Source organism: Cydia strobilella, chromosome 5, assembly GCF_947568885.1.
Source record: "Cydia strobilella chromosome 5, ilCydStro3.1, whole genome shotgun sequence".
In the NCBI taxonomy this organism is placed as follows: domain Eukaryota; kingdom Metazoa; phylum Arthropoda; class Insecta; order Lepidoptera; family Tortricidae; genus Cydia; species Cydia strobilella.
Window position 1 is genome coordinate 12,800,669 of NC_086045.1, and position 575,553 is coordinate 13,376,221.

A 575,553-nucleotide genomic window follows, 5' to 3' on the forward strand; every position below is an offset into this window, starting at 1 on the left:
TGAGCCCCTTCACAGATTTGAGAATTTTAAGTAAATATTTCCGTCGCGCTGACTGGGGCTGGGGCGGCTCCTGAAAATAGTGCGATAAGGACAACTGCAGCTTAAGGCCTGTTTTTACATTAATTGGTATTAAGTGCGAGTACGACCTCTGGTTGACCCGCGGTATCCTGAGCTCGTTCGCCTGGAGCGCGCGCCTGGCATGCTAGAGCTCCGCGGCCAGATGCTGGTCATCACATATCCTCTGGGCTCTCTGAAACAAAGATTTGCCTACTGTAGCAAGTTGACTGGGATGGTGATGCGATTTGCCATTTAAGTACCTATCAGTATGAGTAGGTTTCCTATACACAGTGCGACCTAGGGTGTTATCAGGATTTATTTTTACCAATACATCTAAGAAGGGGAGTCTTTTTCCAACTCCATAGTAAATTTTATTTTGCTATGGATGCACAATGATACATGGTCATTTGACCCGTTGACCACGAACGCTGTAAAGGGTTCGAAACGTCGGGATGTAGTATAAATTCAATGTTACGCGATATAATCCGTTTTCATAGTTTTAATTCATGAGTAACTATCGCGGTAACCTAAGACAATATTATGAAATGGAAAATGGTTAATAGGCCTCTTTGATTGTTACTAAAAAAACCGGTCAAGTGCGAGTTCGTTACTCGCGCACCAAGGGTTCCGTACAAACTTTCAATTTTCTCATGTAAATAGAATCACGAAAGGCTTGACCAGAAGTATACTAAGCGTAATTGTGTACAGCGCCAAATTGGGTAACTACTTAATTTCTTAATTTGCGCGACCTATAATTATGTATGTTGGTTTTTCCCGATCTCAATTTTTTTTTTTATTTGAAAGAAGGTATTTTTAGTGTAATCTCATTTCAAGTATAATAAACACTCGCAAATGTGCTTAAATTGCAAATTAGATTAGAAAATGTTTTTTTGATAAAAAAAAGTTTTTAAGATAGTGTGATTATATTTTTCCTTTAATATTTATGATAATGTTATTATTATGTAAAAATTGTTTTGTAATGTTCAATTCGAGCTCTTTCAAATGATATCCCACTCGACCTACTAACTACTTTTGCCCCCTCTTTATATTGGGCATTTTTCGTAATTAATAAAAAAAAAACACTTCTTATGTTAAGGTTAGCGCTGTTCATGACTATTCCAAATTTCAAATCGATAGCTTCAGTAGTTCTCGAGATATTAAGCATTGTGACAGACAGACAGACAGACAAACAGACTTCCTTTTGTACCGTAGAAGGATTCATTTTGTACCTTTTTGGTACGGAACCCTAGAAACTTAATTTTAGCCAAAGCGGACATCTGCGCACATCTGCGCGGTCCAGTGAACGAAGGTTGAAATGCTTTCGTTTTAAACGTATTTGTTGAACCGAAAGACTGAGTCGACTGCCACGCGATTTTTAGAATTAGAAAAACCGGCCACGTGCGAGTCGGACTCGCGCACCGAGGGTTCCGTACTTTTTATGTTATAGCGGCAACAGAAATACATCATCGGTGAAAATTTCAACTGTCTAGCTATCACGGTTGATGAGATACAGCCTGGTGACAGACGGACAGACGGACAGCGGAGTCTTAGTAATAGGGTCCCGTTTTTACCATTTGGGTACGGAACCCTAAAAACAAAAATCGGTACCCAATTTCCGATATAAATACTATAGTACCTTTAGATGAAATTCAGATGCTGTGTTATGTAATATGATCCAAAGATGTCTACTTCCTCTGCAAAAAAATATGATCATCCAGCGAAACGGAGTAGGTATTTTAAGTTATATTCCTTGTACATTTGGCATGTAAATATTTCATGTGTTTACCCAAAAAAAACTAAGTAGTTATTCGTTCTAACCAGCAAAACAAGGACGTCAAAAACCACTTCCTAAATACCGAACTACACTCTGTTCGCGGCAAGTTGCCTAACTTTGGATACATTTTAAAATAACTTGACTTTAAACTAGGCAACTTTATTATAATTAATTAGTACTAGAAAACATAAATGAAAAGGAAAAAGCACTACTAGTTCGAAAAAATGAAGTTAGCGCACGCCAAACAGCAGCTGTTTAAATACAGCAACAGCTTAAATACAGCAACAGCTTAAGTATGTAGCAGCTACATAAAGCACCACTTTTAAGCAACTAATAAAAACGTAACCTTGTACCTTTAAAACTTTGTAACTTTAAAAACTAAAATCAAAAACTAAACTTAAAAATAAACTATAAATAAAAAATTTGCCCCAAATCACCGTCTATTGGCAGCGTGCCCAGCAGGCTGGCAGCATTGCCACGTTGTATGGCAATGCTGATCCGCTGTGCTAGATATGAACCAGCCCTCTGGTCACGCGTCAACTCTACTAACCTGCGGCTACATTCCTTAAAAACTCTATGGGCGCTTTCCCCACACGGCCCCATAGTTTCAACCCCAAACGGCTCAAATATGCAACCACTATTTATGGTTGCATACTTGCGCCGCTTGAGGAGCTCGGCCGAATTGGCAGCCGAACCAGCCTTCACTGCGGTGCCATGGAGATGGGATAGCGCTAGGGTATCGGCACAGGTTGCGTCCCAAACCAACGGCCACGGTCATCCCGTCGGGCCTTTTACCGTCATCGCGGGCGAGGCCGGTCGGTTCCAAAACGGCCGGTGCTCCCGCACTGGCTAAGGCCCGACGGATGATATGATTAAGGCCAGCATGGCGGGGGGCAAGCCCAGCACTTCTGCCGCAGGATAGTCCATGGTGGCCCAACCGGTCGACTGGGTCACCACAGCGACAACGATGTGGGGCAACACAGTTCACTCCCAGGCGGAGAGCGACGGAAAGGCGGAAGGTGGAGTTGTCTAAAAGTGTTCCAGTTGATACGGAAGGCAGAGCTTGGAGCCACTGCCCGGATTCCTACTCGAAAGCGGCAAGCAGACGAGCGCTGACGGCTGGTTGCCGTTTGATACAGGTTATGCCGTACCAGCCTACAAAGCGGCTCGTCCCAAAGGCGCTGCGAATTTGGATTTTCGGGCAGGTCAGTGTTTGGGCAAGAAACGCTCCATGCATTTCTGACCTCTGAATTAAAAGGTATGTCTAAATGGTCGACTGGGGACTAGAATTTTAGATACTAGTTCCTGTGAACTATGTGTTGAGGACAGAAATGCAGGGAGCGAAACGCTGGACACTTTTCTGATACCCAGGCCACCATGCCTTATCGGCAGAGAAGCTTGGGTCCATGAGCGGTCGTCCAAGTTTATGTTGATTACTGAAATTAAATGATTTTGAATAATTATGTCGATTTTTTCTAAAAGAGCGGGAAATTTCCAAAAATGGCTGCACCTTAGAACATAAGTGAATTTTGGTACAAAAAGGCAGTAACAGATAACGGTGTACGCTACATGTGCATTTATTTTAGACATGCGATCAGAAACTTCGTTAAGGTTTTTAATTTTGTTCTCTAAAAAATCTGAAAATGATTCGTCCAACACAGGTGCCCCTAAGAGGTGAAGTGAGCTTTTCTCTGTTATTTGAATAGTAGGAGCGAGACGACGGAATTGTGATATAACTAAATCTTTGTCAGGACATGTATCGGAAAAGAACAGTTCACATTTAGAAGAGTTCAGTTGTAGTCCGACACCGCGGAATTCTTCAATTAAAACGCGAAGATCCTCTAGAACTTCGCTTACATCACCTCCTAGGGTGCCGTCGTCTAAATACCACAAATTAAATTTAGATTTTAATTTTACAATTATTGGGTGAATTGCTAAACTGAAAAGCGCTGGGCCAAGCGGGTCGCCCTGTTGGCAGCCTATGGCTGAGGAGAGATGATTTTCTTCAAAAAGTAATTCGGAAGCGTTGCTGTAACATTGCCAAATAAAGTTATACATTTGTGGTACTTTTTGCGTGTTTGTTCTAAGAGGGCAACTCTGTCGACACTGTTAAAAGCATTTTTGACGTCCACCTTCAGCAGGACCTTACCAAAGGTTTGCGTTATATGAGTTCTGAGTGCATGGACCGCGGCCTCACAGCCCCCCTTTGAACCGAAACCCAATTGAGTAGGCTGGAAGTATTCGCTTAGAGGGCGGGATACTGCAGCACAGCCGATTTAGCTACAAGACGGCGATAGGTTCTACCCACAGCAATTGGCCTGATACCACCATCCTTTTTCAAAAGCGCACACAGGTTGGCCTCGTACAGTGTGCTCGTAACTCCTGTATGTATTTTTCCCGATAACATAAGGTTGCTTAGGTCTGCCAGTGACTTGAGGAGCAGCTCGCCGTCGTTGCCAGAACTATATGCGAGAAGGTCCTTGAGGTGTTGTGGAGCCAACCCATCCAGCCCACTGGCTGAGCCGCTCTGGAAAGACATTATAGCTTTAAGGACCCCATCGGTAGAGGTAGTGAGGGGAGATGTTGATGAATCTGGTGGATTGGGGAGGTTTTGGATTGTTGGTGGCGATGGGTGCTTGGTTTTTAAAGCTGAAAGAGTTTCCTGGTTATTAGGAGCAAAACAGTCGGTCGAAAAAAGTAGACGAGCAGCTCCTCTGATGTCACTTTGTTTTCAATATTTTTGTATAAAGATGTGTTATGTTTTGGAGCTATTCTGTGGAGATCTTCGAGGCGATGTGGATGTTGACAGTTATGTTTTATTTTAGCCGTAAGAGATGTAGTTTTGTTCTTGTCGGTTAATTATATGTAGGGTCCGATAGGGGAAGGTGAGTAGTTGCTCCCAGGCCTGATAAGAGTTTTCGGACACAACATTTTGTAACAAAGAAGTAAGTTTTTGTGTAACCGATACTCTTGCACCTCTCGGGACTCGTTTGATAATACGAATGCTATGTTTTAGGCGGCTTAAGGTTTCTGAAATATCGTTTGTAACTGGGTGGTCTACCGTATCTATTGAAATTGGATGGTCAGTATTCAGACTGTCTGCGGTATCTGAGGATTTGTGTTTTTTGCCCAAGTGTACTCTAAGGCCGTGTTGGTTCTTAAAATATGTGGGTTTTGAGCACAGAGAACACTGCGACTTTTGAGAGAAGTCGTCGTTGACGGTGGTCAAAGAAGCATTGCCGCCTGGAAGTGACATCCCTTGATAACTATTTAAAACTTACAAGTAAAGTAAAAAACCAAAATTAATAGTATAAAAACACAGCACGAATGTATAAACTATGTAGAGTCCTGGAGATAAACAAAGCTGACAGAAGCTGTCAGCAAGCAAAGACAGTCGGAGTCGGCGCATGGCGAGCTTTCGGGCGGAGCATGTGAAGTACCAAGCAGTACGATACGTTGCCTAGCAGCGCAGCGCCTTAGCGTCCATGTTTGTTGTCATTATTGACTCATTTAAAAACATGAAGAAAACATTGCAGTTTTTCCAAAATATAGTCTTCTGAACTTTGCCCACATGCGTGCGAGTGCAGGAAAATATTTGTGTTGTGGCTCAAGTATTGAAATTGCAGGGGCAAAGAAATCAAAAATTATGGTGAAAATGAAAATTAAATACGGAGCCGATTTGTCAGGTAGACAGCTCAAAGTTATGCAATCAATGTAGTTCTTGACTATATTATCTTTAACAACATAGCTTCCGATACACGAATTACGACACTTCCCAATTAATTCCCAAAGTAACCTCTAACTCGGACTTTTAATCCTACTTTACTCGGTTATTTGTTATGTGATACCTTGTTTTATGTATGTACGTCAACCGACGACGCCAGAATTATGGGTTCCATATAATGATTCATAATATCACCCGCCCACTCGACACGCGTAAAAGCCCAATTTTTCACCACTTCTGCTAATTATAAAAGCTTTTGCTACTTATATATATATATACAGGGTAACTAAAAAATAAATGCATACCTACCCGTTGCCAGGGAGGTTTTGGGATTATACTGAGCAACTTTTACTATGGAACCAACCACGAAATCGCGAAAAAAAAATTTACCCCCTCATAGAAAATGGAACAGCCAAAATGTATGAAACAGCCAAATTTTTTTCGCGATTTCGGGGTTGGTCCCATAGTAAAAGTTGCTCAGTATAATTACAAAACCTCCCTGGCAACGAGAATGCCCTTTTTTTAGGCATCCTATATAGCAGGGCGGCGGAACAGGTTTAGGTACTCCGTACCATACCAGATTTATTCTGGCGTAAGTCAGGGCTCGATACTGGGTCCCTTCTTATTTGGGATAATGATTAACGACTTGGAATCGGTCGTCAAGTAATGCCGACGACTTGAAACTTATTTATGATGTTAAGAGTAGCGTAGACTGTGCATCTTTGCAAGACGATTTTGCTTCGGTGGTCAACTGGAGTATTGCAAACAAGCTTCTATTTACACAGCGAAGTGTTGTGTTCGTACAATCATTCAGTCGTTCCTATACCCCTCTTCTTGCTCAGTACACACTGGGGACTGAGACTATTGATAGAGTTTTCTCTGTCAAAAATCTTGGAGTGGTTTTTGATGAGCGCCTCACTTTTCATGAGCATAATTATGCAGACACTCGCCAAAGGTTGTTTTCGAAAACTAGGGTTCGCGCTCCGCAATGTCAAGGATTTCCGTAACATTAGAGCCATTGCGATGGTTTTCAACGCCTTAGTGAGGAGCAAGCTTGAGGCTCCATCTATTATTTGGAACCCTTACGAGTCCTCATACGCCTTATTTCTAGAGAAAATTCAAAAGACCTTTTTGAGGTTTCTGTACAAAAAAAGATATGGGTACTACCCTTTTTGTACCCAACACAATTCTTACTAGGCTGCCTTGGATATAATTCTCTAGAGGTAAGGCGCAACTTGCTGACTACGGCTTGTCGCATATTGCGCGGTGACTCGGACTGCCCGGAACTGGTAGCTCGAGTCTTGAGGTTGTACGTCCCGGATATTCCTCGAGTCTGCTTGAGGCCGCGAACGCGTCCACTATTGGCCATGCCGGCGGCGCGCACTATATCGCGCAGAAACTCGCCACTCCTCCGCGTGTTATCGCTCCTGACATCAGCACCAGAGTGCGACATGTTTGCGTTGGGATGGGCGAATGTGTGCCGGGAGTGTCTGAGGTTTTGTGAGATGATGGATGATAGACTTTCCAGCACTTGCATTTGACTTTTAATATAAGCATCTGTATTTTACTTTATATATATTTTGTATTTGCATACCTGTAACTAGTTTAATACATACATACATTTCGGGGAGTGTGCGATGGGATTACATAATTTAATCCCCCCATCTCCATTCTGCCACCGTGGGACTAGACGCGGACTTGCGTTTCACCCATACGTCGTTACTCTGCCACTGATTCGTACTAAGCGCTATGCATCCAGCTTTATCATGCGAACGGCTAAGGAGTGGAATTCACTTCCTGCAAATATATTCCCAGTCCACTATAACTTGGATCTTTTTAAATCGAGAGTGAATAGACATCTTTTAGATAAGCATGATCCATCCTAGACTGCATTGGCACTTACCATCAGGTGAGATTGCGGTCAAATGCTTGCCTTTTTGTAAAAAAAAAAAATCGGTGCATTGGCATATGCTGTGATGCCATGTAAATATATTTAAATAAATAATTAATAATTACGACGTCCAAGCTATTTAAATTACTTGCACAGACACCAACTGGTACTGATTCACTGTAGAGAACGTTTGATCGACTTCCATATCTCCGTCTCACTTCAATGTTCGTGGCAGACGATCGGTCCGCTTCAACAGCGCGATGCGTTCGACTCGACAAGCGAAACGGCCAGGCCATATTATTTTGACTAAGGTGTAGAGTTTGTGAAGTTAGGGCTTGTAAAGTTAGAAGCTTGGCTCTACAAGAGATCTGATAACTTTTTGACAGTGCGAGCCTTAGTTTTGTCTTGGCAACATTTTACATGAAAATGTTATTGGTGGGATTACACTTCTTTTTGTAAGTTACTTATGACAATGTTCCATCGCCTAATTTAAAGGGTTGGGGGTAATTTACTTAATTCAAAAATCTTGAAATACGTACCTCGGGGCATCTTTTATACAATCTGCATATTACTCCCCCCCCCACAAACCCCCCATACAAATGTCAACCACCTCTTTCCCCTAACGCCCTTTTCCAACCCCTTTTCACCCTGACGGGGTGATTTTGGAGTTTAAAACTGTTGTACATCCTTTCCCATAACAAAAACTATCCTCACATCAAATTTCAACTAAATCGGTTCAGCGGTTATTAATTTCCCATACAAAATTCCACCCCCCTTTTCACCCCCTTAGGGGCCAGAAATTTCATATTTTTTAATTTTTTTGTGGTTTGTATCCTAAGACTATCTTAAATACCAAATTTCAGCTTCCTAGGACTTCAGGAAGTCCTAAAGGTTTTGATGATCATATATCAGTGAGTGCGTGAGTGACGAAATCGGGTTTAGATTTTAGATATGAATAAAATCTAAAGTATGAGAGCTATGCAATTGAAATGTTTTATGCCTAATAAGTCCACTATTGACATCATATCCCGAGAATTTTATTTATCTGGTATTAATCCGAACCCGAGAAAAGGTAGGTAGTGCCCTCTTCCGCTTCGCTTTGCTAGTCTTGGTACTACATAAAGGATAGGAATGGAATCGATTGCCATAAAAAAAGCATGTGAGAAATTAAAATTTATGGAAAAAGTTTTCCTCTATTAATTTGTGGCTTTTCTAGCCGTTAATTTTTTTTGGTCACATACTAGATTTTGATCCTGCATAGTATCTACCTAACGGGATAGATTAGCATAAAAAAAAAGTTTGGCAAAACAAGTTAGGTTTTCAAGAAACATTTTTGTCAAGCACGAGTTCTGATGATGGGATCCATGAGGATTCGAGGGAACTCCTCAAATGTGAAAGGCATACATATAGTGATTTTTCTATTTTTTTAAGCAAATCCAGCACTTCCATTTTAAAAAGTGACATTTGATGAAGTGGAACTGCTGATGATGATCAGAATGGAACTCTTTAATGACGCATAGTTTACGTTCGGCGATTTGTCCTCTTCTTTATGTTTGTTAAGCAACTTAAGTTTTTAAGACATATTTTTGTCAAGCTCGAGTTCTGATGATGAGACCCACGAGGAACCGAGGGAACTCCTCAAATGTGAGGCATACATATAGTGATTTTTGTATTTTCATCAACAAATCCAGCATTTACATTTGAAAAAGTGACATTTGATGAAGTGGAAACTGCTGATAATGATCAGAATGGAACTCTTCAATGACACATAGTACACGTTTGGCGATTTGTTCTCTTCCTCATGGACCCAGACCTAAACTTGGACCCGGACTCGGACCCGGACCCGGGTCTGAACATGGACCCCAACTCGGACCCGGACCCGGACCGAACTCTGACCCAAACTTGGACCCGGACAGCCGGACACGGACCCGGACTTTGATCCGGACCCAGACCCGGACGCGGAAATGCTACTAGAAAAGTGGGTTAGGTGGGTGGTTGGGTTTTGAACTGCGATTCTCACAGAACAGAACTGCTATCAGAAAAGTAGGTTAGGTTAGAGCTGTGACCCTTACAGAAACGAAATTCTATCACAAAAGTAGGTTAGGTTAGAACTGCGACCCTTACAGAAACGAAATGCTACTAGAAAAGTGGGTGGTTTTACCTCCTTTTCTACATTATTAGGCAAAAGATGCTGTCTTTTTCATTTCATTGTCTGGGATCTAAGAGTGCACCATCAACAATAATTGAACTTTCAGCGGCATCCCCCATTGAAGTCGGTTTTTTTCTTCTTAAAAATTATTGTTTATATATTTTGCACCAACGAGGGTTTAGAAACCAGGCAGTACTCAGGGTCTTGGAGTGCTGCCGTGTCAGACGTATCTCTGCTATCTCAAAAAACACAGTTTTGAGTAAATCGACTTTGAAGTTTTTGGTGAGCGTGAAAACTAATAAACTCATATATTTCGTGAGTTTATTGAGTAAAGTCATTTTTAATATGTGTTTTGTGTTTCAATAGACGTGAAGAATAATATTTCTTTACTTTTTTTTTGTAAAAGTACATAGTTTTTGAAATAAACGCATAAACATAGTTTGGCGTAACCACTGTTTCATACATTTGGTGGTTGCGCGTAACTATGTTAACTTAAAGTTAGACGAGTTCGTTGTATGAGCGCTCATACTATTTCGCGTGGCCACGGCTCGCGGGCTTATTGAGGTTTTCATTTATCTAAAGTTAGAAGACTACATTGTATCAACTTCTAGTAAAACGTGTAACCAGGGCATGGGGAAGGAATGGGCATGGAATTTGGGGTGCAGGGCTGGTAGACCTCCTTGTGGTGCACCCTGGGAGGGGGAGGATAGCCGCTCAGTTGCGCGTAAGCTATTCTCTCTCTGCGAACTACCAGTCACAGTCGTGGCAATGGCAGTCGAGTTTTTCTCCTGCGTTGGCTTTAATGCCGTGTTTGTGTGCTCCAATGATCCTCAGGGCTATGCCGGACAGGGCCTCCCAAACCGGACAGGCCTGAGGAGAGGGGTCCCGATGTGCGGCTCCGCGTGTCCCTCTGAAACCAGCAGAGGGCACAGTGTGAGACGCCAGGTCCCACTGGGACGGAGTCGGTGCTCGGAAACGAGCTGCCGTGGGTTGGCGCAGACCGCCCGGTGCGGCGTTGTGGCTTCGGCCACCGTCGGGCAACCCGTAACCCGCAATGTGCGGACCGGGGACCTGCCTCACTGAGAGGAAGGTCACGTGGAGTTCATCATCATCATCATCATCATCATGTCAGCCGATAGACGTCCACTGCTGGACATAGGCCTCCCCCAAGGCTCGCCACTCCGACCGATCCTGTGCCGCTCGTAACCACCGAATTCCCGCGACTTTCACCAGGTCGTCGCTCCATCTCGTTGGAGGCCTACCGGCAGTTCGTCTTCCGGTACGCGGACGCCACTCCAGAACCTTCCGGCCCCACCGGCCATCAGTTCTGCGAGCAATGTGCCCCGCCCACTGCCACTTAAGGTTTGCAATTCTGCGAGCTATATCGGTGACCCTAGTTCTACTGCGGATATCATCATTTCTGACTCTACCACGCAGAGAAACCCCGAGCATAGCTCTCTCCATTGCCCTTTGCGTGACCTTGAGCCTTCTTATGAGGCCCATCGTTAGCGCCCACGTCTCAGATCCGTATGTCATCACTGGCAACACACACGTGGAGTTAACCACTATAAAAAATCCCCAATCCCAAGGTGTGACTGGCGTGCCGATGGGATGCGTGGCTGGGGGGAGCCCAGTCACGAACGTCAGAAGGGGGGGCATACCCCCTAAAAATAGCAAATCATGAGTGGCCAGAAATGGGAAAAACTACCCCAGGAGGTTCCAATCCTCTGTGTCACCACAGAACGGGCAAGTGCCCGCGCTGTGGTGACATGCCGCCCACCGATTAATACTCCACTGAGCCAGGGACTGGACAAGCAGATCTTGAGCCCTGGCGCAGTGATTGAGGTTCGTTTGCAACACTTTTGTTGTCATTTTAATTGTCGGTGATTGCAGTGTCCATCTCGGCTTCTTCCACCGCACCGGTGGGGGGGCTAACATTCTGGGAGGGGGCTCGGGGGCCATCGCCAGCGCGTTTGGTCTTCTTTGGGTTGGGGTTGGTGCACGCTTTGGACCCTATTTTATGGTCCGCAGGTTTTCCCGCAGCATGACACAGAATACATTGTGGTGATCCAGAACAAGCTGACCTCTTATGTCCTGGTTGACCGCAGTTGTAGCAGCGGTCACTGTGGTCTAAGGACGCTGTGCATTGGACCCCAACGTGCCCCATCTGCAGGCAACGGAAGCACCTCATGGGTCTTTCTTCAAGAAGGCTGACTTTAGCCGAGAGGCCCCAACCGAGTTGAAGGCGACCAGCCTGGGTGACCTTCTTGGCTGCCGTAAGAGGGCAGCGCACCCATAGAGTGCCAAGTCCTCTAAAGCCTCGACGAACCTCACCGGTCTTTACCAGTTCTGCCGAGCACTCGCCGACGCTGGCGATCGCGGCTACTATCACCTCAGGTGATATTGAGTCGTCCAGCTCTGTCAACCGGAGCTCTGCGCATTTAACAGGTCTTGATACCCGAACAGCTTCTGGACCCAGCTTTTCCTTAAGCGCTCTGGCCAATTGGTCGGCCTTGTCACCACTGGTTGTTCCCGGGACCTCTAGAACTGTACCCCCAGTGATTGCACGCTTGATCCGCAATGCAGTAATGCCGAGTCCAGCCAAGTCGACCCTGCTCTTTGCCTCCGTAAGGACGTTCGCATACGTCACCCCCTTTTCTAATGCCTCTGGGAGCAGTGTCAGAACCACCGCTGAAGAACGCGGTGGTACCAGTTTGCGTACCTTCTTTGGTTGCTGTTTCTGTTTCGGTTGTGTTTTGGAAACAGCATTCTTTTTCTTTTTGCCCTTGGACTTTGGAGCGCCGACCTCTTTGGGCTCATTGGATGTTTTCTTGATCTTGTCATTTCTGCCTCGTACCTTTTTCCAATTTTCGGGCGCAGGTTTAGGCGCGGAAGTCGTTGGTGGCTCCTTAGGGGTTTGTCTGGCTGCGGCCGCTTCCTTGGCAGCCAGACTGGCTTTTTTGGGTTTCGCTTTTGTTTCAGCCTTTTGTTTTTCGTCGTCGGGAATGGGAGAGGCAGCTGTCACCGTTTCCGTTACTGATAGGGATTGGGAGGTCGTAGTGCTGTGGTCTTGATCCTCCGATGGTGTCCTATCGGCTGCTAATGCAGGTCGGAGCCTGGGCTCCGGTAGCAGACGGCATTCAATGCCGTCCATGCGTGCATTAAGCATTTTGCTGAGCTGGTCGTGAGTGGATCTCGAGACCTCTTCTACGAGCCGGCGAATGTCTGGCTCAGCTAATGCAGCAGGTTGGCTTCGAATTTCTTGCACCTGCCTACGAACCTCCGCTAGCTGGCAAGTGAGCCGCGCGTTGGCTGCTTCTAGGCGAGCAACCTCCTCTGTCGCAGTTCGCGTTCTCAGCTCCTCGAAGGCACCCCTAATAGTCGTGATTGAGTCCTTTAGAATTTTTTGGTGCGTGCCTTTTAGATGGCCCGATGTGTCAATCACATGCTTCACAGCATTTAGGGCATCCTGGACCTTCGACTCAATGGCAGTCCCTGTAAGGTCCTCCTGGCAATGGCCAGGCGAACCTGTGGTTTGCGGCCGGCCCCTACCCCTGGCCCGTTTGGGTGTCACCTTCAAATATTTGTTGCGCAATGGTGTGCCTTCCTGGCTGCAAGCCCCAAGATCGCTCTCGGAGCCAGAGGTACCGCCATCTTTGCCATGTTTGCACCAGTGCTTTCCGGTGGGGATACCATCCTTCATAACCACACCCGCCACCTCTTTAATTGTCTCCTCATCGCTTTGGTGACCTGGAGTTCTCTTGTTTGTGTCACCCTCTACCGGGATCCTCTTATCTTCTACGGCCTGGTCCCCATTGCTATGTTTGCCGCTTCTAGTCGGCTCAGAGGGCCCAACCGTCATGCTCCTCGCATCAAGCTCGACCTCCGCCTCCTTTGCACCGACGCGGGCATCCGTCTCTTTCTCCCTGGGGGCTCCAGCCTCCGACCCCCTCCTAGTACTCTTCAGAGTAGGTGCCCGGGCTACAAGCTCGCGATCGCAGCGGGTTAGAAGCACCCGTAAATCTGGGAGCGATCTCCTCCATTTAGCCAAAGCCTCTGCTTTCGCCGAGGGTTCGGCTGCAACTTCCGTGCACGAAATCACCGCCTTTGCACTACGCACATCCGACACTCCACTCTGTGAGAAGGCTGCTGCCATTGACGACCCGGCCGTGGATTCCGTGAGTTGTGGGGTGGGCTTGGGTTCCTCACGCTTCAGCTTCGGGGATTCAGTTTTGTCCCGGGCCACCCTTGCGTAGTGGCCTCGCCCTCTCTTATTTGGTCCAGAGCTAGGCCTCGCTCCGGGGTCGGAAGCGTCATCACTGGATACTTCCGACCCCTTGTCCTCGCTCAGCAGCCGCTTCCGTACATTTCCGGGTCGGTTTGAGGCGGGGGTAGGCAGCGACCAGTCGGAATCAGCTGTCTCGGTATCGGCATCCGTCGCCATCGTCAGAGGCGAATAGTAATCCTCTTCACTAGGAAGGTCGCGAGTGTCTACTTTCGCAGGGGAAAAGAACTCCTCCCTACCAGGGGAGAGCGTATCCGGCGCACCACGAGCCCTCCTCCCACAAAACACCCTCGTGAGAATTGGTGTGGGTGACCGCACGAACTCCTGCGGTGCCACGGGTGCCTCCTTCTCTCCGTCCTCGATATCAGGGACGGTGTGGCGTATAAAACGCCCCCATTGGTCCCGAATTGGGCGAAACTCCATAATTGGGGGGTTTGAAGAGGGTGCCGCCTTCGCACCTTCCTCGTCCCCTCCTCCGCGTAATCTAAGTACTAATCCGCCTGCATCGTTGTCCAGTAAGCATTTGCCATGGTCGTCGTATGTATCTGTCCTTGAGCGGTGTGCCCTCTTTTTTTTTTTTTTTTTTTTTTTTTTTTTTTTTTTTTTTTTTTTTTTTTTTTTTTTTTTTTTTTTTTTTTTTTTTTTTTTAAGAGGGGAAAATGCTTTACGCATACCACCCGGCGCGGGGACGGGCCGGGATGGTTATGTGGGACTCCCTGTTGTGGGCTAATGAGGCCCCAGGTGTACCCACTAAAAACCCCTCTATTGGCCGCCTCGAGGCTATAAGGCGGGGCACGGGGAACGACCGAGATCACGCTTCCGAAACCCCGCCAGCCGCTGTCCGAACTGCGGACTCATCCTCGGAGGAAGTACTCCTCTTCAGCTTGGAGTACGCCCTTATTTGGCGTACTAACCATCCCCGGGACCCTCGTGTAGGCGGCAGACGTCCCCGAGCCTGCCGCCCACGGGTACCGTTAAGGGGGAAGTCGACGGACGCACGCCAAACGCCTCCGTCCTACGCGCTTGCGGCGCATCGGATGGGAGGCCGGGTCTTCTTCCCTTTCTCTTTCCGCGGTCTCTTTTCTTGCCATTACGGCTTCGCAGAAAGAGACCACCGCTTTCCATGATCTGTCGCTGTCTGCCATAGTTTTCACCACGGCAGGCAGGGAGAGATCGCGCCCCACTACTGCCACGAGTGTGGCCCGCTGTTCTGTCCAAGCTGGGCATATAGCCAGAGTATGTTGTGACGTGTCTTCGGCAGCACCACACTCGTGGCATATTGCCGTCGGTTCTCGGCCCAATCTGTTGCACAGATATCCCAATCTGTTGCACAGATATAACCTAACCTAACCTAACCTAACCGGCCCGCCATCAGGGTCCGACTGGCCGAGGAAAACTGCCCCGTTGGTCTGAGACAAATGATGGACAGTTACCTAAAGGACAGAAGCGTCACGGTGCGGTATGCGGGTGAACAGCATGGTGTGGCAACTAGTAAAGGCTGCGTGCAAGGGTCGATAGCAGGACCCATCCTCTGGAATCTGCTGCTGGACCCACTGCTCAAAAGCCTCCAAAGCAGGGGCGACTACTGCCAGGCGTTCGCGGACGATGTAGCACTTGTAGTCGATGGAGACACCGCAATGGAAATCGAGGCCAAGGCCAACTCAGCTCTCGAACATGCTCGTGAATGGGGAGTCAGAAACAAATTGAAATTCGCGCCGCACAAGACCAATGCAATGCTCATTACACGGAAATTGAAGTACGACACCCCACGCCTGTGCATGGGCGGGACAAACATAGAGATGGTCAAGGAAATAAAAATGCTAGGTGTTACCATCGATGACAAGCTCACTTTCAACGCACATGTCTCGAACGTCTGCAAAAAGGCAGTGGGAATCCACAAGCAGCTCTCCAGAGCGGCAAAGGCAAGCTGGGGACTTCACCCCGAGGTTATTAGGACCATATACGTAGCGACTGTGGAACCAATAATCCTGTACGCTGCAAGCGTATGGGCCCCGGCCGCAACAAAAATAAGCGTCCAGAAGCAGCTGGCAGCGGTGCAACGAGGGATAGCGCAAAAGCTGTGCAAAGCGTACCGCACTGTCTCCCTTAACTCTGCGCTCATCCTGGCAGGGGTGCTCCCTCTTGACCTCCGAGTCCGCGAGGCGGCCTCGTTATACGAGGCCAAAAGAGGCGTACCCCAGCCAGGGTTGGGTGACTGGGAGGTGGAGAGGATGGCGCCAGCAGAAGAAATGCCTCATCCCGCGGAACGCGAAGAACTGAAACTAACATGCCTGACAGACCAAAACGACGTTAACAATTACAGTAATTACGAAGTGCGAATTTACACTGACGGTAGTAAGATCGGGGGCGGAGTCGGAGCCTCACTGTCTATATGGCGGGGTGAAACCGAGATAAAAGCCCGACAACTGACTTTACCTAAGTTCTGCACTGTCTACCAGGCGGAACTTCTGGCTATTTGCGTGGCCACAAGAGAAGTTAAGAACAACAAAGCAAACACGTTTGGAGTCTACAGCGACTCCATGGCAGCCCTCCAAACCATCCAGAACTATAGTTGCCTCCACCCCTTAGCAGTCGAAGCGAGAGATAATATAAGAGCAATATCCCACCAAGGCAAAACTATCGCTTTGCATTGGATAAAAGCACATGCGGGGTTGGAAGGTAATGAAAGGGCGGATGAACTCGCCAAGAGAGCAGCTGCAGACTCCAAACGTAAGCGTGATTATGACCAGTGCCCGGTTTCATTCGTCAAGCGAAACATTCGTATGGCGACGCTTGACGAATGGAATCGGAGATACACGACAGGCGAGACAGCCTCAACAACAAAGTTGTTCTTCCCGGATGCGGTGGCGGCGTACAGGACGGTGCGCAAAATCGAATTCACGAATCCAATGACACAGCTAATGACAGGGCATGGTGGATTCTCCGAGTACTTACACAGATTTAAGTGCAAGGAGAACCCATCATGCATATGTGAACCCGGCAAACCGGAGAGCATTCCGCATTTAATAGCGGAGTGCCCTCAGTTTAGCACACAAAGGCACGATATAGAAAATAAGATTGAGGAAGGGATTGAGATAGAAAATATCAGTAAAATAATGCAAAACAAGAATATTAGAGATACGTTCTTAGAATATTGTGGAAAAATTGTAAGAATAGTAATAAATAGAAATAAGTAGATATAGGATAAACAGTGTATATTATAATAATAAACATGATGTTTATCTGGAGTAAACAAGTATAGCTCTAATGTAAAAGACAATGCAATATGTACAATAAACAAAAAAACCACCTATGTAAAATCTACTCCCGACCCATAGTAATAAGGTTAATAAGCATAAAATAATAGAATAAGGAAACAAAAATGTGAATAGCGTAGAGTAAACAGAAAAACTTACAAAGAGAGAAATGTAAAACCCGAACCACCTTGAATGGACAACAACTTGTATTCTTGATTATTTACAACCCCCAATGGAAAGACCACCAAGTACAACCCCTAAAACAATTAAAGGAAGAAATAAATATATAGTATAGAACAGGCAAACGTAGCTGGGAGTCCCACCCAGAAAAAGCAATGCAAGACGATGAATGAAAGAAAGATAGTATGAAGCATGAAAGTGCGAGAAGAATAAAAGCGAGAACTGGAATGAAAGATACACGCTAACATAGGCTCCGATCATGTTGGAGGATACAGAGAAAAAAAAAAAAAAACCTAACCTAACCTTTGTTACATTCTGGAGAAGGTTTTAGTATACATAGAGCTGAGCTGATGCTGAACCCTGGCTGTACCTAGTGGAACTTAGGTTTGGTGCAACATAGGCACACGCAATTTTGGTCATCCAACACGTCTTAATGAGCACTTGGGGGAGCAGTACCCAAGATAATGCTGATGCTGAAGCCTGGTTGTACCTAGTGGAACTCAGGTTTGGTACAACGTAGACAAACGCTGTTTTGGTCATCCGACACGCCTTGATGAGCACTTGGGAGAGCAGTACCCAAGATAGAGCGGATGCTGAACCCCGGCTGTACCTAGTGGAACTCAGGTTTGGTGTAACATAGGCACACGCTGTTTTGGGCATCCAACACGTCTTAATGAGTACTTGGGAGAGCAGTTCCCAAGATAGAGCTGATGCTGAACCCTGGCTATACCTAGTGGAACTCAGGTTTGGTGCAACATAGGCAAACGCTGTTTTGGTCATCCGACACGCCTTGATGAGCACTTGGGAGAGCAGTACCCAAGATAGAGCTGATGCTGAACTCCGGCTGTACCTATTGGAACTCAGGTTTGGTGTAACATAGGCAAACGCTGTTTTGGTCATCCGACACGCCTTGATGAGCACTTGGGAGAGCTGTACCTAATAGTGGAACTCAGGTTTGGTGCAAAGTAGGCAAACGCTGTTTTGGTCATCCGACACGCCTTGATAAGCACTTGGGAGAGCAGTACCCAAGATAGAGCTGATGCTGAACCCCGGCTGTACCTAGTGGAACTCAGGTTTGGTGTAACATAGGCACACGCTGTTTTGGTCGTCCAACACGTCTTAATGAGCACTTGGGAGAGCAGTACCCAAGATAAAGCTGATGCTGAACCCTGGCTGTACCTAGTGGAAAATGAAAATGAAAATGAAATTTTATTGATAACAATCGTTACAGGTCTGTTTATGTTTTATACATATTAAACCTACAATCTACATACACGTGGTAAAGTTGAGGTTTTTTAGGCAGACAGTCTTAATGACAATTATATTTACAATTCATTACATATATGTTTATTTGTTACATTGATCTAACTATATTATATTTAGAATTTATAATTATTTATACGTTTCATGTATTCATTTATATGTTTCAAATTCATAATTTATCATTATATTATAAGGTAAGTGGCATGTCAAAAAATTCATTGTAGTCATAGAACATATTAGTAAGGAGCCACTTGTTTAGCCTAGATTTAAAACCGGCGGTGGAAGATGCATTTCTGACGCATTCCGGGAGGCGGTTAAATACTGATGGTCCGAGACAATAGACCGATTTCGCCGACTTCGCTAGTCTGTGGCGCTCTGCTACTAATCTATCTGCGTGTTTGTTGCTACGTAGGGGGTACCTTAGGTTTGTACCTCTGCACTTAAATAGCCCTCGATTATCGTATGTGAATACAGATACCTGTTGTATAAGTATACAGGGTAGGGGCATGATTTTAAAATCTATAAAGAGATCGCGGGCAGGGGCGTCGTTGGGCTTGCTGGCCATACCGCGGAGTGCAAGCTTCTGGAGGGAGAAAATGCGGTACCAATCAGCGGCCCGGGCCCACAGCTCCGTACCGTATGTTAGTAACGAGTGGACCGTTGCAAAGTAACATTCCCGCACCGCGGCCCGGCCGGCTGTTCGTGCCAGGCGGCGCAGCAGTGGAACTCAGGTTTGGTGCAACGTAGGCAAACGCTGTTTTGGTCATCCGACACGCCTTGATGAGCACTTGGGAGAGCAGTACCCAAGATAGAGCTGATGCTGAACCCCGGCTGTACCTAGTGGAACTCAAGTTTTGGTTCAGGTTAGGTGTAAATTTATTGTGGGCATTAGAAGATACCTAGTAAAAATATTAAGTCAGTTACTCCAAAAATTTTATTCAGAATCAAAATCATTAACTATACGTTTCTATGTATTTGAAAATAACACACTCCAGCGATCCAAATATTTGTTTAAACTAATATGTTGCCTCTACTGACACTGTTTGAAACTTTTTCTTGCTTTTAGTAATAAAAACAAAAAGAAGAGTAAAAAAAATATGTTTTATAAATTATGTTCATAATTTTACTTACTTTTTATGCATTTATTAGTTATCTTCTACAAAAGAAAGAAACTACTACAGAAGTATGTAACAAGATAGTACTCGTGCATTACTTATATTATATTGTCAGGTATAACTATCATTCAATTATTTTTGTGTTTGTCACTTTTTATTTTTAATTTACGTTAAGATTTTTGTAAGTAGGTACCTGTCGGGGCTTCTAACCTCCGTGGCGACCTGACATAGACCGACTGACTGACTAGCTGACTGACAAACATATTTGGAATATTGGAACATTTGAAACGACCGACATTTAAATTCAAAATTAGACATGACAATCACAAGACCAGTTGACTACTAGTTCATGACAGACAGCGGACGACGATAAACAGTTCAGTACCAGATATCTTAAGATTTAAAAAAAAAACGAAATAATTTAGTTTTTCACAGGGTTTTCAGCGATGATTACAAAGTGAGATTAGCTAAGATAATTAGTCGCACAACCTTTGTTTTTTACGACATTTCTATCACTACACATTCGTAACAATTCGTACTTCGTAAAGAACTAATTTTAAAGACTAATTTATCATATTTTGAACAAACAACATAAAAAACACCGGAACGCTAACTTAACCGGGTCAATATTACGTACGTAATGAAATGTAAATGTGACGTTTTCAATCAAAAGATACCACATTGTCGCTTACCATAAGGACGAAAATTGCTTGTATCTTTATACGAAAAACCTGTCAGAATGTCCTTATGATAAGCGACAATGTGGTACCTTTTGCTTGAAAACGACACAAATAAACAAATACACGTGGCAAGGAGCGACGAGCCGCTCCCTCCGCGCCCCGCCTCACCACGAGCCGCCTATCGCCGTACTACCTGAGTGTGGTTACGCGAAACTATGATAACTCGAGATAGTAGATATCCAGTTTGCCGTAAAAAAACTGCGAAGAGTTACGCATAATTATTCTAACTTGAGTTAGAAGAGATACGCATAACTCAATGTCCAAAAATTCGAAAAGGTCTATCTTAAAACATGAAATATCTCAGTAACTAAAGACATTTTTTGAAATTTTGTTTAAGTATTATGTAAAGCATAGTGTCTAGTTTCATTTAGCACTGGCTGACACGGCAGAGTGTATTTTAAGCTGTTCAAGACTAATCATACTTTTTAACCGACTTCAAGATTTCAAAAGGAGGTGGTTATCAATTCGGTTGTATGTTTTTTTTTATGTTTGTTACTCCATAACTCCGTCATTTCTGGACCGATTTTGAAAATTCTTTTCTTGATTGTAAGTAAATACATACAGATTGGTCCCGTTTCTGCCAAATCGCAGTTCTGATGATGGGATCCATGAGGAATCGAGGGAACTCCTCAAATGTTAAAGGCATATATATATAGTGATTTTAGTATTTTCATCAACAAATCAAGCACTTACATTTAAAAGAGTGACATTTGATGAAGTGGAACTGCTGGTGATGATCAGAATGGAACTCTTTAATGACGCATAGTTTACGTTTGGCGATTTGTCCTCTTCTTTATGTTTCTTAAGCAACTTAAGTTTTTAAGACATATTTTTGTCAAGCTCGAGTTCTGATGATGAGACCCATGAGAAACCGAGGGAACTCCTCAAATATGAAAGGCATACATATAGTGACTTTTGTATTTTCATCAACAAATCCAGCATTTACAATTAAAAAAGTGACATTTGATGAAGTGGAAATGCTGATGATGATCAGAATGGAACTCTCCAATGACACATAGTTTACGTTTGGCGATTTGTTCTCTTCCTTATGGACCCAGACCCAAACTTGGACCCGGACTCGGACCCGGACCCGGTTCTGGACATGGACCCCAACTCGGTTCCGGACCCGGACCGAACTCTGACCCAAACTTGGACCCGGACACGGACCCGGACTCGGATCCGGACCCAGACCCGGACCCGGAAATGCTACTAGAAAAGTGGGTTAGGTTAGGTTAGAACTGTGACCCTTACAGAAACGAAATGCTATCAGAAAAGTAGGTTAGGTTAGGTTAGAACTGCGACTAAGGGTCGCAGTTCTAACCTAACCTAAGCTTTTCTAGTAGCATTTCGATAAAAACGAAATGCTACTAGAAAAGTGGGTGGTTTTACCTCCTTTTCTACATTATTAGGCAATATTATAATAATTTAGGCAATTAGGCAAAATTAGGCAAAAATGGATTAGGATAAATAGGCAAAATATGCTTTATTTTTCAATTCATTGTCTGGAATCTAAGAGTGCACACTCAACAATAAGTAAACTATCAGCGGCATCCCCCATTGAAGTCGGTTTTTTTTTCTTAAAAATTATATCCAGTCCACTTTACTGTTTGTAATTATTGAAGCGGGTTTTTTAAAAACTTCAGCGTGCGCTTGAATCCAAAATATACCTCTTAACTTGCGGCTTGGCAGCAACTTAATAAAATGAACGATACCGCAGTGAGCGTGTAGCATAATTGGTCTAAATTGCCTGAGTAATCTACTTGACGATTTCGACTATTAACTCTACCGCTAATTGCAGGTAGACTCAATTTGTTCGCATATTAGACTAGTGAGATACAATCGCACGATACCTAGTTTTGGGAAACACAGCAATTTCATGTAGGTAGGTAAACGCTAAAATAGAATTTTATTTGTGTTACACAATCTCGACACAATCCTACAGGATAGGATTTCACAAAATCTACACTATGATGTGCATGAACGGATAGCGACTAAAAGTGTTTGAAACTACGACGCGACTGTCCAAGTGTTGACAACGTATAGGTAATTAAAGCCTGACCAGAAATATATGATCATGCGCCATGTTGCGGAATTTCATTGGAACTAATTTGAAAGAAAGAAAGAAAGAAAATACATTTATTTGACGCCACAACATAGTGCATAAAAAAGAAAAGCATGCAGACAAAACAACATTTGGACGCCAAAAAGGATCCCCACTGCGGCAAACCGTGGCGCTGGTTTTCTGTGGGGACCTGGCTTAATCTAAAAATAATGGCGATACGTACGCCAACGACATTTCTTACACTGGCAATAATTTTAATGATAGGTTGTCACTGTTGTCAGTGTCATTGTGGCGGTTTACTTGAATAATGCTTAAGTGTTGAATATTAAATAATAAATAACAAAAATGCCCAAAACTATACATAGTCAGGAGCAGAACATTGTTAATAATGTAAAATATATAATGCTGGAAAAGAGCAGTTCGGGAAATTAAACTATTTCGCTACGAAACATTTCCAAATTAACATCAGAGCTGACAGGTAAACAAATCAAAATGTCATTATAGTCTGGTTAATACGACTTGGTTATTGTAGTGTTATGTTATACAAGCGAGGAAACACAGTAACAAAAATGAGTTTGAGTTTGAAAAATATTTACAATGGGCTTTGGAGACGATCAATCTTGTTAATTGACAATGTAGCAGAACCTATGTAAGTTTACGGAATATATACCTAGTAACATGACCATCATCGGCATCATCATCATCATGGTGGTGGTCATCCAATCTTGGATGTAGGCCTCTTCCCAGAATGGAGTAACATGATAGACGAAATATTTTTTCAACTATAGAGCTGGGCTGAGCTGATGGTGTGGCTAATAGTAGTCACACCATCTGGTATGTTACGACTAAATTAAATACATATATGTAAATCTATATACATTTCTAGGTAAATCGGAGGCATCGATTAGCAAACCAAAAATAAATAATTTTTAAGAAAAAAAAACCGACTTCAATGGGGGATGCCGCTGAAAGTTTACTTATTGTTGATGGTGCACTCTTAGATTCCAGACAATGAAATGAAATAGACAGCATATTTTGCGTAATTATCCTAATCCATCTTTTGACTAATTTTGCCTAATTGCCTAATTATTATAATATTGCCTAATAATGTAGAAAAGCAGGTAAAACCACCCACTTTTCTAGTAGCATTTCGTTTTTGTAAGGGTCGCAGTTCTAACCTAACCTACTTTTCTGATAGCATTTCGTTTCTGTAAGGGTCACAGTTCTAACCTAACCTAACCCACTTTTCTAGTAACATTTCCGGGTCCGGGTCTGGGTCCGGATCCGAGTCCGGGTCCGTGTCCGGCTGTCCGGGTCCAAGTTTGGGTCAGAGTTCGGTTATGTTCGAAAACAGTTATACCTAGAGGGAAATGTTGCGTAGCGTTGTTTGGACTAGTTAGGAGGTGAACTCTATAGTAATTTAAATTGTATTTTTTCTTATTAACTCGTAATGCATGTTAATTATAAGATGTAATGTTTTGAAAAGATGTGTCCCGCCGAGTTTGTTGCCGGTCCCACATTGGGGTACCCTCCTTCAATTGAGGGGGGATTTAGATTTTCTCAAGGCAGAAGTATAGGGTTATAGCCGGCGTAGCTTTATTTGATGTTCATAAGCGCATCTTAATATGCCTACTTCAATAATAAACTATCTTTATTTTTATTTTTATTTCGTCGCGCGAAGATTGATTCCGGGTTATAGGCCAAGCAATAAGAAGGTAGAGGGAAATGCTAGGAACACAATTTTTGACTACGTAACTTTGTTTGGACTAGTTAGATGTACATATCAAAAGTCTCCGGCCGTAACCCTGGTGCCGGGGGAGGGGGGTCTGAAGGTTAAATTTTTCGGTTTTTACTTATATCTTGGAAACTTTACATCTTAGCGACATAACTACGTAAATAAAACGAAAGCTGATTAAATTGTTATCTTGAATAGTTTTCGAGATATTCTCAATTGAAAGTTTATTTGGGGCTCTAAATTTTATCTTGATATCTACATCAATGAAGCTACTAGGCCATGTTTGGTATCGTTTTCGTATAAATCGGGAGTGCCAAATTCATTAATGGTATCACATTAAACAAATACCTTTTTTTTACTCCTCTTCACACTTAAACCGCTGAACCGATTTAGTTGAAATTTGGTATAGAGATGTTTTAAGTCCCGAGACAGGACATAAGTCCGACTCGCACTTGGCCGGTTTTTACTTAATGCGGCATCACGAAATCGTAGTTCATATCATATATACATAGTTGTTATGTGAGTACCGTAAATTTCCCACTCATATCAAACGCCTACTGATAAAATCTTCCCATTCAGTTAATGCCGGCGCTGCCGCATCATCATTCAAGTTTAATGAAGAACTTCCTTCCATAGCGAGTAGCGAATAAAGTTTTCTGTTTCACGTGAAAGTTGCATGTCTATTTGAAAGCTATAGAGCGACAAATGTTAACACATGGACAGTCACGCATAAGTTGCAAACGTTTTTAGTCGCTAATTAATAGGTCCACTGGGCCCAGTAATTTTTGTGACTATATAATGAAAGCTATTGAATTATGATGGATATAATAATAAATAAATAACTACATATTACGGGACAGTATTACAAAAATTTACACAAGTCCCACAGTAAGCTCAAGATGGCTTGTGTGGTGGGTACTTAGACAACGAATGTAATTATAATAATTTATAAATACTCAGCAGTTTCGGAAATAAGATCCCCACTTTATTTTAAATAACTTTTGAACTATTTATTCTAAAATTATAAAAAAAGTATATTTGAGCCACAATTTGATATATAACACGATATAATTAGCAAAACTTATTTTTTTCATTTCCTAATTTACCCGACAAAAGTGACCCCTATGTTTAAAATTCATTTGTTTACATTGCATGTCCGTCTTTGGGCCAAAGACTTACCACATAAGTGTACCAAATGGACAGACGGACAGACAGGCACACGTGTGATCCTATAAGGGTTCGGTTTTCCCTTTTGAGGTAAGCAACTCTAAAAACAAAAACATTATAGGTAGGTATCACTTCTTTTTCTTGTATATTCAGGTTACTTAATTATTTATCATCATCCTACATTCTTTATCCGCGCAAAAGATACTTTAAATTATTTGCTAGACTGAGATGAGAATTTAGTAATCATGAGCTTAATTTACTTATTCTCTTCTCATCTCCTTAGATTTAGAGGCCATTATACGTAGTTTTATCTCTAAATGTACCCTACGTACAGTTTGCCAGTTATAAACTAAATCATTGTAAACTGAACACTAACAAAGTCGTAGGATATTAGAAAATTATCAGAATCATGGACGTTCAGTATAAAATGGTTAGTACTTTAAAAAACTTTGTTATAATAATGTAATCCCTCCTTTATTTCCTAGGTATAATAAATTTTCATGTTTATACATACGTTTAATTCTTCTACTACTTCGTGGTACATATCTTTTTCTTTTTGTTATGAACATCAGAACTAAATATATAACGGCTAAGCCACATATTTTGACTAAGGTGTAGAGTTTGTGAAGTTAGGGCTTGTAGAGTTAGAAGCTTGGCTCTACATGAAATCTGGTTTCACCTTGGCAACTTTTTACATGAAATTATTTTTGGTGGCATTTCAATTCATTCTGTAAGTTGCTTATGACAATCTTCCATCCCCTAATTTAAAGCGTGGGGGGTGATTAAAAAAAATCCTGAAATATGTATTTTAGTTATGTATAATAAGGAATCCCTATGTCAATTTTCATACCTCTAGCATCAAAATTTGCGTCTCATACAAATGTTCATTCTCTAGTTTAAGGGGTTGGGGATAAGTCTCAAGTTTTATAATTTTTTAGGGTTCCGTACACAAAGGGTGAAAACGGGACCCTATTACAAAGACTCCGCTGTCCGTCTGTCCGTCCGTCTGTCCGTCTGTCTGTCTGTCACCAGGCTGTATCTCATGAACCGTGATAGCTAGACAGTTGAAATTTTCACAGATGATGTATTTCTGCAACAACAAATACTAAAAACAGAATAATATAAATATTTAAATTAGGCACAACTACAACAAACGCGATTTTTTTGCTGGTTTTTTCCGTAATGGTACGGAACCCTTCGTGCGCGAGTCCGACTCGCACTTGGTCGGTTTTTTGTGTACCGTTCTATTTGTAGAAGTATTCCAAGATGGCAGATACTATTTATTGATTCTGACTGTATCTCAGTGTTGGAGGAATAATCGAACGTGCACTTGACACCAAACGATATCTAAATAATATCATTTAGTTATTTCGCGCGGTCATTTCCGCCAACCATGTATTAGCTAATGACCTTTTATTAATAATAGACGCGTGACGTTCATAGTTGACAAAACGAAAATGCAGGCAATATGTACATAGTAGATGATCGTGACAAGCTTGACACATTGGCGTCAGCCGTACGACGTTACTCAATATAGGTTCCGGAACCTATATTTGATGGCTCACAATCGAGCGCCTAGTGCCATATCTACCTCCCTTTATTTACATCCATGGTATTAGCCGCCATTTACATGTATTATATTAACGCGAGCCATAGCGTCTCTATGGCAAATGAAAACAAAATGTCATCATTTAGATTTCATTTTAATGTCAAATGTAAGTTTGAATTGGCCTCTTGGTGACCCTCTGTGAACTGACCTGAAAGAACTTTTCACGGCCGGATTCGTTTTTACCCAGATTCGGTCCCGAAGGAGGTTATCTGTGAACTCCATAGTATGTATACGCCTCTGTATAGTAAACTCCCTGAAGAGTTAAAAAGGTTTGTATTTGTTGATACATGGTGTCTTTAATGCTCACCAGGTGCAAATTTTGCGACTTACGGCCTGATTCGTAGTTTAAGATACGTCAAAAATTTGCTAAACATACGACATTGATCAGATATGTCAGTGTCAAAAGTGTTTTTTTTTTTCCTATTATTGTAATATTTTAATTTTGACTTTTTGACATTACCTAGGTTGTCCTAGTCGTATTATTTTTACAATTATTTTGTACATTTTTATTTTTTATATTCTAAATTATTTTGACTGATTTTTACTGTTTTCCTTTCTATTTGTAGAAAGTGGTTTTATATGCAATGACTTAGTTATACAAATAAATTAAATGCACGTTTTACAAAATATCTTAACCGTTTCGACCACTCAACACGAAAATACATTGCACGAGTTTGACTCGTGTGTCATGATTGACATGACTTCATGACAGCTGGTTTTTTACATATTCCTTTACTATCGTGATTAGTTTTAACCTTAAAGTCCACTGCGTCTTACTTACTAGGTATTTCTAATACTATCCTAAAGTTAACTGGAACAAATGCAGCTCTCACGTTCGTACACATTTCATTAATTATAACAATGTAAAATTTTGAACTTTCCTTGACGCGGTGCCATTGCCACTTCAGCAAGCTGTGTTTGCAGACTATTTACATTCACAGTGGCAACCGGGAATGTAATCAAAAGCTTCCCGTTTGTCCCAATGTTGCATTATGCTAATGATGTTTGCGCCGCACTAAAGACACAAAAGTAGGTCTTTTGAAATCAAGACACATTTTCTGTCGTAGGTACCATTTACTATGCTATGCCAAGGGTCTAAAATAATATATAACAATTAATTTGCTTATATTGGCTTTTGACTTCTTAAACAATCCTTTGATTTTATTAGTTTTGCACTTAACTTTTTTAAACAGTTATTCGTCTGAACACATTTGACGACGTGCTCAACAATTACATTCTTTCCTTTTGTTAAAACTGATATGTAAATAAGAAAGGAATGAAAATATTCCCGTGTTTGACACGTAAGGGCATGAAATGCCGTGTCATGGCGATTCCACGCACGCTGGAATATTTTAAACATGGCGCTGCCGCCCGAGGGATTGTAAAAGTTCCATATCGACAAATTTCCCCAATTAGGTCCATTTTTTTTAGCAATTGAGACGTATCAATGGTTTACAGATTTTAGCGCATAAAATTACATTATTTGATTATTATTTACGATAGATGCGTAGCTCGCTTACCAATTAGTGATCTCGGTCACCTGAAGTCACATAACAACTGCCGTCCGATCACTAAAATCTACCTAACCTAACCCACAAATTATAGTTTTGAGATATGGCCTAAAAACGTTCAAACCCATATCCCTACAAAATGTTTACATTTATTCCAGATTTCTTTTATGCAAAAATTAAAACTAAATGTATGCTTTTATTATTTAAAACCCATTTTGCCAAATATTATTTTATTTATAAATATTCACATTTTTGTGTTTTCTGCCATCCTATCGCTAAAACCGCTCAAATCTGCATATTTACAGTTTTCATTTGGACAAATATTCTGAAAGAGGAAATAATTCCCCATCTACTGGTCTTGGAATCTTTGCATGCAGTTTTTGTATCCATTCTTTATTTGTAGTTAGTTCTTTTAGTAGGTAATTTTCAATAAAAAAAATCCCATGCTCATTGTAGTGTCTCTTTATAGCTTTGTTACATAGTTTAAATAATGCTTTTAGTTCTTCTTTCATTTGCTTTGTTTTGTTTGGAATCCGAATTAGTTGTGTGCGGCTGTTTATAAGGTTAATTGTTGATATTTTTAGTATTTGAGATTTATTCTTCACACTGTTGTTGATTTTTTTAGGCTATTTGTTATTATATTTTCCAATTTGTTGTAGTTACTCTGTATGTTATAACAATCTTGTATCATTTCCTTTTGCAATTTATCTTTTAAGTTATTTATATACATTACTTTTTCTTCATTGGTTTTTAGTGATGTTGGTGAGGGTTTATAGCGTCTGGACTTTTTTGATGTTTGTACGAGTAGTATGACAGTTGATCTCACCAGTCTATGGTCAGATGGATAAGATATTTGATTCAAGACTTCTATATTTGTTATACATTTAGGATTATTGGTATAGTCAATTTCCTTTCTAGTTTTGCCATTTGGCGCTTCTCATGTCCATCGACGACTAGGTTTCTTTTTAAATGACTCAACTAGATTTAGATTTATTTTTAACATGACTGGCACCCCTTTACAGTGTCAATTAGTTTTTAAGTAGTATTTAATTTTGTACGCAATATGGGTAAATGCCTGAAATAAAAGCTTTTTATTTATTTATTTTTGAAATATGTGTTCATAATAGATAGTTTCTGTTCATAGGCATATTGAATTAGTGTATTTCCTCTATCATTGAGTTTACCATAACTACCAAGAGTTAGATTTTCATGTCTTTGTGTTTGTCCTATTTTGGCATTGAAGTTACCCATTACTATAACTGTTTGCCTTTGCGAGTCTTGTGCCTTTCGTAGATCATTGTAAAATGTGCACATTTCTTCCTCACTAGCTTATGGTGGGGGCGTATGTTTGTGTGGGAGTTATGGCTTTGTCTCCGAATTTAAGTTGGATTATTGCTATTTTTTCTGAGATTCCGTCAAAGCTGACTATGTTTTGTTTGTGAATTTTTTAACTAAAAATCCTACCCCGTAGCGGCCACAGGTCTCTCCTATGTAGAAGAAAATATATTCATGCAGCTCTTCAATCTTGTTACCAATTTTTCTGACTTCACTAAGTCCGATTATGTCCAAATCTATGTTCTTGATTGCTGGGAGTAGTTCTATCAGTCGCTCGGTGGTGGATAGTGATCTGACATTGTAGGTGCAGATTTTTAACTTTTGTTTTTCCTTTACTGAAGGATGGTGGTCTAAAACCCCACGGGGACCAGCCAGATTGGGGAGTTTCTTTGTTGTTTTGACATTATTTTGTTGCTGTATTTGGTTCCCTTTTTGTTTGTTGCTATGTTCATTGTTGTGTTGTATTATGAGTGTTGTTGTGTTGCAATTTATAGTTTTTTTTAGATTTGTTTGTTGTTATTTCTAATGTTCCATGTTGATAAATTTTGCCAGGTATTTTTGTCTGAGAGTGAATTATGCTCTTTCCCGCATGATTTGAAATGTATCTCGTTTTTTTATTGAGCCATTAGCAATTTCAGTACTGAGTGATGGTTTTGGGCTTGGTGATCTTGAGCAAGACCTGGGTGCTGGAGCTGTCTCGAGTGTCTTCCTCCACGTTTGTCCTTTTTATCTTATGTTTGTTTCTGTTCTGATCCCTGTATTCTGTGGTAGACGGGCTTGGGGTTTTGGCTTCTGCTCTTTTCCTTTTTTCCCTTTCACCTTGTTTGGTTCGCTCCTTCTTTTCCTGCAATGTTTTTTTAGGGATGTCGTGTGTTATGTAGGCATCTGCGATCTTTATTTTCATTTTTTTTTTTTGTTTTTTTCTGTATCTTTTCGTTTGATCTGTGTTGACAGTAATATTGGTCTTATTTTTCCATCAATTTTAGGCTTGCCTAGTCTGGAGACGGTTAATATCACTTGTCACAAAAGACACCTCAGTTAATTTTATTATTTCACACACAGATCTAATGAGGTCTTCCATTTTCTCATCGGGTGCTTCGGGAATTCCGTGGAGTATTATATTATTTCTTCTCGCATTTAGGCCAAAATATTCTAATTTCTTGTTTAGAAGCGTTATTTCGTCGCGGAGCTTTAGATTTTCTTGGAAAATAGGTTTATCTTTTCATCTACTTTATTAAGCACATTATTTGTTTTGCAATTTTTATTAGTTATGGTTTAATTATTTTTCTTCCGTCTGTTTACGAAGCTCTTCCTTTAATTTACGAATACCAATGACATTTCGTCTGACAGTTCGGATACGATGGTATGGCAAGATGTTGCAGTTTCCAAACGCACTTGCTCTGACAAGCAAGCAATGAACGTCAAAGTGCGGTACGCAATGTAAATCGAACTCGATTAAACACGGCCGGATAGTTTTCTACGGTTGGTAGCTTTGCGATGTTAAATATGGCCGTCACTGATAACCTCAATGTAAAGTTTATATTTTATGGTTCATTATTTTTTGTATGTGGGTATTTTTGCACTTTGTAGTTTTTCCTCAGTCACCCGTTAACCACGAACGCTGTAAAGGGTCCGAAACGTCTGGATGTATTATACATTCAATATACGCGATATAATCCGTTTTCATAGTTTTATTTCATGAGTAACTATCGAGGTAACCGAAGACAATATTTTGTTCAACATTTCATTATCAATCTTATCGGAATGCACGAAGGTTATCACTATAACCAAGCGCGTCAGTTGCCGTCTTTGACGGTTAAAGAGTTAAAAGTTAAAGGTTAAAGAGTTAAGAGTTTTGACCAATGTATTTTATCAATCATATTTAATTGTATATAACTGTCGTATTTCAAATGTATCTGTGTGACCTGTAAAATATTTTTTACCAATAAATAAACTGGACTGAACTGAACTGAAAACGCCTTTGAACGTGCCATTAACTCCTCCCACAACGACTGGAAGTGTATGTAACGTGACAGATTTCAGTTGCACGCCTAATTAGCTAAAAATGCATGGCTCACTTTGAACGTGCAAGTTAAAGTTGACACGACGTGTGCGAGTAGCTCGCGAGCGGCGAGCGTGCGGCGCATGTGTAGCGCGTTAGTAGCTCATTCGGGCACCTTTAATTTGTTTAATGCAAGTTCATGAATCCATTTATTTGTCACTAAAAGCAAGCAGCAAAATAAATGTATCAACTCGCACTGAGCATTTCATTAAAGTCTAGACGTTATCTACTTTATTTATCTAAGTACACAAGCCTTAAAACCTTTGATGATTTTCAACACCAGTTTACTGAGTACGTACACCCTAATTTAAAGGAGCGTAGAACTGGAGCTAAAAAGCATCAATAAATAATAAAATAACTACTATACCTCCGAACAAAATGCGCAGACGAAATTGTCCAAGCACAGTAAACACGGCCAATTTTAGTTGACCCCTGAATAACTTGAGAACCATGCCTTTGGGATGTCAAGTTAAAATTGGTTTCGCGAAACTGCGGTACCGGTAATGCAGCATTATGCTAATGGGCCTTGTCTAAATAAAGCCAAGCAGGAAATATGAGAAGCACTGGACAAATTACACAGCCTAATAGAGATGGTAATACTGTTCTAAACAATTTGCTATCCTTTGCTTTTATGCGTTGTCTAATAGTTAGCATGCATTGCTGGAAGTAACATTTAATTTTGCATGCTACGTTAGCTGAATTGCATGTTATTTATTGTGACCGTTAGAATGTATTTAGAATTTCAACGTTCCTTTATGTAATAGGCTAGGAAGCACCATTTGTGGTGGTTGTGTGATAACGAAACCCTTGGGGAGCGAATCTGACTCGCACTTGGCCGTTTTTTAGGGTTCCGGACCAAAAAGGTACAAAAGGAACCCCTATGGTGCGACTCTGTTCGTCCGTCCGTCCGTCACATTGCTAAATATCTCGAGAACTACTTAAGATTTGAAATTTGGAATAGTTATGAACATGTAACTAACTCAGACATCTTGGAAGTGTATCTATCATTTAAAAATAATTTTTATTAGTTATGGAAAATACCCTATTTAAAGAGTGGGCAAAATTGTAAACAAGTTACCAGGTCAATTGGGATATCATTTATATCATAGTGAAAAAAAATGGAGTTATGAAGGAAAATGTAAAAAATAAGACCCCCCCCCCTCTCTTATTTTCGAAGTTTACCAACGAAAAATTATAAAATTCTTACATAATTATAAAATTTCCTGAAAAATATAATTACACTTGTAAGTATATAGAAAACTTTTTTTAATTATCAAAAAATATTGACTAATTTAATTTGCAATTTAAGCCCATTTGCGGGTATTTATTATAAGTAATTGAAATTATAATAAATACCCGCAAAGGGGTATCTATGAGATTACACTATAAACACCTTTTTTCAAATAAATCAAAAATTGTTGAAATCGGTTCACATACATAGGTCGCGCAAATTAGTTAGCCAATTTGCCGATAGATGGCGTTGTAAACAATTATGCTTAGAAAATTTAAAATTTGTACGGTACGGAACCCTCGGTGCGCGAGTTAAACGAACTCGCACTTGAACGGTGAGTACCATTATGCTTATATCAGGAATCGAGATCGTAATTGACGATTCAGAACGTTTTCCGTCACAACAGACCGCGACAAATATATTGGTACCGAGCTAAATATATTAAATCGATATCCTTCTGTCGCGTCACAAGTCACAACACGACACGACGGACAAAGCATGTATTGTAAGCTTCCTTTAAAAATATTGTGCTCAGTTCGAAGCCACGACAGCACTGATGCAAAAAATCAACAAAACGATTGATAGATGTTGAACATTACACTTGCCATCAATCATCAATATCACTATCATGGTCATCAAATTCGCATCATTCATTTAAAAAAAACACGTAATGAAATATGTAATAATGAGGTACGCAGACGCTCAAGCGTGCTTGACAATTGGGATTGATCCCGACGTGTTTGAGGGCCTCTTAAAATAATTATTATCGTCAATCGCAATCAATTGTCAATACACACAACATTTTTAAATAAATTGATCTACCTGATTGAGTTGTCTTGCGTCGTTTTATCACAGCAGAGTTCTAATGGCCACCTCCTGTCTGCATCATCAGATCAGCTCGATAGTACCATAATATTGCACTGTCACCCAACTTACATATGAATGCAAAATTTCAGCTTCATTGGTAAGTCAACTTTAACTTGCAATATTTAATTACACAGAGACACACAGACAGACAACGGGACATGCCAACCTAAATAAAAGCTTGTAAAAAAATTACATTCAGAAGAGCTTCAGAATTAATCAATTAAATATGAAACAAAATAATCAGAAAATCAGAGTTTATTTGGCCAATCAGAGAGAGAAGGTAAACTGAAAGTCATTCAAGTAAATATCACAGGCAGATGAAAGTCTCGTGGTGATTCCATTTATAAAAACCGCCCAAGTACGAGTCGGAGTCACTCCCCAAGGGTTCCGCAATCACAGATTATTTTGTTGCTCTGCTTCAATGATCCTATAAGGGGTACGTTTTTTTTCTTTTGAGGTACGGAACCCTAAAACTGAGAAAAGAAGTTGAGAAAGCACACTTATTGATGGACGCAGGAAGAAAGTTTACACCAGCCAACGTTGTTGCTTACCTACTTGTACAATAACAAATAATAAAAATGAAATACAATAAAAAAGGGTACATACACAACACATTTTGTTGTGTATGTACTCTTTTTTTATTGTATTTAATGCATTTAATGCATTTTTCTGATTTGTTGTGAGTACCTATGTCTATATAGGTTATACATTATATAGGGTCTTTTTGAGTGCCTGTGGTGTCCCACTGCTGGGCAAATGCTTATTTTATTTTTCCCGGTTTTGTGCAGTAATGTTAGGCCTTTTCTGTTAAGAGTCCAGCTAGTGTCGCCGTCGCCGGCGTAGACGTAGGCCAGACCCCATTTTAAGGTTAAACATACGAAATTCAAACTGGTAGTGATATTAAAGAAAATTATATTATTTATTTTGTATAACGACAAATAATAAAAACTGGTCAAGAGTCAGTTGGGCTTTAAGGAAAACAAAAATATTAAAATAATATTGCTGTTGAAAATCAATTAAAAATGGTAAACATACGCGCTCAGGTACTCTACCTACACTCCATGGACCGTAGCCAGTGAGGCATGTAATAACGTCACTTGCATGTTTATTTTACGCTAAAGACTCCAATTAGCGGCAAAATAATGGAGGCAAAATATTATTCATATTCAAAAATGTTATATTGTTTTAAGTTAAATATTTAATATAAAAATACTAGAGACAAGAATAAACAAGAATTTAAACGCCGGCTCAACACTTCAAGACATTTTTTGTGGAGAGCAAAAAAACGTAATTTGGTATTTTTGTTAGAAGGCATCGGAGTTTTCATCGCACGGTAAGATTATAGTGAGCTATGGAGTGGATACATATAAACATTAAAATTAAAGTAAATTTACTCATTCTTATACTCATTCAGTAATTTCGCCCTCAAATGCCTTAATAAACATCCTAAGCATTCGCTTCTGAGTAATTAAGTATTTAAATTATATTATGTAAATATAAGAGTACCTTACCGTACCATGAAAACTCCGATGCCTATGAGTACATTCCGAGCATAATAAATAAATAATAACGACAAAATCGTACCGCATCGATATTCGAAACAAAAACAATTGTTTGCGACTCAACGCAAGTTCCGAACCGTAAACTATTCGATTATCCGTCGAATTGAACCGGGCCCGTTTCATTTTCGCTTCAGTTCGTTGCGAAAAAGAAATCTAACATTTTGAGGTCGCAACGCGTATAAACAAAGGAGGGTCGTGATTGTTTGCCTAGTAGTGTTGCGATCTGAGACCCCAGGCCATTTTACGGGCTGCTTGTATGGTGGATTTTAAAATAATTTACCTAGTATATACAAATACAAATGCATTTATTTCATTACTTTTTACAGCTGTTCCTAGTTATAAGGGTTAGGTAGGTAATTAGTCTATCTTAGGTATAAAGAGCAAGTAGGTAAGTATTTATCTAAACATTCTGCAACAATTTGATTGTGTAAGTAATAAAAAAGGATTTAATATAGTATATTGGAAGCCAACATGATTCTGGTAAGACGTAGCAGCTTGTAAAGGCCCTATGCATTCCTCAAAAACTCATGAGAAAGTTGCATTTTAATCATAAGAGTGGAAAAGTAATCTGACGCAAATTTTGAGTTGTTTCCTCATGTTTTGCTATCATTCACTTGCTCGGCAATCAATATTAGAGTTGGACCAAGAAAAGTATGCAACAATTTTGTTAGCATACGCAGTGCAAGTATTATTTTAAACGTCAAACTTCAATGAAATTATGATGTATATAAATGACACTTGCACTGCGTGTGCTGCTATCAAAATCGTTGCAGACTTCTCTTGGTCTAACTCTAGCACGAAGAGTTAAACAACAACTTGGCCCGCTTTTAATACAAATAGTAAATATGTAGTACTTTAAAAATAAAATAAAAAATAATTTATTTGTTAATAAAGGACAGACGCCTGCTGGTGGTGGTTGCTCTATATTTAATTGCATTTTATTTCTACTTGACACATAATTTAATATTGTTACGCCAAAGCACTTCACGTAAGTGTTCATCCATATGTACGATGAGTACAAAGAGATACAATGAGACAAGTGTACAATGAGATACCCATAAATTAAAAATGTTTTTTTTTCATATTATTCTTTTTCGGGACCCTTCGTGTGTCAGACATATTGTTTTTCATTTGTTATTTTTCCTGGAAGTTACAAAAATCCCCAAACGATTAATAACCGTGTAAAACGTTATATAGCACAACGTGTTAGATAATCTAATAAAGAGCAGGACGTAAATGTTCGTGTTTTCGTTAGAAATTTGCCTCGCTTGCGATTTTGCTTCAGTTAAAATCGGATAGCGGAGACACGGTATAAAATTGTCAATAAATAATTTTTTTTTGCTGTTGTTAAATATTCAGTCGAAGAAATGAATTACAATGTGGTTAACGATTAATGGTTCGAATCCAAGTCAGGGCATTTATTTGTGTTTATTCCTGAGTCATGGATGTTTTATAATATGTATTTATCTCCATAAGTATGTATATCGTCATCTAGTACCCATAGTACAAGCTTCGCTTAGTTTGGGGCTAGGTTGATCTGTGTAAGACTGTCCCCAAAAATTGTTATTTATTTATTAATGATGGATAATTTTTCTGCTCCGTACTTTTATTTATTATTAATTTACTAAACGCTTATTATAAGAGCCCATCTAAGCTAACTTTGCACGGATTTGAATGGGACTGTCATTATAAACTTCATATTTTCATATAAATTTGACATTAATGATGACATTGCCACACTTTGTCTTATCTTGGTCCGAATTTATAAAAAAGTAACCCCCATATTCATAAAATTAAGCAAACCTACGTAAATTTTTGTCCCTTTCCAACAAATACAAGTGACGGATATAGACAAAGTAGACAGCGTTTTTGAATATCGCCATAAGTCTTATACATAACTAGCTGTTGCCCGCGACTTCGTACGCGTGGATTTGTATGTTGGTGGTTATATATTCTACATGAGCATAATATAGAACATTATGCAGCAAAAGATATCAGTAGGGACGGTTAATCATTTGTTAATAATTATACAACGCATGAAATTTGTCTTTCACTCACTACGAAGTTTCAAGACCCGAACTGAAAAAAATTGTTCTCGATATAATCCCTCTCGACCCTCTTAGAAGATTTACAAGTCAACTATTTAAAAAAAAATTCGCTCCCGAAACTATTAATACAAACTTTTCAAAAACGGTGTAAGTAATCAATTTTCGTCTATTTTAATATAATGCCCTTTTTACCAAGTTTCAAGTTCCTAGCTTAAAAGAAAATTTGTACCACATATAAACTTACATCCCCTTTTCTCCACCTTGGGGGATGAATTTTCAATAATGCTGAAATAAGTTTTTTTCTTTTTTAATTATATATATTTCTATGAAGTTTCAAGTACCTAGCTTAAAATAAAATTAGGACCACGACAAAATTTCAACCCCTTTTTAACCACTTTAGGGGATGAATTTTTAAACACGCTGAAATCACTTTTCTTGTATTCTAATAACATGCCTTTATGCAAAGATTCAAGTCGCGCACTTAAAAAAATGTTTGACCTCCATACAAACTTTCTACCTCTTTTTCACCACCTTAAGGGATGAATTTTCAAAAACGCTGAAATTACTTCTCTAGTATTTTAATAATATGCCTTTATACAAAGTTTCAAGTCCCGCACTCAAAAAAAATTATGATCTCCATACAAACTTTCAACGCCTTTTTCACCACCTTAGGGGATGAATTATGAAAAACCCCTTCTTAGTGGATACTAACGTCATAAAAGCTATCTTTTTTGAAAAATTGAGCTCTCTAGGTCGAACGGTTTGGGCTGGGCGTTGATTTAAGAGAGTCAGTCAGTCAGTCAGTCAGTTAGGACTTTTACGTTTACCTATATATATATAGATTATACTTTGGTTTTAAAACTACTTTATGACAAGATGTAGGGTTAGTGAAGTTCAGGGCTTAGGGACTTGGCTTTTGCTGAGATCTTATAACTTTTTACAGTAGAAGCTAGTGAGTCTTGGCCGCCAGTTTTATAATTAATATTTTGGTGGGATTGAAAATTCGACAAAAAATAAATGAGTACAAAAGTACGCAATCTTCACGCTGTGAGGTCCTAACTTACGTCAGTACATTACCGCGTTCATCATTTTAAATTGGAAACTCGATATTCCAGATAGGTTCATCCTAAATGTTTTTTGTTTTGTCGAGTTTTTATACGAATCAGGGTGCTGAAATATTACGTGAATTTGAGCTATGTAAAATGTCAATGGTAATAAACAAGGTATTTGTTTATCTAAAAATATTATTTTCTGTATACCAGTTTGGGATGTCAAGGCCATTTGCACACAACCTTCTGTCAACGTTAATATTTACTCGTATGTCAGTTCTTTAATAGATCACAGCTTGGTCATTACCATATAAATCTGTGTGTTGCACAATCCGATTTAATATCTATGTTATTATGTGTAAAAGTGGGGCCAGAACAAGGGAGCACGCGCAAATACAAATCAGTCGCATACGTTCCTTCAACCAGCAAGTCCTTTTAACCGACTTCAAAAAAAGGAGGTTTTTCAATTCGTCGAAATGTTTTTTTACGTGTGTTCCCCGATTACTCGAAGACCCGATTGAACCGATTTAGAAAATTCTTTTTTTGTTTAAAAGGGTATACTTCCCAGGTAGTCTTATTTAAATTTTATTGAAATCGGTCCAGCAGTTTTTGAAGAATCAATAAAAAACCTAAAAAAAATGTATACATCGATGATATTTTCGTTTATTCTGAAACCTCGCGGTCTCATTGGAGCAGTACGTTTAGTTGGCCTACCCATATTATTATATAGAAATAGTACATTTCGATGCTAGTGCGGAAAGTATGTCATTAGTTCACGAGTACCGAGAGACCAAGAAAAGCAACAAGTATTAAGGAATGGAATTCGAAACTTTTTATATTATTAATTCTGTGACATCATTGACATTGACATTATGAAGAGGTGTTTTTCTAGCTTTTATTCGACTAGAATAGATTTTGTTATTATTATTGAACCCACTTCAATGAAAGTTTTTTTTTTCAAATGCATGTTCTATAAGACAGAAACAATTGTAATATTAAAACATTGTACTATTATTACCTAAATATCGTTATTTACGATTATTTGTGTATCGTATATTTATAAAAACAATATCGAATGTTGCCTTTGGAAACTAAAAACATTCTTACAGTAAGAAAATACGCCTCTTCTTTGACAGGCGTTCTGTTCCATACAGACAACTTATTACCGGAAATCTTGCTGTGTGGAATACCTCTAAACAGAACCAAGAAATTCAAGTACCTGGGTCATTGGGTCACGGAGTGCCTCTCGGACGATCCAGACATTGAGAGGGAGCGCAGGGCGTTGGCTGTCAGGGGTAACATGGTGGCTCGCACGATGTTCAAGGGACGTTAAGATAACCCTATTTCAAGGCATATTGCCAGTCCTTATACACGTGCAGCCTGTGGGTCAACCATACTCAGAAGGCAATCAGCGCCTTGCGCGTTCTGTATAATAACATACTGAGGATGCTGTTGGGTCTTCCCAGGTACTGTAGCGCTTCTGGGATGTTTGCGGTTTCACAAATAGATGGCTTCCAAGCCATAATCCGGAAACGAACAGCTTCCATTATGCGCCGAGTGCGTGGGAGCTCCAACAACATCCTGAGTCTGGTGGCAGACAGGCTAGATTGTCGGATAGCTGGACACTGGCATAATAATAATAATAATAAATCATTTTTATTTCGAGTAACTTTAGACTCATATAGCTTGTGTTAGTAAGTACTTATAGCTATGTTAGTGCTTACATCTATCACTATATATACAGAATAATTATTAACACAAAATTAACATTACAATAAATAGTAAAAATAATAAAAAATAAACAATACTGAAATGAACTGAGTTATGTTTCTAGAAGTACATACCCAAGTAGCTTATACATAATAAGTACTTCTAGAAACATGCATGTCCTCACAGTGCCTCATATATGGGCAGTCAAACCTCTCGGCTATCAACCGCAGGATGGGGTTGGGGCTGGCCCGCACCCGGCCCACCAGGGATGTGCATCGTTTGCGCATAGTCGTATAAAAGCAATCTATGCGTGCTTCAGCAAACATCCCTGACGCGCTGCAGAAGCGGGGCAGCCCCACCAGGACCCGGAACGCGTTGTTATATTGGACCCGGAGAGCCCCATAGGCCTGCTGCGTGTAGTATGTCCATAAGCTGCACGTATAGAGGGAAGTGCAATATGCTCTAAAGAGAGTTAATTTCACCTCCCTAGTACATCGCGCAAACTTACGCGCAATCATGTTTGCCCTCACCGACAGGGCCCTCCGTTCACGCTCGATATCCATGTTGTCTGCATAGTCTGCATGTTAATATTTAAACTTAATTTTAGCGTTGACATTTAAATTTATTTTTGACTGCGCATAATGAATTACTATTAATTTTTAATCTTAATTTTAGTATTATTTTTAATCAGAATTTAATCAATCTATGTATTATTATTAGTACCAGTATCCATTATTATGATCAATCTATTAAATTTAAATGTCAAGATTTATTTATTATTAATTTTAACATAATTTTATTTTAATTCTTATTATAATTGTAACTGTTGTCTTATTGTGTTATGCTTATTATGTATATGGACCAATGTTGTCTGCAATAAATGATAAATAAATAAATAAATTATTAAGAACGGTTTTTCAACATTAAAAAATAAACGTGTTATAATACTTATAATGATGAAGAGGTAAGTAATAAAATATGAAATATGCATATTTTTCGTGTTCTTACATTAACAGTAGGTTTTTATGTTGATTACGTACGACGTTTAAAGGAAACTAATATAAACACTCATCAATAAGTAGTCATGACTTGGAACAAGTATAAATAAAAAGTAAAAAGCACTAGTTCGCGAAAACCAACTTTCCGCACGCTAAACAGCCACGAAAAGTAGCACTTTTTGAGCAACTGTATTAAAAAATATATTTCCACTAAAAATAAAAATAAAATATCGTTTTAAAATAAAAAACCGCCTCCAAAAAACACCCAGGTACTAAAATATAATTGGTATACGGTCTCCTGATGTGTTTGAAGTCGGTGCTAAGCCATATAGGTCCCTCGCTATAATAATGAAAGAAACAGATACTTCTCGCATTACACACTTACACAGGTCAGGTATAGACTGAACGTTAAAATGAAAAATCGCCGACATTTTAAATTATGCTTCAGTCCGGATATCAAAAATATTTTAGATTTTTTCCGGAAAACGGGAAAGCCAAAAGGAAAGGTTTTGTTTTTAGGATTATATTTCTAGCAAAATATTATTCTAACGAGAGAAATTAAACAGGGGGAAGTTCCCCAGTGGCGGACACCTAAGCCTTTTTGAAGAAAATAAAAAAGTATTATCATAGTTAAGGAGTATTCCGAAGGTTTCATGCAGTAGAATATGTAGAGCATAAGAATCTGTTGCCAACATATCTTTAAAGAAAAACAGTTATGATTTCATCATTTTTAAGGTTCCGTAGTCAACTAGGAACCCTTATAGTTTCGCTATGTCCGTCCGTCCGTCTATTTGCCTGTCCGAGGCTTTGCTCCGTGATCGTTAGTGCTAGAAAGCTGCAATTTGTCATGGTGATATAAATCAATAAATCCGACAAAGTCGTACAATAAAGTATAGAAACAAAAATCTTTTAGGGTACCTATTTTCCTTACACGTGTAGTGAGGGGTGTAATTTTTTCCGCTTAATCCGTAGGGAGTGTCGGATATCGTTGGATAGGTCTTTCAAAACGAATACGGGTCTTCAACAATCACTTTTTGCAATAGTAAATATTTTCGAATATAATCGCTCCTAAAAAAACCGGCCAATTGCGAGTCGGACTCGCGTTCCAAGGGTTCCGTACTTTACACAATTTCTAACAATGCATTTTTTTATGTGAAATGTGAATGAATTGACTTTAAAAAACCCGTAGGGGTCGGATTAAAAACTAAGTAATTAAGTCCGACTCACGCGTGACTGCACATTTCTAATAGGTTTTCCTGTCATTTATAAGTGAAGAACTATTTTTTTTTTGTATCTTTTCAGACTTTAAGACCCAGTAGTTTCGGAGATAAAGGAGGGGAATGGTCATTTTGCCTATTTTCTTGAATAACTACTTAAACTATTTATCCTAAATATAAAAAAAAAATTGAGATACTCATAATAAGCTATTTCATTTGATATGTAACACGATATAGTTTGAAAACGTTTATTTTTTAATTTTCTTATTTACCCCCCAAAAGTGGCCCCCATTTTTAGAATTCATTTGTTTACGTTACATGCCCATCTTTGGGTCACAAACTTAGATATGTATACCAAATTTCAACTTAATTGGTCCAGTAGTTTCGGAGAAAATAGGCTGTGACAAACGGACAGACAGACAGACAGACAGACGCACGAGTGATCCTATAAGGGCTCCGTTTTTTCCTTTTGAGGTACGGAACCCTAAAAAAGTGTGTGCCCCCTTCTAACTTTTGAACCATGAGTCCAAAAATTATGAAAAAAAAATCGTAGAAATAGAGCTTTAGAAAGACATTAAGTGCGAATATATGATCAGTTTAGCCTTTTCGAGTTATCGCAAAAAGTCTCCCCTCCATAGTAGAAAGTACAACCACAGTATCAATCAATATTAGCACAAGAGGTTAAACAACAAGTTTTCTCCCTTGTAATACAAATAACTATTGCCACCGAGTGAAACACAAAAATTTTCACCACACCAACGCAAATAAAATCCTAACTGTAAAATATCACACCAAATTAACAAGCAAGCAATTATTTAGCAAGTTGTGTATGCTATAAGTGGGTGAATACTCTGGTATTATTTTTGTGTTCATTACTTAAGTCCATTTGTATCTGTATTACACCTGTTGGCAAACCTGATAAATAATGAATGAATTGCATCAGATTACTTTGCCCCACATGTGGATAAAATGCAACTTTCTCATCAGTTTTTGAACAATCAATAGACCCTTTACGAGCTGGTGTGGTGAAAAAACTATTAATAATAATATATAATATTCTTTATTGTGCATAATGAAACATGACTAAATACAGCAAATTAACATAAAAAAACTAAGCAACAACAGGCGGTCTTATCGCTAAAAAGCGATCTCTTCCAGACAACCTATTATTTTATGCTTGTACATATTTAAATTTTAACGAACTGCGAAGATATTTTAGTTCATTGCAAACGGCCCTTAATAGTAAAAAATAGTAGTCTTGTTTTTCCGGAAACCACCACATAGTACATCTCTGTAACTATTTTACAAACAGGTTTTGTCGCGATATCGTTGAAAGTTCAATGCTAAATCCGACCAATCGAGCCGGGCCGGATTATGCGCAGGTAATCCGGTTACACTGAGATCGAGCTTGTTTCAACCGGTTTATCTATTTTGACGTTCCGTTTAGCTCGCATGTATTAGTGTTTGTTTTGATTGCAGCTAATAATACTAAGTACATTAAACCGATTCTCTTTTATAACGAAAGTTGTTTCATTTTTATAGCTTGCGAGTAAATAAAGTGACAAGACCTTTGCCTTCGCACTCCATAATTAAACGAACACTCGACCAGCAGACGCAACGTATACTATTACCTGTGACAACGTTCGTCGCTGGCAGCAGCCCACACACAACAACAACACCAACACACACATACAACGTCGGCACCATCGTTCGTGGACAGCAATGTGCCACACCCGCTGCCAACTCACAGCATGGTATCGAAATCCTCGTCTGCAACCATTCTGCAATACTGAAATGATTAGAACTCGACCGCGCTAAAGAAAAGACTGACAAGCGATTGACAAGAATTTGTTAGAAAATTAAATTTACATTGCCTTCCACTCAACATAAGTCATACGCCAATATTTTAAACCGCTTATGTACGCCGCGAGTTAATTCACGTTTGTAAATTAACTGTAAAGGAAAATATATAGAAATTGCATAAGTGCCTGCATGGACTAGCGAAAGAAACCGTGTCAGCCCTGCTTATGACCGCCGCGCCGCTTCACCTAATCGTATTATGGTAAATTATCTCATGTTATAACGGGTGAAAATCTTAAGTACCCTCTAAGGCATTTGATCTAAAAATAAACAATTACATTTAATGAAGTAGGTAAACAGATTGTGTTTTGGCTTCACATTTCAACATAGCCTCCGCACTTGATCTTATAAAACATGTTGTCTTCGCGTAATTGATTTTATTGTACCAAAACGAGACAGTAATGGGTTTCTTAGCGCTCAGGTTGTTTGAGCAGGTAATCTTGGAAAAGATGTTGACTCTCCGCGTAAATAATTATTTAGGGAGGAACTAAATACGGCTTTTGTATTTTGTCGGTGCTGTTTAAATTAATGTATTAATTAATTATTTTAAGTTTAAGATAGAAGACTGAGAACATAATTGTACAAAGTTGTTTTATCTGTTGTGATTATTTATATACACAAATCATCTCAGAATCAGAATAAATATTAATTGCGCACGACGTTTGTCTCATTTTGTCACAAGATAAATTAATTTTTAGGCACCATAAAATTCTTGCCGCCAAAATTGCCTGCCGCTCCATTATTTCCAAGCTCACCCCAGAACTTCAGCCTGTCCAGCTGGGGTTTGGCTCAAAAAGCGGATGTGAAGCCGCCGTGCATGCTGTGCGAACATTTCTTGAACATAAGGCGGGAGAGGTCCTGCTGAAGGTGGATGTTTGCAATGCCTTCAATTCCGTAGACAGGGGCGCCTTGTTGATTCAAATAAAAGACAAAATTCCTTTGATATATAAATGCCTTTGGCAATGCTATAGTTCTCTTTCCAAATTATTATATATCACTTCGGTCTTCGGTTACCGCAATAGTTACTCATGAAATAAAACTATGAAAACGGATTATATCGCGTATATTGAATTTATAATAATATATCCCCACGTTTACAGCCTACAGAAGATGCTAGATTTTCGTGTTAGGTATATCATGAAATAAAACTATGAGAACGGATTATATCGCGTATATTGAATTTATAAAACATCCCGATGTTTCGAACTGACTGAGCTGACGCAGATGACGAACGCTGTAAACGTTTACAGCAAATCTAGCATCTTCTGTAGGCTGTCAACAAGGCGACCGGCTCGGCCCGGCAATTTTTAGCCTCGCTATAGGTACATCCCATCTTTAAGGAACTAAATTCTAAAGGGTCTAGCAGGCTAAGCGAAAAAGAAGTGCCCCCAATGACGGGTTTGGTCATTCTTTCAGGTGGTGTACTGGCAGGTCCTAAGAACACTCTATGCTTAATATCAGTCCTCGATCTTCTTTTGTTTTCGAGTTATTCAAGATAATGTAAAATAATCAGCGTTTCATTGAAAGTGTCATATTTTGTAAACTGTTCAAGTTAGATTAATCAAACAAAACTATATTTGGCAATAATAAAATAGACTACAAAATGCATATTTTTAACCTGCATCATGTACTTACACTTCGACAGACCGAGCTCGTCTCCTTGCAGGCGCTACCCTCTCCAAACATTGGGACTTTTCTAGACAACACTACCTTCCGCCTAGCATTTAGATTACGTTTAGGGGCATCAAGTAATCAGCCACACCGCGGTGGACATTCTAGGCCACCATGACCTGTCGTTTGAAGCGCTGGAAGGATCCCCCGCCATGCCAGTATTGCATGCCAGCTCTTGTTATTGCAAAAGTACCAGCAGCCCTTGAGCCCAGCGGTCTGGCCAGGAATGACGACGGAATGACACTGGTGCCTTGGAGCAAGGATCAGCAGCTAGTTTGGGACGCTACTTGCGTCTATACCCTGGCCCCGTCCCATGTTCTAAGCAACAAAGATGCTGCTGGTGCTGCGGCTTCCTCGGCCCAAAGCCTCAGGCGCCGCAAATGTGCCGCTCTGGGAAGCAGCTACATACTTGCGGCGATTGGTGTTGAAACTTTGGGGCTATAGGGGCCAAGTGCGCGTCGACTATACAAAGACTTGTCGGCGCACCTAATAGAGACTTCTGGAGACCAGAGGGCTGGCCACTATTTCGCACGCGTATTAGTATCGCCATATAGCGAGGAAATACGGCCAGCCTTCTGGGCACCTTGCCCGTCGACGGCGATCTAGGCCAACTTTTTTATTTGTAGATTTTTTTTTGTACTTAAATAGTAAGTTTTATTGTTTGTTTGTTTCTTTCAATAAAAATAAAATAATCTAACCTTACCAATATGCCGAATCAGCTACTCGGTGAGTTAGGGTTGTCTATGTACCTTTAGTTTTATTTTATACCACGTCGGTGGCAATCAAGCATACGGCCCGTCTGATGGTAAGCAGTTACCGTAGCCTATGGACTCCTGCAATACCAAAGATATTACATGCGCGTTGCCGACCCTTTAAAAACCTGTACACTCCTTTTTTGAAGAACCCCATACTGTAGCCCCTCGGGAAAACCTAGTTATTCTTAGTCGATAGATATCACCGAATAGTTAGTAGTAAAGTAGAAAAAATAACTTTATGGTTGCCATCGTGAGCTTAAATGTCAAATTATGTGGCCTTCAGTTGAAAAGAGTTGGCTTGGACTTTGTAGTTAAAAATATTGTAATAATAACTCCGCCATCCGTGACATAATTTATCCGCGAGGATTAAATCCATCTTATTGCGAGTAAAAATATATGGAAGTAAACCCACGTTCGCCGCTGAGCCGATTACAGCATGTAATCCCACCTCAACGTCACATAAGAGTTGCTGGTTCAATTAGCTTTTACTGTGTGTCTGGGACAACGGAGGCAACTTATGGCCATTGTACTTATATTTATAAAGAAGAGCCTTAGATTTTAGGTATGCAGACTACACGAAACTATGATTCAGGAATATTGTGTTTCAATAAGAAAAAAATACCTGGGTGTCACTCTGGACCGAAGTTTAACTTACAGCTCTCACCTTAATAATACCGCAGAAAAACTGAGGACCAGGAATGGCATTCTGCAAAAACTAACGGGAACAACATGGGGAGCCTCTGCCAGCTGCCTGCGAACATCGGCCTTGGCGCTTGTATACTCTACAGCGGAATACTGCGCCCCCGCCTGGCACAGTGCCCACACAAGCGTCATTGATACGCAGCAAAATACTACGATGCGTCTCATCACGGGATGCATGAAGCCCACCCCTGTGCATTGGCTCCCAGCTCTAAGTGGCATTGCCCCTCCCCACCTCCGCCGCAAACACCATCTGCTCAGAGAAATTAACAAAGCCCATGAACGACCGGAACTGCCTCTCAACAGAGACTTGGCTACGTTCAGATGCACAAGGTTGAAATCCAGAAACCCACCGGCTCTCCTTACCCACCAACCACGCACTCATTGGAACCTGAACGAAGCCTGGTACGAACAATGGTCACAGGCAGACGTCCCATCTGATCTCTTCGAGCTAAACCCACGGAGCCACGCGCCTGGGTTCAATGAATCACGCCGTGCCTGGTGTATGCTCAACCGTCTGAGAACAGGAATCGGCCACTGTGCGTACCTCCGAAAAAAGTGGGGGTGGAGTGATCAGGAGTGCTGCGAATGCGGATGCCCAAAGCAAACTGTTCGGCATATCGTCTTGGAGTGCCCACTGACGAAGTACGATGGCCCAGTGGAAGATTTTAAAACCGTATCGAGTGCAGCCATCACCTTGTTAAATTCGGTGTTTGTCACCATCGGAATTGTTATAATCGGAATTATGTGGTTCGGAATTTACAAAATTCGGCTTTTCGGGTTTTCGGAGATATAAATCTTCGTGATTTTCATCATTCGTAATTACGACAGTCGGAATTTTGATGGCTCGACCATTTAAAAATCGGAATGATAAAATTCATTCTAAAATTCGGAATATTTTTTTCGGAATTATGTAGTGTACCTGTTATATATTTGTGATCTACTCACAAAGCCCTTTCATTTGCAAGCCCACATGGTATGTTTAAAAGAAAAAAGTAAAAAAAATGTACTGCCGAATTTATGACGTCACAGCAACTACCCCCTACCACTTTCGCGCTTGTTACCAAATATTGTAGTGTACCCGTTATATATTTGTGATCTTCTGACAAAGCCATTTCATTTGCAAGCCCACATGGTATGTTTAAAAGAAAAAAGTGAAAAAAAAAATGTACTGCCGAATTTATGACGTCACAGCAACTACCCCCTACCACTTTCGCGCTTGTTATCTCATATACATTTATTTGTGTTCAGGACATCACAATGAATGCACTGATACCAAATATGCCCATGTCATGTCCGAGACGACATGAGCGAAAATCGATTTCTAGAAGACTTCTAGACAAAAAAAACGACCCACTAATATATAAACAATCGACAATAAGTAAAATGAGCTAACTTTGTGTAGTTAAATTAGCAATTCACATTTATTGACAATTCTTTTGATGCTTATTTCAATAACATACGCTCTAGTTTGTGTAAAGCATAGTCGATGCAAACGAAAGCGCTGGATTCTTTTAAGGAATTATTTAAAATCTTAGAAAGTACCTAATATACAATTAGTAAAACGCCCGACACCTAGCTTAGTAAAAACTTATGAACCGTTTTTCTTTGTGAAGTTGTTTTAGTGCGAGGTTCCAGTTACGCAAAGCTTTATAAATTTCGTCGCCGTTTATATCACAGACTCTTTCAGAAAGATATAGCGGAATTTTCGCTTAACGTGTCTTTAGAATATTTAAGAAAACAAATTACTTACATTCTTCGCTCGCAAAAACGTAGGCAATTATTTTGTGATTTGAGATATCAAACACTAATTTTGTGCATACTTTTAAGAGTGCTTCTTTTAAAAGTGATTTACTTTCTTGAACCTTATAAAGTTCAGTTTTACCTGGTATTGGCGTCGTATTCAGAATCTAAAATCAAAAAATCTAGTTTTATCAGACATAAGTCCTCGAATAAAATCCAGAGACTCATAAGACTGCTGGTGTCTGCGTCCGACATATTCCGTGATTAGTTTTGATAAAAGGGTGAAATGTGTCCATTTCCGGTCTCAGCCTAACGCGTCCGCCGAAGGAAATGACATTATGTTCCATTTATTTTTTTGATAAAACTGGGTACTATAGCCGGTCAAATAACTTTGTCAGTAAAAAAACCGGCCAAGTGCGAGTCAGACTCGCGTTCCACCCTTGGAACGCGAGTAAATGTACGGAACCCTTTCCGTACATTACACAATTTGAACAATGTATTTTTTATGTAAACCGTGAGTGAAATGTCTTTAAAAACCCGTAGGGGTCGGATCAAAAACTAAGTAATTAAGTACGACTCACGCTTAACTGCACATTTCTAATAGGTTTTCCTGTAATCTATAGGTAAAGATCTATTTTGTGTATTTTTTTCAAAATTTTACACCCAGTAGTTTTGGAGATTGTTTATCCAACAATTATAAAAAAAAATCAAATTCTCACAATGAGTTCTTTGATATGTAACACGATATAGTTTGAAAAACTTTATTTTTTAATTTTCTCATTTACCCCCAAAAGTGGCCCCCTTGTTATAATTCATTTGTTTACGTTACATGACCGTTTTTGGGCCACAAACGTACATAGGTGTACCAAATTTCAACTTAATTGGTCCAGTAGTTTTGGAGAAAATAGGCTGTGACAGACGGACAGACAGAGAGACAGACGCACGAGTGATCCTATAAGGGTTCCGTTTTTCCCTTTTGAGGTACGGAACCCTAAAAATGGGGCGAAATTCATATTTTCTACGGGACGATAACCCTTCGCGCCCACATTTTTTAAATTTGCCGCTCTTTTCTACTGACGGAAATGGCTTGACATACTATAAATAACGTTGCCTTAGGTACATACACTTGTAAGCGAAGTTAGTCCATGGACATATGCTGCTGCAGTTTGTGTTAAAACATAAACTGTTTAAAAATTACCTAATAAATTCTCTTGAAAAATAATCTGTATGTATGATTAAATGTATCCTTAAATATATTTTACTTTTTGTACTTGAGCTGGCAACAGGCTGGCGGAGACGGGATATATAGATCCGGAACCGGCTCTGCCTATGTCAGCGGATGTCACGGATGGAGTCATAGAGAACGTAAAAGAGATAAAAGCACAGTATGGGAAGAAGAGGCTGGATGCAGACAGTCGAAGATCATGATTAAAGGCATAGATCACAGGAGAACCAGGTATATTTTGAAACTAGGTAAGAGCAGTCTGAGACTACTTACAGGTATCATTACAGGTCATAACACTCTCAGTGGACACCTGAAGATAACGAAAATTAGTAGAGACGCCTCCTGTCCACATTGTGGTTAGGAGGAGACTAGCTTTCACTTACTAGCAGAGTGTATTACGAGTATGTATGCGGCACCGCGATATAATACATTCGGTAGAGACGCACTAAAAGAGAACGAACTAAAAAGGACGTCGAACTTAAAGATGTCCTTCGTTCTGCAGGAAAACGAAGATTTGAGTAGAATAGTCTGGGAATGCCGCCGGGATAGTAACCTGCAGCTCCAATTTCAAGGAACTGGGCTGAATGAACGCGACACGTGTTCGACAGCCCGCCTGCTTCCGGCCGGGCGTCCCTACACTAAATCTACATCTACTGGACCAAGGCAGAGTTTGACATAGTCTGACATTTGTTACTCACTCACGCAACTGACTGGTTCGCAATACGTGGCCTTACCAGTAAAGGGGATATCTTGCAGTTTTTGAAACTAATAATATGATAATAATATCGCTGCTTATCTAAAATAACGTAGTATTTCAAAAATCGTATTTTTTCAGGAGAGCGGTTTGAAAAATAAACAAAATGTATCAAGCCATAACTTTTATTGTAATAAACTAAAATCAATAATTCTTTCTGTTTCCTTCTTGTTTTTTAATAAAGTACAAGGCAAATCAATAATAATGTTATGAATAACAAAAACTATAGTTCAAAATCAAAAATATTTGAACATACTTAGCATTGTGACGTGCAATGTTTAAGATATGGTCGAGTTTTTTTGAGCAATATGGACCCAACACAAAATAGTTCACCAAAATGATTTATTTTTATGTCGAATATCGGCACATTCGTCTTTACCAATAAAAGTAACTATAAGTTTATCAGTAATACCGTAGTATTACGCTTTATATAAAAAAAATATTTTCTACTTATCAACTATAATGACTTTTCAATGCTTGCGTCGTAAGAATGAATCTCCTTTATCACGAATCTAAATAGTATTTAAAGCAATATTTTGTTTTCTAAACATTATTACAAACATAACTGTAATATTGTTTGTGTTAACTCTCTCGATCTCTCTTCATAGCTATCTATCCCACATGGTGGTGGGGTCAGCTTTCCTGCTGAACCTTCTCCACTTCGCCCTGTCCACGACATCGTCCTCGGATAACCTGCACTCACTCATGTCCTTTAGCACTACATCCTTCCATCTTGTTCTGGTTGTATGTTGGTGTTATATATCTATAAATTAATGCAAAAAAAATATATTCTCAAACAGAAAACAAAATTGAAAAACAATCTTTATTAAACTTGTGAAATGAAAAAAAAAAACAGTATTATTTACTTAAATATAATTCTATTGTATTGTGTTGTCTTAATTGTATTGTATAGTAATCGGGCGATTTCCCGCAATAGACGACTGGCGCCTATTTTGCGTGACAGGGGTGGTGGGCTAGTCCTGCCAGCCCAGCTCGTCGAGGAATCTTATTAAACCCTTGATGTAGAGTAGGACCTCGGGGTGGTCTCTCGGGGATACGAGATGTTTTGCCCTGTATGGGCCACTACGCTGCATTCAAACACCACGTGAGAGGCTGTCTCTTCTGTCTCCATGCATTCTCGGCATAGGGGACTGTCTGTAACACCTGTTATAAAAAAAAGGTTTGTTAAATAGTCCATGACCTGTTATGACACTGCATGGTTATTGGTTGCCATATACTCAGTCGGACCTCACCTAGTTGAAGGAGCGCCCTTGTGAGTTTTTCGTTGATGCCAGGCATGGCTTATTGTTTGGCCTGTCTGCATCCAGTCTGGTTTAGCCAGTGCTCTGTGTGTAGTTTTCCTGTACGTGCTAGCAGCATTGAGCGTACCTTGCTAAACGGTATCGGGAGAATCGGTGCCGGGCCAGTCGCCCCCGCACTCGTGACTCGACCCTTGCCTGGCAAGCTCGTGCGCAGCATCGTTACCCTGAGATCTACTGTGTTCCTTGATACATTGTAGGGTGATCTTGTTATTATGACATACCTCCGTTAGTCGTACGGGGCATTCGTGTATAAGTTTGGATGTAACTATATGGCTTTTTAGAGCCTTTGTAGCATCTCATACCTGGGTCCTTACTCCCAGTCTTTACTCCCACGGGCTGATCCTCCGGATTCTCCAATCGGCTATAATTCCTTAACGCTTTTGCCTTCTCTTCCAGTCTGATTCTCATCTTCCAAATTACTCCCTGAAACTTTTGATTTAAAATGTTTACTTTCTGGCTACCATTTCTAAATTCTTCCTAAACTCCTTCTACCCTAATACGGCCCTGACCCGTCCGGTTACTTACCTTGCTGTTTTTCTAATCATTTCATGTTTTTATTATAATTTCGAAGCTAATCGACCTAAAATTCACTATAAATTTTCCTTGACATATTTGTTTCTTTGTTTTGACATTATCCGTCAAACTAATAATTTACTCAAAATTCTTTAGCATGAAGTTTAGGTCGTATAGTTTTCAAGTAGTTTGTTCTAAATTTTATCTAAAAATTGTTACTGGTGAACAAATATTTTCAAAAATAATAACAAAGTAAAGAATAATTCTAGAAAATGTTATCGCTAGCTATATAAGCGGCCCAGCGGACATCTGAATTCAGTTTGCTTCTAGTTCCCAATAAAGGAACGTCAGTTGTAAGGGTCCGTGCGGGGCCAAGCCAGGCCCCGCACCATCAAGAAACCCTCGCTCGCGCTCCTTAAAAAGTTACCTGTGTTCCTGGCGAAGTCTGGCGCTCTCTGCACGCGCCCAAGTCCGGTGGTGCTTTGCGGTTGCTCTAGCGGAGCGCCTCGTCTCCTAGGCGCGCGCTATCGGCGCGCCTCGCCTCAACAGGCGCGTGCTGTCACCGCGCCTCGCCCGCTATCGGCGCGACTCGCCTCAACAGGCGCGTGTTGTCACCGCGCCTCGCCTCTTTGAAGAGCGTGCTTATCAGCGCGCCTTACCCAGCGCGCCTTACCGTGCGCGCGCTATCAGCGCGCCTTACCCAGCGAGCCTTACCGTGCGCGTGCTACCAGCGCGCCTTACTGTGCGCGTGCTGCCAGCACGCCTCACCTTTGCGCGTGCTATCTGCGCGCCTTACCTTTGCGCGTGCTATCTGCGCGCCTTACCTTTGCGCGTGCTATCTGCGTGCCTTACCCTTGCGCGTGCTATCTGCGCGCCTTACTGTGTGCGTGCTACCAGCGCGCCTCACCTTGCGCGTGCTATCTGCGCGCCTTACCTTTGCGCGTGCTATCTGCGCGCCTTACCTTTGCGCGTGCTATCTGCGCGCCTTACTGTGCGCGTGCTACCAGCGCGCCTCACCTTGCGCGTGCTATCAGCGCGCCTATCCGTGTGCGTGCTCCTGCCTTGCGCGTGCTACTAGTGCAACTATAAACGTATTTTTATTCTTTTTGTAATTTAAACCATCTGTTAGCGTGTCATATTTAGACTATAGCCGATAAATAAAGAACCTACCCCTGTTATATCTATCCTTTCCTTTCTACCTCCTCACTCCCAGCTCCGTTACTCACTCCTCCAATATACGTGGAGGAGGGAGTAACGTGACAGTTTTGGCGCCCAACTTTTAAATTTACCGGCTTTCTTAACCCACTAAATTCTAAATTATAGACAGCATCCTTGTCTTTAAATCTTAAATAACTTTTTGGCCTTTTTCTGTTTAATTTTCTATTTCCTTAGTCAATATGGCACGTTTTTTTAGATTATCTTATTATAGCAATCAGACTAGATAGCTACTTTTTTTATCACTTTTATTTCTAATGATGTATTTTTTATAGGTCTTTAACTTTATAATAATTGTACTTCTTTTACTCTTCAGCTCAGCCCGTCCTCCTTGTCCCCTTTTTTCTTCTTCAAGCTCGTTTTCATTCTTCATTAACTGCCATTTTCCATTTCTTTCATTTTGAGTGAGTGTGTCATCTGTAAATATTTCTTCATATTCTCGGGTGGCTTAATAAGCCAGGTGCCCTTCTTTTTCTTTTCTTCACCCTGCAGAGCGGTAGTCCAACTCTGAAGAAAAAAATAAGCCTTATGGTCAAACACTCTTCTTTTTTACTCTACTGTGGTAGGTCTACCCCTACCACAACCTAGAAGTAGGTTCTACCCCTACTCTCTATTCTCGTCGGCTCTAAACCGACTAGAACTTGTACATAAACTTATCTTCGCGGAGCGGCTGACTACTCCCTTAAAATAAGCCTTAGGTCCTTCATTATTATCTTATTATCTTTTCCAGTGGAGCGGCTGACTACTCCCTTCTATAAAGAAGCCTCAGGTCATAGCGAGGACTTCCTAGGAGTGTGCGTCATAGAGCGTGAACCACATCCCCTTCCTTTGCCAGAGACTTATGAATGCGTGATTATGACAGGCGATGTATGAGTGCAGGGAAGTTCCTCGATCTATTCATCTTCTTCTCCATTATATCACTCATCCTCTCATTCCATTTATTCATCCCCATTAACGAGCTTGCTCTTTCTTTCTTCTGACTGACTGACTTACCTACCTACTTACTTACTTACCTACCTACTTACTTACTTTACTTTCCCCTAAACAACTCTTCACAAAAAAAAAAAACTTTTCCGTTTAAGATTACGACAAAGTTTTTTTTTCCGTGGTTTTTGGGGTAATGTAGCATCTCATACCTGGGTCCTTACTCCCAGTCTTTACTCCCACGGGCTGATCCTCCGGATTCTCCAATCGGCTATAATTCCTTAACGCTTTTGCCTTCTCTTCCAGTCTGATTCTCATCTTCCAAATTACTCCCTGAAACTTTTGATTTAAAATGTTTACTTTCTGGCTACCATTTCTAAATTCTTCCTAAACTCCTTCTACCCTAATACGGCCCTGACCCGTCCGGTTACTTACCTTGCTGTTTTTCTAATCATTTCATGTTTTTATTATAATTTCGAAGCTAATCGACCTAAAATTCACTATAAATTTTCCTTGACATATTTGTTTCTTTGTTTTGACATTATCCGTCAAACTAATAATTTACTCAAAATTCTTTAGCATGAAGTTTAGGTCGTATAGTTTTCAAGTAGTTTGTTCTAAATTTTATCTAAAAATTGTTACTGGTGAACAAATATTTTCAAAAATAATAACAAAGTAAAGAATAATTCTAGAAAATGTTATCGCTAGCTATATAAGCGGCCCAGCGGACATCTGAATTCAGTTTGCTTCTAGTTCCCAATAAAGGAACGTCAGTTGTAAGGGTCCGTGCGGGGCCAAGCCAGGCCCCGCACCATCAAGAAACCCTCGCTCGCGCTCCTTAAAAAGTTACCTGTGTTCCTGGCGAAGTCTGGCGCTCTCTGCACGCGCCCAAGTCCGGTGGTGCTTTGCGGTTGCTCTAGCGGAGCGCCTCGTCTCCTAGGCGCGCGCTATCGGCGCGCCTCGCCTCAACAGGCGCGTGCTGTCACCGCGCCTCGCCCGCTATCGGCGCGACTCGCCTCAACAGGCGCGTGTTGTCACCGCGCCTCGCCTCTTTGAAGAGCGTGCTTATCAGCGCGCCTTACCCAGCGCGCCTTACCGTGCGCGCGCTATCAGCGCGCCTTACCCAGCGAGCCTTACCGTGCGCGTGCTACCAGCGCGCCTTACTGTGCGCGTGCTGCCAGCACGCCTCACCTTTGCGCGTGCTATCTGCGCGCCTTACCTTTGCGCGTGCTATCTGCGCGCCTTACCTTTGCGCGTGCTATCTGCGTGCCTTACCCTTGCGCGTGCTATCTGCGCGCCTTACTGTGTGCGTGCTACCAGCGCGCCTCACCTTGCGCGTGCTATCTGCGCGCCTTACCTTTGCGCGTGCTATCTGCGCGCCTTACCTTTGCGCGTGCTATCTGCGCGCCTTACTGTGCGCGTGCTACCAGCGCGCCTCACCTTGCGCGTGCTATCAGCGCGCCTATCCGTGTGCGTGCTCCTGCCTTGCGCGTGCTACTAGTGCAACTATAAACGTATTTTTATTCTTTTTGTAATTTAAACCATCTGTTAGCGTGTCATATTTAGACTATAGCCGATAAATAAAGAACCTACCCCTGTTATATCTATCCTTTCCTTTCTACCTCCTCACTCCCAGCTCCGTTACTCACTCCTCCAATATACGTGGAGGAGGGAGTAACGTGACACCTTTAAGACTGCTCTGCTGTTGGAGAGTATGCGGATCGAGGATCCTACTACCTTACTTACAGTAATGGCAGCCGCCGCATTTATGTTGCCCATTGCACTCAGCTTGGAATACCGAGTTATGGGCTCCTAGCGGAGTACTAACAATCATGTTCAGGTCTACCGAGAACATGAACATAATTATTATAGTACCACTGTGTTCTTATGAGCCCTACTAATCAGTTACTTCTACTAAGTGCCCATATAAAACGAGACATAGTGTAAACTCGCATTATTTGGTGACAAGCCTAATTCGGTGATACAAGTTTTGAAGCATGACACCGAGGAAAGCTAGTACATGGCGGGCATCTACGGCGTTTGTTGTAGACGTTTCTTTACAGCGTCTTTTATAACAAATATTCAGGTTGATGTGAAGATTCTGAAACATCTTGCCTGTTTGCGTGTTCATGTCTGAAAAACAAACGACTTTAATGTTTTGTACACTGAAATAAAGTATTGTACCTACACGTAATGCTCCATACGTGTACCTACAATACGTTCAGAGCTGATCCCGCCCGCCATACATTTAGTTCGCGGACGGACGCAAGCGGCGCGCGGTCTTACACATTTTATAGCCAATAGGTAGGTAAGTATGTGGCGATCGGCGTCAGCGTTTTTAAGCGCGCATGCTCAGAGAATACATCTTGTGGTCGAGTGACATCATTGGAACACAAACACTCCCGGTTACAGTGGTTACACCCACAAATAGGCACAAACAAGAAAAAAATAGAAGTTACAAACGTGCGAGACTAGATAAAAATACTGACATGCAACGTACAAAGAAGAATACACAGGCATGAATACAAAATTATGTTATCAAAGCTTCCATTTAATGCAAAAATATATAAACTATAGAGATATTTATGTTTCCGTCAACCTTCAGCTATGTGTAGATAATAAACAAGCCCCACAGCTAAGTTAAAAGTAGTATTATTCATGCAAATGCTAGTTATCACTTTCTTGAATATGTCTTACATCAGGCAACTGAATGTGATTTTGTGAATAACAGTGAACTATTTCATATTAAATAAGAATACTTAATTATTTTTATCAAGTAAAGGGGAATATTTTGCTATAGCGACCGTGTCTATATCTATGATTTTAGTAAATACAAGTACATTTGTTTTTACTACAAAATATTTGTACTTACTTTTTCTTGAATAGTGTCCTATCCACTAATGATACATTGTTTCACAAATTTTCTTTACTATTCCGCCAAATGATTTGTGAATACTACACTGTTGCACAAAAAACTCATTAACCACTCGTGTATTATTTCGTGTTGAGCCGTTATTCACCAAACAAACGCAGTAACGACGCGGACAGTCGTGGCACAACTGGTCAGAGGCCGGTCTCGCTCATAAGATGGCGTCACAATCAGACCAATGTCATAACGGCACAAAGCTGCCATCTGGTCATTTTTTAACATAAATCCACGGGAGTTTTATTCACGATAAACTTTGGCATATTGCGCGTCCAGCTGTATGCTTAGTTGCAAAATGAACTATTTCACGATAGAGCGTTCTTTTAGATAAGCAGCGATATGACAGAATGAGCTTTAGCAATAACAACAAGGTTGACTGCGTACACAACTACAAGTCATCTAACCATGTCGTCACTGCCAGTGCCAATCACTAAAAAGAAAATAATTATTAGCTTATCTAAAACTTTTTCGTACCTTCATTGAGCTTCCTTTTGGTTTGGTGGGTATTTTGAGGCGCTTAAATGACACCAGATTAGAGTTAAAGTTCTGCTTTACTTAACATTGAAATTAATGACATCGGGGGCGTGAGACATCATGTCAACTAAAAACAGCTAAAAGAGCTAACATTTTGTTTTCATAACTTAAATCGCAAAAAACTCGACATCAAAAACGGTACAATGATAGATCGACTAGATATCTAACAAGTTTTTTTATAAAAATAATTACTCCAAATTTCTGAACATCGAAAACGGCGGGCGACGAAGCTGTAACTAATTACAAATCGTCACCATCCGGAAACTAACTTTTAACTATCACTCCAACTTCGGAACCAATTAATTTGAGTACTAATCTCATCTTTATGCAACGGTTTGCTGACTTATGTTTATAGTTGCTTAATTGAGATAAAAAATTAAGTATTCAAGAAGTAAATAAATGAGCAAATTTGTATAACTCCGAATATTATTTGTGCAAAAGATCGATCCTCCGTAATAAATTTCAGGCATAAAACATTTGTACAGTCCAAAATGAATTAGCATAATTGTTTTGGCCATAACAGTATTTCAGGCTCTGTTCTGTGAAAAGAGTTCCGGGCAAACCAAGGTATGCAAAATACAGGGAACCTAGTTCTAATCTCAAGTAATCCACTTTTTTTGATAATAGTGCGTTTTTATTTAGGTCGCAATTCTAACCTTTTTTTTGTTGCCCAGGAAAAATCTTCGAAAGATTCCCCAGCGCCAGGGGGAGACACTAAGGATATGTGAGATACCTACTCACTAAAAAACCTGGGGTGTTCGTCTCTCTGCCTTTGGTGTGGACTTGTGGAGTCACGGGCACGCGGCGACACTCATCCACAACCCTACCAGCAGCTGCCCATTACGACCCATCACCGGGTGGATGTATACTTGCCCGAAACCACCATTAAGGGCATGTCCGAACACTTGACATGCCTTCCAACTTCCAACCCGAGGACCTCTTCCCTATGGGTGACAGACGCTCTCTTGTCTGCCACCCGGAGGTCGATGTTAAATTGGCAAGCGTCTGTCGTGCGCAGCACGCCTGCGACTCGTTCTGCGGCGGTGCATTGGGTCAGCCTCAACCAATACCACCAACCAATAGTTGCCGGCCACATATTGCAGTGAAAATAATTATGGCCCGTCTACAGGCCCCACAAGATAATAAATTTTTACGTTTTTCTGTTACACGTTGTGCTGGGTGTAGTTTTGATATAAAATGTAATGCAATTTTTTTTAATGAATAAATAAAGCGTATTTCTTACAATATGTTCTACCTATACTTTAATGACTGATACGAAAATCTAAAAGCAAGAGCAAATGCAACATTCAAGTACTGTCTTACGTTCCAGTTTCTATACAGGCCGGCTATTTGCTGCTCGGATGAAGCTTTCATTCGAGACAAAGAGACTGCTCTTTTAAACAGAGCTGCCGCAAAGCGTTAGTTCCAATCATTTCATATTTCCCTGAGTCTAGTGGAGTGTTATTGAAAGTGTGAAGTTATTATAGTAGGTATTTATGTACCTCGTACCGTTGTTGAGCGAGCACATCGAAGCATTTGCATTTGAATGGAATTATCAAATTTTGCTTAATTGGTCCAGCAGTTTCGGAGAAAATAGGCTGTGACAGACGGACAGACAGACAGACAGACGCACGAGTGATCCTATAAGGGTTCCGTTTTTTCCTTTTGAGGTACGGAACCCTAAAAATTATAGTAAGTATATACAGGAAGCCAATTATAGGAACTCACAGGTAGTAAAATATTACTTATTATAAACTAGTTCGCAAGCAATGTGACCATTTCCAATATTATTATCAGAATCAGAATGCGTTATACTTTATCCAAATTAAATAGCGTAGTGCAATGAAGGGTAATAAACCGCCTATTTTTTTTTCCTTTATTAATATTGCTTTTTACTTTATTGCTACATTGTACAAATGGCGTATTTAATGCCAAATGGCATTCTATACCAGTCAACCATTGGGTCAAACAGAGATACTTATGTATGTATACGCACAATTGCTGCATAGACAAAAGTTTATTGAACGAATTACGATTGTATTATAATACTGTTGTACAAATGGTCTCAAAGCATAATGATAATTATTATGAAACGTGTTATACCTAGCACATAGTTTTGATTTCAACATCATTGAGCTTTGCGGTCATTACTGTCATTAGCATAGTTATAGTCGACGAAACAATAATATCGCATTTTGCACAGTAATTAATTGAATAGGTAGGTTTTAGCTGCATCAAATCATTTCATAACTATCAAATATGTTATCTCAGAAAACGTTCAATAAAAAAACGTAAAAGTTCATAAAATAGAGATACTTAAAGTATAGACAAAAACATACCTAAAGCCCTTATATTGCATGTGTGTGTAGTGTTTGAAATTTAATTTATAATAGGGTATGCCCTATTATAAATTAAATTTCAAACACTACACACACATGCAATATAATATAGGGTATATAGGGTACGCCCTATTATAAATTAAATTTCAAACACTACACACACATGCAATATAAGGGCTTTAGGTATGTTTTTGTCTATACTTTAAGTATCTCTATTTTATGAACTTTTACGTTTTTTTATTGAACGTTTTCTGAGATAACATATTTGATAGTTATGAACTGATTTGATGCAGCTCCATAGGTCATAACCTATGGTTTGTATGTATATGTATACTCATTATTTACTGAAACTAAACTAATTGACCTTGCTGTGTAAAATTGGTATTTACTGGTACCTTTGTACTCAAGTGGTTTTGTGCTGGTAATTTTAGAATAAATCCAAGTATTAGCTGATTAAAAACTATACTTCCCCTAGATTCGTTCACGACACAGTAATATAGGAATCAATATTTTTACTTTTTTTATAGTTTATGTAATATTTCTTCGGTTACTCATGAAATAAAACTAATATAACTAGCGTAACCACGAACGCTGTAAAGAGTTCGAAACGTCGGGATGTATTATAAATTCAATTTACGCGATATAATCCGTTTTCATAGTTTTATTTTATAGTTTATGTAGTAAAAAAGGTAGAGAGTAGGTACATAATATATGTAAATATATCTTAAACAGACCCTTAATTTTTACAACATACAAAAATCCAAAATACAAATGAATTTATCAAATTTATTTATTTTATTTCGTTACCTACAAATGCTTTTTTTCTGAAAGTTCACCGAGAAAATTAAGGACGAAAGTAATGCTTGCGAGCATCATTGGAGGTTACTGCCGATGCTTATCGTCGAGTCAGGGGAATCCGGGAAAATGTCCACAGCTTAGTGATACAGGGTATTAAAAAACAGATCTTTCATATTTATAACGATTACGAAATTTACTCAAACAAGCGTCAAACTTTCGTAATAATAAAAATAAAAAACACATGAAATATGTATATTTTTCGTATTCTTACATTAACGAGGAGGAGTCAGGTCGCTGGGTAGAATCATCATGTCAGGGAATCTCATGAGATTGCTAAAATGCATTATAAATGTTGGACGGTAGCTGGCAACCCTAGTTCCGGTATTTATTACGAAAATATGCGAAATAGTCGTAAAGTATTTAAAAATAAATTAAAATGGTGCCAGAAAAATGAGGAGCAAATAAAAATGAATATTTTGACTTTAAATCGCGCTAATAATAATTTTTCAAAATTTTGGAAAGCGACAAAAGCTCTAAATAGTAAACAAGGGTTGCCAGCCTCAGTCAACAATGTTAGTGAGCCTAAACATATAGCGGATATGTTCGCCTCTCATTTCAAGGTTACGCCCTTGAGCGTGGAAGGTGTGCCCCCGTCGGGGCTTTCGGTTCCGGTGACCCCTCACGACAATAACCTCGTTTTTACAATGAGAGATATTGCCAATGCAGTAAAAAATATGAAGCGTGGGAAGTCCCCGGGGCACGATGGACTTAGCGTGGAGCACGTCTTCTACGGTAGTGATGAGCTATATCGTGTCCTAGCTGATTTTTTCAATGCTTGCCTAGCCCACTGTTATCTTCCTCCTGACATGATGAAAACAATAGTTGTTCCTATTGTTAAGAATAAAACCGGCGACCTGTCTAGTCTTAACAATTACAGGCCTATCTCTCTGGCTACGATAATCGGCAAAGTGCTCGAGAGGCTATTACAACCCGAATTGACTAGGAATCTTAAAATTGATCAGGCGCAGTTTGGTTTTCGTCCAGGGCTTTCAACGGATTCTGCAATATTAGGTCTGAAGTACACAGTGAATCACTATGTTAAAAGAGAGACGTCAGTGTACGCGTGCTTTTTAGACCTCAGCCGCGCTTTTGACTTAGTCAACTATGATTTGCTGTGGAAAAAGCTTTTCACGTCTGGAACACCTCCCGAGGTTGTAGGTCTGTTGAGGTTCTGGTACGAGAACCAAACTAACAATGTAAAATGGGGTGACGCACAGTCTAACGACTACAGGCTAGACTGTGGAGTGCGCCAAGGTGGGTTGAATTACAGGCCTATCTCTGGCTACGATAATCGGCAAAGTGCTCGAGAGGCTATTACAACCCGAATTGACTAGGAATCTTAAAATTGATCAGGCGCAGTTTGGTTTTCGTCCAGGACTTTCAACGGATTCTGCAATATTAGGTCTGAAGTACACAGTGAATCACTATGTTAAAAGAGAGACGTCAGTGTACGCGTGCTTTTTAGACCTCAGCCGCGCTTTTGACTTAGTCAACTATGATTTGCTGTGGAAAAAGCTTTTCACGTCTGGAACACCTCCCGAGGTTGTAGGTCTGTTGAGGTTCTGGTTCGTACCAGAACTGGTTCTCGTGAACCAAACTAACAATGTAAAATGGGGTGACGCACAGTCTAACGACTACAGGCTAGACTGTGGAGTGCGCCAAGGTGGGTTGACATCTCCGGACCTATTCAACCTATATGTCAACGACCTTATCGGGGAGCTGAGAAGCTCTAACGTCGGTTGCCACATTGGTAACGTATGTGTTAACAATCTGAGCTACGCAGACGATATGGTGCTTCTTAGCCCCTCGATAAATGGTCTTGTAAAGCTGCTTAAAATCTGCGAACACTATGCCAGTACGCATGGCCTAAAATATAACGTGCTTAAGACCGAAATGCTCGTTTTTAGGTCAGGGAAGGGTACGGAGGTGATACCTACGGTGTGTATGAGTGGTGCGCCAATTCGGGTTGTAACGAGCTTCAAGTACTTGGGACACATCCTGAGCGAGTACTTGAAAGATGACGCCGATATGGAGAGGGAGCGCAGGGCTCTCGCGGTTCGGTGCAACATGTTGGCTAGACGGTTTGCGCGTTGTTCGAGTGAGGTAAAGGTGACCCTGTTCAAAGCCTTTTGCCAATGTTTTTATACTTGTCAGCTTTGGAACAGGTACACCAGGCACTCCTTCAACGCGCTGAGGGTACAGTACAACAACGCCTTTCGTATTCTGTTGAAACTACCGCGTTTCTGCAGTGCGAAGGGCATGTTTGCGGACGCGAGAGTCCCTGACTTTTTCGCCATTCTGAGAGCCAGGTCGGCTGCCTTCCGGGCGAGACTGCTTGCCTCTAACAATGAAATTCTGTCACTGGTAGCTAAAGACTACAGTGACGAATTTAACAAACATTGGCGTAAACTGCACCGGTCCGAGAACGGCCATCTTTAGACCATAAGTTTGTAAATGTTTTATTTCATTGTTTTAGGTTGTAAGTTTTAGTATTTTGCACTGTATTTTTTGTTTTTTTTTTTTTGTAAATTGTAAAAATTGGGTTTCTTGCCTGCCAAATAAATAATTTATTATTTATTATTATTATTATTATTATTAACAGTAGGTTTTTATGTTGGTTACGACGTTTAAAGGAAAGTAATATTAACACTCATCAATAAGTAGTTATGAAAATGAAAATGAAATGAAAAAATTGTTTATTTTGGTTACAACATTTCACAATTCACAATTTAGTTATGCTTGGAATCTCCTTGTAAGTATTGTAAATACTTGTGACAGAAGACCCCGCTACTAACTATTAAGGGTTTATAAATAGTAACCGAACATATCATATTAACATAGTGTGTGTGTGTGTGGGTGTGTGTGTGTGTGTGTGTGTGTGTGTGTGTGTGTGTGTGTGTGTGTGTGTGTGTGTGTGTGTGTGTGTGTGTGTGTGTGTGTGTGTGTGTGTGTGTGTGTGTGTGTGTGTGTAAATATAATACTAGTGTGTAACCGTAGTGATTTAAATATTTTGATATATGTCTAACGATAGTTTAATTTTGATTGATATAAATATGTTTGGAATAGCTGTTTTTTTTTTGTTACTGTTGCAACATTTAAGGTACGTGATATATTACATTTTCAGTTTCCTTGTAACTTAGGTTAATTAACCATTCTAAAAGTGTTTTCATAAAGTTATACGATGGCAGCGAATAAATCGAGATAATATTATTTATATTATTATACAAGTAGGCAGAATGGTAAACAAATTGCCTTTTGGCGAAAAGAGACTTTGTGTTAGAGGGGACAACTACTTTATCTTTTCTTCTTTGTGTTGACGTAGGTGGTTTATAAGTTAGAGTCCTATGTAACTTTAGGGTCGTGTTCAAAATATATAATATTCTTACGCTAAGCAGTTTACACGTTGTATAGTTCATCTGTTGGGTATCTATATGATTTAGAGAACATAACTTTAAGTAAACATCTTTGTCCCCTTTCGGTATCAATAAACTAAGATTTATTTGCTCCACCCCAAACTGGAATACAGTATGTCATGACGGATTGAGCTAACGTGATATATAGTTGTTCTAATAGATTCTTAGTGGTAATGTGCTTTAATATTTTAAATATCCATATTAACTTTCTGATTCTATTATTAATGTATTCAATATGATTGTCGCTTGTCGAGAATTGTCCCAAGGTATTTTGTGAATGCAACCTTAGCAATTTTGTTGCAATTGCAGTTTGATAAATATATTTGACGACAATCATGTATTCTTAAACTTAAAGTAGGAGGTGGTTGAGTACTTTTGTATTTTGTGAAACAAATATAGTTTGTCTTGGCCACATTAAGTGTAAGAAGGTTTAATTTTAGCCACGAAGAGATTTCTTGGAGTCCTTTTTCCGCCTGACTAAACACAGCCTCCCATGTACTGTCACTAAAAATTACAACAATATCGTCCGCATAGGAAAAAATCGCGCCCCCATCTAAGATTAGATCAGTAAGGTCATTTATATAGGCCAAGAAGAGAGTTGGACCAAGGACACTACCCTGTGGGACACCAAAAGTTATCTCTTGCTCCTCACTAATATGGTTTCCAATTTTAACCACCTGACTACGATTTCTTAAATAATCTTTCAAAAGAGCTAGCGGTTTCGCACGTATACCCATATGATATGTTCAAGCTTTTCAATAAGTATAGGGAGAGAGACGGTATCAAAGGCCTTTTTCAAGTCAAGGAATACAGCTAAACATTTCTGCCCTCTATCAACTTGCTGAGTAATTAGAGAGGTAACAGCTAAAACAGCGTCTTCAGTACTTTTGCCTTTTCTAAAACCAAATTGGGAATCCGATAGTGTTTTAAATTTATTAAAATAATTAAAAAGTCGAACATCTAGTAATTTTCTAATATTTTGGATATTGGCGATAAGACCGAAATTGGCCTGTAATTGTTGACGTCGTCTCTCTCCCCATTCTTATACACAGGTGTTACCACAGCTTGTTTAAGTGTTTTGGGAAGACTCCATTATTAAAACAGATATTTGCTAATCGGGTTATTATTGGGACAATTTCTAGTTTGGCGAGCTTTAGGAACATAGTGGGAATACAATGAATACCAGGGGCACTGTCACTTTTCAAGTTTCTAAGGATTGAGTCGACTTCATGGTTGTCTGTTTCAAAAAGAACAAAAGACGAAGAGTTAGCATTTGATAATGAGGTCGTGCTGCGAATTTCTACCTAAGATTTCATTAGCAAGGTTTTTACCTGTGTTAGCAAAGAAATTATTTACCCGATTAACAGCATCCACAGCACACCCTCTAGGATCAAATAGTTCAAGTGGCTGGCTGTTTTTATTTTTATAATGGGTTAATTTTTAATTACTTTCCACATAGTCTTGGGATTGAGCGGGATTAGTTGAGTTAGCCAGTAATTCCCTGTCATACTTCCTCTCAACCTTTTTAATCAAATTATTACAAAAGTTTGTGTATCTTCTGAAAGTGATGCCCAGGACCTCATTATCTGGATCAGCACGAAATTTTTGATGCATTTTGTTTCTATTTCTGATGCATCTCAGAATACCAGGTGTCATCCATGGTTTAAGAGCTTGATGTTTTTTTTGTATATGTTTTATTGTTTTGTGTAATAATAGTGTTGAAATATCAACGTGTAAGCGCTTAAGCGAAGCACACCGGCAATGAATATTCGTAGAACATTGCCGGACTAGGCCATTTCTACGCTATTATCGAGAAAAGTACTGTACAGTCAAGGACATAAATATAATATACATTTATGTCCTTGACTTTCTTTCAAAAATATGTGTACGCTCTTACACCTTAGACAATAAAGTCGTGTTCACATATTTTTAAGCCATTTGTCTGCATCGATATTTTTGCCTTCGACTGTACATACACGGGATAGAAATTATCGGCTTTGTATTAAATATATTAAACCGGGTCACTCACGTTTATAAAGTCGATGATTGCTCGACATGTTTCGCTCCATAACGAGGAGCAGCAGCATTTTCAATGAGAAACCCGGTTTAATATATTTTCTCAAAAATGGACGGCAAAGTCGACGTTGCCGGTTAAAAAGTAGGTCTCGAAGTGCGTAGTTTATGGTCAGTCAAAAAATTAAAAAGTTAAAAACATTGCAGTCTCGATTTCGGGACTGCAATGTTGCATACAAATTCCATTATTTGTCGAGTTCCAACTTTTTAAAAGTTGAAGTGGCCATATCAAATGAAGGCATAGGTCCATTAAACAGCCAAACAGATGATCAGTACTTATTATTATAATGTTGGTACCGCGACTATTTAGGTGTCTCAAATAGGTCGGCGTATTTTCAGCAGAAAAATACACTTCCATTTTTAATTTAAAAAATAAAACGGCGGCAAAGCAAATCTTTTCAGTTTTTTCTGTGAAAATATATACATAAGAACGTTGCTTCTGTAAAATACTTCTATTATATTTGCATTTATTGCGCCATTTTTGAGAAAAGCACTATATATGACTCGACTGGAAGGCTACTTGCTGGCTTCGGATTCAATTAAACGGACTCCCAAGGTCGTCCGTTTAAAACGAATCCTCAGCCAGCAAATAGCTACTTCCGAGCCTCGACAGTAATGTACTATTAATATGTAAGTGCCTCGCGGAAGTTTCGTTATTAAAATATCGGCTTTGTGTTCAATCATTGATTGGTCTCTCTTCGCTTGGTCCATTATATAACTTATTTCCCAGCCTTTGTAGTAATGTACAATCGATGACAAGTTGAGATGTAAGTATACAATTTTAGATTTATAGTGATTACAAGTTGTTCCACTAACCGATACTGTCATGTGACTTTTAACGTGGGTAGTTCTACAAACAACCAAAAAATACAATTACCTACTGTCAAACTTAAGATAATTAATAAAACTCGTGTTGACAATATTTATACACAGGCTGATTTATTTTATTTTAATACAAATATATACTTACCCTTATCCATGTTACAAGTTTTTGCTTAGCCACTAACAGATCGCAGCACTGGTATGCAGATGCATGGAATGCATAATGATTTTGTTAAAGTTTTTACAATTATTCATAAAAAAAATTGTCTGGTGAAATTCGTGATAATAATTAGATAGACAAAATAATTTTACCATTTTAATAATGTAAATCGTTTGCAATCCGGCATAGAAATAATTGATAATATATATATTTTAATAGGGTGTGTTTTTATACGAATAGTAAAGTCAGGTTCAGAGGGCCTACTGCGAAAACCGAAATTAGCAAATTGCGGGGATCTTTCTCTTTCACTCCAATGAAGGCGTAATTAGAGTGACAGATAAAGATGCCCGCAATTTGCGAACTTCGATTTTCGCGGTTATAGCCCAAAATCCTATTCTCACCACAAGATACTGAGAACTTACCAAGATCCTTCGAAATTAGATAGTGATATGAAAGTGTGTACACGGAAAATTAAAAGGAATTAGTCTATGACTTAAGAACGGAGTCTGTTGAAAGATTTTTAATATCATTTAGAATAGAATATTATATAGTTTGATTAATTTGTTTTGTAATAGCTATAAATCCATAATCTGTACCTGCCATTAATATATAGTTATGGTATGTACCAGGAAAGCAGAGAAGGTTAATATAAGCAAGTGTTGATACAATGCGGTAAGTGAACACACAAAGGATTACAAACAAGGCAGGATAAAGGATTGGCTACTAAATTGAACAAGTTATTTTTGTAAGAGTGAAACATTAAACTTACCACTACGCTATGCAATTGTAAATATAGATATGCTACTCGCTATCTCATTCGCAAGCAAAAAAGCAAGATTGCGCCGATTATGCGAGCACGCGAAAGCAAGAAAGGCTTACTCAGGAACCGTACAATTTGAATGAGTGCGTCCTGTTTGTCCGATGGAATACGCACACATGTTCAGTTTATATGAAACGTCCCGTCTAAATGACTCTTTTCGAATCTAAGACGTATGCCCTTTCTGGAAAGCATGAAAGCGGAGATTGAATAACAAAGTGCGCTCTTTGATTGGCCTTTGCAAAGTTGTTTGCTGCGCCTTATGGTTTTACTTCTGTAGTTTTAAGCGTTAACGCTTTAATATTTATTTTCATCGCATTTCCACCGATATTCCGCAGTTGGCCAGCTACTTGCAGGTTGCAGTCGCGGGTTGTGGTAAATATCTAAATAAGATGCTTCTTGTAGCATAGATATGGCCTCTATACAAAATGATGAAAACACCCGCGTTTAAATTATAAATTCCAACGATCGGATTAACCATTTGTTGTACTTATAGAATAATATGAAATAAAATTTATTGGCGTGCCCGAAGGCTAGAATGATGATGATGAAATAAAATTTAACCTGAATATGAATTTATTTTTTTATTTTATTTTCTATTTTGAGGAAATTATTTTGAATACATTTATGCTGCTGATTGTAACTCCTGTTATTTTTATTCTTTATTAATTCCTTCTGACCCCTGCTTATGGTCAGACATAGTTAATTTTAAAAGAAATACTTAATCGGATTTATGTTGGGTAAATTATGTTCATTTTAAATTAAATACATCACTACATAGTATAAAACAAATTCGTTTTTCGCGGTTATTCAAAAGAACCGTTCAATTAAATACATAGAATGATTCAAGAGGAAGGTTTATATGTATAATTTGTAAAGGTTTTGTGTAAATTAGTTGAACTACCCGTGCGAAGCCAAGGCGGGCTATTTTAAAATAGCAAAATTACCTCACAATTTAATATAGCTCGAGAAGATTGACTAAACAACAAAACTTTTAACTAATAGCCAAATTTCTAAGGCAAGTAACTGTTTACCTAAAGTAGGTAACTCTAGAGAAACTTTCCGAACCAAATAAGAATATAAAAGAGTTTACTTACCTCGAAATTTTGCTGAAAATCTAGAACATCTGTCTTGTCTCCTATATTAAAGTTAGCCACCTAGCAACGTGCATTATATTATATTATCCTCGTAAGGCCCAATGTTTTAATCTAATTTGAACCTTACACTAACTGAATTAAGTAGCATTTCTTTTGTTTCATTGTTTTCTAAAACAAACGACAGTCACCCTAATCTTCTATACAACAAGATTCAAATTAAAAATAGGAAAACTTTGTATGGTGGGCCTTACGAGGTTAAACCATGTAAATGCAGTTTATTCAATATTCAATATATTCTTTATTCAAATAGGCCTAGCAACAAGCACTTTTAAATTGTCAAGTTTTAAATATTACCTTAATCTAATTATCAGTGCAATTTATTGTTTGCTGTTATTATTATTCTTAGAAACTTTGAATTATTATAGATATGTCAAACTTAATAATAAGAATTCACAAAAGGATCGTCAAACACCAAAATTGTATAAAAAATACTAGTCTAGAAACTTTCTAGAATAAAAATCTAAATGTCAAAAATACGGATTACCTAATATAGGTATTCATTGAATTATCAATTTCATCATTATTAACACAATAATAAATAATTAATTATTTTCATCATTCATCTACATGAATGTTCTTGTGTGCTATAATAGGCTTTAGAGATAAGTTTACGTTTTACATATTTTTTAAATTTATTAACAGATAATTCAGTGATGATATTTGTAAGTTTATTATAAAATCTTACACAGTTACCCATGAATTAATTTTTAATTTTATGGAGCCGAGTGAAGGGTACTGCAAGCTTATGCTTATTTCTAGTATTAATTTTATATATGTCACAGTTTTTCTTAAAACTGGCAATGTTTTTATGCACATACAGAATATTCTCATAAATATATTGACAGTGCACTGTCATTATGTCAATTTCCTTAAATTTATCTCTAAGTCAGTCTCTATGGTTCATTTTATATATTGCTCGAATAGCCCTCTTCTGCAGAACAAAAATGGTATTTATCTCTGATGTACCACCCCACAGTAAAATAACATATGACATAACGCTATGGAAGTAACTAAAATATATTAATCGAGCTGTTTTCACATCAGTTAACTGACGGATTTTGCTCACTGCAAAAGCTGCAGAACTCAGTCTATTCGAAAGAGTATCAATATGGGGACCCCATTGGAGTTTAGAATCTAAACTTATACCAAGAAAAACTATACTATCAACCAATTCCAATTCCTCGTCCTTCACAATGACACTTGTTTGCATTTAGTCTTTTCTCATTTAGCAATAAGTTATTAACATTGAACCAATTTACTACTTCTAAAATAGCATCGTTTACATCACTGTAAGCTTGTTGCTGTCGTTTGACTGAAAATAAGTGAGGTATCGTTTGCAAACAATACTGTATCATGGTGGGTCTTTACAAGGTATGGCAGGTCATTAATGTAGATAAGGAACAGGAACGGCCCCAATATTGATCCCTGCGGTACACCCATAGAGACCAATGACCCCGGTGATCGTTGTCCATTCACATCGACCCTTTGTATTTTACCGTGTAAGTAGGACTTAATTAAGTTCAGTGCCGATCCTCTTACTCCATAAAAGTGCAGTTTCCTGATCAATGTTTCATGTCAGACGCAATCGAAGGCCTTAGATAAATCACAGAAGATACCCAAAGCATCCTGCGACTCCTCCCAGGCATCGAAGATCTGTTTAATTAGCTCAACACCAGCGTCGGTTGTTGAGCGACCCCGTGTAAAACCAAATTGTTTGTTATGCATTAAATTATTGATGTTAAAATGTTTCAATAACTGAGACAATATTAATTTTTCAAAAATTTTACTGAATGTCGGTAACACTGATATCGGTCCTTAGTTAGTGGGGTCGGATGTGCTACCTGATTTAAATAAAGGAGTGACTTTGCTATGTTTCATTAGATCAGGAAACTCACCGCAATCAACACTGTTATTAAATATAACTGCCAAGTCAGGCGCTACAACTTCTATTAAGGATTTGACAGCATGGACAGATACTCCCCAGAGGTCACTAGTTTTTTTGACATTAATTGATTTAAACGCCTTTATTATATCTGAGGCACTCACATGTTCAAAATGAAGGTCTCTACTATATTCTGGGACATTATCTTCTAACAATGTAACGGCAGACGAGGGTGATGAATTTAAGTCCTTGGTTGTAGAAACTGGTACCTCGGTGAAATTTTTTTCAAATTCTGTTGCTACAGCTAAACTGGAGTCTACAATTTTATCATCAATTTTCAGTTTAAGATCATTCATTCTTTGTGTTGATCTACCAGTCTCCACATTAATTACTTTCCACGTTGTTTTAATTATATCGAAGCTATTTTTTATTTTTTGGCTTAAATAATTACGCTTAGCAATATGGCAATATATTTTAAATTTCTTCGAATATTGTTTGACATGTTCCTTAAATTCGTCACTTGTATTAAACCGCCGTTCCTCATACAAGGCATACAATGCACGTCTTCGTTGATGTAGCTCTGCAGTAGCCCACTCACTAAAAACTGATGCATCACTAACCATGACCGATTTTGAAGTAAATATCACATTAAAATTTTCCATAAAAGTGTGAAAGAATGAATTATACATATTATTCGGACTCATTGTTGGAAGACAGAAAGGGTAGCGCCTGCATTAAATTTTGTTTCATTCTTTCCACGCGGTCAGAGGTTACTGGTACAAAAGGTATTTGTTTTAACCTGTTCTATGTACCTATTTACACAAAGGTAAGTTTTAATTAACTGATTCTGAATGAAACGCACAATAGCTGGTATTATAAGATAAGATAAAGTACTTCTACCCTCATTTGTTACTTTGTTCAAACCAAGTCTGTATGTTACATACAAACTGCACATGGGTTGCATATAGCTAAATACAATGGCTTAGAATATGCAAACGGCTGTCAGTAAGTAGGTTAAGTTAGCTGAAAATTGCGATTAGGTTAGGCAAGAAATCTCTGTCTCCCTTATGCCAACGGCTTCCAGGCTAGAACTGCAACCATTTTCTTTGGTTGGAGAGGGAAATGCTTTATTTACTTACGCATATCTGTGAGGTCATCTGGGAAGACACCGAGAATTCAACCGCGTAAAACCACCCAGAAATAGAAAATTGATAGAAATGATCTCTCTCCTTAATCGTGTAGACCTATAACCCGCTGGCCAAACTAAGGGTTCGTGACTGTCTCACAATAGGAGGCGACAGCATTTTATTTTCTATCGATGCTCAACGTAGCCGCCAAACGTTGTAAAGCAAGAGGTTTATAAACTTTGCGGTTCCGTGAGACGCTATACGTATGAAAAAAAAGCCTCAATACTAATCTGAACAGTGTTTATTATTCTCACGAAATTGTCGATTACCTGCGACCACATTCAATTGAAGATAAAATCATATTTTCGCTATTTTCGTATAATTCCGAACAGTCGAACAGTAATAAAAACAATCAACGAACGCGTTCGTTAACGCGATACGGTGAATACATTGTACTCATTCCGTGCGGGATCGTATAAACATTGTTGACATGCTAAATCGGTTCGCGAACGACGGATCAAGCGCTGGAAATCTGTGGAGGGTATACGTTCATTTTATGGGACGCAACGTGATTCGATTTGAATAAAAGGTATCGGCGCCGTCGCCCGATATGTAAATTCCGTTAGGAAAAAATATTCGCTCTCTTTGTACTTACGGAAGGAAAACATCAGAAATGATCCCGCGTGCTCGGACAGCTGGCTGATGAAAATTTTTAATTGTCTCGGCCGAGTTGAAAATTTTACGAAATTCTCAATGTGACCTAGAGCGGTTGATGAAATCCATTGGTAGAGTTATACTAGACATAGACATAGACATCATTTATTGGTAATTGTAATATTACAGGTCACAACTTACATTTTAGGTACTTAATTATTTTAAATTACATATTTTTTTTTTTATACCACGTCGGTGGCAATCAAGCATACGGCCCGCCTGATGGTAAGCAGTAATCATTTACATACAACTTATTTGTTTATTGAGATCACAATTTCAAAGAAAAGCTTGCAATTATTACATATTTATTATTCAATTATTATACTCTTTATTTATTTTTCTTCTTAAGTTAGGTTTTTTTATAATATGGATATAAAAATAAAATACAAAAACACGTACAAAAACAATACAAAATACATATAAACATATTATAAAAAACCTAATCTAGGGTGCCGCCAGCAGCGGGGCAGGGCCCAAGCTGCCGGTGGTCAGGGCCGCAGAGAGAGGAACCGGCGGACTATCCGCGTCGTGTCCAAGATCACCGCCTTCTGCATCTGACCCTTGATCCAACCACCTAGCGAGAGTCTCTCAAGGTGTCGGTCGAGACTCTTCGCTATGAGACCGTTCGCCGAAACGACTATCAGGACAATGATCGTCGAATCAACATCCCACATGGCGGTTATCTCGTGAGCCAAGTCTAGGTACTTACTGGACTTGTCCTTCTCGGCTTTCACGAGATTCTCATCATGGGGGATAGTGATGTCGACGAGCACGGCCCGGCGTTGCGATCGATCTATTATCACAATGTCAGGCTTATTGGCTACAATAGTCCTGTCAGTGATGATAGATCGATCCCAATAGAGCGTGGAAATTATTATTATTATTAAGTGATTATTCGTACATATTATTCGATTTTGTTTCTTTGTTTTCAATAAATTCTTTATAACTGTAGAAACATTTTCCAATAAGCCATTTTTTTAATTTATTTTTAAAGCTTGAATCGCTTACAGCATCTGTTATACATTTTGGTAACTTATTGTAGACTACTGGTGCTGTAATATGGATAGACTTTGCAGTCTTCTTGAGTGTATGAGGGATGGTCTTTATTTTGTGCGCGTTTAGAGTAACCTGGGCATTTCCGTCACCTCGTTTCCCATACAGTTCTAAGTTCTCTCTCGCATAGACTGCCGCCTGGAATATTAGAAGTGCAGGTAATGTAAGTATGCCTAGTTCTATAAAATGAGGCTTGGCGCTGTCGTCGTGCTTAGCGCGGGCCAGGGTGCGCACAGTGCGCTTCTGCAAGCGGAACACGCGTTCCCATTCTGCAGCTCGGCCCCAGAACTCCAGGCCATATTGCATTAGGGCTTGTATACTTGCGAAGTAGCAAGACCTCACTGCCTGACATTGTAATGTGTGGCTTACCCTCGCCAGCGCAAAGCAAGCCCTGCTCAGCTTATCACACACCGCACCGATGTGAGATTCCCACGTAAGGCCCTGGTCGAGCTGGAACCCCAAAAATGTGGTGTTTGAAACTTATTTAATCCTAGTGCCCTGATGGTTTATATTGAGTGGGCGACATTTTCTACCCGATAAGTCAAACTGCATGAATTGCGTTTTAGTTAAGTTCAATTGTAGTCCATTCAGTGCACCAATCCAAAATATGCTGTGCGGTTGTGTTCAATTTAGATTCCAGCTCGTCGAAGCTCTCACCAGTGACAACGGCCGCCACATCATCCGCGTATATGAAGACTTCTCCAGCTATTACGGTGTTCGGGAGGTCGTTAAGCATGAGTGAAAACGCCAGGTTAGATAAAGACGAGCCTTGGGTAACACCTATTTCCGTGGACAAGCCATCCGATTTTAGGTCACCTCCTTGGCCCACAACGTATTGTTTTCTTTCGCGCAGGAATTCTACCATGAATTTTAAGGCTTGTCCTCGTATGCCATAGTGATGTAGCTTCTCTGATAAGGCTCCGTGGTCCACCACATCGAAAGCTTTAGAGAGGTCACAGAAGAGTACCGCAACCTCCCTTTTTTCTTCTCGCGCAGTAAGGATCCGACGTATCACTTCACGGGCCATCATCGAGGTTGATTGCCTTTCGGATAATTGCCCTGTTTTGTTCAGGAAGGCTGTCATGCGAGATGTTATCCCGTTTTCCAGGATTTTAGCAACCGCTGGTATAATGCAAATTGGTCTGTAACAATTGGAATCACTCATTTTTCCTATTCCTTTGTAAATCGGACATACTTTAATGTGTTTGAGCATTTGCGGATACTTTCCATCGCGTAGCAACTCATTAAAGACAACTCAAGAAAGAAAGGGGGTTGCCAGGTTTGTTGCGACAAGGTTCAGTAATTCTGTCGAGATACCATATAATTATGTCTTTGGTGTTTTTAATTGCAACTTTGCCGGCTATGATTTTATTTATTTCAATCAGCGAGAATCTACTCAAAAAGAGCGAGTTATCATTAGGCGGTCGTGTACAAGTCAGCGCGGCGAGAGCGCGCAAAGGCAAAGGGTCGGCGCGCGCCGCGCGGGGCTCCGCATCGCTCCGCTGCCGAAACGAACTGCCTATATCTACTAGTTGTTTTTTTGATGTAAAACTAGTTCCGTCTGTTTTTTTAATTATATCAGTAAAGTCACCCACACACAGACTAAGGAGTGATTCTCAAAAAAAGTGGCATCGGCAGGTTAAGAGTCCCCGGTAAGCTCGGTTCTCCATACAAAATAAAAACGTAGTTACGCTCTCATTTTTAAAACAACTAGCTAGATTGCTCCGAAACTTTGTATTTACAATAAGATAAGGTATATCTAGTTCTGTACTTAGTGTAGGTAGATTCAGATACCATAGCAAAAAAATACAGCGAATTTAAGTTTTTCATACGAAACTTGTTTTTGTTCTGTTTCGTTTGTTTTATAAACTGGAGCTATATAAACTAATTACAGACCTAGATATACCTCATTTCATTGTATGTGCAAAGTTTCATTCTTATTGCCTTAAACCGGAGCTGATAATCATTTATCAATAACGATAATACTGATTCGATTAGCAAAATTAATATACTTCAATTACTAAATTAATATATCTAGGCACATTGGGCACAGATTAATTGACTTATATTGACCGGGATATAAACCATGATTACCTTTTGTATTGTTTTTGAGCTCCCGATATTTCGACGCAGTTACATGCATCTTGTTCACGGGTGACTGAAGATAGCGGGTGAGTGTCAAAGTCTAGTGAAGTGAAACTTACCGTGAATCATTCAAAACTCTTACAGATTAATTGGTCGCCCATATCGATAGCAAAGGCCGGCTATCATAAACACCTCCAACGCGCAAATCAACAACCAATTAAAATACTTCTACCTCGGCATACCTCAATGCTTGTCAAAAAAACCGGTCAAGTGCGAGTTCGTATGGTATTTTTTTCACATTTTCCTTCATACTTACTTACTGCTGTGGCGCGACGACCGAAGTGGATATTGGCCTCCGACACCACCAAAAACCGCCATGCTACTCTGTCCAAAGCCAATAAGTCAATTCATAAGTCATTTTTTTTTTTCAAATGATATCCCACTCGACCTAGTAACTAGACTTTGAAATTTTGCCCCCTCTTTATATTGGTAATTTTTCATAATTAATAAAAAAATATATATAAAAATTACACTTCCAATGTGTTTGGGTTAGCGTTGTTCATAACTATTCCTAATTTCATGCTTGAGTAGTTCTCGAGATATTTAGCAATGTGACAGACAGACAAACAGACGATCAGAGTCGCAGCATAAGGGTTCCTTTTTAGGGTTCCGTACCCAAAGGGTAAAAACGGGACCCTATTACTAAGATTCCGCTGTCCGTCTGTCTGTCTGTCACCAGGCTGTATCTCATGAATCGTGATAGCTAGACAGTTGAAATTTTCAAAGATGATGTATAGGTATTTCTGTTGCCGCTGCTATAACAACAAATACTAAAAAGACGGAACCCTCGGTGGGCGAGTCCGATTCGCACTTGCTCGGTTTTTTTACTATCATTTTGGTACGGAACCCTAATGATAGTAAAATAGTTATTTTATTCATATATTAAACCTTTTATCGACAACTACATTATATTTTAATAAGCTTCCTTTTATCCGTAGCATAGTTGCTTTTAACTTAAAATAAAGACTGATTCTACAGCCTCCAAGACATAAAATAAATATTTCATACTTTATCGCTTTGGTTTTTGACGACGGGAGCCTAATGAACAATTTTACGCTTATAAAGTGCAAATTTGCTGTCATACTGGGAAACGAGATATTATAATACCCAATTTCATCTTGAGAAAGAATATAAACGTACCTATCTGTTGAAGGAACACCCTTATTAATCGTAAGGCTTGTATTATATAAGATATATCAAAAGCTAAGTTATATTTAATATAGTATCGCTCGTAAGATTCCTATTTTAATTTGATCCTATGTTTTCGTAAGTGGATACGTTTTTGTACACATTTACCTCATTAATTAAAGATGGCTTAAATGATTACGTCGATTATAAATACTTTTCTGTGTATAATTAAAATAATCACCGCACAATAAAGTCGTTGGAAGTGGAATACCGCATGTAGCATAGCAGCTAACTTAAGGGGGTTCCAGCTGCTATCGCGCCATTATGTCGTGTACTTCAGCTCGTTAGTGGTGCACGTGCCGCGGCCGCTGCTGAGACCATCAAAGGGTGTGATATTTCGATGGTTCCGTGGGAATCTACCAAACCCTACACCAGAACAGGTGGCGCAGCAAGTCTGTATTGTGTCGCCAAATTGATTTTTACATTTTAAGATTATATTTATTGTAAATATGTTAGTCTAAGGACTCTAAGGTATGCATATATATAATATAGGCCTTTGTTGCCAGAAAATAAATGATATTTGATTTGATGTCATAAATGTACTACGTTGTGAGGCAGAAAACCTTAACAGTTTTGAATGATTCACGGTCAAGTAGTTTCAATAGACTTATATTAACAGGGATATGATTACCGAACGTGATTACCTTACCTTTTGTATTGTTGATACTTACCTTATCTTGCAAATCATTGACAGTATCCTGCCAGTACTACTGTGTTAAAATTTAAAAAAGATATGACTTTAAATGACTTGCAAACGCTCTTTCTCATTACATGTATTGTGTCCAAACTTTCTAGTAAATATCAGCGAATTTTCTGCGCTTCAAAAAAATATTCATGTTAACTATATTTAAATCTAATAATGTTTTTTAAGTTTAAAAATGTTATGAAATATGTAATTCATTATATTACCGAACATATGTGCATATATTTTTTTTATATAAATGTAAAATGTGACCTGTAAAATTTGCTTTTACCAATAAAGTTCTGTATTCTGTATTCTTGCTTTGTTTTGTTGCAATTTAAGAAGTCGTCGTTATTTTAATTAATCTTCTTTCGTCGTTCTGATACATTTATTTCGCAAGTAAATGCCTATAAATTAAAGACTAGCCCCCTTATTCATAAACGTCTACTAAAGTTGAGACGCCGCTAATAATCGTTTGTCCCTTTCCATCATACCAATACGTCGGAAAGGGACAAACGATTATTAGCGGCTTGTCAACTTTAGTAGACGTTTATGAATAAGGGGGTAGATCTTCAGAAAAATCCTTGAAGAATTATCACCGCCACCTTTTAATGCTTTTTAATTTTAATAATTTTCCTCAAATTTGACCAGCAAGGTTTATTGACATTTACGGAGCATAAACGGCCTTATCTTTATATTACGTTGACATAGTATAGTTGGTCAAACCAAATTGTCAGTAAATAAGAACAAAGAAAAACGTGCGAGTCGGACTCGGACAAAAAACAGCAAAAAATCACGTTTGTTGTATGGGAGCTCCACCTAAATATTTATTTTATTATGTTTTTAGTATTTGTTGTTATAGCGGCAACAGAAATACATCATCTGTGAAAATTTCAACTGTCTAGCTATCATGGTTCATCAGATACAGCCTGGTGACAGACAGCGGAATCTTAGTAATAGGGTCCCGTTTTTACCCTTTGGGTACGGAACCCTATAAACTATACTCATCTTTTCCTTTTGGGTGCTAGTACTAGTGTAAGACAATATAATAGTATGATTCTAACTATAGTTTGATTTTTCACTGCCCCAAATGGTAGCAGAGTATTGAGTATTACCTACCTACCTCCACACGTTCTAGAGAAACTGTTCAGCGTTGGAGGTAATGGCGACCAAATGAAAGCAGAGAATCTGATATCTTAATTTAATGTTTTACAGAAGGCTGGTTAGAAAAAGTGGGCTTATCTACATACATGTAGAAGCTTATATAGTAAAGTACAGCGCCACACTATGACACTACGGATTGGTTAGGAACTATTACATACATTGACATAGCTAACAGCTTATTGAGCACTTAAACTAGTACACAATAGTTTCGGTAGATGTCACCTTTACATATCATAGGACGATTGAGAGACTTAATCTGTCTAGATTAGGTAAGTAGGTACTTAGGTATGCTAATACCTACTTATCTGCTACTTGTTAAGATAGGTCTTAACATTAACAGAAGGACAACAAAGTGATCCTATAAGGGTTCCTTTTTTGCTCACTGAGGTACGGAAGCCGACTTTTAACAACGAACAACGAATAAGTTTTTAGTCAAAAATTTTATTTTTGATACAACCTTTTATCGCTGACTACTTTTCTTTCAACAGGCAACTAGTATACTCATCGAGACAATTCTAACAACCCCGAACACAAATAGTTGCGTTGGTTTATTACAGAGTTTCCATCGCCACCTTCTGTCTCCATCATAAGATCAGCTCCATGTAATCATATTATATACCGTGACAAATTAAATCTAGAATGTTTTTGACTCGATTTCGAAACAAATTATTTTTCATTATATTATCACGGAAACGTACGAACGTCTTGTCTTGCTATTTCAGTCAGTCTCAGTACAAAAAGTTCTGAGGTTGACTGAAGTAGCATGACAAATATGAACGTTTCCGAGAAAATACGATAGAAAACAATTATTCCCTACATCTGTATCGGCAAAATCATATACTGGAACAACTCCATCGATGCATTGGAAACTATAAAGCCTCAAGCAGGTTTGTGTCGAAGTAAAATGTTGACAGAAGTATTCATTCACTTGCTCAAATATGACATGTTTACGGGCTGTTTGTTTTGCCTTATAAATTGACTGGGAACCGACGGCACTCCTCTTTGCACCGGTAACGTTATTCATTTTGTTTAGTAATTTAAATCTCACCCGAATTTTAATAACAAAACTTCCGTGAGACACAGACATATTAAATATATTAATAACGGGTCACTCACATATTTAAAGTCGAAAAACGCTCGAAATGTTTCACTCCGTACCGAGGAATATCATCAGGAGCTTGCGTTGACGGTGACGGACCGGCGCAGACTGCGGGCCGCAGCCCTCCGCGCCCGATGACTAGGCGCGGGAGCCGGTGGCGGCAGGGGGGGGGGGGGGCGAGAAACTACCCTCATTTACGGCATTATTGTCACATGATGGGTTGCACACAACACAACACTTACTACGTCATTCGCTAATTACCCGAATTATTGTTTTTACACATGCTAATTGAAATTTTCCGATGAATTATTTCGAGTTATTATCGTGCCCAATAAGTTTATTTTTTATCATATTTATCTAAACGGTCACCACATTGCAATGACCAAATTAATGTGAATTTGTATCCAAATTAGTTTGTTCACTATTTTCTATTGCCTAAATAAAATATCTGTCCTCAATATAATGTATTTTCTATAAATTACCTAAGGACCTTATTGTCGATGGCGCTTACGCCGCACAGCGTCGCGCGGCATTGTATTTATATCGGAGCATCGTTTATAATGGCGTAAGCGCCAAACTGGTACCTATGTATAGGTGGATCTGTCACCAAATAAAAATATATTAGATTATTTTAAACCGGGTCACTCACGTATTATTAAGTCGAATAGCTCGACATGTTTCGGTCCAATTTACGAGGACCGTCTTCACTTCACGGAGACACGAAACGTCTTCACTGGTCGAGGGCGCGGCGTGTACTGCGGGCCAAAGCCCGACTCACGGCAGTTTTATAGTCAAATAAAAATAATTGTTTCTTAAGGCTACGAATAAGGCTACAAATACCCAGCAGTAATATTTATATCGACTAGCATAGAATTAGTTACAAAAAACAGAACATAGCACCCCGTTATACCCATGGATGTGGCCTTGTTTGTCGTACCCCTAGAGTGTTATTGCAAGTCCAGAGTGCAGCCCCAGGGGCGGCCGTGGATGCAAGAGCTTTCGTATATGAAAGCTCAAGGGCGGATCCATCCCGCCAAGACCGTTGAACAAATTATTTTAATATGATTATAAATAAAATAAAACTAAAAAAGCCTTTTTATTTCTTGCATGAAAAAAAATGAATAACAGTAGTGTTGTATCTGTGTGGTTTTTAGTTAATTAATTACTTATTATATAACATTTTTTAAACATCTTCATTTATAGTATGTTAGTTATTTAGTATTTATATTTAGGTAGGTATAATTAATTGTTTTTCCTGCAAGAACCTCAGTTTGGGTGAAGGTCTCAAAGATGCCCATTTAATTCGGCCGTGTGCTTATGAAATTCTTGTGTCCTTCTATTGACTTTCCTACTCTTCTCACTGCCGATATACCTATTATGTTGTATGTACCTGATATATATTATCGATTCTTCTAATTCTATTAATCAGTCATAATATAACGAAAGTGTTATGACGTTGTATGTTGCAATCTGTATTTGGTGTATTTATTTATTATATTTATTTATTCAACATTACATGTCATGTGCATTACAAAAGATGTTAGTTACAGGTAGTTGGTACATGACACCCTGATAGGGCACAAAATGCTAACAGATAGATAGGTACATTAGGTACTTACAATTCTAGCGAAAATCAAAATAATTAATATAATCTAAAGCTAAGATAGTTCATGCAAAGCAAAGGTATGTCAGAACAATATTAATTAAATTAAGAAGTATACAATGCGATGTCATAAATCTGTTATTATAATTATTTATAATATTTACTTACATAATCATATTCATTCCTACTATATTTAACTTAACGGATTCAACTTCAACAGTGTCATCATTTAAAAATTCGTCAATTGAATAGTAAGACTTATCGGTGAGCAGCATTTTTAACTTATTTTTAAATATTTTCTCATTACTTTCCTGTTTCAATATTTCGGGTAGTTTGTTCGCTATGATGACGCATCTACAGTAAGGACCGTTTCTGTACATAGCTAGTTTCGAGATTGGTAAGAAGTACTGGATTTTATTTTGATTAGGATTAAGTCTGTTTGATGTGATTTTTTGCAATGGGAATAAGTTCGGGTGATTCTTAACGAACATTGCCGCTTCCATTATGTAGATACTTGGTAAAGTAAGAATTTTATGTCGTTCAAAATGCGGACGGCAGCTGTTAGGTATCTGCGTGTTGGTCAAGATACGTATACATTCCTTTTGACTAACAAAAAGCTGGTGTGTGTCCGTGCTAGCACCCCAGAGTATTATACCATAACTAAGCCAAGAATTTGCGTACGCATAATATGCTGACAAAGCAGTCTCGAAGTTTGTATTTACTTTCAAAATGCTTAGGTCGTATATAAAACGGGACAATTTTGTTTTTATGTTTTGCACGTGGGACTTTCTTTTAGGGTTTAGGTCATAACCTTCCCCGGTGACCAGCCGTGTTGGAAGATATGTATTAAAAAAATTCTGTTCTTGATTTTTGATATGTATTTTAATAAGATTAAACATCCTACAAAACATCATAAAGCAAATATTATAATGGTCAAAAGAGAAATAAACTTGATGGTGCGAGTGAGCTCCAATCCAATTCAATGCTGCTGAATTATTATTTCACAGGGCATGTTTATTTTTCCTATCACGCTGACGAGTAAAGACAATAAAATGATAGGTAATTGGACTAAATGAAATAACACAGAGTTTTTAATAATCCATTTCATAAATAATAACTCGCTCACCTTTTCTAAGCAGGGTTACGTTATTATGTGTGCCATTTTCAACCAAAAGGGTACTTATTGTCGCTTGTCAGTAAGGCGCTATTTCCATATAGCTTCAATTAGAAATCAACCTTATCAACAAGCGACAATGTGGTACCTTTTGAAACGTCGCATATTTGTATTAAACTGGGGCAAAGGCACCATTTTGAGAACGAATTCGGAGTTGCTGAAATTCGGAGTGCATTTGCAAATTTTATGTTAGTGTATATTCAGATCTTTTTGCCATTTTTAATAAGTGAATAAAAGTACTTAGTAAGAAAACATAGATAAGGAAACGTGGTATAAACAGCTATTTAAGTTATTAGCATAATACTTGAAAGTAGGTATCAAGAAAAAAGGTAAAAACGAAGCATTTTTTCTAAACTGTTTAAATTTTGCGATAATTGACTAATTGTTAACTGTCGGCTATGATTAGGTCCTTACATTATGAAATTGGCATTCGGCGAACTGGCCACTTTGGTTCAAAATATATGTTATCTTATCTCATTTGTTTTTTTTTGTTGACATCGTTCTGTTCACAATATGGAAAACTTAAAATATCGCGTTATTTGCAAATACGAGTTCCACCGTTGGCACCAGTGCTGCAGAAACGGGTCACAGGATTGATGTGTAAGATTGATGTGTGTGGGGCAGGTACTGTAAAAGAAAATACGGTACGGCTTTGGTTACAGCGTTTTAGTTCTTTAGATTTTGACTAACAGAACAAGCAAGCCCCGTGGACAGCCGGAGACCCAAGTTGATAACGTAGAATAGAAGTTGAGTAATTGTGGAAGCGGATCCATCGCAAACTACGTCAGAGTTAGCGGCAGCCTTCGGTTTGATTGATAGGTAGGTATGGCTCATGTTTTTCTTTGATCTTCTTTTTATCTCTACTGTTTTAGTGTGTATGTTAACATTATGTACTTAATTAATGAACCTCCAGGTCTGTTTCTTAAGTATGTTAAGTACATTTGTACTTCAAATCCATTTGTATATGTGACTGTTTGTGTTCTAAATGAACTAAAAAAAAAAACATTTTGATTAACTTGAAACAAATTGGAAAGGTTAAAAAGCTTGAAAAATGGGTAGGTACCGCATGAATTGAGGGACGCAAACGAGGACAACGCTCGACCACACACGGCACGTCGGACGGCCGCTAAATTAAGGGAGTCTGGAATTTAATGTCTTCAACACCCACCGTAACCCGGACCTTGCTCCAACTCTGATTACCACTTTTTCGAAATTTATACATCTTCATACAAGGAAAAATATCAACTCGGATGAGGCCGTCCAAATGGCCTTCAAAGATTTTATTGATTCTCGCTCTGACAATTTTTTCCGAAAAGGAATCAATGAACTACCTTTGAGACGGCAAAAGTGCACAGATAGCGATGGTATATACTTTGATTTAATATAGAATGATTGAATATTTTAGTTTCATAAAAAAATCGTTTTGATTATTGCCATATAAATCGCCAATTTCATATGTAATTTCATGATTATTTTAATATCGTATTCCAATGGTTTTCATTTTATGGTCACATAAGGTATTGGGTCTTTGGAACTAGAGTGCAACTGCCCTAGTATTAGATGCGTATCGTAACTAGCGTCAGATCGACATGACGAAATTACCTCATTTGAATTCGCCATTTTAGTCTTACTTACTTACTATTACTACTTACTTCGCTGGCTCAGCGACCCGAAGTGGATTTTGGCCTCCGATACTAGGTTTCGCTATTCGTTTCTATCCTGTGCGATCCGACGCCATTCAGTTTTAGTCTTAGAAAACTAAAAAAAGGTATTTATATTACTCCCGCTATGTTTGCGTATAAAAAAAAATACATTAATTTTTAAAATTTAACTTGTAATTTCATGGCATTTCCTCTCGCAGACGCTCCGGATGTGAAATAAGCTCCCGGTCGAGGTTTTGCCGAGGGACAGTAAGCGGTTCTTCAAGAAAGGATTGTCCCTCTACTTACAGGCTTTTCAAGGGTTGTCAAGACGTATACTAAATCTGCTGGAGTTCAGGCGTCCAGCTACCGTGACCGCTTACCATCTGATCAAGGGGGGATATTAATATAACTAAACGGCAATATCTCTCGTAATGAAGTATAATTACTAAGGCCAATTAGATCATGGCATGTTCTATATTAACTATGAATTAATAATAAGATGTACAAGCAAGTCGAGCAACTATCAATTTAAATAATAGGATAAATGGAGGGTTAGCAATAATTAGTTCAGTAACTAGGTAATGTAAGTAGTCGTGTTTTTCATAAAACCTCTAATTTTACTTCGTAATTGATAGACTAACATTTTGTATTATAGAAAGCAACTACAGAAATATGTATAAAGCAATATGTATGCACTTTTGTTTCGCTGGGTAAAGCCGTTTGGCATTATTGTTCATTGGGTCAAAATTAAAATATATATACAGGATTACATTGTTATGTTCTGACGGATGAATATGTAGGTCACTACTATCCCGAAAAATAATCTGCTGTACCATAGAAAACATTGACACATACATATTTATAAGTTATACTGAGATGATTCGCGGAAATGTATGACAGCATTTTCTCGGCCCTATATGTATAGCTAAACTTGTTCCGTGTGACCTACTCAGTACTCACCCCTCAGAATATGGTCCGACATAACATAATTAAGAATAGTATACAGAGGTAAAGCCTGACCAGAAATAAATAAATATATGATCATTGTCAAGAGGGCGCTGTTCGACAGTTCAGTATATAGTATGAAAAAATTAGTTCCAGTGAAATCCCGCAACATGGCGCGTGATTATATATTTCTGGTCGGGCTTTATAAAATTGCGGTTTTGATTAAAGGTACGGACAGACGTGCTCATTACTAGCACGAAAGTATGCTTTTATAGAGCAAGTGCTCATTAGTAGCAAGTGTGTCACCACATTGCTAGTAATGAGCATGCTTATTTACAGCATGCTTAAAAATCAACCGACGTTTGATTTTCGAGCATGCTACCTGAGGCGCGGGTGGAAAGGGGCGTGCCCCGAGCGCGTCTGAACAGGTTTGAGCATGCTTTAAGCATGCTTATTTATGAGCATCCTTAAAACGAGCATGCTTATTGCTAGCAAATGTGAACACTTGCAGAGCATGCTAATTTTAAGTAAGCTTATGAGCATGCTTTTTTAGCACGTCTGTCCGTACCTTCACGTGCAAATGGAGTAATGGCCGAGGTATAACAGTAAAAAATAAGCCGGAATTTGAAATTGAAATTTAATTAATTCTTACCTACAAAGTTAAAATTCCAACAACTCAAAATAATATATGATACATCTCGATCTTACTGAGGACCCACTTAATAAGAGTGAGCGTATCCAAAATGTCTGTATACGGTTTATATTTTAGTTACGCAAATATGACCATATGACCATGTCTCTCGCTTCCGTTCGCAGCTCAAGTGGCTCCCTATTCGCTATCGTCTTAATTTTCACGTTTTGTCCCTTCTTTATTCCATTATTAAAACCGCGGTCCCGTTATCTAAAAAACCGCTTCAGCTATCTTCGTCCTGCTAGGTCCACCCATAATTTGTTTTTTTACTTTTTTCAAGCTGTTCGACTATAGATTATCTGCCTCTAGACTTAAGGTGCACTCAATCTCCTACTTCTTTAAAGATACTCCTTAAACTTCACTTCTTATCTGCTCCGTAATATTTTTATAGTTTCCTTATGTTTTTTCCTCAAAGCCGGCATTTTTACGTGTAATTTAATATATATGTTTCTGTATTTATGTATGTATTTTTACTTTATTTTTATGTATAATAGTACTTATATTGCTTTCTTTTTGTATATTCTGTGCCAGATTTTTACGAGTATATTGCATCTGAAACATCTACTGATGGTTCCGCTACCTAAAGATTGTTTGGAGGAGATCGCTTTTTAGCGATAATACCGCCGGTTATTTACCCCTTCTTGAGTTGCTGTAATTCTTAATATTTAAGATCTTTTATTTTTAATACATATAATAATGACTAAGCAATCGCACATAATGCTTTACTCTTACCGTACTCATAAATAATATGTGTAATGCTCAAACTGCATGTGACTAGCGCTACCGTTATGTTCAATTTGAATTATTTTTAATAGTTGACGATGATCCTTATGTCATTATGCAGCCGTACCATGGCCAAGTCATTATACTTATTAAAAATTAAAGATATCTAATATTGATACGGTTTTAACACCCCCCTGGCACTGACTAAAATAACCGACTTGGTATCACATTTACATCTCAAAACTTTTTTATAGTAGAAGAATTGCGTTGCGAGACTTGCATCTTTTTACATTAAATGTTTTTGATGGGATATCAATTTCAAATTAAATGAGTGCGTGAACATTTTTATGATCCATATTAAGAAAATGTGTTTTTAGAATTTTTTTAAATTTCTAGTGTAGACAACGTATCAAGTCCAACCAAAAATTAAAACAAAGGATTTTATGATAATAACTTCAGTTATACTTTGCTAAATAATGAGACTTTACTCTTTAATTAATACTTATACATTATATATAATGTTGATGACATATTCTGTCAGCGCCAGCGCCAGGTGCCTGAGTATTAAGGAGGCAATCCACGTGAGAAATATCCTACGTGTGATTTTATTAGTAAATGCTACAGGTTTATATAGCCTGCTTGTAATAGCGTAAATGTTGTCGCTGATATGTAAGATATGTAAGATAATTTTATTATCTTGAACATATTAAGGGTCGGTTGCACTAAAACCGTCTTCGCTAAATTTTATTGTATGGGAAGTAACGTTTCATAGATCTGTGCTGCGTGACGTTGATCAGTCTGTTAACTGTAGGTATGGAATGACCCAAATCCCCTGGCAAATGGGACGGCTACTTATCTAGGATGCCACATAAGTGGATAGTTTAGCGCCGTCCCATCTAGCCGCCATGTCTCAGAGAGCCGGTGGGGTAGCGGCAGCGGCTGAAACCCTAAAGCGCCGCAAATATTTATACTGGTCTTACAAACAACCACATATTTGCGGCGTTGGCGATAGAGACCCTGGGGCCGTGGAGTCGTGAAGCTCTTATAATCTTTTTCAAGGCCTTAAAAAGACTGAAACTACGGGTGACCCTAGGGCTGGCTCATTCCTAGGCCAAAGAATAGGCATAGCTGTTCAGTGTGGGAACATTCCCACACTGAACAGCCCATAAGGCTGGCTACATAGCCAGCCTTATGGGCACCCTTCCGCAGGGGACAGATTTAAGGGACTTAATATAGGTGGGTAAGTTTTATTTATTTATTTTATTAGTTACTTAGTTTATACTTTTTTTAATTTTAATAAATAGTTTATAAGTCTTGTTATTCATGAAATAAAACTATGAAAACGGATTATATCGCGTATATTGAATTTATAATAACCCGACGTTTCGAACCCTTTACAGCGTTCGTGGTCAACGGGTTATGTCGGGCAGACGAAACGGAGCATTTCCACGGGTGAAGGAACACATAGCTGATGTCAAGCACCGTCGACCTAGGTCTGCAGTCTGTGAGCATGTCATGTCATGGATAATGCCAATCACTCAATCAAGGTTGATAAGCCTCTGGTTCTTCTAAGGAGAACCCAGAATGCTGCGCGAGGCCATTGAGATTAAGAAATATTCAAACTTTAATAGGGAAGATGGCTTTTCTCTACCACCAACTTCGGATCCTGTAGTCCATCTGATAAAGGAGCAAGCGAGACATAGACTGTGAGACCTTAAGGTTGGATGATGTTGGACATCCTGAGTATAATATGTTTTGAAAAGATGTGTCCCGCCGAGTTTGTTGCCGGTCCCATATTGGGATACCCTCCTACAATTTAAGAGGGAATTAAATTTTCTCGGGTCCGTTGTGTAGGGTTGGAGCCGGCGTAGTTTTTATTGCGTATATATATATCTTTACTTGAAAAAATAGTTGTATTGTGTAACTAGCCTTATGAACCGATTTTGCATGTACTACCAGCCTTAAAGTTACCCCAAAAGGGCCCACTCACTATCAGTCCGCCGGACGATATCGGCGTGTCAGTTGTTCGGAACTGTCAAATTTTTGTTCTAACTGACAGGCCGATATCGTCCGGCCGATATAGTCAGTGGGCCCCTTAATGCTTGATGCTTAAATAGTTACTTATTTTACCTTATTTCCTCGCATGTTTGGAGATAAGATTGTAAATTATAGAGATAAATTATTGATCGAAGCGTTGCGAAGGTCTACGTTTTGGCTCGGGCATTTTGCTTTCGTATGTCCGGATGGTCTCCTCTACAGGTCGCAGTTCTCAACCAAATCTTGTGAAATTTTGTGACCAGATTCTATGATTAAATAGATTTTTTTTGTTGATCCGGTTTTTGGAAATTTTTCATAATGGCGGAGTCGTGGTAGCTCGCGCCTTAACAAATAGTCGTATCGATATCATAAGATTTTTTTTCTTTTTGAGACATGTTTACAGACTAAATGGCAAAAAATGGAGAAAATTTATATCACTGGTTTAGGCGGTATTTAGATATTTAGTTTTTACTCGAGAATAAGTAGCCAAATTTCGTCAGCTTAGCTAAGAGCTATCATGTTCAGTGTATGGTGACGTCTTGCGGTAAGCTCTATCACTTGTCATGCATAAATAAACAGCTTACAATGGCAGAAAAAGACTCATGGGTGTGCCCCGAGTGCTGTATTACCTACAAAAAGACAGGGCCAAATTGCACGACTCCGGTTGGTACGCCCCTTACTGTCAAGAATATCTCAGTCAGGACCAAGAGCAAGGAACCTATGCCGCAGACTCAATCGGAAGATACCAAAAGCGACGAATCGTCAACACCGCAATCGCAGCAGGCAGGTGAGGTGACACCTATGGTGCTTGAAATAAATCAACTTAGAGACCAAATGAGCGTGCTATCTAAGCAATTGGCTGACGCCCTTTCCACAGTAGCAAAATACCAGACCGCTCTTACCGATTGCTCAGATAAGCTCGACATGGTTAATGGGAGGTTAGAGCAATTAGAGCTTCCATCGGCGACCTGCTGTCGCTGCACGGACCCGTCGGATCGTCAGTCGTCGGATCGGGGACCCGCCAATAACATCTCTCTAGAACCGAAACCAAAACGAAGGCGCAGGACACGTGAACGGAAGTCTATTGTAGGAGCAAGGAAGAGCGGCAAAGAAGCTGCAGGTGTCGAGTCGCTCGACGGGGCAGGCAGTGCAGAGCCGTCTCCCGCGGCATCCAGAGAAAACAGCTTGGTCCAGACGCCTATCGTCGCTACAGATCGAGAAACAGATCCTTTTATCACAGATGGCGAAAGTTCTCACATAGTCAAAGACAAGGAGGCTAATACTACTAATAAACGTTTCTCCTCTGTGAGGTGCACAGCAGGGCCTGCCGTTACGTCCCTGAAAGCGGTCGAGTTTCTAAAATGTATACACCTGTGGAACATGATATCAGGTGCAGATGATATTCGTACGTATCTAAAATCGATGTGCCCCGAGAAGACCTGCACGGTGTACGAGCTTAAGCCAAAAGGAGACTATAAGTCATATAAAATTGGAGTTCCACCGGAACTGTATGAAAAATGCTTATCCGCAGAAGTCTGGCCAGAGAATGCTCGGGTAAAGGCGTGGTTTTTTCGAAGATCTTACAACGGCAACGTCACGAAATCAGGGACAGCCGATCGCCAAGCAGAAAGTGGGATCGACGATAGACGTCATTTATCAAAACGTCAGGGGGCTAAACACTAAACTTAGCTACTTCAGGCAATGTCTGCTATCCCTCGAATGCGACGTTGTCGCAGTGACCGAGTCCTTCCTCACAGACGCAGTGAATGACGCTGAGCTAACGTGCGGCGGGTGGAGCGTGCTGCGCCGGGACCGCGCCACGGGCGCGCGCGGCGGCGGCGTACTTCTCGCAGCGCGGCCTGGGATCGTTTTGCATCACTGTCAAGAATTAGAGACGCAAAGTGGTGAGGACTTGTGGGCATCATTCGTTGTTGATCAAGTGAAATGTTACATCTGCGTAGTCTACATACCTCCCGGTGCAACAGACGAAATTTACACGACGTGGTTCCAAAGACTAGAATCAGTGATAGACACATTGAAAGGGGTAGTGCTTATTGTCGGTGATCTAAATTTAAATCCACTTTATTCGTCACAAAATATTCTTAGCTATTATTGTTATTTCTTAGCCGTTTGTGGATTGAAAGAGAAGAATGAGGTTTTGAATGCACATGGTGGTAAGTTGGACGTCGTACTGGTGTCGGAGCGCATCTCTGACACTTTAGTCTTGGAGATGGCCGAGGGTGGGCTGGTTCCAAAATCAGATGCGTACCATCCTCCTCTAGAGATCTCGGTTTCAGCCGATAGTTTTGCGGGCAGAGCCCCAACTGAACGATTGGATCCCAGCAATGTGGACGTGCAGCGGGACTGGAACTTCACCAAAGGCAACTTGTAACCAGTATATTAAGCTATAGACTCTATTTAGGTTCTCTCAGGGTTGTGGGTCTCGACGCTGCTATCACAATACACGTCTGGCAGTTTCCAAGATATCTCCTAGTAGATAAAATATATGAAGCTAAAGAAAGATTGGGCGCCAGCACGCATAAAGCGTGCAAAAGATTAATATGAGATAAAATAAACTATTGTTTGAGCTCAGTTACACATTTAATCACATTCCTTAAATAAATAGATGACGGGCAGTAGGCCTGATACAGAATTTACATACTTATGGTAATTATGCTAGGGTGAACTATGTTATAATGATACGTTAAACGTTAGAAAGTCTATGAAGTCCTGTTTTCACGCTTAGCACTTTGCACTTGAAATCAAATCTAAGAGGCCACTATTATATGTTCCTTGCTAGGTTAATTTAAGTCTTAAGAGATCACTAAAAGAAATTAGAGTTGACCACACCTGAGACACGTGTTGCTACAGAGGCAGCAGAACTGCGGCTACATGCCGCTCCAGTGGCGCGCAGCAGACGGCAGGAGTCGCGATGATACGCAGCGAGACCGTCGTTGCGTATCCAGCCAGCCGTTCTAACCGGTACGCCACAGCCGCGATGAACAGCATGGAGTCACAAGAACAATACTGCAAGGGCAGGCTGCGCCAGCACGTTCCAGAAGACAAAGCCAGGTGTGCAGGGGCGAAAGGAAGGACCCGGGGAAAGGACCGGCTTTCAAGCTACAAACAAAATTACACATTGAAACACATGTTGGCAAAAGCGCATGCCCATGTGCACCTTGATTTTATCTCCCACGAAAACAGACCAGACAATAATTAAAACTCCTACATAGTAACATACTAGAGTACATATAGAGTACTACCACTCATGAGAAAACGATTAAATTTCGTACCCATGGTCATTATTGCCACGTATGCACAAAGACAAAGAAAAAAACTACACTTTTCCATATTAAATCACTGTTCCTTACCCGGACTCTTGATGAAATTGTTGGTATCAACCTCTAACATGTTGACCCGAAGCCAAGTTAAAATCATTCACAAGGAATTCAAAAGAAAGGACGCCATTGCCACGTTGTATGCTTTAACAAAGAAACCAAAAATTAATACAAATCAGCACTATAGAAATTGCGCTTTCATGATAACAAACATCAAGAAACTTACCTCGCTACGGGTTATAAGCTGCAAAGTGTATTTGCATTTTAGAGCTGCTCGCTCGACCAGAATTGACTCTCCATCGACGATGTTTCCCTCTTCACGCCATGCCGAATCGAAAAGTGACGAAGCATCGTACGCCTTCCACGTCCCCACGTATTTAAGTTGCCATATCAAGAGAGGACAAACAAATTCACACTCGGCCATCGAAATTATCTTTATAGTCGGTCAAACCAATCTGTCAGTCAGTGACAACTGGAAAAATCATTCATCCCTTTCCTTCGGACGCCAGTACTAGTGCAAGACAAAGACGGCATGATTCTCTCTGTCTATGTTTGAAATGAGACAGACTAAAACCAACAACAAACAATTGACAAACTATGAGTCTAAAATAATTTGAGAAAGACGATGGAATATATGGGAAAATAATCCGTGTGCGCTATTTTCAATTATACTCCCAGAACAAGACCTTAAATAATGTATCGAAGCATCTGAGAACACGCCTTGCAGTAAATGTTGCCAGGTTTATGCAAAGGTGTTATCCGACCTCGACAGATGGCGTTAAACGCCTTCGACCCGACTATCGTTTTAATCTACTCAACACTATTCATAATCTCGCTGCTAGATGTCGCCAGGAGTGTCGAAACGAGATAGGTTCCAAGTTACGATTTTGAACCGTAACAAACTATGAGCTTGTCTACAAATTAATCTCAGAAGTATGCTGGCAAGAAGTTCTCGGTTCTAGGGATGTCGACAACGCTGTCGATATCTTGTATGACACGTTGTATGGGATATTTGACGTGTCTATACCGAAGCGCGTTAGATCCCGGAGGCCTAGTAGACGCTACCCCGTTTGGTACACTGCAGAGCTTATTAACGACCTAAAACAAAAAAGTAAACTTCATAGAGAATGGAAGGCTACTAAGAACAGAGATGTGTACAATGAATTCTCGAAACTAAGGTCCGCGGTGAGGAAACGTATAGCGTCTGCTTACGATGGCTACCTTGATCAGATCCAGCGTAAGGTAAAAGAAGATCCTCGCGCGTTTTGGCAATACCTTGACAGTCTCAAGTCAAAGGGTGGATTTGTAGCCAGTGTTACCTTTGATGGGAAACAATTTACTGGAAGTGAGGCGGCAGGTGCGTTTGCCGATTACTTCTCAGGAGTGTTCCTGCCCGATGCTCCGCAACTAGACCCTGATGCGGTAGGGGATCGGGGTGGTGATGTTGATGCCAATCACATCCACATCGACTCAATATCAATGGGGGAGGTAGAGGCAGCAATAAAACGGCTCAAATCCAACTGCTCCGTGGGGCCTGACAACATACCGGCGTATATTGTCAAGGGATGTGCCGAGAGCCTGAAAATACCTTTACGATACATATTTAACTTAGCACTCACCGCTGGAGTGTACCCTAGCCGCTGGAAGATGTCCAGAGTAAGGCCAATCCCAAAGGGGGGCGACACCTCTGCGGCAGAAAGTTACAGACCGATAGCCGTCCTTCCGACGCTGGCTAAGTTATTTGAATCCGTACTCCATCGGACCCTATCAGCTCAAGTGAGGCCATTTTTGTGTGACGGTCAACATGGCTTTAGACCTAATCGTTCCGTAAATACAAATCTCCTTATTTTAGTAGATATCATATCTGAACATCTTGATAAGGGCATCCAAGTTGATGTCGTTTATTTCGATTTCAGGAAAGCATTCGATCGCGTAGATAATGATGTGTTGCTGGAAAAGCTGTATGAAATTGGCTTCTCTCCCAAGATGATGTCTTTTTTCGCAAACTATCTACGTGATCGGCAGCAATATGTTCGACATGGATGCTTCGTCTCGGCCCCTTATCACACTCGATCTGGGGTCAGTCAGGGCTCCATATTAGGACCTTTCCTGTTCGGAATAATGATCAATGACCTCCAGTCGGTTCTCAGGTCATCTCAATGTCTCCTTTACGCTGACGATCTGAAGTTAGTGTACGGTGTGGAGCAGAGAACTGATTGTAGGTCATTGCAGGAGGACATCAACTTGGTCTACCGATGGAGTATACAAAACAAACTTCTTTTTAACTCTGCCAAATGCTGTGTTTGTAGTTTTAGCCGTGCGCGTGATCCAATAATTGCGAATTACGAGCTGGGACCCGAGCCCATAACTCGTGTCTTCTCTGTTAAGGATCTCGGAGTTGTCTTCGATACGCGCCTCACGTTTCACGAGCACCTGTCATCACTTGCTAAGGACTGCTACCGAAGACTGGGCTTTCTTATTCGCAACATGCGTGACTTTAAAGAGCCATTCGCACTGAAACTGGTCTATAACGCCTTGGTTAGAAGTAAGTTGGAGGCCTCGTCGGTCGTGTGGCACCCACACGAGTCAACGTATGCCTTGTTACTCGAGAAAGTTCAAAAAGCCTTTTTAAGATCCTTGTACAAGAAAATGTACGGGTATTACCCGTTTCTGTACCCAACCAAATTCTTGTTAGGGACCCTCGGTTACAACTCGTTAGAGGTCAGGCGAAACTTTTCTTTATTGACTACGGCTTTACGGGTCCTGCGTGGCGAGTCAGACTGCCCAGAGCTGGTGTGCCGCCTGGTACGACTTTTTGTCCCTGACGTTCCCAGGATGGCTCTCAGGCCGCGCCGACGCGACTTGTTGGCAGTGCCGGCGGCTCGCACTGTGTCGCGTAAGAACTCGCCACTTCTTCGTGCTCTCACACTTTTGAATGCGCTCCTGACATCAGCTACTGACTGCGATATGTTTGCGTGGCGATGGACGGCTGTGTGCAGTGAATGTCTGAGGTTTTGTGAGAGGATGGATGATAGGTGCTCAACTGTAGTAATTTAGTGTTGTAAATATACCATAGTACTAGTTGTAATTTAAATGTAATTAACTTTCATGGCGCATTAGTTTTATACTGTAATGTCATGTAAATGTGTTTTCAATAAAATAAAATAAAAAAAATAAATGGCGCAGTTTGCAAACATTCGCTTTGTAGTAGGGAAGTCCCTGGTTCGATCCACAGTGATTATATGCTGTGACATAATTTTTAGTTTTTTTTTACACTTAAATTTCGTAGTTTATTTTTATTTGCTTTAAAAAGGTCGTATTGTTGATTGATCAAGTGTGGGCTAAGCGTATTCGTTTCATTTTTAACAAGCTTTCATTTAACTAGTATAAATTATATTACAGGAATTGCAATTTATGTATTCACTCAATCATCGTCCGACAAAATCGGATGCCATTTCCCGGTCTTTCAAATGGTTATAGTAGATATATTGGTAGTATAGGTATTTTAATCATTGATCAATCAGTGATGGCCTAATAGGCGCGAAGCCTAAAAGTCGTTTTTCATGTAAATGTATCAACAATCTTGAATGATCGATGAAATTGTGCCCGTTTCTCAACTTGTGCCCATGAATCTTTCCTCCAATCAAAATATTAACGATGATGAATGGACGTCTCTGTTTCAATAAAAAATACGGCAAATTGTGATAAATTGATTAACTATGAGACAATAATAAATCACCATTGGGGTTAAAGTTATAAAAGTTGAGTGCTTCGTTTGCTTCCTGAATATGCTGATTTTCTTTTTTTGGTAAAATAATGTTCAGCGAAGAGGCATCCGCTTAAATTGGACTATGTATTTATTAATTTAAGGTTCAACTATTTATGTATTTGCCATTTATAAGTTAGTGTCCATAATGAAAGCCACTGGGTCCGGCAAACACATTAGTGACTGTTAAAGTGTTAAGAGGAAAGGGGACGGCCGCTTCTCCAAACAAACGTAGTCCCCATTTTTCTATCTGTATATCGACATTATGCAAAACAAATCAATTTGACCCGAAGCACCAAAAAAATTAAATAAAAAGGAGGAGTTTTTTTGTATGAAAAAATATATTTTTTTGTTCAGAAACCTATCGTGTGTGGTATTAAATGAAAGGTCATACTGAGCCGGTTCTAAAAATATATCACATCATTACGTTTCAGTCACGTGTTTTGTCCCCATTTTCCTATCTGTATATCGACATTATGCAAAACATGTTTGCATAACTTGATGTATATTAACCATAGCTATGCCCCTACGTTTGACTTTTTTCAATTTTTTGATTATTGTAAAAATTAGGAGCGCGAAACAGATTTCGTACTAAATAAATAAATAAATAAAAATAAATGAAAAATAAAAATAAATAAATAAATTAAAAGAAAAACAAAATAAAAACCAAAAAATAAGTAAAAACTGTAATAATTTAATTTCAATTCTTTTTTAAAAATGGGAACCGCCTTCAAAAAACCAACCCACTGAAAAGCACAAAATAATTTTTATATACCCCTGTCTATCCTTGTCCAGTCCCTATCCCGTCGTAAAGCAAATTTCTGCCAAAAAGTAATTAATACCTAATAATAAGCAAATTCATTACCATCCGGGTAATGACTTAGTTTTCGAAGGCGGTGCCAATCCAACAGAAAGACATGTTTAGTTCTTGCACTACTAACTACTTCTCGTATTTCTTTTTCTATTTGGCAGCAAAGAAAGTTTTTGTTGGTTTGGCACCGCCTTCAAAAACTAAGTCATTACCCGGATGGTAATTAATTTGCTTATTATTAAGTATTAATTACTTTTTGGCAGAAATTTGCTTTACGACGGGATAGGGACTGGACAAGGATCCGGTGGGGTATATAAAAATTATTTTGTGCTTTTCAGTGGGTTGGTTTTTTGAAGGCGGTTCCCGTTTTTAAAAAAGAATTGAAATTAAATTATAACAGTTTTTACTTATTTTTTGGTTTTTATTTTGTTTTTCTTTTAATTAATTAATTTATTTTTATTTTTCATTTATTTTTATTTATTTATTAAATTTTATTTTTTACTTTTTAGTGATACTTGTTTTTTTGTTTAAATTTTTTATCATCTTTTTATTATTTATTTATTTTATTTTACTTTTTAGCGATTTATTTTAGGTTTTGGGCTAAAATATTAGTTTGTTTACAGTTAGGTTCCCCATTTAATTTTGGGCTAGTAGGTACTCTAGTGTAGGCGATGGCCAACCTCGATAATTATTCGCGACGAAACTTTGGTATAGGTATTATGTTTCGTCCTATTGTAACTAAGATTTAGTTTACCTAGACACTCCCACTCCCAGTCCCAGTCCCACTCCTATTCCCAGTTCCAGCCTCCAGGATTCTAACTCCGACTCCCACGCCCACTCGCACTCCCACTCCCACTACCACTATTTCATCTTATCACAAAATTTCATCACTGTCATCGGTGACTCAAAATGAGCATCTAGTTTTTCAAGGAGGGTAGAATATTCAATGGTGTTCAACGTTTTTGGATACACCAAATCTTTTGCAACGCAGTAAGTTTCTTCCACCAACGTCGTAAGGAGTATGGGACGCCGCTTTGTGCCCGCTTTGTCGGTGGTGTTCGTCAAATCATTTGCAAAACTCATCGCTTCAAACCGCTCCTTAAAAATCCTCCATTCTTGCGCGTTGTGGTCGAACGGAGATTGCCGCCATTAATCACGTTAGCGCTCGCCGCCATCGTTTTTAACAATTATTTCACTAGTTTATCATTTATTTTAACGCGTTAGATACTTCTCGTCGCCAAATATTGTGTTTGGGATTTAATTATAATTAAAACACTCGGATAGCAATGTAACGGACATGTATTTTACGGCAAACTGACATTTGATATATCTTTACGAGCTACCTACATTTACCAAAATACTACAGTTCTATCTTGGATACTGCTCTCCCAAGTGCTCATCAAGACGTGTCGGAAGACCAAAACAGCGTGTGCCTATGTTGCACGAAACCTGAGTTCCACTAGGTACAGCCAGGGTTCAGCATCGGCTCCATCTTGGGTACTGTTCTCCTAATTGCTCATCAAGACGTGTCGGAAGACCAAAACAGCGTGTGCCTATGTTGCACCAAACCTGAGTTCTACTAGGTACAGCCAGGGTTCATCATCAGCTCCATCTTGGGTACTGCTCCCCTAATTGCTCATCAAGACGTGTCGGAAGACCAAAACAGCGTGTGCCTATGTTGCACGAAACCTGAGTTCCACTAGGTACAGCCAGGGTTCAGCATCAGCTCCATCTTGGGTACTGCTCTCCCAATTGCTCATCAGGACGCGTTTGATGACCAAAACAGCGTGTGCCTATGTTGCACCAACCCTGCGTTCCACTAGGAGCAGCCAGGGTTCAGCATCAGCTCCATCTTGGGTACTGCTCTCCCAATTGCTCATCAGGATGCGTTTGATGACCAAAACAGCGTGTGTCTATGTTGCACCAAACCTGCGTTCCACTAGGAGCAGCCAGGGTTCAGAATCAGCTCAGCTCTATGTATACTAAAACCTTCTCCAAAATGTAACAAACACTTTTCTGAAAACCGCATCAAAATCGGTTCAGCCTAACGCGAGATAATCGCGAACAAACATACATACATACATACATACATAGATACATACATACATACATACATACATACATACGGGTCAAACTGAGAACCACCTTTTTTTTGAAGGCGGTTAAAAAAAAATGCTTCTTACTTTCATAATAATTAAAAATTGAATGAAAAAGAAACTTAGGGGCATGGTTGATATACAACAAATTGTGTCAAAATATATTCAATAATGTTAATATCCAGAGAGGAAAATAAGGACTACGTTTGTATGAAAAGGCGATTTCGCGAAGGTCCTCCATTTTCTTCTTAATGCTAGAAGTTTTATTTTAACGTAAAATTAGAATTTGAAGCAATTGATTAGCACATATTATGAAACTAATTTACCTACCCTAAAATTTTCGCTCGTCTAATTATCGAGCGCAAGTTTCTAAAACACATCTTCCTAATGAGTTTGCAATATTAATGCTTCTGCCACAGGTAAATTTGTACAATTTGCTCATTATTTAGATGGAAATTGCTTTTCTCTAATTATATCGCTGGTCTTGACGGTGGTAGTTCTATCTAAGTAACTACATAATTTTAAGTATACTTAGCTATATTTATTGTTTTTTTGTGAAGATTTTATAATAATATTTTTATATGAATCTATTATAGATTATTATCTTATTTATCTTTGAAACATATGTTACTCGAACTTATTTTAAGTAGTTTACAAGAATTATGCGTGAATCAAATTTTGACTACAATTTTACCGGAGATGTAAAAAAGCCTCAATTCTCAAATTACCACGGTTTGCGTACGCAGTCTGGTTTTTTCCTGTACTATTAAATATTCAACACCTGTGACAAACTGACTTAATTTAACGAAAGAAAGTATAATCAAGCCTCGTAGTTGGTTTTTAACGTCTTTTTCATTTACTTTTGCTTTTCCCCGTTCATTCGTCTTTCGGCTCGGAAATTTGAGGGTATTGTTAAAATGTTTAACTTTAAATGTCTGTTAATTTGAATAATACTTTATGAATAATGCACGTTTCGTGAAGTAACGATTAAATCATTTGCCGGTGTTAATTTTGGTATATCCATGTACCAAACTAAAGCCCATACCTACTAAACATTGAATGTGGATTAAATCCATAAAAAAAATTTGTTGCCATTAAAATAAACCCTTTTTAGGGTTCCGTACCCGAAGGGTAAAAACGGGACCCTATTACAAAGACTCCTCTGTCCGTCTGTCTGTCTGTCACCAGGCCATGAACTGTGATAGCTAGATAGTTGAAATTTTCACAGATGATGTATTTCTGTTGCCGCTATAACAACAAATACTAAAAACAAAATAAAATAAGCATTTAAGTGGAGCTCCCATATAACAAACGTGATCTTTTTGTCGTTTTTTTGCGTATGGTATGAAACCCTTCATACGCGAGTCCGACTCGCACTTGGCCGGTTTATTATTAACTTAAGAAGAAATAAAAACTAACAATTCTAGACTAATTCAATAATTTGTAAATATTCCGTCTATTATTTTAGTATTGCACGAAAACTTATTTTTAGTACACTAACTTAAGCGCGTGGCAAGACAATTAAATCATAATACTAGCTATAAAATCCTATTAGTGTGTAGAAGATAATGAGGTATAAACTGTAAATCTACAAATATCTCCATGAGGACTATTTTAATGAGTAGGTATACGCAAAACATGTACATGCGGTATTGGGGAATATTATATAACAGCGGTTTAACTAGTATTTTAACAACAGAAATTTTATTCCAAATAGGTTTGTTTGCTTTCAGTTCTACTAATTACCTAACAGCTGAATCCAGAAATCACATTATCATTTTTTTGTAGGTAGCTGTTTAGCTTGCGCAAAGTACGTACACAGTTTCAAATAACGTTATCTAAATAGTGATAGCGGTTCGCCAAAAAACGCTGCAAATGGTGTTAAAGCTATGAAGATCGGCACGATTGATCTTTAGTCCATATAAATCAATTTGACCGAAGCACTAAAAAATTAAATACAAAGGAGAGGAGTTATGACGTCATCTTTTTTTTATGGAATTTTTTTTTTGTTTAGAAACCTATCGTGTGTGTGGTATTAAATGAAAGTTCATTCTAAGCCGGTTCTAAAAATATATCACATCATTACATTTCAGTCACGTGTTTTAAATTAAAAAAAAATCAAAACATACCAAGTTTGGGCTAATTCAGATACGATACTGTTGAATTATGTTTTGTAAAATATACCACAAATAATACATAATATCCATATATTTAATCCCAAGAAAGTAATTTTGAAAATAATGTCATTTAGTATTTATTTTTTATTTTTTAATATATTGAAAAATTATACACATAAGAAATGTTTAAAAACAGTATTTTATACAATCGTAATATATAATAGAGAGCTTTTCAGTCGAGTACCGTGTTTAAGCAACGAAGCTTACTGAGTTGCTTAAGTAAGGTACGAGATTGAAAAACTTGATTATATTAGTATTGTATACAATACTTTTTCTACGACACAAAAAAATAATACTTTCAACTTACTAGTTGAAAGTATTATATTTTATCATATAGGTAAACAAACCACAAGTATACAGCTAAGATACGCGAGCTGCCGCAGCCCGCGATACCTTCATACTCGTACGCGCCCTGGCCGCCGGGCCCGGCGCCCCCGGCGGATTGGTCAACGACACCCTCCTCGTAACTCATGAGGCCCTGGTACTCGTACCTGCTCCTTGCTAAATTAAATTTTAAGACATTTTTTTTTTGATTTTGGCCACCGTAGCCTATGGAGACTAACAAGCAAAGCTAAGCGGTTTTCGTAGGGTATGGATGTTGCTATAAGAAGGATGTCACATGCGCGTTTCTGACTTATGAAGTAATTGTATTTACTACAACATAAAATAAAATGTTTTTGTTGGCCAACCAATCACAAAACAAATGCGACGCAGCAGCGTGTTTTGTTGATTAAGTAGGCTAATTTGCATTGAATCGAGTCTCCTTAAACAATAAATATTTTATCGAAATGTATGAGGTTCTATTTTCAAAATTTTTATAATTGACTATTAAATTCTTATGCTTGAGTCGGAGTGCCATAGACTATACAATTTTGAAAATCTAGAGTAAGGTTGTAGTGTTGCATATGAAGTTGTAATACACAGGTTATACTCGACAAGTAGAAAAAATACTAAATGAAATTGTTTTCAAAATTGCTTTCTTGGGGTTAGATAGTTATGAGGGTATCACGTATTATTAGTGGTATATTGTACAAAAAATAATCAGATTTTTTTTCTTTTTATTTTTATATTTTTACTTTTTATTCAGATACGATAATATCGTATCTGAAGGAGCGCGAACTTGTTATGTTTTTTTTTATGTTAACTTAAAACACGTGACTGAAATGAAATGCTGTGATATATTTTTAGAACCGGCTCAGAATGCCCTTAATACCATACACGATAGGTTTCTGAACAATTTTTTTTCCATACAAAAAAAAGATGACGTCATAACTCCTCTTTTTTTTGGTGCCTCGGGTCAAATTCAATTTTCATAGTTTTTTTTTATATTATTTTATTCAAGACAACAAAATAAATGGTTCAATGAGTGTTAGTCGATCCTAGCCTACGTTAGCTTTAACAAATTAACACCACTTGCAGCATTTTACTGAATTTTGGGCTGAACCGCCAGGACTAAAAACTAACAATGAAACTAGCAAAAGTCTATTCAAAAGTCCCAATCTGTTGCTTACCATAAGAACGTGATTTGCATGTATCTTTATACGAATAGCCTGTCAAAGCGTCCTTATGGCAAGCGGCAAAGTGGGACTTTTTGCTTGGAAACGACATGGAGGTATTATTTTTGCCTCTAGTATTAAACAACTACCTATTATACTTGAAATTGACGGTTAAGTCTTGTACCTACCTATGTATATCTTTTGTACTATGTGTTGTTTGTTTATGGTGTATGTTTCGAGTCATGCTGCATACATTTTCTGAGTTCTTACACACACAGATACCACATATACCATTTCATTTTTTCGATACCGATACATTTTATGTAACTTCCGTTGACCTACCCTTTGAATAAAGAGCCGGAAATTTGATTCCAACTACACTCACGGCCCTGATGAACCAAAGTAAAATATTTACCTATCGTGGATTGTTATGTAAGACACAAGTTTACATACTTATGTAGAAAAAAGCGAGCCGAGATGCCATTACGTAGGTAATAGGTACCTATTATTCAACACAGGCAATACTTATCACTACTTCTCCGAGCCGTGTGATAAACTTGTAACATTCTCATATTAATGAAATTTATTTATGTGGGTTTAAACTTGCCTGCGCCATGATAATTTGGGAATGTTCTAGCTAAATTTCGTAATCCGCTAATGACGTATTGAAATTAAATGATAATCGTCTAAAGTTTACTTAATCTATCAAAGTTGGATACACATTAAAATAACATTCATTTTGTGCTACATTATTAAGGTTATACTGGCTGATAATAATAATGTATAATTATGTTTGAAGTCCGGTTGAACCATCCTAAATGTCGCTATTTGTGGGAGCCATCTTTGCGGGCGAGTTCTGCCTGAAAAAAATGCCAGTGTTTTTTAGTTAATACAATAATTTAACAGACTGTTGTGGCTCGGTGCGGCATGAGTCATCCTTAACGCGAAAGCGGATATACGAAAAGGGTGAATCTCAAATTGCCGCATAGCGTCGGCTTCGCAGTAAATGTTTAATTTAGCACGGTCGGCATGTCACTCATACGCGACAAAATAGTGAAATGAATTAAGAATAATAATTAAATAAAAACAATGCTTTACAACAGTTGAGTGATGAGAAGATGGTAGTTTACAGGCCGGGTCGTTGAGTTGAGACGACGCTAATTAGGCGCTAAATATAAGGGGTAAATAAAAGAGATCAATATAAACGTTTGATTAGTTGGAGGTTCTATTGACGTTCTAAGAATGAGTTATAGCCGGCTATAACCCCGTAATACACCCGGATTGGGCTCATATTTTTATCACCTTAGGTTACAAAACGGCGCTACAATAGGGTTACAGGTTGAAATTAGAGGTTGAAGAGCGTTGTAGTAGTGCTGTAATAGCGTTGATTAGGTACTTATGAGTTAAAGGGGTGCCAAATAAGTGACTATTACCTATTTGAATAGTACTATGAGTCTGTATAGATGATATTTTCAGCTTTAGATGGTATATTAGCATTTCTGGTCAACATTTAAATATAAAACTCAAGAAGGTTGCAGATGTTTCCATTTTTATGGTTCCGTACCAATAAGGTACAAAAGAAACCCTTATGGTGCGACTCTGTCCGTCTGTTTGTCTGTCTATCTGTCACATATTATATTGCTAAATATCTCGAAAACTACTGAAGCTATCGATTTGAAATTTGGAATAGTTATAAACAGCGCTAACCTTAACACATTGGAACTCGGAGCATTGGAAGTGTAAGTTTTTTTTTATTAATTATGAAAAATGCCAAATATAAAGAGGGGGCAAAAAGTAAAAGTCTAGTTACTAGATCGAGTGGGACATCATTTGAAAGAGCTCGAATTGAACATTACAAAACAAGTTTTTATTTGTTTTTCATAGTGGATAAAAATTGAATTATGAAGGAAATTTTCAAATAAAATAACATTCCCCCTTAACTCCGAAGTGATATCATTTGAAAGAGCTCGAATTGAAGATTACAAAACTATTTTTAGGGTTCCGTACCCAAAGGGTAAAAACGGGACCCTATTACTAAGACTCCGCTGTCCGTCTGTCTGTCCGTCTGTCACCAGGCTGTATCTCGTGATCTGTGATAGCTAGACAGCTGAAATTTTCACAGATGATGTATTTCGGTTGCCGCTATAACAACAAATACTAAAAACAGAATAAAATAGAGATTTAAGTGGGGCTTCCATACAACAAACGTGTTTTTTGACCGAAGTTAAGCAACGAGGTTCTCCCGAGGGGCTACAGTATGGGGTTCTTCAAAAAAGGAGTGTACAGGTTTTTAAAGGGTCGGCAACGCGCGTGTAATACCTCCGGTGTTGCTGGCGTCCATAGGCTACGGTAACTGCTTACCATCAGGCGGGCCGTATGCTTGATAGCCACCGATGTGGTATAAAAAAAAAGTCGGGCGGGGTCAGTACTTGGATGGGTGACCGTTTTTATAGTTAATGGTACGGAACCCTTCGTGTGTGAGTCCGACTCGCACTTGGCCGGTTTTTTATTTGTTTTTCATAGTGGAAAAATGTAATTATGAAGGAAAATGTCAAAAAAATTACATTCCCCCCCTTATCTCCGAAGTTTACTAAGGATTTTTTTTAAATGTTTACATAATAATAACATTACATATTAATATTAATTTAATATTACAGGAAAAATATAATCACACCTCTATCTTAAAAACTATGTCTTTAATTATCAAAAAACATTTTCTAATTTAATTTGCAATTTAAGCCCATTTGCAAGTGTTTGTTATACTTGAAATCGACGACAACAACGTATATGATTCTAATTGAAAAATGACAACTTTACAGGAGAGCAAATCAGAAGTAGAATCCTTATAATTTTTTTTGTGTTAAAGGTAATAAACTGAAATTTGGCACACATGATTATAATTTTATTGTATTGCTTATTTTATTTTCATATAACTCAATTTAATGGTATTTTTCGAGAAAATGCAGATAGCCCACTAGATTAAGTTATAACGATTTGCTCACCGTTGTGTATACCGTTCTATCTACCACTTAGAATATTATACTTGGTTTCAATTTTCTTTAACAACTACGTAAGCAGGTCTATCTGGGACTTAGAACATTATACTTGGTTGTCATTTTCTATCAAATCTTCGTATGTAGGTCTATCTGGGACTTAGAATATTATACTTGGTAAAAAAAGTGTCCGACTCACTGTAAAAGATTCTATGTGTGAAGTAAGTCATCAAATTTAAGTCATTTGTTTCGATTATTTTTTTAAATTATATAACATAGTTTTAACGCACTATTTTTTATTTTATTTTTGGTTGCATAATTATTTTATATAAATCTGAATAATTATAATTTTGACACATTTTGCAGATAGAATCATATTCGACATTAGTTTTATAACTTAATAATTATGTAGAAAGTACTAAATAAAAGTAAAAGTTTATTAGTTGTTATTAAAATTTATTAGATGTGTTGTTTATTCAATATTATGTAATAAAAATGTAAACCTGTTACTAACACCTTACATATCAGTCTACATCACGGAATTAGTCAGGAAAAAAGGAGCACCTTTAAACATTGTTCTTACTTATTTACCTTAGGGTTTACTATCACATTGATAAATCTTCTTTAATATCACGTGAGTTATCAGTCTTTCTGACAAAATTACGTATTCAAACAAGTCTTTGAATCAATCAATTGTGAGACATAATTCAATCAAATGAATAATGTCTTACAATAAAAATAAAAACAAACGTCAGGATCAAGATATTTTCGCGAAGAACCTGGGGGCACGGTGCCCCCGCCAAGACGAGCAAAGCGAAGCGCACTACCTACCTTTTCTCGAAGCGCTTTGTCGTTTTTTGAACCCTCATTACTTGGGTTTAGATTATACCAGATAAACAAAATTCTCGGCATATGATGTCATTAGTAGACTTAGTAAGCATAAACACTTTCAATTACATAAGTCTTATTTACTATAGATTTTATTCATATCTAAAAAAAAAAAAAAACAATTTCGTCACTCACTCACTCACTGATGATCATCAAAACATTTAGGGTCCTTCCCGAAATCCTAAGAAGCTGAAATTTGGTATATAACATAGTCTTAGTACACAAACAACAGAAAAATTCAAAAACTTGAAATTTTTAGCCCCTAAGGGGGTGAAAAGGGGGGTAGCATTTTGTAGTAATAGTTTTCAACCCTCAAATCACCCCGTAAGGGGGTGGAAAAGAGCGTTAGGGGAAAAAAGGGGGCTGAAGTTTGTATGGGGAATCAGTAAAAAGCAGATTGTGGAAAATATGCCTTCAGATACGTATTTCAGGATTTTTAATAGTAAATTACTCCCAATCCTTTAAATTAGGGGATGGAAAATTGTCATACGCAACTTACGAATCCAAAGTGAAATCCCACCAAAAACATTTTCATGTAAAATGTTGCCAAGATGAAAGAAACCATTAGGCTCGCACTGTCAAAAACTTAATATCAGATCTCTTGTAGAGCCAAGCTTCTAACTACTTGTGGGTAGACCTACTTGTAGTTAGGGCTCTACATCTTAGTCAAATTTTTCGTTTCGTTACTACAAGAACTATTGTATAATAAAGAATAATGAATAAATTTTTCACCTTCCGTCCATGTGACGGTAGCGAAACGGCCAAGCCACAATACATAATTCGTGACATTCAAAGAAGGATCTCTAATATTTTCAAAATTATTCATACAATCAAAGTTTTGGTTGTCTTGCCTGTCTGGAACTGTATTTGCTAACTGGGGTGACAATGTTTTTTGTTTTTTTTAAATATAATTCCTCGCATGATGCTTCGTCCATCCTTAGTGGTGACTCTGAAAGTCAAATACCTACCATGCATATTAAAAGCAACATAGATTAAGCTTTAACATTATGTGCATATATTCATACGTAAAGCTATATTAGTGGTGCAATGTAAACAGTGATCAAAATAAGGATTAGCTATAGGTACAACAAAACTGCCCGTATAAAACATTCATCTAGGATAGTTATTTTATTACACATAGCATAGCATTATAACATAATATTACGCTTAAGCTTTTTATTATTTAAATTAGCACTTGCAATGAAAGATATGACTATGTTGAGTGTGTTCAAAAACAAATAAAAAAAAGGTAAATAGTTCTAAGTGACTGATTAAATGGCGTAAACAGTTCTAAGTGGCAGATAGTCCTGCGTGCGTAGTTCTCTTAAATAATACTTTTCGCGTATGTAGTTCTATATGTCACATCGAACACTTTACACATTTTTAAACGTATAAACATAAAAATATAAAGAAAATGTAAATAAATATTACATACCTCCATTTTATTGTGGTCGATTTATTTAGTTCTGTTTTGATGTAATCCGTACCCGATCTTTTTGCTCCTGATTTTAATGATTTCAACCATCTCGCACGTTTCTCCGTCATGATTAACAAACTTTATATTTGTAGTAAATTGATCGATCGAATGAATTCACCAAATTCTTACAAAAACTCAAAATTAGGACAAAATTAACGTAATAACATGTTAATATTCTCTAGAAAACGATCGAAGCATTCACAACCGTTGACTAGCCGGTCCGCCGCGAACTGAGTGCGATGTGGTAAATAGCGCTCCGTACGCGCGAGTGAGTGAGATGGCATTCATCGCGTACGATTCGATGTGGCACTTGGAATGGTGTTCGTGTTAGTATACAGATTTTCGACTCAGATGGCACTGTATGCGTCATTTAAAAATCTATACTAAGTGACATTTTAAGAAAATTCTTATACCAGGCGATAGGTATCGACTTCTAGATCATTATGCTACAGCTGACGTAGTTCGAACCTTTTAGCACTTTGCACCTTGTACGTTGTTGTCGTCGAAATGTCTATCAGATTACATTAAAATACCTTCTTTCAAATGAAACAAAAATTGTTGAAATCGGTTCACATGATAAAAAATTAAGTATCCTTGAAAAACCAACATACAATACAGGTCGCGCAAATTAGTTAGCCAATTTGCCGATAGATGGCGCTGTACACAATTACGCTTAGTATACTTCTGGTCTAGTCTCTCGTGATTCTATTTACACGAGAAAATTAAAAGTTTGTATGGAACCCTCGGTGCGCGAGTTAAATGAACTTGCACTTGACCGGTTTTTTATTATTGTTTGTAAGCTTACCTTGTGACAGCTTGAAATGAAATCTAAGGATGTACTGTTTGTGAAATTATTCGAGGACGTAATATAAATGAATTCTCTGACTGCGAGTTATTTATTTCATATGAACCGCAAATTAAGAGTCCGCAGCAAACCTGGTTCTCCATACAAACGTAGTTTCGCTCTCGTTTTAAAACAACTAGGTAGCTAGATTGCTCTAAAGCTTTGTATTTACAATAGGATAAGGTATATCTATGCCTGTAATTAAGTTGTTTATATAGCTTCAGAAACCATAGTAAAAAAATACAGTGAATTTAAGTGTTTCATATACAATTTGTTTTTGCTCTCTTTCCTTTGTTTTATAAGCTGGAGCTATATAAGTAAATTACAGGCGTAGATAGGTATATATCATGTCATTGTATGTGCAAAATATCATTACAATCCAACACGTAGTTTTAAAATGAGAACGAAACTCCGTTTGTACGGGAAGGTGCAATTTGGCCGAGCTTGTTGCGGACTTTTAAGCGGTGTCGGGATAATTTACGTAGCCTGCTCCTGTTCACTTACCAGGTTGTGTTGATGACGAACTGACACGTCATTTATAACCTGTACTTAATTATATTTGGTTCAATAATTGATGGCGTCCTTTAACTCAGAAGGTTCTCATTCGTTTTCTTTGCTTTTTGTTAACTACCTATTTATTTTAAAATTTGATTGTTGTCGGCGCCTTGGTACATACGTTCATTTATAACTGGAGGATATATTTTGGGGGAAGGTGGGTGAAAGGGTAAAATGTATTAAAATTGACTGTAATATGATAGAATTATGGGTGGTTATCACCCGCCTTTCTGAAGTATTCAGAAGATCTACTACAAGCACAAATACAGCTAAATTTCATAACCAGTAATTTTGGCTGTGCCATTAGACGGGCGAAAAATAATTTTCTCGAGTCACCGGAACACGATTTAAATACCTACTAGGCGCAAAAAGTTCTTTTTGGCTTTGACAAAACGCTTTACTAACGTTAGCTGCCTTTGCCCTTTGACCTACAATACTTACACATGGATCAAAATCCTATCGAGCTCAGATTTTACTGTACAACAATAAATGTCGTTTATAGTATTTTTCAAACTTGAAGGGTAGGGTGACATTTATATATTTTTCATTCCATGGCAATGACGTTTCGGGCAAATCCTTTATTAAAATAAAAATAACTTGAATCCCAATAGGACGAAAAATACTTCTCTTCGTAGCTTAGAATAGATATTCTAAGCTACGAAGAAAGAAGAAGCTAGAAGATGAGATCATTTATAATAGTCACAAATCACCAAATATAATCAAAATAAAAAGATACATTTTAATACCGTTGAGTTTTATTATGTAAAACGGAACTCAATTGCAATAGAGTATGACTCTACTTATCGACCGAATCGATTTCGCTCGTGTTAAATCGTTTCAGTCGCGTCCAGTAAAGTTGTGAAGGTTTGTTTACTTAAAAATATAAATCATCACCAATAGAATCGATTAGGTATTATGGCCTTTGCAGATTTAATCAAGAATCGTAAATCATCGTTTCTAATTTGCATTGTCACAACTTGGATGAGTATAACCAAACGGAGACGCCATGTCTGTAATTTTCTGTTCAAAACAGTCTGCCGATTTTTGCGGGGGAGGGGCACGTCAAATTTATACGTAACGTAAAAATAGCCATGTCAGATAAACGTCACATTGTGTATAACCATTTTCCGCCTATTTGTCGACATAGGGATGCCTATTAATGGCTACTCCGTTTGGTTATATCCTCTAAGTATCACAACCCTATTTTAATTGCTCTTGGACATATTGTGTCAGCCTACCATTCGAGTTTGAAAAAAAAACTACAAGAAACACTTAAAACATAAAGAAAAACACAAAATACTGAACGTCACTACGTTAACAACTTTACACTTACCTTATTTTTTTGGTATAACAGGAATTTCGTGCGGTAGAAATACACAAAAACGAAAATTTTCCCTCAATTTGAATTTTACACAATTTGAATTTTACACAATTTGAATTAGAAATTGGTTTTGACACTTCCATTGTTCGTAAATCGGTCACTTTATATTCTAAGTATACCTACGTAAATGACACACTCAAGTAGTGCTTGTATTACAATTACCTAATGCTCGTCAAAAAAAAAAAACATTTGCTATTATATGATCGCTATGAAATCACCACCTGCACTTTTAGTTGCAAAAAGCTAGCTTAAATAGTGTATTAAATTTGCTCGACACAAAAATTTCCCATACGAGCCGCTACTTCGGACGTACATTCAATTACTGTAGACGTCGAGTGTCAAAGGCTTTCAGTGTCGTGTGTCGTTTAATCCTCGGCTCTAAACGGCTCATTCGTGTAAGCTTTTAAAATGTTACCTATAATAATGCACTCCGGCTCATTTTTTCTTTACATACCTACCTATTAAAGAGACGACCAAGTGCGTGTCGGACTGTTCAAGATGCACCCATACCTTCATAATATATGATACGCTGTAAACCATACAAGCAAACAGGCGTATCTTCACGGCACTTACCTTAAAGTTAGAAGTTGAAACCTAAGATGTTGATTGTCTATCGAATCATATACTTAAGTACTACACGTTGCTGTACAGGGACTTACTAAAAATAGTTATTTTAAAACTAACATGGGACTTGAGTACGACGGACGGGACGGGGAAGTTTGTACGCGATTGTCCCGTGTTAGTTTTAAAATTATGAGTGAAAATCGTGTTAGTTGAAATCAGTAAATAGTTATTTGTTTTACAAAGAGGAAAAGTTGTTATTTAGCCCCTCATGCTAATATTGAGACCCGAGCAAGGGAGGGATTCCAAAATTAAACCACGAGCGTGAAGCGAGTGGTTCGAAAAGTGGAAATTTGAGCGTGTTTTTCTGGGTTTATTAGTACCGTAATAGGCCGCGATAAAATTAACAAAATAGATCATGTATTATATATATAAAATCATATTATGTAATGATAAAATAATTGAAAACTTATTAGAGATCTTTCGTAATACTTCAATAAGCCTAAAAAAATAATTAACGTAATTAGCACATAAATGTATTTGAAATTTATACAAACACTTGATCACAAGCTGTTTCAGCTTCGAAGAATTTGTTACAATACAAAGCCACTGGCTTATGGGGGTCGAGGATGTAGTTGAACAGCTTATGCGCCAATGTACGGCAATGCCGTATTCTCTTGCTAACACCCACACATAACATGGGTCAGAAAGACATCTGACGTGACCGCAAGGGTAATAACAAGTCACACACTTGAGATGGGACTTTTAATATCGGCCCAGTGTGACGTGGCTACCCTACGTAATATTGTTGTAACTAATTTGACAGGACACTTTGCGGTGTCGACGGCTTATAAGGCGTGATATGAATTTGACAGGATGACGTAGATTTTTGGGGATCAGGTACGATCATCAATTTAATGTCAATCTGTAATAGACATATATGTTTGTGGCTTTATAACCCGCCGGTTATAATATGCCGGACTCGATCCACCAATTTGACACCTAATATGCTACGCTCCATGGCTCGTTGGCAAACCCCGAGTTTCAACTTCTGAGCTTTAGTCAAAGACCAAGTCTGTGCACCGTAGGTTAGAACTGGGTGTATGCACATGTCCATGAGCTTCCGTTTGAGTGACATCGGAAGATTACCTTTCATCAGGTGTTTCATGGACCAATAGCTCTTCCAGGCGTTTTCAATCCGTCTTTCGACCTCTTTTTTCTGACGCGCCTGGAAAGAGACTAATTGGCCCAAATAAATGTACTCATGGACATAGCAAATGAATTTGTTTAAACGAGCAGAGTTACTACAACAACCACTAAATGTCATTTATGTATAGATTATAAAGTTACCGATGTCCGAAAGCAAGAAAAAACCGGTCAAGTGCGAGTCGAACTCGCGCATGAAGGGTTCCTTACCATTATCTATTGGTTTTAGTATTTACAGAAATACATCAACTGAAAATTTCAACTGTCTCCCTATTACGGTACATGAGAAACATGAACATGGTGACAGACAGACAGCGGAGTCTTTGTAATAGGGTCCCGTTTTTACCCTTTGGGTACGGAACCCTAAAAATGAATTTGTCAAAGCAAATTTCTTTGACATTGTATTTGAATTTTATTTCATTTATATTGATAGTTTGCTAATTTATTTGCGTTTCTCTCGCTTAAAATTGCTGTTATATTGAAAAAAAAAATACGGTGTGTTGTAGTTTTTTGGTTTCATACAAGATAATATTATTATATGTGTAGTATGTCACAATTTATCCCAGTCATTGGTTTTTAAGGTTCCGTACCTCAAAAGGAAAAAACGGAACCCTTATAGGATCACTCGTGCGTCTATCTGTGTTTGTCTGTCTGTCTGTCTGTCTATCTGTCCGTCTGTCACAGCCTATTTTCTCCGAAACTACTGTACCGATTAAGTTGAAATTTGGTACACATACGTAAGTTTGTGACCCAAAGACGGACATGATAAAGTTTTTCAAACGATATCGTCTTACATATCAAATGAAAGACCTTATTTTAAATCTCAAAAATATATATTTTTTGTAATTTTAAAATAAACAGTTTAGAAGATATTAACAAAATAGACAAAAAAATTACCATTCCCCCCCCTTAATCTCCGAAACTACTGAGTCTAAAGTTTTGAAAAAAATACACAAAATAGTTCCTTACCTATAAATGACAGTAAAACCTATTAGAAATGTGCGGTCAAGCGTGAGTTGGACTTAATTATTTTAGTATAATCATTATGATTGGCTAATACTGTTTTTGATCTGACCCCTGCGGGGTTTTTAAAGACATTTATATATTACAAATACATTGTTAAACATTATGTTATGTACCCTTGGAACGCGAGTCCGACTCGCACTTGGCCGGTTTTTTTGATAGAATATTCGCTATAAAAGTTTGTGGTTTGTATATCGGACCCTCTGCCCGTTTTGGATCAAGACAAGAGGTCTGTATGTGGTCACTGCTCTGCAAGGTATTCACATGACATTCAAGTGTTAGACTATTACTATTAATGAATCATGTTTTCATTTGCAAAACTAGCATAAAATAAGAAATTTTTATTTTCGGACCTCATTTCATTGTAATCTAGTATCAAATAAATGGCTCTATTTTATAACTTTTACTGATATGTGGTTTTATTATGTCATTGTCAACGATTACATTTAGTATAAACCTGAATAAGCTTATGTGTATGGCTAGCAAGGTAGTGGCCACCTACGTATCACATAGAACCGCTGGTAATGGGTAGTGAGCATATATCTACCACAGGTTTTTTTAAAATAAATATTAATAATAAAAATAAAATAACTGTTATCTACCGTAATCAAAATTAAAACGAAAAAATGTGTCAGATCTGTTTATGGGTTAAGAAACAATTTAAATAAAAGTAAAATAGGAGTATACCTAAATAAAGTATTGAAATTCATAGGTTATACATTCCTTACTAAGTCACCCGTTTTCATTGCTCTTGAGTGTATTTGCTTAACATACGATAATGTCATTTAAACTATCCAAACTACCGCAATGCTTTTCGCACTTAAAACCTGGACTACATAAAAGATAGAAACGATTTTCTGTGTGGGATATTTCAACCCAAAAATACTTACTGTTTGTTTACTGCGGACCTAATGCTTCGCAAGGCGTAGGTAATGCGAAAACTTCGCCCATAGAACCAACGGCGAAAGCTATAGGTTAATATCAACTTTAGTAATTTAATGTTTGGTAAACTACTTATGCTTGTCTTTGGATATTTTGATTGCGAATATGTTGGGTTTATTGATTAATGTGTAAACGACGAAAAGTGTAGAATAAGCGGTAAGTAAATTTATCTATAAGTATTTATTTTTCTGCACAAAGTCTTGGTGTCCAGGCTCCTCAGAAAAAAAACTAACATCCGAATTTACAAGACCCTAATACGTCCTATCTTAACATATGGGTGTTTTGGTGGCTGAGAGGAAGATTCTCCGCGAAATCTTCGACCAAACGCCCGAGACCCGACGGCAGCTGGAGAATGCGCAAAAACGCCGAAGTTGAACAGCTAGTGCCAAACCAAACATCATTGGTGTCACATCAAACGCGCAAAGGCTTCGGTGGCTTGGCCATCTATCTATAGCGAATAGAAAGCGATCGGGCGGTGAAAAAAGCGTTCGAGGGAAAACCGACAGCACGCCGACCGGCCGGTCGACCTAGGCCTGGGGCGGATGTGGTCGACGCGGATCTACGTGAGCTCCAGGTTGAAGACTAGCGAGAAATAACACATGACCGAGATCAGTGGTGAGCAGTCATGTTGGAGGCCAAGACATACTTTGGGTCGCTGCGCCAGAGGAGTAAGTAAGTAAGTATTTATTTTTCTGCATAAGTATATTAGTTAATTTGAATAAATAAATTTGAAAGAAAAAAAAGTAAACATATTTATGACCTTAACTGGTAATATCCTAGTTGATAAAAGTGATAACCATTTTTGGCAGATTTTATTGAATCAACAAAGATAAATAATTATCCCTATATATTCCCTTCAACCACACAGACAGCACAGAGCTAACAGTGACGTGACGAGAAAGATACGCCACCAAACTTCCTTTTGCAGTTGGTTTCACAAAAACAACCTTTAACATAAAGTCTTTTTAGCTTTGAAAGGTTTTTATGAGTTGCAAAGTTAACTTGGCAGCATTCATACGCCCTACTCTTGTTTATCACGATTATCCGGCACATTACATGCGACGATCTCGTGTTTGTTCGTAAAAAGAAACGACGTGATCGTTCTTTCCTTTATAACGCTACAAGGTTTTGGGATATTTAGCTCCTGATGAAGGGCTTCGCAGTAAGTACCTATTTTTACTCTGCTTGGGAAAGGTTATCATTTTAGCGGTCTACATAAATTAACATGACTGTAAACTGTGTTTCAATTTGTATGTCAAAATTACAGAAACGATTCGGACGTTTTGTGACGCAGGTGACATATAGGCTAAATTTTTAAGCGGCTTTGAAAAATGACTCCTCCTTTTTGTACTATCTTTATGAAAAACCCTTTGCGGAAGTAAATGTTTTCCAAGGATTTGCTTCTTTTATTAGCATTTTCGATCTCTCACATAAAAATCAGGTAGTATTTTTTTATGATTTTCAAATATAGGTTGCAGTGTCTTGACGATAAAGATATAAAATTATTAGAAGTTGAGAAGACGTTATAATATAAACATTAATCATGTAGGTACCTATGTACAGTGAGCTGCGAAATTGCATGAAGAAATATATGAAACATTTATTTACATACAAGATATATACAGTGGTACTACGTAAACGAAATTAATAACTAGCTTAAATCTAAAATAGGCCCTTGAGGGCCTTGAGGCATTGTACCAAGGATGCTGGCGGCATTTCCCCGCTGTATCGCAATGCTGATACGTTGTGCGAGAAAGCCGCCAGCTCTTCGGTCACCAAAGAAGAAATTATGAATGAATTCATTGATAAATTCGTCATGCACTTTTACGGCTGAGGTAGGTAGGTCCTAACATAGGACGGATAAAAACTTCATAAAAACTTTTGTTTTTAACTATTTTACCATAACTATTTTGTCCTAATGGATCTAGGCCCTAATGTTTCATAGCCATAATGATTATTTGCCATAATGTATTGATTGTTCTAACCACAGGTTCTAACACATATTATACTTAAGCATTTTCGCCATAACAACCACCTAGTCTAATTTTGTGGACCAAGTTTTTGTCAGCCCAAATGTAACGCTATTGAATTGTATTGTAAGTAGTTATGTATATTGTAGTTTATGTGTGTAAGTTAGAAATGCAACCCTCACGAATTGGAATCCCGATATAAATCCACTAAATTGTAAGCTTTTAAGATTTGAGCTTCTTAAAGGCGGTTACAGAGAGCTCATTATAATCGTTATTGTTCGACCAATAATCTAGCGGCTAAAGTATTCAATAGATAATTCACTTCTAAAATAAAATCATGTCATCCAATAGCAAATCTTATTTTTTAACTTACTACGCACAATACCGCAATATTTTCCACACCGCTGACTGACATTTTCATAATAACAATGAGGCAATAACTCGGCAATAACGTCTCATTATTATTCCAATGGAAGCCCTCAAGTCACCATACTGCGTATTAATATCAAATTGTCAGAAGTCGCACGACTGCTCAAATATAATACGACTCAGAAAGTTTCAGGCAATAATCCAATGGTACTGTGGATATTACTTGAAGAATCGCTTATTGAGAGATCCCAATAACGTTGGTTTTTACTAAGATTATTGGGAAAAGTTTTCGAATATGTTTTTTGGGTCATTCTAATTTTTACTGCAGGTTTTTATGTCCCCAGAAGAGAGTATTTGATTTTTATATTTGTAAATAACGTATGTTTTGATTATAATTGAAGAGGTGCTAGATAATTACAAAAGAGGATGGTACAACAAACAAAAGCAATTCACAATATCTTCATGACGTCTGTGTGATGTGTGTGACGTCTGTGTCATCAGTTAAAGGTTAAATAAAGCTTGTTTTCTATTCCTATACTTATATCATCATTTATTCAGTCACGAACACGCGTAAATAACGACATTTGGGGGACGTCAGCAGCGCCCTGCCAAGACAAAACTACAATATTTAAGTCTATAAAAAAGTACGCACTCTATTCTGCATTAGCTCAAGTATCATTTTGCCGACTTTAACGCACTGCGGGTTTCACATACAACTACAATGCTAGCAACTTAACAAAACCCTAAATTCATACATATAAAATACAATAAATATAAATATTAGGGGATATCTTACACAGATCAACCTAGCCCTAAACTAAGCAAAGCACTAGTTGTACTAATGGGTGCTATTCGACGATATACCTACATACTTATATAGATAAATACATACTTGTACACATACATAGAAAACACCCATGACTCAGGAACAAATACTTGTGTGATGAAATGCCCTTGTTTACCGGGATTCGAACCCAGGACCATCGGCTTCACAGGCAGGGTCACTATTACCCACTAGGCCAGACCGGTCGTCTATTATTAGGTATATAAAAAAACTTTAACTCAGAAGACACAGTAGTTCCAAATTTAATTCTCTTTCTTCTCGCACCATTTTTATTACATCTCTGTTAAGCCCTATCGTTGACTGGTAGAGAATGCCTTTAGGCATTAAGTCCGACATTTGTTCATATTTTTGTTTTGTATTTTGTGCAATAAAGTTTAAATAACCAATAAGTTAGTAGAAATACGAAATGCATTTCTGCCAACCTTTTTTAGCGTTATTAATAGGGACCCTATTAATAAGACTCCGCTGTCCGTCTGTCCGTTTGTCCGTCTGTCCGTCTGTCCGTCTGTCCGTCTGTCTATCTGTCACCAGGCTGTATCTCTGTTTTCTAGCTCTACGCCACGCCAGCTAGCTTTGAACAAGTTAAGTGTAATTTGCTCAAAATTTAATTTTATCTCAAAATTTTACATAGGTATAGGTATATAAATTTACTTTGTGTATAAGTAAGCCTATTTTTACATGAACGTTAACAAAAAGCCTTTTAATATTGCTGGAATAGTGCCATATATTACCAAATATAGTGGTTTCAGCCGCGTAAACTCTAGTAAATATACCGTAGAATGGTTTTATTTAGGCTGTTACGTACACTCGGCCTACGAGTTAGCTCTTTTATGGCAGGCTCATAAAAATGATAGATCACTATATGTGACTTACTGGTCTTAACATAACAGCGCAGTTTGAGTTCCCACAATGTTCTAGTATTATAACGTTAAGAAATTGATTGATTTATTGACTGCAATAAATAAATTGATGAAACTCGGTTTCGCTATAACAACTAACAAAAAATTATACGGCACCAAATTTCCGAACAAGCCTCTGATTTCATCAAGGTATTTAATTATAGTGATACAAAAATCCTCCAGAGGCTTATTTAGTTAACTTTATTAAAAAATAGTACATTTCGATGCTAGTGCGGAAAGCATGACGTTACTTCACGAGTACCGAGATACAAGACTCGGGACGAGTGGAGAATGACATTTCCGCACGTATATCGAACGACGTTTTTTAATACAGTTGCGAAAAAATAAGAAAAACAACAAGTAAGAAATCCGAAACTTTTATATTATTAATTCTGTGACATCATTGACATTGACATTATGAAGAGGTGTTTTTTTAGCTTTTATTTAGAATGGATTTAGTTATTATTATTGAACTCACTTCAATGAAAGTTTTTTTTTTCAAATGCATATCTATAAGACAGAAATAATTGTAAATATAAAACATTGTACTATTATTACTTAAATATCGTTATTTGCGATGATTTGTGTATCGTATATTTATAAAAACAATATCGAATGTTGCCTTTGGAAACTTAAAAAATTCTTGCAGTAAGAAAAAACGCCTCTTCTTTGACAGGCGTTCCGTTCCATTCAGACTACTTATTAAAAACGGTTTTTCAACATTAAAAAATAAACGTATAATAATACTTATAATGATGAAGAGGTAATAAAATATGAAATATGCATATTTTTCGTATTCTTACATTAACAGTAGGTTTTTATGTTGATTACGACGTTTAAAGGAAACTAATATTAACACTCATCAATAAGTAGTCATGAATTAGAACAAGTATAAATTTAAAAAAAATTGGAAAAGTAAAAAGCACTAGTTCGCGAAAACCAACTTTCCGCACGCTAAACAGCCACGAAAAGTAGCACTTTTTGAGCAACTGTATTAAAAAATAAGTTTTTACCTATAATAAAATATTAATGATAATAAAATATTTTGTGTTGTTTTTGTATATTTTATTATATTTTACTTTTATATCCATACTATAAGTAACTTAATCGAAGACCAAAAGTTACCAAATATGTAATCATATAATATTAACTTAAAAGTAAACGGGACACCGACGCGACCACTTCTCCATACAAACTTAGTCCCCATTTTCCTCATTTTTTTTTTCCAAAATGTCAATATCCACAGAGATAAATGGGGATTACGTTTGTATGGAGAAACGATCGTCCACTATCCTCTTAATCTCTTCATTCATATTTGGTCTTATACTAAGCGTTTTAAAATCCATATAATATTATAGGTAAATGCGAAAGTGTGTGTGTCTGTTACCTCTTCACGCTTAAACCGCTGAATCCGATTGTAAATTTTTGTATAAAGATAGTTTGAGTCTCGGGGAAGGACATAGGACATAGGACCCAGATATTACCCATTAAGGGTGTGATAATATTAATTAGTTGATCATATTTATATTACCAAATTAATATAAATTACCGGTAGCAAATAATTTTGAAACATTATCATTTCAACATTCATGTTACACAGACGAATATGAAGTTACTTAACTTGTATTTTTGACAAGTACCATCATTTTCCAATAATAATCTTTTCTTGTCTTTTTTTGATGCTGAAAATAAATATGAATATATATATGAAAACCATATTAAAACCCCACAACTAATATTTCTTGTTTGTTATCGGGTACGACGCAAATACCCACTAGTGTTGTACTTACGAATATTTTCGTTTGATCAGGGACTTCATATTCAGCTGGTCAGCACAGGAAATTAGAATCCCTGACATGCTTCGGAAATTCAAGAATTCTTTCACCATTTGATTGATTGAACGAATAAGATTCAGAAAATCCTTAAGGTTCGATGCGTCAAGGTTACGCAACGAACCTTAAGGATTTTCTGAATCTTATTTGTCTAAACTGCCAGTGTCACACCTTTTTTCATAAAATACAAGGTTAAAAAAACGGTTTTTTTTGCTTACAATTAACTACGTAAGTCTTTTACGTTTTGTTTGAGAATGTTCTTGGATGGTTAATTGGTTATTTACGAGTATTAGGTTCAATTGTAATATAAGGTTTTTTTTTGTTTTGTTAGAAATTGCTGTTAATTATTTTTATCAAAATAATCATATTTTTTTTGTTTGCCGTAGCTTTCTTCCATAATTTAGTCTTATTTGATATGCCCAAACGTTGCTAGGCCAATCGTCAAACGATGAAGATTGAACGATATGGCGGAGAGTCGCTATTAGCCAGATCATAAAATGGCGGCTTTTCATGATATGCCTAGAAATTTCATGATCTGGCGAATTTTATGATCGGCCACCAACATGTACATATAATGATAAACAAAATTATTTTAAAAGTTAATACAGTCTTGGTTTGAGCAAATATAAGGGAAGAAATACCTCATCGTATCTTTGACTATACGTAAATATATTATGACTGTTTTATCTGTTGTTTACGAGCTCTTAGCATTATGTGTGGCAGTTTGGCAAAATTTAAGTCCCGTTTACGTTTATTTTGCATTTGTTGAGAAAGTTGAGGATTCGTACTTTATGTTCATTACGAATTATATTATCTTGTTTGCTAAGTAGACTTTTGTTTATCGTACGCTTTTATTCTTTGACGAATGCCTGAATACCATTGTAGGAATTGTTAAGTGTATGTTGCTAGACGTTGTTTGGTTCATCATTGTTTGTTACAAAATAGTCATCGGTAACGTTTTTACCTTGGAAAATTTGGTTTCTTAGGATATAATTTTATTTCACAACGCTTAAAAGAGTGAATTCGGAACAAGTTAAATACAGTAAAAATCCAGCTAAGTACGAATTGGATTAATATTTATAAATACGCAATTTTTTTTTCTTAAGATCAAGTCACACTTAACAAGTTTAAATTATTTGTTGTTATGTTGATACGGTTTTAAAATAGGCAAGTCGGCGGAAATTGAGTTCTGTGGACACCCCGCGGTACTGACTAAAATAACTGACTTGGTTTAACATAACATCTCAATATTTTTTGTAGTAGATGAATTGCGTTGGTAAACTTGTATCTTTTTACATGTAAATAGGAACCTAATGTTTCTGATGACACTCCTTCTTTTTTTCTTTTAAGCTAAGTACTTCTTGTATATCAGCTTCCACTTTTCTTGAAGCTCTTAACTATACCTATCTCATACTCATACGTATTTTATGCCTAAACCCTAACCTATACTCATATGCATATTCACACTCATACTCATACTATACAAATATCATAACTATATAATACACATTTTCAGACTCACATCTCTCATTATATGTTCCTACTGTTAGTCAATAAATTTGAGTTCTTTCAATTATTTCGAGTTTCAGGGGTCAAACCGGTAATCGTTTGATAGAGGAAAGTACACAAACGCCGATACTATTAGACTACAGTATTATTAAGGGGCTTCGCTGTTTTACAGACATGACAGAACATGTTAGCTAAATGAGATTAAGTTCTTTATACTGGATATCCATGGATGTATGTTTGTGCTACAATATCCGGTTCACACGTACAAATCCCATTTTAACTTAAAGGAATAATTTGGAAATCTGTTTCACTTGGGCACTGAGCAGAGACAATGAATTATCCCTTAGGCGTTTCACTTGACTTCTCAACTTCTGTCTCTGTTTGTTTGCCATTAAAGTTTTATCAGAAACGGTTCATTGGCTTCGGAAGTGACTTTAACTACTTCCCGACTCCCGATGCGTAAATATCATGTAATATGGTCAGTATGGTCACTTTAGGTTCTAACATTTTTAATTAGTTAGGTAAGTGAGTTAGGTACCAACGGCCGCCAATTACTGGGGTTTTCGAATAATGGAGGAATATTAGTCTCTTTTGTTATTTTGGAACGATTCCTATTCCATTAATATCACTAAAGAAATGAGTGTCTTAGAAGCTGCATGTAAGGACCACCCTTGTTAGAGGGTCTACGTATGCCACCTTGTGAACTAAATTGAAAAGTGCAAGCACGGCCTTTCTAATCAGAGATTCATATTGTAGTAAATCAATTTATTGTACAAAACAAAAATTGTTAACATGAAAATCATATAAATTTAGGTACAAAGGCGAGCTTATCCCTATAAGGGATCTCTTCCAGCTAACCTTAGAGTAAATGAGTGAAAAATTCGAATTAGATAGATAGACAAACTTACAGAACGTACAATAATATTTAAAAAGGAAAACTACAATATTAACGTCTACGAATAACTAAAATACATCAATAGCTCTCTTCTTCTTCCTACCCTTATCCCACGTTATGTGGGGTCGGCACAACATGTTTTTCTCTTCCATTCTCCTCTATCTTTCGTCACCTCAGCACTCACTCCTTTCTTTCTCATATCCTCTTTCACCCAATCCATCCATCGCTTTTTGGGTCTACCATACGCTCTCCGTCCATCAACATTCATCCCTAACATTCTTTTGCCTATATGGCATTCATCCCTCCTCATCACATGCCCATACCACGCTAACCTACTACTTCTTATCTTCTCCGTTACTGGTGCTACTTTCAAACTACCCCTAATATACTCATTCTTAATCCGATCCTTCCTCGTCACTCCACACATCCATCTCAACATTCTCATTTCCGCTGCGTGCACTCTTCTTTCATCCGTCACTTTCGTCGCCCAGCATTCTGATCCATACATTACAACAGGTCTCACGATCGTCCTGTAAATTTTCCCCTCAAGTTTAAGAGGCATTTGTGGATCGCAAGTTGTTCCAGAGACCTGTCGCCATTTCATCCATCCCGCATTTATTCTATTTTTCACGTCACGGTCGATATCAATATCGATAACAACTTCACCGCGCGCACTGTGAATGAATTTGCATACGTTCGAGACTTATTCGAAGGGATAGCAAGCGTAAGATTAGCACTAGAACGTAAGCGGTGATCACCTCCTTCAGCCAGATAGTTAAATCTCTCGGTTAGGTAAGATGGGGAACAGGGGTTGAAGAGTATGTTGAAAAGCAACGACAGAACATGCACATCCCTGCGCTGGCGGATCGGTAACAACCCGAGCTGCTTACGAAAATTAGAAATGTGGTCGTATTTACGGAGGCCATACACATAGCTGATACAGACATTTTGTAAGCGCTCAAGTTTATTCAGCAATTCCTCATTAAGATCCAAGAACGCAATGTCACTGTGGTAGGTGTAGAGAGTGGGCAATAGAGAGTACTCTCTCCAGGCGGGTGTTATGCCTGGGGACCGAAGTCCACTGAGAGTTAGTCAGAAGGAGTATATATAGTAAGTGACATTTGAAACTTCGTAACCGCGATGTAGGCTTCTAGCTAATTGCGTTCTAGCTCCCTAACGCCATCTGTTAGATGACGTCGACAGTGGCAGCTAGAGGAGACGCCACATCAGCCCCCCTTTGAGCGGAGGGGTCAGCGACGACGTATGAAGCGTGCAGCGAAACCAGGTGTGTGCTCGAGCCAGTGTGGCGAGCGAAGATGCTCAGAGTCACAGGCGAGCAGAGCTGCTCAGAGCCAGTGTGACGAGCGCAGTTGCTCAGAGCCAGAGCGGCGAGCGGAGAGAGAGAGAGTGAGAGAAGTTGAGTGCCAGGCATGAATATGTACAAGATATTTACAGGATATAATACATATGTACAGAACTGTACAGAGGCATGCAAGGTGGCACACAGAGAGGAAACTGTTTTTTTTGCTGCGAGGCGGCGTCATCAGGATCTTGAGGTCTTCATAGCTGTCCAATGTCGGAAGGTCACCAATGTGGAGGGTGTAGAGAGAGGGCAATAGAGAGTACTCTCTCCAGGCGGGTGTTATGCCTGGGGACCGAAGTCCGCTGAGAGTTAGTCAGAAGGAGTATATATAGTAAGTGACATTTGAAACTTCGTAACCGCGATGTAGGCTTCTAGCTAATTGCGTTCTAGCTCCCTAACGCCATCTGTTAGATGACGTCGACAGTGGCAGCTAGAGGAGACGCCACATCACCATAGTCTAGTAGAGGGAGTAAGAGATATTTAGCATATCATAGCAATTTGGTATGAAGAGGGAGGAAATTCTGAAGTCGTCGAAGAGAGTGTAGGGAACCAAACATTTTTTTTACTCACCTCAGCCACGTGGGGTTCCCAGGAAAGCGTCTGGTCCATGATGACACCCAAATTTCGGACAGTTGAGGAAAAGGGGATTTTAGTTCCATCAAAAAAAATGACAGGTATCACCATGTCTGAGAGCTTAGCTACATAGTAAGGGCCATCAATGACAATTGCCTGCGACTTCTGGGCATTAATCTTCAAACCGAATTTGCACGCCCAATCCCGTATGCACTCTAAATCAGAATTGATTTGAGTAATAATTGAAGGAAGATCATCTATATTAGCCGCTGCATAAATCTGTAGGTCGTCCGCGTAAAGATGGTATGATGACGTAAGTGCTTTCGTGATACCATTAATGAAAATAGAAAAAAGAAGTGGCGAAAGTACTCCTCCTTGCGGGACGCCAGCGGAAAGCTCACACCAGTCGGACAGCTTGTCGTCGACTCTGACACGCTGGCGTCTGCCAGTAAGGTAGCTACGAAACCAAGATAGAGTGGTTTGGAATATGTTAAGACTGCTGAGTGTGCCCAGAAGGATGTCAAAGTCTACCGTGTTAAAGGCATTACTAAAGTCGAGAAGAACAAGGACAGTTAGCATTTTGCACTCTATATTAAACCGGATGTCGTCGGTGACTTTAACTAAAGCGGTGACTGTGCTGTGCCCGGGGCGGAATCCAGATTGGAATGGGTTAAATAACAAATTTCTATTAAGATAGGATAGGAGACGGCGGTCTCCGGTTTTATTTTCCTTTCCTAACGCATGAGTCACATGACGCTTTCTCTTTCTCACTTACTAGCCTGAGCCGTGACTGCTGGGTGACTGCTCGGAGCAGATGTGAACCGAGTGCGCCCGGACAATTTAATAAAATATCACCGTTTTAAGGAGCTCATTTACTGGCTGGATGTCTCTGTATATCTGATTAATATGGTGTTTGGTATCATTAGGTATGACGTAACCCCCCCCCCCCCCCCCAACCCCCCAAAGGCCAAGCCACATATGTGGACTAAGGTGCAGAGTTTGTGAAGTTAGGGCTTTTAGAGTTAGAAGCTAGGCTCTACGTGAGATCTGATGAGAACTTTTTGACAGTGCGATCCTTGGCAATATTTTACATGAAAATGTTTTTGGTGGGGTCCATATTATGATAAATGATGATAAATAGAAGCCATAATACAAATTAGGGATTGACCTCTTCTCAGTTTAATAATCAAATCTATTTGCACGATCAGGTCGGAACGTACCTAAATTACCTATGCATCTAACATGAATCAGTTTCCATTACGCGACCGGCCTAAAACTTATATTCTCACTAGAAAAACACTGTTGCCCTTTGCGTATTTTGCTAATTGTAAATTTGGCTAAACATCGTAAATCAGGATATAAGCTCTAATCTCTAATCTAGTTAAGTTTCAGATTATTCATAAGCAGGTGACTCCACCACACCTGGGCTCGTATATTATGATTGTTTACTACGGAGCTGCATGCGGTAGCTTTGAAATAGTGTGTTCAAAATCAAGAGGCGTGTAGCGAGTAGTGGTGGTCCGTTACCGGTGGGTAATTTTCCTAAGCAAGTAATTTCCCTTTAAATAACTTGTCCTTTATGATTCCCAATAAGTATAACAGTAAAAGCTGTTTATGGAGAATGAATTTAGATTTTTAAAGTTCGAATTCAAACGTCGCTTTAAGATAACATATACATGAGCATAGAACATTGTGCAGCAAAAGATAGCAGTACCTAGGGTTCATAATTTATTAATTTTTCTACAACGCATGAACTTTTTCCGTCACAGCGTACAAAGGTTCAAGTATTCCGATGTACGTAATACCTTTTTACAAAGTTTGAAGTATCTCGTTTAATCTTTCTTTCTTTCTTTCGTTTATCTCGATAAAATATTTTTACCACACCAGCAGTATCTCTTGATTGGTCAGAAACTGATAAGAAAGTTTGTGATTTACATGTGAGGCAAATTAATCAAATGCAAATTTTGAGTTGTTTTCTTATTTAATTTATAATACATCCCGACGTTTTAGTTTATTATGGTTCATTATTTTTGAATGTAGGTATTTTTGCACATTGTAGCTGTTCCTCAGTCACTCGTTGACCACGAACGCTGTAAAGGGTTGTTTTCTTATGTTTGCTGGTAGAATTGACTTTTAAATTATGATTTTGAATGATAAATATAACATTCATTTTGCTTTGATTTTGATTAATATTTTACAGTTAGTACTTTCCTTGTGTTGGTGTGGTGAAAGATTTTGTGTTTCACTAGGTGGCAAAATTTGTTTAACCGTCGTGCCTTGAAACCCTTGCAATGCTCAAAATTCCATTTTTGAACTCGCTACGCTCTTTATTCAATTTTGAAGTCTTTCACTTGCTCGGGTATCAACATTAGCACGAGAGGTTAAACAACAACTTTGCCTCCTTGTAAAACAAATAACTATTTCAAATCCATTTTAACTCCCGTTAAGAAATATCTATATTCAAAAACGCTGAAATCTTTTTCTTGTTTCCTGATATTTTATTACCTGTGATTGTTTAAGAAGTTTCAAGTCTCGCACATTTGTCTACCGGATTTTGAAAGAAATAAATACTTATTTATTTATGATTTTTTAAAGATTGCTAAAAACACTTTTCGTATCTTGATTGCTGTGAAAATCTTACATACTTATATGAAATCTACGTATTTGGGTTCGTCTTTGATGTCTCCAAAAATTTGTCTAAAGTTTTAATTTTAAACTAATTAACATAAAGGTTATGGCCAGAAAACCAGTTTTTTGGCCTAAAATTGTTCAGCTTTGATGTCAAATATCTCGAAAACAATGAATTTTAAAGTAAACATGGGATACTATATTGCAGCAGTTGCTGTTAATATGATAAGCTACAAAAAACTTATTGAAATTAAATTTAATAACTTTGTTTCTCTCAAAATTAAGTGAATATATATATTTTTTATGAACAATATTGAGTTTCCGATTATGACTTTTTCCATTAAAATTACTAGTACTATTGTTTTCTAAACATCTGCCTGATAACTGGTACAAGGCTATCTCGAAGCGCTCTGTAAATCATGTCCCGTAGTCGAACATTTATTTCGACTTTATGCAGCAGTTAGTTATGCGAAATGGTTTAGAAAGTTCGGTTTACAGTGCATATGCGACACTCGTGTCGCTTTGGAGTTAGTGGAGTTTATGAATTGTTTTTTTGGGAAAATCCAGCAACGATGCATAGCATAACGGTAATTTATTGTGTTAAATATCTTTGTTTGTCATAATTCTGACTTCTGATGTTGTCGCCAAATGTAAAACTAAAAAAATAATATAAAAACTATCTTTAAAATATCGACACAACCGATATAAATTTATAATGGCAGACCCAAATGACCCTTCCAACTAAGAGCTAAGCCACAACAAACAGTTGTGGTTAGGCAATGTTCAGCTACCAATTAAAAGTTGTATTGAACACACGATTAGCAAAAACTGCACACGCACCAATCGACAGGGGAGATAAATGGGAGGCAAGTTTTAATTACTTCAACCACTGGGTGAGATTTTGGTGCAAGGATAGAGTGATGGCGGATTGAAAAACTCATTCCTTACCTAATAAGATGATGGTTATATTTGGAGCTAATATAATTTTTTTGGCTCTAAAATAATAACACACGGCCAATTTTTATTATTATATACCCAATTTATGAGGTTCCTGTCTAATATTTTAGTTGCCCTTATAATAATAAGCCTAAAATATTCATTGTCTCTAAACATGTGTGATTATAATTATGTTATTTCTGCTATATAAAATAAATAAATTGGAGATCCCCAATGTCAGAAAATACAATATAATAATAAGCTTGAAATTAAGACTATGAAATAAGTTTATTGCGTCTGGAATTTAAAGTTACCTTTTGTTTTCTCGTGGTAGTGAGAGACTAGCCAAAGACAAATAAAAAATTTTTTTTTGACATTTACCTAGTAGGTAAAATAAATACAAAGGTATTGTAAAAATATTCATAACATGTTGCAACCCGGTCTTACATGTTTCGGGTCAGATAGCAATTTTGCCCGTGACACCGTGCAAGTTTCAACTAAGTAGAACTAATTGATATTTATCAATTATTTCTACTTAGATAAAACTTGAATGACAGGCAATATACAAAACAAAGACCTCAGCAATTATTTGTATTCACAAGGCAACTATTTGCTCTGGGAGTTATTGCGTTTGTTTACTCAAATGAACAAGCTGATGGGTCGCAATTGATAATTTAATTTATTAGCAAAACGGCGGTAGAATACGCAAGTTGGCCTTCGAGTTTAATAAATAAAGAGCCACTTCCATTAAAATCTGTATACGTCTACTCATACTCATTTGAAATAAATTGGATCAAATAACACCATTCTAGGGTACCTACATCTACCATGAGATAGAGCCAGGTGAACGATATATCCTAGAAACACCGAATATATTTGTATGTTGTATTCCCCTTCCCCCCCTTCTATTTCGAAATTTGTTTTACTTTTATTACGTCCTTGGTAGGATTTCGATTGGTACCCTTCGGGTACGGAACCCTAAGCAGGCTACAGAATTATGCACGGTAAGACGGATGGCTACATGAAACCGCAAGGTAAATACTAGGGAGAGTGACGCGCTAGGCGTCTTTAAAATGTTTTTATAATATACGAGGAACTGATAAACTTTCGTCAGTTGAAGGTTAAACTTAGTTTAGCGCCACAACATAAAATAACTGAAATTCCTACATTAGAATCATAACAAATATAAATGCTAAAAATGTCTCATTTATTAAATGACTCAGTTATGAAGCCATTAAAGGAAAACGGACTCGCAAACACAACTTCTATATTCTACGTGACGATAACGAACGTCACGGAGGAGCGATTATTGAAAACGTTTTGGACCTTTAATATCTAAGCAGCGGTGTCATAAATGTTATATTACTGCAAAGGCCAAAAAATTAGGGATTAGCGAGGCCGGCAATCTTATTTCACCTAAAAAAATATGAACTTATAGTGAGTGCTTTTCTTTGAATAAATGTGCATTGTGTGTTCGCGATTTCATTGGTCACATAGGTATTTAATAAAAGTCGTTCAGTATGACCTATACTCGTAACGTTAAGTTTAGTACGCAGAGTACGGCTGGTGGTTAAAATTTCACCTTTTGATGTTCAGCCAACTTCTGCAAAGTATGAAATGAGCAATTGTCGCTTTGTAACACTATGGATGGGATAGCTATGCCGCCGACGGCCATTGGTCGTCAAATTTAGTCGACTAGCTCTACAAGATTATAAAAATACTGGCTCTGTGAGTTGTAGACCTCGCGATAAGACTGTGCCTCCCTTATTTAACCTTTAGTTTAACCCTTATACACAAAGGTTAAACTCAAATAATGTAAATTTCCGGTATGGCCAAAAAACGTTTCAAACCGGATTTTTCCTGCATTCTTTATTAAAAAAAATGGTTTTTGTTTTTAGCTTAGATAGTTTTAGTGATGAATTATAACTTATCATTTAAATTGAACCGACTTTGGTAAAAGTAACACGAATATTGGCATTGAAAAAAAACTTATATCCCTTTTCACAAGAATAATGAACGTGTGAAGGTTAAACTGCACTTTCTCTAGCATTGAACTTTTGTATTGTGTATAGAAACCATCTTGGGAACTGAATATTGCATTCTTTTAGGATAATGTAAAAAAAAACCAAAAAGAATAATTGTCAATGTAGCAGTTGTTGTACTTACTTGTTATTTCTGATCCCCATGTTTGTTTGTTTTTTATTATCGTTTATCGTTCCCCAATTGTTTCATAATGAGTCTCTTCCAGTTGTCTATTCTTCTACAGGACTTTCTTTATGATATTTGAATTTACTCACCTCAATGAACAATTTTTTTTTTCTTTTCGTTTCATTTTTTCGCAGGGAATTTAGTTTTCCATAGCACACTGAAGCAATAGTCTGCTAACAAACTATCCTGCAGTTTGGCAGAAAAATACATTGTAAAAGTAAGGTTTATTTCGCGAGAATAAATGTTTTGTTTTTTTAGGGTTCCGTACCCAAAGGGTAAAAACGGGACTGTATTACTAAGACTCCGCTGCCCGTCTGTCCGTCTGTCTGTCTGTCACCAGGCTGTATCTCATGAACCGTGATAGCTAGACAGTTGAAATTTTCACAGATGATGTATTTCTGTTGCCGCTACTAAAAAGTACGGAACCCTCGGTGCGCGAGTCCGACTCGCACTTGGCCGGTTTTTTTTATAAAACCTGGCATAAGTCATGGCGACACGGGACTCTCGGGAGTCTAGCCATAGTATAACCAGCGGCGTACGCGCCGTTGACCCGACCCCTCTTCCGCACCCCGCGCATCCTATTGACTTCCGAAATTTAAAATGTATTATTATCATACATTCTACCGTCAGAGACCTATTAAAACACACGTAGGTATTACGTAACGAGAATTTAAAATGGCTTCGAAGGCAAAAGAGGTGTTTCATAAACGGCTTTCATTTGCAGCCGAAAAAAAGGCGAACGGAAAGGTTCGAAATATCCGAATAGAGTCCACGAGTGAAATAATTGAATTTTAAACTTTGCCCTGTAGTAGCTAGAGGATTTGTTTCCAAGCCTGAGTTAATTACTTGGTCTGCTCAGAAACTAGAAACTTCCATAGTTTATTTTTATTTATTTATTTAAACTTTATTGCACGATATAAAATTGTACAAATGGGGGACTCAATGCCTTAAGATATTCTCTACCAGTCAACTATTGGGACAAACAGAAACGTGTAGTTAGTGCAGGATTGTAGAAACCGAGAGGAAATATGAAACACAAATGAAATTATTCTAAACAATATATATTTTATTTATACCCTTATACATACAAGAATAATAGCAATATATACCTACATATATACAAACATGCATACATACATATATAAATAAATATATTATGTACCCAAGTATACAAGTAAAATGCGGATCATGTAATTTTAAGCGATAATTTATAATTACATATACACTTACGTTTAAGCTGTAGAAGCATGTCGCTTTGATTTGACCTTTTAAATATTTAATCGAATGGCATTCAAAAAATCACAGCCCCGATGACCTGTTCCCACTTACTTATGACGCAGCCCAATGGCTAAGAACCTTGGATATATACTTGTGACATACCTGGTATACTTTTGATTTGATTTGACCTGAAAGTTGATTAACATTTGATTATAAATAAAATAAAATTAAAATAAATAAATAAATCTTTTGACTTATTAAAAATAAAAAAAATGCTTTTAGTGTCAGTAGTAAGCTAAATGCGGGCAGGTCACCTAGCAGTAAGACGAGCGACTTACAAACCGGAGGTCATGGGTTAAAACTCTTGTACCAATAAGTTTGTAGCGATTTTGTATGTACAAAACATTATTCAATAGTTACCAGTAGGTATTTGAAACCAACCAAGAAGAAGAAGCACGAAGCGGTCCTTCTCGTCATCTCCCTAATCGGCTTTACAAACTTTATCGAGTGTCAGTGTTATAACTAAAAGCACTCGAATGTGGCGAATAGACGAATATGATACAATAGTTTCCCGGAACAGTCTTCAGTCGAAAGGCGGAGTTCTATTTGTTTTATCAGAGTGGATGCCTCGTTTATTACATTATGATAGTGTTACTGCTAATAATGACTTACCTCATGCTATGACCCACTGAAATAAGTAGATAAATTGCAAATCAGTTGTTCAGTTACTCACAGATGTCTGCAACAACGAGTGCCTTGTGCTAATTTTTTGAGTTTCAGTTCCAAGTATGGGGAACCCCCAAAATTTATTGAAAGAAAGAAAGAAAGAAAATAACTTTATTTTGCATAAAATATGGTACAAAAGGTATCAGGGTAAGGTAGGTGGTATTGTTTTTTTTTCTATTTTTGGGTGAAAATCTTAATGCGGTTCACAGAATACATCTACTTACCAAGTTTCAACAGTATAGTTTTTATAGTTTCAGAGAAAAGTGGCTGTGACATACGGACGGACAGACAGACAGACATGACGAATCTATAAGGGTTCCGTTTTTTGCCATTAAGCTACGGAACCCGAAAAATGACATCAAACTATCCGTTAAGAATAAATTAAACTATTCGATTCAGTTACCTACCTACCTACTTAAGCTTGCTCACTTACTCGCTCGGTATAAACGGGGCTTTTATTTGATAATGATATAATAACAAGAATATGTATATTGAAGGGCAACTTGTGGGAAAACTAGTCGGGCCCAATGACTTTTCGTTATCCAATAAAATGGAGTAAATAGTGTTGTGTGAATTGAAAATAGAAAAGATTCTACATTTTTTCGTTCGTCCAGTGGCTCCCTAATTGGGGGAATTCTGTTTTCTAATAAACCAATTCATTTCTGTATAAATCAGTATAATTTTACTATTGTTGTCGTACTGATTCCCCAACTTATGGTCTTTGTCACATAGTTTTTTTTGCTTTATCAACTAAACAGCATATTGTGGCCACATTTTTTCGATTTGTTGAAAAGTGCGACTCCCCTATTATATCGAAACCTAGTAAGCGCTTCAGACCGAATTTTACACCAATACCGATAAAAATATTTCCAATAGTTACCCCTCGCTCGCTCGCTTTGGTGGTAAATAGTGGAGTTTTTTTTTCAGTTGTTACCAGTGTTAAAAAGTGAGAAAAAAATCTTAGATGTTACCACTGGCAGTTTGGTGATAGCTGGTGGGAATAATCCGAAAAATCTTGAGTAGGCCTGACTCCAGGTCCAAGACTGGCCAGAAACTGCACAGGACCGGGATCAGTGGCGAACTGTCGTGTTGGAGGCCAAGACACACTTTGGGTCGCTGCGCCAGAGGAGTAAGTAAGTAAGTAAGTAAGGCCTGAGTCGGTCGTGAACAAAGAACTGTTAGGAATGAAATCCCGTGAAGGACCGAAAGGAACTAAATCTTTTTGCACGCTCTCAAATTGAGAGACCGATTGAGAGTCTCAATCGGTCTTTAGGTCCTTTAGTTCGGTGGTAATGGAGAGCGCTCGACCGAGTGAAATGGTAAATGGATGGAACGAAACAGTTGACGATGTCGCCGGCACGAGTGTGAACACTCTGAACGAGATGAAAGAACGACGTGACACTCCCTGAGCCCGTAAAATATGAAGGAAAATCAAATACATTTCTACATATTAGATTTTTTTCATTGTGTTAAGGTGTCTTAATGTCGACATATCGAATCGTACAAGTCGAATTCAGAATTCAGTCGCCAAACATTGGAAAAAATCCAATGAAAAACCAACTACTATCTATTCCCGGCTCTCAACGACCGAACTGAACTAAAGGAACTAAAACATCGAACTAGTTCGTTTGACCGAATGACCGAGCGCGGAGCGCTCTCTGTAGTGACCGAGTAGACTCAAGCCTAATCTTGAGAGGTGATCAGTGATACACCAGTTCACACCTATGGGGCCCAATACATTCCACGACTCTTCTCTATCCGAACAGACTCTAATAAGAGCACTTACTAAGTAATGGAGTGGGTTTATGTTTATTAACATCGGTACTTTCATTTTCAAATTTAGCAAGGGGTATACAACGCGTATACAGGGTGGAAAAAGTTAATGGGCCCTGGATTTTATGGATATTTTGTACGACAGACGTGTAAGACCTAATGTTTCTTGGCGAAATGTTATCATTGACAATAACTGTACCGACTAGTATAATAAAAATATAGAGTAACTTAATTTTGTATCAAGCAGAAACGTCTGCGGACGATGCTATTAATGCTATATTGTATGAAATAGCGTACGTTACTGGTGAATTTCCAATATGACTTGGAACTCCGGTAACCGTTTAAGAAGTGTAACACTCTTACGGTAGATGTTGCTAGAGCCTCCCTAATGGCTAATCTATGGTGGAAACATTCGCTGCATTGGGCACAGAATAACTAATAGTACTACCGCATGCATTGGGTACGGTCTTGGTGGCTCAGATGGTAGATAATTATAATAGTGTTCCAGTGGTTCCAGTTCAAGTCCCACTCAAGACAGGGATTTTGTCCACTTTTAATTTATTTCTAAGCTTAAAAATATAGGCTGTTTTTTTTCTCGTCGGTTTTAAGGGCGAGACAAGCGAATTAAAAAATCTTTGAATGCAGTTTTGCTTTTCTTAAAAAATTAATAAAATAATGTTTCCTTTAGGTAAAATGAGCTAACTTAAGGTTTTAAGTTACTTTCCCTCCAGGGCCCATAATTTTTTTCCACACTGCATGTACAATATATTAAAAAACGCGAATGTTGATCCATACAATGGTTAAAATTATAAAAAGGCTGTCACATTTGATGTGTTTACGCTCTCGTGTAAAGTTTGGTCTAAAAAGCCCTTACTAGGTTTTGATATAGGACAGCCGGACAACATTACTGGCCCATGTTTTTTTACATTAGACCTGTGTCATTCCAAAAACCGATATTGTTTTTTTTTATATAATAACTTTATCATAATCTTAATAATGTTATTATTTAAAACCCTACGTTAAATAATATTTCATTTAAGGAAAAAAAGTAATCATTTTTGTTGACAACAGTTACACTTAATTATAGTATGACATTTTAGAGAAAACAGGCAAACTTTAGAATCGAGTATGCTTTGGCCCAGGTACTTTATTATGCAGAAATTACAACATAAACAAAAATGGTTAATAATATGTAAGGTCAAGGAAAAAACGTAACGATTTTTGTTATAATATGGTGTAATTTCTGCATAATAAGGTAACTGGGCCAAAGATCGATTCTAAAGTTTGTCTGCTTTCTTTAAAATGTCATATTATTATTGTGTTTTAAAATTTTGCGCCCATTGTCACTAGCACCATAGACAAAACTGGCTTAAACATAAGTAAACTAAAAAATAAAAATAACGATGGGCCTTCTTTGGTTCAGGTTCCTTACATAATAATACGTTTGATGTTAAAAGCGCAAAATTCCTCTTATGGTCTCGTTTTATATGGTCTCGAGACGTCGTGAGCAAGCACAGACCATTAACAGTTTGTCACTGATTATTCTCTTAAAAGTTAGGTTATGCATTAAAACCCATAAGAAACAACGTACATGTATATATATTGCACCTTTTAAGTCTCAATCGTATGAATAGGTACTTTCATATCCTGCCCAAGAGCAGAAAGACGCAACTGGTTTGATATTACCACCGAACCCCGAAGTTTTAATAAAGTAGTACGATTTTCCGGGCTAAGTAGGGCACGTGACTGGGACTCGTAAATTACGGCAAATGTACACTTAAAAGGCTCTTAGAGTTCGCTTATCGCATGCACAGTCAGCATCTTCTCTGTACTGGCGGTAAGCTCAAAAATGTCTAAACACTTCTGAGAGAAGCTTTCACGATTAAAATTTATTAACATTCTTAAGAGTCCCCAGCAAGCTCGGGTTATTAATACAAAAGTTGTTACGCTCTCATTTTAAAACGACTGGCTAGATTGCTCTGAATCTTCTTCTACAATAGTATAAGAATTATCTAGTCCTATTATTAGTTTATGTAGCTTCAGATAAGTACTTACCATAGTTCAAAAAAAATACAGCTAATATTTCGTTTGTTTTAGAAACTGGAGCTATATATACTAATTACAGAACTAGATATACCTCATGTCTTTGTACGTGCAAAGTTTCATTACAATCCAACACGTAGTTTTAAAATGAGAACAAAACTCCGTTTGTATGGGATTACCCAGGAAATTAGTCCTATTAAGGAGGAGTCCTTCGATTAGGGAATAAATGTATTACAATAACTTATTCACGCTTGTTCTAAATCTAGAACCGAAATGGGTTGTATATATTAACATCACGGCAAATATTTGAAGCCATCCATTATATACGATACGTTATTGCGCCTTTTCATCTCAGAAAATTTTGTTTAATATAATCATGCAAAATTGCTTTGATCTCAAGGCCCCAGTTACTTAATTACTTAAACATAATCTGTATGACAAATTAAGCTCCTAATAATATATAATATAATAAGTATGTTTAGCTGGCATGATAATAATGTACGTTCGCGTTTATAGTTGTTGTTTTTTAATTGGTCACACCACTATAATATAAATAATTTATGTAACGTAGTTTTTTTTAAATTACTATAAACTAAAATAAATATCATATACAAAAAAATGTGACCAAGCCCTCCCTCGTGGATATTGGTGATCCCGAACTGACTGACGGCTTAGAACCTCGGATCTTCAGAGAGACGTTGGCTGTTTATGCCTGTTCTACCGTCTGTACAATGGGGACTACCACTTCTTAGATACATGGTACACCAGTAATAAGCGGGCATCTCGCTTGTTTCTTCCCAGAACGTACAAAATATGGAATTAGTTATCTCCTGGGGTGTATTTTCTTTGCATTACGACAGCATCTTTGCATCAAGAAGCGGGTTGTAAGTTTATTGCGTTTTTTTAAGTTGTTTTAAACGCTTAACTTAAGTCACCTTTTGGTATATAACACTAATATTCTAGAATGGCCAAAAGCATATCGGAATCAGTGTACGCTAGCCGCTATTACAAAGGAATACACAAATTCGAGTTAGAATTCGTTAAGTCGAATTTCGTTCAGGTTTTAATTTAGGAACCTGTAATGTTAAATCTTACTCTTTTTGCCCTTTGTAAGGGTCAAAATGCAAATAATCTTAGTTTCCGCTGCCGCACTGGTTAGACAATACAAAGAAAGTTCCACTTTGCTTCATCAAAGACCGTGAGAAAAGTTAGAATCGAATTTCCGGGTGCTGTTTTCAGTCGATGTAGGTCAAACGGGGGCTATCAATGGAGGAATCTGTTTTAACCGACCTCCAAAAGAACGATTCGAAGAGCATAGGGAACAAAGTTAAAGTGCTTAAGTTTTGATTGTTTGGTGTATTGAGTTTGGAACGATCTACTTAGTGTACCTAAGTATTTTGCTTATTTTTAACAAATACATAATAATTCTACTAACTACCTTAAAAAACTAAACCCCGTTATAAGTGAACGGCTGGGCTTTATTTTTAACAAAAACATAATAATTCTACTAACTACCTTAAAAAACTAAACCCCGTTCTAAGTGAACGGCTGGGCTTTCCCCATTTAACATAAGTAATAATTTAAAAGACAAACTAATTAAATATTAGAAAATTACATACAAATTTAATATACATAATAGACAAGAATCGAATTATACCTTATATCAACTTAATACAAAATCTTTAAAAAATAATCTAGTTATATGTAATAAATCCGCAACGCAGGCTTCGTCCGGTGGCTACAAATGCAAATCAGCAACATGCTTCGTTCAGTAAAAATTAGAGGTCCTAATCAGGTGGATCACCCTGCTGAGCACCAATTTGCGACGAAATTGCGGCCCTATTAAATAATAAGTTGCTAGGCGTTGAGTAACATTGGTGCAGAAATGGGTAGAGCGAGGGCACCTGGTCCATTACTTCACCAAGAATCACATCTCTTTCAGCACTATTGAAAGCATTCTTCACTACATACACTCGGCGTCACGGAAATCGCACACCCACCGATTTTTGTTTCAAGCGAACACAGCTCTTATCATATGTATATACCCCTATCAATATTAATATCATTAAAAAGTACAATTAATAAGCTTTAAAGCATGAATAAAGCATTTTTGGAATAAATAATAATAATCACGAAATTATGGCGTTCTGAAAGAACACCTAGAATACGCGTTGTAAGGGTCGCTATTTGCGTTACCTTGGATAGGTATAAAATGGGGGGTAAAAGTGAGATATGGGTCATTCGGCATCCAGGGTTCACAGAGGTCACACCGGAACAGCTGGAGACCCCAAGAAAATGGATACCACGGAAGCAGCATCAGCTCAAGCAGTAGCCCTGGTGGAATCAGGAATGACGCAGTCTGCAGTTGCTCGGCAGCTCAACATAAGCCGTTTCCGAGTTCTTCGAGCAGTTCATCGATTCCGAAGGACTGGAAACTTCACCAGGAAGCCTGGATCCGGAGGACAACGCTGCACTTCCGAGAGAGACGACCGCTTTATTGTGTCGACGTCTTTACGGGACCGTTTCTCCAATGCTGTCCAGCTGCAGCAGCAGCTACGAGCAGTTCGGAGGACGGTGGTGAGCGTCTCTACAGTTAGAAGAAGGTTGCGGGAGAAGAAGATCATGCCCCATAGAGCGGCTACGGGTCCCAAATTGACGGCAGAGCATCGGCGAATCAGACGTGAGTTTGCTCGCGAACACAAGGATTGGACGGTCGACCAATGGAAGGCTGTTCTCTTCTCCAATGAGACCAGAGTGTGTCTTTTCAGCAACGATAGGCGCAGAAGAGTGTACAGGAGGCAAGGGGAACGTTATTCACAGGCCTGTCTTGAAGAAACCGTCGGATACGGAGGAGGATCCTGCATGTTCTGGGGTCGCATTTCCCTCGCCGGCGAAACCGAGCTCGTTTGTGTTTCCCGCACTGGTGGTGGTCGAGGCCAGGGATCCATGACTGCTCATCGGTACATCACAGAGATCCTGGAGGGCCATGTGGTTCCATACGCCGAATTTGTCGGTCCTGGATTCACATTCATGCAGGATAACGCCCGCTCCCACACAGCGTTGATTGTTCGGGACTACCTTGATCAGGTTAGGATCACAGCTATGCAGTGGCCAGCAAGGAGTCCGGGCCTGAATCCCATAGAACACCTTTGGGATCAGCTAAAACGGAAGGTGCGGTCACGTGATCCTGCACCTGCGACCCTGGAACAGCTTCGAGATGCCGTCATTGAGGAGTGGGATGCTATTCCTCAAGAGCACATCGTGACTCTCGTGAGGTCCATGAAGGCTCGCATGGAGGCAGTAATTAAGGCCAAAGGAGGCAACACTAGGTTTTAAAGTTTAGTTTTAGGCATTTGTATTCCAATATCTGTTGATTTTATTGTGTTTTAATTTGTTGATTTTTTGCATGAATATACGATTTTTATTTCTTATTGAAAAAATGCCTTTTTTTTACTCTTTAGTAACTTTTGCATTGTTTTTAAATGAAGGGTTAAATTATCTTTAAAATGAACCCACACACTCATACTTTACCTTCAACAACATACGGTTTATAACGGCTTGAAACAAAAATCCGTGGGTGTGCGATTTCCGTGACGCCGAGTGTAGTATAAAACAAAGTCGCTTCCTGCTGCCTGTCTGTGTATGCTTAGATCTTTAAAACTACGCCACGGATTTTGATGTGGTTTTTTTAATAGATAGAGTGATTCAATAGGAAGGTTTATATGTATAATACACGTACGCATTGCACCCGTGCAAAGCCGGGGCGGGTCGCTAGTAATGTCTATTTTAAGAATAACCGCGTCTGTAGCTTCATGAGCGAGGGCATAAGCTGGAGTGGCATGAATCGCCGCCTCACACCCTCGCGCTGTCTCAAAGCCTATCTGAACAGGCCTAAGATATGCAGCCATTTGGTCCCTAACAGCCCGACAGCAGAGTTTGGCTGTAAGACGGCGTATTGTGCTGCCTATAGCAATCGGCCTAATACCACCATCCTTTTTCGTAAGAGCACGGAGAGAAGCCCCATACAGATACGGGCAAATTATGTGGTTAAGTGAGCCCTTTAACAAAAAGTTACATAGCCAATGACTCCAGCTAAATAATTTAATACATTAATTGATATTTTATCTACTTTATGATCAAAATTAAAAAACGTATTCGGACAAAAATACCTAGTTTATGATAATTTGAAAATAAATAAATTAAGGTGCAGTGTGTTTAGCCAGCAGAGTTTTTGAAAAACCATAGCTTTTTTTTTATCATAACCAATACTTCTTTTAGTTATCATAATCATAATCAGAGTAATAGTATCGCTTTAAGGTCGCTAAGCCAGGTAACCAACTCAGGCGTGACTGAGTCCAAATATTCAGCTAGTCTAAAATACGAGAGAAGGGGACAGCGTTAGAATATATGATCAGTGATCTGCTATTGCTGACCGAATGGTCAGTGGTGCTCGCAGAGTGGAGAATATTTCCAACCCCATCTGTATGTCAGAGAATTACAGCGGCCATGCCTGGTTCTCAGCCTATTTAGGCGATACCAAAGTTTGCGAGCGAGGTCAAACCCTTTTGTTTTTTTTGTCGGGTCGGTTAACCGGGCGGTCAGCCCTGTTGTAGCAGAAGATCACTCCGCTTTCCACCGATCTGAGATATTGAAGTTCTTCAGAGTCTGGACTGGGTTCAGAACAGGGTGGATTTAGGGATTTTAGTCGCTGGGGAGGTGGATTGCCATCCGCGCGCTAACAGTCCCAGCAAAATGTCAAAACAGAGATTCGTACCTGACGACAATTCTATGAAATAGTTTGGGGTAGATATCACAATTTCAAACCACCCACTACACATATGTTGAATACCGCTTATCTTCCATATTAAAATTTACTGATTTCAATTGCTTCTCGCACAACTCGAGGATAAAAATGGCGTTCAGTGGAGACGGAGCATAATACAAGAGAGGGTAAAAGAGCACATGGCGGCAATTAAAAATCGCCAAGTACACAAATCCGCTACCGCCGAACATTTAAAATATGGGACAATTCTAGGATCTGGGCTTCATAAACCGAAAATTGTCTCCACTGAACGCCATTATTAAGTCTTGAAGAGACATAAAACTAATGTGTAGTTATTTACTTATCATCTTGGAAAATAAACGAGAAGTGAAGTTTGATGCAGTATAAAAGCAGTTCTGGTCGGTCTCAAAGGACTCGTCTACCTAAGTGCACCTATTCATTTTAGTTGCTTAATATTAAAACGGCCACGGTATTGAAATTCCAAGTAGCTTTGGAGCGGAATAAATTTACCTATAGGTAGATCAGGAAATGTTAACAGATGTTTACGATTGACCTATGACTATAGGCCATTTAAAATAAACTCAATTTATTCTAAGTGATTAAAACTGATACATAATGAGAGGCCTCAAAATACAAGTGTGGTTTTATGAATTACAATTATAACTAATAAGTCACAATTCTACTTTCGTAAAAGAAAATAACCAACAAACAAATGACAACAGTAATGGCGGCAATTCGATCCTCCGTCAAGACGAATTTTTTTATTTTATTATAGACAAACGAATGAATTATCATGTCACTCGAGATCAAATGTCGTGCGGTTTATATTAAAAAAACATACTGAATTGACGTTTCGTATCGATAACTGTTTTAATATCTATGGATACTAGAATAGAGACCCACTTGAGTTCCGACAGCTGTTCCAAATTTAAACTCATAACATTACAAAAATCTATAATGTACATTAAAGTACAGATTTTACCTACTACCACAGATAAGAAAGTTCTCATAGTAAAATTGGTTGTAATAATGCTGGGCATTTCCTACGGTTTCTGAGCGCATTTTAGAGCACTAACGATATGTGCGTAGATAATAGTTATTTGTTATACAAGGGTGCAAAGTTGTATTTTACCCGCGAGTGTGAAATTGAAACACGAGCAAGCGAAAGGATTGTATAGTTGAACCACGAGCGAAGCGAGTGGTTCTAAAATAGAATCCTGAGCGTAGCGAGTGTTTTAACACGCGAGAAGTAAAATACATTTGCACCCGTGTGTAACACAAAACTTTTCCCCTCACTATAGCGAGGAAAGTGCAACATCCACAGGCGTTATAGATCATCTTCTTCACTGGAATCACTCATTTTTTTACGATAAAACGATATTATAACAGAAAACTCTAGAAGTTGTGTATTTTTACGTGTCGGAGTCGCTAAGAAAATTTTTGTTGACAATGTTGTCATTTCTGACAATGCGTTTTGAAATTGCATCGACTCAACTTGTGCGTTCAGAATTACATTCAACATCATTTAAAAAAAAACTGGCCAAGTGCGAGTCGGACTCGCACACGAAGGGTTCCGTACCATTCTATCTATAAAAACGGTCACCCATCCAAGTACTGACCCCCTTGTATGGGAGCCCCACTTAAATCTCTATTTTATTCTGTTTTTAGTATTTGTTGTTATAGCGGCAACCGAAATACATCATATGTGAAAATTTCAGCTGTCTAGCTATCACAGATCACGAGATACAGCCTGGTGACAAACGGACAGACCGACAGACGGACAGCGAAGTCTTAGTAATAGTGTCCCGTTTTTACCCTTTGGGTATGGAACCCTAAAAACAAATATTTCTTGTGGAATTTAAGGTTTTTAACTTAAAATCATTAAATAAAGCTAAATTTGGTATTTTTTATTAAATTCTCAAACCATTTATTTAATGATAATTAATATCGAACGAACCATTATTATGATCGTTTTACGTTTTGTTATCTGTCAAAAGCTACTCAAACGCGCTCCATCCAAGGTCAAATTACTTTCCCCTCTAGTGGATAAAATGCGTTTTTCCCCGCTTGTTTTAAAGGATAAAAGACGGCTTTCCGAGCTAGTGAGGGGAAAAAATATGAATATAATCGTATAACATTTCAGAAATCGAACTATTTGAGTTTTCTAAACTTTATCTTGATATGTATATTATTTATGCTACTAGACCAAGTTTGGTATCGTTTTCGTATAAATCGGGGATGCCAAATTCATTTATGGTATCATATTCAAACCGTTCTCAAGTAAAAATATATAAAAAAAAAAAAAAAACACATTTTTTAACTCCACGCTTAAACCACTGAACCAATTTAGTTAAATTTTGGTATAGAGATACTTAGTATGAGTCCAGGGAAGAACATGGAATAGTTCCTATCTCAAAAACCATCCTGTAAGGGTGCAAAAATGGAGGTGGAAATATGTATGGGGAATCAATAACTACCTGCCGAGATAAGAAACGAGCAATGCGACGAAATATTCAGGCGTAAATTGAGAAATCTTTTGTTGGAAAACCCTCTTTACTCAGTAAATGAGTTCATGGAAATGACATTTTGATTCAGAAATTGTTTAATTTTTTTTTTCTATATTGACATTGTATTCTTTATCATAAAGACGATCCTTATTGGGAGATGTTGACGATTCTTATTGGGAGATATTTATTATTTGTATTATTATATACCTACTCCATTAATATGACACTGTAACCACTGTTCCTATTTGGGATAAATTGACTTTTTATTTATTGTTTCTACTTTTATTGTTCTTGTGTGTTTTATTTTTATTGTTTAGTGTAAGTTTTGACATTGTAAATCTACTTATATTTTGGATTTATAAGTATTTATCTACTTACTCTTATTGTAATTGTGTTGACAATCCTTATTGGAGCTATAATTTTATTTTCATCAGTATTGTTATTATTTTCATTTTTATTTTTATTTTGACGATCATGATAGAAATTCTTATATTTTTGACATTAATGCAAACTTATTATGTAAATTGTCTTTCATGAAATAAATCATCTAATCTAATCTAATCTAATTTATAGAAGATGATCGCACGACAATTTTCCTATGAAATTTCTATTTTCACAACTGGCTTGTCAACTTTGACTCGACGCTGTACTAAAACGGTTTTTGAATTTTTGAATTCTTAATTCATATAGTTTGATACGATGGTATTTTTTATGTGAGAGTGAGATATTTGCAAACGACAAGACTTAAAAGGCGGCACTCGTAACAATAACGTCGCGTCAAGATCATTTTGAACACCCCGCCCGCTCAGCAACCTCTGCTGCTGACTGTACTTCAAATTCGTACTTAAAATATCTATCAGGTAGTGCAACTACGCTAAGAGTCAGACTCAAACAAGTCCGATCAATAAAACAGGTGTAATTTTTTCGACGGCGAATGTATGAGAATTGTAAGGGGAAAATTCAAGGCCTTGGTGGTGGAAACGGCACCACTTTTCAGCCTGGCAACATCAAGTTTCTAGAAGCCTGGAAGTACCACTACAAGGATCAGAAGTCAAACTGCGGTCTTATTATTATGCATACGATACGACACACTTCTAGAGATCCTGATCATTAAATAAAAAAAACCGAATGTTTTGCTCATTTTGCCTTGATAATATGACAGAAGATGAAGTAGTTACCCTCCCGGCAGCAGCGTTGTTGCCAACCCAGTTTTGTGTTTGAGAGCAATCTCATATTAAGTTTAATTCATAAAAAATAGCTTCGTTGTTCGCGTTCTCGAGAAAATAGTTTTTGAAAAAAGGATTTACGATACCTATACACAAAACAGAGATCCAATTTATTTCAAACCGATTTACCTCCGTACGTACGGGCTTTCCAGTTTTTGACAGTTAAACAAATTGAATTTTGAAAAATCCGCTTCCTTTGCGTAGGTGCCTTCCGGGGTAGGTACTTTACTTACACGGTCGGTTACGTTGTCCCAGTTGTTTTAGCTCCAGTAATAATTTAATAAACATTTTTTTTCAGAAAGCCATCAAGTCACTGATTTAAACTTTCACGATTCTTACTCATTATTATTCACAACGGCCGGCGTAAAATAAGTTTTAAATTTACCTCCGACGTTTCGAGGACGGCGTTGTCCCCGTGGTCTCGGAGAAGACTGGCTAAAGTTGACATTAACATCTTCTAGCCGCGCGAGTTCTTCGACCTACCCGCACTTGGTCTTGTTTGTCAACTTGAACGTTTTGCGTACTAGGGATGTGTGTGTGTGTGTGTGTGTGTGTGTGTGTGTGTGTGTGTGTGTGTGTGTGTGTGTGTGTGTGTGTGTGTGTGTGTGTGTGTGTGTGTGTGTGTGTGTGTGTGTGTGTGTGTGTGTGTGTGTGTGTGTGTGTGTGTGTGTGTGTGTGTGTGTGTGTGTGTGTGTGTGTGTGTGTGTGTGTGTGTGTGTGTGTGTGTGTGTGTGTGTGTGTGTGTGTGTGTGTGTGTGTGTGTGTGTGTGTGTGTGTGTGTGTGTGTGTGTGTGTGTGTGTGTGTGTGTGTGTGTGTGTGTGTGTGTGTGTGTGTGTGTGTGTGTGTGTGTGTGTGTGTGTGTGTGTGTGTGTGTGTGTGTGTGTGTGTGTGTGTGTGTGTGTGTGTGTGTGTGTGTGTGTGTGTGTGTGTGTGTGTGTGTGTGTGTGTGTGTGTGTGTGTGTGTGTGTGTGTGTGTGTGTGTGTGTGTGTGTGTGTGTGTGTGTGTGTGTGTGTGTGTGTGTGTGTGTGTGTGTGTGTGTGTGTGTGTGTGTGTGTGTGTGTGTGTGTGTGTGTGTGTGTGTGTGTGTGTGTGTGTGTGTGTGTGTGTGTGTGTGTGTGTGTGTGTGTGTGTGTGTGTGTGTGTGTGTGTGTGTGTGTGTGTGTGTGTGTGTGTGTGTGTGTGTGTGTGTGTGTGTGTGTGTGTGTGTGTGTGTGTGTGTGTGTGTGTGTGTGTGTGTGTGTGTGTGTGTGTGTGTGTGTGTGTGTGTGTGTGTGTGTGTGTGTGTGTGTGTGTGTGTGTGTGTGTGTGTGTGTACACACGCATACAAATCCACGCGTACGAAGTCGCGGGCAACAGCTAGTATTTGATAATGGAATATCCAGAGAAGGAAATGTGAAATAGGTTTATATGGACAACCGGTCGTCCCCTCTCCTCTTAAGAGAACTTTTTTTGTCTAGTTTCTTTTATAGCAAAGAAGATTTGACGAACGCACATTAAAAGAGCAAATTTGCATCTCGACCGATGCAGGGCGTCTAAGTAAGCGGCAAGTCTCAGCATTTACAGCTTTAAGTTAATTTTAATTAGAAAAGTTTCGAGCAATTAGCTGTACTCGTTGCGCTCCAAGCTAGCCAGGTATTCGTTAGTCAGATAAATTGGAATTGTTTAATTTGGTTGCTCTGCATTGTACCTAACGGAGCGCCTTTTATCTTTGTCGTTTGAATATTTTAATGAATTTTAGAAGGATTAATTCTTGAAACAAACCTGTGTTCGAATGATAACGAAATCGACTTAAGACGCGCTTTGTTTGCCTGGTTTGGCTGTCACCGGCTGTCAGTCTATTAAGTTGTTTAGAGGAGCGACATTCGACTTGGTTTAGAGACAGCCCGTGATATCATTAAATGACGCAATATAAATGTGACAACATAGTACTTACTGTAATATAATTGATGTTCACTTGAACTTGCTATGATTTTTCAACCCCATTTATAAACCAGATCTAAAAAATAAAATATCATTCGAGTTTACCGCTTTCTAGTCCTTTAGATTGTGCTTAAGATAAAAATACAAGAAGATGATAATTTAGGATGGTTATTTTTGTTTCACAGTATAAATTGTGCTCAATTAAGAATTAAATAAATTTCGGTGGTGACTCTAAACTAAGGTATCTTACTAATTGTAGCCTTTAGTAGTAGGTCGCATTGTAACGAGTTGTTATTAAAAAAGTCGAATATAGCACCAGTGTTGGTACGTGATAACGTTTTGTTATTGGGAGCTATTTATTCAGCGTTTGCTGAAGCATGCAAATTGTACCAATCAAAGATTTAATTAAATCGTAGAGACGCCAAATTAAATGGCAAAGCATTAATTATGTTGCGCAGTTTTTCAACATAACAGAACGTATTAAAGGATGACCCGGAGCAGCTGTGATCAGTATTTAAAATGTTTTGATAATAATAAAAAACCGGCCAAGTGCGAGTCGGACTCGCACACGAAGGGTTCCGTACCATTACGCAAAAAACGGCAAACAAATCATGTTTGTTGTATGGAAGCCCCACTTAAATATTTATTTTATTCTGTTTTTAGTATTTGTTGTTATAGCAGTAACAGAAATACATCATCTGTGAAAATTTCAACTGTCTAGCTATCACGGTTCATGAGATAAGCCTGGTGACAGACGGACAGACAGACGGACGGACAGCGAGGTCTTAGTAATAGGGTTCCTTTTTTTACCCTTTGGGTACGGAACCCTAGAAATTACAAAATACAATTACAAAATTTGTAATTATAAAATTCGACATTATAAAATTCGGAATAAAAACTTTCGGAATTATGTAGTGTACCCATTTCGATGATATTCTGTCGACAATGTCAGGTCTTAGCAATAATTTGACCTTTTTCTTTGGAATCTTGGAGCTTGTTATGACTTTATGATGTTTATTCTAATTTTCCTGCCAATAGAAAATATTGATGGCAAATCGATCGAAAGTTTCGCAAAAAAACATTTGTATATATGTATGCATTAAAATGGTTTATTTATTTTGATACGAATGACTTAACTAGTCCAGGGGGTATATAAATAATATAGTAAGGTACAGATAAAAAAAGCTCATCTGAAAGTTTTGTATCCTTATATATTCAAAAAACTTTACGGGACAGGCCTTATTATAACTACCTGCCAAAATATGACACCTGTACCCTTTGCTGAATGAAAAGAAGTTATTCATAAACGTCTACTAAAGTTGAGAAGCCGCTAACAATCGTTTGTCCCTTTCCGACGTATTGGTATGATGGAAAGGGACAAACGATTATTAGCGGCTTCTCAACTTTAGTAGTGGACGTTTATGAAAAAGGGGGTTAGTCGCCGTCCGAAAACTTGACGAGTAGTGAGAGTTAGTCATTGCTACATGAAAAGCGAGGTTAATACGACTTGCAACTTGCAACAGATGTGTTGATTTAAGACTACCTGAATTGATAGTATATATTATTGTTGTTTTTTTTTCTTAATCTTTAATACTAGATTAATAATGAACTAATACAGCGAGGAAATGCCGCCAGCATCCTTGGTACAATTTACATATTAGTCGACTGTAGTAGCATTCTAAGTTTATACAGTTTACCAATACTAAATTTAATTTTTCAATAATTTTGATGTTACAAAGCAATTTATTTTATAATATTAAAGTTTATTTAACTTCAATCATAGTTTATTTTATTTTCAATATTGACTTTTGCTGCAGCAAGGCGGGGGCAGATAATGATTTTATGGCGGTATGATTAGTGTCAAACTGTGTGTTGTGCTTCAGATTATGGCTCTGGCAGTTGTAACATTTGGTTAAAACGGTATACCACCAGGTTTTAAGGTACTTTCCTTCCAGGGCAAATTTTTTTTTTCAACACTGTATAGACACAAACATAATTATAACTTGCACCATTCCACTAACCCGGGTTAACCGGTTAAACCTGGAGATACCATGGTTACCAGTACAATTTAACACTGAGTTAACGATTTAACCGGTTAACCCCGGGTTAGTGGGATGGTGCAAGTGGTGCTTAACCAATTTGCACAAGCCAACTGTCGTTATCTAATCTGTTTATAGAAACTAATGGTGATTTTAAATGAATTATTCAACAAGAGAATTCGTCATTGACGTTATCAGCTTTGAGCTAAACCGTCCAAACACATGCAATTTAACCACCGGTCGCATGTCCGTTCCCTGTGTAATTACGAGTAGCTTTACTTAACTCCAATTGAAGTGTCAGCCGTTCATCTGAATCATTAATAGTGTCAACACCTGCTGGATTGGATGACTCACTATTACCAGACTAGAAAAGAAAATAACATGTATTATGATGAGCCGACTGGTTATTAGAATGTATGGAAAACCAGTCGGCTTATCATTGATAATTATAATTTGGCTGTTAGAAAAGAGTTAACTTAGTAATTAAACATTAAAATAATTATTATAATGTAAACTAAGTACGTTTAGTCTAATCCCTGTATCTATAACTGCTACACATAATATGTATAATAATGCCGACTGGTTATTAGAATGTATGACTCATGTTATTTTCTCATCCAATCCACCAGGTGTTGACACTATTAATGATTCAGATGAACCGCTGACACTTCAATATAATACTAATACCAAGTTCAAATCCGTGAAGATTTTATTTTTCAAATAAATACCTTTTTCAATATTATTTATAGTGCTTATAATCAGCACTAAAGATTGCAAGTATAAGTAAATTTTGAAGCGCTCTTTTAAATTTTGCTTGTGGCTATGCAGTCACATTGATGAAAGAGAATAGCATTATATTATGCTTGTTGTTAAGTCAATTAAGTACTTAGATGAAAACATAAAAAAAATAGGCAATAAAATAAAATTAATTAATAGGAAATTACAAAGCAAGCTCAAGGCAAGAAGGTCCAGGAGCGAACACGCCCGCGATTGTCAGGGATAGGGATTGACAACAAATTGCGTAAAATTTGAATATAATCCTACCTTACCGCACAATTTTGGACATATTGCAATCCTTGATGTCTAAACAATAGATCTATCTACATAAAAATGATATTTCTCAAGTAGCCAATTAAAAATAAAACATATTAGTTGCAGCCTCGCATCCGTGCCTTTCAGAGGTCATAAAACCAAGAAAAGGTTTACTTAACCTAACCTGAAACCTTAAGCTCCACTTGCACCATCCCACTAACCCTGGGTTAACCGGTTAAACCGTTAACCCAGTGTCAAATTGTACTAGTAATCTTGGTAACTTCAGGTTTAACCGGTTAACCTCGGGTCAGTGAATGTTGCAAGTGGCCCTTAGTCTGCAAAGTTGTGTACCGTTGTAATCTAGAAAGAGTTGTTGTTTTCTTGACAGATACTCGTAATTCGTGTGACACAGTTTGTAATTTTTCATTTCATGAAGTCTTCAAAGACCTTGATCACGGAGAGAAAATAAACATCTATGATAACTCAACTTAAAATAATTGTGTTCCCCATGACACTATCTATAATACAAAGTACAGAGCAAAGATCACCGCAATGTTTATGCTCTGTGCTTGGTTTTAATAATAGTACATTTCGATGCTAGTGCGGAAAGTATGTCATTACCTCACGAGTACCGAGATACCTTGCCACGAGCCGTAGGCGAGTGGCAAGACTCGGGACGAGTGAAGAATGACATATCCGCACGTGTATCGAACGATGATTTTTAATACAGTTGCGAAAAAATAAGAAAAGCAACAAGTAGGGAATGAAGTTAGAAACTTTTATATTATTAATCCTGTGACACTGACATCATTGACATTTTTATTATTGAACCCACTTCAATGAAAGTTTTTTTTTCAAATGCATGTTCTATAAGACAGAAACAATTGTAAATATTAAAACATTGTACTATTATTACCTAAATATCGTTATTTACGATTATTTGTGTATCGTATATTTATAAAAACAATATCGAATGTTGCCTTTGGAAACTTAAAACATTCTTGCAGTAAGAAAATACGACTCTTCTTTGACAGGCGTTCCGTTCCATTCAGACAACTTATTAAGAACGGTTTTTCAACATTAAAAAATAAACGTGTTATAATACTTATAATGATGAAAAGGTAAGTAATAAAATATGAAATATGCATATTTTTCGTATTCTTACATTAACAGTAGGTTTTTATGTTGATTACGACGTTTAAAGGAAACTAATATTAACACTCATCAATAAGTAGTCATGAAGTTGCGGAAAGTTGGTATTCGCGAACTAGTGCTTTTTACTTATCCAATTTTTTTTAAATTTATACTTGTTCCAATTCATGACTACTTATTGATGAGTGTTAATATTAGTTTCCTTTAAACGTCGTAACCAACATAAAAACCTACTGTTAATGTAAGAATACGAAAAATGTACATATTTCATATTTTATTACTTACCTCTTCATCATTATAACACGTTTATTTTTTAATGTTGAACGGAATAGCTATGGAAGGTAGAGGTAGGAATAGCTGCACAGCACTCTTCTGCTGTCAAAGAAAAGGCGTTTTTTCTTACTGCAAGCTAAGTTTCCAAAGGCAACATTCGATAATTAATGTTTTTATTCATACTTGTTGTTTTTCTTATTTTTACGCAACTGTATTAAAAACGTCGTTCGATACACGTGCGTAAATGTCATGCTTCACTCGTCCCGAGTCATGCCACTCGCCTACGGCTCGTGGCAAGATAATTCTGTGCTCGTCGAGTAATAACATACTTTCCGCACTAGCATCGAAATGTACTATTTCATTACACGTTGCACGTAGGATTAAATGTGATGTCATGCAGAAGTAACTGTTCCATTTGTGCCCCAAACGACGGCAGCTGGCTTTATGTTTGATTTTTATTTCTTAGTGCTACAGTATACTATTGTTTGGCTAACCGCAATGGAGGAATGTCGCCTGGTTTAATGCAATCTTGTTCCTTATAAACTGTACTTAGCACTGCAGGCTGAGTATCTGTGGTTGCATTTTGACACGGCTTAGTTGGAGAGACTGTTGTTTCAGCATTACTCGTAGTTACAAATCAGCACATAAATGAGAATTACGTTGTAGTATTGTCTTGTATTACTACGAATATAGAGTTGATGAATAAATATAGGATTTTGCAAGATGGGAACCAAAATAATTCATTTTATCAGCACTCCAATATCAACTGCAACTGCATTTCTGTTGCGATATTACTACGGCGGCGTTGATGCCACCGCTGTATTTATAGGTATATCAATTTCCTTTATAAGACGAGTGGCGGAACCAATGTCATAATCGCGGCAGTGATGCAGCGGCGGACGCCACTCATTTTATCAAGGAAATTGACAGATACAGTGGCGGCATTAACGCGTCTGCAGTAATGTCATAACAGTAATTAAGCTGCAGATGACATGCGAATGTCACCTCTAGATGTTCAATCCATCTCGCGCCATCCGAATATCACCTTAAAACGTGACGTTCGGATACGTGTTTATGAAATGGTGCAAGTGTCCCACATAGGCAAGTCTCCCGGACTCCCCCAATATTAAGAGGGCATCGTCACTCCAGTGGTCCAGTCATTAGGGGGATTGTAACTTCATCACTTAAACGGAAAAAAAGTGGCCACCATATGCCGTTTAGGTGATGAATCAAGAGATAAGTAAAATAAAACTATACTGTGACAAAGCTTATGACGTGTAAATGTACTATTTACCAATAAATCATTATTCATTAAAAATACCAAAAGTTGGGGAATCAGTAGGACTACGACCGTTATTAATAAAACACCTAGGAGGATATAGGTAACCAACGGAGACGCCACATCTATAATTTGCTATACAGAAAGTCTGCCAATTTTTGCGGGGATAGATGCCATGTCAGATAAACGTCAGTCCATACATTTTGTATGACCATTGGCTGACTATTTTCGACAGAGGGCAACGCCTGTTAATGACTACTACATTGGGTTATGTCTTCCTAGTAAAACACGGTTAAGTCCAACCAAACGCTTACCTAATAAGTACCTAATCTATGTATGTTTTACGAATCATTGTTTTGTAGATTTTTTTGTCAACACTATATTATTTCTAAATAGATTTCATGCTAATAAGACAAGAGTAAACGGAAATGAAGTACATTGATTAAATATAAAAATATTTTGTTTCTAATTTGTACATTTTGCGGAGCAGTTGTACAGAAATAAAAGTTGACACAAATTTAAAAACATACATTCATTTTAATAAGTATAAAAGCTGCGTCCATTAGAATCCGCAAAATGAGACGGTCAAATCCCTGGTGGGGTGATGTATGCAAATTAGTTGACAAGTTCAGAGTCCCTCGGGCATCGTGGACGGTTGCGCAGCACACATTAATCGATGCTACTCTTACTAAAGGGATAGTACACATGCACTGCAAAATGTAATCTCGTTATGGTATGTAGGAGCCTTTAAAACCATTTTCACTAGCCTTTATCCATTTACTAACCTTGAATCAATTGTGCCATATAGATATATGTCATAATGATAAGAACTATGCTTCATGACTAGATTTATTTATTTCATCGTGTGAAGTTTAGGACCTACTTACATTTAATGTCTAATTTAATGTTTAATGGCTCCGCAAAAACCTCCCAAAACTCCAGAACATCATCGTGTACCTACGTGAAACACATTCTAATATCACAATGACAATAAACTTAATTTGAATTTAATTTCAAATCCATAAATTCTTAGTCAAAAAGTACGCAGAGGTTTTAATACGATTATTAAATCACATTTACAATTGGGTCTAACGCGAATTGATTTTGAATTGATTTAATATGTGTTCAAAACGCGAAACTTTTAAATGTCATAATACGATTATTACCTACTACCTTTCCTTACTTTTTGAACTGGTAATATATTAATGAAGATTCCTTGAAATCTTATATACCTGACGTATAATAGTTATTCTGTGACCTGACCCCTGACCCCTGTTTTGGTAGTTATATGCAGGGGAATTTAGGGGTCAAATGTTACCGGAAACGGTTTGTAAGCTTAACCAGTACACTATATTTTTTGAATTAGATTCCCCTACGTTATTAACACCTATCGAGCAAATTAGGCACTACTTAGTTAGGTCACCTGTGTTAAAGTGACATGTTAGTTATTATCAAACTTAACTTCGCTATCTTGTTTGACATGGATAGTAGGTCACTCACACAAACAAGCGCTAAGCAAAATTTTCTCAACGAATTTTTCAATAATAATATTGAATTGGTCATTATTTTTAATTTTGCTCAGACTAACGAATCCATACTACCTAAAAATCAAGGTTTAAAATGCAGAAAATCTACGTATTAAGAGAAAAACTGTAAATAAAATTATATGATTATGTGCGTACTTATGCGTATAGTTAGGGAAAAAAGTTTGCTAAAAATTATTTTTATATTCTAGTTTTCAATTACCTAAACAAAACACTAATAAACATGTAACATATATCAAATATCTAACTCTTATCAAAGGAACTTGGGTATTTAGCAGAGTTACTAATAGAGTCTACTAGTTAAAACACTAGTTTACTTGGTGAAAAATATACCCCTATTTCAAGTGACAACAGAGAGCAGCAGTACAAAAACCGGCCAAGTGAGAGTCGGACTCGCGTTCCAAGGGTTTCGTACATTACACAATTTAAACAATGTATTTTTTATGTGAAATGTCTTTAAAAAACCCGTATGGGTCGGATCAAAAACTAAGTAATTAAGGCCGACTCACGCTTGACTGCACATTTCTAATAGGTTTTCCGGTGATCTATAGGTAATAGGTAAAGATCTATTTTGTGTATTTTTTTCAAAATTTTTGACCCAGTAGTTTCGGAGATAAAGGGGGGAATGGTCATTTTTTGCCTATTTTCTTGAATAACTTCTAAACTATTTATCTTGAATTTATAAAAAATATATATTTGAGATTCTCACAATGAGCTCTTTCATTTGATATGTAAGACGATATAGTTTGACAAACTTTATTTTTTAATTTTCTTATTTACCCCCCAAAAGTGGCCCCCGTGGGTAAAATTAATTTGTTTACGTTACATGTCCATCTTTGGGTCACACACTTACATATGTGTACCAAATTTCAACTTAATTGGTCCAGTAGTTTCGGAGTAAATAGGCTGTGACAGACGGACTGATAGACAGACAGACAGACAGACAGACAGACGCACGAGGATCCTATAAGGGTTCCGTTTTTTCCTCTTGAGGTACGGAACCCTAAAAATACAAAAAAAAACCGTTACTATCCTAATTTAACCTAGTGTCATATACTCGTGTCGTAATAGGACTAATACTGATGTGCCAGCATAAATACGAGTACACACATGCAACCTTCAATACGTTCTAAGTTTCATGTAAAAGTAGACGTTCGTGTAAGCGAAGAGCAAAAATTCTCACTGTTGCAAAAAGCTATCCTAAACCTAAAATTGTTTACCATTTCAGTGAGAACAACAGATTTTTCTACATCGTTATCAAACAACATGCTGGCTCACCTTAAAATATTTAAAAATCTCTCTTTATGCGGAAGTTTTAGCCCTTAACTTTTCCAAGGTAACGGAGGTTCGAGATTTCGAGAACCATCGTCTTAAGCCGAGGGTGCATTTTAATTTTTTCCCACCTCGTTCTATCGACACACGCAATATTTTTTAAACTGCTTCCAGTTTTATGGGGGTGTTAGTATAATCAGGAGCCATTATTTAGGATTGGATTGCCTTTAGCTTTATAATTTTGAAGAAAGTTTTATGATTTTTATTTGTGTGGAACATTATTGTTATTTTGTTTGTCTTGTTGTATAATGGCTTCTCTACATGATGGCCAAGCATTGGGCCAGCGAGATGGGCATGCGATGGTTGAACGTAACTACACGATGGCGACATTCATTCATTCATTTGTGGCGACATTGATTTTTCAAGATGGTCGTGGAAGCATTAGCCACCGCAGCAGTTTATATATACGCCACGTACCAACATTTTCTTAATGTGCACAATAATAAAGTAATTAAAAATTGGCGTAGAAGACGGTGGATGTTATTTATCCATTGTAATAGAACTAAGTATCTAAGTCAATTTAAATTTGTGCAAAAACTCTTGAAAGCTTTAAAACCCTACTGAAAAATCATTACTTGTCTCTTCCTTAATGTGCCGCTGTGCATATTGTTGGATAATGAAACCGATTGAGGTGTCTACTAATTACACCTGAACAGCTTGTTTTAAGTGCCCCGCCACGATCAACAGATACCGTTCTGAAGCGGCAAACTTGAATACTGTCAAAGCTAGAATTTTTCAAAGTCCAACGCACGATCGTATCAGTGTCCTGTAAGGGTTAGAGAGGTATACCTATTTATATAATCTCGTAAGCTACTGTCTTATTATTTTCTTCGAGTTACAGAGGTTTGTTATTAAATAACCATTGTTGTTGTTTAAACATTGTTTACAAATTTATAAAATGTAGCTCCTTTATTTAATTAAGGAAACGGTAGGTCTAACTTTAAAATGCAATGTATAATTACCACGCACTTTGTAAATGACCGTTTGTTTCTTTTTTCATAATAATAAAAAAATAACTTCGGATCTATGCAGAAGAGTCATTGAAAATTGTACCACTCGGATCCGTGACACTGTAAAAAGCCGAGGCGGGCATTTGAACGATGTCATATTCCACACTTAATGGCACATACCTATATTATGGGCCTTTAAAATAAAAAAACCGGCTAAGTGTGAGTCGGACTCACACACGAAGGGTTCCGTACCATTAACTATAAAAACGGTCACCCATCCAAGTACTGACCCCGCCCTACGTTGCTTAACTTCGGTCAAAAATCACGTTTGTTGTATGGGAGCCCCGCTTAAATCTCTATTTTATTCTGTTTTTAGTATTTGTTGTTATAGCGGCAACCGAAATACATCATCTGTGAAAATTTCAGCTGTCTAGCTATCACAGATCACGAGATACAGCCTGGTGACAGACAGACAGACAGACGGACAGACAGACGGACAGCGGAGTCTTAGTAATAGGGTCCCGTTTTTACCCTTTGGGTACGGAACCCTAAAAAAGAATTTGTTAATGCCTCACAGTCTTCACACACAGCTTGTTTTATTCCATTTAAACATCTACACGCCCTTTGTGAAAAACCCTTTAGTAGTTATTTGTGTTGCTTAACTTCAAACTCGGTTAAATCCATTCGACCCTCTCAGCAAATATCTACCCTATTACCTTTAATTATTAATACCAAAATCACATAATCTGACAGATGGATTTACCTGAGTTTAAAGTTAAGCGACTCATTTATTGAACAGAGCTATCGGGATTGATAGCCTAATTAAGTCTGTTTCTCCATCAAAAAACAGAAAATGAAACTAATGGCCAAGTACATATTTTAAAATATGCATTTTACGAAAAAGTCTCAAAAACATGTTTAACAAAAAGTAGTATGGCCCTTCGAGTGAAATAAATAAATAGATAAATATATATTATAGGAAAATTATTACAAAAAATTACTAACGGCCGATTAGAACTTTAAGATACGTCAAAAATTACGTCTAGATACGATATGGATCAGATAATTTTGTCAGTGTCAAAAGTAACGTTTCTTCAAACAAAAACGTCACTTTTGACACTGACATCTAATCCATAACGTATCTAGACGTATCTTAAAGTTCGAATCGGGCCGTAAGTCCCACGGTAAGCTCAAAGCACGACAAGTTATAGTGGTCAAATATAACATTTTTTTTTAGTAAAAATTTTACAGCCGTGAAGGTAATCGAAGTTTACTTCGTCTTAATGAAGTTAAATGTCTGTGTCGTTTTCAAGGACGCTCTGACAGGTTTTTCGTATAAAGATACAAGCAATTTTGGTACTTATGTTAAGCGACAATGTGGTACCTTTTGATTGAAAACGTCACATTTCGAGTTATAACGAGGTTATAAGTAGGTTATGGGCTTTGAAGGTAACAACGGAATAGCATTTTATTTCGTGTTTACGAGGATTTTGCCTTATCGAGGTTCGAGTTATAACGAGGTTCCACTGTATATACAATCCCTCTAAAATCAGTTGAAAGCAAGTTCAACTTCAACGTAACGTAGCATTACCTTATCAGAATCAAGAAACTGCTTTTTAACATGCAACTCATAATTCCAGTTTTGAAGTACGACCTAAATTAATTAGTCAATGTCTCGTTGAAAATCTAGTTTAAATCTGTCAGCAGCTAGAGCTGCCACATTTTATTCATAAAATTCACGCAGATAACTGACGAATAAAACGAATTTTCTTATCTAGTTCGTACACTTATTTAAGAACCTTTCAGTACTGGTTAATGCCAAAAATGCAAAATTAAATACATTATACTACGTAATATCCAGCCGGCAGTTACTAGAATAAAATTGTATTATCTTCGTACAAGACACAACATTAAACCTTAATAAAAAAAATCAACGTTCTTAGTGTTGATACATTCTTAGTAAAGAAGTTGAATGGTGCATAATGATAGGTACCTGCTTAAACATTTTGTGGTCCGTGTATTACCTCTGCTCGTCAACAAAAAAAACATTTGCTATGGTCGCTATAAGATCAACACCTAGCTAAAAAAACACCGTTTTTTTAACCACACCAAACCTAGGAAAACATAACAAAACAAATCAAAATGAACGCTATTAAATATGTACCTATCATTCAAATTCACTTCGCCAATATGAAGAAACCACTCTGAATTTGCATGAAATTACTTTGCCTATCTTGAGGATGAAATGCTATGTACTCAACAGTTTTTAAAGAATAAAGAGGAATCGCTTCGCTCGTCGTCGCATCTACTACTATTAGCCTTAAGCTGAGATTGCTCAAGACCCCGGCAAGAGGCTGTCCGTAGGGAGGTGTATATCTCTGTACACTTTCTATGTAAATTTTAATTTTTTCTTATACACTTCTTCGTTCCATCTATACCAACGTAAGTTTATCAGCTGCATCTGTCGCACTCAAATCGCATCTCGTAGATAATGCCAGTTTATTCACACTTTTCGATAATGTTCTGCCGTAAAAAGACTGATCTTTAAAGCTAACTTTTGAAACTTAAGTCCTTCTTACGTAAAGAAATCATAAGCCGTAAGCCAGTGCGTCATGCTACCAGAATTAGATCAGCCGGGTTAGCTAAGGTCAACGCAATTAGTACTTAATTGGCCAAAAGGGGTCCATTAAACCGAACATCATGTCATAATCTTAAATTCAGTTTTAAATGTGCGTTATTTGAAGAGTGACGTTTATAATAGTGATAAGTTTGTTTGGAATAGACTTTGCTGTTGTGCAGGTTTTTGTAGGTGTTTGGTATGTCTTAAACATGTTTTAGCATGGTAGAGCCTAGACTATTTTAATAGAAGATGAAATTTGCTGCATATACAAAAAGAATAAATTATGTTATGAATTATGGTATGATTATGTTACGTTTTGTACACACAGTAAAATCAAAATTAACTTTTGTAATTTACCGCTAACATCTACATAGGTGAAAACTGCTATAAGTGAGTTAAAAATACCAATTTCATAACTTTTACGTGAAATGAGTAAATCACATGTCTTCGAAAATATTTCATTTATCAATTAAAAATGTATGTACACTATTTTTAGAGTTCCACGCTACAAAAAAAAACGGAAGATAGGGTATTATAGGATCAAATTTGGTACTCTTAATTATGTAGTAAGTCGGTGACCCAGAGACGGACAAGTAACCTAAATAAATAAATTTACACCTAACTGCCAATTTTAGCGTGTATTTTTGGGTGACACATTTTACAATGGCTTCTAATGTGAGGATTATAGGTAGCTACATAATTATTATATTACCTATTACATGTATTTGCAATTTCAAAATAGATAATATTGAATTAATTAAAAAAAAAATAGGTGAAAGTTGAACATGCCCCCCCACCTCCTCCCCAACTCCTTATCTACTAAACGTCTGGGCCTTTTTTTAATCACCAAAAAATAGTTCATTACCCAATATTATACATTCATATTCCATATCATCCAACCGTCATTTCTCAACTGACTGGATTTTTTTTGTTTGAAAGTATTTATATATTTATAGATTAGTCCCATATTTTGTCAAAATCTAGTTCTGATGATGGGATCCATGAGAAATTGAGAAAACTTATAGGCATAAAACATTTCTAGAAATATATACTCAACTATAGTGAACTAGCTTTTACCCGCGAATTGGTCTGCGTAGAATGATGAGGATGATTCTTCTGTTGATGATTTCTCCAGGCTTGAACTATCTCCGTACCAAATTTCGTCTAATTCCGTTGAGCGGTTTAAGCGTGAAGAGGAAACAGACATACAGAGTTACTTTTGCTTTTATAATATTAGTAGGATTTTTTAAGTCTACCTATACGATTTTATTTGTACGATATTAATTTACTAAGGCCAGATTCTAATTTCACAGTAAATCAAAAAACCTTACCTGCCAAAATGTACCTACAGCAAAAATAAAATCACATCGTATTTTATATAGTAATCTATATAAATACATATTCATTCAGTTGCAATGGCAGATACCTACCGACAATTATTTATCTTGTGTTATCTATACTTATAATAAAGCGGAAGAGGGTCGAAAGTCTGTACATGGAAGATATTCGAAAAAAAATTGGCTGGGGATACTTAGAATCGATAACAGAACACATTCCAACAGTTTTTAGAATTTTTGTCTGTTTATCTGTTTGTCTGTTTATCTGTTTGTCTGTTTATTTGACCGCGCTACAAATGAAAACGGCTGAACGGATTTTGATGCAAACTTTACTAATCTGTCGAAAAAATCCACGGCCAGGTTATAGGCTATAAAAATTTGAGAAATTTTACCCCTAAGGGGGTTAAAAAGGGGGATGAAAGTTTGTATGGAGTTCAAGATTTATTTTAAGCTAGCAATTTGAAACTTCGTAAGAAGATATATTATTGAAATACAAGAAAACTAATTTCAGCGTTTTTGAAAATTCATCCCATAAGGAGGTGAAATAGAGGTTGAAAGTTTGTATGGAGTTCAATTTTTTTTTTGAGTGCGTTACTTGAAACTTTGTATAATGGGCATATTATTATAATACAGGAAAAGTAATTTTAGCGTTTTCAAGAATTCGTCACCTAACAGGGTTAAAAGGGGGTTGAAAGTTTGAATCCATTACAAATGCTTTGAAACTTCTTAGAAATGTATGATAGACGATTACAAAAAAACTAATTTTGACGTTTTTGGAAATTTAACCCCTCAGGGGGTTGAAAAGGGGATGAAAGTTTGTCTTGGGGTGCAAATTTTATTTTAAGTCAGGAACTTAAAACTGCAAAACGTTAATTATATTAAAAAGCAAGAAATTTTTTTTCAGCGTTTTTAAAAATTCATCCCCCATGGAAAAAGGGGTTAAAAACTTTATCTTGATAACTATATTATTTTAGCTACTAGGCCAAGTTAGGTATCGTTTTTGTATAAATCGGGTATGCCGAATTCATTTATGATATCAAAATGACACCATTCCCGAGTGAAAACACAAAAAAAATGAAAAAAACTTTTTTTAATTTCTCTTTACGCTTAAACCGCTAAACCGATTTAGATAAAATTTGGTATAGAGATAGTTTGAGTCCCGTGGAAGAACATAGGGTAGTTTTTATCCAAAAAATGGAGACTGCGTTTGCATGGAGAAGCGGCCGTGCCCTTTCCTCTTAATAATGGTCACGAATTTTTCAGTAAATGTCAAACGATTTGGGACTTATACGCGTTACCATGCCTTCCCGAAAAAAATCGAATCTTTCGCGAAAGTCTCGCAATGCATTGCGGCCACAAGGGGCACGGTCTCAGGAGTCTAAGAAAAACCACGGTGAGAGACTCAGTGGCGCTAGCCAGGCAGGTCGCTTCGCTTTCGGCTGAAACGGCAAGCCAGCGCGAGTCTCGATTGTGATCCCAAATACATCGTACGCAATACATATATAGGCGCAGATCCTGACGGAGTGTGGCGCCGGAGAAGCCGTGTACATCCTGCGTATCCCCCTCCATTCCGAGCAACTTCCCGTTCCGCTTTAAGCGCCTACAGGTCCCCGTGAGCGCCTGCTTCGCTATGACTATCAACAAGTCGTAGGGGCAGACGCTACGCAGTTGCATTTCCCACTCCGAAAACAACAAAAAAAGGGGCAGACACTGCCCGCCGCCGGCGTCATGCTTAGACTGATTTCACTGGAGGACCGATTTGGATGACATGATTTTGATGGGAACACCCAAATATTCCGAAATACGTTTTTTCGATTTTTATAACCACGACTTTCATAATCCCGATTATTTATAAGTCCGAAATATCAAAATTACGATTTTTAAAAACACGATGGAATAAAATCACGAATGTGCTATTTCCGAAAACTTTAAATCCGATTGTCACTTGACAGAAAGCTTAAAGTTCCGATTTTACACTTTTCCGAAAATATTTTTTTTCCGAATTCCTAAATTCCGAAAAATCATTGTCCGATCGGAAATAAAATAATTCGGTATTCAGAAATTCGGTTTTTTAAGATTGGAAAAATGAAGTCCGTGATATTCAAATGAAGACTCACGTTTTAGTAATTATTACGGGTACCTGTCGTGCCGCGTCATGGCATTCGGCATAAAATATTTTTGGCATAAAAATTCGGCATAAATAAATTAGACAGAACTGCGAACCGGAACTGTTGCTAGAAGTGGGTTAGGTTAGGTTAGTGGGTTAGGTTAGGTTAGAACTGCGAAAGTTCGCAAGTGGCGGGAAGAAGCACGAGAAGTGCTATATGAAAAATGGTCGGAGCGTCTGGAGATCCCGGGAGCTAGCCGGGACCTGGTGGCCGCTGTTCGACCCGTTCTGAAAGAATGGGTCGAACGCAAGCACGGTGCACCCTCCTTCCACCTCACACAGCTCCTAACGGGGCACGGCTGCTTCGGCTGGTACCTGTGTGAGAGGGTGGGAAGAGAGCCGACGACAGCGTGCCACCACTGTGATGGAGAAGCCGTGGACACGGCTCAGCACACGCGCGAGGTATGCCCTGCATGGGCAGAGCCTCGCGCTGCGTTGTCCGCGGCTGTGGGAGGAGACCTCTCACTGCCGGCGCTAATACGCCGTATGATCAGCAGTGAGGAGGCATGGGCGGCAGTGGCTTCCTTTAGCGTCACTGTTCTAACGCAAAAGGAAGCGGCAGAGCGATCGCGCGAGGACGACGCGAACTCGCTCCCTCAGCGCCGAAGGAGACCAGGTAGACGGCGAAGAGCCTTCGCATCAAGGATAATGCCGCCTTAACGGGACCCAGCGGGTGATGGGTCGGGAGTTCCATCACCCGCATGAACAGGTTCGAGCTGGAAGGCCCTCGAGTGTTCCGAGGAGCCTTCAACGAAGAAGCTGCTATAGCGGCCGTAAAGAATGGGTTCGCAAGAACAACGCCGACGGGGTATCGGAGGTCTACAACCGAGTTCCCGAAACCCCGTCTACAAAGCACGCGGCGGAACACCCCAGGGGGTTTAGTCCGTGGGAGTCGGACATACCCACTAGGCTTCTCCCGGGCCAGTGGGATCCATAAAGGATTCCCCCTGGGTCATCAAAAAAAAAAAAAAAAAAAGGTTAGAACTGCGACCCCCAAGAAAACAAACTGTTGCTAGAAGTGGGTTAGGTTAGGTTAGAATTGCGACCCCCAAGAAAACGAACTGTTGCCAGAAAAGTGGGTTAGGTTAGGTTAGAACTGCGACCCCCAAGAAAACGAACTGTTGCCAAAAAAGTGGAAATTTAAAAATTGGGATATTTAAAATAGGAATCGGATAAGGGCAATTCCGAATTCGTGATTTTGAAAATCGTAAATGTTAAATTCGGTGTTTGCCACCATCGGAATTGTTATAGTCGAAATTATGTAGTTCGGAATTTACAAAATTCGGCTTTTTGGGTTTTCGGAAATATAAATCTTCGTGATTTCCATCATTCGTAATTATGACAGTCGGAATTTTGATGGGTCGAGCATTTAAAAATCGGAATGATAAAATTCGACATTCTAAAATTCGGAATAATATTTTTTCGGAAATATGTAGTGTACCCGATTTGGATAGGTACAGTCAAGGACGTAAAAATACAAAAATGGTACTGTATCGTTCGATATACACCTACTACTCTATGCCGTTTAAATCACGTCAAAAATTTGAATAAGGGCAACAAAAACCTTTTGGAGTGTAATTTTATTTAGTGGTAGCAAAGAGGATGTAATATTATAGAGCGGTACTGTCATAGTAAATTTTGTAACCACACTGCCATCTATCGACACACTTTAAAACTAAAAATGAAGATTTATTAAAATACGATAAAATGTATTTAAATATGGATAAACGATCTTTTTTATTTGCATTAATTATTTTTATTTTTTTGACCCATGTTCTTTCACTGATATGCGTTAAAATTGTTAAATAATAACAAACGAAACCGTTAACGCCCTCTATACGAGAGTAGGCAAAAGGTAGTAGCGACATCTGATCGAGAATCAAATTTTCGTGATTTTCGAGGCACGTTTTTTCCTTAGACTGTATCCATCTATTACGGAGTTATATCTATCTTTGGTGGTAGGTACCTAATTGTAAAATATTTTATCTGGACTAGTCCTCTAGCGTATCCATTTGTCAACTTTACTTTAAGTTCCGTCTCCCGGGGACAGGGAGATAAATTAGGGGTGAATTAGCCGCTTACTGACACAGACCGAATTCCACGCAGGCGAAGCCGCGGGCACAGCTAGTATTATAAATAAATTCATTTAGATTTTTTTACTCGGTATATTCAAAAGTTCACAGTGAATTGATTCTAAAGAACAAAATTATGTAACAAAAGAAGCAGAATTAATGTTAAACTCAAACTCAAAAGTTAAAAGGAAAGCTAAAAGGAAGATTAAGGGGAAGCGAAGTATTGTCACATCAATCAACGGTTGAGACGCAAAAATTAAATTCCTTTACCTACTAGGGTTTTTGAGCGTTATGGATTTATGGTGTAGTAAAAACCGGGCTAGTTTATGTCAGACCACGACGCTTAATTGAGAGTTCTGTAGGTACCTTAACGATACAAATAATAATCGACCAAGAGCATGTCGGGCCATGCTCAGTGCAGGGTTTACCGGTTCCGTAGTTACCATTCTGTCAAAATAGGCTAAACGGGGGCTTTTAGTAAGTTTCATATACATTACAAGCCAAAACATACGGAATTTTCATTCGGTCACAGGTGTGAACGGGACGTCGTATACACTTTCATAGTGCTGTCTCGCTTGCACCGGTCATTCCGCACGGAAACCAAATGAAAGTTCCGTATGTTTGTGGCCGGCCTAAGGAATTACCTTCGCACCGCGTTTAGTACGTCTTTTTATTAAGAAGATAACTTTTTATTGCAATAACTCAAAAACAGCTAGATTGATCATGTTCGCTATAGTTTTCATTGAAAGTATTTTTTTAGCTTTTGTTTTACGATTTTTATTATATTTTTGGACACAATTCAAAAGTTAGGGTGGACACGCATATTTCTTTTTCTTTCGGAGCGATTATTTTAGAAAATATTTACTTAATCAAAAAATGGTTTTTGCGACCCTTATTTATTTTAAAATACCTACCTATCCAAGGATACCTCACAACATTTGGTTTAAGCGAATTTTTTTTTTTTCAAATAAACACATTTTGTACGGAAGGTACCCTAAAAAAAGTAATTGGGTGGTTTTATGAAACCACGATGTAAGTGAAACTTTTTTCGGATTGTAGGCATTTAATTGAACATTTTCGAAAAATTATTCGATTTAGGCTATTAAAATCGCGTTTTTAATCTTAACTTAATAAATATCCTCTTTAATTATCTTACAAAAGCTCCCCCAACGCCAATATAATTCAGCTACTCATCACGGATTGGCGCTGTAATTAATTATTAATATCGCTTACTTATCATACGCGAGTCAAGGACTAAAGAAACCGGTATAAGAAAGCTCTCCGATTACGCATTGGTTGTTAAGGATCTCAAGGTCACGTTACACTGGGGTTTTCGAGATGTCTACATGCTTGCGAGTAGCTAACCGTTGGGAAATTTGAGACATTTGAAAACCAAAAGTCGTATGTGACTGTAAACTTAATATTATGATTTGACTATTTGCCATTCACTGTAGTATTTGACAGATAAGAGAGTTTAACGTATTTTTTCCGTATTTAAGGTTAATAAGGTGTCTACTGTCCCTAAATTTTTGTATTGCGCCGTCACTGGCAATATCATAATCGCGGCAGAAGTGCGGCAGCGAACGACATGTATTAAAGAAATTTAAAGATACAGCGGAGATCTATCTATCAGATCTCCTCTTGCTTCATCTCCATAGCACCCTATTTTTGGTTCTTGTGGCATTGTTAAGAAAGTTATTTAAGCCGCCTTGTTGCAACATCTTGCCTTGTTGGCTACGCTAGTCCACCTCTCTGGATGCATGCAGCAAAAGTGACCTCCGACACGCCCAGGAACATATTTGATATTTCTGTTTTTCCTTTTTATAGTGCTTGAAAAGCATTAAAACTGTAGTAGCGAAAAGCACAACATTCTGAGTTAGTAACAACATACATTATTGAGTTGATAATGTTTGCAATAAATTCTCGTTTTTGTATATAGAACCTTGTCCTGTTTACTAACCGTTACCGTTAGATTATTGCGCTGCAAATGAACAAATATCAAATAAACAAAATAAAACTTTTAAATACCATAATAGCGTATCTATGGGCCCTATCATTTTCCACTAGAGTGAAGAACCTTTTACTGATAGGATTGAAGGTACCTTCGTCAATTATTCTAAATTAACGTGGCTTAAAAGCTGGCAACTCTTACCTACCGTAAACCCGCGTCGAAACTTTTAACTTCGCAAAGTTTGTTTACTTCCTCGACACTAATGTTATTTGGTATCGTTGAGACTTTCGGTATGGTGCTTACCTACTTACTTCAAGTGGCGGAAAACGATTTTTAATTTAGCCAACTTTTACAGAATACCTATAATGTTACATCTTAAAGTGTTTCATTATGTAGTTAATAACTACATAACTACTAGTTATGTATATCTAATATCTATATCTGCTAAGGTTACAATTTGATACCGAGCAAAGGGCAACAGATATACTATGGTCTTATGGTCTATGTAGATTAACAGGTAAATAAGTAATAAGGGTTGTTAAAATTCAAGTGCCGGGGTACAAAACGAGACGAAGTCGAGTTTAGTAATGAATTTTAAGACCTAATTATGTACCGTTGCACACAATAATTTTCTATAACAGCGGAAAACACATAAAATGATAAATATACAAGAGTACTTAAATCAATTTGGTTTGTAGATCTATGCCTGGAAGTTAATAGCACTAACAATTACAAATACAATAGTTGTACTATATTGTATGAATATTCATAAGATGACTATCCTACCACCATCACCACTACGCCTAACTAAGTTGATTTAGATATCAGTGGCAGTTATTTAATTGACAAATATGAGTGCTGGAGTAGAAAAAAGTTATTATAACCCCATTTATATTTATTTTTTCTTCCCTTTAATTAATTAGTCTGTTGAATTATGTGTTACATAGGTATATTAAAGTGAAACTTTTATTCTATCGCCCTAAATTTTTTGGGCTGTCTTTAGCTTGCCGCATTACATAATTACAGCATTAATAAAAATCTACTCGATTTTCTAGTATTTACAGTTTAAAGTCTTTAAAATAGCAGGCTAAGGTTAAATACAATAATGTACTTAATTCACGAAGCCTGATATTTGCTTGTAATTTCATACAAAACTTTAAGGACAGTATATAGACCTTATTAACCTTAAATACGGAAACATCAGACTCTCTCTCTCTGTCAATATGACATGTCATAATAGGAATTTTACATTCACCTACGACTCGGAATCAGATAATTATTATCTGATTCAATTCGACTTATATGTATAAAAACTACTAAATTGACCTACTTTAATATTAAACACATTAGATCCTAAGTATGCATAAATATTTGAATAATTAAGCATTGTATTAAAAACAAGTGCGAGTCGGACTTACGCACTAAGGGTTCCGTACCATTACGCAAAAAATGGCAAAAAATCATGTTTGTTGTATGGCAGCCCCACTTAAATATTTATTTTATTCTGCTTTTATTATTTGTTGTTATAGCGGCAACAGAAATACATCATCTGTGAAAATTTCAACTGTCTAGCTATCACGGTTCATGAGATACAGCCTGGTGACAGACAGACGGACAGACGGACGGACGGACGGACGGACAGACGGACAGACGGACAGACAGGCAGACAGACAAACGGACAGCGGAGTCTTAGTAATAGGGTCCCGTTTTTACCCTTTGGGTACGGAACCCTAAAAAATGTCGACCCTTAAACCTTTGAACCAGGCGTACAAAAAAATTAAAACATTTCTATCATATCTATTCTAACGCTAACCTTCCTCAAGTCTTTAGTCTCTAATTTGAAAAACAACGTTTAACACCCTTTCATCCCCTTAGGTTAGTTTGTATTGAATTTTTAGCTTCGTCATCTGATACATTTATCGCTTGGTCGTAAAATAGACTAAAATTTCAATTTTTAACCGACTTCAAGATTTCAAAGGAGGAGGTTCTCAATTCGGTTGGAAGGTTTTTTTTTTTTAATGTTTGTTACTCCATAACCGTCATTTCTGGACCGATTTTGAAAATTCTTTTTTTCATTGTAATTATATGTATATACAGATTGGTCCCGTTTTTGTCAAAAAGCAGTTCTGATGATGGAATCCATGAGGAATCGAATGAACTCCTCAAATATTAAAGGCATACATATAGTGATTTTAGTATTTTCGTCAACAAATCAAGCACTTACAATTAAAAAAGTGTCATTTAATGAAGTGGAACTGCTGATGATGATCAGAACGGAACTCTTCAATGACGCATAGTTCACGTTTGGCGATTTGTCCTCTTCGTTATGTTTGTTAAGCAAGTTAGGTTTTCAAGAAACATTTTTGTCAAGCTCGAGTTCTGATGATGGGATCCATGAGGAATCGAGAGAACTCCTCAATTGTAAAAGACATACATATAGTGACTTTTGTATTTTTATCAACAAATCCAGCATTTCCATTAAAAAAAGTGACATTTCATGAAGTAGAACTGCTGATAATGATCAGAACGGTACTCTTCAATGACACATAGTTCACGTTTGGCGATTTGTGCTATTCCTTATGGACCCAGACCCAAACTTGGACCCGGACCCGGACCCGGACCGAACTCTGACCCAAACTTGGACCCGGAGAGCCGGACACGGACCCGGACTCGTATCCGGACCCAGACCCGGACCCGGAAATGCTACTAGAAAAGTGGGTTAGGTGGGTGGGTGGGTTTTGAACTACGATTCTCACAGATCAGAACTGCTATCAGAAAAGTAGGTTAGGTTAGGTTAGAGCTGTGAACCTTACAGAAACGAAATGCTATCAGAAAAGTAGGTTAGGTTAGGTTAGAACTGCGACCCTTATAAAAACGAAATGCTACTAGAAAAATAACGGGTGGTTTTACCTCCTTTTCTACATAATTAGGACAAGATGCTGTCTTTTTCATTTCATTGTCTGGAATCTAAGAGTGCACATTCAACAATAAGTGAACTTTCAGCGGCATCCCCCATTGAAGTCGGTTTTTTTTTCTTAAAAATTATTTTTAACATGATTGATTGTGCCAGCAAAGAGTTTTTTCAAAAATATTATTTCTTATTAAAAAGGCACGCAAAGATACGTCCTTATTACTCGCGTACTTTTGTAGTCCGATACGCACTTGGCCGCCGGTTTTGTATACTGAATTTAATTTATATACATATCCATAAATAGGAAGGATATAAGGGACATTGAGTTACGGAAATAAATAAGTCCACCAAATTTAGAATGGTTGAAATGCGCTAGTTTAATATGTACCTTATCAGCAAACAATAAATTTAAGTAGTATTTTTTATAGATATATTTGTACCTATTCTCCAAGACTCCCTCTCCTCCATATCGGTTTTTATGTATAAGTAAGTTTACTTTTACCTGCAAAAAGATTCTAAATTGCGATAGCAATGCAGCCAAGAGTTGCTGCAGGAATAGACAATTATCTAGAACTGACGTTTAAATTGGCATTTCCTACAGCATTGCAGCACACTATTCAGGCCACTACAGCTGATCCTCGGAATCCTCGGTAACTTAATTGTCATTTTTTGCAGCTACAGTCGGCAGCAATATCTCAACTAAAATCTTACCTAAAAATGTATTAACAGCTTTCTAACAAAGACAAACTTCCGACGTTTGGTGAAACCCCTGTTCAGTTGTCATATCTTGTTCAGTAGTATCATTGAATTGTTGTTGTTCTAAGTCCTTAATTAGTTTGTTAGTTGTATATTTGAAAGCTGCGAATTTATATTCTGTCCACAAGAATGTCTAGAATTTATGGGAGATGAACTTTACAGGGGTATTGATTTGTAAAATTTAGACGTTGCCGCGATGTTCGGAGGCTTGTATAATTTTGGAAGTCATTGTAATGTTTGAAACTAAGAGTTATAGATTCAAAGTTACTTAAGGAATATGTTTCTAAAGGCTGCACGTTTGAGAGGGATGATCTAGCGTATACTGCGGGTGACAGAATATAGGCTATCATATCAAAGCCCGCGATTATACCGCGGGTGTAAAACTTATAAACCGCGGGCCAGGAAGAGATTTCCATGACCAATCGCCTCCCGGGCGAAAACTCGTATAGTGGTTAACGGCTATGAATGATGAACCCTCGTGAACGTGAGCTGACGCTCCGTTGGTGGGTTTAAGAATGGCAGCAAATAAAGTCTATAAAAAAAGTTTAGTCGTCGCCTCCCGCTCGATACTTTGTCAGATGATAGTTTAGATCCTATTGTGAATAAACAAAATCGTCAGCCGATTGTATCGCTGTAGAAAAACCGTCCGCTGGTCACATGAACATGTAAAAAAGAAAATTCTTTTCAGTCATCGGCATCATCGCCTCCCGTTTGATACTTTGTCAGATGACAGTTTAGATGCTATTGTTAATAAAACAAATCGTCAGCCGGTTGTATCGCGGTGGAAAGACCGTGTTACGCGTTTCGGTGGCTGCCATTCCTCAACCCACCAACGGAGCGGCAGCTGACGTTCACGAGGGTCCATCATACATAGCCGTTAACCGCTATACGAGTTTTCACACGGAATGCGATGACTGACAAAATTTGCGCCTGGCTCGCGGTCTATTATTTACATTGTCTATATGATGTTCCTGGACGGCAATCACGTCAGCGGTTATATCTTTTTAATACAGTTGCTCAAAAAGTGCTACTTTTCGTGGTTGTTTAGCGTGCGGAAAGTTGGTTTTCGCGAACTAGTGCTTTTTACTTTTCCAATTTTTTTAAATTTGTACTTGTTCCAATTCATGACTACTTATTGATGAGTGTTTATATTAGTTTCCTTTAAACGTCGTAATCAACATAAAAACCTACTGTTAATATAAGAATACGAAAAATATGCATATTTCATATTTAATTACTTACCTCTTCATCATTATAACTATTATAAGTATTATAACACGTTTATTTTTTAATGTTGAAAAACCGTTCTTAACAGATTGTCTGAATGGAGCGGAACGCCTGTCATAGAAGAGGCGTATTTTAATACTGCAAGAATGTTTTAAGTTTCTAGATAGATAAGATATCTCGGTACACGTGGAGTGGTAACATACTTTCCGCACTAGCATCGAAATGTACTATTTTAATACAGTTGCTCAAAAAGTTGGTTTTCGCGAACTAGTGCTTTTTACTTTTCCAATTTTTTTAAATTTTTACTTGTTCCAATTCATGACTACTTATTGATGAGTGTTAATATTAGTTTCTTTAAACGTCGTAATCAACATAAAAACCTACTGTTAATGTAAGAATACGAAAAATATGCATATTTCATATTTTATTACTTACCTCTTCATCATTAAAAGTATTATAACACGTTTATTTTTTAATGTTGAAAAACCGTTCTTAATAGGTTGTCTGAATGGAGCGGAACGCCTGTCATAGAAGAGGCGTATTTTCTTACTGCAAGAATGTTTTAAGTTTCCAAAGACAACATTCGATATTGTTTTTATAAATATACGATACACAAATAATCGTAAATAACGATGTTTAGGTAATAATAGTACAATGTTTTAATATTTACAATTGTTTCTGTCTTATAGAACATGCATATGAAAAAAAAAAAAACTTTCATTGAAGTGGGTTCAATAATAATAACAAAATATATTCTAGTCGAATAAAAGCTACAAAACACCTCTTCATAATGTCAATGATGTCACAGAATTAATAATATAAAAGTTTCGAATTCCATTCCTTACCTGTTCTAAACTTTTCGTCAGTGAGCCCTTAAAAGGTCTATTTGAGCGCATTGTAAGCGAACCAAAATTGATGCATACAAAATAGCTGGGAGGCTCAGAGGGAGCGAGTTCAGCTAGCCAGGAAGCGAAGCCGTTGCCCGGGATGGACCGCGAGGACGTAGATTCTGAGTCACAAAAAGCGCCTCTGATGTACGCCGCGCCTCGGGACTCACCCAGGGCACTCCTCTCCTAATTATGCGCCAGCTAAGGTTGTTTGAGCATGTCCAGGGAATGGATGACAGCCGCTTTGATATTATAAGTTTTTCGAGTACAGTCGAAGGCAAAAATATCGATCCAGACAAATGGATCAAAAATATGTGAACACGTCTTTAATGTCTAAAGGTGTAAGAGTGTACACATATTTTTGAAACTTTGGGAATGTATATATATTTATGCCCTTGACTATACCTACCTAATCCGCCTCGCTCAAGTCCGACTCGTGAAACGTCAACTACCCAAAAATACTTAGTCTCTCACAATCATAAAGGTAAGTTCAAAGATTACGGGTAAGGTTAAGCGTATGCTGAGACGCAGGCGACGCAGTTCACGCAGCGCAGCGCAGAGCAGATTTTGTAAAGTATAGAACATCCTTTAGCTACGCACGCTGCAGCGCAACGACGTTCCATACTTTACAAAATTTGCTCGCCGCTGCGCTGCGTAAACTGCGTCGCCTGCGTCTCAAGTCAGTGAAAATTTTTGTGTTCCACTCAGGAGCAAAGTTAGTTTAACCTTCGTGCCTTGAAACCTTCGCAATGCTCAAGACTCCACTTTTCAAACCACCGTATTTTGAAGCCTTTTTATATTAACAACAACTTTGCCCCCTTGTAAAACAACACTAACAAACAATAACTATTCTCCTGTATATTTTTGCCAGTTTATTTTTGTACGTACTTGATATCTTCAAATATAATGCACCAACATCCATATTCCATTTCCAAGTGTCTTAAGAGAGAAAAGGTAAAATATGCAAATTAGTGTAACTTTATTCCCTCAGAGCCATTAGGAAGACTTTGACCGTTTGATAAGTGGGGGAGAACCCGTCTCATCGGGTTACGTCTCGGGTTCTTATAATTTATTTATGAACGTAACATTAAGCTAATTATTTATTTAGGTGTAATAAAGAGAAATTTATTTATTTATTTAACCTTTATTGTACAACACAAAAAAGTACAAATGGCGGACTTAATGCCAACCATTGGGCCAAACAGAAACTTACAATTGGTGTGAAAAAGAAATCCATCCCAAATAAAAGGTAGAATAGTACATTTCGATGCTAGTGCGGAAAGTATGTCATTACTCTACGATTACCGAGATATCGGATACCGAAGACTCGGGACGAATGAAGAATGACATATCCGCACGTGTATCGAACGACGTTTTTTAATACAGTTGCGAAAAAATATGAAAAGCAACAAGTATTAAGGATTGGAATTCGAAACTTTTTATATTATTAATTCTGTGACATCATTGACATTGACATTATGAAGAGGTGTTTTTCTAGCTTTTATTCGACTAGAATAGATTTTGTTATTATTATTGAACCCACTTCAATGAAAGTTTTTTTTTTCAAATGCATGTTCTATAAGACAGAAACAATTGTAAATATTAAAACATTGTACTATTATTACCTAAATATCGTTATTTACGATTATTTGTGTATCGTATAATTATTTATAAAAACAATATCGAATGTTGCCTTTGGAAACTTAAAACATTCTTGCAGTAAGAAAATACGCCTCTTCTTTGACAGGCGTTCCGTTCCATTCAGCCAACTTATTAAGAACGGTTTTTCAACATTAAAAAATAAACGTGTTATAATACTTATTATGATGAAGAGGTAGGTAATAAAACATGAAATATGCATATTTTTCGTATTCTTACATTAACAGTAGGTTTTTATGTTGATTACGACGTTTAAAGGAAACTAATATAAACACTCATCAATAAGTAGTCATGAATTGGAACAAGTACAAATTTAAAAAAATTGGAAAAGTAAAAAGCACTAGTTCGCGAAAACCAACTTTCCGCACGCTAAACAGCCACGAAAAGTAGCACTTTTTGAGCAACTCTATTAAAATTTTAGTTTTCCCAAGCTTTACAAAAGAATGCATCTTTCAAACCTACATTTCGCTTTTGCAAAAACAAGTTTCTATGTCATCATCATCATTTATCATAATTTATGGCATAGGTACATATTACGCCAAAAAATTCTAGATTCCGTACTTCTAAAGGAAAAACGGAACCCTTATAGGCGTCTGTCAGTCCGTCGGTATGTCTGTTTGTCCGTCTATCACAGACATTTTCTGCGGAACTACTGGACCAATTAAGTTAAAATTGGTTTTAAATATGTACCTATGCAAGTCGATGACCCAATGACGGAAAAGTAACGGAAATATAGTTTGTCAAAGGACTGTCTCATTTCAAACATAGACAGAGAGAATCATACTATCTTTGTCTTACACTAGTACTAGCACCCAAAAGGAAAAAGGATGTATATAGATGTTTTCATTTCAAAACTAACACGGGATTTAATCGCGTACAAACTTACGTTTATTCATGACCTAACGTTTCGAACGTGACGTTACGTTCGTGGGCACAGGCAGACTGACGAGGAAATTGTATCAACATCTTCTTAAATGATGAGTGAAAATCGTGTTAGTTTAAATCAGTATATAAAAAAAAAAGTTTATTCAAAATCTTACTTACAACTAAATACATATGTTCTTCTGCCAAACCACGCAGTGGTTTCTTGGCAGACGAGGCTCCTTTGCGTTTGTGTTAGCGGTTGATATGTAACTTAACTTTATCTTAAACCTAATAGATTTTTTTGTTCTTATTTACTGCCAATTTGAGGAAACCGGACTAATCCCAACAAGGCCTAGTTTCCCCTCTGGGTTGGAAGGTCAGATGGCAGTCGCTTTCGTAAAAACTAGTGCCTACGCCAATTCTTGGGGTTAGTTGCCAAGCGGACCCCAGGCTCCCATGAGCCGTGGCAAAATGCCGGGACAACACGAGGAAGATGGATTTACTGCCAATTTGGTTTGAACAACTATAAATGAATTTTAAACTTGACGTTCATTTATAGGAGGGTAAATTAGTAATAAAAATTGCAAACTACATCGTGTGACATAAAAAAACCGGCCAAGTGCGAGTCGGACTCGCGCACGAAGGGTTCCGTACCATTACGCAAAAAACGGCAAAAAAATCACGTTTGTTGTATGGGAGCCCCGCCTAAATATTTATTTTATTCTGTTTTTAGTATTTGTTGTTATAGCGGCAACAGAAATACATCATCTGTGAAAATTTCAACTGTCTAGCTATGAGATACAGCCTAGTGACATACGGACAGACAGACAGACAGACATACAGACAGACAGACAGCGGAGTCTTAGTAATAGGGTCCTGTTTTTACCCTTTGGGTACGGAACCCTAAAAAAGATAGGGCTTGATAAATATAAGGATTATAAATAATCCCATCAAAAACATTACATGTAGTAAAAAGATGCCAGTCTCGCAAAGCGATACATCTAAAACTACAAAAAAGTATAGAGATGTAATGTGATACCAAGTCGGTTATTTTAGTCAATGCCAGGGGGTGTTAAAACCGCATCAATATTAGATATCTTTAATTTTTAATACGTGTAATGACTGTTTTTGATGGGATCTCATCTCTTTTTGTAGGTTGTCCTTCTTTTCGGGTACTAGGTACTTCTTGTACGTCAGCTACCACTTTTCTCAAAGCTCATCATACTCATACCCGTCCCACACTATACTCGTACTCATACCTGTACAATACTCATGGCCATACCAAGCTATACTTGTATTCATACAATACTCATACCCAAGTCCCCATCCCACACCATATGAGTGCCATATGTATGCTAAATATGAACCTATACCATATTTATATCCTTACCATACTCATACTGTACACATCTTTATACCTACTCACATCGTACATCTTAGACCTTTACTTTACCTACTATTTGTTGGAACTGCAAAAGTAACATTGTAATAGCATATATATGCTATATGCTCATATGGGACTACAAACTTACTTATGCAGTTGTTCCTAAATCTTTTAAACGTGACTGATATTGCAATATTTTTCGGTTTTATATGGCTTGTTAAGCTAAAAACTACTTATGTTTAAAATTTGAAGCTTGTTGGTTAGCTAAAAGTACCTTAGAATTATGATGATCGGTGAGTGAGTGAGTGAGTGAATGTGTCAGTGACAAAAGTAAGGAACTTTGACGTGAAATAAGTTCAAATTGAATGTTCTTGGGAATATATGTAAGCCATATCATGCCCTATATATGTCACTAAAAATTCAGGGCTCTAGCTTTAGCCAGCGCAAAATTACAGGACGTCGAAAATGGCCTGAATGGCTTCGAGAAAAGGATGGTACGACCGTGCCTCTTTGTTTTGCTCGACTTTGACAGATAAGTCAAGCGTGAGTCAATGTTAAGGAAAACAATAAATTTTATAAAAAGGGGGATTACGGAACCCTGGTGCGCAAGTCTGTCTCGCATTTGGCCGGGTTTTAAAATCGAATACCTGGTGTATTAAAAGCTGCGAACGAGAAGTGGGAAAGTATGCAAGCCTGGCTGATTTGATAAATGTTATTAAGTAGCTTGTATTATTTATGTATTTTAACTACTTACATGAAAATTATGATTAAAAACGTATCGTAATACATTCGCGTACAATGCGCTGCACATAATAAATACATAATGCGAATAATTAGCAGTTTGCGCCAGGGAATACCGGATTATTTATTATGATTATGGCGATTAAGCTAATCATCTTAATTACATGATAATTTGTATAACAGATATTACTCAATCGCTGTCTGCAGGGAATCAACCTAAAATTAAATAGGGTAAGTTTATAGAGGTCGTAACAAAATGTTTAATTGTTTAGGGGAAATTATTGATGATGATTTTAATTCTAGAATTAAATGCTTTTTAAGGAAGGTAGGGTTGTCGCGCTATTTTACTTATATTTTTTTTTTCATCAAAACTTTTCTTTAACCTCGTAAGTCCCCGTGTACTTGTACAAGTACAAATTAAATTCGAGTTTTGAACTCATATTACATATAGAAATAAAAGAAAAAGTCCCAAATTTAATAACAACTCAACTAGGCGCCCTTTAAAAAATTAATCATACCACATCCTCTGAATGTGTGCTTTGGAGGGCAGGTCCACGTTCGGGCACGCCAAACGCCAAGCATTTACTGCATCCGACAGGTACGCCACCTCGAAATCAGGTATTGACGGAGTGAGTATCTTTCCTACGAGGGATAGCGTACCATGGACGGATGACAGAAACGCAGGCAACGTAACACTAGCAATGCTCCTTATACCCAAACCGCCGAAGCGGATCGGTAAAGTTGCTTGTCATCTGACTTGCATCGGTTGCTTGTGACTGCCTATCATCGAGCCTAATATTAAATATTTTTTTGTATTTCGATATGTATAGTACTGTAGATCACCTGACACAAATGAAAATGCCTAAACAATGGACTGCACCTCATTGCATAAGTAAGTTTCGGGACGAAAAGGCAAAACCGAATAATAAAAAAGGCCATGTGGGCGTTAATTTTGAGTAGGCGGTCAGAATGCTCCGAGAAACGATGCAATTGGCCATCAACGAAATCCGGGATCGCCTCGCCGAAAACTGGGGCCCCTATAAGATGAAGAGAGCTCTTGGACATCAACTTTATTCCTGGACAATCAACCTCAAACTCCCCCAAGATTTGAGATTTGTTCGGATTGTCGGAGCTTATGTAGAGCTCACATTTGCTCGTATTCAGCTCCAGGCCAACCTCGCTAAGCTTCGCGGTTAAAGACCGTAGATCCTCAAGGACCGAGCTTGCCTCACCGCCTAAAGTGCCGTCATCCAGATACCAGCAGTTAAATTTTGAATTAAGAGCCGTAATTATTGGATGAATGGCGAGGCTGAAGATAGCCGGCCCCATCGGATCTCCCTGCTGACAACCAACTGCAGAGAGAATATTGTAAGGTCCATACATCAGGTTAGAGGGGTACCTGTAGCACTGCCAAACGTACGGGTATAAGCCAGGGATATTTCTCTGCACCTCCGTCAACATGGCGCCACGGTCCACAGAGTTGAAAGCGTTTCTGATGCCTAATTTTAGAAGCACTTGGTCCTCGCAACGGTGTAAAAAAGTTCGGCAGGCATGAACTGCAGCCTCACGCCCTCCCTTGGAGCCGAAACCCAATTGAGTTGGCTGGAACATGGGCTCCAGGCCTTCGGCGATACTTTTGCAAGCGACTTTTGAAGCAAGCCTCCGGAATGTTGAGTCAATGGCAATGGGGCGAATGCCGCCATCCTTTTTACGCAAAGCGCAAAGACTGGCCCCGTCCAGAGTTGGGACTACATCTGCACAAACCTTTCCGGCAAGCATGAGGTTGACAAGGCGGGTAATACTCGCGAGTAAGTCGTCGTTCCTGCCACCAGGAACGCCGAGAATGAGATCTTTAAGGTGCTGGGGCCTTAAACCATCTAAGCCACCGGCTGATCCGTTCTTAAAAGACATTATAGCTGCCATGACTGCATCCTCGCTAGCTTGCAAAAAAGGTAGGGCAGAGTCGGGCGGATCGGGGAAATTCGACGTTGAAAAGGCTAGCGGATGCTTAGCTTCCAGAGTGTTCGCGAGTGTCTCAGGCGTATCTGGCGCAGACGTGTCACTGGAGAAAACAATTTGCGCCGCGCCTTTGAGATCTCCATCATTGATCTTTGCCTCAATGACCTTGAGCAAATCTCGCGAATTATTTCCATATTGCATATTAACCACCTGCGACGTGTCAACATTGCCTGAACGCGTACAGTTCTGTTTAATTTTGGAAGTAAGGGAACGGCGAGGATCCTTCTTAGTCACGTGTAACGTGTTGAAAGCGAATAACAGGAGACCTTCCCAGCTAGAAGGCGAATTTTCATTGCACAGTCGTCAATGGCTTTTGAAAGGCTGGTCGCGACAGTAAACCTCGCGCCTCTAGGTATTCGTTTGACGACCGGTAAAGCTCTCCTATGACTACTCAGGGTGTTAGAAAGAGAAACAGAATCATACCGCGAGGGAGCTAGAGAAGGCGATGGATGCGCCACAGGCACACGCAAAGAGGCAGCAGGAGTCGGTGACAAAAGAGGGCTGGAAATGTGAGGGGAGGTATTAGCAGCCGGCAATTGAAGAATGGACTGGCTGTAAGTGGACTTGTGCGCTTTGCTTATGTGTATCTGCAGACCCCGCTGTCCTTTAAAAAACTTCGGTTGGGGACAATGTGGGCACTGCACAAGATTAAGCGGGGATGGACTACCCGGTCGGCCTAATTTATTGATGCCGAATTTTTATGCCAAAAATATTTTATGCCGAATTTAACGTGATGCGGCACGACAGGCACCTGTAATAATTACTAAAACGTGAGTCTTCATTTGAATATCACGGATTTCATTTTTCCGACCTTACAAAAAACGGAATTGCTGAATACCGAATTACTAAAGTAAAACGTGAGTCTTTATATGAATATCACGAATTTCATTTTTCCGACCTTACAAAAGACCGAATTTCTGAATACCGAATTATTTCATTTCCAATCGAATGATGATTTGAATTTAGGAATTCGGAAATAAATATTTTCGGAAAAGTGTAAATTTCCTCCAAACTTTAAGCTTTCGGTCAAGTGACAATCGGATTTTAAGTTTTCGGAAATAGCACATTCGTGATTTTATTCCATCGTATTTTTAAAAACCGTAATTTTGATATTTCGGACTTATAAAAAACCGGGATTATGAAAATCGTGGTTATAAAAATCGGAAAAACGTGTTTCGGAATATTTGGGTGTTCCCAGACTGGATACTCTTTGCCGAATGGGATCATACTTTTCAAGTTTGTGAGTGCTAGGAGTCGTACTATAAGCGCATTACAATTGTTTAATTAAAAAAAAAATCGGCATGTAGCATTATATGAAATTTTATTTTATTTCATTACAAATAATGAAATAATGAATATTGACGGTAAACAAGAAATAGCAGTCCCTAAAGGCGTCACGCCCCTCAAGCCTAATCAATTACGTCACATAATACAACAATAATACTGCAAACAAAATAGAAACACGCAAAACAAATAAAATTTGCAATTTTATACTTAATACCGAACGGCACAAGGTCGAAAATAAAAAAATTCAGTTGTGTTAACGTTTTTGTGTTTGATAGTTGGCTTTTAATTTATTACATTGAGTTACATGTTAGGTACATGAAATAATAATAAACCTATCAAGTTTAATTAATGTACCTACAGTCAGCATCAAATACATCGCCTCGGTCAAAGTGACCAAATATATGGGAATACATCTTTATTTCTATGGTAACAAAGGCGTTTTACAATAGGTATGTATATTTGGTCACTTTGGCCATCACTATCTACTTGATGTTAACTTTACTGTACCTACCTACCTATATATACAGCTAAACTATGGAATGATCTGTCGCCTGCGGTATTTCCGGACCAGGTCTCCATGGGCGGCGGTAATCGGTAAGCATAAGGCGATTTGGTTCGTTTGCCTTCTATATCATAAAAAACCGGACAAGTGCGAGTCGGACTCGCCCACCCAAGGTTCTACATTTTCGAATTTAAAACATACCTCAAGATATCCGAAGTAAGATTGTTAGGCTCATTATTTATTAATAGGTTATATTTTGATCATACTTACTTTTATTTATGATTAGTTATAAAGAGTAGTAGAAAAGATAGATATAACTCCGTAATAGATGGATACAGTCTAAGGAAAAAACGTGCCTCGAAAATCAAGAAAATTTGATTCTCGTTCAGAGGGCGCTACTAGCTTTGGCCTACTGTCGTGTAGATGGCGTTAACGGTTTCGTTTGTTATTTAACAATTTTAACACATATCAGTGAAAGAACATGGGTCAAAATCATAAAAATAATTAATGCAAATAAAAAAAATCATTTATCCATATTTAAAGACATTTTATCGTATTATTATAAATCTTCATTTTTAGTTTTAAAGTGTGTCGACAGATGGCAGTGAATTTACTGGGGTTACAAAATTTACTATGACAGTACCGCTCTAGGTAGTAGTAAGTATAAAAGAGTATCAATTGACTCTTACTTGTCACTGGTTCCCGCAATTTTGAATTATTATAAAAAGGCGGGTATGTAAGTGGCAAGTGGCCAGGTTCGAGTACGGACAAGTCATAGTGAAGACGTCTTGGAATATTTATTAAAATATTGGTCGTTATTACGTTTGTAACAAACGAAGTTAAAAAATTGGTACAAGTATAGCTTTCATCATCAACCCGGTAATAACCCAATTAAAAGTGTAGGTTCAGAAGTTGGGTCAAACAAAAATCGATAGGATTTTGCCACGCCGCACGAACGTAAGGTTTTCTTTCCTTTTCTTTTGTATCAGTGAATAAACTATATTTACCGGGAAGTATATTAAATTATGGTAAGTCGGTCCTTTATATATTTTTACGTTCTTTCACTTTAAATACAATTGGCTTGCTAATATACCGTCATGTCCTGTACTAAATTTACTATATTTATAATTAAACATACTATCATTTTGAATGAAGTAATTTTGGTATATGTATGTGTAAAAATAACATACGAATGAATGACAGGTAGGTCAAGATAGGTACATGCTTTTAAATTGCGTCGCAAATACTTTCGCTCGACAGCAAATGTCTTTCTAGCACTTTCTAGCGTAGTTTGTGATGGCAAAATTTTTATGGTTCCTTACCCGAAGGGTAAAAACGGGACCCTATTACTAAGACTCCACTGTCCGTCTGTCTGTTCGTCCGTCTGTCTGTCTGTCACCAGGCTGTATCTCATGAACCGTGATAGCTAGACAGTTGAAATTTTCACAGATTATGTATTTATGTTGCCGCTATAACAACAAATACTAAAAAGTACGGAACCCTCTGTGGGCGAGTCCGACTCGCACTTGTCCGGTTTTTATACGTTTCATACAGCAAAACATTGTTTAAGTTTTATCTCTATATGTAACGATTTAACTGTTTGTTGTTCTAAGTAAAAGCAAATCGATATTAGAGCTAATCGTCTTGGGTTTAAATCCCAGTAAGGCAAGTAGATGAAGAATATTTTTTTCTATAAAAAGAAAAATAGTTTTTCCTGTAATCTATAGGTAAAGATCTATTTTGTGTATTTTTTCAAAATTTTAGACCCAGTAGTTTCGGAGATAAAGGGGGGGAATGGTAATTTTTTGTCTATTTTCTTGAATAACTTCTAAATTGGTTATCCTAAAATTATAAAAAAATGTATCTGAGATTATCACAATGATCTTTTTCATTTGATATGTAACACGATATAGTTTGAAAAACTTAATTTTTAAATTTTCTTATTTACCCCCCAAAAGTGGCCTCCATGTTTAAAATTTATTTGTTTACGTTACATGTCCGTCTTTGGGTCACAAACTTACATATGTATACCAAATTTCAACTTAATTGGTCCAGTAGTTTCGGAAAAAATAGGCTGTGACAGACGGACAGACGAGTGATCCTTATAAGGGTTCCGTTTTTTCCTTTTGACGTACGGATCCCTAAAAATATATATCATATACTAAAGAAAGAGAGACCAAGCCCTCCGGTGGCTGAAGTCGGAATTGAACGTCAGCCTATACGGCTATATAACGTCTTGGCCGGGTGCTGTAGTAGTCAAGACGCTAGCCGCGTAAACTGAAGACACCGGTTCAATTCCGCGTTGCTCGCAAACAAGCTTGAAACGCAATTGCTTGTACAGTGTCTCGTGAAAATATAAAAAAAATATTTACAATGCATATGCTCGAAAAGTGCGTTTCCTACGGAGCCATATCATGCGGAAAGTACTACTTTTCCGCACTAGTGCTTTTTGTTTTCAATTTTTTAATAATTAAACTTATTTGCCATGATATGTTTTTTTATTTACTCGCACAATGCATAGTAAAACATTGTATGATACACGTGCGTAAAGATGATTTCCGACTCGTATTCTTTATACACTCGTCGGAAATCATACACTTTCCGCACTTGTTGCATAAATAGCTATTCCTAGTTTATTTTGTGATAGAAAATAATAGTAATATTTCAGCCTATATACGTGTCCCACTCCCACTGCTGGGCACAGGCCTACCTCTCATGCGCGCGAGGGTGTGCTTTAGTCCCCACGCCAGCACATGCAGGTTGTGGACTTCACATACACCTTTGAATTTATTTGCAGCGATGGATGCAGGTTTCCTCACGATGTTTTTCTTCGACGAAAAGCTAGTGGTTAATATCTAATGATATTTCGTACATAAGTAAAACTCATTTGTGAGAGCCAGCATTTGAACCCGCGACTTCGGGACTGAAATTCGGAGATCAGATCTACTCGGCCTCCGGGACCCCGGCTCATTTGTGATAGTGATAAAAATATTCACTAACCAAGTACTTGAAGTGAAATTGGAAATTTTTCGATAGGCATTAGAAGTAATTTAAAAAATATAAAACATCTTTTATCTTTTATCTGGATTATCATCCAGACATACCGTCAAACGGAGTGAATAGGGATGGCTGGGATGAATAGGGACAAAAGTTAAAAAATGATTTACATGTCAATTTATTAAAAATAACCCACAAAAATTGTACCATACGATAGAAAATAATAGTAGATTTTGTACGTAACAATTTGTGTGGGTAGGTTATTAAGAAATTGTCAGGTAAATCATGTTTTAAGTTTTGTCCCTATTCACCCCGGTTAACGGTACCTAATAACAGATTAGAAGACATACAAAACTTTTCTTACATGCAAAAATTAAATGAGAATACTTAAGTTAAATAAGTAATTAGTGTGCCAATTAGTAAGCTTCCAGCAGCAGCCAAGCGGACTCAGAAAATTAATTTATTAACACCTTAATTGGTTACTTAGCCCGGAAAGGAAAATTGTAGTGGTTAACTCGAAGACGTCAAAACTTTGCGGCTACGGCCACAAGGAAAGGGACACTAAGCCAAATATTTATTAAAGGACTTACTTTATACCTTCACAGGCGGAGAAAAGTTTGATATATTAATTAACTCGTGAATAAGTCCGTCAGGCCAAAGAGTCACTTCGTTTCACGCAAGCGCAATAGGGATCTGTCAAGATACGCCCTTAGGTAGTGTGAGCGCGGCGTTCAGCAAGCGCACACGAACGTTCAATTTAGCACCGAACATTGACGCGTCACTAATTTGTGCGATTCCAATTTGAACTCTAACGGATACTGTGAATTAAAAACTTTGCGTGTGCATGAATTATGGATGCGGTCTGATTCTAGCGGTTCCAAAGCCTGTGCTATCTTGGGAACTTGTATAAATTTTGAAGAGTTTCCGCGTATTTTAACTGTGTTTGTTGTAGTGTCTGTGAACGGTGTTCATGATGAACGAGCGAAGTTTATCCCGGGTTACGGTGAGTGCGAAGCTTAAGTGTTTTATCGCGCCGACGATTTGTGGTGCCCGAGTCGGTTTTGTTTATCTTGCGGCTGGCGCACTATACGGATGTCCTGTGTTTTAGTGCTAAAACGGGAATAACTTGAAATACCTGTTTGTTAAAATTATTTGTCAGTAAAGCTTAAAAGTTTTCAACATTTTGGTAAAACAAAACTTACCTACGGATGAAAACATGTCTCAAGAGCCAGGTGTCTTGTTTTTAGGGTCCCGTACCCAAAGGGTAAAAACAGGACCCTATTACTAAGACTCCACTGTCCGTCTGTCTGTCTGTCTGTCTGTCACCAGGCTGTATCTCGCGAACAGTGATAGGTAGACAGTTGAAATGTTCAATTGCCGCTATAATATCAAATACTAAAAACAGAAAAAATTATTAAATACAAGGAGATATTTTTTTAGTCGTGCAATGCAATAATTGACATCTAATTTCAATAAAACTTGGTCTGAAAATGCGGAAGCTATTATTAGAGCTTTTAACTGAATAATATGGTATAAGTAGCCGTTGCTGGAAGTACAAATAAAAAAAAAACTTTCCACTCTAGCTATCAGCCTATGAAATGTGAACTTTCAGAATATGAGGGGTGAAAAAGTTTAGTCTACAGTTTTTATTTATTTAGTAGGTGATAGAATTATGTTACACATTTTTTTTTCTTATTTGAACCTGAGTATAACTATGAAAACGGATTATATCGCGTATATTGAAATTATACATCGAAACGTTTTGAACCCTTTACGTGGTTAACGGATGACTGAAGAAAAGCTACAATGTGCAAAAATACCCACATACAAAAATAATGAACATGCAAAATCGATTCATAAGTCTAGTTATACAATACAACTATTTTCAAGTAAAGATATACGCGATAAAGCTATGCCGGCTCTAACCCTTCACCTCTGACCCGAGAAGATGTAATTCCCTCCTAAATTGTAGGAGGGTATCCCAATATGGGTCCGGCAAGAAACGGCGGGACACATTTTTTCAAAAACATATTACCTATATACTCAGAATGTCCAACATCATCCAACACCAAGGTCTCACAGCCTAATGTCACTTGTTCCTTTATCAGACGGACAACAGGATCCCAAGCTCGTGGTAGAGAAAAGCCATCTTCCCTATTAAAGTTTGGATATTTCTTAATCTCAATGGCCTCGCGCAGTATTCTGGTTATTGGTTTTCATAGCTTTATTTCATGAGTAAAATAACTATCGCGGTAACCGAATACAATATTTTGAATAAAATCTGCCTGTAGTTTTAGGTTTTATATGTACACGGTTATACCTACATATTTAATGTTCTTCAATATATACGGACTCTGTTTTCAAGCTGATTATTTAAGTAATTTCATGACCTTCAGCTTGTCAAATGGTAAAAAAAGGCAGAACATAATTTAAGGACCAAACAAACTTCAGACATCACAAAACATTGAAACCGAAACAATCAAAGCATTGGCATCAACTCAAATATTCACATTATGATTCGCCCTCTGGATAAAGAAAAAAATAAAGATACAAAGTAATTTATTCCCGAGTCGAGATCATTTGTTTATCAACCACACACAACGTCGGTGAAAGACGGAAAAAGGAGGAAAATCCAAGATGACTCCTTCAAAAGTTATCTTGAAGGACCATTTATAATAATCCGGTATAGCCTGTACGCGTCAGGTCGGGCCCTGAACTAATCCGTTAATCTTTATTGTAGACTGTTGGCTTTCGCGACTCTGCTTTGTTAACATCTTAATGTTTTTTTTTTTAATTTACTAAATGTGAAAATATTGCATATTTATGGACTCTGCTGAGCTGAACAGAACTAAATTATTACCACGTAAACAGCCTAGGGACATCATTGTAGCTCTAAGAACAAATTAAATTAAATTACTTTCTTATTATAATATTTTAATTTATGTTTTTACAAGTAGTCACACTACTATTTAAACTATAAACGAAATAAATATCATATACAAAGGTAAAAATAAGGCCTCCAGTGCCCGGGGCTGAAATCGAACCAGCGTCCTCCGTTTACGCGACAGATGCCTTAACCGTTCGGCCACCCGGGCTCGGTGGCATGGGTCGAAATTTCCAAACTAACTAACTAACTAACTCCACTGGCTCAGCGACCCGATACGAGTTAGCGCCAACACGCCCTGTTTTGTGCGATCTCCTCCCAGTTTTCTGCTTGCAGGGCGCGTAGATCTTTCTCGACTTGGTCTCTCCAGCGGTACTTAGGACGACCTGCTGGGCGTCGACCTACGTGGAGTCCAAGGTAGGCCCTTTTGGCTGCCCTATCGCCTGTCATTCTCTCGAGATGCCCAAGCCAGCGGAGTCTTGCTGACTTGGTTTCGCCTATAATGTTTGGTTCAGAGACCAGGTCTTCTATCTCCTGATTTTTCCGGATTCTCCAGCTACCATCTTCTCTTTGTGTTGGCCCCAAGATCTTTCGGAATATTTTTCTTTCGGCGACAAGGAGCTGATTTTCTTCCTTCAGAGTAAGTGTCCAACATTCGCAACCATACATCAAGATCGGTCTAATAACGGTTTTGTAGACACGAATCTTGGTTTTCCGGCGCATAATCTTGGACACCAATATTTTGTGAAGGGCCGCCGCGCATCTGAGGGCACTTTGGATGCGAAGTTCAATGTCCTCTTTTCTGCAGTGGGTGTCATTAATAATGCAGCCCAGGTATTTGAACTTCTTCACTCCTTTGTACGAGACACCATCGACAACTAAGTTCTCTCTTTGCTCCAAAGTGTTCCTGCGCCTCCGCATGTGTAAATATTCCGTCTTCTCTTGGCTAATTTTGAGATCGACCGTCGAACCTTCCTTCGTCAATACCCTTGCTTTCTCCGTGATGGTTACGCTGTCCTCTCCCAGAAGGGCAAGATCATCTGCGTACCCAATGATCTTATGCAGGCCGTTTAACTCCACTCCGCCGTCCAGTATTTCTACCTTCCTGATGACGTATTCAAGTGCTAGGTTAAACAGCATGGATAACAGCGCATCTCCTTGTTTAAGACCAGTAATAACTTCAAACTCGTCCGTCAACCCTCCTCCCACTTTGACTGGCATTCGACTTATACTCGTGGCGACCACAATCATTCTTACGAGTTTGTCTGGGATTTTAAAATTCCGGAGTATGGAGAAGAGCGCCTGTCTGTCTATACTGTCGTAAGCTTTGGCAAAGTCTACGAAGAGAGAGTGTATTTCCACCGCATATTCCCATTTCTTCTCCATGAGCTGTTTGAGAAGGAAGATTTGGTCAACTGTGCTCCGATCACGCCGAAATCCACACTGATAGTCTCCAAGGATTTGCTCTGCGTATTTCTCTAATCGGGCCAGCAGCACATACGAAAGCAGCACATTTCCAAGTACATGACAATTTCCGAGGGCTTGTGGCGCCCCCTGGCCATCTCTGAGGTAGAACAGTCTGGTTCGACCTCCTAACCGAATCAAACTCAGGTGATTAAGGGCTAGCGAAGAGAGATCGCGGGATGGATGGAGGGAGATTGATGGGTTTACCAGATCAAGTGGGATATCATTTGAAAGAGCTAAAATTGAACGTAACAAAGCATTTTTTTTCTTTCGTAGTGAAAAAAAATGGAGTTATGAAGGTAAAAGTAAAAAAAAATATTCCCCCCTTATCTCCGAAGTTTACCGACAAAAATTATGAAATTTTTACATAATAATAAAATTATCGTCAGTGCCCCCGCCAAGTCGAGCAAAACAAACAGGCACGGTCGTACCATCCTTTTTTCGAAGCCATTCAGGCCATTTTCGACGTCCTGTAATTTTGTGCTGGCTAAAGCTAGATCCCTGAATTCTCAGTGACATATAGGGCATGATATGGCTTACATATATTCCCAGGAACATTCAATTTGAACTTATAGTTTAAGAATTATTGCACGTCAAAGTTCCTTACTTTTGTCACTGACACACTCACTCACTCACTCACTCACCGATCATCATAATTCTAAGGTACTTCTAGCCAACTCATAAGCTTCAAATTTTAAACATAAGTAGTTTTTAACTTAACAAGCCATAAAAAACCTTAAAATATTGCAATATCAGTCACGTTTTAAAGATTTAGGAACTGCATAAGAAAGTTTGTAGTCCCATATAAAAATATGCTATTACAAAGTTACTTTTGCAGTTCCAACAAATAGTAGGTAATGCAAAGGTCTAAGATGTACGATGTGAGTATAAAAATGTGTATAGTAAGAGAATGGTATGTTTATAAGTATGGTAAGGATATTAATATGGTATAGGTATGAGTGCGGGTATGGGATGGGGACTTGGGTATGAGTATTGTATGAATACAAGTATAGTTTGGTATGGCCATGACTACCTATTGTATAGGTATGAGTACGAGTATAGTGTGGGACGGGTATGAGTATGAGCTTTGAGAAAAGTGGTAGCTGACGTACAAGAAGTAGTACCCGAAAAGAAGGACTGCCTACAAAAAGAGATGAGATCCCATCAAAACCATTACACGTAAAACGATGCAAGTCTCGCAACGCAATTCTTCTACTACAAAAAAGTTTTGAGATGTAATGTGATACCAATTCGGTTATTTTAGTCAATGCCAGGCGGTGCTAAAACCGCATCAATATTAGATCTTCAATTTTTAATACATATAATGACTTGGCATATAGAATAAAAATATAGAATTTAATAGCGTCATGTACATAGCTTTTATTGATTTTCAGAAAGCTTTCGACACTATATCCCACGAAGCCATATGGAAAGCACTGTCAGAGCACAACATTCATAATACATACATAGATATTCTAAAATACGTATATATCAACTCTACAAGCAAAATTAAACTTGAAAATACAGGTGAAAAAATAAAGATAGAAAGAGGAGTCAGACAGGGGGACCCGATATCACCAACTCTATTCATTGCCGTCTTACACAGCATCACTAAATCGCTTAACTGGAGAAATAAAGGCATCAAAATCGACGGCAAGAACTTAAACCATCTCTGCTTTGCAGATGATATCGCAATATTTTCGAACAAACCCGAAGAAATACAGGATATTATGCAATCACTTCAAACAACGAGCAAACGTATCGGCCTCGAAATGAATATTAATAAATCCAAAATAATGACTAACGGAAATAGAGCCGAAATATATATCAATGCTGAAGAAATAGAGTATGTAGAGAGCTATATATATTTAGGCAAGCAAATCACATTCGAAAAGGACAGAGGAGTTAAAGAACTGGACAGACGAATAACAAAAACATGGAGCAAATTTTGGAGCCTGAAAGAGGTCCTAAAAAGCAACCTTCCAATAAGTCTAAAGAAAAAAGTTCTAGACTCTAGTTTATTGCCGTGCTTGACCTACGGCTGTCAGACTTGGACTTACACCAAAGACATAAGACACAAGATTCAAACTTGCCAAAGAGCCCAAGAAAGAAGCATACTAAACTTAAAAAGACTAGACAAAGTGAGGAACACAAAAATAAAAGAGAGAACTAGAGTCATCGACGCATTAGAACACTGTCTGAAAATGAAATGGCAATGGGCAGGCCATATAGCGAGGATGAGCGACCAAAAATGGACCAAACGAGTGACACTTTGGAAAGGGCCACAAGGGAAAAGAAAGTCTGGCAGACCAACCACAAGATGGGTCGATGACGTCACCGACACCGTACCGCACAAATGGCAAGAAGTAGCGCAGGACCGCTCAGAATGGCGGCGGCTGGGGGAGGCCTTTACTCGCGAAGAGGTCCACCAATCATAGCAATTAAGTTATTTTATATAATTAATAATTAAGTATGTTATTAGCTATAATTTATTTATTATTTAAGTATTGTTCAAATTGTGAGGAATTAAAGGCTTTTTTATTTTTATTTTTAATGACTTGGCAATCGCACATAATGCTTTACTCGTACCGTACCGTACTCCTAAATATGTGTAATGCTCAAGCTGCCTGTGATTAGCGCTAGCGTTATGTTCAATTAGAATTATTTTTAATATGTAGTTGACGATGATCCTTATGTCATTAATGTCATTATGCAGCCGTGCGATGGCCAAGTCATTATACGTATTAAAAATTAAAGATATCTAATATTGATGCGCTTTGAACACCCCCTGGCACTGACTAAAATAACCGACTTGGTATCACATTACATCTCAAAACTTTTTTGTAGTAGAATAATTGCGTTGCGGGACTTGCATCCTTTTACATGTAAAGTTTTTGATGGGATACATATTACAGGAAAAATAAAATCACACCTATCTAGACAACTTTTTTTTTAATTATCAAAAAACATTTACTAATTTCATTTGCATAATTCAAAAATTGTTGAAATTGGTTCACATGATTTAATAAAAACCAATTGCGAGTCGTACTCGCCCACCGAGGGTTCCGTACTTTTTAGTATTTGTTGTTATAGCGGCAACAGAAATACATCATCTGTGAAAATTTCAGCTGTCTAGCTATCACGGTTCATGAGATACAGCCTGCTGGTGACAGACAGACGGACAGACAGACAGACGGACAGACGGACAGTGGCGTCTTAGTAAATTATAGGGTCCCGTTTTTACCCTTTGGGTACGGAACCCTAATTATCCCTGAAAAACCAACATACATACAGGTCGCGCAAATTAGTTAGCCAATTTGCCGATAGATGGCGCTGTAAACAATTATGCTTAGCCATTACTTGTGCAAGTCTTTCGTCATTATAGTTACATGAGAAAATACGGTTTGTACGGAGCCCTCGGTGCGCGAGTTAAACGAACTCGCACTTGACCGGTTTTTTTTGTATCGAGACTGACTGAAATAGCAAGACACGAACGTATACGTTTCCGTGAAAATATGATGGAAAATAATTATTCACATGTTGATTCAAGTAAATTACAGAAAAAATTCAACTAAAAAAATGAAAAAACCCGTCAAAAACATTTTGTCGTTGTTTCTAAGTATTTGAGAAGGGATACCGTTGAAGTGTCGTAATGGGGGTCCGTAAATCCGGGTCGTTGAGTACTCGAAAGTTTACGGGTACCGGATTGCAAGAAAATGGCGTGTCATATACAGCGTGCTACATCATTCTCAGTTGTGCCGATTTACCCTCCTCTTGCAATCGGTTTTCGAACGAAATTGTTGAATAAATGTACCCTTTTGATACAGTCTGTGACGAAAAATTGTAATAGTAGTTTATGTGACTGCTACAAAATGAAACGAGTGTGGGTTTATGAAACTCATTTCATTCGTTTCATAAACCCACACTCGTTTCAGTTGGTGCCTAATGATTATCCGAATAATTTTTAGCAGATTATCGATTCGCAGACAACGATTCGCCGAACATCGGTTCGCAGTGATTTATTTGTAGATGTAACTTTTGGTCGACTAACGTTACGCAGACTCTTGGTTCACATACAGTTCAGTTCGCTTCTGTGTAAATTAGCAGAACTATTATTGGACGATTTTCATTTGGCAGAGTAATCTTTTCGTTTAAGCAATGTTTAGTCGAATAACGTTTCACATTTTATACATCGTTATTTGCGAAATAAAAACTTCTTACAAAAAAAAACCGACTTCAAAAAGGATGAAATAAAATATAATCCTTTTTAGGGTCCCGTACCCAAAGGACCCTATTACTATTAAGACTCCGCTGTCCGTCTGTCCGTCTGTCACCAGGCTGTATCTCATGAACCGTGATAGCTAGACAGTTGAGATTTTCACAGTTGATGTATTTCTGTTGCCGCTATAACAAAAAATACTAAAAAGTACATAACCCTCGGTGGGCGAATCCGACTCGCACTTGGCCGCTTTTTAAGTATATGCGTTAAGTATATGTATAAATCAGGGACCGGCCCGCTATCCCTTATCGGGGTTTTATAAGGGTATTGCATAAGGCTTAACTCACCATACCCTTTGCCAGACGAAACCCTTTGTTTTGCTTTTAAAAACCCTTATATAAAGCTACCACATTTGAGTAATCGGTAGCCCAAATACCCTTACAAAACCCTTATCATCCGCTTACCAACACCTTGCATAGTGCTTATAAGGGTTAGCCTTATAAAGGGCTTCCCTTTTAGCATATAAGCGTGCTAATTTAAGTCATCTACCTTGTTCATAAAGCACACATTACTTCGAATCCGAGCGATCGTCGGCGGCGACGGCGGCGTTCTTTGACTAGGCACGTATTTTCTTTCCTTTTCATACACTACCGTAGATATATACTAATCCTGTCTCTTTCACGTAAAGGGAAACCTTTATAAAAAGCGCTTAAAGATAAGGGTAACCCTTATTAAGAGCTAGCCTTATTTTTGGTTAGCTTTTCGGTAAGGGTTAGTCAAAGGTAAGGGTATGAATGGGCTTGCAGTTCAAAAGGGAAAGTCTTTCAATGTGTTAGCCGTGTTTAAGTGTCGCCCATTGAAAGGGGTTTATCGCGGAAAGGGTTGTCTGGTCCCTGCTATAAATAATGTCCTCCTCGCCGTGTCCGACGACGGCGACTTCAACTGTTTTTAATGGGGAACATGGAACGCTCTAATGTGGCTTGCGAAGCCAAACTTGGTTTTGAAGATGCGATTGCATGGTACGCAATGGAGCTGGCCGGCTGAGTTGTAGGTGTAGGTATACGAAGGCTTCGGCCGCGTCTTACGGAGATGGCGCTTAGCATCCAAGTCTTCTAAACGCCGCTGCTCGTATTGCTCTACACTTTTATGAACAGTTACGCGCCTGCCGTTCTACTCATCGCGCTTTCCTCCCAGGAATCGCTCGGTATACCGCAAGTGGATAGGTGACACTTGAGGACGTCTTTATGGCGCAAGTACTGACCCCCCTGTTTCCTTTTTCCGCTAGAGAGCTCTGAATAGAATACAGCTTTGGGTAATCTGTTGTTGCCCATGCGCACGACGTGGCCATCCCACCTCAGCTGATGTTTAATGATGAGTGCCTCGATACCAGGCATCTTGACGCGACGCAGGACTTCCGTGTTCGGGATTTTGTCTGGCCACTTTATGCGCAGAATTGAGCGAAGACAGCGTTACGAAGACATTAGCGAATAATTATGTAGTGCCAAATTCGTGGTAAGGCTACAGTTGCACTAAGTACATCAAATTGGTGGTTTTCGGGAGGAAATGCTTTAGTTACTTTAGTAAACAACGAAATCACTATACACGTGCCTTTAAAATTTGAAAGTTCCCTCAATTCCTCATGGTTCCTATCATTCTAGTACACTGTACCTAGATGGTAAAACATCCTGTATGTCAAATCTATAGGTATACCTAGACTAGATTAATAATAAGAAACAGATTGCTGATTTATAAAAAATATTAAAATGATTAAGTTTATATGTTTTTTCTTTTAAAATATATCCTCTTGTTAATTGACTGCCTAAGAATCACATTTATTCTGCTGCCGTTGTAAGCTGGTGTCACAAAAACCTAGATATTAAAGAAAACTAGATATAAGATTCTTCGTCGTTTTACTCTTTGCAAAGATATAAGATTAGAAACTCAGAAATAAGAAAGAAAACAAAGATTACTGACATACTTGCTCGCATTGATCATCTAAAGTGGGGATGGACAGGCCACATGCTACGCTGCCCAATAGAAAAATGGAGAAAACAGATTACTCTATGGTACCCTAGAGGCTGTACTAGAAACCAAGCACATCCAATTACTAGATGGAAAGATGACATTCGTCTGACTCTGGGGCCATACTGGATGAGGGTTGCTGCAGACAGAGCCCAATGGAGACAGTTGGAGGAGGTCTATGCCTTACGGCACACCGAACTGAGAGATATAATATTATAATATTTGTAATTATGAAACACCAAATCGGGAGTCGTGGAAATCAAGGGGAGAGGCCTTTGCCCAGCAGTGGGACACTTAGTAGGCTTATAAAAAAAAAAAACAACTGTGATGGGATTACGTTCGCCGGGGCGGGCGCGGCCTCATACACCTCCCTTGTTCCAGACGGGAGCAAGGGTTTCCTAGTTAGCTCAGAGGAGAGAGAGGGTGCAGAGTGAGACAAAGAAACACAGGTTTAATGCTGTAGTATAGATCGGCGGGCTTTTATGCCGCTTTATTATAAATCAAGATTGCTTAGGTCTAGGTATCCTAAGCTAGGTACGACGCGGGGGTGACTCTAATTATCGCAACGGTGTGGCGCGGACCCTAATTACAGTCCCGTCACCCGTCTGGAGATTTTTACCTATGGGGATAAATCCCTCTTCCCCTCGGACCCCGCAAGGTGTAGACGTGTTAACATATCCGCGCTAGTGTTCTTTTTTTTAAAAAAATATTAAAATCGTTTCCATTTAATTTGTGCGTAATAATAGGAGCGCATAACTCAACAGCGGCGATCTGCTACGACCTCAAACTGCGGCGATCGCTACGCCGTGGCAGCTACATCATCCTACGTCACGACGTAAGTCACCTATGCGCTACATCTCCGCTACGAATAATACGAATCGGCTAAGCGAGCTCCATTATTCTTCTGCTCTCCTGGTACATCAGTCTATGCGGCCGTGAGTGTGTGTGACGTCATCTGTACTCGTCATCTGCTACGCTCATCCGCTACGCCTCTACGAGTACCACGACGGGTATAACAAGGTTCATAACATAACTAGTAACTCTTGTTAGCGAAGCGTCGTCGTTAAAATTGTAAGCAATGCATCGTGGTGATAGTGACGAGATGATCTGCAATGGATGCCGCGAGGAGCTGGCTGTGGGCGAAGAATACCTGCAATGTATGGTGTCTGCGTGCGGTAAGCTATACCATCACTCGTGCAACAACAGAACACTAACGGTGGAAGAAAAAGACACGTGGGTGTGCCCTGAGTGTGTGAACACACTTAAAAAACGTGGGCACAACTGTGAAACTCCAGTTGGGACCCCGCTGACTATCAAGAATATAGCATGTAGGACCAAGTGTGAAAGCACTCAATCGACGCCGCCACCCGCGACCGGTTCGACATCTATGGCGCAAGAAATTGCAGATGTTCGGGATCAACTGAACGCACTGTCTCGACAGCTGACTGAGGCGGTTGCTTCTATCGCTCAGTACCAGGCCTCGCTCGCGTAAGCACAGGAAAAATAGAGGCCGTTAATGAACGACTTAAGCGTCTAGAAGAAGCATCCGCACGGCCCTGTAAGTGTGGTGAAGTTGGACCACCGTCATCGAGTTTGAACAACTTAGAGGAATCTGGTGCGACTAAGGTGAAGGCCAGGCGAAAGCGCAAGACCCGTAGTAAGGAGCAGACGTCAGGAAGTGCAGCTGAGCCTAAGGTGAGCGAAATCGTGGTCGGACAGAGTGAGGTAACTCAGGCTGACCCAGTGCCCCAATCATCGCCAGCGGTACTGTCTGGCGATGATATGTTACGCAGTGCCGCAAACTCCACTGATGAGGACGACAATACTGCAGCTGAGGAATTCAAAGAGGTCCGATATGGGAAAAGACGTTATGGTTCCCTTCGCTGTACTGCGGGGCCGGATGTAATATCGCTGAAGGCTGTAGAGTACAAGAAATATATTCACCTGTGGAACATGATTTCGGGTGCCGATGATGTACTAGCTTATCTGAAAAGCCTGAGCCCTGAGAGCACATTTACAGTGGAAGAGCTTAAACCCAAGGGTCAATACAAGTCGTACAAAATTGGTGTCCCCCCTGTCATGCACGATAAGTGCCTGTCTGCCGAGGTCTGGCCTGATAACGCTCGAGTTAAGGCGTGGTTATTTCGGAGACCAAAAATTGCCCAGAACTCGGGAACGCGTCCCTAAACGTAATCATAAGTTAAAAAATACACCAATTATGAGTATCACTTATCAGAATGTAAGGGGCCTAAATACTAAGCTCAACTACTTCAGGCTTAACTTGCTTTCGTTAGATTGTGATGTCGTAGCAGTAACGGAGTCCTTTCTAACCGAGGCTGTCAATGATGCCGAACTTTCCTGCAGCGGTTGGAGCGTGATACGTCGGGATCGTGCTACTGGTTCACGTGGAGGCGGCGTCATGTTCGCTGCGCGCCCGGGACTCGAAATACGGCGGCTTCAAGAACTCGAAACGCCGAATGGAGAGGACCTTTGGATTTCGCTTACCTTTAAAACTGTTGTCTTCCACGTCTGTGTTGTGTATATTCCTCCTGGTGCTTCAGATGATGTTTACATGAGCTGGTTCCAAACCATTGAACAAAACATTGAAAAACTGAAAGGAGTAGTTCTCGTGTTTGGAGATCTAAATCTAAACCCACTGTATATGTCTCAAACTATTAAATGTTATCCATTTTTTTTAACAATGTGTGGTCTGAATGAGATGAATGAAGTGACGAATGCGTATGGTGGAAAATTAGACGTTGTGCTGGTGTCAGAGCGCATTCGCGGTGTTCGTGTCATGGAAGTAGAGGGTGAAGGATTGGTTCCTAAACGTGATGCGTACCATCCGCCGTTGGAAATATCGGTACCTATTGCAGAAGTATTGCGACCTTCTTCTGAACGCATAGAAGCAAGTAATTTAGACTCGCGGCAAGACTGTGATTTCAGTAAGGGTAACTATTGTATGAACTGGTCTCTGCTGCAAACTGGCAGGATATACTTCAGGCAAAAAATGTCGACACTGCGGTAGACCTATTCTATGATAAAATGTATGGCTTTTTTGATACATGTATACCCAGAAAACGTCGATCGAAGGGGGTCAGTAGACGCTACCCGGTTTGGTTCACGCCTGATCTCATTGCTGACATAGCACGGAAAGCTCTTATGCACCGGACCTGGAAGGCTACCAAGAACATTGCAGCTTATAATGAGTTTGCCCAGCTTAGAAGGAATATTAAAAAAAGAATAGCATTGGCGTATGACAGCTACATTGATCTAATTCAAAGTGATGTGAGAAGGAATCCTCGCTCGTTATGGCAGCATATTGATAGTCTTAAGTCGAAGGGTGGGTTTGCTGGTGAAGTTATGTTTGAGGGAAAGCGATTCGCGGGAGCAGAGGCGGCGGTAGCTTTTTCTAGGTTTTTTGCTGGCGTCTTCCTACCAGAGATCCCACTCTTGGATGTGAACTTGCTTCAGGACTGTGGCCGGAATCATTCGCAGTGTATTAATATTACTGATATATCTGAACAGGAGGTGGTTGCTGGCATAAAACGGTTAAAGGCCGTGAGTTCTGTTGGACCTGACAATTTTCCAGCTTACATCGTCAAGGGGTGTATGGAGCAGTTGAAAGTTCCCATTCATTTCTTATTCAACCTGGCAATCTCAACCGGCACTTATCCGAAGCTATGGAAGACAACAAGAGTGAGGCCTATTCCAAAGACTAGCGACACCGCCAATGTTGAAAACTATAGGCCTATAGCTGTACTTCCCACATTGGCAAAGTTATTCGAGTCGGTAGTGCATAAAATATTAGCAACACAATTGAAACCACATTTGTGCGATGCTCAACATGGCTTTAGAGCAAATCGCTCCGTTGACACCAACCTGCTAACTCTGACGGCCACTATCTCCGAGCATCTTGATAGACGCAACCAGGTGTCGATGTTCTGTATTTCGATTTCAAGAAAGCTTTCGATCGCGTGGATAACGACGTACTTATGAGAAAGTTACATGACTTAGGCTTCTCGCCAAGGTTGCTTGCTTTCTTCGCTAGTTATTTGCGCGATCGTCAGCAGTACGTTCGTTATGGAAGTTTCGTCTCGGCTCCGTATCATACCAGGTCTGGGGTCAGTCAGGGTTCGATACTTGGCCCGCTTTTATTTGGACTTATGATCGATGACCTGGAATCTGTGGTCAAGCATGCTCAATGTTTGTTATACGCTGATGATTTAAAGCTTGTGTATGGAGTGCAGAGTAGAGCGGATTGTGTCTCTCTTCAAGAGGATATTACCTCAGTTACTAGCTGGAGTATAGCTAATAAGCTGCTTTTTAATACATTGAAGTGCTCTGTGTGCACGTTTAGTCATTCCGCCACCCCCCTACTTGAGCAGTACATGCTGGGAACTGAGGTGATCGCCAGGGTCTTTTCCGTAAAGGATCTTGGTGTAACCTTTGACGAGCGCCTGAGCTTTCACGAGCATATTCGTACACTCGCGGCTAATTCTTTTAAGAGACTAGGCTTTGTGATCCGCAATGTCAAGGACTTCTGGGACATTGGAGCCATAAAGATGATTTACAGCGCATTGGTCAGAAGTAAGCTTGAGGCCTCGTCTATCATCTGGCACCCGTACGAGTCCACTTGCGCCTTACTTCTAGAGAAGATCCAAAAGGCATTCCTAAGATTCCTATTTAAAAAAAGATTTGGTTATTATCCATTTATGTATCCAACGAAATATTTACTCGGATGCCTCGGATATAATTCCCTAGAGGTAAGGCGCAACAATAAACTGCTGACCACCGCTTGTCGTATACTGCGTGGTGAGTCCGACTGCCCGGAGCTTGTGGCTCGAGTTTTACGGCTGTATGTCCCGGACTTGCCAAAAATCCCTTTGAGACCGCGAGCGCGTCCACTGCTGGCAGTGCCGGCGGCGCGCACGGTGTCGCATAGGAATTCGCCGCTCTATCGTGCGCTGACGCTGCTCAATGCGCTCCTGACATCGGCACCTGAATGTGACTTGTTTGCTTGGAGATGGGCGACTGTGTGCCGTGAATGTTTAAAGTTCTGCGAGTTGATGGATGACAGGCTGTCCAGCACTTATGTTTAATGTCACTTACATTGTCTCTTATATATAGTTCATGTGTTTGCATACTGTGTAATCTGCAATGTTTAATTTCTCGGTGTATTGGCTTGTCTGTAATGCCGGGTAAATATGTTGTTAATAATAATAATAAATAAATAAATAAATAAATCACCGTTAGAATATGCTGGCTGAAAGACGTTCTTTTTTATTATTATTATTTACTGGATGCTATTATGTTTATCTCTCATTTTTGTATTTATTCTAAGTATTCGTCTTCCTATTTGCAACACGTTTATTTATTTTGAGCCTACGTTCTCTGTTTGACCCACGTCGTTTGTTTTTTCTTTAAAGTTATTTATTGTAAGTATATTGCTATTCTATTATACTATTCCCACTATATTGTCGTTCACTTGACTTAATGCTACCAATTCACTCACTGCTATGTACTTACGTAGTATATAACCTACTATTTCTATGTGCTTGTATTGTTCTATCTATTCACTATGTCGCTTGTTTATTTATGCTTATTTTAAGTGTCTATTGCGGTTTAACTGGTCACACTTTTGATTACACTTATTCTTTCTTTAATAACTATATTTTATGTAAACAATACGGTGTTTTTTTTTTTCTACACATTTTTTTAAATGTTTTTTTTTGGTACTTTAATCTATTAACGGTTTTTTTTTGATACTACACTATATTACGTTTTTTTTACTACACTATTTGTTTTTCTTATTACGGTACTTTAATGTAATCACTGTTATATTTTTATATTATTTCACTACCCTATTATTTTAATCTATTTATGGTTTTCTTTTCACTATACTTTTTTTTCGGTCCTGTATGTAATAACGGTTTTATCTTTATATTTTTCACCACACTATGTATTTAATTATTTCACTGTTTATTTATTCTTGTTCCCCCCCCTTTTCCCTTTCCGGTGACGTTCGTAGGGCGGGTGCACCTGCCGCGGCCGCGGCCTCCTCGTATGGCCGTGTTGTTGGCCGCCGTTCCTCTTTCTGCCCGCCCTGCGCGTCCTTTTCTTGTTTCCGCGCTCCGTGTCTGGTCTCGAGGACGGTGCCGGTGCCAGGGGGCTGGCGATCTGTAACTTACTTTTTCTTATCCATCCTATCTCTATTTTTCTTTTATTAAATTGACGTTTAAGGGTCCCATGTTCCATTTCTGAAGTCTGTTCGTGTCCGCGCTGCGTGGTTTGTGTTTTTCGAATTTTCTTCTTCCGGTTGTATTTTGTCGCTGGACTCTGTGTGTGTTGTGTAGGGTTCGCTTTTGCTCGGCGGCGTGGGACTCGGTTTGCTGTGTATTTACCTTTTTCGGATATCTGGTCAATCTTACCGAAATCTACCTGTGGTAGCGGGTACGCATCCTTTTCGGATATCTGGTTATTCTCACGGTAATCTACACGGAATCGGTACTAACCTGACGGTTTTTCCACTGGTACTACGGGGAAACTACGTGAGCTGTGGGACCTCTCGATCACGCCCTGTTGAAGCATGTCACTCACGTGTTTGTCGGTTATTTCTTGCTGTTTCGGACTTCTCTGTTTTACGGGTCCTGTGTGCTTTAGTTCTATTCTGTGATGTACCTTTGTGCACGGTGTGGTTGGCTGCTGTTGACTGGATTCGGCGGTTATGCTATTCTGGTTTTCTTCTGGAGTGTCTACTTTTTGCTTGTCCTCTCCGTTTTTCGGATTTTTTCTCTGGGTATTCTTGTCATCACGGTCGACTGAGTCTTGGCTGTCTCCTGGCCATTTTATAGACATTCCAAGTCGTTTCAGGACGTCCATTCCTATTATAATGTCCGTCGCTGACGGCAGCACCCTCAACCAGTGTCTGATCGTTACCTCTTTGATTACTATGTCGACCAACAGGTTGTTGTGGGTTTGTGTCGTGGTCCCATTCGCTAGTGTTACTTCTCTTGTTTTTACCTTATTCTGGTACGCGATGTTCTTACATTCATTATATACTTGCTGGTTGATGTACGAGTTGGTGGATCCTGTGTCTATTACGCCTCGGTATTTTCTTCCCATTATGTGCAAATCGGTGTATATGCGGTTGTCGCTCGCCTGTGGGCTGTCGGCTGCTCCTAGCTTTTCCTGCCCTATCCAGGTTGATTTCTTGCAGCAGGTCCTGCTCAGCACTCCCAGTTTTCCACACTGGCTGCAAAACACTTGGCGTCTGCCCCTGCAGGCGTCTGCATTATGTCCCGGTTTCCCACAGGACTAGCAGCTGGTCTTGGGGTCATACTTCGGATGCACTGTGTGGCTCGCATTCTCTCTCGGTTCGGGTTTCGGTCTCTGGTTGTTGTGGCGTCGGTCGTCCCTACCTTGGGTAGTTTGTTCGCTGCTTGCTTGTTCGTCTTCCCTCCATTTGTTGTTGTCGCTGGCGTCTCGCCACGCTCCTGACGCTTCTCTTGTTCTCTGAACGAATTCACAAGGGCTACGCTTTATGTATTGTGCTACTGGCAATCTGAAAGTTAATGTATTGTACCCATTTTTGTGTCAATTTCCATACTGTCGAATTAGGATTTCCTGTAATTGATGGTTGTGTGTATGTAAATAAATAAATAAAATTAAATACCTGTGTCGAACTTTCCTTTTTTTGAGTAAGTAAATATTAAGTATTAAACTCATTCAAAACATAAATAAAACAACTTGACTAACTATTATAACAAGATTAACAAGCTTAAACTGGAGCATGCTTTTAAAATACTGGTACCACAATTGAAACGCATTATATCGCGTATAATCGCGTATTTATCCAGTTTAGTTTCCTTTACAGTGTTCATTCGTGGTCCACGTGTAGATTTTTTTTTTATACCACGTCGGTGGCAATCAAGCATACGGCCCGCCTGATGGTAAGCAGTTACCGTAGCTTATGGACGCCTGCAACACCGGAGGTATTACACGCGCGTTGCCGACCCTTTAAAAACCTGTACACTCCTTTTTTGAAGAACCCCATACTGTAGCCCCTCGGGAAAACCTCGGCAGGGAGCTTGAAATCCATTTAGGTAAACTGTTTTACATTATTAACTTCATGAAAAACTATTGCGGTTACCGAAGGACATAGTTCTATGCCGAGTCAATGGGCATCAGTGATATATGCGAGAGGGTAGGAGGCGAGATGGAAAATTAAGTAAACAAGGATCCAGAACGTTTGTAGTCCGTGGAAAAGCACGTTTTGGTTTCATATGTCAGTTTTGAAGGGGTACGAGTATGTAGTGTTCATGGGGGGTAAATTATAGTCAAATAGTTTATAATACTTTATTGTAGTCAAATTGTAATAGTCTGGTTTTTTTTGGTCAAAATACAATCCCATCCGGAAGAAAGCATGAAATTTTGCTGGTTTTTGGTGAGCGTTGCAGTTTCCAGCAACGGGAAATGGGTGCTTCTATTATTAATTAGGTCAGGTAGGGTAGGAAACAGTGGCTCGGAAAAAAATTGCCGGGTACCGTGGCTTACTCAACCTAATTCCAACATGATACAGGCGATATTGGGGCGACTGAGCCACTGTTTCCTACCCGACCCTTCCTATATTGATAAACTGCGTTACAGTCGTTGTTGCAACATTGCTATTGCGATTAGAACGTTCATTTGATCACTCGTTTTACCAACTTACTAAGCAGTACAATTTGTTAAACCATTTTTGGATAGTTGAAGAGAAACATAGCATATTTTCAATAGCGTCAATTTTTCATAAAGTGAAACAAGTCGGCAGACTTATCTTTGCATTCTCAGCTTTTGTCATTCAGTGACCTAATTTGTATCATCTGAGATACTAACATTTTATAGTTGTGAGCATCAACTGGCAGTCTTTCTTTCAGTAATGTTGTCGTGCGACCATAAAAATAAATGCAATAAAGCGTACTTTATCTATACTGCGTACTATTATCAAAACTGTTCTTCATGCAAAAATAAGAAAATATATAAAAATAAATGTTTTTAGGGTTCCGTACCTCAAAAGGAAAAAACGGAACCGGCGTGAAGTTAGCAGCCTAAAGCTGGCAGCCCAAGATAATCCAACCAAATTAATTAAAAATTGATTGTAATGTACTGTAATGTACTGTAATGTAATGTAATGTAATGCACAAAGTGTAATGTAGACAGCCTCTCATCGAAATCTTGACGAACTGAAAAAGTTTTAGGCTGCTGGGTGTTATTCTGGATTTTGAGGTAGCCATACTCTTTTAATGTTCACGAATTATATCTCATTCGAAAGAGTTTTTGATGCCGCTTCTTACGATACTAGACACAAAGTGTAATCTAGACAGCTTCTCATCGAAATCTTGACAAACTCTGAAAAAGTTTTAGGCTGCTGGGTGTTATTCTGGATTTTGAGGTAGCCATACTCTTTCAATGTTTACGAATTATATCTCATTTAAAAGAGTTTTTGATGCCGCTTCTTACGATACTAGACACAAAGTGTAATCTAGACAGCTTCTCATCGAAATCTTGACAAACTCTGAAAAAGTTTTAGGCTGCTGGGTGTTATTCTGGATTTTGAGGTAGCCATACTCTTTCAATGTTCACGAATTATATCTCATTTGAAAGAGTTTTTGATGCCGCTTCTTACGATACTAGACACAAAGTGTAATCTAGACAGCTTCTCATCGAAATCTTGACAAACTCTGAAAAAGTTTTAGGCTGCTGGGTGTTATTCTGGATTTTGAGGTAGCCATACTCTTTCAATGTTCACGAATTATATCTCATTTGAAAGAGTTTTTGATGCCGCTTCTTACGATACTAAACACAAAGTGTAATCTATACAGCTTCTCATCCAAATCTTGACAAACTCTGAAAATGTTTTAGGCTGCTGGGTGTTATTCTGGATTTTGAGGTAGCCATACTCTTTCAATGTTCACGAATTATACCTCATTTGAAAGAGTTTTTGATGCCGCTTCTTACGATACTAGACACAAAGTGTAATCTAGACAGCTTCTCATCGAAATCTTGACAAACTCTGAAAAAGTTTTAGGCTGCTGGGTGTTATTCTGGATTTTGAGGTAGCCATACTCTTTCAATGTTTACGAATTATATCTCATTTGAAAGAGTTTTTGATGCCGCTTCTTACGATACTAGACACAAAGTGTAATCTAGACAGCTTCTCATCGAAATCTTGACAAACTCTGAAAAAGTTTTAGGCTGCTGGGTGTTATTCTGGATTTTGAGGTAGCCATACTCTTTCAATGTTCACGAATTATATCTCATTTGAAAGAGTTTTTGATGCCGCTTCTTACGATACTAGACACAAAGTGTAATCTAGACAGCTTCTCATCGAAATCTTGACAAACTCTGAAAAAGTTTTAGGCTGCTGGGTGTTATTCTGGATTTTGAGGTAGCCATACTCTTTCAATGTTCACGAATTATATCTCATTTGAAAGAGTTTTTGATGCCGCTTCTTACGATACTAGACACAAAGTGTAATCTAGACAGCTTCTCATCGAAATCTTGACAAACTCTGAAAAAGTTTTAGGCTGCTGGGTGTTATTCTGGATTTTGAGGTAGCCATACTCTTTCAATGTTCACGAATTATATCTCATTTGAAAGAGTTTTTGATGCCGCTTCTTACGATACTAAACACAAAGTGTAATCTATACAGCTTCTCATCGAAATCTTGACAAACTCTGAAAATGTTTTAGGCTGCTGGGTGTTATTCTGGATTTTGAGGTAGCCATACTCTTTCAATGTTCACGAATTATACCTCATTTGAAAGAGTTTTTGATGCCGCTTCTTACGATACTAGACACAAAGTGTAATCTAGACAGCTTCTCATCGAAATCTTGACAAACTCTGAAAAAGTTTTAGGCTGCTGGGTGTTATTCTGGATTTTGAGGTAGCCATACTCTTTCAATGTTTACGAATTATATCTCATTTGAAAGAGTTTTTGATGCCGCTTCTTACGATACTAGACACAAAGTGTAATCTAGACAGCTTCTCATCGAAATCTTGACAAACTGAAAAAGTTTTAGGCTGCTGGGTGTTATTCTGGATTTTGAGGTAGCCATACTCTTTCAATGTTCACGAATTATATCTCATTTGAAAGAGTTTTTGATGCCGCTTCTTACGATACTAGACACAAAGTGTAATCTAGACAGCTTCTCATCGAAATCTTGACAAACTCTGAAAAAGTTTTAGGCTGCTGGGTGTTATTCTGGATTTTGAGGTAGCCATACTCTTTCAATGTTTACGAATTATATCTCATTTGAAAGAGTTTTTGATGCCGCTTCTTACGATACTAGACACAAAGTGTAATCTAGACAGCTTCTCATCGAAATCTTTACAAACTCTGAAAAAGTTTTAGGCTGCTGGGTGTTATTCTGGATTTTGAGGTAGCCATACTCTTTCAATGTTCACGAATTATATCTCATTTAAAAGAGTTTTTGATGCCTCTTCTTACGATACTAGACACAAAGTGTAATCTAGACAGCTTCTCATCGAAATCTTGACAAACTCTGAAAAAGTTTTAGGCTGCTGGGTGTTATTCTGGATTTTGAGGTAGCCATACTCTTTCAATGTTCACGAATTATATCTCATTTGAAAGAGTTTTTGATGCCGCTTCTTACGATACTAGACACAAAGTGTAATCTAGACAGCTTCTCATCGAAATCTTGACAAACTCTGAAAAAGTTTTAGGCTGCTGGGTGTTATTCTGGATTTTGAGGTAGCCATACTCTTTCAATGTTCACGAATTATATCTCATTTGAAAGAGTTTTTGATGCCGCTTCTTACGATACTAAACACAAAGTGTAATCTATACAGCTTCTCATCCAAATCTTGACAAACTCTGAAAATGTTTTAGGCTGCTGGGTGTTATTCTGGATTTTGAGGTAGCCATACTCTTTCAATGTTCACGAATTATACCTCATTTGAAAGAGTTTTTGATGCCGCTTCTTACGATACTAGACACAAAGTGTAATCTAGACAGCTTCTCATCGAAATCTTGACAAACTCTGAAAAAGTTTTAGGCTGCTGGGTGTTATTCTGGATTTTGAGGTAGCCATACTCTTTCAATGTTCACGACTTATACCTCATTTGAAAGAGTTTTTTATGCCGCTTCTTACGATACTAGAAGCAATGTGTAATCTGGACAGTGTCCCTAAAAATAACGAAACCATTGAAGAAACGTTGTAGGCTGCCTGTTTGTGAAGTTAGCTGCCCTGTGTTTTGTGAATAATTTGGCCCTTTTTGGGCTTAACACTTTCAGTTGTGATAAAAAAGTCAAATTTCTTTTAAAAACATGTTGTATATGCTCTTGAAAATGCTTAATATGTGAGTGTACAGGAGGTATATAAAATGACATCTTAATTTGGTTGGATTATCTTGGGCTGCCAGCTTTAGGCTGCTAACTTCACGCCGGTAAAAACGGAACCCTTATAGGATCACTCGTGCGTCTGTCTGTCTGTCCGTCTGCACAGCCTATTTTCTCCGAAACTACTGGACCAATTAAGTTGAAATTTGGTACACATATGTAAGTTTATGACCCAAAGACGGACATGTAACGTAAACAAATGAATTTTAAACATGGGGGCCACTTTTGAGGGGTAAATGTAAAAATTAAAAAATAAAGTTTTTCAAACTATATCGTGTTATATATCAATTGAAAGAGCTCATTGTGAGAATCTCAACAATTTTTTTTTTATAATTTTAGGATAAACAATTAAGAAGTTATTCAAAAAAATAGGCAAAACATGACCATTCCCCCCCTTTATCTCCGAAACTCTTTACCTATAGATTACAGGAAAACCTATTAGAAATTGCAGTCAAGCGTGAGTCGGATTTAATTACTTAGATTTTGATCCGACCCCTACGGGTTTTTTAAAGACATTTCACTCACGTTTCACATAAAAAATACATTGTTTAAATTGTGTACGGAACCCTTGGAACGCGAGTCTGACTCGCACTTGGCCGGTTTTTTAAATATATTATGCTACCAATTGAAGATTTTTCATAAATTACATCATTTTGTTTGTTTATATTTCATTTAGCGCAGCAATATCCCACACGAAAACAAGCTTAAAAATTAATTATAGCCTTTCTTGTTTCAGATTTGGACGAAATCGCGGCGCTCTAGAATGGAACACAGAATAAAATCAGGCGAATTCTTAAAAAATCTACGTTTATTGTAAATAGATTCATAGATAGGTAGATAATATACAAAATGTATAGTGTAAAGTCTATTGGAAGAACTTTGATTGCTTTCCTCCTGCTGTTTGTGTCAACGCCGACGGCCACACAGAACACCATCCTTACAGGTAAGCATAAAGCGATAAGTAGATATGTGATATCGATAATTCAGGTTGTTGTTTCAACCCTTTTCCATATTCGGCAAGCTAATGTGCAAGTTAAAATGAACACATACGTACATTACGGTTCTCATAAAAAACACCAACATCTAATCACCTGGAATGTATGAAACTAATATTTGGAATTGGCTTTTTGGTTTGGTTTTGGAATTGGCAAGGACTGAAAATACACTCCATTCTATTTGATCTAAATAATATGTACGCAGAGATAAGTGTACCAATAACTGAACTAAAACTAAAAAAAATGCAAAGGGGGCTAGGTGAAAGCTGAGTTTGGCGAAACACGATGTTAGGTAAGTAGATCAGACGCGAAGGTCATCGTCACATTCTGGGTACCGCTGGATATTTCTTTTTTTATGACTCGTTTCTGAGTACCCAGAGAAAAAAAATGTGATGATGGAGTAAAGCCAGTGACGTGACCAGTGAAGTGAGATGACACTTTCATCAAAACTGTAAAGTAACTTTGTGAATTAGTGCACTTTACGTGTAGGTACTTGTAACGTTTAAAGCGGGGGTGAATTTTTAGGGTTCCGTAGCCAAATGGCAAAAAACGGAACCCTTATGGATTCGTCATGTCTTTCTGTCTGTCTGTCTGTCCGTCCGTATGTCACAGGCACTTTTTTCCGAAACTATAAGAACTATACTGTTGAAACTTGGTAAGTAGATGTATTCTGTGAACCGCATTAAGATTTTCACACAAAAATAGAAACAAAAACTTTAAATTTTGGGGGTTCCCCATACTTAGAACTGAAACTCAAAAAAAATTTTTTCATCAAACCCATACGTGTTGGGTATCTATGGATAGGTCTTCAAAAATGATATTGAGGTTTCTAATATCATTTTTTTCTAATATGAATAGTTTGCGCGAGAGACACTTCCAAAGTGGTAAAACGTGTCCCCCCCCCCCCCCGCCGTAACTTCTAAAATAAGAGAACGATAAAACAAAAAAAAAAAATGATGTACCATGGAATCTTCCACCGAAAATTGGTTTGAACGAGATCTGGTAAGTAGTTTTTTTTAATACGTCATAAATCGTAAACCGCAATTTACCTTTCATTCAATCAACTCAAATATATAAAAAATAATAATTTCATAAACATATTTAAGTGGGGCTTAAGTGATTTTATGCAGTTTTTTGTGTAATGGTACGGAACCCTTAGTGCGCGAGTCCGACTCGCACTTGGCCGGTTTTAATCGCTTCATCTATTGTGTGAGGTTCCGATGGATATATGGAGTAATTTCTTTCTAAGTAAAAATATACTATTCAAGTGTTGCGCAGGTACTCCCGTTTGCTTGTTGTGTACATGAACACCACTAATAATAGTCTCCGTTCAAGGCAGCCTTTTGTGACGAACGAGTAACTACGGATACGGATATATATAGTCCACCACATCAACATTAATATAGTCCTCCAAATAGATTTCGATGACGGCGACCTCAGCACTCAAGGAGTTTTCCTCTTATTATAATTATATCTGATTGCTATAATTATAAAACGAAGGTGTCTCTTTAATTTTGCCCAATCCGTAACCATCAAGATGTCGTCTCCTTGACTTCGCCAATCCAAGTAAACGAGTCTGAACCACACTCTTTAACCTCCGCTTACCTCTACCACTTGCTAACTCAAGGGTTGCCAGGGAAGTCATCTGGGGGTACGGTCGCACCATCAACAAAGAAGCACAGCCGTACCATCCTTTTCTCGAAGCCACTCAGGCCATTTTCAACATACTGTAATTTTGTGATAGCTAAAGCTAGAACCCTGAATTTTCAGTGACGTATAGAGCATACCATGATTTAGTTATATTCTCAATAACATGTAATTTGAACATGTAGTTTAATAATTATTGCATGTCAGTTCCTTAGTTTTGTCACTGACACACTCACGATCATCATAATTCTAAGGTACTTCTAGCAGACCCACAAGCTCCAAATTTGAAACGTTATTAGTTTTTAGCGTATTAAGCTAATAAAAACTTAAAAATACTGCAATATCAATCATGTTTTAAAGATTAAGTAAGTTTGTAATCCTTTATAAATATATGCAATAACAAAGTTACGTTTGCAGTTCCTACAATTAGTAGATTAAGTATAGGTCCACTACGTTGTACGATGTAAGTATGAATGAAGATATGTATAATTATGATATGTGTATATATAGTATGAGTACGGTATGGGCATTAGTACACTAAAAGAAGGACTGCATACGAAAAGAGATGAGATCTCATCAAAAACATTACATGTCAAAAGATCGTCTCTGATCGTGTCTCGCAACGCAATTATTCTACTAGTAACTACAAAAAAAGTTTTGAGATGTAATGTGATGTAGAACCAAGTTGATTATTTTAGTCAGTGCCAGGGGTGTTAAAGCCGTAAGAATATTAGATACCTTTATTTTTTAAATACATATAATGACTTGGCAATCGCACACAATGCTTTACTTGTACCTACTCGTATGTGTATTGCTCAAACTGCACGTCATTAGGATTATTTTAAATAGTTGACGAATTATCCTTATGTCACTGTGGCGGCCTGCTCGGCTTGCCACTCTACAACCGCTACCTTACGCGCCTAAGTCAGCGCGCCTGCGCGATGCGCCCTCGCCGTGACTAGGCAACGAATAATATATACTTCTATCTAGATCTGCTAAGAAGAAACGTTATTTAAATTGTTGAAAATTAACTGCAATTTAGTGTAATGTTATGTAAATACTTATGTAAATAATATTGTAAATACTTTTCTCGACTTCTTCTTGTACATGACCCTCTACACTGGTGACTACCGACTAACGCAAGATGTCTACTGAAGATCTCCATGAAAAATTTGCGGACGCAGACGAGGAGGCGCAGGTATGTAGGGTCGGAGTCCGCGTGCCTCCATTTAACGCAGACGAGCCCGCACTGTGGTTCGCCCAGATTGAAGCCCAATTTCATCTATCCAAAATTACGCTCGACGATACGAAATTTTATTATGTCGCTGGGCAGTTGGAGGCGCGGTATGCGATGGAGGTGAAAGACGTTATCACTAACCCTCCCGCTGCCGATAAATACCCTAAAATCAAGGCGGAATTGATTAAGCGTCTCTCCGCGTCGCAAGAAAAACGGACGCGGCAACTACTAGTTCAAGAAGAGCTTGGCGACCGTAGCCCGTCGCAGTTCCTGCGCCATCTACAGAACCTGGCCGGCGCCGTTGCAACTTCGGACCTCCTACGGACAATTTGGTGCGACCGTTTACCGCACAACGTTCAGACCATACTTGCATCGCAGTCCGAGCAGCCTTTAGATAAACTCGCCGATTTAGCAGATAGGGTTTACGAGCTAGCTCCTTCAACCCTCCGTGCTCCGCAAGTGGCGACTACTTCTGGTGCTGCTACCACTTACGCACCAGCGTGTTCTGTCTTCCACGCGCCCGTTTCGTCTTCTGACGCTTTGACGCAGCAAGTCAACGAGCTGACAAGGCAAGTTGCTTTATTAACAACTAACTTTAAAAGAGGTCGTTCACACTCGCGCTCACACTTCTCGTCAAGGCCACGAAGACACAGCCGCTCTCGACCTAGGATGCCGCAGCCGCCGCCTTACCATCCGCACTGCTTTTATCACTACAACTTTGGTCAAAAAGCACACAAATGTAGTAAGCCCTGCAGTTTCGACTCGGGAAACTCCCCGGGCGGTCGGAACTAGCGGCCAGCGACTGCCCTACCTTAAAATCTGGCCGTCTATTCATCACCGACCGGACTTCGAAAATAAGATACCTCGTTGACACAGGATCTGATTTATGTGTTTTCCCCCGGTCGGCTGTCAAGACGCCTTGCCCACAATCAAAATTCGAACTAGTTGCAGCCAACAATTCCGTCATACGTACCTATGGACCAATACAACTAACTATCAACTTGGGTCTACGAAGAGCGTTCTCATGGAACTTTACTATAGCCGACGTGTCAAAACCGATTATAGGAGTCGACTTTCTTATTTATTACGACCTACTGGTAGACTGCCGAAACCGTCGACTGATAGATAATCTGACATCATTATCGGTAGCCGCAATACCCTACAAGTCGTCCGATAATATTGCTGCCATTAAAATCGTGACCGGTGAAACAGAATTCCATGAAATCTTACGCGAATATCCCGCTATCACTAGACCTCCAGGTAGGCACTCTCCGTCGAAGCATAACACCTTGCACTTCATCAAGACCACTTCCGGACCGCCAGTATCCTGCAAACCTCGCCGCCTTGATCCGATGCGTCTGAAAGCTGCCAGAAAGGAGTTCGAGGATATGTTGGCATCCGGTATAGCCCGTCGGTCAGAAAGTCCCTGGGCCAGTGCACTTCACTTAGTGAAAAAGAAAGATCATACCTGGAGACCCTGCGGTGATTATAGGGCACTGAACGCCAGAACGATCCCTGACCGATACCCCATTCGTCACATTCACGACTTTTCTCACCAACTGTCCGGATGCACCATCTTCTCAACCATTGACCTGGTCAAGGCTTACAATCAGATAGCCGTGAATCCTGATGACATACCCAAAACCGCGATTATCACTCCATTTGGCTTATTTGAGTTCCCATTCATGAATTTTGGACTAAGGAACGCGGCGCAGACCTTCCAGAGGTTTATTGATGAGGTTCTGCTCGGTCTACACTTCTGTTATGGTTACTTAGACGATATCCTGATTTTCTCATCTTCACTGGAACAACACAAAAGTCATCTCCGTCAACTGTTTCAGCGTTTGACACAGTACGGCGTATGGATCAACATCTCCAAGTGCTTGTTTGGCCAATCCGAAGTCACTTTTCTTGGTTATCATGTGACAGCTTCAGGTACCAAGCCCTTGGAAGCTAAGGTGCAAGCTATCCAGGAGTACGCCGTCCCTAAAACAGTCAAGGAACTCAGAAGATTCCTGGGTATGATAAACTTCTACCGCAGATTTGTACCCAACGCTGCACAACTTCAGGCACCGCTTCACTCCATTCTGTCAGGACCCAAGGTCAAAGGATCACATCCAGTGAATATGACTCCTGAATTGCTACAGGCTTTCGAAGACTGCAAGTCTTCGCTGTCGAAAGCAACACTCCTAGCTCATCCGGATCCTTCTGCTCAACTAGCGATCTTCAGTGACGCTTCTGACACTTCTATCGGTGGAGTACTTCAACAGCTTGTAGACGAAACCTGGCAACCCTTGGCATTCTACTCGCACAAGCTTACCAAGCCACAGACGAAGTACAGCCCGTACGACCGAGAACTCCTGGCTGTGTACGAAGCCATCAAATACTTCAGGCATATGGTCGAAGCTAGAGACTTTATAGTGTATACAGATCACAAGCCACTTACCTTTGCTTTCTCCACTAACCGAGATAAATGCTCGCCAAGGCAATTTAGATACCTGGACTTTATCTCGCAATTTACAACAGACTTAAGATTCTTACCTGGAACTCTCAACGTTGTCGCTGACGCCTTGTCTCGCGTTGAGGAAATCGCCGTCTCTATCGACTACCAGGTGCTTGCACGATCTCAGGAAGCTGATCCAGAGCTGCAAGACCTGATCCTCCACGGCTCCTCACTCAAACTGCAGAAGTTGCCTGCACTTGGCAGTACCTTACCTGTCTTCTGTGACACTTCTACTGGACAACCTCGTCCATATGTCACTTCAGAGTTCCGGAAACAAGTCTTCGACCAGCTACACCAACTTCATCATCCAGGATGCTCAGCTACCGCGCGACTGGTCTCTGAAAAATTTGTATGGCCAGGGATTCGCCGAGACTGTAGAGAGTGGGCCAAACAGTGCTTGAGATGCCAGCAGACCAAAATCACTCGCCATACCATTTCACCACTTTCCACTTTCACCACTCCATCCTCGAGGTTCGCTCATATTCATCTCGACCTCGTAGGACCTCTTACCCCGTCTTCTGATTACAGATACTGCCTCACCGTCATCGATAGATTCACCCGATGGCCTGAGGTATTCCCACTCAAAGACATCACTGCCGAATCTTGCGCCTCTGCCCTGGTATCTGGCTGGTTTGCCAGATTCGGATGTCCACTGCGGGTGACCACAGACCGTGGTCGTCAGTTTGAGAGTCATCTCTTCAAGGCTCTGACCTCGATGGTTGGTGCTCACCACCTCCGCACCACTAGTTACCATCCAGCCGCCAACGGCATCATCGAGAAGCTGCACCGTCAGCTCAAATTCGCCATCATGTGTCACTCATCTCCATCGACTTGGACTGAAGCTCTTCCCCTCATCCTGCTTGGTATTCGAAGCGCCGTAAAGGAAGATTTACAGACTACCCCGGCAGAGCTCGTCTATGGCGAGACGCTTCGTTTACCCGGCCAGTTCCTGTCACCTCTACCAGACTACAAAGTGGCAGATATCACCGAGTACGCCACACGTCTACGCTCACAAATGGCTAAGCTTACGCCCAGACCAGCATCTTGGCATATATCATCATCACCATTTTACATCCTACGGGACTTAGAATCATGTTCCCACGTGTTTCTTCGAGTCGACCGAGTCCGCAGCTCGCTTGAACCACCGTACGAGGGCCCATATAGAGTCATTAAGCGACAGTCGAAATACTACTCTATAGACATTAAGGGCAAGGTGAACAACGTTTCGGTCGACAGACTCAAGCCGGCATTTGTCATGCGGGAAGTGACGCCGCAATCCCCTGAGACGGATAACAGCATTAACAGTGATGCTAACAAAGAGAAGCAGTCGAGGAGTGGAAGACTAGTGAGGTTCCCCGCTAGGTATCGACCGTAGTCACGGTCTGGCCAGGGGGAACATGTGGCGGCCTGCTCGGCTTGCCACTCTACAACCGCTACCTTACGCGCCTAAGTCAGCGCGCCTGCGCGATGCGCCCTCGCCGTGACTAGGCAACGAATAATATATACTTCTATCTAGATCTGCTAAGAAGAAACGTTATTTAAATTGTTGAAAATTAACTGCAATTTAGTGTAATGTTATACTTATGTAATGTTATATTATGTAAATACTTATGTAAATAATATTGTAAATACTTTTCTCGACTTCTTCTTGTACATGACCCTCTACACTATGTAGCCGTGCGATTGCCAAGTCACTATATGTATTAAAAAAAGGTATCTAATATTCTCACGGTTTTAACACCCCCTGGCACTGACTAAAATAACCGACTTGGTTCTACATCACATTACATCTCAAAACTTTTTTTTTTGTAGAAAAACTGCGTTGCGAGACTTGCATCTTTTAACATGTAATGTTTTTGATGGGATATTCAATACAGGTATTTTAAGAATGTTGCAAAGTAAAATTCATATTTTCTTACACTTTTTGATACAATTACTAATAAATCATGACACTCTTATGAGCTCTTATGTAGCTGGCCAGGCCAAACTTGTTCGTAAAAACTCCTTTACATTCACGGCAGTAGAGTTGACCGGCTGTGGTGTACGTATACACGTAGGAGGGCTTAGGGCTTTCCTTGCGTAGTTCGCGTTGTACGTCTAGTGTCGCGAGGCGGTTTTCGTCAAACGTCTTGATATATTTAAAGGTCTGACTCTAAAATATGTCGGATGCGAAAGAGATGAGAGAGAGAGAGAAGAGAAAGTCTGCTCGTCAGAATCAGTGCGCGGTACCGCACCGACTCGACCCAACCATTTGGTGCGTCCTGCAACACCGACGACGCTGTTGTATGTGTCCCAATTACACTATCTATCTCTAATCTATGGGCCAATATTTGCCTGAAAATAAAGATTTTCATTAGGTGGGAGTTTGATATTATGGGACCTCCACACACGATCAGTTAGTCGCCGGAAATTGGCAGCGCCGTTGGCAATGCGAGATGGTATTTCTGAAGCCAGTGTTGTCTTGTCGTATTATATAGTGCTCCCAAGATGATCTAGTGGTTTCCCATCTAGATTCAGAGGTGTTGAATCAGATTCAACTCCCCGGGGTAGTTGTTTTAGGATTTGCGTCTTGGAAGCACTTATTACCAGGCCGAATTGTTGCCAAGAGCGGTTTAATGCGTCCACGTAGCTTTGGAGATGCGCCATACTGTCAGACATAAGGCATACGTCGTCAGCGTATAGTATCTCTAATATGGAGACTTATTGCACTTTAGACTTCGCCCTGAACCTTGATATGTCAAAGACACCTTTCTCAGTCCACGCATTTGGTTGCTACAACCTTTAAAGCGTCTCTCATCACCACTGAGAAGTATATGGCAAAGAGTGTATTTAGGTCCCATGACACATCCCTGCGTCACTTCGCCTGTAACCTGGATCTCCTCAGACAGTTCGTTTTCATGTTGAACCTGTGCATTCATACCATCGTGGAATTGGCGAATGAGGTTTACGAACTTCTTTGGATTTCCAGATTTTCGTAGAACAAGCCATAAGGCTGCGAGTGGGAGACTACATACGACGATACTCAAAAGTCGAAAAAGCCCGAGTCAACGTAGACTACCCCCAGACCATAAAACAGTATACAACGCTCATATGGGAGTAGGTGTTGATTTAGCTGATATGTTGGTGGCCCTATATCGGTCAAATGTTTTCTCAAGGTCCTGGACGTATATGTAAATAATGTCTGGTTGTTGTATCGGCGACAAGTAGGAGCTACTGAAAAGACTATGCCACTAAAGTACAACTACCATTGGAGCTTCTACAAAAACAGGGCTGGGCCGTCCAATGGGATTGTACCTGTCAGAAAAGCAACAGTAGTTCCAAGACCTCTACCTGTAGTTCAGTATAGGTAGAGGTCTTGGATGACACTTGCCAGTGTACACCTCATACGGAAGATGTAGGTATTGCAAAAAAGGATACACGAACATGGCTTAAAATGCAAATTGAGATTATGCAGTAGCAAAAAGAAATTGTTTCTACTCTTTTCATGCTGCTCAATAAAAACTTTTTATATAAAAAGTATAAATCTGTTATTTATTTATTATCTCTAAACCATGCGCAATGTCAAGAATACTGGACATTGGTGGCAAATGGTCGTATGGTGAAAGTCGGGCAACGTCAAGTATTCTTAGCATATGTTTTCTAGAAGAACATATACAAAATATTTTTATTTTTATTTTTCTGTAGTTTATATTACCCCTAAGAACTCATTTAAGTACTTGAAACCAGAAAATAATAGAAAAAAAAATTTGAGCATTAAAGGGTTAAATGTTGTAGACCGCCAAAATGACCGTTTCACAGCGAGCTCCTATTTTTCGGCGGATTTTCTATTCATGAGATTCAAATCCTGCCTCACTTTAATTTATGTAATTTTCTGAATATACGAGTATATAAACAGCGATGATACATATCCAATGTGATGTACATACTAGGCCACGACGTTACTTGAAAAATCTATTAAGTAGCTCATTATTTTCATTAAAATCCTTTCTCGTGTATTGTGCATACTCGCATTTACCTTTCAAAAGCTTGATCAAAAATGAGAACTATTTATCTGAAATGCTTCATGAAACACGATTATTTCCGTTAAAAACCACATCATTTACCTTCCCACCATACCTTTTAACCGCTACTTTGCAACTATTTTATCAACTACCTAAATAAACCAGTGAGCCAGCCAGCACTCGATCTGTCTTCAAGCCACGGCGGGCTTATTATCTAAGCACCTAATATCTCAACGGTACCCTTGTACTATTCATACATAACTCTTATGTGACCATAACAAAGGGAGGACAGATAAAAGCATGTCCGGAATTCTAAATGAACTGAATAAAGCATATTATTTGGGTTTTGTTTATGGCCTGAGGACCGGCCAAGTTTTATTAATGCTTGTCAGTTCATACTTTTGTCCAAGTTGTAAAACAGTTACTTCTAAATAATCTGAGTATTAGTAGAATATTTTATAATTTTTAGCCATTCAAAAGACTGGCTCTTAAATAAGTAAGAAAAAATTGTAGGAGCTGGTTTCAACGCGATACTTTTATAACGCTAAAGGTAGGTAGATCCCACTTTGTTTCAAATATATAAACTATATCTGGAGGCACGGCATCGGCAGCCAACCCCAGCCAAGTCGAGGAAAAACAAACAAAGGCATAGCCATTTCATCGTTTTCTCGAAGCCTTTTAGGAGGACAATTTGAACTTACATATTCATATCAAAATTATGTCATTTTGTTATCATTCTCGCGGGCATTTTCCTCATCTGTTTGTTCAGTATTGGAGCGAGTGAGACGCACGGGCGAATGTTAACAAAATGACATCATTTTGACATCTAAACGTAAGTTCGAATTGACCTCCTGGACACTTTCCGCGGTTGTTACACTGGATGCGAATTCGCACTTCGTTCCGGTTTATGAGCGTGACAGCGCTATGCGCATAGGTATTCGGCCGGGCGTCGGAGCGTCCGTCCCCCGGTACCCTGGAGCGTCGTGCGAATCCGCATCCAATGTGAAGACCGCCTTTGACCCCCTTCTTACTTCGTTGTAGATAAATAAGTTATAATAATCTTGAATTTTATTTAACATAGTTAAAAAAATATTTCATGTCTTGTTCCCTTTTTAGGGTTCCGTATCTCAAAAGGAAAAAACGGAACCATTATAGGATCACTCGTGCTGCTGTCTGTCTGTATGTCTGTCTCCGTCTGTCACAGCCTATTTTTTCCGAAACTACTGGACCAATTAAGTTGAAATTTAGTACACATACGTAAGTTTGTGACCCAAAGACGGACATGTAACGTAAACAAATAAATTTTAAACATGGGGGCCACTTTTAGGGGGTTAATGAGAAACTTAAAAAATAAAGTTTTTAAAACTATATCGTGTTACATATCGAATGAAAGAGCTCGTTATTACATTTTTTTTCTGTAATTTTAAAATAAATACTAAAAATAGTCAATAAATGGCCATTCCCTCCCCTTTATCTCCGAAACTACTGGGTCTAAAATTTTGAAAAAATATACGAAATAGCTCTTTACCTATAGATCACAGGAAAACGTATTAGAAATGTTCAGTAAAACATAGGTACATTGTTAAAAATTGTGTAATGTACGGAACCCTCGGAACGCGAGTCCGACTCGCACTTGGTCGGTTTTTTATTACTGATATACTTATTATCACCGATCATCAAAATTATGGGACAGTGGTCTCCTCGCGGGCCGTACCTAGTTACTTGTGCAGATTATGCGATTTCATTAAATAGCCATGTGACGATAAAGAACAAAAAATGTATAAGGTCCTTAACAATTAAATCTAACCATGTAATGGTAGGACACTTAGAAGTTATTAATTACCCAAACAAAACTCGCTATGTATCATATTTATGAAAAAAGTTTTTTTTTTTTCATATTATTACAACTAAGATATATTTTCTTGTAATTCCTCAATATATGTTAAAGTGCAAATACTTTTGTCATAAAAATATTGATTTATTTATGTCCAATAATTATCGAAATAAACAGTTTTTTGTGTCTTCTGTAAAGTAGGTTAAAAACACATGGCGACTTTTGTACGCGCAGCGACGATATGTACATAATATGTGTGCAAATATCGGAGTCCTTTAGTATTAGACTTATAGTTATAGTAGGATGTCCCTAGCCATTGGACAAAGCCGAAATGTCCAAATGCATTAGAGTGTAGCGGTGTAGCGGTTACGGAGAAATTTACAAATTACAATTTTTTACTTTGCAGCAGCCTGTATGTGTCAGTAGCTCCTGAGGTAATAAATAGTATGAAACCTTCTTCGACCTTTTCGATTATCTTTTTTATTTATGACACTTATAAGATTCTGACTTTTGACAAATGTCATCATTGCCGCACATTTTCGAACAAATTGTCAAAAGCAATTAATACAGATTGTTTCCTTTTGTTGTCGATTATTGTAAAAAACTTTTGTTATAAAATTTATGTTTTTATCTTTAGTTCTAATTAAAAAAAATTAGTTAGAGCATTCCTGAGAAGTAATCCTCCGTGGGATTTCAGGGTTTGTACAATGGCTAAGGACAACCTGTATATATCTCCGTCCAAAAAACATGGTGTTTTGATACTTTACGTTTACATTAAAATATACTTACCTAATATGTATTTTTTTAATACTTAGGGCCACTTGCACCATTCACTAACCCGTTGTTAACCGGTTAACCCTGGAGTTATTATGGTAAGCAGTACAATTTGACACTGGGTTAACGGTTTAACCGGTTAACCCCGAGGATGGTGCAAGTGGCGCTCAGTAGTATTTCTCTCGCCACGCCCCGAAAGATAAAAGGTGTGGAACCCCGAGAGCATGCAAATTGAAATGCAACATTTTTTTATTCATATATATGTCAAACTGGATTCATGTGCTCTGAAATTGGTTTATCGATCACTACCGTAACGAGTACCGTAAGAGTAGGTACATCTACATCGCGCCCTGGTGTATAGATATACGTTGGCGAAGCTGCCCTGGGGGCTTATTTATTTATTTATTATTACATAAATACAAACCGCCATAATAAAAACATTAACTTTCGTGATTGTCAGTCGAAAAGCTGGTATTGCACTTCGGGTATTCATAACATTTGGTGCAATTATTTACAAGCTGGAGTTAAGAACAAACTCAGATGCAATTTATAGATTTAAACAATGTGTTGAAAAGTGCTTTTATTCACACAACATTAACAAACAACGAATTTAAAAAACTAAATTAACAATAACTATAACAATATCTACTTAAAAATTAAATTGATATTAAATAAAACTATATTAAAACTAAATTAAAGCTAAATACAATTATTAAGCAATTATTTATCTCTAAATAAGCATTCTCTTATACCCCTATTTGTATTGTTATTTAAATTTGTATCTTTGATGAAAAAAACATGAAATGAAATCGTGACTCGTGTTACATTTATGTGAAACGAGCCAACTAGTCTTTTAACCTTTTAAATCTTGAGCCGTAAAGCTAAACTGAAAACGAATTTAGGTAGAATTATTTTAAAACAATGGCTTTAATGAGTTGTAACTTAAAGGACTGCTGTAGTCTAGGACTGCTCTGTGGTAGAACAACTCAACCTCATCATTGAGTTTAGGTTAGTTAGAATTGTCTCGATGTTAGTTGCCTATTGTACCATTTTTTTTGTCAAAAATAACTTTATTTGTCAATGATGATGAAGCCAATACAAAGAAGCATATTACAAAAAGGTTGGCGAAACCTGAAATTTACTTGACAGTGACATAAAGTGTCTTTGACACTGACTGACTTGACTTTGGTCTTGAATTACATTTTAGACTACTAAGATTAAATATGCCACAAATTGATGTTATAATTCAGGAGAGGTGAGCAGGATCCACATTGCGTTCAGTAAATTAAAAGCAACTGTTTCATACCAGTATTAGTGAGATTGTTTTATTTTTTTCTAGTATAGTATACTATACTATCTTAACATTCATGCACACTTTAACGGTTATGTCCAGGGCCTCATTGTCGAAGTTATGACAAAGTTTCAATGCCCACACATCGCTACCGACGTGTCTGGCATCTTCGCAGATGAGTCTAAGTTTATTACATACTTTGCGGCCCCAGGGGTATGAAACATGATCTCCCATCCCTTATTAGATAAAGTATTTTTTATTGCCGGCCGATAAGTCTATAATATAATAGTATCCTTAGATAATTGTGTTAGTCTACACCCAGTTGCTTTTAGTATTAACTTTTAAGACATTAGTTCTATAAAAAAAACTAGGTAAATATCGCATTATCACATATCTATCTAGACAAAGTAAAGTAATAAAACTTTATCAACGAATTCATTCATAATTTCTCCATGCAACTTCGCAGCTCACTGTACAAACTTGGCGCAGCTTTGAAAGCCTTACAACAGAAGGAAATACAATAAATAAATAAATACTGTGCAATTATTAGTATACACTCACGGGCAGTTCAGTGTAATAAAAACATTTTTGAAAAATAATAATACCTATTATTTTTGAAACACTAGAGTGGCATTTAGATTTAAAAATCTTAACGTTATTGGTTATTGATACGATACGAATTTGGCACTATTTAATTTGTGCACATTTATGGACCAGTCGTTACAAAATCGTAATATAACAATAACAGAAGAATCTGATATTTTAAGTCGAATAGGCTTTCTGAAAACTTATTTATAGCCTATAGTTAAAGCCAGCTTGTGCTAGTTTTATTAAATCAATCACGTACAGCAGTGTGACATAACCAAACACGAGTGTTCAGGCAACTTTTGAAACAGACAAATTGGTACAAAAACGTCAACGATCACTTTGTAAAAACAATACATTCTATGAGTAAATTGTATTACCTACTTACAAAATATATAAAATATTTTTTGTTGAGATCGTTTGTCACGCTACGTCCTTCTCCACGTATATGGAGGAGTGCGTAACGGAGCAGGGAGTGTGAATAGTGGAAAAAAAAGAGAAAAGAAAATGAAAAAAGGTAGAAGTAAGACAGGTAGGTTATTTATTTAACGGCTTGACCTAAAGTAAAAATGTCAATATGACACGCTAACAAGACGATTCTGGTAGAAAATGAACAAACCGAGGAGTCTTCTTGGAGAATGCTCACGTATGGAGTGGCGAGCAGTTAACACGCGTTTGCAGTCACTGCAAACGCGCGCCTTACTTTAGGCGTGCTATCAGCACGCCTCTACAAGCGCTGGAGCACGCGCTTGTAGAGGCGTGCTGATAGCACGCCTAAAGTAAGGCGCGCTGGTAGCTCGCGCTAGTAGAGGCGCGCTGGTAGCTCGCGCTAGAAGAGGCGCGCTGGTAGCTCGCGCTAGTAGTGCAGGAGCTTTTTGGAGCGCGAGCGAGGGTTCCTTGATAGGACCCTTTTCACCGTTGTTCCTTGGTTGGGAACTGGTAGCAAACTGAATTTCAAATGGCCGCTGGGCCGCTTATATTGCTAGCTCTAAGGGATTCTAGAATAACAATTTAAATTTTAAAAATAGTTAGTAACAATTTTGAGATAAATTTTGAATAAACTACTTGAAAACAATACAACCTGAAAACTTCATGGTAAAGAATTTAGAATAAATTAACAGTTTGCCGGATTAAGTCACTGAAAGAAAATAAACATGTCAAAATAATAGAAATAACAAAAATCAAGGGAAAAGATGTAAAATACATCGTTAAATAATGCTCAAACCATTGGAAAATAAAAGGTCAAAATATCAAGAAGATAAGACAAATTATAATTATAGAAAGAGTGGTTGATGATTTCTCGAGCTTGCGCGTACTCTTCGGTGTTTGCCTCATCGATTCCTGTTTCAGGGTTTTGATTGCTAAGAATGGTAAGTTTAATATACGTCAAACTCTCTCTATCTGTCAAAGGAAGTTTACAGTCACATACGACGTTTTGTTTTCGAACATCTCGGGCGTCACGATTCCGTCAAATAATTCCCAACGGTTGGCTACTCGCAAGCGTCTACACATCTCGGAAACCCCAGTGTAACGTGACCGCTCACGGATCTCAATCCTTAACAACCTATGCGTAATCGGAGATCTTACTTATACCGGTTTTTTCGACCTTGACTCGCGTATACGCGAATATATACATGAGAAGCAAGCGATATTAATAATTATGTAATTACAGCGCCATTCCGTGTTGAGTACCTGAACTACATTGGCGTTGGGCGAGCTTTTGTAAGATAATTAAAGAGGATGTTTATTAAGTTAATATTAAAAACGCGATTTTAATAGTCAAAATCGAATAATATTCCGAAAATTTTCAGTGCCTACTTAACTTGCCAGTTAAAAAAAAAAAGTTTCATTTGCTTCAAAATTTCATAAAATCACACAATTATTTTCTTTTAAAGCGTTTTTCAATAGTTTTCATTAAAAAAACACGATAAGACTGTTTATTACCTTTTTCTAATGCTAAAAAAACGAAGCAGAGTATGATCCCATTTCTTTGCGTCGTTTCAATACTAAACCGGCTAACTACAATGACATCGTTAAAAACTTATGAATTGAACATTCAATTTATTTTGATATAAATATTATACGAAATACCAAAGTATTTTATATCTAACAAGTATTATTTATAACGACGGGACTTAATCGCGTAAAATAAGTATTAAACCCACCTCCGACAACAGTAAAAGTAAGAGTGAAGCGTCCTGATGTCTCCAGGCAACCGGCATTTTTACCTTATGTGAAAGGAATAACGGATAAGGTTGGCACAGTACTTGAGAGGTACTCTATAAAGACGGTATACACTCCTTTATCCAAAATTGCAGGAAACCTGAGGTCACCGAAGGACGTTATCCCGTTCCAGTCACCTGGCGTTTATAAGATCGATTGCAGTTGTGGTAGTTCCTACATCGGGGAAACGAAACGTACCATTGCGGAGCGAGTTAAGGAACATATCGCAGCTGTCAAGAACCGTCAGGTGAACAAGTCTGCTGTTGCTGAGCATTTACTAGAGTCAGGGCCAAACCACTGGATTGAGCTTCACAACCCTAGAATACTTTCTACAGATCGTGGGTTTTATAGTAGAAAAATCCGTGAAGCCATTGAAATCAAGAAACATAGAAATTTCAATCGAGACGAAGGTTTTAAGATCTCATCCACATGGAACCCAGTCATTAGTAAGTGTAAGCGAAACCAAATATCGAAAGTTGAAAAATCGAATATTGTGAGTGTTGTGTGTCGACCCGGTAACATCCCTAGTGCGCAAAACGTTCAAGTTAATAAACAAGACCAAGTGCGGGTAGTTCGAAAAACTCGCGCGCCTAGAAGATGTTGATGTCAACTTTAGCCAGTCTTCTCCGAGACCACGGGGACAACGCCGTCCTCGAAACGTCGGAGGTGGGTTTAATACTTATTTTACGCGATTAAGTCCCGTCGTTGTAAATAATAATGAGTAAAAATCGTGAAAGTTTAAATCAGTGTGATCTAACAAGTAACCCTATTATCTAATAAAAATTAGCAGCCATTCAAAACAGAGCGTAATTTTTGCACAAAGGCGTAGGTGCCTAATAATATAATAAGATATTCAACATCCTCCGAGCGTGCGCTAAAGGGATAAATAACCGCCCCTTTTCTAAAATCCCATAGTCAACACAAGTTTCTCCTTTAGAAGTAAAACACTTACATAAAGGTGCATTTACAAAGTCCAGTTTTAATACATTAAAATATTTAGATAATACAGAAAATATTAAGCTCTTCTTCAATCTTCTTTACAGTACTGAGTTACGTACCCTTAACAGTTTTTTATGCAATTTAAAAATGCTTATTTTACATTGATCGGTTCTTAGTTACTTTGTGGGTTTTAACTGATATCTTGCGGTATGACGCATTGTAGAATGGATGGGTCAATGTCGATAACACGAAAAATAAATATATCGGCTTTTTTTTATACCACGGCGGTGGCAAACAAGCATACGACCCTTCTGATGGTACAAGCAGTCACCGTAGCCTATGGCCTGCAACTGCATGTGTGCGTTGCCGACCATCTTATCTATTTTTAAAACATGCGAACCGCTCCGGGCCGCCTCCCACTTGTAGATGTCCACGTTAGATGCAGATACCTCGATTGATTAGATCATTGCAATATTTGTTTCGTCGCTAGCACAGAACTAGTTCTGTGGTCGCTAGCCATATTTCTAGAAGAAGGCTTTGTTTTACGGACATATTGTAGTATACCTTTTTAGTGTGGAATTTAGTAAACTTTCGTTTTACCATACACAGTATACACACTTAACCCAGATATTCCGAGAAAAAAAGAAAAAACAAAAAAAGTCGTATACTTTTCAAGATGGCGTTTGATCCCCGGGGTCCCCGAAGCTCAAAGATACGCAAACAGGAATATTGAAGGTGTCATTTTTTTACTGTCACTATTGTCCAAATCCCATTTAAGACCTAAAATCTGTTTTTGCCGTCACATTATTTAGCCATAATAATTTTTACCTCATTCATTTTAGTAAATTTGTATTGCTTAGTACTGGGGTTGGAAAACTGGTGTGAAGAATGGTAGTTACCTACTGATGTATTTTTTATTGAAATCTGCTCAATAGTTTAGGCACAAGTAGGAAAAATATGATTTTACATTCAGCATTTTCTCAAGTCTGCTGTGTTGTTTTTTTTTTTAATAAAACAAGTGTAATGGTTGTGAAAATCAAAAGTAATCTATCGATACGTCATTTGAAGAAATCCGTCCAGTATCCTGGGCTTCAGGGTGTAGAGAATCATTAGTACTGAATGTTGGGGTAGATCACATACAAATATAAGGACATTAGTGGAATTTCTATTCATCCAAGTTTAATATCAAGAGAATGTCCCCTGGAAAAGTATAACCACTCAATCTGAATTCAGCAAGTATTTTCTACAAGAAGATTTAATTTTTCCGCAAAGGTATGTAGGCCTTTTTGTGTATAATTAAATTAAATTTAATATTGCCTTACACCACATTTCCATAGAATACGTAAATTCGGAGTAAAATGCGATTTTTTTAAGGAAGGCACACATTTTCCAAGATGGTTGCGGTTCCTCGAGGTCCCCAAATGTCAAATGGTGTGGACATGAACAAGGGACCTTTAATTAACATATTATACCAAATTTCATCACTGTCCAAGAGATTTCGCAGTTGGTCTTATTCCGATTGTGCTACTAGTATAAAGAATTAAGACACCGCCACTATATTGCATAAGTTGCGTTACGGTCGACCATTGTTTGATTATAAAATATTTACTCTTATTTGTATTAGGTCATTATGGTGTAGTTGTTTTATTGCTCAGCTGTCGGCGAAACGGCCGTGAGAAAATGGCGATGTTTGCATCCTTCCACTATAGGTACTTTCTTCCGGTTCAATACCATTATCGGGACAAAGTTTTGGAATAGGTAATTACAAAGTGCTCACTTGGAACAGCAGTCACTCAGTTACCATATTTTGTAGTCGTTTATCACTGTGTCTGGCTGTGTTCAGTTTCGGTTATGACTAAGTCTAGCCTCTGATGACAAAATGGACCCGCTCCAGTTTCGACGAAGTATTGTGCGCCCGCCGCGCCGAGTCATCGGGCTCCCTATAATATATTCAGAAACGATAAGCTAACGGCCTATATTAACAAACATGTATCTGTAGGTGCATCGTAATTTAAACTTTACGTTATCGATAACCGATACCTTAATTATGTTCTTTAGAACATCTCTGTGAAACAAAGAAATTTGATTTGGCCTCTATTCTAATATCAGTTTAGATGACGTTTTATTCGAAATGAAGTGTCAGTTACAAACAATTTTGTCAAATTTCGCATGTTACTTGATGTCGAACGATATGGCAGGCTGCCGACTAGTTTATTTCTGAATTTAAAAAACAACGTTCACGTGACATGCACCAAAAAGTTTGTATTACCGCCATTTCAAGTTTAATTAGTTTGTAAGTAGGTATAAAATTACTTTGTTTTGTTGAAGCTTATGATATTGATGTAGATATAACTGTATATAATTTTATTAGGCATTAAAATACTCGTGTGATCGTTTTATGAGACTCCTTTCATTCGTTTCATAAACCCACATTCGTGTTTTAATGCCTTTCATTATGTAGCAGTCACATAAACTACTATAATATGTCTGTGTCGCACGGAAGTATTGTTATTAAATCATAAAATGTAATTGAAGCTAAGTTAAATTATGTCTCATACAAGAACCTAATATACATATTGTTATATTAAGTGACTGGACGTGTTTTCATATTAGCCATTAGATCAGTTTTTCGTAAAAAAATTTGCTACTGGGTTTTTTTTTCATTTATTTAGTAATGGGACATAATACTACTTATCTCACACCCTGGTGGGTATGGAGCACTAGTTAATTTGTCTGATACATAGTTGACAAACAATAAACAAAGTTGTCTAGTAATCGAAAAAACTGGCATTCCCCCCACCATGCTCTTCGCACAGTTGCAGTGGCAAGAAGATTTACGGAAACAGTGGTTTACGAAACATAAATACTTATGTAATCCGTAGATCCGTCATGGCCAACTTATCATATATATTATATTATACGTATGCTTTATTTATCTCTCGCCGACTCAATCATAAGTTTTGGTATCACAAGCTACGGACGGACATTCAAAACCTACTTGGAACAAATCTATAATAACCTACAATCAGCACTTTTAAAAACAATTGTACCAAATAAAATTAAAGGAAAGTATAAAAATAATAAAAAAGGTCTATTTAAACATTGCAAAGTTATTAACGTCTTCGATAGGTTTTGCTTGTCCTTAGTTACAGAGGAGTGTGAAATTATACCATCATTAGATATAAATACTCGCTCCAGTAATTTACGTACCTTAGATTATCTACCTGCATATACAACTCCAAAAAGTAACAATGTTTACGGTAAAAGAGTAACTTTCTACTCCCATATATATTAAACACCTTACCTAAAAATGTACTGTATGATCTCATTAACATTGTTGAAAACCACGGCAAATGTATGCCAAGACTAAAAAAATACTACCTAAATCTAGAGTAATGTATAAAATACATGCAGAGATTTGATGTGTATAGATTAATTTTATATATATAATAGTATAATAATTATGTACCTAATAGTATTAAGCAAACGCGGATCGGACCGCGCGATCTCGCCAACTATAGGTTTACAATAGTGGCATGCTGGCAAAACTTGTATGAATACTTAAAGTGAATAAATAAAAGAATAAATAAATTAAAAAAAAAAACAGATTTTATACTTAGTAAAGTAAACAAATGTGACTCACTGAACCATAATGGTATAATTATAAACTAAAATTACCTTACTAGTAATAAATAGTAAACTGGCTTGATGAAATCACCACACTTATTCAAATGATTAAATTAGTGGGATACTCAATGAAATCTTAGGTACTGTAAGACATTAATTCGCGCGGCTAGACAAAGAAAAGATTCCTTCGGCTTCAAATTCTGTTGGACCACGGATGGGCGTATTTACATGCGACGGCGTGAGGGAAGTCCTGCAATTCTGGTTCACTCCCTCGAAGACCTGGATCGTGTCTGCAACCCTGAAGAGCTTGATGCAACTCCCTACGGATACGGCAGCCCGGACCAAGATTAACGTTATATTTCTAACTATTTTAATAATTTGGTCTATATTAATAATTTTTTGTACATCAATTTCCTTTCTATCTCATATGTATAAAGAATTTGGTAGTTTTTCCTACCCTGTTACTCATAATCATGAGCATTTGGATTACAGTAATTTATCAAACAACCTACAGTTACAACATAATAATAATACCGCGACACAAATTGCTCATGACATTGATTGCTCTTACAATGCCAACTGCCATCTTGTAAAATTACCGGAAGATTGCAAATTATTTATAAGTAAATCTAGTTCTATAAAATTATTAACATACAATATTAGGAGCCTCCAAAAGAACTTTGACTGCTTCAGTGTGATTTTGGGGCGCTTACAGCTTGATCTTGATGTGATTATTTTGACAGAATGCTGGTTGAACAACAAAATTAATATAAACCAACTTGACGGTTACCTTTCATTCTCAACCTCGAAAATTATTAACCAGTCGGGTGGTGTGGTCATTTATGTGAAGAATAGCTTGAGGCCGAGTGTCAGTGAACCACGTCTATGTGATGCAAATTGTCTTCAAATAGATATACCGGAACGTGTGACAATACTAGGTATCTATCGCTCTCCTTCTTTCAGGGACACCAGCAAATTTTTGGACTCTCTCGAAGTGTTGCTGGGCTCTGTAACTGCCAAGGACCACCGTACAGTGGTGACAGGCGATATTAACCTAAATATTCTTACCCCTGACAATGCACACTGCTCTGAGTATCTGCAACTAATGGCGGCTCATAATCTCATTGCTGCCATAAACAAGCCCACCCGTGGCTCTGCCTGCTTAGACCACTTTTTCTTACACCCAACTCTAACTTACACATCAGTTGTATGCCACGCAAATGTTACTGACCACGAACTAGCTATGGTGGGGATAAACTTGAGGCCCGGAAAGCCACCCAGGGAAAAAAAGTACCAAACAAAAATAGATTACTCCTCTATCTGCGACGATCTAAAATATGTTAACTGTTCCCTCGTCACCACGAAAACGTGTGCCAACGAGGAGACGCTGTCAACCATTGTTAATAAGCACAGTTCCAAACACCCTATTAGTCGTGCTAGTATCAACTTAAAACCCTGGATGACCCCAGGGCTGATTCGATGCTCCATTCACAAGGATAAGCTACACCAACGGGTACGACAGAACCCTAACGATGCATCAGCCAAGCTTATTTTCACCCGATACCGGAATTTCTATGTAAGCTTACTGCGAAAGCTAAAAGCTGATTATGAATCTAAAGAACTCGAAAAACACAAAAATAACCCAAAAGAATTGTGGAAAACGATTAAAAAGATTTCCTACACTTCCAAGGCCAAACGCCGTTGCCTGGGACTAGTCAATTCAAAAGATACCCCCCAAGATTCAGTTAATCACTGCAACACTTTTTTCGCAAACGTAGGACAAAATTTGGCAACAAAAATCATGGATAGACTAAATAACTCCGAGGAGTTTCACTACAACACTCTGTTCCACATTTATTATTTCTTCAACCGGCCGACCAGAATGAAATCGGCCATCTTATTCAAAACTTGAAGACGGCCAGTGCCCCAGGCTCTGATGGGTTTAATAACACTCTCCTCAAATCCATCAAAAATTTGATTATTGAACGTACATCTGTAATCTCAGCATGTCATCCGGTGTATTCCCTGAAATTTGGAGAGTGGCGACAGTAATACCCATTTATAAAAGTGGAGGCGCACAGAACCCAGGTAACTACCGCCCAATTTCCTTGCTAAGCTCATTTGCGAAGATTCTTGAAAAACTGGTCAATAGGCGACTGACACATTTCCTGGAATCTTTTAACATATTCTATGCTAAGCAATTTGGCTTTCGCAAGGGGAAAAGTACCGAGCACGCGGTGTCTGAACTTACATCTTCTATCTCTTCTCATCTGGATGGGGGTCGAGCCTGTGTTGGGGTCTTTATTGACATGTCAAAAGCCTTCGACACTGTATCACACCCCATTCTTCTGCGAAAGCTACAGCAGGCAGGGGTTAGAGGACTGGTACTCAAATGGTTCGAAACTTACCTGAGTGGCAGAAATCAAAGAGTTAAAGTAGACGAGACCTACAGTGACCCCGGTATCGTCCCTTTTGGCGTACCACAGGGCAGTATACTTGGCCCCACGCTGTTTCTCTTGTATATTAATGACCTTGGACTCCTCAACCTGCAAAACGCAGAGGTCTTCTGCTATGCGGATGACACAGCTTTAATATTTAACGGCGCTACTTGGGAGCAGGTTTTTGAGGATGTTAAGAGAGACATGAGCTTGGTTGCTAAATGGTTGGACCTTAATCCTTTAACTCTCAACGCTGAAAAAACTAATTTCATCTGTTTTCATAAAACTGCATCGACTGCACCAAATGTAATCTCCCCAATACAAATCCATAGCTGCAATCTTACAGATCCTACTTCCTGTTGCTGTAACTCGATCCATAATACTCGCTCCGTCAAGTACCTTGGAGTAATTCTCGATGATAATCTTTCTTTCAAAGACCACGTATCTGCACTGGCTGAGCGAGTCCGTAAAATGATTTACATTATGAAGCGGCTTCGAGATGTGATTAATCTGAAACTCTTAAAAACCATTTACACTGTCATATATTATGTCAGTCAGTAATAGGCTACTGCATCTCAGTCTGGGGAGCCAGCGGAACCACAACATTAATTACTCTGGAACGAGCGCAAAGAGCAGTCTTAAAAACTATGCTTAAAAAACCCTTCAGGTATCCTACTGCCAGCCTGTTCAAGGAGGCAAAAGTTTTGAGCATCCGCCAACTGTACATCCTCTCCGTCGGGGTCTCCACCCACCGTGCGGTGCTGGGCTCCAGTGACTATCCTGCTCTGCTCCAAAACAGGATTTTTGCTCTGCCTAGGCCAAAAATCAAGACCAAATTCGCTAGACGGTTTAAAAACTTCAGTCATCCTAATATCTACAACATTATCGTGAAAAACTGCCAAATTCAAAAGTGCACTCCGTATAAGGCCAAATTTAAAATTAAGAACTGGCTTACTACGTTGAGCTACCATGACACTGAAAATATTTTAAGACCCATTATTTAATTCTGACATTTTTTTATTAACTAACTAGTTGTAAATGTTGTAATCCACCCAATATGTTGACATAATGTAATTTATTTGCTTCACAATATCTTGACATAGTGTAATTTATTCTATAATTTTTGAATTGCTTTCGATTATTCAAATATAATATAATATTAAACCTCATCTGGATAAATGTGTATACTTGAAGATACTATTAACTATTTTTTCTATTGCATGCGTGTTGCTTTCTGTTAAATTCCTGTAAGGGACTCGGCAGGACAGGCTCAGCCTAGTGTCAGAGTCACTGTGAAAAAATTGTTAACAATGTTTTCTGGCAATAAATATTTTGTATTTGTATTAAATTATTCTACTTTTTATTCCATCGCAACTCGAAGCGACTCTTGTGGGCACACCTTTATTCTGAAACTAGGGTCGTGCAAATAAATCTCTTAGCGACAGATAAGGGCTCGATCCGAAGAAAGGCCCGTGCTTCAGCACAATAAAGCGAGCAAGATAAAAATAATATAAACGAACAACACAGATAGTTCCCATTTCTTTACTTTTGCTTTTCTTTCTTTTGTGCTTATTTTAGTTCCCCCTTTTATAGGGTTCCGTACCCAAAGAGTATAAACTGGACCCTATTACTTAGACCGCTGTCCGTCCGTCTGTCTGTCTGTCTGTCTGTCTCTTTGTCTGTCTGTCTGTCCGTCTGCCACCAGGCTGTATCTCATGAACCGTGATAGCTAGACAGTTGAAATTTTCACAGATGATGTATTTCTGTTTTGCTGCTATAACAATACTAAAAACAGAATAAAATAAACATTTAAGTGGGGCTCCCATACAACAAACGTGATTTGTTTGTCGTTTTTTGCGCAATGGTACGGAACCCATAGTGCGCGAGTCCGACGCGCACTTCGCCCATTTTTTGCTTTTAAAATAGTGTTTAGATTTAAAATTGTATTTTGAGTAGTATTTGATTTCTGTTATTATTTTAAATACTCGTAAAGCTTCAATATGTACTTGACTAGGTAGATGGGACTCGTTAGGTTTCAATAAATAAGCAACTGTTAAGTTTTTTCCAAAAAAGAACTTGAGTAGTCTTAAATGTTAAACCAGTCTATAAGCCCATAAACAGTTTAATCGTAGTTGTAAATAAATAATACAAAGCATTGTAATGAGATCTGTTGATCAAAGATTTTGTAAATGTACCTCCTTTGATAGTGAAAGGTTAATTTAGCTCACTTTGATTGTGATGTTGCAATTTGTTCAACAAAAGCAAATGACATGTGTCACCGCTTGTGTAGGATAATTGGTAATGTTCTAATGTTAAATAATTTGTTCCTTTGTGACATTTCCCATTATTGTGAGGGCGTATTTCATTCATTATTAGGTACTTACCTACCTTCACTTTGAATGAACAAATTGAGGCTTATTCGTTATTACACAGTAAAAGTTGCACAATGGCAAATTTAATACGAAGATTTTGAATGTCTTGTTTGTTTGTGATTACGAATAAAATCTTATAATATTCTATTCTTGTGTTTATTACTAATAATCCAGTACAAATATTTATTTAAGTGAAAACATAGTTTTACAACATTCAATACTTAAAAATAACCACAATATACTTAACTAATGCTAAACGTAAACTAACCCTTAAAAACTAGTCGAACAACCCACCCCGCATCGCTCCCGACGGTTCTATTATATTCTATTCTGTTTGTTCTGTTCTGTTCTGTTCTGTTCTGTTCTGTTCTGTTCTGTTCTGTTCTGTTCTGTTCTGTTCTGTTCTGTCCTGCTCTGCTCTGCTCTGTTCTGTTCTGTTCTGTTATATTCTGTTCTATTATTATTATTATTTATTGAGGAGATAACACAGAAAACATACATGGGATGAACAAAGAACTCTAAATAGCATAAATGTCCTTAAATACAGATGCTTCCATAAACGTATCTCACGGGGAACATATATATGTATACTTTATCACTTAATTTACTTAACTAACATGCGGTTCGCAACATTACAAGTGTTGAGAGAGACTTAGTTAGTATTATAATATATTATGTAAGTATGTACGAGTACTTAGACTAATGTAATAGGATTCTGTTATATTCTGTTCTATTCTCGAATTTAAACTGCTGCGAGACATACTAACATTAAATAATTTTACGGTTTAGACTCACTTGTTTTAGTCACTCGCGCGACATGTTTCGGAGAGCCGAGGTCTCCTTTCTCAAGCACTAATAGTGCGAGCAGCGGTCACGACGACCGTGTATTGCGTACTGCCGCTGCCGCGCGCCGCGTCGCTCGCTGCGCGCGCGCCGAGAAAGCCGGTTGGGGGAGGTCTTGCGCTGTCGTTCTATTCTATTCTGTTCTATTCTGTTTTATTAGAATAGAATAGAATAGAATAGAAATGTTTATTTGCCAAAATACGTTACAATTAGGTCTTAATACAGTTTTAGAGTCAGTATTCAGTCGACATAAAGCCAACATGCAAAACGTTTGTAAATTACATTTACAAGTAGGGTATATCAGGTACATGCATATAATTTAAATAATCCTAATACAACAACGTCAATTCATTACAAATAAAATTAAAAATAGAAATACTTATAAATTGCACATTACTCTGTTGTACAATATTCTGTTTTATTCTGTTCTATTCTGTTCTATTCTGTTCTATTCGGTTCTATTCTGTTCTATTCTGTTCTATTCTATTCTATTCTATAAGGCATTATATTCCTCAGAAATAACAATAGCAGGCTCGGGATTTAATATCACTATTAATTGAGAAATTTTAAACATACTAACATAATGTTATAATCTTTTTTCTTAAATTCAATTTGTTCATAAATACTTAATTATCAAATACAAAGGTAATCCGCCACATGCTTCATCAAAACATATATGTAATCCACATAAGCGTCGTCACAAACATATCCTACATTAATATTGTTTTTGATGAAGCTTGTTGCAAAAATTATGGTTTGTCTTAGTACTAGCATAATATAATATAATATAATATAATAGTTATGTTTTATGTTACTAATTCTAAATATAGAAATTATATACTTACATAAATAAAATAACGTATACAGCAAAAACGTCTGAAAAGATGCCAGTGCTTAAAAATATAGAAAATATGAAAAAAAAAATATGTCCCGGGTGAGTATTGAACTCGTGACTTTGGGATACCAGCCCATCGCTCTAGCAACCGAGCTCTTTTATTTCTAGGCATTAAATAGGTTTTATTTGATAGATTCCTTATCAAATATTAACTATCTATAAATTTGAGCTAATAAATTTGAAAGTTTAACCGCGAAATTCGCGCAAATCTAAACAGCTTCTTTAACTAATGCTCGAGTCAGATAAGTAAATATGTATAAGTTTAAGTCATCTCGCAACTCGTTGCTAATCCGCTAAGCCATACTCACGCCGATAAACTTCACTAAGTACTCTGAGTAGTCTGATTTCTTGCTCTTTAGACTGGGGAAGCTGAACGTTTCGTTCCGTTTGATGTTGAATAATAATACAAGCGAAGCAATTCAGTAAGATGATAGCAGCATGGTTCACTGTTTTTTTTTAAACGCAAAAAAAATTAAGATTTGATCACAAACATTCCGTCCACTCGTATACACGAACACTTAATTGATATACAAAGGAAATCATCAATTTTGGGCCAAGTAAGAACTATTTGCGTACATACTGTTCATACCATCATGTAAAACTAAGTGGCACAGTGAGCTGTAGACAGCTGTAATTGTTACATGAAAACTTACGAAAATTCCAAATAGGTATAGGTAAGGTAAATTAATCGCATTTTTTAACTTAATTAGAAACATGAAATAAAACTATGAAAACGGATTATATCGCGTATATTGAATTTATAATACATCCCGACGTTTCGAACTCTTTACAGCGTTCGTGGTCAACGGGTGACCTATCGCGGTAACCGAAGACAATATTAATTAGAAACATTTTAAACTCTGGCAACAATTACCGAGACGCCATGTAAGTCGTGGAACCACGTCACATGTGCTGGGAACAGATTTCTCAGCGTCTCCGGGTCCAAAATATACAATAAAATTCCAATTGACAAAATAAATGCAGGCAGTGACACAATTTTCAAAAATAAATTAAAGACGTTACTTAAAATGTGCTTGTTACGATATAAACGAATTCGAAAACCGAAGTGATAATTTGTAGGATTAATGCATGCATCTTTTGTTTGTAATTTAATCGAATCGACGACACTGACATTTTTTTGTAATTTGTTTGTTAATTTATAACATTATTCTTTGATTATTAACTTGGACAAAAAACTGACATATTGAAATTGTATTTAATTAAGTATATTTAAAAAACATTTCTGTAAAATCAGACTGATCAATATTAGCAAAAAAATAATGTATTTGTTAGCGCAATAAATTATAAATCAATATAATTATAAACTAACTTATTGGTGAACTGGGGAGGCGTCTACGGGAGAGGGGCTGCGACCCCCGCTCTGGATCGTACCTGGTTCAACAGATCTCAATTGCAGTGCAGCGAGGGAATGCTGCAGGCATCATGGGAACTTTTGAGCCGCGTACGATGCAGGGTGGAGACGCATATTAGACGTTTAGTTTATTATTAGTTTTAATTATTGTTATTTATTATTAATACCTTTTGTATTGTATTTTATATTGATTATGTTATAAATAAATATTCATACTTATTAAGATTCAATTCTTGTACATAGACAAGTGTTTACTTCTGCTACAAACCTTCTGAACCTAACTAGTCACAACCTTCGCTATAGTGGTAGTACTAGATATCTAGTAAGTTAAGTAATAATTAATTGTATCTAACATAGTTTTAAGTTCCTGCATGTTCGACTAACCTGTTATGGATTTCTGTGGTCCGAAATAAATGATTTTTATTTTATTTTATTTTTATTTTATTTTATTAAATAAAATAAAACTACAAATAAATTAAAATTAATACTAAAATATAAATAAACATATAAATATATTAAAAAATAACTCCCCGTTTAATTAAGTATATATTATCTATCGTACATTTAATTTTAAGTCTAATCTTAAATCATTTAGATATATGACGTGCAGAAAATTTTATTCTTTTTACCAATAAATAATCTGAATCTGAATCTGAATTTCTGTGTTGAGTCTACTGGCTACTGGGGCCTGGGTTAAAGACTTTGAAAATTACCTCATGTCTTGTAAATCATATATATTTATTATTATAAATATATTACCAATATTGTTTGATTTGACGTTTGATAGTTTGTTTTTCACCATGAGGAAAATTGGTGCATTCCTGAGTTTAACTTAAGTGACTTTCTCAAAGAAATCGGTATGTATAGCTGTGGTTAATTTACATCAAATTGTGTAGAAATATTTTCAATAATACATATATTCAAAGAGGAAAATGACTACGGTTTATGGAAAGGCAATTTCGCGCAGTCGTTTAGTTACGTCTTAATGACTATTATCAGAACACAAATGCTGCTTCTTCATGTCAATATTATTTCCTGTGGTATGTTCTTGAATACAACAGTACTTCTATACTACTTAGATATAGCTCAACACGTCTGGAATTCTGGATTCATCATCATCATATTATTGTCAATCAGAAAGACGGCAACAAACTGTTGTGTCTCTTAAACTTAGTATTGATAGGCACGAGTAATTTTATACTCTTTCGATGATATAAAGTATATTTTAGTAGTGATTATTAATTTTATTACGAGTTACTTTTATAAACAACAACTACGAATTGTAATACCAAGCAACCCGCATCGTTTAACCAAAGAGTTGACCTTCCCGCATGAAATTCATTTGGTATAATAAATTAATGAATCATTGTTAGCGCGACGCGGTCCATTATATTGGTCAGTCATGGCATGCGCATCAAACAGAACATTCTTCATTTTAATAAAAAGTAAATCAAAAAGGTACGAGTCATGCAATTTTTATAAATATCTAGCCAGTAAATTAATAAAAATGTGTGCGTTGCTGATCATGAGCTATGTATATTTGCTACTAAATAAAAACTCTTTGATATGAAAAAAAAAATGCTGTTAGTATTATTACACATCTTGAATGTAGGTACAAATAACTTTATTATGTAGGTTGGTAGTGAAGTTTTGAATCTAGTAAAAAAGACCATTGTAAATAATACTAAAATAAATAGGTATTGATTGAGGTCATGTATACTTAAAGTACCCGAAAAGTGACAAAGACAAACCTTCTACCAAGCCTTAAATGTCCGTCTGTCGGTGATCTGTATGACAGTTGAAATTTTCTCAGTGTGTATTTCTATAGGGGCCGTACGTATTGGAGGGTCTGCCTTCTTGTGATCTGAATCGGAAACATAAAATGTAAAGTTGCAGAGTTATGTGACCAGTGCTTCAAATGTCTATGCAGGGGTGGGGGGGGGGGTACACTTCACGCCAAAGCAAGTGCTGCCCTCAACATTTTACAGTTCACGTACGTTTTCTTGTGCGTTGTAAGTTCTGCCATCTTGTGGGCTACATTGGAAGCTTAAACTTGTCATTTTCACTTCGCGCCAATAAACAGGGGGCTCCTGTGCTGCCCCCTACAGGCCGCTATTACATAGCATATACATGTTACACAGTAGATACATTTATTTATTTAAACTTTATTGCACATAAAATTATAAGTACAAATGGCGGACTTAATGCCATAAGGCATTCTCTACCAGTCAACCACTAGGCTAAAAAGAGATGGTTAGGTGCAGGATTAATACTCGAAAAATTAAAACGATAATCGCTACCTACTATTTACAAAATAAGTATTTACAAAATAAATACTAATTTATATACTATGAATTCATAAACTTAAACATATACTTTATATGATATTCTTACATAAATATCTACATATATACATACATTATACATGTAACAAATCTGAAACATTACATATATATCTGCAACGGTTTAACATATAAACCGAAAACTAAAAAAAGACACTGCAAAACGATATTAAAACCGGTGAAGCGCCAGAAAAAATATAAAGCATTGTAAAAAACTGTGAAGTACCGAACCCTGAGGTAGCGATCGCGAGTGGGTCTCGCCATTGACCGGTTTTTAATTCCTGCAGTTTTGTCATCCAGCTCTTATTTAAACATAATTTATTTAAAAAAATACTCTTGCCTATTTTATTAAAGCGTAACATGTCTATTGTATATAATAATATATTATAAATAATGTAAATTACGCATCTATGACAATGTATGATTAATACAAATAAAGAATATCAATATGAATAAGTAAGTAAAGTAATAATACACAATTTTGGATGCCAACGCATGTCACGAGCCTAACTTCAATTCGTAGGGGCTCTGTTGACATTGAATTACATTTGGTCCGGTGGTTTCCAGAGCCATGCAAAGGGCCCTGAGGGCATGCCAAATATTTACACTACGACGTCAAGGTATCTGTCTTGGAAATGGGACTCTCATTATTTTGCTTTTTGTAATATGTTTTGTATGCTGCCCATGCTTATAATATGGCAATAATAGTAAAGCAAGCTCAGAAAAAAGTAGCAATATGTTCACAGATTCTGCATACTTTTCATCAAGAATAAGGGCTTTTACAAATAAGCGAGTTGATAAGACGTGATTTTTGAGGGTTCTTTTCTCCTTCTGATAATATGCAGGTTTTTTCTGCAAGTGCCCTTCTTCTACAGGTGTCTGATATTCAATCAAACCATTATACTTAAAGCACGCTTCTATCGCGTGCCGTCTATGCCGTTTGCAAATAAAAATGTTTCACCAAAACATTAAAATTATAAAATTATAATCATTGATATTTTTGGGACAGGGATCGGCTCTCAGCCCGTTATTATTCAATTTGGTTATGGACCACCTCACGTCGCATATACAACGTCAACCCCCATGGGATTTGCTCTACGCAGATGACATAGTTTAGATTAGCGAAGACGTAAAAGAGCTGCAAAACATTCTAGAAACCTGGAGAGTAGCCCTGGAGGACGGCGGACTGCGTGTAATCCGACAGAAGACCGAAGTGATGCACTGCAACTTCAGTGGCGCCAACCTCCGCAGCACAATTTACTTGGACGGCAACCCTCTGAACGAAGTAACGAGCTTCAAATATCTTGGTTCGAACATGCAAAACGACGGATCTATAGATGCAGATATCGTTAACTGTATCAACACTGGATAGGTGAAGTGGCGTGAGCTCACGGGAGTTCTCTGCGATAAACGAATGCACTTTCGTATTAAGGGCAAAGTTTATAAGGCAGCTGTGCGCCCGGCAATGACATACGGCTCTGAGTGTTGGCCACTCAAAAAAGAACAAGTCGCTAAACTGCATGCTGCGGAGATGAGGATGCTGAGATGGGCTGGCGGAGTAACATTGTTGAATCATATTAGGAATATCCACGTTAGAGGCAGTTTCAGAGTAAGGCCAATCGAAGAAAAGCTCACCGAAAATCGTCTACGATGGTATGGCCACGTCATGACGCGCCCACCAGACCACATGACGAGAAAGGTGCTAGAGATGAGTGAAGAGCCTAGGGGTCGACTAGGGGTTGGGGGGAGGCCCAAGATAACATGGATAGGTCTTGTAAAAAAGAACCTTAAAGAAAAAAGATTACCACCAGAGATGACCCAGGACAGACGCTCCTGGCGACGCCGTATAAGGAGAGCCGACCCCAAGTAAATGGGATATAAGGCTAGGAAGAAGAAGAAGAAGATATTTTTGGGACAAAGCATGTCGCTGATTTGCATTCGTAGCCACCGGACGACAACGCAGGCTGTTGGGGATTTCTTACATATATACTAGATTAGTTTTCAAGATTTTGTATACATATAAGTTGATATAATATATAATTCGATTCTTATCTATCATGTACGAGTATATTAAAGTTGCATATTATTTTAGTTACAGAGTAAAGGAAATTATAAAAGCTAAAACAAAAATGTATAAGTACTTTTCAAATTAACGCCAAAAATGTGCGTATAGCTATACCTACAAATGACGATATGAATTTTATCAATCTATGAAATAAAACTATGAAAACGGATTATATCGCGTATATTGAATTTATAATACATCCCGACGTTTCGAACTCTTTACAGCGTTCGTGGTCAACGGGTGACTGAGGAAAAATTACAAAGTGCAAAAATACCCACATACTAAAATAATGAACAATCATAGACTACAAACTTTAGGGCTGGTTGTACATGCAAAATCGGTTCATAAGGCTAGTTATACACTATAATTATTTTTCAAGTAAAGATATATATATATATACGCGATAAAAACTATGCCGGCTCCAACCCTACACCACGGACCCGAGAAGATTTAATTCCCTCCTAAATTGTAGGAGGGTATCCCAATATGGGACCGGCAACAAACTCGGCGGGACACATCTTTTCAAAACATCAGAATGTTTGAATGTTTTTATCGCGTATATATATATATCTTTACTTGAAAAATAATTATAGTGTATAACTAGCCTTATGAACCGATTTTGCATGTACAACCAGCCTTAAAGTTTGTAGTCTATGATTGTTCATTATTTTAGTATGTGGGTATTTTTGCACTTTGTAATTTTTCCTCAGTCACCCGTTGACCACGAACGCTGTAAAGAGTTCGAAACGTCGGGATGTATTATAAATTCAATATACGCGATATAATCCGTTTTCATAGTTTTATTTCATGAGTAACTATCGCGGTAACCGAAGACAATTTTATCAATCTATCTTAACAATGAAATTCCTTTAAAAAAATACATCAATGTTGCTAATTTTCCTTGGACGAGACGGTCACAGCCAGATCGTTAATCACCTAGTTAATTGGTGCAACCCACACTAAGTATAAATAATATTATAATAAATTTTAATAAAATTAGAAACAAAAAAATCCGTTTTCTTATACAGCGTGCCGTTGACTATGGGAATTTAAATGCAGGGTTCGATTTTACTCGCTACACTGAGCTAATTTTACTATGGGACTAACTCCGAAATCACGAATAAAATTGGTGGACCTTACAAGACATATAGGTAGAAAACATCGACATCCAAAACGTAAGAAATAGCCTAATTTTTTTTCGCGATTCCGGGGTTGGTGCCGTCCACAGAACTATGTACTTGTACATGAAGGGTGCTAGCAACTGTCATTCAATGAGGGCTATCGCGCTCAATTTCGCCGCTAGCGGCGCTAGTGTAGATGGAGGGCTAAAAGTGCCAACTAAACTATATGCAAAGTTAAACAGGTTGAAAAAACGGCAAATTTAGACGTTAAAATACCTTTGTGTATATTACAAGTATTACAACGTATCGATTTTATAAAAATAAGCATAAGTAGAAGAATTTGAAGATCTGTTTTTCTGGACCACCATAAACAGTGGTGCCACCTGGTGAGCAGAAAAATGCTAGCCCTCATTGAGATGTTTAGAGTTTTAATGTCCACTGACCTCGTTGACTGTAACGTGGTCGAAATCCATCAATAAGGGATATCTCAGGTTACTACTAAAGGCATCTCAGCTTACAAACAACTATTTTTTACCAAATCTTCTGACACTGTCATTAATACCGAACCACTCACTTCTGCCCCTCGACAACCAGGATTTGCTGGCAGCCTGAAACAACATTTTCCTTATCTGATCATAAACTGCTTACGTGTTATCAAACAATTAAATAATCGAAAAAAGTTTCAATTAAGATAAATAAAATATAATGAAACAATGAATAATTAAGCATTGTATTAAAAACAAGTGCGAGTCGGACTTACGCACTAAGGGTTCCGTACCATTACGCAAAAAACGGCAAAAAAATCATGTTTGTTGTATGGGAGCCCCACTTAAATATTTATTTTATTCTGCTTTTATTATTTGTTGTTATATCGGCAACAGAAATACATCATCTGTGAAAATTTCAACTGTCTAGTGTCAAGCTATAACGGTTGAGGAGAGACATCCTGGTGACAGACGGACAGATAGACAGACAGACAGACAGCGGAGTCTTAGCATAATTCTGTGGTCTTAGTAATGGGGTCCAGTTTTTACCCTTTGGGTACGGAACCCTAAAAATGAGAAGATAAAAAAAAAATACCAAGTTTTAATTAAAACAGAAGGCTTGAAACATTCTCGTTGAGACGCAACGTAATTGTTTTTTTTTTCCTTCGTTGATAATCGGAGTACTTAGTTAGACCGGGCTGGCTTGGAAAGATTTTCTTATATTAATTTAAAAAGCTGTAAGAATCTTATACCTACAATCTCATTTACTATGTTGTTCAAAGGGCAATCGTCCATAAGATCGTACTCAATGTTGAACAAAGGTAAATCTGATTAGGTTTCCGTAATTTTAATTTGTTTAAAAAAACCTGTCTGAAGCAGAGGTTTTATTTATTTATTTACCTATACCTACCTTATTTATTACTTATTTATTTACATATATGTAAATATATATGTAGGTTTGCCGACAAGTGCAATACAGAAAATACTTATAAATGACAAGATATTAATAAGATTGCTTAAGTATTCACCCAATTACAGGCAAACACGGCATGCATTATGCGAGAAAAGATGGCAGGTTTTTGAACAATAAATCATGTAAACAATAAAAATATTAATTAAAAGAAACTATTACAATATTTTTCAAAACTTGATTTTAAATCTGTTATTTTGGAGGTTGATGTGGAGGTAAACGTTTTTGTAAAAAAATAATGTCAATTATTCACGTTATTAATTTATAATTCCTAAAAAGTACGTCCACATGATGAATTGATATGAAATGATTCAAACATCAGTTTTTTGTAGACTTTCTGTAGGTACGTTACATTACTATATTTACTAAGTAGGATTTGTTTTTTTAACAATAAAGATATGTATTCTGTATTCTATTCTGTTAAATTGAAAAATATCAAATATTGTTTGTTTTGACTTGTAATAAACATTTAGCTAGAAATATATTACTATTAAATACAATTAAAATGGTCAAACCAACCATTTTCCTGACAAACCCGATAATGACTGAAGCGAATTCCTGGGAGTCTGAACCTTTGCTCGAGTTTGCTCTGCGAAGTACTCAAGTCGCGCCGTGATTCACGCAAAAAAAAACATAGAGCGGTCTTTAATGTTATCAGTAACGACTTTTATACACTATCTCACCTTTTTTACTTCGTGTATAGAGTGGAACCATTTTTACTTTTTCAATGTATTCTAATAATAGCCGCTCACAAAATAGTATAACAGTGGTAACAAAAACAAATTCTCTTTCGCACATTAATCACTACGAGTCTGTTCTGAAAATATCATAATCTATCTGAAAAGGAATGATCAAGATGGCTAAATCGTATTTCCTCTAAAATAATCACGGCCAAGTGACTGTTCCTATCTATCCCCTAAAAGATTTATAACGGAAGGCGTTACCGCGTTTTATCTTCATCTAAGCCGAGACTTCGTATTCCACTCTACGTCTCTATCAACCATTTTCACATTTTTGCAGATTTTTCTGTTCACCTGAGTTTTGCTCAAGCTTTTCTTATATATTTATGCACTGTTTAGTTGTAACAGAAAATTCGGTATATTTAACTGATGCTGTATTATTATATTATGTAGATTTGTTTATATAGGACAGTTATGGATTGACCCATATTATATAACTGATAATGTAAACGTCATAATATATGTGTATATATTATATTATATACACATATAATGGTTAATTCATAACTGTGATATATGTTATTTTAGGTTGCGCTGACTAAATTAAATATACGAGTACATATATATTATAACTCAGCTTTGCTAATGATGATTCCTATGACGCTTTTGTTCATTAACCAGGCAAGGTATTTAATGTACCTATGGCCTATACCAGAGTAACTTATACTAAGCGGTACTGTCATAGTAAATTTTGTAACCCCAGTAAATTTACTGCCATCTGTTGACACACTTTAAAACTAAAAATGAAGATTTATAAAAATACGATAAAATGTATTTAAATATGGATAAATGATTTTTTTTTATTTGCATTAATTATTTTTATGATTTTGACCCATGTTCTTTCACTGATATGCGTTAAAATTGTTAAATAACAAACGAAACCGTTAACGCCATCTACACGACAGTAGGCCAAAGCTAGTAGCGCCCTCTGAACGAGAATCAAATTTTCTTGATTTTCGAGGCACGTTTTTTCCTTAGACTGTATGCATCTATTACGGAGTTATATCTATCTTTGCCTTAAGAGGTAAGGGGACTGCCGCTTCTCCATACAAACGTAGTCCTCAGTTTCCTCTCTGGATATTGACATTATGCTAAATATTTTTGCATAACTTGATGTACGAGTATATTAACCATAGCTAGGCCCCTACGTTTGACTTTTTTCGATTATTTGATTATTGTAAAAATTAGGCACGAAAAACATATTTAATACAATTTTTTAACTGCTCCTAACTTTTAAAATAATTATAATGTCGTCTTCGGTTACCGAGATAGTTACTCGTGAAATAAAACTATGAAAACGGATTATATAGCATAAAAAATAAATACATCCCGACGTTTCGAACCCTTTACAGCGTTCGTGGTCAACGGGTCACCCGTTACACCCGATATAAATAATAATCCGTTTTCATAATTTTATTTCATAATTAAAAAGTCGAAAAAATCAAACGTAGGGGCATAGCAGCTGTGGTTTATATACAATAATGTTAATATCCAAGAGAGGAAAATGAGGACTACGTTTGTATGAAAAAGCGATTTCGCGTGGGTCCTCGACTTTCGTCTTAATGTTTTTATGGTTTTTTTAATTTAATTATAAAACACAAAAAATAAGGGGATTTGTAACGATACAACACAATTTTATTGGCATATGGTTAAAAATCGATAATCATTATGAGCCATAAACGCTTTACTAAAAATTCTTCCATACTTAAGGGCGATCATTATTCAACAAGCCATTCACTTATTACGTACTAAAGAATTTTCATAAAGCAATAATTTTATTACAGCTTAGCTCTGAAATTTAATTTGCATTCAAACGGGTTCGCAAAGTTTTATTAAAAAGTACACAACTTAAGTCTTCGCTTTCAATCTAAAACATATTTTTAATATTGCCGACGCTGAAAAAGTCATCAGCATTTTCGTATCAAATTAAATATATCTTCCTACATTGATTAAATAGATTGTATATATATATATATATCGTACCTATTTATTTTTAAATTTGACATTTCGTAAATTACGAGTATTAACTATATATATAACAAAATACTTTAGTGTTTTGTAGACTTGAATACTCGAGTAGTCACTGAACCCCAGAACCAAATTAGATCCTTGACATTAAGTCTATCATTTAACAAGTAAGGGTCAATGTTATTTAGTTTTCTCTGGGATGTCATAGCTAAAACGTTTTCAGAAATTGCCAAAATAGTTGGTTTGCTTTTGCTAAATGTTGTACCTACTCAACAGATGTTCTCAGATGGTCTAGGGTGGATTAAGACTGGGACCCATCGAGACCAACACGCATTTATATAGTGGGAGGAGGAGGGATACCTATACCTATTCGTTTACGCCGTGCTTTGTTTGAAGCTATATTTTTCCAATACCAATCATAAAAGGACATGACGTAACATAATTATCATTTTCGGATAAATCAATCCCATCAAAAACATTACATGTAAAAAAATGCAAGTTTCGCATCGCAGTTCTTCTACTACAAAAAAGTTTTGAAATGTGATGTGAAACCAAGTCGGTATTTTAGTCAGTGTCAAAATCGTATCAATATTAGATATCTTTAGTTTTTAATATATAATTATAATGATTTGGTCATCGCACGGCTGCATAATGAAATAAGGATCATCGTCAACTATTAAAAATAGTTCTAATTGAACATAACTAGCGCATGTCATACAGTTTGAGCGTTACACATATTTTCGAGTACGGTAATTACGGTACGAGTAAAGCAGTGTGTTCGATTGCCAAGTCATTATATGTATTAAAAATAAAGATATCTAATATTGATACGATTTTAACACCCCCTGGCACTGACTAAAATACCGACTTGGTTTCACACTACATCTCAAAACTTTTTTGTAGTAGAAGAATTGCGTTGCGAGACTTGCATCTTTTTACATGTAATGTTTTTGATGCGATCTCATCTCATTTTGTAGGCAGTCCTTCTTTTCGTGTACTCATACCATACCATACTCATACTATGTATACACATATCATAATTATACACATCTTCATTCATATGCACATCGTACAACGTAACGTACCTTATACCTTAACCTACTAATTGTAGGAACTGCAAACGTAACTTTGTTATCGCCAATATTTATATAGGATTACAAACTTACTAGTGCAGTTATTAAATCTTTAAAACGTGACTGATATTGCAGTTTTTTATGTTTTTATTGGCTTAATACGCTAAAAACTAATTACGTTTCAAATTTGGAGCTTGTGGGTCTGCTGGAAATACCTTAGAATTATGATGATCGCGAGTGAGTGTGTCAGTGACAACACTAAGGAACTTTGACATGCAATAATTCTTAAACTACATATTAAAATTACATGTTATTGAGAATATATCTAAATCATGTTATGCTCTATACGTTACTGAAATTACCGGGTTCTAGTTAAAAATATGACAAAATTACAGAACGTTGAAAATTTGAAAATGGCCTGAGTGGCTTCGAGAAAAGGATGGTACGGCCGTGCCTCTTTGTTTTGCTCGACTTGGCGGGGGCACTGCCGTGCCCCCAGATGGTGATCAATCTATTATGGGGATATGAACTTTAGATTAAAAGCAAAAAATGCATAAAGTATTTAGAACTAAACTGAGAAACGCGAACAAGGTTTTTTTCATACATTTACCCCATTTCTTTGAAAACTTGATATTGATATTGCCGTATAAAGCCGTACTTACTCATTTTGTTGATAAAGAAATTACAGTTTATTATACAAATCTTAAAGCATGGGATTCAAAAAAAAATAATAATAAGTATAGCGGGCGGGATACGATACACTATGTTGTAGTTGAACTGACTTCACTAGGAAGACTCGGATAATCGATCTGGTGTACTATTAAAAAAAAGACGAATGGAAAAAAAAACCAGGAGACTGGTCACCTTTGGATTCCAGAATCATCTACATATCTTACCACCAACCAAATTTAACAAAAAACCTGTCTGATCGTAACTATTTAATTAATGTAATTTCGATGAATTCTCAGAAACCTTAATTTTTTAATTTTAATTTATTATTGTAAATACCTAAAATAAATATAAATATACAATAATGCAGCTATATTTAAATAAGAAATCAAAATAAAAAATAATAATACAATCATTAAACATACTTAAAAACTAAGAAATAAATTAGCAAAAAACGTAACTATGTTTAAATAAAACTAAGCCTAAACTAACCCATAAAAACTATTCGAACAACCCACCCCGCATCGCTCCCGACGCAAAGGTGCCCATCACGCTTGCTGCGTTTCCGCGTTGAAACGCGATGGACAACCTCTGCGCCAGGAACGACCCGGAGCGGGGCTCGAGACCCCTCTCCCGCAGGCGACGCCCCAGCTCCCCGAGAAAAGTTTTCGCCTCCGCGTACTAGCACCCAGACATAGCATACCCACAGCAAGGGGAACGAACAAGACAAACGATTTTTTTCTGATAAGTATTGATTATAAATCGTTTTTGTTTGATCTAAAATTAATGAAAGTGATACCATATAATATAAAAGCTATGATTTAATATTGCTTAATAATTTTTGTGGCAATTAAATAAATAAACGACATAATAGAAATAATTCTTTACCATGCAATGAAATATGGTTCAAAAAGTTGAACAATGTAAATTAAGGTTGTCGCAATTAGTGATTAATGTATTTTGTGGTTCTGTTAAACATCCAAATCTTGTATCAATCTAATCGATATTTATTTTTAAATACATGTACTAGGACGACACAATTTTTTTGAGTAAGTGTTAATATTATAGCGTCTCAGGTATTTAAAAGATATTAATTACCTGCAGACAAAATAGAAAGAACGGAATAGGTCGGAGAAAAACAATTAAGTACTACAATTTAATGTGAAAATCCCAGGCTCAGTTAATTCCAATGTAGGTCTTACCTCTCGGAGTAACTAACAAGCGAATGCACCGCGTATTTTCCTTTAAAAGTACGGCCATTACTGTTCGAATGTTTTATATAGCTTTCATTATGTTTCTTCTTTGTTTCAATAGGTGTTAGTGAAGCGACTGAAGGGCGTATTTCCTAGCAAAGTTTCTAATCAGTTATTGCTATTAGTTACGTTGTACTTTGTGCTCATCTGTGTTATGCCAAATTGATTGCGCTGGTAAAATTTGTTTTTTGAACCTTTCTAGTCATACTTAGCACCACTTGCACCATTCCACTAACCCGGGGTTAACCGGTTAAACCTAGAGTGTCCATGGTTACCAGTACAATTTGACATGGGTTAATGGTTTAACCGCTTAAACCCGTGTTAGTGAGATGGTGCAAGTGGCCCTTAGCGAGGTGAGTAAACGAAACTGGAAAACGTAAAATGAAGGATCCGCACTACAAGTACTAAATACAACACCTACGACACTAATTGCTAATTGCTGACACATTAGTAAATTCCGACCGTGAAGTGGCAGATCATTTTGAGCGGTCTTTCTAGAATATGCCGATAGAAACGACAATTTCTCTTAATTCATCGCCCGACGTCGCTGACGAAATGTTTAAGACAAATGTGGCACTGGGCAGTGTGCAGCCTGGGGCACTGGAGGCCTTGGTAATTTTTTCTTAGTATATGACATTTATTTCAGTTCATAATTTATATAGTAGTGTTTCTACTTAAAATAAAAACAAATTAAAGTATTTTCTGTAAATAATTTAATTTGTTCTAATACTTCTAAATTTTCCAAGTAACAAGTGCATATACTTGGAAAATTTTAACCTATGCTGCTGTGGCCCAGTGGCCGAATGGCACAGGCACCTGCCGCGATAGCAGAGGACGCTGGTCCGATTCCAGCCTGGGGCACTGGAGGCTTTGGTAATTTTTTCTTAGTATATGACATTTATTTCAGTTTAGACCCCACTAACTTTAGACCAATTTCAATACTACCGACATTAAGCAAAGTGTTCGAGAAACTTATTCTAAATCAACTATTGTCAGATTTCAACAGAAATAAATTGCTTGATAGCAATCAATTTGGTTTTACTAAAGGTCAATCGACTACTGACGCCGGTGCGGTACAAAATACATCTTTGTCGCCTGGGAAAAAGCTCAAGATGTTGTTGGTATTTTTTGTGATCTGTCAAAGGCATTTGATTGCGTTGATCACAAAAATTTACACAGAAAATTAAGCCATTATGGGATAAAAGCTAGTGCCCTTGACCTCATCTTATCGTACCTGTCGGATAGAACTCAGCGAGTAGTCTGGGCCTGCCGGGTCCGCGCCCCTCTCAGCGATCTCGCCAGCGACCCTCCCGCGATACCATAAATGAATTCAGCACCCCCGATTTATACGAAAACGATACCAAACCCGGCCTAGCAGCTTCACTGATGTAGATAATCAAGATACAAATGAGAGCCCTAAATAAACCTTCAAAAGCGGATATCTAAAAAACTAACAATATATCAAAAAGTTGACCTAATAAAACTTGTAACAAATTAAATCTCTTTTCATTTTGTATAAGTGGTCAAGTCGCTCAGACGCATAGTTTTCGAGATATAATCGAAAGACCGAAAAATGGAACTTTCAAACCCCCCTCTCCCCCAAGCACCAGGGTTACGGCCGGGGACTTTTGATATGTTCACCTCCTAACTAGTCCAAACAAAGGTACGAAGTCAAAAATTGTGTTCCAAGCATTTCCCTCTATAACTTTTTTTGGGCATTCATTTCCTAGATTGTGAATAAAATAAACATACAAAAATATCCTCGGATAAAAATGGATCGCTTCATGCCCGTGTTGTACAATCTAATATTATTAATTAGCCAATTTTCATGTAAAAAATAAGGAAATGGAAAACAAATATCTTCTTGATCCAGTTTTTCAAAATGGTAGAACGTATTCAAGTATCGCTTCTGAGAAGGAACTTTATCTCTGCCTTTCTTCTATTTACACTTGTCATAAAAAACTACCGCTCAAAATTTAGGACTTAAGTATTTTTATTGGACTAATGTATCGTCCCTCTTCGCGACCCGGCAGACCCAGACGGAGATGGCGGGACGACCTAGACACCTTTCTCAACAACTGGCCGGAGGAGGCACTATATCGGGAGTCGTGGAAGACAAGGGGAGGCCTTTGCCCAGCAGTGGGACACCATAATAGGCTAGTTTAAAAAAATTGTATCGTGATCAAAATAAAATTAACGGTGACTTAAATAAGATAAATTGACACGTTAAAGTTCACCCAACTAAGCCATATTAACTAATAAAAATATATATTGGAATTACCGTTAATTACAAAAGTAATTTTAATTGTCCTCTTATGAATATAAAGAGTTACTATCATGTTAAGAAAGGTTAATAGATATATAAGTATATGTAATAGTGTGATTTTATTCTTTTATTTATTATTATTACGCATATAATAATAAATAAGCAACGACGCGGCACAGGATCGGTCGGAGTGGCGAGCCTTGGGGGAGGCCTATTCCAGCAGTGGACGTCTATCGGCTGACATGATGATGATGATGATGAATATAAATTTAAATACGACTCCCAGTTACCATTGTTCTACAAAATTAAATGTAGGTATAGGTTCTAACAAAGTAAATTTACGCTCCCTTGATTCAGTCACACAGTACAAAATGAAAAGGTAAGGTTCGTATACCATGATCATGAATCTGGATGGATGGATACATTAAAGTTACATTGATCAAAAGGCGAATACATCGAGAAATTATATATGGAAATGCGGATCCCAGTTTGTTTGTTGTCAATAGCTACTGTGTGATATTTCTGCTCTCTTGGAAATTTATTGTATGGTTGACCGTTTCGTTTGATAATGCTTGCATATTCATAAAGGTTTCACTATATTTGAATGATTCACGGTTAGTTTCACTAGACTTATATTGACCGGGATATAGACCGTGATTACCTTTTGTATGTAAAGGTAATCACGGTCTATATCCCGGTCAATATAAGTCTAGTTTCACTATTAGTATTTCTCAAACACGGAGGGTACGCTGACAGCTGTCATCTCAATACAATTTTGCGAGATTTGGCGTTTTAAGGTTATAAATTCTATGGACATGACACCTATCAGCGTATCCGTCGTGTTTGAAAAATGTTCGAATACTATTGGTTCTAAAAAAAGTAATTATAAATACATTTCAAATAAGGGATTTTATTTTAACCACTACATATAGACTGACGCAGGGTGTTTCAATTTGAAACTTTCAAATAGGCCTATGGACTAGTAGTTAGTCCGGCTAATTTCCCTTACAAATTTCAAAAGTATAGATTTAATATTTTATCTGGAAGAAAGCATGAAACTTGGCATGCATGTATCTTATGTAGGTACTTAATAAAAATAGAAGAAAAACAACTTGTCAAGTGAATATTACGGCATATAAAGCCTTTCTTGCTTGGTTTATTTTATTCAGGTGGCCCATATAGGTATGATGTACCTATGGTATAACAAAATGTCAAGATTTGCACCTAGCATATTTTGAAAACTATAACTCCTAGCAATGATGTATATTGTAATGGGCCTCAAAAGTAGGAAAAAGAGTGTGAAATACCCACTTGATAAGTTGCTTTCCCTTAATTTTTTTTTGTTTCACCTACATAAGCTACAGCCGGGCTAGCACATGATTGGCGCGAGAGTATCGTGCCGCAACATAGACTACCCGTCCCCCTTTAATTCATACAATTAATAAAAGACGGGTAGTCTATCTCGCGGCGAGATACTGTCGCGTCAATCATGTGCTCGGCCTACAGGCATTACAAGTTGTATGCGTTCTTTCTTCCGGTTGGGATTGCAAATTGAGCTCGGTTGTTTCGGAATATACATATATATATTTAAGGTTAATAAGGCATATATAATTAAGAGAATTTTTAACATTTATTATTTTAAAAACAAAGCTTTTAGTATCTACCTATGTGGCTTTCGTAAAAAAATAAAAGACCTATAGGAGTATTGGTATTGTGTATAATATATTCAAGATCGTGAAGGTAATGTGTATATTCGACTAGCGATATGCCCGGTTTTTATACATATTAGGCAATAGGGTGGAGCGAAAAACATTTTTTTTTTGTATATCGTATATTTTTTGTATCGTGAATCAATAACCTATATTTTCAGAGGTTTTTATGCGAAATCTCAACATCTTCAGATCAATCGACATCTTCAGAGGTAGCGTATCGAATTTAAACATTAGAAATCTGAAACAAAACAAAACTGAAAATTTAAATTCACAATACCTATATTTATTTTTCAACTTGTATTTTATCAAAACCCTGATATTAAAGCAAAATATTTCTAAATTACGATGAAAAAAATGTAAAAATGTAATGTAATGTAAAAATGTAAAAAAAACACGTTAGAGTGAAAAGTTCGATCTAAAAGATTTAGCTTATTTTTGGTAATTTTATTGAATATTTTGATTGATTTCAATAATTCTTAATATAAGCCTGTTAACGACGACCGATGACGATTTAGGACGAACGTTCTGGCCTAGTGGTTATTGCCCCCTGCCTATGAAGCGGATGTTCCTGGGTTCGAATCCTGTATGATATCTGTGCTCATATGAGCACAGATATTTGTTCCTGAGTCATGGATGTTTTCTATGTATTTAAGTATTTAACCGACTTCAATTTCATAGAAGGAGGAGGTTCTGTATTCGGTTGTGGCTATTTTTTTTTTTTTTTTTTATGTATGTTCACCGATTGTTCCGAGACCCGTGGTCCGATTTGAGTAATTCTTTTTTTGTTCGAAAGGAGCTACTTCCAAGTTGGTCCCATATTAATCTGGTTCTGATCTGATGATGGGATCCCTGAGGAATTGAGGGAACTCCTCAATTTTTAAAGGCACATGTATGGTGATTTGGGTGTTTTCATAAGCAACTTGAGCATTTTCTCTCGAAAACGACCAATTTGATGAAGTGGACCTGATGATGATGATTGTTTTGAAGATAGTGATGATGATTTTTTTAATGTAGGATGTTCAGCGATTACTCCGAGACCCGTGGTCCGAGTTGAACAATTCTTTTTTTGTTTGAAAGGAACTACCACCAAGGTGGTTCCACATTAATCTGGTGCTGTTCTGATGATGGGATCCATGAGGAATTGAGGGAACTCCTCAATTTTTAAAGGCACATGTATAGTGATTTGGTCGTTTTCTTAAGCAACTTGATCATTTTTTCTAGAAAACCACCAATTTGATGAAGTGTAGCTGATGATGATGATTGTTTTGATGATAATGATTTCAGCGATTACTCCGGCACCCATGATCCGATTTGAGTTATTCTTTTTCTGTTTGAAAGAAGTTACCTCTCCAAGGTGTTTTCGTAATATTTTTGGTTTTGATCTGATGATGGAATCCGTGAGGAATTGAGGGAACTCCTCAATTTTTAAAGGCACGTGTATGGTAATTTCGGTGTTTTCTAAAGTAACTCAAGCATTTCCTCACCAATACCACCAATTTGATGTAGTGCAACTGTAGCCTAACCACGAGTTTGGCACTAAATATTCTTCGTAACTTACTTTGTACACTAATACGCCAATACGAGCGAGATGCATAAACAGTAAGTTACGCACACGATAGCGAATATATCAATGTCAAACTCGTGGTAAGGCTACTGATAACTTCCCTCGTATGTGTATTATGATTTTTGATGTAGGTAGTGTTGGAAACAACCAAAGAGACTGAGAGGTGAAGGTAGAGGGTATTAGTGTTTGGGGGGTTTGAGGTTGGGGGTTGAGGGGAGGTGAGTTGATGGGTCGGAGACTGAGGGGTTGGGAGTTAAGGGATTGGGGGTTAGGGTTAGGAGTTAAGGGGTCTGGGGTTAGGGGTCGGGGAATAGCGGTTAAAGGGTTGGTGGTTTAGGGTCGAGGGGTTCAGTGATCAGGGGTTGATGTGCTGTGAGGTTGAGTGATCGGGGGGTTTGAGGGATTGGGTCAGTGGCGGGGCGGAGAATGGATTTACTGACAGGAATGATTTCCCAGACGGACTCGAGGAAAATTCTGATTATTTAATAAAGTTTACGAATTTACAGATAAACATGATTATGTTTTTCATTCATGCGTCACGCTCTTAACAATGTCTTAAAACTAAAAATGGAAAAATAAAAACTTTTATAAAAAAAAGATAAACCGACTTCAAAAAGGATGAAATAAAATATTATCCTTTTTAGGGTTCCGTGTTTAAGTATATGCGTTACCAACTGATATGTTTGAAGTCGGTGCCAAGCCAAGTACTCCAAGTAGTAACAATACCAGTCAAAAATAATCAGCTTTATGTCTATAAATCCCATTACAACTGTACAATCGTTATAAACGTGAAAGCAATTATGTCTGCCTCTTTGCTACCTTTTCATGGCTAAACAACTGAACCGCTTTAGCTGTAATTTTGCATGAAGGTTCCTTGAACTGTTTTATATTTTGAAATGTAGTCCTCTGGATAAGCGACAGAAAATAACTCAGTCCCAATCCCACACTTGCGTGCTATGACTGTTTAAGAATTAGTAAGAAATGCTCTTTAAAAAAATACGACGACAAAACGTATTAGATTTACACTAACGTGCCGACAAGCATGGTACGAACTGCGCCAAGAAGGTTCAACCGTGTGTTCTGTTCTGAGCTGTACAGGAAGTTCGTTTATTGTCGTCGTGTAACGCTGCGTCTTACATAGGCGAACACTCGCGAACACGAAGCGAAGCGACGCGGCACGGCGCGGCCGGCCCAATTCGTTCGCGTTCGCAACGAGATCGCCCACGTAGGACACTTCTATATAGGTATCAAAGGATTAATTAAGGCGCCGTGCCGCGCCGCTTCGCATTCGCGTGTTGTTCGCCTACGTAGTACGCTGCATTAGGTAATCCAACGTACATACTTATATAGCCGCATCTTTATCGAATTGCACCAAAATCCCTATGATTATATGGTTTAAAATTTGGCTTGGCACCGACTTCAAACATATCAGTTGGTAACGCATATACTTAAACACGGAACCCTAAAAAGGATAATATTTTATTTCATCCTTTTTGAAGTCGGTTTATCTTTTTTTTATAAAAGTTTTTATTGTATTATATATATCGTTGTCTGAGTACCCACATCACAAACCTTATTGAGCTTACCGTGGGACTTAGTCAATTTGTGTGAGAATATTCCTATAATAATTATTTATTTATTTTATTGTAAAATATGTAAATAGAATATAAGTTAAAAAGTGAAAAATGTTTATGTAAACTGTTAAATTTTCGCATTAGAATCTTTGAAACTATATAGATTATTGATTGACGATACAAAGATGAAAAAATAAAAATAATGTTTTTTCGATCCACCCTAATAGGCACGGTTATTAACTGTGGTTATTAAGCTTTGGGTAGATATGTGTAACCGAGGACATACAGTGATATTTCTTGTGGTTTAGGTAAGAAGCCGTGTATTACGATTTGTATTGTAAAAGGGTCACAAGTTAGATACATCCTCGTTTATAGCATAGGAATATATACGACATATACGTACGTAATAAAAACGTGTATTAAATAATACAAAGTAAATAGGTAGCAAGGGTTTAGTTAGTATGTTTATAAGTAAGTAAGTAAGTATTTATTTGCAAAGAATAAGTTACAACTAGAGACCCGTTGCGGCGTCAAAACGCCGCTAGAGTATGGTTCTAAAAGTTAGGTTGCCTGTCCACTGGAGCAGAGCGGTAAGCGGGGAAAAAATCCAGCAATAGAATTTCATTAAAATTTCAGAGCGGAGTATTTTCCTCGCTCATCGCTCCACCACCTCGCTCCGCTCCTGTGGACAGGCAGCCTAAGACTGAACGCTTAATGAAATCAGGAAATGTGACGTCTTCAGATGAATCACTGGCTGTCACTATCTATTTGATGCTGACTATACCCACAGCATATGAAATCTTACACATAATTATTTCTTATAAAATGGCAACACGTTTGTATAATTTTAGCGTATTATATTTCGGTTAGCACCTACCAGCATGTTTTGTGATCGTTAGTTTTGATGCAAAAAAGACATAATTATTGTCTATCTTTTCGCATCTTTCTAAACTAAAAATCATGATACGCGACCGCGATATGATACGATAAATCAAGATTTCGTGGATAGGATGCCTTCTTGTCATTTGGCTCTCATGCCTAAAATTTCATAGGGCTAGAGTATAATTTATATTTAATTCTCTTTTTCCTATTATTCTTGAAACTGAAGTTTACAAACATTTTACAAACATTCCGTGACATTCCGTGTCTGGGCTATACCGCGAAAATCGAAGTTCAAATTGCGGGCATCTTCCTCTGTCACTCTAATTACGCCTTCATTGGAGTAAAAGAGAAAGATCCCCGCAATTTGCGAATTTCGGTTTTCGCGGTAGACCCTCTGACCTAATAATAGACATAGTATATTCACGTAGTTATAGACATGAAACCGAGCGACCAGTATATGGATTGTATAGAAAGGAGAAGCAGAATTGTTGCAAAAGTGACCGCTTTTAGCTTTAAATAATAGTTCCTAATCTCTCCGGTGGCGCTAGTTAGGCTCTGGGACATGAGTATAAGATGAACCATATAAGGCAACAAATAACCCGACCAAATTACGTAGGTTGTTTTTAGTAGTATTTCGGTGTATGGTGGCGCCGCCTAATTACTGTTTTTTGATGGACACTTTTCGTACATAGAGATTTGGCTCCTTTACGAGTATATAGTCTCCATAGACCAGGGGTAAGAGAAAGACATATTCATGTATTGACAGTTTCATGTATGGCAACATAATCCTCTTTAGGGTTCCGTACCCAAAGGGTAAAAACGGGACCCTATTACTAAGACTCCGCTGTCCGTCTGTCTGTCACCAGGCTGTATCTCACGAACCGTGATAGCTAGACAGTTGAAATTTTCACAGATGATGTATTTATGTTGCCGCTACAACAACAAATACTAAAAAGTACGGAACCCTCGGTGGGCGAGTCCGACTCGCACTTGGCCGGTTTTTTCTCTTTCACTCTTATACATTTCGGTATTTCGCCATCGCCTCCATTTCATTCGGCATTTTTTCATGGTCGGGTTATGACATCATAGCAAACCCGACCATGAAAAAATGCCCGGTCGGTGATAAAAATAAAGCATGGCACTATTTTCTCTTTCCTCTTGTAGGAATCGCAATAAGACTATCTTTAAGAACAAATTAAATTATTTTCTATGAAAATATTTTAATTTGTGGTTTTTCAAGTAGACACACTACTATTTAAACTATAAACTGAAATAAATGTCATATACGAAGGAAAAACAATGACCAAAGCCTCCAATCTTTCTCTATCAAAGAGTGTCAGGCCCTTGAACCTAATTTAGTTTTTTTTTAATTTACTTTTTTGAAAGTCTGTACAACGACTGGACCGCGACCTTGGTACCGTCAAAATATCTCTTTCTCGCTCTCGGCGTACGGCCCCCACCTTAAGCGCCTAACACATTACCGCACCGCACCGGTCATTGTGCGATGCACCTATAAGTAAGAGCGAGAAAGAGAAATTGCTTTCTTGCTCTTACTTACCCATAAGTAAGTCACACAATGACCTTGGTGCGGTGCGGTAATGTGTTAGCCGCTTTATAGCCGTATTTAATAGACTATCGTAAAAGCCGTTAGAGACTACCACACCTCACCGCGACCTTGGTGCGATGCGGCGCACGTATCGATAGTGCGCAAGGTGGTCACCGTACGTACTTTAAGGACGCAGCTTTAAGTTAGAGCGAGAAAGGAATATTATTGCCGTATTTAACAGACTATCGTAAAAGCCGTTAGAGACTACCACACCTCGCCGCGGCCTTGGTGCGGTGCGGCGCACGTATCGATAGTGTGCAAGGTTGTCACTGTACATACGTTAAGGACGCAGCTATAAGTTAGAGCGAGTAAGAGATTTTGACCGCACCAATACGGATTTTCGAGATATTCTCTTTCTCGCTCTCACTTATGGGTGTGGCGCACCAAGATCGCGGTGCGGTGCGGTAGTCTGTTACGACTTTTACATACGATCGCACATACGCCGCACCGCACCAAGGGCGCGGACCGATGCGGAAAATGGGGTTGGCCGGTAGACATAATTAGCAGAGGGCGCCAGCATAGCTTGCCCTGTCAATCCCTACAATTGAGTCAAATTTTTGTTTTTTTAATTCCCTGGATGCCAGCCCTTTAAGCTAAATCTCATAGAAAAAGGGGCAAGCTATGATGGCGCCATTTCTGCAAACCTTTGACAGTTGCCAACCCCATTGGCTGACCGTTTATCTTAAAGATCCGTCATCATTTAACATCCTCATAAGAACAAACCTCGCCATACGTGCTTTTTGAAGTAAATATAGATGCTTTTCCCCACCGTTTTGTATGGTTTATGGTGGGCTGGTGGGCTACAAATTCTGTCCCTCACGGGCGCACGCGGTAAGCCACTTCTATGTGCCAAAGCAACAATAAAATAATTTTTAAGAAAAAAAAAAAAACCGACTTCAATGGGGGATGCCGCTGAAAGCATTCTTAGATTCCAGACAATGAAATGAAAAAGACAGCAACTTTTGCCTAATTATGTAGAAAAGGAGGTAAACCGACCCACTTTTCTAGTAGCATTTCGTTTTTGTAAGGGTCGCAGTTCTAACCTAACCTAACCTACTTTTCTGGTAGCATTTCGTTTCTGTAAGGGTCACAGCTCTAACCTAACCTACTTTTCTGATAGCAGTTCTGTTCTGTGAGAATCGCAGTTCAAAAGCTACCCACCCACCTAACCCACTTTTCTAGTAGCATTTCCGGGTCCGGGTCTAGGTCCGGATTCGAGTCCGGGTCCGTGTCCGGCTGTCCGGATCCAGGTTTGGGTCAGTTCGGTCCGGGTCCGGGTCCGAGTTGGGGTCCATGTTCAGACCCGGGTCCGGGTCCGAGTCCGGGTCCAAGTTTGGGTTTGGGTCCATAAGGAAGAGAACAAATCGCCAAACGTGAACTATGTGTCATTAAAGAGTTCCATTCTCATCATTATTTATCAGCAGTTCCACTTCATCAAATGTCACTTTTTTAAATGTAAATGCTGGATTTGTTGATGAAAATACTAAAATCACTATATTATGCCTTTAACATTTGAGGAGTTCCCGCGATTCCTCATGGATCCCATCATCAGAACTGCTTTTTGACAAAAACGGGACCAATCTGTATGTATATACTTACAATCAATAAAAAAAATTCAAAATCGGTCCAGAAATGACGGAGTTATGGAGTAACAAACATTAAAAAAAAACATACAACCGAATTGAGAACCTCCTCCTTTGAAATCTTGAAGGGCGTTAATAAACATGTGTCATCTTGATGAGTACGATGTGGATGACACATGTCTGACATGTTGTCAAACACAATAATAAAATTTTATGGTGTTTTAATATAATTTTTAGTGTGGTGTATGCATGTTACAGTCTCAAAACAAATATTTGAATGGATTGGATACCTTACATACCTTACATATATAGGTTTGAGTTCAATTCAATCTCGTCAGAACAAAGGTCACGTGGTACATTTTTTCAAATTAACTTTTTAGTACTTTTTCGGGAAAAAATCAAAAAACTAAGAGCTTATTGCAAATCTGTAGCATGAGACGAATCAAATGACATATAAATTATTAAAATCGGACCATAACTGTAGATCTGATGGGATGAACAAAAATCGGCCTCGCGTAATATATATATAGATAGTGTCTTAGGTGGTAATTGACAACTGGTTGCTTATTTTCCTATTTGTAATACTATAGAGGTTGTAATAAATTTAAGTATTTTATTCTTAATATACCAAACTGTAACAGTCAGTATGCTAAGGCATAAGTACGAACTGTATTTCAAGTACTAGCGTAATTTGAAGGAAACTACAAAGAATAAGTATACTTTAATCTATGTATCTAAGTATTTATATATATGATATATATAAATATATCATTGTCTAAGTACCCACAACCCTTATTGAGCTTACTGTGGGGCTTAGTCAATTTGTATAATAAAATTATGTCCTACAATATTTATTTATTTGGTTAGGTACTTTAAAAATTAAGTAGATCTAAATTTCGAAATTGTTACTTTATCTTTAATTATACAAGAGTAAATGAATAGGTGCATACTATTAACTTCCAGCTTAGGTTGTCAATATCAAGATCATCGCTTTAACAATACTTTTTTTGTCAGCAAAATACAAAAAGTTAATATAAAACTTGCAAAGGGAACGAGAAGATTTCCGAGAAGTTACGCGGCTTCCACCGTTATGGGTTATATGCCGCAGGCGGACCTCTTTTAGACGAGATGTTATACTTACAGGGTGGATAAAATTTATAGGGCCTGGAGGGAAAGTGCCTTAAAACCTTAAGTTAGCTCATTTTACTTAAAGGAATCATTATTTTATGTTTAAAAAGAAACAAAACTGCATCCATTTTTTTTTATTCGCTTGTCTAAAAATATTCTTGAGAACTAAATATTCGATTTTATGGATATATTGTACGACAGTCGAGTGTATGACCTAATGTTTCTTGGTAAAATATTGTCATTAACATTAACTGTATCGACTAGTAGAATAAAATAAAGAGTGTACTTTTTGAAATTTGTAGTCGGTTCGATTCCCGGGCGAGACAAGCTAATTTAAAAAAATCTTTGAATGCAGTTTTGTTTCTTTTTAAAAGTAAAATAATGTTTCATTTAAGTAAAATGAGCTAACTTAAGGTTTTAAGGCACTTTTTCTCTCCAGAGCCCATAAATTTTATCCACACTGTAAGTATATTATGTAACAAGGATAAGTCTTGGAAATTTTCTGTAGATTTTTATTTTAAGGTCTTAACATAGCTGTATGTTATTATTAGTTTTGTTTAAATATCTTGTATTGTTTAATAAAATACATTGTTTGATTTATACAGCTTAGCAAAATGCCTACTGTTAAATTTTACTGATGATCAAAGAGCTGTAACAAGATACAAAATGTTACAAAATTCAAATCCTGGACCGTGCAAATAAGGAAAGAACCCAACTTAATTGTTTTATGAAATATTTCGAATTACTCCTATTCTGGCAGTATATATATAAAGTAATATAACATTGTGAGACAACATAATATAACATTGTCAATACTATCGTCTCGTTGTCCCTGTCACATGATGTTATAATATTACTGTCAGTGTAGGCACTACATACTCGTAAGCACTTACTGCTCGCTGTTAGAGTTTGGCCACAGGCGAATAGCCTTTCAAAGATTAAGATAACATAGTTAGGATATTGGTACGTATGCCACCGTGACCGATTAGTTTAGTAGAGTTTATAAATGGCCTTAAGGAAACCTGAAAACACTGGTTCAATTTCGGCCTCTGCGATCGGAGGGCTTGGTCACTTTTTATTCAGTAGTTACCTATATGACATTGCACGTTATGATTACAAACATACATAAGTTTAGTAGAGTTTATTAATGGCCATAAAGGCCCACTGAGTATCAGTCCGCCGAACGATATCGGCCTGTCAGTTGTTCGGAACTGTCAAATTTTTGTTCTAACTGACAAGCCGATATCGTCCGGCGGACTGGTAATCAGTAAAATACTTAAATGCATATTGTTTCCAAATGTATACAAAGCAATAATGATGCATAATGAATTATAATACGCTTAATTAATTAATTACTTAATTAATTCTATTACATTAATTAATTTAATCATGCATTTAAGGGGTATTTAATCTACGCAATATTTTTATTTATAAAAATTACATTCGTTTTAAGACAAAATGTCGGAAAATTTGAAAAAATCCTGAATTTGATGATTTAGTATAGTAGGTATGTGATTTTGGACGTTTTTTTGGAGTTTGTAATCTATATATATAAACGTAAAAGTCCTGACTAACTGACTGACTGACTGACTGACTGACTGACTGACTGACTGACTGACTGACTGACTCACTTAAATCAACGCCCAGCCCAAACCGTTGGACCTAGAGAGCTGAATTTTTCACAATAGATAGCTTTTATGACGTTAGTATCCACTAAGAAGGAGTTTTTCAAAATTCATCCCCTAAGGTGGTGAAAAAGGGGTTGAAAGTTTGTATGGAGATCATAAATTTTTTTGAGTGCGGGACTAGAAACTTTGTATAAAGGCATATTATTCATATATTTATTTTTCATATACTCGAAAAGTAATTTCAGCGTTTTTGAAAATTCATCCCTTAAGGTGGTGAAAAAGGGGTAGAAAGTTTATATGGGGGTCAAACATTTTTTTAAGTGCGCGACTTGAATCTTTGCATAAAGGCATGTTATTAGAATACAAGAAAAGTGATTTCAGCGAATAGAATAGAATTGTCGTACAAAATAAGATACTTAATCATGTTATGACCTAATCGCCTGAACGATATACATCGTATTTAGACTACAGTGTTTAACTAACAATAAATCTAAGCTATTGTAACCGTTAATATGAAAAGCATTGTTGTTGTTTCGTTTAGAGCAAACTTGTCGGGTTTTAGCACTAGCTAATAATCAAACTACGAGACTGAGTGATGCTTACAGTACAAAATAATAAAAATGTAGTTTAACTTAATAATATATTTGATTAAATTATTAAATAATATTGATTATTTTTTGTGTTCCAGCGGGATCAGGTGCTTCTAATAACAGGTTTTCTATGACTTAACCTAGTGTTTCAACGGCAAATGAAGAGATAAGCTGTTATCTATTATAATAGACGAAAATTGATTACTTACACCGTTTTTGAAAAGTTTGTATTAATAGTTTCGGGAGCGATTTTTTTAAATAGTGGACTTGTAAATCTTCTAAGAGGGTCGAGAGGGATTATATCGGGAACAATTTTTTTCAGTTAGGGTCTTGAAACTTCGTAGTTTGTGAAAGACAAATTATTAACAAATGATTAACCGTCTCTTCTGATATCTTTTGCTGCATAATGTTCTATATTAACCACCAACATACAAATCCACGCGTACGAAGTCGCGGGCAACAACTAGTCATTTTATATTTAAAAACTTTATCATAGGTGTATTTACAAATAATGTACCTTTCTGATGTCAGTAAGATTTTTCATATATCTCTTGCTGAAAATTATATATTTACATAAATATGATTTAGCCTGTGCAACTTCTAACACTGATTTTTCAGTGAAAATCGATGTTATAATTTTTTAACAATTTTTCCCATAATCAGCAAACAATTACGTGACACATATATTAATATCGGGCAAAAGGCAAAAATCATGCATTTAAGGGTTAAATTAAATAATTAATTTATTTCAGAAATTCAATATCCATAATATATTAGTAACTTATTCTATTAACTCTTAACCTATGTTAGTGACAATATCTATGTATACTTTAACTATTATAAACATGTAGGCTACTCCAGTATTTCCAGAAAGCGCCATCTATCCTGTCTGCGACTGTGGCTAGGATGCTGTTAGTGCTGCCGCGCACGCGCCGCACCAGCGACGCCACCCGCTTGCGCATGATGGCGTGGAAGCCGTCGGTGCGCGCCTCCGCGAACATACCGCTAGCGCTGCAATAGCGCGGCAGCCCCAACAGCATCCTAATAGCTAATTATGCAACAAGTGCGGAAATCATCTTTACGCACGTGTATCATACAATGTTCTACTATGCATTGTGCGAGTAAATAAGAAAACATATCATGGCAAATAAGTTTAATTATTAAAAGGAGTGTTTTAAATCGACACGAGTTGCAAATTACCTATTCGCACGTGTATCGTACAACGTTTTACAGTACATATGGCCCTTTAAACTTTCGACATATGCACGAAAAGTGCTCTTTTCCGCACTAGTGCGAGAAAGTAGCACCATATGTACTGTAAAAAAAATTTAAAACAAAAAGCACTAGTGCGGAAAAGTAGTACTTTCCGCATGATATGGCTCCGTAGGAAACGCACTTTTCGAGCACATGCACTGTAAAAGCATTATTATATTGGACGCGTAGGGCGCTGTAAGTTTTTTGAGTAAAGTTGATCCATAGGCTGCAAGTGTAAAATGACTGACAGTACGCCTTAAAAAGGGTGATTTTAACGTTGCTAGTACACCTTGCGAACCTTCGGTTCTACATATTACTTCTTACTGCCAGCGCCCTACGCTCCCTTTCCACATCTACGTCATCTTTAAGCGATGAGGTTACCCAGTGTCCCAAGTACTTACATTCTCTTACGACTTTAAGTGGAGTGCCATTCAGTCTCACTGGAGGTAACATTCGGTCGTCTAATTGGACGGTTCTTCCTCTGAAGACTAGCAGCTCACTTTTAGAGACATTGTACTTGAGACCCTGGGCCTCCGCATACCGCTCACAAACACTTACTAGCGTCCTAAGGGCGTCGATCGACGGGCTCAGCAACACCATGTCGTCCGCGTAACTGATGTTATTTACGAAAGTTCCATCCGACCATATTAGTGTTGCTGAGCTCCTCGATCAGCCGATTGACGTAGAGGCTGAAGAGTCAGGGCGACGTAAGCCCCCCCTGCCTGACGCCGCACTCCAACCTATACTCATCGGATAGCGAACCCGCCCACTTTACGACATTAGTTTGGTGGCCGTACCAAAATCTCAACAGTTCCACCAATTCCCCGGGTAATGACGTCTCCTCGTACAGTTTTTGCCAAAGTCTGTTATAGGACACCAAATCGAAGGCTTTCGAGAGATCAAGAAAACACGGAAAAACTGGTGTTTTCCTATCTGTGTAGTATCGGACAGTGTGCTTAAGACAAAGGACTGCCGTCTCCGTGGACAAGCCCGACCGAAATCCAAATTGTGCGTCATGAAGCACCGTGTGCTTTTCCAACTGTTTGTCCAGCACAGTGTCCAACACCTTTGCTACAATGGTAGCCAACGAAATGGGCCTATAATTTTTAATGTCCGAGGTGTCTCCTGTACGGTTTTTGATAATTGGTACTACCACAGTTCTCATCATATCGCTCGGTATATAAGTATGGCTGACACAGAAGCTGAAGAACATGGCGAGTACTCTAGGTAAGTGTACCCCCGCATGCTGCAGGTGCTCAATGCTAAGGGAGTCGTGACCTGGCGACTTTCCTCGCGTCATGTTTTTCACCACCGATGCCACCTCCTTGGCCGTAATTCTCACTAGAGGTCCCGCAGGCACACACCTCATTGGTGATGGGTCCCCGCAGGGCCCCATGGGACACTCAACCTTAAAATGTTTTTGAAACAAATCAGCTATCTTATTAGGCTCGCTAACACCCTCTACACTCACAGGACGGCCCGCCCTCGGTCTCAATTTATTGGTTTGCTTCCAGAAATTTTTAATTTTTTTATTAGAATGGTGTGTAGCAAAAATGTCAATTTTAATTTGCTCTGCATTGTTCTGACACCATTTTAATTAGTCCTTGAAAGCTTTCCGAGTTTCAACCATGTTCATATAAGCAACCCCGGCCCTTAGTTTTCCACACATGACCCAATTTTGAAACCCAAGCAGTTAAGGAAACCTGAAAACACTGGTTCAAATTCGGTCACTTTATTTAGTAATTACCTATATGACATTGCACGTTATGATTACAAACATACGTATGTATTATATCATCAAATTATTATTTAAAAAAAGAACATGCCAAAAAATGTAAAGCCTAACCATCGGTTCATCTCCAGTCTGTTAGTGATCGAAAAATAAAAATGCAATCTAGTTTTCGCCATTACTATAATTATGGTAGCTATCAAAAAACATACATTTTACCTCTATCCCTTAAGACCCTTAAGTGAATAAAATGTCATATTCGAGGGTCAACTATTCTATATTCTGCTACAAAAGGAAATATGTACTTTTTTACAAACAGTGACCTCTTTGGGCTCATGGGACATTTCCGCCTCGGTAAACTATTTTCAGGGCAAAACGGTTTTTCCCTTGTTTTCATTTAGAATTTCACCTAATTTCATGTTCATTTAGGCGTAGGTAGTTATTTTTAGTATTAGAAGAAATTTATTTTCCAGGTAGATAAAGGTAGAAAAAAAAAATTAAGTCAACGCGAACTAAAGATAAATTCGTTTATGCTCCGTTTATGGGACAAATTTTGACGCTCGCGTAGGAATCAAAACCTAAAAAGGTGACTTCCCGTTGACTAAAATCATGAAATTTGGCAAAAAGCAATGCCTTTAGAGAAAAAAATCAAAAACCGTTACTTCGTTTCTCCGTTTATTTTATTTTCTTCATAAAAATAGATCAGGGGCCGAATGCTGGAATCGTATTCTAATGAATAATAAAACGGCAATCGATTCATCGTAAATTTAAATCAAGACCTATTTACGTGGCGGAAATGGCTGGACGTACATATAATAAGATTAATAAGTATAATAAGTACGAGCGGCATTGTTTTAACTCTTAGTCCTTATACCACGTCCTTACTGACGTGACCACGTGACAAAAAAAACAACGCAATGAGACTATTTGAACGGCAAATGTTGCTGCTGCAGCGTAACTGCTGCAGCTGTCGATGTCACTGTCAATTTTCTTTGTAAATTGCGTTGCTGTTATCGTTGCCGTATTGCTTTCGCGATAAGAAATTAAAATTCGTCATTCATTTTATATAGGGCGTTAAAAATTAGGTAATAAAGGTGTACAATTTCACCGACTAAATCTATCAATTTTATATTTTTGCTCCAAAATCGACACCGGCCTCTTCGATTTGAAATAACGGAAGGTTCAACTCAAGTATTCCCCACATTCTAAACGATTATTATTTCTACGCGTAATTTTGTTGCACAACATTCCATTTTTCATTAAACTCCAAATTGCCTTCGGTCCCGCCTCGCATCATCAATAATACCTTGTAAATGGACTTGGGGGTGTGTTTTGACAACGCATAAGTTACTTTTCATTAATTTCTGAGCGACATGCGATATGCGACTTTAGCTCGGCGTGCGCGTTTTCGTTGTATATTTTTTAAGTAACGATTATGTTCGTGCGTAGCAACAAAGCTAAAACCGAAAACCACTAAACTTGGTAGTATAAACAGCTGGAATGTTTCAATTTAGATATAAATCGGTTTTCATTAAATTTTAATAACAAAACTTCCGTGAGATACAGACATATTAAACATATTAATAACGGGTCACTCACGTATTTTAAGTCGAAAACGCTCGACATGTTTCACTACGTACCGAGGAGCGTCATTAGAGGACTGCGGCCCGCAGTCTGCGCCGGTGCGTCACCGTCGACGCAAGCTCCTGATGACGCTCCTCGGTACGGAGTGAAACATGTCGAGCGTTTTCGACTTAAAATACGTGAGTGACCCGTTATTAATATGTTTAATATTTCATTAAATTCAATATATTCTATTAAAACAAATCGATATAGTAAATAAATGTAATGAAAATACAATATAATTACTTTTTAATCTATATATACCGTTCTCGGGACAGTGGTATTCCGGATAATTTGGGAGAGAACAGAGCGGAAGCCAGATACGTAGATATCCGATTTGATAATAAATATTATGAGCCTATTGTGTCCCACTGCCTACAATAAAACAAAACGTAGTGAAGGCCGAAAAAGTATACCTATATAACACATGGCTTTGAAAGTGGCTAGCTAAAAGGTGTGTGTGAATGATAGACGACGGGCATTTAGACTACAATAAATAACTTCTTATTGATTTACTTAGTGCTTCGGTTTTGGTAGTTTTGAGGTTACACTTGAGAATATGTAGGTATATATTATATCTTCTTTTTGTGAGTATTTATATATCATCGTCTAGTACCCAGAACACAAGATTTATTGAGGTTGATGCGGGAATAGATCAATTTTAGTACAGATTTTCTATTAATATTAATTTAGGTTTGTAAATATTAAAAAAAAATGTCGGTACATTGTGAAAACGAGTTTTTGTAGCAGAGGTTATTATCATAACCTCATTGTTTTGGTAATGTACCTAAATATGATAATGGTGTAGTTACAACACTTACACCAGCAATCGAGTTTTTCTAGAATAGTCATGCGTGGAAAAATAAACAATGGCAGTGATTAATTTAATTACTTTCGCATGATAATTGCCTAACATTCAATCAATTGGTCGAGAAAATTAAATGTAGGTAAAGTGGCCTTCTAGCCTAGTTAGTAGTGACCCTGTCTACAAAGTAAGAGGTCCCGGCTTCAAATCCTGGTCCAAATATTTATCTATTTATTATATATATCTTTGTCTAGTACCTACCCACAACACAATAGTCACGCCACAACACCTTATTGAGCTTACTGTGAGCTTACTGTGGAGAGCTCGATTTGTGTAAGATTGTCCCATAATATTTATTTATTTATTATTTATATGTAAAACATTTAACCATACCGAAGTTTAAGAGTGCTGCACAAGTTTTCACATCTCGAAACCGTTACCGTCTTGCTCTAAAAATAAAGTAAAAGGTTAATTTGGACCACCTACCCTTTGTAAGGTACGACTGTCACGAGCCTGTGACGAAATTGCGGTGTGGCGAGTACGTGCGTCCGGATACATGCACATACATACCTACCTACATACATCCTACAAGGGACAACTTTGGTTTTCAACTGGCCGATTTTAGGGGATAAGCGACAGCGTTAAACTTTTTAAATAACGCCATAGAAAAATAAGAAAGCTTAGAATGCTCATTACGTACCCATTAACCATTCCATCCATACCAAGGAAACCATTTATATGAAGTTTTAAGCGAGCTGAAACTTATTTGTAATAACATTTGAGCTTAATAATTATTAAGTTTTAAGCGATTTTGAACTTATTATTAATATGTTTTACCATGCCTTCTATACAATTTAATATTTATTAAGTAAGGATGCATTAAGGACTCTAACTAAGCTTAGGTACTTATTTCTCTATGATAACTGGAAGCTAGATTGGCATAAAAACCATTAAACAAGGCGTAACAATGATATTTTTGTCAGTTTTAGATTCAGATTTATAGAAATAACACTGTTAGAGACAATCAGCATAAAAAGCAGTGGAACAGACTGAGTCAAAAATATCTAAAATTCTCTAATTACATACCTACATTATTTAGAACGAAGATTGTGGCAAATACTATTGATTGATAGCTATAGAAATATATTTGTATCAGGTAAAGTTTTAGAAGATGGTACCTAGATTATTTCGGCGCGTTTTTATCCGCTACTATTGATGTTAATAGTAGCTACATAATCCAAACCAATTTATCAGAAAATTTGTATGGAACCTCGGTGCATCGAGCCTACAATTTCCAAATGCCGCTTTTTAGGGTTTCTTACCCAAAGGGTAAAAACGGGACTCTTTCACTAAGACTTCTCTGTCTGTCTGTCCGTCTGTCTGTCTGTCACCAGGCTGTATCTAGACCGTGATAGCTAGACAGTTGAAATTTTTATAGATGATGTATTTTTGTTGTCGCTATAACAAAAAATACTAAAAAGTACGGAACCCTCGGTGGGCGAGTCCGACTCGCACTTGTTTTTTCTACTGACTTAATGTCTCACGGAAGTTCTGTTATTAAAATGACAAAATTATGACTATGTATACAACGGACACGAACAGACAAATTTGTAACTGCTCAAACCTGTGGAATGAACTAACGTGCTTCGTGAAGGCCCAGAAACGATTATATGAATATCCGGGAAGCGACGAAATAGCTACTTACATGATTTGCAATGGCCACTCAAAATAAAGCTAAAGCGTCAGGTAGTCGACGGAATTGGCTAACTAAATAAACAGGATTGTACATGATGGCTTTTGACTGACGAACCGAGTGGAGCCGAGCGCTTCGTCAAAATTAGACCAGCAGGAGCGTAACTACATGTAGTCTATTTTTTTTTTAAGTGGCTACTGGCAGACATACAGAGAACAATTCTTCTTTTTTGGGATAGTTAGAGGCAAGTTTGTCTTAAGGAATAGGTCGTGCCAAGCTGCCAAGTGGCATCTTATATAAGCACCCTACCACTATCTACCCCATTTACCCCCAACTGAATTTGTAGATAAATATGAACAAAATTCGTATTACCGCAATGAAGGAATAATACCTACCGGTTTGAACAAATATTTACATATATCTCATGTACCTATTTTTTCTTTGGTTTTATTGCAATTAAATTTTATCTATTTACCATAATTCATAGATCTCAAAATAGAAAAGTGTGAAAATCTTTATTCCCAGAGTACTTAGTTTTATACCTATTTACCACTTTGATTTAAAGTGTAGGCATTTTGGGAATGTAAATTTACCTACATACATAAATGAGTGCTATATTATCCTACATTATCGACTTTAGTTCTAGGACGATATGAATAAAAGTCATTATGACATTCGGCTATTTTCAGATGGTAACAATTTGACATTTACGCATATTGGGACTAAGTTCTTTTGAAATTTAGGACCACATATAACCTTAGCCATTGGACGAACCGTGAAATCCCACGTAGTGTTACTCCTCAGGAATGCTCTAACGTTAATATATTTTTAATTAGAACAAAAAAGATACCTAATCAATAAGGTCGAAGAAGGTTTCATACTATTTATTACCTCAGGAGCTATTAACACATACAGGCTGCTCCAAAGTAAAAAACCTTAATTTGGTAATTTCTTCGTAACCACTTGACCGGTTGTCATGATACTTTGTATACTGAATCTATATACCATAATGCATAATTATGTACATTTCGGCTTTGTCCAATGGTTAAGGACATCCTGTATAAAGACAATGGCATTATGATATTTCCGTGCAATTAAACCAAATCATATATATTTTACACACTCACAAAATGTAAGTAGGTAGATGTTTAAAATAAAGAAAAATACGGACTCCGGGTCGGACCTCAACTTTTAAAAGAAACCATCGGTTCGCGGCACGGGTTGTCCAGCTTACCTTACCCGGTGTCACTTTACGAAGGAAGGCTTTAGAGGATAAACGCGGCCCTCGCTAGGGTTTTCAAATGATACAAATATTACGTTTTTCAACATTAAGAGACAAAGATATCCTTCACAGGTAGGTATGTTTTTTTGAACTATGTCAGTGGTCTTTAAATTTGTTAGTAAAGTTGCGAATGCTCAGCAATTGTATCATATTTGCTGACCTGCTTTAAAATTTCCATTACGTCAGTAAGTAGTAAAAAAATAATTTTGGTAATAATAAAGATTCCTCGCCAACACTCAGTCAAAAGAATTCTAAAAAATTCTTTTGCAGTACAGTATTTCAATATCAAATTTCGTTATGCTTAGGTTCAATACAGACTGACAAAATTTTGATAGCTGCGGGCTTATTTCCTTCCTCAAATGGAACCAGCTGTCTTTTCACTTGACAGTCGGATCATGGTTGAAATGCGGAAGTAACTATATCGCAGCTACAATTTGGAATATTTAATGTGTATTATGTCTACCTCCTACTTAGATTATTTTATAAAAAGTTAGAAGATAGATTAAATAAATCTTTCTCTTAAATGTCTCCTTAGTTCCTTACCTAATAGAAGGCATTTTTTTGTCGGACTTCATTGTGTCTCTCAATTGGAAAGTTAAATGGAAAATAACATCACAGAACTTGTAATATTCAAAAACAGAATAAAACAGAACTTATGAAAATAGACTATATACCTACAACCTCAACAAGATATTTACCTAATTGTCACTTAAAGTTTGCGATAACATTAAGTTTTAGTTCCTTCTCCATATTACAATTCACCTAATTTAATTTTCCAATCAAATTACCGCAGAACAATTAATTGGCAAACCAACGTTTACCAAATTCATATTTTGTATTGTTTCACTTGGCTACTTTATCATGGGTTACTTTAGGTTAGGTTATGAATTTTAACTTACTAAAGCTAAAGAAAGATTGGGCGCCAGCACACATAAAGCATGCAAAAGAAGGAAGATTAATATGAGATGAAATAAACTATTGTTTGAGCTCAGTTACACATGAAATAAAACTATGAAAACGGATTATATCGCGTATATTGAATTTATAATACATCCCGACGTTTCGAACTCTTTACAGCGTTCGTGGTCAACGGGTGACTGAGGAAAAATTACAAAATGCAAAAATACCCACATACTAAAATAATGAACAATCATAGACTACAAACTTTAAGGCTGGTTGTACATGCAAAATCGGTTCATAAGGCTAGTTATACACTATAATTATTTTTCAAGTAAAGATATATATATATACGCGATAAAAAACTATGCCGGCTCCAACCCTACACCACGGACCCGAGAAGATTTAATTCCCTCCTAAATTGTAGGAGGGTATCCCAATATGGGACCGGCAACAAACTCGGCGGGACACATCTTTTCAAAACATCAGAATGTCCAGCATCATCCAACACTACGGTCTCACAGTCTATGTCTCGCTTGCTCCTTTATCAGGTGGACTACAGGATCCCAAGCTGGTGGTAGAGAAAAGCCATCTTCCCTATTAAAGTTTGGATATTTCTTAATCTCAATGGCCTCGCGCAGCATTCTGGGTATGTAACGCTTCTCCTTGGCAAGAACCAGAGGCTTATCAAACTTGATTGAGTGATTGGCTTTATCCATGACATGCTCACAGACAGCAGACCTAGGTCGACGGTGCTTGACATCAGCTATGTGTTCCTTCACCCGAGTGGAAATGCTCCGTTTCGTCTGCCCGACATATGATAGGCCACACTCACAGTCCAGCCTGTACACTCCTGCAGTCTGTAGAGGGGTATTGCATTTTACAGGCCTCAGGAATTGTGACATCTTCTTCATTGGCTTGAAATATGTTTTTATAGAAGCACGCTTCAAGATGTGGCTGATCCTGTCCGTGACCCCCCTGACAAAAGGCAGAATGGCAGGCCTGCGCTCAACTGTGGGGATCTTAATGTGGGACCTCTGGTTGACCCGCGGTATCCTGAGCTCGTTTGCCTGGAGCGCGCGCCTGGCATGCTGGAGCTCCGCGGCCAGATGCTGGTCATCACATATCCTCTGGGCTCTCTGAAACAAAGATTTGCCTACTGTAACAAGTTGACTGGGATGGTGATGCGATTTGCCATTTAAGTACCTATCAGTATGAGTAGGTTTCCTATACACAGTGCGACCTAGGGTGTTATCAGGATTTCTTTTTACCAATACATCTAAGAAGGGGAGAGAACAGTCTTTTTCCAACTCCATAGTAAATTTTATTTTGCTATGGATGGAATTAAGGTGATCCAAGAAAGTTGAAACACTACTTTTTGGAAGTATAGTAAAAGTGTCATCTACGTATCTTTTAAATATCTTCGGTCGCACAGGAGCCAATGAGAGTGCCCTCTCCTCGAAGTCCTCCATAAAGATGTCAGCGACTACTGGAGACACCGGAGACCCCATGGCCACGCCGTCGACTTGAAGGTAGAATTCACCATTCCATAGCAAGTAGCCAGATGTAAGGCAATGTTCCAACAGCTTAGCATATTCCTCTGACATGTTCTGCTCACATAACCTCTTCTTGACAATTTCAATGCAGTCTTGTACCGGTAGGCTTGTAAATAGCGACTGGACGTCAAAACTGACCATGATCTCATCATCAGTCAATGTTAGGTCTTTAATCTCACCGATGAAATCCTTTGTAAGAATCCTTTGTATGCGTGCTAGTGTTACCACGTAATGCTGAGAGGGCTCCCGCGAGGTACTGAGCCAATTTATATGTGGGAGCATCTATCTGGCTCACTATGGGACGTAGTGGGGCACTAGGTTTGTGTATTTTTGGCAACCCATACAACTTTGGAGGCACGGGGCAGTCAGGAACTAAACTTGCAACATTCAGATCAAGGCTGTCCGAGTAATCACTAATTAGTTCTTTAGTGGTTTTCAATACTTTCATAGTCGGGTCCGTCTTTACATGTTTGTAGGTTGTAGTATCCGCTAATAATTCCCTAATTTTCTGGTTATAATCTGAAGTATTAAGTACAACCGTCGCATTTCCCTTATCCGCTCGAAGAATAGTAAGGTCTGGATCATCGCGTAACGTTTTCAACGCGGCCAATTCATCTCTAGGCAAATTCCTTTTCGGAGGCTTGGCTTTCCGTAATAATGACGAAACATCCTGCCGTATAGCCTCCAAATCTTCCTTCTTTACCTGATTTTTCACCAGACAGTCTCAGTTACACATTTAATTACAATCCTTAAATAAATAGATGACGGGCAGTAGGCCTGATACAGAATTTACATACTTATGGTAATTATGCTAGGGTGAACTATGCTATAATGAGACGTTAAACGTGGTAAAGTCTATGAAGTTCTGTTTCTACGCTTAACACTTCACACTTGAAATCAAATCTAAGAGGCCACTATTATATGTTCCTTGCTAGGTTAATTAAGTCTTGAAAGATCACTATGAGAAATTAGAGTTGACCACACCTGAGACACGTGTTGCTACAGAGGCAGCAGAACTGTGGCCACGTGCCATCCCAGTGGCGCGCAGTAGACGGCAGGAGTCGCGACGATACGCAGCGAGACCGTCGTTGCGTATCCAGCCAGCCGTTCTACTGGTACGCCACAGCCGCGATGAACAGCACGGAGTCACAAGGACGATACCGCAAGAGCAGGCTGCACTAGCACGTTTCAGAAGACAAAGCCAGGTGTGCAGGGGCGTAAGGAAGGATCCCGTGGGGAAGGACCGGCTTTCAAGCCGGACTCTTGATGAAATTGTTGGTATCAACCTCTAACATGTTGACCCGAAGCCAAACTAAATTATTCCCACAAGGAATTCAAAAAGAAAATGACGCCATTGCCACGTTGTGTGTTATAACAAAGAAACCAAAAATTAATACAAATCAGCACTTTAGAAATTGGGCTGTGCCTTCACGATGACAAATATCAAGAAACTTACCTCGCTACGGGTTATAAGCTGTAATAAGCTGTAAAGCTTAGTGTGTTTGCATTTTAGGGCTGCTTGCCCGAAGAGAATGACTTGAAGAATCTTTCGCGTCACGTTCTACATCGCCGCCAGATTCCAAGTGATCGAGCACTATCAACTTTTCCACATCCCCACGTATTAAGTTGCCATATCAACAGAGGACAAAAAAAACTCACTCAGTCATCGAAATTGTATTTAAGTCCAAAGTAATTTGAGAAAGACGATGGAATATATTGGAAAATATTCCGTGTGCATTATTTTCAATTATACTTCCAGAACAAAACCTTAAATAATGTAGCGAAACATCTGAAAACACGTCTTGCAATAAATGTTACCAGGTTTTATCCAAAGGGTATTACCCGACCTCGACAGATGGCGTTAAACGCCTTCGACCTTCGACCCGACTATCGTTTTAACATACCCAACACTACTTTGCAGCATCGGCGCTAGATGTCGCTGGGAGTATCGAAACGAGATTGATTCCTACATAAACCAAAACCTAAGTTACGATTTTCAACCGTGACACCGTACCCAAAGGGTAAAAACGGGACCCTATTACTAAGACTCCGCTGTCTGTCTGTCTGTCGGTCTGTCTATCTGTCTGTCTGTCCGTCTGTCACCAGGCTGTATCTCATGAACCGTGATAGCTAGACAGTTGAAATTTTTACAGATGATATATTTCTGTTGCCGCTATAACAACAAATGCTAAAAACAGAATAAAATTAATATTTAAGGCGGGCTCCCATGCAACAAACGTGATTTTTGTGCCGTTTTTTGCGTAATGGTACGGAACCCTTCGTGCGCGATCCCGACTCGCACTTGTTTATTTTATTTTTCTCTTTTTAATTTTAAGTTATTATGAGTGATGCAGCATTCTTCAGGACTTGTTCGTGTCTGGCCTAACAGTCGTGTTTCAAGTTTCAAGGCCTAGATCTGGACTCATCAAGATTTGAGGAGTCCCTCATTTCCTCATGGGGTTCCATGTCATTAGAACTAGATTTTGATCAAAATGTTCCTTAAAACCTGACTTGCCTATACGTTAGAGCAAATACGCACAACTACTCAGCTTACGGTGTTAGAAGCGATAGGCGTCGCGCGCTAAATCTACTTGCGCCCCCGCGGCGACGGTTGGCCAAGGCCCGAGCACATCTCAGCGTCTTTGGGCCCAAAATATACAATAAAATTCCAATTGACATAAGAAATGCAGGCAGCGACACAATTTTCAAAAATAAATTAAAGGCGTTACTAATTAAATGTGCTTGTTACGATATAAATGAATTTGAAAACCTAAGTGATAATTTGCAGTATTAAGTACTTAGTGGATATTTGTTGCATGCATCTTTTGTTTGTAATTTAATCGAATCGATGACACTGACATTTTGTAATTTAATTATTAATTTATAACATTATTCTATGATTATTAACTTGAACCAATAACTGACATATTGAAATTGTATTTAATTATATCTATCGTACATTTAAGTCGTGTAAAAAATTGTATTATTTTTACCAATAAATAATCTGAATCTGAATCTGAATCTGCTTCAAACTTAACGAAGAAAATAAACCACCAAACGAGAAATACGCGTGGATTAAGAGTTCTGTTCTGGTCTTCTTCAGCAGTTCCGCTTCATCAAAAGGCACTTTTTTTTAATGCCGATTCTTGGTTTGATGATGAAAATACAAAATCGCTATAAGTATAATTAATAAGTAAATTCCTATATGGATACCATCATCAGAACTGGATTTGACAAAAATGGGACCAAGATGGAAATACATTTTTACTTTATGACAAAAAAAAATATTTTCCACACCGGTTTAACACACGGTGAAGAATTCTGGGGAAACAAACATACATATATTATAAAAAAACGGTCGAATTGAATTTTTTAAGTCTGTTATCAATGACAGATTAAGGGTCTCCGGCAAGCTCGGTTCTCCATACAAACGTAGTTCCGCTCTCGTTTTAAAACGATTAGCTAGATTGCTCTAAAACTTTATACTTACAATAGGATAAGGTATATCTATGTCTGTAATTAGTTTATGTTGCTTCAGACACTATAGTTAAAAAAATACAGCGAATTTAATTTTTTCATACAAAATTTGTTTATGAACTATGTCTTTTGTTTTATAAACTGGAGCTATATAAACTAATTTCAGACCTAGATATACCTCATGTCATTGTATGTGCAAAGTTTCATTACAATGCAATACGTAGTTTTAAAATAGAGCGGAACTACGTTTGTATGGGAAGGTGCAATTCGGCCGAGCTTGCCGGAGGCTCTTAAGAAGTGATTAATAGCTACTTGTCGTTTGAAGCTTGTATCGCATTTATGAATAACGCCATAAATACACACAAACCGCACGCACACGGCACACATAATGTATCCACACACATTCCACACCTTAATGTTTCCATAATACGTACGAGTAAGTAAGCAAATGCCAAACAAACAAACCAATCCAACATCACGATATTTATAGTAGATATATATCTACCTATATTTGGATATATGGATATAGGTATATCGACTCTAGTACCATAGAGATGCATCAAGTAACCCAGTCTAAGACTTTTAAAGCCATTAGTAAATGTAGATTGTGTCACGCATGAATTATACGAGTACATTCAAAATTTTATGTTTTGTACTGATTATTACAGTCAAATAATTTTATTTCAGTGAAATAAATACAAGTATATAATAGTAGTTTATTTCATTTCATTTTATTTATTTCCCACATATAAGCTGACAGTATTTCACCAAAAGGCTTACAAGGTATACAACAAAAAATAAAAAAAAAAACAAAACTAAACAGTTGTGCATAACAGGCATACAATATTTAGACATATTAAGTTGAGGATAACATGTTATTACAAAAATGTCGTCGTACAGTATTTATTATACTCGTAAATAATCAGGTGTACGTCTGCTCGTTTGCCACCTATATCGTAAAAAAAATTCTGTAAGTGGATCTCATATTTTTTTCCTTAGACAACTTTTTTCTTTTTCAGCTGGAAGCTCACAGCCCGCGATGTCGAGCAAGGTGGTGACCGTGCCATCGGTGGTAGGTGGCGAAGTGGATCTTCCCTGCGACTCTCGCCCACCAATGCGGAACGATAGTCTGCTGCTAGTGGTTTGGTATCGAGATGACAATCCCGTTTACAGGTTAGTTTATTACGTATTCGTCAATTTTTGGTACAGAAAATAATGTTATTTATCATTATACTATATCGACCCTTGGGTTATAAGTATTCTGTAATGGTAGATAATGATAATACGAATTATCAGGTGTAACGCACTATTTTAGTAGTATTTTTCCTAGAATATAAACAAGGAGTAAATTTTATTCCACACCTCAACTCGTCTCATGGATATAAAGCAGGGCGGCAGAACAGGTTTTAGGTTACTGTTCGTTCATGTCATCTCAGATATGAGTAAATATGGTATCAAATGATGTCCATGATATGGACAGTTTGATGTCCTGAACACAAAAATATGAGATGTAAAACGCGAAGGTCATTTCAAATTTAGAGCAGTTCAGTCAACAGTGTATTGTGAAATTTTTGAACGTTTTTTAATAATTCGTTTGACCAAGTAGTGAAAATGTTACAATATTATATATTTGTGATCTACTTACAAAGGCCTTCATTTGATACCCCACATGATATGTTTAAAAGAAAAAAAGTTTAAAACTACCCCCACCACTTTCGCGCTTGTCATCTCATAAATATATTTGTGTTCAGGACATCAAACTGAATGCATTGATACCATATTCACCCATATCTGAAATGACAAAATCGATTTATAGAACAATTTTCGAGAAAAGGCCACTAATACAATTTAGGGCGCAAATCCAAATGTTAATCTTAAAAACTTGTCAATGATTCGTTATTTATTTATTACTTACTTGAAGGCATTTCGCTCGCACCAATGGCTAAATACTAGCGAGACACCGTGGGAGCAATGTCAAAATAAGATTGATGCAAAAACTTCAAGCTTCAGAGTTAAAATGTTTCTTTTTATTTATTTATTTAAGGTCAGTTTTTAAAAATGTTTATTATTATAAAATAATAATAAGTAATAATGAAAGAAAACTTTGGCGATACTATTTCTGATCGCGTATTAATTATGCTTTACTTAGTACAACAACATTGACCAGAGAGTACAATATCAGCTGTCAATAGTTCGTTAAGGGGCTACCTGAGGTTTTCATCGATTTTTGACAAGTTTTAACTACATATAGAATTAAAAGACAAGCGGCTATCGGTTCTTCAATCTTTTATCTCCATTTTTGTCTACCGGATTGTGAAAAAAATTAATACTTATTTATTTATGATTGTTTTAAACATTGTCTAAAAAAACACTTTTTTTTATTGCTGTGAAAGATCTTACTTATACGAAATCTACATATTTGGGTTCGTCTTAGACGTCTCTAAAAATTTCTCTAAGGTTTAATTTTAAACTAATTAACACAAAGTTATGACCAGAAAACCAGTTTTTTGGCCTAAAATTGTTCAACTTTGATGCCAAATATTTCGAAAACAATGAACTTTTAAGTAAATATGGGATACTATATTGTTAAAATCCGTTGCTGTTAATATTATAAGCTACAAAAAACATTAGAAAACCAAGAGATTCAAATCGAAGGTCATTGGGGCATGGGATCCCCTTAACAGAAATTGCCCGGGAGATCCCTTTCGTGTATGGCTGTCAAAACATCCCAGCGACTGACTGGCTCTTTATCTTACAAACTATATGTTGAGATAGGCAATGGGATAAAAGCTAAGGTTGTACACATCCAATTTTATATTTATTATTTTTCATTACACAGGCTTTCATTTTCAATTGCATTGATAAAGGCTTTCTTGATTGTTTAAAAACTGTAAGAATGTTGCATTTTATTCACTTGTGAGGCAAAGTAATCGAATGTAAATGAATTGTTTTCTTTTTGAATTATAAATATTTAATAACATTCATTTTGAATCGATTTGCTTTGATTTTGTTTGATATTTATTTTTTCAGTTAGTATTTTCCTTGTGTTGGTGTGGTGAAAAATGCTGTGTTTCACTCGGTGGCGAAATTTGTTTAACTCTCGTGCCTTGATACACTCACAACGCTCACGATTCCATTTTTCGAACCATTCGCTACGCTCGTGGTTCAATTTTGGAATGTTCCCCTTGTTTGGGTGTCAATATAGCACGAAAAGCTAAACAACAACTTTGCCCCCTTGTAAAACATATCACTATAAGTAGTTAATCAATTTACATGAAGGAACACTAATTTTGTGTCTCACTTGCTTACACGTAACCATATTTTAATATTACGACATACATAAATTGCTGTTTTTTAGGGTTCCGTACCCAAAGGGTAAAAACAGGACCCTATAATTACTAAGACTCCGCTGTCCGTCTGTCACCAGACTGTATCTCATGAACCGTGATATTTTCACAGATGATGCCGCTATCTGATGATGATGATCTGTTACCGCTATAACAACAAATACTCAGTCCGACTCGCACTTGTCCGGTCTTTTTTTACATACCTATCTAAATAAAGTTACACATTTTTCATCTTCTCTAGTACCTATAAAGATTAAAGGATGACTTACGCTAGAACGGTCCGGGTCCGGGCCGAGGCGTCCAACACTGTTTTCTACAACGGGCGATCGCTGATACCGTCATGCTTTCTATAGAATACGAAATATCGGACGCACGGCCCGGACCCGGGCCTTAATTTACCTAATTTGTATTTCATCTATCAGCCTGCACAGAAGCATGTAGCTGACGGTCGTAATAAATAAATCCACAATCCAATAAATTTTAATACACATAGCTGGATTTTGTACTTAGTAACATGGCAACAAATCCTCATTAGACAGAGATTTATAGTAGCAACTTCGATGGCGCTGCGCTAGGCGTTTAACGAGACACGTGCATATATAATACCACATAGGCACATACCTAATACTAAGCGTGAATCGCCAGGTCTCATTTACGTGTAATGGAATCGGCGAAACGCTTATACGTATTTACATAAATGATTGTATTATTCCAAGTGTTATTTTGTATGTAGAAAAACACGATCACATAAAATTGGATTGTCAAATCTTTATTAAAATATATTTTAACTAGAAAGTAAGCGTCTTTACGTAAGTTTTCCTATTTCCATTAAACATTAACCCCCTTATTTATTATATGTTTTATCCCTTTCTTACAAATACATGTCAAAATAACAGATAAAGACAAACGATTCATAGGTAATTCAGGCCAGTAACGCGTTTATGAATAACGCCATAAACCTTTAAAAAATAAAAAAACAGTCACTTTATTTTTTACATTTCTTAAAGTCTAAGTGAGCACTTTTATTAAACGTTTTATAGACTTTTATTGCATTTTCTGCGATAGAAAGCAAAAGAATATTGCAGACGCAGGCACTGGTTCCTGATGTTAAGAATGCAATAATTGCGTGATTGTTGCCTCTGATAAAGATTCTGAAGTGGGCGCTGAATATTTAAGTACCTACTTATTTAGTATTAGCTGTTTTTACTGTTTCAACCCATGTCTTGGAATAGGTTTCTTTTTACTAAAATGTTACATAGCTTTTATATGTATAGATATTTGCTAAAAAGTTGTTGTTGTTGTTGTTGTTGGTAAGAAGAAACTAATGTGTCTCAATAGGGAATATTACACAAGACTGCGTAGAGGGCGTCACTAGCACAGACACGCGAAACACTAACATCGAAAGTTCGGTTTCTGCCTCTCTATCACTCTTGCATATTTGATCGATAGAGAGGCTGATAACGAAATTTCGATTTTCGCGTTTCGCGGTAGGCCACCTGTAAACAAACCGCCTTGAAGCATCAGTATCAGTGAAAACTTGTCAAAAAACTGTTTATAGATAGTACGTATAAGTTACTCTATGGTTTAGGATGTGCACTAGTGCTGCACTCTGACGACAGAACATTGCAGTATAGTTTTGTGAACCTTGTGAATCCCCATGGCTCCGCCTTATTTAAATAAATCCAAACACACGTAGCTATAGGCTATCAATGTGTTGTGCTCTAACTTACAGTCTTAGAAATTAAATTAAATATTATATTTGTAAGCAAAAACAGAACTGTGAGTGCTTTGAAATATGTTCATTTTGAAATTTATGAAAAAAAAAATCCTATTCAATATTAACACATTCGAAACTGATAGATGGATATTATTAGATACTATTTAATATTAAGGTAGCTTTCAAGTACTAAATAAGAGTATCGTTGATCAAACTTTCCATTTTGGCACAATCAATGACTTTGTGTAACAATTGACGACTGGCGTATCGGTTCAAATTCGGCGTCTCTCTAATTAACAATTAGCGCAACCAATCATCAAGTAGTATCAACACCAAAACTACCGTCAAATTAACTGAGTGCAATCTCGGCACCTAATCCAGCGTAATAATACACAAGCATCGTTATCACGGATGCAGAATCAATTCAGATTTAATATCCTATCAGCAGTATGCTTGTCTAATGAGAATCAGTTCTAATGTGTGTGTTGTGAAATACAACTAGCCTTTTCTGAAGGTTATTATACAAAATAGTTACCTATAGTCATTAATTACCACGAGTTGACACTTGACGATTACGTTAGCCACTACGTAAATTCGATCGCAGTCCATATCGCTCGCACTGGTGTATTGGTGCGATAGAGAGGGAATGCGATGGAGTTCACAAAGACGTTAACGTAAATGTCAAACGCCAACTCGTTGTTGCTTTATATCTGAAAACACTTTTTTATTCAGAACTACTGTTGTGATAAATGTATACCAACGGTCTCACAAAGACGACGCTATTAGAAAACAGCAAAATATAGGGGAAATATTTAAAAGTAGACCCTAGACCATGTAAAACCTAGAGGCTAATTTAACCACACTTCGACATCAGTCATATTCATATCTAACTTTGCCCGTTCGCCAGCGCGTCTCGCTCGCGCCAATATATGACGGACAAGTACGAGCGACACGCGCAGGTGATAACTATAATACATTGGTGTCAAGTGTGCGTTCAAATTGCCTTCCTGGCATCCGGCATGTTATACCAATCTACAATTATTTGTGGCTTTCCATCAAAAAAGGGCCTTGCTTAATGTGCAATAAGGACCTTTCTATCAGAATTTCTGTTAGAATTTTAGACAAAAATACGTTATTGCACTCGAAGCTTAAGAAACATTTCGTGATGGAAAGCCAAATTTATATCGGTACATATTAAATGACAAAGCAAAGCAGATGCTCATTGGCGGGCGAGGCAGGCATTTCTTATGTGGGTGTGTAGTGGCAAACCTGTAGTAGGCACTGAGTACAATAACATGTGTGAAAGTCGACGTATATTCAAGTCTCGACTGAAATGGTGCCAAGATCATCAAAATCAAATACAAATGGACATAATGGCGTCACAACACGCAAAAAAAAAGATTTTAAGGCATTTTGGAAGTCAACTAGCAAGCTAAATGCTAGGCCTGGCCCGCCGGCGAGCGTTGAAGGGGTAGCGGATCATGAGACTATTGCTAATATATTCAGAGACCACTTTATTGTGAAACCAAGCATAACACCGTCACGGGAAAGGGGGGCCTGCGCTGGGGCTATTGTGGATTGACAGGCGACAAGGATATCAGTCTCAGAGGTAGCCAAAGCCATTAAATCCATGTCTGGTGGTAAGTCACCTGGTCACGATGGCCTCAGTGTGGAGCATCTACGGTGTGCTGGTCGTCATATCCTGCGTGTACTTGCAATGTTTTATTCTCTGTGCGTATCCCATTCTTACCTGCCCCTCGACTTAATAAAAACCGTTGTCATACCAGTGGTGAAAAATAAGACAGGAGACCTAACTAGTAAAAATAACTATAGACCGATATCGCTCGCTACTGTTATGGCAAAGGTACTGGACGGTGTGCTTAATGCGCAGTTGAATAAAAACCTTTCGTTGCATGACAATCAGTTCGGGTTCAGGCCCGGGCTGTCATCTGAAAGTGCTATCCTGTGCCTTAAGCATACCGCCGCGTATTATGTTGACCGGAATACGCCAATGTATGCTTGTTACCTAGATTTATCAAAAGCGTTTGATCTGGTTTCCTACGATATACTGTGGAAGAAACTAGAGGGAATTAACTTAGCTCCCGATCTGATAGGTATATTTAGATATTGGTATGGAAACCAGATCAACAACGTGAGATGGGCAGGTACATTGTCTGAGACGTATAGGTTGGAATGTGGGCCGAGGCAGGGGGGGTTGAGCTCACCATCACTTTTCAACCTATATATAAATGAGCTTATTGTCGCACTCAGCAGCATGCATGCGGGCTGTCACATAGACGGGGTTAGTATGAACAACTTGAGCTATGCCGACGACATGGTGCTGTTGAGTGCGTCAGTCTGTGGCATCAGAAGGTTGCTTAAAGTGTGTGAGGATTATGCACACACGCACGGACTCATGTATAATGTGAATAAAAGTCAGTACATGGTGTTTGGGGTCGAGTCTAAAATACCATCTGTAATACCAACTATCAAACTAAACACGGTTGCCCTGCAAAGGGTATACCAGTACAAGTATCTAGGTCATTTAGTTACTGCCGACCTCAAGGACGATGCTGATATAGAACGGGAACGTAGGGCCTTATCGATCAGAGCTAATATGATTGCACGCAGATTTGCTCGGTGCTCAAAGGAAAGTAAAGTGACATTGTTCAGAGCTTTTTGCACAACATTTTACACCTGCAGTCTGTGGCGAAAGTTCACCTTGAAGTCGTATAAGGCCCTACAAGTACAATATAATAACGCGTTTAGGGCGCTGATGGGGCTACCGCGATATTGCAGCGCGTCAGGGATGTTTGCGGAGGCGCATGTGGCGTGTTTTAAAGCTACTATGCGCCTGCGAGCCGCGTCCCTGGTGCGACGCGTCCGCGCCAGCTCCAACAGCGTCCTAGAAATGATTGCGGACAATTTTTGTCCGTATATCACATTTTGCTGCGGACTTCATACGCCCGGCGGCACTGTGGTAAACACATTGAGAAATAGATGAAGGGTGTCAATGTGTTTACCACAGTTACCTACCTTAATGTAATTTTTGTAGTTTTTTGTTTAATGTTTGTGTTTTGGTTAATGTTTGTGTTTTGTTTAATGTTTGTGTTTTGTTTAATGTTTGTATTATGTACTTATTTATGAGTCACATCAGATAAGTAAATGAATTTTAATTTTAATTTAAAAAGCAAAATTTGAAGAGATTGAAGAGTCATTATAGGTATATTAAAAAAATTAAATTAGTAAACAACTAGGACAAATTTTAATGAAAGAGATTTAACTTAAAACATCCATACACGAGCAGTAAACATTTGACCTACTAGTGAACTTCTAATCTAAGTATTACTTTAGACATCTGGTATCAGAGGCAATGAAAAGTTATTTCGAAGGAATTGTAGAGTAACGACATGGCGTTGCAACATGTTATATAAGTAATACGGGCCAAAACGGTCGTAGTCTGAATAGTGTTACTAGTTTTATATTAAAATACACAAATGAAATTGGACATTTTTATGATTATTCAATTAAGTCATTTTATGGACCGTTAGGATGATAGAATGGAAACAATTTTGTATTGACTGAATTTCTTGTATCACCTACTGGATATTCAGATTTTACAACTTGTCTACATTTTAATATTGTTACGAGTATGATACGATTTGACGCGCCTCGCATTATGTACCGCGCGTACGGCCAGTGCCCCAACTTAAGTACCCAATTTCCATACTAATTGTATAGAAAAGTGGATACTTATGTTAAGGTATAATCCTTAGATGACCAGCTATATCTTGATCGTGAAAATAGTTCAATTTTTTTTAATGAATCGGTAACACTATTCGCCATTTGTTTGTTTTCCCTATTTGCCGGCACAATAACTCGTTTTTAGGGTTCCGTACCCAAAGGGTAAAAACGGGAGCCTATTACTAAGACTCCGCTGTCCGTCTGTCCGTCTGTCACCAGGCTGTATCACATGAACTGTGATAGCTAGACAGTTGAAATTTTCACAGATGATGTATTTCTGTTGCCGCTATAACAACAAATAGTAAAAAGTACGGAACCCTCGGTGCGCGAGTCCGACTCGCACTTGGCCGGTTTTTAATTTTATATCGTGGAACTCTAGTTCCGCCGTTGATTTGAATAATTCAATCATTGCAAAATTTGTCATTTACCTGGTGTCTTATATTATATAATAAGTGAATTATTAGTAACGGGATATTCCTGAAGCGCGGAACAATTGACTTCTTCCGTTCCTTCGTATGTATGAATAATCGACTATTATGTTTAAATCAAATTTAAATCTGGACAAAAGAAGTATCCATCTCTTCAATTTCCTAATCTGTTTAGGGTGTTCAAAAAGCCAGGATAACCCAGTATTCAAGAAGGTTTGAAGTTAAAAAGGCGCGACCTCTAATATTGTTTAAATTTAGTGATCCCAAATACGGCGGCGTGCGAAACCGACTGACCCGGACTGTACCTGGGTGAGAGAGATTCCTGATGATAAGACTCGCAGTGCATTCGGACGCACCAATAAGCATGAATTAATGTATCATATCAAAAATACTTCCAAAATGCTTACAATAATTAAAATTGTATTGATTGTATTGTAATTGCATGTAAAGACAAGGATAATGATTTTAAAAGCAACCTAAAAGCTTTTCTTACCGAGAAAGCATATTACTCTATTATAGAATTTTTAACTGATTTACCTAATTAAGATTTACTGCATGACATAATCCTGTTTTGACTATTATTGTTTTTCTGTGATATTATGATTAGTGTGTATTTTTATTGAATTTGTATGCCAATAGGCACGACATAGTGATACTGAAATATTTATTTAACATCTTGTAACTTACCTAAGTTGAACAAATAAATCTTTGAATCTTTATAAGAAACAAACTTTACTTACGTAACTTTTGTATTTTCATTGAATTTTTCATTATTTTCCGCATAGCACTTCCAACCTCCGTGCACTTCAAAATACGGCATAATTTAAGCGCGTATCCTAAACAGCGTGGATTTTGGTGTAGCGTACTCTAATCGGATGCGTGCTCTTAGACCAGTTTACCATATAGGTATAGTTCACACCCTAGCACCTAAATGGTCGCGTACTGTGCGGTTTAAGAGGAATTACCTCCCGCGGACGCTTCGGCTGTGGAATGAGCTTAGTGATGCGCGACTTCGAATGATACTAATTCGACTAGTCGATTATTATAATCATTCGAAACATTCGACTAATTTGAAAATCATTCGAATGTATTAGTAATTTGAAAATCACTACTACTATACTACTAGTAGAGGAGATTAGTTACTACTAAATAGTAGTCTTCATTCGATTATCAGCATTAGTGCATTACTAATTTCCAATTCGAAATCGCTAATCATTCAAAGTCGCGCATCACTAAATGAGCTCCCTGCCGAGGTTTCCCGAGGGGCTACAGTATGGGGTTCTTCAAAAAAGGAGTGTACAGGTTTTTAAAGGGTCGGCAACGCGCGTGTAATATCTCTGGTGTTGCAGGCGTCCATAGGCTACGGTAACTGCTTACCATCAGGCGGGCCGTATGCTTGATTACCACCGACGTGGTATAAAAAAAAGATACATCAAATTGTAAATCACATAGCAGTGTATCTATGAAACGTAACATGCCTTTTAATTATTTATGTAAAATAATATTTAACCGATTTAAGGATTATATTTACATGTAATGTACATGATTTACCTACCTACACGAAAGTTCGTAAAAAGATTGCGAAGTTCGTATATGTATTCAACTTTCAAAATATATTGAACCTAAAAAAAAAACCAGTCTCGCGATGCGCAATGCGGCACAATATTGTGACAAAGCCGGTTCGCTTGAGCGTCCGAAATTGGGTGCTGAGTTAAGATACAAGTTGAGCAATTTCAGCAGTTGGAAGTATTCTTTCTTGGTTTACTTTAACAATAGGGTGGTTTTAGATTATTTCAATTATTTCACAGCGCGCTTTCAATCAATTTAAAAAAATGAATATTTAAATTGACGTCACAGAAGCCGTTTTCATAATAACTTGATGGTAAAAAGTAGTTGTAATGTTTCAGTAATTGTAGCTGACTGGTTAATGTACACTAACCTATAGTATGGTGGCAGATTGCACTAAAGCATATCATTAGGAATGATGGCGTTGGCTAGCATTGAAATCGTATACGGAAGTGTAGTAATTGGTGATTTTTGTCTGTACGATGTCGTGTTATTAAAACAAATACCGTAAAATGGGGTGAGCTGGAGCAAAACTGACATTCAAACCTCGATAACATTTTATTTTTACATAATATGCACACTGAATGGTATATTATATAATAAGTGTTCCGGACGTTTGTATTTTAGTTTCTATTTTATTTTGGGTAGTTCCATTCCATAACTTTGACGATAAACAGGAAAAACCATCTCACCCCGTAGTCCCTCTTAATTGGGGTGAGATGGGGTTTCATACAAAGGTGTTTTTGGAAGATTATTGGGCCGATTTTTTTTATTATGAGTATTACTATAGCTCCATTTTAAATTTCAATACATTATTTTTGTAGCAGTAGCCCTAAAAACCCATCTCACCCCCCTTTCAAACCTTCTCTCCCCATTCATAACCTAACTCCCCGCGAAACCTACTCACCCCATTTTACGGTACCTCTTTTTTTACAGTTTGTTAATCTACTTTTTTTTTTCTATATTTTTTTAATTTTTAATCTACTTACATTATAAGTTTTACAACCTTGCGAGGCCTTGTTCGATTAAATCATTTTAGACGGAACTACTATGTGGGATGTATTATAAATTCAATATACGCGATATAATCCGTTTCCATAGTTTTAATTAATGAGTAACTATCGCGGTAACCGAAGACAATATTACTATGTAATAGTTAACTTCAGTAAACCGTGCATTATCATTGATAAGTAAGGTACGTTGCAAACTTTGCAAGAATTGCGTTTTAAAATGTCAACATTTAGAGCGATAACCTCCACCCAGCGAAGTGACACCCTGTTACTACGAGTTTATCATTTTTAGAATGACCCAGATACCGCAAAGTAAATTTCATGCCAACAAATCCCGACGCTTGGGGTCTTCACACTGGTGCCATAACGGTATGCGGCGTCAGTGTGATAATCGCCTTAGGGTTCCGTTTTACAATTTACATTTTATAAAAAATCAGCTTTAATGATTGTACCTAACGTACATTCCCGCGGAAATGAAAATTTGACTCATTTGAAAATCACATCAAAATGATATAATTTAGTTCTTTATTGTGCCTTTGGCTCGTACTTGACCTGTGATACAAATGCTGTATATCAGCAGATTCCTAAGTATTCATATATGACAGGAGTAAAAAAAATCTGCATGAATATTGATGAAAATGCAAAATTGCCATACAAAAAGGGCTTTGGGAGAATGAGCCGTGTGCGTTTCGGGGTGATTCCATTATAACGTATTTTTACACGTGGTCAGAAATATTTTAAAAAGCACGCGCCAAAATAAAGATTGATTGCCAAATTAAGTACTATAATTAACTGCTTGTGTTTCTATTTTATTTTGTATTGTTTTCTTTTATTGAGGTGTGCAATAATAGTACATTATGATACAAGTGTGCTAAGTTGGTCATTACACACGAGGCGATATTGTGCGCGCGAGCTGTAAGCGAGCGCGCAATAAGAAAGCCGATGTGTGTAATGACCAATGCACAGGCGTTTCATACGACGTTTTTCAACACACTTGCGAGAAAAAAAAGAAACTCATATTAATCAAATTTTAATAGTTAAAACAGTTAGTATTGTGTGTTGCATCTGTCATACTGCCGGCCGCCCCTCGGCCGGCCGGGCCGCGCGCCGCGCAGGCGGTCGGGCGCGCCGGTGCCCGCCAGTTTGACCAATTAAAGAAGGCTCCATTTCCATGCATATTATTAGCAATCAGTTTCCTTCTTAACTCAGTCGGATAATATAATGAAAAAGCACGAGTGGAATAATACACTGAAAGAGCACGCGTATTTAATATCTAGGATTATGAGCCAAAAATCGGTGGAATAAAAACGTCGTTTTGAGCAAGTGTGTTGAAAAGAGTATTTGTATTTGTACAGTTTTCTCTATTCTAAAAACTTTCAGTAATTTGGCTTTCGTATTATGAAGGATGTTAAAATGTGTGTGTTTTTTTATAGGTAGTGTATTTGTTTTCCATTTCTTTACTTTTTACATGAAATTTGAAGCTTGAAATCGGCTAATAATAATGATAGGGGTCATGAGGAGAAATTAAAATATTTATCCCTCATAAGCACGAGTACATAATAACAAAACAAAAATACCTTCTAAACTGATTTGCGGTAAGTAAATACTTTTATCTACACACATATCATAAACCCTCTATTATGCCTTCAAAATCCGTAAATAATGGCCAACATTAAGATAAACTGTTTTGTTACAGCAAATTTTTTATCTGTGAAAATGTTATTATTGCTAAATAATAACATCGATTTCGATAATATTATTTTATTCCAATTTCGAACATCTCTGAAAAACAAAGAAATTTGATTTGACCTCTATTCTAATATCAGTCGAGATGACATTTTATTCGAAATGAAATGTCAATTGCATACAAATTTGACAAATCTCGCTTGTTAGTTGGTATCTAACGATATGGCAATCGACCCCCACTCTAGTTTATCTCTGAATAAAAAAAACTACGGATGCGTGACATGCGTGAAAAAAGTTTTCTTTGCAGTTTATCTTTTAATTAGTTTGTAGGTAAAAAATAATTTGTTTTGTTATTTTTAAAGTAACTAGCAAAAGTTTCGTGTAAAATGTGCGATAAAGATATTTCGGAGACGCCACCTCATATCCGCGAATTCCGCCATAGAGCAACTATGCCCCAATGTCGGCTGTAATATGAGGTAAATCATAGAAAATTTATAATATGTGTGTAGATAAAGCAGTGTAAATACACTTAATTATGTACAGTTACATACTATGTAACTGTACATAATTAGGCATTAAAACACTCGTGTGATTCTATTATGAAACTCACTACGTTCGTTGCATAAACCCACACTCGAGTTTTAATGACTTTCATTATGTAGCAGTCACATAAACTACTATTAAACTGACCGTGAAAAATGTAAAGGGGACTTCAATTAAATGGAAGAAACACACCTAACCCACACTAGGCTACACTAGGCACTAGGCACTCTAACTTACATTGTGACATCTAAATGATGTCAGTCGCCCGTGCGTCTTGTTCGTGCCAATACACGTACGAATAAGTACAAGCGAAATGCACGTGCGACTGACATCTTTCAGATATCATTTTGATGTCACAAATGTTTTGTTTATTTTCAGAAGCTTCACATATTATGTGTACTGTTCGCGAAAAGCCTTAGTGCTCCCTCTAGACCAATGTATCCTTCTCGTAACGAGAAAACATCAAACTGAATTAGCGGTAACGTTATTTCGTATCTAAATGTTTTGTTTACGAAACTTTGTTAGGTTCATTTAATTGTTATGGGCTCGTATCTTGGTAAAATTTTCTATAAAAGGGAATGAAGACGAATTGTATTTGACTTCAAGACGTTTCGGATCAGTTCTGTTTTTCTATAATAATGTAATATACCTATATACTTCGATGAAAATGGTGGCACGATCTTGACGTAGGTAGTCCGGAAAGATTGACCTGATATTGTAATATTATTTAGAAAGAAATAGAGGCAGGCATTTTCATAGCAGTGGAACATTACAAGCCAATAAATAAATGAAAACTGTAAACACAGTGGTCTGTTATTCAAATATTAATTAATAAAAGCTAAACTTTTAAAAGAAAACAATTATTTTAAATTTTACTGTTTGTCACAATAACATTAAAATATTACAACCCTTCCAGTAATAGTCCTCTTCCTTGTGGGAACATAGTTCTGAGCTGCCAACTTTTAGTGTGATGTTGGGTATCATATTGGGATCCCAATACTGCCGGGAGACAGTGGCGCAGGCCATTATAATTTAAAAGCTATAATGATTTATTATTTATTATTTATGTGATGGAAAGCCACAGACACACAATTTATGGAAATATCAGAGACATTTCATGTCTTTTGTTGCCTGATATATTAGTGAAAAGGTGTATTGATGTATTCGTATATCTACATCATTAACCTTTTTGGTCAGTAGCTACGTAAGTTTATGAAGCAAGTCCACGGCAAACAATGCAAATATTGGGACCAAGACTGTTATTGTCATCTCTTTTCGTGTAATTCGCGTCGCAAACTAGTATAAGTGAAATACCTACATACAATGCTTTTAGGTCGCATTTCATTCTGGATAGCTCGAATCAATTCCCTTGTCAAGCGATAAGAATTACAGCGAAACCCTTTGTGATCCTGCTTGACTTGAATTGACCCTTCTAGGGTATGCCTGTATCTTCGTTAACATGGCAACTCCAGTAATTAAAATAGAACTTGGGGTTGTTTACTTCCCATGTTAATTCAGATACAAAGGTTTAATCGAAAACTAAAGCTTAGCTAAGGATTGTGGCAAAAGGATAAATAATACATTTCTTGGTATTCGTCGATGGGATTACCTACCAGTGCAAAACAGAAAAGGGTAAAGGGACTGAAATGTAATTTGATAAATGTATAAGGTGTAGAATGTTTCTACGGAAAACCTACGCAAACACTTATTAAATCACATTTACAATCGGGTCTATCGCAAATTTATTCTGTTACCTTTATTTACCGACGTTTCGACATAGGTTTCACTGGGCGTAGTCGCAGCTAGCTGACGTCCTAGCAAAATGTCAAAACAGAGATTTGTGTGACTACCCGACGAAAAGTGTATGAAAAAGTTTGGGCTACGCAAACACTATTAGGAAATTGATGAACTGGTGACGGTTATTCTTAAGTTTAATGATTAATATCAGTAATTTTATGTATATTAAGGTCTTGATTTAGTTTTCCATCTATTAGAATAATATATCCTAACTTCAGCACATGCCTAATTCGCGAGTGACGTCTTTTCATTCCGCTGGTCAACTTAATACCCACACGAGGATTAATTAATCGAAACTTTCTTGATTTTCGTATTTTTATTATTTATAACTAAACCTTTTTCAAATTCCGTTGCGTAGTTTTAATGATCTAAGCATACATAGGGACAGACATACCGTCGCTCCCATGGAAAAGTCACCTATCTGTAAAAAACAGATTTTTGAGGGGAAGGATTTGAAGCTGTAAAATTTGTTTAACTTTTTTTTACAAGCCAATGTTCCGGTTGAACTGGTATTTTAAATACATAAGGGTTCCAAAAATGTATGCATTATGTGATCCATTTGTGAGATTACGTAATTGTATTCAGAAGTATAATAAATGCACTTTCGCAACTTTGTGACTCCATAGACAGCAAAAAACCGGCCAAGTGCGAGTCGGACTCGCGTTCCAAGGGTTCCGTATATTACACAATATAAACAATGTATTTTTTATGTAAAACGTGAGTGTGAAATGTCTTTAAAAAACCCGTAGGGGTCGGATCAAAAACTAAGTAATTAAGTCCGACTCACGCTTGACTGCAATTTCTAATAGGTTTTCCTGTAATCTATAGGTAGAGATCTATTTTGTTTATTTTTTTCAAATTCAGATAGAATTAAGAACGGGCAAGGAAAAATGGAAGAGAAGAAAAAAGGTTCTGTGTGAAAGAAGTGGAATTTTGATATACAAAGGAAAGCAAGCTAACAATTTAAAAAGTAAAGAAAAGTTATCATTATCTTTACCATGGAGGGTATCTAGCATTTTTATTTTTTACATATTTTTTTTTTTTTTATATTTATATTTATATAATTATATTATTATTCAGGTCATGAAACAAGTGGCAAGATGGATCAGTTACGTTACGAGTTCGGATTACATGGGCATGATATAGAACAAAGCACATCATAGGAGAATACACAGTTACAAAGAATACATATCAAGACTAAAGTTACTTAACTTGCAAGATACGAGCTCCCGTCGTACTTGTCTTCGCTTCATATAACACGTGGCCGTTCACGAAACATACTTGTTAACACTACTGATCACTAAGGCTGCTGATGGCAAAATGACAGAGCCCTTGCTCGCGTCGGACGTACTAGAGTATGTTTCTACCCACTTATTTATAACAACAAAGTTTACTGGTTTCTAACTGACGATATTCTTGGCGGGTAAAACGCACTTGATAGTTCGCGCCGATGAAAGCTGCGCTGTTCTATCTCTATGGCGCTGTCACTGTCAGTAAGGATGCGTTCAGAACTCGGCTAACATTATGAAACGTAATTAGTATCGCCGTCTTATCTACTTAATTACTGTTATCGCGACTGGGTTCGCGACAAGTGTGAAGCTGAGGAGAAACTAAATAAACAAGTGACGAGCGAATTTAAAAAAGGAGGAATAAGAGCAACCATTGGTTGATGCTGCCCGTAGTATGTTTAGACTATGACGAAGACTGGATACAGTGCTCCAGTTGCCATGGGTGGGCGCAGGAAGCCTGTGCTTGATATTCCAGAATATTCATAAGATTATATTGTGATTGGTGTCAAGTGTTAATAAACCATCCGGTGCTACGGGTTAGAAATGTAGTCCGTCCGGTAGTAGGTGCCTCTTGGAAAGAATGAGTTTTTTTTATTACTAAAGTTTACTTTTCGTTTTTGAATTAGTTTATACATGTAGAAGTTGCATTTGTGTTATTTTATTTTGATTCTAAAGTTTGTAGGCTAAAGTAATTTATATATATTTTATCAAATACGTTTTTATTTTTTTCAAAAAGGCTAAGGTGTCCGCCACTCGGGGACTTCCCCTACCTACTTTTTATTGATTCCATTATTGAAAGTATCAGAATCTACATTAGGTATGTACGATATTTATGATCGATACGATATTATTGCAGTGCATTTAAGCACTTGAATTTTCAACAACTATTTGCGGCATGTCCAAATGCCGGAGTATTAAACGTTTTTAAATTGCGCTCTATATAAATAGTATGTTACTACTACACGTGTACGTGTGTGTGTGTGTCTGTGTCGTGTGTGTAATAGTATGTACTATGGGGCATTTCACGTCAAGCGGGCAGCAAAAAAATTGTCATGTTCTGGATTTTGTTTATAGTTGGATTAATTGGACCTATATGTGAACTAAAAAATTTGGCATCATTACTTTTTTAATATATTGCTTCGTTAAAAATTTATACGCATTTGAAAAAACTACAAAATTTGAGGAACGGATTTTTTAAAAATTATTATTGCAATTCTTTCAATGGATTTAATTATAACTAAATAGTGATTATTTGAGAATATTAGTTGATTTCTTTGAAAATTTATAAAAAAAGTTTTTTTTATCTTTTTATCATATAACAAACCGGAAGTTAGTATTAAATATCTTTTTTTTTCCAACTTCGCATTTTTTTATTTTTTTTATTTTTACACAATAATGTAGCTTATGGTGTACTAATGTCCTATAAAATTTTTTATAATGGCATCTCGATTGGTTTTGAAGATTCATGAAGTAATTCGAAAGTACTGCGGGACGCTCCGTACTGAGCGGTAGTTCTATGTGGCAGTCTTTAATGGCCAATTACGGGTTTTTTTACTTTTGCGTAACGGAATTAAAGCAATAAACAATATTTCATCGGATAAGATGTATAAAAGCAAATCATGTATTATTCAATCGTGCCTTGTAGCGCTATCACTGATCAACCATATCTTGGAACTGAAAACAAAACGTTTATGTTTTAACAAAACGCTAGAGGTAACTTAATAACTATAGCTAGGTTTAGGCGGGGTATGTCACATGCTTAAGAGGTCACTTTCGAGTTAGGTCACGTTCTGAGGACGTCACTTTCTGTACGTCACATTCTGAGTTTGTCACATTCTGAGCTCGTCACATTCTGAGTACGTTACTTTCTGAGAACGGCACTCTGAGGACGTCACTTTCTGTAAACGCCACTTTCTGAAGCCCTCGCTTTCTGAGTACGTCACTTTTATAGCATAGTAAGCGTATACCTGCATGAATAATGGATACCAGCAATCATAACAGCTGTACGGCATACGGCCGTTTTTATGCCGTACAGCTAATATGATTGCTGGTATCCATTGTTAATGCTATTGTATCCGCTTAAATATTACTTTGCTATAAAAGTGACGTACTCAGAAAGTGACGAACTCAGAAAGCGAGGGCCTCAGAAAGTGGTGTTCTCAGAAAGTGACGTACTCAGAATGTGACGAACTCAGAATGTGACGAACTCAGAATGTGACGTACAGAAAGTGACGTCCTCAGAACGTGACCTAACTCAAAAGTGACATCTTACGCATGTGACATACCCCGCCTAAACCTAGCTATAGTTATTAAGTTACCTCTAGCGTTTTGTTAAAACATAAACGTTTTGTTTTCAGTTCCAAGATATGGTTGATCAGTGATACTACAAGGCACGATTGAATAATACATGATTTGCTTTTATACATCTTATCCGATGAAATATTGTTTATTGCTTTAATTCCGTTACGCAAAAGTAAAAAAACCCGTAATTGGCCATTAAAGACTGCCACATAGAACTACCGCTCAGTACGGAGCGTCCCGCAGTACTTTCGAATTACTTCATGAATCTTCAAAACCAATCGAGATGCCATTATAAAATTTTTTATAGGACATTAGTACACCATAAGCTACATTATTGTGTAAAAATAAAAAAAATAAAAAAATGCGAAGTTGGAAAAAAAAAGATATTTAATACTAACTTCCGGTTTGTTATATGATAAAAAGATAAAAAAAACTTTTTTTATAAATTTTCAAAGAAATCAACTAATATTCTCAAATAATCACTATTTAGTTATAATTAAATCCATTGAAAGAATTGCAATAATAATTTTTAAAAAATCCGTTCCTCAAATTTTGTAGTTTTTTCAAATGCGTATAAATTTTTAACGAAGCAATATATTAAAAAAGTAATGATGCCAAATTTTTTAGTTCACATATAGGTCCAATTAATCCAACAATGAACAAAATCCAGAACCTGACAATTTTTTTGCTGCCCGCTTGACGTGAAATGCCCCCTATGTGAGGTGTGCAATAAAGAGTATTGTATTGTATTGTATGTTTAACCCCACTATTATTACTTTTGAAGAATATCTGCGGACATTTCACAAAAATGTGCTAAGTATATTTGTTCTGGCAAAGTATACAAAAAGTCCGCTGCAGCAATTTTCAATACAGTTGAGTCCGTTCAACGTTCAAAGAGAATTTTTCCCGCAGTTCGGCTAACTGAATATCGTGTACCAACCCTTAACTTTTGCATTTAAAACTTAAATTTATATTGGATTTGGGAGTTTCATTTCATTTTTATCATTAAATATTAACGCACTTGTATTACCCTCACTTACAACTAACTAATCTACTAACAATGTACTTCTAGATTTCAACCTATGTACTTCTAATAACTGTTAGCCACCCAACCTAAACACGTAAACAGTAGGTAAACATACAAATTGTTTACCTACTACCTATTAGTAATTTATTTATCGCAAGATTTAAGAATAAACTGACTATAATATTGAATATAATATATTAATATTTCACGTCAAACCCGATTTTCGGAATCTTCTCTTTCATGCGCATCTTTCACTGAAAAAAAAATTGTGAAATAATGTGTATTTTTCAAAATATTGACGTTTTTAAAATCCATGTATCTTTTTTTGGCCCTGTATTCTACGCTAAATTCAAGTATCTGTCCCATTTCTACGCTAAAGTCAAGTAACTAAAAAGAGATACTTGTAATTCATATTGATGACTGAGATACATGCTTTTACCGTAGATGTAAGCAACTAAAAATTAATTAATTACAATGGTAAAACAAATATCTCCTAACATAATCTGTAATATTATAGGGTAGAAACTACTTGCATAGTTATAAAGTAGGTATCTTCTTATTACATATATAGGAATCAGGCGTTCATTAAGCAGTAAGTACTTTATTGTAATCGTGTCAAAGTGAAGAGTGAGAGTGAGTTGTGCAAGAAATAATTAGGTATAGTTAAAACTAAAAGATAGTTAATAATTGACCAAAAGGGAAATAATTAATCCAGAAATAATGCCAAAAATTTATTTTTTATAAACACACTTATTCATGTCAACTAATGATTTCAAAGAATTTGATTCGTCAAAGTGAATCATTTTAGTCCAATCTATTTGGAGACATGTATAGGTCTATTAGTCGCAACCGAAAAGATCAAAGTCAGTATTAAATATATTCTTTATTCAAATTGGCCTAACAACAAGCACTTTTAAATTGTCAAGTCACTAGATCCACCCATTACCTTTATTATACCTCTATTCTAGATCTATTGTATTTTCATCTATATTAAAGGGTACATTGTTACAAGTAAAGTACAGTACAGTAACAAAATTTCATTTAGAACTACGAACATTCTCATATAGTTTAACGGCCTCCTAGCCTAGAAGGTACTGACCCTGCCTACAAAGCAAGATCAGGTTGAAATCCCGGTATAGGCAATTATTTGTGTGTTCTTCACGAATACTTATATGTTCCTGATTTATGGATGTTATCTATGTACCTAAGTAGGTATGTATTTATCTATACAAGCTTGTGTATCGTCGCCTAATAGCTACCCATAGAATAGGCTTTGCTTAATTTGAGACTAGGTCGACCGGTGTGAGCTTATCCTCAAATATTGCTTTTTATGGATTCACGAGCTCTCACTACGCATCAGCCTCATTCCTATCAAACACGTCTGTCAAACGGGACTGTAAAAAAAAGAAAGTTCGGGAGCTGAATCCTGCTCCACCCATCCACGAGGACTTGAAACGCGTTTACTGAAGAAATGGGACATCATATCACATAATAATCTTTAGAAATTAATATAATCAATGAAATTGGTAGCAATTAACATGTGTCAGCAGGTCCGAGGATGGCAGTCTTTTTAATGAAAAGGAATTTTTAATACAAAAGTTACTATAATTCTTTGAAGTCATTTATGTCTAACAGGGATTTTTATAACTAACAGACAAGAGAGAAAAAAATATACGATTTTCGGTAGGTTATATTATTAGCTTTCATTTGATACCATTTTCTTCAGGGTGGCATGAAAATTGGAAAAGTTATTGAGCGGAGAACCAAATATGTGAAGTATTTAAGAAGCTAAAGTGCTTGCTATTTCAAAGCTAAACTCGAGATACTTGAATTTGCGTAGAATGCTACATTATATTTTGGTCCAGTAAACTACACAGAAAACAATTTTTGCCTGTACAAAGTTTTATGTACAAAATTGTAAAAAGATAAACTCTGTATAAGTTTAATTTTATCACCCTTAGTTTAATGGTATAAAAAGATTTTACATTTTAGACAAATTTTCTAACAAAACTAACGAATTACGTTTTTTTGCTCTCCTCAAAAATTTGTCAAAACCGAGTTACTTGATTTCTGCTTGGGGCAGCCGACTTGGCGCGCATGATCTTTCCCGTTCTTTCTTGCGAAATGTGACAGTGACAGCGGCAAACCGAAGGAACGACCTTAACGACTTGTTTACTTACCTACCTGTTCACTGTGTAAACAGACAGAACGTGAAAATAATTGAAACTTCTTGTTCACAAGGTTTTAAAATCCATGCTCACAATACATGTAGGTACATGTAGTGTACCGTGCGTTGTAAGTGTGTTAAAAAATAGGTAAGTACTGCAGAATATGCAGCGCTCCGTCCTTGGGGCATTTTTTAAATCTAATATTTGCATAGGTAACTATGACTACGTTGCTTTCATTTATGGCTCACAAAATAACCAAGACTTTGCACTGATAGGTACAATTTCGGGAGTGTAATAAAATATGAATTTAATAAACGCGTTTTTTGTAGTACAGAATAATTAGATACCTTGCAACTATGTCCATTTTAACTGTTTCCGTAACCAGTTACCAAAATATTTTTTTCTTGTTTTCATAAGTGTTTATTAAAACATATAAATCCACATTCGCAAGTGTTTTCATAACCATTCAATGCCACGTAACAAGACTTTTTTTTACTTTCGTACTTGGTTATTAACCCTTCTTCTTCTTTGTCGGTTCCTCATTACTGAGGATCGTGACCACTTGGTTTTGCAGCTTCTGTGACTTGTCTCCATCGGTCTCGATCTCCCGTAGCCCTCACCGGCGCTTGATGGAGTTTGCCTGAGGTGGCCTTCTTAACTTGGTCGGACCATCTAGTTAGTGGGGGGCCCTGCGGTCTTACGCCTTGCGGTATTAACCCTTAGGTGCATTGCATTGTTATCATAATATATGCTGCCCTATCATATTTATATGGTTTTTTAGAGGTCCGTACCTAAAGGGTAAAAACGGGACCCTATAATAAAGGTGACTGTCCGTTTCCAACCGCAGCTGCACTGCTGCTCCGACACTACTGCGGCGGCCCAAACGCGTCGGTGTTATTGTCAATTTCCATAGTAAAATGAATGACGATATCGACTGCACGTAATATGGTGATTTTAAAGGTGACTGTCCATTTGTAACTGCCGCTACACTGCAGTTGCGACGTTACGCGGTACCGCACTACTGTAGCAGCACGACTGCGGCTGTTGCGGCGTGCAGTCGCGACAGCGTTCGTTGATGGCTTGTCAATGTCAAGTCATATAATGTCAGACGTACAAATAAAATACTAATTTACTTTTGTATTTTTTACGTGAAGAAGCGAGTGACGATAATGCTACATGATACATGAAAAAGAAGACCAGTTTGCCTTTCTACAATAGCCAGAGTCCGACGAAGGCAGCTACGCAATATTAATAAAAAATCTGATATTTAATGGTGATCCTTTATTCAGATAATATTGCCGATTAAATGAAAAGCAATTCAACATTGAATGAGACTTAATAATTGACGAAATACAATCAAATTACTCAAATAAAATTAATGCAGAGGAAAAATTATTCTTAACATTAAGGTAAGTTCACAATGTGAAATTTTCTTCCCCATCCTCTTGCCTAAATGCGTGACCACCGCACACAGCAATCCGACGGAAACGGGACTCATGGAGTTCGTGATATATACGGGGGGAGTGCGCACTTGATCCACCTGCATCACGTATAGGTACTCGGCCGTCAGAAACGTGCGGCTGGATTTAGAAGTCTGTAATAAACGTCCCCTCAAAACCATGCCAAGTAGGCTCTTTTAGCAGGCCTTTTATTGATTTCTGCAAAGTGATTCGTGGGTTCTGGAGATGACGATGCGACACGTAAGAATAAAATTATCCAATGGTGGGCAGGCAGTCGTTCGGTGTTAGCAAAATATTACAGATTTATCTTTCTAAGTATCCATATTAAGCCAATTTTACTTTCCTTAGGTACCAAACAGTGAAGTATGATGAATAAAATAATTTGTAATTTACACTTCATATTGTCCAGTTGCAGGTGTGAATGGGCGACGGCACTCTATGATATGACCGCACCATCCATATAAAACTTGACGGGCGAGACAAGAAATCCTTTATGAAGAAAGAAATTTCCCTCGCCTTGGCCGATAGAAAGAACTTTTAATAAATTAATTTGAATAATAAATGGTTTCCTCGTGTTGGTGTGAAGAATTACGTGTTGCACTGTAACACAGTTTGTTTAACCCTCATGCCTTGAGACCTCCGCAACTGTCAATATTCTAAATTTTAAACCATTCGCTTCTCTCGTGGTTCAATTTTGTATCGTTTCGTATGTTTGGATATCAATATGTTACCATGAGGTATTAAATAACATCTTTGCCCCTTGTAATAAAAATAAATGATTGCTTCTTTTATTTAGCTCAGGAATGGCTTTGCAATGACAAAATGAGAAATTGTCACCATAAACGACATTATATAATATGATATATTACAATACAATTACAGTTGCCAGGAATATTCGGCAACTATTCGGTATTTGGCCACTTTGCCGGATATTCGGTATTCTATTTGCCTCTCTATCGCTCGTGCCCTGTCGAGCTTATAGCTATCCTCGCAAAACTACGAAAAAATAAAAGAACAGTTTATTTAATGAATCTATAAATAATATCGTCGTATTATTTGAATCCCTAAATCAATAATCTCAAAATACGCTAAATTTGTGAAAGCTGATTCCACAAATCTGCCTTAAGTTATATACCTTAGTTTTATTGGATGTATATAATGTACAAATTTCTAGAGAAGGCGGAGAATGTAAAGTTATAGCAAGAATAGTGCCTGGGCGTGGGCATAGATTTAATAATAAACTATACAATTATTTTCTGGATCAACAAGAGTAGAACCTAAATCAACTTCAACTGAATGCTACTAAACAAAGCCCTCAACGTCAACCTTACGTGCAGAACATGTTGAACATATAATGTATACACTTTTTTGGGAAACAGGTTTTTCGTAAATTAATAAAAAAGTAAAAAATAAGACATGTTTTATTTTTCACAACTTTTTATTAACTTTAGTTTTGTCCGCCATGATCGTGATATCAGCAGCTTGAGCCTTGAACTGCAACTTGTAGGTACCTGGAAATTAGAAATTATCTTTTCAGTTTCATGTTGTATTTTGAATATAACTATGTATTTTTGTATGTATATGATTTATTGCTTGCAAGTTACATATATGTATGTCTGTTTGTTGAATTTAACTTCAAATCAGTAAAACGGAGCTAGTAGCGGACAAGCTGTGTTAAACGGTTTGTCTTTAGATATTCTGGCCACATCATCACAGAAAATAAATAGGTAATAGTGACCCGACCACCAAAATGGACTTTTAAATATTCGTAGTAAAATAATATTAATTTTATACTTACATCGACGTGATCCTCACAGCAATATTGTGTGTAACACTTGAAGTATTCCATTCCACATTTACTTCACGACAACACGGTCTTTCACGTAGGTCTTCGCGGACTATAATTTTTGTAAATCATTCCCACAAGTGGAAACAAGGTTTTTGATATATTAAGCAATCAAAATCTACTGTTTAGGTATTAAAAATTATAAATCAAATCGTAAGAAACTAGCGGTTTAACTGAATTTTTTTATTATGACAATTGATGACAATGACATCTTTGACAATTACGTGAGTGACGGATTTATTTATTATGGTTCGATAACTTTTACTATACGATGACATTATTATATTCAGCCTCGCGAGAAGGTCAAAGGTTTGTTGAAATATCTTCAATCCTCGATTATTATATCGCAGCAAATGTCGGAAACTGTTTAAAAACCTAATATCTCGAAATGGTTTTCGAAATAGAACATTAAAAAAAAATTAACAATCCTAATTAGAGATTGGATTTTGCAAGTAGTGAGTGAGAAGTGCGACTGTGTGCACGTTTCCCCCCGCAAAAAATGGCAGAACGATTTGTACGGTAAGATATCGCTTGGGCTCCTCCCTTCCGACGTGTCGGAAGCCGGTGTTGCTCGAAGGGTTTGCCAGACTATAGTTAACTTCCGAATTTGACACTCTCTTTTTCGGACCTATCATTCTAGTTTCCTAACTGGCTCTGTGATACTCGTATGGCTCAATATAGATTAGCAAAAAAGTTTACAGTAGTACTACAGTCGCCATCAGATATGTCGGAGCGACCGAGGTGCTAAATATATCTGAACATGCACTCTAGCGCCTTGACAATAAAGGCGTGTTCAGATATCTGTGAGCTCCTTGGCCGCCCCGATATATCTGCGATATATGGCGACGGTACCATCGGGGTTGTTTATCCGTGGGTGTAATAACTCCTTAGAACGTAGTGGTTATATCCTCTTTGCTTAAAACTACTAATATCTGTGATCAAAGACAATTCAGTGCAGGTGACAGATTTGACGTGCGGTCTGCAGCCGCAGTTGCAATAATACACCAAATACGCAAAAATGGCCATGCTACGTGCAGTCGGTCTTGTCATTCATTTTACTATGGAAATTGACAATAACACCGACGTGTCGGAGCAGTAGTGCAGCTGCGGTCGGGAAAACGTTAAAATCACCATATTACGTGCAGTCGATATTGTCATTCATTTTACTATGGAAATTGACAATAACACCGACGCGTTTGGGCCGCCGCAGTAGTGTCGGAGCAGCAGTGCAGCTGCGGTTGGAAACGGACAGTCACCTTAACGTTTTCCCGACCGCAGCTGCACTACTGCTCCGACACGTCGGTGTTATTGTCAATTTCCATAGTAAAATGAATGACGAGACCGACTGCACGTAGCATGGCCATTTTTGCGTATTTGGTGTATTATTGCAACTGCGGCTGCAGACCGCACGTCAAATCTGTCACCTGCACTGAATTGTCTTAGATCACAGATATTAGTAGTTTTAAGCAAAGAGGATATAACCACTACGTTCTAAGGAGTTATTACACCCACGGATAAACAACCCCGATGGTACCGTCGCCATATATCGCAGATATATCGGGGCGGCCAAGGAGCTCACAGATATCTGAACACGCCTTTATTGTCAAGGCGCTAGAGTGCATGTTCAGATATATTTAGCACCTCGGTCGCTCCGACATATCTGATGGCGACTGTAGTACTACTGTAAACTTTTTTGCTAATCTATATTGAGCCATACGAGTATCACAGAGCCAGTTAGGAAACTAGAATGATAGGTCCGAAAAAGAGAGTGTCAAATTCGGAAGTTAACTATAGTCTGGCAAACCCTTCGAGCAACACCGGCTTCCGACACGTCGGAAGGGAGGAGCCCAAGCGATATCTTACCGTACAAATCGTTCTGCCATTTTTTGCGGGGGGAAACGTGCACACAGTCGCACTTCTCACTCACTACTTGCAAAATCCAATCTCTAATTAGGATTGTTAATTTTTTTTTAATGTTCTATTTCGAAAACCATTTCGAGATATTAGGTTTTTAAACAGTTTCCGACATTTGCTGCGATATAATAATCGAGGATTGAAGATATTTCAACAAACCTTTGACCTTCTCGCGAGGCTGAATATAATAATGTCATCGTATAGTAAAAGTTATCGAACCATAATAAATAAATCCGTCACTCACGTAATTGTCAAAGATGTCATTGTCATCAATTGTCATAATAAAAAAATTCAGTTAAACCGCTAGTTTCTTACGATTTGATTTATAATTTTTAATACCTAAACAGTAGATTTTGATTGATTAATATATCAAAAACCTTGTTTCCACTTGTGGGAATGATTTACAAAAATTATAGTCCGCGAAGACCTACGTGAAAGACGGTGTTGTCGTGAAGTAAATGTGGAATGGAATACTTCAAGTGTTACACACAATATTGCTGTGAGGATCACGTCGATGTAAGTATAAAATTAATATTATTTTACTACGAATATTTAAAAGTCCATTTTGGTGGTCGGGTCACTATTACCTATTTATTTTCTGTGATGATGTGGCCAGAATATCTAAAGACAAACCGTTTAACACAGCTTGTTCGCTACTAGCTCCGTTTTACTGATTTGAAGTTAAATTCAACAAACAGACATACATATATGTAACTTGCAAGCAATAAATCATATACATACAAAAATACATAGTTATATTCAAAATACAACATGAAACTGAAAAGATAATTTCTAATTTCCAGGTACCTACAAGTTGCAGTTCAAGGCTCAAGCTGCTGATATCACGATCATGGCGGACAAAACTAAAGTTAATAAAGAGTTGTGAAAAATAAAACATGTCTTATTTTTTACTTTTTTATTAATTTACGAAAAACCTGTTTCCCAAAAAAGTGCATACATTATATGTTCAACATGTTCTGCACGTAAGGTTGACATTGAGGGCTTTATTTAGTAGCATTCAGTTGAAGTTGATTTAGGTTCTACTCTTGTTCATCCAGAAAATAATTGTATAGTTTGTGATGGGGTCACGTTCACCGGGGCGGGCGCGGCCTCATACACCTCCCTTGTTCCAGACGGGAGCAAGGGTTTCCTAGTTAGCTCAGAGGAGAGAGAGGGTGCAGAGTGAGACAAAGAAACACAGGTTTAATGCTGTAGTATAGATCGGCGGGCTTTTATGCCGGTTTATTATAAATCAAGATTGCTTAGGTCTAGGTATCCTAAGCTAGGTACGACGCGGGGTGGCTTCTAATTATCGCAACGGTACGGCGCGGACCCTAAGCTACTCGCGGATTCGGGAACGGTATCCCCTAAGAGTGAAGGGGATGGCGAGACGGGAAGGATATGCGAATCGGGGGGGAGCGCCTAGGGTGCCTACGCGTCTAAAACACGCCGGCTCTGACCAGGGCGATAGGGAGTATCAAGGGTGCCTACGCGTCTAAAACACGCCGGCTCTGACCAAGATACAGGGTAGGACAGGTTACGTAATCCAGGTGCCTACGCGTCTGAAAACACGCCGGCTCTGACTGGGTTACGGGGAGCAGGAAGGGTCGGAGGGGAACCGGGTGCCTAGGCGTCTGAAAACACGCCGGCTCGACCGGGAGATCAGCTGTCCTCACTGCAGAAGGCGGTGAGCCCAACTGACGCTGTTGTATGGGCGCGCGCCGCTTTTATACGCTCGGCCCGGCGCGCGACGGGTGGGGCGAGTGGGCTGGCACTCGATCGGTGGCCGCGGCTCGATAGGTAGCTCCGCTGTCTGTCACGTGGCCGTTGCATGATGTTGTAATGCGCGGCTAGGCGCGCCATTACAAGTTTATTATTAAATCTATGCCCACGCTCAGGCACTATTCTTGCTATAACTTTACATTCTCCGCCTTCTCTAGAAATTTGTACATTATATACATCCAATAAAACTAAGGTATATAACTTAAGGCAGATTTGTGGAATTAGCTTTCACAAATTTAGCGTATTTTGAGATTATTGATTTAGGGATTCAAATAATACGACGATATTATTTATAGATTCATTAAATAAACTGTTCTTTTATTTTTTCGTAGTTTTGCGAGGATAGCTATAAGCTCGACAGGGCACGAGCGATAGAGAGGCAAATAGAATACCGAATATCCGGCAAAGTGGCCAAATACCGAATAGTTGCCGAATATTCCTGGCAACTGTAATTGTATTGTAATATATCATATTATATAATGTCGTTTATGGTGACAATTTCTCATTTTGTCATTGCAAAGCCATTCCTGAGCTAAATAAAAGAAGCAATCATTTATTTTTATTACAAGGGGCAAAGATGTTATTTAATACCTCATGGTAACATATTGATATCCAAACATACGAAACGATACAAAATTGAACCACGAGAGAAGCGAATGGTTTAAAATTTAGAATATTGACAGTTGCGGAGGTCTCAAGGCATGAGGGTTAAACAAACTTTGTTACAGTGCAACACGTAATTCTTCACACCAACACGAGGAAACCATTTATTATTCAAATTAATTTATTAAAAGTTCTTTCTATCGGCCCAGGCGAGGGAAATATCTTTCTTCATAAAGGATTTCTTGTCTCGCCCGTCAAGTTTTATATGGATGGTGCGGTCATATCATAGAGTGCCGTCGCCCATTCACACCTGCAACTGGACAATATGAAGTGTAAATTACAAATTATTTTATTCATCATGCTTCACTGTTTGGTACCTAAGGAAAGTAAAATTGGCTTAATATGGATACTTAGAAAGATAAATCTGTAATATTTTGCTAACACCGAACGACTGCCTGCCCACCATTGGATAATTTTATTCTTACGTGTCGCATCGTCATCTCCAGAACCTACGAATCACTTTGCAGAAATCAATAAAAGGCCTGCTAAAAGAGCCTACCTGGCATGGTTTTGAGGGGACGTTTATTACAGACTTCTAAATCCAGCCGCACGTTTCTGACGGCCGAGTACCTATACGTGATGCAGGTGGATCAAGTGCGCACTCCCCCGTATATATCACGAACTCCATGAGTCCCGTTTCCGTCGGATTGCTGTGTGCGGTGGTCACGCATTTAGGCAAGAGGATGGGGAAGAAAATTTCACATTGTGAACTTACCTTAATGTTAAGAATAATTTTTCCTCTGCAATTATTTTATTTGAGTAATTTGATTGTATTTCGTCAATTATTAAGTCTCATTCAATGTTGAATTGCTTTTCATTTAATCGGCAATATTATCTGAATAAAGGATCACCATTAAATATCAGATTTTTTATTAATATTGCGTAGCTGCCTTCGTCGGACTCTGACTATTGTAGAAAGGCAAACTGGTCTTCTTTTTCATGTAGCATGTAGCATTATCGTCACTCGCTTCTTCACGTAAAAAATACAAAAGTAAATTAGTATTTTATTTGTACGTATGACATTATATGACTTGACATTGACAAGCCATCAACGAACGCTGTCGCGACTGTACGCCGCAACAGCCGCAGTCGTGCTGCTACAGTAGTGCGGCACCGCGTAACGTCGCAACTGCAGTGCAGCGGCAGTTACAATTGGACAGTCACCTTAAAACTCCTCTGTCCGTCTGTCTGTCTGTCACCAGGCTGTATCTCATGAACCGTGATAGCTAGACAGATAATATTTTCTGTTGCCGCTGTAACAGTAAATACTAAAAAGTACTGAATCCTCGGTGGACGAGTCCGACTCGTCCGGTTTTTTTTATATATCGAAACTACACAGAATGATGTAAACGTTACTTAACAATGCAAAAAATAACGTGTCAACTATAAAGCAACCTTTTAATAACAAAACTTCCGTGAGACACAGACATATTAAATATATTAATAACGGGTCACTCACGTCGAAATACGTGAGTTTTTCGACTTAAAATACGTGAGTGACCTGTTATTAATATATTAAATATATAATGCAACCATTTCCCTTAACGTCAAAACTATAACCTGAATAAATAGGAGTTGAAAAACTCATAATTTTCATAATTTTTTCAAGTAATTTGTTTTCTTTAGTTGGAATACGCAACGACACAAAAACAATATCTACGTATTTTCACGGAAACGTACGAACGTGTCTTGCTATTTCAGTCAGTCTAGGTACAAATAGTACTGAGGTTGACTGAAGTAGCATGACAAATACGAACGTTTCTGAGAAAATACGAAAGAAAACAATTATGCACTACATCAGTATAATCTGTATTATACAGGTGTACGGAGACAATGTACTAGTGTGATATTAATCACATAAAAACATAGCGCGCACATTGGCTCTATAAAAGTTTATGATCCCCCCCCTCACCTCCTTCACCACCCTAACACAGATCGGTACTTGTTGGTACACTCATAAAGCTAATGTAAATGGCTGTCAACACCCAATGTCCTTGAAATTGATGTTACTTCAGTAGAAAAGCTTACTAAATAAAATAAAATATAATATGTTAATATTCATTATATTTCAAAGACCGTGGCCGTACTCGATACATAATTGAACGAAATCGGCTCTATAGAAAATAAAACACCAAATTTGTTGATGGAGTTGCAAGTGAAGGCTCTATTACTTTCCTTATAGTGGAAGCCGCTCAACCCCAATTTCAAAGAGCAGCCGCAATTCGATTTACGTCAGGTGAGCCGTTTGGCACACGCATACTAGAGGTCAAAACAAACATTTTGAACCGCAGTTCCTAAAAAAGTTTCCCTTGGGATGGGAGTGCTGAAACATTTTTTTTGGTAACGAAAAAAATTTTTTTTCAAAAAAATATCGTGTGCACTTATTTTTTAGCCACCGTGTATATAAATTAAATATACGAGTGTGGGTTTATGAAACGAATGAAATGAGTTTCATAAAAGGATCACACGAATGTTTTAAATGTTTTAATGCCTAATTATGTACAGTTACATACACTATTTTATCTACATACTTATATTATTCCTAAGATGTATTCACTAACCGCATGTTACGGCCGGCATTGGGACCTCATTGCTCTCTCGCGGAACTCGCAGATATTAGCGTCTCCGAAATATCTTTATCGCGCATTTTACACTAAAGTTTTGCTATAATTAGTTTATAAACAACAAAAACTTAGTTTATACTTACAAACCTATTAAAAGCTAAACTGAACGTCAAATGGCGGTAAGTGAAAACTTTTTTCACGTATGTCATTTATTTATTTATTCAGAGACCAACTAGTCGGGACCGACTGCAATCTCGTTCGATACCACATGCGAGATTTGCCAAAATTGTTTGCAATTGACCCTTCATTTCGAATAAAACGTCATCTCGACTGATATTAGAATATAGGTAAAATCGAATTGCAAAATTTGAATGTCATAAGTAAGAAAATCGATTTTGATATTATTATTAAGCAATTAAAAAATTTACAAGAAATTTGTAGTAACAATAGTAGTTTATGCAACTGATACATAATGAGAGGCCTTAAAACACAAGTGTGGTGACACTGGTGACACGAGTGTTTTAAGGCCTAATTATGTACAGTTGCATGTTGCATACACTACTTTATCTACACACATATCATTAGTACTCTGATGGGTTCAAAAGCCGTAGGGAAATGACCTGCATTGCTACTAGTGCTACCTGTAAAATATCTATAGACTAAAAGATATTAAAATAATGCATTAAAAAATAAATTTGAACAATTACAGAAACAATTTCATAATTCTACTTTCGTAACAGCAAAAAACCAACAAACAAATGACAACTGCAACAATAATGGCGGCAATTCGATTCCCCGCCAAGACAAATGTTTTTTTTTATAATAGAAAAACGAGTGAAGTCCCTATTCTTATGTCACTCGAGATCAAATGTCGTGCCGTTTATATATAAAAAAAAAATACTGACTTGACGTTTCGTATCGACAACTTTACTGTTTTAATATATCTATGGATACTAGTATAGAGACCCACTTGAGTTCCGACAGCTGTTCCAAATTTAAACTCATAACCTTACAAAAATCTATAATGTAATAACATTAAAGTACAGATTTTACCTACTACCACAGATAAGAAAGTTCTCATAGTAAAATTGCTTGTAATAATGCTGGTCATATCCTACGGTTTCTAAACGCATTTTAGGGCACTAATGATATGTGCGTAGATCCAATAGTTTATCTTAATGCTGGTCGTTATTTGCGGTTTTTGAATGCATCATAGAGGGTTTAGGACATGTGTGTAGATAGCATTTGTTTATTTGACTCGTATTTATAATGCTCATCACTACATAGTATAAAACAAAGTCGCTTTCCGCTGTCTGTATGTCCCAATGTATACTTAGATCTTTAAAACTACGCAACAGATTTTGATGCGGTTTTCACCCTTCAATAGAGTAATTCTTGAGGAAGGTTGTATTTATATCTCATGATTGCTTGCCAATTGCTTAAACTGCTTAAAGATTAATAACTGTAAAGGTATTTCTAGAGATAAGTTATGATCCTTAATTAAACAGTGTTTTTTCTTTCGGTAAGATTATCTAATCCTGCAGCCTGTTTTGTGTACCTTATGTGAAACGAATCGAAGCCAAATGCTATATTGCTGATACAATTCATAAAATTACAGTAATGCCGTATCAAATAATTAAATTTAATTACACAGATGATTAAAAATTCTAATATATAAATTTATACGCGCCGCGCTACATTTAAATATAATTATATTTTATATTAAATTACACATATTATTTTCGGATAAATTATGTATAATGAATATGTTTGTGAAACAAAAATAATGTACTTTAATATTAAATTTATAACTAAAGTAGTAAAATAGGTATTTAAAAAACTGTTTATTTTTCACCTATTCCTTATTAATAAAAAAGTAACTAGAAAAATATGTCATATTATACATGCCACAAAACACGTGCAGCATCGAGCATCAGCTGTTATTTATGGAATGTGTTCCATCTGCCAATTCTTAGGGTTCCGTACCCAAAGGGTAAAAACGGGACCCTATTAGTAAGAATCCGCTGGCCGTCTGTCCGTCTGTCTGTCTGTCACCAGGCTGTATCTCATGAACCGTGATAGCTAGACAGTTGAAATTTTCACAGATGATGTATTTCTGTTGCCGCTATAACAACAAATACTAAAAAAGTACGGAACCCTCGGTGCGCGAGTCCGACTCGCACTTTGCCGGTTTTTCTAAGTTTTCATGCAACCGTCTCACATTTCCTTTGAAGGTAAATACATGCGACGGTTACACCATTTATGTAAGTTCAACACCTGTCGTGGAGTGGCATAGAACCAAAGTTGTGTAACATGGAAAACCTGCATGGACCAGCCCCCGCGCACCCTTTAGTTTTCGCTCGCCTTTTTTTTTGCCAATATTTCGAGTGGCGATTAGTTCCCGAAAATCGAATTTTACTGGAAACAAATTTCCGTTTGCAAAATTTACCATTTTATTTTTTCTCAATAGCTTTCTTTCCCGAAAGCATTATTTTGGCAAGGCTCAAAATATTTTAAATATTAATATTTTTTTTTAGTTTTTTGTTACCTATTGACCATTATAGTCTATTACAAAATAATGAAAAAAATCTAGGCTTTTCCAGTTTCGGAAAATTATATGTATCATATTTAATACAGTGCCAATCCCTCGACAAACTAGTTGCCTACTTTTTGAAATGTATCAAATACGATACATAACAGTTTCATGTAAACATTCTGTGTGTTAAATGTTTTTTCTACTCGTCGACTATAAGCTGTGTATTACAACTTCATATGCAACAAACTTTACTCTTTCAACGTTGGATAGTCTATGGCACTTCCGACTCAAGCATAATAATTTTATCGATACGGTTTAGTCAATTATAAAATTTTTGAAAATAGAACTTCATACATTTCGATAAAATATTTCTTGTTTAAGGATACTCAATTCAATGCAAATTAGCCTACTTAAACACGCTGCTGCGTCGCATCTGCTTTGTGATTGGTTGGCCAACAAAAACATTTTATTTTATGTTGTAGTCGAAACAATTGCTTCATAAGTCAGAAACGCGCATGTGACACCCTTCATATAGCAACATCCATACTCTACGAAAACCGCTTAGCGTTGCTTGTTAGTCTCCATAGGCTACGGTGGCTGTAGCACGGGCTGTGCTCGTCGACGTCACCATCCCCCATGATGAGAATCTCGTGAAGGCCGAGAAGGACAAGTCCAGCAAGTACCTAGACTTGGCTCACGAGATAACCGCCATGTGAAATGTTGACTCGACGATCATTGTTCCGATAGTCGTGTCAGCGAACGGTCTCATTGCGAAGAGTCTCGACCAACACCTAGAGAGACTCTCGCTGGGAGGTTGGATCAAGGGTCAGATGCAGAAGGCGGTGATCTTGGACACGGCGCGGATAGTCCGCCGGTTCCTCTCTCTGCGGCACTGACCACCGGCAGCTTGGGCCTTGCCCCGCTGCCGGCGGTACCCTAGGTTAGGTTTTTTATAATGTGTGTATATATTTTTTGTAATGTTTTGTAAGTGTTTTTGTATTTTACTTTTATATCCATATTATAAAAACCTAGCCTAAGATGAAAGATAAATAAAGAGAATAATAAATAAGACCACTATATAAATCCTAATACACTAACAGATAGTAAGTGCATTAAAATGCAGATTATGTAAAAATATATACTAATCTAAGAAATAAGTGCAAAACTTACAGTACGAAATGGAAACTGTTGTTCCCACGGCGCCATGTTTATTATTACTAATTAATTTATAATGACACTTGTGTGCATTATTTGTTGCTATGATAAAGAAGGGTTAATCTACGTATTTAAAGCATGGTTTTTGTTAAGTAATAAAGTGAACCTCCTGCTAGATTTTTTAATGTTCCGTGTATCACGGATGTTACGCTTACGATGCCAAGATAAGGGTTAACCAATTCACATATTTTCTTTTATATTTATTTTTAATAGCTTGTTTTCCTGATACGTTTTCTAACCATTCGAATAACTTGGATAACTTTTCTTATTGTACTGTATTGTTAAGAGTTGGGCAAATTTTTTTCTATTTATGAATAACCGGAAAGATAAGTAAATCATCTTTTATTTGGCGAGACTACATTACTGGTCCTGCTTGATTTCTCACGCGCATTTGACACAATTGATACCTCTCTCCTCCTATCTAAAATGGCTTTCTACGGGTTTGACAATTTATCATTGAAGTGGTTTCACAGTTATCTCAGCGGTCGTAAACAGTATGTTAAAATTTGTAATGATGATGGCACAGAGATGGTTTCTAGAACCCTGCCGGTCACCAGAGGTGTTCCTTAAGGCTCGATCTTGGGACCCATCCTGTTTAGCTTTTATAGTGCAAATGTCATCAATCACATAAAACACTGCAACTATCATATATATGCGGATGATATACAGTTGTATGCATCGTTTAAAGTAAATGATACCAGTGCGGCTGTACAAAACCTAAATTACGATTTAAATAACATAAACAGGTGGTGTGGCCAAAATATTCTACACTTGAACCCATCAAAATCAAAATTCATGTCACACGGAAGCAAATTGATAAAGTGGCAGCACTTGATCCTGTAGTTTCTATAAAAGGCGCTTCTCTGGAAAGTGTCGTTGAGACTCGAAACCTGGGTCTTGTGATGGATAAATGTCTAAGGTTCGAAAAACATATTTCTGAAACTATGCGTAACTGCTTCTATCGGCTTAAAGTGCTGTACGGGATTCGCGAGTGTTTGTCTGTTGATATGCGCATCAATTTATGTGATACCCTTATTCTGTCGAAATTAAATTATGCTGATGTAGTGTTTACTAGCTAAGACAAAAAAGGTACTGCAGCGAGTACAAAACGCATGTGCACGGTTTTGTTTCCCTGTCCCACGACGAGCACATGTTTCGCCGTTTTTAAACCAGCACGATCTCCTAAATATGAATTCACGTAGACATCTACACTTTTCCACATTGTTGTTTGGAGTCATAAAAAATAAAGAACCCTCGTACCTACATGACAAGCTTAACTTCTCGCAGCGCGCCATAGGACACGCATCACGACTCACTTTTCCTCCACACCGCACGGTTGCCTTCCGTGGCAGCTTTCGTTTCGCTGCTACCAAGTGTTAGAATGATTTGCCACCACCAGTACGTAATTCAAAAACCGTGTCCACCTTAAAAATTCACCTCCGTAAATTCATACTGGCTAAGCAAAAATGCAACACTTAGGCAACCGTGCACACTCAGTCACTCACACACAAATCGCATAGACACTTACATACATACATACACACGAACATTCATAAGACTTAGGTATAGGCTAATTTTAATTAAGTAATTTGATTGTTATTTGTATTTAAGCTTTCCCTTATTTATTTTTTACATTGTGTTTACTAGTCCATCTACTGGGCCTTACTGAAAATCAGCGTCGCGGAGTGTGCCATGTTGGCTCACACCGTGACACCAAGCTGAGTAAGGACCATTTAGCGCAACCTCATTCTGTTTAATTATTTCTAGTTTTAGTCTTGTTATGTTGTGCTAATAAATGCTTTTTCTTTCTTTCTTTTCTTTCTTTCTTATTTGAAATAATTAAATAATCTGTCATTTGTTATTTTGAATTTATCTAGATCAGTTTCATTTATATCTAGATAATTTATAATTTTACTTTTAACTAATTAGTTGGGATAAAAAAAAAGATGAATGTCAGTAGTACAGTGTCAGTGTGGCGGGTTGACCCGACGTGACATTCTTTAAATTTATTATTATAAGCTTACTTCAATAACAAACGAAGCCAGTTGTCTTCATCTAGATAATTTATCTAAATAAAAAAATTGTCATCGCACTATTTGTGATTGAATTTATCATCGAATAAATTTATTTGAAATGATTTTATTTGAAACAATTATCTAGATAAGAAATTATCTAGAAAACGCCTAATTCTGATTTGTAACTAATATAAATCAATAGTTATTGTACAATAAGTTATGTTGTTGGTTCTGGCGCTCGCCGGTCGCAAACATTATATAACCACTACGTTTTAAGAGACAGGACTTACTTACTGGCCAATGGAATCAATTATGCACATGTCTAATGACACACGCACAATAGGACACACGTACACACGTGCACACACGTGCTGTACGCGCGCATTCCCAGCATTTATCGATAAATTAACCGTGGTACCTCTCGGATAATATATAATAAGTTATCATATTTATCGATAAAAATAAAACAAATAACCTTGCAGTCTAATATATTATTTAGAAAAATTGCAAACGCTACAAAGCCTATTTTGCTAGCCCACCTTGCTCGGACGTTTTTTAATAAATTGGCAGCGTCCAGAGGAAATGAGTCATTTTGTCTACTACATTCATTGCATAAAACAGAAACCATAATATAATTTTTGTGCGACTCGCAGATTATATGTCGCCCATTCTTGTCTGCTTATCAGCTGGAAATGCCGAGCAGAATCTGCTGCAAGTGGCGCCGTTTCACCCACTGTGTGTCTGTAAATGAAAAATACCTAGTTATCGATAGTTCTGTTATCAAGAGCAGCACTTAACTAGTTTTACGAACAAAAAATTTTTTACAATTATTTAACGACTAAAGCATACAATCGTGCTTTCACGTTACACGGGACTAAATATTATCCAATTTCTTGCTTACCGGTCAGGATCCAAAGGAAATCTCGCCATAAATTTCCTTTCTTTAGGCAAGAATTCCACAAATTTATTCCACTTATTTTTGTAAATCCACAATCCATGATTTTTATATAATGATAACACGAATTAAAACCAAAAATACGACGAAAAGATCGAAAACTAACATAAATTGTTGAAGCTCCCTCAATCACAATATGGCGATAGAGCAGATAAATATGGCGACTATCAGATGAAGTAAGATGGATAATTGCACCATTCCACTGACCCGGGGTTAACCGGATAAACCTTGAGTTACCATGGTTACCAGTACAATTTGACACTGGGTTAACGGTTTAACCGCTTAAGCCCGGGTTAGTGGGATGGTGCATGAATTATATCCTGACAGTATATAACTATTATGCTTTATTACCTAAATATTATTGCTAAAATTACTGGGCTGCATCTAACGCAGGTAAAATTGTATAATAATACTTACTTCAGTTCCTGCTTATGTTTAAACCTAATCAAAACTTGATTAAATTAGTATGTCACTGGCTGGCGCCAGGCACGGGGCAATATGAGCAGTATGTACTTGTTTGTTTAATGCCTCTGGTCAAAAGAAATGGTAGACTGAGTTAATTATTTTGCATTTTAAGTGAAGCCAGTTGATTATTCTAATTCATGATTATCCAAGTAATGGTGTAGTTTACTCTATTCTCATGTTATCATGCTTAAAGGGCCCGTATTTACCCGCCGGATCCCCCTACATGTAAAGTTTTGATACCTATTTGATTTGATGAGATATTTATATTTCATCAAAGAAAAATTATTAGTTTCGCCTGGCCTACCCTACGTTGTATTCTAATACATGGAATATGTTCCACTATTATGCTGATCCTAGTTATGTATATAAACTTTAATTATGTTACAGCGAGTCTCGATACGATACAGTTTAGATTACTCGGCGGAGTTCGCGTTCTGCAAAAACAGATGATTTAGCGTGGTTACATGATAGAGTTTGCGGAATCTGCCCACAGCGTCCCTTTCCAGATTATATCACAGCTTAATAGGTAAGCGGTTAAGTTGATGTGTTAGCCGTGAATATTGCTAGCATTACATAGCTAGCATAGCTAGCATTGGGAGTATAAAGTTGTTATGGTTACTATCATAACAACATTATACTAGAAGTAATAATACTTAAAGTGTGTATGAACAAGCGTTACGTAACTTTAATCCAACATGAGCCAAGTAACAAGTTTAAAATATATGGATTTATAATTATGTAGAAAAAATGTGAAATCATTAGTGAATAAACAACATTCTCTAGTAAATGAACAAGTTGGCGCCACTGAATGAACTACCTTTATAATTAGATCTATAATAGGTAACGCTTGAGTGATATTGTTTCGAAAATCTAAATAACAAACAAAGTTGGTAAGAGTTGTAAGTATTTAATTTCCGGGCTTTAAAAATCAAAATGTCTCCAATAATATTTTTCGTTATTTTTATTTTAATAAAGCAATCAGTAAAAAAACCAACATTACGATTGAACAGCAAAAACAAAACGTTTTTCTGAAACACGGGACACAGGTTATGTAAAATAAAACAAATGACATAAAAAATTGGCTAACCGTTTTGAAACAAGTATTGTATTGTATTGTAGTTCGGGCGATTTTCCGCAACTCGACGACTGGCGCCTATTTTGCGTGACATGGGGGTGGGCTAGTCCTGCCAGCCCAACTCCTCGAGGAAACCTATCAAACCTTTGATGTTGAGTAGGACCTGCTGTTCTATTTCAGTCGGTTCCCGGAAGTCGTCCCTCGGAGGAAGCAGGTCGAGGCTTTCACCTAGGACCTTCCTGAAAGTGGCTCGGTCCGTTTTCCTGGAATTCCTTCGGGCGGTTGGTGTGTCACTAGATGCTAGTAGATTGAAGCGAATCCATCTATGGTCTGAGCAAGAGGCCTCCTGGGAGACGTGCCATCCCATGACTAGTTCACTGACCTCCTCCGAAGCCAGAGTCAGGTCAATAATCGTCCTGCATCGTTTGTTTACGAATGTTGGTTCGGCACCTACATTTAAAATGTTTAGATTAGTAGTCACAAGATATTCAACAAGTGTCTTACCTCTGTTGTTACTGGTCTCCATTCCCCACAGCGGGTAGTGTGCGTTGCAGTCGGCCCCGATGATTAATGCGAGGCCCGCTCTCTCGCAGTGGCTGACCAGTCGTTGTAATTCGGCGGGCGGCGGCTCGTCCTCTCCGGGCATGTACGCCGAGGCGAGGACTAGGTCGCGACAGCCTGTTGGCAGTGGAACTTGTAGTTTAATCGCACACAGGTCTCTGAAACAGAACTCAGTGAGCGGTTGTGCAATGATATTGTTAGTGGTTAGGATACAAGCCCTAGGGACGGCATGTACCGTGGAGTAATAGAGCTTACCTTTCGTGTCGGAGAGTCCGCGTATGTGTCCGTTGCCCACCCATGGTTCTTGTAGGAGGGCAACGGCTGTTGGCAAACCTACCAGGCAGCGTCTCAGTTGGGCCGTAGCGGCCACGCTGTGCTGGAGGTTTGCTTGTAGGACACTAGCCGTCGTCCATGTCGGTTGTGGGGTCTCCGTCTTGCATCTCCCCTCCCTCCTTCAACATGTCGGCCAGCCCCGTCTCTATCCAAGCCGACAGGTACTCACCGTCGGATGATGTCCCGGCTGGTTCGTCACCAGTGCCAAGGAGTTCATCCTCCGAGGGTTCGGCTGTCGTTGGCTTGGGCATCGATGGGGGGGGCAACTACCTCTCCGGAGGCAGATTTACTCTGACCGGGGGTGCCCGGGGCCTGTCGACTAGGGACCTGTGCTCCCGTACCCTTAGGGTGGAGTCCTGCAGGGTGGGAGGCTGGTCCAGGTATTTGCCTCCGGGACCCCTGAACCTGAGGTAGACATTATCCACTCCACAGTTCAGGGATCTCCCCCTCTCCATAAAGGCGGGGACGAGGTCTTCGGGGATTGTGAAGGCGACAAACCACCCCTGGTCTTGCCGCAGTATCTCAATGATGGACCAAGTGCCGACCTTGGCCCATTCATTCTGGTACTTCAGTCCGTCAGCTGGCTGACGGACGTCTTCCCAGGACGAGTTATTTATGTTAGGTATAAGGAGCCCGCACTTAACTCTCCTTGCCATCTCCGACTGGCGAACTGCCGTTAGGGAGATGTCTGGCAAGGTTAGGGACTGAATGCATCGCTGAGACCAGGCGGCCGAGTATTCGTCCTCTGCGAAGACCCTCAGCTGCCCCTCAGCAAAAACCGGTTTACCCTTGAATTTAGGTGGCCGGGCTCCCACGATGTTCTTCCTCGCCTCCACCACGATTGCTTGGTGCAACCCGCGGAGAATGGCGTGGGATGTTTCAGCGGAGATCTTACCCGACTTTGCGTCAGTGATGACGATCGTCAGGTCAGATGCCGCTGCTTGTGCGTACGACGCTTTCGGTTGGCTGGGGCTCACTAGTCGCTGCTTTTTGTTATCTCCTTGCGGGGAGAAGGACTCTTCTCGCGTCCTTTTAGCAGTGGCTCGTGCGAACTTGCCTCGTTTGGCTGGAACTGCAGTCGGAACAGCAGGGCTACTGGCCAACGTTCCTGCCTTAGGAGGTAGGATGGAACCTTTCCCCTTCGGCGGAGGCCTGCCAGCAGCATCCTGCTTGTTCGGCGCCGGTTCGGGTGCCGGCTTCTGAGAAGCCCGTGCTCCCTCCTCGGTTGCAGGGTTGTGTGTCTGTGTGGTGCCCAGCTGCTGCTCTCGTGCTAGCCGAGCCGCGCGCCTCTGGTTCTTATTGTTCTTCTTCTTCTTAGCCACCCCACCTTGACGTTGAACAGAGGGGGGGTGGGGGTGGGTTGGAAGAGGAAGAATTCCCGGCTCTGGCTGGGTGAGGCTTCCCACTAGTGGGTCGCTTCTTGGGCCTGCGGTCCACAACCTGCCAGGCCAGGAATGTGTTTGGGCCAGTCTGCTCCCCGGATGAACTAGGTTGCTGACCAGCCGGGTGGTTTGCTTGACGCACTGTCTCTGGGACAGCTTGTCTCGCATGTGTGACTTCACCATTAGCGATGAACGCTGCTAGATCAGCTTGGGGGTTTTCGTTCGACCTGTTATCCATAGTTCGTACGTTTTAACTTCATCCTCATCGGCTCCCACCCTACAAGGGCCCACAACATTGGAAACGCTTACCGGCACATATAAAAGGTGCTTTCAGTCGTTAGGACACCGACTCGGGTATAGAAGTGAGAGGTTGGCTAGTTGCGCGACATCGGAAATTTGTGAAGGTGGGACGTAGGGTCGCCCAGGTCAGACGCCCTCCGCCAGAATCACCTAAACGAATCTCCTCAGCATGGCCTTTCACCACCACATCAGCAGCCGAAACTACCTCTGCGGCCCTCCCACTTCTTGCCGTGAGCCTACCTGTCCTACGGTACCTCACTAGACCATTTCCCGGACTGTGGCTAGTAGCCCGGGCCACCGTTTCACCCGAAATTCGGGCCGAAGCAGACGTGTTGCCACGCGGGTTGGCAATGGCTCAATCGCCAGGGTCCCGTCATCCTTGCTTACGGCGCTCAACTGTGCAGGTCCTAGCACAGGTGGATTGTGTGTAGGTTGTCAGCAGTAACCCACTCCTGCTGACAACACCAGTGTGGATGTTAGCCGTGACTAGAAAGAGGCACGAATGCCAGTCGCTAGTGACGTTGCCCAGGGTGGACCAGAGGAGACAGACGGACCTTTGGGCGGGCCGAAGCCCACCCAAACTTCCCCCTGTCTCCCGCTCGGGGAGGTCATCACACCACTCCACCCCTTGAAACAAGTAAAAATCGAATAACAATTTTTCGAAACATCGAAAGTTTACCTACCTTCCTATAATATTAATTACGGCATTAATTTATTAATGAGTTAACTAATGATAGGAACCGTTAACTTCAAACCTTGCCTTCACACAGGATAATGAAAAACGATCTTTCTCGGCAAGACAGTCGGAAACTGAATTTACATTTGAATTGCAGCTTAAAACTTACGGAACTCATACCAGTCACAGTGGGTTATTGTTTCGGTTCTAAATTTTCGAACCACGAACGTACACTTGCTTGAATTTAATGCAGTAAAATTATTCTCATTAATTTTAAGATTATCAAATTACAGCGCGTAGGTAACATTTTGAACTGAAAATGCAAAGTATTTTACTTAGGGTGAATTTAGCATTTAATATTTAAAAGTGCAAAGCATATTTGCGCTGAATATGTTCACGTATGACAAATTCGTAGGTATGTTTTCTTCTTCTACCAAGCTTTATCCCGGCCTTTGCCAGGGTACGCTTTCCTACTTGCTTTTCTCCTATGTGTGAGCCCGTTTACGCGCATATCTATCTGTTTTCACGACGTCGAGTCATCAGTCGGGGGCCGTCAAAGGCTAGGTTAAGGCATACATAATTATGTTTCTTACGTAGTCAGCTGGCCTGCGACAAATGTGGCGTGTGTCAAAGTAGAATGTATCCAATTAAAAATATTAGATTTTTGGTTGGATACATACGAATGGATAAGATCTTTATGTTGGTCAGAAAATCATACAAAAAAATTACAATCACCTAAATAAACACAGCACACCACAATAGACGTCCAGCACCGGTATCATGGTCGTGTTTTTGTCACTTGTCATATCATGCGTCACTTTCGCACTTACGTACTTGTTAGAGCGTGACAGGTATGATGACAAATGATAGACAGCCGTCCATCTTAGCCCTGCAGCAGCCAGCTAACATTGAATCAGTCTCGTGGACTTCAAATTTCGATGAACGCCTATCTCCATTCCATCATTCTTGCCGTTTCGGGTTCCGTACCTCAAAAGGAACAAAAAAACGGAAGCCTTATAGATATGATCACTCGTGCGTCTGTCGGTCTCTCTATCCGTAAAAATACACAAAAAAGTTCTTTACCTATAGAGGACAGGAAAACCTATTAGAAATGAGCAGTCATGCGTGAGTCGGACTTAATTACTTAGTTTTTGATCAGACCCCTGGGCTTTGTAAAGACATTTTACTCACGTTTCACATAAATACATACATTGGTAAAAATTGTGTAATTGTACGGAACCCTTGGAACGCGAGTCTGACTCGCACTTGACCGGGTTTTTTAGTAGCAGGGACGCCAAATATTTTCTAATTTGATGTTCGCGGTATCTGCTCTGATGTCGAGTCAGGACTAAAGAGCTCTTGAGTAGCGACCATGTACATAAAGGTGCATACTATTATGACAAAACTGGTCTTATTATAAAGCCAAATATTAAGCCAAAAATCGTTACTATTGTATTTCCTCTAAACTATTTCAGAACACGCGATTAGGTTCCTCAACGGCTAATCACAATCAACAACAAATCTATTCACATACCGTTCAACCACAAAGGCCCGCCCGAAATTGATCATAGCTAAACTGAATGTTCCCGTATTGTGGTCAGGCCTAAGCTAATCTACATTGCAGTTTACAACGCATGAACCCCTATTGATCTTGTTGGTTAGTGTTTATAATGGTGGATGAAATCTGTTCTGTCCATTGTTTGGCCATTTAGAACTGCCTCATATGAATATGAGGTGCACTATATGAAAAAAAAAGCGCTGGTGGTCTAGCGGCAAGGGCATGTGACTTTCAATCCGGAGATCGCGGTTTCAAATCCCGGCTCGTACAATGTGTTTGTCGGAATTTATACATTTAATATTTACCAGTCGCTCTCCGGTGAAGGAAAATATCATGAGGAAACCAGACTAATCCCAATAAGGCCTAGTTTATCCTCTAAGTTGGAAGGTCAGTTGTGTTAAGTGTTTAAATAGTGCAATATATCATCATCAACATTGGACGTCAAAGAGAAACAGGTCAGTTTAATACGTAATACAACTTGTACATAGGATAATAATATTCTAACACGCGCATGTCACACTGCGGTGACACGCAATCGGAATTCATTTTGAGTAAATTACCTCGTTTGTTGACAAAATAGATTGATTATGTCTAGCCACATTGTATTGGCCCCGAATTGAATTTGGGCTGAGATCTTATGAAGGTAACGAATAAAAGCTTTGTTTTCTGTTAAAACCTTTTCCAGCTGTTTAATTACCTATTTACCAACGTTTTAGCTTGTTATAGATAAAATAGTTTTACTCTGTTTATAGAAAATATTGTTTTACTCCGACTTTAAAAAAAAGGAGGAATTATTTTATGTTGGGCTGTAGATATAATGAAGATTTACATAGATTTCTTTATTTCGTTATAAAAATGTCATTATAAATTTGCATCAATGTTAAAATTATGTTTCTCTTCTCAAACATAAGCCTTTGATAATCGTTTATATCCTTTATTTTTGTCTGTAAGAAAGCGACAAAAAACAGAGTTATGCTAAGAACAAGTTTGGGAACAAATCAAATTGTTTTATTAAATATTTTGATTTGTGGTTTTTTTAAATAGTCACACTACTATATATAAATTAAAAACTGTAATATATAATATATATAATATGTAACTGTATATGTGTCCGGCCTTCACCACTGGAGGGCTTCGTCACTTTTTCTTTAATATATATTATGACATCTATTACAGAGTTATGCTAAGTTTTATGAATAAGGGGTTAGTATTCCTTTTTTGAGAATATTTTACACTTGATTTGGCAGTGTATGTCATACAAAACCTTTGACCCTCTTTTTGTATTTTTTTCCTAATCAGAATCATTAGAACTATTGAGCCGGCTATTGATTAAGTCGTGACTTCAAGACTCCTTGATGCTCAATTAGGAGTCTTGAACTCACGACCTTGACTTTTTTGTGCCAAATAAGGGTTATTCTTATTTTATTTTATTGGTACTTTGATCCAGATTTGGCTTAATCAAGATTTTGACTGTAATTACAGAAAATAGCAGTCAAATTGGTTTTTCCATTTTGAAGATAATAGGAAACACACAAACGCACAAACACAACACAATTGGCCTCTCTCCCTAAAGGCGTATTGTCTCCGTTGCCTCAAAAAAGGTTTAGAAAGGCTCACATCACTAGCTTATTTATAAACAAGTAGAACTAGGTGAATTGATTTCACTATATTTTGAACAACTTTGGGAACAAATCAAATTATTTTATTAAATATTTTGATTTGTGTTTTTTAAGTAGTCACACGGAGTTTGGTTCTGACCGCGGCCGGGGTCGGTTGTGTTCCGGGGGCCCTTTACAATGGCATTCGCAAATTTCGCAATTGCATCTTGACACCAGATGTTGACCGGACCGTGATAGTTTTTACTGACGCGAGCATCTAGCTATGCAGTTTACGTTTCTTTAGAATATCTGCTTATCTCGAAAAACGTGGGTTGCTTGTATGTGCAAGTGAAACAGTGGCAATGTTAACAGTGCAATTTACCGGTGAGATTTTTCCATTTCACGTCTTGTAAATAACGGTCCGTTCTTAACAGTGTTTGTAGGTATAACTACATTCGGTATTGTTGGGGTTAAGTAAGTTTAAAAACAAACAACGTATTAGGCTACAAATTGTACCTTCCTCGAGAGTCGCTCTGTTGATGAGTGAGGGCCGCATGAGGGTCCGCTCGGTAGTTTTTAGGGTTCCGTGCCCAAGGGGTGGAAACGGGACCCTGTTGCTGGGACTCCGCTGTCCGTCTGTCTGTCGCCAGCCTGTGTCTCGTGAGCCGTGATGGCTGGACGGTTGAAGTTTTCACGGATGATGTGTTTCTGTTGCTGCTGCAACGACACATACTAAAGGGTACGGAGCCCTCGGTGAGCGGGTCCGGCTCGCACTTGTCTGCTTTTTTGAGTCTAACGAAACCGAAACCATCGTATACTGACTGCGAGTGGTCAAAGTTACGCTTCAAAATTCCTTTTGCATTGTCTACACGATTTAGTGCATGTGCAGTCGGTTCTGCAACATGTGCAGTGACAAAAAAGGGTATCGCCACTTCACTACGCGGAATTAGAGGACTCTACTACTCAAATTTGACAGCTATGCAATTCAAGTGAGGTGCTATTTGTGTGTTTTTTTGTGGTGCTATTTGTGTATGAATTGTTTAAATGAGTGTTGTTTAAGTGACAACGTGTCGTCCTCTTGTGCTCGAAGCATGGGCATTTTGGTAGACTTATTTTTTTATAATATAGGAGGCAAGCAAGTGGGGGGAATCGCATTTTTGGGAATTGATGTCAAAACGGCAAAACAATAACTAAGAGGATAAAATGCTACCTAGGACATCCTAAGACGCCCAAAACCTCATCTCTTAGAAGCCACATAAGATATAGCTACAGAGCTCCATCCCGGCATCCCTCTGAGTGGCTCAACATGGCAGACGACAAAGGCGAATTCATCAAAGCAGTAAGAGACATATATCAACTGGACGAAACCGACAGCGAATCAGACGAAGAAGAACCATCACCTCGAATCGACGAGCAAACGGCATCTCAAGACGATATTTGGCCTCGCTTGACACAAGATGTTACGAAGACCGAAGCGAAAACGACGAGAAGCATATTATCACCAACGCTCTCCCTCGACGAGTTAACCTACCCCACCTACCTTCCAATATTGGCTTAAGGCTGCATAGCTGGCTGATTATAACTATCCCTTTCCCATCCCAGAGTGTGTCACTCTTAATAAAATTACGTCCCCTGGTATGCCGGCTAGTCCGGAGCAGGCATGTTCCTGGCTGGGTGTGGCGTCTCTTGTCTTGTCTTGTCTTGTGTTTTTTAAGTAGTCACACTACTATACATAGTATACATATATGGGGAATTTTCTATGAAAAGGGACCTTATTGTCGATGGCGCTTACGCCGCACAGCGTCGTGCGGCATTGTATTTATATCGGAGCATCGTTAATAATGGCGTAATCGCTATCGACAATAAGGTCCCTTTTTATAGAAAATACCACATATAAATTATAAACTGTAATAGATGTCATATATTATGCCCTCCAGTGGTGAAGGCCGGATTCGAACGCCGTCTTTAGCTAACGCCATGAACCCCTAGGCCCCCTCGCCACGGCGCGGCGGTACCCGTCCCAATTTACTATATGCAATCTTAGTAAGACTAGGCGTCTTTGACCAACTCTAAGTAAGGGCAAGCAGGCGCGCTTGCACCTCCTATACGAATTCCTTACGGAATTACGATATAGCGAGAGACACTGGTGCTGCCATCTATGAACAACTTTGGGAACAAATTAAATTATTTTATTAAATATTTTATTGAATATTTTGATTTAATTTTTGCCAAGATTATTTGTATATTTTTAAATATAATCAATCCTAAATTCCATGAGCTAAAAGTAGCATGTATCCAATCGACATGTAGCTTTTTTTATATATTCAAGTTTCAGAAATAGTAATACAGTTTATTTATTTGATTGACGTACCTATTCCGTATTTATTTAAACTTTATTGCACAATACATAAAGGTACAAAAGGCAGACTTAATGCCTTAAGGCATTCTCTACCAGTCAACCAATGGGTTAAACCAGAAAGATTAAGTAGATGCAGTGTCTTTTAAAGTAAATTAATTTGTAACCAAGACTAAATGAATATAAACTATATTGATAAACCTACACATGTACTTAATACAAATAAACATAGTTACATACATAGATACTATACCTAGTGTGAATCATTAAGTTGACGAAGAAACAAGTTTGTCAAGGAAATACTTGCGCAACAGGCGCTTGAATGTGAATTTGCTCTGCACTTGTCTGATAGAGAGTAGGAGATCTTCCAAAGTCTGATAGCCTGGACAGTGAAAGAATTGGACATGAAACCCGTTCGATGTTGGGGGACAATGAGCTTAAGGCTACGGGAAGAGCGAAGATCTGTGCCTGGACGAGGGGTAACAAATTTAAATTTCGAGCGGCGATAATCTGGGGCGGACGGGTCAAACAAGATTGAGTAGAGAGTACACAGAATACGAAGGGACCTACGTTGTCGTATATAGGGAGCCAATTAAGTTTTCTACGGAAAGAGGACATATGATCATACTTCCGAAGTCCGAACACGAACCTAATGCAGCTATTAAGTAGCCGGTCAAATATGGTTAAAGAATCTTGAGTGACATTAGTGTAACAAACATCAGCATAATCAAGGACAAACAGAACAAGAGCTTGGAAGAAGAGAGTTTTTGTGCTGACCGGGAGAAAATGTTTATGACGATAGTGTGCTCTTAACGTATTAATTACTCTACGACTAATAGACCAGCGGTGGAACAAAAATGGGTTTTTATAATATTAAAGTTTTTTCTTTTTCGATATGCAAACAAAAACGTGTCCCATGCCATATAAGCATCACTTTTCCTTCTTTAGAATTATCATAACTTTAAGGTCAAAAATATGGTCCCACTATCGGTCTATAACGCCGGACACCTGAGGTTCCCATGTGAGCCCACTGTCGATTGTTAGCCCCAGGTTCTTGGGCTAGGCCGTAGTATGGCTTAGCCGTTTCGATGCAGTCACATAAACACTCCCTCGGTGGACTTGTTGTACAAAGTAGTAACAAAGGTCTTTCAAATTATGAAAGTGTCATTACGGTTTACGGTATTGTCCTTATGGACAAATGACATTATGACATATGTCGCTGTCATATGACAGCAACGAAATGGCCACGCCGTACTGTTTGATAAAGACGTTGGATTTATACAGTTAGAGCTTATAAAGTTAGGACTTACAGAGTAAAAGTCTTGGTACCTACTACGGGATCTGATAACTTTTTATTGTAATAGCTTTATGTGCCTAGTCTTGGCAACACTTTACATGAAATGTTTTTGTTGGGATAATAATATATTCCTGGATCTGAAAATCCATAATTTATATTTTATTTGGAGTACTATACCTGTTGTGCTGTTAATAAATATGTATTTATAAAATAAAATCAATCTTGTATTTTTCGTCTGTGCCAATATTTAAGATTTAGGGGCCCTTTTAGTTAGTATAGCATTAAACGAACTACAAGCCTCACACATAATAACACCCGTTCTGCTATAAAACACCAAGTGTTTTCTAACTACATTTTATTAAAAACGTAAACTGCAGTTTGTAGCTGTCTAAAAATTCTACAGAGAGTCTATTGCTCAAACCATCTCAACAATGGAATGGAATGCCATGAATGCAATTCCACGTATCTGATACGGGCTTAAGTTTGCAACTATAAATTCACGTTTGTGAATAGATTGTTTGGAGCTACGATCTTCGCGCAGTGCTGTGAAATTATAATTAATGTTTACATGTCGTTTATGAGTCCGGTGCTAATTGCATACGTGAGCTTCCTGCTCCGGAAGGGATACTGAAAATATTACTGGCAATATAAATTGTCCTGGAATGCATGGTTTGACTGCGGTTAGACAGGTGGTCAACTAACTATTATATATCTAGCATAAACCAACACAACAATTGTTTAGACTTTTGGAGTTTGCGAGCTCTCTTACGAAATACCAACAGATAGCGGCAGCCACTTTTCAAGCAGACTCTATTCGATTTGGTTGTAATTTATTAAGAAAATTACAAATTTAGTAAGATTGATAATATTATTGAGAAAAGGTACACTAATATAACTTCTAACAGTCTTAATTTGTCCACAGCTTCGACACACGAGCGTCAGATGATACGGGCCACTGGATTGAAGATGCGTTCAAAAATCGAGCTCGGTGGAACAGGCTGTCGTCTGCCTTACGCATCCACAATGTGCAGGCAAAGGACCGCGCCGTGTATCGGTGCAGAGTAGACTACCAAATTTCGCCAACAAGAAACTTTATAGTTTCCCTCGACGTTGTCGGTGAGTAGTATTAGCCGTTTTTTGTGTTATTGGCGATTGACGGATGATTCTTTTTAAAAATAATTTGGTACTGGTGATAGATTAATATGCAATACGAGTCTCATCTATGTATCTTTTTTAACACATCTCATCAAATGTTAATTGTTTTATCTCCATGTTGTGTCAAGAAGGAGGGCGAAGACCCATTGCAATAATAATACGTTACATTTATAAAATCCAATGGGTGTTTTAAACATTTTACGTCACCGACCTTAAGTAAACCACTTTCGTTGTATAGAATACAATACAATGTTTGATATCAATCGGCAAATTAGATACAGGGTACAAATTAGGAATGGAAATAACTTGAAATATTTTTTATACATTAACTAGCGACCCACCCCGGCTTCGCAATGGTAGTTCAACCAATTCACACAAAACCTTAACAAACTATACATTTAAACCTCCCTTAAGAAACACAATTCAAATGTGAAAACCGCATGAAAATCCGTTTACTAGTTTTTGAGTTCATCACAAACAATATGTATGTGGATATTCATTCACGACACAATTAAATAAAAGTATTCCGAAAAAAAAAACTCAGAACTTATAAACAAATTTGACTTACCTGACTTACCTGTACGTATTTCTTTTTGTAATCTCTTTGTTTGATTTCTTTATGTGCATGTAGATAAAAGACATCTACTCAACTTACTGAAGGTTGAGTAACGTCCGTGATTTCGTGTAAAATATGCAGGTTATAAAATATTTTTAACTGCTTTGTATCACGCACAAGTAAACCGCCATATTACCAAATTTAAAATAATTAAAGGTTTCTGAACATAATCATGTTATAATAAAATTATGCCAAATGATAAGTTGACCAAATAAATTAAATGCGAAGTGTAAATTTGATAAAGATGTGATGGGGTCACGTTCGCCGGGGCGGGCGCGACCTCATACACCTCCCTTGTTCCAGACGGGAGCAAGGGTTTCCTATTTAGCTCAGAGGAGAGAGAGGGTGCAGAGTGAGAATAAGGAAACACAGTTGTAATGTTGTAATACAAATCGGCGGGCTTTTATGCCGGTTTATTATAAAGTAAGATTCCTTCTAGTCTAGGTATCCTAGGTACGACGCGGGGTGGCTTCTAATTCTTGTAACGGTACGGCGCGGACCCTAAGCTACTCGCGGGTTTGGGAACGGTATCCCCTAAGAGTGAAGGGGATGGCGAGACGGGAAGGATATGCGAATCGGGGGGGAGCGCCTAGGGTGCCTACGCGTCTAAAACACGCCGGCTCTGACCAGGGCGATAGGGAGTATCGAGGGTGCCTACGCGTCTAAAACACGCCGGCTCGGACCAAGATACAGGGTAGGACGGGTTACGTAATCCAGGTGCCTACGCGTCTGAAAACACGCCGGCTCTGACTGGGCTACGGGAAGCAGGAAGGGTCGGAGGGGAACCGGGTGCCTACGCGTCTGAAAACACGCCGGCTCGACCGGGAGATCAGCTGTCCTCACTGCGGAAGGCGGTGAGCCCAACTGACGCTGTTGTATGGGCGCGCGCCGCTTTTATACGCTCGGCCCGGCGCGCGGCGGGTGGGGCGAGTGGGCTGGCACTCGATCGGTTGCCGCGGCTCGATAGGTAGCTCCGCTGTCTGTCACGTGGCGGCGGCGTGGTGTTGTAATGCGCGGCTGTGCGCGCCATTACAGTCCCGTCACCCGTCTGGAGATTTTTACCTATAGGGAAAAATCACCGTTAGAATATGCTGGCTGAAAGGCGTTACCTTTTTTTTTTTTTTTTTTATTAATTTGTATTATTATTTACTGGATGCTAAATGTTTATCTCTCATTTTTGTATTTATTTTAAGTATTCGTCTTCCTATTTGCAACACGTTTATTTATTTTGAGCTTACGTTCTCTGCTTGACCCCACGTCGTTTGTTTTTTCTTTAAAGTTATTTATTAAAAAAAAAAAAAAATTATTTTTATTTATTGTAAGTATATTGCTATTCTATTATACTATTCCCACTATATTGTCGTTCACTTGACTTAATGCTACCAATTCACTCACTGCTATGTACTTACGTAGTCTATAACCTACTATTTCTATGTGCTTGTATTGTTCTATCTATTTACTATGTCGCTTGTTTATTTATGCTTATTTTAAGTATCTATTGCGGTTTAACTGGTCACACTTTTGATTACACTTATTCTTTCTTTAATAACTATATTTTATGTAAACAATACGGTTTTTTTTTTCTACACATTTTTTTAATGTTTTTTTTTTGGTACTTTAATCTATTAACGGGTTTTTTTTTTTGATACTACACTATAATATTATGTTTTTTTTTTTTACTACACTATATTTGTTTTTCTTATTACGGTACTTGAATGTAATCTCTATTATATTTTTATATTATTTCACTACACTATGTATTTAATTATTTCACTGTTTATTTATTCTTGTTTCCCCCCTTTTTCCTTTCCGGTGACGTTCGTAGGGCGGGTGCGCCTGCCGCGTTCGCGGCCTCCTCGTATGGCCGTGTTGTTGGCCGCCGTTCCTCTTTCTGCCCGCCCTGCGCGTCCTTTTCTTGTTTCCGCCTTCTGTGTCTGGTCTTGAGGACGGTGCCGGTGCCAGGGGGCTGGCGATCTGTAACTTACTTTTTGGTATCCATCCTATATCTATTTTTCTTCTATTAAATTGACGTTTCCCATGTTCCATTTCTGAAGTCGGTTCGTGTCCGCGCTGCGTGGTTTGTGTTTTTCGAATTTTCTTCGGCGCGTGACTCGGTTTGCGGCTGCTTTTTCGGATGTCTGGTCAATCTTACCGAAATGTGCCTGTGATAGCGGGTACGCATCTTCTTCGGTTATATGGTTAACCTTGCGGTAATCTGCACGGAATCGGTACTGACCTGATGGCATTTTCACTGGTACCACGGGGAAACTATGTGGGCTGTGTGACCTCTCGATCACGCCCTGTTGAAGCATGTCGCTCACATGCTTGTCGGTTATTTCTTGCTGTTTCGGATTTCGCGGATTGTATCTCTGTTTTACGGGTTCTGTGTGCTTTAGTTTTATTCTGTGCTGTTCCTTTGTTAACTGTGTGGTTGGCTGCTGTTGACTGGATTCGGCGGTTGTGCTATTCTGATTTTCTTCTGGCGTGTCTATTTTTTGCTTGTCCTCTCCGTTTTTCGGATTTTTTCTCTGGGTATCTTTGTCATCGGGGTCTTCTTCGTCTTGGCTCTCTCCTGGCCATTTTATTGACATTCCAAGTCGTTTCAGGACGTCCATTCCTATTATAATGTCCGTCGCTGACGGCAGCACCCTCAGCCAGTGTCTGATTTTTACCTCTTTGACTTCTATGTCGACCAACAAGTTGTTGTGGGTTTGTGTCCTGGTCCCATTTGCTAGTATTACTTCTCTTGTTTTTACCTTATTCTGGTAAGCGCTGTTCTTACATTCATTATATATTTGCTGGTTGATGTACGAGTTGGTGGATCCTGTGTCTATTACGCCTCGGTATCTTCTTCCCATTATGTGTAAATCGGTGTATATGCGGTTGTCGCTCGTCTGTGGGCTGTTGGCTGCTCCTAGCTTTTCCTGCCCTATCCAGGTTGGTTTCTTGCAGCATGTCCTGCTTAGCACTCCCAGTCTTCCACACTGGCTGCAAAACACTTGGCGTCTGCCCCTGCAGGCGTCTGCATTATGTCCCGGTTTCCCACAGGACCAGCAGCTGGTCTTGGGGTCATACTTCGGATGCACTGTGTGGCTCGTATTGTCTCTCGGTTCGGGTTTCGGTTTCTGGTCTTTGTGGGGTCGGTCGTCCCTACCTTGGGTCGTTTGTTCGCTGCTTGCTTGTTTGTCCTCCCTCCATTTGTTGTTGTCGCTGGCGTCTCGCCACGCTCCTGACGACGTCGTTGCACCGTACGTGGGTGTCCTTATATTTTCATACTCGGTTCCTAATTTCAATAGTTCTGGTAAAGTCTTATAGTCTTGCCTTTTGATGTATAGCTTGTAGCTATGTAACATATTCTCGTGGATGCGGTGTAACTTCGCTGCTTCGTCGAGACTTCCGTACCTACGCATCAGCGTCAGAATGTCTGTGACGTAGTCGGTAAACCTCTCCTGGTCTCCTTGCTTTCTAGTGACAATTTTGGCCATGAGATCCTCTTCATAATTGGCCGGGTAGTAGTACAGCTTAAATGTTTGCAGGAATTGATTCCAATCGGTCCATGAGTCTACGTAATTTCTGTACCAGAGCAGTGCCCTACCTTTTAAGATGCGTGGTAATGCTGCTAATATATCTTCCTTCTTAATCTTGCTCGCCTTGATGAGTTCTTCCAACCTTTCTATGAACTCGACGGTGTCGTCTGTGGTCTCAAATGACAGGTTCCACTCTTTTATTAGCTTTGTGATCACCTTTGCATTGTTTTCCGCCATTTTATCGGCTTCTTCCTCTTTCAGGATCTCCACCAAGCCCTTGCGTATCTCCTCTACGGTTAAGTCTTCAGTCGGTACGCCACGTGCCGTGGCTTCTTGTATTAATTCGGGTTTTTTCAGTCGGTATATCCAACTTGTAGGCATTTCTAATACCTACCGGTAAGCAGCGGTATACGGTGTTTTTTTTTTTTAACCTTATTACTTGGATGGAGCGTCGGGGGTCCTGGTGTACCTCTGTGCGGGCTAGGTGTACTCTACGGGTGGGCGGGATGCGACAGTCCCAGTTGCCTCGGTGCGGTGATGCTACGTGTAGCGGCTGTATGGAATATATGAGTACACGGGGCGGTATATGTTAAATATTTATTTATTTATTTATTCTGTCCTCTCTCGAGCAATGGTTCCTTCCAGGATACCTTATGGACTCCTACGTGAGTTTTTTTTGTTGGGCGCCAGATGTGATGGGGTCACGTTCGCCGGGGCGGGCGCGACCTCATACACCTCCCTTGTTCCAGACGGGAGCAAGGGTTTCCTATTTAGCTCAGAGGAGAGAGAGGGTGCAGAGTGAGAATAAGGAAACACAGTTGTAATGTTGTAATACAAATCGGCGGGCTTTTATGCCGGTTTATTATAAAGTAAGATTCCTTAAGTCTAGGTATCCTAGGTACGACGCGGGGTGGCTTCTAATTCTTGTAACGGTACGGCGCGGACCCTAAGCTACTCGCGGGTTTGGGAACGGTATCCCCTAAGAGTGAAGGGGATGGCGAGACGGGAAGGATATGCGAATCGGGGGGGAGCGCCTAGGGTGCCTACGCGTCTAAAACACGCCGGCTCTGACCAGGGCGATAGGGAGTATCGAGGGTGCCTACGCGTCTAAAACACGCCGGCTCGGACCAAGATACAGGGTAGGACGGGTTACGTAATCCAGGTGCCTACGCGTCTGAAAACACGCCGGCTCTGACTGGGCTACGGGAAGCAGGAAGGGTCGGAGGGGAACCGGGTGCCTACGCGTCTGAAAACACGCCGGCTCGACCGGGAGATCAGCTGTCCTCACTGCGGAAGGCGGTGAGCCCAACTGACGCTGTTGTATGGGCGCGCGCCGCTTTTATACGCTCGGCCCGGCGCGCGGCGGGTGGGGCGAGTGGGCTGGCACTCGATCGGTTGCCGCGGCTCGATAGGTAGCTCCGCTGTCTGTCACGTGGCGGCGGCGTGGTGTTGTAATGCGCGGCTGTGCGCGCCATTACAAAGATTTATTTGGGAAATAAAACTACTGCGATAAGTTTGAATGGAAGTGAAATTTGGCGAAATTTAAACAAATTAATATGTATTTGTTTAAATTTTAATGCACATTGCACTCTGGGAGGATATCAAACATACCACAATATAATAACTTATAGTACCAATTTCTGTACCATCAAGACAAATGATGTTTTAACTATTACTTGCAGCATCTTCGACTAAATTAGGTAACAAATGAATATTACAACAAATTTATCTACATAGATGACCAAAAATTTATATCGGATTGTCTATAACGATAGAATATTACTCAGATAGACTAGTTATTTAGGATAGCACTAAGGAATTATGATTTTATACCACCCAACAGATCCAAATACCAAGTATCAGTAAAATTTTAATTTCGTTCGATCCACATTTTTAGTGTCAGAGAACGCGACCGAACGTAAATCATCTCTCGACGTGTACGTTCTTTAAATTTCCGTGCTGATTTCGCCCGGATAACGGAGGGTCAAGTTTACGATCCGACCAGTTTTATCGAGATTGCCTGGTACGACGACGACTTTTCATAGCTTTTGTTACCTCACTGTTTCGGGGTGAATTATTTTATTAAAACACAAAAAGGAGAGAGCAGATACCAGGCGAGATTAGGTGAGAATATAAAGCTTCACCTTGGCTTTTTCTGGTCGTTGCGATAGCGAGTTTTTGTTGGAGTTTTTAGTGGCTTCTAGATTAGTTTTATTGCATTGAGCAAGCGTTTAATTGTGACTGCTGTCCGCATACAAAAACGGAAAAGCGGCTTTAGTGATGTAATATTTTTTCAAGGTTTGGTTTAATGTAATTAAGTTTAAGGCACTTAAGTAAAAGTAAAGTGCAAAATGGTCACGAAAATCTCAAAATTATGGGTTCTATTTTAATGTAGTCGATACGGATATGGTAAAAATCCCAAGTAACATTAAGAGCTAATTTTAAGGGATAGAAGAGATTTATATAAGCGCCTATTTACTCTTTAGGTGTTCTTAGTGCTCTAAAAATAGGAGTTATAGCCGGCTATTCATCATCATCATCATCATCGATTATGTATACCTAGGACAAACAGTCCAGTTAGGTAGGTCCAACTTCGAGAAAGAGGTCACTCGTCGAATCCGACTCGGTTGGGCAGCGTTCGGGAAGCTCCACAGTATCTTTTCGTCCAAATTGCCGCGGTGTCTTAAGTCAAAAGTCTTTGACCAGTGTGTGTTGTCAGTGATGACATACGGATCTGAGACGTGGGCGCTAACAATGGGCCTCATAAGAAGGCTCAAGGTCACGCAAAGGGCAATGGAGAGAGCTATGCTCGGAGTTTCTCTGCGTGATAGAGTCAGAAATGATGATATCCGCAGTAGAACTAGGGTCACCGACATAGCTCGCAGAATTGCAAACCTTAAGTGGCAGTGGGCGGGGCACATTGCTCGCAGAACTGATGGCCGGTGGGGCCGGATGGTTCTGGAGTGGCGTCCGCGTACCGGAAGACGAACTGCCGGTAGGCCTCCAACAAGATGGAGCGACGACCTGGTGAAGGTCGCGGGAATTCGGTGGTTGCGAGCGGCACAGGATCGGTCGGAGTGGCGAGCCTTGGGGGAGGCCTATGTCCAGCAGTGGACGTCTATCCGCTGACATGATGATGATGATGATGATTGGGCACAAATTTTATCACCTAAAGATTTATAACAGTGCTACAGTAGGGTTAGCGGATAAAAAAAGAGACATATGAGCGGTATAGTTGAGCTACAATAGTGGTAATTAATTCTTTAAGAGCTAAATAGGTTGCATATAGGTGACTACAAACTGTCTGAGTTGTAGGGTAGCTCTAGATAAACGATACTTTCGGCTTTAGGCGGTACATCCGGGTTTCTTATCGACATCAGATCTGTGACACTCGAGGAGATAATTACACATTATATGCCTTTGCTTTTAAATCTTTAGATTACATCTGTTTCTTTTTCTGTGTTATTCGTCATGCCTGTTGGATCTTAAATGTAGACAACAACATAGAATGAAATATCTAATGGCGGATGCGCATAAGTGAATTTGGGACTATTTATATAACTTGTACATGCGTGGATATATGGTTTCGAAAATAATTACACTGTGAATTACTATATACATTATTAACAAATAATTAAAGGGCCTGTTATCCGATGCGTATATACCTAAGTCAATTATTCTATAATATGTGTTCCGTCGTATTTATTTTATGAAAAAAAAAATACAATTTAGGTTATTCCATGATTTTAGTACAGTACTAATAGTGTAAGTACTAGAGTGATTAAAATATGAATTTTAGGTAATGGATAATTTCTATTCTGCACTTAGACACCAAAAAATGGCGCTATAGCTTTAGCCTTTAAGTTGGACTCTTTTAACATCTGAAGATATATTGAAGTCTACACCAGCTCTTTATTGCCACTTACATGTTTACAATAATGGTATAAGAGAGTTGTTTACCGACTTAAAAGTTTAAAGATAGTTAATGACAGCTGTTAATGATAGTGAGCGCACTAATTTTAGGGATCCGTACGAAACAGAAATGTATAAAAACCTCTCTGAGTCGACACTCTTCATAAGACGAAAACTCGTTAACACGAACGTTTTCCTTGTATGATTTGTGTTATGGAGGTACCACTGTATTAGGTAAGTATACGATTTTTTAGGGTTCCATACCTCAAAAGGAAAAAAACGGAACCCTTATAGGATCACTCGTGAGTCCGTGTGTCCGTCCGCCTATTTTCTCCAAAACTACTAGACTAATTAAGTTGAAATTTGGTACACATGTAAGTTTGTGACCAGAAGACGGGCATGTAACGTGAACAAATTAATTTTAAACATGAGGGCCACTTTTAAATGAGAAAATTAAATAATGAAATTTTTCAAACTATATCGTGTTACATATTTAATGAAAGAGCTCAATTTGATAATCTCAAATATCATGTTTTTGTAATTTTAAAATAAATAGCTTAGAAGTTATTTAAGAAAGTAGCAAGAACGTTATATTTCCCCCACCCCTTTATTTCCGAAACTACTGTCTAAAATTTTGAAAAAAATAAATAAACAAAATATTTCTATACCTATAGATGACAGGAAAACCTATTAGAAATCTGCAGTCAAGCGTGAGTCGGACTTAATTACTGTTCTAACATTTTCCACACGTAACTCACGTTTCACATAAAAAAAAATACACGTTGTTAAAAATTGTATTATGTACGGAACCGTTGGAACGTGAGTTTTTTTTAAACAGTAGATACCTCGCCACGAGCTGCCCTGCGTTGACTGATTGCACTACATTACATCCCTACGCCTGAACATAATGTTATTAATAAATTACATTACAATTACATTACGTAGGTACTTACATTAAATACGACTATTGAAAACTGCCTCATTCTGGCGAAAACTGTGGCTCTGGACAAAACTCGAAACATTTTCTTTTGCCTATAGAAAAAAAAGGAAACTTTTTTTGTTTAATGTTTTATTTTTTTATCTCCAAAAGCGCCCTCGTGATTCCTGAAATGGTAGTTGCTAAAGCGTTTTAAATATAACTACTTACGGTATAACTATTATACAAGCAATCGGTTTCATGGATATTATTATAGTTACAATACTTCAAAGCCAAATATTTCCTATTAACAAACTCCTATTCAGTCATGTAAATAACATTCAACTACTAAATCAGCATTAAAGCTTACGCTTTATTTACCGCTAGATAATGAGGTAGGGTATTTGGTTGCTATTTCACTAGTTCAATACTGATTCAACAATATTGATATAATATTAAATTCAATGTGCAGTTACGTACCGTCGCCATCAGATATATCGGAGCGGCCGAGGCGCTCAAAAATATCTGAACACGCACTCTAGCGCCTTGACAAATAGAGGCGTGATCAGATATTTGTGAGCACCTTGGCCGCTACGATATATCTGATGGCGACTGTACCTACCCGATGTACCTATTGTTGACGCTGACATTGATGCTCATTACCAGGTTACATTAGATAGATTATAATCGATACAATAAACAATTATATCTTACTTTGGTAATGTCGCCTTCCACAGTCATGTTTAAATATAATTAAAGTCAAAGGTACCTGGGTAGGTAATTAAAGTTCAGGATTTGACTTTGCTAGTTTTTACGTACACGCTATATTATATATGTCAATGTTCCTTTCGTAAAATGTAGTTTGTTGGTATAAAAACTAGCAAAGACAAATCCTGAACTTTAATTATATCCCAAGCGAACTAGAACTTGGCATCCATATTCTTAATTATTTGAACTTGGCTCTCATTTCACATTAATGTTTTTGATGGGATATCATTACTTTTTGTACAGAATTATTAGTATTCACCATGGGATTCATAGGTAGTTGATTTCGAAACTAAAATTTATTGTGTAAATAAAAACTGTTTTTTTTTTTTTGAAAATAATACAAATCGTTAAAAAAATCTGTTTCTTTACCTCAGTTTCATAACAACGCAGTTACCCAGCTGGATGCCAAATTTCAACTTGCGAGTTCATCTGGAAGTGGGTTAGGTTTTTGATGTTAGGTGAGGCCGTTAGTACCTAAGTCAGTCAGTGAGAATAATCCCGATTTTTAGATGTTTGTATCTAAATAACCGTTTGAGCTATATACATGAAATTTTGGGTTCTAGTTAGGGTCTTAATAAATGAACCAAATTTCATATGTTTATCTTTAAATGATTTTGAGTAAAGTAGGGGTCAAAAGTGGCTCTAAATGGTTCGTTGCACACGGCCGCTTCGTCGCCAGTTCTCTTCTTTTCCTTTGAACTTGGCTTGTCACGATACCGCGTGTCTAGATATGTTTTAATTCTTAAATAAATGTACTTGATTACCTAAATAGTTTTCATTTAGCTACAATTCAAAATTTTAAATGTTGTCAATTAGGAGCACCGCTCGTCATGTTTATGGCTAAAGTTGGACGGATTATTCAGGTTCTCCTCACCCACAGCACGTGTAATTTTATTCCTATATGTATATATACAATATTTAAAATTCATAAATAAGGCTTTTTGACGTCCGTGCTGTCCTGGTAGGTATTTAATTTTATCTCCCTATTTGACCAATACATTGTAGTTGGTAATTACGTGAGTAAGTACCTATGTTTGTAATTCACACACCGTCTTCATTAACCGTCGTGGATAATCTGATAGATTACATGAAACTTATGGGTACCTACCGTATCTATTAATAGGTGTTACTGTTCTGCTATATTGTTGTGGTATTAAACACGCCTGTTTACCATTTGCCTACACCGGCTGCTTTCGCACTTTGGTCACGTAATACCAGTAGGAAACACGAGTCTCTACTCTTCTCTGTCTCTGTAGACAGAATCAAAAGCGCTGGCCGTTGATGGCGAGTGAGTGAACACTCTAACTAAAACGTATGAATATTTTAATAGCAGCATTTATTTCTATAGTTACGTAACTAGGGTCCTAAAAATTCGAGGGTCAAAGCAAATCAAGGCATAGTCGAGTTTATACCTAACGGTTCCGACAATTTTAAGACCAAATATAAGGTTGCACTTATGCAGACCGTTTTTAGGGTTCCGTACCCAAAGGGTAAAAACGGGACCCTCTTACTAAGACTCCGCTGTCTGTCTGTCTGTCTGTCACCAGACTGTATCTCATGAACCGTGATAGCTAGACAGTTGAAATTTTCACAGATGATGTATTTCTGTTGCCGCTATAACAACAAATACTAAAAACAGAATAAAATATATATTTAAGTGGAGCACAACAAACGTGATTTTTTTTGCCGCTTTTTGCGTAATGGTACGGAACCCTTCGTGCGCGAGTCACTGCCGGTTTTTTATTTTTATTTGCGTTAATTTCAACGGTGCACTCCTGACATATTAAATATATTACTCCTACACACCACTCCTCCACACCCCACCACCTCTCCCCACCTGGAGGTCTAGTAGGTACTTAGTAGGTACTTACGTTTAGTAGCAAATGTATAAACTCGTACTAAACACTAATCGTAGGGGCCTTATGAGATAAAAATAAATCAGCTCAGGAGTCCACTCCTGAGCTTAAATTAAGTAGCTTTCTCAAAGACACTCAATCTTTAATTTATTTTTATCTCATAAGGCCCCTACGATTAGTGTTTAGTACGAGTTTATACATTTGCTACTAAACGTAAGTACCTACTAAGTACCTACTAGATGTTCGAAATGTCATTGATATGTATGTAATAGTTTTCAATTGTTTGGTGGATTTAAATACAGGGTGAATTTCAAATCGTGAATCGTAACCACGTTTACCGGTAAAGCTACTTAAGATTAATACAGAGCACTAGTGTTAATTACAATTAAGGACCCGCTTAATTAATTATGAACAAAAACAGAAAGTGCGTCCCCACTTGTCATCCGCCTTGGTCACCCTACACGAGTCACGTGACTTGCAACGCAATGTTTACCTAAGTGCATAGGTTACCTTATCAATATCATGCATTAAATGCATTGTGCAGTTTGTTAATTAAACACTCATAAATTTTTCCTTTAGTTTACTCACATAAAAAAGAAACAGATATTGCAACAAAAAATTTATTTACACATAATTTTAATAAATGTTCGAAATGCTCGACCTGGACTTCCAAACACAAATTTGCTCGTCGCCTGAGATTGTTCTTTAATCTTCTTAACACAAAAACGTCGGCTTTTACTGCCTCAAAAGCTCTTTCGATTTTTTGACGCAGTTCCGCTACAGTTTCAGACGGTTGTGCATAAACTCGCCGTTTGATGTCTCCCCTAAGATAAAAATCTAAGGGAGTCAAATCGGGACTTCGCGGTGGCCATAAGATAGGCCCGATTCGTCCGATCCAGCGGCGTGGGTGCTCTCTGTCCAGGTGAGCTCGAACTTCGCGGTGGAAATGAGCCGGGGCTCCGTCGTGCTGATAATGCAAATTAATCAAGTACTCTTCCGGTACTTCTCTTAGCAAATCTGGTACCACATTTATCAAAAATTGGAGATAGTTTTGTCCATTCAATCGTCCTTGAATGAAATATGGTCAAATCAATGCATCATTCAGAATACCTGCCCACACGTTAAGACTGAACCTTACTTGATAGGCGTCTCTTCTCGTAACGTGAGGATTTCTTCCACTCCACCAATGCTCATTATGAACATTAAATAGCCCGATCCTCGTGAACGTTGCCTCGTCAGTCCATAGTATGTTCGTGTCCAGGTTTTCTAATAGCCATCGGCACATGGCCCTCCTTTTTCCGTAATCAGCCAACAAGAGATCTTGGACTGGCTGGAAGTGGTACGGATGTTGTCCTGATGCATTAAGCAGCTGCCAAACGTAACGTTGACTTACGTGAAAAAGACGTGCAGCAGCTCTTGTACTCGCTTGAGGATTACGATTAAAAAATAATCTTATGTTTCTGTACAGCCTATCCAGATGAAATCGTGGTCGACCGCGAGCCTGAGCGTGCATAGGCACAGTAAATTGGCCATAATCTCGTAGGTTTTGCACCATCCTCATAATTAAAATTTGTCTCGGTACCGGCGACTCAGGATACCTTCTTCCGAATAGTTCTTGCGTTTGACCAATTCTGCCAGTCTGAGCGTACCAAGATACCATATCAAACCTTTGTATGTTCGTGTACGGATACGATGGAGGCATTTTCATACCATTAATCGTAATAAAACTAAATTATTTTATGAGTAAATACGATTTAAATACTTATGTTGACAATGTCGACTATGTTTAAATTATTGACAATACGTGCCAAAATTCTATCCAGCCAACTTCAATACCCTCCTAAAGGTTGGATATCTAATGAGCCGGGGCTCCGTCGTGCTGATAATGCAAATTAATCAAGTACTCTTCCGGTACTTCTCTTAGCAAATCTGGTACCACATTTATCAAAAATTGGAGATAGTTTTGTCCATTCAATCGTCCTTGAATGAAATATGGTCAAATCAATGCATCATTCAGAATACCTGCCCACACGTTAAGACTGAACCTTACTTGATAGGCGTCTCTTCTCGTAACGTGAGGATTTCTTCCACTCCACCAATGCTCATTATGAACATTAAATAGCCCGATCCTCGTGAACGTTGCCTCGTCAGTCCATAGTATGTTCGTGTCCAGGTTTTCTAATAGCCATCGGCACATGGCCCTCCTTTTTCCGTAATCAGCCAACAAGAGATCTTGGACTGGCTGGAAGTGGTACGGATGTTGTCCTGATGCATTAAGCAGCTGCCAAACGTAACGTTGACTTACGTGAAAAAGACGTGCAGCAGCTCTTGTACTCGCTTGAGGATTACGATTAAAAAATAATCTTATGTTTCTGTACAGCCTATCCAGATGAAATCGTGGTCGACCGCGAGCCTGAGCGTGCATAGGCACAGTAAATTGGCCATAATCTCGTAGGTTTTGCACCATCCTCATAATTAAAATTTGTCTCGGTACCGGCGACTCAGGATACCTTCTTCCGAATAGTTCTTGCGTTTGACCAATTCTGCCAGTCTGAGCGTACCAAGATACCATATCAAACCTTTGTATGTTCGTGTACGGATACGATGGAGGCATTTTCATACCATTAATCGTAATAAAACTAAATTATTTTATGAGTAAATACGATTTAAATACTTATGTTGACAATGTCGACTATGTTTAAATTATTGACAATACGTGCCAAAATTCTATCCAGCCAACTTCAATACCCTCCTAAAGGTTGGATATCTAATGAGCCGGGGCTCCGTCGTGCTGATAATGCAAATTAATCAAGTACTCTTCCGGTACTTCTCTTAGCAAATCTGGTACCACATTTATCAAAAATTAAAGATAGTTTTGTCCATTCAATCGTCCTTGAATGAAATATGGTCAAATCAGTGCATCATTCAGAATACCTGCCCACACGTTAAGACTGAACCTTACTTGATAGGCGTCTCTTCTCGTAACGTGAGGATTTCTTCCACTCCACCAATGCTCATTATGAACATTAAATAGCCCGATCCTCGTGAACGTTGCCTCGTCAGTCCATAGTATGTTCGTGTCCAGGTTTTCTAATAGCCATCGGCACATGGCCCTCCTTTTTCCGTAATCAGCCAACAAGAGATCTTGGACTGGCTGGAAGTGGTACGGATGTTGTCCTGATGCATTAAGCAGCTGCCAAACGTAACGTTGACTTACGTGAAAAAGACGTGCAGCAGCTCTTGTACTCGCTTGAGGATTACGATTAAAAAAATAATCTTATGTTTCTGTAACGTAACGTATGTGCCAAAATTCTATCCAGCCAACTTCAATACCCTCCTAAAGGTTGGATATCTAGTTAAAATTTTCATGACAAGTGCGAAACATGAATGTAGGGTGACCACGAGATTTTAAAAATTAGGATAAATCAAATTAAAAGTGGACAAAATAAAAACGTACTTAATTTAGGTTTTATTGCATTGTAAATTATTGTTAACTATGTATAGACTTCAAAAAAAAATATTACGATTCACGATTTAAAATTCACCCTGTATAATGTCCGTGTTACAACAACGCTATAATTACTTTATAGACAAACTAAAGACATTGAATTAAATTAACTACGGGCATTAGTAGTGAACTTTACACATGGCCGTCACAATATAGATCACTGCATGGTCAACGTGGCACTGCCGTGTCATGCCTATGTCCTTTAACTTGAAATACCTATAACATGAGATACGCGTAACAAGTCTAAATCGTATTTTTCCCAATGTCTACCTACCAACAATAGTAGCTTGTTGACCAAGGGTGGAAAGTGAACCATTTCACCCGAGATATTTTGGCGTGATTTTGGCGCTCGAACGAAGTGAGCTAAATAGTAAATAGTGTGTGTTCAGTTACATGAGATAGCCACGACAAGCTTTGTATGCATCGAACAAATTTTAACTCAGTTCATAACTATACTTACACGACTTAAGCACAACAGGCTCTGTATTATGGGCATATTACGTATCGCTAAATGAACTTCGTTAATAGCCTAGTTTCTGCGTAAACCAGTATGGATAAACAGTTTAGAAGTTATTCAAGAAAATAGGCAAAAATTACCATCCTATCGTTTCATCCCCGAAACTACTAGGTCTAAAATTTTGAAAAAAAATGGTTCGCAAAATAGTTCTTTACCTACAGCATACCTACCTGCCTTTAAATATGACAGGAAAACCTATTAGAAATCTACAGTCAAGCGTGAGTCGGATTTAAGAACAAAAATACGGTTAGGCTCTTTTAAGGACATAGCCGCAATTGCTTACGTAAAACGTGGTGTAGACAGCTATTCCTAAGCCCGAGGGCCGAGATCCGCGTAGGGCCGAAGGTCCGAAATGTCCCGAAATGTCCCGATGTGCTTTGGGAGGTTAGTGCTTAGACCAAGGACAATAGTCCAAGTGTCAGAATTCGATGACTGAAGGCCGAGCCCAACGTCTCTACATATACGTCCCGGCAGGTCCGGAGCGTCCGACTTGTGCATGTTTGCTAAAACTCCACAAGTATCTTAAATGTGAAGGCCAAGACCAGAAGCGTCCATGAGCGGCAAGCCTACACGCGAGCTGCGGCAGATTAGTGCTTAAACACAGAATAATGGTCAAAGTATCTTAATTGCGATGCGAAGGCCGAAGGCCAAGGCTAGGCTGAGCAACGCGTAGGGCCGAAGCCCGAGAGAGGCGCGTCTTTAGGTTCGAGCGTGAGTCGGACTGAAGTATACACACTGAAGTACACATTTGAGTATTTCTGAGAGATTGCATTATGAGATTCCTGCCACTCTCTTTCGGCTTTGGGCTTTGGTGTAGGTATTTGATCTTGCCATCCGAGCTACTTTGCATCAGTCTCGTATATAAACAAGATCAATCGTTAAATATCTGTAAAACTTCCATTTTTTTACAACTTGTTATAATCCCATGTATTATATACTAAAAGTGAACAGTATACCGGTCTATGGGTTGAAGTTTGGGTGAAAGATGAGACTGGGTTATTGATTGCAAAGACGTCCAGACACCTGTCATAACAATGTTTTCACTAGTTATCGAGGCAGGCGGTGACTTGCCGCCCACTAGACAGGCCCCTAAAACTGCCGTCGTGAAGAAGACCAGAAGCAACACCGGTGTGAGTGGCTTAAGGATGTCGAAAAGCTGATAACAGCCACTGTGCCAACTCGCGTCTTATGCATGTTTCACTTTCACCCCTGGAGCATATATAGCTCTAACGACTCCTCTCTGGACGACCTATGAAGGCAAGCCAGAGTTGAGAGTCATGCAAGTCCCCTTGGAGTCCACTCTGACTGACGAAGACACGCCGGAGACCCTGACCGCGGGGTCGTTACTCCCCAACAGCTCGCCGCGAGCTGCCCCGCCTTATTATTTATTATTATTATAGTAATGGGCCACTCTTAACAGTAAGACTTCTTTTGGCTTGTTTTTTTCTGCAGATTTATTAGGAAATGCCAAAATTACTATGTTGTGGCCAATAACTATAGCAGTCACCCTATGCCCCACCGAATATCTATACAATTTTATTACTTGTTTACTTTCTTTAAAGTTATCACCTTCATTATAACATGGGTATATTACGAGTATAATCACGTAATTCTACGGGCTATGGGTAATTTAACCTTATTATGCATGGAAACGTAATCGTGAAAACAGCATGTACATATTCAAAACGTGCGTGTTGATAGTCAAAATTTGTTACACAGTTGTTTAACTGCGTACTTTGTTGTGCCGGTTACTTTAGGTAAGTAAAATAAAAATTAAATATTTTTGATTATTTAGCCTTATTTAATTTATCAAACTTTAACGCAAAAGCTAGTAATTTATCAACATAGAACATTAAGCGCTATTCATCCATCGGTGCAGCCTTTAATTAAATTATATAGACCGCGGGCCAGGAACAGATTTCCATGACCAATCGTCTCCCGGGCGAAAACTCGTATAGTGGTTAACGGCTATGTATGATGAACCCTCGTGAACGTCAGCTGCCGCTCCGTTGGTGGGTTGAGGAATGGCAGCAAATAAAGTCTATAAAAAAAATGTTGTCAACGCCTCCCGCTTGATACTTTGTCAGATGATAGTTTAGATGCTATTGTGAGTAAACAAAATCGTCAGCCAATTGTATCGCTGTGAAAAGACCGTCAGCTGGTCACATGAACAGGTAAAAAAGAAAATTATTTTCAGTCATCGGCGTCATCGCCTCCCGTTTGATACTTTGTCAGATGATAGTTTAGATGCTATTGTTAATAAAACAAAATAAATCGTCAGCCGGTCGTCATATCGCGGTGGAAAGACCGTGTTACGCGTTTCGGTAGCTGCCATTCCTCAACCCACCAACGGAGCGGCAGCTGACGTTCACGAGAGTTCATCATACATAGCCGTTAACCGCTATAAGAGTTTTCGCCCGGGAGGCGATGAATGACGAAATTTGCGCCTGGCTCGCGGTCCAATAGGTATTATATTTCGTTATAATCGTTACGTTCGTTCGTCCGTTAGTCAAAATGGTCACGACAATGTAGAAGATAAAAATAAACGCCGCTTTAATAGTTTGCAATACAACAACTACCTAATAAAGTGAAAAGTAATTTTATTTTATCAACGGTTTTATGAGAGCTAATTTAATTCGAAATCTCCTCTATAAAGTAACAATTTCCAGATCGATGGTACAGCTTTATTCAAACATGGTCGAACGATCTTGATAAGCCGCGGCCCAGCCGCTAACTCTGCTCTTTTATCCGCACCAAAATCAACACGAAACTTTTACGAATAACGCCTGGATGAAACTTTTGTGTAAAAGAAACTTATTTTATTGACAGAGAGAAAAGTACCTTGCACAGGGGTCGCTGTCTGTTTTAGTCTAAATTAATCTGACATTTTTGTTGAGGCGACGATGTGGCAAGTACATATTATTATATAAGTACAAATAAACATTACATATTAAAGGCACCAAATATAATGACCACCAAAAAATACTCTGGTACAATAAAGAAATCCCTTTCACCAAAAAAAATAATACTAAACACCAAAAAAATAATGTCTAAAATTACAAAACTACCACCTGTTTAAATCACGACTGCACTTCAAATTATATTCAAACACCAAAAATCATGAATGATCACCAAATATAATTAATGATCACCAAATCTTGAAGAGCAAATTAATGCGATATTTTCACTTAAATAAATCACTATGATTACCAAAAAATGTATATATTTAAAAGTGGAAAAATTACTGCCTTGAGTGAGTTCAAGTCTCACCCAAGGCAGTAATTTTTCCACTTTTAAATTTATTCTAAGCTTAATAGCATCGATCGCAGACGTTTCTGCTTGTTAAAAAATAATTTAGAATGGGTAGCACATCGTAACTGGTGAATTTCCAATATGACTTGGAACTCCGGTGGCCGTTTAAGAAGTGTAACACTCTTACGGTAGATGTCGCTAGGGTCCCCTAGACCCATATAGTGGGAAGATTGCTGACTATGGATGAGGTCTTGGTGGCTCAGTTGGCAGAGCGCTGGAGTATCGATCCAGAGGCCGTGAGTTCAAGTCTCACCCAAGGCAGTAATATTTTCCACTTTTAAATTTATTCTAAGCTTAATAGCATCGATCGCAGATGTTTCTGCTTGTTAAAAATTAATTTAGAATGGGTAGCATATCGTAACTGGTGAATTTCCAATATGACTTGGAACTCCGGTGGCCGTTTAAGAAGTGTAACACTCTTACGGTAGATGTCGCTAGGGTCCCCTAGACCCATATAGTGGGAAGATTGCTGACTATGGATGAGGTCTTGGTGGCTCAGTTGGCAGAGCGCTGGAGTATCGATCCAGAGGCCGTGAGTTCAAGTCTCACCCAAGGCAGTAATTTTTCCACTTTTAAATTTATTCTAAGCTTAATAGCATCGATCGCAGACGTTTCTGCTTTTTAAAAATTAATTTAGAATGGGTAGCACATCGTAACTGGTGAATTTCCAATATGACTTGGAACTCCGGTGGCCGTTTAAGAAGTGTAACACTCTTACGGTAGATGTCGCTAGGGTCCCCTAGACCCATATAGTGGGAAGATTGCTGACTATGGATGAGGTCTTGGTGGCTCAGTTGGCAGAGCGCTGGAGTATCGATCCAGAGGCCGTGAGTTCAAGTCTCACCCAAGGCAGTAATTTTTCCACTTTTAAATTTATTCTAAGCTTAATAGCATCGATCGCAGACGTTTCTGCTTGTTAAAAATTAAATGTATACATATTACCAAATAAAGTAAAATGATGCCAAAATTACTAACCCCTCCCGCTCAATCCCCCGTACACCGCACCGCACGCGCCGCGCTCGCCTGACCCAATCCTCAATTCAATCACGCGCCACGCTTACAGAAAAGAAATGCTACTAGAGAAGTGGGTAAGGTTAGGTTAGAACTGCGATCGTCACAGAAACAAAATGCTACCAGATAAGTGGGTTAGGTTAGAACTGCGACCGCACGCGCCGCGCCGCTCTCGCCTGACCCAATCCTCAATTCAGTCACGCGCCACGCTTACATAAAAGAAATGCTACTAGAGAAGTGGATAAGGTTAGGTTAGAACTGCGACCCTTACAGAAACGAAATGCTACTATAAAAGTGGGTTAGGTTAAGTTAGAACTGCGACCCTTACAGAAACGAAATGCTACAAGAAAAGTGGGTTAGGTTAGGTTAGAACTGCGACTCTTAGAGAAACGAAATGCTACAAAAAAGTGGGTTAGGTTAGAACTGCGACCCTTACAGAAACGAAATGCTACTAGAAAAAAGTGACGAAGTGGATTAATTCATTTAATGGAATAACAAGATAATAAATTTTTGCACATTTTTAACCGACTTCAAGTAATTTGCTTTAATAGGATAGCAAAATTAAAAAATTTGGTTATAATTTCACATTAAAATGGAGGTCTAATTTTGGTAATCATTTACTATTTTTGGGTTTACAATGATTAGTTTGGAGTCATTTGCTTTAATAGGATAACAAGATTAAAAAATTTGGTTATAATTTCACATTAAAATGGAGTTCTAAGTTTGGTGATCGTTTACAATTTTTGGGTTAAAAATTATTATTTTGGTGTTATTTGTTTTAAAAGGATAAAAATATAGTACAAATTTGGGAATCACTTCTTATTAAATAGGAGTTCTTATTTTGAAGAAGAAGAAGAAGAAAGACATTTATTCCATAAAGCACACATACACAGGACAATACAATGAAAGAAAAAAGATGTTTAAAGATGTTTTTGCATTCATTATTTTTGGTGGTAAAAACGAATTTTTTGGTGTTAAATTTTACTAAATCTGGTGGTCTGTTAACTACATGCCCATATTAAATACAAAATTAAATAACTAAGTACCCTATAAAACTTAAAAACTAAAACTAAACATAAATAAAACTAATCTTAAAATAAACAACTAAAAACTATTCCCCTGCGGCATGGTGCCGTAGATGCTGGCAGCATTTCTTCGCTGTATCGCAATGCTTACTCTTTGTGCGAGGAAGCTGCCAGCTCTGCGATCACCGGTGACGTCTACTATTCTTTTAGATAATTCCTTAGTACAAACAACAATAGTACAAGTGTCCAAATGCGAATACCTGAACCTGGTCAAAAATTCGCGAGAATCAGTTGAGAAATGCTACCTATAGAGGAGAACAGCCTGACATACGAAACCATTTTTGTCAAAGCTGAAACGGAATTGCTTCGCCTTTTCTCGATCAAACAGAAAAAATATATCTGGGTGCACGATAATGCCCAAGTCGAGCAAAGCAAACAAGAGGCACAGCCATACCCTCTTTTCTCAAAGCTATTCACGGCATTTTCAACCCCCCTCCAACTTCGTTAAGGATAAAGCTAAAGGCATAATGAAACAAATGTATTATTCTCAATTACATTTTGTTTCCAACTAGGGAACAAATCAAATTACTTTATGAAATATGCTTTGATTTGTGTAATTAAAGAAAAAGTGACCAAGTCCACCGGAGGCCGATAGTTGAATAGATGGCAGCAGATCTCTAGTCTCTCGCTATACCGTAATCTAGTAAAGGATTCGTATAAGAGTTGCAAGTACACACTGCTCGCCCTTAGAGTTGGTCAAAGGCGCCTAGCCTTTCAAAGATAGCATACACCAGAGAATGTGGGACGGGTACCGCCGCGCCTTGGCCGGGTGGTCGTGGTTAGGATGTTAGCCGCGTAAGCTGAAGACGCGGGTTCGATTCCCGCATCGGCCACCGGTGGACTTGGTCACTTTTTGTTTAGTGTATGTTATCTATTTCAGTTTATAATTTATATTATGTTTCATTGTTGATTATTTTGATTAAGAATTATTGCAAGTCGAAGTTCCTTTATTTTGTCACTGATCACTGATTGAAGATAAAATCATGATGAATGATGTAATAAATAATAGTTACTATACCTATACGATATTTTATTTTCTAAGTAAGGGCAAGAATAGGTGTGATTATCTGGATTTCTTCCGAGAATAGTGTTTTATAGAGATCCATGCTGGATTGTGCAGTAACATGTCAATTATTTCCACTCGCCTCACACTTGACTAAATGTATACGTTTAGAAAGAAAATTTCCTTGTTTAATATGATAAAGTAATAAGAAATTATGAACATATTTTCATAATATTAAAGTACCTACATTTTTGCTTAGCTTAATGTCGGCTCGTTCGTCACAGCTGCCAAGGATTACTATATCGTCGTTGTTTATGAACGAGCAAAAAACAAGCTTAAGCAGTATTATGAATAATTTTATTACACTTTTCCTTGAAGCTATAGATTAAGTGTTACGTCCCTTATTAGATTAGTTATGATATGTTGGTATGTAGGTAACTATGTACTATAACTTAGTAAAATAATTTTTTGAAGGCCCAGTAAGTTCGTGTTCTCTCACTTTCACTGAGCGTAAGCGTGAGCGAGATGGAAGTGCGTGCCCGGGAGCGCGGATAAATATTATGTTTCTTAATTCAATTTTTTATACGTTTATATAAATAATAATTTTTAAGAAAAAAAACCGACTTCAGTGGGGGATGCCGTTGAGAGGTTACTTATTGTTGATGGTGCACTCCAGACAATGAAATTTAAAAGACATCATCTTTTGCCTAACTAAAAGGAGGTAAAACCACCCACTTTTCTAGTAGCATTCCATTTCTGTAGATTCACAGTTCGAACCTAACCTAACCCAATGTTCTGATAGCATTTCGTTTCTGTAAGGGTCACAGTTCTAACCTAACCTAACCCACTTTTCTGATAGCAGTTCGGTTCTGTAAGGGTCACAGTTCTAACCTAACCCACTTTTCTGATAGCAGTTCGGTTCTGTGAGGATCGCAGTTCAAAAAAAAGTCCAGGTCCAACTTTGGGTCTGGGTCCATAATGAAAAAAATAAATCGCCAAACGTCAACTATGTGTCGTTGAAGAGTTCCATTCTGATCATCATCAGCAGTTCCACTTCATCAAATGTCACTTTTTTATGTAAATGCTGGATTTGTTGATGAAAATACAAAAATCACTATATTATTGTATGCCTTCCACATTTGAGGAGTTCCCTCGGTTCCTTATGGATCCCATCATCAGAACTCGAGCGTGACCAAAATGTGTCTTGAAAACTTAACTTGCTTTACAAACATAAAAAAGAAGACAAATCGCCAAACGTAAAATATGCGTCATTAAAGTGTTCCATTCTGATATTTCTGATCTTCATCAGCAGCTCCACTTCATCAAATGTCACTTTTTTTAATGGAAATGCTGGATTCGTTGATGAAAATACAAAAATCACTATATGTATGCCTTTCACATTTGAGGAGTTCCCTCGATTCCTCATGGATCCCATCATCAGAACTCGAGCTTGACAAAAATGCGCCTCGAAAACCTAACTTGCTTAACAAACATAACGAAGAGGACAAATCGCCAAACGTGAACTATGCGTCATTGAAGTGTTCCGTTCTGATCATCATCAGCAGTTTCACTTCATCAAATGTCACTTTTTTTAATGGAAATGCTGGATTTGTTAATGAAAATATAAAAATCACTATATGTATGTCTTTCACATTTGAGGAGGTCCCTCGATTCCTCATGGATCCCATCATCAGAACTCGAGCTTGACAAAAATGCGTCTTGAAAACCTAACTAGCTTAACAAGCATAACGAAGAGGACAAATCGCCAAACGTGAACTATGCGTCATTGAAGAGTTCCGTTCTGATCATCATCAGCAGTTCCACTTCATCAAATGTCACTTTTTTAAATGTAAATGCTTGGTTTGTTGATGAAAATACTAAAATCACTATATGTACGCCTTTAACATTTGAGGAGTTCCCTCGATTCCTCATGGATCCCATCATCAGAACTGCGTTTTGACAAAAACGGGACCAATCTGTATGTATATGCTTACAATTAAAAAAGAATTTTCAAAATCGGTCCAGAAATGACGGAGTTATGGAGTAACAAACATAAAAAAAAAACAAAAAAAACATGCAACCGAATTGAGAACCTCCTCCTTTTGAAATCTTGAAGTCAGTTAAAAAGTAATCGATACGTCCCTTCTGAAATTCGGAACACAAAAGTGGGGGAGGGGGTGAAAGAAAATACTTGACGATCTCGTTTCCACTTCCGATTTTTATTGCATCCCTATAAGCTTCACGCATACCAAGTTTCAGGCTTTCTGTCAGATGGATTTAATTTATCATAATTTACCACTAAAACTAAAAAACTTTCTACCAAATAAATGTTTTCAATATAAAAAAACTGGCAATGTTTCTTTGAAATCGGTTCGCGTTTTTCGAATGGCGGCGGAGTAATACTCATTTTAGGCCGGCCCCACTTATGCGAGCGAACGAAACAATGAACGGGTGGCAGCTGTTCATTTCAGTAAGCGATAGCAACGTTGCGGGAATGGATATGAAAGCTCCGCATGATTGCAGAGATCCTCCTCTGAATACTCATATCGTAGAACCTTTTGTTTCGAGTCAACGAAAACATTTTCATTTCCTCGGCCACATTGAAGCCCTGTTCGTAGTTTGTTTATCCTCAATTTGAGGATATTTGGGACACGTTCGACGCCTTTTGCAATTCTACGAGTTCTGATTTGGAATCTGAATATTTTTATGGCAATATCAGGGCATTGTTTGAATAATACGCTGGAAATATAATTTGACTGTTTGTATTAGAGCCCCAAACATTCTTATTTATGAGGTCATTACTTTTATTTAACTTTCATGTTGATATCTATGAATGAGGTAAACGGAATGAAAATAAGTATTTTTACTGGCTATAGAAAATGTGTCAAGAAAACTTTCGCGTTTTGAACACATATTAAAACATAAGTTCATTGGGTCTACCGCTAATTAATTTTGTTACCTTTATTTCTGCGTTTATTGCCAACTTAGGCTCACGAACTTTACTAGTGGTCCAGAAGTTAAAGCCAAGGGATCTATCTTTAGAAGTGTGCGCCGATGTAGTGTGTCGGACTATTGACGTGGTGAGTGGTTTGAATATGTGACGTCCTCGCAACTTATTTATATACTTCGTCGGGTAGTTACATAATTATTTATTTTGTTTTGACATTTTGTCGAAACGTCGGAAATTTATTTTTGACCTTTAGGTCACAAATTTATTTCGCGATAGACCCCATAAAAGTACCCCTACCAACACCACTAACCAACTTGTAAGATTACAAGTGCTCAAATAAGTTGTTATAATAATTGAATTTAAAAATACAGACATCCATTTTTAATAAAAATATCATGTTCGCTTATGGATTACCTGTAATTTATGTTATTATTTACTAAAACTTTGTTGTTACTAAATCTTAGAGAAATAAATATATTTGAACTGAAAGTATGTTTTAAAAATCTGCTTAAAAGGAAATTATGACAAAGTACTTAATTTAAAACTCGCATTTCATTAGAAATTCGAGCTGTTCGCGAGTCCAAACGCCTGCCAATAAAACGCAAGCGTTTCTCGCCTTTCCATCTCACCCGTCAATCGCCCGTAAGCCAGAGGCGACATTCATTGACAAGCTCCCTCATTCCAAATAATATAATAAAACTGTCGATTTCTAATTCTCGTCCTTTTCAGAGCTACCCAATAAGCCGGTGATCTTTGACGAATTTGGCAAAGAGATATCCGGGATCGCGGGCCCCTACAATGAAGGGGGAGATTTCAGGCTTAATTGCACAGTGAACAGGGGTAAGTGTGGTTCGACCAAGATTTATTTCTCTATGAAAATACTATAAGAGAGGAGAAGGAGAGGTTAAAGAAGCTATGGTTATCTGATTGATTAATGTGCCTATATTTGTATTGTATGTTGCTTTATATTTTTCTACTTCTTTCCAATTTTTAGTGTATTTTCCCCATTCCTTTTTGTGTAATATATTATATGTTTATCCTATTAATTTTGTATGTATTTATATCCTTTATCTTTCTGGTACCTTGTTGTACATTTTGCTACATTTGTCACCCTCTTTTCACTTTCTCCTCTCATCTACTCAAAGGTTAACTGGAAGAGATCCCTCAAAGGGATAAGTTCACCTTTGTACATCTTATTATTTGTACCATGTAATTTTTAATGTGTATATTTGTACAATAAAGAGTTTACTACTACTACTACTATAAGCAACTATAAGACAAATGTGGTTGAGACCTCGATTTGGTATTCGGTTCTCATGCCGAGCTATTTCTCTATGAAGAAACCGCAGTGTCATTTTTCCTGGTAGGTACTTTCTTTTCCTTTTCATCATAATAAAACTTATGGTTCTCTGCGATGGAATTGTATTATTTTCGCTTAACAAATAAAGTCTTTAGTTGGATACACAGTATAAAAGCATTCCATGTTCCCGGCAACGTCGTGAGATTTTATGCTAAAACCTGATAGCTCGCGTGTGTTCTTGTACGAGTAGCTACTCGCAAGAAACTGAGGTAAAAGATGGCATATAAATTTAAAACGGCAAGCAGAATGAAGGCACTTCTGCGGTATATTTTTATTAAAGCAATTTCGCTCATGTTGATATGTGTTGTACAATTGTGGATTTGTATGCATGTTCTTTAGACGATAAAATATTCTTAAGTCTTATGTCAGTTTATTTCCTCTCATAGTTCGTATTATTTGTTTGGATACTATAATAATTATATGGTGGCCTTTAAACATTTCTATAAAAGAAGCATTCATTTTTAATAAGGCTTTACTGATCCTCTCTTTTTTTTGGTTGAATCAGAATAGAAAATTTCTTATTTTTATTACTCATTTGAATGTTCTATTAAAATGAGATATTAAGTGCTAACAGCGTAGACACACTGGCACCGTTCTACCTCCAACGGACTAATGTAAAAACGGACTGAGCCGCGGAAAGCGCATAAATTTAATGTAGTAAATATAAGAGCCTCAGTAGAGAGTACCATTTTGTACCATTTGGAGTTGAAACTCTAAATCCATGGCGTCCCAGAGCGCACAAGTTGTTTGCAGAGATCGCCAAGCGTCTGGTTGGGGTAACTGGTGATCAAAGAGCTGGCGGCTTCCTTACACTATCAGCATTACGATACAATGAGGAAATGCCGCCAGCATCCTTGTTATTGTTACAATGCCTCAAGGGCCTATTTTAGATTTATGCTATTTATTAATTTCGTTTATTAGTACCACTGTATAATGTATATAACTTTTATGTAAATAAATATTTTTTTAATTGATATACCTTTTTCTTACAGGTAACCCAACACCTAAAATTCAATGGCTTCAAGGTGACACAGTCCTTGAAACATTGGACCCCAGTGAGTTTCAACCTGGCCAGGGGAGGACGTTGGCCCTGGTGGTCAAAAACGTTACGCGTGCGCATTTGTTGACAGTATACACATGTACTGCCGACAACACTCTTTTGTCGAAACCTCAGACTACGTCGGTGAAAGTCGACGTTTATTGTAAGTATTTTGTAAAATAAGTCAATTCGAAGAGATCAATACTTTTCAAAAATGGGTACATTTACTTACAGTTGTATTTTCGCCCCATTTCTTCAAAATGTATTATTTTTGGAAGGTAGAATAAATTAACCCTATCCTAACCAGTCCTTATAAGCTTCTTACATTAAAACACTTCAATTCGATAGTGCTTAACTTTATAACGAACTAGGTACTTATTGGATCAGCGAATTTTGTTAGACTTGAAGATAGTAAATCAATGACCTTCCTTGAATAAGTCACACACAGTATTGGGTAGTGGGTAGTGGCACACCCGCATGGCGAAATTGTGTTTATTTTAGAAGATACGTGCTGCGGGTTTGAAGGATATAGAACTGGGTTTACCTTTCATATGGAATAATATTATTTTCACTCTGATAAATATCTTAGTTAACTTCTTCGTCAAACATTAGAAAAAAATCGTCAAAAAATGTTCAGTCTATTACTTTTTTTCATTTCTACTTAATTTTAATAGATCGCTCGTTTTCTGCCCAATAAATTATAATCATTCCTAAAATCATTCATAAAACCAAACATATTTCAAAACCGTTAAGCATATCTACCCTCTGCGTAAATATTTTTAGGGTTTGGCAGAAATCACTTTTTACGATCTGAACACGCCTGTTTTACCTCGCACTAACATATAAATCGTTTCAAACATATGTTTCCTGCCTTTGTACCTTTTAAAATTATTTTGTGAACACTAACTAATACTCCACAGGAAAGCTATTTTTTAGGGTTCCGTACCCAAAGGGTAAAAACGGGACCCTATTACTAAGACTCCGCTGTCCGTCTGTCCGTCCGTCTGTCCGTCTGTCTGTCTGTCATCAGGCTGTATCTCATGAACCGTGATAGCTAGACAGTTGAAATTTTCACAGATGATGTATTTCTGTTGCCGCTATAACAACAAATACTAAAAAGTACGGAACCCTCGGTGCGCGAGTCCGACTCGAACTTGGCCGGTTTTTAACCTCTTAAAGTGACATAACATACAAGTGTGATTTTTTTGAATAATGAAGCGAAAACTGTTTATTTACTTACAGTTTTTGACGGATCGTTAGTGAACTAATTAGGAATTGTAAAGGTGACATTCGGCTGGCAAGTGCAGCTGCTTTACTGTAACGACATTACTGCTGCGGGCTTGATGCCCGCACTGTCATTGTCAATTTCCTAGATAAAATGAAACTACAACGTCGCTCATTTTATCATAAACTGACAGCGCCAGCGCCCTCGACAACGTCGCAACAGAAATGCAACTGCAGTTGCCTTGCGAATGTTTAACAACACCAAAGAATGGCTATTAAAGTGTTATTGTTGTCCAACCGACTATCGCATCTATTTGTTCGTACATCGCTAGTTATAACACTTTTGTCGAAAGCTTTTTTCAGCATAATAAGTAAAATACGGGTACAAAATAGTCATTTTATTACCCGCAGATTCGCCAGCATAAAATTTGTTCTGATTTTTTCATGCTCCATCTGATTTCTGAAATTATAAGGTACTATTTATTCTTGTCTCCAAGCAGGTTTTGATCCTGGATACTAATGGGATCGATTGGCATCAAAAAAAGTTTTGTCAATCAATCAATCAATATATTTTATTTTAGACCATGTCCATAGCGTTAGTATACATTCCTTTAAGCCTATGTTAGTTAAACCTATACTAGTTTATTAAAAAAAGGGGTTTTTATAAGAAAAGACCGTCTACAAACTCATTCGGCGCTTTTACCTCTTTTGTACGCATAGGTAAGACTAGGTAACTACATACTCCTCTTACAGAAGGTCGGTAGAGCAGAAGAAGTTCAAGCTCTTGCTTTCTGACTGCGACGGTCCTATGACGGTCTTCCCTGCAATACATTTTATACAGGGTGGTCAATCCAAATACGAACGAATACGATTTTGCGGCGCTTGCGGTGGAAACGTTGGGTCCGTGGTCAACCGACACCAAAAAGTTTGTTAAAGAGGTGTCGGTTCGACAGCAGGCGTCTCAGGCGACCATAGGGCGGGCTCCTTCTTTGCGCAGAGGCCTGGCGATTCAGAGGGGGAATGCCGCCAGCATTTTGGGGAGTTTCCCGGAAGCGGGGGACTTAAGGGAAATTTTCTATATTTAGTTTTTAATTTGTATTGTTTTAGTTTTAGCTTGTCTAGGTATAATTAGTAATAATTAGTTTTAAGTTTTGTTTTTTTTTTTATGTATTGTACTTTATTAATTTGTGTTGACTAAATAAATAAAATATTTTATCCAAATGGGTCAGTATGGAAAGTCAGAAACTTTGAGAGATAGCGAAATCTGTTCTTAGGAACCATGACGTCGATTTTAGATTTAATAATAATGACATTCAAACCTTTTTTTTACTCTGACACAACTGGGAATCGAACCTGGTCAATATTCTTTATGTAATCGCGTGTAGTATTTGTTTGTATAATTTATCCAGAAATTTGAATAAAAAATTAGAAAAAATTGAATGCCATCATCATCTGGTCCCGTCATTTTGCCTTCATTTTGCGGGATTAGTCCGGTTTCCTCACAATGTTTTCCTTCACCGAAAAGTGACTGGTAAATATCAAAGATATTTCGTACATAAGTTTCGAAAAACTCATTGGTACGAAGCCGGGGTTTGAACCCGCGACCTCCAGATTGCAAGTCGCACGCCCTTACCGCTAGGCCACCAGCGTTTTGAAAAAAAAACTGCCATTATTATTAAATCTAAAATCGAAGCCATGGTTCCTAACAACAGATGTCGCTATCTCTCATAGTTTCTGACTTCTCCCTACTGACCCATTTGGATTGATCACCCTGTATACCGTCTCTCCCATATTAACCGTAAATTATTTTATTACTAGAATAGAATAGAATAGAATAGAAATAATTTATTCGTGAGCACAAACATTAAAATAGAAAATTATACAAAACAGAGAAACATAAAAAAAGAGAAAGTGCCACGAAAACGTCTCACCTAAGTAAGCATGTCGCTGGCGACTTCCAGCGCTGATCTGATATTAGTCACCACTATCACTTAGACTTATTAATGCGCGTGAGATACGAGTCATGTTAAGGTCGTATAATATTAACATTAACAAAACAAGTTAAAGAAGTTAATGTTAAAAGAAATGAAACACAATCAAAAAAATTTTTTTTTTTTTTTTTAATTGACAGAAAACGAATCCTATTGTATTAGAAAAATGCTTTTGCTACTTAATTATAATTATAAAATACATTAAAATGGTCAATTGGAAAGCAGAACATGGTACGAATAGTTACGTAATTAGACTATAAGCACTAAGCATAAAAAAACAATATCACTATAATAAATATAACCTTTTCTTACGTAATTAAACATTTTGTTCGCAGTAAGACCGCTTACAGTGGAGATTTTGTCTCGAGAGCATCCACTGTCCGTCGGTAGAATGACAGAGCTGTCATGCAAATCCACAGGAGCAAGGCCAACGGCCAAGGTCACGTGGTGGATTGGAGGACAGCAGTTGAACTCCATAACAAAACAAATGGTAAGAACTTTACAAGTTGTTTTTTAGGGTTCCGTACTCATAGGGTAAAAACGGGACCCTAATACTAAGATTCCGCTGTCTGTCTGTCTGTTTATATGTCTGTCCGTCTGTCACCAGGCTGTATCTCATGAACCGTGATAACTATACAGTTGAAATTTTCACAGTTGATGTAACGTATTTCTGTTGCTGCTATAACAACAAATACTAAAAACAGAATAATATAACATACTACAAACGTGATTTTTTTGCCGTTTTTTGCGTAATGGTACGGAACCCTTCGTGCGCGAGTCCGACTCGCACTTGGACGGTTTTTCAATATGCATAGTTGAAATATATCTTGAAATAAATCTAAATATAAATATCTTGAAATCGGCTCATCTCATGAAAATGTTTGGTACCTAACTAAATTTTATGCTCTACAACTCTTACCGATGGGGTCCAGGCAGGAGTGAGGCAAACAGCGGTCATTCTTATAATGAATATTTATTGTAATAAATTGTCGCCTTATATAGTATTTTCATACTTTATTAAAAACAGAAAGATAGGTATCCTAGAACCGTAGAATTTAATCTACCCTTTTACGTAAATCGCGCCTCTAACGATAGCGATGGCATGTCTTCTATCCCGCTCTCGATCGCCGAATACATGAAGTGGGTAGTGGAAAATACAGCAATCAGGATTACCCTACCGCGGAGCATCTCACTATGTTGCTGTTGACAGTAGCACGCCCTGTCTTCTATTTCGCTCCAACCGTTGCATAAATACAAGCGCGACGCCTAACAGACCGCTGTTCGTATTAGGAGGGCTCGGGTCGATGATTAACAAGTTTAGTAAAATGTCACTTAGAAATAAGCTGACCCTTTACAAGACTTGTGTTCGTCCAATCATGACATACTCAAGTGTGGCATTCTCACACGTGAGTATGTCAAGTCTCAAGCCGCTTCAGGTCGTTCAAAATCGTTTACTCCGTAGGGCGACTGGTGCCCCGTGGTACCAGACGAACCTCAGTTTGCACCGTGACTCGGGGCTTAACTCTATTTACGGTTTCTTTAAGCAGACTTCGCGGCGTTACTTTGATAACGCTCCGCACCATAGAAATCCGTTAGTTAGGAAGGCTGCGAACTACGTTCCCACTCCTCCTCCCCCCTCTGAAGTAACCCGTTCCACACTGATTAGGGGACGCTCGGTCCGTCGTCCCAGGCACACACTCACGGATCCGGACGACGCAATCTCAGCGTCCATCGCTAGGATGGCCGCTGAGCGTGCGGCGTCCATGGCGGACACAACGCGTACACAAAGGCTTGCCCGCCGGCGGGGACGTCCACCACGCGACCACATCGACACATTCAGTCCGTTATCAACCCGGTACCGCCGCGTACCGGTTACCATCACTCCGACAGTCGTCGGGCCTAGCTGAGTTTCTTGCTGGAGTCTTCTCGGCTAGGCTAGGTTGTAGCGGACCAGCGACAAAACTCCCATTAGCTCGATTCCCTTTACACCCTCAGATCAGATTGAGACCGCTCAACCGATCTGCGCTGGAGCGAAAACTCTTTAGGAGTATTCCAGCGTAGCAAAACCGTCTCGTGTGATGCGGAAGGGTCCTGGATTTTCCCCAGGCTACCATCCCCCCACACAGTCCTACCGCTCTAATTACCCTAGGTGCAATAGAGCCCAAGTCAGGTTCAAAAAAAAGCGCACGCCTCAGTTGCGCCCGGCCGTCGATGCGAACGCATGCCCCATACCTACATGTAAATAACATCGGAGCTACCGAAATTTTGATATCCGCGAAAAACCGATTTGTATGACCCTTGACCTTGAATAGCTTCTGACGCGCACACGATATATGCGTCGACTTTTAAGAGAGCCTTTAATACGTCATAACGAAGGTTTCTACGAGTTTCCAGCTTATTATCTCTCATTTCGAGGTTGACCCCCTTTTTAGGCTTAAGATGACTGACCATAATCATAATACATACACATTAGGTACATGGCTTCTCACCGCTGTGCCTAGACGATAAATGGACACGTATTAGATCGTTCGTTCCAAATAATTATGTTTCTTGAGTGTCTTTATTAATATAAATTTTACAGTCTGATTTTAAAAATAAATGAAGTGTACCTACCTAAGAATTAAAATAACGATACTGTAACGTTATTTTAATAGGTATGTTATTCCATGTGTAGGTATATTATTGTACAAATTTACTTACCTATGCTATGTGCGTTTTCATTATTTTGACATTTAAGTGTAATGCGTTAATTATAACAACCCTGATAGAGTCAGACTAATAAGCTAACTCGGCATCGATTTTGATTTGTGATAGCACAGACTGTGTAAGTGTTACTTTAAAGGTCAATCCTCTATGAAATAATTACGTTTAAACTAACACTTGCAGAGTCCGTGCTATCAAAATCCTTGCCGAGTTAGATTGGTCTGACTCTATGTTTTCCAGATATGATATTTTAATGTTATTCCAATGAGACCATATTCATATAAACTACTACAAGTAAAAATTCATTGCTCAGTTCATCGCACGTTTGTAGTTCAGAGTTCAAAGTCGCAATCTCGTACATGATATGAGTAATATTGCTTCATTTCTATTTAACACGTGATTACTCATAATAATTATATACCATGTCACATGCATTGCTTTGTTCATTTTTACAAATTATTTAATTATGATAAGTATAAATATCGGTTATTTATTGTTATTACTATGGTCTTCTTTACACAGGTGCATAACTTAAAGATCGTCATCAGAACATACTAGAGCATGTATAATTTTATTGACAATTGTATAATTGAAACGGACATACTTGTACTCCGTAAATAAATATATGAAATCACGGACAGAAACAATAAAAATACTTTATTTCTAATTACCGTTTAATGTAAACTCAATATTATGTATAATATAAAGAGTAGATTAACCGCAATAGTCTGTAAGATATATGCGATGGTTCTCCACTGAGCCCACAATCGATGGTCTCTTTTAGTATTTTTCCCTAATTTGCTTTGTCTGTCTTAATCACGTATATACATAATATATTTTTATTTTTGAACTGTCATAAACAAAGACAATTAGAAAACGCTTAGATAGTACACCAGACTTCGTGCTCATTAACTAAAAGCATCTTTATTTGTTTCTTGAACCTAGTTGAATTTTATCAGTCTGAAATCTACGCAGACAAAAGATCGGATAGTTAAATAACAAAGCTAAAATTCCGATTTAGGTTGATAATACAAAGATAATTTCACTCTCTTTCAAATTCTGCTAGTCGGATTGCCTCGTTAGATCTGTAGGATGTTTTTACTCGAAACGTCCGAAATTAACTAACAGCCTAACAAATCAACGCCAACTCACGGTACTGATTCATGACCCCTACCTATTGTCATTCCTTTGATCTTTAGCGTGAGATACTTTGCTCAGTTAAATAATGTTCAGTATTATTTATGTTCATGTTGCTTAGACTGGTGTACCTATGTTAAGTATCTTGTGAAAAGCCTTGGACAGTATACTACAAACATGTCTCCCTCGAGGTTCGAGTAGATTCGTCAGGCATGTGTGTTTTGTTCTAAAAGTAGCAAGTTTCAAGCTTAATATTCATATTTCGTAATATGTATACTTTCTAATCCTACCCGTATTATATTTAATTTACATTTTATGAAAGAGCTGAAGTGACACTTCTAACGCCTACCTAATAAAACGACATTCATTTCTAAATTAATTTTAATTTTGTATCAAGCAAAAACGTCTGCAAACGATGCTATTAAGCTTAAATTAAAAGTGGAATAATTCACTGTCTTGGGTGGGACTTGAACCCACGACCACTGGATCACTAGTACAGTACTCTGCTATCTGAGCTACCAAGACTGTACCCAATACAGCGAATATTTCCACCATGTATGAGCCATAGGGAGGCTCTAGCGACATCTACCGTAAGATAGTCTTACACTTCTTAAACGGCTACCGGAGTGCCAGGTCATATTGGAAAATTCACCAGTAACGATGCACTATCCCATACTAAATTAATTTTGTATCAAGCAGAAACGTCTGCTTGATACAAAGCTTAGAAATAAATTAAAAGTGGAAAAATTCACTGTCTTGGGTGGTACTTAAACCCACGACGGCCACGACCACCACTGGATTACTAGTCCTACTAGAGTGCTCTGCCATCTGAGCTACCAATACCGTACTTAACACAGCGATTACAGCGAATATTAATTTCTAATTCCGGCAGACGGTGACTCGCCCCCTCAAGATCATTATTATTTAGTACCTCAAGTTAGAGTACTAGTACAGCAAGTTTTATCTACTTATAACTTCCATGTTAATTTTATTTTGAAGTTAAAAAAAAATACTGACACTGAACTGAATTTAATTCTAAACTTATTGTTCCCAGGAATCTGAAGACGGAAATGAAACACAGTCATTGCTACGTTGGACGCCCTTGAAAGAACACAACGGGCAAGTTTTAACATGCCAAGCTGAACATCCTATGTTTAACCACTCAGCCATCGAAAGCAAGTTACCACTGAATATTTACTGTGAGTAGGGTTTTATGAGTAGTTTTAAAATGGCTTGAGGACAAATTTTCATTAATGGTATCAATCGATAAGATTTGTTTTTAGGATCAAATGTCTATATGAGACCCATTGCATTAAAGTCATAAATGATATCCAAAGTACATAACAGTCGTACTTCACTCGCTAAACGCTCCTAACAAAACGATAAGTGAACGTGACGTCAAGGTCACTGAGAGCCCATTTTGAAGTATGGACATGTTGTGTTTTTGTCAGTGAAATGTTGCGTTTATGTATATAGTTGCAATACAATCTTTTTTTGGATAAAATGTAAGGAATCGAATGATATCCTTACTTTTTTCCTTTTTGTAAGTTAAATAAAACTAAAATTTTGAAAGTATCCTATATTTAGGTCCTGTATTTTTGTATTATTTGCATGTATTATTTTAATTAATATCCACATTATTGTGATAAATTGCTCATTTGCTATCTATTTTACTAGACGTGAAGCCGGTTGTCAGTGTCACTATGCGAGGTTGACAGCAATATAATTGTAATGCAATAGAGACAGCAACAGGCGGGTGAATGTACAAAAATCTATGTGAAAAGCGTCTCTTCTTTAGGTACAACTTCATTTCTCAAAAGAGCTACAAATGTCGTGAAGGAAGCACCACTTGAAACTCAGTGATATTTACGAAGCAATTGAGTTCAATATCGTTGTGCCTACAGATGTGCCTGTGGCGACTATACATCTCGGTGCCAAGATGAACCCAAACGACATAGAGGAGGGGGACGATGTCTACTTCGGGTGCGAGGTCGACGCAAATCCGCCGGCTTATAAAGTGGTGTGGGAACACGACGTGAGTGCATTTTCTTGGCTGTTATTTTGGCTGCATAAAACAAGCACGTGACTTAGTTACAATGTAGTGTTAGCCCAGGGCGGTTAGCTTGCAAGTGACATTTTGAAAGAGACCTTTTTAAGTACTGGTTGTTTGGTGAGACTTGGTTATTATAGCGCGTTTACCAGCGACGGGATATATATATATGTCGCAGTAAGATAGATAAAGCCGTTATATAGTTATAACCCTCGGGATATAACTATATAACTTTAACTTTACTTTTGTCTTTTATATAACTGTTTGCACTTTGTAATTTTTCCTCAGTCACCCGTTGACCACGAACGCTGTAAAGGGTTCGAAACGTCGGGATGTATTATAAATTCAATATACGCGATATAATCCGTTTTCATAGTTTTATTAAATATTTTACGACATATAATTATATCCCTAGGGTTATAATTATATCCCTAGAGTTATAACTATATAACGGCTTTATCTATCGTCTAGGGATATAACTATACCTCCGCCGCACCGCCGCACTTCTACCTACAATTATTTCACTAAACTTAATACAGTAATATAACTATATCACTAAACTAAAGACGTATTATAGTTATATTCCTAGTAAGATAGTAATGAATCGCTCTCGTATAAACTATGTTACGATTACGACACATAATTATATCCCTAGGGTTATAACTTTAAAACGGCTTTATCTATCTTACTGCGACATATACAAGTTAACTATGTGGAACAAATTCGATTCAGTCTTAGATAAAGCCGTTATATAGTTATAACCCTAGGGATATAATTATATGTCGTAACATAGTTATACGAAAGCGATTGATTACTATCTTACTAGGAAAATAACTATAATACGTCGTTAGTTTAGTGATATAGTTATATTACTGTACTTTTACGTAATATTGCTAAAAAGTAATATACGTACTGTTTTCTTTGATTCCCTGACAGATTTATAACCATTTAACCACATTAGTTTAGTCAAATACCGCATTACACGGCATATAACTATATTCCTAGGGATATAACTATACCTCCGCCGCACGGCCGCACTCCTACCTACCATTATTTCACTAAACTTAATCCAGTAATATAACTATATAACTAAACTAAAGACGTATTATAGTTATATTCCTAGTAAGATAGTAATGAATCACTTTCGTATAACTATGTTAGACATATAATTATATCCCTAGGGTTATAACTATATAACGGCTAAAGTTATAAATATATAGACGAAGCTCTCAGTACATGTATTTTGACATCGAAAAGTGGTCCATATGACTGACACTTCTCTGACACATGTCACAGAAAGTTATTCCTTCTCCATGAATATACTCCGATGACTCCGCCCGCAGCGTTGATATCAACTTAAACACCATTTCACGCTACCTATAAAAAAAACTGAAGCTTACGCTTATAATAGTACATTCTGCAACAGGGGGGTAAGTGAGATATTGGAAACGAGTGTGATTAGGAATTAAAGACCCGTATTTGCAATATTCTCATTCCCGGAGTTACACACAATATTTTACATCACACTTGCGAAGAAAAAACTAAATTTTAAGCGAAATAATTCTTTAATCCGGTGACATTTCAAACATTCGTCCACCATTATTTGACAGGTGAGACATAAAATGCAGTGAAGGCTACTCATCCGGCATTAAGCCACGATTTAATATTAAAATATGTTTAACGGCTATTAAATTACTCAAATTAAATGGTTTTAAACATAAACAAAAATATTTAGATCAGAACGGTTTCACTCACTTGTATTTTTAGTCGCTTTTGGCGACATGTTTCGGATTCGTGCACGACGTTCGGATGAGTGCACGACGTACAACCGCCGCGGACACTCCCAAAGAATCCGAAACATGTAGCCAAAAGCGACTAAAAATACAAGTGAGTGAAACCGTTCTGATCTAAATATTTTGAAATATGTCTCACGATAGTTTAGTAGTAGTAGTAGTAGTAGTAGTAGTAAACTCTTTATTGTACAAATATACATATTAAACATTACATGGTACAAATAATAAGATGTACAAAGGCGAACTTATCCCTTTGAGGGATCTCTTCCAGTTAACCTTTGAGTTTAAGTTCGATAAACAAAAATATTGAATTATAAACGTCAGTATTTTAAAACTAAAACTCATTTATACCTACTTCATTCGTATGAATTAGGACATAATTTAAAAAAAGCTATAATTCCCTAAGGGAATTCTAGTTTTTTTTACAATCCATAACTCCCGCGGGAACAGTACAGGTGGCTAAAAAATAAGTGCATTCCGGTTGCCAGGGAGGTTTTGGGATTCTACTGAGCAACTTTTACTATGGGACCAACCACGAAAGCGCGTAAAAAAAAATTCCCTCCCATAGAAAATGGACCAACCAAAATGTATGAAACAGCCAAATATTTTTTCTCGATTTCTGGGTTGGTCTCATAGTAAAAGTTGCTCAGTATAATCCCAAAACCTCCCTGGTAACGGGAATGCACTTATTTTTTAGCCTTTGTACTTTAGTAGGTACACCTGCATGAAATATAGTTATTTGTTATACAAGGGTGCAAAGTTGTATTTTACCCGCGAGTGTAGAATTGGAACACGAGCAAGCGAAAGGATTCTATAGTTGAACCACGGGCGAAGCGAGTGGTTCTAAAATAGAATCCTGAGCGTAGCAAGTGTTTCAACACACGAGAAGTAAAATACATTTGCACCCGTGTGTAACACAAAACTTTTCACCTCACTATAGCGAGGAAAGTGCAACATCCACAGGCGTTAGATCATCTTCATCACTGAAATCACTCATTTTTTTACGATATTATAACAAAAAACTCTGGAAATTCTGTATTTTTACGTGAGAAGTTTTTAAGTAAAAATTTTGTAGACAATGTTGACATTTCTGACGTATGAAATGTCAATGATGCGTTTTGAAATTGCATCGACTCAACTTGTGCGTTCAGAATTATATTTAACATCATTATTAAAAAACAAACGTTTCTTATGGAACTTTAAGGTTTATGACATAAAATCATTAAATAAAGCTAAATTTGGTATTGTTTATTAGATTCTCAAACCATTTGTTTAATGATAATTAATATCAAACGAATCATTATTATGAGCGTTTTACGTTTTGTTATCTGTCAAGCTACTTAAACATGCTCCATCCAAGGTCAAATTACTTTCCCCACTAGTGGATAAAATGCGTTTTTCCCCGCTTGTTTTAAAGGATAAAAGACAACTTTCCGAGCTAGTGAGGGGAAAAGATCTTTTTCGAGAAAGTGTGATAAAAAAGATACGAAAGAATTACACTACAATTAAAAAGACGAGACTACTTTACACGCTAACGGCCATGCCCAAATAACAAAACAATGCACAATAAAATTGAATTAAAGAATGAAAATTTTTCATTTTTGCCTCCAAAATTATTAAAAAAATACCTACGCGTTGTTTTCTTTTTTGCGGTTCGAGTAGACATTTTTACTGCTAATATTTAAATGAAATATTTTAAGTGTGTATTTGTGTAGTTAAATTTGCAATTCAAAATTATTGGAATTTGTTAATAATGTTTTATCTATATTTTTTTTGTAGATTTTATTATACATATATTTATACATATTTTATTGAAATATATAATTATCAAATATCGTTAACTGTTTTTTTATAGGCGTATTGGCAGAATGTAGTAACGAACCAAAAAGCAAATATTGCATATAGTTTTTTTTAATGGCTGAATGCCATGATGCTGTGTCACAAGTATATGTGAAATGGAAATTAAAAAACTTCCCGGCTAGACCTGCAACTTTGTATGAAATTTCATAAAAGACCCCTCGTCTAGCCGCGCCCGAGACGTGATACTTCCCAGCTTAATATGAAGAACATATAATAATATATCATTGCATGTTTGAGAAAAAATATTTTTGTAAGTACTGTACCCATGTACAATTACAGCCCTGTGTTCAATTACAGCTACAACCAGGATAACAACTTGAGCTACGTTCAGGTTTGGCATTTTCACTTCATGTGCATCACTCACGTTGATGACGCAATGCGATAAAAATGTAAAAAAAGTTTATTTTTTTTGTTATCAAAATCGAAACGTTTAATTTAACGGAATCCATTGATGTTACTTAAGCCAGCACATAAGATAATTGCAAAAGTAGTTATTTAACCTTTGCGTTTATCTAAATTTCTCCATGAGTAGGTCCACATAATTATGTTATAGGTATATTAGGTATATTTGACGCCTTCATCTTCATTCATTATATACGCAGGTATATATAATTATGCATTTTATTAGTAGAACTTAACCCTTGAGAAAAAAAAACATTTCTCCATTTTTACATTGGAAAACATTCTATTTGGAACATGGAATTACTTAACTTGATGATGAACTCGTCCCGTCTAGCTTTAGTACATTTTAAATTACATTCTTAATACCCGCAGGCGTGTGATATGCTCACTGTCACTTCGTGCGCGTGCGTTCTTTAGCTCAATCAGCGTCATTCCTGGTATACTCATACTCATTGATCACTACATATTATTAAACAAAGTCGCTTCCTGCTGTCTGGATAGATGTCTGTCCCCTATTTTAAGCTTATGTTGTTATAAGTTTCTATATGCTACAAGTTTTCTTTTAAGCTTAGGAACTTGAAACTTGGCAAATGGGCAATATATTAAAATAGACGAAAACTGATTTCACCGTTTTTAGAAATTTATTCCCTTTTTTTTTTTTTTTTTTTTTATGAAATAGGAGGCAAACGAGCAGACGGATCACCTGATGGAAAGCGATTACCGCCGCCCATGGACACCCGCAACACCAGAGGGGTTGTAAGTGCGTTGCCGGCCTTTAAGATGGGAATACGCTCTTTTCTTGAAGGTTTGAAGGTCATATCGGTCCGGAAATACCGCAGGCGACAGTTCATTCCACAGTTTGGCTGTGCGAGGCAGGAAGTTTCTAGAGAAACGTACAGTTGAGGACTGCCAACCATCTAAGTGGTGAGGATGGTAATGTTTTCGCGTAGGGCGATGGCGAAAAGAAGCTGCAGGGATTAATCCGAACAATTCCTCGGAGCACTCCCCGTTATACACGCGATAGAAAATGCAGAGCGAGGCCACATCTCTACGCAGCGCCAAGGAGTCAAGCCGTTCCGAAGTACGCTGGCAGTCGACAATTCGAGCCGCTCTTCGCTGGATGCGGTCCAGAGGGAGAAGCTGGTATTGGGGTGCCCCTGCCCATAGATGAGAACAGTATTCCATGTGTGGGCGAACCTGCGCTTTATACAGCTGTAGGCGGTGGGCCGGCGTGAAATACTGTCTCGATCTGTTGAGCACACCGAGCTTTTTTGAGGCTAATTTGGCCTTACCCTCTAAATGGCCGCGGAACTGGACTTCACTCGAAATGTCGACGCCGAGGATTCCGATACTGGCTGCGGCAGTCAGGGGAGTGCTCTCAAAACGAGGTGATACGACAAATTCTAACTTTTTTGCGGTAAACGCGCAAACCTGTGTCTTGGCAGGGTTAAAACGGACTAAGTTTAGTCGACCCCATTCAGAGATTTCTTCTAGGGAAGTCTCAATTTCAGACACAAGTTTGTTCCGGCTCTCGATGACGTTTTCCCGAGAGATATTGGTGCGGCCGGTGTAAGAGGCATCACCCGTACTATCATCAGCATAACAATGAATTCCGCTGATTTGCAGCATGTCATTGATATGCAGAAGGAATAGCGTGGGTGATAGCACACAGCCTTGGGGGACACCAGCATTCACAGACATGGAGTCTGAGCATTCGCCGTCAACTACGACCTTTATGCTTCTGTCTGCTAGAAAGCTACTGACCCATACACATAATCTCTCGGGAAGCCCATAAGATGGTAGCTTCGAAAGAAGTGCTTTGTGCCAGACGCGATCGAAGGCCTTCGCTATATCCAAACTAACAGCCAATGCTTCACCCTTTGTCTCGATTGCCTGTGCCCAACGATGTGTCAGGTAGACTAGAAGATCACCAGCCGAGCGGCCTCTACGGAAACCGTATTGTCGGTCACTAAGCAACTGGTGGTCCTCTAGGTACCGAAGGAGCTGGCAGTTGATAATGGACTCCATTATCTTCGAGAAAAGGGAGGTTATAGCTATTGGCCTGTAGTTGGATGGATTTGAGCGGTCGCCTTTTTTAGGGATCGGGTGCACCAAAGCTGACTTCCACGAGGTCGGGACTACGCCGGAAGAGTAAGAGAGCCGAAAAAGACGCGTTAAGACCGGTGCCAACTCGGGAGCACACATCTTCAGCACAACCGCAGGGATTCCATCGGGCCCACTCGACTTATGAGTGTCGAGGGAAAGAAGTGCTTTGCGCACCGAGCTTTGTTTGAACCGGACATCCGGCATATAGCTCTCGCACCGCGGTATGGTCGGCGGCGCGTTTCCCCCGTCATCCAAAGTCGAGTTGGACGCAAAGAGTTTGCCCAGAAGATCGGCTTTGTCTTTTGCGTCGTGGGCCAATGAATCATTCTCCGTGTGCAGAGGTGGAAAAGATGGCGTGCAGAAATTCCCCTGGATAGCTTTGGCAAGAGACCAGAACGCACGAGTTCCCGACGGGAGGCGCTCTAATTTCTCGCCAATTCTACCAATGTGCAGCGACTTTGCTCTGGCAATAACTCTTTTGAAGGACCTGGAGGCAAAGTTAAACTTCTTTTTTAATGCGCTAGTCTTTACATCCCGTACTGCCGCTGCGTCTACCCAGGCCTGGTAACATTCCTGCTTTCGGCGAGAGGCCTCTTTGCAGAAACGACCAAACCAAGGTTGGGATTTGCCACCAACAGGGACCACAGAGGACGGAATGAAAAGCTCCATTCCCTGCAGCACCACGTCAGCAACAGAATCAGCAACGACGTTGGGATCATCCGGCGTGAAGCAAACCTGCCTCCAAGGGTAGGATGCAAAGAAGGACCGCATCCCGTCCCAATCTGCTGACCTATAGTGCCACACACGGCGGCCACAAGCAACTCGCCGACGCGGCGGGTACGCGAGTGGCACCGTACTCCGGATCAAGCAATGATCCGAGGAACCGAGTGGGGCTTCAACGAATACATTGTAGTCAACCGGATGAGAGGTCAGCAGAAGGTCCAACAGGGAAGGTTCATGGCCTTCCACATCTGGGATTCGCGTAGGCGCAGTAACCAATTGTGTCAAGCCATATGCCAGAGCAAAGTTATAAACAGATCTGCCCGCATGATCAGTCTTGCTAGAGCCGAGCCATTCGGCGTTGTGGGCATTAAAATCACCAAGTACAATGATCTCAGCGGAAGGGATCTGCTGCTGCACAGAGTCTGCAGCCGTTTGGATCTGCTCAATGAGTCGGTCAGTTTCGGCATCACCGCTATGGGACCTATATAGGCACGAATAGACACGGGGATGGTGATCGTTGTCTATACGCAGCCATAAGGTGGAGAGGTCCCTACCTTCAAGATTGTTGAGGCGACGAAAACTGATATCGTCTCTAACGTACACGCACACCCCAGCCCTAGGCGAAAAGGAGTGTTCCAGTCCGTACCCAGGGTAGGAGAGGTAAGATGTGTCCGCCGGAGACGCTATCTGCGTCTCGGTCAAAAAGAGCAAGGCCGGCTTTGCTGTCTCGAGGTGTAGGTGGACAGCATTAAGGTTGGAATGTAAACCCCTGATGTTGCAGAAGTCCACGGCCAGCGTGGCAAGGGGTGCCGAAGTTGCTTTGCTCTTGCCTCGGGCAGATGACAGATGGATGAGCGCGGTTTTGCCCCCCCCAGAGTACGAAACGGGGCGGCCTCGGCGTCCACGCTCAGGCAAAATGTTACCTGAGCATGGAAGCCCAGTGAGGGGTTCTCCAGCGCTAGTGCAGCAACTGGTACCCTCCTGGGGTAACCTCTTTAACTGCGCCATCATCATTAGAAAGGGGGGGCTTGGGGGTTGGAGCTATCTGGGAACCTTACTCACCATCAGGAACACAACACTACATGCCTACAAAGTAGGCAGCAGTGCTATTATGGCTGTGGTCTTCTGTAAGGTGGAGGTACTTCTCCAGTTGGGCTGCTCCAAATTCAAGCGTGATGACATAACGCTGTGCCCTACCTCTCTTGTTGGACGTAGTTTAAGGACATACCCGGGTCCAAAAGGCTTCCCCTAAGTTGTCAAAAAAAGGGGTTGAAAGTTTGCATCGAGAGCGATCATTTTTAAATACAATACATAGTTGACTTGAAAATCTTCTAAGGCGGTCGAGAGGGATTAGAACATTACTTTTCAGTTAGTGGCCTGAAACTTCGTAGTTTGGAACAGACAAATCTCAAGCTTTATACACGGTGGCAAAAAAATAAGTGCATTCCCGTTGCCAGGGAGGCTTTGGGATTATACTGAGCAACTTTTACTATGGGACCAACCACGATTAGCCGAAAAAAAATTAAAAAATTTCTCATTGAAAATAGACCAGCCAAAATGTATGAGACAGCTAAATTTTTTTTCGCGATTTCGGGGTTGATCCCATAATAAAAGTTGCTCAGTATAAACCCAAAACCTCCCTGGCAACGGGAATACACTTATTTTTTAGCCAACCTGTATAATTATATAATTATTAATATATGATTAGACGTCCCTACTGCTTTCTTTTGCTGCATAAGGGCTACCCGAGGTTTTCATCGATTTTTGACCAGTTTTGAATCGTATCTCCTACTTTTGCACTACATGTAGAATTATAATATAAACGGCTATCGGTTATTCAATCTTTTATCTCCATTTTTGTCTACCGGATTTTGAAAGAAATCAATATTTATTTATTTATGTTTTTTACATTGTCTAAAAAACACTTTTGTCGTATCTCGATTGCTGTGAAAGATCTTACATATACGAAATCTACATATTTGGATTTGTCTTTGACGTCTCTAATAATTTGTCTAAGGTTTTAATTTTTAACTAATTAACACAAAAGTTATATCCAGAAAACTGGTTTTTTGGCTTAAAATTGTTTAACTTTGAAGCCAAATATCTCGAAAACAATGAAATTTGAAGTAAATATGGGATACTATATTGCTTAAACCCGTTGCTGTTAATATGATAAGCTACAAAAAAAATTAGAAAACTAAGGGATCCAGATCGAAGGTCATTGCGGCATGGGATCCCCTTAATGTTTTATGCTCATGTAGAATAAATAACCACCAACATACAAATCCACGCGTACGAAGTAGCGGGCAACAGCTTATACAATATATATATTTCATTAACCTTTTACCTACGTATTGGCTGGGGCTCGGCACATGCCTCCTGTCCAGTTATTCCGTCCGGTCCGGTAACTTACTATTTGAATGTAGCCTCTACGAACGCATTTCATACCAATTTAAATTGCGTGGCATGAAAAGCATTCAACTCAATCGTCTGAATGAATACAAAAAGGCCAAGCTTAGTAGATAGTCATTAAAAAACTTAACGTGTTTATTTTCAAGTCTGGTTTTTTTATGAATACTTTTATTTATTTATTTATTGAAATCGTTATGATCATAATGCAGTTGTTATCCAGAATGTATTTAATAACTGAACGTTCGCTCGGTTTCAACTGTGCCGGCGTTAGTGGCAATAATTCAAAAGGATTAGGCAATAGTTATTGTTGGCGCAACATAAGTACCAGCGAAGACCAGTTGACGGCACATGACGTCACACGCATACGTCACGGCTCCCCGTTCCGCGTACCTACATTTTAGACTGCACCGTACAGCCGAAGCGTCTACACATATCAATTATTTTATATAGATATATCGAGTACCTAAACGTTACTTGTACCTATTAGTTGTTAAGTTAATTAAAAGAAGATTAGTACTATCCTGGAGTTCCTTCATTCTACATCAGAAGAGCTTAATTGAGGAGTACACCGAACATTTTGGCGACCGTCTTACTCTTGCTATGTGGACGCATAGCACGAATCTGCAATCTACTTACCAAGAATTTACGGGAGAAGAACGGAGCTGCTTTATTACCACCGGGATCTAGAGGAGGCGGAGTGGAATACCTACCAGAAAGTGTGATACCTAAGTGCCAAGGATCAAATTGGTGTGCGCGGAAGCCGACTTCTAGAACAAAAGGGAGGTTAGCCCGTTCCTTATCCTACCTAGTTTATTGTGTTAGCCCTGTAAAGTTTCGTTTGTGCGAGCAGATCTCATTTCTATATAGTTATATAATAATTAATCCAGATAAAGCATATTTGAACGCGTCGATAATAGCACTTAGTAACAAAAAATTATCATTACTTTAACGTTAAACCACATTTAGTTGCATATTTTCCTTATTCACGTTGCTATCTGGTCTGAAATAAACATAATATATAGATCTTTAAAATTACAAATAACTATTACGATTTGTAATTGCATCAGCCGTTTACCGTTATCGAGGCATAGGTACCTACATTTTCTTTGTACTTAAATATTGCATTTATTTTTGAAATTAAAGTTGATAATCGTACAATCCTTAACTGTATCGCATCTCTTATCGCATTTAGCTATTGCATATAGGTTTATGTACGTAAATTATAGTATTACGGCCGAATATTCCAGGATCCCCGCCCCGTGCGCCCGCGCCGGCCCCCAAGTCGCCTGCGCCGAGATCTATTGTCCTGGTTATCAGCCGGTGAGACGTACAGCTGTTTCTTTTATAAGGCAATCGTACCTAACATGTATTTATTGCACTATTTATTTAACCGCTTGACCTATATTCGTAATTAGTTTACAACATGTCTGACACAGAATTGAAGGCGAAAAGAGCATCGATTAAGGGTCGATTAACAACATTTAGGAACTATTTAGAAGAGTTTAGGAAATTAAAACAGGTATCTAAGGCAAATTTAAATGAAATTAAATTAAGATTGCGTAAACTGGATTTGTTGTTTGAGGAATATGATAAGATCCAGACAAACATTGAAGTGGGTGAATCCAAGGTTAAAACGGACGGACAACCAGCTAGCGAGCCGGATTTTAGTGAGCGGGAAAATACAGAAAAGTTATTCTTTTGTGCAATTAGTCAGGCGCAGGAATTGATCGCGGCTAATGAGCCTCGCTCCTCGCTGGATGGGGGCCCGGACGACGACGCGCGCTCGTCCCGTAGTGGGACGGACGCGGGTGGTGTACGGCTACCAACGATACGTCTGCCTAGCTTTGATGGTTCTACCAACAAATGGTTAGAGTTTCGCGATGTTTACATATCAATTGTTCACAACAATGATAATCTCAGTGATATTTGTAAGTTTCAATATTTAAAAGCATCCTTATTAGGAAGCGCAGCGTCTGTTATCCAATCGTTAGAAATATCGGCGGCTAACTATACCGTGGCTTGGAAACTAGTTTGCGATAGATTTGATAACAAGCGCCAGCTAATTCATACTCACCTTAAATCACTTTTTGATGTGTCTTTGCTAGGAAGGGAGTCTGATAAGTCTTTGCGTTTTCTAATTGATCATGTTTCGAAACATTTGAGGGCTTTAAATAGTTTAGGTGAAAAAACAGATAACTGGGACACACTTATTATATTTATGTTCGCAAGTAAACTGGATACTGCCACTTGCACGAAGTGGGAAGAGTATAGAAATAGCTTAGCGGAAAATCCTACTCTGGATAATTTTTATGAGTTTTTACGTCAGAGGGCCGATGTGTTGGAAATGATTTCGGCGACAACCACTAGTGAGAAAGCTCAGAATAAGCAAGTTTATAAGCGAATGGATAAAGTGCAAAAATCATTTGTTGCCGCGGCGAGCGATTCCAACACATCGAGCAACTCAAACATAAATAACGCGCGAGTATGTCGTGTATGTAACGGTGATCATGTTATTTATAACTGCGAAAAATTAAATCAAATGTCAGTTGATGAGCGAAATGCATTGATAAAAACTTTAAAAGTGTGTATTAACTGTTTCCGAGGTGGGCATTTTGCACACCAATGTAAGGCAAGTCCTTGTGCTATTTGTAAGCGTAAACACAACACTCTTCTACACAAAACTATGACGTCGGATAAGCAGAAGGACGGAGGTGAGAAGGAGTATGCTGTGTGTGCGCCCATATCGTTATCAGTCTGCGGCGATAGTGAGGTCTTGATGTCCACTGCAGTTATTTTAGTTAGAAACGAAAAAACAAATGCAATGCATGAGGCTCGTTGTTATCTTGATTGTGGTTCACAATCTAATTTTATATCTGAGGCGCTGGTGGAGAAGTTAGGCATGCAGGGTGAGGATACAGACGTCAACATTACGGGTATTAAAGATATTTCGTTTGATGTCAAAAAGCACTGCGCGGTAACTATTCAAGCGCGTAATCGTAGTGTTAAGGGTCCTTGTGCGCGAGTTGATGCCTACATTCTCTCTCAGATAATGAAACCCTTACCGTCAGAGGAAGTGGATATCTCAGATATTGAAATCCCTCAAAATATCACATTAGCAGACCCAGGCTGGTACAAGCCTGCAGAAATAGACATACTGGTAGGCGGTGCGATATTTTGGGACTTAATCCGCAATGGACAAATTAAGCTTGGTCGCAATAAGCCTATATTGCAAAATTCCATATTTGGTTGGTTAGTGGTAGGAAAAACAATGTTAACTGCTGAGAGTAGTAAAACAAAAACTGAGCATTGTGGTTTCAGTAGGGAAATACGCGATCAGCTAAGTAAGTTTTGGGAGTTGGAGGAAGTGCCAGCTGCACCAGTGTTGTCCCCAGAAGAGGAGGCGTGCGAAGAACATTTCAAGCAAAACACACGACGCTTAGCTGATGGCAGATTTTGCGTCACGCTGCCCTTGAAAAATCAACCAGATGTTCTGGGGGACTCATATAGAATAGCAAGGAAACGGTTTGATTCTTTGGAGCACCGGTTTAGAAGGCAGCCTGATGTAAAATCGCAATATGTAGACTTTATTAAGGAATATGCACAGTTGAACCACTTATCAGAGAGCAAGAAGCCTGAAAGGGCCAATTTTCTGCCCCACCACCCAATTTTAAAGGAGCAAAGTGAATCTACGAAGTGTCGCGTAGTTTTCGACGCTTCAGCTCGGACTGATACAGGCTACTCGCTCAATGACATTCTCATGGTGGGTGCCGCGATTCCAGACGACATTTTTTCTATTCTAATACGATTTCGTCAACACGCTTTCATATTCACAGGAGATATAGAAAAAATGTATCGGCAAGTAATCGTGGAACCTTCACAGAGACACCTTCAAATGATATTATGGCGTGAAAATGAAGGCGAGCGCATGAAGTATCTAGCCCTGAATACTTTGACGTATGGCACGTCAAGTGCGCCGTTCCTAAGCACGAGATGCCTAGCCCAACTGGGCTACGAATGCAATGATCCTTTGATAAAGGAGGTGATTGTCCATGATTTTTACATAGACGATTTGATAACTGGTACGGATGATGAAGGACAATTACTAAGTCTTTATCAAGGGGTCAACAAAACATTGAGTTCAGCTCATTTTAATTTGAGGAAGTTGAAAAGCAATTCTGAGCAATTTATTTGTGAAGTAATGGAGACAAATAGTTCTGAACAGGATAACTTGAAAATATCAAGTCAAAGTAACACGCTAGGCGTGGAGTGGAACCCAAATGCTGACAGCATATTAATAAAATGTTCGAAGTTGCAAATGTTAGATAACCATGTAAAATACACTAAAAGGGCCGTCCTATCTGTAGCTTCAAGTATATTTGATCCCTTAGGACTGTTGAGTGTATGCGTTATTCTATGCAAAATCTTTTTGCAATCATTGTGGTCACAGAAATTGGACTGGGATCAAGAAATACTCCAGGCGCCGAACTGTATCTGGACCAGATTTGTCAACAATATTAATTACTTAAAGGAAATAAGCATTCCACGCCACGCCAGCTGTAGAAATACAGTTGAAATTCAAATCCATGCATTTTCGGATGCCTCTTTAAAGGCATATGCAGGATGTATTTATTTAAGATCAATAGATGGGTTAGGAAATTGTACGGTTCGACTTTTGTGCGCTAAGACAAAGGTCGCACCTTTGAAGCCGACGACTATCCCAAGATTGGAGCTTTGTGCGTCCTTACTAGTTTCGCGTCTGTGTGAAAAGGTTGTGCAAGCTTTACGCTGTAATATCGCAAACAGATATTTTTGGTCAGACAGTAAAATCGTCTTGGGTTGGTTGCGCATTCCTGCAAACAAGCTGTGTACTTTTGTGTCGCATCGGGTCGCAGAGATAAATGATAAGTGTTCGAATGCTGCATGGATGTATGTCCCTTCCGCACAAAACCCGAGTGACCTTGCCTCACGAGGCGTGTTTCCAGACGAGCTACAGTCGTTGTCACTGTGGTGGGAGGGACCTGCATTCCTGCAGGATACAATTGATCAGTGGCCAGAGCAAACTGAAGCGATAGAAAAGAGCTTACCTGAGTTACGGGTATATGCGGCAAGAGTTGAAAAACCGACAGTACCGATTATCGACATGTCAAATTATTCCAGTTTTGTTAAACTTAGAAGGATATTCGCGTACATGTGTCGATTTATCAATAGCTTGCGGCGTAAACAAAATTGTGAAGCTAACAGATCATTAACTGTGGACGAGCTTGAACAAGCAGAGTCCAAGTTAGCTTATTTGTCACAAAAAGAAAGCTTTCCTAACTATGAAAGCAATCAAAGGTCTATTGTTGGATCAGGTAAATTAACTCCTTTTGTCGATGACTCAGGATTAATTCGAGTAGGGGGAAGATTAGATAACTCTGATTATGATTTCGACAAAAAACACCCTATACTTTTGGATGGTAAACATCAGTTTACTCAATTGTTATTTCGATATTTCCACGTCAAACTGTTACACGCACCGCCACAACTTCTTCTGTCAGTCATTCGCGAACACTATTGGCCTTTAAATGGCAGAGTACTTGCTAGACGTACTTACAATAATTGCACTCGTTGCAAAAGAATGAAAGGAGAAGTAGCCCAGCAAATCATGGGAAACTTGCCAGCTCAGCGGGTAACACCTGGACATGCATTTGAGGTGGTAGGTACTGATTTTGCCGGTCCATTTCTTGTGAGTGACAGAAAAGGTCGTGGTGCGAAACTCAGTAAGAGTTACCTATGTGTTTTCATAGATTTTAAGATTAAGGCAGTTCATCTCGAACTTGTAAGTTCTCTGAGCACAGAAGATTTTATTTTAGCATTGCGTCGCTTCATATCTCGACGAGGAATGCCTCGAGAGATATTTTGCGACAATGGGAGAAACTTCGTAGGCGCCAGTCGCGCGATAGGCGAGTTTCTCAATGCTGCCTCCAGTTCTGTGTCAGATGCATTTGTAGACGATAAGATAGTGTTTCATTTTTCACCTGCGTACGCTCCAAATTTTGGAGGCCTTTACGAAGCAGCTGTCCGGTCTGCGAAATTTCATATAAAAAGGGTGGTAGGCAATACTCACTTAACTTTCCAAGAATTGACATCATTGTTCGCACAGATTGAGGCCGTCCTTAATTCTAGGCCCCTCTGTCCCATGTCATCCTCTCCAACCGATTTAGTACCTCTCACCCCAGGGCATTTTCTCATTGGAAGACCCCTTGTCTCGCTACCGGCACCTGATTTGCAAGATGTTAATCCAAATCGGCTTCATAGATACGCAAAGATTGAGCAGGCAAGGCAACACTTTTGGTCGAGATGGAGTCAAGAATATATCTGCGAATTGCAGCAGCGCACCCGATGGCAGCAGCGACGCCCCGACATCAAGCCCGGTCAAATGGTCCTGATAAAAGACGAGGCGACATCACCACTGAAATGGCCATTGGGACGAATACAGGCAGTGTATCCTGGAAGCGATGGGGCAAGTCGAGTCGCAGATATACTCACCGCAAAGGGCACGATTCGACGAGCCATCAATAGGATATGCCCCTTCCTAGATGAGGACAAGGCTTAAAGCCAAGGCTTTAAGAGGCGGGAGGATGTTGGCGCAACATAAGTACCAGCGAAGACCAGTTGACGGCACATGACGTCACACGCATACGTCACGGCTCCCCGTTCCGCGTACCTACATTTTAGACTGCACCGTACAGCCGAAGCGTCTACACATATCAATTATTTTATATAGATATATCGAGTACCTAAACGTTACTTGTACCTATTAGTTGTTAAGTTAATTAAAAGAAGATTAGTACTATCCTGGAGTTCCTTCATTCTACATCAGAAGAGCTTAATTGAGGAGTACACCGAACAGTTATAATACGTAATAGTTACGTTATACAGGGTGAAATTTAATCACTGTCCATACTCTGTGTAGTGACTTTATAGGTCATACTGAACAACATTTTATTATAGGACTAATGCCGCTTTCGCGAAAAAAATTTGGCTGTCCCATAGAAATCAGCGGCATCACATCAGCCGGAATGTATGAAACAGCCAATTTTTTTCGCGATTTCGGCATTGATCCCATAATAAAAGTTGTTCAGTTATGACCTATAAAGTTAAATACTACGCAGGGTATAAGTTAGTTATTAATATTTCACCCTGTAGTGTAATTCTAATCTTATTTACTATAAATTAGAATTTATCATGATGCATAATAATCGAGGTATTTGTAAAGTTTGAGTAGGGCTTCTTTTTGCACCGCTGCGCCAAAGCGTGTTTGAGGCAGGTTATTATAAGCACATGTCTATAATGTACAAATATCAAATTGCCTGTCTGTAATTTAATATGTTTGAGTCTCACGGGAGTTTTATAGTTAAAATTGCCTGTCAAATATCGAAAGTGATACGAAAATTGGAATGATGTCAAGTGTCATTGAAGGAATTGAATTCAGAAATAATATGTGATTGCGTGAATTATTTGCTTTTGCAACAGTATTTTCAAAATGTAACTACCAAACGTATCTCCTGAATAACGCTTTTCGTATTATTCACCGCTAACCTTACGTTTTCGTACATTTAGCGGCCGCTATATAGTTTAAAGGTAGTTAGTCCCGTCTTTTCATTTGTAGTGTACTGTAAACTAGTTTTAACTAGGGAAAATTTGGATAATACCCATATCAAATGTTATTTACACAGGGAACGTTACTACAACACAACGCAGCTAGCGGAGTCATAACGCACAACACGAACCTTGCGCTCCGCAACGTGTCCCGACACCAGGCCGGCAAGTACACTTGCACCGCATCCAATGTCGAAGGCGACGGCAAGTCGCCGGTACTACATATGCAAGTTGTTTGTAAGTTTACTTGCGCATTATTAAACCATTTTCAATCGCAACACGCAGTTGACGCAGTAAGTACCTAAAAGGTCTAATTGGCATGTCGATTGACATAAATAAAGCGATTGTTAAATCACAAACCGCCAAATAAAAAGTCTAATTGGCATGTCAATTGACATAAGTAAAGCTATTGTTAAATCACAAACGCCAAATAATATTACAAGGTACAATATAATATTAACGAAAGAACTCAATCGATCGAGAAAGCTTCGTTGCGTTACATTGACGGCGTCAATTTTTATAACATAATAGGCTTTCATTATTCATAAGGTGTCTTGAGTGTATTACGGGAATGGGGCATACATGGGTCAAAAAGTTTCTTAGTATGAGTTAAGGTAATGTGTCTTTCCTATCATAAAATAAACGGACTTTAAAGCCTAATTTTCTTAATGTATCTTTACAGGAAACCTTAAACCTAAAATTTCGCCTAACTAAAAATATGGGATAAATAGTTTGGGAACTGAAAGTTTGTCAAGTAATTTTCGCCGAAACATCAGTAAACCCCTTTAGGTACATGAAAAACGTCAAATACAGTTACCTACTCTTTAAATGTTTAAGGCACAAAGCGAGAGAGCGCTGTGATCGTATAGTTACGCCGCGCTCGCTCGCACACTGCTGTCCATATTATTATTAATTGTAAATTTATTATTAATAAGTGTTAATCTTATCTATAAAATGTTTTGTCGTGTATATCTGTGCATATACGAAATTAATGAATATGAATAACACATCAATAATGTAATCAGGTCCTTAGAAAAGTGTAGTGTAGTGGAGCCACGTGCGAATTCCCATCCAATGAAGACAATGCAATAGTGCAATATATAATAGTGCAAGTATTTTTTTGTATATTTGCACGTCGTTCGTGAGATCCTTAAAAAATATAAAATTAAAATTAAATTAGATTATCTTTATTTAACAATAAATACAATTTCATAGGCACATTGCAGTGAACCCCGCACTAGACATGGCCTGTACCGCGGGGCTCAAGGTCATCACGAGTTATAGTAAACCAAAAGTATTATTAAACATAAGGATAAGAAAAAAAGAGGAGTGTGAAGTGTGAACTTATGTGTGTTTTGAGGAGGAAGTGAAATGTGTGTGTGTGAAATCTAAAAGTGTAATGTATTAATTGTGTTCGCGCGTTAGGAATCTCGTGGGAAGGTTTCAGAATTGCTTCTGATTCCTCGTAGTTCCTGGTCTTTAGCAGGTTTAGTATACGAATTTTTGCCTCATTTACGTTACAATGCCTAATGTCACAAATTTTAACTACTTTATTATAAACGTGCGGGAAGAGAAATACCGAGAAGCGCTGAGCAAAAGAAGTGATGACACGGGGTTTAGGGATACTGTAAACTCTTCTTGAAGTGAGCGTTTGATGTTCCGGCAGACGACTGGCAATAATATGAGCATATAAAGTAACACGCAGCAAAAACAATTTGCGAACACTCAGAACTTGGGCTTCTTGGAAGAGTTCAGCTGTTGGATAACGTCGTGGTCGCCCCAAACAGACCTTCAGAATCGCTCTTTGTGCGCGCTCCAACATTATCATAAACGATTTACCAGAGCCTCCCCAAGCAAGTATACAATAATTTAAAATTGATTGACAGAGGGCTAAGTACACAACTTTAAGTATATGACCAGTTGCAGACTCACGTAAAAGTTTAAAAGTGTAGACGAGTTTACATGGTTTTTGAAATTAAGGTTTTCGTCAATAATTACGCCTAAATATTTAAGTGAGTTGGTTCATTAATGTAGTTACATGAACAAGCAGAAGATTGAGGGTACGGCGGGACTATGCAAGTGTGACAGTGGACTTTCAAACGTGAGAGGGCGGATGATGGGCTGGATGCCGCTGTTTTGTGAAATCCGATGAATTTTGATTTGTCAGCATTAAGGGTTAAAAGATTCTGGCTTAGCCAAGCGGATAGTCGTTATAACCCTGCTGTAGCTACTTCATAAGCATCCTGCCAGGAGTCACCATGAAACACTACATCACAAAAAAGTTGTGTTTGATCTTATTACGCAGTATTTGCACGATCGTACACAACGGCCTCGTAAGAAGGAGAAATGTAACATCTTTGATCTCCCTATTTAAGTATCTACCTCTAATCTTTATTCTATAGTTTGAAATGACAGCTGTTCCGAAACTCACAGACGCGGCCTTTAAAATAGTTTTTTTTTGTATGTTTTAAAAGGTAAAATAAATAACACAATAATGGATTTTCATATAACTTCCAGTTTGCTAAAAAGGTACAATAATGATTTTGAACGCGATCAGTTCTCACTGTAGTAAATATCGATGATCTTCATTATGTTCTAGAAATTTGTTGGTTTTTAGGGTTCCGTACCCAAAGGGTAAAAACGGGACCCTATTACTACTACTTTACTGTCCGTCTGTCTGTCACCCTGCTGTATCTCATGAACCGTGAAAGCTAGACAGGTGAAATTTTCACAGGTGATGTGTTTCTGTTTCCGCTATAACAACAAATACTAAAAAGTACGAAACCCTCGGTGTGCGTGCCTTCTCGCACTTGTTTTGTTGTTGTTGTTCTATCGAAATTGCAGTGCAATCTTCTTTAAATGATAATCGCCATCGACGAGTAGAAACAGTATTACTCACTGTGTCCAAAGCAATTAACAATGATTTAAGAACAATATTTACTAATTTAACGCCATGACTAGTGATAGGGTTATGGCACCAGTAGTCAGCCGTTTTACGAAATTTTTATGTTCAAAATCGTTTGATTTGCTTACTAATTGACCTATAAGAATTATTAAAGTTTTTACCGTTCAAGAATTTCATATAGTTTAAGTTTTGTAAGGAATATAACGTTTTTAAACGTTGCTTTTAGAAATATTTCATTAAATATAATGAAAGTGCGTTTTTGCCAGTAATCAGCCCCCTGTGTACCAATAGACAGCCTTTAAGTACCCAGTGCCCAGCCATCCCATTTTAACGGCTGATTAGTGGGTTCTGAGTTCCGCGATGTCAGTGTCCAATGGTCAGCCACAGGCTGACTACTGGGTAGTTACTTATTTCAATCAAATAAAGTCATAATAATGTAAATATTTAAAGGGGCTTGGCTTAACAACTTAGATTTAATTTGAAAATAAAAAAAAAGTTCTGATTCCTATGGTCAGCCTCCCCCGGCTGACTTCTGGGTTTACGACCTTTTCAAAATTACTGCCATAAACCCAGTAGTCAGCCAAGGGAAGCTGACTATTGGATTTCGTACAAAAAAGTAATTCCCATTAGTCAGCCGCATTAAAATGTTACTTTTATATGGATTTATATTCATTTTTTACTATTTTCAGATAGAATAAATATTAATCATGTGATACAGTCCACATTCTTTTAACAAGATATCATAATTCGGCTGTTAACGACTTATCAAAATACCATGTGACACTCCAAAAAAAATGGCGCATATCACAATCATGATCCTTCAAGTCAGAAGACAGCACTTATTTGAAGTAGTGTTGTGGTTCATGCTAGACATTTTTTTTAAATTAAACTATTTTTCAATTAATAGTTTATCAATCTATAATATCACCTACTTTTGACATGAAAAGTAGAAAAGGTTTGATAATTGCAGCCAAAAATAAGTAAGAAAGGCTGACCACTGGTGCATGGCTGAGCACTGGTGCCTTTACCCTATTACCTGCCATAATTTTTATAAACTGTAGATTAAACTACCTAAATACTCAATATGATTTATCACATATTAGTACAAAGGCCCAAAAATAAAGCGAGTGTGATAAAGTAAATACATTATGAGCTTCAAGATCACTAAACTTTGCCGTGACCTTTTAAGCCGTCAAAGATGTATGAAAATCCATTGTCGGTGCGCCTTGTGTAAGGGCTTACAATACAATAATATCGCTGCCTATTATTACGAAGCTTAGAACAATATTTGCACGCATTTCTGAGAAAAAGTACCTATTTTACAATATAGAAAATAAAGTAAGAGTTTTATAAAGCGATGTTAGGTATCAGCGACTTTATTAAATTTAATGCAAACAATATGTTCTTGAAATGAGCATCTTTACCGTATTTCATTATTTACAATAACCAAATAAAGTAATGTATCTGTCGATAATCCAAATACGCCGTGTTTTTGAACGCCATTAATTTCAAGGCTACATTTCTGAGCTTAAATTAAGTTAACTTAAGAAGATAATCAATCATTTACTTTTAACTTATAAGGCCCTTACTACGTGTACACTTTTCTAAGGACCTGATTACAATATTGGTTATTGTTATTTATATTCATTTATTTCGTATGTGCACAGAATATTACAAGTCAAAACATTTTAGAGATAAGATTAACACTTATTATTAATACATTTACAATTAATAATATATTATGGACATTGGACAATACAGTATTAAATCTTACAATGTCAGATTATTAACAAGAATAATAACAATAGATTAAAGAAATAAATTAAAGTACCTAAATTAAATTTAAATGTTAAGCACGAGACCATGCATTTGCTACTAAACGCAAGTACTATCTAGAACTATATCTGGACTGTGGTTATATGTATACAATGCCTGTGTTACAACAACGCTATATGCGGTATTAATAATAAAAGTAAACGCCATGTACGCCGAAGTTAACAGAATTCAATAAATACACCGTGTACAATGTCAAAAGGGTTTGAGAGATCCTATTGAAATAATAATCAGATTCTTCACTTACGTGTACCTCGTCGGGGAATACCAAACGTAAATAGACCTGACTCTCTTCCTGAAGTGTAGGTACTTACTTGAATGTCAATCGTTCTATAATATGTTCTTCCCCTTTTCCGATAATTAAATACATATAGATAGATGCTTGCCACTAAGGTATCACTGAGTAAATATTTAGTTTTTAAATTGGCGACCATTTACTTAAAATGTTAAACATGTAACTGAATGGAAATACTTCAGCTTATTTACTCTTCAGTCAACATTAAAAAACTGCTAAAATTTATCACATCATTAGCTGATGTGTTAGTAAGTCCATTCTATTAAGAGCTTTGATCTAAATACTCCCCTAATAAAAAAACTGAATGCCTGTTTATTCATTTTTTTTGTTTGTTTTTTATACCTATGACTGCCACATTAGGCTATGCCTGTCTTGTGGAGTCAGATTGAAAACAATACTAATTTGAATGTCTTTGCTCTGGGGACAGGTAACTGAAAAACACGCTTACTATAAGAAGTTCCATATCCTTACTTGACTAATTCACGGTGCATTGTCATAGTCAACCTAATGATAGCAAGCTTGCGGACGCTAAGCACGTCCATTTGAAAATAGTCTGTTAGACCCACTTGCACCATCCCCTTAACCCGGGGTTAAGCGCTTAAACCGTTAACCCAGTGTCAAATTGTACTGGTAACCATGGTAACTCCAGTTTTAATCGGTTAACGCCGGGTTAGTGGGATGGTGCAAGTGGGCCTTAGAAGATCAGAATATTTTTGCATGTTAGAAAAACCTGTCAATTTTCATAAAGCAACACCTACTAGGTATCTACTTAATAAACACTACCAATATCCATTTAGGTTGAAAAGTGTCCGTCTGTTGACAATATAATGGTTCTGTAAACTTTTAGGCTCAATTGCACCATTCCACTAACCCGGGGTTAACCAGTCAAGAGAAGAAGACTTACCATGGTTACCAGTACAATTTGCCACTGAGTTAACGGTTTAACCGGTTAACCCCGGGTTAGTGGGATGGTGCATGTGGCGCTTATTATATTTTTTATTATTATTTGCCCCTCAGACAGGCCTTTGTGTCGCAAGAGAGAAATAAAGATGATCGGAGCGGCCCTTCAAGAGCCATCGAGCGTCGTGTGTGAGGTTGACGCTTACCCTGCCCCCGCTACTTTCGAGTGGACATTGAACAACTCCGCTGGCTTTATAAAAGTCGATCCAGTAAGTATGGTACATATCTATACATATTATTAAACAAAGTCCCCCGCCGCGTCTGTATGTATGTCTGTGTCTGTCTGCCGTTAAATGGTAAAACGCTGCAACTAACCTTGGATCAAATGATTCCTGTCATGTTCTTCTACCATCCCCTTTTTCCAGATTTTCGATATTTCTTTTAATTAAGTCTGTAGGAAACTGTCAAAACGCGGCAATTATAGTCTGAGCATAACCAAAACATTGTAACAAGAGTTAACGCGTTTTTATTTCAAATCCATGATGATATATTGATGACATTGGGTAAAGCAGAACGCTGTAAGTGCTACCTGCAGCGTTCTGCTTGCATTATGATATTGTTAAATTTAGAGAATAGAATAGGGTAGGTTAGGAAACAGGGGCTCAGTTGCCCCAATATTAGAATTAGGTTGAGTGAGCCACTGTACCCGGCTATTTTTTCCGAGCCACTGTTTCCTACCCTATCCTATGGCAAAATGCGGCCAGAGACTGAGAAAATGACAGTGTTGGCCGAAACGTTAATCCAATTAACCATTAACCAGTACAAATTGAACTGTAAACTGTAACCGTTCGTTACGGTTTACGGTTCAATTGGTACTGGTTAATGGTTAATTGCAATTAACGTTTGGCCAACACTGGAAAATGATCGCAATATCGTTTATTAAAATTTTATATAAAAAAATCTAATTACGTAATTTATTTTTAATTGTATATCCATTTTATGCATTATTAGATTTTCTGACATGTTTCCCATAATAGGTCAATAGAGTTTTGGTAATATTTAAGTAAAATGAAAAATTAAACACTATTTTTTTTTCTTTAGACGGCTATATTATAACGCACTATTAGGTATATATTGATTAAATTTCAAGATAATAAGTTCTGCTTCAAAGGCAGAACTGTTTAAACTAAATGCGGTTTTCTCAAAACTATGTTTTTTGACTTGCAGCGTTTTAATACCACTAAATTTGACGGCAGCTGTATGTTCGCGATAAACTCGAAAACTACTGAACGGATTTTCATGCGGTTTTCACCTACCAATAGGGCAATTCTCGAGGAAGGTTTATGTATATAATTTATTAAGGTTTACCCGTGCGAAGCCACGACGGGTCGTTAATAGTTATTATACTAAAAATGAAAATATAACTTTATAAACTTTTACATAGTCCCGTAGTGGTGAACAAGGCTCCCGTTGCTCGTCTCTCAAAATCGCTAATAATCAAAATAAGACGTCAAGAGAACAACGGAACGTCTTTACTACAGCAGGAAGATAGATGAAATTAGAAAACTTCGAAATTTCAATCAAAATGAGGGACAGGTGATTTCGTCTTCGTGGAATCCAGTAATTCGCAAATGTAAGGGGGAAAAAACATCCCACCACATACCATCGGATGTCGTGTGTTGTGTGTAGGCAAAGTGACAACCCTAGCGTACAAGTTAATAATCAAGATCAAGTGCGGGTAGTTCGCAAAACCCGCGCGGCAAGAAGATGTTGATACAATTCCTCGCCAGTCTGCCTGTGACCACGAACGTAACGTCACGTTCGAAACGCCAGGCCATAAATAAACGTAAGTTTGTACGCGATTAAGTCCCGTGTAAGTTTTAAAATTATGAATCAAAACAAGCTTACAAGTGTGTTAACGCAAAAAAAAAAACTTTTTATTGATGTATAATTTTCATTTGCGCTAAAAACACAATTCATTCAGAGCTAATGGTTTTCTAAAGCGCCACAAGGGCCACTTGCACCATTCACTAACCCGGGGTTAACCGGTTAAACCTGGAGTTACCATGGTTACCAGTACAATTTGTCACTGGGTTAACGGTTATCCGGCTAACTCCGGGTTAGTGGGATGCTGCAAGTGGCGTTAAGCGGGTTAACTCTTGTTATAGGGTCGCCTTATATATTAATTTGTTAAATAATGTCATCTCGGCTGCTCGGGTACTTAGGGTACAGACAGAATTATCTAAAAGGACAAAATTATGATCTATATAATTACGATCTAAAGCTATTAAATAAACCTCAAGTAAATGGGACTATCGGTCTAGGGGAAAGAAGAAAAAGATTAAAGTAAAACTCACTTATAGCTGGATTTTAAGTAATTACGAGTATATGTTTCACTTATTAAGTCTTGATTCATATGCCTTATTCATAGGTAATAAAAAAAAGCCATTATCTACATAGGAAAGCTTTTTCCTATTACTCCCGCTAAACTTGCGTGAAATATTAACCTTTATGAGCAACTCATGAAAACGCTTTTTGCAGAATTGTATTTTTTTTTAAATACTTACTTGTCCCAATCATTTTACTATTGTTGCTATTTGCTCCTACAAACATCTATCTAATATAATATTAAAAAACTTAAGCAACCTAACTTATCGCTAAACGCATACAAAAAGACTTACAATAAATAAACCCAACACGTGACCTATCCTAAGCCATTATTTACTTACTATTGCGATTTCATCAGTAAAAATCGGGACCTACATTTTCCCTGGAACTTGATGAGGGTCGGCTCCAGAAGTAATAATATTTTATCTGGTCCCGATTGTAAACATGAGAGCCTTCATTTCCAGGCTGATTATTGAAAAATCGTTCGTACCAATGATTACAAAGAATATATTGAATCATAATATTCAAATATCTGTACGTTTAATCAAATGGAACAATTTCGTCAAATAGCTGCAAGTCCGGAAATGTCGCTAAGAGCATAAATGAGACCGCTTTATTTTTGTCCCTTTTTCCTTGAGCAGCTGTATTTATATGAATTTTGGGATAATGGTTAATACACGTCGCTGGAGGCCTACAATTCTGTAAGAAGAGAACCTACAAGGATTTTCGTTTCACGGATAATCTTTGTGAATACATTATTTGCTCAGACCGGCGACGGAATGCTCAGACAGTATAATGGGAATGAGAATTTTTATTGTCGAAAACACAAAAATAAAGACAATAGATATTGGTTTCAGGATTTTATAATGACAAACTAGACCATATTTAATATTACAAGGAAACACAATAATATATAAAATTTATCTTTAAAAAACCGGCCAAGTGCGAGTCGGACTCGCGTTCCAAGGGTTCCGTACATTACACTATTTAAACAATGTATTTTTTATGTGAAATGCCTTTAAAAAACCGTAGGGGTCGGATCAAAAACTAAGTAAACTCACGCTTGACTGCACATGTCTAATAGGTTTTCTGGTGATCTATAATAGGTAAAGATCTATTTTGTGTATTTTTTCAAATTTTTTGACCCAGTAGTTTCGGAGATAAAGGGGGGGAATGGTAATTTTTTGCCTATTTTCTTGAATAACTTCTAAACTATTTATCTTAAAATTATAAAAGAAAATATATTTGAAATTCTCACAATGAGCTTTTTCATTTGATATGTAACACGATATAGTTTCACAAACTTTATTTTTTACTTTTCTCATTTACCCCCCAAAAGTGGCCCCCGTGTTTAAAATTAATTTGTTTACGTTACATGCCCATCTTTGGGTCACAAACTTACATATGTGTACCAAATTTCAACTTAATTGGTCCAGTAGTTTCGGAGAAAATAGGCTGTGACAGACGGACAGACAGACAGACAGACAGACGCACGAGTGATCCTATAAGGGTTCCGTTTTTTCCTTTTGAGGTACGGAACCCTAAAAGAAGTAAAACCGACTTTAAAAGGGATAAAATAAAATATTATCCCGTTTTATAGCAAATTGATACGTTTGGTGTCGGTGTCAAGCCAAATCTTAAAAGCATCAAGTTGCCGTTAAACCGAATGCCAACCCTGGTATAGTTTGATAAGAACAAAAGAACCAGTATTGTAACTATTTAGCTTGGCACCGACTTCAAACGTATCAGTTTGCTAGCGCATATAAAACGAGATAATATTTTATTTTATCCCTTTTGAAGTCGGTTTTACTTCTTTTTAAAGATTAATTATATTTTTCCATTTTTAGTTTTTCTTCATCTGTTTGGCCAAACTGTCATGTCACTAAACATTTCTGCACTTCGGGTAAGTTTCAAGTTTCAAGGACTGGATCTGAAGCCATCAAGATTTTAGGAGTTGGACCTCATTGAACCCATCATCAGAACTAGACCTTAACACAAGTGTTCCTTCAGAACTTACTTGTGCTTGACGAATATAACGAAGAGGACTTAAATCTCAAGACTTATACTTCTCAAGTACTGACATTGACAATGCCATACGTAAAATGCAGAGAGGAAAGTCACCGGGCCATGATGGCCTGAGTATAGAACATTTTAGGTATGCTGGTGCTCACTTGCCCAGGGTGCTCGCCATGCTTTTAAACTTGTGTGTTGGACACTCATACTTACCATCTGCCCTAATGAAAACCGTAGTCATTCCCATAGTTAAAAATAAAAACGGTGATCTATCAGACAAGAGTAATTACCGCCCAATTTCTCTGGCTACAACTACAACAGCTAAGGTTCTCGACAGTATGCTTAACACTATACTTAAAAGGCAACTAAACTTTCATGAAGCCCAATTTGGTTTCAGGGCAGGTTTGTCTACTGAAAGTGCCATTACGTGTTTGAAGCATACTGTCGGGTACTACACGGCTAGGAAAACTCCTGTTTATGCCTGCTTCCTCGATCTTTCAAAAGCTTTCGACCGGGTTAATTATAATATTTTATGGAAAAAGCTAGAGAAGGCAGGTATACAAGCAAATTGTATCAGTATCTTAAAATATTGGTACAATAACCAAGCAAATCAGGTTAAGTGGGCGGGGGCTGTGTCTGAGAAATACCGGCTTGAATGTGGAGTTAGGCAGGGGGGACTGACTTCTCCAACCCTGTTTAATTGGTATATGCACGACCTGATAGGTGGTCTCAGCAGCATGCATGCGGGATGCCATATTGAAGACCTATGTGTCAACAACGTGAGCTATGCCGACGATATGGTGCTGCTGAGCCCATCGATTGGGGCGCTGAGGCAGTTAGTAGGCAGGTGTGAGGACTACGCCCACTCGCACGGCTTGATGTATAATTTCTCCAAGAGCGAGGTGATGGTCTTTAAAGCAGGTAAAATTAAGCCATATTTTGTACCTCCCGTTACTCTTGGAGGGGTTGTCCTGCAAGTTGTGCAAAGTTTTAAGTATCTTGGTCACATACTTACTGAGGATCTCTGTGATGACCAAGACATAGAAAGAGAGCGTAGGGCATTATCAGTGAGGAGTAATATGCTGGCCCGCAGGTTCGCGAAGTGCTCTACAGATGTAAAAATTGCGCTATTTAAAGCCTACAGCCAATCATTTTACTCGAACGGCCTGTGGGTCAAGTATACTAAACGAGCTTATAATGCCCTAAGAGTGCAATATAATAATGCTTTCAGAATGCTGTTGGGGCTACCAAGATGGTGCAGTGCCTCAGGCATGTTTGCTGAGGCCCGAACGGACGACTTCCATGCAATCATGCGCAAAAAAATTGCATCCATGTGGAGTCGTGTAAGAAATAGCCACAACAGCATTCTGAAATTGATTGCAGGCAGATTCGACTGTCCAATTCAAAAACACTGGGTTGGGCAAGTCGAATCGGTTTGGCAATATGTCAAGTGATTGTGTTTTTAAAATTTATATTGTTAATGTAATTTAATTTAATGTATTTACATTTTTAATGTAATTAGATATAATTTAATTGACTTATAAATTTTGAATGTAAAGTAATGGAATTTAATAGATGTGTAATTTTTAATCAAATGTTATTGAATTGAAGCTAATTTATTTATAATTTTAATTTTAATTAATTTATTTTACAATTTATGTGTGTTTACTAATATATTTTTAAGAACTGTAAACTAACAAAATATGGGCCGACAGACCTGAAATAAAGATTTTCAATTTCAATTTCAAAATCGCCAAAATTTAAATATGCGTTGTTCAAGTCCCGTTCTGGTCATCATCAGTACATAGTTCCACTTCATCAAATGGTACTGTTTTGGATGAAAGTGCTCGGTTTGTTGATGAAAATACTAAAACCGATATATGTATGCCTATAAGATTTAAGGAGTTACCTGGATTCCTAATGGATCCCTTCATCAAAACTGGGTTTTTACAAAAACGAGACCAACTAGGGACTATATACATTCAAACAAAAAATTAATTTTCCAAATCGGTTCAGAAATGAAGGAGTTCTGAGGTAACATACATACAAAAAAATAAAAATACGGTTCAACCTTCGATTTCTTGTAACTGTTTTCTAACCGTTCGCATCGTACTTTGGACAACATTTAAGTCAATTCAAAGAACTGTTTTTTACCATTAATTTTAATTATTTCGTAGTATTGTGGTATTAGTTACTTATCCATAAAATGCCATCGTTCACTGCTAACTGATTAACAATTGCCCAAAAATCTGCTATTGATGGAGTTTTAGAGACGATCGGAAAGTTGCATGTTTTTGTAAAAATGTATGCAAAAGCGTGTTTCACTAATTTTAGGTACTCGTGGCAGAACTACTTTAAGATGCCAACCCTCTAATATCTCTAAGGCTCGATCAATCGAAGGTTTGTGGCCAATTTCATATACAATGGTATGATATTACGATAGGTGGGAAAATATTCGAGGTTAAATAAATTTAACAACGAAAATTCAAAAGTAATTAAAGAGAGTCGACTTGAAACTTGTCCAAAGTGTTGCGAACGATCAGAAGTATGTAACAAAAAGTTAATAAAAGGAGCCTTATAAAATATTATAGGGTTTGTTTTCAAAGATAGGTATTATCTAGTTTTTCATTATAAAATCCAGAAACCATTAGCTGTTGTCTATTTTTATTATGTTTTCGAAAATGACAATTTCTCATTACTTTAAGCCAACCCGTTACATTCAGTAGTAGTTTCGTTTGGATGAAAACTTAGGTAGGTATATTTCCAATGATATTATAAATGCAAAGGTATCACTATCGATCTGTCCGCTTTTCTGTTTCTGTGGCAATAAAATTCAAGCAATAACTTGAACTTTTTAGTTTAAAAAAACTATTTTCTCGTGCAAACAACTAATAATTTCAAATTCTAGAAGTTATGAAGTCATTACGCCCAAAAAACAACAAATTTTACACATGTACCGCTTTGAGAAGATAACTTTTAACAAGGTGTCAGTGTTTTCTGTGGTATGATAGATGGAATGATACAATTATAATTATGAAGTATGCATTTCCATTTACATGTGGGGAACTCACCACAATAATTAATTTAAATTATCATTTACATAGTAGTATGTCGTTACGTAAACCAAATAATTGATTATTAGCAAACTGTCAACCAGGACCTTGAGTTGATAAAAACCTTTCTTCCTTTCTGAAACCAACATGGTTATTCAGATTCAAATTCCCTATATTTGAAAATGCTGTTCACAATAAATCAATTTAAGTACAATATTTACACTGTATGATCTAGTGTGGCCCTTGTCCTTGACAATACTTTTCTTTTCCAGGAGCGATTCACTGTCCAAACCAAAGAAGGCAAATCTGTATTGACATTTACCCCAGTATCCGATGTAGACTACGGAACGCTGTTCTGTCGCGCGTCAAACCTGGCGGGACAGCAGTTGTCGCCGTGTGTATACACCATACTGCCTGCCACTAGGCCAGAGGCACCTTATAACTGCACTGTTTACAATCTAACTGATGACTCATTGGATTTAGTTTGTGTTGCAGGTATGTACTTTGTTTGAATGAAGATCCGAGACGAAAAAAGGTGTAATACCAATGAAATGCGTTCGGCCATTAAACTTTGCATCTCATTCGAATAGGGTAGTGGACAATTTTTAGGGTTTCGTACCAAAAATGTACAAAAGGAACCCTTATGGTGAGACTGTCCGTCTGTCTGTCTATATGTCTGTCACATTACTAAATATCTCGATAACTACTGAAGTTATCGATTTGAACTTTGGAAGAGTTATGAACAGCGCTAACCTTAAAATTGTAATTATTTCATTTTATTTTTATTTATTTTGAAAAATGCCCAATATTAAGAGGGGGCAAAAAGTCAAAGTCTAGTTAGTAGGTCTAGTGGGATATCATTTGAAAGAGCTCGAATTCACATTCTTAAAAACTTTTTTTTTAATTATAAAAAAACATTTTCTAATTTTATTTTCAATTTAAGCCCATTTGCGGGTGTTTGTTATACTGGAATTAATGTCTATGAGATTAAACTAAAAATACCTTCTTTCAAATAAAACCAAACTTGTTGAAATCGGTTCACATAATAAAGAATTAAGTATCCTTGAAAAACCAACATACATACACGTCGCGCAAATTAGTTAGCCAATTTGCCGATAGATGGCGCTGTACACAATTACACTTAGTATACTTCTGGTCAAGTCTTTCGTGATTCTATTTACATGAGAAAATTTAAAGTTTGTACGGAACCCTCAGTGCGCGAGTTAAACGAACTCGCACTTGACCAGTTTTTTTTAATGGTATCAGTCGATCAGGTTTGTTTTGAGGATGAAACGTCTGTATGGGACCCATTGTCTTCAAGCAATATAAAAGTCACAAATGATGGTCAAAATCTGGCATCGCCACTTTATTGAGCAAACGCTCTAACCCAAATGGCAACACATCGTGACATCACTGTGTCACTTTGCTTAGAAGCCGTTCCGTATGGAAAACACGGAAATTGCGATTATGTCGGTGAAATGTTGCGTTTATGTATATGGTTGCTGTACAATATTTTTTTAAAGAAAATGTAAGGAATCGAATGGTACCGATATTTTATTTCTATTTGAACGTTTAAAAAAAAGTTTTTTTTTTTTTGGTCTTGTATTTTTGTATTATTCCCATATATTTTTTAAGTTTCCAAATTATTGTGATAAATTGCTGATTTTCTATCTATTTAACTAGATTTAGTTATAAAATACAACATGGTGTCAACTAGCCTATTATTGTTTAAAAAAAATTGTAGTACATTTCATTAACCCGCTGGGTAGACACTGTAAAGAAGGCCTGCCTCCCGGATCTTCACAGGCGCCTATTTTCAGGACGGCGGAAAATCGTGCAGAATGGAGAGCCTTGGTGCACAAAATAACGACCTCATGTGGTCGCGACCCTCAGCCATGTGGAATTGAGGAAGAAGAAGAAGACATTTTCATTAAATTTTCAAAAGTCTGTTTCTTGCTTGCTGAAAAATCAAAGGTGTCGTGCCTCACAACCATTGTTTAAAGGTCGATTCAGTCATTCGAGGGCTTGCGAAGGTTAACGAGCACTTAGCAAAAGCAATGCGGCAATTATTCTCATAACCGTAATCCTATTTGGTGCTAAATTGAACCGGAAAATGATAATAATTGGATTTAAAATTTGCTATTAACTTAACAAATCCTCCGTTAATTTAAAATTGGCAGTTTAATTCGTATATGCAGAATTAAATAATAAGTACCTATTTTATTTGACAATTAATTTTGTATTCAGCATAATGCGACATTCGGACGGCAACTTCAGAAGGGCTGCTACGGCGTAGACGCGGACGATATTACTGTGATTATTTTCAATCTGCCTGTGCCAAAAAGCCCTTTTTCTTATAGTGGATCCGGTCTACAATATCTGGCGTACTTGATAAGAAGCGTGTTTTGGTGGTACTGTTTATACTGTTGGTATAAACTGGTGGTAGCCACACTGTAGACCTCGCGTTAAGACATGTAAAAACAAAAAGTACTTACTTCTTTGATTCATTATCACAGCCTATTCGCAATGGTCTTAAGTGCCATAATAGATACTTCTTCTTCTTCTTCCCAGACCTTATCCCATTTACTTGGGGTCGGCCCTCCCTGTCCTCTTCTTCCATTCTGCACGGTTTAGTGCCAGGTGTGCGTCCTTTATTCCTTGCTCTCTCAGGCTTTTCTCCACCGTCGTCAACCAAGTGGCTGGTGGTCTCCCGCGTCCTCGCGTCGTCGTAGGCATCGCTAAGGCTACATTGATCGTATGTTCGGGAGGTCGTCTCTGAATATGCCCGTACCACCGTAGGCGTTTCTCAACAAGTTTATCAGTTATCGGTGCGACTTTGAAACTGCCCCTGATGTACTGGTTTCTAATCTTATCCAACAGAGTGACGCCAGCAGACCAACGCAGCATGCGCATCTCTGTGGTGTGAAGTTTGTTTAGATGGCATTTGTTCGTGGCCCAGCACTCAGAGCCGTAAAGTACTGCAGGTCTTATGGTAGTTTTGTAGATGTTTCCCTTTACTTTTATGGACATTCGTTTGTCACACATCACACCTGCGAGTTCTCGCCATTTTAGCCATCCGGTATTAGTTCTATGTGTGATATCAGCATCGATTTTCCCATCATTGCTTATAACAGACCCAAGATATTTAAATTGTTCCACAGTGGGCAAGGTAGTATTGTCGATGGTTATCTTGACATCTTTTGGGTTTGTGAAGTCATCAAATATGCAGGACATGTGCTCCGTCTTTTTCCGGCTGATTTTAAGGCCATTTGTTTCTAGAGCATCCCATAATAGCCATAATAGATACTGATGGCACTTAAGTCCTTTATGGCAATTTCCACCATTTTGAACATTTTCCAAAAAAAAAGATCGTATTGATTAGTGCGCTATATTTCCCTTTCGCACAGAAAATTATTGGTATATTAAATCATGAAATATAAAATCGTGAATTTGTAAAATTATTTAAAATATATAATTATAGTAATCACCCCTTTAACGGGACTGTCACCAGCAATGGGATGGTATAGACAAATCCTGAAAAATAAGTATTTATCATCAGTTTTTAAACACTGGCTATAAGTATGAATTTTCCCAATTATTTTTTCCCCTCACTAGCTCGGAAAGCCATCTTTTATCATTTAAAGGGTAAAAACGCATTTTATCCATGAGTGGGGAAAGTAATTTGACCTTGGATGGAGCGTGTTTAAGTAGCTTATTTGACAGATAACAAAACGTAAAACGCTCATAATAATGTTTCGTTCGGTATTAATTATCATAAATAAATGGTTTGAAAATTGTTTTTTGTTACTTTTTGGTAGTTTTAAATTTAAAAACGCCGCCATACATTCCATGACTGGAGCAAAAACACATAATAAATAAAATAAATAAATATTATAGGACATTCTTACACAGATTGCCTAAGTCCGTAAGCCCAAGAAGGCTTGTGTTGTGGGTACTCAGACTACGATATATATATATAGGTATATATTTGTTTCCTTTTCAGGTTACGAAGGTGGCCTCCAATGTGTATATTTCGTAGAAGTATGGGCTATCGAAGGGTTGGTTGTTAATACTACTAATAGTATAGCTTTATGGAATCTAAGACGATTAGGAGCTAAAAGGCAGCTACGCTTAATCGTTTACGCCGTGAATGCAAGAGGAAGATCAGAACATGTTACGTTAACCATAGAAACTGCGCCCAGACTGTCACCTAGGACAGGTAAACTGTTCTGATGGTTACATTTTATTGTATGGAAAGTTTCATAGTTCATTGCTTTATTAATTTATTTATGTAAAGTATGCGTATGTAAGTATATAATTATTAGAGTAGACCGCGCTTGTAAGGATTTTTTTTCATACATTCAATTCTAATAGTGCGGAAAAGTTGCCATATGGTGAGAATATGTGTGATTTTTTCTGTAACGTCATCTTGTGCCTCCGCATCACCTTTAAAATATAGAAACAGGGAAAAATCGTGACTTGTTTGTAACCATCAAAAAATTATATAAAGCTTTATTTCCTGCCTACATATTTAATTATACAGTAATTGTAAGCACCTAAGTAAACAAATATTTAGTAACAAATATAAGTACCAATTATAAAAAAAATATTTTTTTTTGCTTGATAGCTAGACAGTTGAAATTTTCACAGATGATGTATTTCTGTTGCCGCTATAACAACAAATACTAAAAACAGAATAATATAAATATTTAAATGGGGCTCCCATACAACAAACGTGATTTTTTTGCTGTTTTTTTCCGTAATGGTACGGAACCCTTCGTGCGCAAGTCCGAGTCGGACTCGCGCACGAAGGGTTTAACATTAACGTTATTATTAAAAGGTTATTATTATAAGAAGATATGTAGATTGGAATACATTTAGGTGTTATAAGAGTTATAAGAGTGTTAATAAATACAATTGTGTATTTATAATATTATAATCAACATTTAAGGGCAAAACTATATTTATCCCTCCTCCACTTCGTCAAATGGAAAACTGCAATTCGCAAAAAAATTTGTCAAATAGGGGATATCACTGCAATGTTCTGCCACCAGAGTGCAGCACTAGGCTTTTTAGTACTAAACCATTTCGCGATAGACCCTCAGAATGTGGTAGTTGCGCCACCTACGCATATTTTCGCGTAATATTCCCTATTGGTATTGATATTTTTCAAAACATAGATTTTCTTATATCACTAATTTATAATGAAGGCATTAAACAAACATTTTTACCCCTACTGGGTCATTTTGACTATTTTACAAATATACGTCATTGCAGTGGAGACGGCCCATATTTAGCTACTGGTTTAAAGTTGTGAATGCCTTATTGGACTTTTATATCATCTAAAATATTAATTCATTATTTTAATAAAAAACAATAATTAATAAGTGAAAAGGCTAAATTAGTAATTTTAAATGCAAATAATCCTTCAACGAAGTTGGTGGTACAATTTTTTTCATACAAAAGTTCAATGACCTTGCGGAGGCACTTATTTTTCGTTTTGATAGTAAAGTCATCATAATAACTTTTTATCTTGAAGCCTAGAGGCAACTTATTGTCACTATTAGAAAAACAAAATCCTAAAAAAATCGCTCCATCCTAATAATTATGCCATAGGCACAACTATTACATTAACTTCTAACAGTTGTAACATTACCGTTTTCAAGTCAATAATTTTTGAACGGGTCAAGTTTGATAAATTGTATTGTATTGTTTCGAACAGAGGCTCAGGAGGCGTGGGAGGTGAACTGGGCGCTGGGAGGAGTACTCGGGGCCGCCATTACCGTGGCTATAGTGCTGTGCCTTGCCCTCGTTGCCACGAGGTTACGTCAAAGGGCAAGAGATTATGAAGGTATGGATATACTGTTAAAAAAGTTTACTAATAATAATTATGGATTGTAATGAGTTTTAATCAGCTATAATTAAACAATGACTAGAAATATATCTGTATACCAGTAGTGTAGTCGTTTTCATTTTCAGAAAGGAAACGGAATGCTAATTTTAAATCAAATAATTAAGTAAATTAAATCATTGGTAAATATTACCTATGGGAATAAGTACACATTCTGGAAAAACAATTATCTAATTTCTTTTACAACAAGCAATAAGCCCGCCTGTTGTTAATTCGGCGAACATTGCGGCCGAAATTTTGTGTCTTTTTTTTGTGTTTTTTGTAACTATACTTCTGTAGTTATTTTAAAAAGCTTCAAAGGCTCAATAGTCGTTACCACCCTTAACTAAATTGCTTTTGCATATTACATAAAGGCTGATTTACACTCCAACAATCCGTTTCCACGTAGGGATATAACTGTGACAGTGTAAACATTGGTTTTTATTCCATTCCAGTACGACTGCAGAGCGGTGTTTGAACAGTCACGTCAGCTTCGTTTAAAACTGCTGCTATTGCCTTGTTCCACTGTTAGAATTGCTAGCATTTTACCACAGTATTACAATAGGGAATAAGAATAATTGTAATACTGTGATTTTACTTTTAGCTTATTGTCCGTAAAATTTTGCAATATCATGAATTTACATTTAACATTATTTCAACATTCACAACAAAGTAATGTAATTCATTATAGCATGCAAAATTGCTGGTGGTATGACTCAGTTTCCAAGTAAACTAAACGATCACGCATTAAAATACTACAGTATAGTATTATATAATCTGTGATACTACTTAATAAGTAGTTACCAATTAATGCGCATTAATTTACACTGACTTTTCTTATTATTTAATAATACATCAAATGATATACTTTGATTTGTAGGTAAGATACCTACCAATGTCTCCGAATGCTTAAAATAATTACGTTTTCATCGTATGCGTCAATCAATTTAATTAAAGATTATATCAAAAAGGTCGACCCTTAGCGGAATACGAGGAAAAAGATAAGAAAAAGGGTTATTTAACAAACCTTTTCTTGGGATTGTTGCAACCTTAATTGAATGGACAGAGCATTGTCAACCTTCATTAGATTAAATGATACTTAAACTGGAAAAAGGCGTGAGCGTCAGAATGGCGGGTACCACTTATATTTTAACGAAGCATATTGTTAGTAGTTACTTTCTGTGTACCATTTTTTTTGATAAGGTACCTAAATTAACCGCTACTCTGACATCCGTATTCACATCAATTAATAAGTTTTTATTGTCATATTATCAGATCTTGATCCAGCAACAATCAACTTATGCTCATATGTAATCCATGTGATTATTTCACAGTAACAATACCTTCATCGAAGACCCACAAGGCGACGCTGATGCGAGGCTCGCCCATCGGCGACGAGCGTAACCCAGACTTAATACCCTTAAGTAAAGGTAAATACCAATTACTGTCAATTCGAATCGTCGCGCCCTGTAGTAACACAATCCCGCTTGCTTTAACCATCGTTTCGGCATTAGGTATTTTAATGATGTTAAATAGAAGGTCGTTTTCGTCTTAGTATTTATGAATTAATTGGAAATTTAAGACTTAAGAGGCACTCTGGTTCTAGATCTAACATAATATTGTTATGTGCTCGTACTTATAATAATATGAGTGTGAACGTTGTAAAAATTGGCAGCCACTATTGGAGTTGTATCTATTCTGATTTTAAGATTTTTCTAAAGTTTTGATACTAATTACAAACGACTCGCAGTGCATTTAACGTGCATCATCATTATCAAAACAATGACTGTTTTAAAAATCTGAATACGGATCTGTTATGAGGCATTAATTCTGCCATCATATTTTCTTTTTTTTTGACGTGCAATTAATTTTAAAATAAATAAATAAATCGATAAACTTATTCATGGGTAATTATTTATCATCTTATACCTTTAAACGAGCAATTCTTGTATATATATATATTTCGGGGATCTCGGAAACGGCTCTAACGATTTCGATGACATTTGCTATATGGGGGTTTTAGGGGGCGGAAAGTCGATCTAGCTAAGTCATATCTCTGGAAAAACGCGCATTTTTGAGTTTTTATATGTTTTCCGAACAATGCTCGGTTTCATATTTAGTTTGCGTTATGAATTGCAATCGCTATATCAGCGAGATTTGTTTAGGATCACAAGCAATACTATATTAATAACTAGCTTTTGCCCGCGACTTCGCCTGCGTGGAATTAGTTCCAGCAGTTAGAGTAAGTATAGCGCCTGGATAAAATCGAAGAGCAATAATTTTTTGCATAATATGTGCCATTTTCAACCAAACGGGTACTTATTGTCGCTTGTCAGTAAGGCGCTATTTCCATATAGCTTCAATTAGAAATCAACCTTATCGACAACCGACAATGTGCTACCTTTTGGTTAAAACACATATGCTTAATTGCTAACACCAATTAACAGGCAATTCATTAATTTTCTCATTTCCACCCCCCTTTTCACCCTCTTTAGGGATGACTTCCGACATAAACACCATAATATGTCCTTCCCCGGGACTTAAACTATCTCTATGCCAAATTTAAACTAAATCTGGTTAGTGGTTTAAGCGTGAAGAGGTAACAGACAGTTTCGCATTTATAATATAAGTATGGATTGATTTATTAATAACGACATCAATATTATCTTCAATTCATCTGTAGGGCATTCCTATGCCTTGAGCGGTTTAAAGAAACATTATCATAGGTAATGGGATAAATATGCGCTAAAGTAGATTCCAGCGTACCACATTAAGGCAGCTGTAATAAACATAATTATAAAAATTAGGACTAAATGAAGAACATACAACTTGTTTTCCCCAACATACACAACCCGTAGCACACACTGTGGTAGCATCTTAGCACTCCCTTCAAAAATCTCAACGCCATAATAAGATACTACACTCGCATATAAGATAAAGGAGAGACTTTTTGCGATAACTCAATGTTCGCTATAGTTTTCATTTAATGTATTTCTTAAGCTATATTTCTACGATTTTTCTATTTTTTGAACCTTAAGTTAAGTTCAAAAGTTAGAGGGGGGGACACATTTTTTTTCTTTCGGAGCGATTTTTCCAAAAATATTCACTATCAAATTTTCTTTGTTAAATACCCCTATTCGTTTTGAAAGACCTATCCAACGAAACCCTACACTGTAGGGTCAAAGCGAAAAAAAATTACACCCCCACTTTACGAGTACGTGTAGTATTATCCTAAAAAAATTTTTTTGATTTTATTGTACGACTGTCGAATTTATTGACTTTTATATCCTTGCCAAATTGCAGCTTTCTAGCACTAACGATCACAAAGTAAAGCCTCCGACAGACAGACGGACATAGCGACAGACAGACGGGCATAGCGAAACTATAAGGGTTCCTAGTTGACTACAGAACCCTAAAAAACACATGTTTCGTGAGGATAATAGTTATTTGTTATACAAGGGTGCAAAGTTGTATTTTACCCGCGAGTGTAGAATTGAAACACGAGTAAGCGAAAGGATTCTATAGGTGAACCACGAGCGAAGCGAGTGGTTCTAAAATAGAATCCTGAGCGTAGCGAGTGTTTCAACACACGAGAAGTAAAATACATTTGCGCCCGTGTATAACACAAAACTTTTCACCTCACTATAGCGAGGAAAATGCAACACCCACAGGCGTTAGATAATCTTCATCACTGTAATCACTCATTTCTTTACGATATTATAACAGAAAACTGGAAGTTGTGTATTTTTACGCGAGTCGGTGAGAAAAGTTTTTTAGTAAAAAAACTGTTGACAATGTTGACATTTCTGAGGTATGAAATGTCAACGATGCGTTTTGAAATTGCATCGACTCAACTTGTGCGTTCAGAATTATATTTAACATCATTATAAAAAAACAAACGTTTCTTATGGAATTTTAAGGTTTTTGACTTAAAATCATTAAATAAAGCTAAATTTGGTATTTTTCATTAGATTCTCAAACCATTTATTTAATGATAATTAATATCGAACGAATCATTATCATAAACGATTTACCTTTTGTTATCTGTCAAGCTACTTAAACACGCTCCATCCAAGGTCAAATTACTTTCCCCACTAGTGGATAAAACGCGTTTTTCCCCGCTTGTATTGAAGGATAAAAGACAACTTTCCGAGCTAGTGAGGGGAAAAAACTTTTCTGCCATTACACATTCTTTGAAACACTGTCCTATGAAACGAAACTTGTATCGTATATAAAGCTAGATGTTGGCAGCAAAACTGCTGAATGCCAGAAGTTAAAAGTAGTGTTTACTTAGACTTTCACGTCAGGACTTCGACAATCCTACTTTAAAATTTTACTTATTAGCGAGCTATCTTTTTGCCGGTCCGACTTTTTCCACGGATTAGCGGAAAGCTTGTTTATTTTCTTCTGTTTATGTTTTGTACGGGTCGATGGTTCGCTCGCCACCAGGCAGTGAATAATCTGATTACCAGCAGCAGTAACAAGGAGCACTGTTGCTTTAAATGAGTCGGTTTTCCGGAAACCACTTTCTATGCAATTTCTTATTCAATCCTCAGTTTGCAGTTTGTTTTGTTTCTATTTTAGTTTGTTACTATGATGTTAAAATCTATTTTGCTTACTGAGCTTAACTTTATATAAGTCTTGCTTATGTAGATCAATGTCGGTACGCTTATCAAACGCTTAGGTACGTATGTTTTTTTCATTGAAATTCAGTAGTTCAAGCTATATTTGAAGTATTGTAGACTAATATAAAATTATTTAACCTTAAATAAAAACAGAATGTACCTATATTCAAAAATCTGTAAACGTATTTTGTTATAATTAATAAATATTTCAACTTAGATTTACTGAGTCTCATGGTTACCCTTTTTATTTCATATTAAACTTTTTGTTTTTTCTGGATGGAAACATTAAATAAATGCGCGACTCCTACTGGTAGTCACGCTGCTCACGATTTGGCGATAACAGTTGCGCTAAACATATTAAGACGATTCTCGCTGATTTGGCCTTGAGCGTCTGGGCAAATGTACCCGCTTCACCCCGCACTCCGCTCATTGCGATCGTACGTGAATTTTGACTCGCGGCACGGCAACGAGGTTCAAAGAATATAATAAGACAGCCCTAGAGGCGCACGGATGGCGCTATACTCGTATTTGCGTATCTTTTGATTGCAAAGACTGCTTTGCAGCTATTTTGTCGTTTGAGTATGAGTAGATCATGCATTTAGTGGAGGTCGAAAATTATTAGAAAAATATATTAATTTCTCGATTACTTAATAGTGCGTTTAAAGTTTTTTATATATTAAAAAATATAATATAAATATATTATATTTTTTCGGTGAAACTATAAATTTCAGGAAAAAAGTCAAATTTTACAATTGTTGTGCATAGAGTGAAGATGCATATTATAATTATGCTAGCTGTTGCCCGCGACTTCGTACGCGTGGATTTGTATGTTGGTGGTTATATATTCTACATGAGCATAATATAGAACATTATGCAGCAAAAGATATCAGTAGGGACGGTTAATCATTTGTTAATAATTATACAACGCATGAAATTTGTCTTTCACAAACTACGAAGTTTCAAGACCCTAATTGAAAAAAATTGTTCCCGATATAATCCCTCTCGACCCTCTTAGGAGATTTACAAGTCCACTATTTAAAAAAATATTCGCTCCCGAAACTATTAATACAAACTTTTCAAAAACGGTGTAAGTAATCAATTTTCGTCTATTTTAATATAATGCCCTTTTTACCAAGTTTCAAGTTCCTAGCTTAAAAGAAAATTTGTACCACATATAAACTTACACCCCCTTTTTAACCCCTTTAGGGGTTGAATTTTTAAGAACCTTGAAATAACTTTTTTGGAATCTTATACAATGCCTTTCTAAGAAGTTTCAAAGCATTTGTAAAAGATTCACTTTGAACCCCTTTTTAACCCTTTTAGGGGATGAATATTTAAAAACGCTTAAATTACTTTTCTTGTATTCTAATAATATATGCCTTTATACAAAGATTCAATTCCCGCACTCAAAAAAATAGTTGATCTCCATACAAACTTTCAACCCCATTTTTACCACCTTGGGGGATGAATTTTCAATAATGCTGAAATAAGTTATTCTCTCTTTTAATTATATATATTTCTATGAAGTTTCAAGTACCTAGCTTAAAATAAAATTAGGACCACGACAAAATTTCAACCCCTTTTTAACCACTTTAGGGGATGAAGTTTTAAACACGCTGAAATCACTTTTCTTGTATTCTAATAATAGGCATATGCCTATATATAAAGTTTTAAGTCCCGCATTTGATAAAATTTTTGATCTCCATATATACTTTCAACCCCTTTTTCACCACCTTAGGGGATGAATATTCGAAAACGCTGAAAGTAGTTTTCTTGTTTTTTAACAATATATCTTTTATCCAAGGTTGAATTCATAGCTTAAAATAAAACTTGAACCCCATACAAACTTTGGACCCCCATTTCACCCTTTGGGGGATGAATTTTGAAAAACCCCTTCTTAGTGGATACTAACGTTATAAAAACTACCTATTGTAAAAAAAAACAGCTCTCTAGGTCCAACGGTTTGGGCTGGGCGTTGATTTAAGTGAGTCAGTCAGTCAGTCAGTCAGTCAGGACTTTTACTTTTATATATATAAAAAAAAACATAATTTTTTAAAGTAACAGTTTTTGGCCAAAAACTGCGCGAAGCGTCTTAAAGTGTATTAAATGGTAGGTACTTGAAAGCACTGCTTATTAACGTCTGTGTAGGTGTGAACTGTCCGCCCGACCCGCCGCAGTACTCCGCTGTGGTAGCGTCGCCCGAGCCGAAACACTCAGGCAGCGCCCACAGCATCGTACGCACGTCACCGACCACGCCTATATCACAGCACGCCGCTTACGCTGACTCACAGGTTTGATAATAAATCACATTACTAACACTTGACATAATCATTATAACTGCTGCTTAAGTAGGTATCGATTAGGCGATCGCATAACCACGCTCTCATCTGAGTCTGTCAGTAATATGTTGTTTAGGTTAATGAAAATTCATGCTACAGTGCTTCGCATTGTTACAAGCTATCGTTATCATAGCGTTTACATGAGGATGACGCCGCGTTTGTGGCTTATATTCTACGATTCTGACCACTGATAATTCACTTTGATTAGAAACGTCTAAAATCAAGACTGGAATTCGAATTTTAAATATAACCAACAAAAAACGTTTTACAATGTCAGTAATAGTAGTTTATGCGACTATATAATGAAAGGAAATAAAATACGTGTGTATTTATGAAACGAGCTGAGTTTCATAAAAACATCACACGAGTGTTTCAACTAATGCCCAATTACGAGTAGGTATGTACAGTTACATACACTGCTTTATCTACAAACCGATGAGGAGGACTATATTGTAAACTCTATCTGTGATGTGTAGAAACTGCATGTTACAACCGCGATTTTGGCATTTCATAACACACTCCATTAAACATCATCTCGTATGTGCTCAAATCAAATTATTTTGTTATTCAGAGATGTTCAAAATTTAAAAGTCATTATTAAACCGCTATTGACTTAGCATATAAGAAATTTGTTGTATCAAACCAAATTATCTTTATGCTGACTGTAATTTGCGGTTTTCGAACGAATCATAGAGGGTTCACGATATGTGTGTAGATAAAATAAAATTATGGTTGTAGTTCATTCATTCATTGCCTTCATAATGAGCCCACACCTGCTTAGGAGATGTCGTGTCCCTTTAGAGTTCCGTTGTATTGATCACGTTATGGTCTTCATGATTCGTTGAACTTAACATAAAGTATTTATGAGCATAAGTTATGTATGGCAACTTCATCAAAGAAAACGATTCGTTCAACGTGAAAAAAGCGTCATTAATTAATTATGTTTCAGTTGGTCTTAATCAGCAATTAGAGTTCACCAAATGGTGCTGTCCATAGTCCAAGAACAAATGCACGGGTTGCTATAGCAATTCCCAAATCGCTTCAAACGTAATGTACGCGTAATAAAGTCAGATTTGAAGATATACCTAGATTTTTCGATTCAATCCCCTGATCGGGACTAACTAGAAAGTATCTTGAAGTAATTAACTAATCAGAGAACATAAATATATTGCCTTCTCCTATCATTTTCTCGAAATAAGAAAGATGTCTAATCGTTCAAAAAATATTCAAAGCTCAAGTATTTATTTCGTCGTGTTTAAATATTTTTATTTGTTTGATAGAAAAAATATAGAATGATTAGTAAAAACTCACTATTATAGGTGAAAAGTACCACCAACATTTCTGGCTTTGGTAATCACAGCAATGTCTTTATGTCATATTGCTTTCTTTTACCACTTAATGGTGTCTGATTAAGTTGGAATTTGCCATATACTAACATCAAACATTTTAATGCAAGTGGGTTCACGTACTCTAGAACCGACTTAGTGATTCAAAGATTTCAGAAGAATCCATCCATATTTCAGGTAACACAGTATTTGGTAAAGTAAATGAAAAAAAAAACCGGCCAAGTGCGAGTCGGACTCGCGTTCCAAGGGCTCCGTACATTACACATTTTAAACAATGTAATTTTTTATGTGAAACGTGCGTGAAATATCTTTAAAAAACCCCGTAGGGGTTGGATCGAAAACTAAATAATTAAGTCCGACTCACGCTTGACTGCACATTTCTAATAGGTTTTCCTGTGATCTATAGGTAAAGATCTATTTTGTGTATTTTTTTCAAAATTTTAGACCCAGTAGTTTCGGAAATAAAGGGGAGAATGGTCATTTTATGCCTATTTTCTTGAATAACTTCTAAATTATTTATCCTAAAATTATAAAAAAATAGATTTGAGATTCTTACAATGAGCTCTTTCATTTGATATATAACGCGATATAGTTTGAAAAACTTTGTTTTAATTTTCTCATTTACCCCCCAAAAGTGGCCCCCGTGTTTAAAATTAATTTGTTTACGTTACATGTCCATCTTTGGGTCACAAACTTACATATATGTACCAAATTTCAACTTAATTGGTCCAGTAGTTTCGGAGAAAATAGGCTGTGACAGACGGGCAGACAGACCCACGAGTGATCCTATAAGGGTTCCGTTTTTTTCCTTTTGAGGTACGGAACCCTAAAAAACAGGAAATTGTTCTTACAGGAACACCATAATATAAGATAAAAAGGACAAATTTGAGTTAATTTTAAGAAAATTATGAATACTTTGTGCGATGTGATGTACCGGAATCCTTGGGGCTCAAATCTGATTGTTTTGCTAATGTATTGATGATTTTCAGAGTGAATCTGGCCGAAGCGGTGTCAATGGCGCGGTGAGGTCGCATCGGGAGGTGGTTACGACGAGAACGCCCTTACTGGCGGCTCATCAAGAAAGTTGCGTTTAATATAGGGTACTCTTTGTTTCACATAGTCAAAATTAATTTACGAATATTTAATAATAACTATACAAAAATTACAAGCTGTCAACTGCCGTTATAACCTAGTGGGCAAAGTCGGTCCCCTTTTTAGGGTTTACGGAACCCTAAAAAGCGCATTCATCATTTGTCGACAAATTAATACCTGAAATCACCATCTTCGTTACCGTCATATCTTAGCTATCTTTTCTATTAGGTACTTACGTATCACCACGTATAACGTGTCGCGCGGTAACGATAACCATTACTGGCATTACTAATTTAATTTAAGTAAATAATTCGGAGACTTATTTTTGAACCGAGGAGCCCGCTAACTATATTATTTCAAGTTTAGTTTTCTTATAATGTTATAAGAAAACTAAACGTATTTTTTGAAATAATATAGCTAGCGGGCTTCTAAAAATAAATAAATGTAGATTGAAATATTCAGTTTAAAATGTGTATAGTTTACGATGGTTACGATAGGTATAATCTAATTAACCTATGTTAAAGTTATTATTCTATTTTATGTGTATTAAGTTTATTTACAAATAAATACATGCCGTCGAACTAGTCAACTTTGCCAGTTTCTTTCAGATAAACATTATTTTCTTTACATAAATCTAAAAAAAGTTAACGTTTTTTATTGCTAACCTCCTGCATCCATTCTGATTATACGCATGATTTGATTAGAATAACGTTTTGAAATCATCAACAAACCCACTTTTTTGGAAATTTTGATGGAGGATAAAGGTGTCACAACATTTTTTCAACATTGCCCATGTCGCTTTCATATGGAAATGCAGCTCGAAAGAAGTTGAAATAAGGATCACCTCAAGACAAAGGGTAATTCCTAGCGTTCCCTTAAAAAAATGTCAGGACTGATTAACGATGTAAACTTGTGTACAAAATAGGTAAACAATGTTACCTACCCGTTTTATTTTTTTACATAATCCACATATAGAATTGGGTAAAGGCACCAGTGCTCAGCCATGCACCAGTGGTCAGCCTTTCTTGCTTAATTTTGGCTGTAATTATCAAACCTTTTCTAATTTTCATGTAGAAAGTAGGTAACATTATAGATTAATAAACTGTTAATTGAAAAATAGTTTAATTTTTAAGATAATTGTCTAGCATGAACCACAACACTACTTCAAAGAAGTGCTGTCTTCTGACATGAAAGATCATGTGGTATGCGCCATTTTTTTTGGAGTTGCCGTTGCCAGGAGGATGCCATCTTGATAAGTCGTTAACAACCGAATTATGATTTCTTGTTAAAATAATGTGGACTGCATCACATGATTAACACTTATTCTATCTGAAAAAAAAAAAAAAAAATCATATAAAAGTAACATTTTTAAGGCGGCTGACTATTGAAAACTACTTTTTTGTACGAAATCCAATAGTCAGCCGCCCTTGGCTGACTACTGGGTTTATAGCAGTAATTTTGAAAAGGTCGTAAACCACTCATAACTTTTAATTATTTTAAAATGAAATCTAAGTCGTTAAGCCAAGCACCTTTAAATATTTACATTATTATGACTTTATTTGATTGAAATAAGTAACTACCCAGTAGTCAGCCTGTGGCTGACCAGTGGACATTGACATCGCGCAACTCAGAACCCACTAATTAAAATGGGATGGCTGGGCACTGGGTACTTAAAGGCTGTCTATTGGTACACAGGGGGCTGATTACTGGCAAAAACGCACTTTCATTATATTTAATGAAATATTTCCAAAAGCAGCATTTATAAACGTTTTATTCTTTACAAAAATTAAACTATATGAAATTCTTGAAAAGTACAAACTTTAATAATACTTATAGGTCAATTAGTAAGAAAATTAAACGATCTTGAACATAGCAATTTCGTAAAAAGGCTGACTACTGGTGCCTTTACCCTATTTACATACAATGCACATATAGCATTTTCAAGTGTTAGGGTTTTAACATTTGAGGGAATCTGTTACGATACATTTTACGCCAAAAATATGGTTTTTGCTGTACTTTTTAAACGTTAAAGGCCTAAAACATCTAAACAAAGACTATAGAGATAAATGAAATACAGTACATACTTGTACAGTTACTTTGGTGTACAAACATTCTTCTTTTTCAACACACTTGCTCGTAACATGCAAGTTATTGAACCGCTTTCAGGCGGCAATCCTAGATATTAAACACGCGTGCTTTTTCATTCTATTAAAGAACTTATTAGGTAATTAATGATAATCCGACTGACTTATGAAGGTAACTGATTGCTAATGATATGTATGAACACGGAGCCTAGTAATTTTACAACACGGACTGGCGGGCGCCGGCGCCCCGCCTACTGCCTGCCGGCGAGAGGGGCGGCAGGCAGTATGACAGATTTTAGACTTTTACTGTTTACAGGTTGTTCTGTTTACAAGAAATTCCATACTGTAACGCACACATATCGTCGATGCCGTTCCGATGCCGATATGTGTGCGTTACAGTATGGAATTTCGTATAAAGAATACTGAACGGCTCGAGTTGAGGCGGCGCCGGTCCGGTGCCGAGCGGTTACGTGTGCGACAATCTTTAACCATTGAAATTTGATTAATATGAAAGTTTCCTTTTTTTCCTCGCAAGTGGTTGAAAAACGTCGTTTGAAAGTCCCACGGTAAGTTAATCAGCATGTGGGTTACTTATGTAGTGCTGTTACATATAATATATTTATAATACTTTTACACATTTGGCGATATAAACGATTTTTTATAAAAGTTTCATCTTGGGCAAAGATATCCCCCCCCCCCCTGAAGGCAAAGTTAGCTAGTTTGATGGTACATACATATAAATATTCCAATACACCTTGTGTAATGTGTATACTTATTTAGTCGTGATATAATAATGTTGATAATTGTTGTGTTAATGAATGCCCATTTGTCGTTCTCTCCCTGTTTGAATTATAGTAATAAAATCATTTTTTATTTTTATTATATTAAATAGTAAATTTATTCATTTCCTCGATATTTAATGTGCGTCATACTATTTTTGGGGAAAATTCGACGATGAGGTCAAATTATTAAATATGTATTTAGAAAAATATTAATGTTTATGTTCTGTTTAAGTATATAAGTAGAATAATAATATTTCAAGGCAATGACTGATATGAACTCAAAATGTAAATATTATAGAGGAAAAGCGTAGATAATATTAAAGTACTTCTTCGTAATGACACTTGTTTACTAAGAGGGAGCAAGTGTGGGCAGGCTCTAAGCTAAAATAATTTATCTCTTAGTATATGAATTCGATGATGTATACTAATAATACAGTCATCAATGAGAAATTTCACGAATAATTCTTATTTCAATTGCACTTATTATTATAACAATGGACGTATTTTATTGTACATAGTATAATTTATTGTAAACGAAACTAATGTAAATATAGATTAATGGTCACGTTTAATTTTTATTTTATTTAACCAGTCTGTTATCGTTATTAGAAAAAAAGGAAATTGAATTGAATTAATTAAAGTAGAAAATGAAGTATGGGTATTAAAATAAAGTACACACAATCATGATTATTGCACGGACTGGTTGTCAAAAAATAATAAATGAATTGCTCATCATACTCTAGTAACAATAAAATTTACTGTATGCACGAATGAAATGATTTATTGAATCCAGTTGCTATGTCATTGAAATTATTGATCAAGCGAAAAAAGTTTTTATTAAATGTGATTAAAAAATGTTAAAAGTAAATAATGCTGTTTTTTAATTCACCTTTAATTATAATCAATTTAATGAAATTGAAGCAATGAGCAAGAAGTAGTATAGGGATGTAGAAAAGATATCGACGTTAATGACGCAGTCAAAAGGGGGTAGAGCAGTGATGGTGTGGTAGTAGTGGTAGGGCCGTGACCCTAAAGAAAAGGCAGGATCTGATTTGCTACAGCACATTTCACAAAGCGTGTTACGGAATAAATGGGTTAAGGTGCAGTTGAGCCAGCAGTTTTTTAAAAATCGTAGCGCTTTTTTAGATCATAACACGGCTACCAAAAAATATGAATAGCAATCTTGAGGTCTTTCTCTAGTAAATTTATCAAATAGAAACCATGAATTAACGACTTTCGCACTTTAGAAAAAAACACTTAGGTCTAAAACGCACCATAAAAAATTTGTAACTACTTTTGCACAAAAGCTATTAACGTGAAAATTGCTGCTAAAATGCGTAACGATATTTTTAATAAAAACTAATCGATATTTTTTTGTTTAAAATAAGAATTCAAAAACAGCGATCCCGGGAACGCACGCGCACGGCCGGCCGTTCGCTCAGTGCTCAGCGAGCTGCGTTCGGAAAAGGACCTGGACTCATGGTGCCTTATTAAGTCTGGAAGTGTCTATCGATGCCCTTTTCTGTGGCATGAGTTACTGCATTTGCGTTTCCGCATCTGCAGCTGGGTTGGGTCGCAATACCATGACTGCGTCATACACTATACACCGTTACTTTACTATGAGAGTCTGAAGTATGCAAATGCTACGTGATGCTGGGCTCTATCCGCTCTGATGCTGATGTACAGTCATAGTACACCTTCGAGGCAATTCGCAGGTTGAGGCTTGTTGTTTACTTGTGTCACTTATATGGCAATTTTCAGGCATACAACTAGTGTATATTTTGGGTCTATAGGCCTTTTTTATGTGTATGCGTTAATAGTAGCCGTTATGTGCTACTGTTGTTTAAAAATGTTATATGTACTTCTAGAAAATATGTAATGGGCTCGCTCAGCCAGCAGTATGGTATGCTTTCAGGTGCATAAGGTAAGTAAGTATTAAAGGTAATTTATTCAACTTAACATGAATTCAATCTATCGATCTCTTTCTTTCTCATGCAGACATGACTTAGTTAATCTACGAAATGTAGGTACAAAGTAAAAACGCTAGTATATATATTATGTCATTTTGACTTTTTCATTTGTTAAAAAGAGGCAAAATTTAACAAAGTTTTATGAATCCTTATTCATAAAACTTAGCAACCTCTTGTAAAGTAAGTACTCAGACTCAAAGCCGGACCTACTAAACACAAATTCGTGCCTCGAATATATTAATGTAGATGGCGCTGTACGGATATGGTATGGTGTTAAAAAGTTACCGTTTGATAATACAGTTACCACAAAAGATTGGGCGCCATCTACTTCAGCTGTCAAATTGTAAAGATTTTGTATCATCTGTAAGTTGAAATTTGGCTAAAGTAAACTAAAAACAAGAAAAAAGAACATTTGTTTATTCCCCTACACGTAAAGTGGAGATATAGTATGTATTTTTTTTGCTGCGACCCTATATTGTGTTGTCTCGTTAGGTAGATTTTTGAAAATGAATATAGGAACTAGAAAAATGCTTTCCTTTATAAGTCAATATTTTCAGAAATAATCGATCCGAAAGTTGAAAATGTGTCCCGGTAAAATGTCAACGGAGATATTGGTACCTTAACAACGCTAACTACCCGAAATTAGTTCATATAAATGTTCGTGTAGACAAATACATTGAAAGTACCCGTTTTTGTTGTTTATTGTCTATAGCAAGATTTTCTTAATCTAGGGGCACGGAATTCCCCCCGCACACTACCTACCTTTTCTCGAAGCGCTTCGTCGTTTTTTGAACCCTCATAACTTGGGTTTCGAATTTGGATTATGCCAGATTAACAAAACTCTCGGGATAGGATGTCAATAGTGGACTTAATAAACATATACAGTTTTAATTGCATAGCTCTCACTTCAGATATTATTATTTAATTTATTTATTAATATCAAAAAATCCGGATTTTATCAATGACTCACTCACTGATGATCATCAAAATTCTTAGGGTACTTCCTGAAGTCCTAAAAAGCAGAGTACACAAACGACATCAAAAATCTAAAACTTGGAACTTTTACCCCCCAACCCTTTTAACTACGCGGTGGAATTATGTACTTATGACTTTCGCTACTGTCACATGGGCGTAAGGTGAAAAATGTATTCACTGTTCATTACTTCTCTGTTATACAATAGTTCTTATTCCTTCTTAGTCAAAAGACGTAAGAGCTGCAAAGCTTTTGCTTTTATCTACAAAAATCACATTTTAACCCTCTAGTGCATGTCATATAAAATTATTTGTTTAAACTTGAACTTTAATAGCTGTAAATAACCTGTGACACAGCACTATTTTATTCCTGTAACACTATTCCTGTGTTGCTATAAAAAGCCAGTTCTCGTGTGACAGTGTGTGATAACATACATGAGCTAGTATTAGGTGGAAATATCAGTATGTGACCATTCGCCATAAAATAAGCCAATCATGCTTGTAACGTAGTACGTCGCAACTGAACTGAAATGAGTATCTAATATGTACATTTCTGCGACAAACTGCAGAAGATTTTCGCGGCATTATGCAACAGTGTATATAAAATTTACTGCTCAGCCGCCTGAGGAAATGACTGCAGTCTATTATTATGTACCATAATAATGGGTTTTATAATGATGCCCCGGTGTCATGGGTGATTATCTGTCTTTTAGAGAGCTTTTAAAGTTATGGCCTATGGTATACCTCACTATATGGAAACATTTAAAATGTTAATTACAAAACGTAGGTCCGTAAGCCCAGTAGGTTCGTATTCTTCTCTCACTCTCACTGAGGGTAAGCGAGATGGATGTGCGTGCTCGGGACCGCGAATATCATGTTTTTGCATTATAATAGAGTTGCATTTTATATATGGCTCCGTATGAACTAAAGGCTTAAGTCTATCTACTATGGAAACTTAAACTGAACATGGCGTGACATGCTCGTGGTCGGTTTTCTTCAAATACGATTTTTCGTGATGAAAATTTGTTAGTGCTTACCTAATAAAGATACGAGTATGCTTGACTCTGCCAAGATGTGGCATTTTGTAAAATTAGAGCACCGGTTAGGGATATTTGTGCAGATTTGTCTGGCGAATAAATTTGTAATTTTATGGCAAGAATTAATGCTTATTAAGAAAAATCGTGAGTTGAACAGCCCGGTGGTCAGAATCAGTGGATGCTGCTCGCAGAGATGGGGACGCCTGAACACCTCATAGACGTAGTAAGGAATATTTATGTCAACAATAGCTTCTTCGTCAGATTAGACACCGAATGTCCAGATATGTTCCAGACTAAGCGCGGTGTCAGACAAGGCTACATATTGTTCCCTCTGCTCGTCAGCGTATATGGGGAACACATTATAAGGAAAACCCTAGAAGGACTCAAATCGGCGGCAAAGGTATCTCCAGCTTGCGTTACGCTGTTGATACAGTTTTACTCACCACAAAATGTCGGTGATATGAAGCTGATTCTGAATGATTTTTTAGGCAGAAAGCAACAAGCTATGGCTGGCATGAACAGACAGAAGACCAAACTAATGGTGATAGATCGCGCAGGCAAGTTGAAAAATGCTCAAGATATTCAAGGCATAGATAGGGTGATCAGCTTTGTAGACCTGGGTTTACAAATCAACAGTGATGGGAGTTATGTCCCAGAGATAAAGCGCCAAATTGCCATGGCGAAAGATGTAATGACCCGCCTCCAAATCATCTAGAAAAATCACGCCTAATGCAGGCCTAGTAAAAGCCTTGGTCATCCCAATTTTCATGTACGGAGCAGAAACGTGGACAATACTCGCGAGAGAGGGACAGAGGATAGACGCATTTGAAATGTGGTACTGGAGGCGAATGCTTAGTATACCCTGGACGGCCCGGCGCACAAATTCCTAAATTCTCCCACAGTTTGGCATCAAAACACGTATGTTCACCATCTGCCAACTTTGGTTGCCTTCTTACTTTGGCCATGTTATGCGTAAAGGTGATGAAAGCTTACAAGCGAAAGAGCCCCCTTCAGGGCCCCCTCCGATGAGATGGTCTGACCAAGTTAAAAAGGCCAACTCAGGCCAACTCCATCAAGCGGCGAGGGCTACGGGAGATCGAGACGGATGGAGACAAATCACAGGAACTGCAAAACCAAGTGAATACGATCCTCAGTAATGAGTGACCGACAAAGAAGAAGAAGAATAATTATGTACTTATTCCCGTTATCGTAATTTAATTGACATAAATTGTCCACGAAATGTGTTTTGCCAAACAGAAAACCATAAAAATGACAACCAATTCGACTGAAGAAGCATATTATTATTTAAAAAAACGCAACGTAACAATAACATCAATTGAGTGGAGCTGAAAAAAATGTGAGCTCACGTGATAAATCATATATAAGTTTTAATCCGGCACAAAGAAATATTCAGCTCATAAATATGGGAGAAGAAAGCTCAATGGCCGGCATTGTGCCGTTGATGCAGGTTGACGCGCAAAACGTTTGTCCCGCGTCACAGGGGGCACAGGCCATTGAGCGTCAGTAGGTCAAATCTTAATCTTGGAGATTGTAATGTACGGAAAAATAGCCCTACGGCATTGGTTGTTGTTGTAACAGACATGCATTTGATCTTGGCATAACATAAGTAAAATTAGGTTCAATAGAACCTAATTTTTTTGCCTAATGTTATATTAGTGTCTTTTAAAGCTTCGATATAGATGACTGGTTATTAATATGATGGTGTGTCACCTCCCACTTGTCCCCGCACCGTATGACGAAGATGGGAACACATCGATATGATATGTATGATCGTACACTACAAGTCGTATCAAAGAGAAGCAAGTTGAGTTTTTAACATCTGATTAATTCTCTAAATCATACTGCAAAAACTTTACTGTTCTCTCGCCGAGGCGTTACAACCATTTGTTACCTATTCAATACTCGGCCTGCCCGCCTATTTATCTCACAGCCATTCACTGCCCAAGTCGTCTATCAATCCATATCGTTTCTGTCGATTGATCAGACCTAGCTACGTCCATGATTCCTATGGTTTGCTCGCAATTATGGTAATTCAAGGGCCTGTTCTGAAATGTTAATGCCTTGTCGCCTTGTCGGTAATTTTGATATAAGGCCAATTCGAACGTACACTGACATCAGAATGTTATCTGAATGATGTCATTCAGTTATCGTGCATTTCGCTCGTACTTGTCCGTAAATGTAATTGCGCGAGCCAGGCGCACGATAACTAAATGATATCATTCAGATATCATTTTGATGTCAGTGTACGTCCACACAATTTCCTGTTTTTAGGCCAAAATTATAATTTTTAATGGGTACTCACGCCCCACGTTGGGCGCCACTGAAATGTTTGGAAGTCAGCCCCACGTTGGGCGCCACTGAAATCTTTGGAAGTAAGCCCTGCGTTGAGGCGTCACTGAAATACTATGGATTTCCAGGGGACTACTCTAAGAAAAAAAAATGCTCACGGCTAGATTAGAAAGAGACCAGAGTCGCGGTACAGGCCACTTTGGAGTAGAAACTCAAATGAAGTATTTAAAAGAGGACGCCCTGGATTGAAGTTTCCAGCAAGCGCATGACAAGTCCAAATGAAACGGCAAATTAATATTATTATTCAGTAAGCAGGCAGGCAGTTATCACAACTGATATAACCTGTATCCAGTTATCATTGACAGTTATCATTAACAGGTAGATGTAGAGGAATTACTTAAAACATACACTATATTATTATTAATAACACACTAATAATGGCTCCACAGAAAACCAGCGCCGTTGACCACGCTAGTCGTGCCAGCTGCATTGCTGAGTGGAGACCATTTCAGCTTCACATCTCTATTTCTACTGTTTCGTTTATCTTTGTCTTGTATTTGCTATATATGTGTTGTATTGATGTGTTGTCTGAATAAATGATTTCTATTCTATTCTATTCTAATATGTTGTTTCACATTTTTCACAATATAGACAGAAAGAACTAAAAGTTATTTTAATTACACACTTTCGATAAGTGGTGACCACAGTTGCCATATAAAATTACAAAGAAATTATTTCGGTACCGATGGTAACTTGAGCTACCACTACTAAACAATCACCAATTTAAAAGAATAATTATCAATAGGAAGGATGGAAACCGGTAACTATGAAGATATATTTATTTCCTAATTCAATATTAAAAAATTAACCTATTTTACAAGGTCGGTTATAAATATAAAATGTTAGGATATCACCTCGCTTTAAATAGTATCATCTGTGAAGCCACTGCCACAACGGTCCACGATGTTTGAAAATCAGAAATTCAGCTAGCACCAGATATTGGCTGGCTCTAGAGAATAATCAGCCTCTTCTGATAGGTTCTTGGCGTTAACCTGAAACCATAACTTGAAACTGTATCTTGAAACCGGGTTATAAGTATTTCAGGTTTCTTGATATGAGATAGGAGCACGTGCTGCGACAGCGCGACAGTAGCCTTTTTTTTTGTTTACGGAGTAGGCGAATGCATTTACGCACCGTCCCCCTGGCCGCGGGAAGGCCATTGATGGGGGGGGGGACTCGCCACTCCTGTCCTTTCTCAACTGGCGAGAGGGGAGGGAGAACTTGGCCCTACCCACTAAACCCACTCCGGCGTTTCCCCCTTTGCCCTTTGCTGTTTGCGAGAGCGCCATGGGATCGAGTACACGTCACTCCACCATGCCTGCATACATAGCCTGCATCTTGGAGACGGGATAAAAATTACACATATGAAACATCGCTTGTTACAGCGCGCGATTGTATGATACAAGGGCCTGACACTCTTTGATAAAGAAAGATAGTCTTATTGTGATTCCTATGAGAGGAAAGAGAAAATAGTGCCATGCTTTGTCCTTATCACCGACCGGGTTTTTTTTATGGTCGGGTTATGGCAGCATAGGTAGGAGGCGATGACGAAATACCGAAAAAGAGAAAAAGTCCGTGAAATTGTACACCTTTTGTTACCTAATTGAAATAACAAGTACTGGTTTCTATTAGCACGTCTTCTTATCTTACCTTTTATCAGATCAATTTTTTGAAAACGGACTCACTAAATTAGTAATGTTTGCTTTTCTGATGGACGTTTAGGTAAACGCGCGTAAAGCACTGATTTTGTCGCTCTTATTTGTAAATTTCGTAAAGTTTGGACGGCTAAACATGGTAATTTTGTATTACACATATCCTGTACTTGACGTTTATCAGACTACATTTTTATTATTATGACTTTGAAGTAGTGTAAATAAAAGTTAGACGAAATCAATTTTCTCCAGAAATTACTTCAAATCAAATGACAATTTCTCTGAAAATCGACTTAATTTCAACGTAATTTTGATACTTAAACAATCTACAACATTTTCTGAAACTATTCTTATACATCAATTTGTATAATTTACCATCATACATTTTTGATGAATTTTTAAAAACTGCCCCTTCTTTTTATATATTTCCGGTGACGCACGCTCGCGACCTCATTATTAAAAGGCAAGATGAGTAGACGTGCTCATAGAAACCAATTCTTGTTATTTAGATATTACGTAACAAAACGTGTATAATTTCAACGACTAAATCTATCAATTTTAAATTTTTGCTCCAAAATCGACTACGGCCTATTAAATCCCCTTAAAACATGAGGCAAGCTCAGCCATCTTGGAATAAGAGACAAAAAGATTGCAATCGCAGTGCATCACACCACCTCGAAAAGCAAATGAACGTAATGATGTTTAATCATCGAGAATCACAGATTCGAATGAATGATATGGGCGGGCTAAATGCGCCCACTCACTACCACGTGAATTACAAACAACGCCGGAGTATTCATCAATTCCAACAATAGAAAGAAGTACATATTTAGAAAGCTAGAAATATGGACATTATTTGTAAATAGGAATCATAAAAAAAGTGTAATGTAAATGCGGATAAAAAAAGTGTAATGTTATATTACCAATGTGAATGACGGCTTTACTTCGCACTCCGCCATTTTGGATCACCGACAAGTAACCATCTGACGTTCGGATCGTTGACAGCTGTCATACTATCCTCCAACGAGTTGTTTATCTTTTACATAAATGGATTTTTTCTACTCGTCGAGTATAATCTGTGTATTACAACTTCATATGCAACACTACAACATCACTCTTTTCAACGTTGGCTAGTCTATGGCACTTCCGACTCAAGCATAAGAATTTTATCGATAGGGTTTGGTCAGTTATAAACATTTTGAAAATAGAACTTCATACATTTCGATAAAATATTTCTTGTTTAAGGAGACTCGATTCAATGCAAATTAGCCTACTTAAACACGCTGCTGCGTCACATCTGCTTTGTGATTGGTTGGCCAACTAAAACATTTTAATTTATGTTGTAGTAGAAACAATGAGGGCTAACGCGTATGAGTTCGCCGCTAGGGGCGCTAGTGTAGATGGTGGTCTTTTCCATAGTTTGAAATGTCAAATGTCACTTGTCACTTCAATGACTGACAGCTGTTCTTTAGTCTTTTGGACCACCATCAACAGAGGCGCCAACTGGTGAGCAAAAAAACGATAGCCCTCATTGCTTCATAAGTCAGAACCGCGCATGTGACACCCTTCATATAGCAATATCCATACCCTACGAAAACCGCTTAGCGTTGCTTGTTAGTCTCCATAGGCTACGGTGGCCAAAATCGAGAAAAAAACAGTCTTAAAATTGAATTTAGCAAGGAGCAGCAGGTACCAGGGCCTCATGAGTTACGAGGAGGTGTCGTTGACCAACCCGCCGGGGGCGCCGGGCCCGGCGGCCGGGGCCCAGGGCGCATACGAGTATGAAGGTATCGCGGGCTGCGGCAGCTCGCGTATACTATCTTAGCTGTATGCTTTTGGTTTGTTTACCTATATGATTCTACTAGTTTAAAGTATTATTTTTTTGTCTCGTAGAAAAAGTATTGTATACAATTGTGATATAATCAAGCTTTTCAATCTCGTACCTTAACTTATTAAACACGGTACTCGACTGAAAAGCTCTCTAAAAAATAGAATAATAAATAATAAAAATCGTTTATTTCAGATCTGCATTGATCCATAACGGTGTTAGTATAAAAAAACCTAAAAACTATGTTAAGTACTAAATTAATTAATAATAGTAAAACTAAAAAATATTTATCTCTAAGTAAAAATTAAAAGCTAGGTATTTGTTTAGACGTGGCCACTCGGAGACCAGGAGCGCAGGTTGCCATGCTTTATTTCGCTCTCCCAATGGCCACCTCCACCCAAAACTTCGTAACAGGGCAGTCGAGGCGCTCGGCCAACACCCTGAGAAGACTGTTGCTGCTGCCGCGCACCCGTCTCAGCATGGAGGCGATTCTTTTCCGCCTAATGGCGAAAAAGTCATCTACTCGCGCCTCAGCGAACATGCCGGACGCGCTGCAGTGCTTCGGCAGCCGCAACAGCATCCTTAAGATGTTATTATATTGAACGCGCAATGCGTTATAGGCCCGTTGTGTAAACCTCACCCACAGGCTGCTCGTGTAGAAAGTCTGGCAGTAGGCTCTAAAGAGCGTCAATTTAACTGCTTTGTTACACCGTACGAATCTGCGGGCGAGCATGTTGCCTCTCACTGCCGTCGCTCTTCTCTCTCTTTCCAGATCTAGATCGTCCTTCAAGTCATCTGTAAGCATATGCCCCAGATACTTGAAGCGATCAACCACTTTTAGGGGTACGCCACACAGCATGATCCTCGGCTCCGTAGACGGGTAGTACTTACGAGCTTTGAAAATGACTAGCTCACTTTTGGCCGTGTTGTATTTTAGACACACATATAGTAACGAGCTGTCGTACCGCGTCAGCCGAAGGTCCCAGCAGCGCCATGTCGTCCGCGTAACTTATATTATTAAAACACACATCACCTATATGGCAACCGACATGTGCCCTGCTGAGTGCCTCGATCAGCTCGTTCACGTAGAGGTTGAAAAGGAGAGGCGATGTTAGCCCTCCCTGTCTCACCCCACATTGTAGTCTGTACTCGTCAGACTCCTCTCCCGCCCACCTCACTCGGTTGACCTGGTTGTTGTACCAGTGCTTAAGCAATTCAACATATTCAATGGGCACTCCCGTTTTTGTAAGCTTGTCCCATAGCTTATCGTACACAACCAGGTCAAACGCCTTTGACAAGTCCAGAAAGCACGCATAGATGGGCGTGTTCCTGTCCTTGTAGTACCTGACAGCTTGCTTAAGACACAAAATCGCACATTCGGTCGACAGCCCCGGTCTAAAGCCGAATTGTTCGTCGTGCAGTTTGACGTGTTTAGAAAGTTGTGCATTAAGCAAGCTGTCAAGAACATTAGCCAATATGGTTGCTAGTGAGATGGGCCTATAATTACTGGGGTCCGACAAATCACCCGTCTTATTTTTTTACAATTGGGACTACTAATGTCCTCGTGAGCTGTGCTGGTAAATACGTGTGACTGAGACACAATGAGTAAAACACGGCTAGAATACGAGGCAAGTGTATTCCCGCATGCTTAAGGTGCTCAATGCTGAGACCGTCGTGCCCTGGCGATTTACCCCTTTGCATACCAATGACTTTACCAACTTCCTGTGAGGTAAACCTCACAGAGCTCGAGCTTGCGACAGTCCCAGCGTTGTTCCCCTCTGTTTCCTTCGCTATCAAAAGCGGACGTAAGCTTTTCGGTCACTTTCCCCGCCCACGCTCACAGGGACACCTGCCTTCACATTCCAACTGTTTGTATTCTTCCAGAAGGTTTTAAAGTCCTTGTTATTCCTATTTGTGGCCAGAATGCCGCATTTTATTTGCTCTTGTCTGTCCTGGCACCACTTTAACTTGGACTTAAAAAACCTTTTGCTGTCACACATATCCCGATAGATAGGTCCATGCTTAGGTTTATTATACTCTATCCACAATAAAAAATTACTCCTCGCATCCCTGTGAGCATCGGCCACGTACTTATTCCAACCAGCCACCCGAGCTCTGGCTCTCCCTTTTCCCCGCTCTCCCCTACTCGACGTTCTCGCCGCTTCCGTCAAAACATTAATTATGCTGTTATACATGTTATCAAGCACTATTTTATGATTTGGGTTGTTACATAATCCATTAGCACAAGTCGTAAACAAGATCTCTATTATATCAAGATTGTATAAAATACTATTGATTCGAAATTAATGATATATCAAGTGTTTTTCAATTGTGAATGTATGTGCCACGAAATAAACAAAGTGTTCGAGCCAATGCCAAGTTAAGGACAAGAAATGCGCGTATCATTACACGCGGAAATGATGCAATGTTGAACTCGCCTTACTGGTAAGTTGATGACAAAAATAAGACTAAACAAAGCTACTCGTAGTTTAGGCTTAACAATAATTTTACGGATCCCAACGAATGAGTATTGATCCCAATATCATGGCTAGGTATGGATTTACTACCAATTATTCACCATAAAAGTGAACGCAAAACTTACCATACAAATTCACCTAAAAACGACAACAATAACCCATTAAAAACACTTGAGGGAACCCCAAGGTGTTACAGTACTAGTATTATTGTCGAATAAGCGCTCGACATGTTTGGATCCAATTTTCGAGGATTTTCTTCCCAGAGCACCGACTTTACTGGTCGAGCGCACGACGTGTACTCGACTCGACGTGTACTGGCGTGTGTGTGTCGTTGTTCAAGTCTCACGGAAGTTTTATAAGTTTTTGGTTAATGGTTTTTAAGCTTTTGATTATTAAGCTTTAGAGTACCTATCAATAATTATTTTAATTTAGTCTTTTTTTCCACATTATAAATTCAAAAGTAATAAAAAATTGTGCACTGTGTAGCGGTTTAAACCAGACATTTTTTGTTATTGTTGTCCTAAACTCTTTCTAAAAACGTCTATCTACATATGTTTATATTTTTGTTTGCCGCGGAAACAACCTGAAAAGCACATGCACTGCTTGCCCTTAGAGCTGGTCAAAGACGCCTAGTCTTACTAAGATGGCATATAGTCGAGAAATTCGGATTAGCCGCGATAGCTAAAGACGCCGGTTCGAATCCGGCCTTCACCACTGGAGGGCTTCGTCACTTTTTCTTTAATATATGACATCTATTACAGTTTTTAATTTATATATAGTAGTGTGACTACTTAAAAAAAAAACACAAATCAAAATATTTCATAAAATAATTTGATTTGTTCCCAAACTTGTTCATAGATGGCAGCACCAGTCTCTCTCGCTACAACGTAAATCCGTAAGGAGTTCGTTTAGGAGGTGCAAGCGCGCACTGCTTGCCCTTAGAGCTGGTCAAAGATGCCTAGTCTTACTAAGATGGCATATAGACGAGAAATTCGGACGGGCACCGCCGTGGCGGGGTGGCCGAGGGGTTCATGGCGTTAGCCGCGATAGCTAAAGACGCCGGTTCGAATCCAGCCTTCACCACTGGAGGGCTTCGTCACTTTGTCTTTAATATATGACATCTATTACAGTTTTTAATTTATATATAGTAGTGTGACTACTTAAAAAAAAAAATTTAATAAAATAATTTGATTTGTTCCCAAACTTGTTCATAGATGGCAGCACCAGTCTCTTTCGCTACAACGTAAATCCGTAAGGAGTTCGTTTAGGAGGTGCAAGCGCGCACTACTTGCCCTTAGAGCTGGTCAAAGACGCCTAGTCTTACTAAGATGGCATATAGTTGAGAAATTCGGACGGGCACCGCCGTGGCGGGGTGGCCTAGGGGTTCATGGCGTTAGCCGCGATAGCTAAAGACGCCGGTTCGAATCCGGCCTTCACCACTGGAGGGCTTCGTCACTTTTTCTTTAATATAGGACATCTATTACAGTTTTTAATTTATATATAGTAGTGTGACTACTTAAATGTGCCGGTGCACATCAAGGGTAAAGTGTACAAGGCTGCAGTGCGTCCAGCTATGTTATATGGGGCGGAGTGTTGGCCTTTAAAGAAACAACAGGAAAATAAGCTGCACACTGCGGAAATGAGAATGTTGCACTGGGCAGGTGGTGTGACATTACTGGATAGCGTACGAAACGTACACATACGAGGCAGCTTCAGAGTAAAACCTATCCCTGACAAACTGGAAGAAACCCGACTCAGATGGTATGGTCACGTCATGCGGCGACCACCTGACCACATGACACAGAAAGTGCTGCACATTTACCCACCGCCGTCGGCGAGGCGAGGAAGACCCCGACAAACATGGATGGCCACTATAAATAGGGACTTAAAGTAGGCAAAAATACCAGCCCAGACGACCAGGGACAGACAGTCCTGGCGAAGAATTACTAGGAGAGCCGACCCCAAATGATGGGATTAAGGCTAGGAAAAGAAGAAGAAGTGTGACTACTTAAAAAAAAACACAAATCAAAATATTTAATAAAATAATTTGATTTGTTCCCAAACTTGTTCATAGATGGCAGCACCAATCTCTCTCGCTAAAACGTAAATCCGTAAGGAGTTCGTTTAGGAGGTGCAAGCGCGCACTGCTTGCCCTTAGAGCTGGTCAAAGACGCCTAGTCTTACTAAGATGGCATATAGTCGAGAAATTCGGACGGGCACCGCCGTGGCGGGGTGGCCTAGGGGTTCATGGCGTTAGCCGCGATAGCTAAAGACGCCAGTTCGAATCCGGCCTTCACCACTGGAGGGCTACGTCACTTTTTCTTTAATATATGACATCTATTACAGTTTTTAATTTATATATAGTAGTGTGATTATTGCTAAACTAACTAAATATATATTATTAGGTGATCCAACAGCTGTGACATTAACATAAAACTTATAGTAAATACAGGAAGCCAATTATAGGAACTCACAGGTAGTATATTATAGTATATATTGACCAAAGACTGTCTAAAAATAGTAAGATAGGTCACTTTTTCTCTTAACGGGGAATGTTATCGCTGCGAACGCTCCATGCAATCCCGGTGGAAGCTTAGTACAACACGAGAGCGCTATTTCTCTAGCCCGCGATTGCATAAGGATACCGAGTTCTAATGTCAACAACACCGGACGATTGAAAGAGACTAACACTGTCTTTATCAAGGTATCGAGTCGACTACAGCAACCATCATTATTCGTACTGACTTGTTAGAATTGTGTCGGAGTTGGGCAAGATGTAGGTACGCGCGTGAAAGCAACTCATGCTAGCAGGTCTGGTAAATGCAAAACAACACAATACAAAACAATTTATTATCTTATTCTAATACGTATTTAAAATCGATATTATTTACCTAAGAATAGATGTTACACAAACGTGTTGTTCGAATTTATTAAGACAATGGCTAGGTAATTTTTTTGTATTTACAGCTTAGAGCAGAAAACTTGGAAGCTGGATGAAACTGATTAATATTAAGTAAGTTGTAGTAATATATAGACTAGTTTTATTCTCATAACTCAGGTGCCTACTAGAAAATCGCCGCGCAACTTTTTTACCGATCACCTTTTTTACATCTATCAATGGTGTAGATCTATGTAAACATCGAAAATCCACAGAATATTATAATTTTCTCATTGAAAACAGATGTTTAAATAGCAATAACAAATATGTCACTTAAATTTCTGGTAGGTTTAAAATTATATACTTATATTAAACTTCTTCGAGGGAGGAAAACAATACCTACCAGTTTCCAAGCCATATTAAAGTCCCCTCAAAATCGTTAATTTAATGGCTTAGCGTTTATCGATAATGTCTAAATACATAACTTTCTTTATTGTACCGTACTAGCCCCCGTTTACGATGTCATTTATAACGTTTAATGCGATATTGCTTATAATATTTCAGTGTCACTTTTATTGAGCTTAAAAATTGTATACTACTTATGGTTTAAGTATTTATTTATTTTATTTATTAGGAAAACTTACAGCTGAAGTAACACGTTAGGTAATAACATAGAAGCAGTGAGCCAATTACAAGTTTCCACAGATAGAAACTGCGTAAAGTGCATGGTGTGCGAAATTACAACTAATAATACTTACTAACTTATAAATATACTTTACTTATCTTACTAGAGAGGGAAAATTGGTTTAAACAGTTAACAAGAAGAACAAAAAGAGAGAAAAAAGAACAGGATAGAGATACAATGTTGAGTTAACACTTTTTCCACTGTTAACACTTAACAGATCGATGAGATCATGATGTTTGCAAAGCTGATTGAAAGACTTACCAGCTCTTAGAAGGAAGGAGTTTTTCCTGTAATTAGTATGAACGGAGGGAATATGGAAGGTTTTTTTGGTGCGAGAGGATATGCGTGGGGGACTGTGAAATTCAAGTTGGCTAGTAGATCAGGACAGTCTACATGGTTCTGAGCAATTTTCATAATATATATTACGTCGGATATATTACGCCGGATGTAGAGAGGTAGCAGATGAAGTTTTGCACAATGCTGTTTATAACTTTGTTTTGGAATTTTGAATTTAAATCTCAGAGAACGAATAAACTTTTTTTGAACTCTTTCTATTTTAGATATAGGTGTCATAACAAGGGTTCCAAACCTGAGAGGCGTATTCGAGATGGCTTCTTACAAATGCGCAATAGACAATTTTAATTGATTTTAACTTATTAAAGTTCTTGCACGATCTTGTGATAAAACCAAGTGCCTTAAAAGCTTTATTGACTATTGAATCCACGTGCCGATCAAAAATCAACTTATTGTCCATTAAGACACCCAAGTCCCTTATCTCACTACACTTGGAAATAATCTCATTTTTTAACATATAGTTATAATTAAAGACATTGCGCTTTCGAGTAAAGGAGATGGCAAAACATTTGGACACATTTATATCTAGTTTATTAACAGCGCAATATTGATCTATTCTAAGAAGATCTTCTTGAAGGTAAGTAGCGTCAAGAGCGTTATTGACTATCCGGAAGACTTTCATATCGTCGGCAAATAAAAGAATATTTGAGTGTATAAAGCATTGGGAAATATCATGTATAAAAATGGTGAATAATAGTGGTCCAGGAAGAGATCCTTGGGGCACTCCTGAAGGGATTTCCACCCATGATGATGAGAATCCGTTCAGAACAACCGCTTGAGACCTGTTCAATACATAGGAGGAGAACCATCGAAAGAGGTCTCCCCTTATACCTACTGATAGAAGTTTTTGTAAAAGCAAATTATGGTCGATGCGATCGAACGCCTTGCTGTAATCAGTGTACACAGCATCGACTTGATCTCCATTATCTAAGCTACGTGACAGGTAATCATTAAATAAGATAAGGTTGGAATCCGTAGATCTTTGTTTAAGAAAACCATGCTGATAGGGACAGAATACATGTTTAAGAGAGGCATACACCTGGTTGTAAACCACGCGCTCAAGTAATTTGGATACAAGACACAACTTAGATATCGGGCGGTAATTCCCAACATTACTCCTATTTCCTTTTTTATGAATGGGTGTAACAAATGCAGATTTCCATAATCGTGGCATGACTCCCTCTGAAAGTGATTTATTAAAAAGTATAGCTAGTGGTAGCGAGATGCTTTCAGAGCAATTGACAAGGAAAACAGCTGGAAGATGATCAGGCCCGGCAGATTTACTAAGGTCGGGACTTCGATTATCAGTTTGCTTGCGATTTGCAGCCAAAATCCACATACCTAATAAGGCATACATTCGAATGTTGATAAAGGTGATCCGTTTAGATTAATTTTCATTATCATCTGTGATTGGAGAGTAGCGTACTCGTGGTTCGGGCAAAGACGTTAAACAGTGGAGAGAGAAGAACGATATCACGAGACTGGAAAAACACACGTATTTAATTATATTTAGTAAAAATTTACCTAAGTACGATGTACTTAACTAGGAAACAAATCGAATTATTTTATTAAATATGTAATTTTTTTCATTGGTGTCTTTAAGTAGTCACACTACTTTAGGGTGGGCCAGTGATAAATTCTCTTTTCGTATTGACGTCTTTCGTTAAAATGCATTTATCATTGGCCCACCCTATATTATAAACTATAAACTGAAATAGATTTCATATTTATACTAAAGGAAAAGAGACCGGCGGCCGAGGCCGGAATTGGAACTTGAGGGCGGAGACATCACTACTGTTACAAACTGATGAATATTTATTGAAATTATGTTATTAAATAAATATTATTTTAGCCAAAATTACTTGAAAAACTATTACTAGTATTTTATTATGTAACGTAGTTATTGGAGTCAAGCCATTGGGTAAATTTGTTTTGTGCATAATTATAATTTTGCAGTCAATAGGTAATATTTAATGGAGTGGTAGCAACTGCGGAGTTGTTGCTGATGTTACAAAAAACCGGCGGACCACAAGTGCGAGTCGGACTCGCCCACCGAGGGTTCCGTACTTTTTAGTATTTGTTGTAGCGGCAACAGAAATACATCATCTGTGAAAATTTCAACTGTCTAGCTATCACGGTTTATGAAACGGTTCAGCCTGGTGACAGACAGACGTACAGATGGACAGACGGAACCCTAAAAAAGGTGGACTAGTATTTCTTATCACTAGGGTAGTTCTTCCTGTTTCTATTTATGATTTAGATAAGATTACCTACGACACTCTTTTATTATCTCTACATAAAAGCTAATCATGACACAATACCTTATTAGGTATTGACACAATATGTACATCAGGTCTCAGTGAAACAACTTTACTCTCATCGAAGGCCAGATCCTTAAAAAGGCAGTGAAATAGCTGTTCCGCATCCCGAAATCATTACTGTTGAGTTTTATGCACAACACTAAAATGGAAAGGGCAAAAGACAATGCGGGGTCTCCTGGGTGGGGCCACTCACCGAAGTTAAGGCGATGTAAAATTTTATCACGGTGAGGTTTGCATTGTCGATAAATAGATTACGGTCGGGGGATTAACGCCCTCAGGGCCGTCATCACGACATAAAGGTTAACGTTCGGTTATTCCAGTAGGATCAATTTCCTTGATTAATGGACGTTTTACATATATCATGCCCGGCTTTATCTTGATATCTACATCGTTTAAGATACTAGGCCAAGTTTGGTATTGTTTTCGTATAAATCGGGGATGCCGAATTCATTTATGGTATCACATTGACACCATCCCGAAGTAAAAAAAAAACAACCGTTTTAAATCCAACTTCACGGGAAAGGACAAAGGATAGTTTTATCCCAAAAATCATCCTTTAAGTGTGTCAAGTTTGTGTGGGGAAGCAATAACCGCTGAACCGATTTAGGTGAAATTTGGTATGGTACTTAGAACCTACACTGAAACAGTTAATTAACTTCAGACGTCGCCAAAGCGGAAAGATAGATAGAATCTTTAAATAATCAAGGTATATTTCCGAACTCCTTCTCTTTTTGCAAGTCTATTTTGCCACACAAAAATAAAATGCCAATTTAGTTATATAAACATGTTCAAAAAGAAAGCACGAACATTTTCACAATCAACCTTCAGAAAAATACAATTTGTAGGTACCTACATTGTATGCCTTACGTTGCCGTTGGCATGTTGTTCCTAGTTACTCGTAATTAAGAAGTTTGCCGGTCTACGTAACCGCTGTGTTACTACCTATTTCTCATTTAAGTACAAGGATATTAACCGATGACGTGCTTGATAAGAACTCGGGACAGGTTAATTTCAGATCTGTAGTTTTATTCCTTAAGCCTTAAGCGCGCGGTTGTTTTATGCGATAAACGCTGCGTTAGTCGTGATGCGTGCCTTTCATCCCTTGGATGTGTAAGGAGCGTGTTTTATTGCGTGAAACGTATCCGTCCGACGCAAGCAGCGGTTAGGGTCTTCCTACGCTCGCTCAACTTGGCTCGTAACGGCTGACGCCTTACGATGAGACGTCTTGTTCGCGCTTATTGCATAGACATAAAGCTTTTTCCCATCAGTCTTTCCCGATTCCTCGTCGATGGGCATTTCTATATTATTCTTGGTATTTTTATATTATCCCTTCTCAGAATCATGAGTTTTTTCCATTTTTACTAAGAAAAAAAAACCGGCCAAGTGCAAGCCGGACTCGCGCACCGAGAGTTCCGTACTTTTTAGTATTTGTTGTTATAGCGGCAACAGAAATCATCTGTGAAAATTTCAACTGTCTAGCTATCACGGTTCATGAGATACAGCCTGGTAACAGACAGACAGACGGACAGACGGACAGCGGAGTCTTAGTAATAGGGTCCCGTTTTTACCCTTTGGGTACGGAACCCTAAAAATGACCCCAATTTTCTTGGCCCATTTGGTTACGTTTTCTTTTCAATACAGTTTTTTATGACCGTAACAAAACGAACAAACAATAGCGGAAGCCGCTCGACCCCAATTTCAAAGGAATACCGCAAATCGATGTACAGGTTAGCCGTTTGGCACACGCATACTAGAGGTCGAAACAAAATTTTTGACCCTCAGTTCCTAACAAATTTCCCTGGGGGAGTGGTAAAACATTTTTTTTTTATGGAAAAAAAAATCCAAAACCTATCGAGTGTGGTATCATACGAAAGGGCTTTTTGAGGTGATTCTAAAAATATATCACATCATTACATTTCGGGCATTTTTTTTAAATTAAAACAAAAAGAATTTTTGAAACATACCAAGTTTAGGCTCCTCCAGACACGATATGGCTGATTTTTTTTTGTACAATATACCACAAATGATACGTGATATCCTCATGTCTAACCCCAAAAAAGCAATTTTGAAAATAATATCATTAACTATTTTTAAAAAAATTTAAATTTTACAAAGTGACACAGTTCTACTTCAATACCTACCTATTTCACGAGACTTGTGGAACTATACTGCAGAATAGATACGGTACATATTAATCATAAAATGATACGTAATATCCATAATATATATCCAACGGGAAATACCTCTTTAACCCTTTAACTGCGCCTTTTCATCGGTTGGTATAGTTTGTTTTGTTTTTGACACAAAATATCAAGATTGTATCCTTCAGATACGATATATTATTATGTACCTTACTGATTTTTTTTTTGTACAATATACCATAAATAATACGTAATATCTAACCTCAAGACAGCAATTTTGAAAATAATTTCTTTAAAAATTTTTTTATATTTTTCATGTGTATAATTTTTCAATATGGAGAAATTAAAAAAAAAATCTTAATGAAATTATTTTCAAAATTGCTTTCTTGGGGTTAGATAATAAGATATTACGTATCATTTGTGGTATATTGTACAGAGAAAAATCGATAGGGTATATCGTATCTGAAGGATACAATCTTGATATTTTGTGTCAAAAACAAAACAAACTATACCAACCGATGAAAAGGCGCAGTTAAAGGGTTAAAGAGGTATTTCCCGTTCGATATATGGATATTACGTATCATTTTATGATTAATATGTACCGTATCTGCAGTATAGTTCCATAAGTCTCGTGAAATAGGTATTGAAGTAGAACTGTATCACTTTGTAAAATTTAAAAATTTAAAAAAATAAATGTTAATGATATTATTTTCAAAATTGCTTTCTTGGAGTTAGACATGAGGATATCACGTATCATTTGTGGTATATTGTACAAAAAAAAATCAGCCATATCGTGTCTGGAGGAGCCCAAACTTGGTATGTTTCGAAAATTCTTTTTGTTTTAATTAAAAAAAAAAATGCCCGAAATGTAATGATGTGATATATTTTTGGAATCGCCTCAAAAAGCCCTATCGTATGATACCACACGATAGGTTTTGGAATATTTTTTTTTTCATACAAAAAAAAAAGTTTTACCACCCCCCAGCGAAATTTTTTTAGGAACTGCGAGTCAAAATTTTTGTTTTGGCCTCTAGTATGTGTGTGCAAAACGGCTAACCTGTACATAGATTTACGGTATTTTTATACGAACGGGTTAGACTACAAAACATGTTTGAAATATTGATGGTGACACTTTTTTACTCGTATAAGGATCTAAAGGGCTCGTGATTCTGAGCGGAAATAATATAATTAATCCAAAATCTAAAATGCAGGTTGGGGGTACAACTTTAAATAGAAATGCCCTGGTAGGTGTGAGAAGACCATAAATCGCGTTACAGATGCAGCGTTGTACGCATAAAACATTAAGGTAGGAAAAATGATAATGCGGTTGCCGCGGCGTTTAACGCACGCGTTTACCGCAAAAACAGTGACGTATAGTGCGACATAAAAAAGTAGAAATTAAATAAAATGGAACTAAAAAATTGCCGTACTAAATTGTTGCCATGTTTAAGCCTTTTACATCAAAATGTGAAAGTAACGTAGGAAGTGGCACCCTCAATAATTTTCTACAATTTCTTGTCGGACTTTATACGTGTTTTCGGAACGCAGACGCGGCAAACGCATTTCGTTGATCGCATGCGTCTAATGCTGCGATTACCGCACAAAACAACCGAGCGCTTTACTGAATGTTTTTTTTTCCGTTACTTAGAAACTTAATCGTCACCTATTTGGTTCGAAAGTTATACAAATAAAATAGTGGATCGAGATCGGTCTGGAAAATTTTATATGTTAGTAGGTACCTAACATATAAAATTAACTACTAATAACTAATACTACATATCGTGCCAAAATGTTCGTTAAAGATTTTTGTCGATTCAACTTATGCCAGTCATTGAACGACGAAGAAATATTTATAATAAATACTAATTAGATTGCTATTCAAAGATGCACATATTATTATAAAAGAGAAAGAAGTAATTTAATTATCCATGCTAATATTATAAATGAGAAAGTGTGTATGTATGTCTGTCTGTCTGATACCTATTCACGCTTAAACCGCTGAACCGGTTTAGTTGAAATTTGGCATAGAGATAGTTTGAGTCCCGGGGAAGGACATACTATTAGGATAGTCTTTATGTCGGAAATCATCCCTAAAGAGAGTGAAACGGGGGGTGAAATTGAGAAAGTTAATGAATTGCCTGAAAATTGATGTAAGCAATTAAGCTTATGCTCAAATTGAATTACACTTTATCCAGGCACTATATTTACTCTAGCTGCTATTACTGATTCCACGCAGATGAAGTCGCGGGCAAATTGTGTTCAATAAATTAGGTATCTAATCAAAAATGTCATAAAAGGGCATATCGGGCAAAGTAATTTGCGGTAAAAAAGATTTGTATCATCATTGCTTCAAATTTTGTTTTAAGCCTCTTCGATTTCAGACACCAGTCAAACTAAGAAAGTGAGCAAAGAGATGTCTCAGGAAACCCACAAACAGGATGGAGGAAGGAGGCGGACACGGAAGGTAATTACTCACAAGCGTTCAAAGTGAGTGAAGGCCCGTCGAGGAGTAGCTGACGTGAACCCTCTAGCGTTGTAGCGTAACGCCTTCCGCGATGTGTGCGTAATCAAAATGTTGCGGGTGAAATACTCGTGTTTACGTTGATCGTAGACCGTAACTAATTGTATAAATATATAAAAGCGAGTTTCTTGGATTATTTTTCGAGATAAAAGAGGAGGCAAAGGTAAGAAATTAAATTCACTGTTTCGGGTGAGATTCGAATTCACACACTTCGAGGTACCAGCCAGTCACTGTACTTAAGTACTAAGCTACCGAGACCTTTTGTTGACAGCGAATATTTCCGTCATAATATATTATCCTTAAAGAGCTAAGGAAGTGGCCTTTTTTTAAGAAATGTTGTCATTATATTGGTAATATTGTTTCATCATACGCATTTTTCATTCCAGCATCGTAAACGAAACAAACGAACCCATATTAAAGTACTCTTAATCTCAGAGGGCGCAAACAAAACCAATATACGCAACCGATAATATCTGCAAACATCGCAATCGCAATACTCGAGTCGTAATATCGTGACATTCGTGACAAACTTTGTCATTGGCCTTTATTGCGTGCAGAACCTACCGTAATGGTGTCAGCGATGTAATAGCAGGCAACTTGTTGTTTGCCTAGTTGCGATCAAAGTAGTTGCCAAGTTTCCTGGTTCTCTGCATTTGCGCGATTTTTCGAAAACATTTTTATGTATATACATAGATAGCGTTACTAAAGAGAATTCAAATGTAAGTAGATGCACCTAATAATGTTTTTTTTTAAGTTTAAAAATGTTATGAAATATGTAATTAATTGTATTAACGAACATATGTACATATATTTTTTTATAAATGTAAAATGTGACCTGTAAAATTTGCTTTTACCAATAAAGTTCTGTATTCTGTATTCTGCACCTACTATGAGCCCGTCTAACTACGGGGGTCCTGGAGGGCAAATGCATCCACCAAACGATTATGAAATGATTATTTAATTTTAATAACATAAAGCGGAAGTATGTACTCTAGTAGTATTAGTGTTGTTTTTATTCTTGGGTTTTGTAGTAGGTACAATGGGCCCTTGAGCCATTTTATTTATAGTTTAATAATGATTTCTATTCAGGAGATAATCATAACGAGATCTTTCTATCTTAAAAGCGGATAAAAATTATCTCCAAAATTTCCATACATTTATTTTATAGTTCCTTTCATTCCGTCTCCGTCATACCTGGTCTATGAAAATTTTAGACCTGGTATGACGGAAATTTAATGGAAAAAAATCTTTTGGTCCACTTTTCTCTACTATTATTAGACTCTAAAAATCTTGTGACTCTAAGCAGAAATAACTTTAAATAAAAATACCTACTCGTAGTTTTTCCCGTCCAGCAGTTTATGTTTGTTCTGCCATCCGCGGCATAGTTCATTAATTATTAACGCACATTAGCCATTTTTGCTAAGAAACTGTAATTTGGCTTACGATATATCGTACTTTGTCACAATGAGCAATAATAATTATGAGATCGAACACAAATTCATATTTAAAAAAAAGTCGAGGTGCAGGGTAGTTGCCCGTTCATTATAATCGACACAATGCGTTTCGTTTTTATTTTCAATAATAATCGGTTCTTAGTTTTTGTTACATAATAATCACACCGATTAAATAGTATTTGCTACCAAATCCCGAGTTCCGCACGCGGAAGGTACTTAATAATATCTAAGGGTAAAAACCTCATAGCAATAACACAAACGCATTAGGAAAGAGTACATGGCCCCTAATTTTGCTAAATAGTGCTAGTTCCTTCTATTATGGCTTAATCTCTGCGAAAATGTTTCCTTCAGGTATGTTGGGAAAATACGGGGGTTTATTTAGTATATAACCAAGGTAGGTGCCTACGTGTTTAATTAAAAACAAAAGTGGGAGTAACGCTTCTATGTAACTATTACCTATATTATGGATTTTATCTCGTTACCCGGGACTTGATGCAAACCAGATACGAGTATCAAAGTAGTAAAAAAGTTGTAAAGTCCATTTAAATAATTGTCTCGTAAAAAGCTTATGTCAGCATTTTCCAAAACCTAAGATATCAAAATATACATACTTAATTGCCTTTCTTCTTCTTCACGTGCCATCTCCGTCCCGGAGGTCGGCGACCATAATAATATGTCTATATGTCTCTCTATGTTCAGTCATGCGAATTAGTCTATCTATGTGATCTATGTTCTTCACTTTTAACCAGTCTCTTATATTTCCAGACCATGATGTGCGCATTTTACCGCTACCACGCTTTCCTTCAATTTTTCCTTTAATAAAATTATTAATGTCAGTAAGTTATACACGGTGTGACATGGGGATACCAAATAATTTTAACAGCGTACTCCTGGTCATATTTAAAGACTAAAATGTCCTATAAACTTTTCTGTAATTTGCCTAGATTCAGTTAATACCAATTTAAAAAAAAAAACCAAGTTTTTGTTGTTACATAGTGCAAAACGCATTTTTGATGTCGATGTTGCCATTGTGGGACGTAGTCTAAGTAACCTTAATGATAGATGTCAAAAAGTTTCAACTAACACTTTGTCTCAAAGGGATAAGTTCGCCTTTGTACATCTTATTAGTTGTACTATGTAATTTTTAATATGTATATTTGTACAATAAAGAGTTTACTACTACTACTACTACTACTAACACTTTGTAAAAACTACATTTTACGAAAAAAAAAGGACAAGTCCACATGTGACAAGTTTACCAATAATATTTACTTTCTATGTACATACATCTGAAAAATCGCAAAAAAAAACAAAAATTTTTTTTGCGAATTTGACCTAAACATTACATTTTTTCCTTCTTTTGGCCTCAGAAAAGCGTGGTTAAAATCTTTCGGTTTCCTCGTGAACACCTTGTATTTATTGTTTCTATATACATATATATTATGTCCAAAATAAGCCGCTTTCCTTTTCTTAATTGTTGAACTTAACTTAACTTCTAAACCATTTTTCATGATTTCCAAAACTCTGACATTTGTTATTCTATCTGTCCATTTAATTTTGAGCATCCTTCGATAAATCCACATTTCAAAAGCCCTTAGTTTGTTGACCAACTTCTTTTTCAGGGTCCAGCTTTCGGAACCATACATGGGATGATGTAACATTTAACCATTCGCCACCTCAGTTTAAAGTAAATTTTTCTGTTAGTCAAACGTTTCCTCATTTTCTGAAAGGTGTTTCTGGCTATTTCAATTCTCGCCCGTATTTCCTTCTCTGATCCCCAGTCTTCATTTAACCAACAACCCAGATACTTATAACTTTTTACTCTGTCTATTATTTTGTTATTTAAGGATAGTTTCTGAAATTGGCTTTTTAGTAACAATCATGTGTTTTGTTTTATTTGTGTTTATCTTAAGTCCACATTCCAAAAGTGTGTTATTCAGATTCATTAATTGTCTTTGTAACTACTTATTCCAAAAACTGTCTGACTACGTTCATTTGATAATTTTATGACGATTAATATAATTTTGGCTAATCAAGACTTTTTTAGGAATATCTAGAAACTTACAACCCCATTGCGGAAATCGCTTACCATCAGGCGATTCGTCTGCTCGTTTGCTTCCTATATCAAAAATAAAACCGACATATGGATCTTAATTATAAATTCAAGACAAGCGTTGTCATAAACGTTTTTTTGTATCGTCTCGGTAACTAGATTCGCTGCACGCGACCCGTTTTTTGATTAGCAGTAACAGTAACTACCTAGTGAGCGAATGCGGTATTCTGCTAGAGATAAATTTAATGTTTTCAAAATTGTGAATTTATCCTTCCACGGAGCTCAAGATCGGGATAGTTATTCTCTTCTTACTTAAACATCAGTCTTAATAGTAAACGCGTAAATACCAAGTTAGTGTGGGAACTTTCAAAGTAGATTTTCTCAACATGGGTTTTTTGCTTGTTATCAGGTTGGACCCCCAGCCCTCGATTATGTGACTTCAAAGGCGACTTTGAAAAACCTAACCTAACCTATTTAACTGGTAATAACGTAATAACGACACTTTATTTTTGACCTAATAAAAGAAGAGTAGGATACCGATTTCTTAATTTTGCAACAATGTGCAATAGACAGCACCAGCAACACACTGTTGACTGGCACCCATTTAAATTAGAGCAAAATCCGTCTTTTTGTTTAAAAATGCCAGCGTGAAAATCCAGTGCGGCTAGAAATCTGGTGAAAATAACGGAATTTCATGTAGAAATTCTTAAGGTAGTGAGTAAATTTTTTTGTTAATAATCCCGATGTAATGTGATTTACTCGAATTTGGCGTTTTTCACGGGATATTATAAGAACTATAGGATTTATTTGTGTTTGTTTGTTTTTGTTTATGTTTGTTTTTGATATAAATTGTTTGATAGATATTTGAAATAGATTGATCAGTGGAGGTACCACAGGGCCTACCGTGAACACCGAAGTTCACAAAGTCTGTAAGGAAAGAGAAGAGTCAGAGAATGTTTTGGTTCCCTTTTAACCCACTATTCCCTTTTACGTTTGGTAGGTAATCATAATCATAATCATAATTATAAACTTTATTGTCTGTGAGAAATGGGTACATTGCACACAACGAGTACGAGTACGAGTAGTTGGGTACGAGTATCAAATTAAGTCCACATATATATTTCTACTCACAACCGAAGACACATAACGTTAGATTATTAACAATGACTCTTAAGATGTTTCACCCTGTGATTCAGTGCAGTCGGACCTGGAGCTAGGCCGGCCATCAATCTTCAGTGGTTGTTTAGGCCATCGCTGATAGCAAATGGCCTGTTCTAGGAATGCCCGCTAATATTCCACTTTGTGGCCGGAGTCCGACTAGTGCACGTGCAGGCAAGTTTGACTTGAGAAATTAATTGTACATTTCTTTAGCATATTAGCACTAAGAACCATTTGCTGTATTCATTAAAAATAGCCAGAAAAATATACAGGCTTGTCAGGAGCTAGGCCAAGCAATAAGAAGGGATAGAGGGAAATGCTAGGAACTCAATTTTTGACTTCGTAGCTTTGTTTGGACTAGTTAGGAGGTGAACATATCAAAAGTCCCCGGCCGTAACCCTGGTGCTGGGGGGGAGTGGGGTTTAAAGGTTCCATTTTTCGGTTTTCCGTTTATATCTCGGAAACTATGCGTCTGAACGACATGGCCACTTATACAAAATGAAAAGTGATTTAATTTGTTACAAGGTTTATTAAGTCAAAATTTTCGATATCTTGTATAGTTTTTGAGATATCCGCTCTTGAAGGTTTATTTAGGGCTCATTTTTATCGTGATTTCTACATCAGTGAAGCTGCTAGGCTGGATATGGTAACGTTTTCGTATAAATCGGGGGTGCTGAATTAATTTATGGTATCAACATTACACCTTTAAACTTAAAAACCGGCCAAGTGCGAGTCGGACTCGCGTTCCAAGGGTTCCGTGCATTACACAATTTAAACAATGTATTTTTTATGTGAACCGTGAGAGAAATGTCTTTAAAAAACCCGTAGGGGTCGGATTAAAAAACTAAGTAATTAAGTCCGACTCACGCTTGACTGCACATTTCAAATAGGTTTTCCTGTAATCTATAGGTATATTTGAAATTCTCACAATGACCTCTTTCATTTGATATGTAACACGATATAGTTTCACAAACTTTATTTTTTAATTTTCTCATTTACCCCCCAAAAGTGGCCCCCGTGTTTAAAATTAATTTGTTTACATTACATGCCCATCTTTGGGTCACAAACTTACATATGTGTACCAAATTTCAACTTAATTAGTCCAGTAGTTTCGGAGAAAATAGGCTGTGACAGACGGACAGACAGACAGACAGACGCACGAGTGATCCTATAAGGGTTCCGTTTTTTTCCTTTTGAGGTACGGAATCCTAAAAACAGCCTACATACCTCGTGAAGTCTTAAATTATCTTTGAGGGCTTTCCAAGTGAATAGTTGAACGGCACCGTCACTCAACCGTCAGTGATAAAAAAGAGCAAAATTAATAAAAACCTAAATCGGTTATAAATAATTCGAAAACCGTCCAACTTTTACTGAGGCCATGTTAAGCTGGTTTGGATGATCCTTTTAGGTTTTAAAAGCTTCCGTATTCTTATCCCGACTACAGAAAGGTTACACCCACATAATAGTAATATAGATTTGATTTATTTATTTCAGGATAAAAATTACACTATAAATTTGCATCAATGTCAAATGTATGCTTATTATCTTATCATGATTATATGTGGGTATGTTTGTGTCGTGAATCGTTTTGCAGGTTAATCGAAACGTTTAGGGTGCGTAGACAAGATGCCAATCGTTCACGCTCCGTAGCGTAGCGTCGTTATCTCTCTATTACTCTTCCATATTAGTGCGACAGAGACAGTTGCGTTTCGTTCGCTACGGAGCGTTAACGATTGGCAGCTTGTCCACGCACCCAGGTAAACCGAATAGTTTTTACACACATCATGTTAACCAACTTTGAAAAAAGGGGAGGATTTATGTGAAAAATAAAACCGTGGTGGTGTAAACACGTGGTGTTGTCGTGTTTCCATGTGAACTGAACATTTGTTCAAGCCACATATTAACTAGGTATAAACATTTTTGTTTCGAAACAAGGTTTATAAATAATAAACCCTAATAAAACTCTAATTATAAATAATGTTTCGTAATGTGTACAAAAAACGGCGGCAAAAAAATTATCATACTGCTATTTTTTGCAGGCAGTCACCCGAAAATTCACGAAATTCCCGTCCCACTGCACGTCGTCGCAACGTGAGCAACCACGTTAGCACACTGCGGATTGGGGATTTCATACATCCTAATTATTGTATGTTATAAAACTTATAAATAGTTCAAAATCGAATCTTACCAACAACAAAACCTAGATGGCTCGATTTTTCTGCCTCGTTAGCCTCTGGTTTAAAAATTAAATCGCATCATTACTTTACAGTTTAGTACCCAGCACCGGGCTACCGCGAAAACAAACTAATTATTTTCGAAATTAACCCTAGCTTAATCGAATTGTTGTTTTCATACGCCCATACTGTAAATTTCATGAATGAAATTGCTGGAGCCGTTTTTGAGAAATTATTAAAATATATCTGAAAAAATATGATAAATTATTTGCCGCTACTGTAGGTACCATTCATTTCCTGAGAAACTTTGTTTACCATCACTTCTTCTTCTTCCTAGCTTTTGTCCCGGCTTATTGCCACGGCTCATGGGAGACTGGGGTCCGCTTAGCAACTAATACCAAGGATTGGCGTAGGCACTAGTTTTTATGTAGTGAAAGTCGCACGCTCTTACCGCTAGGCTATCAACGCTCTGTTTTGTTTACCAATATTGTTTATAAACAAAATAGTTTATAGTGAATACGTAGCTTTACTGTTGACGGGCATACTCCCTGATAGGTATTAGTCAATGACAAGTTATCAGAAACCCATTACCGGCGATCCATAGTCTCAAGCTCAAGGCTGAACTAATTCGAGGCGCTAGGCAACACATTAAAAGCGGGATGCGCGCATATTGGCTAAGTTGCCAGCACGTGCGCCATATGTGCCGTTGAGGACTTATCGCCAACTCTCGTTATCGTCTTTGTTGGCTGGAGGGCCTATTCGGGTGCAAAAACTAGATAATACTTACGTTTAAGACCAGCGGGTCAAAATCGAATTACCTGAGTAGATCTAAAATTAACCAATAGGAAATTAAATATCTACAACCATTATCACGCAAGTTCAAACAACGTAAAATTAAGAACAATTTTATGATGCCTGCATTAAATTTATAGTTAGCGCATTCAGGAAACACAATAATGTCAATGACAACGAAGAACTCCCAAAGAAAGTGTGGCTTTAAATGTTGGTCGGGTTCTCTCGAATAAGGAACACAGTTCGGTACGTTTCAGTTCAGTCCACCTTATGGGCCTTCCATGAGGTCTGTGCAAACTTATAGTATATAATATATGGAAATACCTATATAATCAAACAATAATAATAAAATGCTTTATTGCACACTACAAACAAATGGATGGTACATAAGTATGAAAAGGACAACAGGCGGACTTATCGCTAAACAGCGATCTCTTAAAGACAACATTTGATTCAGATAGTAAAATGGCACACGTAGTTAAATAGGGTGGTGCAAAATTCTAAATTAATTAATATAGTATATACCTAACCAATTTATTGTTTTAGATAAGTGTTAGTGAGGTTATATTGAAGTTTGCCTATCAGAATAGCCCCGTTCAAGCTGCGAGTGGACAGCGGTTGTAATTTCCTCGGAACTACTACCCTTACAAAGTTCGTTACAAGTTGACACGATACCGATATGTGGATAGATATGAACTTATGAACTCAAATATCGATAGTTTGCGGCCTTGTTGTTGTGGCAAAATATGGGTGCGTAATATTACGTACTCCAATAGGAAAACTGTTTTTATAGGTAACTGTTTTTTCAGGTAGGAAGCAAACGGGCAGACGAATCGCCTGATGGTAAGCGATTACCGTCGCCTATGGACACCCGAAACACCAGAGGGCCATTTGAGGGTTCCGTAGTCAACTAGGAACCCTTATAGTTTCGCCATGTCCATCTGTCCATCTTCGTGATTGTCTAGAAAGGTACTATTTGGCATGGATGTATAAATCAATAAATCCGACAGATTCGTACAATAAAATGAAATAAAAATGAAATTCGTGATATTCAAATGAAGACTCACGTTTTAGTAATTCGGTATTCAGAAATTCGGTTTTTTGTAAGGTCGGAAAAATTAAATCCGTGATATTAAAATGAGGACTCAAGTTTTAGTATTTATTACGGGTGCCTGCCGTGCCGCATCACATTTAATTCGGCATAAAATATTTTTGGCATAAAAATATGGCATAAATAAATTCGGCAGAACTGCGACCCTCAAGATAACGAACTATTGCCAGAAAAGAAAACGAACTTTAACAATATATTTGGAATATCGTTATTCGGAAATTTACCTTAGGATAGTACTGCGACCTCCAAGAAAACGAACTGTTGCCACAAAAGTGGATTAGGTTAGAACTGCGACCCCCTAGAAAACGAACTGTCGTCAGAAAAGTGGATTAGGTTAGGTTAGAACTGCGATCCTCAAGAAAACGAACTTTAACAATATATTTGGAATATCTTTATTCGGAAATTAAAAAATTGGGATATTTAAAATAGGAATTAAATAAAAATAAAAATAAAATTCGGAATGAGGGCAATTCTGAATTCGTGATTTTAAAAATTGTAAATGTTAAATTCGGCGTTTGTCACTGTCGGAATTGGTACAAGATACAAGACATTTATTGGTAAAAGTTAATGTTTTACAGGTCAGTAAAATAGGTAGGTACATAGTAGGTACAACATTTCTAGCGTAAGTATTTATGTCACTTAAACTTAATTATTATTAAATAAAACATATTTTAAGCAAAGCAGGTTCGTAAACAGTAGACAATAGGGTCGCATATGGCTTAACAAGTCGTCATTTTAATTTATAAGGTATAAATTTGCTTATACATATTAATTAGGAGATAAATTATAATCGGAATTATGTGATTCGGAGTTTAAAATTTTGGAATAATGGCAATTCGGAATTCGTGATTTTAAAAATCGTAATTGTAAAATTCGGTGTTTGTCACCCGATGGTGACAATTCCGATGAATTGTTATAATCGGAATTATGTGATTAGGAATTTACAAAATTCGGCTTTTCGGGTTTTCGGAAATAGAAATCTTCGTGATTTTCGTCATTCGTAATTACGACAGTCGGAATTTTGATGGGTGGAGCATTTAAAAATCGGAATGATAAAATTCGACATTCTAAAATTCGGAATAAAGTTTTTCGGAATTATGTAGTGTACCCAACCCAAGGCAAGGGCCTACACGTAAAGTGGGGGTGTAAATTTTTTTTTTCGCTTAAACCCTACAGTGTGGGGTATCGTGCGATAGTCTTTCAAAACGAATGGGGGTTTTCAACAAACATTTTTTGATAGTGAATATTTTCGAAAGAAAAAATGTGTCCCCCCACCCCTCTGACTTTTGAACCATGGGTCCAAAAATATGGAAAAAAATCGTAGATATAGAGCTTAAGAAAGACATTAAACGAAAACTATAGTGAACGCAACTATTAATAGTTATTTGACATTATTCATGTAAATAAAATAAAATGTATAATATAAAATGCTTATTTTACTCATTTAATTGTTATTTAATATTTAATTTCTCTCAACAGTTTCATTGGCTAAAGAGTAATACCGTTGGCTACTGGCAGTTTTAGAACGAATAAGTAAAAAATTAAAAGGTAGACAATCCCGCTGATACTTTAATTAACAAATCATTTTAAAATTACTGCAGTTTCCTAAAATATGTGTTTTTCATACATATTGCAATTTAATGTTTTTCGCTATGTATTATTATGACGACATGCAAAGTATCCGATTAAACGTAAGTTCTGAGGAAAAAAATCATGGCCATACGTCTATTACTTCAATTAAGTAATGAGTATGTTGCTTTGTCTTTTTGGTTTCCTCGTATTCGATATGAAAAGTATATTGTTTAACTCGGATGAAAGGCACCAAGCATCATTTCATCCCTTTGTTAACAATCTTCTATACCAATAGCTTTAGTTTAGCCTATTGTGACGGAAGGGTAACTACGGAACCCTACACTGAGCATGTCCCGACATGCTCTTGGCCGGTTTTTTGCCATAGTTATTTGTAAAGCATACCTATGTTTTTCGATACTATACGATACTCTTCTATACATACCTACAAGGAGCATTGTATTGTAAATATAACTTGGTAATGAGTGATTGAGCTTTTTTATTATAATATGCCCGCGTGATTAAGGGCCAGTTGCATCAAACAATCTTTTATCGTCAAAACGGTCGCTAAACATTTTTGTATGGATAAATTAATTCATAGTAGGTACTCTCCTCGATCATTATTTACTTATAAAATAAATAAATAAAAGAATTTAAAATTATTAAAACTAATATTTGTGATTTTAACAACCAACTCTTTCGTTGCCATAAATATTATGTCGAACTATATAATTTGCGACTTTCTTTTGTAAATTTTATAATTATAGTTCGTTACGTTACCTAACAGAGGGCCATTCTTCTTTCAGAGGGTTTCACCTCTGGGTTGTAAAAATAAATCTTGGCATTAGGCTGCACGCGGAATCCGGGCTCCTTTATGACGCAATCGGGAAAACATTAAGTATGTTTATAGTTTATGCTATCTTTGCCTTACCCAGCCATACATAAAACTGATATAACCTTTGATAACCTATGCATATTATAGATAGCTCAAAATTACATCAATCGCGGGGATCGATAGCTACTAATACCACGCTTCGTTCGTTACACGGGAGGTTATTTCCTTGCATCATTAACTCAATCATGGAATCTTCAATGTTGTGTTAGAATTGTAGTATAATATTGAAATTGCCTACAGTCAATATTAATATTTATTCAATAATCAATTTTATATCGCTTTTACGATATTAGCGCCCAAAACGTGATGTCACGAGGGGTACACAAAATTGATCGAGATAAAAAACCAACACGCACGGAATTAATAATATATTGTGTTGTTTTCTTATCTAGTCCGAATTGTAAGCTCTTATTACAGTAAGAAACTAAGTAAGAAACTTGGCACGCATGTAGCTGAACTTTAAAAAAACATGGGTATAAATTATGTGATGTACCGAACCCTTGGAACGTGAGTCCGACCAGCACTTGGCCATTTTTTTTTGTTAATTATGCCTATGTTGATTTAATCTGTTTTTTTCTACATTAATTTACCCCTTATGCAACGTCTTTGTAGGCTTCAAGACAGGCAGACCAATCCTTATTTGCGTTCTGACTTGGGTATGTACATATATCCATTCCATATAACCTACATCAAAGTTATATATTTTTATAATATATATATATATGGCTATTAAGTTCTCTTACGGAAGCATTAGACTGGCCGGCACCAATTAACACGAGCCGTCTTTTGCTCTTCAAACTAATTGTTTTTTGCCCATCGAAATTTTTTTTATTGACACCCATGTGGAGAACATGGAAAATAGTTTTTATAGTGAAAACATATTATTGCAGTCATTTCAATCATGTGTCTGGATCTGCTTGTATATCATTTTATAATATGTTGATAGTTTTTAATAATATTAAATTTAGCATGCAGCTTAATGAGTCTACCTGCAGAAGGTAGGTACGGAATTGAGCCACGACACGGACGAACTTATAATATCGATACCCCGCACACCATCAATACATCGTTTTTATAGGTAGGTGTTTCAATATTAATTATAAACAGAAACATGCTCATCGAGACAAGTAACTTGATATGGCCGATGGCCCTCGGTGAAAAATGTGACACATTATGGCGCGGACATTTTCACACACGACACGATTTCCATTTTGATTTCCCACTTGACTTCAAGGATTAAAAGAAGTAAATTCCTTAAAAAAATTAACTAACAACATTTCGATTCCAATAAAAGTCATAAAAGTACCTATAAAGTAAATGTAAGTACGTCTTATAAATATAAATATAAGACGTAAAAAACTAGCAACACATGAAATGCCATTTTAGTCTACGGAATAAAAAATTGGCTAAGCCCGCAGTCATAACTGCGGAAGCAAGTGTCCCGAGCGTAGGTAATCTACCTACTATCACCTATGATTACACATCTATGGTTATGACTTCCCACTGCCGTTCACTCCTTTAATCACTACACCTAATAAAACAAAGGGGTTGGAATAAGACGCCATATTTGAGGATAATAACTGTCGCTGTGGGTGGCTTTTTTGGGTTGTTTTTAAATTATTTAAAGCAATTTTAGCCGCCGAAAATAAGTTTAATTTTATTTTATTTTATTGAATATTACCTACGTGAAACTAAACGCACGGCGGCCTTTTTTTTTTTGATTTCATTGAATATTTTGTGGCTACTTTTGTACACCATACATACCAAAAATCGAATCGGAGCACTCAACTATCCTGAGCCGAGCATATTTTCTGTTTTAAAGTTCAAATTTGTCATGGAACCGAATTTGTCAAACCCGACCCCACGTGGTCTTTGTGGTCTCTACCCCTAGAGTGTAAGCCCGGAGGCGCGGAGGGAGGGCAGCCTCCGCCCGCCGTAAGAAAGTGCAGGCACCGAGCGAGCCGAAGCGTCTGAGGCTGGTCGCCGAAGGCGACCAAAAAGGAGAAGCTGCGGAGGAGAGCGTTGGTGCCGCACTTGCTTACGCCAGGGCGGCGGGGCTGCTGCGCTTCCCGCAGCGACGGAGCCACCACGGAGTCCACCTCATTCTCCCTCCCTCGCTGCATTACAATCTTTGGCACTGTTATAACACTTATAACCTTAAATTATACCTTAAATTACAATGTAATATACTTGTACGTCAAATTTGACAATAAATATGACAACTTCGTACGTGAAAAACTAAATACGTCAAAAACAGTAAGTAGGTTATGATAACCTATGAAAATTATTGACAAAGTCGCAATTGTTGTAGGTATATGAAACTTATAGACTGGACGCGACTCAAAATGGAAAAACATTTTTTGTCACTTAGGTTCGTTTCTTACAAATACCCCTTTACCGAAATTTTTAATAAGAGGTATATGAAAGTAGCAATAAGAAAAAATACATTTTATCTAGGAGGTAAAACTTGAGACATTTAGGTAGGTATATTGATTTGAGTTTGCATGTAGCCGCGAACGTAATGTGATGTTCAAAACGTCAGGCCAAAATGATAAAAGTAAGTGCATTCTATTAAATCCTGTTTCAGTACCTATAAATTTTTGGGACATTTAATTTCTCGCCATTCTCTCGAATTCGCGCTGTTTAGTCACGGTTAGCCTAACATACATAGAAGGATCTCGCTTTGCTCATCGTCGCACCTATCCTTTAACTCTGGCAGAATACCTACAGTTTTAACTGCAATCAATTTGAAATAATTAGTGAAATCTACCTTGTTTTCACCAATGTACTTTTGCGACAACTAGTTTTGAAAAATCGTAGTTACAACTATTGAAACTGCGTTTTGGAAAACTAGTTTTACTCGTGAAAATGGGTTTTAATAAAATTAATTTTAACTAGGGAAAACGCCTTTTTTTAGTAGCACATACATTATTGCCATGAAACTGTGTTGTACCATATTGTATAAATGACCATTAATTTGTAATATGTATTGGGTTCCTATGTCTGTTCATCACACAGCCCTTATTCAGGTTTACTTAACTCGACAGTAATTTGACTAATCAGATACTGAACTGTCAGTCGTAGTCAAAATTAGAAATCATCAACACTATTAAATAAATATTAAATTAATTTATCTAGCTATCTACGATTTAGTAACTCTGCACATATAAATTACACAAACAAATTAACTAATTGACTTAAGTATGTGAAAAATCCCGTTCCAAATTTAAACTTATTTCTATTCCAATAAGGTTGTTTTTTTAAGGAATAGGGCAACCATTGTAAAGTACAGAATTACCAAGTACTGATTCCCTAAGTAACCTAAGATCAGGCTGCAGTCAAAAAACTAGTAAAGGTTACGTTATCCTGATAATTTTCCCGCCGTCTTCATGCTCGTTTTAGTTGGTTATTGTCTGGTTAATTGCCTGTTAGCTATAGTTTTTGCGAAAATCCCCAGGACAGAGGCGAATATTTTTGTATGAAAACTTGCAACTTTAAATGCATTTTTTATCGAAACTACTGCAGTCTAAAATGAAGTCAAAATCAGTCCAACGACTCAATTTTTTGCAAGCTTTCTAATGGTACCCCACACGATTCTTACAAATGAAATAAAAAATCTGGTTACCCCTCTCAACCCCCTAAACTTCCCCCTAAAATAAAAAATAAGCGATTTTGACTAATTTACAATATTAGTGGTGATAATTGCTGCAATTGTTTCAAATTTTAGGTATCTACGTCAAATGGTCTCTGAGAAAAACGCATTTAACTGATTTGCAAGACCGAAGTGATCCCATAAGTGTTCCGTTTGTCCAAACAGTTTTGCACGGAACACTAAAAAACAGACTATACGTTACTTCATTCCGTAAACTTTCCTCCTTGATATCTCTCTTTGGCCTTTGGTTGACTGGTAGAGAATATCATTTGAAATTAACCCCGCCACATTGTGGTGTTTTGTGAAATAATGTTTAAAAACCCATGAAATAAAAAGTTTTTTGTCTATTTATGTAAGAAATTTACATAATGACAGTTTTCATACGAAAATAAGTCATCTACAACAAAGACGACGACGTTTGTCGCAGCGTAGTGACGTTGTATGAGGATTGTAAGTCTTTTTTTGTTTACGAGACTGGCTAAACTAATTTTAACGAACCTTGTGATGCTGATGCACAAAGTGCACGTCTTTACTAAATTGTATACACGGTGGCTAAAAAATAAATGCATTTCCGTTGCCAGGGAAGTTTTGGGATTATACTGAGCAACTTTTACTATGGGACCAATGCCGAAATCGCGAAAAATAATTTGGCTGTTTCATACACTTTGGATGGTCCATTTTCTATGGAAGGGTATTATTTTTTTCGCGATATCGTAGCTGGTCCCCTAGTAATGGTTGCTTAGTATAATCCCAAAACCTCCCTGGCTACGGGTATCCACTTGTTTTTTAGCCACCCTGTATAATTCTGAAAAAACATTATCTTTAGCGATGTCATGTCTAATCCAACGAGGTTTTACGTTAGAAGGATAGCGACTTAGAAGGGTTTTATTTTAAGACACCATAAAAATGTTTTTTTGGTCCTCTTGGGGAGTTAAAATAGCGCAGTGAATAAAACTAAATCCTCTGACGGCGTCTTACCTCGAGAAAGCTAATAAAAAGGTGAGAGCATTGCTTCGGTCTTTGAAATCACATCCCTTTCTTTAGGCAAGCTTTCCTTGGAATTGTTCACTTTTAATACCGATACTTTATAATTAACAGTACCTAGTTTATAAGAGTATGACTGCTGAAATAATTATAATTATAATGAAATACATTAAGATAAGATCATGGGCGGGTGGGTAGCGTGGTAGAGGTGGGTAAAAATATTACGCGAATGTTTTAATGCCTAATAATAAATAAATAGTCGTGTCAGCGAACGGTCTCATAGCGAAGAGTCTCGACCAACGCCTAAAGAGACTCTTGCTGGGTGGGTGGATCAAGGGTCAGATGCAGAAGGCGGTAATTTTGGACACGGCGCGTATAGTACCTACGTTGGTTCCTCACTCTGCGGCCCTGACCACCGGCAGCTTGGGCCCTGCCCCGCTGTTGAAGGCACCTTAGGTTAGGTTTTTTTATAATGTGTTTATATAGGTATGTTTTATATTGTTTTGTAGGTGTTTTTTTTTTTTTTTTTTTTAATATTTCACTTAATTTATTTCTAAGCTTCAATAAAGAAAATTTAAAAAAATAATAATATTTAGTTACATGTAAAAAATCCGCAACGCAGGCTTCGTCCCAAAAATACCAATGATGATATCCGCAACAGGCTTCGTCACTTTTTTTTTTTTGTTTAAATAAAATAACCGTCACGAATCGCACCTGGTTCAAATGTCCCCATTACGCTGGCAGCGTTACCGCGCTGAATGGCCAACGAGATCTGTTGGACCAGGTACGATCCGGACCGAGGGTCGCACCCCCTGTCCCTCAGCCGCCGACCCAAATCCCTCACAAAGTCCCTAGCCTCCACAGCCCAAGGTCCCGCAGTCTCGACTGCAACCGGCACAAAGTCGTACGTTGGTTCCAGGGCAGAGTACTTGGCATGCTTCATTTTGGCGGCATACTCCGCGGCAGTACCAGCAGACCTGACGGCGAGACTCAAGTGGGACGGCGCAAATGTACTCACGCACGTTGCATCCCACAAGAGGCATCGTCCCCTGGAACCAATGTCAGACCATCAGGCCTCTTGCCATCCGTGCGGCACAACCCTGGAGGCTCCAAAACGCAAGGAATATTGGCCGACACCAAAGCCCTGCGGATGACATCATTGATGGCATAATGCCTGGAAAAACGACCCGCGCACTTCATGCAGCTAAGGCCATGGTGACCGTCTTCTTCAACCATGACCCCACAAATGCACCGATGTGCTTCGCACACCTTACACCCCAAACGCAAGGCAACCGCGATTCTTGAGGAATCATTATCTAAAAGTGTGCCTAGCGAGGGGGAAGGCAATGCGTGTAGCCACGCCCCCGACTCAACCCTCGAAGCGGCTTTGAGGCGCGCCAAGTCGGATCCTACCGCCTCCCCTAACATATTCGCCATGGTCCTTCTGCACAATATATCGTCCCACCCCCGCTGAACGATGGGATTATCCGGCCGCTCATCGCCACCGCAGAAAGTGGTCCATTTGTTTAGTGCCTCCGCTACAAACGGTACCTGGGTAATATCACCATTGTTAGACAAAATCCGAGTGACAAGACCCAAAGTACCGTGAGCCGAGGCAAGAAACGCCACCACCCCGACCTCTCTACAGCGACGTATTCCCAACCCACCGTGACGGACAGGGAGAGCAGCCTGACACCACTGCGCTTCATCCAGATGCACATTTAAGATGGATTCAAGCGCCACCTTGATCGTCTCGTCTAACCCTGCGACTTCGGCCTCAAACAACCAAGTTGGAGCTGTTCTCAAAATGTACATTATGCGCGGCATCGCGAAGCAATTCCGTAGCAGTATAAGCGAGACGTGCGCAGATAGGCTTTCTAGGTGTTCCCTTTTTTTTTTTTTTTTTTTTTTTACATGGGGAATGCTTTTACGCTTACCGCCGGGCCTGGACGGTTATGTGGGACTCAGGGCTGTATAGAGGCCCCACTACCCACTAAACCCCATGGTGTCCTCTCGCCGCTGTGGTTGCGGGGTTACGGGGAAGCTCATGCAATGCGTCCGCGACCCCGCAGCGGCTATCCTGCCTGGGATCCATACCCTTTTTTATTCCCCTGACCTACCCAGTGGAAGCGCTTCCAGGACACTAGGTCGCGCTTACCATCTCGGGAGCCAGCGTCATGGGCGGGGACGCCCCCGTGTCCACCGCCCGCTGGCTCTCATTAGGGCGGCAGGTTCCGCTCATGAGCGGCACGTCTGCGGCCTATGCGGCGGCGGCGCATTGGGTCAGCCTCGGCCTGGACTTCCCGTTCGCGCTCGGCCGCCTCCTTATCTCTCATGACGTGCTCGCAGAACGTGAGCACAGTCTCCCACGCACTTTCGCTGCCCAGCATGGCCTGAACTACGGCTGGCAGCGAAAGGTCTAGCCCTACTTGGGCGACCAACTCCTCCCGTTCCTCGCCAAAAACTGGGCACTCAGCCAATGTGTGTTGGGCCGAGTCTACGCCGGCTCCGCATTGGTGACACTCCGGTGTCGGTTCCCGCTGGGCAACCTTGTGCAGGTATCTGCCGAAACAGCCATGCCCCGACAGTACCTGCGTTAGTCTGAATGTAAGGACACCGGAGCGTCTTTCAACCCATTCACGGAGGACTGGTCGTACCGCCTCTATAGTGTGGGAGCCAGCCCTCGGCCGCTCTAGCCGTTGCACCCACATCTCCGTCGCGTCTTCTAGCAGCTCAGTGTGCCGCTTCGCCACCTCCTGAGGTGCTTTCGGGTCACCTCGGGCTCGCGCCTCCCCGCGCCACTGGTACAGCGCCGCGAGGACCCTCGCGTCCAGGTCCCAGGGCAGAGAACCGGCCAGCACGCACGCGGCCGCCGCGCTCACTGTGCGGTATCCTCTGATTACCCTTAGCGCCATTGCCCTCTGCGGTCGTCGCAGTTGGGCAATGTTGTGGCTGCTGAGGGAATCCGCCCATACTGGGGCACCGTAAAGCGCCATCGAGCGCACCACACCCGTGTATAAGCGGCGACATGAGGCCTTGGGCCCTCCCAGGTTGGGCAGTATACGCCCAAAGGCTGCCGCTGCGAGCAGTAATTTGGGCGCTAAACGCTTAAAGTGAGCCTCGAAGTTCCACTTGCTGTCAAGCAAGACGCCGAGGTAGAGTAACGTCGGCTTGACAGCAATTGGAACACCTCCCACAATAATTTCTGCGCCGCCTGGAGGCGCTCTTCGCGGGCCGAAGAAACAAATGGCCTCGCACTTCGTTAGCGCCACTTCTAGCCCTAGACGCCGGATTCGGGCCACACAGTGGGCGACTCCCGCCGTCGCGAGCACAGCTGCGTCGCGGTAACTGGGTCCTCTGGCCGTCACGAGCGTATCGTCAGCGTAACACGTGACGTCTACTCCACGCAAGTTTTCCCCCCGTAGGACCCAGTCATAACCTATGTTCCACAGGAGTGGCCCTAGGACCGACCCCTGCGGAACTCCACACGACATACTCCTTCGACTCCAGTCCTGTCGCCCTGGCCAGACTACAGCCCTCTCACTGAGGTAGGCGGCTATGATTCGCGACAAGTGGGGGGGCACCTTGTGGTACCGCAACGCCTCCTTTACGGTTTGCCAGGGCAGGGTGTTAAAGGCGTTAGAGATGTCTAATGACACCGCCAAGACGACTTCGCCCCGGGACACAGCCTCCTTAGCCATGGCCCGAACCCGCAATATGGCATCTACCGTCGAGCGGCCCCTACGAAAGCCGAACTGGTAATCGGCAAGATCCGGCCCTACGCGCTCCAGGTGCTTGATGAGGCGAGCTGCGATTATCCGCTCGAAGAGCTTGCCCACCTCATCAAGCAAGACTATAGGACGGTAACCAGATGGAGAATGAGCCGGCCGCCCGGGTTTATGCAGAAGCACTAGCTTCCCAGTCTTCCAGTCCCTTGGAAAGCGGCCCTGCTCCAGACACGCGGTCAGGAGCCTCAACAGTCTTGACCCTAGGGCGTCCATGGCCAGGACCCAAGCACGGCCCGGAATGCCGTCAGGCCCGGGGGCCGTGTTCTTGGCACGGAGCCGAAACACCGCCGCGTGGAGCTCAGTGGATGATACTGCTGGGACTTCTTCATCCTCTCCTGCTCCCATCGTTGGCGGCACCATGGTAGGTGGCAGATGTGGCTCCCTTTCGGGGAAAAGCGTCTCAACCACGCGGCCTACAAGCTCCGGCTGGAGCGATTGGGTTAGCGGGGGTGCCCATGGGCGCAGCTTGCTCCGGACGAGCTTGTATGGCCTCCCCCATGGATCAGCATTGAGGGTCTCCAGGAACTCGGAACGACTCGCCTCAATTGCCCGTCCTATGGCCACCACAAACTCCGATCTGGACGCCTTGTAGTGATCATACAGGCGGCGCTCCTCGTCCGCATCAGGTCTCCTTCTCCTTCTCTGACGCATGTACCGGCGCCGCGCGGCTATGCAGCCCTCACGCATCTGCGCGAGCTCGGCGGACCACCAGTACACTGATGCTCTTGGTGGTAAAGGTTTGGCCCGGGGCATCCCCGCGTCACAAACGTGTGTCATGGCCTCCCGGAGCCAGGATGCTTCCGCCTCTATCGAAAAAGCCTCCCCTTGTACGGGCAGCCAGGCCTGAATGATAGCCGCCTCCTTGAGCAGTTCACGGTCAAGTTTAGTAAGGGCCCATCTTGGGCCACCCCTGACCGGACCAATCCGACTTAGGTTACCTGGGGTCAGTGAAGAAGTGGCAACGTCGAACCGTATGTAACGATGGTCCGACAACGTCTCCACTCCCACCATGACCTCCCAACCTTGGACACGGCGCGCCAGGGCGGCGCTCGCGAACGTGATATCCACGATGGAACCGCCCCGTTGCCGCACGCACGTGTGTGCCGTTCCCTGGTTTATAACTGCCAGACCCGTCGCCACTGCCCATTCTTCTAGGGTCGCGCCTCGCGCGTCTGTCGCCGGAGAACCCCAAGCCGTGGATTTGGCATTGAAATCCCCAGCAACGATGATCGGACGTGGAAGGAGTTGACCGACTCGAGCCCCTATTTCGTCCAGGAACCGCTCAAAATCGGCCAGACAGCGGTTGGGCGAGAAGTACGTCGCAAGAAAGAAAATTTCGCCGCAGAGGGCGCCCACATATCCCTTTCCCCTGAGGACGTGAGTGAGTGGCGAACCACCAGTCGCCGTTCTCACAACAAGCGCCACGGAACCGTCCAGATCTCCCACCCAATCGTCGCGGGAAGGGATCGAGTAAGGCTCTGCCAGCACAGCAACGCCTATCATCCACTGCGCCATGGATTGAAACAACAGGTCCTGGGCCCTGGCGCAGTGGTTGAGATTCGCCTGAAGCACCCGAGTAGCCATACTAATCTGTGGCCATTCGATCCTCCTCCGGAGCGTCCAACCTGCTGCTGGGTGGCTGGGCAAGCTGGGACATGTCCCGGGAGCCAGTTCCAGCCTTCTTTCTCATCGCCTTCGGGCCAGGAGCTAGACAAGTCTTGGAGCCCAGCCTATGGTCTGCCTTTTTACCTGCGCTTTCACAGACAACGCAGTGTGGCGGCGCGGAACAGCCAGCTGCTTTGTGGCCGGATTTGCCACAATGATAGCACAGATCAGTGCGATCAGCGTCGCGGGTACATTGTGCCCTGACGTGGCCCTTTTCAAGGCACTTGAAGCACCGCATGGGACGCTGATCGAGCAGCTTCACTGCGGCACGGACCCATCCTACCTGGAGTCGTCCGCGGTCAGCTTCCATCACCTTTTTGGCTGCCGTGACCGGGCAGCGAAGCCAGATTGTACCGAGACCGGAGGCATCTTGGCGGATTTCCCCTGCCTTTATCTGGCCCTCTGCGCAACCGCCGATTTTGGCGACCGCTGCGACAACCTCGCCAGGCGACACCGAGTCGTCGAGCTCCGTGAGGCGCAGCTCCGCGCACTTTACCGGCCTGGAGACTCGAACGATGTCCTCCCCCAGCTTTTCAGCCAGCTCTTTGGCCAGCGAGTCAGCCTTCTCGTCATTGGTTGCTCCCGGCACTTCAAGGATCCTGGCGCCAGTGGCAGCCCGCTTAAATTTTATGGCAGTAATGCCTAGCCGCTCCAGGTCGATATTATCCTTCGCCTTGGAAAGCACCTGCGCGTACGTTACTCCCTTCTCTTCAGCGTCCGGATGTAGCGTCAAAACTACCGCCGCCGAGCGAGGCGGGCGGAGTTTACGCGGCTTGGGCTTGGTAGCCTTTTGCTGCTGTGGTGCTGGTTGGGACGCAGAGCGCGATTTTTCCGTCGCCTTCTTCTTGCCTCGGCCTACCACTTTCCAACCCACGTTTATGGACGCAGGGACTGATAGCAGGGGAGGAGGAGCTGGTGTCGAGGGAGGAGATGAGTTTGTGGTGGCCTTAGCCGCTGTTGGGGCCGCGCTCTTCTTCCCTTTTCCCTTTCCTTTATTAGTTTTGGCTTTTCTGCCCTTTTGGGGCTCTTCGGTGAGATTCGGAGGGCCTCGCCTCGGAGTGGAGGTTGGAGCCGACCGGGGTCCACCTACCGCTGTCTTATTAATTACGGGCGCTGGCCCCGCCGCCATTTCTTGTGAGGCCGCCTGTACGGCTTGTTGCTGCCTGTCAGCAGCCAACGGGGGCCGCATTGGCTGGGCCGGCAGGAGCCTACCCTCCAGCTCGAGAGCTCCAAACCGAGCGTCGAGCATCAGCCCCACTTGAGCCGTCATAGCCCGCACCATATCGTCCACACTGGGACGCTCGGGGGAACGGGAACGGGCGGGCTGTGCCTGTTTCTTCGGCGGAGACGGGACCGGGGGCTGTCTCCTAAATTGAGCCCGGAGTTCCGCTCTGAGCTGCTCCATTTCGGAGCGGAGCTCCTTCATCTCTGCTCGCAGACGGTCATTTTGCGCCTGCAGACGCCGCGATTCTTCGGAGGACGTACGATCTTTGATTTCCTCGAAGGCGTCGCCTATACACGCGACGGCATTTTTGAGGGATTTTACAAAAGTACCCTTTAGATTTGAGGACTTTGTGGCCACCAATTCTATTGCCCTCAGGCTGGTCTGTACCTGCTCTAATCGCGAGCTCGCAGAGTACTCCTCTTCGTTTTGGGACAGGCACACAGCTCTGCCGCTCTTGCCACTGCCAGGCAGGCTGCGAGTCGAGAGCGACCGCGTGAGGCTGGCTACCTCTTCTTCCGCCCTGCGGCGGACCTCTTCTCTTTTGGCACGGTTCAGCTCCTCCTTCGTTCTGGGGAGGCCCTCGTATTGCCTTGTAGAAGGAGGCCTGCCGCGGCCTCTCTTTGTTTCGGCATCTGAAACCGAGCCGCCAAGGTTAGTTTTGCGTTTCCTGCAAGACCTGCTCTCCTCCATCGAACTACAGCTCATGGCCGAGTCTGATTCTCCATCATCCTGTGCCGATGGCAAACGCATTTTGACGAGGTTACCTGTGTCGGACTGGTCCGTCTCCGTAAATCCGCTGCCAGCTTTGTCTGCTGTCTCTTCTGCTTTAGGGGTCTTCGAACGCGACCTTGTCTGTGCCTCATGGCCGTGGCTAGATGGCTGCCCACTTTCATGGCGGTTAGCTGTCTTCTTCGCCGCCTCTTCGGATGACGCAAGGAGGGACGTCGACGCCTTCTCTGTCTCGAGCTGCTTGGCTTGCGCTCTTTCAGTCCGGAGCTCAGCCTCTTCTCCGTGGCCGAGAGACCCGCCTTTACCCCGGTTGGAGGTAGCCTTAAGGAGTTTGCTAGCCCCGCGTCGCGTGGGTGTGCTAGACCCGCTCTCGGAGCTTGAGGTCCTCTCGCCAGCCGCTCGTTTTTTGCCCCTTTTACGCCAGTATTTACCGGTGGGTTGGCCTCCTTTCGATATTCCCGTTTGTGGGGAGCGAGGGGATCCGACTGCTGTGGTCGCGTGGGGACTCGCATCTACTATGTCGAGGCGCTCCAGCGACACCCGACACTCTCGCACTGGTGCCGCAGCAGCCTCCTCTGTATGCACCTTCAGGGCGCTCGTCTCCATCGGGCCCTCGGAATCACCGACGTCGGCGTCCGATTCTCGGGGGGAAAAGAATTCTCCCCCACTGGGAAAGTCACGGGTGTCCAGCCTTGTGGGGGAGAAAAACTCCTCCCTCCCAGGTGATGAGAGGATGGCCTCCGCGGCACGGGCCCTCCTCCCACAGAACACCCTCGTGGGAATTGGTGTGGGGGTCCGCACGTATTCTTGCGGCGCCACTGGTGCCTGCTCCTCTCCGGCCTCGCCATCGGGGACGGCATGGCTTATAAAGCGCCCTCGTTTGTCCCGGACAGGGCGGAACTCCACCGGTGGGGGGTTTGGAGATGGTGTCGTGCCAGCCTTCTTCGCACCTTCTTCGTCCCCTCCTCCGCGCAACCTTAACACTAATCTGCATGCATCGGTGTCCATTAAACATTTGCCATGGTCGTTGGTTTCCGTCCTAGAGTGGTGTGCCCCCCCAGAATACGGTGGGCGGCATGTCACCACAGCGCGGGCACTTGCCCGTTCTGTGGTGACACAGAGGATTGGAACCTCCTGGGGTAGTTTTTCCCATTTCTGGCCACTCATGATTTGCTATTTTTAGGGGGTATGCCCCCCCTTCTGACGTTCGTGACTGGGCTCCCCCCAGCCACGCATCCCATCGGCACGCCAGTCACACCTTGGGATTGGGGATTTTTTATAGTGGTTAACTCCACGTGACCTTCCTCTCAGTGAGGCAGGTCCCCGGTCCGCTCAGTGCGGGTTACGGGTTGCCCGACGGTGGCCGAAGCCACAACGCCGCACCGGGCGGTCTGCGCCAACCCACGGCAGCTCGTTTCCGAGCACCGACTCCGTCCCAGTGGGACCTGGCGTCTCGCACTGTGCCCTCTGCTGGTTTCAGAGGGACACGCGGAGCCGCCCCCCGTGTGCTGCTCTTAGTCTGGCCCCTCTCCTCAGGCCTGTCCGGCTTGGGAGGCCCTATCCGGCATAGCCCTGAGGGTCATTGGAGCACGCAAGCCCCTTCACCACGGCAAGGTGACAGCATTCGAAGGGGTTCTAGGTGTTCCCTTGCCCCAACCAAAGCTAACCTTTTATCTTCAAGCGCAGCACTAACCCCTTCCGGGAAAATTGGCGCACCCAAAAGGCTCAAAGAAGACTTCTGAAGGTGCCGCAGGCCAGGCAACACCTCCTCAAAATCCGACCGTAGACTTCCGTTCACCGAGGAGCCGCAGCAAAAGAGCTCGCACTTAGCAGGGTTCACCTCCATCCCGATCCCCTTCAACGCTAGCGCAAGTTTGTTAAAATCACTCAACACTGTCTCTGGATTACCCCCAAGTGTCCCATCATCTAAGTACCAAACATTTAGGGGTGAATCCAGAGAGGAAATAACCTTCTGTATCGCTAAGCAAAAAATTAGAGGTCCTAATGGATCCCCCTGCTGAGCACCAACTTGTGACGAAATTGCGGCCCCATTAAATAATAAGTTGCTAGGCGTTGAGTAACATTGGTGCAGAAATGGATAGAGCGAGGGCACCTGGTCCATTACTTCACCAAGAATCACATCCCTTTCAACGCTGTTGAAGGCATTCTTAATGTCTATTTTAAGAATAACCGCGTCTGTACTTTCATGAGCGAGGGCATAAGCTCGAGTGGCATGAATCGCCGCCTCACACCCTCTCGCTGTCCCAAAACCTATCTGAACAGGCCTAAGATATGCGGCCATTTGGTCTCTAACAGCCCGACAGCAGAGTTTGGCTGTAAGACGGCGTATTGTGCACCCTACAGCAATCGGCCTAATACCACCATCCTTTTTCGTAAGAGCACAGAGAGAAGCCCCATACAGATACGGGCAAATTATGGGGTTAAGTGAGCCCTTTAACAAAAAGTTACATAGCCTCGTCAATGACTCCAGTAGACGAGGACCGTTGTTACCCGCCGTAGAAGATGTCAGCTCCTTCAGGTGCTGCGGACGCAAACCATCTAGCCCAGAAGCCGATCCATTATAAAAACTTCCTATTGCATCCTTCACATCTGCTGGGGTTACTGTTACGGGAGAAACCGGAACATCTGGCTCAGGGGGGAACACGAGTGGCCTAGAGGGTGCTGGATACTTCTCCCGGAGTTACGCCACCGTCTCATCATTGGTAGGCGCTAGTGATGAATTCGACAAAAGAAGGCGAACTGCACCCCTCAGGTCCCCGTCATGCACCTTACTTTCAATACTATGCGCCAAAGACCTAGACTTTCGCGGCGTGCTTTCCGGCAAAGATAACATTGTACGGTCTACGTTTTCTTTCACTTTTGATGTCAACGATTTTGCACCTTTTTCGGGAACCCTTAGTGCAGAAAAAGAAAACGACAGCAACGAAAACCAATCTTCAACAGCATTGGACTGTACGCAGCTATCAATGATGTCGCACAACCTTCCCGCAACCAAACATCTTGCCCCTTTTGGTATGTGTTTTAACACATTCACCTTGGTTTTGAAGTCACCCAGTTTCTCCAGGTTCAAGCAAACCTGAGGAGCAGACGTAGTCGCCGCCTGAGAAGGACCGCTATCACTTGTGGGAATCTGAGCGTTCGAACTAGGTCCGGGAACCCCCAGGGTATTCCGATTCTGTGAGGCAACATCTCGATGGACCCTTGAAATATGTACATTAAGGCCTTTCGGCACAACATAAAGTTTAGGGGAACCTGGGCAATAGGGACAGGTGGCTTTAGAAGGGCTGCTCATTGTGGTACAAAAGAAATAATATCGCGAGCTAACAATTTTATCGATCAAAATATCTAAGGCAAACAAAACCAAAAAAAGTCACACTCAAAATAAAAATTGTCACAAATAAAATAACATAAATAACAAACAATATTAAAAATTTAAATTAATGTAAAAATGGGATTTAAAATTTAAAAATTTAAATTACAAAATAATCATAACATTCGCATCACTAATAATAAAAATTAATACATGTCAAAAATTTAAAACAAAGACAATAAATACATTAAAAAAAAAGTAAAAATAAAATAAAAAAAACAGAAACAGTAAATGTCACAAAAAAAAGAACAAAAAAAAAATAAACCAATCTCAATCACAAAAGTCAAGATTTGAACCTGGAACTTCAAGATTCAAAACAAAAATAGTTCCTCTCGCCACGGCGCCAATAAATCACTTTGGTGAGTCGACGAATTACGCCTCCGGTATGTACGTACGTATGATCTTCGTCAGAGCGCATACGTTAAATCCACCCTCCGGATGGCACACAAAAATAATGAAATGATTTATCCACTGACCTTATTAAATACACTAGGCACAGATAAATCACAATCAGTAGTGTACAATTACGCCGCGCGCTGAGATGCCGACTCCGCCCGTTCAACATAGAAGTCCTCGTATTTCTTGTGTTAGTGATTGTGACAATTGTGATGTGAACCAGCTGATTCATAGTGATTTGCAATGAATATCACTCGCCGACAAAAAGCCACTGTTTTGCCTGGCGCTCGTTATTCACGTGGATTAAAACATTACCACAGGTTCGTACCACTTGTAGTCTTGTACCTCACTCAGAAATTCGCGGTTTATTCTACGCGGATTATTTTAAAATCGTAAATTGTACGGAGGATCACTTGACAGTTTCGCCATTTTTTTTTTTTTTTTTTTTCAACAACAACAACAACTGCAACAAAACTCCAGAGGAGTTACATGCGCGTTGACGACCCTAACACCCCGCACCCTCGTTGAGCTCTGGCAACCTTACTCACCGGCAGGAACAGAACACTATGAGTAGGGTCTAGTGTTATTGTAAAAACCCTAGCCTAAGAAGGATGCTGAATAAAAGAATAAATATTTAGAGACAATCACACACAGATCGACATATGCCCCAATATATGCAAGCTTGTAGTATGGGTACTAGGCTACGTTATACATAAAATAAAACTATGGAAACGGATTATATCGCGTATATTGAATTCATAGTTTCATAGTTTCATAGTTTTATTTCATGAGTAACTATTGCGGTAACCGAAGACAATATTACGTTATACATACTTAAATTGATAAATCCACGTTATACATACATAGATAACATCTATAATTCAGGAACAAATATTTGCGAAAAACACACAAATAAATGTCCTTAGGTACCGGGATTTGAACCTGGCTCCTGCTTCGTAGGCAGGATTACGATCATTACCAATTAAGCTAGTAGGCCGTTAATTATGTATAGTTCCATATACATCTCATATGATAAGCTCTCTTTGATGTGTTCAGGAACCGCAGGTATGTTACGCCTACAGCTCTAGATGTGTAACGCTGCTTTAACAAGTCTATTCTATGACATCTAGCCCCGCCCGCTTAGTTATTTCACAGCGACTCGAACTTGATCTCTTTCTCTGTTAATAAAATGTTTAATTGTTTTTAAAGCAAGAACAACAGACCTAGTTTTATTAAAGAAGAATACAATTACAGAAACAGTAGTTAACTATTCGATACCGTCAAACTCGTACTCGTCGTCGTCTAAATAACTAGTTCGGGATAATTACTTCACACCACTTGTACGAATAGTTAGTTTCCATACATAAAATTTCAAACTATGATCGCTGAAATTGAATTTCCACGCGGGTCCAGTCCTTTGTTCGATATTCGTTTTAATTAACATTTTAATTAGGACTGCTGCTAGAGTAGTTGTAATTGTCGTATATTTATTACTTGTTCGATACTACTAACTTTTAAAAAAACAATTGTTTCCTTATTTATAATTTTGCAAAATCAGTTATTAAATTAAATCATTTTACGGTTTAGACTCACTTGTTTTAGTACGCAATACACGGTCGTCGTAAACGCTGCTCGCACTATTAGTGCTTGAGAAAGGAGACCTAGGCTCTCCGAAACATGTCGCGCGAGTGACAAGTGAGTCTAAACCGTAAAATGATTTAATGTTAGTATGTCTCACAACAGTTTAAATTCGAGTTATTAAATTACCTAATATAGCAGGAGATACGTTATATATAGTCGATTTATCGATGTCTGATGGATGAAACTTATATTTTATGAAAGGAAATATGTTCCAGAACATAAATAAACAGGGTTGCCTAAAGAAACATAATAATTAAAAAAAAAATATTTCTTCAAATTTCACCGACTTGTCTGATGAACAAAATAAGTTAAAATGGAAAGTATACAACTTGTACAAAGTATACTTTTGCCAAAAAAAAATATTTTATCGCTGACTGTACTTCTTTCTACAAGCAACAAGCAAGTAATACTCATCAAGACAATTCAAAACAAAAAGTTAAATCTACCATTTTTTCTGAAAACCCCGTAAATGTACCAAAATGTCATTATACGAAAGCTAAGTGATCTCAAACTTCCAGCAAGAAGTATAAAAAATAATGAGATTCAAGCAGTTTATTGCGATAAATTAATAACATTCCTGGCGGCTTGCCAGCACTACAGCCCAAGATAGAAGCAGATCTGATAATGGAATGCCTCGCTAATTATTCGACAGATTAAATTAGCAACGTCGCGGTAATATCAGACAGCTGTGGGTAACGCAACGTGCTGCGTCGTAGTACACCACGTCTGCAGTATGGGAATTTTGTGCGGGAGAACGAACTTGTGCTTGTCCCCTAAAATAAATCTTTTGAACTTAAGTTCTAATTTTTAAAAGCGAAACTTTTTTTGGTTTTAATTACCCTAGGTATCTTAATAAAGACTGTACACAATGAAACCCGGCCATGCATGATCTGGTAAGTATATCTTTTTAACGAATGCACATAACCAAGCAGTTCTATTATTTTAATAATCTTTAGTTATTGTAATTTATAATAAAAATACCGTCATATATTCCATCATACCTTACATTTTTTGTCCAGCGTTTTTTGATAATCTTCATTCGCTTCGAACTACATTACCACAAATTTTCATAAGCTGTTTTATGCTCATTAGAATGTCATCTTACCAAAAACATGATTTTTTAATTCTTATATCTTTTTTTTCACATACAAGATATATAGGTACAGTGGTACTACGTAAACGAAATTAATAACTAGCTTAAATCTAAAATAGGCCCTTGAGGCATTGTAGCAAGGATGCTGGCGGCATTTCCTCGCTGTATCGCAATGCTGATACGTTGTGCGAGGAAGCCGCCAGCTCTTCGGTCACCAGTTACGTCAACCAGACGCTTCGCGATTTCTGTAAACAACTTGTGCGCGCTGGGACCCCATGGACCTAGAGTTTCAACTCCAAATGGAACGAAATGGTACTCGCTACCGAGGCTCTTATATTTATTACGTTTTAAAATCTCGGCGCTTTCCGCTGCTCCGCCCGCTTTTACATTAGTCCGTTGGAGGTGGGACGGTGCCAGTGTGTCTACGCAGGTAGCAACCCACACCAACATCCGTCCCAAGCTCCAAGGAACCAAGGCCGGGCCTCTTGCCATCATCCCTGATAATGCCAGTCGGCTCAAGAAGAGCGGGTACATTGATGATTTATGTTTCTATTCTTATATCTATATTGACATAATAATTTATAATGCAATTTAATATTATGAAATAAATAAATATCATATCATATCATATCATCTTTTCTACTTGAGGTAGCCAGGAAAACTTTCTGCTCCAAGCCAGCCCAAGCACAGAAAGTTGTTTTTATATGGGAGGCATTTTTTGTCAATAAGTCAAATTCACCAAAGTTTAAACACGTCGGAACTATCTCAATCTGAACACAATCAGAGAAATGTTGGGTATTGTGAAAAGATAAGTAATAAGGAATAATTTGGTTTATACAATAAAAACTAATAAAATATTTTAACTGGAAAGAGAGGTAAAGATAAAGAGGCCTTCATGTGCCTAAGTAACTGTAAGATTCGAAAGCTACGCACATGTGGTCACGATTAATTGAACAAAATATTTTCAACTTTTGTTATAACTTTTATCATGGACAAAAAATATAGGTACTGTGGAATATAAATTTTGTAACGCTGTCACAGACAACCTAACTTTATATTATGTTTCTAATCTTATTATGTAGTTTGATAACCACAAATTATTACGGGAAAAGTGCTGCTTGAAAATGTACATTCATTTAAAAGATACCACATCATTCGTGGCCGAGTTTCATCGTGTACACTGTTTAATGAATGTGATGGCTTGATACACTTGATACCTCAATGAAGGACATTTTTATTTAATTTACATATTTAATACATATTTCGTACAGTTTAGGAGAGAGTGGGGGAATTGGGAACGGCGGGTATTTAAAAACAGTGAAATATAATTAAATAGTACTTCAAATTCCACAAAAAAATCTTGAGATGTTTCACAAAAACAAAAAGAGGCCTTCATGTGCCTAAGTAACTGTAACATTCGGAAGCTACGTACATGTGGTCACGATTAATTGAACAAAATATTTTCAACTTTTGTTATAACTTTTATCATATATCATGATAGATGTAACCATGGAGGTTTTGGAGTTGAAGACTCCAAATTTTGTTATTATCTTGTATAGGGTATCTGCTTTCAAACCCCAGGTGGTTTCAAGTTCACCAAAATTACAATCATGAGTGATACTCATTTTTATTGATATTATTCAATTGGGGTAATTAGTAACTAAGGAAACGAGAGCGTTCCCAATTACCCCTTGCATTTTCAATGATTCCTACTACATACTGATTGAAAATCCAATATTTTTCACTTTGTAGATTGTTATGTATCCCGTGAGTTAAAAGAAGATCCTTGAAAAGTGATGCTTAATTGAAAATCTTAAAACGGCACGTGCTACTACCTGCATAAAAAATAGTTCGGTCACTGTAACCGGTTATTGAATTACATCACCTATGGAAATTGCAATTAGATTCAAAATGAACTAATGGAAAAATATTTTGCGAGGCTGTAACTGGTCCCTCTACGGTTACTGAGTGCCGGCGAGTAGAACGTTACAGAACCAGTCTAAAATGTGTCATCGAGATGCGTAACAAAGGCGCGTTATCGGAGAGTGCACCTACACTAGTCTTTGAGCGTTGGACTAGCCCGCGCTCATGTGCCAATTAGAATTATACGCGACCCTTTTTTGCAGGTAGTGGCACATGCGGTTCAAGGCTAGCTACAAATCGAACGACTATACCCCATACGGTTTCGGGTAAAATTGAATAACAATAACTTCAAATTATTATTTTCTTAAATTAGATAACCAAAGTAACGGTTAGCATAAAAAAATATTCGGCTTATGACATTTTTATATCTTAGGTATTTTTAGACCGTTTGCATTTAAGTGTTCCCAATTCCCCCACTCTCCCCTATGTATGACACATCTTGGAAGCTAGATTGGAACTACTTAGATTGGGTTCAAATTTGCTAAACTTATGAGGCTGATGACAATGCTTTACTTGGTTTATAAAAGAGCGGTACTTTTATATAATTATAGCACATGCAGTCACGGGGATATAATTATTTTCCAACATTTTCAAAAACTGAAAATTCTAGCTCCGGTATCCCCTACTGCATTACATATCCTGTTTTTCAAGTGCGGATAGATCAAGTGGTCCCGTGCAAAGAGACCCTTCTCAACGAGAGGAGCGGTGTGGAATAAATCGGCAATAGCATGTGGAACAATTGAATTGTTATTCTAATTACAAGTAGGTAACTACCTACCGTCAACCGGGGTGAATAGGGATGGCTGGGGTGAATAGGGACAAAACTTAAAATATGATTTTACCTGACAGTTTCTTAAAAAAATGGCTAAGCCCGCAGTCGTAACTAAATATATTAAATAAATAAATAAATAACTGCGGTAGCAAGTGTCCCGTGCGTAGGTAATCTACCTACTATCACCTATGATTACACATCTATCATCTATGGTTATGACATCCCACTGCCGTTCACTCCTTTAATCACTACACCTAATAAAACAAAGGGGTTGGAATAAGTCGCCATATTTGAGGATAATAACTGTCGCTGTGGGTGGCTTTTTTGGGTTGTTTTTAAATTATTTAAAGCAATTTTAGCCGCCGAAAATAAGTTTAATTTTATTTTATTTTATTGAATATTACCTACGTGAAACTAAACGCACGGCGGCCTTATTTTTTTGATTTCATTGAATATTTTGTGGCTACTTTTGTACACCATACATACCAAAAATCGAATCGGAGCACTCAACTATCCTGAGCCGAGCATATTTTCTGTTTTAAAGTTCAAATTTGTCATGGAACCGAATTTGTCAACCCCGACCCCACGTGGTCTTTGTAGTCCCTACCCCTAGAGTGTATATAAAAGCCCGGAGGCGCGGAGGGAGGGCAGCCTCCGCCCGCCGTAAGAAAGTGCAGGCACCGAGTGAGCCGAAGCGGCTGAGGCTGGTCGCTGAAGACGACCAAAAAGGAGAAGCTGCGAAGGCGAGCGTTGGCACCAACGCTCGCCTCCGCAGCTTCTTACGCCAGGGCGGCGGGGCTGCGGAGTCCACCTCATTCTCCCTCCCTCGCTGCATTACAATCTTTGGCACTGTTATAACACTTATAACCTTAAATTATACCTTAAATTACAATGTAATATACTTGTACGTCAAATTTGACAATAAATATGACAACTTCGTACGTGAAAAACTAAATACGTCAAAAACAGTAAGTAGGTTTAAAACCTCAAGTTATGATAACCTATGACAATTATTGACATAGTCGCAATTGTTGTAGGTATTTGAAACTTATAGACTGGACGCGACTCAAAATGGAAAAACATTTTTTGTCACTTAGGTTCGTTTCTTACAAATACCCCTTTACCGAAATTTTTAATAAGAGGTATATGAAAGTAGCAATAAGAAAAAATACATTTTATCTAGGAGGTAAACTTGAGACAGGCTTGTAGGTATATTGATTTGAGTTTGCATGTAGCCGCGAACGTAATGTGATGTTCAAAACGTCAGGCCAAAATGATAAAAGTAAGTGCATTCTATTAAATCCTGTGTCAGTACCTATAAAATTTTGGGACATTTAATTTCTCGCCATTCTCTCGAATTCGCGCTGTTTGGTCACGGTTAGCCTAACATACATAGAAGGATCTCGCTTTGCTCATCGTCGCACCTATCCTTTAACTCTGGCAGAATACCTACAGTTTTAACTGCAATCAATTTGAAATAATTAGTGAAATTGTTTTCACCAATGTACTTTTGCGACAACTAGTTTTGAAAAATCGGAGTTACAACTATTGAAACTGCGTTTTGGAAAACTAGTTTTACTCGTGAAAATGGGTTTTAATAAAATTAATTTTAACTAGGGAAAACGCCTTTTTTAGTAGTACATACATTATTGCCATGAAACTGTTTTACCATATTGTATAAATGACCATTAATTTGTAATATGTATTGGGTTCCTATATCTGTTCATCACACAGCCCTTATTCAGGTTTACATAACTCGACAGTAATTTGACTAATCAGATACTGAACTGTCAGTCGTAGTCAAAATTAGAAATCATCAACACTATTAAATAAATATTAAATTAATTTATCTAGCTATCTACGATTTAGTAACTCAATGCACATATAAATTACACAAACAAATTAACTAAATGACTTAAGTATGTGAAAAATCCCGTTCCAAATTTAAACTTATTTCTATTCCAATAATGTCCTAAGGGTATCTTTTCGTCCAAATTGCCGCAGTGTCTTAAGTCAAAAGTCTTTGACCAGTGTGTGTTGCCAGTGATGACATACGGATCTGAGACGTGGGCGCTAACGATGGGCCTCATAAGAAGGCTCAAGGTCACGCAAAGGGCAATGGAGAGAGCTATGCTCGGGGCTTCTCTGCGTGATAGAATCAGAAATGATGATATCCGCAGTAGAACTAGGGTCACCGACATATCTCGCAGAATTGCAAACTTTAAGTGGCAGTGGGCGGAGCACATTGCTCGCAGAACTGATGGCCGGTGGGGCCGGAAGGTTCTGGAGTGGCGTCCGCGTACCGGAAGACGAACTGCCGGTAGGCCTCCAACGAGGTGGAGCGACGACCTGGTGAAGGTCGCGGGAATTCGGTGGATGCGAGCGGCACAGGATCGGTCGGAGTGGCGAGCCTTAGGGGAGGCCTATGTCCAGCAGTGGACGTCTATCGGCTGACATGATGATGATGATGATGATGAAAGTTGTTTTTTTAAGGAATAGGGCAACCATTGTAAAGCACAGAATTACCAAGTACTGATTCCCTAAGTAACCTAAGATCAGGCTGCAGTCAAAAAACTAGTAAAGGTTACGTTATCCTGATAATTTTCCCGCCGTCTTCATGCTCGTTTTAGTTGGTTATTGTCTGGTTAGCTGAATGTTAGCTATAGTTTTTGCGAAAATCCCCAGGACAGAGGCGAATATTTTTGTATGAAAACTTGCAACTTTAAATGCATTTTTTATCGAAACTACTTCAGTCTAAACTGAAGTCAAAATCAGTCCAACGACTCAATTTTTTGCAAGCTTTCTAATGGTACCCCACACGATTCTTACAAATGAAATAAAAAATCTGGTTACCCCACTCAACCCAATATTACAATATTAGTGGTGGTAATTGCTACAATTGTTTCAAATTTTAGGTATACGTCAAATGGTCTCTGAGAAAAACGCATTTAACTGATTTGCAAGACCGAAGTGATCCCATAAGTGTTCCGTTTGTCCAAACAAAGTTTTGCACGGTACACTAAAAAATAATCAGATAAGAGTGAATTGTATTTTTTTTATATATATATACCGTTTTCATTTCGTCCGGGGAAAGATCAAACATGAAAATAACATCCCACCAGAGACATTCTCATGTAAAATTTTGCCAAGACGAGACCATATGGCTCGTACAGGCGTATTCGAATTTTAATTATTTGATCTGTCTCCGATATATAAAATTCACGTATTGGAAGTCATGATTAGCGCTTACTTACAAATAAATCTATCTCCTAACTATTGGATGCTATATCAGTAACCTTTTTGTAGCTTATCATATTAACAGCAACGGTTTTAAGCAATATAGTTTTCGAGATATTTGGCATCAAAGTTGAACAATTTTAGGCCAAGACGCTGGTTTTCTGGCCATAACTTTTGTGTTACAGACAAGTTTTTAAAAATGATTAAAAAAAGGGTGTTATTACGATGGAAACTTGTATCAAAAAAAAAGTCCAGAATTCCATATCCGACTAATAGGTACTTAATATAAAACATGGTTTGTATTTTTATTTCTTTTGACGCGCAAAACCGCGTGTCGATAAAATTTAAAATACAAATAGTTATAACCTGAACAAGAATATGTCACATGCGTCCCCAAGGTGGCGCAATAGGGTTCTCCAATTCAGTACGGAAGTACGAGTAGGGGGTACGAGAGTACGAGGGAGAGGGGGAAGTAGCAGTTTTACGATACCTACACAGAATAATTCGCGGGTAGATGGTAGTTTTTTTATAAGTTTGTGTAGTAGGTATCGGTATGCATAGTTTTAGATATTGCATACATATAATCCCTTACTAAATCAGTATGAGTTAATGCCATTCTTGTAAAGAAAACTACAAATAACGGCATTCTCCTGTGATCATGGACACAAGGGTTTCACTGCGATCAAACGCGCATTATTGCGTTTTTATATATTTTCCGAGTTGTTTTTATTTATTTGTCTCCCAGATATTAAGTATTATAAATCTAAACGTCTGTATGTTACCTCTCACAGGCTGAACTGATTTAGATTAAACTTGATCCGGAGATAGTTTGAGACCTAGACTTTGATGGACATAGGATAGTTTATACCTCTCAATAATCATCATCATTTCGCGCAGACGAAGTCGCCTGTGTTGACGAAGAAGCTAGTGTTTTTATATTTCGTATGTTTCTGATTCTCCATCCACTCTTATCTTATTGAAATGATACTGTTTATTTTACTGTTTGTGTGTTTTAAATTATCTTACAAACACATATATACTTATACAATTCTGGTAACATAAACACTCTAAAGTCAATAGCAACTCCCGTACCAAGCTGCGGTAATAATGTTAATGGTTGCTTACTCTGTTATACTCATACATAAACAGTATTTGGTAGACATACCCACGTGACCATTAAATTTGTACATAGTTACTAGTTTATTACCCAAAAGAAGGAACATCGTACGTCGGATGTATTATGCTCGGTAGTCATTTCTAGTTGCTACGATACAGCCAGACTGTATTTCTTTTTACTTACTTAATAAGCACACATCTTTGATAATCACGACTAACAGCGCGATTCGGGAAATGAATTAGAGATTCACTAGATATTAAATAGTAGTTAAAGATACGTGACGTTCCACGGCTAAAGGTACCTTATGGCGGCTGGCGCTTACGCAATCCAATATTAATTGGAGCGTAAGCGGCAACCGCCATAAGGTACCTTTAGCCGTGGGACGTCACATATCTTTACTATTTCATATCTAGTGAATCTCTAATTCATTTCGCCGTAAGCCGGCGTTTCGTGAGGCAATTAAAAGGACGTTAATGTTCTAGGGCAGTTCATTCGTTCAACAAAAAACTTTCAGCTCTCATGTTGAAACGTGACTAACGCCTCTATCTATAGACGGTAATGTAAAGTATCTGTATACACAGCGCTCTGCAAACACAAAGCTAGTTTAGGGTCGACGCTTTGTTAGAGGTTCGCTGGTTTTGACACAGATGGCGCCAATATGAAAGCTGTGCACTGCGATCTGCGATTCGTGATTTGTGTGATCTGTTCGTAAATTTCATAATTTAATAAAGCCATATAAAGCTCAAGAAAACTGTGTGTTTTTTAGTGATAGAAATAGTTTAAGATATCTCTCTCAGGTCCATATGTTTTAATAATGTGTGTTTGCCATTGTGTGATAGTTATCAAAAAGCATAAATCGCTGATATACATTCAAAATTCAAAATTGTTTATTGCATTCAAAAACTTTACAAATATTACAGTGGCTTGACAAAAATAAGTTTAAAAATGCAACATATTTATTTCTAATAAACACAAACCAGTACAATTTTTAGGGTTCCGTAACCAAAGGGTAAAAACCGGACCCTATTAGTAGTCTGTCCGTCCGTCTGTCCGTCTGTTTGTCACCAGGCTGTATCTCATGAACCGTGATAGCTAGACAGTTGAAATTTTCACAGATGATGTATTTCTGTTGCCGCTATAACAACAAATACTAAAAACAGAATAATATAAATATTTAAATGGGGCTCCCATACAACAAACGTGATTTTTTTGCTGTTTTTTCCGTAACGGTACGGAATTCTTCGTGCGCGAGTCCGACTCGCACTTGGCCGGTTTCTAATAATAATTTAGCTGCGATTTATTCGTTTGTACTAACTGTCCAAGAACCCTTGTAGAGTGTATGGACATAAGATTTCATTTTTAGGGTTCCGTACCCAAGGGTAAAAACGGGACCCCATTACTAAGACTCTGCTGTCCGTCTGTCTGTCACCAAGCTGTATCTCGTGAACCGTGATAGCTAGACAGTTGAAATTTTCACAGATGATGTATTTCTGTTGCCGCTATAACAACAAATACTAAAAAGTACGGAATCCTTGGTGGGCGAGTCCGACTCGCACTTGTCCGTCCGGTTTTTTTACAAAGTTAAGGTATCTCGTTTTATTATTTATGTTTTGATAAATAATGTAAAAGAACTTCGTAAACATACTACTACTTAACTCTTGACCCCCTCAAAAAAGACACTATTAAAAAAGTGATGCTATTACCAAAAAAAAAAATTATACTCAATTTGACGCTTCCTGTATCAAAGTTGCTGCAGTATGGTTAAAATCAATTTTTCAAATTTATTTAAGCAATGCAGTCTGAATCCGAATGTTACCAACCTTAGTTTATTTATTGAAGATCGGTAGCCTAGCGGCCAGGCGTACGACTTTCATACTGCAGGTTACGGGTTCGATTGGTTCGAACCTCGACTATAGCCTTTAAGTTTTTCATAACTTATGACTGGCATATCATTTTGTGTTTCGCTTTTAAGTAAAAGAACGCTTAATGAGCAAACCGGACTTGTCTCAATAAGGCCTAATTTCACCTCTGGGTTTGAAGGTCAAATGAGCCGTGGCAAAAAGCCAAAAAGATGATGAGTTTCATCTCTGTATTATAACGATATTGTTTCAACATCTAAAATAAATATAACATTTAAAACTTTCGCGGTTTAAACACATATTAAATCACATTTAGAAACGGGTCTATCGCGAATTTATTTTGTTACCTTTATTTACCGACGTTTCGACACAGGTTTCACTGGTCGTGGTCGCGGCTAACTGACGTCCCAGCAACATGTCAAAACAGAGATTTGTGTGACTACCCCACGAAAAGTGCATTTAAAGTTCGAGGTAGACATCACATTTTCAAACCACCCACTACACATAAAAGTTAATTATTGTCAATAGTCCGACACACAACACTCACAACATCCGCGCACACATCCGAAGATAGATCCCTTGGCTTTAACTTCTGGATCACTGGTCCCCAAGTTGCCGATAAGTTACACCGAGCATCTAAACTCCATCCACTCAAGAGTGAAATTCACACATGAAATAGAATGTGACAGATCCTTACCTTTTCTGGATGTCAAACTGATGGTGAGATCGGACGGCACCTTGGCACACTCTGTATACAGAAAACCTACGCATACCGACAGATACTTACAGGCATCCTCTCATCATCACCCAAGGCACCTACAATCCGTGATCACGTCCTTGGTGAACAGGGCACATGACTTATGTGACCCTGAGCACCTGGACGGTGAATTAGCGCATGTCAAAGCTGTACTGGAAAAGAATGGATACCGAGGGGGGATGAAACGCAAGCCGAAGAGAACGGAAAGACATCCAGAGGTCAACAGACAACCAGCGTTCTTAAATCCGTTCGCAAATCACTGGATTGAGCTTCATAAACCAAAAGTTGTCTCCACTGAACGCCATTATTATCCTCGAGTTGTGCGAGAAGCGATTGAAATCAAGAAGCACCCCAGAAATTTTAATAGGGAAGATGGTTTTAACTTATCGGCAACTTGGGGACCAGTGATCCAGAAGTTAAAGCCAAGGGATCTATCTTCGGATGTGTGCGCGGATTTTGTGAGTGTTGTGTGTCGGACTATTGACAATAATTAACTTTTATGTGTAGTGGGTGGTTTGAAAATGTGATGTCTACCTCGAACTTTAAATGCACTTTTCGTGGGGTAGTCACACAAATCTCTGTTTTGACATTTTGCTGGGACGTCAGTTAGCCGCGACCACGACCAGTGAAACCTGTGTCGAAACGTCGGTAAATAAAGGTAACAAAATAAATTCGCGATAGACCCGTTTCTAAATGTGATTTAATATCTAAAATAAATATTTTGATGATCTATCTACATCTACGGATAGGAACCAAAATATATTAATTCATTTTAATACAGAAGAGAGATAAATCGCAGGTAGGGGTTAAAAAGTCACATATTATATCCGCAAAGTTATAATTCATGGTAATATTGTGATAACCCAACTATCAATAAATCTGGCAGCTTAATACCATAAATACGCAAACACTGCTAATCTCTTCGAATTAGCTGTTTATCTGCTCCGACAAAATATAGTCTCATTGGGAAATTGAGTTTATCATTTCTCACAACAATTTAAAGCGCAGTATGGAACTAAGAATGTACGATTGAATGACGTAATATTTCTACCAATTAAATAATGTTCGGTTTAACTGTTTCTATGGCGGCAAGTTTTAACCGACTTCTTTCCCAGGAGGAGGTTCTCCATTCGGTTGTAGCTATGTTTTTTTTGTGTTCTTTTTTTGTTTGAAAGAAGTTCCCTTCAAGGTGTTCCCATATTATTTTTGGTTCTGATCTGATGATGGAATCTATAAGGAATTGAGGGAACTCCTCAATATTTTTAAAGGCACGTGTATGGTGATTTCGGTGGTTTCTAAAGTAACTCAAGCATTTCCTCCCAAAAACCACAAATCTGATGTAGTGCAACTGTAGCCTTACCACGAGTTTGACACTGACATATTCGCTAACGTCTTCGTAACTTACTTGCCATACATCTCGCTCGCACTAATATGCTCGCACTAATGTACGAGACAAATGGATAGAATAGTATATTACTACCAGAGGCCGTGAAGTAAAGGGTTGCCGGCCGAATAGAATAGATGGCGGCAACCTATTTTCAAATATACTGCTTTTCTCAAACAAGCAATGAAATAAATAAAAACAAAACTCCACGAAATCAAAGTTTTATTTATACAAAAAGGTACTAAAACTAAAATTAAACTACACACAAAATATAACTCACACGTATGTCTTTATGACACGTATATTTTACGTGTCGTGTATTTTTATTACCCGTATGTTTTTATGTATCTTTGATTTTTTCGCCTTGTATCCGTCTGACTGTCGTTTTCGCCACATAAGTTTACATAGTACAAGTTATCATATTGACATTATGATTCACATACATCGCTGCCTTAAGCATGGAGTATTATAATAATATAATATTTCATTCCCACGGTGTTGAAAATTTTATAGTTACTTCCAGCTCTTTAAAATATGCCATAAAAACTGTTTCTGATAAACTGTAGGCATTTTTTCTTAGTTTTTCAAATACATAATAAAATTGCCAGTATCCATACTATTGCAAATACTTCGTCTTTAACTTGGCGGCAGCAAGTTATTTATAAAGTCAATTCTGCTTACGCTGCCAATTCCAACTCCTACGATTACAATTAATATTAATTAAATTTTTTCATCGGAACTTAAACAACAAACATTTCGTTTTATTAAACAACAAAATAAACAACGTACAACGTACAACGTTTCAACTTTGCCTCCATAACAATTTAAAAAAATACCTACGCGTGTTTGAGTAGACATTTTTACCGCTAATATTTAGATGAAATATTTTAAATGTTTATTTGTGTAGTTAAATTTGTAATTTAAAAATATTGAATTTTGTTAATAATGTCTAATTTATTATGTTCATGTCGATTATATATTAAAAAAACTGCAAAATATTGCAAACATCGTTTATTTATTTTTTATAGGCGTAGTGGGTGTTTTTGAATGTCATTACGAACCATAAAGCAAATACTGCCTATAGTTTTTTTTAAATGGCTGAATGCCATGATGCTGTGTCACAAATATCTGTGAAATGTAAATTAAAAAAGAGCACTTTGCCGGTCAAGGCCTGCAATTTTGTATGAAATTTCATTAAAGACCTCTAGTCTAGCCGCGCCTGAAACGTGACACTTCGCAGCCTATTTTAAGGAACATAATAATTATCAATATTTCATTGCATCATATCATATCATATCATCATGTTTGAGAGAAGTGAGTTACGAGCACGCTAGCAAATATGTCAAACTCGGGTTAAGGCTACTGATGATAAAATTGGGTTTATTATTATTTTTGATGTAGGTTAGTGTTGGAAATGACTAAAGAGACTGAGAGTTGAGGGGTAGTTGTGCGAGATGAAGGTAGAGAGTGGTGAAGGTGGGTTGGGGGGTCTGATGTTGGGGGTTGAGGGGTTGGGGTTTGACGAGTCAGGATTTGAGAGGTTAGGGGGTTTAGGGGGCGGTGGGAAGTTGAGGAATCGGGAGTTAGGGTTAGGAGTTAAGGGGTCTGGGGTAGAGGGGTCGGGGAATGACGGTTGAAGGGTTGGTGGTTCAGGGTCAAGGGTTCAGTGATCAGGGCTGGATGTGCTGTGAGGTTGAGTGCGGGTCGGGGGGATTAGGTCAGTGGCGGGCGAAGGATGCATTTAGTGTAATAGGAATGATTTATTTTCTCAGACGGACTCGAGGAAATTTCTGTTTATTTATTAAAGTTTACGAATTTATTGTTAAACATAATAATGTTTTGCATTCATACGTCATGCGTCAGGAATAAACTTTTAACAATGCCTTAAAAATAAAAACTTTTTACAAAAGAGAGAAAAACCGACTTCAAAAAAGGTAAAATAAAATATTATTACTTTTTAAGTATATGCGTTACCAACTGACATGTTTGAAGTCGGTGCCAAGCCAAACAGTAACAATAACGGTAAAAAATAATCAGGTTTATGTCTATAAATCATATTACAACTGTAGGTACTTATATTATAAACGTGAAAGTAATTCCTGTCTGCCTCTTTGTCACCTGTTCACGGTTAAACAGCTGAACTGATGTAGGTGAAATTTGGAATTAAGGTAAAAAGTTTAAGCCCTGTAGATGGTCCTTGAATTGTTTTATATTTTGAAATGAAGTTCTCTGAATAAAGAACGGGAAATAACAGTCCCAATCCCACACTTGGGCTATGTGTACCTATTTGTATAGAAACGGTCGTCTGCCTAATACTTTCCTCTTTAACAGGGAAGCTTTTGATCAAAAGCAGATGCTCAACATGCACTCACGAAATACCGTAGAAACCGCACTATTAGAGATGCGATCATGAGCGTCACCATACCTTTCAATTTCTTCCCGATATAATGATCACCTGATGTAATTGTTTTCGGTCGGTGGGTCGTCTATGAAAAATCGATCTCCCTGTTGTACCCAATGTTTCATGAAATATTATAATATGTTATTCCTTGAAATAAAACTATGAAAACGGATTATATCGCGTATATTGAATTTATAATACATCCCGACGTTTCGAACTCTTGACAGCGTTCGTGGTCAACGGGTGACCCGTCACCCGTATTCAATATACGCGATATAATCCGTTTTCATAGTTTTATTTCATGAGTAACTATCGCGGTAACCGAAGACAATATTATGTTATTCTTTGTTAGTCATAGTTCCGCATATGCATTAATAGAGCTCATATGCACTATAATTATGCAGTTGCTCATATAAATTAGATTTTGGGATTACATTCTAAAACGGCATCAGCAGTCGTCACATAAAAATCACTCTAATAATTTATACATTTGTATACAAATTTACTTAAAATCCACAAAAGCTTAACTTAATTTGTAAATTAAATATAAATTAGAAACAAATTGAACTGGTAGGCAAAATAATGAGTAGAAAGGATATAAATCTTTATTAGCCATGAAATATCTGAATTACAAATTTAACGCCCAACTTGCGGAAGTTTGCTTTTTGATGCAAATTATGCTTAATTTCTATTTCTGACTGGCCGTTAAGTGCTTTGGCTTGTCCGAGCTTCGTAATTAAAGAAAACATTGATGTCTCGTAAACTAAGTAAAATGTAAGGTCTATTGTGTTGGATAAAGTTTTTTGACGTATTTTTGTATTGCATAATGTTACTTGGAAAAAATGTCGTTTGGCAGAATTACCTTTCGCATAGTATCATCTAGCATCAATCACTTCGCAGTTATAAAATCCCGAACCATGTTTTGGCATACTCTTGATGATCATAATAGTCTTTTGAGCGAATATTAACAGCAGCAATATTAGTAGAAAAATATTTTGCATAATAATTACTTGGCATAAAGTTATCAAGATGAATTAAAGTTAATCAGATAAATTACTTCAATCACTTGCATTATTGTGTGACACATACATCCCATGTAATAAGCATGATTGCTTAGAATTTTTTGTAAAGGCGCTGTAAAATATGCCTGATAACAAATGTGAAGGTACTCGTACAAAGTTTTGTAGGAGGTCGCAGTTCTAACCTAACCTACTTTTCTGGTAGTCATTCGTTTTTGTATGAGGCCGCAGTTCTAACCTTTTTTATTTGTTGCCCAGGAAAAATCTACGAAAGATTCCCCAGCGCCAGGGGAAGACACTGACGATATGTGAGATTTCTACTCACTAAAAAACCTGGGGTGTTCGTCTCTCTGCCTTTGGGGTGGAGTCACGGGCACGCGGCGTCACTCATCCGCAACCCCACCAGTCCGCAGTTCTAACCTAACCTAACCTACTTTTCTGGCACAGGTTTAATGTTTTTGGGCCACAGTATTTCTGGCTTAACGTACTTAATCTACTTTTCTGCTAGCAGAAAAAAATCATTTTTCACATCACCTATTCGGAAACTGAATTTTTCTTCCCTGCTAGGAGGGATCAAAGTGGCACTTTTCTGTACAAGGACATTTTATTGCCAGTATGAAATATTGACACAAAGAAATATGAAAGTAGTATGCATATAATTGATTACAATACTTTATTATAATCGATTACGTGAATACAATTTTTCTAACTTATATAATATTTTGTCGTAACTGTAGACAATAATAAATGAAATTAGCGTATTTTAAATTAATAAATAGCATATTTTAATTAAGTAAATTAATTAATTAGCGTAATATTTACAAAGAAACGTAAGAGAACCATTAGTTTAATAATTTTATTTTTATTTTGACATTTTAGGTCTCCTTAAACGCAGCCATACTTGCGATTTAAAAAGTTTATATTTAAAAAGTTTTGTACAAATCTTTCACAAAAGCATATTTATGCGGTCTGTATTATGTATAAATTTGTAAATACTCCCGTGCCCTAATTGAATTTTCAAACTGAAATATATTTCAAAATTAACTAAGTAATTATGTAAATAATATTGGCTTTGTTTTATTTTTCTATGAGTTAAATTTTTTATTTTACATTAAATTTAATTATATTTAATCAATATTTCAAAATTCCATGGAAATTTAATAAAAATGCTCATTAACTGAAATTGACCCATTTAATCTATTTGCGCCACATATATAAAACCATTATTATTAAGTATATTCTGACCTCCTTGTCGAGGTTTCAACTAAACACGGCAAGGCGGAAAAAAGAAGAGTGACACAGGACACATATCCAATTTTAATTCCACAAGGAGAAACCCATCAGATCAGAACCAGTCAAAAATATAATTATTGTGGTAAGTTAATCCGCACCCCCATATTCAATCGTATACAATATAAAACAAGAAATAATGATAAGAGGCCGGAAGCTCACCGGAAGTGCGGGGTGCGACGACAAATAATAGCACTTCCGGCCGTCGCCGCAAGCAAGCATCGTCATGCTTGCTTTGGTGCATTTACAAAGATTATGTTTTATTATCTCTCGTAATGTAAAGAGAACGAGGGAAATAATTGCTTGTACTGTAAATGTTTGTCAAATGTGAGATCTATGGATAATTTAATCTAAAGAAGCTTTGGCTTCCATCCAAGTGTTTACGTACTAACCTTACTAACCTTACTAACGTACTAACTTACGTACTAACCTTTATTTTATACACTTGTTATATTTATGATACCTATAGGTATAATATTATATATTTTGCATTACATATATGCTAGTATTTATTTATTATATTTTATTCTAAAAGGTTATTCATGTATTTTATTTAGTTGTAGACGATAATATTTTATTTATTTTAAATTTTATTGCACAAGAACAAGTACAAAAGGCGGACTTAATGCCTTGAGGCATTCTCTACCAGTCAACCATTCATCTGGGCCAAACAGAAATTAGTTAAGGTGGGTGCGCAGTGCGATGCGAAAAAAAAGTTCTAAATATAAATTCTAATACTAACGCCAATATACAAACTAGTAATATTTATATACTATAATATCTTTATAAACTACATAAATAAACAATATAAATACATATACACATTTATTATATAATATACATAAATATATTTTGCATGTGCGGAAGGGGGGAGGGGGGGGGGGGTCCCACTAGACAGTATCTAGCAGGTGCTTGTAGAGCATTCGTTTGAAAGTCAGCTTGTTTAGGGCTTGTCTAATCGTTAGAGGGAGCGAATTCCAAAGACGGATTGCTTGAACAGCGAAAGAAGACCTGAGAAAACCGGTATTTAGTTGTAGTTATTTTAATATTTTACTTTTTTTTTATATTATTGTGCATTCTGTAAGTTTGTCTATCTTATTAAAATTTTCCACTCATCTACTCTAAGATTAGCTGGAAGAGATCACTTATAGGAATAAGTTCGCCTTTGTACCTCACATTTTATAAAGGTACCTACATCTAAGCAATACGTAGATCGATTGAAGATTTTCTAATACGTAGATATATTAAAATAATAGCATATTGTACAAAAATAGCACAAAGCAACCCAGTTGTAGGTGTGTGAGAAGGGTATTTTATGCCATACACGTTTTTTTTTATTTTCATTACGAGGAAAGTATACAGAAATATTACACGTAGTATTACAGTAAATTCATGGTAAATTCAGAAGGCGCTACTCCTAGAACTGTACATATATAAGTACTTGATTGTTTTATGGTAGGTTTAAACTCTATCGCCAATAATTCAAACTACAACATGAATAGTAGATTGTTAACCAAGGGACGAAAGGCACTCATTTCTGCCGAGGTATTTTGGCGCTCGAATGCAGTGAGAGCGCCAATAGTCCGAGGCAGAAATGATGCCTTTCACCCGAGTTAAACACTCTACTTTTCATTTCGAATACGAGGAAAGTAAAATGCATGTATTTTTTTTAAAACATGACTAAGTATACATTTTTATAGTATTTCTTGAGGGTACTTTCAATTAACAATTCAGACAAAAGTATCGTTATTTATGGAATGGAGAGTCAAATATCAAAATGAAAAATTTATTACAAATCCATTTAAACTCAAATTTCAATTGCGTATCGTAAAAAAATTAAAAAAGTCGTACTTCGAACGTAAAATGCTCTAGTGCAGACACGTATCATTTTCTGCGCACCTTTTAGAACAACAATGACCCTCTTTCAGAGCATGAGAAATGAAAAATCCATTTCATAAGCTTATACACAAAATAGATACGAACTTTACGAGAGTGAGAAGTTAGAATAGGGACCGTGCACGTTGAAGAGTCTGCCATTTTGTCTAAATCGAAAACTTAAACATTGACATTTACACTGCGCCACTAATCAAGAGGCTACTGTGCTGCTCCCTACAGTTCATGCACGTTCCCTATAATGGCTCCTCTACACGATGGCCCAGTGCTGGACCAGCGAGATGGCCATGCGAAAGTTGAGAGCGCGCACTATGGAATGGGTCACGTGTAGATGCGTACGCACCATCGCTGGCCCACTACCTTTGATGTGCGGATTAAACACCGACACCGTGGCCATCTCGTCGCCATCCCGCCGCGCCATAAGCCATCCGACACCAATACGATGGGCCATCATACTGCTCCACTAAGAAGGGCCAGCGTGTAGAGGAGCCATAATGTTTAGCTAATACTAGAAAAAAACCGGCCAAGTGCGAGTCGGACTCGCGCACGAAGTGTTCCGTACCATTACGGAAAAAAACAGCAAAACAATCACGTTTGTTGTATGGGACGCCCATTTAAATATTTATATTATTCTGTTTTTAGTATTTGTTGTTATAGCGGCAACAGCAATACATCATCTGTAAATATTTCAACTAGCTATCACAGTTCATGAGATACAGCCTGGTGACAGACGGACAGACGGACAGCGGAGTCTGAGTAATAGGGTCCCGTTTTACCCTTTGGGTAGTTTGGGTACAGAACCCTAAAAATGTTAGTTAACTATGGTGTGGGGGTTGTATGAATTTAAATACATACATTTTTTTCATAATTACTTACTGAATAAAAAAATTCAGTTAATATTAAATAAAAAGGTGTAGAAATATGTCCAAAATTCAGAAAGCAATATCAGAGCCATAACTGTATCCATCTGAAATTTCAATTTACGTAAATATTTACGCTGGCCATCTGTGGGGCGGCTATTGCTCGACTAACACAGTCGTGTCGCTTTAAGTTCTTGAGAAAAATATTTTATATTATAAAATTATTTATTATTACTTCAAGATCAGATGCATTAATGAAATAGGTGTTTTGGTACGAACGATAGTCAAATAATATTCTGATATATTTTGAACCATTCGTTGTCGGCATTATTTATAACATTACCTACCTCAATAATATGCGTAGGTTGGTATCAATTTCATACTAAATTTCCCCCCAATTCCCTCGAATATTAATATAAGTATGCTTTGTTACTTACCAGCTTTTTTATTTCTGTCCGGACTTTATGTGCTGAAAATGTATCAGTCCGCTTATTCAGATCCCAATGTTAACCCTAATGGTTATTAGTAAACGGTCGATTTATGGTAATTATGTACCTTACCTACGTAATTGACCTCATATTTATACATCGTATTAATAAAACCAACCTACATATTATCAAAGAGGATATAATATTATAGAGCGGTACTGTTATAGTAAATTTTGTAACCACAGTAAATTCACTGCCATCTATCGACACACTTTAAAACTAAAAATGAAGATTTGTAAAAATACGATAAAATGTATTTAAATATGGATAAATGATTTTCTTTATTTGCATTAATTATTTTAATTATTTTGGCCCATGTTCTTTCACTGATATGCGTTAAAATAGGGTATTTGACAACATTAAAAATATATAACGAATTGCTGTCATCCTGAAAGATAATAAACTAATAAAGTATATTTCACTATATTTGAATGTACCTATAAATTATGTTTATTTTTTGGAAAATAAACGAAAGAAAATTTAATATTTTTTGAAATTTCATCAGGGACGTGAACGCTCTGTGATTGGTCAACGCTCGGATGACGTCACACGCGGGTAAAAATTCTTGATTGCGTTGAGTGTTTTAACTGTTTTATTTGTATTTAGTTAATTTTAGTTATTGTTCCACAGTTTTCTGATATATTCCGATTTATCCGTATATCTAGTAGCAAAATATTCATAAATCTCAAAATGGAGCCGAAATATGTGAAAGCTGATAGCGCAACCTACCAGACAGACGCATTAATGGTTGCACTTTTCTTTAAAGATAATCCGGATTACTGTGCTGCGGAACTTAGAAATGTAAAAACAGCTGTGTGAGTATACGTAGAAATTGTTTATTTTAAGAACATTTCGATTTCGATGATACGAATACGACGACGATATATATATATATATATATATATATATATATATATATATATATATATATATATATAAAATACGATGACGAGAATAATATCTCCATACTGCACTTTAGTTTGAAAGAAAAAGTATGCTACTAACTACCTACTAATGCTGAAAGAGCTATGTTATGAGGTTATGTAGTAATACATTAAATACCTAGATCTTGTTTCGTTAAATAACAAAACCCGCTGCTTTAATTACCATATTTATTTACAGTTAAATATTACTTACATCGAGGTGGTCTTCACACATAAAAACATTTATATGCGCTAAAATGCTCTGGGTCTCTTCGCGCTAGTTTTAAACACATTTTTCTTTTTTTGGAATTCGTTGAAATGAAAACAAACGATTTGTCTGGATTTTTTATAGGCGTACTTAAACATTGCGGCACTATACACCATTTATATACCATTTTACAGTGAAATAATGAATTCAATGCACATAAACCATAAGATTAACTAAGGTCATTGACTGAGTTTACTTGCGCGTGACGTCACACGTGTCACGTGATTAGCCCCTTTGCAAAAACAGCGTTTAAGGCGCGTTCAAAATAAATAAACTTTAACATTGTTTTTTTTATATTTATAGGTAATACAGGAAATTTCACGGAAATATCAATGTAGTGTAATTATTAAGTCATAAACAATAAATTAAAACCATTTTCAAAAATTAGTCAAATAGCCTATTGTTAAATAACAAACGAAACCGTCAACGCCCTCTATACGAGAGTAGGCCAAAGGTATAGTAGCGACATTTGGTCGAGAATCAAATTTTCGTGATTTTCTAGGCACGTTTTTTCCTTAGACTGTATCCATCTATTACGGAGTTATATCTATCTTTGATATTATACTACACAGGGAACGCTTTATACATGCAAAATATTTATCAGTACGGTTTTTACTCACTATTATTTTTACCTGAGGATGGATTCCCAAAGAATCCGAAACATGTCGCCAAAAGCGACTAAAAATAATAGTGAGTAAAAACCGTACTGATAAATATTTTGAAATATGTCTCACGATAGTTTAAGTGCTTTATACATGCATTATTTTTGTGTTTATGTAAGTTTAGCTGCTTAAGTTATGTTACGAGTAATTATCGTTATTGTTTAGTTTTAGTTATGTAGTTTTAGTTTTAGTAGGGATATCTGTTTATGTTCCGATTACAACGCTGTCTTAAAATTAATGCCTGAACTCCTAGTGGGAATTGTGTTAGGATGCATGCTATACCTATAATTTTATAATCTTATCTGTGTATTCTCACTGGCCTGTATCTGTTTTTTTCCCCAATAAAGAAAATAAAAATAAAATAAAAAAATTATATTTTTGTTGTTGACACGGTTAGGTAATTTCGTATGATAGGCGTAAGGCGTACACAAATTAAAATAGTATAAAGCAAAAAAACCGGATGCCCCTTGCATGTGTGTGTGTTTACAGTTTACTAAAACGCAAATAATTTACTTGACATTCTCAAGTACCTCTGTTTAATGTTAATAAAAAAACAATTTATAAGTGGGCAGGATTTATTAAACTGAGTGAATGGTCACTATTCCTGTAACTAAAAAGAGGCGTGGTTAAGAGGACCTCTGACCGGACCAGGATTATTAGTTCCCTCGATTCCATACCACACTATATACTGTTACTTCTTCAAGTTCTACAACAAGCCGCAAGGCATAGTGTGAAATACCAGGCTGTCAGAATCTTCAACAAGCTGCCTGTAGAACTAAAACTCATCACGGACTATGAACATTTTAGAAAAAAATTAAAAATATTTTTATTGAGGGGGTGCTTCTACAGTATTGACGAGATCTTTGCGGATTTCCCACATTGAGCGATTGTTTGTATTGTCTTAACTGTATTAGTATTTTTTATTTATTTTATTCAATTTTCTTTTATTTTATTAATAGGTATAGGCACGTTGATTTGTTAAATTGTAGATGCATAGTTTAAACTTATATTTAATTTAAGGCTGTATAATATTGTAATTTAATATTGTAAGGATTTCAAACACAATGCTTGTATTGTTTCTGACTAAATCTAAAATCTAATCTTCTTCAGGAGTCCAATTGAGAAAACACGCATGGACAAGAGTTTAAACCAGGACAATTATTTCATTATTTTATATTAAAATGTAAATTAAATATATATTCAGCACGGTCCACTTTTTACCAAATAAGAAATTTGATTTAATCTTCATTACTTATTTTAAACTGCTAGCAAAAAAATTCCACTATTAAATGGAATTTACAAATTAACCATTAAATTTTCTTGAATAATATTTCATATATTTTAACAGCGAATTCTTTGCATGTGCGGCCAAGTGCGAGTCGGACTCGCGCACGAAGGCTTCCGTTCGTTTCCGTAATATCGAGAAAAAACGGCAAAAAAATCACTTACACACTTAAATATTTATTTTATTCCTATAATATAATAAATATTTATTTTATTCCTATTTGTCCTATAATATTTATTTATTTATTTATTCTGTTTTTAATATTATTTGTTGTTATAGCGGCAAAAGATAATTACATCATCTGTGAAACTTTCAAATATCTACTATATAATATAATTTCAAATATATTACTATCACGGTTCATGAGATACAGCCTGGTGACAGACCTCTGACAGACGGACAGTGGAGTTAGTAATAGGGTCCCGTTTTTACCCTTTGGGTACGGAACCCTAAATTATTTTTGCATTAAAAAAATTGAAATACAAAATCACAAAATGTTATAACTGATAATTGTTAATTATTTGTTTCATGCCTTTTGTAATGGGTCTCTATTGTTTGACATAATTATTGAAAGTCATAATGTAATGATTGTCATATTATCATTAGTCATAATTTGGTTTTTCTCAGAAACACGTAACTTTTCAGGATTGTCATAAAACAAACCTAACCTAACCTATAGGATAACCCAATATGGGTTATCTATAGGATAACCCAATATGGGTTATCTATAGGATAACCCAAGGAAAATCCTGAAAAGTTAACGGTTTCAGAATTATGACTAATGATAATATGACAATCATTACATTATGACTTTAAGCAAAAAGCTGTTTGGATCTCTCCATTCTTTAAGGCGCCTGCAGAACTTTCTTCCACTTGACACCAAAGTCATGCTCGCTCGCTCTCTGTTACTGCCTTTACTCGACTACGGCGACGCTGTGAATCTTGACATGACAGAACTCCTGGACAAGTTAGAGCGCTTACAGAATGTCTGTATAAGATTCATTTTCGGCCTACGGAAGTACGATCATGTATCTTACTACCGTCAAAAACTCAATTGGCTTCCAATCCGTCGCTGTAGAGATCTTCACACTCTTTCTCTTCTCTTCAATGTTCTTTTTACACCTTCTTCTCCTCTATACCTCTCTCAAAAATTTCAATTTCTGGCTGAAGGCAGTGGCCACCGTCTGCGTTCTAGCGCGAATTCGCAGTGCGTTCAGTGAAGCTGTGGAATGAGCTGCCAGTTTTGCTCAGACAGGCGCAATCGGTTGCGTCGTTTAGGGAGAGGTTAGAGAAGCTATGGTTATCTGATTGATTAATGTGCCTATATTTGTATTGTATGTTGCTTTATATTTTTTATTACCTATGAAAACCTTGATATCAAAGGCACTATTAGGGCTTGTATTCTAGGTATAGATTAGACTTAACAAACCGCATAGTAAAAGTCTCCAAGTGTGTACTCAGCCTCCGGTCAGAGTTCCGTCCCATACAACTGGCATAGAATGCAGTATATCCTGTACCGGCCCTTGGTTTTATCAGTTGTTACCTAGTCCAACATCGAAGGGACCATAAATCAAGACGTTTTAAATTCAGGTTCAAATGCAATTCCTGAAACCCCGATTTGGTCGGACTGGTTTGCTGTTTCATAATCGACCGAAAAGTACCTACTTAATGTTACTTAATTTAATTTACTAAAATAAGGCATTAAATTAAGGATTGTAGGAAAAATAAAAATGGCTTGAATGGCTTCGAGAAAAGGATGGTACGGCCGTGCCTCTTTGTTTTGCTCGACTTGGCGGGGGCACTGCCGTGCTACCAGACGTTGAATATCATATCTGCAAAATTTCATTCAATCCCGATTCAATCCCGACTTATTAGTACGCGTTCTCGTTATTATTTTTAATGACCTTTTTATTAAACTCGCCTAATGGAAGCCTGAGAATCAATAATATTATTTTAATGACGAGTTCAAAAGGACTATTTAATTTTGCGACGTTCTACGGGAAAAGGTACCTTATGGCGGCTGGCGCTTACGTCGCATAATATTAGAGCGGCGTTAATAATAACGTAGGCACCAACCGCCATAAGGTACCTTTACCCGTGGGACGACACATTTATTCAACAACAATTTTGTAATAAGTCTTCAATATTATGCACGTGAGTAAACTCCTTATAGTAAATTAAAAGACTTGAAAAAAAAAGCGTTTTCAATTTGACTTTAATCATAAACTTTTAATGATTTTTTTGGAAGGTGGTATTTAAGTGGTAGTTATTTGGTGCTTGGATTAAGCACTTTAAAAAAAACCGGCCAAGTGCGAGTCGAACTCGCGTTCCAAGGATTCCGTACATTACACAATTTAAACAATGTATTTTTTATGTGAAACGTGAGTGAAATATCTTTAAAAAACCCGTAGGGGTCGGATCAAAAAGTAAGTAATTAAGTACGACTCGCGGTTGACTGCACATTTCTAATAGGTTTTCCTGTAATCTATAGGTAAAGAACTATTTTGGTATTTTTATTTTTATTTTATACCTAGTAAATTTAGAGATAAAGGGTAGGGGGGAATGGTCATTTTGTGCCTATTTTCTTGAATAACTTCTACTGTTAATCCTAAAATTATAAAAAAAATATTTGAGATTCTCACAATGAGCTCTTTCATTTGATATGTAACACGATATAGTTTGAAAAACTTTATTTTTTAATTTCCTCTATTATCCCCCAGAAGTGGCCCCGATGTTTAAAATTCATTTGGTTATGTAACACGTCCGTCTTTGGGTCTTTTTCAACTTAATTGGTCCAGTAGTTTCGTATAAAATAGGCTGTGACAGACGGACAGAAAGACAGACAGACACACAGACAGACAGACGCACTAGTGATTCTATAGCGGTTCCGTTTTTTCCTTTTGAGGTACGGAACCCTAAAAGTAGGTAACCTACCCAAATGATGTAAATAGACTTTTAATTTCCTTCAGCAGAAGTCTGATAATCTCACTACAACGGTAGAACCATTCAATTTGTCAACTCTTACTGTACGCGTGTACTAATATAATGTGTATATAAATGATCATTTTAAAGATACAAAGGGCTGCTTTAGATAACCCGATACGAAACATCTTCGCAAACAAAATTATGGCGTTCACTACCACACCTCCTGTATTTCACACCCGGCACAATGTACTGCAGCATTCTATATCCCTGAATCAGCAAGCCAAGCAATTTTGCCCGTTCGACCGTCGTAAAAACTGAATTGAACGTTCATATTCGCTCGAACCTAGGGTCGTGCGTAGTGTTAACGTAAGTTTGCCGTCATATTTTTCTTACAATATCGATACACATTTTTATGAGGGATCAGCTATGTCATGATAGTACCAATAAAGTTGCTCTGCCAATAAGTTTTCCTCGTACGATTTTATGACGATGTCCGGTTGATCGTATTTCCTTTGGCTGTTCAATAATAGTTGTGACTGGCGGAATTTTAATGATAAATGTAAATAGGTATTTATAAGCTTTGGCAGGTATTTTTTATTATTATCCTTAATGTTATTTATTTTCATGTAATAAAGGCGGAGGGGAGAGGAGCCTAATGATGGATACCCCACCAAAAGAGGGCAGGCTCTGTGTTGCAATTTGTAAGCGCCATTCGGGCACCAGAGTATAGAGTTATAATGTAACTAAATGTGCAAAAAAAGGAAATTACTTAATGAGTTTCGTAAAAACACGAAAGGAATGTGTCATCGCATAATTCCTAGTACCAGTATAACTATCGTAATGCTGATAAAACTTTATTATTATGCTACTATCCAAAAAACAATAACAGTTTGGACAATTTTATTGTTCTCTATGTTTTTGATCGTGAGGCGAAAGTTCATAACACGCATAACAATAACAGATGGTTAACCCGTGGTATACGACGTTCTTGTTTCAGTAAGAGAAAACTGTACCTAAAATACCTGCAGGAACCTGGAAACAAGCATCTGAAAAAGCGTTACACAAAATTGCTCCGTAAGTGTATACATAAAGCACAACAATTGCACAACAGTAGATTGATTCATCGTGCTAAAAGTAAATCAAAGGCTACGTGGCAAATTATTAATGGGCATACCTCCAAAGAACTGTATTAACTGTATTGAGAACGATCAAATGAAGTACACAGATCCTACAGATATAGCGGAACTATTTAACAACTTTTTTATTGATATTACTAACGTACCTGTTACAAATAGAGTGTCACAGGACCAGTCGTATTCAGAATATCCTATAAATGCTAAAACTATCTTCCTTAATTTAATTTTAATTTAATTTATTTATTTGGGAAACATACAGCACATAATAATACAATAAGGTAAAAGATATAGTAAGAACATAGGCCAAAAGAGTTTCCACTTATAGTTAATACAAAATTCCTTTGCTCCGAAAAAAAAAAGTACAATTATAAGGTATTTTGAATTAAAAGTTGAATTTAACAATAACATTGAGTAATATTCCACGAGCACGATTAAAAATATAACAAGCATAATTTAGAATTTGGAAAATAATTTGGAAAATAACAAGCACAATTTTCAATTTAGAATTTGAAATCAAATAGGTACAATTACAATAACAATCATAACAATACAACACAAGATTAGATTACAATTAAATTAATTAAACCGTACGATACACGAGATATATACAAGATTATATTGTCCTTAAACGATACTTATGCAGTAGGCTTAGACAACATAGCAACCAAAATATTAAAGCACTGTGCAGAATATATCGCCTTTCCGCTCACACACATTGTAAATTTGTCCTCCGAACAGGGTAAATTTCCCGTCAATCTTAAACGTTCAATAGTCAAGCCCATATTCAAAAAGAATAACAAAACCTCTATGGATAACTATAGGCCAATTACTATTATCCCAGTGATTTCTAAAATCCTAGGAAAAGCTATGCACGAACGTCTATTGAATTACCTCACTTCTTGCTCAATTTTAAACGATCAACAATATGGCTTCCGTAAAGGAAGCTCGACTACGCTGGCTTGCTTTAATCTTGTAAAATTAGTGACGGAATCAATAAATAGCGATACTCCTGTAGCAGCTGTCTTTCTGGATCTTAGCAAGGCGTTCGATTTTGTAATCCATTCGATATTATTGAACAAGCTGGAAAGGTGTGGCATAAGAGGAAACGCGCTGAACTGGTTACAAAGTTACCTCTCTGAAAGGGAACAATGTACAGAAATACAGCAGATTATTAACAATGAGCTAATGTCGGTTAGATCTCAATATAAATTTAATCGTTGCGGAGTGCTACAAGGGAGTATACTTGGCCCATTGTTATTCCTTGTATATATTAACGATCTGCCTAACCAAGTAGAACATAATTGCATAATGTTCGCAGATGACACTACCTCGGTAATAAAGTCTGACAGTTTGAATAACTTAAATAAAAATATAAATGACATGTTAGTTAATGTAATTCATTGGCTCGATAGTAATAATTTGAAAATAAATATCTATAAAACATGTTTAATGCAATTTAGAACATATAGAAGCGCAGACATCGATTTAGACATTCAATATGAAAATGAGAATGTTAAAGAAGTAGAATCCACCAAGTTTCTAGGGATACTCAGCTCAGGGATTTTGCAGCTGGAAATGTCATGTAGCCAATGTATGTGAAAGGCTCGACAAGTTCGTATTTGCTCTAAGGCGACTTAGCAGCATTTCCTCTAAAGCTGTGGCCTTAACAGCCTACCACGGACATGTCTCATCTATCTTGAGCTATGGATTATTGATCTGGGGCAACTCTGTAGATGTACAAAAAGCATTTCTAGCCCAAAAAAAATGTATACGTGCTGTTTGCAATGTCCATTATCTAGAACCATGCAGACCATTATTCAAATCTACAAAAGTTCTTCCACTGCCATGCATGTATATATTACAGGCATCTTTATTTGTAAGAGAGCACCCTGAATATTTTGACACTAATAGTAAATTTGGTCCTAGATCGACCAGGCGTGAAAACTAAATATTCTTACCTAGAGCAAGAGAAGATGTGTTCAAAAATAATGTATTTTCAATGGTCATTCAATTCTACAATAAATTACTAAAACACATATTAGAAATTGAACCGAGGCTATTTAAAAATGCCCTCTGTAAATGGTTATTATTTAAGTGTTACTATACAATTAAAGAGTTCATGTCCGACGAAAATCAATAAGTAAATTATTTTATTAACATGTTGACATATTGAAATATTCTTTTATGTTTATTATTCTTTTATTCATTTTATTATTCTTATATACGGACCAGATCAACACCTTGCGCATAATACTCGAACAAGCATCAGAATGGCAGAGGGAAATGTACTTGACCTTTGTGGATTTCGAAAAAGCCTTCGACACGCTGCGATGGAGCTGTATCTGGGACCGGCTGCGTGAAATTGGAGTCCCCGAGAAGATCACGAACATGATTAAGGCCATCTACAGGAAGTATTCTTGTAGGGTGACTCACGACGGCCTCGTCTCGGAGGACATACCGGTCCATGCGGGTGTTCGTCAGGGGTGTCTCCTTTCACCTCTCCTTTTCCTTGTCGTCCTCGATGGCATCATGAATAACACCACCAACAGCAAGCGCCGCGGCATAGAGTGGGGACTGTCCAACGTCTTGGAAGATTTGGACTATGCCGATGACCTATGCCTATTGAGCCACACGCGCGCCGACATGCAAGCCAAACTGGACGACCTACGGCGAGACGCTTTGGAGGTGGGACTAAAGATTAACATCCGGAAGACCCAGGAAATGAGGTGCGCAGCGACGAGCTCGTTGCCGTTGCTCATCGGCACAGAGGGAGTGGAGAAGGTCCACAAGTTTACGTACCTCGGTAGTGTAGTGTCGGAAACAGGAGGGACCGAAGAGGACATCGCTTCGAGAATCGCCAAGGGGAAAGCAACCTTCGCACAGCTCCGTCCGGTATGGCAATCGCGGAAACTGACTAGGAGAGTTAAGCTCAAGATATTCCGGTCCAACGTGAGAACCGTATTGCTGTACGGATGTGAGACGTGGAAGGTCACTAACAACATCTCGCGTCAGCTCCAAGTCTTCATCAACCGCTGTCTTCGCCGTATCCTCGGTGTATACTGGCCCGAGAGAATATCCAACGTAGATCTGTGGGAACGTTGCGGTGAGACTCCGATCGACCAGCAGATCAAACGCCGCAAGTGGAACTGGATCGGCCACACGCTCCGAAGGGACCCGGATCACATCCCGAGGCAAGCCCTAGACTGGAATCCCCAAGGAAAGCGGAAACGTGGTCGCCCTAAGCAATCCTGGCGGCGGACGATCATCGCAGAGGCGGCGACCATTGGCAAGACGTGGAGCGAAATGAAGCGCGAAGCTCAAGACCGAACGGGATGGCGGAGCACTGTGGATGCCCTCTGCCCCATCTAGGGGATATAGGACCATAAGTCAAGTAAGTCATTCTTTTATTCATCATCTTTGGTAATTTATTAATTTTTAATGCAATAATTTTAAAATTGACATGTTTAACTTATTTTTCTACCCTGACACTTAGTTATTTTAATTATTTCGTAATTGTAATTTTTATCATCTGATATGCCTTAAATGTTTATAGTTTAAATTGTATTGTTTGCATGCTTGCCTGCCGCTTCCTTTATATTGCATGCCTATCATAGGGTAGAACATAAGGACTACTATTTATTTTAAGACCACCGATTGTATGACAACACTATGTTCTAGCAATAAATATATTTCATTTCATTTCATTTCATTTATTATTGTTTAACTAAAAACGTGCTCTGGGGCAAAGCGTGTAGGGCAAAACGGATAACTACTTATTCTGCTTTGATACAATTCTATACTTGCTTTTTTTTCATACAATCTTATATAAGTACTTTATTATAATTATAGAAATCTGCAACAAGTTGAGTTCAACAAACGCAACGGTGGATGATCAATTTTGAATGCATAGTAAACCCAAATGATAAACATTAATGTTGATAGGTTACTGTTCAGAAGTCGATCAAATTACCAATCACTATGCGAAATAATAATGATTATAAGTAATAAATAAATAATAAAAATAAAATTATAAGTAATAATGTGCGAAAATAGTAATTTGTTCTATAAGGGAGCAAAGTTATTGTTCAATTTTATGTTAATATTCTTCTTCGTTAATATTGATACCGATCAAGCAAAAGATTCCAAAATTCGGGTTTGCGTTGCGAGGGTTTCAATGCACGAGGGTTAAACAAACTTTGCTCCCGAGTTCCGAGTGAAACACAACGCGAGGAAAATACTAAGTATAAAACATTAAAAAACAACTTCAAATTAACGTTATTAAAAATTTATCATTCATGTCCATAACCCACCATTCAGGTCCATGTCGGGACCCGGGGTATGTCCTTAAACTACGTCCGGACCCGGGTATGTCCTTAAAGTACGTCCAAAAGAGAGGTATGGGCACTGTGAATGTCATCTCGCTTTGTGTGGTAGGGCACAACACAGCGAATGTCATTCCAGATCTAGAGCAGAGCCCAACTGGGGAAGTACCTCCACCTTACAGAAAACCGCAGCCAAATAACACTAGACCCTAATCATAGTGTTGTGTTCCTGCCGGTGAGTAAGGTTGCCAGAGCTCAACGAGGGTGCGGTGTGTTGACGACGGGGGACCTACGGAACTCACGGTACTGCATTTGGACTGTATGGACGCGGCGTACAGGTGCGGCGATCAGGGAGACCCGGTGAAACGGCTGTCCGCTGGCCGCCCGCAGGTCAGTAGGGTTCCCGAACACAGGCGCCTTGCGCGCGGCCCGATCCACCACGGCCAACTAGCTCGCGACGCGTGTGGCAATATAAATCAGCAGATTGGGACGGACTGCGTGAATTCTACGCTTCGTACCCATGGAGGCAGCTCTGCTTCACATCAGAAGATCCTGACTCCTGCGCAGCCAATGTTGCCGAGACCATACTGCTGGGAATGGATTGTTTCATTCCCAACACGGTAATAGCAGCGGGAGCAAAGCGACGACCTTGGTTTAATCGGCCTTGTAAAGAGGCTACAGTTCGCAAGCAAGCCGCTTACAGGGCTTGGACCAAGGCCGTAGCTAATAAGGATCCGAACGTTTCTGATGTGAAACGCGACTTAAACGCTGCCTCGAGGTCCAGTAAAAAAGCCATTGCCAGGGCTAAATACGATTTCGTCGGCAGAATTGGCGACAAGCTAGCGGGCTATCCCTCTGGGAGTCGCGCGTTCTGGTCGCTCGCCAAAGCTGCCGAGGGAAATTTTTGTCAGTCGTCTTTACCACCTCTGCGAAAAGCTGATGGTGATCTGGCCCACAGTGCAAAAGAGAAAGCCGATCTTCTTGGTACTCTTTTTGCCTCGAACTCGACCTTGAACGACGACGGTAGCGCCGTGCCGCCCACCATCCCGCGGTGTGCATACTCCATGCCCGAAATCTCATTCACGCAGAGGGATATTCGGCGGGAGTTGCTATCCCTAAACGTTCATAAGTCGAGCGGGCCAGACGGCATTCCAGCACTTGTGCTTAAGCAGTGTGCTCCTGAGTTATGTTCCGTGTTGGCGCGTCTCTTCACACTCTCTAGCAACAAACGGCATGTTCCATCTTCGTGGAAGACGGCCCTTGTGCACCCTGTGCCTAAAAAGGGCGACAGATCGGACCCATCGAATTACAGGCCTATCGCTATTACCTCCCTTCTCTCTAAGGTCATGGAGCGTGTAATCAACGCAAAGCTCCTGAGATACCTAGAAGAACACGACCTGATCAGCGACCGTCAGTATGGTTTTCGCCACGGTCGCTCGACTGGTGATCTTCTAGTGTATCTCACTCACCGCTGGGCTTCGGCCATTGAGAGTCAAGGTGAGGCATTGGCAGTTAGCCTAGATATAGCGAAGGCGTTCGATCGGGTCTGGCATCGGGGTCTCCTGTCGAAGTTACCATCTTATGGATTGCCGGAGGGACTATGCAAATGGATCGCTAGCTTTTTGTCTGGCAGACGCATACGAGCCGTAGTAGACGGAAGCTGCTCCAATAGCATGGACATTAACGCTGGCGTTCCGCAAGGCTCTGTGCTATCCCCAACGCTGTTTTTGCTGCACATCAATGACATGTTGTCTATCGACGACATTCATTGCTATGCAGACGACAGTACTGGGGATGCCTATTACGCAGGCCGTGCCAACATCCCTCGTTCCGTGGTGCTAGAGAGTCGTGAAAAGCTTGTGTCGGATATTGAGGGCACTCTATCCAGAGTTTCGGTGTGGGGCCGGGACAATTTAGTGCGATTCAACCCCACCAAGACACAAGTTTGCGCGTTTACCGCTAAGAAAACCCCATTTACTGTGGTCCCACAGTTCGAAGGCACAGCCCTTACCATGTCAGGGAGTATTGGGATCCTCGGTGTCGACATCTCCAGTGACGTCCAATTCCGTAGCCACCTGGAAGGGAAGGCTGATCTGGCATCCAAAAAACTCGGTGTGCTCAATAAAGCACGGCGATACTTTACTCCGGGGCAAAGACTGCTGCTATATAAATCGCAAGTCAGACCCCATATGGAGTACTGCTGTCACCTTTGGGCAGGAGCACCTGGATGCCAGCTTGGACCCTTCGACTCAGTCCAAAGGCGCGCTGTACGAATCGTCGACGATCCCAAACTCACAAGCGGTATCGAACCTTTAAGTCTAAGGAGAGACTTCGCCTCCTTGTGTGTGTTCTACCGCTTGTACAATGGGCTGTGCTCTGAAGAATTGTTTGACATGATGCCAACGGCCGCTTTCTATCACCGCACCGCTCGCCATCGGCAGGGTGTTCATCCTCACACCCTAGCACCTAAATGGTCGCGTACTGTGCGGTTTAAGAGGAATTTCCTCCCGCGTACGCTTCGGCTGTGGAATGAGCTCCCTGCCGAGGTTTTCCCGAGGGGCTACAGTATGGGGTTCTTCAAAAAAGGAGTGTACAGGTTTTTAAAGGGTCGGCAACGCGCGTGCAATATCTCTGGTGTTGCAGGCGTTCATAGGCTACGGTAACTGCTTACCATCAGGCGGGCCGTATGCTTGATTGCCACCGACGTGGTATAAAAAAAAAAAAAAAATAACTTAAAAGTCACATCTACCCGTCAACATGTGGAATCAATTTAGAAATTGCATCAAAATACTTTGCCACTCTTGTGGATAAAATGCAACTTTAAAAAAAGCATTTACGAGCTGGTGCGGTGAAAATGTCCACGTTACATTCAAAATGAAATAAAAACATCTCAAGAAATATTCCATTTAACCTTGTTCATAAAAAATGACCTAACTTGTTTCCCTGAGATGACTCTAAAGGAAATTACATTGCTCATTTCAGTGGGTAAGTCGCGGTGGCTGACGGTGCCTTCATTTCCTATCGTCATGTTGATCCTTTTGTATAACTTTGTAGTTAGGGCTCCGCTGTCAACTTTTTCAGCTTTTCTCGGATACGTGTTTAGGCAATGATAGTTTGCCAAAATAAAAATGATTAAAAACATCCACTGAATGCAGAACTTGTTGTCACAAACATATTGCTGATTTCTGTTTGGAAGTTCCACGTAGAAAATATTGATGTTTAGTCGAAAAGGCCAATGTATGGTCTATTTATATGTATAGAATATTTATTATGTATTATTATTATTCTCAGAAAAATATCTGATATATGTATAGTATTTTTATACCATCTTTTTTTCTTTTTTAGTGTTCCGTACCCAAAGGGTAAAACCCTAATAATACTAAGACTCCACTGCCCGTCTGTCCGTCTGTCTGTCACCAGGCTGTATCTCAAGAACCGTCATAGCTAAACAGTTGAAATTTTTACAGATGATGTATTTCTGTTGCCGCTATAACAACAAATAGGTACTAAAAACAGAATAAAATAAATATTTAAGTGGGGCTCCCAAACAACAAACGTGATTTTTTTGTCGTTTTTTGCGTAACGGTACGGAACACTTCGTGCACGAGTCCGACTCGCACTTGGCCGATTTTTTTAATTGTATACGGTGACGAAAACTAAATCATCATTCGCTTGCCCTTTTGCCCATTTACTTGGGGTCGGCGCAGCATGTCTTTTTCTTCCATACACCTGCTTTTGTCACGTTATCATTCAACAGCTGCTTTCTGTGACGGAAATCTAAATCAAGAACATAATTACAGAATTTGAAATTAATCGCTTGAATATCTTTAAAAAAAACATTAAGTACATCAAAAAAAACTTTAAAAAAAAAACATAAATCAAATTTGCACCTATTTGAGTAGGAGAAAAAGAGGGAGAGTTATTAAATATAAACGTCATATTATCCTAGAAATTAGACATGATTGATAACATTGCCACACTTTGTCAATGCAAATGCCACGCAGAGTTATCTTGGTTGGACTCTATTCGATATAAACTCTTCACTAGGGGCCCACTGACTATCAGACCGCCGGACGATATCGGCTTGTCAGTTAGAACAAAAATTTGACAGCTCCGAACAACTGACAGGCCGATATCGTCCGGCGGACTGATAGTCAGTGGGCCTCTTTAATATAATCGCTCCAAAATTTGGCTTTACAGATGAAGTCGGAAAAATTGTGATAAGTGGTGGAAGAAAGGGGGGGCCTTTGCCCAGCAGGGAAACAAGCTAGACTATTAAAATTAAATTTATTTTTCTTTTTTCAGAAACAATCGTTGCGAAAGCCCATAAAATGAGTCATGTTAAGTACATTTATAAAAGAAAAACTATCTCATCACTGCATTTCTAGGGTTCCGTAGTCAACTAAGACCCTAGGGTTTCTAGTTTCGCCATGTCCGTCCGTCTGTCTGTCTATCCGAGGCTTTGCTTTGTGATCGTTAGTGCTAGAAAGCTGTAATTTGGCTTAAATGTATAAATCAATAAATCCAACAAAGTCGTACAATAAAATTAAAATTTTTAGTGTACGTTAAGTGGGGGTGTAATTTTTTTTTTCGATTCAACCCTGGCCTACAGTGTGGGGTATCGTTGGATAGGTCTTGGGTCTTACGCAAACATTTTTTGATAAAGTGGACAGTTTCGTAAATAATCGCTCCGAAAGAAAAAAAAAATGGTGTCCCCCCCTCTAAGTTTTGAACCATGGGTCCAAAAAATATGAAAAAATTGTAGATATAGAGCTTAAGAAAGACATTTAATGAAGCTTATAACGAACATGATCAGGTTCAGCCGTTTTTGAGTTATCGCAAAAAGTCTCCCCTTCATAGTACAGCCACAGTTAAACGTTATAAATGGCTTTTTAAAGTTATTTGGCATTATTTACGTAAGTAATAAAGTAAAATGTAAGATAGAAATTACTTAATTTACTCATTTATTTAATAATTTCTCTAAAATAGTATCATTGGCTGAATGTGTAATGCTGTTGAGTTGTTGACTTTTGGCAGTTATAGAACGAAAAAGTAAAAAAATTAAAAATAAGAGGCAATTCCGCTGATTTTCATACTTTAATTAACAAATAATTTTAAAGTTATATTGTAGTTTCCTAAAAAAGGTATGTGTCTTTTCATAAATATTGCAATTTAATGTTTTTCGCTATGGATTATTATGACCAGACATGCAAAGTCCAATCCAATTGAAACTATTGAAAGTAAGTTGTAAGGAAAAAATCATGGCCATACGTCTATTACTTTAATTAAGTACTGAATATGCAAATTTGCCTTGTCTTTTTGGTTTCCTCGTATACTCGTATTCGATATGAAAAGTAGATTATTTAACTCGGGTGAAAGGCACCAAACATCCTTTCACCTCTATTTTAACAATCCACTAGCCATTAATAAACTACTTTTTAACAACTTTCTAGCTCCAGTTTAGCCTATTGTGATGGAAGGGTAACAACGGAACCCTACACTGAGCATGGCCCGACATGCTCTTGTCCGGTTGTTTTTATTTTATTTGATTTATCTACTTTTGGGTAATAATAACATACTAAAGTAATTAGCACAACTAGTTTTCACCAAGGCTATGTTTTGACAAAAAAAACCCAGTTAAAACTTGTTTTCACCGAGGCCTTACGGAAAACTAGTTTTTCCACTAAAACTGGTTTTTACGGTAACATAATACTAGAGTTACCTATATCTCGTGAAGCAACAAGAAATTTAAGGACAATTTTAACTCCACTTATTTCTAGCTCGCCTACACTTAAGGATCCAGACAATCAAACGAACAAGAGATTTGCGTATCTAACTACAATTATGCACATATCCTTGTTGTTGCAAAACGCCTCCTACCTTTACATTGGAGGCTAATTTGTGAGGAATGCAAAAACCTTTGTGAGGCAATGGATGACCGTCCGTCCTCAGTTAGTTATTAATATTTCTTTGTATATTGTTTTATTTTGTGTATATACCTCGTTTCTTTGAATTTGTGTAAAAAAAATAAATTGTCATACCTAGTCCCAGATTGTATACTGTACCTTGTTTGTATGTGTTACTTTCTGTCCTAAATTTCGCAGTGCATTAGTACCTACTGTAATGCTGTGTAATTTTTTTAATCAATAAATAAATAAAATAAATAAATTGCTCTTACGGCATAAGTTGTAGTCAGGGCACTTGGTCTCTCGGTAAACACTAGCTCAACCACTTCAGTAAAACTTGCCTCGGGCTTTGTGCACATATTTGTGCAACCTAAGTAAACTGTCTCAAACCGTTTATAATATTTTGTACAGTTTACATTTACTAATATTATATACTATAGTATTGACAGTGTACCATATTAGTTAGGCCGAAATTACGTTTGGATGCATCCGTTTAAGGGCATATTCGGTATCGTGTTCTGATTAGGAAAAGTAGTAGATACATTTTTTTGACGCAAAATTTATTTGGCCTTTGTATGGAGGGTTGGCCGAAATGGAAGACCTGTCCCAGAGAAAAAAAAATTTTTTGCTTCAAAATTTTTTTTGCTTCTATTTTTTCCTAATCAGTACACGATACCGAGTATGCCCTTAAACGGATCCCCAGTATGTTTGCTACACCCCTTATAAGGGTTATTAGTTGCGTAAGTATTCATCGATCGACATTGAAATGGGGATAATGAATTCGATGTATCAGTAACGCGTGTTAATAAAATCTACTCTCTGTCTCTGCTCTGAACTGATTCAATCTATTAAATTATTCCTACACAAAATATTTTAGTTACCGCCTTAAATAGTGAATTGCTCTTTATCCTCAGCTCGACAAAGTCATTACATTTCACTCATTACCAGCACCAGCTTCGTCCGCAAATCCGTTTAATTAAGCACTTGGCACAGATTTAAGGCAAACGTTGTTGCAGTTTCATGGTTTATTATGAAGTATAATGAGTTCCTATTTGTTAACTCTCTATTTAGATACAATCATATAAGCAGCAGTGCCCTCAACACATAGCATTACGTAAGGCGTACAGATAATTCATTCAATATTTGTTTTTTTATACTTTACATCCTATAAGTACTTACTACACGTAAATTACTTCGGCTCTGACAGATACTAAAGCCCGTTTTCATCCCGTTTTGCTTTTTTTCTATTTATGTATTGTACTGAGATAATACTTGGCAATAGTTGCTAGGTTCAACAAAGTGGTATAATATCTATAATATTGTGGCACTACTATTAACACGCACTCTATCATCTGCTTAAAGATAATCATCGGATTTTGCTCAGAAAAACTAGTCCAATTTATAACTTAAATTTTTTATTAAACGTTTCATTACCTCAAAACTGTTTAGTTTTCTGAAGTAATTTAGAGTTTTTTTTCTTGTTTGTAAGTACATATTTCGGATTAGGCCTATTTATCAACTAAATATCCAGTTATGAGGGGATGCACATAATACAGTAGTAGTATCCTATGCCCCGTACCGTACCTAATCATTGGGTCCGAATTTACTAGACGATTTAACAGGTGACATCTTCTAAGTATTATTAAGCCTAAAATACGTAATATTATTATTTGTGGACTCAGCAGCTTCTTCTGAAAACTCTCCTATCGGTAACATCACGTGGTCAATCACATTCAGCTACATGAATAAGGACTTCATAAACAGAAGCTGGCATATACACAGTTATATATATATAGTTATACACATACGTTATCGTTATACACATAGTATGTGTTTATATTACCACCGGGTAATAATCTTGGGTTCACCCTTGGTTATGCTGTATAAAATTTGGTCAGGATTCTTTTCATATACAGACCAATTAATAACGATATTCGCTGACTAAAAATATTTGAAGACGATGTATTTTCAAAATGGCATAACTTCGTCAAATGAAGGAGTTTAAGAATAAGTTATACTTCATTTAAAAAAGCATATTTACTATTTACTAAAAGCAAACTAAATTTGGTGATATCGTAAGTTTTTTTTAAGAAAAGTTATCTTAGACATGAAAAAGACGTTAAATAAAAAAAAAATGCATTTTTGGTGACAGATTGCACAAAAACTATAAGTGATAGCACTATAGTGTGTATAAGAGATTGATAGAAAATTTATTAGGGATCATTTCGTTCCTACACACTTTTTCTGTATCTTGAACGGTTTCCTTAAAAATTGAGAATAACCGCGTTTTGGGCCCTTTGCGGTGTGGGGGGTGACACCGGGGGGCGAAGGGCGGGGAGGGTTGATGAAAAATAACTTTGGTCTATAACGTACACATCTCAATATTTCCAATTGAAAAAAGTCTTCAATAATAATGCCGTAATATTAGCTAACTTCCCTGAATTATGTCTTTGGTATTTGTGTGTCTACCTGTGACCTCGTAGCGCCGAAACAGATTAACCGATTTTAATGTGGTTTTTTTTGATAGCTGGCTTCACTGCGGTGAATTTTAGGTATATTTCATTAAAATCCGTCTAGTCGTTTTGAAAATATAATGCACGTCGTCAAACTAGTATGGTTATTTTGTAATTTTAAGGTTATACAAGTACTCATAGCTTGAATACCGTCCAACTTGTACAAAAACACATAAAACCTTTTTGTTCCAAATTTAATGAGGATTAATTCTGTCCTTGACACTTTTTTGATATCTATTATAGTTTTCGTGAGAATGTCAAAAAACCACCAACGGGGACACATTTCAAGGTGGGGGGGGGGGGGGGCTGTAGCGTCAGGTGGAGGGAGGGGGAGAGTGGTGAATTTTAAAGAGTACACCTAGATGTATCATGCCACACAGGTTTGAAAACTTTATTAATTTGTTTCATTTTCCCATACATTGCTTACCTATGTAAGAATTCCCCAATAGACTATCTTTCTCTATTAAAGAGTGTCAGGCCCTTGCCAACATTGATGTTTTCAGCGTTGTTTGGCAACAGTTCTGTTGTAGAAGTGATTGGAGAATCTGACGTTTCTTTTCAGAACAAAAACCAGTTACATTGCACCATAATTCAAATATAAACATTTTCGACTTGCACTGAAAAAAGAACCCGTAAAGAAACGAAATATATTTAGGAAAGATTCAAAGTTGATAAATAGGCGGTTCAATCTCGTAGCAGGTGCTACGAAACTCGTAGAGGGTTTGCGCGTGCGCCGCAGTGGGAAATGCTGACCAATGATTGTACCCACGTGGGAGATGTGTTTAGCGTGTGCTTGCGTTGGTTACTGTGGAAATGTTAACACACGCAGCTAGACCAATGGGGCCTTGGGGCCCATCTGGATGATATGTATAGCGTGTGCGTGCGCGGCGTGCGCAGCAGTGGGGCTGTACTTCACAGTTAATTCAATTGTCGTGAAGTCAGTCAGACTAGACAGTAAGTGTAATATATGCACACATTTCGTAATGAGAGTATATTTTTATTGTAACCCGGGCATACACAAGACTATGCTCTCGGAAAGCAACAAAAAGTGGAGCTTGTTAATGAAAATAGCGGTTCAAATTAGCCTTAATTTGGTACCATCGCCCACACTGTTAACTGTACGTCGGTGAACCTTGTGCCTTTTGTAATAAGGTCCACCGATGTACAGTTAGGAGTGTGTTGCTGTTTGTACATAATGACAAATAACACTTTATTACATGCAACATATTGTACCATGTTTTTAAAGCGCACTAATAATAATGTTTCGACATTTGTATTGTAGTGAGACTCGATCGCCTAAGTTATTTAAATTAGATACATACTCATACTGTACAGCCTCGAAATTAATGCAATGCATCTAACTAATCAGTTAATAATCTGTGAACATATAATCAATCTAATGAATACACGCGTCGCATTGTACTCCGTCATGTATACCTCCCGCCTAGTTACACCTAATATTATACCTGTCTACATGCGTTGTTTAGAGTCTATAACTATTTGTTATACTTAGTTAGCGCATAGGTACTTTTTGCAATTTTGACTTCAGATTTCTATTAAGGTGCCTTTCGAATCCTCATATATGAATTTTCATCAGGATTAGAGCAACAATTAAGAAATTCAAGATGGCCGCCATTTTTAACAATGTTGACTTCGGATTCATATTCAGGAGCATTTCGAACCCTCATATATACATTTTCATCATGATTAGAACAAAACATGAAGAAATTCAAAATAGCAGCAGTTTTACACAATTTTCACTTCAGTTTCCTATTAAGAAGACTTGGGAATCCTCAGATATCAATTTTCATTATGATTAATAGGGCCAAAATGAAAAAAAAAAAAAAAATGGCGGCCGCTTGTTTCAATTTCGACTACAGATTCAGATTAAGTGGCCTCAGTGGCGTGCCTTGAGTTTTGGAGTAGGGCAAGCCGAAATATATGTTTTCGTAATAACTGCCCAATCTTCACTCTTCGGACTCAAATGGATCTGCTAGCGTGTCGAGGCGATCTAATCATAGCGCACTGAGGGCATACTATTACTAGATAGATTTTTACAAACATATCAGCAATTGCAATGTCTGAGAAATACACAAGTCGGGTGTTGGTAGTACAGCTGACTAATCCATTCAGCCATTTCCAATTTAGAGCAGTTCAAAGTCAACTCTGGATTGTGAATTTTTTTATTATTTTCTTATAATTTTTTAGACCAACTAGTGAAAATGTTAGACTATGTTATATATTTGTAATCTACTCACAAAGCCCTTTCATTTGGTACCTCACATGGTATGCTTAAAAGAAAAAAGTTAAAAACTTCGTACTGCCGATTTTGTGACGTCACAGTTATCCACCCCACACTCTTAGAAAGTGACAAGTTCTTGTTTCGTACTCAGTAGTCTACCGAACACAACGATACTACTTGTCGGTAGAATACTGTCCAGTCACATCGAATGGTGTATTAGGCCCTCTGGCCGCTGTACTATTGCCTTCGTTGAGTAAAGGGGACCACTGACTATCAGTCCGCCGGACGATATCGGCCTGTCAGTTAGAACAAAAATTTGACACTTCCGAATAACTGACAGGCCGATATCGTCCGGCGGACTGATAGTCAGTGGGCTCCTTTATACGTGGACGCATCTCACACCGTCACAAGTGACAACTGATTCCATTGTTAACGAATTGGACACTTATAAACACGCCACAACAAGCGAACAAATCCACATTCACTAATTCACTTAAACAAATAGTAATAGTTTGCAAAAAACTTAAAACTAATTGAACTTTCGTTACTTTCTACTCTACTAAATAATAATACACTTGAAGTTTGAAGTAAACACGCGCTCGTGCGAACTTAAATGCACCTAACTTCACACCAAAAGCCAGGCTTAAATCGTCTTATAAAATTGCTATACATACCAACAATTAGTTACATCGTTCTGTGGCGGTTTGTAGGCTTAGAGCGCCTAGAGCGGAACGAAAAAGCAAGCCCGGTTGCAAGCCGACGAGAGCGAGAAGGATAGCAGTTTCGCGCGGAAGTGGCGCCACGGCAAAAACTTGCAACGCACGCGCTGCGGTCTGAGCGTTGTGGCTTGAATTTAATAATACGAGTTCTTGTGGCGTGTGGTTTAAAAATAATCTATAAGTACCTATTGATCACTACGTAATTTCGGTAAGGCATATAAGGCAAGCCCGGCTTTTGGGCTTGTATGGAAGTACCGCCACTGTGACCTTTTTAGATCATCACCATCAGTTATAAATTTTTGTCATAATCACACCAATGAATTCAAACAAAGGGAAAATCAGTGAGTAAAATTTGACCACTAAATATTGACCCTTGTTTTGTATCTAAAGGTCTTCTGCACACCCTGTCTTGATTTCCAACTCAATCAGACCAGTGATACCTACTAATCTATATTATAAATGCGAAAGTCTGTCTGTCTGCGTGTTACCTCTTCACGCTTAAACCGATTTAGTTGAAATTTAGCATAGAGATAGTTTGAGTTCTGGGGAAGGACATAGTGTTTATCCCGAAAATCTTCAGAGGGTGAAAACCGGGGTTGAATCATGGTGAAATTGAGATAATTAATGAATTTCCTGATTTGTGCATATCAAAGATAGATATAACTCCGTAATAGATGGATACAGTCTAAGGAAAAAACGTGCCTCGAAAATCCACGAAAATTTGATTCTCGATCAGATGGCGCCACTAGTTTTGGCCTACACTCGTATAGAGGGCGTTGACTGTTTCGTTTGTTATTTATAATTTAAACGCATACCAGTGAAAGAATATGGGTCAAAATCATATAAAAATAATTAATGCAAATAAAAAAATCATTTATCCATATTTAAATACATTTTATCGTATTTTTATAAATATTTATTTTTAGTTTTAAAGTGTGTCGACAGATGGCAGTGAATTTACTGGGGTTACAAAATTTACTATGACAGTACCGCTCTAGTATAAGTTACTCTATGGTGCATATTATGCTCAAATTGCCTAAAACCACCAGTTTCCCGCATACGCACTACAATTAGCCAGACAACACAACAGTCCACCTACACTTTCTTGCAAAGGAGATGTCCAGTATAACAATACCCCTCACAAATAGCTTTTGACCCTTTTAGGCTTTTCTAGCTCCATAACCCCTTGATTGAGCCTGCTCGTAATTTAATGTATAAAATAGGTATATACACGTTTACCATGCACACACACTACATTAAAAATAAAATACAGAATTTGAAAAAATCTTAAAAAATAATATAGTTACATGTAAAAAATCCGCAACGCAGGCTTCGTCAGGTGGCTACAACTGCAAATCAGCAACATGCTTCCTCCCAAAAATACCAATGATGATATCCGCAACAGGCCTCGTCATTTTTTTTGTTTAAATAAAATTACCGTCACGTGTCGTACCTGGCTCAAATGCACGCAATGGCACGTTTACCTATCATTTAAAAAATAAAGAAATGCCGGGACGTGCCCCTAGCCAGCCGTGTTTCAAGTTAAATGTAAGAACTTTGCTTCGCTTCACTCACTCGTTCGATAAATTAAAAAAACCGGCCAAGTGCGAGTCGGACTCGCGCACCGAGGGTTCCGTACTTTTTAGTATTTGTTGTTATAGCGGCAACAGATATCACGGTTCATGAGATACAGCCTGGTGACAGACGGACAGACGGACAGACGGACAGTGGAGTCTTAGTAATAGGGTCCCGTTTTTACCCTTTGGGTACGGAACCCTAAAAACCGGCCAAGAGCATGTCAGGCCATGCTCATTGTAGGGTTCCCTAGTTACCTTTCCGTCACAATAAGCTGCCTTGAACGGGAATTAAGTACGTATCCTACAAAAGCATACCAAGCAAAAGTGAGTACCTGCGCAGCGCTTTGTAAGTCTTTTTACTAAGATGGGTAGACTTTTTGCGATAACTCAATAACGGCTTATTTTAACTGATCATGTTCGCTATAGTTAATTAATTGAATGTATTTGCTCTACTTTCACGATTTATGTCATAATATTTTTTGGCTCCATAGTTCTAAAGTTAAAGGGGGGATAAATTTTTATTTCTTTCGGAGCGATCATTTCCAAAAATATTCACTTTATTAAGAAATGGTTGTTAAAAGCCCATATTCGTTTTGAAAGACCTATCCAATGATACCCTATACCCATGTTAACCCGTCTAAAAACACCCCATGTTACGTGTAGTGGAAGTACATACCGTAAAAATATATTTTTTCTAGTTTTTATTTTACGACTGTCGGCTTCATTGATTCATAATTATATTCATGACAAATTGCAGCTTTCTAGCACTAATCATCACGGAGGAGATAGGCCTCGGCCTGACGGACGGGCAGACATGGCAACCATGACATGACATGGCGAAACTAGGTTTACTAGTAGACTACGGAACCCTCTAAAGGAATGTTTATCATAATGTTGTCTTTTCATACTGATTTATTTCACACTGTCATTTTTTTCCCGCAAAAATAGACTACTTACTTTATAGATAAATATATAAAAACTTTTAAAGGTATTTTTTCTAATGCTATTTAGTTTTAACTTAGTTTTTTGCATCTCCTAATTGGTTAATTTATGTGTGTCATTTCTCCACTACCTAAAGGATGTCTGGAAGAGATCTCTCTTCAGCGATAAGGCCTCCTGTTGTTTACCTCTGTCTTTATGTATTAATTGTGCTCCATGTACATTTATTCTGAGGTTGTGCAATAAAGAGGATTTGTATTGTATTGTATACTTTAATGTAACGTAATGGACGGTTTGACTCTGTTGCCCTGGGAGAGAGGTAAGTGCCTTTTGTGGGACGCGACCTGCGTCAGCACATTCGCCGCCACGCACCTTGGCCGCACCGTGCGGTCGGCAGGAGCAGCCGCTGAGCAGGCGGCGTCCCTAAAGAGGGACAAGTACTCGGGGCTAACGAACTACTTGTTCGTTCCCCTTGCTGCGGAGACGTCTGGGTGCTGGTGCGCGGAGGCGAAAACTTTTCTCGGGGAGCTGGGGCGTCGCTTGCGGGAGAGGGGTCTTGACCCCCGCTCCGGGTCGTTCCTGGCGCAGAGGCTGTCCATCGCGGTTCAACGCGGAAACGCGGCAAGCGTGATGGGCACCTTTGCGTCGGGAGCGATGTGGGGGGGGGGGTTTGTTCGACTAGTTTTTATGGGTTAGTTTAGATTTAGTTTTTTATTGTAATTTTATTGTGGATTATTAGGATTAAGTAATTAACTGTACTATTAGTTTAATTGTAAGATAATATGTGAGTTTTTAGTGTCGTTCAATATTTATTATCATTAAATTTTATTTCTCTGACGTAATACATATAAAGAAATGTGTTTTTGTGCCATTCTTGACTATTCTTATACATTTTCATCAGATTATTTCAACTTTCAGGATCTCGGAAAACCAGATTTCTGACGTTCTTCGAAATATTCGGTGTGTGATAGCAAAGAGGATATAATAAGGTAGAGCGGTACTGTCATAGTAAATTTTGTAACCAATGTAAATTCACTGCCATCGATCGAAATACTTTAAAACTAAAAATGAAGATTTATAAAAATACGTTAAAATGTATTTAAATATGGAAAAAAGATTTTTACTACGGTTATATATATATATATATATATTAGTACGGTTCTGCCCATTGGAAAATCTGCTTAGCATCGAAGATCGAAACATCCATTATTTAAAAGTTAGTAAGATTAATAATAAGAACGGAGCTTGTAAATATTTGCGTAAAAGCTTCTTGGGAAGCTGTTGGAGATTTGGAAATCAGTATTTATTTAGTACTGATTAAAGCAAGTTCGAGTTTTTTGAATAAAAAAGCCAGCTGAGCGTATGGAATAAGACTTGCGAAGCTTTGGCAGAATGTAACCTGCTAAATGTTTACATGGCGGAGGCAATATTATGGCGTGGGGCTTGTTTGCTTGGTCAGCAGCCGCTGCGGGCCGCAGCAGCTAAGCTCGAGTAAATGGAATAACGACTGCTCTGGATTTTAGTTATTAACATTATACAACAAAATTTAGAAATGTTTAAATGTGACTTGTAGGGCTGGGGCATTTGTCGAATAGTAGCAGCAGCGTTGAAGGCAAAAAGAAGCTACACAAAATACTGGATTAAGTTTAATTTGTGTTTAGAGTGCTGTATAAATGCGTCTAGAGCAAATGAAGTGCTATCGATATTTACGTATATTAATAAATATATTTTAAGAGTCTGAATATTTTATTATCTTTAGATATGTAAGGAGCAATAAAATATGCGACACGTTTTCCTATTTTCTTAATATTATCCATTACATAATATAAAAGTAGTTACAGAAGATGACTTGATTTGAGAGTAAGTGTATGATTGTTCACAAACTTTCAGGTGCCTACAGACCAACAACAACCACCAAAGGGATTTTATGAAATTCAATTCCTCAGGGAAACAATACAAAGGAGATACTTGCAAAGGAAATTACTTTTAAAGCTGGAAAATCCTTAAGACAGATATTGTATAATCAGCGTTTTCATATTTCGTTTCGTTATCGCGAATGCCATTAGTAGGGGAGACCGAGGTAGGTCACACAAAGATAAGTTGACACAGCGTCCATATCTCACAAACTATAGGTATAGACGCTAGAAGTATAACTCCAAGAAAGTTATGCTTCCTTTTCCATTCTAACTATCTTCATCATACATGGTTTAGGCCTCAGATGAGCAGTTGTGCTATTACAGCTGTTAGAGCCAAAATATTGCTAAAAGTAAGTTTTTTGTCATTTTTCCAAGGCCATATCTTTATCAGTTTTGGCATTTTACCGATATATGTTTGAAGAAATCTGGCAGTGCTTTTTATCATATATTTGGACTTATCACTGTTTTTAAGTAAAGTCAATATTTTATAATCTAAAAGTGCAAAGAAATGTAAACATCTAAAAAATACAAGTAAATTTTTTGTTTGAGTTTGGCAGAGGCTGTTCATGCCAGACTGTTAAAATCATATTTTTTAATTTAATTTTAGTACTTTGTTACGTGTAATACACGTAATGTGTTACGTGTATTTCATAATACTTCAGTCACTGACATCTAGTTTAATCAACAAAAATATTGATTAATGTAGCATATTTCTCTTTTTAAAATTATAACTAGGTAAAAGACGAAATTAAAAACTTAAATTCTAAATCGAGCTGGCGGTTACCGGTGAATATGTTTTACTGACACTTGTTGTTTATATTCATAAATTATAGATGTGTGTCAACTTACCTCAGTACCTGTTTCAAGTTACCTCGGTATTAGGAGTGTTGAAACAGATCGGATTGATGCAGAAAACAAGTACAATATGTTGTTACTGTTTTCTGGTGGTAAAATAAATAGTTATGAAATTTGCTATCAGATGATACAATAGGGGGAGAGTTGACACAAATTTTACTTTTTCGGTCGTAAAAAGTAAAATTTGTGTCAACTCTTCTTGGTCTCCCCTACTAACACTACTAACTTCATATTTTTTGTCAATAGTTATTTTCTGCAGGTGGTCACAAATACATGTTAACAATATTTATGTACCGTAAAAGTCTTTGCCTACCATGAACATTGTTTGGCTTGAAATAACAATGATTCTCTACCGACCACCTGCCTATATACCTAGGTATTATTGTTTAGGTACTTTTTACTTCCCACATTTCTTTTCGTTAAATAATCTTAGTAAGTCGGTAAAACGAGTGAATTGCCGATGACAATCATAATATTTAATAAAGAAGTATACGAACAAAAGACTTATATTTAGATTTTGTCGGCTTTTATAATTTTCTTATTTGCGGTTCTCGTTTTTTTCTTGTTTCAATGCCACCTGCAAAGCGAGAGGGACAAAATAATGCCCGGCGTTATTTACATTCAAATGGGAAATTTTCCTTTTATTTTGTAAATTTTAATTTCTATCATCAATTTGAATACCTGCTGTCAAGTCTGTACAGCGAAAAGCGAATTTAAGTTTAAACCTTAGTATTATTGTTTGTTGGAATAATATTATCCTAAACGTTCGTGGATTGGCTGGGTAGACTCGAAACTTGATTAGATCATTACACATGAGTGACTGCAAAGAGGATATAATAAGATAGAGCGGTACTGTCATAGTAAATATTGTAACCACTGTAAATTCACTGCCATCCATCGACATACTTTAAAACTAAAAATGAAGATTTATAAAATTACGTTAAAATGTATTTAAATATGTATAAATGATTTTTTTATTAGCATTAATTATTTTTATTTGATTTTGACCCATGTTCTTTCACTGATATGCGTTAAAATTATAAATAACAAACGAAACCGTCAACGCCCTCTATACGAGAGTAGGCCAAGACTAGTGGCGCCATCTGATCGAGAATCAATTTTTCCTGATTTTCGAGGCACGTTTTTTCCTTAGACTGTATCCATGTATTACGGAGTTATATCTATCTTTGGTGACTGTTTAATCAAAACGGAATGATTTATCTCGCAGTTCATGTGTCTTTCTAAAGCCCTTGTTGTTGATAGCGAATTTCACTAGAATAAAATCCACTCCTGTATCTCGCAGACTATCCTAGCAATACCGAAATGGACTGAGCAAATAGGAGAACGAACGAAATTGAATTTGTACTCCTGCTGTCGGGAGTAGCGACGTCGCTTGACGTCCCTCGAGACACTTTGGGTCCCAACCCAAACCAGTCCGATTCTCAATTCAAACCATTTGACAGAACAAACTGGTGATGGCGGTTAAAAATTTTTGTTCCTAATACAAATATTTTACGGAGTCATTCACTGTTAAATGAGTCCGCGAATTGCTTCGCTCGCTTGAAAGTTATTTAAACAGATGAAAATTGCCACAATTTATGAGCATATTTCATCTTTGTTCAACGAATACTAATTTATATTCCAATTATAAAGCTTGAACACTAATAATCCTAGAATCTTGAGATTAAATCTTTAATCTGTCGTGACTCTGTAGTATGTGAACTTCAAGTAGTTCCGAGTAAGTACTTGTCTTGTATAAAATTGATGAAATTCAGTGCGTTCAAATTCCTTAAATGGCGAAACGATTCCCAAATGTTTATCAAAATTGGAAGCAAGTTACTAATTAAGAAATGTCTGTAAGCTAAATACCTACCTAAGACCTAAATTAATTTAATTAAGACAATCAAACTGACCACGTGAAAGCATATTTTGAGAGCAGGTGTTTTGTTATGACCATGAAATGTATAATGTACTTCATTTTTCTCTAAGTTAAAATAATAGGATATATTATGATTGACGTCAAAGTGCTATATGTACATATAGACAGAGTCTGATCGTCGTCGTCGTGACGTCTATATAGACAGATAGTACTGGAGCTATTGTGTTAGTCGTTACCTATTTATATTTACGCTTGGTCAGTATTTATTATTTGTTGTTTATCGTCATATCGAAGTCAAGATTGAATCTTTATAAGGAGCGTGCATAAACTGTTGAGGGCAGCAGCGCCGGATCTAGAATTTTTTCGAGGCGGGGCAAAAACTAAAAAATGCTGCCCCCGCCTGCATATAACATAATATTATATGTGTACTCGTATTATATTTTCGCCATTATCATAATTTCAACCATCAGACGCCCACTGACAGACATAGGCATAAGAAAGAATGCCACAACGACCGGTCTAGCGTAAGTTGTTCTTTTTGTGTTAAACTTATGTTTTTTTTACGAATACATATATGGACGTGTAAGACATATATGTATCATATATTTTAATTAGGATAACACACGATAGGATATGAAATAAAAAGATAAATAAGAGTTTTTTTAAATACCACGTCGGTGGCAAACAAGCATACGGCCCGCTTGAAGGTAAGCGGTCACCGTAGCATATATTATGGAAACTTGCAACTCCAGAGGTGCTACATTCCCCTTTCCGACCCTTTAAAAACCTAAGCCTATGGAAAAAACGTGCCTCGGAAATCAAGAAAATTTCATTCTTGTATAGATGGCGCTTCTACCCTTTGGCCTATTCTCGGTTAGATGGCGTTGACGACCCCGTTTGATATTTAACAATTTTAACACAATATCAGTGAAAGAACATGGGTCAAAATCTTAAAAAAATAATAAATACAACTAAAAAAATAATTTATCCATATACAGGGTGTCCTTAGCCATTGGACAAAGCCGAAATGTACGCATGCATTAGGGTATTTAGAATCAGTATACAAATTATCATAACAACCGGTGTATTACGAAGAAATTAACAAATTACGATTTTTTACTTTGGAGCAGCCTGTATGTGTTAATGCAGCCTGAGGTAATAAATAGTATGAAGCCTTCATCGACCTTATTGATTATCTTTTTTATTTATGACATTAATAAGATTCTGACAAATCTGACAAATGTCATCATTGCCGAACATTTTCGAACAAGTTGTCAGAAATACAGTATGTTTCTTTTTGTTGTCGATCATTGGAATTAATTTTGTTTGAAAATTTATTTTTTTATCTTTTGTTCTAATAAAAAAAATTAACGTTAGAGCATTCCTGTGAAGTAACCCTACGTGGGATTTCAGGGTTTGTCCAATGGCTAAGGTCACCCTATACGGGTGGTAAAAATTCACCCTCCCATAGAAAGCGGACCAGTCAAAATGTATGAAACAGCCAATTTTTTTTTCGCGATTTCGGGGTTGTTCCTATAGTAAAAGTTGCTCAGTATAATCCCAAAACCTCTCTGGCAACGGGAATGCACTTATTTTTTAGCCACCGTGTATGTACATAAGTATATATTTTTTTTCGTTTTTATCATCATCATCTTCCTCGCGTTGTCCCGGCATTTTTTTTTTGCTACGGCTCATGGGAGCCTGGGGTCCACTTGGCAACTAATCCCAAGAATTGGCGTAGGCACCAGTTTTAACGAAAGCGACGGCCATCTGACCTTCCGACCCAGAGGGTAAACTAGGCCTTATTGGGATTAGTCCGGTTTCCTCATGTTTACCTTCACCGAAAAGCGACTGGTAAATAATATATCAAATTTCGTACATAAGTTCCGAAAAACTCATTGATTCGAGCCGGGGTTTGAACCCGCGACCTCCGGATTACAAGTCGCACACGCTCTTACTGCTAGGCCACCAGCGCTTTTTTATATTTTTATTTTTAGTTTTAATCGTGTGTCCATAGATGGCAGTAAATTTACTGTGACTACAAAATTTACTAACAACTAACTAACTCGTGTCGATCCCCCTTCTCCCTTCGGTCGTGTTTTGATTTATCGCCACTCGATGCGAATTTCCTATTTTTTGCATTTGTATCGTTATGTACTATGTTATAATTGTTGCTTGATCACGCAAAAACGACGGCTAAATAAATTTGAATGAAATTTGGCAAAGTAGTTATTCGTACACATAAAATAGTACCTATTGGTCCAGATTTTTTATTTTTATTTATGAAATGTTATAATTATGGAAACACGATTAATAATTATTCCTTTTGATGTCTCATTAGTGTTATTTATTGCAGTTTTTCTCAAAAGTATATATTATAAATTTTAATTGCAAGTTTGTACACTTGTGTTTGCTCGTTAACGCAGTGTTTGTCAAAATGTGGCAAAACCATTCGAACGGTGATGTGGTTGGTGTTTTGTCACTACGACCACAGCGCGAATTTGCTTGTATACATCGTTCGTATGGTTTTTATTGTAACAAATATTTCACGCTAACGTTTTAAGCTTTATATTGCTAATTTTGGGCGCTAGAAGAGCGTAACTATACTTAAATGTGTTCAATTTCACCTCTGAATACGGCAACACCTCCACTCACTGGTGGCCGACAGTTTACTGGTTTTCGCATCGACCCGTGAGTGGTGGGCCGCCAGTTTAGTGCTTTTCGATCCGACTATTCAGGGGATAATTACTTTTCTAAAAGGCGTGAATCACTGCGCATTTAAGTTGCATTAATTATTACCTTCCATGTACGCTATAATCATTGTAAATTTGTCGTTGCTTGTCACACTTTAAACAGGACTAAATTCACAATACATGACGTCTTAGAATAAATTGAAAAATGAACTAAAAATCTAAGCACAAGTTTAATAACAAAACTTCCGTGAGACACAGACATATTAAATATATTAATAACGGGGTCACTCACGTATTTTAAGTCGAAAAACGCTCGACATGTTTCACTCCGTACCGAGGAGTGTCATCAGGAGCTTGCTTGCTCCTCGGTACGGAGTGAAACATGTCGAGCGTTTTTCGACAAAATACGTGAGTGACCCGTTATTAATATATTTAATATATCTAAGCACAAGTTATTTTTAAAGGTCGCCGAAGAAATCGTCAGTTTGGGGTGTACATTCTACAGTTTAATTTATTGCTCTTGTTACACGGCCCACCCGGTATCTGTTAGTAATTATGATTACTGAAATTATTACTAAATTTTAGGCGAAAAGGCAACAAGCCCGAGGTTGTTTAGTCTATTAAGTATTTTACTCGTACCTGCAAGCTAAAACTAACTAGCAACATGTTCAGCATAATCTGGCTAAAATAAGCAGAGCTTACACTGTAAATTTAGTTTTAATACAGCATAAGCCAGGGTCCGAATAAATAACCTAACGCTTTACGCTTAATATTTAGGAACAGTAGGTTAATAAGTAAGTAATTTCATTTACGGACATAGTTATATTTCTTATTTTCTTTACAAACAAAAATGTAACTTTCGGAGTAACCTTTTATTCGTCTGAAGCACGATATACCTATATATGGAAGAAGATCTTAATAGATACAGCTGTAAAAAGTATTGAAATAAATTTAAACACTAAAAACGGCCCACATGACTTACACTTAACAAACACATGACTGTAATTTATCTCTTCTTCCCGTAGCTTTGAATATTATCTAGTACACAATTTAGCGCTATTGAAAAAAAGTTCTGATTGGTCAATAAAAGTTTTGAATGGCTAAAATAAAATTATATATGTCAAACCTCTTGCTCGGCGTATCAAACTGCGCGCTGTACAGTTACTTTGAGTCGCTCGCGGCACAATACACGACCGTAGGAACGTAGGAACATTTTTTAGCTCTAATAAGACATCTATAGGTATTATAGTTCGTTTCACTGCAGACTTTATTTGATTTAGGATTCATTTAGACGGTGCAAAAACTCATATGCCTGTTTCATTTCACTGGTATTTGATCGGTCGGCTACATTGGATGTAACCTTAACTATAATATTTAGTCCGCAATGTAATTAAAATCGCATGCGAGTTCGCGCGTGTTCTAAACGAGCCCTTACGCGCAAGCTCGTAAAAACGATTAAACCTGATTTAAGCGAGAACATTATGCAAGTTTAACCTAATGTCAATTTTTAATATTGCAGCTGATAAATAGGTGAAAATCTTAAGAAAAGCGCCTCTTGCATGTGTGAGAACTTTATTTGTTTTCTGTGATCAGCGACGTACCCAAGACTACGGCCATATACCTAAGGTGAATTACCTAAATATTATGGCCTCAAACTCTAAGAGAGATACCTTATACATATTTTTACATACGTACGTTGCATTTAACAATTAATATTAGCAGTCCCATGCACGAGACCCTCAAATCTCAAACACCAATAAAGACTTATAATGGGAAGTCAAAAGTTACAAGTACTTATACAAGCTTTTGATGAGCGAAATCACTAATTGGACATACTCGTATAACTTCCTCCCTTCGCTAACAAATTTCAATAGGATAGTTTCATCCGTAAGAATACATGAAACTTGGCATGTTCATAACTTATGAAGCTAAAAAAATAGAATCGAAAAAACCTTGTTAAGTAGTTTATTCCCTCTTTCCCCGCGTGATTGTTCCGATTAGTAGGTTTCATTTTTATAATAAAAACGGTTGAAGTTAAAACAACAACAAAATAAAAAAATAGTATTTTATACAATCGTGATATAATGGAGCTTCAATTAGCTTTTCAGTCGAGTACCGTGTTAAGGCCAAGAAGCTTGCTGAGTGACCTTATTGGGTACAATATTGAAAAGCTTGATTATATCACTATTGTATACAATACTTTTTCTACGAGCCAAAAATAATACTTTAAACTAGTAGAATCATATAGGTAAACAAACCAAAAGTATACAGCTAAGATACGCGAGCAGCCGCGATACCTATGAAGGTGCTGCGAGCTTTAGGAACATAGTGAGAATACAATGAATACCAGGGGTACTGTCACTTTGCAAATTTCTAAGGATTGAGTCGACCTCATGGTTGTCTGTTTCAAAAAGAACAAAAGACGAAGAGTTAGCACTTGATAATGAGGTTGTGCTGCGAATGTGCAAATTAGCATTTCTACCTTAGATTTCATTAGCGAGGTTTTTACCTGTGTTAGCAAATAAATTATTTACCCGATTAACAGCATACACAGCACACCCTCCAGGATCAATTAGTTCAAGTGGCTGGCTGTTTTAATTTTTATAATGGGTTAATTTTTTAATTACTTTCCATATAGTCTTGGGATTTTTAGTTGAGTTGGCCAGTAATTCTCTGTCATTAATCTTTTTAATCATATTACTACAAAAGTTTCTGTATCTTCAGAAAGTGATGCCCAGGACCTCATTATCTGGATTAGCACGAAATTTTTGATGCATTTTGTTTCTATTTCTGATGCATCTCAGAATGCCAGGTGTAATCCATGGTTTTAGAGCTTGTTGTTTTTTTGGTATATGTTTTATTGTTTTGTTTGCATCCAGAGCGATACTTAGCCTATTTATAAGTTGTTCTACAATAAAATCATAATATGCCTCATCTACCTATACTTTATACGTCGGGCAAGTATCTTGTTATATAAAGCCTTCTTGCTTAGTTGAATGATTGTTTAAGACGCCCATACTGGCACGACAAAATAACACGTGTATACATAATTAAAATTAATTATCATTATTCTTGCTGCAACAAATGTCAAATACTTAGGTCATTTGTCAAGACATTAAATATTAATTTTGACGTTTCCTGTAGCAATAGAGTTTCCAGTATTATTGTACGGCTGCAGTAATTACGCGAACTGCATTGCTGTCCAACTTCAACTTCTTCAGTTTTTAACAAATTGAACAGTCGCGCGCGTCGTTTAACTCGAAAGTCAGCGTGGTTTTTGACACAAGATCTGAAATAAAACAAAGGTTTATTAGTCCCCGGATTGTAATAAAGCCTCAGGATAGGGTTAGTAGCCTAATCGCCCCGTGTTTTGTGGAATCGTAAGCTTGACTTATTACGGCCAAAGTACGAAAACAAGCCCGGGTTTTACGAAACATGGGTAATTATTTTAACTAACGAAGTAACACAAGCCGGCTGTCAGTGTCAATGCATGAAAATATTTTTTCACATCACCAATTCGAAAAAGGGCTTTTTCTTCCCTGCTAGGAGGGATCAAAGTGGCACTTTTCTTCCCTGCTAGGAGGGATCAAAGTAACACTTTTCTGTTCTAGGACACTATTTATACATTTCTTTGCGCATTCTTTTTTTAGCTTAAATAATATTTTTAAACATTATAATTACCTCATAGGTGATGTAAAAAGCAGTATGTGTCACATGGCATGGTAGCAAAATTATTTCCATCTTGGGCGGAGGAGCTCAGGATTCTAATTTAGAATCCCTCGCTACTCTCGGGATTCTATTATAGAATCCTTCGCTTCGTTTAGGATTCAATTGTACGCCCTCGCCGTAAATATGTCATTTTGCTCCCTTGTGACACAAACTACTATCTTACAACGTTTGTTTTAACCCCTCGGCCGGCAAAGCAATATTTTTATTTTACAATTCAAAAAGAAATATTATTAAAACGCATTCGATCGGCAATGCAACCCCATATCTCGGGATACCTATGTAATAGGCTTTATGTGCCGATATGAAAATAATGCCGGCCAGTGTTTCCTTTTTTTTAGGGTTCCGTACCTCAAAAGGAAAAAACGGAACCCTTATAGGTTCACTCGTGCGTCTGTCTGTCCGTCTGTTACAGCCTATTTTCTCCGAAACTACTAAACTAATTAAGTTGAAATTTTGTACAAAAGTGTAAGTTCCTGACCCAAAGACTGACATGTAACGTAAACATATGAATTTTAAACTTTTGGGGGGTAAATAAGAAAATTAAAAAATAAAGTTTTTCAAACTATATCATGTTACATAATAATATCATTGTGAGAATCTCAAAAATATTTTTTATAATTTTAAAATAAATAGTTTAGAAGTTATTTAAGAAAATAGCCAAAAAATAACATCCCCCCCCCCTTTATCTCCGAAACTACTGGGTCTAAAATTTAAAAAAATAAACAAAATAGTTATTTAGCTATAGATAACAGGAAAACCTATTAGAAATGCGCAGATTAGAAAATAAAAGCAAAAATAAATACATATTTAAAAAAAATATTATTATAAAAAAACAAAAAACCCCACTGCACACTAAAAAGAGGAAAACAAGCCCCACAAGAAATATTGTTTAATCAAATGCCACTCAAATGCTAAAACCAAGCTATGGAATGTAATCGATAGTTAAATAAATAAAAACTTATTCTAAATACTAACTAAATATAATTTATAAATGTATGTATGCATGCACGGCAGCGCGGGGCGTCTGCAGGTACGGCACGGCTGGTGCCTGCAGAACACTTCTATCCCGATGTAGCAAATAGTGATGAGGCTGAGAGCAAACTCCACAAGTCATGTTGCTCTTACAACTTGACGCTTCATGACCACTTTTCAAACAGTTGCTGCATATCTTCAAGGCGTTGACACGGTCAATCCTATCTTGAATTAACAGTTTACGAAACTGTTCGCAACGATAAATCAGATGATTTGAGTTGCAATGCACGCAAGTCATTTTGTTTTGGTACGAATTATTCTGAAATGAAATGAAATGAAATGAAATGCGTTTATTTGCTTAACATTATGTACAGATAAGATGGTAGAGTCAAAAGTATCATTATTACGCGAAACAGCTAATCCAACCTTTTGCGAAGACGAGGTCGCGTTCGAATATTTGAAACTGGCAGGTTTATGACTCGGTTGCGTGAAGTTGACAGGTGACTTCACTTTGACTTGTTAATTGTTTATAGCCCGGGAGCTAGTACTAGGAAAAGCATGTTCCTACACTTTAATTTGTTTGTTCACAAAATTGATTAATTCCGCGAATGTAGGTAATTTATTTTGATCGCGGCTTTCTTTAAACAATTTCCGAGTATGACTGTCTAGCCCGCGAAGTGCCAGATGACAAACCAGATAGTCGTCCAAGTTCTCAATCTGCAAGGCGTGAATAGCTTTCAAGGAATGGTCAAAAGTCTCCACGAATGAAGTTAAATTCGCTGCACTGTCTTTTGTCAAAGGTGAAAAGTTCAGCATTTTATCCAAATACCTGCCGGTCAACGCCCTGACATCTTGGTACTTATCAAGTAAGCTTTGCCAAACTACAAGATAGTTAAAAGACGTGATCGGAAGACTCCTGACAATATTCAGTGCTGGGCCTTTGACACAAGACAGCAGATAATGAAATTTATCTATGTTCTCGAACTTGCGATTGTGAACCAAAGACACAAAGGTATCATGAAATGTGGCCCAATTCTCCATCTGACCATCAAACTCAAACAAAGTCGTTAAAAGTGGCCTAGCTAAACAATCATCCCTGATTTCAGTAAAATTATTTTTGGTTGGCTCCTGGACTAAACGGTTGCAGTTTAAAGCTACCTTTTTGCAAGCGAAATATAATGACTATAATGAGTCGAAACTTTCTAACTAGCTTATTGAAGGTTTAGCTTTCGGATTTGCCTGCATCTCCAGCATGATAATCTCCATGACAATTTTTTCGAAGTCGCAACGTGCGTCATCGAGTTCCGAAAACTGAACCATGTAATCTTGCACCGAGTCTAGACTATCCAATTTAACAGTTTTGGATACATCTATAGCCTTTTGTAATTTGTTAAACAAATATTATTTTTTGAGTGTCAACGTATTTATTTGAAGTAACAATTGCACCTCGCCTTCCGCCATTGTTTGTCACGGACAAAATGTATGACGAATTGAATATTTTATTGAAATAAATATCAGTAAAACCGTAGAAATAAATAGGAAACAGCGAGATAATATGCGGATGGATACGATATGGGGAACGCAACGGTTAGCCTATAGAAGATAGGATTTGGGAAAAAAATAAATTTAGGAGGGTCAAAATTTAGAGAAAATTAAGATTCGGCTCGGAGACCAGAAAATATGGCGTAAAGCCAGTGGACTGTAGTTGGTGTTTTGGCGTATATTAATCCAATAGATTTAAATATTTAAATATTTTACGGGGCGCACAAAGAAACGCAAGGCAGCCATTTATGAACTAATATATTTTCAAGAATGACGGTGGACGCAGCCACCGTTTGCATGCACTTACAACTACCCTTTTACATACATAACATCCCTCCCTTATAAGATCAGAGCACATATTCAAAAAAAACATTAAAAGAAAGCCTTATAATTAATCTTAGGGCGATCCCTCTTTAGTTTGGCCGTCGCATTGGAACCCTGTACAGTTGACGGGTTAACTGTAGCGTCGGTAGCCGCCGGCGACGACGAAGTCGCGGATGCAGCGCTCTCTGAGGCCGCGGGAGGCGCGAGCGGCGCGGACGGCGCGGGTGGCGCGGCCGGCACAGCGGGCGCGGCCGACGCGGCGGATACGGCCGGCGGAGGCAGCTCAGCTGACGCGGCTGATGGTAGATTAATGACATCGCCTATATTCTGGACCTCTCCTCCCCCCGGCTCTGTTCCAGCCTCTAGTACAGACGGAAGAGTAAACAGGGGGGGTACTGTTCTCGTAGGCACTAATCGCTGTTGGCCTTGATTAGTATTCTTATTAGTTACTGGCATTGTAGCCTTATCTCTTAAAACTTGATTAAAGTGTCTTTTCACTGTTTCCTGTGTTATATTGTCGCGTATAAGGTATAATAACTTGCCAATACGTTTGATAACGCATCCGTTGCGCCAGCAGAACTTATTCTTGTTTGCATAAGATTTGTACAACACCGCGTCGTTGGGTGCGAAATGTGTTCTGCTGGTACCTCCATAGTGATTACGCTGCGAGCACTGGTTGTTTTCAACAAATGAGGCGAGTTCAGTGGACGAGGGCGATGACTGTGGCGTAAGTAAGTCTAGCCTAGTCCTCAACTGCCTACCGAATACTAGGCGCGCTGGAGACTGCCCCGTTGTACTATGTCGCGAGTTGCGGTAATCAAAAAGATATTTTAACAAAGTATTATTGACATCTTTGTTTGCACTCGATGTCAATAATGCACTTTTTATGCCTTTTTTAATAATTTTCGTGTACGATTCGGCTTGGCCATTACTGGGGGGGTGGTATACCGGCGAAGTTATATGCTTAATACCATTTGTGGCACAAAATGATTTAAATTGCAACGCTACAAACGATGTACCATTGTCACTAACTATTGTCTGGGGTACGCCAAACCGCGACATGAAATCATACAATTTTTCAATAACTTTTACTGACGATATATTGTTTTTCATGTCGTAGCATTCGACCCACTTGCTATAAGCATCAACTACAACAAGATACGTGTGTTCGTTTATCGGGCCTACGAAATCGATGTGCAATCTCATAAAAGACTGCGTTGGATATTTCCACGGAGACATAGGCGCGCGAGGCGGAGAGGGCCGTAGCTGCGCGCACACCGGACACGCGCCGATCAGCTGTTCGATTACCGAGTCTATGCCGGGAAACCAAAACCGGGCGCGAGCCTCTGCTTTAGTCTTTACAATGCCAAAGTGAGAGTTATGTAATTCGTTAACAATTTGGCGTTGCAAAGATTTAGGAATGATAAGTTTGTGTCCACGCATTACACAACCATTGTCAAATGATAATTGGTACCTGCATTGATGAAAAGGTTTCATAGCTAAATCATTCGTTTTGCGTGGCCACCCCTTCAATATGCATTGAATAACTTTATTCAAGGTCTTATCATTCTTTGTTTCTTCGCGTAACTTATCCAACGTAACTGGCAAACAATTACCCTCCAATACAAAATTGATGTACGTCGCGCGGTCGGCCACGACGGCCCTACCACCGTCGTCTACCGCACGGTCTGGCAACGACGCCCTTGATAAAAAATCTGCGCTGTTATTTGCACTTCGAACGTACTCAATTGTGTAATTGTATGCTGATAAGAAAATAGCATATCTCTGCAACCTGTTCGCCGTTATTTCAGGTACACCCCGCTGTGGTCCAAAAATCGATAGTAGGGGCTTGTGGTCAGTACGTAGTATAAAAGGAACAGAACGTGCGTATAAATATTGGTGGTATTTTTTTACCCCAAATACGATTGCGGTTGCTTCTTTTTGGATCTGCGCGTAGTTTTTTTCGGCTGAATTAAGTGTCCGCGAAGCAAACGAAATTGGACGCTCTGAACCATCCTGAGATATTAGGGATAAAATCGCCCCTAAGCCCTGGGGGGATGCGTCAACTGTAAGAATTAGAGGGGCATTAGGATCATAATGCGCCAATACCTGGTCTGAGCCCAGACTTTCTTTTATTTTAGTAAAGGCTTTGTTATGTTCCTCAGTCCAAACCCATTTCGCATCTTTTTTTAACAGGTTATATAATGGGCTCAATATAGAGGACGCATGAGGAACAAACCTTCGATAATAGTTTGCTAATCCGAGAAACGATTGAAGTTGGCTTATGTTAGTAGGCACCGGTGCCTCTAAAATAGCCTGAACCTTTGACCTCGATTTACTAATACCGTTTTTGTTTATGACATGGCCAAGATACATAATTTCGTCCTGGAAAAATGCACATTTATCCTTTTGAAGTGTAAGCCCGGCGTCCTTGAAACGCTGCAACACTTCCCTAAGTCTCTTCTCGTGCTCTTTTTTATCGCGGCCCGTTATCAGTACATCATCGAGGAAACATAGCACGCCGTCTATATTAGCAAGTATGCTATTTAGAGCGCGCTGAAAAATCGCGGGTGCACTAGACAACCCAAAAATTAAGCGGTTATACCTAAATAACCCACGACATGTGTTTATACACGTTATGCTCTCGGGATCTTCTATTGGGAATTGGTTGTACGCCATAGACATATCTAGTTTAGTAAATTGTACTCCTCCATGAAGTTTTGAAAAAAGTTCCTCTACTGTAGGCAAAGGGTATTTATCAATCATTAAATTGTTTGTTAATAGTTTGCGAATAATCTGCACATATCCTAACTGACCCGTCTCTTTTTAAAACTGGTACAATTGGGGAGGCGTAGTCAGAGTGATCGATTGGCTCAAGTATCCCTAACTGCACTAACCGTGTTATTTCAGCGTTAACTTTTTCTTGCAATGCAAACGCTACGGGTCGACTTTTGAAAAACACCGGTTTAGCGTTGTCTTTTAATGGTAATTTAATTTTATATTTATTAAAACAACCCAATTTTTCTGCAAAGATTTCCGAGTAATCTGACATAATTTTTTTCACAATATCCGATTCTAACTGAGCGCAGTATTTTATAGATGCGAATTCCAAATTAAACGCTGTCAAGAAGTCTCTCCCTAAAATGGGACAGCCGCCCTCTTCGATAACTTGGATATCCAAGGTTTGTGTGCAATTGTCATATGTAATTGGAACTCTCATTATACCTAAACTTTTAATAAAATAACCGTTATAACCTGTTAGGCGCTTATATTTGTTTAACAATGGTACATGTTTGAAGTGAGATTTATAAAATGTGTCCGATATAGCCGTAACAGCCGAACCACTGTCAAGTTCAAACCGTAATTTTAATCCACTGATAACCACATCCGCGTACATCGGGGCACCGTTTACAGAGCGAATGTTAAATAACTTACCGTCATCGTCCTCGCTCACCTCGCCCGCCTCCATGTACTTGAAATTTTTGCACATTCTACGAAGATGGCCTTTTTTCTTGCATTTTTGGCACTTATAAGACGCGAATTTGCACTTATTCGATTGGTGATTAGCAGAACCACACACTTGACACTTAGCACGATCTGTTTCCGTTGCCGAAGTATTCGCGATCTTGAACAAATTATCGGTTCCGGCCGCCGACGGTCCTGGCGCCGCGGTCGTGCTGGTGGCGGTGCGGGCGCACCGAACGCTTTCTGCCAAATCAATGGCCTTCGATAACGTGAGTTCACTGACGTCCTTTGAGAATAGTTTCTCTCGCTCTCGACCTGGCGTCATTCCCATGACGAACTTATCCAGAAGTGTATCTTCAATGTGCTGGAAATCACAATGCGCTGCGAGTCCCCTCAACCGCGCGGCCCATTGCGCGTGGGTCTCGCCTGTTTGCTGTGATGCCGAATAAAAATGAAATCGTTCAGCAAACACGCAACGCTTTGGCGTGAAATGGCCATCCAGGGCCTTGACCACGTCATCGTAACTCTTTTCCTCTAACACACCCGGTAACACGAGATGAGTCGCTAGCTGATACGTATTCTCACTCAATGCGCTTAATAATATTGCTCGTCGCTTGATCCCCGCTTTGTCCTTTTCTTCACTGATATTGTTCGCGATAAACCATTGATTCAGTCTGTTTTTATAAACTGTCCAATCTTGCTGTTGGTGATCAAAACTCGCGAACAATCCCACAGTATTATTAGTGGACAACATATTTCCTTCAAAATCACGCGTGGATTACTCGAATCGCCGCCACTGTTAAATATTTTACGGGGCGCACAAAGAAACGCAAGGCAGCCATTTATGAACTAATATATTTTCAAGAATGACGGTGGACGCAGCCACCGTTTGCATGCACTTACAACTACCCTTTTACATACATAACAGGTAGGCTTACCGGATGGGTTTGTGGTCTGCTGCTAGCAGAGGCCTCTGCTAGAGGATGCCTGGTATATTCTTTCGTGGTGTATCCTTCCTTCGAGCACTTTAAGAGAGTTTTTACTGAATATTATTTGCTTTCGCGTTAGGTTTTTATCACGTTTTTTATGACACTGACGTCGTCAGTTATTATGTTTTTCAAGACCTCTTTTGTAACCGGCCAGTAGCCGCGCTACTTCCAATGAGTTAATATAGCATTTACTAAACACCTCATGTTGTGTTTAGTAAATGCTATATTAACTCATTTGAAGTAGCGCGGCTACTGGCCGGTCACAAAAGTGGTATTGAAAGACAATAACTGACGACGTCTTTCATTTGATATGTTAGATATGTAACACACAGTTTGAAAAACTTTATTTTTTAATTTTCTTAAGTGCGCCCCTTTACAAGGCCTTTACAGCGAGATAAGTGATACGTTGCATTAGTACTGCCAAATTAATGTAACTTTTTTAATTTTGTAGTGTTGCAACGGTATAAATAGTAGGTACGAGTATCTATTATCGATGGCAATTACAGGACCATCGGATCTTAAGGAAGGAGTTGGATGATATTGCTTCGGAGAAATATGGACTTACGTCCACTAGGACGGTCCACCAGGATCACGGGATCTGCCAGGTCAAAAGCGCGCGGTAAGTTGAAAAATACGGCAGCCATCCGCCTTCTATTCTAAGTGACCTAAAACGCTACGCAGCAAAACGCGAGTTGCACACGTCGTCCACTTATAGTAAGTAAGTAAGTAAATCTTTATTGCAAACCATGGTATGTACATAGATGTTACAAATTATGTAAAGTTTCACATGGACCCCGGTGGGGTGTAGCAATTTTTCTTATAACTAGCTTAAACATAATTATACAAAACTAAACTTAATTACTTTCATAATGAAAGCGCTAGGTCTATTATACAATTATAATTTGTGGATCAAGATATATATATAGGCTACATTATAAAAAATTAATTAATTGTGTCTTCCATAAATTCTTTAACAGTGTAATAGGTTTTGTTTATCAAATGTGTCTTGAGCTTAGTTATGAATAGGTTTTTGCTCTCAATGTTTTTCATATCTGAGGGTAATTTGTTGTAAATTTGTATAGCTTGGTAATATGGACCTTTTTTGTATATGCCTAGGACTGGTTCCGGTGGGACAATGTTATCTTTTCTGCGTGCACTTTTGCAGAATTCGAACATTTCGATATTGTTTCTGACGAAGGTAGCAATTTCCAGAATGTACAAAGAAGGTAGAGTCAATATGTTTAGGTTCAAAAAGTGCGGTTTGCAGGTGTCTGTCTGTGGGATGTTTACTAATATTCTGATGCATTTCTTTTGGAGGAGGAATAAATCATTCGAGTCTGTACTATTTCCCCATAACAACAAACCATAGCGAAGCCAGGCCTCAGCGTACGCGTGATAGACAGATAAAGCGCATGCCATGTTTGTGTTGGATTTTAGTATGCTCAAGGCGAAAAGGAAAAAAGATAATTTGGAGCTAATTTTAGCTACGTGTCTTTTCCAGTTGAGATGTGAGTCTAATACCAGTCCTAATAGCTCGAATTCTGTCACTTCTTCTATGTTCAAGTCTAGTAAAAGGGTTGTCAAGTCTGTACTGGTTTCGTAGGCATATTAATGTCTGAAGAGACTGTCCCAAACTGTCAACTCCAACACCTTTGACACGAAATGGGCCTGTAATTTTAGTTCCGTTTTACTACCTGTCCTTTTTGTAAACCGGCGCAACCTTTATTTTCTTAAGAGATGCAGGGTTTGTCAGTGCCGTGACATGCGAAGCTATTAAATTAGTGGTAAAGTACTTGCAAGGCACAACTGTAGGTACTCTCTTTTTGATTCAATTTTTTTTAAGAAGTTGATAAGAGAAAAAAAACTGGGCCCAAGTAGTGCTTTGACAGCAATGCATTATACTTACACAGCCTAAGTATCTAGGCCAGCCTAGATACTTAACTCTAACAGAAAAGTTAACGTGCTAACGTAAATTGATAATAAATATTTGTTGAATTTAAAATTGTGCAGAAACCTTTTAAAGTGTCATCAAACTTTTTATTTGCTAACATTACGTACGGGTCCAGTAAAACAAAATATGGCAGCACTTTGCAAGTAACTCATTAGTACCTACCACTACAATATAACGTAACTTTGCCACATTTCGGTATGTTATTTCCCTCTGTGGGCTCTTTTAATTACTGTCCGACCTCCATGTATCATAAATTTTAATGGAGTACGAAACTCGAGCGCCATCTAGTCACCGTAGCAAATTGCATTTTAGAATTTAAACTTAAACAGAAATGTTGCCTGTTCGAAAATTGAAATATACCAACGGGCGGACGAAGCAGAATATATCTTTATGTTCTGTCATCTAAGAATACTCATTCACTCGTCGTTAAAAGCAATAATTGACGCAACTAGGTCAGAGTAATGGTCACATAGGTAATATTTACCCAAAAAACTACTGAAGTATTAAACAGACTAACAGAGAAATACTTGTCTTCACAACAGTCACCCAGTAGCAAACTTGTTATCACTCTCGGCCTGATTCTGATTTTAATATACAATATACATCAAACATTTTTGATCTAGACACGACAAAACAAAAACGTCACTTTTAATACTGACAGGTCCGATCCATATTTTATCTAGATCTAACTTTTTACATATATTAAAATTATAATAAGGCCGTCTGTCACTTCACACCCGTTCCAAATAGTAGGAGATACGTTATTATATGGTCGACCTTCCACCGATACGTCTGACGAAACTTATATTTTATGAAATAAAATATGTTCCTGAACATATTATATTATTTACTTATTGTAGCCTAAAGAAATATGGTCACTGCTATTTTTAATACATTAAAAAAAAAAATGTTTTCTTAAAATTTCACCGACTTGTCTGACGAAAGAAATAAGTTCCAATGGAAAGTAATATACTACTTGTACAATATGAATCAATTAGGTTGCCTACCTTTTTCCGGTCACTATTATGTGGTTGCCGTGTTTGACCAGGGTGAGTTTTTATCGATAATTGCACTCATTTGTGACGTTTGAATTATATATCAAAATGATAGTAATTTTATTGCGAATAAATGCCTGCGAAAATCTGGTCCAGAAGAAGGGTTGCTAGGCTTTTAAATAAAATAAGAAGGGAAAACTTTTAGCGATAACTCAAAAACGGCTTAACTGATCACGATTGTTTTAACTGTTGTCTAATGTGTTTGTTAAGCACTATTTTTGTAATTTTTTTCATATTTCTTGGACCGGTGGTTCAAAAGTTAGATGGAAAAACCTTTTTTTTTTTTCTAAATGATTATTTCCGAAATGATTCACCATATCAAAAAATGTTGTTTAAAGACCTCCATTTATTTTGAAAGACCTATCCAACGATATCCCACACTGTAGGGTTGAAACGATATTAAAAAAAATGTCACACGCATTTTGTTTCTTTCCAAGCGATTATTTCCTAAAATATTCACTTCTTAAAAAATGTTTTTTAAAACCCGTATTCATTTTAAAAGCCCTATCCAATTACATGTTACACCAAAGGGTTGAAGCGAAAAAAAAATAGACGCACACAATTTGTCGCTTTTTTTTTCTTTTAGTAGTAGTAGTAGTAAACTCTTTATTGCACAAATATACATATTAAAAATTACATGGTACAAATAATAAGATGTACAAAGGCGAACTTATCCCTTTGAGGGATCTCTTCCAGTTAACCTTCTTTTCATACGTATGTTGTAAGATGTGGTTTGATAGGTCTTTTAAAATGAATACTGGTTTCTAAAAACAATTGTTGATAAAGTCAATATTTTCGGAAATAATCGCCTTGAAAGAAACAAAATGTGAGAGGATTTTTTTTTTTCGTTTCAACTTTGACGAGGGATATCTTTAGATAGGTTTTTTTAAAAAATAAATAGGGGTTTTGGAAAAACATTATTTGATAAAGTGAGTATTTTCGGAAATAATCGCTTTGACAGAATTTTTTACCGTTTCAACCCTATAGTGTGGGGTGTCGTTGGTTAGGTCTTTCAAAATAAATAGGAGTCTTTAAACAATATTTTTTGATAAAGTGAATCATTTCGGAAATTATCATTTAGGAAGAAGAAGAAAAGGGTTTTTACTTCTAACTTTTGAACCATCAGTCTAAAAAATATAAAAAAAAAAACATGAAAATAGTGCTTAATAAAAACATTCAAATAAAGTTAAAACAAACTTGACCAGTTAAACCGTTTATGAGTAATCGCTAAAAGTCTCTCCTTCTTATTTTATTTAAAAGCCAGGCAACCCTTATTTGTGACCGGATTTTCGCAGGCAACTCTATACCACTGTATTTGCAATAAATTACCATAATTTTTTAATATATAATTCAAGCGTCAGACAGATGAGTGCAATCATCGATAAAAACTGACCTGTTTAACACGGCAACCACATAATAGTGACCGGAAAAAGAAAGGCAACCTAATTGATTCATGTTGAACAAGTTGTTACAAACATGTAACTTGTACAACGGTTGCCTGTGAAAATTTTTTTTTTTTTAATTAGTTAAAAATAACCTTGACCATATTTCTTTAGGCAACCGTATTTATTTAAATATTAAGTTTCATCCGTCAGACGTATAGGACTGTGGAGGTCGACCATATATGAGTTGTGTTCTCGCGCGCGAGTCCATACTTAAAGTCGCGCAAGATGTATGCCACGCGAGAGAACGCAACTCATGCTAGCAAGTTAGACCCGTACTACAAGCTCTCTAATCTTCTGGAAAAATTAAAACTACGCTTTTAAATTTTAATGGGCTAATTTTACATATTGTAATATTGTAATAGTACTTAATATGTCTTAATTCTAGATATTGCAATTAAAATTGAACCATAAGCTTTTCCTTTTAAGGCATTTTGAACATATCTCGCATAAATGAACGAAATGTAACATTTCTGGGTCATTTCAAATGTGCTACTAAATTGCGTAATTATATATGTCACGAAATGCATTAACGATAGCGTGAGCATCATGAAGTTATCGTTCGATATTTTCATTAGACAGTCAATTTAATGCTATTAAATATGAACTGAAATGGAAAAATTCGAGGAACTCAATTATCTAAAACGCTTTTATTATTATTTAGATTGTGATGATTAAGTAATACATTCTCTATTTTGTACTGAATACCTTAATGCAATTAACAAAAACCGATATAATAAAACTTAACCTATAAGTAAAAAAATTGGCCTAAATCGCCGTCAACGGGCAAGGTGCCCAGAAGGCTGGCCGTATTTCCTCGCTGTACAGCGATATTAATACGCTGTGCGAAATAGTGGCCAGGCCTCTGGTCGCCCGAGGTACTGAATACCTTTAATATAATATGTAATAATGAGGTACGTCCACCTATGTGCTAACAATTTTATTAGTTCAAATTAAATTATTTTATGAAATATTTTTTGTTTTGTTTTTAAATAGTCAAACGTCACACTACTATATATAAATTATAAACAGAAATAGATATCACACACTAAAGAAAACGTGACCAAGTCCATTCCCGCCTCGGCCACCGGTGGACTTGGTCACTTTTTATGTATGTATTATAAATTCAATATACGCGATGTATTATAAATTCAATATACGCGATATAATCCGTTTTCATAGTTTTATTTCATTTAGTGTATGATATTTATTTCAATTTATAATCTTATTAGTTAATTATTCTGTTAGCACTTGCTGGTTTTAGGCAATGTAGTTGCCTTACATATATTTAGTAACACATAAAAAGGATTTACTCGTACAGCATTGATACCAATACCATAAAATTAATATTCGAATTTTTGTCATTTGGTTTGCCTAATATTACGTTGCCATCCATCCATACTAATATTATAAATGCGAAAGTATGTCTGTCTGTCTGTGTGTTACCTCTTCACTCTTAAACCGCTGAACCGATTGACGGCGCGATTCGGGAAATGAATTAGAGATTCACTAGATATTAAATAGTAAATAGTAATGATATGTGATGTTCCACGGCAAAAGGTACCTTATGGCGGCTGGCGCTTACGTCGCATAGCGCATTATTGCGGCGCTATGCGACGTAAGTGCCATCCAATATTAATTGGAGCGGCGTTAATAATAGCGTAAGCGCCAACCGCCATAAGGTACCTTTACTCGTGGGACGTCACATATCTGTACTATTTCATATCTAGTGAATCTCTAATTCATTTCCCGAATCGCACCTTTACTTGAAATTTGGTATAGAGATAGCTTGAGTCCCGAGGAAGGACATAGGGTAGTTTTTATCCCAGAAATCAGCCTTTAAGGGGGTGAAAAGGGAGGTGGAAGTTTGTTTGGAAGGATGGTGAATCGATAAAAAGCAGATTGGGTAAAAAAATAAGCTACGCAAATTACTAAATCCACGCAGACAAAGTCGCGGGCCAAAGCTAGTAGGTAATAAAATGCAGTATTAATCAAACCGCTCACATCTGCTGCCGACTGTATGTGCAGGCACATAGTGTGGACCAGCAAAGTAGGAACTTCTGCAATTGAAACTCCAGTATTATAATCTGCGTGGAACGGCCTGTTTTTGCCGCAGTCCGACCATTAAACGCTATATCTACCGCGAACACTCACCGAGTCTGGTAAGCAAGAAACATTGATTCTGTATCTTATTAAATTTATGATTGTTGTTGTTTTTTAGGAATATAAAGTAGGCGGCGGCGTATTTACAAACAGATCTAATTTTCTTAGCATTTGTTGCTAATTGCTTCCTTATGGTTTTGAAGGATAGATTTAGCCTTCATCAGAATGTTTCTTACGTTATGATTGTAATTATAGTACGATAGGTAGTGTGAGATGTTTTGTTTAGAATAATTAAAACCCGGCAGGTATATAGGAAAAAAATAAACTAATTAAAAAACCCTTCTTGCGTGTGTGCTTGTACAGTTTGCGAAAGAAACCCCATAAGTATGCAATAAATTATATGTATATTTAATATAAGTGTCTCTTGATTGAACTTTTTAGCGCATGAAAAAATCATTAAGACATTATATTTATACTTTTAAAATGCTAAATTCAGTGTTTTTTAACCACATTTTTAATCTTTGACTTTGGGTATTTGTATGGAAATCGTCACCGCCACGCGCTATAATTTTTTTTACGAAAAAAATGTATGAATACAGTGATATTTTCCAGAATGAAGAATAAATGGACTACATTGTACAATTTATTTATTGCAGATCGCCACACTGTGATTGTAATGAAAAAAATGACACAAAAATTACATAACATTTTAATTTTTTGTGCTAAACTATTTTTTTTTGTATGGAAAGGTCTTTTTGTTAGTTATTCACCAAGTTTTAAAGAACTAAAGCTATCGAGGTTAAACTCGCCGAAATTAATATTAATCTCGTTTTATCATTGACATAAGTTGTAAGGCTCAGCATAGCCTTAACTCACAAGATCATCATCATCATTTTTCAAAAGTGCGTTTCGGCACATATTATCATTCATCGTCACTTTGTTTTTTTTTTGCGAACGGAGTTACTCAAATATTAACAGTTTTAATCTTAACCCGCCGCCCCAAATCTTTATAACGCAAATAAAATCACAACCTTTGTTATTGCTTCAACTATTCAACCTACTGATAACCTATCGAAAAAAGTGGCGAAACCGTTGAAATCGGCCAATATTGAGGTTCCGTACAATCGTAAGGCGGCGCGCATGACGGTCGTAAAAAATGTGAATGGCATATTGAAATATTTCGCGCGACCCTTGGTTCCCAATTTTCTTTCTGCTTCGTCTAACTCTGATATAAGTCGACCAAGCGGCTACAGACCGTTTGTATATTTATGACATCTCATTATATTGATTTACAGCACGGTAGGTACAATGTAAAATGCATATTAAGTACTTAGGTATCTATTTCATTAAGTATTTGATTGGTCATCTTAATACTTAAATAAAGAAAACATTGTCATATTTAACTTAGCTGCCTCTTTTGGAATCAGTCCCTTTTTAAAAATACAGTAAAAATAAATCTAATACGAAAATATATTAAATTTAGTTACACTAATAATAATTGGCCAAGCCCGAGTCAAAGCTCGAGGCATTTAGTGTTCCGTGCGCATCGTTATACTTTACAGAGGTTGTTTGCCTGTTTTTAGTTAGGGTTCCGTAGTCAACTAGGAATCCTAAAACCAGACGAAGTTTCTCCATGTCTAACTCTGTCTGTCCGAGGCTTTGCTCTTTTTTTGTTAATGCTAGAAAGCTGCAATTTGGCATGGATATATAAATCAATTAACCAATACGACAAACAGATAAAATTTTTTTTGGGTAGGTACCTGTAAACGTAGTGGGCATGATTTTTTGGTGGGCATGATGGTGTGGGGTGTCGTTGGATAGGTCTTTCAAAAGGAATAGGGGTATTCAACAAGCATTTTTTGACTAAGTAAATATTTTTGGAAATTATCTAGGTATCCAAAAGAAGAAAAAATTATGGCCCTCTTTCTAACTTTTGAACCATAGGTCGAAAAGTATGAAAAAAAAACGTGACTGTAGAGTTTAGTAAAGACATTAAACCAAAACTATAGGCAACATGATCAGTAAAACGACGTACAAAGCGCTGTGAAGGTGTTCCATTTTGCTTGTTATGTGCAAATGCTACTTACTAATGTTAGTTCTACGTTTTCGTTTTGTAATTCTACGTTTAATTAAACGTAGATTAGAAGCTACCGTGTCGTTACCGTGTCGTTAAGAGATCACAGAAAATAAAAATTTCAATGAACCATTTTTTTAGATACTTAATGAAGATTAAGCCATTTGTAAGGAACAGATTGGATACGTAAGTGCTAAGGAAGTACTAAGCTACTAAGTAGTCGAAGTAAGTGATCTTCTTCGGCGGGAACGGGCTCGATTAGATGCATAGCCTGCATCAAAAGTACGCCGCGGGGACGGTAATTTGTGTTTTGGGAAAGTATCCTATGAAACTCAGTGACACATTTTTATTTTATTTATTTATTGGAGAAACAACAGAAGTATGCGACAGGATAATAGGTTACATTGTTAGGTACATATATGATTGAGATAAACACTTACTTCCTTAAACGCTCTCACTAAAACAAACTTAAAATAAACGGACTTAACTAAAGGGTATGGGTATCCTCAATGTAGTCATTCGCAAGTATATACGAAAAGCGAGCCATTATATTCGACAAAAACCTAGGAGATAATTTATAGGAGTTGTGCAGTCAAAACGGCAAGTCCAACGTTACATCCAAGCGCTCATTCGAATAGGTCATCATTAGTATTTTATCTACACACATATCATAAACCCTCTATGATGCCTTCAAAATCCGTAAATAATGGCCAACATTAAGATAAACTGTTTTGTTACAGCAAATTTTTTATCTGTGAAAATTGCTAAATAATAACATCGATTTCGATAATATCATTTTATTCAAATTTCGAACATCTCTGAAAAACAAAGAAATTTGATTTGACCTGTATTCTAATATCAGTCGAGATGACGTTTTATTCGAAATGAAATGTCAATTGCATACAAATTTGACAAATCTCGCTTGTTAGTAGGTATCGAACGATCGACCCCCACTCTAGTTTGTCTCTGAATAAAAAAAAAAAACTACGGATGCGTGACATGCGTGAAAAAGTTTTCTTTGCCGCCATTTGATGTGCAGTTTATCTTTTAATTAGTTTGTAAGTAAAAAATAATTTGTTTTGTTGTTTTTAAAGTAACTAGCAAAAGTTTCGTGTAAAATGTGCGATAAAGATATTTCGGAGACGCCACCTCATATCCGCGAATTCCGCCAGAGAGCAACTATGCCCCAATGTCGGCTGTAATATGAGGTTAGTGAATATATCATAGAAAATTTATAATATGTTTGTAGATAAAGCAGTGTATGTAACTGTACATAATTAGGCATTAAACACTCGTGTGATTTTATTATGCAAGTCACTACGTTCGTTTCATAAACCCACACTCGAGTTTTAATGCTTTTCATTATGTAGCAGTCACATAAACTACTATTATGGTTCACCATTATAGCTCTGTATTCTATACTGCTTCAATTTGAATTAAATTTAGAACTTATTATTTTGATTTGATTTTGTTTCTATTTCCATGCCATATATATAGACTTAAATATTATTTAGAACTGCTAAAAGTGTAGAGTTCGTCTAAGCTAACAAAGTGAGAGAGCGTAAGTAAGTAGTGTAAGAGTGAGATAAACGTCATATTTTCATAGAAATTTAACATTAATGATGACATAGTGACACTCGGACTCTATCGATAATTGGACGTAGTTTAGGGAAAAGGATCTAATACACGATTTGTTAACAAAAATATCTTTCTTTCAAACAGAAAATCAATTAATTTAAATGTCATAATATAATAATAATAATAAAATACTTTATTGTGCACTACAAAGAAAAATACATAATATTTTATGGATGAATCCTTTTCGCTAAACTACGTTCACTTGATACTGAATTCAGTCCGAGTTTATAATGTTTTTGTAACAATATAAACAGCATTACTCTAATTAAGCTGTCAAAAAAGTATGAGTAAGTTATTTATATTTTCTGCACGTCTTGAATTTAGGACTGAATTTTTTGCAAGCTTTCCACTCGATTCTTACAAATAAAATAAAAAAACAGGTCAACCCCCTAAATTACCCCCCAAAATAAGAAATAAGCGGTTTTGATTTATTTACAATATTAGTGGTGGTAATTGCTATAACTGTTTCAAATTTTAGGTATCTATAGGTATGTCAAACGGTCTCTGAGAAAAACGCATTTAACTGATTTGCAAGACCGAAGTGATCCCATAAGTAATTAACTAAAAATGATTTAACTTTCTGGAAACTAGGCCTTATAGGATTTAATATTTTTTTACGATCTTTTGTAGGTTGCATTACTAATATTATTTTTCACACGGTCAGAGAAATCAATTAGTTTTAACTTTTTTGGTGTTTTTTAGGTATTTTTTTAAAAAAGTTTGAGAAGTTTATGATGTTACTTAAACAGACATATCGAGTGATTTTTCAATTGCTGTATGTATAATTTTGTCCCATCCCTGAATAATATATTTTATTATAAATAAGGATTGTTTTCATTATACTATTATTTGCTCCGCGATATTTTTGGATATGCTACCATTATAATTATTCTAATCTGTTGTAAATAAATTTCATTAGGTATTATATTGTTTTTAGTAAAACACGTGTGAAATACAGATGGACAGATAATACGGACGGACATACAATAAGGGTATGTCCCCTTCTGAGATGTTGGCTAAAGAATCCTAAAAATAGATAATCTTCTTCTGACGTCTTGAAGCCCTTGTGCTGTGACAAAAAAATACAAAAACTCGGAAACTTAAACCGAATTGCTTAAAAAGAAAATGGGATAATTTCGGCAACGCAATCTCATAAAATTATTTAAACGCTTTGTAATAAAACAGGCATACGACTGCTATAAAAGAACTTAATTGCGTGTGGAAATACTGTGGGAAAGCGAGATTCTATCAACGTCTAACAATGAAACCTGTTTTAAAACATAAAAAAAAGAATAAGGAGTCTACTTTATTGACACGAAGCCTAGCAATACAAATAAGAATAAGAAACATTTATTAGCACAAAAAATAACTTGATACATAAATTCATTTAAACGAACAGAACAGAATTGTGCCAAAAGGACTCCACACGGCGCAATTCGGGAAATAAATTAGAGATTCACTAGATATGAAATAGTAAAGATATGTGACGTGCCACGTTGGCGCTTACGCTATTATTAACGCCGCTCCAATTAATACTGGATGGCGCTATGCGACGTATAGTAAGCGCGTAAGAATAAACATGATCAAATTTGTAGAAAATTTTATGTAAAAACTTTTGTCCGATGTAATTATAATGCTATTTATTCGTACAGATATTCGAGATATGAGCAGAAAAAGACATGCTGCGCCGACCCCAAGTGAATGGGACAAGGGCAAGCGAATGATGATGATGATTCGAGATATGAGTAAAAATATAAAACAAAGGTACGTACAACCCCCCCCCCCCCCCCCCAACACCCTCAGCACCCCACCCCCCCTCCACACCTGAAGACTTAGTATGTTCATCTCGTCACCACAAGGTATAACTGTACCAAATTTACAAAACTACACGAATTATTTTTCCTAATTTTATTAATCTTCTTGATCAATTTATATTTCATCGAGGTGTACTGCAATGGAATGACTAACTGGTACTCATAATTTTTCTTTACGTAGTACAAAGGACTTTTCTAATACAAAATAATCCAATTCCAAACAGAAAAAATCGTATTCTTTCTTCTCGTCTGTTTAAAAACGAAGATGATTTGAATACTTTGTCAAAATTAAATGAGACTTTGAGCATCGAGATCAAAAGCTTTACAGATGAGTAAGTTCGGCACAATAAGAACATATATAAGGTATTTTATTCAACAATTATAACATTTGACACTTTATATATTAACATTTAACATGTACAATTTAAACTTATGCTAACAAAACCTAAACCTAAAGCTTAAATATAAAAGACTTCCTTCAAATCACTCCCTTCCGGCATGGTCACAAGGACGCTAGCGGCGTTACCCCTTTGCACCGCCACATAGTACATATTATTAAAGTTGAACAAAGAAACCGGTACTGTAGATGATATTTGGGTATACATAATTATGTAAGTACCTACCTACCTATGATAATAACTAGTAGTTGTAGTTACCTACATATCTTTACCCCCCAAAAGTGGCTCAATGCTTAAAATTCATTTGTTTACGTTACATGTCCGTCTTTGGGTCACAAACTTACACATGTAAGTATACCAAAACTTAATTGGTCCAGTAGTTTCGGAGAAAATAAACTGTGATAGACGGACAGACAGACACACGAGTGATCCTATAAGGGTTCCGTTTTTTCCTTTTGAGGTACGGAACCCTAAAAACCATTTTGAATCCTAAAATTACTACGCCGAGTTAAAAAAGGGTTATCGTATTTGAGTTTCAAGAGTGCTGGCAATTTACTTTTCATTCTCTGTCTTCTACTAAGTAATAGTAATATTATGTAGGTACCATAACGTTTAACGTCTTAGGCTGGCCTAGGCCAATGACACCTCTCTTCCCTCAACTCTCTGCACCGGTGTTGCTCTTTAGCTTTCTGTAGCCCATATTGTGGGCGCGTGTGATCGTCTGCCGGACATAAAATTGCATATCATTTTCTTAGGTAGGCGTCCGGTTTTAAATAGTTATTAGTCTATTGCTTCACCCAATAGCAAATAACAACATTTTAGATTTCCTCAACTCTCATTAGTCCATACACCCTGTCGGGTGCTGCCTCTGCGTGCGTCCCATGTCCCATGACACGGACAAGGGCAGCATCCGTACGGTGTACTACTTACATTTCCTCAACTCTTATTAGTCCATACACCCTGTCGGGTGCTGCCTCTGAGTGCATCCCATGACACGGACAAGGGCACCATCCGTACGGTGTACCCCTTACATTTCCTCAACTCTCATTAGTCCATAATTATACCCTGTCCGGTGGAGCTCTACGTGTTGTTTCCGGCTCCGCACACGCCTCCCAAAGGTCCGAAAAACCATTTCTAGATCAGTTCAATGTCAACTGTGAATTGTGGATTTTTTTGATGTTTTTTAATAGTTTGTTAAAGCAAATAGTGAATATGTTTTAGTATGTTATATACTCATGGACAAATTTAGAGGAGCGCAATAAAAAAAGTTTTGTTAATTATATGGTAAGTTTGAAAAAAAAAATTGTACGATTTTATGACACAGTTACTACCTCCACCATTTTCCCGCTTGTCATCTCAAATATTTGTATTCAGAACACCAGAACTAAATGCACTGATACCAAAATATTCCTATTTGACTTGTGCAAAAATCGATTTGTAGGATTTTTGGACCAATTACCGATCATTCCTTATGAATATATTTTTTTCCAGTCACAATTTAATCCTAAGTTGTTTTATCATTCATGTTGTCTTGGGCTCGTAATTAAATATGCTTTAGAAATTTTACGTTTTACATAATTCTGAAATTTATTAATAGCCATACCATAGTGTTTGGAAGTTTATAGTGTAGTAGTGGTGGTGATTGCGGTATCATGACGAGGGTTTACAAGGTATGGCAAGTAATTTATGTAGTTAGAAATAGTAAAGGTCCTAATATTGATCCCTGTGGTACCTATACCTATAGAGACCAATGACCCCGGTGATCGCTGTCTATTCACATCGGTATAAATATCAGAGAGACAAGGTTTGAGACATACCAGACTTCAGTAGGTCATCCAAATAATATTATCTCGATTTATTCACTGCAATCGTATAATTTTAAGAAAACACTTTTAGAATGGTTAATTAACCTAAGTTACAAGGAAACTGAAAACCTAATATATCACGTATCTTAAATATTGCAACAATAATAAAATAAAAATAAAAAAACAACTTTTTCAAACATATTCATATCAATCAAAATTAAACTATCGTTAGACATAATTCAAAATATTTAAATCACTACGGTTATTATATACACACATATGCACACACATTCACTCACACACACACACACACACACACACACACACACACACACACACACACACACACACACACACACACACACACACACACACACACACGCACACACACACACACACACACACACACACACACACACACACACACACACACACACACACAGGTTTTATCTCAATTTTGTAAATTCAATTGTTTTGAGTGCACTAATTTCTCAACATTATATCATAATTTTGTTTTTAAATTTAATTTTAAATAATAATTTTAATTTTACTTAATTGTAATAAATTATATGTTAAACTTTACTTTAGCTAAAGTTCATACTAATTATATAATATCTTCACCTAAATATTACTTCAAATGATATGTTCGGTTACTATTTATAAACCCTTAATAGTTAGTAGCGGGGTCTTCTGCCACAAGTATTTACAATACTTACAAGGAGATTCCAAGCATAACTAAATTGTAAATTGTGAAATGTTTTAACCAAAATAAACAATTTTTCATTTTCATTTTCATTTTCATTTTCATTTTCATCCAGCAAACAATGGCAGATGTAAGATTTTGCGTAAGAGCTTTATGCAATTGGGTTGTTACAATCTTGCAGTTCTAAAGCATTATCTACGTTTAATGTTAGTGAATGATGTAGCTAATTTTAACTAGGTAGATTGAATCTTTGTGGCGCATGCTTGTATACCTCTCTCACTATCTATTACGTATTCTGTGCCTCTGTAGTTGCTGAAAACACTAAACAAGTGAAATTATTCGCCGCAAAAACGAAAACACCTCATCCTGAAATCTGTCTGTAATTAAAATATAAAAAATAAACCCGTCAAGTGGGAGTCGGAGTGGTGCTTAACGTACTTCGCATCGTTAAACATTTTTCAGTACAAACAAAAAAACCGGACAAGTGCGAGTCGGACTCGTCCACCGAGGGTACCGTACTAATTAAATTTTTAGTATTTATTTATTGGGCGGCAACATCTGTGAAAATTTTAACTGTTGCTATCACGGTTCATGAGATACAGCCTGGTGACAGACCGACAGACGGACAGTGGAGTCTTAGAAATAGGGTCCCGTTTTTACCCTTTGGGTACGGAACCCTAAAAACGAACAGACAGCGCAGGTCATCGTTCCATTTGTCACCCTTTAGTTAAACACGCTTCCCTTGGGATACCCCATATCAACACCAGCAATAGTATAACATAAACCATTAAAGTAAAACAGACAAAGCAACCCGCCGTGGCTAAAAGCAAAACGCAATCGCCACAAATCACCATTAAAAGGCCCTGAAAAACTAAGCAGAGTCCCAAATGCACACTAATCGTTACCTAGCCGCGCTAAGCCGCACCGACACGGAGCATGTGCATTAGTACCGTAGGGTTAGATGTAGATCGGCAAGCCCGTGCGAGGGATTTGCAAAATTTATTCGCCCGCGTTGACTACATCCCCTGGTCCCACGATGTAACGTCATAATTATGGAAGTGACTTGGTTTTTATTTAAAAATAGTTTATTTGATGACCCGTAGCCGGACACGCGGAAATATTGTGGCTACCACCAGTTTGGCACTGACATAAACGCTATCGAGAACGTAACATACTTTCTATGCATCTCGCTCGTACTCGCATATTAATGCAAGCGAGATGTATAGAAAGTAAATTACGTAGACGTTGGCGTATAAATGTCAGTTTTGACACCCATACTGAATAACTGTTACGATTATAATCATAATAAATAAAAACTTTTATAAAAAAAAGATAAACCGACTTAAAAAAGGATGAAATAAAATATTATCCTTTTTAGGGTTCCGTGTTTAAGTATATGCGTTACCATCTGATATGTTTGAAGTCGGTGCCAAGCCAAATTTTGAACCATATATTCATAGTGATTTTGGTGCAATTCGATAAGGATGCGGCGGCTATATAAGTATGTACGTGGGATTGCCTAACGCAGCGTACTAGGTACGTAGGCGAACAACACGCGAACGCGAAGCGGCGCGGCACGGCGCCTTAATTAATCCTTTGATAGCTATAGGTGGGCGATCTCGTTGCGAACGCGAACGCCTTGGGCCGGCCGCGCCTCACCGCGTCGCTTCTCTTCGCGTTCGTGAGTGTTCGCCTATGTAAGACGCATCGTTACACGACAACAATAAACGAACTTTCTGTAAGAATTTAAGAACACAGCTCAGAACAGAACACACGGTTGAACCTTCTTAGCGCAGTTCGTACCATGCTTGTCGGCACATTAGTATAAATCTGATGCGTTTATTTGTTGTCGTATTTTTTAAAGAGCATTTCTTACTAATTCTTGAACAGTCCATAGCACGCAAGTGTGGGATTGGGACAGAGTTATTTTCTGTCGGTTATCCAGAGGACTACATTTCAAAATATAATACAATTCAAGGAATCTTCATGCCAAATTTCAGCTAAAGCGGTTCAGTTGTTTAGCCATGAAACGGTAACAAAGAGGCAGACAGAATTACTTTCACGTTTATAATATTTGTACAGTTGTAATGGGATTTGTAGACATAAAGCTGATTCTTTTTGACTGGTATTGTTACTACTTGGCGTGGAACCGACTTCAAACATATCAGTTGGTAACGCATATACTTAAACACGGAACCCTAAAAAGGATAATATTTTATTTCATCCTTTTTGAAGTAGGTTTATCTTTTTTTTTATAACAGTTTTTATTTTTCCATTTTTAGTTTTAAGACATCGTTAAGAGTGTGACGCATGAATGAAAAAACATAATCATGTATAACTCTAAATTCGTAAACTTTATTTAATAATCAGAATTTTCCTCGAGTCCGTCTGGGAAATCATTCCTGTCACTAAATCCACTCTCCGCCCCACCTCTGACCCAATCCCTCAAACCCCCCGATCACTCAACCTCACAGCACATCAACCCCTGATCACTGAACCCCTCGACCCTAAACCACCAACCCTTCAACCGCCATTCCCCGACCCCTAACCCCAGACCCCTTAACTCCTCACCCTAACCCCCAATACATTAACTCCCAACCACTCAGTCCCCGACCCATCAACGGGAGGGGTCCCCTCAACCCCCAACCTTATACCCCCCAAACACTAATACCCTCTACCTTCACCTCTCACACCTACCCCTCACTTCTTGTCTCTTTGGTTGTTACCAACACTACCTACATCAAAAATCATAATACACATACGAGGGAAGTTCCACATTTTGTCCGTGGTCTTCATCATCAGTAGCCTTACCACGAGTTTGACATTTATATATTCCGCTATCGCGTGCTTACTGTTTATGCATCTCGCTCGTACTGGCATATTAGTGTACAAAGTAAGTTATCTCGTCAGTCAAACTCGTGGTTAGGCTACAGTTGCGCTACATCAAATTGGTTTTTGGGAGGAAATGCTTGAGTTACTTTAGAAAACACCGAAATCACCATACACGTGTCTTTAAAAATTAAGGAGTTCCCTCAATTCCTCACGGATTCCATCATCAGATCAAAACCAGAAATGTTACGAAAACACCTTGGAGGTAACGTCTTTCAAACAGAAAAAGAATTACTCAAATCGGATCATGGGTGCCGGAGTAATCGCTGAAATCATTATCATCAAAACAATCATCATCATCAGCTCCACTTCATCAAATTGGTGGTTTTCGAGAGAAAATGCTCGAGTTGCTTAAGAAAACACCCAAATCACCATACATGTGCCTTTAAAAATTGAGGAGTTCCCTCAATTCCGCATGGATCCCATCATCAGAACAGCACCAGATTAATGTGGGACTACCTCGGAGGTAGTTCCTTTCAAACAAAAAAAGAATTGTTCAAGTCGGACTACGGGTTTCGGAGTAATCGCTGAACATCCTACATTAAAAAAATCATCATCACTATCATCAAAACAATCATCATCATCAGGTCCACTTCATCAAATTGGTCATTTTCGAGAGAAAATGCTGAAGTTGCTTATGAAAACACTCAAATCACCATACATGTGCCTTTAAAAATTGAGGAGCTCCCTCAATTCCTCAGGGATCCCATCATCAGATCAGAACCAGATTAATATGGGACCAACTTGGAAGTATGCCCTTTCGAACAAAAAAAGAATTACTCAAATCGGACCCTGGGTCTCGGAGTAATCGGTGTACATACATTAAAAAAAATTTGGCTAAGCCCGCAGTCATAACTTCGGTAGCAAGTGTCCCGTGCGTAGGTAATCTATCTACTATCACCTATGATTACACATGTATGATTATGACTTTCCACTGCCGTTCACTCCTTTAATCACTACACCTAATAAAACAAAGGGGTTGAAATAAGTCGCCATATTTGAGGATAATATCTGTCGTTGTTGGTGGCTTTTTTGGGTTGTTTTTAAATTATTTAAAGCAATTTTAGCCGCCGAAAATAAGTTTAATTTTATTTTATTTTATTGAATATAACCTACGTGAAACTAAACGCACGGCGGCCTTTTTTTTTGATTTCATTGAATATTTTGTAGCTACTTTTGTACACCATACATACCAAAAATCGAATAGGAGCACTCAACTATCCTGAGCCGAGCATATTTTCAATTTCAAAGTTCAAATTTGTCATGGAACCGAATTTGTCAAACCCGACCCCACGTGGTCTTTGTGGTATCTACCCCTAGAGTGTAAGCCCGGAGGCGCGGAGGGAGGGCAGCCTCCGCCCGCCGTAAGAAAGTGCAGGCACCGAGCGAGCCGAAGCGTCTGAGGCTGGTCGCCGAAGGCGACCAAAAAGGAGAAGCTGCGGAGGCAAGCGTGGGTGCCGCACTTTCTTACGCCAGGGCGGCGGGGCTGCGCTTCCCGCAGCGACGGAGCCACCACGTAGTCCACCTCATTCTCCCTACCTCGCTGCATTACAATCTTTGGCACTGTTATAACACTTATAACCTTAAATTATACCTTAAATTACAATGTAATATACTTGTACGTCAAATTTGACAATAAACATGATAACTTCGTACGTGAAAAACTAAATACGTCAAAAACAGTAAGTAGGTTTAAAACCTCAAGTTATGATAACCTATGACAATTATTGACTTAGTCGCAATTGTTGTAGGTATTTGAAACTTATAGACTGGACGCGACTCAAAATGGAAAATCATTTTTTGTCACTTAGGTTCGTTTCTTACAAATAAGGGGTACCGAAATTTTTAATAAGAGGTATATGCAAGTAGCAATAAGAAAAAATACATTTTATCTAGGAGGTAAAACTTGAGACATTTAGGTAGGTATATTGATTTGAATTTGCGTGTAGCCGCGAACGTAATGTGATGTTCAAAACGTCAGGCCAAAATGATAAAAGTAAGTGCATTCTATTAAATCCTGTTTCAGTACCTATAAAATTTTGGGACATTTAATTTCTCGCCATTCTCTCGAATTCGCGCTGTTTGATCACGGTTAGCCTAACATACATAGAAGGATCTCGCTTTGCTCATCGTCGCACCTATCCTTTAACTCTGGCAGAATACCTACAGTTTTAACTGCAATCAATTTGAAATAATTAGTGAAATCTACCTTGTTTTCACCAATGTACTTTTGCGACAACTAGTTTTGAAAAATCTGAGTTACAACTATTGAAAATGCGTTTTGAAAAAACTAGTTTTACTCGTGAAAATGGGTTTTAATAAAATTGGAAAACGCCTTTTTTTAGTAGCACATACATTATTGCCACGAAACTGTGTTGTACCATATTATATAAATGACCATTAATTTGTAATATTTCTTTTTTTTTTTACTAGCCTAATTTAGTGTCCCACTGCTGGGCAAAGGCCTCCCTTCGTTTCCTCCACTCGACCCTGTCGTTTGTAGTGTCCCGCCAATCCGGATAAAATGCGTCTAAGTCGTCCCGCCATCTCCTTTTCGGCCTGCCTGCACCCCGGCCAGCACCATCTATGGTGTTCCGTGGGTCCCACTCGGTAACCATTTTGGCCCACCTTTCAGGGTGCATGCGGCAGACATGCCCAGCCCAGTCCCACTTAAGCTTAGCTGTCTGGACACCTACATCTACAACTTTAGTTCTGGAGCGCAGTTCCGTGTTTCTGATTCTATCAGTTCTGCGAACACCTAGTATACTGCGCTCCATCGCTCGCTGGCAAACCTTGAGTTTGGACTTTAACGCCTCAGTTAATGACCATGTTTGAGCACCGTAGGTTAGGATAGGCAGGATACACATGTCGATGAGTTTGCGCTTGAGACACAGGGGAAGGTCGCCCCTCAATAGAGCCTTCATGGACCAGAAGCTCTTCCAGGCGTTGTCAATACGTCTATTGACCTCTATGGTTTGCCTGTTTTCGAAGGAGGCTACCTGGCCCAAGTAAATGTACTCATCAACATACCGTATATCCTGCCCATCTACCGTGACCCTGTGTTTTGCTCCATTGGTCATCAACTGAGTTTTCGCTCTGTTCATTGTGAGTCCAACCTCAAGGCTCGCTGTGCTGAGATCTTGTAGCATGTGTTGTAGTTGAGATGCCGTGTGGGAGAAAAGGACGATGTCGTCGGCAAAACGCAGGTTAGTTAACCGTTTATTACCGACGACAATGCCCAATCCTTCCCACGAGACCGCCAGCTTTTTGAATATCTCCTGTAGGCAACTGGTAAACAGTTTAGAAGACATCGGGTCGCCCTGTTTAACGCCTTTCTCTATTTTAAATATAGGACCAAGTGCGTGTAATTTAATGTTGGCTGTGCTGTTATTATAAATTGTTCCAACGAGTCCAACGTATGTCGGGTCTACACCCTGATTCTGCATGGCGGAAAATATAGCGGAGTGTTTGACGCTGTCGAATGCTTTGCTATAATCTAAAAAACCAAGGTATAGAGGCACGCTGAACTCGTTGCACTTTTCTATTAATTGATTTAAAGTATGGAGGTGGTCGGTTGTGGAGAAACTAGGACGGAAACCGGCTTGCTCGGGTATGCTTTAATAGACACAAATATAAATGTAATATGTAGATAAAATAAATATATACAACAATAAATATATAAATATCAATAAATATAAATAAATATGTTTATATATATATATATATATATATGTACCTGCTACTAAATTTACTATGCAGACACTTAATCGTGAGACTTTTCAAAAAGATACTTGCGCAGCTTGCGCTTGAACGTCAACTTAGTCTCGGCTTGTCGTATGCTGAGAGGCAAATTATTCCATTCAAGACGGGTGGCTTGCACGGTGAATGAATTGGTCGTAGCACCAGAGCGGTGGTGCGGGATAGCTAAAATAAGTTTACGAGCGGTGCGAAGTTCGCATCCTGGTCGAGCAGTTACAAATTTAAATTTAGATCGCAAGTATTCTGGCGCCACTGGGTCAAGAAGAATGGAGCACAGGGTGCATAAATATATATTGGGTTCCTATATCTGTTCATCACACAGCCCTTATTCAGGTTTACTTGACAGTAATTTGACTAATCAGATACTGAACCTGTCAGTCGTAGTCAAAATTAGAAATCATCAACACTATTAAATAAATATTAAATTAATTTATCTAGCTATCTACGATTTAGTAACTCTGCACATATAAATTCCACAAACAAATTAACTAAATGACGTAAGTATGTGAAAAATCCCGTTCCAAATTTAAACTTATTTCTATTCCAATAAGGTTGTTTTTTTAAGGTATAGGGCAACCATTGTAAAGTACAGAATTACCAAGTACTGATTCCCTAAGTAACCTAAGATCAGGCTGCAGTCAAAAAACTAGTAAAGGTTACGTTATCCTGATAACTTTCCTGCCGTCTTCATGCTCGTTTTAGTTGGTTATTGTCTGGTTAGCTGCCTGTTAGCTATAGTTTTTGCGAAAATCCCCAGGACAGAGGCGAATATTTTTGTATGAAAACTTGCAACTTTAAATGCATTTTTTATCGAAACTACTGCAGTCTAAAATGAAGTCAAAATCAGTCCATCGACTCAATTTTTTGCAAGCTTTCTAATGGTACCCCACACGATTCTTACAAATGAAATAAAAAATCTGGTTACCCCTCTCAACCCCCTAAACTTCCCCCTTAAATAAGAAATAAGCGATTTTTACTTATTTACAATATTAGTGGTGGTAATTGTTATAACTGTTTCAAATTTTAGGTATCTACGTCAAATGGTCTCCGAGAAAAACACATTTAACTAATTTGCAAGACCGAAGTGATCCCATAAGTGTTCCGTTTGTCAAAACAAAGTTTTGCACGGAACACTAAAAAATAGCCCAAACCGAATACAGAACCTCCTCCTTCTATGAAATTGAAGTCGGTTACAAAAAGTATATAATGTGCATAGTCAATGCTTTATTTCAATTGAGTAGATACCGATACCGATATAGATAAATTATATTGATAAAATAAGCAATGAACCAAATTAATATTAAGGGTCAGTGGGTTCAGCAAGCAATTTTTGAAAAATCGTAACGCTTTTTTAGATCTTAAAACGTTTGCAAAATGAATAGCAATCTTGAGACCTTTTTGTAGTAATTTTATTAAATAAAATAACAAACTTTGCAATCTGTTTCGACATAAAAGTATATAGTGTTCATTTTTAGGGTTTCGTACCCAAAGGGTAAAAACGGGACCCTATTACTAAGACTCCGCTGTCCGTCTGTCCGTCTGTCCGTCTGTCCGTCTGTCCGCCTGTCCGTCTGTCTGTCACCAGGCTGTATCTCATGAACCGTGACTAGCTATCACAGTTGAAATTTTCACAGATGATGTATTTCTGTTGCCGCTATAACAACAAATACAAAAAGTACGGAACTCTCGGTGCGCGAGTCCGACTCGCACTTGGCCGGTTTTTAGTAATAATTTTGCGTTTTAGTTACAAATTATATGGAGATGTCAGCTGTCACCGTACTTAGCTGCCGGCTAAGTAAAAAATATTAATACATAGGGAAAAGGAAGGAAAAATAACAAAATTAATAATTAAAAAAAGAATATGAAAATTGGATAAAGTATTCGTGAATACGGTGACGTATGTATGTACATGTCACGGGTAATGTTAGAAGGTTAATTAAACTCTGGTTTACCCTGGTATAGCTAGTATTACCCGAGCCGTTTGGGTAAAGTCTGAAAATTTAAACAACTTTAATCTGAATACGGCGTTTACCCGCACACATCTAGGTCTACCCAACACTGGCTGGGTAATGTTAGGTCTCGAATCATCACTTCTGTCTGACATTACCCTCCCAGTGTTGGGTAGACCTAGATGTATAAGGCGGGTAAACGCTGAAGACAAACTAAAGCTTATTAAATGTTGTCTTCGGTTACCGCGATAGTTACTCATGAAATAAAACTATGAAAATGGATTATATCGCGTATATTGAATTTATACTACATCCTACTCCATCTATTACCTGGGTATGCCTGGTATTACCTACTAGATATACCAGGGTAAACTTGAGTTTAATTAACCTTCTAACATTACCCGTAACATAATATGTTACGGGTAATGTTATACATTATACCAAGTATTTTGCATATGACAATAAAATATGTGAATGTAATGTTGGCGTCAAAAAATACTAAAGAGTCAGTGCCGTTCATACAAATCAATAAAATAAAACTAAAACTAATGTCACAGCCTTTTTTCCGTATAATTATTTATATAAAGCACTTCCATGAACTCTTTCTCGCGGTCGGTCCCAAAGCGCCCATTTTCCGTCGCATATACCCCTTTCGATTACATTGACGTCATGGTCTCGCTACAAAAAGATAAGTATTAGCTCCTAATGTGGGGCTTGAGGCTGGGGAGGACGTAACTTATTCACGGATAATAAAAATGTACACTTTCGATTTTAAGTTAAGGTTCGACGTTAAGAGGTAATTACGTTTGTAAGGAATGGTTTCGATATGGGAGAGTTATTTCGGCAATATTATTATCGTTGAGACCTCTTAAAGCTATGGCCTAATGGGTAAATATGATTAGAAATCCTAATAGGAAAATATGAATAGAAACCTATTTAAGAACTTCCATTTTATTTTTACATGAATAGTTTCGTTTTTTGTTCTACCCAAAGATCTGACATTCGCCCTCTTCTTGACATTAGGTACACGGAATATTTTTACACTTATTTACTTAAGTAAAAAAAATTTTTTTTTTGAGAATTGAGAACTTATATAATTTGTAAAATTTTACTAACATTTCAAAAAGAGGTGTGTAATGATTTATATAATTATAATAAAACTATCATACACTTGCCATAATGCCATTTCATATAATTATCATTACTTGTTATAATGTAACGTTGTTACGTTGCTAGCACAGAGGCTTTGATCGACGCCGCCATCATCGGCGGGACAGCAATATAAAAACCGGCCAAGTGCGAGTCGGACTCGCCTTCCAAAGGTTTCGTACATTACACATTTTAAACAATGTATTTTTTATGTGAAATGTCTTTAAAAAACCCGTAGGGGTCGGATCAAAAACTAAGTAATTAAGTCCGACGCACGCTTGACTGCACATTTATAATAGGTTTCCTGTCATCTATAGGTAAAGAAATATTTTGTGTATTTTTTTCAAAATTGTATACCTAGTAGTTTCGGAGATAAAGGGGGAGGGGAACGGTAATTTTTGCCTATTTTCTTGAATAACTTCTAAACTGTTTATTTGAGATTCTGACAATGAGCTCTTTCATTTGATATGTAACACAGTATACTTTAAAAAACTTTATTTTTTAATTTTCTCATTTAAAATTCATTTGTTTACGTTACATGTCCGTCTTTGGGTTACATACTTACATATGTATACCAAATTTCAACTTAATTGGTCCAGTAGTTTAGGAGAAAATAGGCTGTGATAGACGGGCAGACAGACGCACGAGTGATCCTATAAGGGTTCCGTTTTTTCCTTTTGAGGTACGGAACCCTAAAAATGCTCGTGCGATAGAGATAGGAAATGGCGTGTCAATGTATGAAATACTTCGTTACTTAGCTTCCTTACTTTAGCAACATACTTCAAAAACAAGTTAAGTACTTATTTTCAACCGTTTGCCCAAAAACAATCTGATTTCCCGGGCAAGCAACCACTCGACAAATTGTTTCCACATTTTTTTTTTATACCTGCATAACTAAGTGTATAACATAACTTAGAGCTAAATAGTCGGACTAATATTTCTGATTCAGTAAAAGCAAGCTCCGCAGGCATTAACTTTCGATAGGTTATCTCAAACAACAGCAGCACACAGATCGATAGCCGAGGAACGAGTTGCGAACTACAACTATAATCCAGGCGAAGCGTACCTAAATAACCGAGATCGATTCTGGGATAGTAATCAGAATAGAAGTTGCTGTTTTAAGTTTGAAAGAGAAACAATACCGATATAACAGATGTATAGGTTATAGGTATTCGCCGGCTTGGTTTCCGCAACTCGACGTCTTATTATGCGCCTATTTTGCATGATGGGTTGTCGGCAGTACTCTCGCCAACCCAACTCTTCCAGGAAGCCCAGCAGACTCTTGATGTTGCCGACGACTTCTGGAAGGGACCCCGGCGAATCGAGGTGTTAAATACAACACTACATATTATATTACTAACATTATATTATTAACCAGTAACGACAGGCCAAAACATTACCATGACGACATTGACGAGGTGAAAAGTGAATAAAGAGACGTGAAATTAATTAATTTTAATTGTTTGTTGGTGTCGGCAAAGGAACGCCGGATATAAATGCGGCATATTGAACAAGAGATAATTGGGCTAGTCTGATATTTCAGCATGATTAATAACATTAATAAATCAACCCAAAATCCCAGCCTTAATGCGAAAATAAAAACAACAATTTAGATTTTATTTAAGATGGGATACATTTCAAATATTTTAGAAACTTTGATAGTATCTGAGACGTAATTCAAGATAATATTTAGTGCAATTCCGTAATTATGTAGGGACATAGATACAAGTACAATATCTATACACCTACTGATCTAATTACAATTTCAATCTTACATTATTTAAGTACCTTGGAAAGTAAAGTTCACCCATCGAATTCACAGACAAGTTTTTAATAACCTATTAAAGACTATCGTTTATTATAAATACAACTTTACTTAGCCGGTTTTTTTTTCGGTATTACATTTCTATTTATAAATTACACGTGTTTTAATAAGGTACTTACACATTTCGTCCTCGGAGCTCGACGTAAAGGATATGGTTTAGACAAAATTTACCCAATCATCCCATCAACGATTTCGAACAATTTACGGTTTACGAACAAGACGATACTTATAACACAAAATCGTACTATGCGAACCGCAATTACACATGATTCGTAAAGCGAAACATCCGGGCATAGTCTAATAATTTCTTTTAGTTACAAAAAAAGTTTTGGATCTGTGCATGCAGGCCTTTTAAAGAATATGGCATGTTACTTACGACAACTCCGACTTTTGACATCCAATATAATTACTTTCAAACATTATTACACAAATCTTAACCTAAACTAGAAACTATTCACAAAATTCGCCCCGCGCCCCTTCAAATGCAAAGGAGCCCATCACGCTCGCCGCGTTGCCACGTTGAACAGCGAGCGGCGATGGACACAACCTTTGCATAAGGAACGACCCGTAGCGCACATTTCCCCAATAAAAGTCTTGGCATCAGCACACCAACAGCCAGTGGTTTCCACGGCAAGAGGGACAAATAGGTAGTCAAAACCGCATACTTTTCCCGCTTCCGAGCCGCCGCTAGCTCAGCCGCTGCTGCCCCCGCCGAACGCACGGTGCGGCTAATAATTATGCGAAGCAGCAAAAGTGTTGACGCACGTGGCGTCCCATACAGACATTTGCCCCTCTCCCACGGGCCCAAGGTCAACCCGCCGGGCCTCTTCCCATCTGATCTGCTAAGACCCGGTGGCTCCAGCACACAAGGAACATTCGCCGAGACCAACGTTCTTCGTATGCTCGCGCCCACCCTATCGGTAGATAACCTAAGAAAGGCCTATTATGGATACTACCACTCGATTTTTACGCGCGGTGTTGACCTGTGCTTGGCCGCGAGTGGGGACAAGATATTCAAAATACGAAAGTGGGCGCTGCGGATAATATCTAGGAAACCTTACGACCACCCAGCTAAGGATTAACGCTACCTTCGGTCTACATATTAGCAGCGTGCCAGTATGTCAGGTCTTTGTACCTATAAAACTAACTGTAGCCGCAGTGAGAACAACAGCAGGCAGCCAATGTTGATTGCCCCGTATGATATCATTCAAGACGTGGTGGCGTGGGTACCTCCCTGCACACCGACAACAACTCAACGCGTGCTGGCCGTCTCTCTCACCATAGAGCCGCAGATGATGCATACATGAGGTTCACACACATCACAACCCAGGCGAAGAGCCACGGCCACCTGCATCGAGTCGTTATCAAGAAGGGTACCTAAGTGCGCGGAAGGAAGCACCTGAAGCCACGCCCCGGACTCCGGCCTCGACACTGCGATGAGCCTCGCCCTATCCACACCCGCTGTATTCCCCAAAAAGCCATCGAACACCCGCTTCACTCCTACATCGTCCCATGAGCGCTGACGGTCCAGTAACTCCGGCGTGGGCGCACCCGGGTTGAGATCCGACCATGCCGCCAAAGAATCCGCAGCATAAGGTATGGTTACCTCGTCACCATTCGAAGATAAAATTTGAGTGACAAGGCCGCCAACCCCAGCCACCGACGCCAAGAAGGCCGGCAGGCTCACATTCCGTGCGCGCCGGACGCCCAGACCGCCGGTCCGAATGGGAAGGGAGGCCAATCAGCCAGAATCAAGGGAGACATTTAATAGTAATTCTAAACTCCAGACTCTAAGACTCCCTTAACACACCATCAAAGAAGTCAATATATGCACGGGGTAAAGCCAAGTCGGTACGGTACGACAAAACCGACCCGCAACAACAACAACAAAAGAGCTACGTTCGCAGAAATGTGTTTTAGCCTTTCCCCGGCGGTCATGAGAAGCTGCCTCCGCACCTCAAAAGCCTCTGGAATGGCTTCAGGGAAAATGGGCGATCCAAGAAGATGAAAGGTTCGAGGAGAAAGCTCTTTAAGCTTAGGGAGAAAATCACAAAATGAAGGTGAAGAAAGCTGTGAATCGGCGCTGCAAAAAAAAACGCTCTTATTCGAGTTCACCTCCAGTCCCAGTTCTCGAAAGCGTGGAAGCAGCTAGGGTAATCAGATCCTGCTCCACCACCTCAGGCCTTCCCGAGGGTACCATCATCCAGGTACCAACTGTTCATTCAAGCACGTTGTGCTGATTGAAGCACTGAGATCGCCTTATGAATGGCGAGACTGAAGACTAGAGGGCCAAGTGGGTCTCCCTGCTGAGCGCCGACCTGGGAAGAAATGAGGGACCCATTAAACTTAAATACCCTCAGATCATACCCTAAGAACATAGTAGTACAAAATAATACACCTGTCAACAGTTAGACCAGGTTTTATCTGTATTTATAATAAACAATAGGTACAGTCCTTAAAACGTTCCAAGTAAGGGGTATTTTTATTATCTGCATTATTTAAGGGGTGGCTGGTATCTTTATATGTTAATATATAGACATAGATAAATACATTAAAAACATCCATAACTCGGGAATAAATATCGGTGATTTTATGTTTCGCGCAACCTTGTCTTTACTGAGCTAAAATCGAAAATTGCGAAGAAAACCTGAAAAGAAACCAAAACCTTAGTTTCAAGGAAAATTCAATCTAGCCTCCGTAGTCGTCGGAGTAATTAAGTTTGAAACGCAACTCAAATAAATTCCACAGTCCATTCTGTCGGACCGCACCGCACTAATTGTGCACACAGCTGCATTTGCAGGATTCGCAGGATACCGTCAGTCAACATTCATTTAGTCGAGAGATCGTTTAACAGCTTCTGTAATGCTGGTAAATGGTAATAGTCACATATTTAAATTGGTGATTTAACTTACCTATATAAGAAAATTCCTGTCATGTAAGTTCAAATATTAGTTCATCCAACGCCTTACTCAGTACTCGTAATGACATAATCCGTATAATATGTTACCTATACATAGGCCTGGCCCGTTCCACCCTATTCAGTAATATGGCATTACTCGCTGTGAATGTTGGTGATATTTATAAATGCGCTCAAGATAAAAAAATGATTGTACTGATCCACTGTATCCATACACTGTATGTGTAATTAATGTCAAATTAGTACTAAATCCAGTTCAAATAAGTCTCCAGTACATAAGTAGGTACAAAAAAATTAAAAATTCTGTAAAACTGATATCTTTTCCTAGTAGTTTTCTACCAAAACCACCCAGAAAATAATAATCATAGATTTTTTGAAGATGGCAATTTAAGTCACTTACTTAGTTTGTTTTGAGTACTTTACTCTTGAGTTTTGTTCTCTTTATTATTATTCACAACGGCGGGACTTAATCGCGTAAAATAAGAATCGAAGTAAGGTGAGTAACAATCGTGAAAGTTTAAATCAGTGTTTTGTTATGTTTAGTTCCTCAGTAGGCTTATTTGTTTTCATTTCTCATGCTCTGAAAGAGGGTCATTGTTGTTCTAAAACGATACGTGTCTGCACTAGAGCATTTTACGTTCGAAGTACGATTTTTTTTTTTTTTACTATAAGTATTTGAATTGTAAGAAATTTGAGTTTAAATGGATTTGTTATAATTGTATGGAAATTGTTCCATTCTGATATTTGACTCTCCATTCCATAAATAACGATACTTTTGCTTAAATTGTTAATTGAAAGTACCGTCAAGAAATACTATAAAATGTATACTTAGTCATGTTTATTTAACACATTTATTTGACTTTCCTAGTATTCGAAATGAAAAGTAGAGTGTTTAACTCGGGTGAAAGGCATCATTTCAGCCTTGGACTATTGGCGCTCTCACTGCGTTCGAGCGCAAAAATACCTCGGCAGGAATGAGTGCCTTCCATACCTTGGTTAACAATCTACTATTAACATTCACTTGAGAGTTGATTCAATATTTCATTAGTAATTGTTGTTGATTTACGTACTTATGCCGTTAGTTTGGATTTAATCGTCAATGTTGGCCGTTCAGCCGGGCTAGCACATGATTGGCGCGAGAGTATCTCGCCGCGACATAGACTACCCGTCCCCCTTTAATTCATACAGACACCCGTCTGTATGAATTAAAGGAGTAGTCTATCTCGCGGCGAGATACTGTCGTGTCAATCATGTGCTCGACCTACAGAAGAGATTTGTCTGTATAGGTAATATAAAACAACTATTTTATAAGACAATAGTTATTTGTGCAACAAGAGAGGAAAGTTGGTTTTTCTTGCGAGTGTTGATTTTGAGTCCCGAGAATGCAAAAGATTCTATAATTGAATCACAAGAGAAGCGGGTGATTCTAAGTTAGAATCTTGAGCGTAGCGACTCCAGGGAGTGACGAAAGTAGTTTTGTTCGAGCTGCTGAGGTGAAAATAAAATTGTAGTTTTCTTTGCGTGTCTCATAAAAAAGCATCATGTTTCAGGTGTGAGAATGAATGAATTGAGATTACCGTTTTTTAGGACAACATATGGCAAATCAAATAGAACAAGGTTGATACATATTTTAATAAATTTGTTAATTTTATTTACTGTGTCATATTTTTACCAGAAATGTTCAATGTGGGATGTGGGAAATGTAAGATTTTATTAAAAAAGTATGAACATTTAAAATTAAAAATAGCTTTTAATTTTTTGTCTCATTTCACTGACAGTTATCCATTTTCCAGAAATATTTTATGACACAGTTCTTCATATCAACCAATTTCCTGCAAATTAAGCCGACAAAGGGGTCAACCTCAGAATAAGATATAAAAGAGAGATAATAGGTAAGCTGGAAACTGGTATTAATAAACCTTCGTTATGGCCTTCTAAAGAATTTATTAAAAGTCACTGGAAATCTGACTTTGCGCACGGAGGAGATCCGCAGGAGAACTAAAGTTGTCGACATAGCTCAGAGATTGCCAGACTTAAGTGGCAGTGGGCAAGCCTCATTGCTCGCAGAACCGATGGCCGATGGGGCAGAAAGGTTCTCCAGTGGCAACCACGTACCGGAAGACGCAGTGTGGGAAGGCCCCAGAGTAGATGGACCGAAGATCTGGTTGAAGTCTCGGGAAACCGTTGGTTGAGGGCAGCGAATGACCGTTCGTTGTGGATATCTTTGGGGGAGGCCTTTGTCCTGCAGTGGACGTCTTTCGGCTGAGATGATGAATTGATACAAACTGTTATTCTTAAATAACGTTAACGTGCGTAGAACTTCAGTTTTCTGGTTTGGAGGAAACCAGCTATAACGTACCTATTTACATTACTTCAAAGCAAGTTATATGTGAGGCCCTCTAGTGTCCGCATTATGCATAAACCACTGGGGCGCGAGGCCGCCGTAGGCGGTGGCCCACGTCGCCTACGCCTAACGCCGCCCCTGAATACTATCTCTTCACCTTTGGAATTAAGACGGGTCTCGCTGTGACTGGGTAGCCTAAAGCTTGAGTTTTAGCCTAGCTGTAGACCTAGCCATATGTATATATATTTATATTATTTACATAATATTATATCATACCAAATCCATACTACTTGTGCATCTCGCTTGCTCTTACTAGTTCGTATCATATCAATAACAAATCAAGTTGTAAGTTTTCAGTTCGAATAAGCCTGTAGGTACCTATATATAAATGTCATTATTTTTAGGGTTCCGTACCCAAAAGGTAAAAACGGGACCCTATTACTAAGACTCCGCTGTCCGTTTGTCCGTCTGTCCGTCTGTCTGTCTGCCACCAGGCTGTATCTCTACCAGGCATATGTGATAGCTAGACAGTTGAAATTTTCACAGATGATGTATTTCTGTTGCCGCTGTAACAACAAATACTAAAAAGTACAGAACCCTCGGTGCGCGAGTCCGACTCGCACTTGGCCGGTATTTTTTATTACAAGCACGCCTCCTAGTAAAAACTTCAATAAAATAACATGCTTGATACGAGGTTTATAATTGCAATCAAATAGCAAATTCCAAAATTAACAAGCTAGAATCAGAATACGTTCCGTAAATGGTACATGTGCTGGGTAAATTCGCATGGATGACGTTATGATTCAGTTTCATCAATGATCGTAATCAATGTGTATCGGTGGGTGAAACCCAGCGTGCAATGACTGATTAGTCGATAGTTATACAGCGAAAATTGAATTCATAAAAAAATTAAAAACACGACTGCAGTTTGCAAACACAAAAGTTTATGCATATTATTTTAAGGTCGTAACTTTACTTGTATATTTTATTTCAATTGCAGTAGGGGGGCCTTGATATTATGTATTTTTCAAATTTAAAAGATCCCCACACGGTGGTGGGCTTATTATTATTAGTTGGCCAAACCCAATTTTTTTTTTATACCACGTCGAGCATACGGCCCTCCTGATGGTAAGCAGTTACCGTAGCCTATGGATGCCTGCAACACCGGAGATATTACACGCGCGTTGCCGACCCTTTAAAAAAAATGGCAGTAAATAAGAACATTATACTCATCCTTTTCTTTTGGCTGCTTGTACTAGTGTAAAAAGTATAGTATGATTCTCTCTTCTGTCTACGTTTGAAATGAGACAGTCCTTTGACAAACTATATATTTGCAATTGTAATATAATTATGACAGTAGAAAAAGGTGCCAAGTCCAAATTTCGCGATCCTTCGCGCCTAAAAAAAAATATATATATATATATATTTTTCTAACATTATACACCACGTTTATTTACAACAGCGACCAAAAGTATTTTGTAAATAAAATTCTTTCAACATGTTGATGAATAGAGTATATATATAATATATATTATTTAATCTTTAAGTTACGATTCTATCTCGTTTACTCTTTATTTGTTACGTTTCCAATTAGATTACTCAAACTAAACAATAGACTTGGAACAAAAACTTAAAATACACACTTCAGATAAATACTCATACTTATTTATTAATAATATTATTACATATTACACGTCAAAAATTTAATTACATGAGACAGATTACATTATTTTACAGTAGTATTTATTCACAGTATCACAGTCAGTAGTTACTACCGTATTTTGCAATAAAAAGTATTTTGTCACTTACCTATATGAAATGGTTTTGCTGAACTTGTAAGAGAATTAGTTTACGTTCATATGGTATTTTCAACTATTCTGACTGAAGTGTTTGAAAAAAAAACTTCTTTGTTGGACTAATTTCTGCACCTGACTCGACGATCCAACTCTTCCCATAAATGCTCAATAGGGTAAGGACTGACTAGGCTATCCGAAAACCAATTGGCCGTTTCTTTACCTAATGGATTTGTACTTATTACGACTACATGGCTAGAAGAAAAGCTCATGTTATCAAGACTGATGTTAGGTTTCGTGGTTCCTACACAGTAATGCTATTGCGATATGTTCGTTGCACAGATTTTCAAGCAATTCAAAATTACTGAAACCTAATTAGTGAGCTAGAAATCCACGATCTGGGGCCTAGAATGCAAACGATCCCAGTCAAACAATGAAAGGAATTTCCGTTCTAAACCTGCGTCCTAATTATGCACGAAACGCGCCGACGCATTGAGTGTTCTGTTTCACGTTAGTGCGGTGACGGGGTAAACGTTGAAAGGCTCACATCAAAACTTTTAAAATTTATTCGTTACTTGAACGTTTAAGTAAATCTAGGGGCACGGCAGTGCGGCGGCACGTATATGTATTAAAAAACAAAGATATTATCTAATATTGATACGGTTTTAACACCCCCTGGCAGTGGCACAGACTAAAATAGGACCGTCTTGTTTTCGTATTACATCTCAAAACTTTTTTGTAGTAGAAGAATTGCGTTGTGAGACTTGCATGAATGTTTTTGATGGGATAGTATTTATACATAAAAGACAATAGTATTTATAATATTTAAATGCAAAGGGGTTTTAATGTACCTATGTATTAGAGATGGGCCGTATATGGACTTTGCCGAATACGAATATTCAGTTCAGCTCATACCCAACCGAATCTTTGGGTACGGAATCCTAAAAATGTTTATGAAAAGAAACGGTAACGTCTCATACCTAATCGCGAAGTGCATCCGCGCTAACTAGCGGACGCCCTAAATTTTTTTTATTCGGTAAATATTTGGCAGTTCGAGCCGAACCAGGCGTGTCTCACTCCGCGATTTCGTCGCGTCGATACAAGTACCTGCGGCCGCCTCAAATTTGAGGTTTTGCCATAGTAATTGCCGCACACCGCTATGGAACGGACGCCTAGTAGTCGCGTTTTGTTAGCGAGTGAATCTTCTGTACCTAGGACTATTATATATTATGTGGCCTAACTATTCGGCCGAATACGAACATTGAAAATTATGCCGAATATGCCGAATACCGAATAATTACCGAATATTCGGCCTATTTCTAGTATGTATATCACACAAAGCCAAGCCAAGCTCCGGTTCATGGTCATAAACTTTGTAATAAAAAAATCATTTTTTTTTCTGAGTGGTATCAGGAAAATAATTACATATAAGTTAAAACATAACCTCTATTTGTATACTTATATTTAACCTGTAATCACCCTTTTTTATTTGGCTAATATTGTTGTATTTGTTTGTTTCTGTAATACATATTATGTTTTTTTCTCATTCCACCGACAGAGCCGATGCTATTATAAAAAAATTATCCAAAACCGGATTTATGTGGCATTTTGAAATGCAATTTGCCGTTAGACGCGGGTGGTACACCTCCGTGCAGCGCGCGATGAGGCGAGAGACTTGCGAGATCCATTTAGGTAATTGATACGCGCGCCTCGTCAATTTAACGATGGTTCACTTCGTTTACATTGCAGTTGCAATCAGAATAATTATGGATACTGTTGTTAGATGTTGAAAATCGGAATCATTTAACTTTATAACTGTAGACAGCTTTGCTGAATGGCATCATGTAAGCGAAAGGAGTTGACAAGTTCCCTGAAAATTGATTTTTCATAAAGTGGCATTGCTGATTTCCTTAAAGCTGCTGAAGATCATTAAATGATGGCATACTACTTTATATTTAGAGTCAGTTTTTTCTTCTCTCAGAGCCCAAATTTTGAATCTCAGTAGGCTAGAAAACATTTTGATAGTACAAAGTACTGTCAATTTTAAGTTGAAGTACCTAGGCTCCATACTTACACCCGATGCAAATGTCGACGCTGATGTGGCACAGAATAAACGTCGCATGGCAAAAATCGCGATCACTTACAGGTGTATTGTGCGACCCACGTATCCCAATAAAAACAAAGGGCAAAGTTTATAAAACGGCAGTCCGCCCCGCGCTACTTTATGGATCAGAATGCTGGACAACAGAGAAATGAAAGAACATTCATGAGCAAAAGGTACACATACCAACGAGATGAATATGCTTAGGCGGGCGGGAGGTGTAACCCGGCTAGACAGAATCCGTAATTAATATAAATAGCTTCAAGGTTGCACCAATCGCAGACAAACTTACCGAAAACCGCCTTTAAACGACGGGAAAACGATCACGTAGTACAAGTAGCCCTCAATCTACCAGAGACCGCAAGAGGCTGCGGCCGCCCGCCATATACCTGGTGGACAAGTACCTATAGAAAGAGACCTCAAGAAAGCCCAGGTGCCCCAACCCAACAGACAATCCAAGATCGTAGGACTTCATCAGGAGAGGAAGAAGAAGACAAAGTACTGTCAATTTTATTTTATACGTACCGACACTGTTGCTAACTGTACTCCTTTGTATACATAATACATACAAATACTGAGTAAAGCTACTTGAAATTATAACACATACAACGACCTGTCTGGTTGGCCTATAGAAAACATTACTACATCTGACAGCCCGAAGTAAAATCCGCAAAGCACCATATAGCATTCTGAAAACTCTAGATGAAATAAACTAGCGTCAGGATAATGAAATGAATGATTTAGCCCAACGCAGTTTAGCCAACTCTCTAATGCATCACAGGTACTTAACATCCCAATGCAAGGTTACATTAGGAAACTGATAAATCCAATAATTAATTGATTTATCCTGCAGGGTCGTGATTGCTGGCGTGAGACCAGGCCCTTACTAGTATACGTTACCTAAGCGTGTAAGAATATCAGTCCCTCACAAGTCTATTGCACTGGATTCTTCCTCAAAGCTGTCGTTTCAAGCTTTTTCACTTTCCTCATTGTTCACTTGTAACAAAGCCCGCTGTTGTTTTTGTTTGTCATAGCCATTGTCACTGTCTTATCTATGTTAGGTCCAGTCCAGCACATAAATGTTACCGGAATATATATTTCAGTTTTGTTTCAAGCATAGTTTGATGCCTTTAGATTACAAGGAAACATTAAAATTAATAGATATATTACTTATTATATTTAATTTGTTAACGTTACATGAGTTTTGTTGTCGACGTTTCTATTTATCGTAACAAATGAATAATAATTTAATAGTCATTTGTTTTAAAACGTTACGCTCGTGGTTCGAAAAGTCGAATATTGAGCGTTGCGAGGGTTTTAAGGCAGAAACAAACTTTGCTACCGAGTAAACACTTTTGTTTTTCACCACACCAAGGCGAGGAAAATAGTGGCTGCAAAATACTACAAATCAAATCCAAATACATTTGTTTGCTAATAAGTGGGAGTTTCTGTTTAAAATGGTATTTTATATTTTGGATTTTTTAATAATGTTTCCACTCAGAATCAGGAGCTCTTTCGATTCTAATTCGAGTTTTTTTATTATTATTATTGAATGTTATTATAAATTTGTTACGGTCATTGAAGGTTGTATTGAAAACGTAACCAAATAGACCAAAAATGGAGACATTTTTTTTTAATTCCACGACTGTGGCAAACAAGCATACGTCCCGCCTGATGGTAAGCAGTCACCGTAGCCTATGGACGCCTGCAACACCAGAGATATTACATGCTCTTTGCCGACCCTTTAAAAACCTGTACACTCCTTTTTTGAAGAACCCCATACTGTAATTCTTGGGAAAACCTCGGCATCAGCTCATTCCACAGACGAAGCATCCGCGGGAGGAAATTCCTCTTAAGCCGCACAGTACGCGACCATTTAGGTTCTAGGGTGGAATATGCAAAGAGCTCGTGATTCTGAGTATAGAAATAATAAGAAAAATCCCAATTCTAATCTAACACAAAAGTATTTATTTATATTTAGTATTTATATTCCCAATGAATCGGAAACATGTCGCCAAAAGCGACTAAAAATAATAGAGTAAAAACCGTACTGATAAATATTTTGAAATATGTCTCACGATAGTTTAAGTGCGATTAACACAAAAGTTTTGGGGTAGAACTTTAACTAGAAATGTCAAGTATGTACAACGTTAAATTTTGTAAAGAAAAAAAAAGTTTATGTAGGTCCATACGTGTTACTTCTTCTTATATTTAATACTTAAAATTATGGTAAATTTGATAAGAGCCAAATCATACATTATACCAATACCAACCTAACACAAACCAATCACAGGTCAATTCGAACGTAAGACATTATCAGAATAACATCTAACTGATGTTATTGTGCATTTCGCTCGTACTTGTCCATACATGTTTTGGCGCGAGCGAGACACACGATAACTAAATAAAATGATCAGCTCCTCATACACTGGACCAGGGTACATTCACAGTGGTTATACGGGTCTCTATTGTTTCCCATATAGTTTTAAGTCATAATGTATTGTTTGCCCACATTTTCGTTAGTCATAATTTGGCTTTTCTCAGTAACGCGTAAATTTTCAGGGTTGCCATAAAACAAACCTAACCTGAGGAAAATCCCGAAAGTTAACGGTTTCAGAATTATGACTAAATGATAATATGACAATCATTACATTATGACTTTCAATGATTATGTCAAACAAAGGGACCCCTGGTTATACGCGGTTGATTTGCTGATATCAACCCCGCGGCGCTCTGCAGCCAAGGCGGAGCTGACTCTTGTCTTTTTGTACTTTAAAACCCTCACTAGTTAGTTTGTCTTCGTCAGGTTTCACCTGACCAGGCGGTATGCGTAAACGCTTTCTCCAACGGCTATTTGCTAATTTCCTGAGGCTATGCCGTTGACATCGTCGATCAACGGGTACACCTAGGTATGTCCTGGATTACCGACATTTCCTACAGAAATGCAGTCGGCCGCATTGCTGTTCTGCAAGCGGTCGCACCTGCAATCTTATCTTCGTGTTTTCTACCCTCATTGAATGTATACATATCGTCTCAATTCGTCAAGGGATAAAAACGGCTTCAGGATAGGCATGATGGAAGGGATGATAATGGTCGCGTGAAAAGTGAAATATTGTGCTGCACCCATAAACAAAAGTACGCTCACTCTCGGCAGTTAGCACACACCACTCGGGTCCGATGTTTAGCGTTTCCATGCAGTGCTAAATTGAACACAGGCGAACATCCATTACATATGCACACACATGCCTAAGGGTCCAGGCATAGGCACGCGATACCTGTAACGCTCGAGCTGCTCACTAATTCGAGCAAAACTGGTTATAGGTGTAGCGGAGTTGTAATACCTAGGTATTTTCAATTTGAATTCGTTTCGAACGAACTTCATGTAACAGTGTGACCAAGTAGTAGTTTTTGCTAGTTCTGAATTTCGTTTAGTGACAATAAAAATATATGAAGTTACAAGTTTCCCTGGCCAATGTTTGCTTCCCACAAAGTGTGAACCTTCGTAGGTGGGTAAAAAAGAAAACTAGATCGCATCATGTTTGGCTGTTTTCCTCACTAATAGCAAATCGACTGCCTCGTTAAGTTTATTTGTAGGTACATAGGTACCTACTTAATAAGAATAAAATATGATTTAAAAAAAACCCTTTCACTTACAATCATATAGTTTGTTTCATTATCATCGCATTATTATTGTACTCGTTGCAATAATATTCGAAGTATGTAGTTTAATACTTTCAGCATTTTGTGACTCCACCTTCCCCGACCCGCATGTTCGTCGCTCGCGTACATTACACGGTTTATTTTTAATTTAGGTAAATCGAGGACAGCAACGTGTCAGGCGAGCTGCTAGTAAATAGTCCGGAAACCTAGTATTGTGGCGCACAGGCGATAATTTTATGTCACGCAATGCGGGCAACAATGAGCCCGTCCGACAAAAGCGAAAGAAACACGTCCTTCTATTGTCCGCTAGGAATTATAATAAATTGCACTTACCTTTACAAATTGAAAACGGCAGTTATTCATTCGCTGTAACGCTAATGTTCGTTGTGTTGGCTTTAGTGGACTTATTAAGGTAGAACGTTTGTGAAAAATACTCAACTTAGCTAGCTAAAGTATTTGAAAGGAATTTTTCCCCTATAAACTCAGTTAAACTTCAAAAGTGATTAAGCGCCTTTACAACTTCAAATTGTACTGCAATGCACTCATAAAATACATCGCTACTCCTACGTTCATACATTCATAACAGATTTCCAGCGAGGCCATCGTTCCCGGCGCCCTGAAGCGCATAATAGTTAGCCAACTCCTGAATAGAGATGTCTCAACAATAACTCTGATAGCATTCACCGCCGAAAAAAAAACAAAAGAATCCCCGGCCCAATTCACTTGTATTAATCCCGGGCGTCATTGTCTCAAAGATTACGACCCCCGTAACCAAAGTCATAAACAAGAGAACTCATCAAAGGCTATGATGTCCCCTTCTTTAAATTTGCCACCTTTCGCGTCACAACAAAGGGGGATAAAAATTCTTATCATGGACTAGAATGGGCGCCGGTAAACAATCTCTGACCTTTTTTGACTTTCTTTTTTGATGCCTGTGTTTGCGGGAAATTAGTTGATTGGTTTTGTTTCTAGATGAAGACTTTATTTACCTTTCGATTATTGTACCTAAAGTAACGGTTTTCTTGAACTTACTTTTTAGCACACAGCAAATCACTCTTTATCAATTTTTTGAGGTACAATTTATTAGGATTTGATGTGTATTTTAGGAATGCTGGCAGTTTGAAAATTGTAAATTGACCGTTTTTTTTTTTTTTATTTAAACTCGAAAACATTTTCGTGCTATAATTTATATTTCTATAAAAACAGCAAACTCTGGAAGTTGTGTATTTTTAAGTAAAGTACAATTTTTGTTGACAATGTTGACATTTCTGACGATGCGTTTTGAAATTGCATCGACTCAACTTGTGCGTTCAGAATTACATTCAACATCATTATAAAAAAACAAATGTTTCTTATGGAATTTTAAGGTTTACGACTTAAAATAATTAAATAAAGCCAAATTTGGTATTTTTTATTAAACTCTCAAACTATTTATATAATGATAATTAATATCGAGCGAGCCATTATTATGAGCGTTTTACGTTTTGTTATCTGTCAAAAGATACTTAAACACGCTCTATCCAAGGTAAAATTACTTTCCCCACTAGTGGATAAAATGCGTTTTTACCCGCTTGTTTTAAAGGATAAAAGACGGCTTTTCGAGCTAGTGAGGGGAAAAGTCATTTAAAATCACTCATATTTCGTTTTATTAAGAGTCCCTATTCGGAATTATCCGCCACTTTTTTTAGTTGTTTTTTTTTCTGTAGACTTCATTCTTTATTTAGCTTTTACTTTCAAACTAAAAAAGTACAGTTTTTTTTAATAAGTAAATACCAATTGTGTACTAAGTCCTCATATAATAAAAAAATTCAAAACAAAATGTTGGGTTGCCAGCGAGCATGAGCATGACGTCAATTGGCAATGAGTGAGTTAAGATTGTACTTGATGATAGTATACTTGAGTGCTACGTATTTTGTGTAGCAGTTTTTACCAGCGAAGGTTTTTGGTTGAAATTAAAAACCAAAAGTTACATATTTTGCTAAAAAGCAAATTTATTCCTTCAAGAAACATTACACATATTTATTTTAGATTAACGATATGTCAAGAAGTCTTTAGAAAGTCAGAAAATACAATATCTTAGCAGGAAAATAAAATAAAAAATTGTACCCAAGCAAATGAAACGACCATTAAGGACATCACCATCGTCATCAATAATGATCTCATATAATTATCAAATGCTAGCTCATTTTTCAATTACACGAGGATAAATAAAATTAAACAATACGAATTCGGGACACCAAGTGCGAAGTATTGTTAGTTAAAATAGAATGTAACATATTTCATAAATAATTCTTATTTATATTAGTATCATCTATATACATATATACAAAAGGTTGTTAAATATTTACTTAATGTATATATTACTTTATAATTTATAATTCACAAAGACTATTTACAAATAATTTAGTGTTACACCCCAGGTTAAAGTATAACACACACAGGTAGTGTATAGTATAGTCCTCCTCCTTTTTAAAGCATAAAGTATAACAATTAAACTTTATAGCATCACAGTGAATTTATTTTTATTAAAAATTATATGCCGTACAAAGTTGTTAGAACTAATTATTAATAGCAGAGTCATTTAACTACTTATATTTCCTTAATATATTACACTTATTTATTATAATAGATTTTCCAAAATTGAGAGTCGTCCTTCGTATTTCATTTGTAAACTACCTAAATGTTTTACCTAAATGTTTTATTATTATTGACTTGAACATAAAATCATTTTAACATTTATTTATTTACACTATGACGAAACTTTATCAGTGATGTTGTATTTAGAAAAATAAAAGAAAAGGGTACCTATTTTTTTGTTAAAGATAATAAAAGTTTGTATTCATTATCTGGTTATGCATTACCTTTACATTTAATAGGATTTATTGTCTTGTTTCATTTTAAAACCCATTTTTAATTAATATTATTAATTTTACGTAACATTTTGTCGCATAAAAACAGTAGGTACGTTTCAAGAATAGCAAAGAAAATAATAGAATAGTAATAAAAATGCAACATGTAACGATAAAAAATCAGTCATACCAACTAATTGAACTTTTATATATTTTTTTAGATTATTGAGCCAAAATATAAAAATTTTGAAGATATGCAATTGATATGAGTGTATTATTATAATTTATTATTATTCTTGTCAAAAATTGATATGGCTATTGAAAAATGGTGGCTTTTGTCTATTAAATCTTTGACCTAACCCTTGAACCCTTTGAACTTGCAGCCCTTCATTAGTCGAGTAATATTCTGCTATAAAATAAATATGGTTGAAATTGTAACTCGAGTGACGAGAGTGAGTTACACACAAAATACAATGTTTTTCATTACATCTGCTGGAAAAAAAAATCGGTCAAATGCGAGTCAAACTTACACTGCTAAGGTTCTGTACTATAAGTACTATAACCCTTTATCACAGTGTTTTTTATCCTTTTTTAAACCGACTCACCTTTGACCGCTTTTTATTTATGAATTGTTATGCATTTTTTTTACCATACTGTCTTTGACGTTGATATGTTATATTATATCGTTATTTTTTTTTGTGGTATTACGGGGACAAGAGAAAAACGTACCGTGAAATATACAATTTACAAGCAGGTGACATGAAAAAGGTTTTTTCTCAAACACGCAATGAAATATTGATATTATGTTCACGAATTGATATACATATATTTGTAAAATGTATACTAAAAATGTAAATTAATTAGTGATAATTTAATATAACTATTTATTATACTGAAAATGACGTGTAAAATACTAAATTTTATTAATAAATATCTGAATCTAGAGGTCTTTAATGAAATTTCATACAAAATTGCAGGCCTAGGCCGGCAAAGTGCTCTTTTTTAATTTCCATTTCACAGATATTTGTGACAGAGGCATTTGTGATTCAGCCATTTAAAAAAACTATAGGCAGTATATTTGCTTTATGGTTCGTAATGACATTCTGCCACTACGCCTACAAAAAAAAAAAAAAAAACGATGTTTGCTATATTTTGCAGTTTTGTTTATAGA

At 38.1% G+C, this 575,553-nt stretch overlaps 3 protein-coding genes across 5 annotated transcripts; 2 read left to right on the top strand and 1 right to left on the bottom strand.

Moving 5' to 3' along the window:
* The first annotated feature begins 15,298 nt into the window (after positions 1 to 15,298).
* On the top strand, positions 15,299 to 17,077 carry LOC134741770 (uncharacterized). The gene has a single exon (XM_063674664.1). The coding sequence runs from the start codon at positions 15,299 to 15,301 to the stop codon at positions 17,075 to 17,077; it is 1,779 nt and encodes a 592-aa protein (XP_063530734.1).
* Positions 17,078 to 160,360: 143,283 nt separating this feature from the next.
* On the top strand, positions 160,361 to 413,907 carry LOC134741656 (hemicentin-2-like). 3 transcript variants are annotated; one of them, XM_063674516.1, is made up of 17 exons: positions 160,361 to 160,438; positions 208,737 to 208,943; positions 280,131 to 280,284; positions 331,208 to 331,401; positions 357,151 to 357,261; positions 358,774 to 358,983; positions 362,371 to 362,525; positions 366,930 to 367,074; positions 367,780 to 367,910; positions 384,940 to 385,099; positions 390,913 to 391,064; positions 398,522 to 398,744; positions 402,253 to 402,468; positions 403,972 to 404,100; positions 405,474 to 405,569; positions 410,913 to 411,055; positions 413,439 to 413,907. In XM_063674516.1, exons 2-17 carry the CDS (start codon positions 208,850 to 208,852, stop codon positions 413,541 to 413,543), a joined length of 2,418 nt encoding a protein of 805 aa, XP_063530586.1. In that variant the 5' UTR covers positions 160,361 to 160,438; positions 208,737 to 208,849; the 3' UTR covers positions 413,544 to 413,907. The 3 variants fall into 3 exon arrangements, with proteins under 3 accessions (XP_063530586.1, XP_063530585.1, XP_063530587.1); XM_063674515.1 differs by lacking the exon at positions 160,361 to 160,438 and adding an exon at positions 185,541 to 186,011; XM_063674517.1 differs by lacking the exons at positions 160,361 to 160,438; positions 410,913 to 411,055 and adding an exon at positions 185,543 to 186,011 and having other exon boundaries at positions 413,439 to 413,563.
* A 116,534-nt stretch (positions 413,908 to 530,441) lies between these two features.
* Positions 530,442 to 532,100, bottom strand: LOC134741442 (uncharacterized protein K02A2.6-like). Its single transcript, XM_063674221.1, has one exon. It carries the CDS (start codon positions 531,927 to 531,929, stop codon positions 530,469 to 530,471), a length of 1,461 nt encoding a protein of 486 aa, XP_063530291.1. The 5' UTR covers positions 531,930 to 532,100; the 3' UTR covers positions 530,442 to 530,468.
* Between the last annotated feature and the right edge of the window lie 43,453 nt (positions 532,101 to 575,553).

Coding starts and splice junctions, on each gene's coding strand:
- LOC134741770 (XM_063674664.1), top strand. CDS start 15,299: ATGATGGACAGTTACCTAAAGGACAGAAGCGTCACGGTGCGGTATGCG.
- LOC134741656 (XM_063674516.1), top strand. CDS start 208,850: ATGTATAGTGTAAAGTCTATTGGAAGAACTTTGATTGCTTTCCTCCTG. Junction 357,262..358,773: donor TAATTGCACAGTGAACAGGG/GTAAGTGTGGTT, acceptor TTTTTCTTACAG/GTAACCCAACACCTAAAATT. Junction 367,911..384,939: donor AAGTGGTGTGGGAACACGAC/GTGAGTGCATTT, acceptor TTATTTACACAG/GGAACGTTACTACAACACAA.
- LOC134741442 (XM_063674221.1), bottom strand. CDS start 531,929: ATGTTGTCCACTAATAATACTGTGGGATTGTTCGCGAGTTTTGATCAC.